Raw genomic sequence first — 505,532 nt, forward strand, 5'->3', positions numbered from 1 at the left:
ATGACCAGTACCCAGGCAGCCCTGCTGGCCAGGGCCGGGATGTCCTGGATGCCTGCTTAAAATTGGGCATGGGGGATCCAAGTGGTTCATTGTTTGCCAAGCACAGTTTCCCCTGGGCTCAGAGGCTGCAAGCTTGAGCCAGACTTTCTTGGTGATGAAATGTGCCCACTCTGGGTGGAGCCAACCGTGGCCATGGCCGTACTGCCCCGCCCTGCTGGAGTGAGGACAGAACAGTGTGTTTCCCTCTGGGTGTCGGCCTGACCCTGAGGCCAGGGTCCGGGTACAAGGGTGGAAGGTCAGGCAGAGAGAGGGAAACAGTGGACCCCTGGTTCAAGTCCCGGCCCTGTTTCTGGTGAACGGTGTGACTTTGGGTAGGTCCCTTCCTTTTGCTAGGCCTCAGTTTGGGGAAATTTCTAAAACCCCTTTCAGCTCAGGGAGGTATCTCCTTCCCATTCTCCCAGGAAAAGGCAGTGGGGCTGGATGTCTCCTGACCTCTTGTGTCTGTCAAGAAAACTGGGTCTGGGTTCTAGTTTCTTTCATTCATTCATTCATTCACTCCCTCACTCACTCATGTTTTCCTAAGCACAGGGCCCATTCTATCCAACACCTACTCTTGAGGCTTGAAGGTCTAGAGGAGAAGAAAGGTCGCAAGCCCCTACATACCCCAAAAGAGTCAGATGACCTCCGTGCCCAGAGGGGCTCAGAGGGTGTGATGGCAGCTCTGACGGGTCACATGGGACCGAAGGAGAGCAGAATGCTGCACACCAGAGGGAAAGGAAGCACATTCCAGCTGGGGGGCATGGTATGTGCCTGAAAGGGCAGGGGCCAAAAGCCCTGGACAGTGAGTGACCACCTCTCAGAACATCCAGACCGTCACTTCTGTGCACTGGCCCCTGCGAGTGGGGGATCCCTGAGGGCTGGGTGTGTCGCGTTGTGTCCCCCCACCTCCCGCCCACCCCGCCACCACCAATGGCTCTGTCAGCAGCTTTAGTGGCTGCGGGGGACCCACTGAGAGCAGCCGCTGTAGGGATGGCAAGGGCCAGCTGCGGAGGCTGTGTCACTAGCTGCCTCTCTCATCACTCTCCCTTCGGCTTTCATTCTCCGTTCTCTCTCGGGAGCTGTGATTTTCCTACCGCTGAGTCACCCAGGGAAGGGCAATAAAGGAGGGTGATTAAAAGTGTTTCAGTTCCTGGGATTTCCCATTTCTGTTTACAGGAATTCAAAACAGAACCACACAGTACCTGTGGCAAGCTAGACAAGAGCCTCTGCACCGCCCTAATGGGACCCCCCCCCCCACTAGACCAGGACTCTCCAAGGGCACAGCCAGGGTCTCCCCGACAGACCAAGGGCCCCCTGACAGCAGGTCCCTAAGCAGGGCTGTGTCTCTCCCCCGTCAGACTGGACTTCCTGAGGGCCGGGCTGTGTCTCCTCCTTCAGACTGGGGCTCCCTGAGGGCAGGGCTGTGTCTCCTCCTTCAGACTGGGGCTCTCTGAGGACAGGGCTGTGTCTCCCCCCTCAGACTGGGTCTCCCTGAGGACAGGGCTCTGTCTCCCCCCTCAGACTGGGGCTCCCTGAGGGCAGGGCTGTGTCTCCCCCTCAGACTGGGCTCCCTAAGGGCAGGGCTGTGTCTCCCCCCTCAGACTGGGGCTCCCTGAGGGCAGGGCTGTGTCTTCCCCCTCAGACTATGGCTCGCTGGGGGTAGGGCTGTGTCTCCCCCTTTAGACTGGGGCTCCCTGAGTGCAGGGCTGTGTCTCCCCCCTCAGACTGGGGCTCCCTGAGGGCAGGGCTGTGTCTTCCCCCTCAGACTATGGCTCGCTGGGGGTAGGGCTGTGTCTCCCCCTTCAGACTGGGGCTCCCTGAGTGCAGGGCTGTGTCTCCCCCCTCAGACTGGGGCTCCCTGAAGGCAGGACTGTGTCTCCCCTCAGACTGGGGCTCTCTGAGGACAGGGCTGTGTCTCCCCCCTCAGACTGGGTCTCCCTGAGGGCAGGGCTGTGTCTCCCCGCTCAGACTGGGGCTCCCTGAGGGCAAGGCTGTGTCTCCCCCTCATCTTGGGGTGTCTGAGTGCAGGGCTGTGTCTCCCCCCTCAGACTGGGGCTCCCTGAAGGCAGGACTGTGTCTCCCCTCAGACTGGGGCTCTCTGAGGACAGGGCTGTGTCTCCCCGCTCAGACTGGGGCTCCCTGAGGGCAGGGCTGTGTCTCCCCCTCATCTTGGGGTGTCTGAGGGCAGGGCTGTGTCTCCCCCCTCAGACCGGGGGTCCCTGAGGGCAGGGCTGTGTCTCCCCCCTCAGACTGGGGTCCCTGAGGACAGGGTTGTGTCTCCCCCCCCAGACTGGGGCTTCCTGAGGGCCGGGCTGTGTCTCCTCCTTCAGACTGGGGCTCCCTGAGGGCAGGGCTGTGTCTCCCCCTCAGACTGGGGTTTGCTGAGGGCAGGGCTGTGTCTCCCCCCTCAGACTGGGGCTCCCTGAGGACAGGGCTATGTCTCCCCCTCAGACTAGGGCTCCCTGAGGCACGTCTGTGTCTGCCCTCAGACTGGGGCTCCCTGAGGGCAGGGCTGTGTCTCCTCCTTCAGACTATGGCTCCCTGAGGACAGGGCTGTGTCTCCCCCCCCCTCAGACTGGGGCTCCCTGAGGGCAGGGCTGTGTCTCCTCCTTCAGACTATGGCTCCCTGAGGACAGGGCTGTGTCTCCCCCCTCAGACTGGGGTCCCTGAGGGCAGGGCTGTGTCTCCCCCCTCCTACTGGGGTCCCTGAGGGCAGGGCTTGTGTACTCCCCCCTCAGGGGCTTCCTGAGGGGTGTGGTCAGCTCTCATGTGTCCGTACCAAGCGCCCGGTGGCCAAGGGTCACTGTGTACCTCCTCAGGGGAATGCTGGACTCACTGTCAGGAACAGACTAGGTGGCCTCCTGGGCTTCCTCTGACATCAGAGGAAGATACCGCGACACAAAATCTCTCATTTCTCTTCTGCGTTCCTTTCTCCTCTTGCCTTTTCCCTCTCCCAGTCCGCCCACTGAGGGTCGCAACCCTTTCTTCATCTTCTCCCACCCACGCCACATCGAATCCATTTCTACTCAGCCCTTTGGTCCCCTGTCCTGGCGTGGAACCAGTCTGGTACTCATTGACCAGGGGGCAAAGGTGGCAGAACGGGACAGTGCCGGTGGAACCAGGGACCAAACAGACGGCAGAAGGACGGGCTGTCTTCCCTCTTGTCTCGTCCTGCGGATGGCTGATTGAAGTCCAGTGGGCTCACTTCGGCTCCGTCTGCAGCGGGATCCGGGGGCCAGCGAACTGGCTTGTCCTGTGCCCAGCGGGAGATAACAGCTGATACCCGGCTGGGGCCAGGAGAGGTGCACAGCAACCAGCTGTGGGAGATTCTGCCAACATTGGCCACCACTTACGTTGTCGGTGACTCTGAGGTCACTGCCCTAGGGCAGCCAGGGTGACTCCTGTGGGACCCGGCAGCCCCTTCCGCACACAGCTGTCCCTGGCGGCGGCGGCCACTATTTGCAGAGTCCGTCCTTTGGACCGTGGGTGTTAAAGAACGCTGATTTTTCTCAAACTTTTCCACCAGAACTGTGCCTAAAGGGGCCAGACCACATTCCCCCAAGGGCCTTGGCTCAAAACAGCCAACTCAAAGCCCTTGTTGGATCTCAAGTGTCCTGTTTTTCTAAGACCCACACATAAATTTTGCATTCTATTCCATCATATCTGTGTTTAATACAAAAAATAATATTTCCCTCACATTCTTTGTGCGGGAAGATGGGGGCACGTTTATCCTTTGCCTTTGCTGCCAAAGCAAAATGGTGGGCACAACGGGGCCAGCAGTGGGAGCCTAGAGCAAGCGGCGCAGGGCCCAGGCAGCCTCAGATTCAGTCCTACTGCAAACTTGGCCCCCAGCCTCAGCTGCGCAAGAAGGCTCTCCCTCCTTCCTGCCCCCCTTACCCAGGTATTCCAGTCGAAGGGCAGAGGTCACTTGGCTACCTGAGGGTGTGAACAGGGTTGGGTGAAGGGTGGGGGACGTGCCCCGCTGTGTGCAGGGTTCTGAGGCTCTGTCTTCCAGAGAGCTACTTGGCTCTGTTTCCTTGGGGAGACCTGAGAGGAACCTCATTAATGGATTTAGGCAGTTAATGAATCCGTGGACATTTGGGGATGTGTGCCACATCGGGCTCCAGAAGGCCTTCTCATGCCCACAATCCCAGCCCCTTGGCAGGCGTGGGCATGGGACATGGCAGCTCCCATCAGAGGCTGTGAGGGTATAGAAGCCCTGAGGAGGAGGAGGTCCTGTGAGCCTAGGGAGCTGCCCCTTCCTGCTCCCCTGTGTCCACTCGGTCCCAAGACCCACTGTTTCTGTCCTCCAAATGCTTCTCAAATCTATTTCACTTAATTTCCCCCCTCCCCCCCCAGTTTTATTGAGGTATAACTGATGGAAAGCACTGTGTAAATTTTAGGCGGCCAACTATAGCAACTGGACTCACATACATCGTGAAGTGATTTCTACAGTAATCTGTGGATATATAAAATCCGTCATCTCCTGTGGATATATAAAGTCAGAAAAAAGAAAAAAAAAAGGTCTTTTCCTTGTGATGAGAATTCTTGGGATCCACTTTTTAGGAGCTTTCAAACACAGCATAAGGCAGTGGTCAACTGTAGTCGCCATGCTGCTCATTCCATCCTCATGGCTTACTTACCTCACAACCTTTCAACCACCCTCCTCTAATTCCCCCTCCCCCGCCACGCCTCTGGTAACCACAAATCTGTCCTCTTTGTGAGTGCTTTTCTTCTTCTTCTTCTTCTTCTTCTTCTTCAAGATTTCCACATGTGAGACCACACAGTGTTCGTCTTTCTGTCCGAGTTATCGCACTTAGCATGATGCCCTCCAGTTTCACCGAGGCTGTCACAAATGGCAGAATTTTTTTTTTTTTGTGGCTGAATAATATTCTGTTGTAGCTATACATCACATTTCCTTCACCCATTCCTCCGTCAGTGGACTCTCACGTTATTGCCATATCTTGGCTAGTACACAATGCTGCAACCACTTGGGGGATGCGGATATCTCATATACTCAGATATATTCTCAGAAGTGGGGTTGCTGGGTCAGATGGTATTTCTATTTTTGATTTTTTGAGGAACTGTCATAGTGTGAAAACAGCATGGAAACAGAGCGGCTGCAGCCGTTTATAATCCTACCAGTGGGGCACAAGGGCTCCCTTTTCTCCGCATCCTCGTCAGCATTAATCTCTTGCCGTTTCAATGACAGCCATTCTAACAGGCGTGAGGCGATGTCTCCTTGTGGTTTTGATTTGCATTTCCCTGGTGATGAGTGATGCTGAGCACCTTTTCATGCACCTGTTGGCCATTCATGTGTATTCTTTGGGAAAATGTCTATTCATGTCCTTTGCCTATTTTTTAATTTGTGGGGTTTTTTTGAATTTTTTAATTTGTGCGTTTTTTTTAAATTTTTTAATTTGTGGGTTTATTGAAGCGTGTAAGTTCTTGATACATTTCGGATATTAGCCCCCTATTGGATATTTGGTTTGAGGATTTTTTTCCCCATCCCTGTAGGTTGTGTTTTCATTTTGTTGACATTTTTCTTCAAAATAATCTTTGAATCTAGGACACCTGGGAGGCTCAGTTGGTTAGGCATCTGACCCTCGAGTTTGGCTCAGGTCATGATCTCACCATTTGTGAGATCAAGCCCTGGGTTGGGCTCTGTGTTGACAGCCTGGAGCCTACTAGGGATTCTCTTTCTCTGCCCCACTTGCTCTCTCAAAATAAATAAACATTAAAAAAATAATATTTGAATATTATCACAAAATCTTATCTCATTCTTTTTTTTTAATGTTTATTTATTTTTGAGCAAGAGAGTACAAGCGGGGGAGGGGCAGACAGTGAGGGTGGGGGGACAGAGGATCCAGGGATCCTAAATGGGCTCTGTGCTGATAGCTCAATTGACTGAGCCACTCAGGTGCCCCTTATCTCATTCTTTTGCTTAAAACCCTTTAAAGGCCTCTCCCTAGATTCCAGATAAAGTCCAACCTGTATGACTATCTCTATCCTCATCTCTTTCCTGTCTCTCAAGTCTGACATCCCTTTTCTATCTTCCTTCAGAGGCTTTGCACATACTGTTCCCTCTCAGTGGAGAACTCTTATCCCCTCATCCCAACCTTCTGTCCCACACTCCTCCCCCAACCAATCTGACTCTTACTCATCATGCACATTTCTGTTTCCTCCACTCAGCTTCCCAGGGCCCCAGGCCTGGGGGAAACATTCCTCCTCAGACTCTCAGGGTACCTCCCCTTACAGCAGCTGGATGATGTTATCTGGTGTCCTATTTTCTCAGGGGTGGGCCATGACAAAACAGGAAGCAGAAAAATCTCTGGCCTTTTGTGTCTAAACCCCAGGCTCTTAAGGGAACTACAAGGATGCGGGCCTAAAAAATAGGAGAAACGTTAAAAAACGACAACAACAAAACAAAACAAGCACGCAAAAAGATGTTCGACATCCTTAATTATTAGAATCATTAGGAAATGCAAACCTTACACTACAACGAAATACCACCTTATACCCATTAGGATGGCTACCATCAAAACACAAACAGACAACAACAAGTGTTGGCAAGGCTGTAGAGAAACCGAGACCCTCGTGCACTGCTGGTGGGAGTATAAAATGGTGTCGTAGCTGTGGAAAACAATACTGCAGTTCTTCTAAAATTTCAAAATAGAATTGCTGGAAAGAGCAATTTCATTTCCGAGTATTAAACCCCAAAGAACTGAAAGTGAGGTCTCAAACTGATATTTGTACACCTGTTCTCATAGCAGCATTATTTACAATAGCCACAGGGGGGAAACGACCTAAGTGTCCATTGATGGATGAATGGATAAGCAAAATGTGGTCTATACTCACAGTGGTATATCATTCAGCCTTAAAAATTTGAAGGAAATTTTGCATACACTATAACATGGATGAATCTTAAGGATGCTAATAAACCACTCACAAAAAAAAAATAAATACTGTATGATTCCAATTGCATGAAAGGCTTAGTCAAATCATGGAGACAAAATTTGGTGGGGTGCCTGGGTGGTTTGGCTGGTTGAGCATCCAACTCTTGTATTTGGCTCAGGTCATGATCCCAGGATCGTGGGATCGAGCTCCACATCGGGGTCTGTGCTGAGCATGGAGCCTGGTTAAGATTCTCTCTCCTCTGTCTCTGTCCCTTCTACTGTTCACACACACTCTTTCTAAAATAAAAAATAAATAACTAAATAATTAAAGTAAAATGTTGGTAGTCAGGGGCTGGGGTGAGGAGAGAATGAGGAATTATTGTTTCATGGGGACTGCATTTCAGATTTACAAGATGAAGAGTTAAGACAATGGATGGCGGGACGGTACGCAAGGATGTGATGTATTTAATACCACTGAGTTGTACACTTCAAAATGGATAAGATGGTAAATTTTTATGTTATGTGTATTTTACCACAATAGAAAAAAATGGAGGAAAAACGTAAAGAGGATCCCCCTCCACTTTCATGGTAGATGGTACTTTCCAAAAATGGTCACAGCCCTATTTCTTCCCCACATGCTCTTCCCAAAGAGGTAGAGTCTATTCTCTCATCCCATTGAAACTGGGTGGGATTTGGTGACTGCCTGGATGGAGAGAATGTGGTGCAAGTGTCTCTGTGTAGCTCTCCAGGCTAGCTGGTCCCAGGCAGTACAACTTTTCTCTCTCTCAGTGCTCACCCTTGACAAGCAGCCTGCATGTTGTGAGAAAGCACAGGCCACATGTAGGTGTGCTAGGTCTCAGCCAACAGCCAACATCACACTCTAGGTGTGAGCGAGCGAGTGACCCTGCAGGTGATCCACGCCACCTTTAAGCCACCCTACCTAATGTGGGGTAGAGTAGAGGTGTCCCCCTGGGCCCTGCCTGAATTGCAGCTCTGTGAGTGAAATAAATGTGGTCATTTTAAGCTGCTAAATTTGGGGACTATTTTGTTAGACAACCAAAGTAACTAGACTGCCCCCAGCCTCATCCTTTCCTTGACTTGAAAAATACTTCTCCTGGGCTAGAAGAACGGAGGAGAGATTGAAAGGAGTTGATGGAAGAAGAGAAGGCAGGAGCAATAGAGAATGAATACATTGTCTTTTTACCCCATTTCAGGAGGTACTTGAAATAGACATTGAGTTATAAAGAACACTATATTTCTTGCCAATACAAGAAATTGTAGGTGGAAATCTCTCTTTCCACACAGAATGGGGATTGCCTGTTGACATATTTGCATCCTTGACCCCATTCCTGTCATTTTCTGGGTCCCCTGAGGAGACGGTCAATAAATATGGGTCAATGAATCTATGAATGAATGGTGAATGAACGAAACCCAAAGCCCATCATGGATTTTTTAGAAAAGTCTTGGTCACTTATATAGAGAATATTCACCCAAAGTCAGGCTTCCTTTTATTTTTTATTTATTTATTTTTTTTAACGTTTTTATTTATTTTTGGGACAGAGTGAGACAGAGCATGAACGGGGGAGGGGCAGAGAGAGAGGGAGACACAGAATCGGAAACAGGCTCCAGGCTCTGAGCCATCAGCCCAGAGCCTGACGTGGGGCTCGAACTCACGGACCGCGAGATCGTGACCTGGCTGAAGTCGGACGCTTAACCGACTGCGCCACCCAGGCGCCCCCAGGCTTCCTTTTATAAATGAGGACACAGTGACTGTCCTAAGGCCTCATGTCCCAAGGGCAGCAGATCTGACCCAGAACTCAGTTTCCAGGAGCCCAGCTCATGCTCCACACCCCCTCCACCTGCCCTGACTACAACCAGGCCAGACAGACCCTGGAAAGGATAGACTGGGAGGGAGTCTTCACTATCTCAAGTCATGATCTGCCAAAGTCTACTGGCTGGTCTGGTCCCAGTCCCTTAAGGGCAGACAGCAGATACAGAGAAATTACCAGAAAGGGAGCCCTTGGGGCACCTGGGTGGCTCAGTCCGTTAAGTGTCAGACTCTTGATTTCAGCTCAGGACTTGATCTCAGGGTCGTGAGTTCAAGCCCCACATTGGGCTCTCACTGGGTGAGAAGCCTGCTAAAAAATAAAAGAAAGAAAGAAAAAAGGAAAGAAAGAAGAAAGCAAGGAAGGAAGGAAGGAAGGAAGAAAGAAAAAGAAAGGTATCCCTTGTGGTGATTGGGACCAGGAGGAGGTGCTATGCAAGAGTATCTGACATACAATGGATACTCCATAAATATCTGTTGCATTGAATGAATTGAATTGAATTGAATTGAATTGAATTGAATTGAACTAAGCACCAAAATAAATATAGAATTACAAACTTATATGGTAAGTGCTATGAACGATTTCAGGGATATGTGAGGGGCTTTCAAGTGGGGTCATGACTTCCTTCTGGTAAGGCCTCTGAGGAGATGGCATCTGAGCTGAGCACTGACTCGTAAGAAAGAGTTGAGCATGTGGGATGGAAAGAGGGGAGAGCCCGCACGGTGTTCTAGGCAAAGAAAACGCTTTCTACAAAAGCCTCAAGGTGGCAGAGAACTGAGCTTGTCTGAGGAACCAAGAATATGTCAATGTGACCACTGCAGAGAGAGGAAGGCAGAGTGTGACAGTGACACAGAAAACGAGGCTGATGAGGTAGGCAGACACCAGACAAAGATGACATCTCCCAGGTTCCCTTGAAGTGAGATGTGATCTTGTGACTAACTTCTAGCCCATGACATATAAGCAAATGTGTTCCTGGCTCTTTAAGAAATCTCCCTGAAAGTGGTACGGAATGTGGAACATCTCTTCTTCCCTTCCTCCTTCCTGAGTGAATGGGGACAACATGGCTGGAGCTCAAGCAGCCATCTTGAGTCAGGAGATGATTGGAAGATGATGATGTTGACTGCTTAGCTTCAGGAGCTCAAAGGAGAAATTCTGGTTTAGAGATGAAAATTTGAGAGAGGTCAAGCTGTGGTTGGTTGTTGAAATCTTGGCAGGCACTTGATGGCCTAGGGGGAAAATATGGAATGAGAAAAAAGATGGCCTAAGGATGAAACTTGGGAGAAAACCAACGCTTATAGAAAATAGAGCTGGCCATGGGGTCCGGGATAGCAGATAGGACTCCAGTTAAAGGTTTCCAGGCTCCACAGGTCCTGCTGCGGAAGCTCCAGTATCTCCCTCTGGCACTCTGTTATCTGCAACTGACAATACTCTCAGGGGTCTACTTGTCCCCAAGGGCCAGGTCCTGAGGTTAACCATGGGGTGAGAGAGGACTGGAGCCTTGTAGTCTAATCCATCCACAAATCTCATGGCCAGAGGGACACTATCGTAGCTGGTACAGCACATTCCTCTCCTGGAATGTCTTTAAGGATTTTGCAAATTATCCACCTGCTCCCCTAAGGTCAGAACAATGGATGCGTGGTTGCCCTGCGTTTGAGCAGCTAAGTGTCCCCAGATGTGACCCTTTATCTGACGAGGAAGGTCAGTTGTTCTCCATTTTAGAAAGGAAGGAAGGAGAGAAGGAAGGAAGGAAGGAAGGAAGGAAGGAAGCTAGGAAGGAAGGAAGGAGGGAAAAGAGGAAAGTATAAAAGACGGACAGAAATAGACAGACTACCCTGCTACACCTGGAAAGCGTGGCCTGGTGAGCAGGAGGAAATCCAGGAGAGCGAAGCCATGTGCGTGCCAACGTGCTGAGAGCGGCAGGTAAGGTGAGGCTGGAAAGTGGAGTTGATGCTGAGGGCCGGCTATCTGTTTCCCCTCAAAATTCGTATGTTGAAATCCTATCCCCCCAACGTGACAGTATCAGGAGGTCAGGGCTTGGGGAGTGCTGTGTGCATGGGATCAGTGCCCTTATAAAGGAGGCCCGGAAAGCTCCCTGTCCCCATCTGCCACGTGAGGGTGCTGTGAGAAGATGGCCATCTCTGAACCAGGAGGGGACACTCACTGCACCCCGGCACCTTGATCGCAGACTGCCAGCCTCCAGAACTGTGAGACATAAACTTCTGTTGTTCATAAGTCACCCCGTCTATGGTATTGTTACAGTCACCTGAGCTGACAGACATGCCTGGACTTACCAACATGGAGGTCTGTCCTCCCGGGGGAACACTTCAGGGTCAGATTCTGCACTGGAATGGGTGAGGGGAAGCAGAGTCAGGGGCTGTCTCTGGGGGCACTGTGGGGTAGTGTGGACACCCAGGGCTCTAACACCAGGCCGGAGGCTGGATGGGAGCCTGGCCCTGGCATTACCACCTCATGAAATGAACTGATGAGTCCAGGCACATAGCAGGGATGGAGGATATAGTCATTTCCTTCCTTCCCCCTTTTTCTCCCAGAGGTGCCCGCGGGCAGTTCACGTTCTCTGAGCCTTGGTTCCTGCTTCTGAAATGAAATGACCGCTTCGGGGCACCTGGGTGGCCCAGCTGGTTCAGCGACCGGCTCTTGATGTCGGCTTAGGTCATGATGTCACCATTCACGAGTTCAAGCCCCACATTGGGTTCTGTGTTGATAGAGCAGAGCCTGCTTGGGGCTTTCTGTCTCCTTCTCTCTCTGCCTCTCCCGTGCTCTCTCAAAAATAAATAAACTTAAAAAGAAAGAAAGAGAAATGCCCAGCTCCATTGCCTCTCTTCCTCTAGCAGGTTAGTCTAGAAATATTCTCGTGGGTATGGCAGAGAGAGCCAGAGCCACACATATAGAGAGAGGCGGAGAGAGAGAAAGAGGGAGGGTGAGAGAGACAAGCTCAAATTCATAAGCACTGTTTGAGCTTTTGCTGGCATCTCATTTGCTGACACCCCATTGGCCAAAGCAAGTCACATGACCAGTCCACACCGAGAGTGGGCAGGCATTTGCAGAGTCACACGGCAAAAGGCAGGGATCCAGGACAAGATGAAGAATGGGGGCCATTTTTCCGTCTACAATGGCAAGCAACCCAGGGCCGGGGGTGCACTGCTAAAAGCTGAGTAAAATATTAGAACATCTCATGAATCTCTGTCTTCCCTCCCGTTTCCCAGAACATGTGACACCTGACAATTTGGGGAAACTGAGCTGGAGTGCCAGGAGAGGAGCAGCTCAGGTAGCTGGGAAGAAGACTGTCAGCTAAGATTAAGTTTAGCTGCCAGGGACAGAGAATCCCAAATAGCAGTGGGCTAAATGAGGTAAAGACGTATTTCTCTCTCATGTAAACCAAGCCCAGAAAGAAGCAGCTCAGGGCTGGTATGGCAGCATCACAATGGTCAGGGGCACGAGCCTTCCTACACAGTTGATCCACTTCCTGAACACAACTTTCACCTCATGGTCCAAAGGGGCCATTTAAGGTTCTACCATCACATCTATAATATTCCAGCAACGGGAAGAAGTAAGGGCTGAAAAAGCAAGTACTCCCTTCCTTTAAGGACAGTTCCTAGAGGCTGTGCACACAAACTGACTCTATCCTGTTGCAAACACTGTGGCCATTCAACCCTTCTGACATAGTAATGGCATTTTTAACTGGTGATATAGCTGGTCGGCTGAAAAGTACATTGCCCGGGCTTCTGCAGTTAGATGTGGTGATGTGACTGACTTCCAAACAATAGAGTGTGAGTAGAAATGATATTTACAGCTACTAGCTGTGACCAGAAAGGGAACAAGGATGACCTTTCTTTCTCCTTTCTCTCCTTCCCACTGGCTGGGATGTGGATGGGATGGCAGGAGCTGGAGCAGCCATGTTATGCAATGAGATGAAGGTCTTATATTGAGAATGATAGAGCAACAAAATAGAAGGGTCATAGACCACCTACTAGGCCTTTATATGAAAAATAAATACAGGAGCACCTGGGTGGCTTTGTGGGTTGAGGTTCTGACTCTTGATTTTGGCTCAGGTCATGATCCCAGGATCGTAGGATCCCCGCGCTGGGCTCCGCACTGAGTGTGGAGCCTGCTTAAGATTCTTTCTGTCTCCCTCTGTCCCTCTTCCTGGCTCACACTTGCTCACTCTTTCTGTCCCTAAAATGAATTTTTAAAAAACACATACAAAAAAAATTTCTCCATTAGTTAGGTAACTGCCATTTTGAGTCTCTGTTTTAGTAGTAAAACAATATCCCATCTAGTATACAAAAGTCAGCTCTTTTCTTTTCTTTTCTTTTCTTTTCTTTAACGTTTATTTATTTTGAGAGAGAGCGAGAGTGCCTGCACATGCACGCGAGCTGGGGAGGGACAGAGAAAGAGAGAGACAGAGAGAGGATCCCAGGCAGGCTCCACTCTGTCAGTGCAGAGCCTGATGTTGGGCTCAAACCCACGAACCGTGAGGTCATGACCTGAGCTGAAATCAAGAGTCTGATGTTTAACCGACTGAGCCATCCAGGCACCCCTACTCAGTTCTTACCATAAGGCTGCACTGTGTCCAGGGAGCTTGGGAAATGAGGTCTTTCTTCTGGGCAGCTATGTGCCCATGTAATAGTTAGGGGTGTGTTACTGGGAAAGAGCAGGTCCCGAGGAAAACCATTAGTCCCAGATGCTGGAAGAATAATGGCAACAGTCACAGTGTGTCTATCTATTGGGAGCCAGGCACCGTGCTGGCCACTTTGACTCCATGTCTTTCTGGAATCCTCACAGCCGTCCTGAGGACAGGTATTAGAGTCCTGGTTTTATTTTATTGTTTTAGTGTTTTTATGTATTTAGTTTTGAGACAGAGAGAGAGAGAGAGAGAGAGAGTGCACTTAGTGCACACGCTAAAGGGGGAGAGACAAAGAGAGAGGGAGAGAGAGATAGAAAGAGAGAATCCCAAGCAGGCTCCACACTGTCAGTGCAGAGCCCCATGAGGGGCTCCATCCCACGAACCTTGAGATCGTGGCCTGAGCCGAAATCAAAAGTCGAATGCTATTGTTTAACCGTGCTGATGTTTAACTGACTGAGCCACCCAGGCACCCCTAGAGCCCTGGGTTTAGAAGTGGGAAGATTGAGACCCAAGAAGTTAAGTGACCTGACCAAGGTCACACAGCTCTTAGGGGTAGAACTGGGATTCAAACAAAGTTCTGTCTAGGCTGGACTAGACCCGAGTGCCCAAGCCTGTGTTTCTTCAAGTTTCTTCAGCAGCTTCACACAAGAACTCATTAGAAAAGCAAATTGAGCAATCACACACTCTGGGGCTCTGGCCAGCAACCTGTGTCTGAAAAAGCCCTCCAGGGGGTGTGGATGCACACTCAAGTCTGAGAGCTCCTACTCCAAGCCAAGCCTGGAGACAGGGCCCACCGCCCTCACCTCCTCTCTCCCAGCCACCAAGAGAGATCTAACCCTGAGCAGATCCAAGCTGCAGTTCCCCTGCCATCCCCACCCATGGAACTTAGCCGCGAAGGCAGCGTCTCCACCACAGGGGAAATGACTCTGCCTTCTCCCTACGAGACTCCGCTTCCTGAAGGGGGTGGGCGGAGAGAGGTCTAGCCATGGTGTCGGGCCCTGGATGCAGCGATGTAGTTTTGGGGTGGAAGGGGGAGGTTCGCACAATCTTGGAGTCAAAGCTTCCGGGCATCTGACACTTCCTGTTGAACACACAGGATCACCCACTCTCTCTCTCTGTTCCTCCTCGTCCCGGGGCACTGTTGGCCAGGGCGCGCGGTTGGTTTTCAGTGGGAAGTTGAGGGGTCAGAGGGGGGTGCTGGGAGTCTATGGCATAGGCTCCAGGGAGTGGAGCAGGACGTGACAGTGATGGTGATGATAATGACCGTCGTGTCTATAACGTATTTACTCTGAGCCAGGCCGTTTTCTGAGCTCTCTGTATGTTATTAATTCATTTACTCTTACAACCCTTTGAGTGAGGCACTATTATTATCCCCATGTTGGACGAAGAAACTGAGAGATTAAGCAACGTGTCCACTGTCACACAGCTGGTAAGTGCTGGGAGCCGAGCCGTCTGAACTCAGATGATGTGGCTACATGTCCACGCTCTTAGCTGCTGAGCTCTTCAACCTCCAGATAATAGTGAAGATGTTTATGGGGCTTTTTATATTCTAGGCACTGTTGCAAGTGCTTTGCATATAAAAAAGTGGGACGGTCTTACCATTGCGACAACGGAGATATTTCCAGCAGACATTTGGCGTTGGTGGATTAAACATTTGTGGTTTGGGTTATTTTTTATGACTCGTGTGTGTGTGTGTGTGTGTGTGTGCATCTTACCAGAAGTGGGAAAGGCGAGGCCAGAGATTGTTGCTCTTCCCGTGGTGTCATGTTCTAAAATGAACCTGCACATCACACTTGTGGTTCCCGGGGAAAAATAAACCAATCCCCGCTACCAGTCAAAACAACAATATTTGTACAGCTCCGGTAATAACCACTGGAACCCACCCTCCTTCTGGCTGGCTGGCAGCGCCTGGCCCTCGACTCCCTCTACTCACAGGATGCCTGCGGCCTTCTTTCCATGAAGCTCCTGTTCTTGGGCTCACAGCAGCTTGGGTTCAGGGCTCGCCTCCTCTGGGAAGCCTTCCTGGATTACCCCCACTCTGGCGGGACTCTGCTTCTGCGCTGGAGCTTTCTATGTCTCTTTTTCTCCTCCCCTTACTTCAATTCTTCCCTTTTCTTCCTTCCTTTCCCTTACCTCCCCTTCCCTTCCTTCCCCTTCCCTCCCTTTCTTTGGCATCCCTTTCTAGCCCTGCCTATTCCTGCTTCTCTGCCTGGGCTCTTGGGGTTCTTCCACGTGGTCTACCTTCCCTCCTCCTCACCTGATAACGGGGACCAGCTCAGGTCATTGTGCCTTGATCCAGCCTTTCCTGATGCCCCCAGGTCTGACTGCGTCACCTCTTCCTCTGACTGGCCATGCCTCTCCACCATCTTAATCAGCCCCATAAGCGCAAGCATTTGACTCTCTCTCCACTTGTCTGGCATTCCTTTAAATATGTATTGCGAGCCCACCATGTGCAGGCTTACTTCCTCCTTTACCTGGAAAACTTGTATTCATGCTTCGAAGCTCACCCAGAAATGACCTCCTCCTGCCTTGAGCCCCTTTCCTGCCGCTGGGCAGGTGTCCCCTCTGCTCCCCTCTCTCCTGCTTATTTTAAGTGTGGTTAACACATACGTGGTGACGGGGCCCTGCCCGCTCTGCTCTTACCCTTCCTACGTACTCTGCCAGCTTCTGCGCTACATGTGCTGGGGAGTAAGCACCTCCCTACACAGCGGCCCTCAAGCGGCGAGAAATGGGATTGGGGGGTGTCCTATACCTCAGCTTCCTTGCCCCTCAGGACAGGCAGCCAGGAGGCATGCTCCACCCAGGCTTTATGGAGCCCTCCCCTGCCCCTCAACTCTTCGCTGCTTTCCTTTTCTTCCCCTGGTTAACCTCCTGACTGGGGCTTTTTGGAGCCACTTCCTAAATAAACTGCTTGCAGGCAAATCCTGTCCCGTGATCAGCTGCTGGGGAACTCAGCTAAAGAAAGTAAATCATCCAGAACTTAACTCTGTGCTGGGTACTTTCTAAGTTCTGAATTTGCATGAAGTAATTTCATCTCTACCACAGCCTTCCTCGTGAGGCAGATGTTGATGCTATTATCACATTGCTATTATCATTTGCATTTCACATATGAGGAAACTGAGGCACGGGGAGGTCAGGGAGAGCAAACAACTGTCCTGCTTTTCCTGGGACTAAGGGATGTCCATGGAAGTGGCACCTGCCCAGGACAGTCTCCAGAGAACTGAGACCACCTTGGCTACCCCAAGGTGAAGTGACTTGCCCAAGGATATGGGGGGGGGGGGGGGAGTTGGCAACGTAGGATTGAAGCCAGGTGAGTGCTCCTGGGGACAAGCTCCGGACCAATCATATAGCACGAGCTGTGCTGCTGCTGCTCCATAGGCCTTTTGGAGACACCTCCCCTACCAGAGGGCAGTGTTGGCACTTTGTACTTTTCCTGTGTCTCTAAGTTTTGCACTGAGGAGTTGTTTCTTTTTGGAGTTAGATGCTGGGTATAATAAGAAAACACATGGGTAGGGGCGCCTGGATGGCGCAGTCGGTTAAGCGTCTGACTTCAGCCAGGTCACGATCTCGCGGTCCATGAGTTCGAGCCCCGCGTCAGGCTCTGGGCTGATGGCTCAGAGCCTGGAGCCTGCTTCCGATTCTGTGTCTCCCTCTCTCTCTGCCCCTCCCCCGTTCATGCTCTGTCTCTCTCTGTCCCAAAAATAAATAAACGTTGAAAAAAAAAAAAAAGAAAGAAAACACATGGGTGAGACCAGCCCGCCCCCACCGCCCTACCCAGGGAGCACCTAGTCCAATGGGGGAGACATGGAGCTTCCAGTGTGATGTGGAGTTTCCTGTGGGGACAGGGTCTGTCCCTTCCTCCCTGACTTCTCTGCAGGGCCCAGAACGTGGTTGGGGGAAGGCATTGCTCTCTTCCTTCATTCGGCCTTCCCCAGCCAGGCAGAGGCAGGCAAGGGTGACTGACCAAGTATACCGGGTGCCTGAACTGGGTCTCCACTCTTGTTACCCTTGAGCAAGAGCTGGAGCCTCTCCTGGATCAAGGAGGCCGGGTTGATTCCTCTGTGATTTTAATGCAGTGTTCTGAGCCTCCAGACCCCTGCTGGGCTGGGGTTCGGCTCAGGGAGTGGGGATGGGGGACTGATGAACTGCGGGCTTGGATCAACGGGGTCTTTGCGGGAAGCAGGCTGCATTTCCCGAGGGCGAGGGCTCGTTGCAGAGAGTGTAATGAAGGGAGGGTGAGGGCAAGTCCATGTGACAGTGCAGCTCCTAGGACTGGGCCCCATGGGGAGTCATTACCACCCCTGGTCCTGAAAGGGCAGGGCAGGGGCGACCTCTCACTAGAACCCAGTCAGTATTGCTACCCTGGGAAAAGGGCCAACAGGACAGGCACTGTGCCCCTTGGGCAAGAACAGCACTGCCAAAACCGGGGCCTGCTGGGAGAGGGGGCAAACACCCCGACTTCTCTCCCCTCCTCCTCTCCCACCACTTTCCCTCACAGGCCTCATCATATCAGAAGCCAAAGCCCACAGGAGCCTGGGTGACTTAGCCCACAGGGGTCAGACCCCGTCTCCGCACCCCCCCCCCCCGGGGGAGGTTCAGGGGTTCAGAGAAAGTCTGAGAGTGGGTGGGGAGAAGGAGCCAAGACAGATTATCAAGGAGCGCTGCGGAAGGCACACACCCACCCCCCAGGGAAGCTTCCTGACCCGCAAGGTCGGCCAGTAGGCGGACTGGGAGCCCCGCCTCCAACACACACACTAACCCTCTCACTTTACAGTCTGTCTTTGGCAAATTTATTTCCTCCATTCCCACCTCACTTCCTGCCCCTCCCCAGCCCACTGGAGGCCAAGGGGTAGGCGGGTCTAGGAGGTCTTCTGAAAGGAAGGGGTGCAGAAGGGCTCCAGGAGCTGCCTGATGAAAGAGGGTGGGGTCAGGGAGAGCTTCAGTCCAAGAAGAAGAGAAAGGGAGGGGAACAAATATTTCTGAGCCCTGTGATGTACCAGATCCAACACGGTGCTTTCTCATTCATTACTCACTCCCCTGCATTCATCAAAACATTCCTGAGCATGCTATCAGCATTTCTATTTTAGGCTCAGAGAGGTTAGGTGACTTCTCAAATGTTGCACAGCAAGCAGGAAATTGGTAGGGTCAGGGTATAGATTCCCTGAATCCAGGGAAGAATAAATGAGACAAAATGTGGAAAGGTTGGAATGTGGGCAAAGGTTGAACAGGATCCCAATCCCAGGATCCTGAACCCTGTCTGGTTCAGACAGGGACAGGGAGCTCAGTCAGTGGCTGGTGGGGAGTGAGTCTGAATGGTTTTGCTTTCATGCTTCTGTAGAACATGCTGGTGGGGTGGGGGGAGCGTCCCTGTTGAACTGGAGATGGGTTTTGGTCAGCAAAGGGCAAGGGGGCAGGACATAGCAGAGTGTATAGCACAGTATTGGGGGAAGAAGGAGGGAGGGTCAGAGGGGCCAGGGCCCAGGGCCCAGCATGGAGAGTGTATGGGGGGTGGGGGTGAGAGGCCCAGTGACCAGCTGTGTGGGTGGTTTGGGGTGAGCAAAGGGGGGCGGTCAGGGGGTCGATTTCAGGCCAGTGTTCTCTGGGCCTGGAGCCCGGGGGGGGGGGGGGTCCTAGTGAAGTAAGGGTCAAGGGAACTGGGGATGGGGGAGTCTCAGCATAGCTATTGCCCAGACTATGGGGGTCCTCTGGCTCCTACTGAGTCAAGTCCTTCTCTGAGCCAGCTCCTAAAATGAGTGGACACCCCTCCCCCAGCCAGGCCTCTGGCATTGGAGGGACCGTGAGGGAAGGACCTTGGAACTTTGTGTGTGTGTGTGTGTGTGTGAGAGAGAGAGAGAGAGACAGAGACAGAGACAGAGACAGAGAGACAGAGACAGAGAGAGGAGAGACAGAAACAGGGAGACATTTCCTTGGATCCAAATGCTTATGATGGCCCAGGAGATGGGTGGGGTCAGGAACTGCCCTCCCTGAAATGTGGTCAATAAAACAATCCAGACAAAATCTGAGGGAATAGAGGCAGTAAGATGCAGACTCTCTGAAGCCAGCCTCCTCTTTTACAGATGAAGAAACTGAGGCATAGAAAGGGGGAGTGGCTGGTCAAGATCACACAGGGCTTAAAGGAAGTCTCCCTTACCTCTCATGCTCACCCACCAGGACGGGTGGCTACCTTCGCTCAGCATCCACTGAAAATTTCATTTCCCCCCTCTTGAAACAGCATTAAAAAGAACAGCTCTTTTTCCCAGCACTGAGGGGAGAAATAAATAACTTAGTACAAGCAGAAAGCTTACAACAGTGCCTGCACATAATAAGCACCCAATAAATGTTAGGAAATAATGATGACGACCGGGATGATGACGTGGTGATGAAGGGTGTCACTGTTTTAGAAGGAAGCACCATGTGACAGTGAGTCTGATCCTGCCCTGGCTGTGCTGAAGCCACAGAACCGGACAGCCTGTCCAAGGGAGAAGGCAGGGCAGCCGCTGGTGTGAGGGGTCTGCCTGCCCTTCAGCGTTGTGGCAGCAGCTGTAGCCGGTCCCCTGGCCCTGCATCTGCACGCTCGACATGCACTTCCTGGTCTCTGCCAGGAGGTTCCCCTGGGACCCATGCGTGTGCAGACCCCTCATCCCGGCCAGCAGTGTGATGGTATTAGCCTGGGAGCCCCCAAAAGGGCAGGGCTCAGTCCTGCATCACCACTTGCTCAGTCAGGGCCGCCCCGAGCCCTGAGACGGGTCAGCAGAGGCCCTGCCCTCCACGTAGCCACCAGCCTGCGCAGTGCCGGCGTCCTGCCTTGTCCACAGGCGCCTGCCGTGGAACGCCACCAGCTGAGTGGCGCATCATGCTCCGGTCTGATGCGCGCCCTGCTGGGATGTTACGCAGTCATTTGATCCCGGGAGATCAGCCCTGCTCTTATCTCCATCTGCAGAGGAAGAAAGCCATGCAGGGAGATGTTAAGTGATTTGCACAAGTCACAGAGATGGTGAGCCAGGTAGGCTGCCTCCAAGCTCCACACCCTCAGCAGCTAGGCTGTGCTGCTCTGAGGGGCCCCCTGGCCCCCGCCTTCAGGGCCTCGGCGGCCTGGCCTAGGTGGTGTGAGTGAATGAGTGACTTGCTTCCTCGCCCGCACACTTTCTCATGCCACTGTCATTCCCACCTCCCCTCCCTCTCCTCTGAAAGACCTCGCTGCCCATCCTTAGGCCATAGTTTCCGAAGAGGTGGACACAAAATGAGCGACAGGCAGAAGTTTAGGAGAGGAGACGATCAGAAAGGAAGACTGGTAGGAAAGCTCTGTTTACAGGGAGGGGACATTGGAAAGAGAATGACCTCGACTGTAGGCAAGGGTCCTTGTTTTATAAGGTTCTGGTCAGCTCTCTTTTCTCTTCCCCCTCGTTCCTTCTCAGGTTCTACCCTCACTGGCTCGATAACTCTAGGTGCTGGGTTGTCCATTCCTGATCGGCTCGATCCATTGTATGAGGGTGGTCTTTGGCTATACCGTTCCTTGTGGGTCATGGGTTTTACGGCCCACTACTTATTTTTAGCCAGGTCTTTTGTCAAATTCCTGAGGGAACCTGAAGGGGAATAGGTGGTGTCTATTACATTCTTAAGAGGGAACTTACGCCCAAGGGGGTTTGCTGTGGTCAGACGCTCCCAGCATTGTTCTGAACTACGTGTTTTTCCCCACCCAGGGACCTCAGGTCCTAACCTTTCCCTCTCTGCCTGCTGAATCCTATCTTTTCCCATCATATTACCCCTCTCGCTTCCTGGATTGGTGCTTCAGGGTTGCAGCGACTCCTCTCATTGGCCATGGAGCAGACATCTGCAGGCAATTGGCCAATCAGAAGCCTTCCTCTGCCCCACGGGCAGCACCACAGGCTGGTGCTCTCTGGGGCAGGCATTGTGAGCATGGGTAGGGGTGTGCATGGGGTAGATGGCTTGATGGAGGTGAGAGGGGCTCTAGGAGGCCAGGCAGGGGGAGAAAGGGGCTCAACGCGAGGCAGTGTGGGAACCATGGAAACCAACCCAGCACTCTGGCCTCTCTGTCTCTCCCAGGTTTGAGTTCTGGGTCCTCTCTCTGGAGTGTGCAAAGTACAAGGATGCCAGTTCTAGGCCTCCAGCAATCTCTTCCTCACCTCCGTTTTCCTCTGCCTGCCCTGTGGGCCTTAGGAAGAGGGCACAGACCCTGTTGTTTACTCGCTGGTATTTGTTCCTGGGTCTGGCCTTGGTCCACTTAGGGCCAGGCCGGATGGCGCAAGTTGGATGGTGTAACAACCCTTCCTTCTTCCTTGGCCAAAAGGCTGCCCTTGATCCAATTTTAGGAGGGCTCTGAGGCTCCATAGGGAGGGGCCACATGGAGCCCCCTGGGTCCCTGTGCCACTACCTGCAATGTGGTGGAGGGAAGCCAAGTTACAGGTATCCACCGAGGTGGAGAACCCAGCTGCCGTTGGTGACCCTCAGGTGCAGCTGGTACTGCCAGGGGCTCCTGGCTGGGCTTGGGGACCTGAGTGTGGTAGGGGTATACCGGCTTAGTAGCAGCCCTAAGACTGACAGAAATGCTCAGGGTGAGACTCTGCAAAAAGAAGGAATCTCTGCAAACCCTACCTGGCCTAGCAAACTGTGATTGCCGTCTTCAAACGCAGCGGGGCAGGGTGAGGCAGGAGGAGCCCACTGGCCTGCCCCTGGCTTTTCCCTGGTGTGAGGGAGCCACAGAGCAAGGATTCAGCAGCCAGACTGGGGCCAGCTGCCTATTAGCTGTATCAACCCTGACCGTTGGGTGTTTACCTGGAAGGTCTCTGGACGTGAAGGGGGCCTTGAACTTCAGCCCTTAATCCATTCCTTCTACCAGTCCTGGGCAAACTCACCTGGGAAAGGAGTGGATTCTGTGTATGTTCCAGTCTCAGATGCTGCCTTTGTCTCTGGGTACGTAGGTCAGTTAGAATTAGTTGTGGTTGTGAGTGACAGAAAACCCCAAATAAAACTGTAGTAAACGAGATCGACATTTATTTTTCACTCACACAAATGAAGTCTGAAGGTATTCGGTCCAGATTGTTATGGAAGCTCTTCAACCATCAGGAACCCAGGCTCTTCCTGTCTTACTGTGTCACAGATCACAAACATGGCTTCTACCTCATGGTGCAACATGGTTGCCAGAGCTCCAGCCACTAAATCAGTATTGCAGCCAGCTAGAAAAAGGAAGTAGTGAAGAGGAGCACACTACCTGCCACAAAAAGTCAGTCATAAGTACCACAGGATTCTTCTCCGTGTATTCAATTGGGCTGAATTTAACCATATAGCTGCAAATAGCCTCAAGGGAAGATAAAAAAAAGTAGTCTTTAGTCTGGGTGGTTATGTGCCAAGCTTAAAGCCAGGGCTCTTGTTACTGAGGAAGATGGAACGCATACGGGAGTATAACTAGTTGCCCTTTCCACAACATGAGACCTGAGTAGAGGGTTCTGGATGCTGCATGATTCTCACAGGCCTCTCTGGACAGCAGCCTGACTGTGGCAAACGGGGTTCTGCCTCCCCATCGGGGCTCTGCCTCCAGCTTTGGGGCTTGAAGTTCTCTTTGGAGCTGTGGTGGTAGCAGGAATATGATCTCCCCGGGGTCTCCAGCAGGGAGAGGATGAGTTTGATGATCAAGGCCAGCCACGCCATCCCGAAGAGGATCCATAGGGACACTGTATTCTTGTACCACAGCGGGTACCTCCGGGAGGGGTCCATCCCTGGGGGGGAGAGGCAAAGTCAGAGGAAAGAAGTCTGGCAAAGTCAAGGCCACATTCCCAAACAGAAACAGCCACACATGGCTTGATGTATATGAGCAGAATATGGGAAGTTCAAACTGGTCTGAGATTGCTAGCCTTGTGGTCACTGCTATAGGATGCTAGGAAGCCTCCCTGGATTGACACTCTGAGTTGAGTTTGGAAGCTACATTTCCTCTTTGTCCTTCCGATGGACTCTGTGCTCTATCCCAGTGCTTCAAAGTGGGGTCCCTGGACCAGCAGCATCAGCATCACCTGAGAGTTTGCTAGAAGTGTAAATGGTCGGGTCCCCCTCCAGACCTACTGAATGCAAACCCTGGGGTGGGCCCAGCAATCTGTTTTAACAAGCCTCCCAAGAGATTCTGATGCCCGCTCTGTTGTTTGCCTGTCTCTGTGTTTGGTTTCCTCATATCTGAACAGAGGCAACTTGCCAAGAGCTTTGGGGACAACAGGTGGAACCACTGGAGTTTGTATCCCGCCCCAGTTCTCCCTGGCTGTGTGACCTTCATCTGTCTGAATATCCCTCACCTGTGAATGAGGAGAATCCTTTCTTCCCAAGCCCTTGGCTTTTGGGATGAAGTCCTAAGGCCCTTATCTACTCCCCCAGCCTTGATTTACATACCTTTTCCCTGCTGAGTGCTGTGCTTGTCACTCTGGGCTTTCTCTTGTTCTCCCATCCATCTCCAGTCCTGCCCCAGGGCCTTTGTATTTGCTGTCCTTCCAGCTCAGAATGCTCTTCATTTCCACTTCCTCATGGCCTATTGAACTTCCCCTAATCCAGCAGATAGACCTCAGCCCATGTGCTTCTGCTGGGTTAAGTTACTTATTCTCTCTGGGATCCCCACACCGGCACCCCAAACATAATCAGGACTGGGTGAGTAATGGCAGAGGGAAGGGACAGATAGAGGTCATTGGAGGGCTTAGATAAGTCATTTCAAGAGCTTGCTCCATAACTCAATTCTTCCTTCTTTCCTAGGGGTCTGTCTTGTCACCCTCATCAAATCGGGATTGTTCAAGGGCGAGGTCTGTCCTCTTATTGTCTCAACATCTTTTTCTGTCTTCGTGTTCTGTCCCACCCATCCCTCTGTCTCCTGGCCCCAAGACAACCTCTGTTCCCTGTCATTCAGGCCTGGGTCCCTTTCCTGGGCCCCAGCTCGGGAATGAGCCTGCAGCCCTGGACCCCACCTCACTGCCTGGCAGGAGCCGGGATTGGATTAGGCTGATTGAGTTATGGGGCCAAGATTCCGCTGGCAGTCCCAAATGAGATCAGCGGTGAGCCAGCTCTCGGCCCCTGCCACCCACCAGTTCGGCTTGCTCCTGGCAGCGGAGGGGAGGGGGTGTCCTTCTCTCATTTTATTTCATTTTTTTAGCCGAAATCATAAGTGGCGGGTGATCTGGCAGCTGGCAAGGCGCTCAACTGCGTTGCAAATGCAATTGGGGGAAGTGGGGGATGAGGCCAGGGAAGAGCAGGAGGCTGGGACTGGGGTGCTGCTCTGGCCATGGCCTTTGGGAAAAGAGGAACAGCTATGAAGACAACACCCGTGGGGCTGCTGTGACAGGGACAACGGGCCACCTGAGACCAGGTGGTGGACCTCAGCATTCCCATCCAAGAAAAGGGTTTGACCTTGTCCTTGGAGGACAAAGAAGGTGGAGAGACATGGGTGGGAGTGGTCTTTCCGGGGGCCTCGTGGGTTTGAATCACGTCTCCTCAGTCAGGATGTTCGGTGGAAGGGGACTAACTCTGGGAAGCCTTGGCCCCATCCTCCAGCCTTCCTGGCCCTGCCACTCCCCACGGGGTGGCTGGCAGGAAGCAGAGACCGTGATCAGCCCTCCTTGCTCCAGTAGAGACTGCTGCGTGGATGTCGCGGGCCCTCCCTGATGCTGGCGGAGGCCTTTCCTGCCATTCCCAGGGTGTCTGTGTCTAGACCTGTATCTGCCCTGCCTCGGAGGAATGTGGAGCCTCAGGACATCCTTACGAAGATTCCCCTTCAGCCCCGTGTAGGCTTCTCCAGGCAGGATTCCAGGGGAGCTTGCTGTCAGCTCTTCCCACCCAGGACCAAACTTTGGGGGACCTGGTGATCAGTAGGCACCAGGAGACTGTTGTTGAGAGCCTTGTTCCCACTTTTCCTCCCCTCTCCTTGCACTGGACACCCTCAGAGAACCAGGTCTTCTGGGTTCAGGACTACCATTGGGGCAAATCCCGAGTTTCACGCCCTGAGCCCTGGTGGTGCAGGACCCATCACATCACATAGCCCTGGGTTGAGGTTGCTATGGCTGAGCCCCTGGTGGCCCCGATGCAGGGTGGAAGAGGGAGAGCTCAGAGTGGAGAAGGAGGCAGGGCTCAGCCACAGAATAGCCCTCACCAGCCTACCCATGGATTTGGGACTCCCATCCTAAGACTATGGGAAAACACTGAAGGTTTTCGCAGGACCTAGGCAGGTGACGTGATAGCACTTGTAATTTTTTAAAGGTCCTAAAAGCCAAGGCAGGGACAGAGTTACAGGCCTCACAAATCTATGGGTGCCATTCCATGTGCTTTATGTGAATGGCAACACTTTAGGGTTGTGTAGTGCCCAACCTACATAACCAGCCATGTACAACAGGCCTGGCTGGACTAAGAAGATGGCAGTGGGAACAGAGAGGAGAGGACAGATCCAAGAATCATTCTCTGATCTGTGACGGGGACAGATGTGGCCCTTGGAGCCACTGGGCTAAGCTCTCCTCAGACCTGTCTCACCACTTTGAAGGTAGGTGGGTACACTCCAGTTGGAAGAAACCTTCTCAAAAATTTCTTTTCAGAGCAACAGCCTCCCTCCAGGATTGAAGATATTGGGAAGGGACAGCATGAGGCCCCTGACACAGGATGCTTCTTCTTAAGGAAAGAGAGGTTCAGGGAAGGGGGGACCCTGAACACAGGTGAGAAGGCATGGAGGGGGTCTCAGCCATCACCTAGCCCTGACTACTCATTTTATATATAGGAACACTGAGGCCTCAGAGGGGGTGCGTGACGGGGTCTGGAAAGAGTATGAGTCTGGGAGTCAGCCAATCAGAATTCTAGCTAGCTGTGCAATCTCGGGCAAATGGCTTGGCCTCTCTGAGCTTCAGCTTTCTCCTCAGTAAAATGGGGGTGACAGTTGTCACTCTAGGTGGCTTGAGGTGCTAGCTAGCTGTTTGTTACTTTGGTAAGACCTCATTTCAATATCCCAGGCTGGGTTCTGTCTCCATAGATGTGAAGAAGGACAGGGCCTCCTCCCTAATTTAGGGCCAGGGGTCCTTGAGACCAGTGTGGTGGTGGTGCCAGGGGCCACGGCTCATGTGGTGAACCTTCAGGGGAGGGCAGCACAGGGGGATAATGAGGCTGAGCTGAGGTCCCAGCCACCCCTGCAGCCCCACAGAATGTCCCTCCACTGCCACCTGCTGGGCACCTGCCTCAGCTTTATCATGCAAGGCCAGTGGCTTCTGGGACCCCTGTCTTGCCCACACTGGGTAGCGATGGCTGATTAAACCTCATGTTGGGCCTTCTGGACCATGCAGCCCTTCTTTACTGGCACTCAGAGTTCATCTGCCAACGGGGGTCGGGGGAGGCTGGGTTTTCCTGAGTCTCCCAGACTCTCCAGCCTGGTCCCTGTGGCCTGTGGTGTGGAACATATGGCCCTCAGCCCAGGAACAGTCGGAAGCTTGGCGTTTCATGAGGTGGGGTGAAGTGGGGAGGAGAGACCCTGGGACAAGGAAGGACCAGGGAGGGCGGGTCAGGGACTCTCTTAATTTGGTGAGCTCTCATAACAACAGTTGAGCCTGTGGACATTTTCAGCGCTTGTCAAGAGAACCAGGACTGTGACTTATAGCCAGCCCCAAGCGCTGGGTTCAAATTCCAGTCGTCACTTTTTACCTGGGTGACTTTAGCCCCATCACACAGCAAAGCAGGTTGAACCTTCCCAGGACTGTGTCCTCTGGACTCTGGGCCTCCGAGCGCCCCCCACCCCCTCCAGGGCCTGGCGCATGACAGGTGCCAGCGAATGGAGCAGGCGAGTGGAGGCCAGGCAGCTGAGTGCCCAGCCTCCCTCCCGCTGCCTGCAGGGGTCTCTCACCGATCACGTAGTCGCCGAAGCCCACGGTGCTGAGGGTGATGAAGGCGAAGTAGAAGCTCTCTACATAGCTCCAGCCCTCCATGTGGCAGAAGAGCAGTGGGGGCAGCAGCAGGAAGAGCAGGAGGCCCGAGAGGAGGGCACCGGAGCCTGCCAGCCACCGAGCCTTGGCAGGGTCCTGTGGGTGCATGCAGTACCCAGGCCCCATGTGGCTTCTGCCCAGTGCTTGGGGAACAGACAGCCTTGGGGGATCCTGAGCAGGAGACAGGGATACACTCCCTCCCGGCAAGAAGGGGCTATTGGGGCCCCTCCACCTCGTCTGTGTTCTCCAGGTTCCTAGGCAAGACCTTGGCTGGCTGATACCCTTCCAGTTGGCCAGCTGCTACCCCGTGCTCTCTACTGATGCCCCTTTATCACTAATGACCTCCATTCTGGGCAGCGGCCTCCAGTCCCACCACATCCCCACTAGTAACCCTGATTCCCAGAGGTAACCCCTGCTCCCTCCAGTGACCTGCCCCCCCGGGCCTCCTGATTCCCACTACCCCACTCATCCTAGAAGTAACCCAGCCCCCCCTCACTCCCACAGCCCATGCACCTGCCAGGCGCCCCCCAGGCTGCGGGCACAGTGATGCACTCCCTGCTGCATGAGATGCCCCAGTCGGTTGAGCACCACGAGGTTGAGCGGGATCCCCACAAGAGCAAAGAAGATGCAGAAGAGGCGGGCAGCCATCGTATGGGGGCTCAGGTTGCCGTAGCCTGAGGCAAGACAGAGGCACATCAGGGGACCTTTCCATCCCCAGGGGCCCTCATTCCTAACCCCCTCCAGCTGGCATTTACCGGAGACCTTCCTTTCCCAAGCCAGGACTGCAGGGGTCCCTATACCTTCACTCCCTCAGAACACCCTCTACTCCAGCTGGGGACTCCCTCCTGGACTTACAGCTCCAGGAGGCTCGGCAGTGTGTGTGAGCTCAAACCCACAAAGGGTAAGACTCCGTTCTCTCCCTCATTTCCCCCTTTCTGGGTGGACATGGGAGAGGGGCATGGAAGGGCGTGGAGCCTCTAGGTGCTGCATCTCCGGGATCAGCTGCACCGTTTGAGCCAGGGCCCTGCGGCCTCCAGGCTCCTGTCTCTGGGCGCAGCCCCCAAGCCAATGCAGCATCCCCGGCAGGCAGTCTTGCCTGGGGCCCCCACTGCCCGGCCTGGCCAGGCCTTCCTCAGAGCCACCTGCAGTCTGAGGCTGGCTCTACTCAGGCCCTTCCCATCCTCTCTCTCCTTTCTCAGGCATCATGCCTACTTTGCAGTCCAGCTGTCACCATCTCTCCTGCTCCTTCTTCAGCCTTCAAAGGCCTCCCTCCCCTCCCCCCCCCATATGCCTCTTGTACATCTGATTCTGCCTTGATGCCTGATTTGCAGAATGCCCTAACACACCCAGGCTCCCTCCCAAACCCCTCAGGAGCGAGGGGCCGTGGATGGACAATCAGGTGACCTGATGGAGGGCCAGGTGGAGGTTGGCTATCTTCTCTGTCATGAAGATAAGGGATGGGGAGGCTAGGGGACGATGAGGCATTCCTCCAAAGATTCAGTTAGCCTGGACATCCTTTCCTCTTTCATTCTCCTCCGTTTCTGTCTCCCCACTTTTTGGTCACCCCCCCCCCCCCACATTTCTGTCTTGTGCTAAATGCAAGCCTGACTATATCGTCTCCCAGATCATGACCCATCATTATTCCTTTGGAAGGTCCAAAGTCTCACCCAGCCCATCTCTGAGCCCATCTGGTCCCCTACTTTCCCAGTTCTGGCCACACTCCTGCCCTGCTGAATCCCCAGGCCCCCTCCTGCCTCTGTGCCTTTGAACATGACTCTCCCTCTACCAAGAGCATGCTTCCCTCCTTGCCTGCCTATAAATGGCAGCCCCAGTGCAGCAGCTTCCCCAGCACTTGGCCATCTTTGAGGGTAACCCACTGTATAAGAATGATCTGTTCCAAGTCTGCCATCCTCGAGAGTCATGAGCCCCTCAAAAGCAGGGGGTCATAATCAGCTTTATATTCTCAGCAACTGGCACAGGATCTGATACCTAATTAGGTGCTCACCAAATGTGTGTTGAATGAGTTTAAGAATGAATGAATGAATGAATGGGAAATGCGGGAATGAATGTGTAAATAGATGAATGGATGCCTCGCACCCTGTCCCCCTGCCCAGACTGGTCATCACTCCCACATACTCCACGCTCACTTGTACTGGATTGAAATTGGTGGTTTACACTAACTCTCACCTTACTGAGGGGTCTCAGAGGGGATGGTCCCAAGAGAGGCCAAAGCATCCACTAATTTACAGCATGGGCTTTGGAATCAGAAGTGCTTCCTGGGTTTGGATCCCAGCTCTGCCCCTTGAAGGCTGTGGGACCTTGGGGAAGTGGCTTGGCCTCTCTGAGCTTCTGTTTCCCTGTCTGTGAGATGGAGATGTTGACATCAACCTCACAGTGTTTGCGTGCGGGACAAAAGGAGGCAATGGCAGTGTGCCATAGATGGGAATGTGAGCCCTCAAGCCTGTAATAGACAGAAGGTGTGGAAGGAATGTTTGCCGCATGAATGAATGGATGAATGAACTCCACTCCACCAGCTTGTGGTCTGAGGACCTCAGCAACCTCTTCTAGAGCCTCATCCATTCTTCACCTAATTGGCTTTTACAGGTTCATTTAGAGGAGGGAACTCTATTGGCATCCAGGGATGCCTGACTCCTCACTGACCCCTCCTCTTCTAACCGTGGGTCCTCCCAGTGCTATCGTCTGTCCCTCGGGGTCTTTTCTAACCTGTGGAATGGTAGCACTTAGATTCCAAGTCTGGGAGGACCCCCGTGAAGCTTTTCCCTTTCTCAGGCTGACATTAAGTGAGTTTTTCTTCTCCCATCATTCTCAGCCAGCCCTAGCTCAGCGCCGTCGGTGGATATCAGTGAAGCCCTCATTTGCCTGCTCAATTCTCGGCGACCATGGCTCCATCTAAGCCACCTCTCCCTTCAGCAGGTCTCCTATCTGTCACCTCTTTCACTTTGCTAGTCGACCCCTAGGACATCCCAGGAAAGCCTTGTGTGGTTGGGCTGCCCTGTACCTCCTCTGAAGTCAGCCTTCATTTCCAACCCTTTCCAATCACCTGGTCCTCTTTACTGTTCCCCAAGCCCATCAGCAACACTCCTACCTCAGGGCCTTTGCACTTGCTTCCCCAGATACTTACACAGCTTTCTACCTTATTCCGTTCATGTCTCTGCTTCAGTGTTACCATTACAGCAAGGCTTTCAAAGGCCACTTTATATACAATAGTTCCCCATCACTATGAGACTCCCTTCCCTGGCATTATTTCTCTCTACGCACCTCCCAGTACCTGAATATTGCCTATGTATCTGTTTGTTTGTTGGGTGTCCTTTTGCACTAGAACATCAGCTCCCCCAAGGGTAGGGACTTGCCAGTTTTGCTCACCATTGTCTCACTAGAACTTTCTGGCTCCCCCAGCTACTAAGTCTATTTGTTGAATGAATGGATGGCTAGAGGAGTGAACAAATGAACAAGCCATGGATGGAGTTCATAGATGATGGACAATTTGGGGGGGGGGCAGGGTTCAGGCCTGTACAGCTGGTCTAGAGGTGTTCATGGGCCTGTCAGACATTATTTCATTTTGGGGCTTGGAAAGTACAACCCTTACAGGGTACTAGACCCAGGATGACAGGGACGCCAAGGAGGCAGTCCTCTGCTGTGCCCCTCAGGGTACCCCTTCCTTCCTTCATGGAGTGTTCCACATGTACCCCATCTTCCTCTCCCTTCCTCTCCTCCTCTCTCTGCATGCCCTCTGCACACACGCGTGCGTGTGTGTGTGTGTGTGTGTGGTCAGAATCACCAGGTCATGAACTTCCCCCCTGTTCACCCTAGAATGGCTCTCTCCTTCTTCCTGTTGCTTAGAATTTCCACTCTATTTGTAAACCCTCTAAAGGCAGGCACTATTGGAAAGAGCAAGGTAGTCCCCCAGCTGGGTTTCAAACCCCATAGCTGCTTACTTTCCTTGGGGAAAGGCAACTTCTGTGTGCCTCAGTTTCCTCCTCCGTGACATGAAAATAATAAGCCCTATTTTGGAAGTTGGACCATACAGACAAAATGAAATCTCAATTGTAGAAGTGCCCCTCACGGTGCCTAGTACAAGTAGACCACGTGTGCAGGGAGAGCTGGGCTCCCCCTTCCTCTGCCCTCCTTCCCTTCAGAGCTGGCTCAGATAGCTTTAGGGCAGAACCGAGTAAAGACGAAGGGACGGGCTGCCAAACTCGGAATTCAATGGACCAAGGGTGTAGGAGGTATGGGCTTTAGAGATTACAGACCCCCCACACAGCTAGGACGCCTCCCCACAGTGACTCTGCATGGAACATCCCCCCTGCCCTGGGAATCACTAAGGGCTGGAGGGGATGGGTGTTTTGGGAATTTGAGTGCCCACTGTATGCTGGCCCTGTAGACCCAGGGGGTGTAAAGATGAATAAATACCATCCTGGCTAGTTCTTCCACGGCCACAGGGTCCATGGAGTCTCAGGGGTCCCTGAGCATGCTTGCCTCAAGGTGGAGGACTACCCAAGCCCCTGCGTAGCCCTGAGACCCGCTTCCAAGAAGTATTGGTTGATTTAAAGCTAAGCAGAGTCCGCTGGGAGCTCCTGCTTGGCTCCCCTGTGGGGGGGACAGAGACTGGGACACTGGTTGCCGGGGAGAGGATCCTGGCTGGCCAAGAGCTGGTAGAGGTTGCCCTGGCCAGCAGTGGTGTCCGCCTGCCACCTGGTGGTAACTCCAGGGTCATGCAGGAGCGGGGCCTCCGCCAGAGAAGGGGGATGGGGCTCTGGACTTGAGTTATTTCCTGGGTTTCAGAGCTGGAGGGACCTAGGCTGCTCTCCTCCTTCCCCTTCCAACAGCCCCCAGGCACCCTCCCAGGGCTGGTTCCACCTTCACTCTCCTGAAGGCTGGGCTAAGGAAACGGGAGGGAGATCTGGTCCCAGGGCTCTGTGTGAGGGAGGAAGGGGGCTTGGAGAGAATGGCGATGGGGTGCGAGGGGTGCCTTAGTGAGCTGGGGAGAGGCCTCCAGGAATGGCCACCTTTCCCCAACACTGAGAACAGGGGATGCAAAGGGTCTTTTTGTATTTCTGCCCTTCCTTCCTTCCCAATTTTCCCTTGCCCTCCACATCCCCAGTGTTGGGTGGGCTTGGCTCAGGGGACCAGGAGACTTAGAGAGCTGAAACACATCTTACTGCTACACGGGGGCTATGTCCTGAAAGGTTGTGTGGGGCAGAAATCCCCCAAGAGCAGCCCTACTCAAATGTCGTCTTGCACACAAATCTCTTGGAGACCTCAGTAAAATGCAGAACTGGATTCAGCAAATCCCAGGTCGGCCCCAGATTCTGCCCACAGATGGTGGCCACGCTGCTGGGCCTGAGTGCACTTGGAGTCTAGTGACCTAGTAACTCTTCCAAAAGGCACCGGTCCCCTGACCCCTGTCTTTCGGGGGGCGGGGTCACACTCCCCACCCCACTCTGGCCCCATCCTGCTCTTACCAATCGTGGTGACCGTGGACACAGAAAAGAAGAAGGAGCCCACGAGCTCCCAGCGCCCCATGCTGGTGGTGTTGCCAAGGACGATGTCCCCACTTTGGTACGCTTGGACGATGCCCTGGGGGAGAGTCTGCAGTGACCACCATGGTCTGTGGGGCGACTGGGCCCCTGCACTCAAACACATACACATGTGTGCATGAATACACATGCATGGGGGTGCGTACACACACACACACACACACACACACACACTCATGGACAATCATCACAACCACTCTTTGATCTCAGCCCTTCCAGGGCAAGCAGGCTCTTCCTGTCCAGTCAGGGCCTCTCCAGGGGCAGGGACCATGGAGAGAGATCCTTTTCTTCTCTACCCCAGAGCCCAGGTCAGCTCAGGATGTCTCACCAGCTGGAAGAACACCATTTTTCCCCCTTCTCTTGCTCCCTCCCATTCTTGCAACAGACACTGGCCAGGCAGGACATGGGGTGTCAGTCCTCAGTGGGTCAGAGACAGATTTAACCAATACAGCACAGTCAGTGCAGCTTTGGGCATTAAGGCAGTACAGCTGCATGGTCCTGGACAAGATACCCAACTTCTCTGTGCCTCAGTTTCCTTATCTGCAAAATGGGAATAGTAATAGCACCTGCTTCATAGAATTGTTTGTGAAGGTACACTGAGGTGTTTGGTGTAGACTTAGAACAGTACGTGGGACGTAGTAAGTGGTAGTGGTTGCCACCATCAACATTATTACCAGTATAATGCTGTAGGAATACTGAGAGGAAGGATGTTTATTCTGACGGGGGTAGAAGCAGAAGGTGCACGGAGGGGGTGATGTTTTAGTTGGGCTTTCTTTGAGGGTCAAAAAGAACTGCTCCTGGTAGAAGGGACATTTAGGTAGATGGGACAGCAGGAGCAAAGCCTGGGAGACAGGACTGTGCCTGGGATCTAGTACAGGGAGACGGAGAGGCAGCTGGCAGCCAGGCCACGCTTGGCTCTGCCATGCCAGGGATGGAACAGCAGGCCTCTCCCAAGGTCAGTGAGCAAAGAGGAGGCAAGAGCAGGTCTGTGTGTTCCCTGGAAGCTGGCAGCATAGGAGTTAGCACACCAGAAGAGGAGAGACTCTTGAGGGGTGAGTGATGGAGAGGGCCTGGCCTGCATCCAGCACAGAGTGGGCCAGGAGGAACAGAGAGGAGACACTCAGAAACCTAGGACTCTGGTCCCATTTGGTGTGGGTAGTCAGGGAAGCATCGAAACCCCTGTAAGGGTGTGGGGATGCGGGCTGGATGACAGACTTTTAGAATAGGCGGAAGGGCCCGGCTGGGAGGAGGAGGGTTGTTGCTTTGGGGGGATCTGAGGAAGTTGCACGCACGTGTCTACCCTCAGGGGGGGATCTGGGTTGGAGACACCACATTCTTATTTTGGGGATGGTGAAAGCCACAGGATGGTTGAAGAAGGGGTAAAGTGCAGGTGGAGGGGCACCTGGGTGGCTCATTCAGTTAAGTGTCTGACTTCAGCTCAGGTCATGATCTCACAGTTTGTGGGTTTGAGCCCCACATCGGGCTCTGAGCTGATAGAGTAGAGACTGTTTGGCATTTTCTCTCTCCCTCCCTCTCTGCCCCCCCCCTCCCCTTTCTCTGTCTCTCTGTCTCTCTCTCAAAAAGAAATAAAGAAGCACTTAAAAAAAAGTGCAGGGGCAGCTGAAGGGGGTTGTGGGGGAAGTGTACAGAAATGAAAGCCCTGTGAGGAAAGGTGGGAAACACCCACATACACACATCTGCACTGAGATCCATCTTGGCGGTTAACAGGCCCATCCCTGGCTGTGCAGCCATTCATGTATTTGTATTTAACGTCTCTGAGCCTCAGTTTCTTCATCTCGAAAATGGGGATGATAAAATGGTACCTACCTGTGAGGTAGGCGAGGAGGAAAGGAGTTAATACAAATTAATAGTCTAGGAACAAGGCTCCACACACAGTACGTGCTACACAGAAGCATTTACCATTATCACTGCCATCACTGTCCTCTTCCCTGGGCCTGTGCTGCCGGGAATTGAAATTCTCCACCTTTGCAAAGGGGTGTCACCCAGCCTCCAGGACCAGGCAGCCCGCGGTGTTTGTAAAAGTTTAGAGGTGGGGGCGGTGGAGGTGCTACAGGCGGTCCTTAGCGGAGACCGTCCTTCCCCTGCCCAGCTCCAGGCCCTACACCATCAGCCCAGTCCAAGGGCTCAGGACTCTACCACTGCCCCAGTGCCATGTCACTTCCCACCCAGGGACATTTCCCTGCTACCTTCTGGGGACTGGCTTTGGGTTGGCGACCCTGGCACTCAGGCCCTGCCCTCCTCGATGGAGGCGGCACCGGGACTGCGGGACGCGGAATCGGGGCTAGGGGCACAGCAGCCTGTCTGCCGATCAAGCATCCGCCAAATCCCGCAGGTCCCAGTCCGGTGCGGCCCCGCCCCGAGTCGAAGGACACCTCCACCCAGCTGCGATGCCCCGCCCCTAAGAGCCTCCTCAGCCTTTCCCCGCCCCTCTGGGTCCCCACCCCCCAGAGCAGTCTCCGTGCTCCGAGACCTCTGCACCTCCCCTCCGCGTCTAGCCCCTGAGTCGGAATACAGGAGTAAAACGGATTCAGCCGAAGAGCGCCCCTGTGTCTGCCCCCGCTAGTTCCCGATCGGGTCTGCGCCCTGGGAGCTCCGAGTTCCCCTCCACTCACCTGCTGGGACGAGCGCGCCCTGTACCCTTTGCCCCCAAGACTCCAACCGTGCCCTCAGTCTTGCTCCTCCTCTGACACTGCTCCTCGCCCCCAGTTCTCCTGTTTGCACTCTCTCTGGAAGGGGTCGGGCGTGCCCTTTCGTCCTTCGCCCGCGGGGCGACCCCGACGCAGCGCCGCGCGGTCCTAGTGGGACCCTTGCCCCACCACCTCCCAGGCCTGTCCAGTGCGCCCTGCCCCCATTCGGCCCGACCCGGCTAGGCGCGCCCCCTGTCATCCCGTGCTCAAAGTAGGGTGTTTGCGCCCAGCAACCGTCCGGACCGGGCGGGTTGTGCCCTCTCCGCCCTAAAGGAGGACAGGGCGCTAAGGTGCGCTTCCCTCCGGCCGCCCCGGAGCCGGGTCCGCGGCCGTCCAGCCCAACCCTCCCATCCCCCGCCCGCTCGAGTCGTCCCGCGTCGATCCCCGCCTCCTCTCTCCCGACCCGGGGCGTGCCCTCCCGCCCCCCGCCCGTGCCTCCGCTCGCCCCTGACCCGGATCAACGAGTCCAGCGCCGGGCCATCCAGACACGTGAAGTTCTGCAGCAGCGCCCATTTCTCGCGCTGGAACCTCGCGCTGGAGTCACGCGCCGCGGGGCTCTCCAGCACCCAGAACACGCCGGTGCCCAGCGCCAGGTAAGCCAGGTAGGCGAGCAGCAGGAGCACGGTGCCCGGCACGGCGCAGTGTGGAGCCCTGTCGTCGGACGCCGCCGGGGCTCGGGGTCTGCACAGAGCCAGAGAGGCAGGGAGGCCATGGCCTGGAGCCATGGCCTAGGGCAGAGGCGTAAGGAAGGGACTAGGAGCTCGGCTGGTGCCCTCCCCAGCCAGCGCCTGCCTGTGCCCAGTTTTCTCAGTTTTCTCCTGTGCCCAGGAGGCTTGCGGGAGAATGGGACAGCCCTGCCCCACCCTGCACCGGGATCCAATCCCAGGGACAAAACGAGCCCCAAGCTGTGGGCACCTGGCCCCGCCTAGAATGTGTGTGGAGTGCTCACCCCCCAGGCCTAGCTCAGGGGAAGGGGAGGGGTGCTGGGAGACCGCAGGCTCTGAGGTGGAAGGGGCCCAGAGCCCCCGAGCGTGTCCTACTGTAGCAAACAGTGGGAGGGACTCCTGGAGACCGCACTCAAGGGGGAAGAGAAAGTAGAAGCCAAGTTTATTGTCTTAGGGCCCCAGCCTAAGCTCTTGGACCCTGGGACCCTTGCCTCCTGTCAAGTCCTTCCTGGATCTCTTGCAACACCACCCTTTCCTTTCCCAAAGATGAGGGACCCCAGCTGATCACCACTTGTCTATGAACTTGGGAGGTGAGAGGATTCTTGACCAGTGGGCTTGTCCATTTCCTGCTTCTGAAGAAGCCCGGTAACTTCCTTCCTGGAGGAGGAAGGGTCCAGGGCATATAAGGAGTCCCTCAGGGGTCTTCAGTTTCCCAGACCTCTTCTCCATATGAGGAAGTCCTGGGTGTAACCTGGGTCTCTCGATGCTGTAGATCCTTCCCTATGTGTCCCATCTGGAGCCTTCTCTGCTTCACAGCCTTGCCTCAGTCCGGAGTCTGGGAGTCCGGAGCCACCCAGCCACTTACCGGCCTGCCTTGATGGCAGAGGTAGGGGCAGAGCTTTGAAGTCCTTGATGAAGTTGGGCTGTGGATGGACTGGTCTAAATCTCTCCTCTCCTTTTGGCCAGAGACGTCACAGTCTGGCAGGAGAAGGGCCAGGGTTGCAGAGCATGTTCCTAAAGGAGGCCAGGCCTCCACGGAGCTTGTCTCTGGGTGTGTTTGGAAAGGCTCTTAAGACAGGCACCCAGAGGGGGTGATGAGGTCAAGGGGTGCCCTGGGGAGTCAGGGGAGGCCACACTCAGGAAGGTATGGGATACACAACAGCTCCTAAGCCTTGTTCACGGACAGCTCTAGACCTCTAGGCAAGGGGAACTGGCAGGCTTTGAGAGGCAGCTGCCAGATTCCTGAGGGTAGGTGTCCTGTTTGCATGAAGATGCTCCAAAAGTCCCTCCCCAGCCCTCCTCTCTCCTTGACCCTCCCCACCAGCCACCCCTATGGGCTCTGGTCAGGCCTGCTCTGCCCCATTGTAGCATTTTGGGCACTGGGTAGGGGCCTCTCTGCTTATTTAGTGCTTCTAGTGGACTAAACGCACATGGAGAGCAGGATCTTTCACTGTGTGTCCCCAGAGCCTGGCCCTCTGCCTGACACACAGTGGGGGCCTGACAAATGCCCCTGGTGCACATATCAAATGAGGTGAAAATAAAGTCAACGTATGTTTACTGTACTGCATAAAGTCTCCTGGGTTGGGGGGAATGCGGGGAGGGCATGATGGAGATTTGGCTACGGTGATCCATGTCTGGATTCAACTTTTCCAGGTCACATTTGGGGGAGGGGCTTTGGGACAACAGCGTGCATCTCACTCCACACACGTCTCTCATCCTGTCCTGCATCTCCTTTCAGTTACTTGCTTGAACATTCCTGTTTCCTTTACTCTCTGGAGAGATCCTGAGATCATCCCTGGCTGGGAAGGGGAGGGGGAGGATCTTGAACAGGAAGTCTAGAAGGCATATAGGGGTAGGGGAAGCAGGAGGGGCTCCTGGGGTTGCTGGAGGCCTCATGCAGAGATGGGGGTCTTCTGAGGTCTGGGGACCCCTTCCATCTCGGGGGCTCCCCCTTCCTTGAGGCCGAGTCCCCTGCTGAGCAGCCAGAGCTGGGAGCACCTGTGCAGAAGCAGAGGACCCAGTGGGAGGACCAGAGCCAGCCAGGCTAGGCCCAGGAGGATCCAGATGGCTGCCAGGCTCCGGTACACCGAGATGTAATGCTTGCTGGGGTCTGTACCTGGCAGGGAAAGGACATGATAAATGCCCGGGATCTGAGGGCACAGCCACACCCCCTCCCAGGTTCCATAGGGGTCTTCACCAGCCTCCCATAACAAGGATCTGCAGTGGAGGGAAAGGGTGATGGGTCCCAGGCCACAGACGTCTAAGGATGTTGTGAGAATCCTCAGAAGGCTTACAAATTATTTGTCTCCCCCAAACAACCAGGGACTATTTCCCCATTCCCTAACCCTCATGGCCCCCACTCGGAGAAGTGTGACTGCCTTGTTCTCACCGACAACATAGTCCCCGAAGCCAATGGTGCTGAGAGTGATGAAGGCAAAGTAGAAGCCTTCACCGAAGCTCCAGCCCTCCACGTGGCTGAAGACCATTGGCGGGAAGATGAGAATGACCAGCGTCCCCAGGGTCAGGAACAGAGCCAGGCCCAGGATCTGCAGCAGCTGGGAGTGAGAGAGTCTGTCTCTGAGTCACTTGGAAGGCCCAAGGATTGGGCAGGGGGAGTGCGCAAATCTGGGAGTGCAGCTGGGCCGTAGCTATGTCCCTTCCTTGCCCTGCACACCTTTGGGTTGGTGTTTGTATCCTGTGTGTGTGCTCTTGCCCAGGCCAGGGGAATATCTGGTCAGAGGGATTTCATTAGTGGGTCAGGTTGGAATTTGGAGACTCCTTTGGGTCTGAGGGTCATGCTTGGATAGACCTGTCAGAGACTCAGAGCTGGGACAGAGGACAGCCACTGAACTGCCCCAGATTCTTCTGCACCCCAGTCCTCCTTAGTGTGCTGGCTTTGCAAAGGGCTAGCCAAGTGGGTGGGCGATGGGGGTGTGCTGGGTGGCCCAAAGTTTACTTTCAACCGCAGGAAGGGGTGCTGGAGTTCTGTGATGGCCACAGAGATGTGCTGTCCAGATTCCCTTTCAAAGGAGACCTTGTTGATCAGCAGTCAGCCAGCGGCCTCTGGCTCCCAGCTCCTTTGAGGCGTATGTCAGCTACAGAGAACCGCCGGGCCCACGGGCACACCCTTCCCAAGAAGGCCACCCTGTGTCTGATTGAGGCCAGGGTATGTAGCCCTGGCTGATTCAGCACCCTGTGGGACAACTCCCATGGCCACACACGCTGGAGAGCTCCACGAGGGGCTGGCCAAGTTTTTGTCCAGCCTGATCACAATTCAACTTCTCCCTCTGCCCCGCCCTTTCTTCCATGAGTTTCTACCCCTAAGACCCTGCCTGCCAAACCGCGTCTCAGTATCAGTTTCTGTTTTCACCCCACCACAGGGCCATAAGGAAGAGGGGGCCCTACCTGGGAGCGCCTGGGCTGCTCCTCCCACCTCTCGAGGGCGGCCAGGTGGGTGTGCAGGCCTGCACCCAGGTGGTTGAGGAAGACCACGTTGAGCGGGATGCCCACCAGGGCATAGAAGACACAGAAGACCTGGCCTGCCTCCGTGCTGGGCGCCAGGTTGCCGTATCCTGCGGGGGGAGGGGAGGAGTGTGCAAATATGGGAAAGAGAGAGTTCAGAGCTGCCTCCCCCACAGACTCTAGGTGGTCATCTTCCATCACCTCCTGGAGTAGAGGAGAAGCTCCTCTCTTCCCAAGAACATTCCCCCCAGCCCCTGCTAGAATGATCTCTATTTGTAAGAATCCTGCTTGTCTTTGAAAGGCCCATCTCCAATGGCACTGCCTCTAGGAAGCCCTCCTGACTGCCACCCTCCTCCTGCCTACGTGGAGTGATTCCTCATAGTGCTTTGTGTCATTCCTGTCTAGTTTTTCCCTGGGGGAGGTGAGGGAACACAGCAGATGCTATTGGTGTGCTGTCCCCTCAGAACAGCTGGGGCATCACCTGCAGCCTGGGGGACAGTTCCTGTCCACCCAGATGGCTCTCTACTCCAAGTCCCTGCATCTCTCTGTACCTGAGAACGTACGTAGTCTATGGGCAGGTTCAAAATACTAGAGTTAACACATCCGGGGTCAGTTCTCAACCATCGAGGGCAGGAGTTGGTAGATAAATAGCCTCATTTCCTCCCCCCTCACAGGCAATGTTTGGAGGCTGGGCTCTGCCTGTGCTCTCAGAGGGCCCCCGTGGGAGTGAGGCCAGTTGTCCTAACTGGGACCCTGTTCACCCATGCAAACGTTGCTGCCCTTTCTCCTCTCTTGCTTTACCTCCCCACTTCTCTACTTGTGCTTCCTGGAATCATCTCCTAAATAAACCACAGTCCTGGTCTCAGCATCTGCTCTCAGCAACCGCAACCAAAACAGGGACTTTGGGGAAGCCCTTCCCCACCCAGACCCTTTACCTATGGTGGTGACAACCGTGCCCGCAAAGAAGAAACTGCTGCCGAAGTCCCAGTTGCTGGGGTTGGTGGAGTTGCCTTTGGGGTTCACACCCTTCACCCAGGCTTCCATGATCACCTGTTGGGGGGGGTGGTGTGGGGTGGGAGAAAGAGGCAGCTGATGGTGGTCAAGCTCTCTGCTGTCATCTCACTTAACGATATTCTTAGATGGTCTTGTTTCCATTTTGTGGAAATGTAGGCTCTGTCCAAGTAGCTAAATGCCTTGCCCAAGTCCACTGCTTGTTCCATGGGCCAGGGCTGACTGAGGTGTGGGCTGTAAACATGGGCTGGTGGAGGGGAACGGGTGTAAGGAGGCAGAGGAGGGTGCTTAATGAGTGGTCCAGGTGGGAGGTGCTGTCTGTGGCCAAGAGGGTGAGACGTAGATGTGTTGTGAGGACAATAGGAAGATTCCAGGTTGGATGTTCCCGGAAGAGCTTACTGGGGAACGTAGATTTGGGGGGCCACAGGGAAGCCATGGGGCTGCCCTCCCGCAGGGCTGATGGTGGGGACAGAGAACCCCGTTCTGGGTATTCCCGGGGAGCAGGCAGCCTTGCTCTTTGCTGCCCCCTCATGAAGCCCAGCCCATGCCTACAAGAGAAATTCCATCAGACACCAGGGCAAAGGTCGTGTATGTAGTGGTGTTTCTGTGTCGTGTGTTGTACGCATGCATGTGCATGTGTGTTGAGTGTGTGTTTACGGAATCTGAACCCTGGAAGGCTCAAGCGTAAGCCCCTCTGTCCTGAGGCCCAGCCCTCTTGGAGATGGTTAGTGATTCCTCCCCAGTTCCCTCCCCTGTGACCATGCCTTGTCCCAGGCAGCAGCACAGTCTTGCCACTTGATAGAGCCCCCAAAACTGGAAAAGGGCAGTGGGGGAGGGGGCCACTCCAGCCTCCAGTTCCTGTGGGAACCTTTTCCCCACTGGCTGGGTGTGTGTGCTCCTGGCCAGGGTGGGGGTGGCCCTGGTAGGCTGGGCCAGTCTGGGAGTCCTGACACAGGCTGTCTGCTTTTCTTCACTTTGGCAGAACTGGTCTCTTCCCATGTGGACTTTGGTCTCCCTCCCATTCCCACACACCCAGAGAGGCCAGGACGGAACATTCCGGAACACGCTCACTCCCTGGAGACCCTCACCCTTGGGAGCAGCTCTTGCTCTACACCCAGCTGTCTCCCACAGCCAACCTGAAGCACTCCATCCTGCTGAGGAGGGGCCTTGATTCAGCGAGGGTACTGGATGTGGGGCCCCCAGTGCAACCCTCCATTTTTCTGTAAGAATCCACACATGTAGAAAAAGCCAGACACGAATCCTGTGAACCGGGGCAAGGCCTTTTTCCTGTGGAGGCGTCTCTAACACTGCTTCTGGTACTGTTAATGGCTTTTTCCTCTTGTGAATTTTACCAGTAATGTGTGCTCTTCTGGAATCCTATTCCTGTCAGCCAGGCATCCATCCCCTGGCAAGTGAGGGTCCCTCCCAAGGAAACTGAGGACGGAGGTGTCTTGGCTCCCCTGGGGAGGCCAGGGCCAGGGTGTTGTTATTCAGTGGCTGGGGCTGCAGTCAAGCCTATTTTTTAGGCTTGTTTTTTAGCTCTGTTTACAGAGCTAGTTAGATCCCAGCCACCAGTCCTTCCCACACCCTCAGGCTCCTGGGTTTTGCGTCTAGTCCTAGGCTGAGGGAGGAGGAGGTGCCATGGGCTCCAGGGCCCGCGAGGGTCTTGGGAGGCGCCAGAGCCCTTCTCAGTCTTAATAGGGGTGCTATGGTGCCAGCCCTGTACTGCTGGAGAGCAAGGAGGCCTCGTTTCCTGGAAGAAAGGGCCTGGACTGGTCTCTCACATCTCTGGAAAGTTCTCTCTGACCACCCCACCCAACTATCAGCTTCTAGGTCAGCTGTTCTCCATCTTGAGGGCATCGCATGGCCTGGAGGGCTTGTTAACAATAGGCTGCCGGTCCTGCCCCCAGAGCTCCTGATTTGGAGCGCCTGGGGTGGGGTGCGATGTAGGCATTTCTAAAGGACTCCCTGGTGATGCTGATGCAGCCGTCCAGGGGCCGCACTTTGAGGACTGCTGCTCTAGGCTGTATCCTGACCACCCCAGGGCCTTACACTTATGCTAATTCGTATGGTGAAGAGCAGCCAGCTGAGGGGTGAGTTCTGTCCCCAGTACTTAAGCCTGCAGTCTTGCCCACACTCCCTCTCTCTGTGGCCTGGTTTCCACCTACCAACTGGAGACAGTGATAGCCATAGGTCATTATGAGGAAACACGTATAAAATTCTTGGCTCCAGAGGATGGATCATGACCGGTCTAACCCCAGCATGAAGACCCTGTTCCCCACTGTTTTAGGCACCTTGTAAATGCTCACTAAGTGCCAATTATCACTCTGATGACTCTGCACTTGGCTTGTTCCTTTGTGGTGGCTGTTGTCTTTCACTGGGCCCCCTGGTCTCCAAGGCATTCACAACACCCCGGTTTTGCCATGCTTCTTGGAGAGAGGGTGCTGGAGCTCCAGAGTTTGTGCAGAGAAGTAGGAGGGGGACATGCTCTGCCCCAGAGAGAGCCCCCTATGGACGCCTTGCTGGTGTAGCTATCATCCTGCTCATCCTGCTCACTGGGCCGGGGAAGACCAGCATGGCAGCTGCTCCTGACCTTAATTTGTGTGTCCCACCCACAGCCTTCGAGTGTGGTCAGCAGAGGGAAGTGAGGGGGGTGAGGACAGAAGGATTAGCAGCCCCGGGGTTGGGGTAGGGGAAGTATGGCGCATGGGAGAAGGAAATTTGCACAGTGTTGCTAACCCTGACACACAGTTCACATTTATGCAGCAAGTGGCTGCTTAAAAAATGCTTTTGATCCGCTGTAAATGTCTGCAGCACCTCTGAGATCATTCGGCTCACCTTTTAGATGAGGAAATTTGGGATCAGTGAGTTTGAGTGACCCGCTCAGTGTCACACAGCAATCTGGTTCTAGACCTGGGGCCAGAATCCAGCCCTAGGTCTCCCTAGGTCTCTGTTCCCGCTCTACACTGCTTCCAAACAAGCATTAACCACCCCTCCCCGGACTGATCGCCCTGGATCTGCCACGAGAACCCCCACTCTGCCCACCATCCCACACCAGCACCTCCCTCTCACCTGCACAAATTGCTCCAGGGCCCGCTGGTCCAGGCACGTGTAGTTCTCCAGGAAGCGCAGCTTCTCAAACTGGAACTGGTCCCTGGACTGAGCCTCCGCCTGCTTCTCCAGCAGCTGGAAGACAGTGGCACCAAGCAGCAGGTAGCAGACGTAGGCCAGCAGCAGGGGCAGCACCCGGCCACCCCAGCAGCTGCAGAGCCTGGCTTGGGGCATGGTGTGGCCGGGAATCTGCCGGGGCTGCGGGGCTGCCTCTGGGAGGAGAGGGGGGAAGCGCCCGGGGACCCGTGCCCAGCCTCCTGCCTGCCTCGCCCTCCTCGTCCTCCTCGGCACAGGTGTCTGGAGGCTGGGGAGTCTGTTTGAACAGTGCGGCTCAGTGTGGCTGCACTAAGTGCCTCCAGCGCAAACAGGCCAGCCACCCCCCACCAGCCTTTTGGACCCTGGAGAGCACAGGTCGGTGGCATGGACCCCTCAAAGAGACCTACCGGTCCTCCTGCAGTCGTCTTGTCTTACCCTCTGCCTACAAGTTGGATGGGTGTTTCTGGACCAAATCAGATGCTTTCCCCTTCATTCTGCCCAGGCCTGCGTGGGTGCCCTCCACAGCCCCCAGCTTTTCACCCGTGTTGGATGGCTTTGGGTCCCCACGCTGGGAAGGAATCAGGATGGGTGTGAAAATGCCTTGTGCTCAGTTGCCTTGGCTACAGAATGGGGCTGGGAGGATGGCCTGCCTATTGAGGGCCCTGAAGATAATAAACTGGGTAACAAATCAGGGCAAAGCAAATAGAGAACAGCCTTGACCAAGAACAGGAATAGGGTTGATGCTCCCAACAAGTTGTATGCATTTGCTTCATAGCTTTTGCTGAAAGTTTTTTTTGTTTTGTTTTTTGGCTTGAAATCCTTATCAGGTTTCTTCCAATACAATATTGGTGAGATGTATGTGTGAGTAAAAAGAAGCTAAAATTATATCCTGGCCTGAGATGTTAACAGTGGCTTCGCTCTGGGGAGTGGAATGGAGGGTGTTTTCCTGTCTTTCTCTTCTTTGCTTGTGTGTGAATTTGCAATAGCTTTATTGAGATATAATTCACATACCATTTCATTCACACATTTAAAGTATACAGTTGAAGGGTTTTTAGTATTTTCAGAATCATGCAGCTATCTCCACAATCTTTTCTAGAACATTTTCATCAGTTCTGAAAGAAACCCCTGAGCATCCAGTCTGCCCCCTCAGCCTCTGGCAAAACCATTAATCTGCTTTCTCTCTCTGGATTTCTCTATACTGGACATGTCATAGAGATTCAGTCTGACCGTTTGTGGCCTTTTGTGTCTGGCCTCTGTGTAATGTATTTAAGGTTCATCCATGTTGTGGCATTTGTCAGTAGTTTATCTTCTTTTTTTTAATGTTTATTTTTGAGAGAGGAAAAGAGAGAGAGAGAGAGAGAGAGAGAGAGAGAGAGAACAAGTAGGGGAGGGGCAGAGAGAGAGGGAGACACAGAATCCAAAGCAGGCTCCAGGCTCTGAGCTGTCAGCACAGAGCCCGACATGGGGCTCGAACTCACAAACCACGAGATCATGACCTGAGCTGAAGTCTTGCTGCTTAACCGACTGAGCCACCCAGGTGCCTCTACTTTATTCTTGTTTATGGCTGAATCATAGTTCATTGCGTGGGTATACCAACATTTTATTTATCCGTTCATCAGTTGATAGATACTCAGGTTGTTTCCACTTTTTGGCTATCAGGAATAATGCTACTACAAATATTCACTTACACGCTTTGGTGAGGATGTATGTTTTCATGTCTCTGGGAGTGGAGTTGCTGGTCACGTGGTCATTCTATGTTTAACTTTTTGAGGAGCTGCCTGGCTATTTTCCAAAGGGGCTGCACCATTGTACGTTTGCACCTGCAGTGTGTGTGTCTTCCAAGTTCTCTGCTCACGTTTTCTGTGATGGGCTGTGGCCGCAGACAACACGAGCTGCCTGTCTACATCCTCTCCCTCCTTCCCAGCTAGCAGAGCCCAAACCGTGTGCTTGTGAGCCCCAGGCAATGGAGCGTGATCGGTCTAACCCATCATGATAGTCCTGCTCCCTGTGCTCTGGGCTGGGTTCCCGGGAGCAGCCCCGAGAGGGGGATTTGTGTGTGAGCAGCGGGGTAAGCGAAGAGTGATACGGATGTGGGGAGAGCAGGGTCAAACAGGAGACCATAGTCCCAGCTCAGCCTGGTTCGTGGAGAGCCCTGGTGGGTGATGCACATCGTTAGTCCCAGGTGGAGGCAGGGGAGCTGGGCTTTCACAATCCCACACCAGCCAGTCGTTGAGCCATCTCTGGCACACAGCTGGCAAACGGTTCCGGTAAGCTGGGGATGGTCCACTAGAGTCCCAGGTGATCGGTAGGCCAGGCCATTGGAAGCAGAACCACATTAAAGAGGGCACAGAAATGGGGAGGAGATCAGAGGATGGACAGCATCCCTCACACCCACTTTCCCAGCTCTCTTGCAGCTCAGGTGGCCCTGTGACCCAGTTCTGGCCAACTGGGTGTGTGCAGAGCCGGTTGTGGATGTGTGGGGCCAGGCTGTGCTGTCCCCGCAAAGGGCTCAGCTGTGGCTGGGCCCGCCGTTCCCCCTCTGTGTGCCCTGAATGCACAGATGGCTGGCCTCATTGAGGGAAAGGTCAAGAGGGTTGCAAAGACGCTCAGCTGATTCTTTTTTCTTTCTTTTTTTTTTTGATGTTTATTTTTTATTTTTGACAGGGAGAAAGAGAGAGGCAGATGAGCAGGGGAGGGGTAGAGAGAGATAAGGAGACAGAGAATCCCAAGCAGGCTCCAGGCTCCGGGGCTGTCAGTACAAAGCCCGATGTGGGGCTTGAACTCACAGACCATGAGATCATGACCTGAGCCAAAGTCAGACGCTCAACTGACTGAGCCACTCGGGCGCCACTGATGCTCAGCCGATTCTTGCACACACCTATCTCTAGATTTCAAAAATGTTGGGAACATAAACCCTATTTGTTTAAACCACTGTTAGGTATTCTGTTACTTCCCAATGGCTACACAAATTTTTGTTGTTGTTTTAATTGTTCAAGGCTTATTTGAGTTGGAAGAAATAGCAACACACTCCAGTTATCTGAAGTAATTGAAATAATTTGTGAAGGGAAGCCAGGAGCCGCCAGGCTTCTGGAGCAACTGGGCCTGTGTCCTCACTCTTAGCCATTAACAGGCTCTGTTCCCTCTCCTCGCGGGGTGCACCCCTCCACTCGCCCCAGCCAGCCGGCCATTCCCTCCCTGTGCTCTGTCCTGTCTCTCTGCCTCGGATTCTGCTCCAGGCCGCCCTGCTGGCATCCCGTCAGCATCAGCTGCTGCCCTTCTCTTCTTTCTCTTGTACTTCTTGTCTCCAAGGTGAGGCTGATGTCAAGAGCACCTTTTCACGTGGGCCACTTCACAGGTGTCTGGACAGCCTTGAGTCAAGCAATACCTTCAGCTGCTCTGCCCCAGCCAAGGGGTGGGGGCATCACATGTACAGGTGTCACTTGGAAGGGGGTATGGGGAGGCAGATACCGTGGCCTCTGTGTCCAGGACAGGCCATGATGGTTTTGGTAATGAGAGAGAGAGAGAGAGAGAGATTAGAGAAAATAAAAGCCAGGGGGAGATTTTTTTTCCATTTTACCACTTCAAGTATGTGAATGATCAAGAGAGTGGTAGTGTCATAGGATTCTTAACCTGCTCTAAGGCCAGAACTAGAACAACAAATAACAGGGGGTGGAGGTGTAGGCAGGATGTGGAGGCCACCCCTGGGGAACATCCCGGCACTGTAACCAGTGCCGAAGGCAGCCAAGGTGTCTCCACTCCAAAGCACCTCATCCATCCCATGGTTGAGGGGGCCCTGCCTGGGTGTGGCAGCTGCCTTCTCTGCAGTCCTGCTGGTTCTGGGTTCCCTGAAGTCACCTGTGGATCTCGAGCTACCCCATACAAGGCTCTTCTATACCCAGAGCTTTCCCAGACAGCACCGTGGCTGGGATGTGGGCTTGTCTCGGAGGAGGAAGGAAGCATCAAGACTCCCCAAACTCACCCCTGACCGGTTTTTCTTTATGGTCTGGAGAGATGGGACCACACAGGTTGACTACCATCTTATCATCACAGACTTGCTACTTCGTGGCTTTAAGCTTGGGTTTGTAGTTACACCTGCAGGGCTGCGTAATAATCAAATCCTATTTTATTGCCCTAGAGAAGCTCAATGTGTGAAGAGTTCTGTTGTGTATCATTTAGAAAGCTCATCCGTTGACATCTGGGGGAATCTCAGGCAGGTCTTAGTAACTTCTTCAGCCCAAGTATCCTCCACGGGTCTGGACGCTGTCCACAGGCAATGGTGGTGGTTCCAAGGTGGAAGGAAATCAAGGGAAGAGTATGGACTGTCTGTATGGGAGAAAGGGGTGGGCGCTGGGGGCCAGAGCTCTGTCTCTGACATGTTGAGGTGGAAGGAGGGCTGGGTTAGCCCTTAACTGGAGCCCCCCCACCCAGGTCCTGGCAGGTTCTCTAGGGTGAAGACACTGCCTTCACTTATGGCCTACCTATTGAGAACCTCCTGTGTGCCTGTTGTCCTCCCCCGTCCTCGCTGCTCACTCTCCCCTCTGAGGCTCCTTCCTCAGCTCTCCTCTGGTTGTGCCCCTCGTCTCCTGTTCTCACGTTCACTTTTCATGGACCCCCAAAGACTTGACTAGAGTTTAGGATGAGTCCTTCTCAGGAGCACTTCCATTTTAGTGTGTGTGTGTGTGTGTGTGTGTGTGTGGAGGGGCGGGGGTGTACTTATGAAAACCCCAATCCCACAGAGCCAGAGAGTGGTAACATAATGGTGGAATTGGTGGGCGGGGGTCAAGTCACGAGGTCATCCTGCACCACAGAGGCATCCCTCTTTCTCTCCACCTTGACTCACTCAATACATGCCAATGGAACCCTCTGTGCTGGGGCCTATTGTAGTGACTCCAGTCGGCTGTGGCCTCATTTGGTCAGGTTTAGGAGAGAATCTGCTTGACTGTGGGGACCTCCCCTGCCCATCAAACACTCCATCTCCCACCCCACGGGGGCACTGCTCCGCTGTGAGTAACTGATGGACACAGGGCATGATTTATAATCCCTTTCAGGGAATTATTGCTGCTAATGGGCAGAGCCAATTTGTGCTTCCAAGTGGGGAGGGCAAAATCAATTAATGGAGAGTCTAACATGGCCAGGCCTGATGGCAGAGTGTGGCCTGACATCCGGCAAGTGATAAGGGACTTTCTGAGGCTGAACTAATAAGGAGATTGGAGGAAAAAGAAGAAAAACAAAACCCCTCTCAGATCAATTTCGTGTACAATGGGGAGAGAATGCAGAGTAAACAGAGCAGCTGGGCATGGGCCTCTTTCCATCTGGATGAGCCCTGAGATAAGGAAAAGGACAGGTTGCCACCCCACCAACCAACATCGGTATTCGCTTAGAGAGTCACTCAATAGACACATATCCGCACAAATGAAAAAGGGCACGTTCCAAACCGGAACCAAAGGGAGAAGATAAGGCCCACCTGCCCCGGGTACATCCCTTGCAGGGAAAAGGGCAAGTGGAAAAAAGGAGCCGTGGTTTCAGACCCTGCTGCCCTGAGCCCCAATGATTGGCAGCACCACGGGCCCAAGCGACAAGTTCTGCATATGGTCGTCTGGGCTCCTGGACGTGTCCCCACAGTGAAGCGTGCGGGAGAGCATCCTGTGTGGAGGCAGGGGTGGCACGGGTTTGTATAGGTCTCTGTCCTCGTGGCCAGAGAGGAGTGTGACCTCCAACTGTGTGGCCAGAAGAGAGGAGGGAGAAGGCTGAGGGGTGATTTGAGGGAAAGGCTTTAAGCAAACAAACACACCTGGTATTGACCTTGTTCCGATTTTCCATTGTTTTTTCTGTTGTTGTTGTTGTTTTTTGAGCAGTAGGATTCGTTTCTCACATGAACTCTTTCCCTGCACCCCAGGATGGGCACTGTGAAGAGAAGGGCTCTGGTTGAAGTGGGGGATGGGGCTCCCACTTTGAGGGCTTGGATGCAAGAGCCCCCACCCCCACCCCCGACTCGTGATTCTGAAATAGATGCCCTCGCTTAAATCGGATTTACCTCAGAGTGGACTCTGAGGCAAAATTTGGGTGTGAGTAGTTCATGTGGGAAGTGGTTCCAGGAACCCATCCCAAGAGAGTGGGGACGAGAGACAGGGGAGGGGGGCAGTCAATACAAGGTGAGTTTTTGAACAGGCGTCTGCCGTGGGCACCTGGGGCTCAGCCCCACCAGGACCTCTGGGAGGCTGTGTGGGGCACACCTCAGAGTTGTCCTTGGCGGGGCAAGGAAGCTGGGGGTGTTTGTCCACCAGCGCCTGCCCCTCATTAGTTGAGGATTTGCTCCAGGAGAGCTTAACTCTTGCGCTGCTGGCCTGCCTTGCCAATGGACCTAGAGTGTTCCTATGGGGGAAGAGGACCTTCGGGTAGAGACAGACGGATACTTGAGACAGGAAGCTGTTGGTGTGGATGACAACTGTTCACCAAAGCTACGTGGGACCTCCAGGTGGGCTGGGGGACATGGGCAGGACACAGCCAGTGTCTGTCAGACTCTTAGTTCTATAACTAAGTCATTAGTAGTTTTCTGTGTCATTGTGGTTTGTAAATCCTGCAAGGAAAGAGCTCATCTGTGGAAGTTAATGAAGGAATCGTTCAGCTTGTCAGACAAATACCTTTGGGAGACAATAGGAGTGGGGAGATCATGCCTCTCTCTTGTGATGGCCACTAAATTTGAAAAAGGCAAGGGGATTGTTAAAGGATCCATTAGACACCCTTTATTAAAGAAGCCCTTATGCTTCCTTATGTGTGAAGACTATGGAAAAACCCAGAGCTGCAAGATGCACTGAGGCAAAAGCAGCAATAAACTTGGGAACACATGGACCAGGATGTAGATGTGGGGTGTTGATCAGGATACAGTCCATCTTGGCCCCAAGGAGCAGCAGAGCCTTCCCAGGGCCTGGGAGATGAAGTGAACAGAGAAACTGAGAGTGTAGAAAAGGCCAGGGCTGCTGCTGACTGTGTGGGATCCTGGCAAACATTTTTTGTGAGCTCCTGTCTATATAAGCAATTTGATTAAAACTGCACCAAATTCATGAGTCCATCTGAGGTGTAATGGTTACTGGTGAAGATTTAGAATGTTGTAGACAACAGGTACTCGTGGATTTGTTTGTTGTCCATTCAGTACGTGCGAAGATTCTTTGTGCTATGTCTGGTACTTTTCCTATGTGAGAGTCACTTAAGTCAGCAGGTCAGCACCATTCTGGTGGTCCAGTCCCGAGCAATGTCATGAAGGAAATGCTGCACCGGTCGGTCGGTGCATTGATCGTGCATTGATCGTCACACCTGGAACTGGGAGTGCAGGGGGGAGGGGGCTGGTCTGGGGAAGGGCTGCCTTCTCAAGTTGAGGAGTTGAGGGAAGTGAGAGGGAGGGATCCCTAACCAGCTTTCTGTTTGCTCCTTGCTCTGAGTTCCCCCTCAATGCACATAAAATGGGCTCAGCCCTGCTTACTGGCAGTTGGCCATAGAAACCCAAATAAAGCAGTTGACCCTAAAAAAGCTTGCTGCCTCCCTCCTTGTCCTGACAGAAGCATCCGGGGCCACATAGCCAGAAGCCATTTTCCACACAGGAGAAGGAACCTGTGTTAAAGGAAATGCTATTTCCTCCTCCCACATTTTACCCATACATTGTCAACTTCCAACATTCACGGCCAACCTTTCCACATCTCCTCTGCCTTATCACCCCAGCAGACCCTTGGACACATGTCTTGAAATACTCTCTCCCCCCATATTCTTAGATGACTCACATCCCCCAAGTCTCCTATTTGCTGTACTCCGTGTTCCTATTCGACCTCTCAGCCCCACGCCTCTTCACCTCATTGAATCCCTGGCCCACCATTCTAGTTGTAAACCTGCCTCTCCCCCCTTCCTCTCTGTGCCATGCCCCGGCTCTCACACTCTTATCCACCTTGACAGTGAGCCCAGGCCCATCCTATCCCACCCCAACTCCATCTTAGCTCAGATTCCCTTGTTTATTTGTTTTTTGTCCATCTCCCCAATTAGAATGTAAGTTCTTTTTTTAAAAAAAATTTTTAATGTTTATTTATTTTTCAGAGAAAGAGAGACAGAGTGTGAGCAGGGGAGGGACAGAGAGAGAGGGAGACACAGAATCTGAAGCAGGCTCCAGGCTCTGAGCTGTCAGCACAGAGACAGATGCGGGGCTCGAACTCATGAACCACAAGATCAGGACTTGAGCCCAAGTTGGACTCCCAACTGACTGAGCTACCCAGGCATCCCTAGAATGAGACGATTGGCACTTTCTCTGTCTTGGTCACCTCTGAGTCACCAGAACTTAGCACAGTGGATGGTACATCCTTGTTAAAAGAATGACCAGATGGATGAGTCATGTTTACATTTGAGGAATTGCAAGGGGAATATTTCTGCCTACACATATGTTTTAAAAGTTTATTTATTTTGAAACAGAGAGGGGAAGGGGCAGAGAGAGAGGGAGAGAGAGAATTCTGTGCTGTCAGTGCAGAGCCCACGGGGCTTGATCTCAGGATCTCACGAACCTTGAGATCATGACCTGAGCCAAAATCAAGAGTCAGACGCTTAGCAGACTGAGTCACCCACGTACCGGAGTCACCCATGCACCCCTTGCCTGTATTTTAAACATACACCCATTGCATTAAAAAACAGTCCCTGTCTACGTATTCAATCATCTGTTTCTATTTGTTTCTATTTCTATGGATTGGTTTTTCTCCTACAAACCATGTTTTCCTGCTTCTTTGCATCCTTGGTAACTTCTACTGGGTGCCCCTTCTATATTGTTAGATGTTAGATTCTTTTTTTATTCCTTTAAATGTTTTTGAGCTCTGTTTGGAAACTCACTGAAAGCAGTTTGACTCTTTTGATGCTTACTTTTTAGATTTTGTTAGGCGGGACCGGAATAGCTTTGATCTCTGGCTAATTTGGTGCCACTTCCAAATGTATGCCACACATAAATACCTTATGTGTTTTCTGTTCAGTGACTTTTTTTGTGAGAAGGTTTCTCCACTGTGGCTGTTGGGAGTACTCCCAACCCTGTGTTATTTCTGGAAATTTTTCTACTAGCTCCTTTCTGGTGGTTCTTTCTCCAGCCTTGAGTGATTTCTTCACCCACGTGTCTCGCCCAGCAGTTGGCTGAAGACTTGAGAGAACCCTCTGGAGATCTCCGCAGTGTGTCCGCACTCTGCAGCTCACTCACCTCTTGTACTTGGCCTTGCCAATGGAAGCCCCCTTGGCCTCCCTGGACTATAGGCTCCAATTCCTTAACTAGGGAAACCACTGGGCGCCACCTGGTGCCCGCTTCCAGGACTGCAGCCTAAGTACTGTGAGAAGCTGTAAGTTGGGGCAATCATAGGGCTCACCTCACTTGTTTCCCTTCTCTTGGGGGTTAGTGTCCTGTACTGCCTTTTCCCAGTGTTTTATTGTCTTATACATTTTGTCTAATTTTCAGTTATTTAAAGCAGGAGGGTAAATCATGTCCCTGTTGCTCTATCATGGCCGTAAGTGGTGGTCCTACTTTTTCATATACAGTGTTCTCTCAAGAGCCCTTTCAGTAGGCAGCGTGTTCGGAAAGAGTGAACTCTGAGAAATTCTGCATCTAGTCATATACCATCTCTGGGTTTCAATATCTGTATCTGTTAGCTGTGGCTACAGTTAATGCTTCATGACAAATCACCCCAAGGCTTAGTGGCTTATGACAACAAACATTTATTCTCATGATTTTGGGTCTTTGGATCAGCCAGGGTTCAGCTGGTGTGGGCTGGACTTGATGGGACGGCTCTGCTCCAGGCTACAGGTTTGCTGGCCTTGGCTCCAGGCTGTAGGCTGGGCTCAGATCTGCTCTCTGTATGTTCTGGGATCTAGGCTGAAGGGGCACACCTATCCAGGGCATGTTCTTCTCAAGGCAGATCCCTGGAGTGTGAGAGGAGAGCCCGAGCATGCAGGCTCATGTCAAGCCTCCGCTTGTATCACGTCTGCTAACATCCCATTGACCAAGGCAAGTCACAGAGCCAAGCCCAAATTTAAGGGGTAGGAAAGAATACCCTACCGCCATGAGGCTATGGCAAAGCTTTGGATGTATAATTCTATTTCAGGGGGCAAAGTCTTAAGACTGGTTATTCAGTCTACCACAGTTTCTGTATCTGCTTCCTAAAAATCCCTTGTAGCAGGATCTGAGCAAGCCACATTCTAAACTGTCCTCCTAACATCTCCTGTCAAGTGAATAGCAGAGCAAATTGAATTCTAGTAGGGACTGGGCTGGAGTCACTGGCCAGGCTGCTTTCCAGAAGATGTTTTGGAAAGCTCTACAGTTTGGCCTGGAGTGAACTCACATGCCCCACTGAGCTCAGGATTGCTGGAGAGTCTTTTCAGAGCATTGCATCCATTTCTCCCATTTTAAAGGCCAGTGAACTTTGTGGAAGATGCACTGTGGTCAAGCATGCGTCCACATCAAAGGCCCAGCTTCCATTGGGAAGGGACATTTGGAGGGGGGGGTGTCCCTCTCCAGTTGCTGTACACACTTGGTATACGGCTCTCTCGGCAAGACATCATGGCCCAGCTGTCTGTTTTTCTCTCTTCTTCATTTCCTCTCCTGCCTTCAGTGATTGCTGCAGAAGGCGGGTTCACACCCCGCATGGGCCCACACCACACATCTCTGTCAATAAGGCCTTTGGATCCAGGAGATAAGTTCTCAGCAGGAGATCTAAAGTCAATAGACTCTAACCAGCTCTAGAGGGCCGAGGGCACTAAGGTGTGCCAGGCACACTGAGGCTGTCTCCAAAGACTCTGGCCAACTCCATGCTGCCTCAGGGCTCTTGAGACTGGGTGTCTGTGTTACACGTGTGCCCTGGGCACTCGGGGAGGCTTCTAGGATCTGGCTGTAAGGGCTCTGTTTTGGTCTTCCTGGGTCCTACAGACTTTATTGAGGACTTACTATGTGCCACAGGACTGTGAGGGCCAGGGAGGCTGGACCCTGCCCGATGGGCCTCAGTCACAGAGCCAGAGTAAAGGCATGGGCCAGATGCTAGCCCAAGAAGTCTGGGTTCTGTCTCTGCCACTCATTAACTGAAAGGGTATTTTACTCAATGCCAACTTGCGCTGGGGACATAGTGATGAGCAAGACATGTAGGTCCTTGTTGTCATGGAGCTTTTAGTCTTGGGGGAGGGGTTGCGGGCCATAAAAAAATAAGCAAATAAAGAAAGATGATATGTCAGGCGGTGATGAGGAAAATAAAACAGAGAAATGGGATAGAGAGCAACTAGGGGGTGGCTCTAGTTGGGCGGTCAGGGAAAGCCCCCGAGGAGGGGACATTTGCCACTAACAAGCCCTTAGAAGCCAGCCCCACCCCCCCTTTGCTTCAGGGTTTCTAATATTATCAGTGAGGGTGTGGATTGGAGGGGCTGTATGGCCTGCCTGGCTTTGAAATGGGACCATCTACCTTCTCTCGAATGATCCTTTTACCCAGTCCTGGGCAGGGGGGACAGCAAGCCAATTTAATGTATTTTCTCTCTGCTCTCTTTCCAGGGCGGCAGGTCCTGTATTCATAGGACAGAGATAGCAGGAATGGTAGACAAACACTTTTACTCAGCTTCATTTCAGATGTCCATCCTCTCCCCACTCCACACCTCTCCCCGCCTACTGCTGGCTTGGGACCTTGCTGCCCTCGCCCTCTGAGGGCCTCCTGAGGGCTGGCCCACCCTCCCCTGGGTCTGTATCATGCAGCCAGGCCCCAGAGTGCTGCAAGGGCTCACTGAGGCAAGCCCCTGGCAGCTCTGTTTTCCCGGTGGGAGCGGGGAGTTTGAGCCCAAGTCATGCAGAGCCCCAAGAGGCTGGGTGAGGGTGTGAGGCCCAAGGTGCCCACACCGTGCCTCTCAAGCTCTCTGCAGAGCTCCTGGGAGCCATCCACAGCTCCTAGGGTGCAACGATGTCCTTGGACCCTGCAGGGTGGGTGACTCTTTAGAAATACGGCTGATTCAGGCACTGCCTATGGATCATCTGGGCCATGAGGGTGATGGCACAAGGTTTGGTTTGGGAGATCAGGACTGGCCATCAAGATGCTTTGCACTCCACTCTTTGTCTTTGGCTCCAACGTCCTGCCTGGCTTGCCCCAGCCATTCCTGGGCTCCTAAACCAGGGGGTAGGGCAGAGAGCGGGCTGGTAGGTAGCTAAAAATAACAGATGATCATTTCTCCCGTATTCTACCAGCATGAGCCTCCCCTGCCACTGCATTATGATGGTACTATTTCACAATCTCCAAGGTTTAAAATCGGCCACTACAAGAGTGAGCAGAAGCCCTTATATAACCACTAGTACCCCGGCATTGCCTGGTCCGGCCAACAGCCCCAGTACCCACAGCAAGGATGGTGCCAGAAGCCCTGGCCCCAGCCTCACTGGCAGCCTCCAGGACACCATCCTTAAGGAAACACGGCCCCCTCTATGGGAACCCAAATCACTAGTTGCTCCCAGCAGCCCACAGATCACATCTGAAGCCAGGGCGAGTGAGAAGAGATGCCTTCCTTCATCTGTACTCCATTCTTGCTACCACAGTGCACGGCCGGATGCTTACTGGAAACCTGAAAGGAGACAGGATGTCTTGGTTAGGCTGTGCGTGGGGGCACTGATTTGTCCCTGACTGAAGCACATGGGGAGGCGGCGGCGGGCCACTCCCCTTGAGTCTCAGTGCCCGGATTCCTGGGGGCTGCATTTATTCCCCCAGCAATGAAGGACGCAGCCTCCTTTGCCGTCTCCCTGAGCCAGGACCAACAGTCATTGTCCAGCCCCACTGACATCCCTACCAAATTCTCCAAGAGATTCTCTTTTTGGTCCGTCTATTCATTATATTCCGCCTGACCACCACGGCCCATCCTGTCACCTGCCACGGCTGGACAGGGAGGGAGAAGGGCCCCTGAGGACTAGCCAGCATGGTCCCCAACCTGTGGTGCGACTGGGCAAATCGTGTTGGTTCTCTGGGCCTTACTTTCCAAATACCCAGGTGGACGGAGCAGATGAGGTATCTGGTAGAAGAAAGGTGGCTGGCAGGGCTCCTTGCTTCTCCGAGTGTGCTCCGTGGATCAGCAGCATTGGCATCTCCAGGGAGCTTGTTAAGAAGTGCCGAATCTAAGACCCTACCCAGACTTCCAGGACCAGAATCTGCACTTTAACAAAACCCCTAGATTTGCTGGCACATTAACGTGTGAGAAGAAATGGTATGAGTGACGTAGTTAATTTGCTTGAAGTCTGGCTCTCATAATTAGAGCAGAAGGGCTTGGGAACACTGTTTAAGACACCTGCAGGGGGCAGAGAGATTGAGGAGTGGGGTGGCCGCGGCCATCTGCGTGTGGGCACGGGGACCTGGCAGCGGGTGGGGAGTGTGGGCATGGTCTGCCTGATGTCGCTGAGGGAGAACCAGTAAATCTCTGTGCTGCACTGAATGTGGGAGGTGGCAGCAAGGGAGAGGTTGAAAACGATTCAAGGCTACGAGCCCTTGGTCCTTCAGATCTAACTCTGAGTGCAAGACCCCAGGCTGTTTAATTAAGTGAAGATGGTCCTTACTTTTCAGACATTTCTAGCTGTTCTAGATGAATCTTAGAGCGGGAAGGAAGGACACCAGGCACACCGGTGCATGTGAAGGGGATGTGTTCCAGTCACTCTGGACCCACGGTTCCCAGCTCTGCTGAGCACTGGAAACCCCTGGGGGTGGGGGGACCTTTAGAAATCCCAGGCCACTCCCAGGACAGATTAAATCAGAATCTCGTGGTGGTGGTGGTAGGGGACCAGGTGACACCAATGAAGAGCCAGGGCTGAAACCCACTGCTTTGTGGGCTCTCTGTTCCAAGGACTGTGAGGGCAGGTCCTGGGGACCAGCAGGCATGGGGCCGCTGAGCATGTCGTGGCTCCGGTGTTTCCCCTGCACCGCTGATGCGCAGCCTGGGCCAGGATGGGTTAGCACTGCCAGTGGTGAGGAGCAGAGGGTCTGAGCCGGCTCCCGCCCTGGACTGTCACTGCATCCCACATACGCTTGCCTGCAGTGGTGACCGGGGCAGGGGCGGGGCTGAGAAGGAGCGCCACAGAGCAGGGCCGAGTGCCCCACAGACCCAGACCTCAACCCCACAGAAAAGGTGCCATTTCTTTACTTGACGAACCCCAGTGAAGCAATGGAGCTGTCAGTCTGCACTGGGATTTTGTGACGGTAGGTTCCCAGACTGGAGGGTACGGCTACAGAGAAACCATTGAAAGGAAATCACTCCTCACCCTGTTGGGCCAGTTCCCACCAGAGGCCAGTTTCCCCGCTAACAGCTCCCTGGCGCTTGGCTGTTTATGAGGGACTTTTATGGACATTATCTCAGGAGAGGCTGGCCACCTTGACGAAGGGGGAATCTGAACGTGGCAGATGTGTGAAGGCGGGGGCAGTGACCTGCCTAAGGCCCACAGCGCTGAGTCAAGGAGCCCCGCGTTTAGGCCTCCTCCCTCCCAGTTCTGGGGCCTTTCCATTTTCCTGGGATGGATCCTGCCCGGTGGGGAGCTGGAGGGTTTCTCGCAGTGGGGACGGCGGAGTCCAGGCTGGCAGGGGCCTCTGAGGCACTCCGCAGAGGCTCCGCCTGGCCCCGGCTGGAGAAGAGGGCAAGGGGGTCACACCAAGGTTCCTGTCCAGATGGAAACACTTCCAAACTCAGGGATTAAGGAAGGTTTTATTAAAAAGCACTCTAGAAAGGGGTTAACCTCATTTTCTCAGATTTTAAAGCCATCCTTGGCAGTTGGAAACAGCAGATTTGACACCATGGATGACGAACGCCCCATACGGGGGATATATACCTGTCCACACGTGCCCCTGGCAGGGATTTAAACGTTCCACAGCTTTTCCATGAATCCTAAATCAACTAGATTCATCCTGGCCCTTGGTGAAGTGTGTGAGGCGGCGGGCGAGGCTTACGTTAAATCACCCTCTCTGGGCTCCTGCTCTTAGGCTGATAGTCACAAATTCCCCATAATGAGCACTCCTGAAGAAGCCCAGACAGACAGCGCCACTAAATTAAGAGCAGAGGGAGCCCAGGGCAGGGGAGAGGGAAGTGTTTGCTTTGGCTGGGGAAGGTGCCTGGGGCCCGGCCTGCATGTTTGCCTGACAGGGAGGCCTGATAAGTGGGCTGTGTGGAAAGTGCTGCGTGGTGGGGCCTGGCCATCTGCCGCACGTTGGGGGAGGCCGCACCTGCTGGCCCTCTGGCCCTGACCTGGTGGAACTCTTGTCACCCTTCTTCAGCTTCCTTGCAGCCACACAACCACTATTCTCCCCTTGAGAATAAAAATTGAACCCTTGAACTTTTGTTTTGATGAATTACTTCCAGGCTGCTCTTTGTTTGGAGAACAAAGCTCCCAGCTGCAGGGTGGGTAGAGGCCAAGAGACAAACACCCGACCGACCACAGAGTGACTTTTCAAGACAGCATGGCCAACTGGAGACAGCACAGAAAAGCTGGGTTATCCTAGCTCTGCCATTTGTTAGCTGGGCAAGTTATTCAGCCTCTGTGTGCCTCAGTTTCCCCTCCTGTCAAAAGGGGGATCAGACTCTTGGCTCTGTACACTCGCAGCACCCCATCTTTCAGTACAGTTTTCTGTACCATCTGGGCAATGGCATTAGCAGGAGGACGCCATCTTGACATAGACCTTGGGTTTATGCCTCTTCTTGTCAGAGAGGGTTGGAAATAGTGTCTTTACGTGGGCAAAACCTGGGTAAAACAGCAACCGAACAATGTTGCTGATGTGTAGACTTCTTAAAGGGATGGATGATGGCTGATTTCAATGCATTTGTTCCAGGAGAGGGTTTCTTCCTCCACATATGTTCTGGACGCCATGCCCTCTCCTTCCTCCAAGAGTTTCCCCTGCAGGCTTGGCCCTCTTTTCCCTACCATCAGCCTCCTTTCTTCTCCCGGACCATTCCTCTCAGCACGTAAGTGCGTCTTCACAACCACTGCCTCCCTTCAGCCCCAGCCTCCCGACTGCCCCTCCTCCCAGCCAAGCCCTTGGGTCAGCTGTCCCCACTCACTATCTCTACTTTTGCTCCTTCTTTTCTTTCCTCAACCACCGCAATGGCCCCTTTATTCTCCCAGGTCTCTGTCCACAGGGCACTTGTCCAGGGCCATCATGACATGCAAAGTGGCCACCAGGCAGCATCCCATTCTTGCTTAGCCTTCCAGCAGCCCTGGGCTCTACCACCCCTCTCCCCTGGACCACGTTCTCCTGCAGGCCTGCCTGAGGCTCCCTCAGGGACTCGCTCCCCTGCTGTCTCTTCTCTCGCCCTGGCTGAGCCTTCTCAGTAGCTTTGGTGAGATCTTCCTGCTTACCCCCAAATGTCAGAGTGCCCCAAGGGTCTGTGTCAGCGATTAGAATAATCCTATTTACTCTCCTCAACAGGGATTCCACCCAGTGCATTCAGACCTTGCCGCTGAGCTCCAGACTCGTGTTCAGGGGCCTACTTATCTCCTCTGAGATCTCAAAGGGCTACTGAAACTTGAATGGGCCAGCCGGAAATCTGAATTCCCCTAGCAACTTCCCTCTGGTGTCCACTCCGCCCTGCCTTCCTGCTGATGGCATCCCCATCCTGTTAGCTGCTCAGAACAGGTGCCCATGAGCCCTTCTGGCTCTCTTTGCCCTCACGACTCACGTCCGATCTGCCACTAGGTCCAGGCTACCCTCACCCCTTGCCTGGACCTCCCCAGGAGCCAGATGACTGTGCTAATCCCGGGCCTCTACAACCTCTGCTGTGTACAACGGCCAGAGTCAGCTTGCCAAAGTTTCGGTCAGACCACATCGCACCATGGCTTAAATTCTTCAGTGAGTTTCCCACTACATCAGGAATAGAAGCCAAGCCCCTTACCCTCGCCCACAAGGCCTGTTCATTTGGCTCCTGTTCTCGAGCTGAGCCCTTAAGTGACTCTGGCCTCCTTCCCACCCTGTGACCAAGCAAAGCTCCCTCCAGGGCTGTTCACTTTCTACTCCTTCTGCTTGGAATGCTTGCTCACAGGACACTGCATGGACACTCCATTCTCACTATTCAGCTACTAGTTCAAGGTTCCCCTCCCCAGGGAGCCCCCGCCCCCCTTAATGGCAGTCTTCCCTGTGGCTCTCTACCACATTATAGATTTTAGCTATTTCATAGCGCTTACCAGCACCTCAAATGGTCTCTATTTGTGGGTGTGTTCTCTGTCTCTCCCCCCCCCCCCCCAGAACGCCATGGAAGGCCATCCTTTACTTGGAATGTTCATGTTCCATCCCCGTGTGCAGAACCGCTAGTGTCTCAGCTGCAGACAGTTGGCCATGAAACTGTGGGCTTCTTGCAGCAGGTGTCAGTCATTATAGGATCTGAGCCTGCCATTTCATCCACCAAGGCGTTGACATGGGAAAGCAACACTCAACCTGCCTGGTAGCCTTTGGCTTACTGGGACGAGGTTAAATGCGAGGGGCCAGCGTAAGGGGTCTTGGGTCTTATCGCCATGGGTCTTGGGGGGAGAAGGAGGCAGGAGAAGAGAAGGCCTGTCCATAGCAGGGGGCAGCTTCCAGGAGGAAGATGGGGGAGGTGGGTGGCAAAGGCCAGGAAGGGCCTTCTCTGCTTCTTCCTGTTGTCTGGAACACCACAAGTATTCCTTCTGTAACTGTTAAAGGGGTCCTCAGGCCTGAGCTTTCAAGTGGTATTTATGTCTACAACTTATTGGCAAGAACCATGCTCCAATAGGAGAGTGATATTTCTAGCTAGGAATTCAAGTTACCAAACCATCACTCTGCCCCTTCCCGTATGGAGAAGGCTGGACAAAGGAGAGATGGCTTTGGGGACACAGAACAAAGGGAGCTGGAGATCCGGAGGAGGGAGGGAAGCTTTGCCAAGCAAGGCGAGAGCACCTGGGCCCGCCACCCCCTTGGGTCTGTCTTGGTGTTCATGATGCTGTCTTCTGGAGCTTTTTTCCAGGAGGAAGCAGAGGCCAGGCACATTGTGAAGGGACCACAAGTTCAGTCCTGTGGTTTCAGGAATATACAGGAAGCTCACTTCTCACTCTGGCCTTCCCCCTTACCTCCCTCAAGGGTTGGTGAGCAGAGCTGGGTGACCTGTGACCCTGGGAGGAGGAGGAAGGTGTACTTACATTTCTTCTGCAGAATGCTCTGTCTGGCCTTGATGAATGCCAGGATGTCAGAGTCAGTCTGGCTGTCCCCAGTGAGAGGGATAGATGATGCTGGCTTCTCAGGGATGCTGAGGACAAGCACATGCACACATCACTGTACCTTACATTTGAACTCCATGCTTACCTTTCCAAAGTGCTTTCCATGTTCAGTAACCAGATCTCACCCAGGAGGCTGCCTGGCAGTCTGCCTCCTGACCCCTCCACCCAGTCTGTGCAGGAACCACAGTGACCCTTTCATCATATCCTCCTCCTCTGGCTTAACCCTGTTGGTGGATTCTCCTCACTCTCAGAGTGAAATTCAGACTCTCTTCATGTGTGATCTGGGCCCTGGGCTACTACTCTGCTCCAGCCGCCCTGCCCTTCTTTCTTTAAAAAAAAAAAAATTTTTTTTAATGTTTGTTTGAGAAGAGGGAGAGACACAGTGCAAATGGGGGAGGGGTAGAGAGAGAGGGAGACACAGAACATGAAGCAGGCTCCAGGCTCTGAGCTGTCAGCACAGCCCAACGTGGGGCTCAAACTCACAAACAGTGAGATCGTGACCCGAGCCAAAGTCAGATGCTTAACTGACTAAGCCACCCAGGCGCCTCAGCCCTGCCCTTCTTTCTGTTATTCTCTCTCTCTCTCTTTTTTAATATGAAATTTATTGTCAAATTGGTTTCCATACAACACCCAGTGCTCATCCCAACAGGTGCCCTCCTCAATGCCCATCACCCACTTTCCCCTCCCTCCCACCCCCCATCAATCCTCAGTTTATTCTCAGTTTTTAAGAGTCTCTTAATGGTTTGCCTCCCTCCCTCTCTAACTTTTTTTTCCCTTCCCCTCCCCCCATGGTCTTCTGTTAAGTTTCTCAGGATCCACATAAGAGTGAAAACATACAGTATCTTTCTCTGTATGACTTATTTCACTTAGCATAACACTCTCCAGTTCCATCCACGTTGCTACAAAAGGCCATATTTCATTCTTTCTCATTGCCAGGTAGTATTCCATTGTATATATAAACCACAACTTCTTTATCCATTAATCAGTTGATGGACATTTAGGTTCTTTCCACAATTTGGCTATTGTTGAGAGTGCTGCTATAAACATTGGGGTACAAGTGCCCCTATGCATCAGTACTCCTGTATCCCTTGGGTAAATTCCTAGCAGTGCTACTGCTGGGTCATAGGGTAGGTCTATTTTTAATTTTTTGAGGAACCTCCACACTGTTTTCCAGAGCGGCTGTACCAGTGTTATTCTCTTACTCAATGGCTTTGCTTTGGCTGTCTCCTTTCCCCAGCCTGCTCTCCCCCCGAGACCTTTGCATGGTTGAATATGCTTTGTCTCTGCATCTTCCCCATCTCTGGTGCAGCCCCCGCCCCTCACCTTCCCTAAACCAACCCCATTCCACCTGAGGTGTCACTGTCTCCTTCAGCACCCAACTTAGATGGCACATCCTTTAGGACGTCTACCCAGTGCATCCCTACCCCCCCACCATGGCTTAGCTAGTTCCTGGGGCAGAGAAGTATTCTCTCTTCTCTCTGTAAAAACAGTTAGCTGAGTAAGTTGCCATGGCTGAAAAAAAATACTACATTTCCCAGCCTCCTTTGCTGCTATGTGTGGTCAGGTGACCAGGTCCCAGCCAATGAGATTTATAAGAAGTGTGGGATTTCCAAAAAATCCTTTTAAAAAAGTAAGAATGTATGTGCCTTTCTCCCTCCTCTTTTTCCATTTAATAACAAGCCTGCCCCCACAAGAAAATTCTAAGCAGTGCCCTCCTGGCTTGCAAGCCTCATCCTCATACAGCAGGTGATAGTATCCACTCTGTCAGAAGCCAGTGAGGACTGTCCACAATAAGGGGCTGTTCCCCATCACAAGTAGTTGTGTTGGCATCCAGCTGCAGTCAGTGACAAGGGCTCCCGTGGGGCTGCACGGAGCTGTTCCTTCTGTCTGGGCTCGGGGAGGGGCATGGCTGGATCTCACCCCTTAGACTGCTTGGGGGGAGAGTAGGGTCTGCCAGGTGAAGAAGGGTGCTCAGGTGTTCTAGTCAGAAGGCATAAAGGGCACTGCTGAGGAGAGGCCTTGACAGCTTTGTCCGGTCTGGAGTGAACGGCTCACAGGGCCGAGGTTAGCTAGGCTTGTCAACTCTCTGCCCTTCCCGGCCTGGGGACCCTGTGGCAGGGCTATGTTGGAATGGCCAGTGGGCTGGCTCTTCTTTCCTTCAATGGCCCTGGGTATATCTATTTACACAGACACTTGGAGCAATTCTGCCCGCACAGGGCAGCAGAGGCCCCTGGGAGAAAACTTCTCTGCCTTGGGACTCGGTATCTGTGAGAGACTCCAGGGTATTCCTGGGGTGTCAGGGTGGAGGCCAGCCCTGGGCTGTGTCTGTGCAGCCACTGGACACGGGGCTCCTCAGGATGTGGGAGAAGGGCACTGGCAATTTTGACCCATTCCACTCATGGCAGGGGCTGTCACAGGCATCAGAGGGAGACGGCAGACCTGTCTTCTAGGGAGGCGCTGGTGCTGCTGGGCTCCCGGCTGTGCGGGATGGGACAAGGCGAGGGCAAGATTTTCCTGGCGTTCACATCACTGCAAAAGGAAAATGACAAAAGGAAGAGGTATGAGAGGAAGTTTCCAGAAGAGAAATTTAGGTTTGTATTTAGGAGCCATAGGGACTGAATGTTTGTGTCCCCCAAATCCATACGTTGAAGCCCAAGCACCCAATGTGATGGTATTTGGAGGTGATGCCTTTGGGACGTAATGAGGTTTTGAGGAGGTCCTGAGGGTGGGGCCCCCATGATGGTACTGGTACCCTCACAAGAAGAGGAAGAGAGATCAGAGCTCCATCTCTCTCTCTACCATGTGAGGACACGGCGAGAACATGGCCATCTGCAAGCCAGCAAGAGGGTCCTTACCAGCCACAGAACACCCTAGTTGGGGTGGTGTGATGAGATAACAGGGATTTGTTTCTCACAGTTCTGGAGGCTGGGAGTCTGGGATCAGGGTGCGGCATGGTCACATTCTCACGAGGGTCCTCTTCTGGCAGGCTGCCAAATTCTCATTGTGTGCTCACAGGACAGAAAAAGAGTGAGCTAGCTCTCTGGCCTCTTCTTATGAAGGCACTAATCCCATCAACGAGGGCTCTACCCTTGTGACTTAAAGAGGCACCTCCAAATACCATCGTATCTGGGATTAGGTTTCAACATATGAATTTTTGGAGGATGCGTTCAGTTTATAACATTCTGTCCCTGCCCCCCATCCCTTCACCCCCAACAAATTCACATCCTTCTCACACGTGAAACATGTTCCCTCCATCCCAGCAGCCCCCAAAGGTTTAACTCATCCTAGTATCAACTCTAAAGTCCAAAGTCTCATGTAAATCACAGACAGGTGAGACTGGAAGTCGAATCACCCTGAGGTGGAATTTCTCACTGGCTGTGAACATGTGAGAGCAGACAAGTTATGTGTTTCCAAAATACAATGGTGGACAGGCATAGGTTAGACATTCCCATTCCACAAGGGAGAGAGAGGGAGGGAGGGAGGGAGGGAGAAAAGAAGGGAGGAAGGAAGGAAGGAAGGAAGGAAGGAAGGAAGGGGTGATGGATCCCAGGCAAGTTCGAAACCTAGCAATGCAAACTCTGTGAGAACTTAAGGCTTGAGAATAATCCTCTCGGGTCCAATGTTCTGCCTTCTGGATTCACTGGGGTGACAGTCCCGTCTTCTGGACCCACTGGGTAAAGGTCCTGCTGGGCTCTGCTGGGCAGGGGTCGTGCCCTCATGGTTCTGCTGGGAGGCCCTGCCCCCACAGCTTTTGAGTGGGCAGTGCCCACTCCTGCTTTTGAAATGGAAGAGGCAGCCAGGATGCTCTCTCAATTGCCTTCAGGGTCACTCTTCCCTTAACTTGGAAGAATAGTGCACATTCGTAGCAGAAGACCTGTGCCATTTAATCCTCTCAATTGTCTCATTATCCTCATTATATAGATGAGGAAACGGAAGCTTAGGGAGGTTAAAGAAATTCTAAAAGTTACCGGCTGGCTAGTGGCAGAATATGAATCTAACCCATGACTCTGTGAGGCATCAGAATCCGTTTCTGAACCATGATCCTTTATTAACTGGACCCGGCTCTGTGGGGTTCTGAGGAAGCACATGCTGGGGATGCATGGCTCACTCCTGGCCACACCGACTGAACAGCCCCTGGTTCCAAATGATAAGTCAGACCCAACAGGTGTCTGACCCACTCAGGCAGGTGCGGTTTGGCCCATTTAACTAGCTTGCCTAATGTGCGCACCTTGCCTTGGATTCCTGGTTGCAAACAGCCGAACCCAACAGTGCTCCTTGGGAGGTGAAGAGGCCGGCCACCAAAGCTGTCCCAAGATGCCAGTGGCATGATGGGATTCTCTCCCTGGTCTGGGATGGTCCTGCATAGACACCATATCCAAGGGTGTCTACCTTTGGGAGAGGCCTCAAAATTCCTCTGGCTGGAACTCTCCTTTACAGATGGGGGCACTCGGGCTGAGAGGCGGGCTAGGGTTAGACAGGGCCACTGGCTTTGCCTAGCCTGCACCATCAGTCCGAGGCACTCCACAGGCCCTGCAACCTGCTGCCCCACCCATGGGTACAGCCTCTTCCCCAGCTCCGACCTTCAGCCCTCTCCCATCTCAGCCCTCCCTGGGCCTGCCTCCACAGGTTAGAGACTGGGGGTCAAACAAACAGGGAAGGAAATCAGAGCCTGGGAATCCCTCCCACCCCCATACCTACTTCCCTGCATCCCAGACTGCACTGGGCGGTGGGGAGAGACGGGGATCTGTGCTGTCTGGTCAGAGAAACTGTAGAACCAGAGGCAGCCATGAGGTGGCAGAGGCTCTGCATGCTTTTCTTTGGAGAAAGTGGCCAATGATCCGGGCTCCTTCTGAACGGTTCCTGGTGCAGGCCTCCCGAAGGGGAGAGAGGGCTTTCCGTTTCGTAGGTGCTTCGACTACACCAGGTCAAAGTCAGTTTGGAAATTGTAGCCAGTCTTGCCAGATCAGGTCACTGGCACTCAAATGGCTCATTAACTCCATGGATTCCCAATGGATTCCCAGTAGTTCCTTGCTTAAGATTCCAGGGAACATCCAGGTACAAACTGTTAAGGGCTGGTAGCATGTGGAAGAGGGGCAGAGGTGGACAATGGACAGGGCAGAAAGGGGTCAGGATCACACTGTGGAAAGATGGGGGTATCCAGGACCCTCTGCAGAGGCCCAGTCGCCCAGCCTGCTGCCTCGACCACTCAGGAGGGTGGCATAATGTGAAGGCTTGGGGCTCCTGAGGGAGAGGACTCCTCCAGTCCCGAGGCTGCTCGAGGGCCCCCCGGATGCCGCAGCTAAGTTTCTGGACCCTTAGGATCACACTGCAAGTTATTTTTGTTTTCTTCCCTGACCAACCGGCCTCTGACACTGCATTCGTTTCTCATGTTGATATTCCTTCTGGAGACAGAACACACCCGCCATCAGAATTAACTACCTCTTTCCTAATAGGGATTAATAAGTGGTAGTAATAACAAGCCTCCTGGGTTGCCAGAGTGCTGTGCGTTTAGCGTGATCGGCCTGCAGGCACGGGGCATCCCTGGGGAAGTGATGAGGTCAAGTTTCTTTCGGAACCCGGGGAGCAGAGGACCGCCCACGAGGCCTGCATTGAGTCCATGGACAGCAGCCTCTCTGGAGCTCGGGTGGAAACTGCCTGCTGGACTCTCACGCTCTCGCCCCAGCAGCTGCTCAATGGCACTGGTGCATTTATCTGCATGGAACGATAGTGTCAGAGGGACCTCGGTGCATCTTATAGATGAGATGAGGAGATCCCCGAGGGGGAGCTGCCTTGCTTGCTCAAGGTCCTGCTGATTGGAAGAAGTACAAGGAGGATTTCTCTCAGACATCCTTTGTGAAAGTCTACACCGAAGGGACTCCTTGCAGGTGACCAGCGGTCCCATCTGATGCACACCTCTGAAATTACGGGTTGCAGCTTCAGGGTTAAGGGTGTCTTGGCAGGCACATCCAGGGATCATCTTCAATTGGAACACCTAAGGAAAAGGAATATCCAGGGATGCCAAGGCCCTACTACTGGAAGGGGGGCATGATTCTTATAGTGGTTCCCCAAGAAGATTCTAGGAAGCCCTGCCCAGTGGCTGATTCTTAGACTTCTTCCATGGTGGGCACTCTCTCACAGAAGCTGGGAGGTAAAGGCTGGTGGCAGGGGGACAAATGGACAAGCAATACAGAGAGGCAGCCTTGGCTGATGGAGAGCAAGGGAGAAGGGGAAAACAGCCTAGACAGGAAGGCAAAAAGAAAAAAAGAGGGAGAAGGGGAATGTAGGGTGGGGATACAGGTGGGCAGGGAGAGAAAGTGGAAGAAAGGGATGGAGAAGAATGCAGTGCAGGAGTGAAGCAGAGAGGGGAGAGGAGGTGGGGAGAGAGCAGGGGGGAGGGAGGTGGGAAGAACGGAGCCTGGAGTTCAGGATTACTGGGTAATCTTCATGTTGCCAACCACAGAGTTAAACAACTCCTTTCCCTTTCTGTGCCTGCTAGTTAAACGAGGGGTTGAATTCAGGGTTTCTCGACAGAAATGGTGAAGGCCGACGGCAGGGAGTTCTGGTTTTCCAGTCAGAGGTTGGCTTTGTGAGCAAGTGTACATTTGCCTTTTGAAAATCCTGGCCCCTTGGGCAGATCAGGCCATGGGCACACAAAGCGGGGAGAGCCCAAGGAGGAGGACCTGGCATTTCGCAGAACCTAAAGAAAGCACGGTTGAATGAAATAGCACAGCATATGGGCTGGAAACTGCCGCCTCCTGCGAGTGCCCCTCAAGGGCAGTCATTGATGTGAGGAGAGAGCAGGGTGGCTGGACGCCGACAGGCCTGGGTTCCAATCCTGCCTTACCACTGACTAGCTGGGCGACCCTGAGCAAGTGAACTGAGCTCTCAGAGCCCGGGTGTTCTCATCTGTAAAATGGGGACAATGATCGTATGTATGTGGCACATTTGCTCAGTGCCTGGCCTACAGGGTTCCTGGAAACGACAGGGTATTATTCCTGTGAGAGAAGAAAGCTAATGCTGTCTCCTCAGAGAACTTAAGGACATCAACAACTAATCCTGCACTGCTGGAGGTTTGCAGAGAATGTCTGAGGAACCATGACCCGGGCACAGGGTCTCCTCCCCACCTCACCCCTGCTAGAGCCTGTGAGCTCTTTTCTGTCAGCATTAGAAAGCATGTGGCAGTGATTTCCTTGTCAACGGTGGAGCCCCCAGACCGCTCCCTTTCCAGTCAATAACAGGGACCTTTCCTCTCACCTATTGGAAACTTTCTGCCTACAGTTTTTGGTATCTGAACTGCAGTGTAGGAGGGAATTTAGGGGTGCCAACCACTCACAGTTGAGGTGTCTTAGCAAATTCTGTTCAGGATATTTGGTTATTTCTGCTGAGGTTTAGAGGTCAAACCAGAGCACTGGCTGCCACCAGAAATGACAGGGCCTGATATTCCAAGGACTACCTGGGCCATCTCCCCAAAGACCCTCCTGTGAGCAGTCTTCAAAGGGGCCTGGGGTAGAGTTCTGCGAGCAAGATTTTGAGAAAAGCTTCCATGGGTGACTTTACTTTGAAATTCAGAGTTGTGAATTTCATTTGGCAGGCATGGTCTATTTCTACTGTATAGCCCTTGGAGTGTGTGTATTGGGCCTTCTCTCTCTCTCTCTCTCTCTCTCTCTCTCACACACACACACACACACACACGCACACTTCATTGTCTTTGAAACAAAAGAAAACTTAGAGATGGAGCTTCCTACTTGCTAGGCAGGATATTTCTACCAGTAAGGAACTATGCAAGAGATCTAGAAAAGAGGCTGGGGAAATAAGGGGTTCTGAGCCTCATCACTGGGACGTTGTGTGGGATACATGACAGACTCAGGACTGAGCCAGAGCATTAACCAGGGAAAGCCCTGTCCTCTTGGATGGGCCAGTGTTTTTCAAACATGCTCTATGGAATCCAGAAGTTTCAGGAGAAGGAGACAGCTATACAGGGGTTGCAAACTCAAGTGCTCCAGAGTTTGGCAGGTACCCAAGTAAATGCAGAGAGGGCCAGTGTAGGACGCTAATGCTAAGCTGTCTGTATTGCTGTAGAGCAAGTCTATCTATGCTGCCTTTTTAAAGGATATTAAATTAATGGGCAGGTTTTTGGAGAAGTTTTAGGTTTACAGAGAATTGAGCAAATGGTGCAGACTTCCCACATAGCCCCCCTCTCCCATCTTGTAGTTTCCTGTATTATTAACGTCTTGTATGAGTGTTGGACATCTGTTACAACTGATGAACCAACATAGATACAATGTTATTAACTCAAGGCCACAGTTTGTTTACCAGGGGGTTCACTCTTTCTGTTGTACAGTTCTACAGATTTTAACAAATGCATAATATCATATTCCCATATGTTTTGCTGCCTTAAAAATCTCTAGTGTTCCCCCATTCATCCTTTCCACCTCTCCCCTCTCACCCTGACAATTACTAGTTCTTTTACTGTCTCCACAGTTTTGCCCTTTCCAGAATGTCACGTTGGAATTGCACATTAGGTAGCCTTTTCAGATTGCTTCTTTCACTTAGTAATACACATTTAAGTTCCCTTTATGTGGTTTCCTGGCTCAATAGCCATGAAGTAATGTAATAATGTGTGTCAACCATACTTGAAAACAACAACAAAAGAATAGTTTTAGGCTTACAGAAAATCTGCAAAGATAGTACAAAGAGTTACCATGTACCTCACACCCACTTGCCCTTATCATATAATCTTACACTGGTATGGTACATTTGTCACAACTAGTGAAACAATGCTGATACTTATCATACTAATGAAATAATGCTGATAATTATCATTAATTAAAGTCCATACTTTATTTGCATTTTCTTAATTTTTACCTAGTGTGTTTTTTTGGACCTAGGATCCCATCCAGGCTAGCATATTACATTTTGCTGTCATGCCTCCTTAGGCTCCCCTTGCCTGTGACAGTTTCTTACATTTTTCTTGTTTTCGATGACCTTGACAGTTTTGAGGAGGACTGGTTGGGTATTCTGCAGCATGTCCCCCAGTCGAGACTTACACAATGTTTTCCTCATGACTGGACTGGGGCGATGGGATTTCGAGAGGACCACAGAGGTAAAATGCCATTCTCATAACATCATATTAAGGGTAATGTCTGGCATAACGCCCCTCCCACCCCAGTCAAATAGAGTGAAAGCTCTATTTCACATTTTCCAACCTAAGAGCTCAGCTCCTATTCAATCCCAGTCACAGGACTGCTCCTCGGTGGCAGAGGCCGACACCCCACGCAAGCTGCCCTGGCCTCTGTCCTGACAGCAGATCTCTCTGGGGGACAGAGGATGGCCGAGGCATGCGTCACTGGCTCTACCCCAAGTTGTGTGGTTGCAAAGAGATAATAACGTGGGTGGCATGAGAAGGAGGCTGCCTTCAGAAGGTGGTGTGGGGGGAAGTGGAGTCCCTGCTGGATCATGCCGGCATTCAGGGAAACTGGCTCCTGGTTGTCCTCATGTGCAGGCCATCCTCCTGGGAGGCCACCCACATCTCTCCTGAATCTGTGCGAGGACAGTCTTTTAGCAGAGCTCCTCTGTATCCTGACTGGCCTACCACCAATATCCCCCTCCTTTCCAGTCCCCCCCACTCTCTCCCAAACTCTCCCTTCCACCTACTTCCAACCCCTTCTTCCTACTCAGGGGGCAGGACCAGGGCTCATGCAATGAAAGCGCTTGTCTCTTGTCACCATGGCAGTAGGTCTGCTGGCTGCCAGATCAGGGGAAAAGGACTGAGGAGGTGTGCTCAACAGGCTTTGGTCACACACTCCTGGAACCACTGGCTTGAGTATCTGCAGCTAATGTAACAGTACGAGTGATTCACCATGGCGAATCAGGCAGCCTCTAGAGACCCCTACGCAGGGGAGAAAGAACAGATTGAGGAGAGGCAGGGAAACTTTTCTTCAGCCTCACTCCTTACCTTTGGTTACAGAGAAGCTGAGACCTTTCACGCTGGGACTCAGGTGTCTGGGGAAAGGGCTTCATGTGATTGAGGGAATTCACTGCTGGAGAATTTACCTGTTGGCCCAAGGAGTTTCACAGTATTAGCTTGAATCTGATGACACGGGAAAATGTCTTTGATGTATTTCTTAAGGTGAAAAAGCTAGTTCTAAAAGTTTCTATATACAACATGTGCGGGGGAAACAATTAATCTAGACATTGTGATCACTATACTGATGGGCATCAAAATATTATCTCTGGGTGGCAGGATTATGGGTAATGTCTGATTTATTCTTTGTCCTTTTCTGTGCTAAGCCTTCCACTTTGAGCCTGTATTATTGACTTGTAGTCAGGAAAAAGTGTTTAACATGCAATCTGACAATTCTCCAGAAGTCATCTCTGGTTTTGCTTCCCCTTGTCCCAAAGAGATGCTCGCAGAGGCAGGAGAAATCCACTGAGCACCTCCTGTAGAGGAACAGCTCCACCATGGTGCCCTGGCAACCTTACATGTCTTCACACGGGGCTGGAGAGCAAGGCCTCAACTGCGGCTTCTCTGAATCTTGGCAGAATGCCCCGTGATTCTCCCAGAACCTGACAGCATAGCAGGCCCACGAGCAGCTGTTACAAGGCTATTTCCCACTTGCCTTCCTATCTCCCTGGGGGGTGGTCATGGGACCGTTTCTCATCACCTCCCATGTTCTGATGAGGTTTAAGGCTTTCTGCCTTGCTCCACTCAGCGTACATCTGCAGGCTATAAAACTGCCTAACGGCAGCGTAGAATTAACTCCTCAGCAACAGGGTGCCCCATCAGCCCTACTGCAGTCATCTGGTCCATTGTGTTTCAGTGACACCCTGTGGGGCAGAGGATACACTGAGCTGACATCTTTGGCTACTCTGGCTTTTGCTGCCTATGTGAACAAAATACGCTGTCTGAATCCATCAGCCTTGCCCGGACACTTCCTGAGTCACACGGGATCACCCTCACCATCTGCTCAGTGGCTAACCTCCCTTGGGCACCAGCAGTGGCTGGTGGCCTCGCCACGAAGGGGCCTTAACTGGAGAACAGACAGGACCCAGGGGTGCTGCGAACGTGGATGGGAATCAATGACGTTTTTATTTTTCCTAACTTCTACCTGAAATCTAGCATGTGTTTCAATGATACAATGTAGGCAACAAACCATAGTAGTATATGTAATGTCAGTGACTTCATCACCAGTTAGAAATCACAAGATATTTTCATATCATATTACACTGTGGCAGAAATACTGAAATACTGTGTTCACCACTACTTTGAAATTATGTTAAATATTAATAAATGTACCTTATTAATACATTCGTAAAGTGGTATACATGTTTTTATACCATAACTTTGCTTTAAAAATATTTTAACAACTTTATTTCAGTCTTACTGGTTTTCTTTGTCATCTTGTATATTAAGTTTTATCCAAACATTCTTCTCTATTGTCTGGTAATATGGCTACTTGGCTGTGTGTCTTTGACCAAATAACTTCTTAGGCTCTCAGTTTCCTTGTCCTTGAAATGAAGGGGTCAGCTGTTAGATGATCTCCGAGAGATCCGCCAGCCGCCTCCGTTACACCAGAGCTGAGGACTTACAGGAGGACAACTGGAACTGGGCGTTTGTATTAACGCTTCTTAACTTGTTATCTTGGCCTTCATAATATTATAGGGAGCTTCCAGGAATCTGTCTAGCAAATATGCAAACATTTATCTACAAACAGGCTTCCAGTGCAAAACTAGACACAACCTAAACACTAAACGATCAAAGATTAAGTGGATTAAAATAAATTCATATGATGGAACAGTGACAGCCATTAGAATGAGGTAGAACAAGAACATGGAAGAGCATCATGCTGTGCCATGAAGTCCCAGAACAAAAGGTGTTTGTGATACTTGAAGACCAGTATGATTCTATTTTTATAAAAACATACGGAGGGGCGCCTTGGTGGCTCAGTCTGTTAAGCGTCTGACTCTTGATTTCAGCTCAGGTCATGATCTCATGGTTCGTGGGATCCAGCCCTGCGCTGGGCTCTGTGCTGACAGCATGGAGCCTGCTTGGGATTCTCTCTCTCTCTCTCTCTCTCTCTCTCTCTCTTTCTCTGCTCCTTCCCAGACTCAAGGTAAATAAATTAACTTAAAAAAAAAACCATATGGAAATATATGCATAGGAGAAAGAAGTAATATAATCCAACATGATAATATTGGTTATCCTTAAATGGTGGGGTTATGGTGATTTTTATCTCTTTGTGCTTTTCTCTATTTTCCAAAATTTCTATAACTTCCACATAAATTATAGAAATATATGTTTACATATACACATGCATGTATAAACACATACATACATACAATAAAACCTTGGATTGAGAGAAACTTGTTATGCTAGGGTTCCACAAGCCTAGCAAACATTTCTAATAAATTTTAACTTGACAAGCGATGTCTTGTAATACATGTAGTACGTAAGCCAAATGTCACATGATCACAACTGAGCCAGTGGTTCTTGAAATTTGCTTTGATATACGAGTGCTTTTGGATTACAAGCATGTTTCCAGAATGAATTTTGCTCGCAAACCAAGGCTTTCCTGCATATGGCTGTAATAAAAAACAGCCAAAGCTGTCAATATGGTGTCGTGGGGGAACATTACACAAAGTGACAGTGGCAGGTCCACCGGTTTGGGCTCACTTTCCATGGCCCACCTTTCTATGTGGCAGGCACCAGGGCACAGGGACAGTGGGCCCCTGACCATGTGCACTGCTCCTTACTAAGATGAGCACCTGTCTCCTGAGCCAAGGCTGAGAGCACGTGGGCCTGCCTCCGATAGCCCCTCCCCAGCGGCCCTAACATTCCCCAGGCCACAGGAGTGGGGCAGGCTCTGGGGCGGTGGGGGGGGGGGGCTGCTAATACCTGCAGGCTGGTGGCTTCCTCAGCCCACCAGGCTTCAAACTCCTTCTGCAACTTCACCTTGGCTTTGTCCATGAGCAGCTGCAAGTGCTCGATCTCCACCTTCAGGGCCTTCAGGCGTGTGAACATCATTTTATACCTATAGTGGAATCAGGGAAGAGCCTTGACAGTCACTGGCGGGAGGAAGGGTCGCCCACGGAGTGTTGCTGCAGGGCCTGAGCCTGAGGATCTGGCGGTGCCAGGATCTCTGGTGCCAGGAGTCGGGACCCAGAGGAGCCCACGGAGGCCGTAGCCCAGGGCCAGGGCTTGAGTCCGTCAGAGAGAAGCACAGCCAGGTGTTTTTGTCCAGCGGGCCCACAGGCTCTGTGTATGAGATGAATACCCCCTCCTTCCAGAAGGATATCTACCATCACTGAGCACTTACTAAGGGGCAGGCATTCTTCTAGGCACTCGACATATAAACTCATTCAGACCTCGTCTTGGTCCCATGAAGAAGATGCTCCACTTTACAGATTTGGAACCTGAGGCAAGGAGAGGTTACATAACTTGCTCTGTGGCAGGGGGCTAATAAACAGAGGGGCCAGGATTTGAATCCAGGCCATCTGGCTCTGGAAACCACAGTCTCAACCACCACACTCTTGCGCTGGTTCACCTTCAGGTTGAAGTGCGAAAGTTACAATACATTCGTCACTGCATATGTAAGTTTGGGGCATGCGACAACGAATCAGAAGTTGTCCAACAGGAAATAGCCCAACTGCCAACACATCTTGGCTCCTGAGATGACCCTGAGGCAGGAAATGTGGACCAAGGGGGCAACACAGAGTGGAGTAAAGCCACCAGGAGAATGGGTTGGGAAGAAACTGGGAAAAATAAACAGAGTGAGGGAGAAAGAGGATAACCCAGGGGCAAATCCACACTGGCAGGTGTGGGAGGGCAGCACAAGGCTTTCAGGAGGGAGGATGCTGGCAGGACACACAGTGCAGTCATGAGGAGTAGTCTGGGGGCTCAGAGTGGGGCTTTGTCCTCCCCAAGTCTCGGGTGGCAGGGATGTGTCGGGGGTGGGGAGGCCAGAGTGACCGGGTTTGCTCAGGGTACGTGCCCAGCTAGCCCAGGGGTGGCATGTCATAATGACACCATAGGCTCCTCGAGAGCTGGGAAGATGACTTCTCTGCTCTCCCTAGGGCCTCCCCATGGCAGGGAGGAGAGAGCAAACATTTGTCGAAAGTGTAAATGAATGCATGCATGAACTACAACGTTGCACTGGAGTGTTGCCTGACATTTTGTGGCCATGCTAAGTATCAGTGACGGCCACGCATCTGTTTATGCTGGAGGTTCCTTCCTCTGTTAGTGAGATCATTTTGGTACCCTAAATGGCTGCAAGAGGGTGTGATGTTCTCAGGACGCCCCGCAGATAAGGAGCCTCAGGGGGAAAGAGGAGTAGATCGGCCTGTGGAAGACCTCCGTGGTCATACTTCCTGACTCCCCTAGATGGCAGCAGCAGATAGGACTAGTGAGCTGCATGCAGTCTGGGACCTCAGGCTGGTCAAGGTGCCAAGTCAACCTCTCTACTGGCTCCAGGGCCCAGCTAGGCTTTCTGCTCCCGATTCCAACCTCATCCTGCCTGTGGTTTCTGCATCCCACATCTGTCTGCTCAAAGGCAGCACTCCCTCCAGGTATTTGAGGACTCAACTACTGGACCCACTTCCCAGAGCAGCTCCAGACTTGGGCTGGGGAGTGGTCACTCTGCCTGGCCCTGGGCAGCACATGGGTCATCCCCGAGAGCTCTAGAAGGCTGGGGTCAGGGTGTGTGGGGGTGAAAAAGTGGGTACCTTATCTTTTCTTCCTCCAGTTGTGATCGAAGCTTTTCTTCCAGCAAGTCTGGCATAGAAGGCATGGCTACGTTTTCTGAGATGCCTGTGGAAGAGAGATGCCAATGGGTTACTCCAGCAAGGAAGAAATGTAAAAGGAGGAGTGTGATATTTAGGGCAGAGGACAAAGTAAAGTGCATCTCAAGGTGAAAGTACCTCTGTGAGTACTTTCTGGGGCCTTTGGATGGGAGTCTGCTGCAGCCCCCTCCTTTCAATGGCAATATCTGCTTGGCGAAAGCCTCGGAGGAGAGGTTTCCATGACTATTTCGGCTGTCCCTCCCACAGTCCAACATCTGTCACTGGAAGACAATTGGGCCTTACATTGCTACTAATCCTTTTACTGTTGAGTTCACTTGTTTCCTCTTGAATCCCCAGGGAAGATGCAAAATAGCATTTTCCCATCCTCTGCTAGAGAGCCCCTCAGAAACCAAGAAGACATCACTAAACTGTCTCACATCTGTCACATCTGTCTTCACACCAATTGAGGTGCTGAGGATCTCATAGCCTCAAATCATGTCCCCTGTGTTGGATTTCCCTCCAAAGCCAAGGTTCCCAAGCCTGATTCGCCCAAGCAGTGCTGACATGCAGCCAGAGCTGAGAACAGGCTCGGATGCCCTGCCCATGAGCCGGGGCAACAGGACCCGACCAAGGTCTTGGTGACGGTTGTGTTCCTATGCGTGCCGACCACTGCTACAGAGTTGCCCGCTCTGGCTAGTGTGCTCCTCTGGAGCCCGGCCTCTTCTGGCCTGGTGGGTGGGGTCTGTTCACCCTCCCAGGGGTCTCTGCGGCTGCTCTGTACTTCCTAGCGTCATGGAAGGTGTCTTGGAAGTCGGACCGCTCTGCTTCTTACTCCACGTAGGGGAGAATCTATTTTGGGCTGGGTGCTTTCTGGACATGATCAGCCTGAATCCTTCTAATTTTTTTTAAATGTTTATTTTTGAGAGACAGAGAGAGACAGAGTGCGAGCGGGAGAGGGGCAGAGAGAGAAAGACTCACACACAGAGTCTGAAGCAGGCTCCAGGCTCTGAGCTGTCAGCACAGAGCCCGACGCGGGGCTCGAAACCATGAACCGTGAGATCATGACCCCGAGCCAAAGTCAGACGCTCAATCAACTGAGCCATCCAGGCGCTCCAGACTGAATCCTAGTACTCATTTGAAGCATTATTGCTTCCATTTTGCAGAGAGAAGGGCACAGAGGTTCAAAGAGGTTGACTTGGCCAGGCTAACTTCAGGAACCTGGATCCAAATCCGGTTTTGTTTGTTTGGAAGGGCCGTGGATTCAGAAATTCCTCCTGTTAACATTTCTGACAGATGGTCATCTGCTTTCTGCCCAAATACTTCCGGTGGTGGGGAGCTCACAGCTTTGCACGGTAACCCATTTCATTGTGCGCAGCTCTGTTTCCTCTTACTTTGAGCTGAGACCTGCCCCTCTAACTTCTTTTTCCCCCTACTTTGGATCTTTGGAGCAGCATAGCATGTCTCCCTTCTTAATTTTATGGTTCTTTAGAGATTTTAACAACAGCAACAACAACAACATTATGTAAAAACCATGAGCTTTGTTCATAGGCGGACTCTGCCCAGTTCCCTCACCTAAGGACTCAGTGACACGGCTGCTAACTATTCTTAAGGATCACAGTCTAAATCTGGACATAATCCTCTAGATAGGTCTGAAAGGGACATGGTACAGAATGGCCCTCCAAGCTGTTAAAAATGTACATTCTATATTTCTATAGCAGGTAAATTACTAACAGTGACCATTTATCGAATGCCTGCTTTATGCTAAGTGCTGCCAAGTTCTCTCCGGCACTGGGCTGGTGCCCTGCTCACCTTATTATGAATTCTGAACATAACCAGGAGGGTCTTACTGTCTCATTTCAGTTAGATTCTGAGGCTCAGAGAGGGCTGTGAGTAACCCAAAGTCACACAGCTACTAAGAAGCAGAGATGGGATCTGAACTCAAATTTTTCTGGTTCTCAAGAGCTGAATGCTTACATCAGGCAGCCTCCCCAGCACCGTTTTTGTTCTTCAGCAGCTCTGTCATTGTCATGGCCATGTCAGTTTGTCACCGGCCTCTGTTAAGCTTGTGGTTAAAGACTCATATTTTTTGTGAGTAGTTGTCAAAACACCTCCTATTTCAGTGTGACTGTCCTTTTGATCCTAAACGCAACACTTCCCATCTATTGGGGGTTTAAGCTTCTGAGAGGTCCTCATTCCGCTGTGCCTTTATTCTTTCCCTTTTGGCTGCCTTTTATGTCACTATCTAACTCCTTGATAAATATGCTAAGCAGATCAGGAGTCTGTCCTTTATCTTCCAGGCACCTGATACTCCCTCTCCCTTGTGTCAGGTGACAACGGTCTCTTGTAAACCCACCGGACAAGTGTCTTACTCCATCACCTAAACACAGGAGACGCAGATACCATTAGGCTCGCCAACTGAAGACGACCTATCACCCCTGCTGGTGCAGTGCCCTCTAGCCCTGAGTAGTTGGCTGCCCATTCGCGCGTTGGCCACGCTCCCCCAGGCAGAGGCCCGGAAGCCCCTGGAGGGCGGGGATTGGTCCCTCTGTTCTTTGTATCTCCCCTGTGTTTTGTTTAGGCTCCGCCTGTAGCACACACTCAATGCCATACGTGTGTACTGGCCCTTGCCCTCTGAAAAACGTCAGATGTGATCAACTGAAGATAGTATCTTCCCATCACACTGTTAACGGTAGGACTTGAAATGGACAGAATGTTTTGTCATCTCGTAACAGCTTCAGAAATGAGCAAATATATCTTCCAGCCTGTCGAAAAAGAAGAGCTGTGAATCTTCTTCCTCCTTTCAACACTTTTTGGCTCCACACCAAGGAAACCCCTGAGAAAATCCGTGAAGACCCTCCTCTATAGTGGCGGCCTGGGCAGCCTTCAGCCGCACTCCATGAGAGGTCTCTGGAGGCGGGTGAAGGCAGGGCTACTGGATCCACCCAGGGGCGTCTCACCCAGCCTGGTGGAGGCCAAGAGGACTTGGTCTCCCATATAAAGGCTATGGCTGCCCTGGCATGAATGCAGGGCCCATCTGCAGGAGAGGGCTCTCGCCTCACCCCGTTGCTGGCTGTTTTTTCCCTGGGCATCTTTCAGACTCCCGTGGCAGATCAGTGGCAGGTGCCCTGGAGGTGTGTGGGTGTCCGGGAGCCTGGGGCAAGGAGACCCATTACTCTGAAAGCAGCTGACAGACACAAAGATGGGAGACGATGTCAGCTACCATTTGCAGGGCAAGCATTTGGTTCTATTCTCTGTGCTGCTTCATTTATTTCTGTCATTCTAGCTAGCAGATATTATCACCTGTGTTTTTCAGACAAGGAGACCAAGGCTTATGTGACCAGATAGCTTGCACAATGCCATAAAGCTACCAGATAGAAAAGACAGCTTCGAATCCATGGCCGGTCATTCATTCGCTGATGGAACAAATGAGCTTTCCCCATTCAAGGGGCAGTCTTCTGGGGAAGGTGGACATTAAACCAACCCAAAATTGAGTTGATATAATGCCAGGGGCTGAAGGGCACCTTGAGGAGAGAAAGCTGGATAAAGAGGTGGAGGGCTGCTATGTTAGGTAGAGTGGCCGGGAAGCTGTCTCTGAGGAGGCAGCAGAGACCTGAATGAAGGGAGGGAACGAGCATGCAGAAATCAGGACAGAGTACAGCGGTGAGTGCCAAGGGCCTGAGGTACATCTGCAGGGTACTTCTGAGGAAGAGCAAGAAGGCCAGTGTGTCTGGCCAAGTTGGTAAGGCAGAGTGGTGGGAACTGAGGCCAGATGGTGTAGGACCTTGTGGGCCATGCTAAGGACCTTAGCTTTGAGAGAGACAGAGCCTGGAGCCTTTTGAGGAGAGAAATAGCCTGATCTATTCTTTTGATAGCTAAGTTCAGCAGTGTTTTGCTGATCGAGACAAAGCTGTTCCCAACTAAAGAATGGTTCATGTGAGTTGGCGCCAGGATGCTGTAAGCCTATTGAAAGGATGTGGGAAAGAAAGCTGGGGCAAGGGACCCCAGGGCAGCCAGAACGAGGGCACAACATATCCCCAAGACACAAACTGTCCATGTTGTCATGGCAACCAGTGGGCTCTTGCCAAAGGTGATGCCTGCTTAGTGAAATGCATTGTAACCCCACCAGGAGACAGCCCCTGGCTGCTTCTGATGCTTCCTGAGGTTGGGCTTATCAGTCTTCCCCGAAGAGAAAGGGGTGCTGGGAACTGAAAGCAAAGGGAACAAAAGCGGCTGAACAAGAACAGAGGAAGAGGGAGTAACTGAAGGCCATTCGGGCTTTGTAGGTCTCTGTGCCCACTGGGACTGTGGCCAGGGACAGAGCCTCTAGTCACCTGACAGGAGGCCCAGGGGGCCCTCCTTTCAAGCACAGGATTCTGGCTGCGACAGGAGCACAGGGGGTCACAGCCCGGAGTGGCCTCTGAGGTGACACTGTGAATTGGCTTGAGCAGCCGGTTCCAAAGCAATACAAAGGCGAGAAAGAAGGGTTTTATTCCAGCAGCCGTAGATCTGAATGTCACACGAGCAGGAAGCCCTGAGTGGTCAGATAGTATCTGAAACTTCAAACGGGGTACCCACAGTCCCAGGCTGACCCTACCTCTGAAGTGGCAGTGTGTTCAGGGGTTAGCAGTCCCAGGGCAAGAGGGGCCCTTTCTGGGAAAGCTGGCCTCCTGTGGGCCCCTCCTGCCTGGCAGGATTTGGGGGCACTGAAAAGATCATTGTAACTCCTCTTCCTGCTTCCCTATACCCTCCTCTCAAACACACACACGCACGCACACACACCCCCCAAAACTCCTATTTGTTATTCAGTGTCTGAAATGCTCAGAGTCTCATTTCTTTGGTTCAGTGACTCTCTACTGGGTGTGCACACAAGGAGCCAGCCGGTCAAAGCACAGAGGCAACCGGGCCCTGCTCTAGACTGACTTAGAATTTTCCAGTAGGTTCCTTGGTAAGTCTGATCTGCTCAGCCCTTGTTAAGAAACACTGCTCAAGATTTTGAGCCCAGGTTCAATACAAGTACTCCATGCAGGAGTTACAAGGAATGAAGACTCTGCAGACGTTTGGATAGGATGGTATATGGGGCTAGCGTGTCCCTTTGCCCCCGTCCACCTTCCAGACTTTTGGGAGCCATAGTGGGGAAAGGGACCCAGGGGTTTGCAGCAAGGAAAACACACTCTTTGTAGGGCTGGGGCTGCCTGAACTTGGCCCTTGTAGGAGGTAGGCAAAATCTGAGTAAAGACATCCACCACCAGGCTGCTCCATGGATCAGGGATTTCCTGTGCCTTATCTTATATAATCTTCACAAGCCCCCACTACAGATGGGGGAAACTGAGCGCTGCCAGGGGAACGAATCTGCCCAGGATCACACTGTTAGTAAGCAGAGCTGGGGTCAGGACTCAGCTCTGTCTCACTTCAAAGCTGGCGCTTTTTTCCTCTGGAAGTGAGTCTGATAATGAAGGAAGCCATGGGGTAGATCACTGAAGTCGGTATTGACTTGTCCTTGGTATTTGAAGGCACTGCCCTTTTCCATGAATGCCTTTCAGATCTGGGGCCGGGGCCGAGAGAAAGCCTCAGCTGCTCCTCGAGTGCTGGCCTGTGAAGACTGCCCTTTACTAACCGAAACCATGGCCTGCAGCCTGTTCCCACTTGGTATTTTCAGCTTGCCTGCTGGCTTGTGAGGAGTTGTCGTTACCCACCAGAGTCTGCGCCTTTCCCAAGTTTAGCCGCCGGAATACCCAGAGCCAGCCTGCTTGTCTCCTTGGTTTTGTCCTAGGAGTCCTAAGGAAGGAAATACTGAAATCTCCAACCAGGCACCAGTGCCAAAAGGGCCCCTGTGGGCCTCTGAAGGCTTCTATAGAGCAAAGGCTACGGGGCCCAACATGGCAGCTGCTGGTCCAGTGCCCTACGTGGGAGGAAGCCATGAGTTATACGGCTCTACCATGGCAGACAATACCTCAGGGCCAGGGAGACATTCCAGCCTGACCTCCTCAGCTATCCAATAATGATTCACTTGTTGAACACCGACTCTGGGCCTTTGGGGGCTAAACTATCTCATAGAATCACTCAGCCTCACCTGTTTGAGAGGTCAAAGGGTCTATTCTTATGGAGACTGATGGTGTCAGGGGCTCAATTACCACAATGGTCAGCAGCTCAGAGGCAGAGATCCTGGCTTTCCAATCAGACCATTTCCTGTTTAATGGCTCAAATTTATTGTCGGTCGGAGCAATCACACACTGACAGGTGCTCAGTGCCACCATCCATCTTGGTGTTGGTTTTTTAACACCTTCCCTGCCCGTGGCGGGTCAGACTTAAGGGTGTGATGAATGCCCTGCAGACACATGGCTGTGACTGATAATCTCTGGGGTGCACTCACACCCAACAGCCACAGGCCCACAGGCACTGCAGCAGTCTTCCCCCCAGGGAGCCACCATGCTTCAGTACAATCAGTACTCATTGGTATGCTTTTTTTGGGGTGCCTGGATGGCTCAGTAGGGTGAGCGTCTGACTCTTGCTTTTGGCTCAGGTCGTGATCTCACGGGCTCGTGAGTTTAAGTGCTGCATTGGGCTCTGCGCTCAGGATGTGGAGCCTGCTTGGGATTCTATCTCCCTCCCTCTCTCTCTCTGCCCCTCCCCCACTCACGTGCTCGCATGCTCTCTTTCTCTCTCTCAAAATAAATAGGCGATAAAAAAAAAAAAAAAGAGAGAACTGCTTGGTATGCCTTTTTAGAGCAAAACGCAACCCCAGGCACCCCCGTAGAAGGCTGTCTGCCGTCTCCTCCCACCAGAGTAACCTCCCCTGTTCTACTTTGGGATTCTCTGCCCAAGGTCATGCCCCTGGATGGTGGCCTCTCCTTTGTCATTTGCTGCCTCTCCCCCCGTGTTCCTTGCGGAGGATGTGGACCGCACAGAGGGTCAGCGTGCTCCAGGGTCCATGTGGACTCACAAGCATACCCCAGGAGCATACTGCAGACACAGCAAAAGACATTTCTAGTGCCATTCCTCGCTTCAGCTCGGCACAGCTTCCCTTCCATGGTCGCTTCTGTTCAAATAGGAACTCTCCTCTCTCTCTGCGGTCCTTTCTGCTGGAGCCCCAGATCCATCTTTGGTTTGCCGTCTGCGTTCTCTGGTTGCAGCCACTCAGAGCCTGGCTCAGCGGCCCTTCTTCCGAGGGTCCAGATGCTGCTCCTGCCGGCTCTCCAGCCCACTGAGGCTCCCTCACTCCTCAGCCAACTCACATTTCTGAACACAGGATTTCTATCAAAGTCCCTTGGTGAGTCTGCTGTCTGCCACTCCGGCCTCACTGACTGGCGGTGACCAGAGGCTTCATTCTGAGTGGCTTTTCAGAGGGAAATTAGCAAGAACCTTAGCAAACCTAAAACCCAGTTCCATGTTTGTCACACTGGAACCTGCCAGTCTGGAGTGTTCTCAGGACACTTACGACCTCTCAGGAGGGCAGTTTTTCTCATGCTGGTAAAAGGGAGCACGGGCCTTCCTCCTATAAAAACCCCTAATGATGGTTAAAGGCATTTGGTCAATCCTCTTGATTGGCTTATGAGAGACATTTCAGAACTTTTAGGAATTGAATTGAGGATCCTTAATAAAACTGTCTCCCGCCACTTTTGGAAAACTTATCTGCTACTAGCCAATTTGTAAATCAATCTGTTTGTTTCAAAAAAAATTTATTACATACTAGAGTCAAAAGTGAGTTCTGAGACAGACCACGCAGTAGAGCTAGCATATTTTCAAATATGATGGTAAGCGCTTGCTAGACAACCAAAATACTCCACATCCAGAAAAGGGCCAAGGCACCTGGGTGGCTCAGTCGATTAAGCATCTGACTTTGGCTCAGGTCGTGATCTCACGGTTCGTGGGTTCAAGCTCCATGTCAGACTCTCTGTTGTCAGCATGGAGCCTGCTTCAGATCCTCTGTCCCCCTCTCTCTCCCCTCCCCCACTCACATGTGCTCTCTCTCTCTCAAAAATAAATACGCATTAAAAAAGAAAGAAAGAAAGAAAGAAGAAAGAAAGAAAGAAAGAAAGAAAGAAAGAAAGAAAGAAAGGGGCCAAAAGAAATGTTTGAAGAGAATTTCTTTAAAGAAAGCTCGCGGTTTGTGTTAAGCCTGCCTTATCATCTTCACTGGGGGTGATGTGTGTGGAAGACCTTCCCCCTCCCTCAAAGGTCATGAGGAGTTTTGAAGACCACTCAGAAAGCTTGGTAAGAATCCTTAGGAATCTGTGCATGTGTGTGTGTGTGGGGGGGGGTGGTGGTGTCGTGTGTGGGTGTTGTGTGTGCACACATGTGTGTATGTGCACGCAGCAGACAGAAATCTGATTCCCACCAGAGGACTCTCCAGCAGGGCCCAGGCTGGTGTGCCAGGAGCAAGGCCAGAGAGTTGCTGCTGTGCTCCTGTGGAAACAATGTGGGGTATAAGCTTGGAACAGAGTCCAGTTAAGGCCACCTTAGATCAGTGCTGTGCTGGTAAATGTTTAACAAGTTTGCTGGGAGAAAAAAAAAAAAGTCCTACAGTGTCGCAGCACTTGTGAATTTTTGTGGTGCAACTACTCCCATCATGGCAGATTTCAGGCTACCAGCGTGATGTTCCTGCATGTGGATTTGGGAAGAGATGCACACGGTGAGCTCTCGTGAGCCACTTCGAGCTGGCTCCAGCACGTCACTTACACCCTTCAGCACACACTTAAAACTCACATCCTTTTTAGTGGGGCCACCCAGAGGGGTGATGGCATAAGTAGAAAGAAACCTGGTGGTGGACTACAGGATGCATAGGGGCTGAGCCCTGCACCTATCTCTTTTGCTCCCCTAAATCCCCCCTCCACCATCTACTCTTCTGCCACTCCCCGCCTCTGCCGTCCCCCCACCCCCCCACCCTGTGGCTGCCGCTGGAACAATGGGATTCCTACCCCTTGCCTTCTGGCTGGGCTCAGACAATGGTGACCATGGACAAGTGAGTGGAGGGGTCGGAGGAGAAAGAGGTTGAGGTATTTATTCCCTCAGATGTTGCTGCAGGTGCCATGAACTGGATGCATTGCTTGACTGAAGGTCATAGCTCCTATCAGTAGGACTGAGCCTTTCTGCACAGCCCTTTCTGTCTTCAGGTTCTAGGAAGTGCTCACTCTTCTTGCTCCCTCAGGTCTAGGGGCAGCAATGCTTCCTGCCCTGCTGTTGTTACAACCTCTGCGTTTCTCTGCACTCTGCTAACACCTTTGCCAATAGGCTTTTCTTCAACGGTCTTTCTAATACCTGACTTGATTATTAACTTGAATAACCTGCTTCGTGTTTGGATCCTGACCCATAAAGGCTCAAAGTGGATAAGTAACTGTCCAAATAAGGTAGCTTGCATCAGGTCAAAGGACCTCCAGGGACCCATAAAAGTACCCCAAGTGAGGAAGAGCCAGCTTGGAACATCTGTCAGGCCCAGAGAGCACAAAGCCATGTTACAAAGTACCAGTCAAGTGAGATCTTTACCAACTGCCTTTCCTCCTTCTCTCTAACTCCCTCTTAGAGTCTTGGGAAATCGAGCTTAGCAGGCTGAGGGAGGAAGTGACTTAGAAAGAGAAGGGGCTGAATGCATTCCCTTTCCCCCTGGCTGTTGGTCTTAGCTGGGGAAAAGGAGAGAAGTGAAATTTGAGTGAAATTTGAACTGTTGAGGTGGTAGTTACAGTATAAAATGACTAATGCTTTTTGGTTCTTGTTTGTTTTGTTTGTAATTAACAATGAATGAGCAACTGAGTTACTGGGCTGTCCAACTTCCATCCAGCACGGAGGCAGAACTGTCCCTACCAAGGGGACTGAAAGAGATGGTGGAAGAACAACAAGAGGTGGTCTTATGAGTGCCTCCCCTGCATTGCTCAGCGTGTCAGGCACACTGACTGGTCTTTAGCTATTAAGCCCCTCCTAGAGGATACAAGCGCCTGGAGAAGGAAATGAGAAGTGGTAAATTCTCTGTTCTCATCTTTAAGCAAAACGATCCCGACACAAACAGTAGTGAGGAAATTAAGGTTAATCAGAATTGCATCCGGATTTGTGTTTTACTACCACTTCTATCACAGGGATTCCACTGAACAATAAATTTTGTTTGATCTTTGATTCCTTGGAATCTAAGCCTTCATCGAGTTCTGGAAGTTATTATAAACCATTTCAAAAAAGTTCAGAGAGTGATACAAATAACACCCACGTATCGCATCTGTATTTGGAAAAATCTAGATAGTGTGCCACAGTTGTTCCGGTGTGTGTGTGTGTGTGTGTGTGTGTGTGTGTTTGAATGAGAACATTGAGATGTCAGGGGAGTGGTGAGTGCCTCCTTAGGGCCCTCTCCAATCCACTACCACCCCCCCCACCCCAAAGATAACACTGTCCTGTTGCTGCTGCACACCTTCCCTTCCTGCTGCACACTCTCACCCTGCATTTCTAACGTCCCTTAAAATTACTTCATTACTTAGCTATTTCTTGACCTAAGAGGAGGTTGCAAAGATGTTCTGTTTGTATTTGTTGGACTATGTATCTGTACATATGTTTTATGCATTTTTCTGTTCTTACGCCATCTTTTTAAAGTTTAATTGGCTATTTAGAGAGAGAGAGAGACAGAGAAACAGAGAGGGAGTGAGAGAGGGAGGTGAAGAGACAGAGGGAGAGAGAGAGAAATCCCAAGCAGGCTCTGAGCTGTCAGAGCAGAGCCTGACTCAGGGCTCCAACTCATGAACCGTGAGATCATAACTTGAGCTGAGATCAAGAGTTGGATGCTTAACCGACTGAGCTACCAGGTGCTTCTCTACTTATGTTATCTTTCATCATAACACAAGGCTCCCATTCCTCTCCCCTGATACACAATGATGACCATTTTGGAATTTACATGAATGGTATCATTCCACATATATCCTTCTGCAATTGTCTTTCTTGCAATCATCGTGTTTTTGGGATTTATTCACATTGCTACAAGGAGTTCTAGTTTATTCATTTTTAATTCTCTATGGTGTTCCATTATATGAATATGAATTATATGAATATGTAATATGGATATATCATACAATATTAATATATCACACCTATAGCTCATTTCTCTACCTGCCTACTAGGGAACCTTTGGGTTATCTTCTGTTTTTGTTTTTGTTTATTTGTTTGGCTGTTTGCTATGATAAGAACAATGCTGGTTTCCTGTTGGTAGGTCTTTCTCAAAATCATCATCAACTTCTTTGGGGAAATGAGCTTTTGGGGCAATGAGTCTTATCTAGCTCCATTATGTAACAGAATTGTTCCTGGGGAACACTAAGACCTTCCCTGGGCTGGACTCACCAAGCACAAGTGGTGATTTTTATCACTTGCAAGGGGCCAGCCATAATACATTTTAGCCTAGCAGATGACATCAAAAGGCTAGAATTTTGTCTTCTATTTATTTGACTGTTCATATGTTCATATATTTTATATGTTTATTATGTTATATATATATGTATATTATGTATATATGTATATATGTATATTATGTATATATATGTATACATATATATGTGTATATTATGTTATTATGTTTTATATATATACATATATATATGTTGTATATGTTTGTTATATATTCTATGTTTGTATATTATTGTCTATGTTGGTTTGTGTCCCCCCCAAATTCATATGTGAATCCCCAGTGTGATGGTATTTGGAGGTGAGGCCTTTGGAAGGTAATTAGGTCACAGGGTGGAATCCTCATGAAGGGGATTAGTGCCCTTATAAGAAGAGGTCAGAGAGCTAGCTTACTCCTTTTCTCCTGTGTGAGGACACAATGAGAAGCTGGAAGTCTGTGATCCAGAGGAAGATCCAGAACCATCTGGTCCTCACCAGAACCATCATGCTGTCACCCTAATCTCCAGTGTCCAGCCTCTGGAACTGTGAAAAAATTAATTTCTGTTGTTTATCACTCAGCCAGTCTATGGTACTTTTGTTATAGCAGCCACAGCTGACTAAGACATTGGTCAAATGCCTAATGCATTCAAAGTAGCATACATGGTTCCTGCACATTTGTATGATGAATAAAATGGCCCTGGCAACTGGATCATCCTTCATCACTGCTCAGTGGGAGAGACAGAGACTGTATCTTTGCAAGGTTGAGTGATTAATGCTGCCTGTGAGCACAAGCGGGTAGAGAGATGTGGTGAATGCGGAAACGTGGTGACCTCCACCAGTTAGGCCAACTGGTGCAGTTGGCCCGGAGCTGTGTAGGTTCTGTGGCAGGGGGCTGTGTCCGCTGCCTAGGCGTCTGGTTGTGTGGTTCCTGGCACTCAGACTCAGGGGCCATGATGATCTGCTGAGCATCTATGCTGTCCTTGGCTCCATCACTTACATGCCTCACTTAGGTACTCACACCCTGGGGAGTAGATGTTCTTCTCTCATGGACAAGGAAATGGAAATTCAGGAAGGTAAATGGACCAAGGTCACGTGACTAGCAAATGGTAGAGGCATGATTCAAGCAGGGCCCTCCTGATTCCAAGGTGAGTGTTCTTTTTACTAAACCACAACTGCAGTTCAAGGCTGATGCCCAGAGCCTCCTTCTGTTCTCCAGAATCGCTAGCAAGGCATTCTGGAACTACCCAGAGGGAGTAGAGCCTTGGCAATTGGGAACTTGGCAGGGAAATGGTGTGGGGACTCCTCACTCCCAGCCTCCATCTTGAGTTTGGGAATCTGGCCACGTTTGGCTTCATGTCATAGAAGCTGGCCCTATATTCACAAGCAACTGTGGATGGAATCGACTCAGGTGGTGAGACTTTACCACTGGTCTTACAGAGCCACCTGAGTTCTTCTGGAACCAACTGAGATGCCATCTCAGCTTTGGGGGCAGCTGCTTCCTTTACATTCTGCCTTCCTCCAGGGGTCACATTTTGATCATTCCTTTCTGAGAAGATGAAATCACCTCTAATCCAAGCCCTCATGCATCCCCTCACCAACGCTAATGTTTCCGGCACGTCTTAAGGAAGTCTGTATTCACAAAGAGGTAAAATCGTGGCACCTGAGGGCTGAGGTGTGTTAGATTCATTTGTTCATTCAACAGGCAACCAGTGAATGCCGGCTCTGCTTCAGGATGTGCTGGGCACAGGATGTCACTTGTTTCCAACTGCCTCATTTTATAGATGTTGGAACTCAGGCACAGAGCAAACGTCTATGGAGGACTCACTATGCACCAACCACCATGCTCGGTGCTGGAGAAATCAAGATCCTCTGTCCAGGAGGGGAAGTGGATGAAAGACTGAATAATGATCACACAGTGTGATAAGTCCTCTCCTAGAGGTATAAGCAGAGTCCTGTGGGAGTCCAGAGGAAACGGAGGTAGCTCTGGGGAGGGAAGCTGGGAATCTGCCTCTGCAAATGTCTTAAACAGGGTCATAAGGTCTGAAAGAAGATGTGTTACAAAACTGCAGATCATTCTCTTCAAACAAAGGCTTAATGACAAAAAGAAACAGAAGTTGCCTCGGTTGAATCAGGGTGGGCAAAAATCCTGGGGCCTTGCCGCTGGCACTCCCTAAGAACACCCAGGCCCCAGAGCACCCACTGTGAAAGCTGCTGAGATAGATAATGCAGGAAGGTCCCCTCCAGTTCTGTCTCAGTCAGTGGCTCCTCTCCTGCACTTCCTGGTTGCACATACCGTCTGGGTCAGACTAGGTGCTCAGTGAAGTCTGATCAATAAAGAGATGATGCTCCGGCCTTTTGCTTTCTCTCAGGCTTGTCATCCCCAGCAGCAGAATTCCACAAAGCATTTCAAGATTCAGTCTTCAAAAAACAGTTTTACACCAAAGGGGAGAAAGTGACAATGGCAGAGGCCTCTGTTTGGAAAGCAGCAGGCCACTGCAGGAATTCTGCTTGGGAGAAGAGAACTCGGCAGCGGACTCTAAGCTAGAACAAGGAAGTAGACTAGGCAGCCTGTGGCCTCAGTGCCTCTCCCAACCCTCCTCAAGGCCCCTGCTGGGCACTGAGAGCTGTCCCCGCCCCACTCTCAGGGTCAGGTAGTGCATACCACCCAGTGGCAATCAAGGGCCCATGTGACACTGCAGCCACAATAGACTGTTCTCAGGGGCTTTTGTTCAAAGGATCTCTGCTGCTAGGGTGGGGAGAGGGATGGGGCCAGGGAGAGAAGGGGAGGACTACTATTCAAGAGGCTAGTATCTGGTGGGGGGGGGGGGTGGGATCTCAGATGCCACTTGGAACCTGCCAATGTCATATTCATGCATTTTTATTTATTAATGATTATTATTTCTATCATTTGTGGCAGTATATGAAAAACGTGCCTACAAATAGAGGCAATGGAATGTTCCGGTAGGTCAAGGGATAAATGGAGAGAAAGGTGTGGTGTCAGCCAACACGGATAGCTTGTGTTGGGCGTATCTGTGAGCTCCTCAAGGGCAGCGATGTCCCCACCTCCATCTACCACAGGTAAGATAATTGACTGACCACCTACCCACAAGGGGCCAGGCCAGTCTGCATAGCTTGTGATCAGCGTGCAGCTCCCCAGGGCAGCGCTGTATCTAAGTGGGCAATGTCTGCAGCAGATTTCCTCAGAGACAGCCGTTCAGGCCCTTCCTGAACTTGGGCTGGAAGCGTGCGTCCCCAGAGGGCCAGTCCAGTGCAGGGCAAGGTGGGCAAGAGGAATGGGGCTGGGGCGGTACAGATTATTTACTCCTAGGTCAGTTAGAAATGCTGAGGAATTGGAATGAATGTCTGCCTGGGGCTTCCTTTTCCTTAAAGGCCTCTTTGACCAAAACTTCCTTGTTCAAAAATATTCAGTGGCTCAACTGCCTGTAAGATAAATGCTCAGATTCAAGGCTCTCAGTGAACTGGCCCAACTCACCATTTTAGACTTTCCCTTGACTACTTCAAATCACTCCCCGACAAAGTCCTCTCCCTCCACCCTCCACACACAAAACAAACACATACCACACACACACACACACACACACACACACACACACCACATCGCTCCCCCCCCCCATTTCACATACATCCCACACTCAAACCCTACATACACCACCTCCTACACACACACCACATACACACACACACCCCACATCCCACACCCCCCCACACATACCCCCACATCCCCACCGCCCACATATACCACACACACACATACCCACACACACAACCCACATACACCACCTCCTACAACACACACCACATATATATACCCCATAGACACACACACACACACACACACACACACACACCACACATCAGCCCCCACATACACCCCCCCACACATACCACATACTCATACCACACACACAATATACACAAACCTCCACATACACCCCCTCCCCCACACACACCCTCCACAGAACAACTACCTCCACACTCTTCTCTTGAGTTCTCTGAGGTTCTGAATCCTGCCCATTCCTCATGGTTCAGCCCAGGCCCGTGGCCTTGGTGACAACTGCCAGGGGCCACTTCCTCTGCTGAGTCCCCAAAGCTCTCATGGCCTGTCCCTCTCATCTGACGCATGTCACCTACTGGTAGTGCCACATGTCTTTCAAATTTTAATCACAGGCATTTGGTAGAGTTTCGATGGCGAGCAGAACGAGAGCCTGGCACTGACCCCATATTGCTCAAGAGAGACACTTCAGAGAGAAGCCACAGCCCATGTTGCTGGGGCTGGCTTCGCCTGGTTTTATTCCTGCTCTGTGCAACCATCAGAGAGCAGAGTACCTGGAGCAGATTATCTCGGCCGCTCACATAAACGTTTTCAATGAGTTATGCTTTAATGTCAGGCCTCCTGCTCTAACAGAGGGTCGATATAAGAATCATCTGCTTGAACAACATTTCGGTATCTTTTGTAAAACTGCAGTTGAAGAATGTCGTTCACCGTGTCACTCAGTGTCCTTTAATAAGGGTCTGCACAATAAATTCTGGTTTGTGTTTAGTTCCAGAAGAAATTCTATTTCTGCAGATAAATTAGTCCGCTTCCCGTTGTTGGAAAATGAAACCTATGTGGCTCTGGGTGCTTCTCATTTTGCTCAGTGGCTAGATAAGACAGGGTCAAATTTATGGCCTCTGTATAGTAATAGGCTCAGCCGTGGGGTCCAAAAGCACTTACTCCTTCTACTTCTTTTAAATGGACTGATTTTATTTTATGCTCAGATGTCTCATTATACTTTTGCAAGATGTGTGAGTCTGGAAGTCATCTGGGGAGGTATTGATTTGGCCTATTTATTGCCCATGCTGGCTGCTAGGGGTACAAAGATTCATTTGACTGCACCCAGCTTTCCAGGAGCTCACATTTCAGCGTGGAGAATATAGCTATGGAAATACACATTCTAAGACAAGGTGTGTGAGGCTGGGGGACAAACAAGGCTTGGGGAGAAGGGGCCAGGCAAGGCTTCATGGAGGAGGCCAAGGTTGAATTGGTTTGGGGTACAGAGAATAGGATAATATATGTATCTAAATCTGAAATTAGATAAAGAGTTACCTTTTCATGTATTTCCCCTTTACACTGGCTGGAGTAGAAACCCTTTGAAGGCAGGCATTAGATCTTGGTCCCTCTGTGAACTCCACGATGCCCTGAACAGGGCAGAGGGCAGTGCAGCATGGGGGTTACAGTATATGCTCTGGACACGCGTGTGCATTTGTGTCCCTTAGCTGAGCAAAGTAAGGCAGGTTCACTTATCCCCTTTGGGATTTAACTGTAAGGTGAGGGTAATAGCAGTATCTCTCTCATGGGGATTTTAGGAGCATTAAAGAAGAGACTACATGCAGAGAGCTTAGACCCATGCCGGGCACAGGCTAAGTTCTAAAGAAATGTTTGCCGACCAGCCTCATCTGCATTACCAACAACAGTATACCATTCAGGGTGGCAAGTACAATAAAGAGGGAAAACTGCACATAACTAAATTCTGCAAAGCACTCTCAACTAGCTGAATCTAGTTCAATTAATATCATTTCCAAATAATGCCCAATTAAAAATAGCACTGGGTGGCTCAGTCAGTTAATCGTCTGATTCTTGAATTGGGCTCAGGTCATAATCTCACAGTTTGTGGGTTCGAGCCCCACATTGGCCTCTCCGCGCACAGTGCAGAACCTGCTTGGGATTCCTCTGTCCCTCTCTCTCTGCACACTCATGCTTTCTCTCTGTCTCTCTCTCAAAATAAATAAATGTAAAAAAAAAAGCTTTTATTATTTATTTATTATTTTATTTATTTTAAAAATTTTTAATGTTTATTTATTTTTAGAGACAGAGAGAGAGAGAGACAGAGCACGAGCAGGAGAAGGGAAGACAGAAAGGGAGACATAGACTCTGAAGCGGGCTCTAGGCTCTGAGATGTCAGCACACAGCCCTATGTGGGGCTCAAACTCACAAACTGTGAGATGGTGACCTGAGCTGAAGTCAGACGCTTAACCCACTGAGCCACCCAGGTGCCCCCCAAAAAAACTTTTAAAAAACAGCATTGTTTTCTTGTTTCCTGAAGTGGTGTGAGCAGTAGGCCCTCCTTTAAGTCGGGAGGAACATTTATTTGTTGATCATATTCATAGAACTGGTCACTGCCGTTTCTCTTAAAGGACCCAAGCTCTGGCTGTTGTTACATCAAGAGGCCCCCTCAGCCAATGCCTCCCTTGCCCCACGTCTGTCTTCCCTGTTTTCCCTGTCCACTCACTTTCAAAAGGACCAGGGTTCATCAGGTAGGCAGTAAATGAAGAGAGAACCGGGATCTAGATATTCAATGAGGAAGAGGAGGAGAAGTCCTCCTAAGAGCACACAGACGTGCACAGAACTGGCCTCTCAATGGGCGCTCATCTGTATGCCCCTGCTGTGGCGGTAAACGTTGAACAACTAGCTCTCTGGGGGAAAAGCGCCCCAATTTACAATAACGTTTGTCAATTTCCATGGCATAAACAGTCCCAGTAGGCTGATTTCAAGCGGCCAGTGTGATGTCACTGCATGTGAAACTGGGAAGAGATGCACAGTAGCACACCCTAAGACAACAGTTCCATGATATAGACACGGTAGTGCTAAATAACCTCAAGGGCAGAGATAATAGTAAAATGTAGTAAATGACAGATGGTCCCCGACCTATGATGGTTCAACGTAGGATTTGTTGGCTTTAGGATGGTGCACGAGTGACACCCATTCAGGAGGAACCATACTTCGGGTGCCTCAGCTCCTGCCCGGCCACGTGAACACGGACAACGATTCTGCACCTGCACAACCGTTCTGTTTTTCCCTTTCAGCACAGACTTCAATCAATTACATGGGATACTCAACACTTCATTATAAAATGGGCTTTGGGTTAGATGATTTTGCCCAACTGTAGGCTAATGTAAGTGTTCTGAGCATGTTTAAAGTGGGCTAAGCTGGGGCGCCTGGGTGGCTCAGTCGGTTGAGCGGCCAGCTTCGGCTCAGGTCATGATCTCACGGTCCGTGAGTTCGAGCCCCGCGTCGGGCTCTGTGCTGACAGCTTAGAGCCTGGAGCCTGTTTCAGATTCTGTGTCTCCCTCTCTCTGAACCTCCCCCATTCATGCTCTGTCTCTCTCTGTCTCAAAAATAAATAAACGTTAAAAAATAAATAAATAAATAAATAAAGTAGGCTAAGCTAAGCTAGGTGTTTGATAGGTTAGGTGTATTAAATGCATTTTTGACTTGACGATATTTTCAACTGATGACGGGGTTATCAGGATGTAACTCCACTGTAGGTCAAGGAAGATCTGTAGTTAGGAAGTGATCAGTTTTGAGTATTTGTTGACTTTGTTTTTTAATATAACTTATTTAATATAACTTATTTAATTTAATATAACTTTTTAATATAACTTATTTAATATAACTTATTTAATACAACTTATTTATAACTTATTTAATTTAATTTAATTTAATATAACTTATTTATTTAATATAACTAATTTAATTGTTTCTATAATTTAATCTTTTTAATTATTTATTTTGAGAGAGAAAGAGAAAGAATGAGCTGGGGAGGAGCAGAGAGAGAGGGGGACAAAGGATCTGAAGCAGGCTCTGTGCTGACAACAGAGAGCCCAATGTGGGGCTTGAACTCACGAACTGTGAGGTCATGACCTCGGCCAAAGTTGGACGCTCAACCGACTGAGCCACCCAGGTGCCCTCTATCATTTAATTTTTAACAACAGCTGTGTTTTACCAGGGATTCCCAAATTTCCAAAATGGTAACGGTCACTCATCTGATGGGTATGGAGCTGGTTCCAGCACACCACTGAATCTGGCTTCCCTCCAATCTACAGTGTTCCACATGGCACCTTTCACGTCACCATTAAATCCTTCCTCCTCTGAGATATGAGACTGCCTTTATACGAATTTTCTTGGACATACACCTTCTTTTACATACACAGACCTATTCTTAGGCAAAATACGTGAGAAAACCTCTCCTGCTCAGCCTAGCTCTTGACCCCCTCTCGCCTCCCCACCCCAGAACAACCAACCAACCTGACCTATGCTTTCACAGAAATCTAGGAATATGGAGGCACAAGAAAGAAACAATACCAAAGGGAATACTTAAAATGGAGGGAGAGGGAAAGTAGAGAGAAGTAGACAAAGGAAGGAGAACAGAGAGGGGGAGGGCAAGAGCAGATGTAGTCACTGCCCCGTTTCTCCAATGGAAGCCTCAACTCAAGAACACCAGGAAACCAAGGACACTGAGCTGTTTTGATTCTCACCAGAGCGGAGCTGTGGGTCCTTGCCCTTGGCCCCGACACTAGCCTGAAGGGTGAGGGTTAAGCAGGAAACGGCTTTATAAACAATCTGTTGCAATGAGAGGTTTCTCTCCATGAGAAGAATTCTGGCACGTGGTCACTGGGGACACGTGAGCGCGGGTGGTTCTGAAGCTCTGTCAGACAAGCTCCTGAGAAGTTTGGACTGAAAACATGGCATTTAACCTCAAAATGGCAGCTGGGAGATGTTAACACTTCTTCTCTAATTGGGATAGTATGCTTTTAAAATAAATAGGTATTTCAAATGCTCTTAATTAGACTTCCATCCAAAGTGCTTTCTCTTTGAAGTCTGCTGATTACTTCAGGCAAAGCTGGGCCCTGTTGAACCTGACACCTGCTGTAATTCAGAAGAAGGCTCCCAGAGAGATGAGCAGAGGAATTAAGGAGAAGCCTGTGGTTAAAGACGTGCAGTCATTTCCCAAAGGCCCAGGCCTGTCTGGGGCTGGGAGGGGTGGGGGCCCAGAGAGGATAGAGCACCTCTGCCCTGAAAGCCCCAATTATTTGACTGATATTTTCCAGTCATTGTTTTTAGTTGCTCGGCATCGTGAAGACTGGAGAAAGGGCCAGATGGCAGCTCTGAGATGTGCGGCCCAGCAACACTCCTCAGGGATGACTCCCCATCTGGTGACCTACCCGTGAGGCCTGAAGGTCACCTTGGCACCACTTCCCAATAGAGGTCCCTGTGCCCTTCCCTAGCCCAGCCAGGGAGCCCTGGATGCTTGCTGGAGGAGGTGCTCAGCTCTGACTCCCTGCCTGCATCTCTGGCAAAGGGAGGCCCAGACCTCCCAGCAGCGAGGCCAACAGTGGGAAGTTCAAGCTCTAGTCAGTGTGCCTCAGACTTCCTTATTCTGTGTTTCTGATGTAACCATTGGCTATTTGATGAGATCATTATTATTACTGAAACTAAACAACCCACTTCCTAACAGTCCAAATTCCTGGGGTCCAATGGGTCATCTTTATGACACTGGGGCGCTCTTCCATCTGCCCTTTAGAGGTCATGGATTTCTCGAACTGTAGGAAATTCTAAGGGCCAGGCTATGTGAAGGGGAACCCTTTGTTTGGAATACATGATTTGCTTATTTAATCAGAGCTCTGTAAGTGTTTGGTCCCAGGCCCACTGGAGAGGAAACAACATGGCCCTGCCCGGGATACCTGCTCCCCCAGCCTTTCTGGGAGCTGAACTTTCCTCCCAAGTGACTTCCTTGGGTCACATATCAAAGGGGGCATTTGCCGAAGATGACTACTGCTTAAAAGGTGCCAAGGTTCTCTTACACTATCACTGTGTTCGTCAGTGTTTACATTATTACTGTATTAAGTGGGCCCATCACTGCTGGCAGTGAAGAGCATGGGGGCTGAGAGTCCCAGGTGTGGACTTGGAGACTTGGGTTCAAATCCTTTTCAACACTTCCTAGCCATGTGACCTTGGGCAAGTCACTGGAACTCCTTCATCTAGAAAATGCACTGACTTCTTAGGACTATCGTGAAGGAGAAAGGAGACCATGCACAAATGGCAGTGCACAGGGGTGGTTCAGAAAACAGTAGCTGTCGGGGCGCCTGGGTGGCTCAGTCGGTTAAGCGTCCGACTTTGGCTCAGGTCACGATCTCACGGTCCGTGAGTTTGAGCCCCGCGTCGGGCTCTGGGCTGATGGCCCGGAGCCTGGAGCCTGCTTCCGATTCTGTGTCTCCCTCTCTTTCTGCTCCTCCCCCGTATATGCTCTGTCTCTCTCTGTCTCAAAAATAAATAAACTTAAAAAAAAAAATTAAAAAAAAAATTAAAATTAAAAAAAAAAAAGAAAACAGTAGCTGTTTTCACCACCAATTGTTGCTGTTAGGATTAGTTAGTAGTAACTCTGGAAAGCTCAGAGTAGAGCCCTGAGGAGCTGGGACACAGAGTGAACTTAGGTTAGGGTGTGGGGTGGAAGGGTTAGGGGGATGAGGCAGCAGCTGAGAAGGTGGGGTGCCAGGTCCTGACAGCTGAGAGCAGCCACACAGGATGGGGTAACTGGTCCTAGAGAGGAGAGGCATCCAAAGGAAGCTGCACTAACTGCAAACCTTGCCTTGCTTAACCTTCTTGAGGGTTCCAGATGGATTATCTTTGAGCTGGGTCTAGGTTTCCAAGACCCTACAGCTTGTATTACCTTCACCTTCTTCCCACAGACTTCACGCTGTACCCACCTAGAGCTACTTGCTGCATATGGTGCTGGGTGATTTCTTCTTTCAAGCGACCTGTCAAAGACACAAACGAAAACCACTGGTGAGTTTCCTACAGGCTGCAGGAAGACTTTGCCTCAGAACCATGTTGCAAGCAAAAATTAGATAGATAGATAGATAGATAGATAGAGCAAGGAAGACAAGGGTGGACATGGCTTCAAGAAGACCCCTTCCTTTGATGCACTGGATGGTGTTGGAAGAACAGACTGCCATGCTGGGGCCTTGGCTCATCATTGCAAATATGCATTTCACCTTTGGGTTCAATGATCTTTGTCTGCCACTCATAACCTTTGTTGGGCCCTATTCTCTTCAGTATTTCTGTCTATTATTAATGAAGGGGGAGGCAGGACTTGATCTTTTAATAATTTATAGGGACACTTTTAGACCTTTTTTATAAACATTGGGGTACAAGTGCTCCTATGCATCAGCACTCCTGTATCCCTTGGGTAAATTCCTAGCAGTTCTATTGCTGGGTCATAGGGTAGATCTATTTTTAATTTTTTGAGGAACCTCCACACCGTTTTCCAGAGTGGCAGCACCAGTCCATCAACTGATGAATGGATAAAGAAGTTGTGGTTTATATATATAATGGAATATTACTTGGCAATGATAAAGAATGAAATATGGCCTTTTGTAGCAACGTGGATAGAACTGGAGAGTATTATGCTAAGTGAAATAAGTCATACAGAGAAAGATACTGTATGTTTTCACTCTTATGTGGATCCTGGAAACTTAAAAGAAGACCATGGGGGAGGGGAAGGGGAAAAAAAAGTTAGAGAGGGAGGGAGGCACACCATAAGAGACTCTTAAAAACTGAGAATAAACTGAGGGTTGACGGGGGGTGGGAGGGAGGGGACAGTGGGTGATGGGCATTGAGGAGGGCATCTGTTGGGATGAGCACTGGGTGTTGTAAAACCAATTTGACAATAAATTTCATTAAAAAAATAAATCTACTTTTTTTCTTTGATGCTGTATGAAATTGTGTCAAGTAAAAAAGATGGTGTATTTAGTGGATGATAACCTTAATAGGAACACAGCAATTGATAATTGGGTATGAGACATATGTTATTCCACACTGCATTATTAAAGGTATAGTGTGTAGTTGAAGAGACGTGATAGTGGTATACTCTGCATATGTACTTTGTAGTGGTCAGACCACATTTGGTATTTGTTCTAGGGGTTACTCTTCATAAGGAATGTTAGAAAATATTTACAGAAAATTCTGTTTAGGATGGTGAAGGATCTAAAACCATGGCATATGAGAAATACTCAAGGCCATCTGAGATGTTTAGATTGAGAAGAAAAGACTTGGAGGGAGAGGAGCATCAGAGATCATGACTGTCTTTAAGAATCTGGACACTGGGGCACCTGGGTGGCTCAGCTGGTTGAGTGTCCGACTCTTCATTTTGGTCATGATCTCAAGAACCATGAGATTGAGTCCCACTTGAGGCTCTGTATTGACAGCACAGAGCCTGCTTAGGATTCTCTCCCTCTCTGCTCCTCCCCTGCTCTCTCTCTCTCTCTTCCTCTCAAAATAAAAAAAAAAAAATAAACTTAAAAAAAAATCTGAATTGTCATTTGGACAACAAAACAGATTTATTTTTGTCCTACTCTTGCGGGGAGAAGTCAAGTTGAATAAAAACAGACTAGGGGCTCAATAAAGTTCACAATGAAGTTCACAATGAAGACTGTCTCAATGTGGATTAAGTTGTCTCAAACTGGACTACATTTCCTGGCAGAGCAGTGGGTCCCTTCCTGACAGTGCTCTAGCAGAGGCTAGATGACAATCTATGGGGCATTAAAGCAAGAACTCTTGCCCTGGGTAGGAGTTGGGGCAAAGTGACCTCCAGGGTTCCTCCATGTCTACTGCAATTCTATGACTTCGTGCTGGAAAGAGGGGTGAAGCATCCGCCTGGGAGTTTGTTTATATCCAAGGGCTCAGCACACTTGTTAAAATGTCAGTGCTGTCTGCATTACATGTCCCATTTGGGAGATGTGATCGGGCCACTGTGGACTCTGAGAAGGCCTGGGAACTTCACCGCTCCCTTGTCTAATGTATTCCTTTCTTCATGTAGAATATATTCAATACCTCAAAGTTTTCAAAAGATGAGTAGATGATGAAGCAGTCACAGGAGACCCCATCACTCATTGGAAGATTAAGGGCACTTCTAGAATGTTATGACTGGGAGGGACAGCAGAGGTCATTCACTTCAACGTCGCACCCAATTCAGGAATCCCTTCTACTTGTATGACTTGTATGTATCCAGGCTGTCCCACTGAATAAATTGTATAGAAGGAATTACTGATGTGATATTGACACCTGCTTCCCTCTACCTTCCAGATTTGGACGTGGTCAGCTCTCTGGGACAGCATAGAGGAGGGGTCCTCTCTCACTGGCAGTGAGGAACTGAGGAGGCCATGATTTCTCCACTTGGACTTGTCCTCTCTACGTTCAATGTCATCAGTTCCTTCAGCTCCTCTTGGAGACCACTGTCTCCAGGTGTGTCATAGAGCAAGTCTGTGCCTTGGTTTCCATGTGTCCCCAATGGAGAGGATTGTGCCCAGATAGGAAGCCAAGTATTGGGCATAAGCAGTGACTGCACCCTAATTCCAAGTGGGAGAGGGTAAGAATTTAGGGAATGTGTTGAGCGGGAGGTGGAGAAGTGCAAATATGGCTCTAGGGTGAGAACCAGACCAGCCTGGTGCTAGCAGGAAAATGACCTGAAACCCAGGCCAGCCACAGCCACAGATGGGATCTTGTCCCCACTCTGAGCAACATGACGTTTACTGTCCACATCAGCAGGGGAGAGGAGTTGGGAGCACAGGGGTGGTGCTGGGCTGAGACATAGCACATGCATTCCTCAAATAAAAGGAGGCACAACTGTGACAAATACAACATACCACCTAAAAACAGCTCTAGACTTGGAGTAGGTCATTAAGAGCCTTTTCATGCTGCTGTGGTGCCCGGACTCTGGCCTGGGTATCTGGCGCAGGTGACTTACTCCACGAGTGCCTTCCGTGTCTGGCTACCTCCTTCCTGGGGAGACTGGACAGTGTCTTGCTGCTTTGGAGGACACACTGGGTCGCATTCCTCTTTGGGAAACTACCTCCCCAATGAGACTCCTGCCATCTTGTCTCCTTGACCACGGGCCTACCCAATGACGTACCTTCTCAACGACATGCTCCTAACTTCACGCCTCACCCCTGTAGGTGCTCAGCCTCCTATGTCACGACTTCCCCTGCTCCCATTGGAATGACGGGCTCCCTTCCCCAAACCCAGGGGAAGCTATTTTGCAATGACAGGGTTAAGGATCTTCCATAGCTTCCAGCCTGGGAACAGTTGCTCATGTAAATAAAGAGGAGGATTTGCCACTGAGGACTGTCAGTTCTGTAACCTCCACAAACAGAAATGTCTACTCCCAGAACAATGAGCAATCCCCTTGATAATGCTACATATTGATAAAGGTAGGTTTTAAATGTATGTAGCGATGCTCAATTTGGGTGGAATGGTTAACATCACCTACCACATGGCGATTTTTGTTTTTGAGATCTTCCCAAACAAGCTTCTAAAAATAGCCTTATGGCTGATACCTAATTGCATTTTCTAACAGAGTCATTCTTCATGTGAAGATAACAGTCTCTGGAATCGGCTGGATCTTGCATTTCCGCAGGTTTTGGCAAAAGAAGGAGTTGAGGGGGATTGCAGAATTCACTCAGCATGCAGCTTGCTGTCATTAGCATGGTGATAAATTTGCTGGTTTTGGCCTGGGTTCCTGGACACATCTTCATGCCGAAGTATGGAAAAGAGATGAAACAGAAACAGAGAACTCCCAGCCTGAGGCAGGAGATGGTCAGGGAGGAAGCTGGGGCGGCAGTGGTGGGGGGCAGGGGGGCGGTGGGAGGAGAAGGAGGGAAGGCTCCGCTTGTAGGAACATGGTGGTAATTAGTAATCTTGTCTCCAATAATTTACAACAGAGGCCACAAACACCTTCTCTCTCTTTCTGGTTCATTGATCGCCAGAGTGGGGATGTTAGCAGGGGTGTGGTGGGGTACCTGGAGCCTGCAACGTGGGGAGCTCCAGAGGAGACACATTACCTTAGAAACCACCACGTGCAGGGCAGCATGGTGTATGGTTTTTCTGTACCAAGTAGTTCATATGAAAAGTATTAGCATCATGCAGAAGCAACACTTTTTTTTTTTTTTTTACAGTTATCATCTTTTGGATAGAACCATTTTCCTTAAAATTCACATTTTATTTTGCATGCTGGTTAGTTTGAACTTGGTCGCCAAGTGAAAGCTGTGTAGCTGGTCCAGAGCAGAGCTCTTCACTTCTGACTTTCCCAGTATGGCCGTCTGCAGGCTGCTAGTGCAGTTTCTGTGATGCGGTGCTTTACTGAGGATGCTGACATCACTATCAAACGGTAAATATTTATCGCTCACGCACTATATTAAGCACTAAGTGCTGTGGAATACACAAACTAGTTAAGAAGTCTCTTCTAGTTCAAGGAAGCCAGCACAAGGGGCGCCTGGGTGGCTCAGTCGGGTAAGTGTCTGACTTTGGCCCAGGCATGATCTCATGGTCCGTGGGTTGAGCCCCGCTGTGCTGATAGCTCGGAGCCTGCAGCCTACTTCGGATTCTCATGGCAGATCTTGCTCTTCCCTCATGGATGGTTTGCTTTCCCGCTGAGCCTGGGTCTGGCTCTTCAGCACAGCACTTTGCACAGCTATCTCCAGTCACTGGGAGTTGGACTCCAGATGAAGCAAACCTCTTTGCCATTTTGGTTAAACTGGAAGATTAATTACAATCTTGTAGATACATAGAGTTAGGTTCAAATCCCAACTCTGCTACTTCTAGTAGGAAGTAGGTTCCTGTTAGGTTATGTAACATCTCTAAGCCTCAATTTTATCATTTGAAAAATGGGTTGTAATAGAACAACTGGGATAATATCTGTTTTACCATATCTCAAGGCTCTCGGGAGGATGAAGGGATAACGTATCAACCTATGTGACATGCCAGACTAGTTTTAGGGACGAAAGCACTTTCAGACATATGGAAAGGATACTATATTCATAAGATGCCAGCCTGAAGGGCAAGTGGCAAAATGTCAAATCAATGGTGGATGTAAATTTAGAGGAGGAAAGGCAGGTTAGTGGCATTAGGAAAGGCATCATCACCACAGGTGAGCCTTGGGTGGATCCTTAAGGGGGCAGAGGTGTTAAGGTGGGGATGGGAAAGGATTGCAGGCAAACAGAACCGTGGGGGCAACAGGGAGGAGAAGGCCAGGCATAGCTCGTTTGGGGCAGGGATTTGGAAGGGAGGGTTTGAGTGGAGAAGTAGGGCTGGGCGGGGGGAGGCTACTGGCAGGATCCTCGGTCATTATTTTTTTTAATGTTTATTTATTTTGAGAGAGAGAGAGAGAGAGAGAGAGAGCGAGCAAGCACAAGTGGGGGAGAGGTAGAGAGAAGTGGGGAGAGAGAATCCCAAGTAGGCTCCATGCTGTCAGTGCAGAGCCCGATGCGGGGCTCGAACTCACAAACCCTGAGATCATGATCTGAGCTGAAATCAAGAGTTAGGTACTTAACCGACTGAGCCACCCAGGAGCCCCATTAGGGGCTCTGGACCTAAGTAAAAATCTGTTCTTCTACTTGACTATACTACTATATAACATCTGGGTAAAAACAAAACAAACTTCAGTAGCAGGATTGGGGTGAGGGGAGAATACACAGAATTATGTTGCCTGCCTGAGGGGCCTTTTTGAGGGGGAAGGTCTAGTAAGTGCGTCTGAATTCAGAGTGTTGATTTCAGCTGTGGCGTGGGATGCCAGTTTCTTTGTACTCTAACACAGGGGACTGTGATTACCAAAAGGTTAGATTCCCTAAAGACTGTTTGTAAGGCTATTTGTAAAATTAATGGGCCTAGCACAAATTATGTGTTTAATCCTTAGATGAATTTCCAACAAACAGGACTATGTAAATCCTTTGAAGCCTTCAAATCAAGTGCAGGCATCTCCTCCTTGCTAATATCTATTTCATCAGGTTGTATCTAAACTTGTTTGTATAATTTGAAAATCGACTGAGGCATAGCAATGGGGAATAAAATCAAACAGGAGACTAACAAGACTTTGCTAGATTAGATTTCAAGAGAGATCTCTGAAGACCAGAAGTGGGCCAGAAATGCAAAATGGTAAGTGGAGTCTGGGCTTTTAGCTGGCAGGGCTCCAGGTCCAGAAGCAGGAAGATGACTAAAAGGGCAAGACACAGACTGAAGCTGCAGGGTGGGGTGAGGGTCCCCTGCCCCCACACCTGTGGCTGCAAGGGGACCGAGGAAAACAGAGTGCTCCTAGGTGCTGCCTAGGGCTGTGGTTCCTTTCCTACTGCAAGCCCATGGAGGAAGAAAGGAACACATTCAGCCTCTCTCCGTTGCTACACTAAGCTGCCCACTGACGCTCTGACCAGATGGGCCACATCCCAGTATCCCTGTGGAGCAGTGACTCCGAATTGTCTTCCAGACTCGGCGGGGGGAGGGGGCTGGAGGGTCTGTGAGACAGAGAGGGATGAGCACAAAGGGAGAGAAAGAGAAAGAAATCAAATGTGTTTCATTAAAAATGGACCTGCCCACAAAAATGCCAAAATGTATGAATAAATCTAATGCTAAAAACGATAGTAAAATTAATAGCTGGAACATGAATTCATTACAGATGAAAGTAATTTTCTGGAGAGACAGATACAGACATTTATTAATGCACACCCACAAAGGGCTGAATTAGTCTTACTCTTTAGATTACAGCATATTATCTTGTCAGTATGAGCAAAGCCCTGCATGTACGTATGTACGTATGTATGTATGCGTAGGTATGCACATGTGTGTCTACATACGTGTGTACATGTGTGTTTATCTCCGTGCCTTATGCCCCATCCCTAATTCCGATCCCCCTATGCCTCTAATAGGTGGCCATTACAATTTGTGTTCAAGTTTTCTGTGCAATTTTTAAGCTATGAAAGTAATATTGTGCTACAGATCTCATTCTCTTTCGTACTGATTTATCGGTACTGTGTTTTTGACATCCACCCACGTTGCTGTATGCGCATCTAGTCCTCAGTTTCTAACTACTACGTACATTGCAGAGTGTGTACTCCAACCTTTTAACTTCCCTTCCCCGAGGGGAGAACAACGAGATTGCCTCCCACTCCCACTAACACAAACGGTGCTGTGATGGCCGCGCTGGAACACGGAATCTCGCACGTCTGCAAGAGAACCCCCCTGCCAGCTTTCAGCTGATCTGTATTAATTTGAGGTGCTGCCTCCATAATGATGGTGCCACTCAGCACTTCCAAGACAGACTTCAAAATAAGTATGTTGAGCATACTCCAGGAGACTGATGACAGCTTAAGTTTTCTTTAAAAAAGAGTAAGAAATCATACAACAAATAGGTATGAATAAGAAAGGTGGAGTGGAAAGACATTTTGAGATGAAAGATAGAGGCATGACATAAACAACCAAAAACAATAGAGGGAACAAGGGGATAAACCCCAAGCAGGACAATTTTAAAGGTGAATTCGTGATTGGAAAGATAATATGGAAAAAGACACCCCAAACCCACCCCAAACATGGAATGGAGAGCAAGACAGGAAATGGGAAAAGGGAGTTAAAAGTCCCAGAGGGGAGACGGACAAGCATCACCAGGTGTCTGAGGAGAGTTCTAGAAGGAGGGAAGGGGGCATGGTAAAGGGGCAGCATTGAAGGAGACCCCAGGTGTGTTTTTCCAGAACTGAAGAAAGATGTGAGCCAGAGGGTTGCAGGTGCACTCTGAACACGGAGCGGTGCAAATGAAGACAGACCCGCCCTGGACACATCACAGTGCAAGTGCTGACCTTTGGGGAAGAAGAGCCACTGTTCCCAGCTGCCAGTGGACCTGTGGCAGAACTCCTTAGACAACAGCCCACGTCTCAACCACAGCAAGAGGTGATGGGGACAATGGAGGGAAGTAAACTGTCAACCTGAATTTTACACACAGTCCAACATTCATTCCTTGATGAGGGCACACCAAAGACATTTTCTGTCATAAGAGGATTAAGAGCATTTACCACTCACAGATGACTGCTCCCCAAAAGGGAGTCAAGTGAGAGGCAACCAAGCATGGAGTATATGGACTCTGGAGCCAGGTGCCCTAGTTGGCATACCAGCTGGGCTACCTACTGGGCACTGTCGTGCTAGCTACCGAGTGGCCGTATGCTTCAGTTTCCTCCTCTATGAAACAGGGATAGTACTGGTATCTGCTGTGAGGAGTGAATTAGGTCACATACGCAATGTGCTCAGAAGAGTGCCTAGGATATATAAGAACTGTGTAAGTGTAGAAAGTTATTATGATGATCAGCAAGAAGAAAAATTAATACAGAGAAATACGTAGGAGAAAGGAACAGTGATGAACATAAAAAGTACTAAATATTTAAGGAAAAATACTTAACCACTGACCATGAAAACTGTGTGCGTGTGTGTGTGCGCACGCGTGTGTTGTGTGAAAACTGAAACTTTAAGCAACAATAACACGATGGAGATAAGGTGAGAGGATGTTCAATGGGGGAGTTAAAACAAGCTATAGCCCTGGATGTGGGTGGGTGGAGGATATATCTGGAATAACTACAGGCATTGTTATAGTTACTTTTTAACTCTAGAAGAACAAAAATACATACTATAACAGCCAAATCAATAGAGGATCAAAAAAAAGGCAGCAGGAGGGCTGCAGGGAGGGAATGCCAAGATTTTAATAATTCAATAGAGCAGAAAAGGAGAAAAAGCAAGCAAAGAAGACAATGGGGAACAAAGGGCGTAAATGATCCTGTGGTCAAACAATGGCAAGAGCCTTACATACATGTGTATATAACTGTGTGCACACATGCGTGTGTGTGGCCATATGAGCATGGAGGTCATGTGGACGGACACCCACAAAGCTGTTAGGATGGGTTACCGGAGGATGGAGAATGAACTGGGTAGGGGAGGCAGGAGCCAACAAGAGGAAAAAAGAAGGGTACGTATGATTTATGATTTATATAAAAGTCTGTGTATATTTATAAAAAGAAATTAAAATTTAAAAACCCACTGCAATTTGCTTCCTTGAGAGGGAACAGGATGTTACTACAGCATGCTGACAACCGTGTTTGGGTCCCTGCTGCACAGTGATGTCATCTGTCATGGGTGCTGACTGAAAATGTTCACAGCCCGGGTCCCAGTGCCAGGACAGGGGGTGATGAGGAATCCCAGCTTACTTGTCAGTCCTCTGTTATCATCCTGGACCACATACAAGAAAGGTAAGAGCAGAAGATGGACAGTCAGAGGAAGCCCAGCCCTTCCCAAGTCAAGGAAGCCTTTGGTTGCTGCAGTAAACCAAGGGATCTCCACCAGCCTGGGCTGGGGGAGGCCCCTGAGAAGCCCTCAGCCCTCCCTTGGAACAGGGAAGATGGGTCCTTTCCTGGATTCCCCAAAGAGAAAGGTTCAGTGACGGGGCACTGAGTGGGAGGCCATGAATGGTCTAAATGCCGGGCAAATGTTTTTAAGCCTTCTCGTTCCAACATGACATTTCAATTCTCCAGATTTCAAGACTTTTCTTCCCCTTGGTAACATTATTAAGTTGCAGAGAGAGGAAAAACATAGCTCATTCTTAATATCAATAATTTCAAGAAAAACACATGGTAACTTGCCTTGATTTTCCCCACTGGGATTTTCTCAAGAGCACCCCGTCACCTTGGCCCTATCTTGCAAAGGAGGATGTGCCCCATAATTGATGAGCATTTCAGCTTGGGATGAAAACACCAGACAGCAGTCTGGGCTTCAAGACAGCTCCTTTCTTATCACCAGGACAGTACATGATGATCACATTTTGGGGGAATGCTCTCATTTATAAAAAATGACCAAATTATACCATGTCTGGGAGACCTGATTCTTTTCCTATGGGATATTCATTCCAGCTACCCAAGTAATCATAATAATCATAGGAGATTAGCACATTCTGTCTGAAGCTTAGGCATTTGGCTATTATATACACTTAATTAAGCTAAGGAGTTTATTGATATCACTATTCCAGTATGTGATAATATTCCATAAACATATTCAGAGAATTAAGTAAATTAGCGCATTTGTTAAAAGCTCAAATAAATGTGCAAGTAGGTAAGCACAAGGAAAATTTTCAGCTCAGCAACCAGCATGAATTGTTAAATACTAACCATCTCAGGGAGCTGAGGGCTCATGATTGTGTTGGCATCCATTCAAAAGATGTTACTTTAGATGCTTGGAAAGTCTTATCTCAGCAAGGGAAGGATATAACCAGCTTTCAAGACCCGCCCTGGAGGAGTAACTATAGACCACAATCCTTTTTTCCATTTGAAGACGTGGCTCTGGTTTCTAGGGCTGCTCTCGGGGGCACAGGGAGGGTCCATACAGCATGGCCTCTGGTTTTTATCCTGAAGCTCCAGAGGTAGCACAGGGGACACTCCCAGAGGAACCTGGGCACATTCAGGCTCCTCTGCTCCAGTGTGGGTGGGTCAGGCATAGTCTACTTCTTCCCAGTGCCCCTAGCTCACACTGGAGGCTAGTTTGTACTAGCCCCTCATGAACCATGGAGGTAGGGGGCAGAGCTCACTTAAAGGGTGTAAAGTAAACCCCAGGCACTAAGATGTTTGATTTGGCAGTGTATCTAGTTTTTAGATGGATTTAAACATAAAAACATTTTACAAATGTGGGACCCCACATACAAAACCTCTGCCTTCTGATCATTACCCTCAAATTCACCATTACTTTCATTAGTAGCTGGGTCTTTCATATTCCTTTATATAGTCAAATATGATTGATTTCTGTAATTGGAAGTAAATGACTTTTTAATAAGCTTGCTTGAAATGCTGATAGTAATAGTCCTCTGTTTTCAGGGCCTGGGATGATTACTACCCTCATCTTTTTATTGTTTTTTTTTTTTCTTCCAGAAAATAGCACTAGAACTCTTTTCTCTTTTTTTTTATTAAAAAAAGTTTTTAATGTTTATTTTTGAGAGAGAGAGGGGTGGGGAAGGGCAGAAAGGAAGGAGATACAGAATGTGAAGCAGGCTCCAGGCTCTGAGCTGTCAGCACAGAGTCCTACATGGGGCTGAAACCCACAAACTGTGAGATCATAACCTGAGTCAAAGTCAGATGCTTAACTGAATGAGCCACCCAGGTGCTCCAGGACTTCTTCTCTTTTTGTTTCTGTTATGGCTACATATTATCGAAGAGGAGAGGGGAAGAAAGAGAGAGGCAAAGACTTGCTGACCATTTTGCAGAGGATGCTTTACGGAAATGACATGGTTCAGGGAGAATATGGTTTCCCCTCCCTGAAAGTGAGTTCTGCCTATATGAAGTGCTAGTATGTGTGGCTCTATTTCTGTAAGGATTTTCATCCCTGCTGCTCATTTTGGGGGGAGAAGTGGAGAATAAGGAAATCCAGGGAGTTAGGATCAGAAGGAGGCAAAGTAGATAGCAAAACTGGAAGGGAGGTTTCTGCAATGAAGCCCTGGGAGAGATGAAGCCAGTTGAAGGGGGAAGTACATACAGCCTGAGAAGCACCTTCTTCATTCATCAGAAGGAGCAGGGTGGAGGGGATTGGGGAGTTGGAACGTGTGTAAGCAGGGCTGATGGCACAGGTTTTGGTGCTGTGTCTCTGGAGAGTCAACTACTCCCAAGTGGTAAGATCAGGCAGTGAACACTCAGAAGAAAAGTGGACAAAGAGACGGAATTGCCATAAAATGCAAAGATAAAAATAACTTACAAGCTTCATGTTGAAACTTTTGGGACAAGAGTTCCTGAAAAAATTTCAGCATATTAAGGAATGGTAAGTGGAAGTTAAATATACACAACTCATTATGACAAACTGAAGATGAATTAGATGCTGCTGTATGTTCTTTAGCATCTTCTTGGCTTTAGTGCTTTGTTCTGGTGAATATACAAATATTTGTAGGGCCTGTCAGAGGTTGACTTGCAAACTTAATTTAGTTTTTTCATATAAAGGTTTAATACTTAATTGTGGATTTTCTTATCACAGGGATGTTCGGGTCCCTCAGGGCTGGGGATGGATGGACAACTGTACTCTACAAATTAGACAGCATATGTCCTAGGGCACAGCAATTGTTGAGAACTCTCATTACGGCAGAAGCTGCTTTCTGTTCAGCTCATGGAGTGTGTTGATCATCAGCTGCTCTGGGGGCCTAACAGGGGCCAGGACAGCAGACCTTCACATTCTTTGAACTTAGGGAGATTAGAATTTTCAGAATTAGGAACAGATTCTGCCTCCTACAGAAGAGTCTAGATATTATCATCAAGGCAAACAGCTGTGTTTGAGATAATCTAATCATTTAATGGACCACTTGAGGTCCATATATATAAGGCTAAGTTCCACTCTTCTTGAAGAAGCTCTAAAAACGAGATAACCCAAATGCAGGTGTTTCAGCATAAGAGTTAGGTGTTCTGTGTTCAGAAACACACACTGGCTGTATTTTTTCTAGCAGAGCTATGTGCCCGTGCATCTTGAGAATTTCTTTTCCCTAAATCTAGGATTTGTGCTTAGATGGTATGATGGTTAATTCTATGGGTCAACTTGGCTGAGGTATGGTGTCCAGATGTTTGGTCAAATACCAGTGTGGATGTTACGTTTACATGTGATTAACATTTATATCAGCCAATTTTAAATAAAGCAGACTACTACTGCCCATCATGTGGATGGGTCTTATCCAGTTAAGTTGATGTTGTAACTCAACTCTTCCCTGGGTCTCCAGCTATAGACTTAGCCTGCAGAATTTGCACTTGCCATCCTCTACAATTACATGAGTAAGTTCCTTAAATGAATCAGTTCTTTCTTTCTTTCTCTCTCTCTCTCTCTCTCTCTCTCTCTCTCTCTCTCTCCACACACACACACACACACACACACACACACACTATTGGTTCTCTGTCTCTGGAGAAGCCTAGTACAGATGGCACGGGTGCATGTTCCTGTTCAAGAACTTGTTCTAGTGCTTTTCAAGCAAGACAGACCAGAGTGGCATAAATGTGCAGGTCTAGTCTGGTCTTCACCTTGCACATAAATGAAATTTCTCATTTAGGTACTGAAGGGTAATCATCAAAACACGGGAAAGACACTACTGGTATTTAGTGAGCTGCATCTGGTCCTGCATAATAAAGAACTCTCCAACTCAACAGGCCAATGGCATCCCCATTGAGAAAGGACTGGCAAAGAGCTGGTCACCGGGTGCAGCCTACCCAGACTAGCGACTTGCTTGTGTCATTTAAGACTGAATAGCCCAGAGTTTGGGAAAACAAAGTGCTGTGAACTATTTGTCAGCGCTAAGAGTTCAGACAGTGGACTTAGAGAGAGTGAATATATAAAGGGGACGTTGGACCTGGAGACCGAAGCAGGCCTTGGAATGCCTGGCTGAGGCCCAGAGCCACTGGGTGAAAGCCCTCCGAGAGCTCCACTTCCAGAAGTAGCAGTTAGCTATTCTCCCACAGGCATTTCCATTAGCCCAAGCCTTTGGTAAGTTCTTAGAAAAGTCCGCCTGGCCTAGTCAAATGTGGCAACCAGGGAAGCAGGATCCCTGGGGCTGGAGCAGTGGCTGCAAGCAATGCCACCATCAATGGACAGCAGGCCCAGCATATGGTAGCATCTGCAGTGTGGACAAAGATGAGGAAGCCAGGGAAAATGAGGGATCCTAGGCATGTACGGATGACAGAGCATCTAAGAGGCCGTCCTTGGGGATCCTCTCAGGATCAGTCTGGGGACTTGTTTTGAGATGAATGGACTAATTTTTATCAGGAAAGCCAGTAGGGACTTCAGCCATAATAATCTGGGAATAAAAACAGAGAACCAGCCGTGTTTGGCTGTCACTGGCTGGTGAGGCCAAGGATACACATGTGAGACTCACTGGGAGGATCTTCCTCTGATGCTGTCCCCAGTCCAAGAACAAGAATGGAGGGCCTTTAGGGGCATGTGAGAGGTAAGAAGGCCTTGCAACTGGAAAAGGAAAGCATCTTTCAAACATAGCCTGGATGAGTCTATTCCTAACTGATGCCAATCCGAACTCCCAAATTTCTCAAGAAATGAGATCTGGTTAAATTTGTTCTTTTTTGCCCTTCTTAAAAGTATCAAATGGGGTGTCTGGGTAGCTCAGTTGGTTAAGCATCCAACTCTTGATTTTGCTTCAGGTTATAACCTCACGGTTGTAGGACTGAGTCCCACATGCTCAGCATGGAGCCTGCTTGGGATTCTCTCTCTTCTTCTCCCTATGCCCCTCCCAGTCCTCACTCTCTTTCTCAAAAAAAAAAAAAAAAGTTAAAAAAATATCAAAAGCTAATATTTTGCAGACGGCTTTATGCTGGCCACGCTGGCCAAGCTTTGTGGGGTCCAAAACAAACATACCTGATCTACATTTGGTCAGCATTGGGAGGCCCTAGAAGCCCAAGGAATTAACAGAGGAATCCAAGGATTGTTCCTTATCCCATAAGGCCTCAACTTGAAATAGTTCTTGCTTTGCAGAACTTGTGTGAGTGTGGCAAGGAGGGGGAGCAGGGCTGTGGGGAAGAAGCTTGTGAATCCACTCAGGTTCCTATAAAAGGATTTTGATGCTGATCTGTCACTGGAAACAGATCTGACTCCTTCTTCATGGTGATGAATATTTATAATCTTTTCTCCTCATAGTCCAGGGTGTCAATGAAGAGTGAATACATGTGACATGCAGTTTTTGGTGAGAACTTCACTCTGGGCCTTAGAATGCTATCTGTTGCAGATGATATGCTTGAGGTAATAATTTTCTGTACCACAGAATTGCAAAGATCTGTTTTCTGCAGAATTACGTGTTAGCAGACTGGTGTGAATGATCCTTTGGGGGCTGTTATTTTAACAAGGAGGGGGCGTTTCCTGGAATTGGTAGTTTTTACCTGGATCTCAGGAAATCATCAACTGTGCTAATACAATAGATGAATGATGGGTGAGTTAAGATCTTGCATATACAGCAAGAAAGTGACAGCTACAGATACAAACAGAGCACCCCTGATTCCTATCAGTGTGACATTGTCAATACTGATGGTGACATCTAGGAAGCTCTCAAAGGGGCCTCAGGGCTTCCTGCAGTTTCCCAACCCACTTCAGCCCTCTCAGATCCAGCCTGCATAACCCCGCTCACAGTGTTCTCCATATTCCCTGTGCCATTTCAGTTGTGGTGACACCCTATCTTAATGTGGCATCTTCCAGGACAAGGAGCTTATTTGGGAAGTGATCCCTGGACAAACTGATAAGAAGGTGGGGAAGTGAGACAGGGAGAGAAAGCAGCCAGTAAGGGGGGCAATGGCAACCCAGCAGTCACTGTGGCCAAAGTCCAGTTCAATGGCACTGGGCACCTCTGGGGACAGTGGAGGACAACACCTCCAAGTTGTGCCCCTTGGGGTGAGGGAGGTGGGGTGTATATACACCAACTTCCAATAGACATCAGTTGAGGACTCCTGGGGCAGGGAGAGGTGTTAATTCCCTGCAACTAGCCCACTCTACATGCTAGTGTGCACACATATAGTACTCAAGGGTGAGGCTCTGACAGCATCTGCCCTATCCTGTATTTCTTGTTCTTCAGTCTCCTTGTCTGAGAAAGATCAGTACCTCCTACGGCTAATGTAGTCTCTTAAAAATAGAGCTTAATTCTCTGGCAACCAAGCCAGCAGAGAGAGAGAGAGGCAGAAGAAATTAAATATTCCAGCCAGTCTGCTGCCTGATTTCTTATAGGCCTGGCTAGTATTATGGGGGCTAGATTTTCTGACCTAGCAGATAGGAATGCCTGTAGCAGCTACTAGCTTTCTACTGACCATATTTTAATAGAAACCAGACTGCCAGAACCTTGGCTCCCATTCTGCATGCTGGGGTAAGTTACTATCTCTCTTGCTGCCTCTGTTTCCCTTTTCGGGGGACACCTTGGAAATGAAGCTCTGACAACAGAAGCTCCTTAATGCTTTTCCTGGGAGATCAGCTTTCACGTGATATAGTGGAAGGCAGGCAGTGACATGCTGCCATGGGGGTAAATGCCACTTCCCCAGCAGAGGTGGGCTCCATCTGGGGGCATGAGGGACTCGAGCCATTTTGAGGACTCACCTTAGAACAACACAAACAATGCATCCTCCTCGGCCTGGGTCCCTGGGCCTGTTTTACTCACTCTGTGCTATGCCCAATAGAAACTGGCAGCTATATAGGAAGTCAGGGAAAGACATGTCTGGCTGCGGGGTGGGTAGGGGGCAGTGCTCCATGAAATGCTGCTATGTGCAGAACTACTAAAAAATAAGCAAACTGACTTTAAGTGAGACAGAGACCAAAAAATCTCCTGACACGTGTTTAAGAAACCCATAGAATTTGCTGGGTTGAGCATACAAGGAGAAATTGTTTCTAGATGATTATCTCTGATAAGATGTCTCCCAATCTTTCACAGGACACTCATTTGTGGTCACCTGCTACTCCACCAACAGAGCCAGGCTGAGAAGCCCTCACCGTGTGGTATTTTATGGGGCTCGACACAGTAGCCCCAGGGCTCAACCATAGGAGCCTTCTTTGTCCTACTTCTCAGCTGTTCTATAAGCACCCCAAAGTTTATAAGGCTGGGACTCTTGGGATTTGTGTGCCCCCCACACAGCCTTGAACTTCACAGATGCACGACCATTGTCAAATAAATCAATCACAGGACCTAGGGTTTCCACTGATATTCCTGATCAGAGAAGTCCTCAGTGTCCTACTCTCTCACTTCTAATGCCAAACTGCCCAAACTCAGGAAAAACTGTGGTAAAGACTGTTACTCTGTTCAGCCTGAATAGTTCACCAACCCTGTATCCTCAACCCACACACAATTGCCTCAGGCACCCTTTCTCTAGAAATTAAAAAAAAAATAATTCTGTTCTCTGCATAAGATTCATTTCAAAATTATAGCTGAGGTACACTGTTTATATTGCCTCCTGTCTTCTTTCTTTGGTGGACTCATACTTTTATTTTATTATTATTTATTTATGTTTATTATTTATTTTTAATGTTTATTTATTTTTGAGAGAGAGAGAGAGAGAGAGAGAGAGAGAGTGGGGGAGGGGCAGAGAGAGAGGGAGACATGGAATACAAAGCAGATTCCAGGCTCTGAGCTGTCGGCACAGAGCCCGACGCGGGGCTCAAACTCATGAACTGTGAGATCATGACCTGAACACAAGTTCAGGACATTTAACCGAGTCACCCAGGTGGCTTTATTTTTAGAAAAAGTATGCACATGTGTGCGAGCCAGGGAGAGGCAGAGAAAGAGGAAGACAGAGAATCCCAAGCAGGCCCCACACTGTCAGTGCAGAACCCGACACAGGGCTCAGTCCCACAAACTGTGAAATCATGACCTGAGCTAAAATCAACAGTTGGATGCTTAACCCACTGAGCCACCCTGGTGCCCCTTATTTTTTAATTTTATTTTTATATTAAATTAATATAGTGTAAAATTGACTTGGGTGTGTGTGTGTGTGTGTGTGTGTATTACTGGGCTGTTCTATGAGATTTAACACATATACAGATTTGCGTAACCATTATCTCAATCAAGATTCCCCCAAGTTCTGTGCCCCCCAAAGTCCCCTCATCCTGCCCTGTTGGAGTCATACCCTCCTCCACCCCTGCTTGCCATCACTATAGTTTTGCCTTTCTCAGAATGTCATATAAATGGAGTAAGAGACTATAAAGCTTTATGAGACTGGCTTCTTTTACTCCTTACAATGCCTCTGTGGTTTTGTGTGTGGTTATATGTGTCAGCAATTTGTTCTTTTTATTGCCCAGTAGTATTCCGTTGTATGTACACAGTTTATCCATTCACTTGTTGACGGACACTTGGGTTATTTCTCACTGTTGGCCATTAAGAAGAGAACTGCTATTGGGGCGCCTGGGTGGCGCAGTCGGTTAAGCGTCCGACTTCAGCCAGGTCACGATCTCGCGGTCCTTGAGTTCGAGTCCCGCGTCGGGCTCTGTGCTGACAGCTCAGAGCCTGGAGCCTGTTTGAGATTCTGTGTCTCCCTCTCTCTGACCCTCCCCCGTTCATCTCTGTCTCTCTCTGTCTCAAAAATAAATAAACGTAAAAAAAAAAAAAAAAAAAAAGAAGAGAACTGCTATAAACATCTATAAGCTTTTGGGTTAACATAAATTTTCATTTCTCTAGGCTAAATACTGGGTTGTACGATATGTCTATGCTTAACTTTATAAGAAACTGCCAATTGTTTTCCCAAGTGTCTACCATTTTGCATCCTCACTAGTAATATCTGGGTTCCAGATGCTCCACACCCTTGCTAGCATTTGGTACTGTCAGTTTAGAAAAAAAAATTGTTTAAGCTATTTTAATAGGGATGTAGTGATAGCTCAGTATTGATTTTTTTAAATCTTTTTCATTTTTTTTTCTTCAAGAGAGCGTGAGTCAGTGAGGGGCAGAGTGGGGAGAGGGAATCTTAAGCAGGCTCCATGCTTAGTGCAGAGCCTGACGTGGGACTCGATCTCACGACTGAACGATCATGACCTGGGCCAAAATCAAGAGTCAGATGCTTAACCGACTGAGCCACCCAGGCGCCCCAGCATTGTTTTAAATTACATTTCTCTACTGGCTAATCATGTGGAACATCTTTGTATGTGCTCTCTTGCCATTTGTATGTGCTCTTGAGTGAAGTGTCTGTTCACCAGAAACTTGGACCCCCCCCCGCCATTACCCCTTCTTTTTTTTTTTTTAAATAAGTGAGCTGTTTGTTTTCTAAGTATTGACTTTTGCGAGTTTATACTTATTTATTTATTTATTATATGCTGAATCCAAGTTCTTTGGCAGAGATGGTATTTGAAAATATTTTCTTCCAGTCTGCCACTTGTTTTTTCATTCTCCTAATAATGTATTTCACGGAGCAAAAGTTTTAATGGTGACAAGTGCAATTTATCGCTGGTTTTCTTCAGTGGACTGTACTTTTGGTGTGGTACCCAAGAATCCTGGCCACGAAGAGCTCCTCTAATGTTTTCTTCCAAAATTTTATTGTTTTACATTTTACACTTGGATCTCTCATCTATTTTGACTTAAATTTTGTATATGGTATAAGAACAGGCTTTTGTTGTGCATGCAGATGTCCGATTGTACTAATATCAGTTGTTAAAAAGATGATTCTTCCCTGTTATGTTAGCACCTTTATTGAAAGTCAATGGACCATCAGTGTGTGGGGTCAGTTTTTGTACTTTCTAACCTGTTCCACTGATCTGCATGTCCAACTTTTTGCCAATGTCAAAACTGTCTTGACCACAGCAGCTTCTAGTAAGTCTTAAAATTGGGTGGTGCGAGTCCTCCAGCATTATTCTTTTATAAAATTGTTCTGACAGTTCTAATTCCATTGCCTTTTCATATACATTTTGGAATCACCAGCTCTATAACTACAAACAGTTCTGTTTGGGTTTGATCAGAATTATATTAAATCTAATGATCAGTTAGAGAGAACTGACATCTTTTCTATATTGATTCTTATAATTTATGCACACAGCATGTCTCCATTTACTTGGGTCCTTTTTTATTCCTTTCATTAGAGCTTGGTAGCTTTTGGCATGGAAATCTTCCATATGCTTTATTAGGTTTATACCTATTTCTTTATTTTTGAACTACTTTAAATTATGTATTAATTAGTATATATGTTATATAACTATCTGATATATAAAAGTACAAAATGATAAATATTTAGTTTTGATTGTCAATTGTTCATTATTAGTATGTAAAGTATGATTAACTTTTGTGTATGGACCTTATATCATGGAACCTTGCTAAACTCCTTTATTGCTTCTAGGAATTCTTATAGATTCTTGGAATTCTCTGAATAGACAAATATATCATGTGTAAATAGGGACAGTTTCATTACTTCTTTTCAAATTCTCTGCCTCTAAAAATTTTTTTTAAATGTTCATTTATTTTTGAGAGTGAGATAGCATGAATTGGGGAGGCGCAGAGAGAGAGAGAGAGAGAGAATGAGAGAGAGAGAGAGAGAGGGAGACAGAGAATCCAAAGCAGGCTCTGCGCTGTCAGTGCAAACCCGATGTGGGGCTCACAACTCACGATTTGGGAGATCACGACCTGAGCCACCGAGGTGCCCCTCTGTGCCTTTTATATATTGCACTGGCTAGAACTTCTGGCATTGTGTTAAATAGGAGTAGTAAGAGTTAATAATTTCAATTGTTTCCTATTTTAGAGAGGAAAGCATTAAGTCATCCACCATCCAGTAAGTGTGATGTTAGCTGTGAGTTTTTAATAGCTGCTCTTCATCAGGTTGAGGAAGCTCCCTTCTACTTCTAGTTCACTAGAGTTTTTGTTGTGAATGAATGTGAAATTTTACCAAATATTTTTCTGCTTCAGTTGGTATGATCATGTGTTTTTCTTCCTTACCCTGTTAATATGGTCACTTGTATTGGCTGATTTTTGAATACTGACCCAGAATTGTTTTCCTGAGGTAAACCTTATTTAGCTGTGGTGCTTTTTTTTTGATCCTGCTTATCTATATTTTTGTACTTTTACTATATAGGTATATACATAATATAAAATATTGTTCTGTATATTTTAAATGGCATATACATAATATACTGCATATATTCTACAACTGGCCATTCTGTTCATCTTTTTTTTTTAATATGAAATTTACTGTCAAATTGGTTTCCATACAACACCCAGTGCTCATCCCAACAGGTGCCCTCCTCAATGCCCATCACCCACTTTCCCCTCCCTCCCACCACCCATCAACCCTCAGTTTATTCTCAGTATTTAAGAGTCTCTTATGGTTTGCCTCCCTCCCTCTCTAACTTTTTTTTTCCTCTTCCCCTCCCCCATGGTCTTCTGTTAAGTTTCTCAGGATCCACATAAGAGTGAAAACATATGGTATCTGTCTCTCGGCCTGACTTCTGTCACTTAGCATAATACTCTCCAGTTTCATCCACATTGCTACAAGTGGCCAGATTTCATTCTTTCTCATTGCCAAGTAGTATTCAATTGTATATATAAACCACAATTTCTTTATCCATTCATCAGATGATAGACATTTAGGCTCTTTCCATAATTTGGCTATTGTTGAGAGTGCTGCTATAAACATTGGAGTACAAGTGCCCCTATGCATCAGCACTCCTGTATCCCTTGGGTAAATTCTTAGCAGTGCTATTGCTGGGTCATAGGGTAGATCTATTTTTAACTTTTTGAGGAACCTTCACACTGTTTTCCAGAGCGACTGGTGCATTATTCTTTTTATATATTGCTGGATTCAATATGCTAGCCGTTTGTTTGGGTTTTTTTCTAATAGGCTCCATGCCCAGCACAGAGCCTAATATGGGGCTTGAACTCATGACCCTGAGATCAAGACCTGAGCTGAGATCAAGAGTCAGATGCTTAACTGACTGACCCACCCAGGTGCCTCAATATGCTAGTATTTTTAATGTATTTTTATAGAGGATATTAGTCTATAGTTTTCTTGTGAGGTCTTCATTTGATTTGGTATCAAGATAATACTGTCCTCATAAAATGTGTTGGGAATGTTCCTTCCTGTTTTTTTGGAAAAGATAGTATGGAATTGGTATTATTTATTTTTGTAAATGTTGGGCAGAATTCTAGAGTGAAACTACCCGGGCTAGGAAATTTCTATTTTTGGAATACTTTCAACTATGAATTCAATTTTGAAAATAGATATAGTAGCATTTAGGTTACCTAATTCTCCTTGAGTCAGTTTTAGTAGTTTGTGTCTTTCAAAAAATTTGTCCAATTTATCTAATTGTAAAATTTGTCCATTTTATCTAAATTGTAAAATTTGTATAGATTGTTTGCAACAGTCCTTATCCTTTCAATGAATGTAATGATATCCCTCTTTCATGCTTGTTATTGGCTATATGTGTATTTATTTCTTTGTCAATCTAGCTAGATGTTTATCAATGTTATTGATGTTTTCAAAGAACCAGTTTTAGTTTCATTGGTTTTCTTAATTGTTTTTCTCTTTTCATTGATTTTTGGTCTTATCTTTATTATTTCCTTCCTTTTGCTTTTGAATTATTTTGCTCTTTCTAGTTTCTTAAAGTGGTAGCTAAGGTGGTTGATTTAGAGCTTTTTTCTTTTTTTGATGGGGGGGCCAATATATGTGTTTAATGCTATAAATTTCCTCCTAACTACTGCTTCAACTGCAACCCACAGATTTTGATTTGGTTTATTTTCATTTTCCATCAGCTGAAAATGTTTCCAATTTCTCTCGAGACTTTCTTTCTGATTCATAGGGGTTTTGGGGAAAATGTATTGTTTAATTTCCAAGTTTCCAGAAATTTTCCATTAGGTTTCTACTATTGCCTTCAAGTTTAATTCCATTATTGTAAGGGAACATATGTCATTTTTTTTCAATTGTTTTAAATTTGTTAATGTTTGTTTTATAATCTAGACTATGGTCTGTCTTGGTGAATGCTTCATGCACACCTGAAAACAATGTATGTTCTACTATTTATAGAGTATTCTGTAAATGCCAATTACATCTGGTTGGTTGATCTAGCTGTTCAGTTCTTCTATATCCCTGTTAATTTTAAGTTTATTTGTTCTATTGATTACTGAGAGAACAGTATTGATATCTCCAGCTATAACTGTGAATTTGTCCAGTTTTCCCTTCAGTTTTTGCTTCATGTATTTTGAAGTTCTGTTTTTAACACATACACATTCAGGACTGCTAGGACTTCTTGGTGGATTGGCCCTTTTATCCTATGTCATGTTCCTCTTTATATTGGTAATTAATTCTAAGTAATTTCCTTGCTTTGTAGTACACTCTGTCTGAATTTAATAGAGCCATGCAAGATTTCTTTTGGTTAGTGTTTGCATCCTTTATTTATATCATTATATTTAACTTAGAGTTCTTGCAAATAGCATGTGCTTGGATCTTTTTTTTTTTTAAATCAATTTTGCCAGATTCTCCCTTTTAATTGGTATGTTTGGACTGTTTATATTCAATGTAACTATTGGTGTGTTTATATTTAGGTATACCATTGTCTTACTTGTTTTCTGTTTGTTCTCTCTGTTATTCATTGTCTCTTCCCTTTCCCATCTTCTTTTAATTTATTTGAGGGTTTTTAGAATTCCATCTTAATTAATTAATTCAATTTTTAATTATATTTCTTTGTATAGTTTTTTAAGTGACTAGTTAGGGGTTACACTATATACCCTTCACTTTTCAGAGTATACTTAGAATTAATACTTAACCAGTTCAAGGGGCATGTAGAAACCTTATCAACTGCAAGGAGCAGTGAATCTCTGCTATGCTAAAGGCTTTATGCAAATAAAAGGGGTGGGGCAGTGCAGTGATCAAACAAGCCTGGAAAATGATGGGTTAAACAAAACAGTTGTATGGGGGAGACTTCCCAGAGAGACCTTGAGTAAATTAATGCACACTATGGCTCTTCAAAGGCAAAGGTAGGCTATTTAGCATCTCTCAAACTTTCTGATCAGAGAACCCTTTGTTCATGGATTTTTCCCAGGACTATGCTTTATGGAAGGCTGCCTTCTATGTGGTACATGCCCCACATTTTAAAAACTGAATTGGCATAAGGTAAGTCTTACCCTTTTCATTTGTTATACCTCCACATATTTGAGGACAGCATATTTCTCCTTTTCCCCCCCATATTAACTACTCTCTTTAGACTTCCTTCCCCTGTAATTGTCACCATCCTTTCTTATCATTACTTTATTAAGTCTTTCTGCCTTAGACACTGGAAGACCTAGGAACACAGGTTTGCCATTTATCCCCATGAGCTCCCACTTGTGGGCATGTTCATTAACAACCTTCAAGAATGGGGTGTCCAGAATGAACCTGCCATGTCAGAGGCAACCCAACCAAGGTAATCCAATGTGTGAGAATGTCACTACTACCATGTTTTGGACACTGCCTCTCTTTATGTGCTCAGGATCACATTGACTGTGTTGGCAGCCATCTCATGATCCTGCTGATTCACATAAAGCTAGCAGCCAATTGAGATCCCTGGCCCTTCTACACAGGGAGCTGTTTCTCCTGATACTCCTGATACTTCTAGTTTTGCCATTTTCTTTTTGTTTGTGTGTTTAAAATAGCTTTATTGAGATATAATTCACATAGCATAAAATTCACCCACTTAAAGTATACAATCCAATAGGTTTTGGTATATTCACAGCTGTGCAACAATTGCCACAATTAATTTTAGAACATTTCCATGACGCCCAGAAGAAACACTCTGCCCTTTAGTTATTACTTCTTGGTCTCCCCCAACCCTCTGGAGCTAGGCTACCACTAATCTACTTTCTGTCTTTATAGATTTGCCTATTTTGGACATGTCATATAAATAGAATCATGTGTGGTCTTTTGTGACTGGCATCTTTCACTGAGCATAATGTTTTCCAGGCTCATCCACATAGTAGCATGTGTCACTAATTCATGCTTTTAAAAATAATATTCCATTGTATGGATAGAGCATAATTTGTTTATATATTGATCAACTGATGGACATTTGGGTTGTTTCCACCTTTCAGCTATTGGGAAGAATGATGCTATGAACATTTGTGTGCAAGTTTTTGTGTGAACATATGTTTTCAATTCCTTTGGGTATATACCTGGGAATGGAATTTCTGGGTCATGTGGCACTTATGTTTACCTTTTTGAGGAACTGCAAGACTGTTTTCCAAAATGACTGCTCCATTTTACATTTCCACCAGCAATATACCAGAGTTCCAATTCCTCCACATCCTCTCCAACACTTGACTTTTTGGAGAAAAACTGTCGTAGGGGATGTGATATGGTATCTCATTGTGGTTTTGATTTGCTTTTCTCTGATGACTAATGATATTGAGTATCTTCTGATCTACCTATTGGTCACTTATGGATCATCTTTAGAGAAATGTTTATTCAAATCCATTGCTCAGAGTTATTTGACTCTTTATTCTTGAGTTAAGGTATTCCTTTTCCATTTTGGATAACATACCCTTATCAGATATATTATTTGCAAATATTTTCTCCCATTTTGTACATTATCTTTTCACTTTCTTGATGGTATCCTTTCAAGCACAAAAGTTTTGAATGCTGGCTGAAGTCCAGTTTATCTGGTTTCTCTTTTTCTGCTTATGTTTTTCATGTCATATCCCCCAAACCATTGCCAAATCCAAGGTCATGGAGATTTATCCCTATGTTTTCTTTTAAGTATTTTGTAATTTTAGTTCTTTGATCCATTATGAGCTAATTTTCAATATGGTGTGAGGTAGAGTTCTAACTTAATTCTTTGGAATTCACTTGTGCCAGTGCCACTTGTTGAAAAGACTATGCCCCCCCTCCCCCCATTTAATGGTCTCAACATCCTTGTTGAAAATCAATTGACCAGAGTTACATGGGTTTATTTCTGGACTTTTAATTGTATTCCATTGGTCTATATGTCTATCTTTATGGCAGTACCACACTGCCCTGATCACTGTTGCATTGTAGTAAGTTTTGAAATTGGGAAATGTGAGTTCTCCCAGCTTTGTTTTTCTTTTTTTTTTTTTTTTAATTTTTTTTTTCAAATTTTTTTTTTTTATTTTTTTTTTTTTGGGACAGAGAGAGACAGAGCATGAACGGGGGAGGGGCAGAGAGAGAGGGAGACACAGAATCGGAAACAGGCTCCAGGCTCCGAGCCATCAGCCCAGAGCCCGACGCGGGGCTCGAACTCACGGACCGCTAGATCGTGACCTGACTGAAGTCGGACGCTTAACCGACTACGCCACCCAGGCGCCCCAACTTTGTTTTTCTTTTTAAAGATTGTTTTGGCTAACTTCATCCCTTGTATTCCCTTTGAATTTTAGGATGAGCTTGTCATTTCTACAAAGAAGCCAGCTGGGATTCTAATTGAGATTGAATTGCTTCTGAAGATCAGTCCAGCGAGTATTAACCATTTTAACAGTATTAAGTCTTCTGATTCATAAATACAGGCTACCTTTCCATTTATTTAAATCTTTAATTTCTTTCAACAATGTTTTGTAGTCTTCAGAGTATAGGTTTTGCAGGGTTTTTTTGTTAAATTTATTCCCAAGTATTTTATTCTGGTTGATGCATTAGTTTCTTTTTTTTTTCAGTTGTCCATTGCAAAGTGTATAGAAATACAATTTGAATTTTGTACATAATCTTGTACCCTGTAGCCTTAATGAACTCTATTAGTTCTAATAGTCTTTATTATTATTTATTTATTTTTAGTGAATGTTTTACCATTTTCTATATATAAGACATTTTATCTATGAATAAAGATAGTTTTCCTTCTTCCCTTCCAATCCGGATAACTTTTAGGACTTTGACTTCATAATACTAAGAGCAGAACTTTACATTTATTTCTATCACATTTAATTTTGTTTGTTTTAACCATTGCTCAGTTCTTTTAATTTGGATAGTCTTCCAACACATTTTATTTGCAATTCATCTATTTATCCCCAGCAGTTGGCACAGTGTCTAGTGTTTTGCATTAAATAAATGTTTGCAAGATTAAGATTATGGTGTGATTCTGCAGTTTTGGCAAGCATGTCTTTTCTGTGTTTTTTATTGCTACAAATGTTAAATAATAGGGGTGCCATTAAAATTTCTGGGGTCCCAGGATATCAACATGGTGGTAGTGACACCAGAACCTGCCCTTTCACAGTACACAGAAGCCACACCAGAAGTAGGAGATAGCAGCTTCAAGAAACAATAGAGACATCTGGCCTTGTGGGCATGAAGTCCAGAGGATAAAGGTAAGGCATTCTCACTTGACTTGGGCAGCAAATGGCACCAAAGAGGCCAGAGCAGGAGAAGAGGAAACAGCTGCCATGATATGGGTGGGGGGAGAAGTTTTTGTGGTGTGCCAATGTGAAATGCTTTCTATGGGCCCTTAAAATTAATGAAGAGAATATTCTCAGGGGTCTGGGGACCCCAGAATAAGAAGTAAGGGTAAGAGCCAAATGTGAGCCATTTCATTTCAGGCTGCTGTGGTGTGGGAAAACTTGAGCTACACGTGCAAAAGTCTCTCTGTCACCAATTATTTCGTTGATTCTTCCTTCCCTTCAAAATGCTAACCTAATTTTCTTCTTTCCCTTAACATTAATCCCCTAAATGGCCTGCTCTGCTTCTTCAAATCCCACGCAGTCCATAACACATTATGGCTGGCTTCAGTACCTCCCACCTACTAGATTTGCCTACAGCTCCTCAGATTCCACTCTCCTATCACAATCAATTGATGCGTTGATTTTTTTTTGAAAATATTTTTTTCTCTCTGTTCAGATTAGATAATTTCTATTTTTCTCCCTTTAAGTTCACTAACTCCTCCCTCTGTCTTCTCCATTCTTCTCTTGAGTCCATTGGCTATTTTATTTTTCAGTCCTGGAATTTCCATTTGGTTCTTTTTATGTTTTCTATATTTTTATCGAGACTTTCTTTCAGTTTGTTTCCACGGGGTCTTCCTTAATTCCTGAAGTATGTAGCTGCTTAAAGTCTTTTAATTCCAACAGTGTCAAGTTGGGGGCTGGTTTCCATTAATTGTCTTTTCTTCTTTGAGTTGAAATTTTTTTGGTTTTTACCTATGCCAAGGAATTTTCAATATTATCCTTAACATTTTCAGGGTCTTGTTTAAATTCTAAGAAGACTACTAGTCTTTGGTTGTTTATTTGTTTTAGCAGACAATCAGCCTGGTTAGGGTCAGGTCACCAATTCCAATGTCTTCTTTGGGCTGTGGTTCCAGTGTCAGCAGTGTTTTTGAAAGCCCATTTGGCCCATGTGTGTGCCACTCAGTGGCCAGTATAGGACCTGGGTATTGGTCTACCTTATGGCAGGATTGGCAGAGCCTTTGATATGTTCTTCGGAATTATGCACCATTAGCTTGAAAGTAAGGGGCTTGTGTAAACAACTTAATGGAATCCCTGTTTTGATCTCCCTCCTCTCTGGGATCTGCCTGACACAGTATGACTCCTTGAGGCCCACTCCTGGACTCCTCAATTCTGCCATGCAATTCTCATGATTATGTCTACACTTGGGACCAAGTGGTGGGAGGATGGAGAGAGGAAAAAGCAATGGGGAGTCTTTTCATTTTTTGGCACCACAGCTCCTGTGTTCAAAGCAAAGGAGTCTCTCTCCACCAGAATTTTAGGCTTCTGTTTGTCTGCTTCTGCTGTCACTGCCACCAGAGGATTTTCTGGGAGTGACAACTTGATGGTACTTTGGATTCTGGTCTGCTTCCCTAAGTTGCTTTCTACCACTTATTTTTCAGAGTTCTTAGCTAGCTGCCCCATGCATTCTGTCCATGGTTTACAGTTGCTTCCAGTGGGAAAGACAAGACAGAGTGTGGTTATTCCACCTTCCCCAGAACTGGAACCTCACACTATGTTTTATTCTAGGCAAGTGTTCATCTCACTGGCCAGTTGAACAGTTAGGTCTGAAAAGTCTCAGCTATAACATTTGCTTCATTTCCCTTTCTCATCATATGGGCAGACTCAATCTTCCTCTTTCACCCAGTTCATTAGCCAAGTCTATTTATATTGTGCTTAATTCTTTATCACTCCTCAGACATTTGTGCCTCCATGATCCTTGGACCTACCCACTAGGCCAATTCTCAAACACAGAATCTTTCCATTACCTCTCCCACCTCTGGAGCACTATAGATCTGTCTCACATCAGATTCACATTACAGAAATTCTAATAGCCTAAATTGGGTGATGTACACAATACTTACTATATTCATCTGATGTATTTGTCATTCTAAATTGTGTAATCTTAAGCCATTTTCATTAAACTCAGGAACAAGATCAGAGAGGGTGTTAGTGCTAGCTAATAGTGATTCAGAGGCTCTAATGAATACAATAAGACAATAAAATTAAATACTAAGTGCAAATACTGGAAAACAATTTTTCTTTTGTGATGAATGTGATTGCATTTCTGGAAGACTCAAGAAACTATAGCAAGAAAAAGCCCATTAAAATTAAAATGAGAATTTGGTAAGATGATTAGGTATAGGAAAATATTTTTTAAAAATAGATTTTTCTACCTCAGGAAATAGAAGAATATTTCATTCACAAAAGCAACAAAGAATATAATATACTTAGGAAGAAATCCTCCTCCTTGGACTCTTATTCCAAGGACTGGCAAACTGGGGCTGGAAGGCCAATCTGTCCTGAGGTCTGTTTTTGTATGGCTTTGGACTGAGAGATAAGAATGATTTTTAGATTTTTATAGGATTGTGAAGAAGAAGAAGAAGAAGAAGAAGCAGCAGCAGCAACAAAGACCATGCAAAGCCCACAAAATCTAAAATATTTACTATCTGGTCCCTTACAAGAAGTTTCCATAGAAGTAAAAGCCCCAATGTATAAGGATATACATGCATACTGCAGCATATTTTATGCAGCAGAAAAATGGAAATAAAGGAATACCTGTCAACTGGAAAATGATGGAATATATTAAGCTTCAGCCATTCTGTAGAATATTAGGCGGCCATTAAAAGGAATAAAATATAGCCATATATGAAATTTATATATGTGAAATTCAAGATGCAGTAATAAGTGGGATACAGAGAAATTGTATATGATTATTTTTATCTTTTTTTTTGTAAGACAAGCAACCCAATCCCCCATATAAATAAGTGAATGTTAACATAAGTATATGACTATGGAGAAAGAATTCTGAATGTTAGATTAAGGGGCATGAACATTTTTTTGTTTGGCAATGGGCAGGCCTCAGAGGTTTATGAGTAGGAGTGAGGAGGAGAGAGATGGTCGGGAGCTGTGGTTTAGAGATATGAAACTTTATAATGCAATCTTTACTACTTATTGCCTGGAATTCTAATATAAAGGTGACCAACTTCCTATTGGTAGAAGACTGCCAAATCTGCTCTTTGTCTCACCACCAAACCTTCCCCCAGTGAATTTCTTGTTTAGAATCAGTGTCTGTGGGTTGTTCTTTAGCATTTGAACAGCTTTGTGGCTTTGGCAGCAGTTTGACTCAACCCTGACTATCAACTCCTCCCTCTGCTGCAACCCATCTTCTCCCCTCCAAGTGACAATAGCAGAAAGGTATTGCCATTACTGTCCTGTTGACGACTGCCTGCCGGGGAGGTCCCCATCACTCACTGATTAGTGGCTGTTAGGCCAAAGGCCTCTCCAATTCAGCTCTGCCCCCCTGTGGATATGGTATATAGCCTCCTGGATGTTGGATCCCGTTTTGCATATGACATTGCCTCCCTCATGGGACCTAATAAGGCTTTTGTTCTAGTTATTTCTCTGGGGGTGAAGTAAAGCTAAACCCTTCCTGACTCCTCTCCATGACATATTTTCCCCTTTCTCCAAGGGTGTATTTACTTTTGCAGGAATATATCATTTCATAACTTTCAAACATAGACTTGACCTTGCTTTAGGTTATTGGTACAGACAATTAATAAAATTCATGTCTTTGATGTCCCTTGTCTATAAAGTTTACTTGGTACATTACCCATTTCTGTAATCATTCCTTAACTATGTGCTCTTGTCTTCCAACAGAAGGGAGTACCCAACGAGCCTAGTATTTGCTAATGAGTTGCTAGGTACTGCTATATTCCAATTATTTATTACGAGGTTTTCTGGACTTCAGCATCATCTCAACATGTGTTTATAAGTTGTTTTGCAAAATACAATTAAATTTTAAAGATATTCAGGCATCATTAAAGACGTCTCCAGTAAAGATTAAATTAATAAAATCAGTCTTTGCCTCATTACAAAGCTTATGTCTTCAGCAGTAAAATCACCAGACTTGTGGTCTGGTAAAAGATTTAACCATCTGTGTGCAGGAGTCATGTACTCGTGTAGTAGCCAGTGGCTACAAGACAAATGATCTGAAATTATCATATCCAGTTTTGGTCCATATATGTTTGGTGAGGGCTGTGCAGTGCGACCACGGTTACCCTGGATATCTTCTTTGGGGGCAGTGCTATAGTGAAGCAGGGTGGATAACTCCTACTTACGGACAACTTCCAAAAAAAAAGAAGAGCAGACAAACCAGTCTTATCCAAGGCAATTTTTAAAAATTAGAGAAAAGCAACTGTCCTAGAGTTCTTCTTCCAAAAATCTTAAGAGAAAATGAAAACCAAGTGGCAGACTGGAAGAAAACATCTGCTATGTACTGAATAGACAAAGGCCCGATATCCAGAGGACACAAAGAACTCCTACAAATCAAAAAGAGCAATTCAAACCAACCAATGGGCAAAAGATGCGAAACACATGAAAAAGCGTTCAATCCCACCAGCTGTCAGGGAAATGCAAATTATGATAATGAAATAGCATTTTTTTTGCTCTCCAACTGGCAAAACCTAAAATGACTGATATTATCATGGAATAAGCAAGGGTTCAGGGAATGGGTGCTGTTGCACATGGATGGGAATACAAACTAATGAAACCCTTTTGGGAAGGCAACTGGGGAATACTCATTAAAATTAAATATACACATCGACTGTTGTTTCCCCCAATTCTACTTCTAGGCATCTAACTCAAAGAAACACTCACATTTGTACACAAAAATGCATGCATTGCTTGTGGCAGGGGGTAAAAAATGAAATGTCTGTTACAAGGAAGTGGTTAAATAGATCATGGTTTATTGATACTTTAAAATGCCTATCAACAGTGGTGAACAGTAGATCCATACTCACTGTGACATGAGAAAAGCAAGGTGCCGAATAACATGTACGTTATGGTCTCATTTATGCAACAAGCAGGGTATCTTCTTATGTGTCTGCTGGCTGGCTGGCTGTGTGTGTGTGTATGTATATATGCATGTATGTATCTATATATCTGTCTATATATCTCTATCTATCTAAAAATGCACAGAAGTAGGGGAAGAACATGCATCAAATTGTTGAAAGTGGTTACTCCTTTCTGGGAAGGGAGCATAATTGGTACAGGGAGAGGAAATTAAGAGACTCTTACATTTTGATATGTATATTTAAATAATGTTGTATTTGAAATTCTACAATGAAACTGCACCCAGGAATCACATGTGCAGTTAAAGAGAGGCAGAAATTAAGCATCCAAAGCATTTATTTCCTTCCTTCTTTCCTTCCTTCCTTCCTTCCTTCCTTCCTTCCTTCCTTCCTTCCTTCCAAGTTGGCAGTGCAGAGCCCAACATGGGGCTCAAACCCACGAAACTGTGAGATCAAGACCTGAGCCAAAACCAAGAGTCAGATACTTAACCGACTGAGACACCCAGGTGCCCCAAACTTATACTTTTCTAAACTCCAGATCAGGAGAGAGAGCCTAGGAAGGCAGACCTGTCCTCTCCTGGCTGACTTAGCCCTTTTCCACTTCCTGCCAACCTCTTGGCCTCCTACCTTTATTACATTGCTGGAAGTAAAGAGACGGGTAAAGGCTTTCTTCACTGGCTCCTTTTCCTTCTTTTTGTCATCATCTTGGACTCAGACAGAACACGTGACCTTCCCAGGCACTTACACAGCAGGGTCCTAACACCTACTTAGTTGAGTTGTGAATTCTCCTGCCATCCAAGGGCATTGACCTTGGAGCGCAACAGAAACTGGTTCCAGCCTGGGCTTTACCCTTTGCTAGTGGTGTACTGTTCAGCATGTTTAGTAACTTCCCCAGGCCTCGGCTTCTTATCTATATTAACAGGACGAAAATAGTATCTCTACCAAAGTTAGTTATTATTATTATTATAGTGAGGACTCCACCTCTTTGACTCTTGCTGGCCCAGAGTCTGTGCTTGGACACACAATGGCTGACCTTGAGCTTCTCTGTTTACTCCCAGTCCTTTCAGACAACCCCAATCTGTCCAAACATTGACACCAAACTTTGGGGAGTCCTGGTGGTGCTCCCACTCACCCTGCCTGTGGCTGTCCTTTCAGCTTTGCTCAGGCAGCTGCCCAGAGTCCTGCAGTTACCGTTTTCCCCACACAGACTGCCGGGGCTGGACTTTTGTTCATGAGATGCCTGATTAGTGATGCGGTCTGAACTGTGCTTGGGAACATCTCTGCTTTTTCCATGTTGTCCAACAGCGGACATCTGCCCACCGGAAGGGGAATGTGGAGTCCCTGTGGAGGGGCAGATGTTTCTGCATGGTATCTGATCCCCCCTCCTCTGCAGGTCTGTGCTTTAACAGGCACATCTTGCCGTGGAGCTGCACATGCAATTGTTGGTCCCCATCAGGTAACTTGTGGTCAGACTGTTAGGGAGTGGGGCTGGCCCGCAGGGTTGGGTTACTACATGAAGCCAAAAGCAAACCGAGGCTGTCTCCACCCTGAACGGAATGACCATTGTGGGAGAGGGATATTCACACCCTTGTGTGTCCTCTGCTTTTGAAAGCTATCGCTGGTTTTCAGCGGGGAACTCATCAGCATTTTCGGGGTCGTTGACAGCAGACACAGCAAACTCTCTGCTATTTTCAGCTCTTCCCTGCGCAGCCTCATTGACAAAGCCCCTATCCACTTCTACCCCAGCTACAGTGTGATTCCTCCTTTTGAATCAGTATAAGATAATGAAATATGCTTTTCCTCCTTAGAGGTGAAACAACACAGTACCATCTATCTTTCCCTGGTGGATCAGGAAGGTGAACCGGCTCATGCTGCTGTGTCGAAAGACAAGACCGTCTCCTTCCCTTCACAGAGTGTGGGGAGGGCCCTCAGCCTGCCGGGACCACCCACTTACAGACATGCATCTGTTATTCCTCATCCATTAGCTTCCGGGTTTACATAAAAGTTGGTACTTTTCTGCAGGGTTCTTCTGATATCCAGATAACAGTATCTGCTGGCAAAGTTATTTCTGAAATACTTGTACGGAAATTATCATGTCCAGGATGTACATCGGAGCTATGATGAGATTAGATGCATTAGCTGCCTTCTGAAAATCTGAAATGACTCTTCTATGAAGGGAAGAAATTTTATTCTAAGGCATTTCATTAAACCAAATAGGTGTTGGGAAAATTGGCTCTTTGCAAAAGATTCAACTTACAGCCTCAGCTGATGCCATATTCCACAATAAATCCTAATTGAGTTCAGTATGAAAAATAGACAATAAAAACTGTAAGAAAATTTAGAAAGCTTTAAACAAATACTCGGGAATGAACAACTCATCGTTATCATTGTTCCAATGACCCTTTCCAAGTACAAAAGCAATGAAGGAAGTCATAAAAGGAAAGATCAGTGGCTTTGACTACATAAAAATAACAAAATAAAACCCTAAATATTATAACACACTTTACAAAGATTAGTCACTGTTTCTGTTGGTAAAACACAGGCAAAATGGCACACTGCTTTCTTTAGAAACTGGAAATAAAGGAATTGATATAACCTTATAAGAGTTGGAACTAGCAAAAATCTTTACACAGCTCTCTGTGAGATAAAGCCAAGGGGATACAGGATGTCAATCACTGCACCTGTTCTACCCATCCTCCTTTTAAAAGAGAAACCCCTCCTGTCACACTGCTGCCCAGGTGGCCACTTTCTGAAACACAAGACCTCTGTTCCTCCCTGCCTGCCTGAACCAGGGGTAGGTTTCTGACCTAAAGACAGCACATTCTTAAGCTGGCCAGCAGCTGCTGTCCTTGAGGCCTAGAAAAGATGTATTGGGTCACTCCAGTTTTCTTTCTTGTAACTTTGAGCTCAGAAATAAGCAAATAAGTAGCTCATTAACCTTGAGGACAGAGAGTTAAAGGATGCTTTCAGGAATAGCTGGGGCCAGAGCAAACCAAAGGCATGGGCAAGGGGGTCCTAGGCTCAGCAGGATGAGCAGCTTACAAGAGCAAGCATGCACAGAGGGGGCCAGAGCCCCTGAGGGAGGCAGGAGGAAGGGGTCCTGGGCTTTGGAGACACCGTGACTCCTGATGGTCCCCCGGGTCCTGGCTCTGGCTCTCATTTCAGCTTGAGGGGTCTCAGATATCATCACTGTGTATTGATGAGAGTTTTGCATCCTAAGCCTGAGGTAGCTCAACTGGGTTTCTATTTCTGAAAATAGAAAGAGCCAAACTAAATGTGATTATTTCTATGACCTAAAACACTATTCAAACTGATGTGGGTTTCATCATCGAGAGGCAGGAATGGGAAATCATTACAGTAAGTAGAAACCTAACAAATGGTATCTTATCGTTTGCGAAGAAAAGGCTATAATGCACAGAGGGGGGCTGGTCATCCTGGAGACCAACTGTAATGGCTGCAGGGATATTTGCTCCTGTGGGCAATGGACACCCTGTAAGGCTTTGGCACTGCTGTGAGAACCTATCTCTCAAAGCTCTTTTCTTCGTTGTGATTCTCTTTGTGCTTAGGGATGCCTATTTGCCAACCTTCCAAAAACTAATCTATTTTGTTTCTTAAGAGAAGATGCCCCGGATGGAGGCAGTTTAAGAGTTCCTATCTACAGGGGCTCCCGGGTGGCTCAGTTGGTTAAGTTTTTGAGTCTTGCTTGATTCAGCTTAGGTCATGATCTCATGGTTTGTAAGATCAAGCCCTGCATTGGGTTCTGTGCTGACAATGCGGAGCTGCTTGAGATTCTCTCTCTCCTCTCTCTCTCTTCCTCTCCTCTGCTCATGCGCTCTCTCTCTCTCAAAAATAAATAAATGCATTTAAAGGGAAAAAGAGTTCCTGTCTATAAAGGAACATCCTCCATGATAAATTTAAAAATTGCTTCTCTGGTTTACAGTGAGTTTGACTGGCATGTTTTTTCCTGAATCCATCCAGACAGAGCCAGATCCTGGACCCTGGTTCATTTACCAAGGTGAGACCACTTTGTCAGGACTCTGGGAAAGCAGCCATCCATCTTTTTTGGCTGTCAGTCCAAACAAATCATGGCTTCCTTCTTATACATGACAATTATTAGTGTCACCTCTTGTCATTTAATACACTCTACAGCCTTCTGACTTGCTCAAATCATTTTTTGTTTGTTTGATCTCCAAACTCTGACAGCAAAGCACTCAATCAATTCCGGGAAGCCATCATACATACTGGTTATGGGCTGTCACTCAGATAACTGCATGTCTTGGAGTTTTAATGCTCCAAATTGTGACAGAAGGGACCTTGAGAACTCAGCTTTGCTCTTTTTGTTTCTAGATGCCAAGAGTTATCTCACAGAGATGCCTATCAATCCTGCTTTGAAAGATTCCTAGGGTCCCTTTCCATTTAATTACCTTTTGGACACAATGTTTTTGCACATGATTAGCAGTATTTTCAATACACCTGAAAACTATTTTTTCCTTTTTGAGTCTCTTTAAAGATGAATTACAATTTATTGGTCACTGTGCATGACATCACATCATATACAGTCAGTCTGCTTATAAATGTGTTCCCTTGGCAGAAACCAGTGTCATGCGGCAGCTGCATTTGCTCACAAAGGATATTTTCTCTAGTAAGTTAAAGTCTTGCACCCTCAAGAAGAAGTCACCAAATATAATGTCAGCTTGCAGAGCTGAGCCCAGTTGGCTGTGGAGAGAAGCAGAGGGCTGTACACAGTCCCCTTCTCCCCACATTCCTTCTCTTGGTCCAGTGTGGCCAGTGCTCCTGGGTAAAAGAAAGGGGTTTATTGTATGGCTCTTCTCATCCTTGAGCGTGTTATTCGCATTTCTGTAACTCAGCGCCTCAACACTTCCTTATGCACTCTTCTATCACGAAGCCTCAAATTAGCAAAAAAAATATTTGATGTTTTCTTTTTTAATGTTTTTTCCCATGAGTGGGGGAGGGGCACAGAGAGAGGGAGACAGAGGATCCAAAGCAGGTTCAGTGCTGACAGCAGAGAACCTTGAATTCAGGAACCGTTGAGACCATGACCTTGGCCAAAGTCACATGCTTAATGGACTGAGCCACCCAGGTGCCCCCAAAACCTGATGTTTTAGAGAGTGTTTCCCTGTATGTGTTAGGAATTTAACATTTCTTCCTATTTATATCATTTTTTAAAATTAGGATTGTAATTGGTTTTGTTAGAGCTACAGTTATAGAGTTGCATGGGTTTTGAGAGAGTTTCCCAATCTCAATTTTCTTACTATCCCTATTATTTTTTAGAATGTAATTGTGCATTTCTTCCATTATAGCAGAAGCACCCAAAACTTAAAACCAGTTTTTAAGTTCCCCATGCACAGCTTTCTGTTTTATAGGATAAATTACTTTAACTGTTATCTTTTCTCATAGGACCTCCAAATCATTCCTTTACAGATGTCTTTTTGTTTCAACCCACAGACAAATTTCTGAAAAGGTCTGTAATGAACGTGGTTGTTGGGTGCCCTGCATTTCTCCCTTTGGAAAGATAACTCTTCAATTGGGTTCAGTTTATGTGGTGCAGGCGGCAGATTAAGCCCCAGCCTGAGGAATGGGCACAGCATCTAGGCCCAGCCAAAGTGTTTCATTCCCCTTGGACAGAGGGATTGCTTTAGAGATGGGCACATGGCTTAAGCCAGGCTAAGCATCCTCCCTTCAGGGACTTTTGCCAGCCTTGTGGGGAAAGATCCCATTTACTGGGATTATGAATTCCACAGACCATGTAAACTGAGAGCTTTCAGAGGTACTTTGTCACTAAATGGGGTGAGGCCGTCAGGGAACTTAGTCAAGTAGCACTGAGAGATGGAAGGAGGGGTAGGGAGAGGAGGAGAAAAAGGAAAAAGAGGAGGAGGAGGAGGAAGAGGAGGGGGAGGAGGAGGATGAGGACGGAGAGGACGAGGAGGATGAGGAGGAGGGAGAGAAGGGTACATGTGAAAGCAGCTGTATTCCTTCGACTTCTGGGTTACACAAGACAGTAAATTTCCTTTTATGCTTATAGCCAAACATACTGGCCAATACAAACTGAGCACAGATTAACTGAATTTTTTTGATAAGTGTGTTAAAAAAATCACATGAACACTCGAATTCACAGAGCTTGTTATTTAAAATAAACATGTGGTGGGGGCACCTGGGTGGCTCAGTCGGTTAAGCGTCTGACTCTTGATTTTGGCTCCGGTCATGATCTCACAGTTCCTGAGTTTGAGCCCCACACCGTGCTCTGCGGAGCCTGCTTAGACATCTCTCTCTCTCCCTCTCTCTGTGCCCCTCTCCTGCTCACAAGCTCTCTCTCTCAAAATAAATAAATAAACTTAAAAAAATTATAAAATAAACATGTGATGAATTGTTTAATAAAGCCAAAAATCTACTCTGTAACTTTTTAGTCATTACTTTAGCTGCTTTTTCTGAACCATCTCTCTTCTCATACAGAAAAGGCAATGTGCATATGGAAATACTGGGCAGAGTGAGTCTTGGCTTCTGCATTTCTTAGCTTTGAGAATATAGTATTTTTCCACTTTATGGTAACACGTTTTTATTTTGTGGTCACTGATGACTCCTATGCCTGCCCTTAATTGGGCTTTCTGTAGTCCTTATTGGTGCGGGTTTTGGTACTTAGGCATAAGTGCTTCGTGACCCCCATTCCTACTAAACCTCATCTAAGTTAATGATTTGAATTCTCTCATGTTTTCTGAAGCATCTCTAAACCCACTCAGTTGGAATTGTACGGAGCCTGAAAATACAATCCTGCTATTCTATTTTCCGAACCATTGAAGATGATGGTTGAAACCCATGTGGGACACTGAATCCTACCAGAGCTGCTTCAAGTCCACAGTGTATCTTTCTGCAAACCAGAAAAAATCATCCCTTCCTAAGGGCAGACGTAACCCTGGGCTGGTGCATATGGAAATGAGAGCAAGGCTGGGTTTCACCCCACTGGCCCCTGCAACTAAGCCCCAATATGTACTAGATGACCTATCATTAATCATGTTACAAAGACCCTTTTAATCTTCTTGGGCTGTGTGTGCATGAGCTAGGGTGTTGTTTGAACCTTTCATTGGGCACACTGGATAAAGGCCAAAGATTCAGGAAAACTGAGTAACAGCTGAGTGAAATTTCAAATGTGGAAGAAAAATTTAAAGTCAGAGAAATCTGAATTTATGGAAATATGAAACTGTATTTAAAGGTTTTTGAGTGGGGAGTGCCTGGGTGACGCAGTTGGTTAACATTCGACTCTTGGTTTTGGCTCAGGTCATGATCTTGGAGTTCATGAGTTTGAGCCCCATGTCAGCGTCTGTGCTACCAGTGCAGAACCTGTTTGGGATTCTCTCTCTCCCTCTCTCTTTGCCCTTTCCCTGCTATCACTTTCTTAAAATAAATAAATAAATACACTTTAAAAAGTTAAATAAAAGTTTTGAAGTTGGACAGAAATGGAATTTAATTCCAACTTGGTCACTTAGCAGGCAACCTCACTGAAACTCCAATTTTTAAAATCCACAAAATAATGATAATTCACTAGAATTTCACAGACTAGACTACCTCAATATTAAGACTCTTCTTCATTCCAGAAGTTTGTAAAATGTGAAAAAAAATGGCCAGGTGGGACGGCCAAATGTATCTTGATTTCAGAGGTGTTAAGACTAAAAACTGTGGTCTAGAATATACAATATATGGTAATACCCCTGCCCCCCTTATGGGTAATGGCTCTTCTTTGAAAGGATTAAAGGAGATAGCATATGTCATGTTCTCGGCATAGCACAGTCAGTGCTCAATAAAAGGTGGAAGCTGTTGTTGGGGTGATTGTTAATCGGAGCTAGTGTCAATGAGTAACAAAAGAATACACTTAATTCAGGTCTTCAGAATCTAGCAGAATGACCTGGATGTCATCTTTCCCCTACTCCCAGATAAGACACTAGAAGCCAACATGCACCAATAGGTCTAGAAGTAAACCTCAAGAGAAGATCAAAGCACAGAAAATGCACACAACTGAAAATCTTCCTATTTGTTCTGCTGATGGAGACCCAGATCTGAGGAATGATTTTCCCAATGTCCAAACGTATAAGAGAAATGTTTAAAATTTTTTAAAATGTTTATTTATGTTTGAAAGAGAGAGAGAAAGAGCAGAGGAGGAGCAGAGAGACAGGGAGACACAGAATCTGAAGCAGGCTCCAGGCTCTGAGCTGTCAGCACAGAGCCTGACTTGGGGCTTGAACCCACAAGTTGTGAGATCATAACCTGGGCTGAAGTCAGGTGCTTAACTGACTGAGCCACTCAGGTGCCCTGAGAAATGTTTTTTTTAAGAGTGTTGTTCAAATGGTGGGTTGGGGTCCTTTGAATTTGTAGTACAAGAAAAACCTTCCGGAGTGTTTTGTTAGTTTTCTAGTGTTTGGTTTTTCCCCTTACCTCCCGCTATAGCTACTTCTATTACATTTCCTATGATTTCTGAATTGACTTCTGATTGGCTTACTAGTGAAAACCCTTCTGTGCAGCATCCGGTGACATTAGTTTTCATTTAGGCCTGGAGAGGTCAGTAGAGGATGAAGAGGTGCGAAGAGGTGCCAAGAGGTGCCAGTCAAATTCTTTCACCTGCCTCCAAAGCAGCTGGTTCCTAGACTGGTCTCGGAGTGGGACTTCTGCCAAAGAACAGCCCTTCAATTGTTTCTTGTTGCCAGAGACAATGCTGCCAATCATAGAACACGGACATAGAAGAACGAATTCCAGAATTCTAGTAAGTGAGAAATGGCCTGGTTGATGCCACTGCTTCTAACACAGTCTCATTCTTTCCCCACAGTTTGGGCTCAGTAGCATTTTTAGAGATAGGATGAATGGAAGCAGGGTGTATGTGAATGTTTAAATGCACAGCCCATGTGATGAAAAGCAGTCTAATGCTCTTGTGTATGGGACAGGGAAATACAGTGAAGATAGCTCTCCTACACCAACAAAGACTCTACCTTTTTTCAGGGAGATCTTAAATTGGCTATTTCTTCCATTTCTGATTTCAACTGATTCAACATCAGAATTGATGCAAATGGTGTACAGAGAAGGACAGAAAAAGACTTGGTGGCAAGAGTGTATCTACCTAGTTTGGGGTGGCTTATTATAAGAAAAGGAAATAATATGGAGGTTTTGGTTGACTTATGCCATGTAAAAATTGGATATTATGTGTTTACAGCTGAATTGCTAGCCTCCAAGAATTTTGATGATGAAACTTGAGTGGTAGTTCTTGATTACAATGTCAGAGAAAACCAGATTACCCAGGAAGACAACCTAAACGTGACACATGGGCTGGTCAATCTGTAGTTCACAAATACAGCTTTCATTTCCTCTCTGCAGGCCAATTCCATGTGCACTCCACAGCATCCCATTCCTGCCCTGGGGTCCAGAAGCAGGATGTGGCACAGTTTGGGCGTGGAGCTGAGTCACCATCCCACGCATGTGATGGTACATCTGTGCCAAGCTCCCACCTCCTGACTCTTACATTCACTAAGTCTAAGATTCCAGTCAGTGGGGACTGAAAACTCCACTTGATTTAATTTCTCCCTAGGAAAAATGCACTTAGAAAGGTCATTAATATCCTGAAACGTTTCCTTCAATACTGCCTTGGAGATTTTAAATTTAAATGTGTGTACAAGTTCCACGTTATACTTCCTTAATCTTAACCTTGTCAGAACATGCAGTAATGACCCCATGGTGGGCTACTTTTGGAGTTAAGCACCATGAGAGCTGGTTCAGTAATGAGGCTGAGTCTCAGTGATCTACTCACTGGGACCCCCTTGGATCAAGAACACATTTGGAAGATGGGTGGCCAGGGGATGGGTCTTAGTCTGCTCTTTGCATAAAGTAAAGTAAGAGTGACACTGGCTTTATTAGCACCACTAAACTACCACTTTATTGGTAGCAGTGAATACTTGAATCTCAACATTGGTATGAGCTCTGCTTGTTATGATCCAGAAAAAAAACAAAGGTCCACTTGCCCAAGGTTTCTGCTAGCATATCTGGACCCTTTGTGTGTTCAGATCATCCTCTCTGAGAGATGAATTACAGCCATAGGGCAGCCTCTGACTTGCCTCCTCTTGAGGGGCAAACTGGATCCATGAACATATGATACTGGACCAAAATTATGGAGAATTCAGAATTATTTGTGATAACAACCTGTACTCAGAGTGAAAAATTATATTAGTGTAGGTCATTGGTGTCTTTCATCATGAGTCTATTTCATTAGTGTTGGAATGAACACTTTGGTTTTACTTTGGTTTAGTGAGTTAGATATTTTTCAAGAGCAAAACTTTGTATTACTTTTGGGGGAAGAAGCAGTTTATAAAAGGTCTTTCCCTCTTATGTCTCCAGGGGTGAAAACAGACCACTGGGTTCTTTGAGTCCCACAAGACTGACGAGTTGGCCCTGGATATGCTGAGGTCTGCTCCCCCTCCATTCCTTTCAGGCCACCCAGCTGGGTGGGCCAGCAGAGCCCTGCTTCTGGGACCAGGCTGTGCCCCAGCAGGGTCTGCTTTGCTTGAAGTCCTGGCCCTGTTGAGGGGCACTCATCTAGAACCAATTTCCTTATTGTTTTGGCCACTGACCCCTCTGAGAATCAGATAAACTAGGGATATTTTCTCCAGAAAAATGTATGTACCCTTAATGCCCAGTTTTTTCATGTAGTTTCAGGCATTTGGGAATCCAGGTCAAGAAAGAAGTGTGTAACCTTTTTTTCTTGCCAGGGATCCTTCTGGCAGTCTGATGAAGCTATGGACCCTCTTTCAGAATGATAATTTTTAGGGTGCATAAAATAAAAAACTTTGGATTTTAAGAGAAATCAGTTATACCTGAAATAGTTATCAAAATTTTTTAAATTTTTGTGATACAAAAATATCAATATGATATGCTTTTATATAAATGCATGGAATTAAAAGATCTAATGGTGAGTCTAATAACTACCATAATTTTGAAGTACTGATGAGCATAAAAGATATTTTATGATATCTGCCACACTGCAATTCTACTGGTAGTAGGTGTTGCTGGTCCTACTGGGCTTGGCTGCCTACAACATCACTGTCACTGAAAGTATAGCTAAATTGCAGTTAGAGTTTGGTGAAAGCAAAGGCTCATTCCGCCTCATCTCCCTCCCCCATCAGGTTGAGAACTCCTGAGACTCTAGAGATTTTCTGCATGGTGCTGGGCATGGCTCAGGGCCTGGCTGCCTCAGGTTGTAGAGGAGAACATAAGCCTCCTGTTTGGTGACTGAGTGCCCAAGGCCATTGTAATTTTCCATATTCTGTAGGAAAAGCTAAAGGGAACACTCACGGCAGCTTCTGTCCTCACTTATGGGGGAAGGGAGGTGGAGACAAGAGAGATGCAGGAAGTCAGCTGTGATCAGGGAGGTAACTTCTGCTTTCTCAAGCAGGAGGCAAAGGCACAAGGGGTCCCTCTCCAAGCTGTCTCAGCCAGGGAAATGGGTCCTTGGGTATCTTCTAGCTTGGGATGAAGGAAATATTTTCCTATCACTTTGATAAAAATACAGGGCACACTTTTATTGAGTTTGCCTCCTGCCATAACCTCATCTTTCCAGGAATTCTCACCTAAGTGGGGAGCCCTGCTGGACTGCTTGTGTCCTGGGAAGGCACAGAGACTCATTTTCCTTCTCTTCTTCCTACTGGCTTACTGAATGGTGCCAAAAAATGCACACCTGTGCCAAAAACACTAAGTCTAAGCTTGGGGCAAGGGGTGTAAAAGTTTCACAGCACTTGAAAATACAAAACATTACTGTAATCTTGCCATTATGACTAGTTGAGCTATTGTTAAGGAACACTAGGGAAAAGCAAAACTTTCTCATTGGGATTCTAGAGCTCAGGCCTGCATGAGGATGAAACATTCAAGTTCAAGATGAAAGAAAACACTTTTCCTGATGGATGGTAGGAGAGATGACAAACTTCCAAGGAAAGGCACTTTCAGAGTGGCTTCCTTGGCAGGGGTCTCTTGAAGCTAGGCTTCATGGTTATTTGGAGGCACATCATGACCTGATTTTCACCAGGAAAATGGTCTGTAAAGAGGCTTACACAATATCATCTGCTTACCAATTTTACTTCTTGTTTCATTTATACTTTCTCCCAGGGCCTTTGCTTCAGAAAATCTGGAGAGGACAAAAAAAAAAAAAAAAAAAAAAAAAAAAAGAATTTAACTTTTTCTGTTCATTTCAAATTATGCTTTAAAAATAATAGATTCCAGGGGCGCCTGGGTGGCGCAGTCGGTTAAGCGTCCGACTTCAGCCAGGTCACGATCTCGCGGTCCGTGAGTTCGAGCCCCGCGTCAGGCTCTGGGCTGATGGCTCAGAGCCTGGAGCCTGTTTCCCATTCTGTGTCTCCCTCTCTCTGACCCTCCCCTGTTCATGCTGTCTCTCCCTGTCTCAAAAATAAATAAAACGTTAAAAAAAAAAATTAAAAAAAAAAAGGGGCGCCTGGGTGGCGCAGTCGGTTAAGCATCGGACTTCAGCCAGGTCACGATCTCGCGCTCCGTGAGTTCGAGCCCCGCGTCAGGCTCTGGGCTGATGGCTCCGAGCCTGGAGCCTGTTTCCGATTCTGTGTCTCCCTCTCTCTCTGCCCCTCCCCCGTTCATGCTCTGTCTCTCTCTGTCCCAAAAATAAATAAACGTTGAAAAAAAAATTAAAAAATAAAATAAAATAAAAATAATAGATTCCAGAGAACTCTCTAAAATAATTTAAAATGTTATGGAAAGATATAAAATAGAATTTAAATAAATGATATATATTAGCATTAAAAATAGAGATAAAATTCATATTAATTACTGGTATCATGAATTTTTACTTCTCTATCCACCACGGAATTTTCATTTTCATATTCTGTAATTTATGACTTGCAATTTTGAGTGTTTTATGATGCAAAGGAACCAGAATAAAGCATGGCTGTAAGACTTTTGTATGCTGCTGTGTTCTATTCATCATAGTACCAAGATCCTATAGTTGTAGTCGAGAATGCATACTTACTATAACTTAAATAACATTTTTTTTTCTGAGTGTAAAGTAATAGATCAGAGGCTGGCAAAACTATAGCTGGTCATGAGACACATCCAGCCTACCACCTATTTCTGTAAATAAAGTTGTACTGGAACACAGCCACCAGCATTCATTTATATATTGTCTATGGATGATTTCATGTTGCACTGGCAGAGTTGAGTAGATGTGACAAAGACTGTACAGCCTGCAAAGCTAAAAATATTTACTAGCTGGTCCTTTACAGAGAAAGGTTTCTGACTCCTGTTATATGTGATGTTTAATCAGCTTTTGAAAATATGAAAAGAAGAAAAAAATCCCTAATAGCCCCTACCCAGAAATTAGCACATTTTGAGCTCCAGCCAGTTAAAAAAAATATTTTTTAATGTTTATTTATTTTTGAGAGGGGGGGGTGGTTAGGGGCAGAGAGAGAGAGGGAGACAGAGAATCTGAAGCAGGCTCCAGGATCTGAGCTGTCAGCACAACGCCTGATGTAGGGTTCGAACTCAAGAACCATGAGTTCATGACCTGAGCCGAAGTTGGACGCCCAGCCGATTGAACCACACACGTGCCCCTCCACCCAGTCTTTTTTATACTCAGTTTTGATATAGTTAAGATCATACCATGTATATGATTTTGTGCTTTGGTTATTTTTCACTTAGCAGTATAATATAAGTCCTTCCTCCTGATATTAGAAACTTGTCCATTATCTTTGATGGCTGTCTACTAGTCTACCAGGTGGTTGTGATGTTTTACTTAATGGTTCCTACATATTTTCCAACAAATATGCATGAGATGCCACTGAGAGCCCGACTTTGTGCTGGGGAAGTGGTATAGGACATGGCTGGCCTATGTGAGAAATATGCAGTCTGGTCCCCAGTACATGGCGGACCCTTAAGAAATGTCAGTCTTTCCCTTCTTTTCCTTTCTGCAGTGAAATTTAGGGGGGCAACGGAAAGTCTATGAAACAAATCTGCAATATGTGGCTACAGTAAATCATTATGCTATTGTGGTAACACTGGCCAAGCCAGTGGCGGGGCCTGTCTATGAGTGGAGAGTAGTCAGGAAAGCTTAATGTACAAGGTAGGATTGACCTGGCTTTTATAGATGCTATCCACCACCATGCTACATTAATTGTCAACAATGGGTCAACTTGATTTTAACTATCTCCTCTCTCCTCATTCTCTCCTCACCCCGCAAGTCTTCCTGGATCCTAGGAAATCCCAGATATCATGTTATTTTGTGTGTAAATATTTTGGTTGCATAGGATTTTGTTAGAGGAAGTGGGAAGAAGAGGACATTCAAGGCGGGGAACAATGCAAGCAGAGGCTAGAGTGCCACGGCGGCTCTGTGCTTGATGGAAAAGTATGAATTATGTCACTGCTATTTTCCAAGTCTGGCTGCTTGGCCTGTGACTGCAGACAGGAAGTTTCCACGGAAGGGAACTAAATTGTCTCTCAATGTTAGGTTTCTTGGGACTCCGCCCCAGCTCCCTTGTTAGGGTGTTTAGGCTCATCATAGATTATGCATGTGCTCTTTTCAGCTAGGGCCTGTCACCTTCTGGAGAGAAGTGCAGTCCCTTTCGATGTCATTCAGATGGAGTTCGGGTCAGCAAACATTCATAGAAGTCACCGTGCTGGGCCCTGTAGGCTTGCACTGGCCTTTGCCCACTGCGCAGACAGAATCTGAGGGGTGGTCCAGGCTGCTCAGAAGAGGAAGGCTATTTTCATCCTTCAAATTCTGCCAAGTGGAGGGCCTATAATTGTTTGACTGTTGGCTGTGTCCATCCCCAGCTCCTAGGATTCCACAGGGTTTGATAATCCTTCACTGCTCAGTGAGTGATTCCTCTTAGTGCCTGTTCCATAGAGTTCACTCACCCATTTAGAAGAGTATCGAGAATAAGGAAGATGCGAGAGGAGGGCTGGGAAGCTGATGAAATCCATGTCAGTTCTGGAGGAAACGGGAGTAAAAAAAGGGGAAGATACCCAGGCAAACAGGCAATCTCCACAGCAGCTGTTCAGAGGAGCCCTGAAGGGCCTGGGATGGAGCCCCCTGGCCTCGACAGTGCCCACATTTGTCCAGGAGGGCATCGGGGGGGGGCTGCTTCGTGCTGTGGTCGACCCACTCCAAAGAGCGGCCCTGTGCCAGGGCTTGGCAGACACTGTGGGGGAAGCCACGAGCTGTTCCAGTCTCTCCCCTGCAGCCCAGCGCAGAGCTAATAAGGACTTTCCCACTGAAGAGGTGTGGGCTGAGGGCTGTCCTGTCTGCATGAGGCCATTTTCCTTCCACTTTGCAGTTGTCACTGCTCCAGGCCACCCCACCCACCCACATGTGTTCCTGATCTCCAGCTGTCAAGACAAACTCTTGACTAAGAAAGCCCAACCCTGAGAAGAAGCGGGGGTGGGGGGAGTACACGAGAGGCAAGAGAGATGAGAAAGAAGTTGACCCCCCATTTCTGCCAAGTTCTTCCTTGCCCACCCGCATCTCCACACCTTCTCAGCCCAAGCCTCCCACAGCCCCACTGCCTCCCTTTCCTCTGGCCCCAGACTAAATGCTGATCAGCAGAAAGAGGAGCTCCCGACTCCCTCCTGACCCCAAAGAGGCACATTCCCATTAATGATGTGGCTCAGGGAACCAGCCTGTGTCCAAGGCAGCTGGAGCTGTGCTGACCTTCCCCAGGGCACGCTGCACCTCTGGACAACATCCTAAGCTCCTGCTCACTGGAGAGAAGGCCTGGCCTATGTCAGGGAGGCTGCTCCTTGGGCAGGGCCAGGGAGAAGGCTCGGTGACTCAACCTGTGAGCCCCTGAGGGTCTCCTCCTCCTGGCTGGAGGCATTCCTCTCCGGGAGTCGCTGGCTGCATGGTCCATTGTGCAAGGGCAGCGTCGCTGGGGGCCGTTCCAGTGTGGAGGCTGGCAGGCTGTTCTGTTTGCTGTGTAGAAAAATCTCTACCTCGGAGCAAGGCCTGGGCTTGGAAGGGGAAGGAATGCAGTCCTCTGACTGCTCTTTCATAAGCCTGGCTTCTCTTGACTCCCAGCCTTCACCAATCCCACAGCAGCCACCATGCGCCTGGCACCGTGCTGGACACTGTCCGCAGCGTACAAACCATTCTCCTTCTTGGCTTCCATGTCAGCCATGTCAGCAGCCGGCTGCTCCTTCTCTGTCCTCTTCTGCAGCTCTTCCTCAGATGCTGGGAATTGTCAGGGTTTTGTCTTGACCCTCTCCCCACATTACCTCTTCTCCCAGGGCACTCCACCACACCAGTGTCTTCTCTTGTCATCTCCACAGACAGCTCCCATATCTGCACCCCAGCCTCCTTTATTTCCTGACAAATGCATTCCAGGAACTGATCAGCCCCAACGAAAACCCCTCCCCTTCCTCCCACCTTTCCTCATCTCACTGCCGGGTACTGACACTCACCCAAGGGCTCCCGGCCAGGGACCTGCACCCCCTGCACTGCACTCCCCCCCACCTCTATAAGCACCTTCATACAATCCCAGAGTCCCACCCATTCCCATCTATTCCCCACAGTATTCCATCCAGCTTCATTCCTACTCTCCCTGCCCCAGAGAAGGGGTGGTCACATCACCATATTACCTCCAAAGGCTTGTGTGGTTCCCTGCATTCATGCTACCTGCCTTCCGGTCATTTCCCACATTTAAGCCTGAGTGAGTCTTCTTAAATGCAAGCCTGACCTTGTTATTATTTGTCCTGCTTACAACTCTTCAAGGGCTCCCCAGTGATGTCAGGACAAAATCCAAATTCCTTAACAGCGTTAACTAGACTCTTCATGCTCAGGTTGGTGAGGACTCTTCCAGAATCTTCTCTCACATCCCCTTGCCTTCCTAGGCTGGTCCAAATGGCCTCAGTTCCATCAAGTGTCACATGGGCTCACCTCAGGGCTCCTCCCTTTGCTTGGAACGTCTCTCTTCATCTGGCTAGTTTCTGCCTAATTACGCAGTTTCGCTGGAGACGTCTCTTCCTCTGGACAGCTTTTGAGGGCCATGAAAGTCTGCAACAATGTCACCCCACATGTTCCACAGCACCTTGAACTTCTGTCATCACAGGTGCACTGGATCAGAATTGCCTATCTGCTTGTTTTGTTCCCTTTTTCAATATTGTAAGCTTCCCGAGGATAGTGATCACATCTATTTAACACATACTTCTATCTCTGGAGCGTAGAACAGGGCACGTACTTAGTAAGCACTCTAGACCTAGCTGTAAAATACAAGGAGCAGCATGTGAGCAACACGTCACACATAGGCACTGTGTGCAATGTGGAGAGCACTGGGCTGGGGATCAGAGACTAGGACTCGAATGCCCTGCTGGATCTCAAGTTTCTTGTTTGCAAGATTAGGATGAGATGCCTCTCAGGGATGGCTTGATGTGTGAAGTACATGCATACAAACGTCCTTTGTAACTGAATTAGGACCACTGCCTGGCAGTGTAGGCACCCCCCTGTTGCGGGATCGACTGTGAGGTGGGATTGCATATTGGAAGCAGCAACTACAGACAGTAATGATGGGTATCATCTTCTCAGCAAATCAAAGGGTCAGAGAAGGGATCCTTTCAAGTCCATGGTCAAGGACACCTAAGACAGTTGCTAAGTTTCTCATCTTTAGGGGGAATGAAAAGGATAGGGGTTGAGGTACAATCTTATGTAACTTCCAAGACCAGCTCCTGGGAGAATTCCATCCTGCCCTTGGTGTGTGTCAGACACACATACATCATTGCTGGGGGAGCAGCTGAGGAGGCCTGGCACCTGGCTCTGCCCCAGGCAGTCAGAACCACAGATAATTTGCTGGGGACCATGGGCAGTAGCTGCTTTAACTTATGGGCTAAGGGGAGGAGCTGGTGTTCATAAGCGACTCGGTCTCCATAAGCCTCCACTGTCTATTGTCTGTCACGTCAGCTGGGCTGGTTTCTTCAGGTCAGTGTGGAAAATATGTCACTGGAGGACAAGGGGTTCCTATGACACCTTTCCTAGTTTTCTTGTCTAGGGCAATTAACTTAATATGTTGATTATTCACAGAGTGAATATCCAACACTCTTCCCTGCCAGAAAGGAAGAATGGGCCTGCATCTATGCCATTTCCCTCCTCTGTAGACCTGTCCCTGACATGGTACTTTGGCTGCCTCTGGTACGTTGCCATGAAGATCCACCTTTCATTTCCCTTAGGCTTTAAAAAAAACAAAACAAAACAAAACAAAACAAAACAAAAAAACAACAATATTTCTTTTTCTTATTCCATCTTGTTTCCCATCAAGATGGCGGTCCCTTCCGATCTTCATGGAGCTATTCCTTCCCTGAGTCTAGAGAAGCCTGCTGTCTAGCTTCTCCTGCTTCTAGGAAGGAGTTCTCGAGCAGTTTGCTTGCCTGCTAAGACTTCCCAAAGTCCATTTCAAAGTGCATTCTCAAGCCAAAGAAGTATTTTGAGTACTGTTTTTGTGGCCAGCACCATTTTAAAAACTGTGGGAAGGCTGAGAAGATTCGACTCTAATCTCTGCTCTCAGGGTTCATAATTCTAGCTCAGGAGACAAGGTGTAAATACAAAAAACAAATGGAAAAATAATAAAGGTTAAAATTGAAGTCTAATAGGAACCAGGGAACTCCTATTTGTCATGGATGTTATTTCCAGATGGTGCCACGAGATTTCTCTCCAGCCTGGGTCTAGTTTTCCTATTGGTTCTATTCTGTGCCCGAAGGATCCAACTGAGTGAAGGGGCGCTTTTCTTGGTTGAGTTCACATTATCATTGCCTTTGTTTCCAATTGCAGTTAATCTCCCCATTTATTTCTTCTTTTGTTATTTAATGGAACTCTGTGACTGAGGGATTCAGTTTGTCTCCAAGATCTGCCACAAAAGAAAGTCAGCTGTGTGGTGCCTGGGCGCTGGTGTTTGCTGACCATGGGGTCTCCAGCCTCTCTTCATATTATTATATACTATGAGGATGAGTCATGCCTGAAAAATGTTGTGATTTTCAATTGTAGTTGTCCTCCACTGAAAAATCCAGCTTCAGAGTTGGCTCGCACGCTCTAGTTCAGCAAAGGGTAAACATCCTATTAATGTGCCAATGTCTTGTTTCTGTTGTCACAGACAGGCAGCAGAACTGCCCCCCGCAGACCGGGGGCTAGGGCTAAGAGATGCTAGAAATTGCCTGGGAGGACAGCAAAGGGTCTAGGTAAGATGGGGAAGAAAATCTTTCTATGGAGTAACAGGGACGTGTATGTGACAGCTACTGCTCCACTCCTCCTTCAGCTCCAGCTCAACTCGCATTCTGGGTGATGAGGGATCAGAAAGGATCCAACAGTCCCTTCGTTTGGGCTCAGAAACTCGCTGCCATGGGTTAGAGAGGCTGAGCCAGCGCGAGGCTCATACGTGGGGGCGATCAGTCCCAAGCCTTTCTGGACTTTGCCAAGGTGACCTCCCAACATCGGAACCACTGATGGCAGCTGCGTGATGTGGAAAGTGGAGAAGTCCCTGTCAGGCCAGGTCACTGGGTCCTTGTTGCCGGGGGCTACCTGAGAATGAGACTTGCTCAGAGGAAGTCTAGAAGCAGAGTGACTAAAACCCTGTGGCGCATGTCTGCATTCCTAGGACGTGGCCAGCCCTCCTGCAGGTGGTCCGCATGGGGCTCCCAGTCACCAGAGGGAATGGCAGCAAATGCATTGAAGGGGATCAGGGTGACTATAGGAAGCAGTCTGCAGGGCGGCATGGAAGTCACCCTCATCAGCACCTGTGGGGCCCTATTTCAATGTCTGCTGTAGGGGCCCTGCTTTATAGTTACTCGTTTTCACAGAAAAACATTTTCTCTTAGTCCTCTGTCTCAAGCAGTTACGAGCATGTAATACCTAGTAATGGAATGCTCTCCATGAATGCAAACAAAAGCTCCAATCCTGGGAAAGGGGTAGATCCTGGGTTACACCCCCCCAGTGCCAAATATTCCTTTAATGATTGTTATTACAGTAACATTAAACAGACGCAGACATTTTTAACATGTGGACTGGTCTCTTGACTTTTCACTTGATTGTAAAAGGACTGATTTAGTGCTGGGAAAAGCCCTTTTCAGAAGCAAGCTTTGTGCGAGTTTCATTAATTCCCTTGCTCTGTGGCCACAAGGAAGATGGGACCACTAGGATAACCAGCCCATCCTACGTGACTGGATATGTTCCAGCCCCAAATACAGGCCATATTTAATTTTCTCCCTTCCTTTCTAAATGAATCAGCGTCAGCCCCGTTCTGCTTCATTTTTCTCTCCGGGCTCACCTCACCCAGAGCTTTGATGTCTCCCTCCCCAGACCATCTCCCTGAAGCCTTGCTGTGTCAGTTCTTCCCCTGGTCTGTCTGTCTGTCTGTCTTTGTCTTCACGGGTTTGCTTCTACGGCCTACAATGTTGGCCAATTCTCTCCCACTCTGAAACAAACTTCCCTTCTCCTTAGGTGACTCCCCTTATTCTCCTTCGAATGTTTGTTACCTATCACAAACTTTTTGAACACGTGTTCGCTCATGCTTTATTTGCTCACTCCCAGCCCTCCAACACGTGGTCTTCAGTCACCCACTTGCTCTGTGCGCTTGGTCCAGCCTCCCCTGCCTCTGTCTCTGTCGCGGCTGACACCACCCACAACACGCTTTATGGAGCCACCTCCTCTCTCGGCTTTCAGGACAATATATTCTCCCAGTTCTCCCCTGCTTCTCTATATGTTTCTTCTCAGCCTTCCTCCCCCACCACCTGCTCTCCCTCCTTGCCCTTTAGAGATTTCCTGCTGCTTCTGCCCTCTAGGCCCTTATGCCTCCACATGTTTTCCTGAGCTTGGCCACTTCTTAGGCTTCCTCGAAGCACTTACAAGCATATAACTCTCAAACCTGGATCTCATTTTGTTTTATTTTATTATTTATGTATGTATGTATGTATGTATGTTTATTTTTTTGAGAGAGAGAGAGAACAAATAGGGGAGGGGCAGAGAGAGAGGGAGACACAGAATCGGAAGCAGGCTCCAGGCTCTGAGCTGTCAGCACAGAGCCCAATGTGGGGCTTGAACCCACGAGCCATGAGATCTTGACCTGAGCTGAAGTCGGACGCTTAACTGACTGAGCTACCCAGGTGCCCCTGGATCTCATTTCAATTCAAAGAATCATTTTTGAAAATTTACTGTGTGCTAAGATCCACAGTCACGTGTGACTTAATTTAAAAGTTCACGGTCTAGAACTCTTTCTTCTGAACTCTAGACCCATGCACCTGGCAGTCTTTCTGTTTGCTACAGTTTGAGGATATGCATCTAATTCACAGATTAGATGAAACAAGTTATATAGCATTAAGTTTTTTTTTCAAAGGGTCCAGAGGCCAGCCTGACAATATGTCAGCAGATGCTGCTGCCTGCTCTGCTTCCGGCTGGAGAACATACCAGAAGCCTCTGCTGTGCATGTACACTTCCTTTGACTATCAAGTGCAGGACTTCCTCCCTCCCCCACCGTCCCCAGACCACCTGGAGGGTCTAGAGTTCTAAGACTATAATTTGATCTACAGACTTTTCTCCTCGTCTTTGGAACAGTATGCTATCAACAGAGTCACAGGCAGATGAGAATTAATGTAAGATGTGAGAATGGTATACAAAGTTAGTTCCGTCACTCACAGACCCTGGCCTTGACTTACCCCAACAGTACAGGGATGGTGAGGCTCATGTAGGAAAGTCATGGACACAACTCAATGTGAAACTTAATACATGTCTTGCCTCTTTTCCAGAGTTAGGTCGGACAGATTAGGGAGGACAGAGTAGTAGCAAGTTTCTTTGAGGCTCGCCCGGCGAAGCCTCGGGGGACCAGCAGCTCCCTGAGCCAGCCTTACCTCTGCTTCAAAATCTGTTTGTTGTCTTCGATGGTAACGCTGTCAGCGTGGTCCCTCTTGAAGATTTCAAAAGCTTCTTGTCGTCCTAATGACATTTCCTCTCTCATCACTGTTTGGAGACACAGGGAAATAGCCTCAGTCACAGCATCAGGATCCCATTAATTTCACTGTCACTTTAGTTAGACCACAAAGCCAGCCCTGGCTCCAAGAGGCTCACGGCAGAGAGGCTCCTGACCAGACAGGTGGCCCCAGGCTCTTCCAGCTGGCCAGCGACCCACCGAGGAGGCCCTTCCAGGGACACCCTGCACCCTGCAGGGCTGTGCCTGCACATGCATGTGACTTGTAGGGGGTGGAGTTTGGAATGTCGGGTCAGAGGAAATGAAAACCAGAGCGCCAAGCCCTGGATTGCTGAGAACATCTGTGAATGCACTTTCTGCCATCATTCAGTGCCACATTTCTCCCCGTTTTCCTGTTATGCCCCGTTTTGGTTTTCTGTTAGATTTCACGTTGAATTTCCAGGCATTTAGTTAAAAGAAGTACAATACAGACTGAAAGATATAGAATCTAGAAAATTCCGCTCTTGGTGTTCATCTAACGATGCATCATTGAAGCCCCTAGTGAGGGGCCTCAGCTCTTACTCAGAGGTGAGGTTCTCCATTGCAAGATCCAGGAATAGATGGTGATGGAGGCCCCTAGTCCATATCTAACTCCTGCGTCCTGTGTCACCATCACCACTATGGGCCAGCCCTTCACTGTTAGGCCCTGCTCAGGGGCCAGATTCTGAAACCCAGAGTCAGAACGGCCAGGGACCTTGGAGTGAGCAGGTGACATTCCTGCACTGCAGCCCTCTTCCTCCTAGCCTCCCAGAGCAAGAGGCAGTGCAGGTATGTGCCTGGGACTCCCTGGATGACAGCTGAATTCACAGCTGGATTTGGGATGAATCTATGGAGGTTTTTTGTTTGTTTATTTGATGCCTCTTTTAAAAACATTGGTTCCTGTTCCGCATGTTTTCATCTGGTTAATTCTACGTACCCTTGAAAGCCTGGCTGAGTGTTACCAACCCCACGAAGCTTTCCCTGAGGCCCAGGCAGCAAGAATCCTCTTTCCACTATCTACCTATCAACGTAGCTGTGACACGCACAGCCCAGTAGAAGTTGTCACTTTACATGACAATCCTTTCTGGGGACATGCACATTTCTAGGAGGTACAGATTACATTTTTGCAGATCCCTGGTGCCTTGTTCAATGTCTGGCATTTAGAAGGTGCTCATCATATGTCTGTTAAGTGAATCAGGTCAGGAATGAGCCAGGAGTGACAACGAGCCTTGTTCTAATTGCCACATGAACATGCTCCAGGGTGAGAGGGGTTCGCGATGAGGCCCCCAGTTCTGGAGATGCATTCATATGGGCCACATACCACATCTCCTCTTGCCTGGAAAAACCCTGCTGAGTCTCATCACCCAGCCTCGGGGTGAGGAACGGGACCAGCCCATCTGACACCAATTTAATGATTACTGTTGATAAAAATAGCACCGTGAAGAATGTCTGAACGGTGAGGCACACAAGACACCCCACCCTTTTCCAATCAGAAGCAAATGGGCACATCTCAGTTTTGTCTCCACATCTGTCCTGCACACTCCAGAATCGGGTGGGCCTGGGAATGGGTTTGTGGGAGACTCGGAGAGAGGAGCCCCCGATGCATGAGAGACATTAACTGGAGGGCACTTTTTATCCAGTGGAGCCCACCAGGAGCCAAGGGACTCACGCCATACCTCTCCCCGGCCCCTGGTCTGTGCCAGTTCTGGCAGTGTATGCTTTTCACTGCAAATTAAACGGGAACGGAGAGGAGAGGGAGTGAGTCTCTCTGGAATGGGGTTGCGGAGGAGGAAAGCTCTGCGGAGACCACATGGGAGCCTGCCTGCGGGATCCTCCAAATTGCCTCCCACGGAGGAGGTGATGAGAAGGCTTCCACCAACTGGCAGTAGCAGGGAGGAGCGTGGGGGGGAGGGTTGTTCGAAAAGCTGCAGTGAAAGAGATGGGTTCATGGCCTCTTCTCTCCCGGCTCTGCCTTCTTTTGGAGCTGACAGTCCAACTTGACAGCTGGGTGGGTTGACCATGCTGAGGTTTTGCAGTGCTCATAGAACTGTTACAGCAGTAGGTCCTGGATGAACTTAGAACCACCTGCAAACCCCACTGCATCCTCCCAGAGGTATGCCGGGGCCTGGGCAGTGGGAGCAGAAAGGACATGGTGCTCAAGAGGAGATAAGCCCAGGCAGGTTGCTTGCCATTACTTTACAGAGCATCTCAAAAGTCTTGCTAAAAAATCTGGGCCCAATGTCGTCTCACAGTATATATGAGTCACCAGTTTCCAAAGACTTAAAATTCAGGTGATGTACACATTACAACAAAGTTACCCTGGAACAACTTCAATCTTTTGGTGATTTAAGAGGTGCTTGGGGTCCTACAGGGTCGTGGGCTTATGGTCAGGAATGCACTATCAGACTCCCCCACCCCTGCCCCTGCTACAACGGAGAAAGTATTCCGGAACTGGAGTTCTCTGCTGGCGGTGAGCTCAGGTGAGTGGACATTCACAGGACGGCTATCATTCTGGCAGCTAGCATCCTAAATGCCTAAATGTCTGCTCAGGGAGAGGCCAGGGTGCTGTGGCAGAGGATGCCTGTGGTCTGAAGGCGGAGAGGCAACGTGAGGCCTGGACGCCTACCGAAGACTTGTCTCCACCTCGTGTCCCCTCTCAGGATTTAGAGAACAGCTTTCCCAGATGGCAGGATCTGGCCCTGAAGCACACAATGTACGCATAAGAAAGAGTGAAGGCAGTTGGAGCACCAGGGTGACTACAAGCTAATGAGATAATAATCCATTTATTTATTCTCTCCACCAGCATTTCTTTATCTAAGGCACTGTGGTTGGTACATGACACACGTACCACACACTGTGGTTGTGTACAAGATACACACTTGGGCAAGATGGTTAAAGCTTTGATCTTTGCCCTTAAAGAATTCAAAGCCTCATGAAGGGGAAAGGAACAGGAACAACCACAGCGGAAGCTGCTGCCTGCCACGAGGGAGACATGTGCCCGGCGCTGGGAAACAGCAAAGAGGGTCAGCTCCATCAGGGAGACTCGGAGGGATTCCGAGAGACCGGCAGCACCTGCCAGGTGGGAAAGAGGGGGCAGAAGATCCCAGGTGGAGGGGGCAGAGGAGGAGGGTGCATTAAAAGGGCAACTTCATTGATATGCATGGTTCTGCCACCCAATAGGAATGAATGACCTTTGGGAGAATAAAATGAGTTTCCTACATGCTTTATGCTAACCACTGTATCAAGTGCTTCCTTCCATATTGTTTTAGTTAACCTTCTCCAGGATCCCTGGTCAAATATCATTTTATAGATGAGGAAACCAAGGCTTGGTTAAAGAAATGGTTGTAAAGGGGTAAGGATGGTCCAGCTTTTAGAGTCAATTCTGCTCTTAGATCAGTTTTTCCAGGGGAAGTCTATCTGAGGGAGGAGGTGGGGGCTGGGTCTCAAAATGAGCTGGTAGGAGTAGGTCTGCTTATGAGATTATACTCTCATTAGTGTTTTCTCTTGTCCAAAACTTGGAATTTTCTTTACAGTATCACTGAAAAAAGAGAATCATGAATTTTGTTTTACTATTTACATAGTTTACTTCATATGTTATTTTTTTAATGTTTATGTATTTATTTTATTTTGTTTGAGAGAGACAGAGAGAGAGAGAGACTGAGACCAGGGGAGGGGCAGAGAGAGTGAGGGAGAGAGAATGAATCCCAGGCAGGCTCCTTGCTGTCAGCACAGAATCTGACGTGGGGCTCGAACCTATGAATGATGAGATCATGACCTGAGCTGAAATCAAGAGTTGGACGCTTAACTGACTGAGCCACCCAGGTGTCCCTACTTCATATGTTCTATTATTATTTCTAGAATTTGTGCACTTTGTGGGGCAAGGGGTTTTAGGCAGTTTTGTTTGCTGCAGTATTCCTAGCACCTGGGTGGTACCCGGCATGTAGGCTGAACTCCAGTTCTTTTGAATGAATGAATGGATGGATAGATGGATGGATGGATGGATGGATGGATGGATGGATGAATGTTTTAGATGCTTAATGTTCTTCCTTCTGGTATAGCATATTGTGATATGATGGGGGAAGTGCATTCACTGCTCTTCCTCCCTCCACCACCATTCTTCTGGGTGGGTATATCCCCTCTACGGTGTGATTTTAGAAATTCAACACCACTGGGGCGCCTGCGTGGCTCAATCGGTTAAGTGTCCGACTTCAGCTCAGGTCACGATCTTGTGGTTTCAGGTTCGAGCCCCACATCAGGCTCTATGCAGCTCGGACCCTGGAGCTGCTTTGGATTCTGTGTCTCCCTCTCTCTCTGCCCCTCCCCTGCTCATGCTCTGTCTTTCTCTATCTCAAAAATAAATAAACATTAAAAAAATTATAAAAAAAAAGAAATTCAACACCACCTTCTCCCACTACATGTCACTATGCTTCACAGCCCACCCTTAGAGATTCCAACTCCAAGAAGTTTTTATAAAAATGTAAATACTCTTGAAGGCATCCCCATTTTAGGGCTAGCAAAGAAAAACTCCATGATTTGTTGACAATTAGCTAACAGGTCCTGCAAAGATGAGACATAAGATGGTGTCTCAGGCTGGTGCCAAAATGGGGGAAATATGAGCTTGAAAAGGAAGGCGTGATGGCAAAAGATAAATTGTGCCTTCTCCCCAGCTTTGTTTAGTCTGTCAGACTCAGCTGCTCATTGAAGCTTTGGACCTTACAAGTTTCCATTTGCCGTGACCATGTCTAGCTCTTAGTTGTTTCCTTTAGCAAATTTCAATCATAGGTCCCTGTGTCGAATCCCAGAAAATAGGGATGACTCAGAGAAGCCTGCTGGCTTGCTGAGTCACAGGACTGCTTCAGACCCCGAGGAGAGCACATAAAACATTATGGGGCAGTATAAAATTTCAAACAAAACAAAGCAAAAACCAACAAACAAACAGACAAAAAAAAAAAAAAAAAACCAACCCTAAAGAAGAGGAGTTTCTCAGTCTCAGTCCCCAAAACACGACATTACAATTCCAGGGTGTGAGTGGGATGGGAAACACTTCCAAACCCTAAAGGTACAACCTCTTGTGGGTTTTGATACTTATTATGAACAACACTTAGGTAGAAATGGCAGACAATAAGGCACTCTCAAAATTAGCCTTGGAGTGGGGCTTCTGAAAATGTTAGGCATACAAAATTCTTAGGTACTGGTCCCTCACCCATTTCTTAATATTCTCTCTTTTGCCATCCTGAAACCTGGTTCCTTATTTTGCTAAAGATTACACATCCGTACTTTTGGAAGCCCTCCCCGCCCCCAACACAGGGTCCCATGGAAACCAAATGGAAAGGAAAAACATCGGAAGTGGAGAGTTTATGCTACTGCCTTTGGGCCTGCTGTCTGATTTCCTTTAGTCTGGAGCACATGGGCCAGAGCTCATTTTCCTGGCTGCCCCAAACAACCTACTGCTGCTTAAGCTATTGCTTAAAAATGAACAAAAGTAAAATGATGGAGAGTTGTGTTATTCATGCTGAAAAATGATTTCCTGGTCAGAGCCAAAAATATATTTTCCTTCGGAAAGACACCTATTCCTGGGGTGCCTCAGTTCCCTCTGACTGAAGAAGGAAGGGGAGAAAAGAAGAACCACCAGGGAATGAGGAAAAGTGAGCAATGGGGTGGATTCTGAGGGGAAGGGGGCTTAGATTACAGTGTTTGGGACTGAAAGCAAAAGAAGGCTCAGAGCTGGGTGGGGGACATTCAAGGCTGAGACAAGGTGGAAGCTGGATGTGGGGGATAATTACACAATCTGTGGCTTGGGAGAGGAAGCTTTCAAAACAGAAGGTGAGGGACCTGGCTTTGAGATAGTGGTATGATGAATGCCTACAATATGTAGAACATGGAAATGCATCTAGTAATGAGAAGCAACAGGCAGGGATACAGTGTGGTTTTGTAGAATATCTGATCTAAGGTTCTACATGCATTGAAATTTCTCAGTAAATGTTGATGGAGGTGAAATACACAAAAATATCCCCATATAATAGAAGAGAATTCCATCCTTTGGTGTGTAGAGAAGTTAGAATGAATGGACCAGTATGAGGGAGAGAGATGAAGAATTTTGATGAGAAAAAGGGATAATCTATCAAGGCAGCATGAAACATAAAGGTCAGGAGGGAAATGAAGGAAAGGTCAGTGGTCCAGCACTCTTGGGAATGGTGCCTGGAACAAGGATGTCCCAAGGGCCATTGAAAGGAAATGGTGGCTACAGCCAGAAACTCTGGGGTGAAGGGACAAGTCAGCAGCTTCTAGAATGAAAAGCAAAGGGCCCACTGATACTGGACTGAATACAGTCCAGCTTCTAGCACCATGGGGAGGTGCTAGAAGATCTTTATAAAGAGAAATGGACCATCATCTCCCAGAAAGATTAGAAGGGGCATTTGAGATATTGCCTTTACCTTCCTCCCTGCCATTGTGGGGAAGACACTGTCATTTAGGAAGGAGGAGGTTTCTGGAAGTTATGTGGAAGATGGCGCATATGTAGCCCCTGCATGGGGGAAGTGGGAACCACCTTCCTTCCTCACCCTCACCGAAGACATTGTCAGACAGCCGAAGTCACTCATCTCCTATAACAGGTGGCTCTCGGATGATTACCCAATCAAATGACAACTGCTGTTACTTTCATCCTTCCTATGCTTCCAGGTAAAAGTAACAGCCTAGTTCTACCACCTTAGGAGTGGACATGCAGGTGACTTTCCCCAGGGAGCCGTGTCATGCCCTCGAGTGCCAGAATCACTGAGAGTGGCTGTCTGGGAACAGATGCCAAGAAGCCTGCTGTCCATGTTTCCCCACTGCCTGGGTGATGGAGGTCAGCACAGCAAGCAGTTCCATGTGCCATGGCTCTGTTTACATTAAGGGCCAGGAGCAGCTCAGCTACAATTTGAGGGGTTTCTGGGCGGGTACAGCAGGGTATGGAATCTGAGGATGAGGGGAAGACGAAACCACTTAGCCACGGCCAAAGTGACTGCAGATGTGAAGACCAAGAGTAGATCTTTTGGGGTGACCAAGGACACTTGCCCAACCTACTTCCCGCTTTTGACTGACACTTCTGAAATGAGTTGGTGCCCAAGGCCTTGGGGTTAAAGGCCTATGTTCAAACCAGAAGATACCACCTGGGCTAAAGTCCCCAGATGAGGACTTGCCTTGGAGTTTCCTAAATTGCCACATGAAAGCTGTCAAAGGAGAACCTTTAATTAGTAGATTCTTAGGGCTGGCTTGGACCAGGCTGAAGCATGGTAGGCTTGGCAGGGGCTCTAGGGAGTGGAGTAAAGGGAAAATCTGAAGTGGAAAGCCACGGAAACCTTAGGAGACCCACCCAATAGTGGCACCACATCTAAATAAATCAAATGGGTTCCTGACTCCTGGTGCCAGAAATCACACATCCCACCAGCAATCCTCACCGGCCCAGAAGTGCAGACCATGTGGGCTGGGTGGAATTAAGGGGCAGTGTTCGAGGCCAGCTGTGTTTCTCTTTCGTCTTGGTAACCATGTCTGATTCACCCCCCTGCTTCAGCTGCATCCTGGACATTAGCCTGAGGGGGTGCAGAAAGGCCCAGTGTGCCAACCAAGTGGACAGGCTTGGAGGCTCTGAAAGAATGGCAGCTGCTTGAGGGCAGTGGCCCATTTCCAGCAGGAACATAAAGCCTTTAAAGAATGGTCCTGAAGATCATCTGCAGAAGACCTTCATTTTCCTAACCCAGCTTCTCTGGGGTTTTTGTTTTGTGAGTGTTCTCATTCAGGACAAAGTGCCCATGTGGGTTGCTTAGAAAAACTCGTGGACAGACACAGGCATGGAGCTTGGAGAACAGCCTGGGTCATGTTGGCATTTCTGTGTTTTGGAGTTAACTCAGGAATCTGGAGGCCAGCAACGTTTCCATTAAATAAGACAGCATGCTGTGGCTCCTGCTGCCAGGCGAAACTGGATCTATGGAGTCTTTTCCATCGATTTCAGTCCATAGATGTGGCAGCCTTGGTGTCCAATTCCATGCCCAATATTTGGGCCAACACTGGAAATCTGGGTGGAAGGACATGTGTGCTCTAGCCCTTTGAGTTAAAGGGCAGTTGACTGAGAGGACCACTGAACAGAAAGGTAGCATTCCTCTTCAGCTTAGTAAGAGGTGCCAAATTCTGCAGAATCTGAAAAACACAGGATTCCCTGAGTTTGAGGTGTCCTGACCATTTCCAAAGGCCACGGTTAACAGGGTCCTATTGACTGGCTTCCACCCTGATGAGTTCAGTTCTCATGTCAGTCTGTGATTTGGGGGTAATGGCTAGAGCACTGCTCACATGCCCTATGTCTGAAAAATGAGGCAGGTTTTCTATCTGTGCCTAAATTAGAAATGGATTCTACTGTCGTCTCAAATTTATTTTGATATATTCTTAAAAGAGGATTAAAAAGAATCCATTCTAGCCTAGTGGCACCTTCCATGAAATGCATGTATATTTAAATAAGATTCTGTTTCTCTGGCTTGGAAATAAGCAAAAAGTGAAATGAAGTTTGGATATGCTCATATTCATTCCTTGGGGGCAAAAAAAGAAGGGAAAAATTATTTTTTGTGTGTCTTCTATGTGATAGGCACTTTTAATGCTTCATAAATATGAACTCACAGATATTAACTAATCTTCACAACACTGCCATTGGTGGTGATGGTGGAGGAAGGAAGCTAATGCTTATTGAGAACTTTGTATGTGCTGGAGGGATTACATCGGTTGTCTCTCTTGATTCTCACAGTGACCCTGTCAACTAGGTAGTATTGGGCCCATTTTATGGGTAAGGTAATTGAAAGTGGTTAAAAGTGACCCCAAGACAACAGGTAGCAAAATGGCAAAGCCATAACTTGATCCCAGGTTTGTCCCACTCCAGAAACCTCCTTCTGCATGCTGTGTTGCTAAGTGAAAATCATTTGCCAAGTGGAAATGATCTCATGAATACCAGCAAACCACTGATGTCAGACCTATGGGCTCAGGAGGTCAAGAGAAAAAGGCAGTTGGGGAGACTCATGACTTGGGATGTGCACTGAAAACCATGAATGCACATGGCAGCTCAGAAGAGCTGGAGATGTTCATGAATGGGAAGCTGGGGCAGGCACCAGATGGCCAGGAGGAGCTGCTTTACCCAGAATCCCAGGGGCTGGGTAAGGATCAGAGGTAAAGGGAGGGTTGTAGGGGAGCCTCGGTTCTCTGTCAGGAGGACTTTATTAGTTAGCCAACTAGGTCAGGTCCAGTTAAGTACTTATTTTTACCTAATCTACATGGAGCTTGTACCCTGAAGAGACTCCACAATCCAAGAGTTTATGCACTTAAAATGGCGGTGTTGGACTGAAGCAGGGGGATACTCTAGAGATAAGGGGCAGGGTCCAGGTTCTAAGAGTGTATACTTTGGCAGAGAATAATTTCCCATCCCTAAATGAGCAATAGCCAGGAGAAAGAGGTGAAAAGGATCCAAGAGGCCATTATTTTCCCTTTGACCCCTCTATATCCTGACTGCTTTTTCTCTGGAAAGAATTTCATTGTTTAAATGTAACATTTGTTTATCCACTTAGGCAGTGAGTCAACTGGAGAAGTAGACCATCTGTCAACAAGTACTGAGTATCTGCTCTATTGACAACCCTCTTCTATGGTGACTGTTACAGATAAATGAAAAAATTATTATTCTTGACCTTATGATAGAAAGCACTGGGGGGGGGGGTATGGGAAGGTCAAAGCTTACTTTGTAAAGCAGGTGAATACTCATAGACAGTGTGTTGGTGGTAATATGGTGCAGATGGTGTAGATGGTTGCAAGAAAGCGAAAGAAGGGGTGTGGTCAGATTGCTGAGAGCTTTTCAAGAAACATTCCTCCTAAGGCGGTTTTAAAGAAACTGAGGAGCAGGGGCTGGAGAAATGGAGGCTGGTGTTGCTCCCTGCATAGGGAACAGAGAGGAAAGCCATGGTGTGGGGAGGGGCCCACGGTGTTCAGGGACTGGAATGGAGATTGGGAGGATCTTAGGGCTTCCTTTGACTGCAGTGGGAATTGGGGCCCAAGTGACCTCTGGGTCTTGACGTCACACCCTTAACTCGTCCCCTGCATCCCTGGGCAGAGGTGCCTTGAGTTTTTCACAGGCTTGTCAGGCAATTCCCCCTCCCTCAAATGATTGGAGAATATCTGCTTTAGAGGGGAACACTGGGCTATTCTTCTACTACTCTTGTGCTGTGGTTGGGGAAAGGCGATAGAATTTAAAGTAGGAAGATGTGGTCTTTTTTTTAAGTTTACTTATTTTTGACAGAGGGAGAGAGTGAGCCTGAGTGAGGGAGTGGCAGAGAGAGACAGAGAGAGACAGAGAGAGAGAGAGACAGAGAGAATCCCAAGCAGGCTCCCCACTGTGAGTGCAGAGCCCGATGCAGAGCTCAAACTCACAAACTGGGGGGATCATGACCTGAGTTGAAGTCAAGAGCTTAGCCGACTGAGCCACCCAGGCACCCAGGAACATGTGGGTTTGAGTGCTGGTTTCCCTTACTAGCTGTACGACCTATGCTTTGAGTCTCATGCTTTTCATCTATCAAATGAAGCTAGTAAGAACTCCTGTCTCTTAATGTTACTGTGAAGGGTTACTAAGAGATGGTGGCACTTATGTGTGTCTCCATTTTAGAACTGCTGAATGCCTTTGCAGGGAGCTATTTGTATGACTACTTCATCCACACGCCTCCTCCATCCCTCAGGCCCCAGCTTCAAGCTCAGTGCCAAATGTAGTATATACTCCAAACAAGCTTTGTCAACTGAATGAATGAGCAAGGATGAGGTATCTCTAGTTAACTTGTTTTTTTCTTAAAAGCATTATTCGTTAAACTGTACATGCATCTCTAATTCAGTTTTATGTATATATTTTACAATAATAAAGCTGAATATGGCAGCTATGAATCATTTATTTAAAAGTTTCTGATGGAATGAATGAATAAATATGGCATATACTACAAAAAGTAAAAGTGTAAAACTGAGTTATTATTGTCATCATAAGTAAAATGAGTCATCTAACAACCTTCCCACCACAAGCTGTTTAGAGCTCAAGAACTACTTGAATACAGGAGGAGAATTCTGAACGCAGTTGCAAGGTATGGGCTGGCAATGGAGGGAGACAACTGTGGTTTAAACTGTCAGGCAGGTTCCACTGTCCCTGTGCTCTGCTTCTGGACCACCTCAGCCAGGCTCATTCCACAGTGACAACCTCATCTCATTGGGGAAATAAACACAACAGGACAAGGGCTTCCTTGTCTTCCCAACACCAAGTCTACCAGTGGACTCACTGCAATCCAGGCGACAGTGGGACCAAGCATCCACCATCTTATCAAAGGCCAACCCCTCTGCCAGGCTGTGGTTCCCAAACTCTCCTGGCCTTCTTCCCTTAACCCTTCTCTCTTACTTGAGCAATCTCCCCCTCGTCCTTGGGTTATTTCCATCAGCACAAAATCATATTTTAAAATCCATGTTGACTTGGTTATAGTTAGATGTAGATATATCTGAATTTGTAGACACAAAGTGGAAGGTTAAAACATTCAGTGTTCACTGGCCTTGATTTCATTAGTGAAATAAAGGACAAGGTCATCTGTTTATAGGGGGATGGCAGAGTAAGAGACACAGGGACATTTAGATACCTAGAGGAAGGAAAAAATACTGTCTTACCAGAATTTTCCTTCTACCCATTAACCTTCGGGTAATCTATTTCTCTGGTCCCTTTTCCTAAAAAATGCCTCATCAGGACTGTCTATCTTTACCGTCTCTATTCCCTCACCTCCCATTGTCTCCTCAATCCAGTCCAATGGAGTTTCATTCTGTCTCCTCCACTGAAACTGCCTTTTAAGCATCATTAGGGACCTAAGCATTGCTAAAACCAGATATCAGTTTTCTGCTCTTATTTCAGCTGACCTCTCAGCAAACGGTAGGGCAGTCAAGTCACCAACTATTCCACATGCCAGCACCCAGTTCCTAGAACCCCTGCAGGTGGGGAGGTGCCCATGGGTGGTTCTGGCCAGTGTGCTGTGAGCTGCCATGATATGTGTTACCCCTGGCTGAAGCACTGCAGACTCGCTGTGCAGTTTTCCATGCTCTCCCTCCTCTCACTCTGGGGATCTGTGTCAGCCTGGGTCCCTGGTGATTGTGGAGCAGAGCTTCTGCTCTTCTGACCCACAGTATTCACACAGGTGAATGAGAAATGCATCTTGTTATGAAAAGCTACTGAGAAGGAGTGCTCATTTATTACCAGAGCATAGCCTAGGATATCCTGACCAACTCACACCTCCCTTAGACAGAGGTGACTCCTCCCTTTTGCCTGAAGCACCTCCTTCCTTGGCCTTCTGTGACATCACTCCCTCCTGATTTTTCTCCCACCTTTCTGGCTTCTTCCAACCTCCAGATGTTGTAGTGTAGTAGGGCTCAGTCGTGGGCACTCTTCTCTTTCACCAGGTGATTTCAGTTAGTTTCATGGCTTTAAAATGTATTATACACCAATGGCTCCAAATTTTATATATTTAGCTCTGATCTCTCCATTGAGGGCCAGATTGAGACACTTAACAGCCCACTTGAAATCTCTACTTAAATGTCTAATTGGCATCTCAAACTTAACATGTTCCAAAGAGAACCCTTAATTTCATGCTCCATGCCAAAGTCTACCCCAAGATGTTTCACCTAATTGTTTCCATATCAATAAATGGTACCACTTGCTCAAGCAAAAAATCGTAGGGCTTGTTCATGGTTCCTCAGATCTCACAACAGCTCCACCTACAGATTCTGTCTGAAATCTTTTAAAATAAAGCCTCAGACCTCTTTGCTTCTTCTTGTCTCCTTTTTTATCCCGACCAAAGTCACTACCATTTTTCACCTGGACTGTCCCCGAACTGCTTTGTCAGCGTCCATCTTGCCCTCCTAGGACACATTCTCCACATAGCGACCTGAGTGATTTTTTAAGAGCATGATGTCACTCCTCTGCTTTCAACTCTCTAGTGGCTTCCCATGGCTCCTGAACAAACTCCAAACTCCTCAGCGTGGCAAGCCTCACATCATAGGCTACATCTGCCTACATGTCTCCCTCCTCATGCCCCTCCCAGATATCCTTTGCTTACTCCGTCTGAGCCCCCTGGCCTTCCTTTAGTTCCTCATAGATGTCAATCATATTCCTACCTCTGGGCCTTTATACTTGCTGTTTACTTCTTCTGTCTGGAATGTTCTTTCCCTGAATCTTTATGACTATCAATTTATTATTCAGTTCTCAGCTTACATATCACCACCTTTGGTCTCCAACCCACCCCAACTGTTTCTCACCTATTATTTTGTTTTATATCCTTCAAAGCTTTTGTCATCATCAGAAACTACATAAATATGTATTGTATAGATTGAAAACTCCACAAAGGTGTATCTGTCTTGTTTATTTCTCCTTCTCCAATGCTAGGAGGGAAGGAAGAGGGAAAGAAGCAAGGAGGGGAGGAAGGAAGGAAGGAAGGAAGGAAGGAAGGAAGGAAGGAACAAAGAAGGAAAGGAAGGAAGGGAGGGAGGGAGGAAGAGAGGAATAAAGAGAAGGAGGGAGGTCAACAGTCCTATTGGAAATAGGTGCCCCTAGAGGTGCCTGTGTGGGTCAGTTAAGCAGCTGACTCTTGGTTTCGGCACAGTTCATGAGTTCTCGGCTTCATGGGTTCGAGCCCTGCATTGGGCACTACACTGGCAGCATGGAGCCTGCTTGGGATTCTCTCTCTCTCTCTCTCTCTCTCTCTCTCTCTCTCTGCCCCTCTCCCACTTGTGCTGTCTCTGTCTCTCAAAATAAATAAATAAATAAACTTTTAAAAAAAGGAAATAGGTGTCCCTAATATGTACCAGATTTGTACCCCTCTACATCAAGCCCCAACTACTCTCCTATGAGAATCCTGATGCCTGAGTTTGAGCTCTCTCTCCCTTCTGCACCCACAGTTAGAATTTTCAAAGTGCTCTTCTTTCTCAGTAACTAGCCTAGGTTGACTTCCACAGCTCCTTGCGAACCCATCCTCTGATTAACCTCACCACCTCACTCTTCCTCTCTCTCTCTTCCTTTGTCTTTCACTTTTTTGGTTGTTTTGTGTCTGTCTTACGCATATTAAACCTATAAATAATTATTTCTAAAGGGAGCCAAACTAAACTCCACACCTAAATGGTGACTGGGCTTGTGAGAACAGCTCCCCTTCCATTTCCTGGCAAGAGCGTCCATTTCTGAGACACAGAAATGAGAATCTTTGGAGACATCTATCATTATTTCAGAACACTATAGTGTCGGCCAGTATATATCTGCACCTAGCTTTTGTACATCCTCAACAGAGAGAAGTAATTTTCCATTATGAACCATTTATATTAAGCCATTCAGGAGGGTTTCTGAGGAACTTTTCTTTCACAGATGCATTATCTTACAGGAATTCAGAGAGGAATACAGTTCATGCAGAGAGCAAGTCCTAAAGATGTAAGCCACATAGCTTTGCCTGATGAGGTAAGAACATCTAAAAGGTATTATTTTACTTTTCGTAATTATTAAGGTATAGCTCATCACTTGCAAAAAAAAATTGGGAAAGAAAGAATGGCATAAAGGAGAAGGAAAAAAAATAACTCACAATCCCTCTACCTTCCTTCCTTCCAATTTTTTCTATGCTTTGTTTTATTACATAGTTAAGATGATAATGGATATACAATTTTATAGATTGCTTATTTCACTTAGCATTATCTCATAATCCTTTTTTTCTAACTCATTAAATTTTTCATAAATATTACTTTTTGTGGCTATGTAATATTTTCTCATTATAATCTGTTCTCTAGAATTGGAATTTTACATTACATATATATATATATTTACATTCTATATATATGCTATGTAAATAATGCTGCAGTGAGCATTTTGGTGTGTAAATGTTATTCAAGTACTTAATTAGTTAGCTAATTAACATAACAAATATTTACTGAGTGCCCACTATATCCCAGTTACTGTTCTGGGAGCTGGTCAACAAAATCTTATTTCCTTGGAGTGATGACATTTTACTGACGGTGACAGACAAGGAAAACAGATAAATACATACTATCAGTTAGCTCTGTGAAGAGAGGTAATGCCAAGTAGGGGTTTGGAGACATCCAGCTGATGCGGGACACTGTTTTCCTTAGGGGGTTAGAGGAAGGTCTCTCTGAGGAAGTGGTATTTGCAAAAAGGCACTTTGGATTATTTCTGTAGGCTAGATTCCTAGAGGGTATTTCTGAATTAAAGTTCTTGCTTTCTAGGAATGACAGCAGTTGTCAGCAGTGCCTGGAAGAAACAACTGTTATAAAAATGTACCCTACTCGGGTATGATCTTGAACAAGTTAATTCCTGTATTCCTCAGTTTTCCTGTGTGAGGTGGAAATGATTATACCTGTATGTGTACATGTGTGCACATGCATGTGTATGTGGTGGAGGGAGGAGGGCTGGGGGTAGCCGTGGGGATGGGATGCTAAGGTTCTTGTATCTCCAGAAGAACTACGTTAGGGAGCTAACACATGTCTGTGGAAAGGGAATTATCAGGCTGTGAAATGTATGCAGGGCATTCCAGTCGATGGAAACTTCATTGAAAGAGGGTAATGCAAATTAAAGAAAGAACCTAACCCCTTGGGAAGAACTTACTGACACTGGGAAGCTGAAAAGGGAAGGTCTTAGATGACTGGTCACCACATAGCAGTGCAGTGTGGCTCGTGATCTGTCAATCAGACAAGTTCCTTTTCATCCATAAGCCCGCAAATAGGTGGTATCCTCAGTTTACTCAATCAGAAAATGGGGCTAGTAACATTGACCTCATAAGGCTATTTTGAGAATTAAAAAGGATTGAAATATGGAAAGAACACAACACTATGCCTTGGTAATAGTAGGCCCTCAATCAATGTGTGTCTCTCTACTTCGTCTTGTAGATGAATTAGGTAGAAAAGGATCTGGGATGGTAAGAGGTAGGACAGTGGGATTTTAAGTAAATTGCATCTCTGCAACCCTGGAACTGGATAGAGTGTTTGATTACGCACCTGCAATTGGGTTGTATTCTTTTGAGTTCTCAGATCTATGCTAATAAAAACATTTTGTTGCATATAAGATAATTAATGTGTGCTGCTACTGACAACAAACTCCAAGGAAGGCGGTTCAAGGCCCTGGTTTATGGCTGATTGTAAGCAAAGTTATCAAAGGCATGTATTTGAGCATCAGACCTAAATGCTCTCCTCATTTAAAATGATCCACTTGATTTGGAAAACAGCCGGAATCACATCCCCTTATTTCCTCCTGGTCCTTCCAGCAGAGTTTCTCCCTCATTTTAAGGTCCCTCCACCTCCACCCTTCAGCCCTCTTCTTTGGCTCACTCCCTCCATCCTATCTTTCTGATCCTGGCAGAGGTTCTCTGTAAGGTGTGTCAGACTGGGCACCAGGCACACCCTGTTAGGGTAATGCTTATATGTACAGGGTAGGACATATTAAACATGCCCACAAGTATCATCCTTCCTTTTCAAAATTCAGTGATGTCCAGGATTCCTGAGTCTTTTTTTTTTTAATTTTTTAATGTTTATTCATTTTTGAGAGAGAGAGAGAGACAGAGCACAAGTGGGGGAGGGGCAGAGAAAGAAGAATCTGAAGCAGGCTCCAGGCTCTGAACTGTCAACACAGAGCTCCACATGGGGCTCGAACTCACGAAGCTTGAGATTATGACCTAAGCCAAGGTCGAATGCTTAACTGACTGAGCCACCCAGGTGCCCCAGGGTTCCTGAGTCTTAAGGCAGCCAGTTGCGGCCACAGATCTGCTCCATCTATTGCTGGGCTCCTAGCTCCTACTGTGCCTGTCTTCCACTCTCATTGCCCTGTCTTCACGTGGTAGCAGCACATGAGCAGCTCTTCGCTCAGTATTTGTAGTAATAGCTTTGTCTGACTTCTTTCCCCACTGTTTAGTTTAGGGTTTTTTTGTTTTTGTTTTTGTTTTTTTTAATCCTGTCTTTTCTTTAAGCCAGAAGCTGAACTGGATTGTGGAAAACAATGCCAAGGGCACGGGGCCCTGACTACCACCATCTGCGATAATGGCAGGAAGAGGAGGAAGAAGGAAAGGGCACTAAAAGTTAAGTAGATGAAGTAGTTAGTCCATGAAGAGGAATCTAAATTTAATTTGCTTAAAAACTTCTCAGATTGGCATTCATCTGTGGTAGAAAATGCTCACTGGCAGATGCTTTAGGAGCTGGTTAACTGTTTATGGTTCACGTGGCTGGGGAAAGACTCCTCTCTGTCCAAGCCTAAGAAGGTGTCTGTCTTCACTGGGTTCATTAATGAGCTTTGGGTTGCCTTGGGCAGTAATTTGCTCTCTGGATAAAAAGAATGCAAAGAGTGAGCAGACTGAAAGCCCCTCTGGCTGGGCTTCCTCTTCTTACAAACAGCCAGTCTTTGAACTTGTAATTATGAGTCATGGGGCTCCCAGTCTGGCGCAAAAGTGACTCATTTTAAGCAAATTATCAGTTTTTGCCCTGTTACCAAATCCTGTGATCAGCCATCCTGTGTGTGTGTGTGTGTGTGTGTGTGTGTGTATGTATGTATGTATATATATATATATATATATATATATATATATATATATAAAGGAACAGTTTTATTAAAAGAGCAGGATGTGTGGATGGAGAATGAACTGTACTATGCTTTCCAGACGTATGGACCAAAGTCAAACTCAGGCCCAGCGTAAGCCAAGCAACAAAATAAATAGTAAAAATGGCACAGAAAGCAAACGATCAGGAAAATTCATTTCGGAACAGATGCAAAACCAACTTTTGCAGCCAACAGCATACGATTCCTATAATGCTATGATTCCTGGACATCCTCCCCTGCCTGGCTTCCAATTCACTTGGACCTACTGGAATTGAGGTCAAGGAAGAAATATCTTTCTTTGGATTGATTTAACCCACAATTTTGTTAAAGAGTCAGTGATGATAGATGCTTCTGAGCTGCCCAAAGCTAGTTACTTAGACAGATGGACTGACAGAGCAATCATAGTAAATACATGTGATCTAGCAATGAGTCTGTGGTAGAAGGAGAATTCCAAGGTCTTCTGTTATAGAGCCCTCTCCTGAGGATATCTGCTACATTAATGGACTTTTGTTGAGGAAACATTTGAGATGATCATTACTTCTTTGTCAGTTGCAAGAACAGTAACTGATCTGAAAATATAATTTTTCTTCTCTGATACCTTGGGTATGATTAACACTTACCTAAAACAACACTGAGAAAAGGATTGAGAGTGAACTGGATGGCCATGTAGTCCAAGTGTGTATTTTTATGAAGAATGGTTTGAAATTTCTAATTAATCCTTTTAAATAGCTGCCCATTCACTTATACCACTGTAGAAGATACCACAACCTACATGGGGAACTTGGTTCTGGGTTAAATTATCTGACCTACTAAGACAAAAACTCTCAACAAAGTGGGTATAGATGGAACATACACTAGCATGATATAGGCTATATATGTCAAGCCCACAGCTAACATCATCCTCAATGGTGAAAAGCTAAAAGCTTTTTCCTTAAGATCAGGAACAAGACAGGGATGTCTACTTTCACCACTTTCATTCAACATAGTATTAGAAATCTTAGCCAGAGCAATTAGGCAGGAAAAAGAAATAAAAAGCATCCAAATTAGAAAGGAAGAAGTAAAACTGCCATTATTTATGGAATACATGCTATTATATATAGAAAATCCTAAAGACTTCACCAAAAACCTGTTAGAACTAATAAACAAATTCAGCAAAATTGCAGAATATAAAATCAATTTACAAAAATCTGTTGTGTTTTTATACACTAAAACTATCAAAAAGAGAAATTTTAAAAATCCCCTTTAAAATTGCATCAAAAAGAATAAAATACCTAGAAATAAATTTAACTAATGAGGTGAAAGACCTGTACACTGAAAACTATAAGACACTGATGAAAGAAATTAAAGAAGACACAAATAAATGGAAAGATATTCTATGTTCATGGGTTTAAAGAATAATATTGTTAAAATTTCCATACTACCCAAAGCAATCTAAGATTCAATGTAATTCTTATCAAAATTCCAACAGCATTTTTCACAGAAATATAACAAACAATCCTAAAATTTGTGTGATGCCAGAAAAGATCCTGAAAGGCCAAAGCAATCCTGAGAATGGATAAAACTGAAGGCATCATGCTCCCTGATTTCAAACTATACTACAAAGCTATCATAATCAATAGTATGATATTGGCATAAAAAGAGATACATAGATCAGTGGAACAGAACAGACAGCCCAGAAACAAACGCACACATATATGGTCAATTAATTTATGACACAGGAGGCAAGAAAAGACAATGGGGGAAAGGACAGTCCCTTCAATAAATGGTGTTGGGAAAACCAGACAGCCATATGCAACAGAATGAAACTGGACTACTATCTTAAACCATACACAAGAATGGACTCAAAGTGGATTAACGATTTAAATGCGAGACCAGAAACCATAAAACTTCTAGAAGAAAACATAGATAGTAAGCTCCCTGACATTGGTCTTAACAACATGTTTTTCGACCTGACTACAGAAACAATGAAGAGCAGCATCTTTTTGGACTTAACTGAAGAAATAATGCAACCAAAGCAAAAATAAACAAATGGGTCTATATAAAACTAAAAATTTTCTGCACAGCAAAGGAAACCATCAACAAAATTTAAAAAGCAACCTACTAAATGGAATAATACATATGCAAAATCATATATGCAATAAGGGGTTAACATCCAAAATAAAAAACTCATACAAGTAAGTAACAAAAAAATCTGATCAGATAATGGGCAGAGGATCTAAACTGATTTTTTTCCAAAGAAGACATACAGATAGCCAACAGGCACATGAAAAGATGTAGAACACATCACTAATCATCAGGGAAATGTAAATCAAAACCACAATGAGATATCAATTCACACTAGTCAGAATGGCTAAACTAAAAAAAAATAACAAGTATTGGCAAAGATGTGAAGAAAAGGGAAACCTCATGGGGTGGGAATGGAAATTGGTGCAGGCACTATGGAAAACAGCATGGGGGTTTCTCAAAATATTAAAAATAGAACTAGCATATGATCCAGCAATTCTACTTCTGGGTATTTATCTGAAGAAAATGAAAACACTAATTCAAAAAGCTATATGCATCCCTAGATTCACTGAAGCATTATTTAAAAAAGGCAAAATATGGAAACAACCTAAATGTCCATTTATGGATGAATGGATAAAGACGTGGTGCGTGTGTGTGTGTGTGTGTGTGTGTGTGTGTGTATTATGGAATACTTAGTTATAAAAAATAAAATCTTGTTATTTGCAACATGGATGGGCCTTGAGAATATTATGCTAAGTGAAATAAGTTAAAGAAAGACAAATCCCAAATGATTCCACTTGTATCTGGAATCTAAAAAACAAAACAAATGAACAAACAAAGTGAAATTGCAGATACAGAGGAACAGTTTGTTGGTTGTCAGAGAGGAGGGGAATTGTGCTAGGGGTGGGTCAAAGTGTTAAGGAGTTCAAGAAGTAGTAACTTCCCGTTATAAAATCAGTCATGGGGATATGATGTACAACATGAGATCTGTAGTCATTAACATTGTAGGGCAAAGTTGAAATTTGCTGAGAAAGTAAATATTAAAAGTCCTCATCACAAGAAAAAAAATGAACTACACCTCATTGACTCAGCCTGTATAGGCACTTACTACCACCACCCCCTCCCAAACCTGGAACGACCCCACTATGAAGAAAGACTCTAAGACATGATGGGAAATAAATATAAATTTTTAATTATAAAATGAAAAAAAATTGACTTACAAATTTTACATCCTTTCCAAATGACTTTCAATTTAAAACTGCCTTTCTTGTTTTTTGAGTCTATCATCTCTTGTCCCTTACACAGAAACCATGGTTATCAAATGGCTGTTTGTGTATGGTCCCAAACCCCCAGACAAAATCCATTAATCAATAACTTAATGTGTTTTCAATATCCACCTTCTATGCTTTCTGCTAATCACTGTGATTAATAAAAATTCCATGAAAGCCAAAACAAGTAAAGGCAGAATATAAGAGTCAGTTATCATCTCTTCATTGGCGGCAATTCCAGGGCTAATTTTTCAGTTCTCATACTCCTTGGCCACTCTGAAGTATCTGAATATTCCTTAACTACTAAAATTTCATTCTCTGGCACCTTGGCACAGGTCCTTCATTATTGTCCTTCTATGATTCTGTTTGTTCTAAGCCTCCTTTACTGTCTAACTATCTAAGAAGTATAGCTGACAACAAGGAGGTCAGTGGGGATAGAAAGGAAGTGTTGAATTCAGTACATGCTTCTTATGGAAAACAATGACTAGCTAGCTGTGTGAGTACACATTAGAACTCCTGTGTTACAAATAATGGAAACCTAAACTTTAAGCTGGCTGAAAAATCCATTTTTGAAAAAATGGATTGTATCATGTAATTGAGAAATGCAACGGCAATGCCAGTTTCAGGCCCTCTATGAGACAAAGTTTCAAAAAGAAAAAGGAAAAGATTGATCTAAGGAAATCAATCAAAAAACAGCACAGGCATCTAGAGATAGAAAATATGAAAGGCTGAGATGTGGGAGATAGAATAGTAAGGTCCAACACATGTCTAATAGGAGTTTCTAATGATAAGAATAGAGAAAATGGAGTAGACTCAATATTTAAAAAGATAATGGCTTTGTATTTTCCAGAAATAGTAAATACGTAAATCCTGGTACTTGGGAAGTAAAATAAACTCTGGGCAAGAAATATAAAAACAAAACTCATTCTCTAGGAATAACATTGATAGCAAGAGCACCAAAGACAAGATCTTAAAAGTAGCCAGAGGTTTAAAGGGCATATTTATTTATTAAGAAATGATGGTTAGGTTGACGGCATACTTCTCAATAATAACAATGAAAGCAAAAAGACAATAGGATAGTATCTTTAAAACATTAAGAGAAAATATATATCAACTTAGAATTCTATACTCAGCTAAATATACCCTCTCAATAATTGAAAGATCAACTAGGAAAAAAAATGAGTACAAATTTTGAGAATTTGAAATATGGTTAATCAGCTTAATCCAAAGAACAAAAAAAATCCTATACCCACAAATAAGAAAGAAAATATACATTCCTTTAAAGCATATGTGGAAAATTGACAAAACCAAACACGTACTAGATCCCAAATCAGGTCTCAACAAGTATAAAAGATGTAGTCATATAAACCATGTTCTTTGACCATAGTGCAATAAAATTAGAAAATAACATAAAGACACCTTTAAAAAGTCCATATGTTTGAACACTTATAGAACATCTCAAAATTACTTGTGGGTCAAAGAAAAACTAAAAAGTAAAGTAGACACTATTTATAACAATGTTTTCTTATCAAATCTTGTGGAATGCAGTGAAATAAGTAATTAGTGGCAATTATATAGCTTAAGCGTTATATTATGAAATAAAGAAGACTATAAGTTAATGAAATAAGCATCTACTTTGAGAAGGTAGAGAAACAAAATTAGAATAAATCCCTCACAAGGAGAAAGGATATAATCTATTTGAGTCATTTACCTGTGTAGAGAAATATGCTGCTTATTCTTCACTTTACCCTTATAGAAAGTCCAAATTCTAGCCTTAATTCCAAGCAATCTTTACTCCAGCTACACAAAATTTTCAACAGTATCCAATTGCACTATGTGTTTTCATACTTTTGCAATACTACCTCCTCATTTTGGGAGACCCATTCTCATATGGCAGGCTCCAGCTTGTTCTTTCGATTTCAGTTAAAGTGCTACTTTTCTTCTGGGAAACCTTTCATGACTCTTCCCGGCAGAATTAACTTTATTATTGCATTCTTTACCATTTGTTTCAATATACAAAAAATTTCTGTTATACGAAAGTGAGCATGCACACAGAGTAAGAGTGCTAAACTGGGTGATCAAAAATGAATTTTTGGAAGAGGTCAGCCTGAAGCTAGAATTTACTTAAAGCCCAGCTAGATATTGTTTAAGGCCCAATTTAGTAGAAATAGGAGTAACAGTAAATCATAGTTAAGATTTACTGAGCACTTCTCTGTACCAGTTAACAGGTGAAATAAGAGGTATATTCTTCATGTACAGATAACACAGGCAGTATGAGTGAGGCCAGTCCTACTGCTGGCTAACCTAAAAACTATCCCCAATCCTCCTAACTTTTGTCTTCCTCTTGCTGTAGACAAGCACTGCTCAATAAAAATATAATGCAAGTCATATACATAATTTTAAGTTTTCTAGTATAAAACATGAAAATAAACAGGTGAAATTAATTTTGATAATAAATTTTTTAACCCAGTAGACTTAAAATATTATCTCTTTAATATGTAATCAATATTTACAAAATTATCGAGATATTTTCCATTTGCTTTTTACATTAAATCTTTGGAATCCTTTGCATATTTTATACTTATAGCACAGACACTGAGTTCATATTGGAAACACCATCTATATTTATGTTTCATAAAATTTCCAATTGTTCCAAACAACCTTAAAGATTTTCCAATAACTAAAGTGAGAGTGAAAGTATTGTCCTTTAATATTTGCATCCATATTGACAAAACTGGTCAAGGAAATGTTTATGTGTAATACTAGAAACAATTTATGTGCCTGTTGACATGTGTACTATAATACAATAATATCCTGTGCGATGCAATGATTAAAGTGAAATATAATCCTACCAAAACAATAAATAGAAGTCTCTAATAGAAGTGTTTTTTTACCACATCCATTGGATAGTTACATTAAATTAAAATAAATAAAACTAGAAATTCAGAGTCTCAGCTGCACTAACCACATTTCAAGTACTCGTACTCACATGAGGTTAATGGCTGTATTGGATAGTGCAGTGATAGAGGCTGGAAAAGCCATATACCCATGTTTACAGCCTTCCTTGCACAGTAGGATGACTGTGTGATGTATTTTTGACCAAAGAAAATGTGTGAGAAAGTTTGGAATGATCTTTAGATCCTTGTTTTCTGAAAAAGGGAAAAACTCAAGAAGAGAATTTGCTAGCACTATTCCTTCCTTCTTCTTGTTTTTAACGTGAACATTATGTGATTACTAGGCTATAGAAGCCATCTTGTCACCATGAGGCAACCCAGAAGGATAAAAAATCAATACACTAAGAATGATGAGGCAATAACTTGAGACCCTGACGATAATCACTGAACTGCTGGACCTACTCTGAGATTCCCTACCATTTAATTTCTTCATAAGAAACCATGTCAGCACGCCTGGGTGGTTTAGTCGGTTGACTATCTGACTTTGGCTCAGGTCACGATCTCGTGGTTTGTGAGTTCGAGCCCCACGTTGGGCTCTGTGCTGACAGCTCAGAGCTTGGAGCCTGCTTCGGATTCTGTGTCTCCCTCTCTCTCTGTCCCTCCCCCATTGTGCTCTGTCTTTCTTGGCTTCTCAAAAATAAATAAAAATGTAAAAAAAGATTTAGAAAAACATGTCTGTTCTTATAACTTAAGCCATTAATAATCAGATATGTCCATTGACTGATGAATGGATAAAGAAGATGTGGAATATATATATACAATGGAATACTACTAAGTGATGACAAAGAATGAACTCTTGCTATTTGCAACAACGTGGATGGAACTAGAGGGTATTATGCTAAGTGAAACAAGGCAGTCAGAGAAAGACAGAGATCATATTGATTTCACTCATATGTGGAAGCTGAGAAACTCAACAGATGAACCTAAGGGAAGGGAAGGAAAAATAAGATAAAAATAGAGAGGGAGGCAAACCATTAAGAGATTCTTAAATACAGAGAACAAACTGAGCATTGCTAGAGGGGAGGTGGGTGGGGGGATGGGTTAAATGGGTGATGGGCATTAAGGAGGGCACTAGTTGGGATGAGCGCTGGGTGATGTACGTAAGTGATGAATCACTGGGTTCTACTCCTGAAACCAAGACTACACTGTATGTTAACTAACTTGAACTTAAATTTAAAAAAATAATCAGATAATACTTGTGGCTGAAAGCATTCATACAATGTATATGGTACACTGAGAAAAGAGACAATAGGCAGCATGACTAGGATAGAGGTGTATGTTGAAGAATAATAATAATAAGTTGGCAGAGACTGGGCAGAGCCAGATCATGGAGGGCCCAAAAGGTATCTCAACTGAGAAGTCCAGAGTGACATCCCTGTCATTTGGACCTTATCATATTCTGTCTTTTCTATAGTAGTTCGCACATATGTCATTTTTTTTTTTTTTTTGGTTACTAAATTATAAGGGCTGGGAACTTTTACAGAGAAAGTTCAGTAAATATTCATTAGCTGAATGATTAGCTACAGAGCTAGCGGTATTGAGACTGGGTTTTCAGCATAGATCAAATGTTTAACATTAAAGAAAACCCAACAAAGAAAGCCCTCAGTGAGGAAACCTATTAAGGGTTCCTGTATTAATATGTCAAATAGAAAGTCTTTGGTCTAACTTTTATGTCCCATAAACACCTAAAACAAAAAGGACCATATTAAATTGAATTTTGCCTAACCCTTTCTACTTTCAACTTAATTACTAGGCAGCACCTTTATCCTTCCTCTGACATTTGGCTTCTATTTTCATCTCTTTGAACAGGTAATGCTTAACCTCATGACATCCTTTCTGTTAGTATTCCTAACTGAGCTCCCCTATTTTCTCACCTTTATCTCACTCCCATGGTGTGAAACCAGGCCTCCAACTCACTGCTTGAATCATGTGAAAACCTCGATGGGCTAATCTGCCACCAGCCTCATCAACCGCAACCTACAATCCAATCAAATTTTTCTGATACTATTTTTAAAAAAACATGTCATTTTTTTCAGATTTTGTAGAATATTTGGAATGAACTTTTAAAAAGAAAAGAAAAAATAAGAGTAAAATAAGATAGCAATAAGGTAGAAATGGTAATTATATTTTAGTGTGTTTTCCTGAATTTTTTCTATGCAGGTTTAGATCTATGTAACATAATTGAAATATTATAAACAAAACTTTGCATTCATCCTTTTTATTTCTCATTATATCATAAAACATTTCTTGTGTACTTTAAAATTCTTCAAAAGCATTTAAAAAAAATAATTGTATGATACCATTAGATGGCTATTCTGGAACTTATTTAACCATATTTTTATATCATTATTTCTCTTTTCTGAGTCCCCACAGGGACTGACAACTGTCTTTTGTATTAAATAAAAACTCCCGCTCTTGGATCCTGTCAGGTGCCATCATTCTACATCTGCCTCTACCCTCCAGCTGGTGTTTCATGTTCTGGCCAAATAAATCAGCTCACTCCTTCCCATATACAACTTCCTTCTCTCCTTCTGAGCCATCATTCATTTTCTTCCTCTTACATCTCCAGCAAATCATTGCTCTTCTTAAAATTTATTGTGGGTGTCGTTCCAAAATCTCCCACTATCTCCATTATATCTCACATATCCTGGTTTATCTAGTGCACATGGTTATTGCTTGTATTTATGTTTCTACCACATGTGCATGGGCTGATAGGGTGGCAGGGACCTGCACAGTGGGCCAAGCACAGGAGGATCAGGGCTAGCAGGTCAGGGGCTACTTCTCCTTGACTCCCAGATGCACTTTATGAGGTCTGGTTGCTTTGGAAGGGAAGTATGAGGTAGGACTATACTCATGTTCAGAGCTGAGCAGCAGGGAGTGGTTAATGTTGGCCCGGCTTTGATTAACAAGATAGACTATCAGGCATTTGGATACCATCTGCATTTCCAGTCTAAATGAAAACATATTTATTTTGGCTGCTGAGTATCTGGAGGATGAGGGAACCTCTGAGCATATGGGAGGCTTACCCTCCTTTTGGAAAAAATGATCTCAATTAAATTCAATATCTGCTTTAGATTAGCCAGTGTGTTAAGCATAAACTTGTGCACTAACTTAAGGGCCCCAGTGAAGTTTCCCTACTTTTGCATCTAATGTTTCTTTATCTTACACAGCTATTCTTTTATAATTGAAAATTGTGAGCATCTGGTTACAAGTTGAATCTGAAATGCAAAACAGCCACTAGCCTCCTCCACCTCAGTCTCATCAGGCCATCATTTGGCAGCTTGCCTCAACAGCCTGGATGCCAGCAGGCTGAGGTGGCCAGGCCAGGCCAGGCCAGGTGGAATGTTTACGAGCACCACTCAGTGGAGCAGAGCTTGTGCTAACAAGACCCCAAAGGAGCCCACTGGTCTCCTGATTGTGGGCAATCATTACGGCTTGTTGAATTCAGTGCCATGATACACCTCCGATGGATTAAAGGACCTTCACAAACTGTCCTGTAAAATTGGTCATTTTTTTTATCCTTGTTAATGTACAACAAACTTTGGGTTACTAAAAGCACGACTATCCTAGTTTATGGCAAAAGAAATCTACACTTACACCAGGTTTTGTGCTTGTTAGCCACTTGAGCAAAAGGTTGGATGGGAGTTAGCAGCTTTAAGATATATCTGTAAATTTTAATTGGTCAGGACTCCTTCCTAGTAACCGATTACTCTAAATATGTCTGGCATCACCAGATGGCAGTGTATTTCTCATTTCCAGAATAGGCTATAGACTAATTCTGCTGTTTTTGTAGGTGGGCAGGAATGTTATACCCTAGGTATGCATAAGCCTTGAAGGAGGCACCCCTATTACCTGGTTGCTGGCAGCACTGGCCATGACGTTATGAAGGGAGGACAAGGAAAAAGGTCAGATGTTACCATATAGCATGACATAGACACTTCTTTGGCAAATGAAGAATTTTGGGTTAGTAATTCTCATCTCTCCAAAAACTGAAGCAATGATTTTGTCATCAAGAGGCAATAAATAGTAGGTAACAGAAACAGTCACCATATGTGAAACTTCTGAATCATCCTTGACTCCTTCTTCCCTTGGCATTGGCATTTAATTGGTTACAAAAACCTTTTGATTTCCTCTCATATGGGTCTCTCCTACCCATCTCTTTTTCATCCCCAATACCACTGTCTGGGTTTAAACCTTCATCCTCTCATGCCTGAATGACTGCGTTCTTACTCTCTCCTCGTGCTTGTCAGGAGCAGCCTTCTAAAATAAATCTGATAGTTTCCCTATGATGCTTCAGCACTTTCAGAGGTTCCATGGTGTTTATGTTTATATCACCATTTCTAAGTTTTATGGATTTAGCAACTGGGCCCCAATCTAAGCTTCTTCTTCGGCCACTGCCCCCGTATGGTACATCTCGTATTCTGACTTGGGTTCCATCAAGTGCTTCAAGTCCTCTTACTGTTTCACGTATCATGTTCTCTTATGCCTCTGTTCTTTTTGCCCACACTATTCCCTATTCCTCAAATGTTCTTCTCCACCACTTCTATGGGATTTATTTCAAGAGGCAGCAAAGATGTTGCTGTCCCCGAAGTCTGCCCTAATACCTCCAGGCAGAAGGTCCCTCCCTCCTCTCCGTGGCACAGCACTCTCCGTATGTCTCCCTCATCCCTGACACATTACGTGGTAAGGGGTCCTTTACTTTTATCTACCTCTTTGGCTTCTCTGTGAGCTCCTTGACTTCAGGACGTTGTGCTCCAGGAACTGGCACATATGTATAGTTCTCATTCATGTTTGTTGAATACATAAATATGGTAGTGGGGTAAGTTAGTATGATAAACAGTTTTGTGTGACAATAAGACCAGCTTGTTTGTTTCCTTCATTCCTACCAACAAACACTGGTACCAGAACTCTTTTGGACTTTCTGGAAGAACACAGAGTAATGGTTCCTCAGTTAAAAATCAAAGACAAGAGAGTTGGTATATCCAAAATGGTCATGTGAGGAGCTCAGAGGGTCCTCTCACCAGCAAAACAACCATAGCTAGTGAAAATTATTTAACACACATACACACACACACACACACACACACACACACACACACACTCACACACACAACCATTTTAAATCTCTGGAAATTATCCTAAGGGCACAGAGCAAATGGAGAAGTATTTATTTGAAAATATCCACTAAATCTTCCTAAGAACAGCAAGAGTTTGTGACATTTGAGCCATGACTCTCTTCCTCCCCATCCTCTTTCGCAGGGTGATGGAAGTTATTCCAGGTGACAGCAGATAGATGTCTAGGGCTCCCTTTCTCTACTCACCCCCCACTTGTAAGGCAGAAGCTCTACCCCAAGAGTAGTGGATCAAGAATACTGGGCCCTGATTGTCTCTGCCCCAGTTTGCTCATAAAATGATGGTGTTCCATGCTGGAAAAGACAAGGCGATGAGGCAAGAGGCAAGCTACTGCTCCTGGCCAGCAGCTTTCTCATAAAGCAAGAATATTGCTTCAAGAGAAACCAGACCACTGTCCCCATCCCTAGCTCCAGAGAAGTGGCTCAGAGGCTTGGCTCAGGGGAAGAGGCAGGTATAACAACAGAGAACTTCTCCCAAGGTAAATGCCTTATTTAGAACAGAAAGTATGGAGAAGGTCAAGTCTAAGGATGCTATTGAAACAATGGAGATTTTGTTGGTAGGTAATGAAAAGGAGACTGGTAGCTCCATCAAGGCAACAAACTAAACAAGCTTAAGTTTACCAGAGATGAGACCGAAGTTTACAGAGAACCAAGGAAAGAGACTGCTCATAAGAACCCTCCTGGGGTTAGAACAAGCCTTGAAGATTGGCTTCAAAGATGACTACAGAGGGGCTGGATTTAATTGCATAAAAATCTGGAGCAATTTATTCCAAGGTATCACTGAAAACAATAGAGAAATCAGCTATTAATTAGTGGAGGCTAACAGCTAGGTGTGATATCAAGAGAGGCAGACAACTTAACAGAGAAATCAGAGAAAGAGGCCACTAAAGAGAGGCCTGCTAAAAAGCACTGTCACCCCAGATGACTATGCACATGCCTAGGACTGTCCCCTCTGAGGAGCATCACTAGAGCTTGCACGCGGCAGAGACAGTCCAGGCAAATCACTAAGCAAATAACCAAATAACAACATGCCCTGGGGGAGGGACAGGGATCACTGTCTAGAGTTGCTACAATATATATTATCTAAAATGTCCAATTTTCAACAAAGAATTATGAGAAATGCAAAGAAACAGGAAAGTGTGAACCATACACAGGAAAAAAAGTAAGCAACAGAAATTGCCTATTAGAGGGTACATAAGTCAGCTTAGTAAATGAAGACTTCAAACCTGCTATTGTAAAAAACCAAAGGAAACCATACTTCAAGAATTAAAGGAAGATATAATGTAATGCCCTATGAAATAGAGATAACAATGAAGAGATAGGTATTATTAAAAGAAAAAAAAAAAAAGAACCAAGATGGAAAGTCTGAGGTTGAAAAGCACAAAAACCCAAAATAAAAAATTTACTAGAGGATCTCAACAGTAGATCTGAACTGGCAGAAAAAAATAATTAACAGATTCGAAGAAAGATCATTAGAGATCATGCAATCTGAAGAACAGAGAGAAAAAAGAATAAAGAAATAATAGAACCTCCGAGAAATATGGACACTGTTAGCACATCAACATACAATAATAGAAATGCTAGGAGAGGAGACAGAGAAGAGCAGAAAAAAATATTTAAAGAAATAATAATGCTGACAACTCCCCAAATTTAATTTTAAAATATTAACCTACACATCAAAGAAGCTCAGTGAATTCTAAGTGGGATAAATACAAAAGAGATCCACACCCAGCAACATCATAGTTAAAATGCTAAAAGCTGAAGACAGAGAAAATTTTTAAAGCAGTAGGAGAAAAATAACTTGTCATGGACAAGGGAACCCCAGCAAGATTAAGAACTGACTTCTCAGAAATGATGGAGGCCAGAAGGCAATGGGATGATATATTCAAAGTCCTGTAAGGGAAAAAAAAAAAACAACAAAAAAACTCACAACTCAACCACCTGTTAACAAGAACTTAAAGCCAGCAAAACTATTTTTCAAAAATTAAGATGAAATAAAGACATTCTTAGATAAAAACAGAAAGAATTCATTGCTAGCAGATCTGCCTTACAAGAAATACTAAAGGAATTTCTTCAGGCTAAACACAAGTGGCTCCAGACATTAATTTAAATCCACAAGAGAAAACAAAGAGCACCAGGAAAGGTAATTATGTAGATGTTTACAAAAGACAGTATACTGCGTATTTCTTCTTTTAACTGATTTCAAAAGTAATTGCATGAAACAATATGAATGTAATTGTATTATATGGCTTATAACATATAGAAATTTAATATGATTGACAGTAACAGCACAAAAGAGGTGGGTGGGAATAAAACTGTATGGGAGTAAGGAAATTACCAGGTTATACGAGATTGTAACTTGAATCCACAGGAATGAATTAAAAGAACCAGAAATGGTAAATCAGAAATATAAAACAAAAGTCTATAAATATATAATTGCTCTCTTTTCTTCTCTCAGTTTCTTTAAAACACACAAATTTATAAAGGAATAATTATAACAATGTATCACTGGTTTGTAATACATAAAGATGTAGTATGTGTATTAATAGTAGCATAAAAAAAGGAAGGATGGAATAGAGCTATATAGGATTAACATTTTTTATATCTCATGGAATTAAATAGTATTAATCTGAATTAGATTCTGATAAAGTTAAAATGTGTGTGTGTGTGTGTGTGTGTGTGTGTGTGTGTATCTTGTTGAAGTATAGTTGACACACAATGTTACATTAGTATCAGGTGCACAACATAGCAGTTCAACAACTGCTTATCCTATACTCACCAGAAGTATAGCTACCATCTGTCACCATACAACACTATTACAATATCATTGACTATACTGCCTATGCTGTATCTTTCATCCTGGTGAATCATTCATCCCATCACCAGAAATGATGATGGTCCTCTTCACCCATTTTGCCCATCCCCCATTTGCCCATTTCCTATGTATTTATGGGTCCATTTCTGCTTTTGTTTTGTTTTGTTGTTTTTTAGATTCCACATACAAATGAAATCATATGGTATTTGTCTTTCTCTGTCTTATTTCACTTAGCACAATACCTTCTAGGTTCATCCATGCTGTTGCAAACAGCAAGATCTCATTCTTTTTTTAAAAATGGCTAATATTCCATTATGTATATCTTTATCCATTAATCTATAAATAGACATTTAGATTGCTTCCATAACTTGGCTATTGTAAATAATGCTGCAATAAACATAGGGGTGCAACATACCTATTTGAATTACTATTTTTGTTTTCTCTGAGTAAATACCTAGTAGTGGAATTATTGGATTATATGGTATTTTTATTTTTAAATTTTAGAAGTACTCCACACTATTTTCCACAGTGGCTAAACCAAAATACATTCCACCAGCAGTGCACAAGTGTTCCTTTTTCTTCACATCCTTGCCAACATGTGTTATTTTTTTGTCTTCTTTATTCTAGCCACTCTGACAGGTGTTAAGTGATACCTCATTGTGGTTTTGGTTTGGATTTCCCTGACGATCAGCGATGTTGAGCATCTTTTCATATATCTGTTTGCCATCTGTGTATCTTCTTTAGAAAGATGTCTGTTCAGTTCCTCTATTTTTAATCAGGTTATTTTTATTACTTTGGTGTTGAGCTATATAAGTTATTTATATATTTTGGATATTAACCCCTTATTAGACATGCCATTTGCAAATATTTTCTCTCATTCAGCAGGTTGCCTTTTCATTTTGTTGATAATTTCCTTCACTGTGCAAAACCTTTTTAGTTTGGCATAGTCTCAAATAGTTTATTTTTGCTTTTTCTTCCCTTGCCTGAGGAAACATATCTAGAAAAATGTTGCCAGGGCTGATGTCAAAGAGTTTACTGCCCATGTTGTCTTCTAGGAATTTTTATGGTTTCAGGTCTCAAGTTTAGGTCTTTCATCCATTTTGAGATTATTTATGTAATATGTCTGTCTATCTATCTTATCTATCTATCCATCTATCTTTTTTTTTAGTAAGCTCTAGACTTAACGTGAGGCTCAAACTCATGACCTCAAGATCAAGAGTTGCAGGCAGAGTTAGGTAGAAGCCCCTGTAAAATATACGTTTTAAACTCAAGCAACCACTGAGAAAATAAATCAAAAATAAATAATAATAAAATGATTAAAGGAAGTAAGCTGCAAAACTAGAAAATATTCACTTAATGCAAAATAAAGCAGTTAAGGAGGAGGAGAGGAACGATGAAGATAGAAAATAAAGAGTAAAATGGCTGATATATATTCAAGTATAATGAGAACAGCATTAAATGTGAATGAATAAAATAATCCAATGAAAAACTGAAGGTGATCAGATGGATAAAAAACATGATCCAACTATATTCTATAGGAGACACACTTCTAGGGGCACTTGGGTGGCTCAGTCGGTTAAGCATCTGATTCTTGATTTCAGCTCAGGTCATGATCTCATGGTTGTGAGATTGAGCCCCGCCCGCATTGGGCTCCATGCTGAGCAGTGGAGCCTGCTTAAGATTCTCTTCCTCCCTGTCCATCTGCCCCTCCCCCCCCCCAAAAGAAGACACATTTCATATGCAAAGATACAAATATGTTGAAAGTAAAAGGACAAAAAGGATATATCGCACAAACAGCAACCATAAGAAAGCTAAAGGAGCTATACTAATGTGAGGTAAAATAGACTTTAAGCAAAAAAAAATTACTAGAGATAAAGAGGAGCACTCTATAGTAGGGTTAATTAAGCAAGAAGACATAATAATTACATGTAAACGCTAACACAGAGCCCCAAGAAAGATAAAAGCAAACTGACAGAATTGAAGAGAGAAATAGAAAATTTAACAATACTATTTGAAGATTTCAGTACCCCACACTCAATAATGGACGGAACAAGTACGGAAAAGATCAACAAAGACGTAGAAGACTTGAACTACACTATAAACCAACTAGACCTAACAGACATCTGCAGAATACTCTACCTGACAACAGCAAAATACACATTCTTCTCAAGTGTACACGCAGTATTCTCCATGATAGACCCTAAAACAAGCCTCAATAGCTTTAAAAGGATTGAAATCACACCAAGTGTGTTCTCCAACCACAAACCAATAGCAGAGAAGGACAAAGGGGATCACAGAACAAAGCATAGGGAAGGACCAGGAGTTGGCATAGCAGGGCCAATAGAGGAGCAGGTAAGGAGGTAGAGGAGGGAACTTCAGGGTTTGAGGTTCAGTTCAGAGGTCTATGAGCAATTTTATATGGATGAAATATCAATGCAGTAACAGCAGCTTATAGTCTGACAAGTAGCTGAGCTATACAATGGTAAGTAAAACACAAACACCTGTCTGGTAGCTCCTGCCAATTACACAGGAGGTCACATACTTCTCTGTAGGAGCATTTGGATTGGTCACAGCAGAATATCCAATGATATTTCCTAATGGACTTGTCTTTAAGTACTGCAAACTGGAATCTACCAGATGACTGCTCTGAGATTACCTAAGGATGATATCTGTGACACCAGGAGAATGGTTAGGAGAAATCTCTTTTCATGATCCCCAGGTGATGTGGAAGATTTTGCATATTCACAGGGTTAGGTTTAGAAAACAACAGATTTGGGGGAAGGAGAGAGGAGGAGTGTGTCACCTTTTTCACCTACATGGGTAACCATCTACTGACAGATGTTTCCACTATTCCTGTAAGTGAAACGTTTGGAGAGAAGCATTAACTCTGTCCATAAGTACCCTTCCCAGCACACAAAAGGGAGCAACAGGCAGTCACTGTCCATGTTCTTTTATACACTGCCCTATTTAATGTGGGCTCCTTTAAGATCATATTGCTTTAAGATGATCAGATTTTTCCTCTAATGGAACACCACAAAGCTCTTTTTCCCCTTGACCTTTTAATTCATGTTGAATAATAAAACCTAACATTGAGCTGTGATTTGATATTACAATGCCAGGGATGCCAAGCGAAGGCCTTGGGTTTGCCAGAACATTGCAATTCTTGGTCCAGCAAGATCTCAGGATGCAATCTGGAAGTGTTTTAAATGCCAAGAGAAACGTGACACCCCTCTCTTCTGTTTTCATTTCCTTTTCTCCTATCCTTCTTTTCCCTTGGTATCTTTTATAGTCTCCATGTTTCCTCCTTGCAGCAGTCTCTCCAGCACGTGGACCAACCTCTTCCCCAGGAAGGCTCTTCTGTGTGCAGAGCAGCTGCGTTTGCTGCTCATCTATTTTTGCTTCCTCCTCTAACTGCCAGAACTTTCTTTCCATTATGTCTTTGTGGGCCACACCCAGCCATCGTATTGCCTTCTTGCCTAGTGATGAGATTGGGCACTCCATGTCTTAGGTTTTACTTATTTGGGGTCATTTTTAGGTCCTCCATTCACGAAGCCACATGTGTTCAGCAAAGTGTACCTGTGATGGCTATCCAGAGGCCCTCAGGTGTCCTGAGTCTGAATGTCTTCAGGAGAGGGTGAAAGTAGTAAACATCCTCTCCCAGCACATCTGGAGACCAGCGCAAGGCAGAAAACGTTTCAGTGATTCAGGTCATTGTATTTCTTCCAATGGAACTACTTTATCTCTAGGAAAGGTAGGTTCTTCCTATATATGTACCTTGATCTTGATAGAGCTATTTGCTGAGCATCTAAACTGAGGAGATGCACATATGGCCTTTCCAAGCAATGAACAAACCTGAAGAAACTCATAGAAAGTGGAGTAAATTGTGAATACATTGCCCTGTACTTATTCCATTATTTAATACAGCCATTGACACTGCTGACACACCAAGGACTTCCAACTGTACAAAACCAAAGAATCCTAACACATATGGCACTTAGAACTTATGTCTGACAGCACTGTATCCTAACACAAGCAGCAGTAAGCCCCTCCCTGGACCCTTCTTCTCCAATCCTCTACTAACTTGTCTTCTTCCCCTTCACAAGCAAACTCCTGGAAGAGCTGTCAGTGTTCCCTGGCTCCATTTCTTCAACTATTCACACCTCATTTCACTGGTTGGTTTCTGGTTTCTGTATTCAGCACCTCATTTAAACTGCTATTTCAAGGTCACCTACCACCTCCTCATTGCCACACCCAACAGACTTTTTTTTTAAATAGATTTTATTTTTTAGAGCACTTTTAGCTTCACAGCAAAACTGAGCAGAAGGCATAGTAATAGATATTTTCCAAATACCCCCTGCCCCATACATGCATAGCTTCCCCTACCAGATGGTACATTTGTTACAACTGATGAACCTATCGTCATATGGACATATCATGATCACCCAAAGTCCATTAATTTACCTTGGGGTTTGCTCTTGGTGTTGTACATTCTATGGGTTTGGACAAATGTATAATGACACATATAGACCATTATGGTATCATACATAGTAGTTTCATTATCCCCAATATCATCTGTGTTCTCCTTATTTATACCTCTCTCCATCCAACCTCTGGTAACCACTGATCTTTCACTGCTTCCATAGTTTTGCCTTTTCCAGAATGTACATAATTATACATGTATAATTATACATTTCCAGAACGTATAGAATTATACATGTAACCTTTCAGACTGGCTTTTTTCACTTAGCAATCTGCACTTAAGTTTTCTCCATGTATTTTCATAGCTTGATAGTTCATGTCATTTTAGCCCTGCATAATATTCCATTATCTGGATTATCTTCTTATTTATCCATTCACCTTCTGAAGGACATCTTGGTTGCTTCCAAGTTTTGGCAAATTATAAATAAAGCTGCTATAAACATCCATGTGTAGGTTTTTTGTGTGGACATAAGTTTTCAACTCTTTTGGGTAAATACCAAGGAGCACAATTGGTGGGTTGTATAAGACAATATTTAGTTTTGTAAGAAACTGCTAAACTGTCTTCCAAAGTGGCTGTACCATCTTGCATTCCCACCAGCAATGAATAAGAGTTCCTGTTGCTTCACATCATCCCAGCATTTAGTGTTGTCAGTATTCTGGATTTTGGTTATTCTAATAGGTATATAGTGTTATCTCATTGTTTTAATTTGCATTTCTCTGAATACATATGATATGGAGCATCTTCTCATGTTTATTTGCCATCTGTATATCTTCTTTGGTGAGGTGTTTATTAAAGACTTAGGCTCATTTTGTTAATTGGGTTGTTTGTTTTCTTATTAAGTTTTAAGTGTTCTTTGTATATTTTGGATAATAGTCCCATACCAAATGTACCTTTTACAAATATCTTCTCCCAGTTGGGGGCTTTTAAAAATTCTCTTGACAGTGTGTTTCTGAGAGCAGAAGTTTTTAACTTAAAAGTACAGTTCATTAATTCTACCTTCCATAGTTTATTCCTTTGATGTTGTATCTAAAAATCATTGCCAAAATCTAGTCATCCAGATTTCCTCTATGTTATCTTCTAGGAGTTTATAGGTTTTGTTTGTTTGTTTGTTTGTTTGTTTGTTTTACATTTAAATCTGTGATCCACCTTGAGTTATTTTCATGACAGGTGTAAGGTTTGTGTCTAGATTCACTTTTTCACATGCGTATGTCCAATTGTTCTAGCACCATGGCAGAAGCATGTTGAACAGACTATCTTTTCCCCAATGTATTGTCTGTGCTCCTTTGTCAAACATCAGCTGACTGTATTTAAGTGGGTTTATTTATGGGTTCTCTGTTCTTTTCCAATTATCTATCTGTTATTTTGCTAATACTACACTGTCTTGATTTCTGTAGATTTATAGTAAGTCTTGATGTTGGGTAGTGTCAGTCTTCCAACTTCGTTCTTCTCCTTTAATATTATGTTGGCTATTTTGAGTCTTTTGCCTCTCCAATAAACTTTATTTATTTTTTTAAATATGGAATTTATTGTCAAGTTGGTTTCCATATTCCAATAAACTTTAGAATTAGCTTTGCCTCTCCATATAAACTTTAGAATTAAAATATAATTTGGGGATTTTGATTGGGATTGCATTCAATGTATAGCTCAGGTTTGGATAACTGACATCTGGACAATATTGAGTATTCCTACCCATGAACATAAATGCCTTTCCATTTATTTAGTTCATGGATTTCTTTCATTGCAATTTTATAGTTTTCTTCATATAGATCTTGTACATATTTTATTAGATTTATAACTAAGTAGATCTCTTTTTTGGATGCTAATGTAAGTGGTATTGTGTTTTTAATGTCAAATTTCACTTGTTCATTGATGATATATAGGAAAGTGATTGGCTTTTCTATGTTAATTTTGTACCCTGCAACAGCGTTATAATCTATTATTAGTTTCAGGAGTTATTTTGTTGATTCTTTTAAAATTTTCTATGTAGACAATCATGTCATCTGTGAACAAAGGGAGGTTTTTGTTTTAAAGTTTTATTTATCCATTTTTTGAGGGGGGGGGAGAGTGCACACATGCACGAGCTGGGGAGGGGTAGAGAGAGGGAGAGAATCCTAAGCAAGCTCCACACTGTCAGCACAGAGTCTGACATGGGGCTTAATCTCATGACTGCAAGATCATGACATGAGCCGAAACCAAAAGTCAGCTGCTTAACTGACTGAGCCACCCAGGTGCCCCCAAAGAGAGTTTTATGTCTTCGTTCCCAATTTGTATACTTTTTACTTCCTTATCTTATTGCATTAGCTAGGAATTTCTGTACAATAGAGAAATAGATATCCTTGCCTTGTACCTGACCTTAGTGGGAAAGCATTGATTTTCTCACAATTAAATGTGATGTTGGCTAAAGCTGTTTTATTTTATTTTGTTTGTAGATATTCTTTACTAAGTTGAGGAAGTTTCCCTCTATTCCTAGTTGGCTGAGGGTTTTTATCATGAATGGGTATTATATTTTGTCAAATGCTTTTTGACATCTATTAATATGATAATATAATGATTTTTTGGCCTGCTGATGGATTGCATTAGTTGGTTTTTGAATGTTGAACTAGCCTTGAATATTTGGAAAAAATCTTACTTGGTTGTGGTATATTATTCATTTTATACATTGTTGGATTAAATTTGCTAACATTTTGTTGAGGATTTTTTGAAAATGTTTTTAGCTTACTAAAGTATACTTAATATACAAAATATTGCACATATCTAATGTGTTTATTTTGATGAGTTTGGACATACGCACACACCTGTGATATCATTACAACAATCGAGGTAATAAACATAACCAACACTTCCAAAAGATTTCTATGTCCCTTTGCTTTTTTTTATTTTTGTGGGAAGAACACTTAGCATGAAATCTACTCTCTAAAGTTTTCAATCGTACAACACTGTGTTGTCAGCTATAGGCACTATGTCGTACAGATCTCTAGAACTTATTCATCTTATACAAATGTAACTTAAACCCACTGAACAACAATTCCCCACTTCTCCCTCCCCACATGCCCTGGAAACTACCATTCTAGTCTCTGTTTCCATGAGTTTGACTATTTATTACTTCATATAAATGAAATCATGGAGCGTTTGTCCTCCTGTGACTGACTTATTTCACTTAGTATAATGTCTTCCAAATCTATCTATATTGTTGAAAATAGGATTTACTTCTTTTATAGGCTAAATAATATTCCATTGTATTTATATGCCACATTTCCTTTATCCATTTTCTGTTAAGAGACATTTGGGTTATTTCCATATCTAGGCTATTATGGGTAATAATAAGCATGGGAGTACAGATACCTCTTTGAGATATTGATCTCAATTCTTTTGGATATATACTCAGAAGTGAATTGATGAATGACACAATTCTACTTTTAGTTTTTTGAGAAACCTCCATACTGTTTTCCATAGTGGCTGCATCATCTCACATTCCTGCCAATAGTACACAAAGTTTACATCCTTGCTAACATTTATCATCCTTTTTCTTTCTGATAATAGCCATTTTAACAGATGTGAAGTGATATCTCATTGTGGTTTTGATTTGCATTTCTATGATGATTAGTGATATTGAGCACATCTTCATATACCTGCTGGCCATTTGTATGTCTCCCTTGGAGAAATGCCTATCCAAGTCTTCTGCCCATTTTAAAATCAGGTTATTTATTTATTGCTACTGACCTGCAGAAACTCCTATATATTGTGGAAGCTACCCCCAATCCCCAATGAAATAGTTTGGAAATATTTTCCCTCATTCCACAGGTTGCTTTTCTAGTCAGTTGATTGTTTTGTTTAGTGGACAGATGTTTGATAAAAGGGAACACTTCCAAACTCATCTTATGAGGCCAACAGCACTCTGATACCAAAGCCACTCAAAGACAGTACAAGAAAAGAAAATTATAGGCCAATATTCATGGTGAACACACATGCAAAAATCCTGAACAAAATTCTAGCAAATCAAATTCAACAGTACATTAAAATGATCATACATCATGAACAAGGGATATTTATTCCTAAGATGCAAGGATGGTTCAACATATGCAAATAAATGTAATACACCACATTAACAGAATAAAGGATAAAAGTCATATGATCACTTCAATAGAGAAAAAGCATTTGACAAAATTCAACATCTTTATATGGTAAAAATGCTGAACAAATTCCATATATGAGGAATGTATTTCAGCATACTAAAGGTCATATATGACAAGCCCAGAGCCAACAACATATTTAATGGTGAAAAACTGAAATCTTTTCCTCTATGATCAGGAACAAAACAAGGATGCCCACTCTCATCACTTCTATTCAACACAGACTGGAAATCCTAGCGAGAGCAATTAGGCAATAAAGAGAAATAAAAAGAATCCAAATTAGAAAAAAAAAAAGTCAAATTTTCTCTGTTTGCAAGTCATATGATGTAGAAAACTTTAAAGGCTCCACAAAAAAATCTATTAAAACTAATAAATTCAGTAAAGTTGTAGGGTAGAAAATCAAACTAAAGCAACTAATAACAAATTAAACAAAAAGGAAATTAAGAAAAAAACCATTTTTAAATTTTTTTTTTCAACGTTTATTTATTTTTGGGACAGAGAGAGACAGAGCATGAACGGGGGAGGGGCAGAGAGAGAGGGAGACACAGAATCGGAAACAGGCTCCAGGCTCTGAGCCATCAGCCCAGAGCCTGACGCGGGGCTCGAACTCACAGACCGCGAGATCGTGACCTGGCTGAAGTTGGACGCTTAACCGACTGCGCCACCCAGGCGCCCCTTATTTTTAAAATTTTTTTTTCAACGTTTATTTATTTTTGGGACAGAGAGAGACAGAGCATGAACAGGGGAGGGGCAGAGAGAGAGGGAGACACAGAATCGGAAACAAGAAAAAAACCATTTTTAACAGTACTTAAAATAATAAAATACTTAGAAATAAATTTCACCAAGGAGTTGAAATGTTTTTGCACTGCAAACTATAATACATTGATAAAATAAAATAGAATAAAAAAAACAGAAACAGAAAGACATACTCTCTTCATGAATTGGAAGTCTTAATATCATTCAAATGTCCATGCTATCCAAAGCAATCTACAGAATCATTGAAATCCCTATCAAAAACAATGGAAGTTTTTATAGAAATAGAAAAAAAAAAGTCCTAAAATTCATATGGAACCACAAAAGACCCAAAATATCTAAAGCAATCCTTAGAAAGAGGTGCAAAGCTGGAGGCATTACACTTTCTGATTTCAAAATATATTACAAAGCTACAATAACAAAAACAATATGGTACGGGTATAAAAACAAACATATAGACCAATGGAACAAAATAGAAACCAGATATAAACTCATGTATATACAGGCAACTGATCTTTGGGCATCAAGAACACACAATAAGGAAAGAATGAATAATTTCTTCAATAAACAGTATTAGGAAAATTGAGTAACAACATACAAAAGAGAGAATCTAGGCCCTTGTCTTATGCCATATGTAAAAATTAACTCAAAATTATTAAAGACTTAAACATAAAATCTGAAACTATAAAACTCTTGGAAGAAAACAGGGAAAAAGCTTCATGACATTGATCTTGGCAATGATTTTATAGATATGACACCAAAAGCACAGACAAAGCAAAAACAAAAATAGACAAGTATTGAGGATTTTTGCATTGATGTTAATGAGAGATACCATTCTGTATTTTCTTGCAATGCTTTTATCTGTTTTGGTATTAAGGTAATCTTGGCCTCATAGAATGAGTTAAAAAGCATTCCCAGGGTGCCTGGGTGGCTCAGTCGGTTGAGTGTCTGACTTCGGCTCAGGTCATGATCTCATGGCTCATGAGTTCTAGCCCTACGTCAGGCTCTGTGCTGACAGCTCAGAGCCTGGAGCCTGCTTCAGATTCTGTGTCTCCCTCTTTCTCTCTGCCCCTCTCCCACTCACACTCTTTCTCTCTCTCTCTCTCTCTCAAAAATAAACATAAAAAAATAATTTTAAAAAAAAGCATCCCCTCTGTTTCTACCTTCTTAAAAAGATTGTGGAAAACTGGTATAATTCCTTCCTTACATGTTTGATGAAATTCCAGTGAACCAACCTGGGCCCATTGTTTTAGAAGGTTATTAATTATTCTTATTTAATATATATAGGCTTATTCAGATTGTCTATTGTTTCTTCTGTGAGTTTTGGCATATTGTGTCTTTCAAGGAATTGATCCATTTATTTCATCTAGGTTATCAAATTCATGAGCATAGAGTTGTTCATAGTATTCCTATATTAGCTTTTAATATTCATGGGGTCTATAGTGAGGTCTCCTCTTTCATTACTGATATTAATAATTTGTCCTCTCTCTTTTTTTCTTAGCTGGGTTACAGACTTACCGTTTTTTTGTTTGTTTTTAGTTTAAATTCAAGTTAGTTAAATATATATAGGCTTGGTTTCAGGAGTAGAAGCCAGTGATTCGTCTCTTACATATGATACCCAGTGCTCATCCCAAAAAGTATCCTCCTTAATGCCTATCACCCATTTAACCCATTACCCACCCATCTCCCTTCCAGCAACCCTCAGTTTGTTCTCTGTATTTAAGAGTCTCTAATGGTTTGCCTCCCTCTCTGTTTTTATCTTATTTTTCCTTCCCTTCCCCTATGTTCATCTGTTGTTTCTCAAATTCCACATGAGTGAAATCATATGATATATATTTGTCTTTCTCTGAATGACTTATTTCACTTAGCAAAATAGCCTCTAGTTCCAGCCATGTTGTTGCAAATGCAAATATAGACACAGAGATAGAGATAAAGATAGAGACAGAGACAGAGACAGAGATAGAGATAGAGATAGAGATAGAGATAGAGATAGAGACAGAGATAGGTAGATATATAGGTATAGTACATACCACATCTTCTTTATCCATTCATCAGTTGATAGACCTTTGGGCTCTCTTCATAATACACCCCATAAACATTGGGGGTGTATGTGCCCCTTCGAATAAAAGACACATTTTTGTGTCTTTTGGACGAATGTCCTAGTAGTGCAATTTCTGGGTCATAGGGAAGTTCTATTTTTAATTTTTTGAGGAACCTCCATAGTGTTTTCTAGAGTGGCTAACCAGTTTGCATTCCCACTCACAGTACAAGAGGGTTCCTCTTTCCCTGCATCCTCGCCAACATCTGTTGTTTCCTGAGTTGTTAATTTTAGTCATTCTGACAGGTGTGAAGTGGTATCTTATTGTGGTTTTGATTTGTATTTCCCTGATAATGAGTGATGTTGAGCATCTTTTCCTATGTCTATTAGCCATCTGGATGTCTTCATTGGAAAAGTGTGTACTTGTGCCTTCTGCCCATTTTTTTTCCCACTGGATTGTTTTTGGGTGCTGAGTTTGGTAAGTTCTTTACAGATTTTGGATACTAATCCTTTATATGATATGTCATTTGCAAATATTTTCTCCCATTCCACTGATTGCCATTTAGTTTTGTTGATTGTTTCCTTTGCTGTGCAGAAGCTTTTTAGCATAATGAGGTCCCAATAGTTAATTTTTGCCTTTATTTTCCTTGCCTCCAGAGACATATCAAGGAAGAAGTTGCTGTGGTCTAGGTCAAAGTGGTTGCTGCCTGTTTTCTCCTCTATGATTTTGATGGTTTCCTGTGTCACATTCAGGTCTTTCATCCAGTTTGAATGTATTTTTGTGTATGGTGTTAAGAAAGTGGTCCAGTTTCAAACAGGCTTATTGATTCTATTGATCTTTTCACAGAACCAGCTTTTGGTTTCATTAACTCTCTCTATTGATTTCCTGTTTTCAATGTCATTGATTACTGTTTTAATTTTTATTATTTCTTTCCTTCTGCTTACTTTGGATAAAATTGCTCTTCCTTTTCTAGTTTACTAATATAGAAGCTTAGATGACTGATTTTAGATCTCTTCTCTTGTCTAATACTGCATTCAATGCTATACATTTTCTTCCAAGCTCTGCTTTTGTTGCATCACACACAATTTGATGTCCTATTTTCATTTCATTTAGTTCAAAGTATTGTTAAATTTCTCTTGAGATTTCTTCTTTGACCCACGTATTATTTAGAAGTGTGTTGTTCAATCTCCAAGTTTTGGGGGGATTTTCTGGTTATCTTTTTGTTACTGATTTCTAGTTTAATTCAATTGTGGTCTGAGAGCAGACACTATGTGATTTCTATTCTTTTAAATTTGTTAAGGTATGCTTTATAACCCAGAATGTGTCTATCTTGGTAAATGTTCCATGTGGGCTCAAGAAGAATATGTATTCTGCTGTTCTTGGATGAAGTGGTCTATGGATGTCCAATATGTCCAGTTGAATGAATGTATCATCAAGTTCAACTGTGTCCTTACTGATTTTCTGCCTGCTGGATTTTCTATTTCTGACACAGAGATGTTAGAATTCCCCAACTACAATAGTGGATTCATCTATTTTTCCTTGTAGTTCTATCCAGTTTTGCCTCATGTACTTTGATCCTCTGTTGTTATATGCAAACACATTAAGGATTGTTACGTCTTTTTGGAGAACTGACCCCTTTATCATTATGTGATGCTCTTTTTTATCCTTGGTAACTACCTTGCTGTGAAGTCTGCTGTGTCTGAAATTAATACAGCTATTCCCACTTTCCTTTGATTAGTGTTAGCATGGCATATCTTTCTCCATTCTTTTACTTTTAAAACCATATGTGTCTTTGTACTTAATGTGATCCTGCTGACAATATCTTTCTTTGATTGGTGCATTTAAACAACATTCAATTTGATTACTGGTATAGTTGGATTAATATCTCCCATATTTGTTACTGTTTTTTATTTGTTGCCCTTCTTCTTTGTTCCTATTTCTGTTTTCTACTCTCTGCCTTTTGTTGTTTTAATTGAGCATTTTACATGATTCCATTTTCTCTCCTTTCTTAGTATATCAACTGTATTTCTTTTTACACATTTTTCAGTAGTTGGCCTAGGTTTCCAATATACATTTACAACTAACCCAAATCCACCTGCAAATAACAATATACCATTTCATCAGTAGTGTAATTTACAATAACAAAATAATCGTAATTCCTCCCTCCCCTCCCTTATATCATTGCTGTCATTCTTTTCACTTATACATAAGCATATATATATGTTTATATGCACACATGCACTGACATGTATAAGCACATATATACATACACATATATGAATATATATACATAAACATACATAATCAAATACATTGTTGCTATTATTATTTTGAACAAACTGTTATCTGTTAGATCAATTAAGAATAAGACAGGGGCTCCTGGGTGGCTCAGTCAGTTGAGTGTCCAACTTTGGCTCGGGTCATGATCTCACAGTTTGTGAGTTGGAGCCCCACATCAGGCTCTGTGTTGACTGCTCGAAGCCTGGAGCCTGCTTTGGATTCTGTGTCTCCCTCTCTCTCCGACTCTCCCTGGCTCACATTCTGTCTGTCTCTCTCTCTCAAAAATAAACACTAAAAAAAATTAAAGAATAAGAGAAATGAAAGTTTTTCTTTTACATTTATTAATTCCTTCTTCAATGCTCTTTCTTTATGTACATCCAAATTTCTGACCTATATTACTTTCCTTCTTTCTAAAGAACTTCTTTTAATATTTCTTGCAAGGCAATCTATAACAAATTCCCTCAATTTCTGTTTGTCTAAGCAAGTCATTATTTCTCTTTCAGTTTTGAAGAGTAATTTTGCAAGGCACAGAATTCTAGGTTGGTGGATTTCTCTCTTTCAAAAGTTTAAATGTGTCACTCCACTCTCTTCTTGCTTGCATGTTTTCTGAAGAGAAATTGGATATAATTTTTCTCTTTGCTCCTTTTTAGGTAAGGTATTTTCCCCCCTCTGGATTCTTTCAGGATTTTCTTCTCTATCTTTGATTATAGTTTGAAAATGATATGCCTAGGTGTAGTTTTTCAGGCATTTTCCTACTTGGTATTCTCTAGGCTTCCTGGATTTGTGGTTTGGGGTTTGAAAGTAATTTTGGAGAAATTCTCAGTCATTATTGTTTCAAACATTTCTTCTGTTCCTTTTTTTCTGCTTTTGTATATTCATTACACATATGTGACACCCTTTGTAGCTGTCCTACAGTTCTTGAATATTTTGTTCTATTTTTTCACTTTTTTTTCTTTTCAGCTTTAGAGGTTTCTGTTGAGATATCCTCAAACTCAGAGATTCTTCAGTCATATACAGTCTTCTAATAAGCCCATGAAGGGCATTGTTCATTTCTGTTGTACCATTTTTGATCTCTAGCATTTTTTAAATTCTTAGAATTTCCATCAATCTGCTTACATTGCCCACCTTCTCTTGTATGCTGTCTGCTTTATCCATTAAGATAAAGCCCTTAGGGTATTCATCATTGTTGTTTTAAAGTCCTGGTTTAATAATTCCAACACCCTTGCCATATCATGTCTAGTTTTAATGCTTGCTCTATGTCTCTGAATTGTTTTATGGTGTGGGGTTTTTTGTTTGATTTTTGGTTTGGGGGATTCTGTGTTTTTTTCATTGCTGTTGTTTTGTTTTGCCTTTTAGTATGTCTTGTAACTTTTTCTTGATAGCCAGACATGATGTGCGGAGTAAAATAAATAGCCTTTAGTAATGTGGTGGTAAGGTGCAACAAGAGGGGAAGCATTCTATACGACAATGTTTAGGTCTCAGTCTTTTAATGAGTCTATGCTCCTGGACCATGAGCTTCACACATGCTTCACACATGCTTCTCAGTCTCTCCCCCCAACCTCACCCCCACTTAGGTGGAATAGGATTGCATGGGTGGGCTAGAGTTGGGTATTTCCTTTTTCCCACATAGAAAGCTAGAGGGGGCTGCAGTTCAGCATTTACCTTCCCCCAGGTCAGTTAGGGTCTGATAAAACCCCAGCAGGTTAGGCTTACATTAAAGAGTTACTTCCTGGGACGCCTGGGTGGCTCAGTCGGTTGAGCACCTGACTCTTGATTTCGGCTCAGGTCATGATCTCAGAGTGGTGGGATCCAGCCCTGTGTAGGGCACCATGCTCAGCATGGGGTCTGGTTAAGATTCTCTCTCTCTTCCTCTCCCTGTGTCCCTCCCTTGCTTGCTCTCTTTCTTAGAGAGAGAGAGAGAGAGAGAGAGAGAGAGAGAGAGAGAGAGTTTCTCCTAATGGCAGACCTTGTAAAGAAGAGCAGAGGGTGCTCTGGCATATTTTTCAATATGTTTCTTTCCTCTTGCCCCTGCCAAAAGCATTACGAGATTTTTCTCCAATATTCACAGTAAGGATACAGTAGAGCTCTTGAAGGTAACACCCACAAAAGTGTGGGGGCCTCCAACAATTTGGTAATTATAGTTCAGGTTTCCTACCTCACCACTGGTTCCTATAAAGATTTCTGCATATGGATCTCTGTTCCAGTAAATCATGCTCTCTGCATTCACCTGTCTCTCCAACTTTGAAGAGTCAGGGTCCTGTGACCTCATTTATTTTTATGGATCTAAAAAGAACTGTTGATTTTTTAGTTTGTTCAGTTTTTACTTGCCATTAGGAGACAGTGATGACCTGTAAGCTTCTTACGTGCTGGACCGGAACCCCCAATGGTCTCTTTGTGGTCCCCATGTCATCTGATTCCATCAACTCAGCCCGATTCTGTTCTCTTGGTTCCCACGACTCCACAGTGGTGGCCTGTCCTCCCCTCTCCCTGTCTAGGGCTGCTTAGTTTGCACAGCAGACTCCCGCTCTCCTTTAACACTGGTGTGTATTTCTTTCTTCCCCTCTAGCTAGAAACTCTACGTCCCTGGGTGAAAATGTAATTCAGAAACTGTTACTCTTAAAATGACAAATAATGAATGACCCCAAAAGATTAACTGTTGATGTTTTTGCCTGTACATTATTGAGAAACTAAACATAGCCCCATATTAAAAACAAATGGTTGGTCTCCGTTGTAGAAAACCAAACAGATTTCTAAGACTTTTCCATAATGCAAAGTAAAAAATAAAACAGCTAATAACAATATTACACACACACACACACACACACACACACACATTCTAATGTAACACTCTAGTTTTTAAAAATGTAGCTGCCTGGGCTTTCTTGGTCTTGCTGAAAAATCAAACACTCTATAGAGTTTCTCCCCTACAGATGAGCCCTGGCCTGTGCGATTCACACTGCCTCTGATAAATTCATCACTCTCTTTTTGTCTTAATGTAATACTGATACCACAAGATTCTCCAATAATAAAAAAGTTGCACATTTTCTAATCACTTACTGAGCATAAAAATTTCTACTTTCTAGGCATTTACCTAAAAAGAAAAAGGAAATAAAATTGATTTGTGTAGAAAAGATGCTAACATTTCCGGAAGTATGTGTGACAAAAATCTCTTGAGAGTGTCGAAGTTCACACAGTCTCCAGTTTAATAAATGTACAGGAAGACTTGCTTTGTATTTATTTAGGTGCTTTGAGTTCTCCAGACCCACTGCCGCTTACCTATGGATATGGAGTTTAAGAAGCCAGGTCCTTATGTATGAGCAAGAGACTAAATGTTGTATAACATACTTTCCTCACACTGACAGAACAATGCAATTGATTTTTAGGATATTTATCAAAACATAAATTGGTTAAAATGAAAAAGAAAGAGATAAGGTTTCAGTTTTTTGCAAATTTACCTTTTCTGAAAAACTCTGTTTACCACCGGTACAAAATAAATGACTCTACTTGATATAAGGTCAAAAACTGAACAGAAATCAGGGTTAAAACACTGGGTGTATTTATCTCTAACTTTGACTTTCAGCTTTATTTTCCCTTCTGCTGAAGAGCTTCACTGATTAATTTGGTAACTTGAGTATTGTAGAAAACTCAGGATACATCCTTTTCAATGAATAATTTTCTTTGTGGAAAATTCATTTGAGTTTTGATGCAGGGCTGTGATTCTGACCATGACAATATCACCCACTTCTGTTCTCTGTTCTTTATTTGGCCTTTGGAAAAACCAATCCTTGGAAATAATAGATGTGTACTTCCAAAGAGGTTTCGTATTATTTCTGTGTGACTCTGTAGAAAAGCTTTTATTTGAAAACAGGTAACGACTGAGTGATATCTTTGATAAGGGAATGTTTAAAGGGGCAGTTATTTTTAAGGCTTTGGGATATTTATAAATCTTTGATTACATGTAAGCTGTGATGTGTGACTAAATAGTAAGTAAAATAATTAATAAATATATTACCTATTTTGCAGTTAACCTATTTATTCTCAAAGCAAATTTCTTTCTTTCTTTAAGAGGTCTCTTTAATTGTAGGCATCTCGTAACTAAGGTAACTGGCGCATAATAAGTGCTTAATAAGTTGTTCTTTACTTCATGAATGAAGTACATCTTACAAATGTTACACTTCATCGCACAAAGCTAGACTCTTCATTATCTTCATATTTCCATGGGGATAATCACTGATCACAAAAACATGCTAATAAATGGGCTAGCACTGAGAAGTTGCTCCTCTGAAGATTCTGTGGTCACGTGATAGAACAAAATAAATCCTTGATGAGAACTGTGTGTTTTCATGTTGTGGATTATGCACTATGACCTAGCGAGTGTATCTTTTAGATAAGCGGCATCTCTTAAACAGTGGTTCCAATTCTAACTTGTAGCTGGACTGCCTTGTGGTAGACCTGTTGCCTTGTGGCATAATCACCAGAGAAATCCTCCAGGACATCAACCACTCACTTATCCCTGTTTGGATACAGCACAGCTGCTATAGCTTCAGATCATCACAAAATAACTTTAGGATGGTTCTGTTGCTGAAAGTGAAGATAGTGCTTCTTTTCTGGCACTTCCCAGTGCCAGGATTTCTTCCCTGAGACTAATTTTGCAACAAGCTAAGAAACAAATCCTGGAAAGAGCTCCAGTTTGGGGTTCATAAGACCCAAGTTGAGGTCTGGGCTTCTCTTCATGAAGTATGTGACCTTGTGCAAGTAAGTCAACCTCTTCTTGCTCCTCTTTGTCTACAAAACAGGTGAGTAGTAGAGATGGAAACAATACACATGGTGTTTAGAGGAGGAAGTGACACCACAGACACAGATGTATTAAAGATTACTAAATGCTGAACATATGTTAAAGTTGTTTCTTCTTGACCTGCCATTTTAACACACACACACACACACACACACACACACACCCCAAAAGTAACAACAGAAAGGAAAAGAACCAGTAATAGAAAGGTTGCAAGTATCTTAATTTTCCAAGTATCATTATTTTAAACAGCTCATCTCCATCAACAGATCTATTTAAAATATGGAGTCCCCACTCACATTATTTTCCTAGGCTCCTGACAATATTCCTTAGTTATTTTTGGTTACAGAGGGTCTGGAATCAGGATTCTAACCTGAATTTCAGAACTACCTTCTCTTTCTTCTTTTCCTGTCCCCTTTCCACCTCCCTGCTCTTTAGGTGGCTGTCACAGCTGACCAAGCCCCTGGCTTTATGTGATCTTATATTCTGGACCATGATTGTGAAGGCAGCTCTCGTTCTCTAAGGAGGAAGGGGGAGCCTTACAATCAGGTGGAGGGCTTCATGCTTCTTTGGGGGTAGGCTTTCCTTTAGGGGCCACGATTCAGTTCAGGCACAGCTGTTAGATAAATCACTTCAGGTAAGACTGCACCATGGGAGTTCTGCCCCGTTCTTGCTGACAACTGCTCTCAGCTCTCACCCTCCACCTGTCTAGCAGGGGTTTGTCTTCGGAGATAGAATAAAATCAACAGTTGGCAAATGTGCTGCCAGAGAATGGAATTCTGTACAGTTCATGAAACTAGCAAACAAACAATCAAATATGCTGTGCTTGCGGCTCACAGTATTTTGATGTGAGAACATATAGGAACAACAGAGGAACAAAGACACTCAGGCTTCAAACTCCAGCCGATGACAGTTTACACTGCCACAGGATCTGAGTTGCAGGTGGATTCTGAGGAGAAACGAAGGTGGAAGGATCCTAAGGAACCCACATGCTGGGGCCTTATTTTGTCTATCCTTCTGATTTGCTACTAGTTCTATGGAAACCACTTAATCATACCAGCTCCAAACCACTCTTTAAATGAACAAGAAATCATGGAAAAGAGCTATGGGACTCCTGCTTTCCTTTCTGGGGATGAACAAGGTATTTAATTTCTCCATTTTTTAGCCTAAGGCAAATAATTATTCACTCTTAGAATACAGCATGCAATCTTCAAACATACATATACATGTTGCTTTCATATCTTCCCTGTAAGCTTATCCTATCTTATGCTGCTTGAGGGAAGAATCATATCTAATTGAAGATTTATAGCTCTGACAGCATGACCATGTATTCAATGGCTTATCTACTCATTCATGCAAACATTTCTTGGCTTTACAAATCTTGACTGAAAACCTGCTCTGTGGTAAGGCATTTGGGGAGGCTTTGGGAGGGGTACAGAAATGATGAAGTCAGCCCCCTAAGAAGGAGCTTTTTAAAATCCACTGGGCCCATAAACATATGAGAAAATGCTCAACTTCACTCATAATAAGAGAAAAGCAAATTAGAGCTGCATGAAGATTTCACCTAACAGAGCGGAAAAGTCCCCAAAGTGACAACCCACTGTGTTGGCAAGGCTGTGGGAAAGCAGGCAATCCCAGATATTACTGGCGAGAATGCAAATTAGTACAACTCCCTCAAGAGGGCAATTTGCAAATCTCTATTAAAATTATAGATATATGTAGACTTTGATGCAATGAGCCCGCTTGGGGAAATTTATTCTGTGGATATATACATACATGCATACAAAATGGTATAAGGGCAAGTTATTTTTTGCAGCACCATATATAATAGCAAAAGATTATTAGAGAACACATCCATCAGTAAGGGTCTGGTTCTTCATATAATGTAATACTATGAAGCTGACAATAAGAATGATGTGGAAAAATCTTCAAGATCTATTTTTAAGTGAGAAGAGCAAAATCCAAAGAAGTATATATAGCCTATTATCTTTTGTGTAAAAAAAGAAGAAAGATGAGAACATACATTAATATTTGCTCTAGTTTGCATAAAGAAACTCTGGAAGCATACATAAGGAAGGAAGCCATGAAAGTGGTTCGGAGTGGTGGTGTTGTGGGGGGTGGCGCAGGTCCCAGGCAGGAATGAGACCAATTGGGACAGAGGTGGGAACAAAACTCTTCACTGTATACGTCCTTATATTGTTTGGATTTCAGAACCATATGGATGTACGGCCTCTTCAAAAAATAAAATAAGTATGTTTTTACAATTTTTAAAGGAAGACACACACATGTTCCAAGAACATGTACAATACACATTGCTACCTTATTCTCTAATTAAATTTAAAACTCCTTGAGGGATGAATCACATAAGAGTCTTTTAAGCTAATCTCTCAGTTTCTCCCTCTCCAATTTCTGTTATAAACCCTTGCCAGATTAATCTTCCCAAATACCCCTTTAGATAGATTGCCAGAAACGTTTCCTTATGGTCTCTGCGTCAAATTCAAATGTCTCCATTTGACTTCTGAGGTTCTCCACAAACCCACCCACCCAACTGATGCAGTCTAATGACCACTGTTAAGACCATCAACAACAACTGTGCCCCCATTAGGCTGAGTTTGCCATCAGCTAACATTAATGTTCTTGAACGTTTCCATCCCTGTGCCTTTGCTTGAGCTGTTTATGTCTGGGCATGCCTTCCACTCTGTTCTCGGTTTATCCTGAGCCTCAGTGTCTTCCAAGGCCCCTCCCTTCCCTAAAGGCTGTGCTTTGAACCCATACTTATCTATCCCTATGTAACCTACATGATACTTACCATCAGTAAGTAACTCTAATTCTGTGGTGAGATTGTTAGGTCCTTAAAGCCAATGGGACCCACACACACGTATGCATACACACTCCCTGGGACCCTTGGCAGGCAGCAATGTCAACCACACACATCTCCAGTTTTCTAGGTCCTACCAAGAAGACGTTGTCCTGGTCACGGCTGTAAGAACTGGCTAGACCTCAACCCAACCTCTACTTGCTGCTTCATATGGGGGTTTAGGGACCCTAAGCCAAATTCTCTAGGTTCCTATTAACTGTTACTTGCATAACAGGCACCCTGCCTTGGGGCCAAACTGAAATCCAAACATTACTGGTTGTGTCTACTGAACTGGAGGGTGATCCCATGTGGAGATTGTTTGCTTTGGGGCCCCTCACCACTACTACCATCACCAGCAGATGAGAGAAAGGGGAGGAGGCATATGAGGTAAGAGAAAAGAGGGTAGAGCTTCTGCTCCCAATCCCTTTGAGCCCATGTCTGAACGCCACCGAGTGAGAAACAGAAGGTGTGACCCAAAGGGTCCATTTCCATGAGGAATGCCGGGAACCACAATGTACAACTGGGAGCCTGCAAGGGAGCCATCTATTCATGCCAGTGTGGCTCTGGGACAGTGACAAATGGGGAGAATGAAAGCAGCTGTCTCTCTCTTTTTTTTTTTTTTTTTTTAAGTTTTTACAGCTTTGAGGAGCACTAGAAGTGAGAGCCTGGGCAAGGTAACCTGGTGAGGGCAGGACAAGTGACTTCTCAAGCCATGGATGTCAGGGGGGTACCACTATGAGAGAAAATACCAGTTCTTGAGCAATGTAAGATAACCACAGAAGCTGTCAGAAGTCTCTGGGTGGTGAGGGGATTCTGGATGGAAGTGGGTAGTGACAAGAGCCAGAAACATCTGAATTAGTTCTGCTGGTGTTAGCTCAACCACACCCCAAGTAGATGACACCTTGAGAACTTCAGCTTATACTTGATATTCGTCAAATAGCTCCTCCCACAGGGTGGAGACCATCATCTCACTGACATTGAGCACATCCTCTGTGTGACAGAATTTTAGAGCTAGTGTTAGGAACGGCCAGCAGGTTTCATCCTGAGTGCTGAGTGCTGACTGCCTCCCATCAACTGGTAGTGGCAGCTTGGAGTCCTGCTGAGAAGGATTTTGAAGCCCAGTCTGGCTCTTTGGGAGAGAGTACCATACTCCATTAGATATCTGCCTTGGGCTCAGAGTGGGAAGGCACTTTTTTTTTGTGGATTTGTCACCCTCGATCCTATTATTACAGACAGGGAAACCGAGCCCTAGAGAAGGGAAGTGGCTTGTTCAAGGTCTCCTTACCAAGTTAGAACAAGAACCCAGGTCCCTTCTTTCCCTATCTTGGCTTCTCCATTACCTTGTAAGGTTTTCTTTTTGTTGTTTTGGGTGGTCCTTCCTCCCTCCCTCCCTCCCTCTCTCCCTTCCTTCCTAGAAAAGGAAAAGTAAGGATAACCCAAATAACAAGTTATCAAAAATCTTGATTTTAGTTAACAGCTTTATCCTTCCACCCCTTCCCTCTGCCCCTCTACCTAAGAAATCATGAGTGCTTCATAAAATAGTCCACAGATTTGAGATATTTTTCTCCTTTCTATCTGGCTCTCTGCTAACGCTTTGGGGGGAAAAACTAAATGGAAGTGAATAGGCAAAATATAGGCAGTCTGAAGGAGAGGCAAGTAGGAAAATACTTGGCTAGTACACAGGCTGAGTGAATAATCTAGAGTCAATGGCATCCACAAGCCTTTCTTGTGTGTACCAACGTCCTTTCCCTGCACAACTGTTTTCTGAAGCTCCTTCCTCCATCTCCACCACGTACAACCCCCACCCAGCTCCACATCTGATTTCTGCAGCTGAGTTTATGAGGAAACAGTGATTTTTTTTTTTTTAAGATTTCCCACCTGCCACATCACATTATGAGTCATCACACTGGGGTGTACCTTTGGCTGATGTGCCAAGTTTTCTCTGCTAGCATTCATTCTAAAAGGCAGTCTTTCACTCACGATAACAATTCGAAATCCACTGATACAGAGCAGGTTTTAAACTTGTGCATTTCAAGCATCTGAAAGAGATCTAAGGTTTGACCCTAACATTAAGGGCACAGGCACTTAAATGTTTCACTGCTCTTCCGGGCCTTTATCCAGGATTCAAAGGAAAAACTTGAGCACTGTTACTGTAATATCCAGGATATTAGCCCTAAGAGAAAAAGGAAGTGGAAAAAAAAGCCTACCGGCATTTCAGGATCAATAAATGCAATGAGACAGGCTCTGATGGAAGACAAGGTATTTAAAAGTGACATTTCTTGGTGACTAGCTGCCCTATTCATTCCAAAAACATTTACTGAGTTCTGACCAAGAGCCAGGAACCAGGGATAAAAAAATGAATCAGTCATATCCCATGCTCTTCAATTCACTGTGTGGGGGAGGCCCACACGCATGTAAACAGGTGATTTCAGCACAGTGTGACAAACGGTAATGAGGATGAGGGCATGGAGCTGTGGGAATGCTTTCAGAAATGACTTAAAAGGACTTACTGCTGCTACCATTTGTTTTGTGCTCATTATACACCCCTCTACGTGCGCACCTGCGCGTTTCTACTTCATCTCCCTAGTATGTTGTAGGGCCCACACTTTCAACTTGCTCATTTTGTTTGCAGGGTCTGCTCTACAGCAGATGCTTAATAATTATTTAATTAGATCCGTAATTATTTATTGAGCAGCTGGTACCTGGTGTAAGACAAGAAGTAGGGGAGGCTTACTATGATGAACACATTCATTCCCACAGGCAGTGAAAACGGGAAACATGGCATAATGAAGGGTCATAAAAGCAACACAAACAGAAGTGCTGTGGGAATGCAGGGCGGGGGGAGATCCGTCTGCTCGGATGAACAGGAAGGTATGAGGTGCAGGAATGGACAGGAACCACCGGAAAGAAAGTGGCAGGAGACAGACTGGCAGAAGAAGAGGCAAACACAGAGAGGCTGATGCCACGTGGAGGACCTTGAACTTTATTTTCCCAGCAACACAGAGTCTATGGTTGATTGACTGATGGAAGTGATTAATTTCAGGAGTCCCAGATGTGTGCCAACCTGGCAGGATTACTGGAGTTACTGTGAACCGTGGTGGGACTGTTCCATGTATTAAGTAACATCCCCTCTGCTCCTGGACTGGGCATTTATATATAAAGGTAATGCTATTCCCTCATTCGCAGACCAGGCCACAGGTGGTCAGCCTGCTGCTGTGGCTGCCATCATTTCTCCCCCTCCTCAATCTGGTGTCTGCCTCTCCCAGGGCCTCTCTTACCAAGACCACACAACATGGACCCCTTTCTCTGGCCTCTTCTCTCCACTCTGACCACATCCTTTATCAGCTGCCCTCTTCCCTAGCAATTCACTGTCACCCCTCACTCCCAGGGCTCTGCCCTTGGCCTGAAGACTTCTCCACTTTGCAGAGAAGGAAATTAATTAACTAATTATTAATAAAAAAAATTATTTAATTAAATTAATTAAACTTTTGTGAGGTTAAGCGCCTTGCCCACTGTCGCAAGGAAGGAACTTCCGCTAGAAGTACAGTTGGTGCAAAAGGACCTGCAGTCGTGCCCCCAGGGCTGGACACTCGGTCATTTTCCAGCAGTGACCCCAACACCGTCTCCACATAGTGAGTGGGATTAACCACCTACAGAGCCACTTCAAAGATAGGATGTCTCAAAAAATTGAGGAGGAAAGAAAAGCTCTAGAAACTTAATCAAGGTATGATAAAATGTGGAAATACTTACTTGTCTCCTTATCAAAGAGATCCCCCCTGACACTTTATCTAAAATCATCACCCCCATCCTCTTCAACTCTTAGTGCTCTTACTACGTTTGATTTTCTTCAGAGCGCCTATGACATCTCGGCTTACCTGATTGCTAACTGTTGCACTCAGTTGAACAGGAGTCCCTTGAAGACTGGAACCTTGTGTCTTAACCAGACTCAAATCCCCAGCACTCTGAACAGGGCTTGGCACACAGTACATGATGGGTTAATACATCCTATAATTTCCCGATTCTCAAGGGAAGAACTTGAAAAGGCACCACCCACACTGCCGCCTCCCAGTAGGAGATTCTGATCTCATCTGTCGCATTGATAATCAGTTCCCAAAGAACAACTGTCACAAAAGGAGTGGGCTGGCCCCTCAGGTGTGTCAGAGCATAACAGAGGGGCAAGCCACTGCTATCTAGCCTGAACAAGGGAAGGGTATGGACACATTTTTAGAAAGAATGTGCCAACACAAGAAAGAATGGTAAAAGGAAGAGCGGACACGTATATATAGCTCCTTTCGCCCTGCCCCCCCATTGCCTGGTGAACACCTGCCGCTCATGCTCATACTTCAGGACTCAACAGAGACGCCCCTTTTCTCAGATGCCTCCCTTGACTCTCTAGGGCTGGGTTAGGTCTTCTTTCTGTGTATCTGAAGCTGACGACTACGCCTGCCTGTTATCTAAGGGGTGGACTCTAAGAGCTTAGGGACTATAGCCAGTCCCTACATCTTATCTTAATATCTTACTTAGCTATGACTCCCTAAAACCTGACATAGTGCTTGGCACTGAGTAGGCATTTTGTAAATATCTGTTGAATAAGCAAATATGTGTTTAACCATGTACATGTTCTTACTAGAGAGACTGTCCTGACTGGCTATTCCTTAACCAGACACTAGAATTCTGTCTTGCTTGGCAAACCTAAACAATATTGTAAATTCTTGTCAACTGACAGCTCTATCTCTGTGGGTTTAGTTTTATATAAGAGTCGGTCCTCATTAATTTCATAAACTCCAGGAGAAATCATAGATTAAGTTTCTAGAATTGTAGAGCTAACTACCAGACTTTTATGATTTCACCAAGTTAATATCATGTTCTAAAGTCTTGACAGCAGTCATCTGATGTCTGATTCTGATAGTTTTACCTTGCTCCCTGACATCTATTTTAAGTTCATGGCCAATATCTGAAATCTGAGGTTCTTGGCCTTTAATTATCTGAATTTCTCGTGTAGGATTTATTTTTCCTTTCTGAGGCTCAGTTGCTGCTGCTGCTGTTGTTGTTGTTTCCTAAGGAAGGCTACTGACAACTTTCCAAATTGTTTTTGCCCCAAATCACATAAACTGGTGCCTATTGATTACATCTGTTAGTTTAAAAATCTGGGGTGGTCACGGCAGTAGACTTGAGAGAAATCTTATCTGGAACTGAGGTCTGCACAGACTTATGTAATTAATATTATCATTAAAAATAACCTTAGATTGTTTCTTGTTGCCAGGATAGAAAGTGAACAATACTAACACCTGAGAAAAATTCTCCAAAAGGAAATGTGAAGAACATAAAGGGATAGGGGGTGCCTGGGTGGCTCAGTGGGTTAGGTGTCCGACTTTGGCTCGTGGGTTCCGGCCCCGCATCAGGCTCTGTGCTGACAGCTTGGAGCCTGGAGCCTGCTTCCGATTCTGTGTCTCCCTCTCTCTGTCCCTCCTCTGCTCATGCTCCTCTCTCTCTCTCTCTCTCTCTCTCTCTCTCTCTCTCTCTCTCTCAAAAATAAATAAACATTAAAAACATTAAAAAAAAAAAAAGAAATGATAAGTGTGACAAGGGCAGTAGTATTTCAGTGCCTTCAAGTAGTGACACTGTTCCAGGATGGAGAATTTCTCCCAGTGACTGGCTTAATAGAACCAAGAAAATAGCTGCCAGGGAGAACCATATGAGAATAGGATGGAAGGATAAAGTCTTATAAATGAGCAAACCAAACCTTACAAAACTACTTAATATAAACCTAGAGGCACTGCGACTTTATATTGTTATCAGTCATTTCCAAAGGAAAAATTAAGGTCTTCTTTAGTGCAGGATACAGGGTCCAGGGAACGATGAAGAAAGCAGAAGGCAGAAAAGACATTCAGAAATGAACTACTGGTGGTGTCACACTGGTGGTGACCCGTGACATTTTTGTTCTTTTTATCCTCTGGCCAAATTTCACTCTTGGATACATGTAAAAGTTCTTCCTAAATTAAATGGAAGTTAAATGTGCATGCTCGAAGGACAAATTTGGCCTGAAGTATCTTTCCAAAGATATTAGTAAAGCAGGAGAAGCGAACATGAGTGTTGGGCCACCAGAGTTCTTGTTTCAGATGAGGAAATGCCAGCACAGGGAGGAAGCATTACATTATGTTCTCCTCTGGAGAGACTCCGTCTCTGTTCTCCCTGACGTCAGTGCATTCTCACTAACACTTAACTGTGTCCACAGAAGCATTGTGGGTTCCAAGTAAACCTTCTGATCCCCTGCAGCAGGAGGCTTCTAGACAATGTGAAAGCAGAAAGGCTCGTGAAGACATTCAGTTAGGGAAAACAGAAGCTTTTTTTCAAAGGAGGAGAAGCGAGTCATCATATCTTTCTTGATGAGAGAAGTAGGAATGTTAAATGGGGGGAAAAAGTATGCGTTCGAGGATGTAAACAAGTGGTTTTTGAGTCTGGTGTCTGTTCCCAATAACTTGCCTGACTTTGCGTGCACAGCAAGTGACTTTGCTGTGTTAGGCTTTGGGTCTGTCATCTGTAACATAAAATGGTTGCTTGAGAGGGTACATAAGATATCTGTAGCTCTAATATTCTGTGATTTTATGAGACATAAAATTACCTATAAAAGTGTTCTACTGGCAGTTAAAGGCAATGATAAAAGTTATAAAGGGGGAGGAAAGGAAGTTAAAACAATACTTTATCTGAGAAGATTCTCACAACATTCAGGAAAAAAAACCATACTGAGTAATAAGAGTAATAGTAAGAATAATTTAAGAATGAAGATGATGTGAGTAATAGTAACAATAACTTATTTAGCAGCTACCGGGCTGCGTGGCTGTGCTGTGCTGCATTTGCCATCCCTAATCCTCACCACAGTCTGCACGCTATGTGTGGTAGATTGTATTTTCCAAAGATGGCCACAGTGCTATCTTCCATCTCACATGGAATTCTGTCCCTTTGCCATCAAGAGACAGAGTCTAATTTGCTTGTCCTTGAATCTGGATGGACTTGTGACTCATTTGTAACCAACAGAATGAGGAGAATTGATTCTGGATGGCTCCTGGGGCCAAATCATACAAGGCAATGCAGCTTCTGACTTGTTAGCTGGAATTCTCACGCTTGGAGACGTTAATTGCCAAATAAGCAATCTGGCTGCTTATATGCTGGGGGCTGCCATGTCCTGAGAAATCCCACCCAGAGACCACATGGAGAGGTCCTGAGACAATGTGAAGAGAGGCCTGGACAGCTCTCAGCTTCTCCAGCATCCCTTCTCCCCACTGTCCTAGTTCCTCCTACCATCTGAGTGCAAACCACATAAGAAGCCCTAAACTAGGACTACGCAGTCAAGCCCTTACCAAAGTCCTGATCCAGAGAAACCATGAGCGCTAATAAAATAATTGCTGCATTAAGCCACTAAGCTTGGAGTGGCAGCCATTGCCAGCAATAGCTAACCAGTAGGTTTTAGTAATGTTGGTACCTGAAATTGTGGTATTGCTGTAAACAAAAACCTATAACACATGGCATTGGTTTTGGGTCTAGACAGCAGTAGGAAGCCAGAGAGGACTTGAAGAGTCTGCTAGTGAAAGCCTAAAGAGTTTTATTTTTTTTTAATTTTTTAAAATGAAATTTATTGTCACATTGGTTTCCATACAACACCCAGTGCTCATCCCACCAACTGCCCTCCTCAATGCCCATCAAGAGTTTTAAAGAGAGGGTTAGCAGAAGGCTTGAGGAAGTTATAGGTAAGGGGTATCCTGGAAAGTGAGAGAGATACTATTTGAGCAGGAGGAAAAGCGACTCACGTAGTGGGGGAAGTTTTGCAAAATTGTCAACAGCCATAATGTGGTAAATAGAGATTATACCTAATGAATTCAATGTTTTAGCTAGGGAGATTTCCAGGAAGAGTGATAAGGGTGCTGCTTCGTTTCTTCTAGCTGCCTATATTAAAGTGAGAAAGTAGAAAAACTAAGGAACAAGCTATCCAGGTTTTGAGTAAAATTTGGAAGAATTTGAAAGAATCCAGAAGAGTCTTTTCAGCCAGTAAAGGGTTCTTAGGGAATGGTTTCCTGGAAAAGATGACATCCAGGGTGGGATGGTAAGATCCTTTGTTAAAGCCTCACAAAGATCTAGTGCAGTATCTCTTTGACCCTCTTAGACAGACAAAAGTTCTCCTAAGGATTTTTTTTAATGTTTATTTATTTTTGAAAAAGAGAGAGAGAGAGACAGGGTGTGAGAGGTGGAGGGGCAGGGAAAGAGGGAGACATAGAACTTGAAGCAGGCTCCAGGCTCTGCACGGTCAGCACAGAGACTGACGCAGGGCTTGAACTCACGAACCATGAGATCATAAGTCTAACACTTAACCGACTGAGCCACCCAGGTGTCCCTCTCCTAAGGATTTTAAGAGCATGTCTTACACATTCTTATAGTTAAATAACAGGGCTTCTAATGATTTTAAGGGCATTGTCCCATAATAGCCTCACAGGAGCCCAAAGTAGAGAGGGGCTCATCTTGAAGAGATTCATAGTTTGGGTTTTGTCTAACAGAGTAGATTATAAATTGAAATGCAAGCAGGCCATAAAGGTTTTGAGGAAATTGTATCCGTTTGGGCTAAAGGGCACAGAGACAGTACAAAATATAAAGAAGCCTTTGGATTCCCAACCTTTTGTGTATAGGAAGAAAGCTGAGCAGTTGCTCAATTGCAAATACTGTCTTCTTCTTTGGGGGAAAAAAGATGATCCAGAGATTAGAACCAAGGGCAGAGCCAAAAGCTATGGAACACAGTCAAATTTAGATTCTAATGAGGGACCTGAAACTAGGTGCCTGGATAGATTTTATGAAGGGGAGGGGAATACTTTTTTTTTTTTTTAAGGCATATCTATTTCACTTATCTGAGTTTGGCACTAAGCTTAGCATATCCATTATATATTATATGTGGGGAACAGGCAACTTGTCTCTACTGGTCCTCAGCTGGATAAGTATGGCACTCACAGAGAACTACTCAAGGAAGCACACTCTAGATTTAGAGCCCAGACCTTGAGCCTAATGCTTTCTTCAGGCTCTTGATTTTTATAGGAAATATTATAGCTCAAAGCATAGAAACTGTCACACTTAATGTCTAGATTTCCTTTTCTCCTTGACATATAAACTATTAACTTATCTAAACTATTACCTATGACTGCTTCCTAACTGAAAATAAGCTCCTTTGGAACAGGAGTGAAGCTTAAATTCACCTAGCATGCAGCTCAGGGACTTACATTTATTAGTCATTTATTAAATGCTTGATGATAAAGAAAATAGTGAGGAAAGTCTTGTGCCCTTCCTTCTCCTTCTACAGAACCTAAGGGGATATACTTTGACTTGCTGCAGAATTCTTAGTTCAATCCTGGATGACTCAGAAACTATTTATGCAAGACAATTCTCGTATATTCTGGAATTTTGGAACTGGAAGGGAACTGGGAGATCCAAGAGTTCAACCCCCTCATTTTACAGATGAGGACATTGAGGTTTTATTGGTCAGTGGGATGTGGTTAAGTGACCTGCTGAAGGTCACGTAATTAATGACAGAGCCTAGACTAGAAATTTCTCCTGTCATTCCATTCCTGTATTCAACAAACTTTTCTGAGAACTAGCTATTTGTAAGGCATGTGTTAAGATTCTTTCCTTCTGTTTCCCTTTGATATGCACTAGATGATGTTAAACAGAATCAGGAAGTAGAGAGGCATTCAAGCCAGTCTACTGAATCCCCTTTTAATTCTTCTAGAAAAACTTTGATGGGTGGGGATGTTAAAATATGCCTTTTACATGGTATTGCCTGTGATTTTGTATTATCTAAGCCAGAGTGTGTGTGTACCACCTTACCACAGATCATCAAAATCTAAGTAAATTGACTATTTTCCAAATAGAATATTTTTCTTGCTCAGGTGGCCACCTTCAAATTGTGCTTAATTCAAAGTTTTAAAGCAACGCTTCTTACCAGTGCTTTGGCCTATTCCCTGGCCTTTCCCCAAACCCACCACTGCCTCTCAGCAAGATAAAGTTCAACTTGTGTTCCTCCTGGCTTGCAGAACCTTCTTTTGATCTTTTTCTACATACAGCTTGGTGAGGTCTTGGCATATTTCATCAACATTTTCTCCACCCTTGGCACCAAACATCTTATTGCACAACTCCCTACATGAGGAATAATCTCTGTTTCCAAGAACAGTAAGAACTTTCTTGATTTCTTAGGAAAATTTCACTAAAGAACCCACTATCTTTTTAATCCTTTAGGATTTTTAAGTGTGGAATGTGGATTCTCCCATCCTTACCACATTCGTTCTTGTCCAGAGTTTATTACTGACTTGATACATAGCTTAGAAGGTAAGAGGGATTATCTGTTGAGTGACTCTGGGTAACCCTGCTTTATCATCACGCACTCAAGAGAATTTAATATTACTTTTAGTATGAGAGTGCACACTCATTCAATTGACTAAGTTCTGGAAACGTTGCGTGGTTTTATCACTTGGATATTTATATATTAAGAAGCAGATACAGCCTCTTCCTTAAGAAGTTTCTAAAAGAAAAGTTTATAGTGAAGTGACAAACTAACAAATTAATACTCAATACCAAATAAGAAAATATTGTGGGTTTTTTTAAGGTTAAATAATAATAGGCATTTAGGGAGTACTAGAGAACGGGCAGACACTTGAAATAGTATTTTTGTAAAAGAAATATGGAGAACGATATTATTCAAACAACAGCATATGGTAAACTTGGTAACAAATTGATGTTTTTATGATTCTGAAGTTTGAAAGAAAGTCTAATATTCTGATGTAAAATAATGGGGTATTTTATTCATGAGCAGAAAAACTATGGTGATATTTTCTTGTTCTCAATCCTTGTCCATTTTGTATGGAAAAAAAAAATTATGGTCAGTGGTGAGTTACCCAAAAGCAAACAGTTAAAATCTATAAGAAATGCCTCTAATGACTTTGTAGACAAAAAAGGATAAGAAAACTACATGAATATTAGTTTCCAGGATCATTTTTAACCAGCTTCCAAAAATAGTTTTTGCATCAGGGGAGTTTCTCAGGGGAAGTGGAGATTGGGACACCACAGGCCTCAGAATGGCCAAATATATTGACGGAAAGGAAATAGAAGTGGAAACAATGTGTATCTATAGCTCCTACACCCCATGTTGGTGGTTACTTCCAACTAACTAGTCACCAATGACACTCTCAGTAGATAAGACAGCTGCATTCTGAAGCAGCCACAAAATGGACACATTTCCAGAGTCCTGGTTCTTTTAAGACACTAGTGAAGTGATAACTGCAAGACTATGTCTGGGCTCTGCTCCCCGTGTCTCTACCCTTAAGTGAAGCCAGAACAGGGAAGACACACAAGATTTAGCAATTTGCAGCAGCAAGACAGAGCGACAACCTCTAGGTCAAGTGGACAAGAAAGCGCTTAGTACAAACAGGGAAGCAGGAATGGGCTCAGTGGGTGGTAAGCAGCATCCTGTACCCCCCAGCCCTAACTCAGACCAAGATGTAAGCTTCCTGACAGCAGGCAAAGTGAACATAATCTCCATACTTTGTATCTCTCCCTTCAGTGGCCACCTTGGTGCCTTCTACCAGCATTCACTGCAGCATACTGCAAGCAACAGTGAATCTCTGCTGTGTTAAAGGTTTTATGCATATAAAAGGGGTGGGCCAGTGTAGTGATCAAATCTAAAAATTGACGGATTAAACAAAACAGTTGATAGGTAGATTTCCCAGAGAGACCTTGAGAAAACTGAGGTATACCATGACTCTTTAAAGGTGTGGGTAGACTATGTAGCATCTCTCAAGCTTTCTGATCAGAGAACTCCTTGTTCATAGCCCCAGGACTACGCTTTGTAGAAGGCTGCCTTCTATGTGGTACATGCTCCACATTTTTTTTTAATTTTATTTATTTTTTTAAAGTTTCTTCATTTATTTATTCATTTTAACATTAAATATAATTTATTGTCAAATTGGTTTCCATACAACACCCAGTGCTCATCCCAACAGGTGCCCTCCTCAATGCCCATCACCCTCTTTCCCCTCCCTCTCACCCCCCATCAACCCTCAGTTTATTCTCAGTATTTAAGAGTCTCTTATGGTTTGCCTCCATCACTCTCTGTAACTTTTTCCCCCCTTCCCCTACCCCATGGTCTTCTGTTAAGTTTCTCAAGATCCACATATGAGTGAAAACATATGGTATCTGTCTTTCTCTGCCCGACTTATTTCACTTAGCATAATACCCTCCAGTTCATCCACATTGCTACAAATGGCCAGATTTCATTCTTTCTCATTGCCAAGTAGTATTCCATTGTATATATAAACCACATCTTCTTTATCCATTTGTCAGTTGATGGACATTTAGGCTCTTTCCATAATTTGGCTATTGTTGAAAGTGCTGCTATAAACATTGGGGTACAAGTGCCCCCCATGTATCAGCACTCCTGTATCCCTTAGATAAATTCCTTGCAGTCCTATTGCTGGGTTATAGGGTAGATCTATTTTTTTTTTAATTTTTTTTTCAATGTTTATTTATTTTTGGGACAGAGAGAGACAGAGCATGAACGGGGGAGGGGCAGAGAGAGAGGGAGACACAGAATCGGAAACAGGCTCCAGGCTCTGAGCCATCAGCCCAGAGCCTGACGCGGGGCTCGAACTCCCGGACCGCAAGATCGTGACCTGGCTGAAGTCGGATGCTTAACCGACTGCGCCACCCAGGCGCCCCAGGGTAGATCTATTTTTAATTTTTTGAGGAAACTCTGTAATTTTGAACTGAATTGACATAGGATAAGTTTTTCCCATTTCATTTGTTATTCTTCCACATATCTGAAGACACCGAATTTCACCTTGATTTTTCATTTCCATATTAGCTACTCTCTTTAGACTTTCTTCCCCTGTAATTGTCACCATCCTTTCTTATCATTATTTTATTAAGTCTTTCTGCCTTCTACACTGTAAGACCTAGGAATGCAGGTTTTTGCTACTTATCCTCATGAACTCCCTCTTCTGGGCATGCTCATTAACAACCGTCAAGAATGGGGTGTCTAAGCCAAGAGACAGACTCTTAATTATTGAGAACAAACTGATGGTTACTAGAGGGGACGTGGGTGGGGGATGGGTGAAATAGGTGATGGGGATTAAGGAGGGCACCTGTTGTGCTGAGCACCAACCAGGTGATGTGTGGAAGTGTTGAATCACTATATTGTGTACCTGAACCTAATATAACACTGTATGTTAACTATACCGGAATTAAAAAAATAAAATGGGGTGTCCAGAATAAACCTGCCATGTCAGAGGCAATCTAACCAAGGCAATTCAGTGGGTGAAAATGTCACTAGCTGTGGTTTAGACACTGGCTCTCTCCATCTGCTCAGGATCACACTGGCTTTGCTGGCAGCCATCACATGATGCTGCTGACGTACATAAAGCTAGCAGCCAATTGAGACCCCTGGCCTTTGCACATAAGGAGCTGCTTCTCCTGATACACTACTTTTGCCATTTTCTTTTTATTTGCTTGTGTGTTTGTTTAAAACAGCTTTATTGAGATATAATTCATATAGTGTAAAATTCACCCACTTAAAGTGTATAATCCAGTGGGTTTTGATATATTCACAGTTGTGCAACTATTGCCACAATTAATTTCAGAACATTTCCATCCTGCCAAAAAAGAAACATGCACTGTACCCTTTAGTTATTACCTTCTGGTCCCCCCCAACTCCTCTGGACCTAGGCAATCACTAATCTACTTTCTGTCTTTATAGATTTGCCTATTTTGGATATGTCATATGAATAGAATCATATGTGGTCTTTTGTGACTGGCAGCTTTCACTGATGTGGAAGTTTTCTAGGCTCATCCATATTGTAGCATGTATCACTAATTCATGCCTTTTTGAAGCTGAATAATATTACATTATATAGATAGAGCACAATTTGTGTATGTATTCACCAATTGATGGACATTTGGGTTGTTTCCACCTTTCAACTATTTTGAAGAATGGTGCTGTGAACATTTGTGTACAAGTTTTTGAGTGAACATATCTTTTTAATTCTCTTGGATATATACCTGGGAATGAAAATTTTGGGTCATGTGGTCACTCTATGTTTAATTTTTGAAGAATTGCTAGACTGTTTTCCAAATTGTCCCGTATTACATTCCTTCCAGCAGTGTACCAGAGTTCCAATTCCTCTACATCCTCTTCAACACTTGACTTTTTGGAGAAAAGCTGTTGTAGGAGGTGCGATATGGTAACTTATTATAGTTTTGATTTGCTTTTCCCTGATGACTAATGATGTTGAGTATCTTTTCACCTACCTATTGGTCCTTTGTATATTTTCTTTGGAGGAATGTCTGTTTAAATTCAGTTCTTAATTGGGTTATTTGACTTTTTTACTGTCCAGTTAAAGTATTCTTTATATATTCTGGATACCAGATCCTTATCAGATATAGTATTTGCAAATATTTTCTCCTATGTTGTACATTGTCTTTTCGCTTTCTTGATGATATCCTTTAAAGCACAAAAGTTTTGAATGCTGGTGAAGTCTGATCTACCTATTTTCTCTTTTGTTGCTTACATTTTTGGTGTTGTATCCAGAAAGCCACCACCAAATCCAAGGTCACAGAGAGTTACACTGTTTTCTTCTAAGCATTTTATCATTGTAGCTCTTTGATTCATTTTGAGCTAATTTTTGCATGTTGTGTGAGATAGGGGTTCAAATTCATTCTGTTGAATGTGGATATCCATTTGTCCCAGTGTCAATTGTTGAAGAGACTTTTCTTTTCCCCATTGAGTGAAAAATCCTTGCTGAAAAATCAATTGACCCCAGATATTTGGGTTTATTTCTAGACTTTTAATTCTATTCCATTGGTGTATATGTCTATCTTTATACCAATACCATTCTGTCCTCATAACTATTGCTTTGTAGTAATTTTTGAAATTGGGAAGTGGTGACTCCTCCAACTTTGTTTTTTTGTTTTTGTTTTTGTTTTTTCCAGAACATTTTGGCTATTCTGGGTTCTTGAATTTCCATATGAATTTGAGGATGAGATTTTCATTTCTACAGATAGCTAGCTGAGATTATGATAGAAATTTCATGACCTCTGTAGATCAGTTCAGGGAGCATTACCATCTTAACAATATTAAGTCTTCTGATCCATGAACATGGGGTACCTTTCCATTTATTTAAATCTTCTTTAATTTCTTTCAACAATGTTTTATAATCTTCAAAACGTAAGTTTTGTATTCCCCTTATTAAATTTATTCCTAAATATTTTATTGTCCTTGACACTATTATAAATGGAATTGTTTTCTTAATTCTATTCTCAGACTGTTCATTGCAAAATGTGTAAAAATACAATAGTTTTTCACATGTTAATCTTGTACTTTTCAATCTTGATTAACTCTTTTATTAGTTCTAATAGTTTTTTTTAGTGTATTCTTTAGAATTATCTATATACACAATCATGTCATGTCTGAATGGAAGCGGTTTTACTTCTTGCTTTCCAAACTAAATGCCTTTTCTAATGTTGACATTTTAATACTAAGAGCAGAACTTTACATTTATTTCTATCCCATTTAATTTTGCTTGCTTTAACCCATAGTTCAGTTCTTTTAATTTGGATGGTCTTCTAGAGGGTTCTGTTTGAAATTCATCTTTTAATCCCCAGAATTTGGCACAGTGTCTGGTGTTTTGCATTCAATAAATGTTTAAATAAATTATGATTATGGTATGAATCTGTAATTTTGGCAATCTAGTTATGTTACATGTCTTCCATTAATAAAAACGTTAAGCAACTTGGGTGCCAATAAAATTTCTAGAGCCCAAAGATATCAATGTAGTGGCAGTGACACCCAACACCTGCCCTTTCACAGTACCCAGAGGCTACACCAGAGGCAAGAGATGCAGCCTGAAAAAGCAATGGAAGTACAGCCATTATGTAAAAAAATGATGAAGGTTCTCAAAAAGTTAAAAATAGAACCATATAAAATCCAGCAATCCGAGTGAGAAGATGGAGGAGTTTTAGGGGGACCCTACGCTTGCCTTGTCCCTCAAACACAACCAGATAAATATCAAATCATTCTGAACACCCGCGAAATTGATCTAAGGACTGAGAGAACAAACTGCACATCTAGAAGGAGAAAAACGGCCACATCATGGAAGCTAGGAGATGTGGAGAGTTGATTTGGGGGAGAAAAGAACTGAAGGTGCCGTGGAGGGGAGGGAGACTGATCATGAAGAGAGGAGAGAGAAAGAGAGAAAGCAAGTTCAGGGGTTTGCACAAGAAAAATTCGTTCTCAAAACTACTGACTGGGGGGCGCCTGGGTGGCGCAGTCGGTTAAGCGTCCGACTTCAGCCAGGTCACGATCTCGCGGTCCGTGAGTTCGAGCCCCGCGTCAGGCTCTGGGCTGATGGCTCAGAGCCTGGAGCCTGTTTCCGATTCTGTGTCTCCCTCTCTCTCTGCCCCTCCCCCGTTCATGCTCTGTCTCTCTCTGTCCCAAAAATAAATAAACGTTGAAAAAAAAAATTAAAAAAAAAAAACTAGTGACTGGGAAAAGGAGAGGGGCTGATGACTACAAGCTTTTATAAGTAGCAGACAGAGCTCAAAGTCTGAAGTTTTAGAAGTCCATGCCATAACTGGAGCCATGTCTGGCGGGCTTAGCAGTATTCCTGTGGGGAAGGAGAGCGAAGGCCTGGGGGCAGTGAGGTCATACAGGGAGAAACAGTTCCCCTTCCTGAAGTGTATGTGCAAAGAGGTGCAGATACCAACATGCTGCCCTGTTCATTAGCATAGGAACAAAGACACCTGCTGAGGGCAGCAAACCCTGGTGCCAGCTTTTTGCTGTACATTAATAACAGAAAGGATAAGAACCATATGATACTATCAACAGATGCATAAAAAACATTTGCCAAAAAATAGCATCCATTCTTGATAAAAACCCTCAACAAAGAAGGGATAGATGGAACATATTTCAACATCATAAAGGCCATATGTGAAAGACCCACAGCTAGTATCATCCTCAATGGGGAAAAACTGAAAGCTTTTCCTCTATGGTCAGGAACAAAGCAGGGATTGTTATTTAACACAGTACTGGAAGTCTTAGGCTCCACAATAAGACAGCAAAAAGAAATAAAAGGCATCCAAATTGGCAAGGAATAAGTCAAATTTTCACTATTCGCAGATGACAGGATACTCTATGTAGACAACATGAAAGACTCCACCAAAAAATTGCTAGAACTAATACATGAATTCAGCGAAGTCACAGGATATAAAATCAACATACAGAAATCTGTTACATTTCTGTACACCAATAAAGAAGCAGCAGAAGAAATCAAGGCATCAATCCCAATTATAATTGCACCAAAACCATAAGATACTTAGGAATAAACCTAACCAAAGAGATAAAAGATCTGTACTCTGAAAACTATAGAACACTTAATAAAAGAAATTGAACAGGACCCAAAGAAATGGAAAAACATTCCATGCTCATGGACTGGAAGAACAAACATTGTTAAAATGTTTATACTACCCAAAGCATTCTAAACATACAATGTAATCTCTATGAATATACCACCAGCATTTTTCACAGAGCTAAAACAAGCAGTCCTAAAATTTGTATGGAACCACAAAAGACTCTGAATAGCCAAAACAATCCTGAAAAAGAAAACCAAATCTGGAGGCATCACAATCCCAGACTTCAAGCTAGATTATAAAGCTGTAGTCATCAAGACAGTATGGTAATGGCAGAAAAACAGACACATCAATCAGTGGAACAGAAAAGAAAACCCAGAAATTGACCCACAGGTGTATGGTCAACTAATCTTTGACAAAGTAGGTAAGAATATCCAATGGAGAGGTGCCTGGGTGGTTCAATTGGTTAAGCAACCAAACTTGAATACGGCTCAGGTCATGATCTCACAGTTCATGAGACTGAGCCCTGCAGTGGGCTCTGTGCTGAGAGTGCAAAGCCTGCTTGGGATTTTCTCCCTCTCTGTCTGTCCCTCCCCCACTTGTGCACAGGTGTACATGCTCTCTCTTTCTCTTTCTCTCAAAATAAATAAATAAACTTAAAAAAAAAGAATATCCAATGTTGAAAAGACAGTCTCTTCAACAAGTGATGTTGTGAAAACTGGACAGCAACATGAAGAATGAAACTGGACCACTTTCTTATGCCATACTCAAAAATAAATTCAAAATGGATGAAAGACCTAAATATGAGACAGGAAATCATTAAAATCCTAGAGGAGAACACGGGCAGTAACCTCTTTGACCTTGGCTGGAGCAACTTCTTACTAGACATGTTGCTTAAGGCAAGAGAAACCAAAGCAAACATGAACTACTGGGACTCCATCAAGACAGAAAGCTTCTGCAAAGGAGCTTTCCAGCAAAGGAAACAAACAACAAAACTAAAAGGCAGCCTATGGAATGATAGAGGATATCTGACAAATGACATATCTGATAAAGGTTAGTATCTAAAATCTATAAGGCACTTATCAAACTCAACACTCAAAAAACATAATCCCAATTAAGAAATGGGTAGAAGACATGAATAGACATTTTTCCAAAGAAGACATCCAGATGGCTAACAGACACATGAAAAGATACTGAACATCACTCATCATCAGGGAAATGCAAATCAAACCACATTGAGATACCACCTCACACCTGTCAGAATGGCCAAAATTAACAGCATGGGAAAAAACAGATGTTGGCAAGGTGGAGAAAGGGGAACCCGTTTACATTGTTGGTGGGAATGTAAACTGGTGCAGCCGTTCTAGAGAACTGTATGGAGGTTCCTCGAAAAGTTAAAAATAGTACTACCCTATGACCCAGAAATTGCACTATGAGGTATTGACCCAAAGGATACAAAAATACAGATTCGAAGGGGCACATGCACCCTGATATTTATAGCAACATTATCAACAATAGCCAAACTATGGAAAGAGCCCACAAATGTCCATCAGGTGATGAATGGATAAAGATTGTGGTATACATATTCAATGGAATATTACTCAGCCATCAAAAAGAATGAAATATCGCCATTTGTAATGACATGAATGGAGGTAGGTTGTATTACGCAAAGTGAAATAAGTCAGTCAGAGAAATACCAATACCATACGACTTCACTCTTATGTGGAATTTAAGAAAGAAAACAGAGCAACATAGGGGAAGGGGAAAAAAAGAGAGAGAGGGAAGCAAATCATAAGAGATTCTTAATTATAGAGACTAAACTGAGGTTGGACAGAGGAAGGTGGGTGGGGGAATGGGTAGATGGGTGATGGATATTAAGGAGGGCACTTGTTATAATGAGCACTGGGTAGTTACATGTAAGTGATGACTCACTAAATTTTCTACTTCTGAAACCAATATTACACTATATATTAACTAACTAGAATTTAAATAAAAAATAAAATAAAATTTAGGAATCCTACTCGGGTATATATTCAAAGAAAATGAAATCAGTATTTCAAAAAAATATCTGCACTCCTACACTCAGTGCAACATTATTCACAATGGCTAAGATATGGAAACAACCCAAGTGTCCACCCCTAGATGAATGGATAAAGAAAACGAACACACATACAGAGATACACATATACATACACTGAAATATTATTTAGTCTTAAAAAAGAAGGAAATCCATCATTTACCAGAACATTGATGAACCTGGAGGACATTATGCTAATAATGTGAAAAAATTCAGGAAGAGAAAGAGAAATATATCATCATCTCACTTACATGAGGAATCTAAAGGAGTCAAACTCATAGAAGCAGAAAGGAGAATAGCAGTTGCTAGGAGTTAGGGAGCTGGCAGGATGTTAGTCAAAGGGTTAAAAATTTCAATTATGCAGAATGAATAAGTTCTGGAGATCTAATGTACAGCATAGTGACTGCAGTTAATAATACTCTCTTGCATTCTTGACGTTCGCTACGAGAGTAGATCTTAAATGTTTCACCACACACAATAAAAAGGTAGCTATGTGAAGTGATGGATGTGTTAATTTGTTTTATACATTTCACAATGTATGCAAACAGGAAAACATCATGTTGTATACCTTAAATATACAGATTTTGTTTTGTCAATTATATGTCAATAAAGCTGAAAAAATTTTAAAAATGAAAAAAGAGAAGCAATGACATCACCACTGGAGCAGACATTGGCCCTGGCCTTGAGGACTCTAACACCAGAGGATAAAAGTGAGGAATCCTCACATGGCCTGGGTAGCAGATGGCACCAAAGATACTAGAGCGGGAGAGGAGGAAAACAGCTGTCATAATATGGGCAGGGTCTGGGAGGAGAGACCTTGGTCATGTGCAAATGTGAAATGCTCTCCATGGACTCTTACAAGTAGTGGAGAATCCTCTCAGTGGGCTGCGGACCTCAGAATAAGAAGGAATGAGAGCCAAATGTGAATCATTTTCTCTCAGGGTGCTGTGGTGTGGGAAAACTTGAGCTCCATATGCAAAGGTCTCTATCACAAATTATTTCTTTGGTTCTACCTTCCCTTTGAAATGCCAATTCATTTTTCTTCTTTCCTTTAATTGTAAACCCATAAGCTGCCTGCTTTGCTTCTTCAAATCCCATATAACCTATAGCCCATTAAATTTTGGCTTCAATATCCACCATGTATTGAAAGAAATCTACCTAAAGTCCCTCAGATCTCACTGTCACATCACACTTCATTTGCCACATGACCAAAGGATGGACAGAAGTCATAAGGAGAGTTGGAGCCTTATGGATCTGGATTGTGTACTCAAATGGCATAATTGCCTCCCATAATAACAGTGATAGTATTGCTTAATTTCTTAACTGCTTACTCTGCTCAGTCATGATTTTAAACATTATGTATACATACATATATGTATATGTGTGTGTGTGTGTGTATATATATATATATATACACACACACATATATATATATATATACTTATATGTATATATCTTCAAGAGTCACAGTAACCCACTGAAGGTTAAGAAACTTCCTCTTTCCTTGTAAATGGCAGAGCCCACACTCCTAACCCATTCCCTCTGCTCACACTCACTTGAGAGAATGAAGTTTAGATAAAAGTGCCCCCCTCCATTTTCAACCCTGACATGCTAATAGGGTAGCCATCTATTTCTATGTGAAAATCTTGTTTATGGAGAAACTATGCTCAATGCCTAATATCAACAGAAGCCACTTAACAGTGGTAAATTATTAACATTTCACATTGAGCCCAGAGTGATGAGTATACATTTAGTTACTACATGACTAAAATGAGCCAGAGCTTGGGTTAATATAGGTCTATGTTTTAGGAACTCAGCTTTTTCAGAAAGTTACCACATTTAGGAATTCTACTTTGACTTACAGTACTAATCAAATTGCTTAAAAAGTCTAACTCCTGTACCAAATTTGTAAAACCATCATCATGCTAAAGTAATTGCCAAGGTCACAAAACGAAGATTGCAAACTGGAGTTCTAAGTGCCTCCTCCGCAGGGCAGCAGCTGGACTACACTACGCATGAAAACTCATTCTACATCAACTCCCTTTTGCAATCTCAGTAAGTTCCTCAGTGACAGGAGCCAGGCTGCCAAAAGTCAGCATCAGGATCTGGTCCAACACAAACACCCGGCATTGTGTGGCTAATGCACTGAATTAGAGTTATGCTGCTACCCTACCACTCCTTACTCAGAGACGACTTTCCAGATCCAAGAAAAACAGATCTGTCAGCATGAAAATTGGTATAGGAGTCAAACAGAGAAGTCAATGCCATTCAAATTCATTGTCATCAGCCAAGTCTGAGGAAGACCTGAAGAACCGCAAGCCCCTTGCTTGGGCTCACCCAACCTTATTTTTCACCTTACCGTATCTCAGGCAGATGAGTCTGTGTGGAGAGGAAGGGATTATTTGATCTGTTTACCAGTCAGTCAATTTTAGCACAAAGCACAGTGTTCAGGGAGCTTGTCCACCAGCCTAAGGCAGGCTAGAACCAAACTTTGTTCCATACATTAAAAAGTAAGAAATTACAACCATAGTGCAGCTTCTGCATGGCCCGATGGGACCAGAGCTCCAGACAGAGCCATACTGAAGTCACTTTTGAAAATTGTTCACTCTCCTGTCATTCCCCTCCTTGCCCCAAACGCATGTTTCCTAACTTTTCCTTAATATTCATACAGATTCCTTCTCCCTGCTCTCTTTACCAGGCGGCCCCCTCATTGTTCTGTTCCTCTCCACATTTCTGTAAGTGAATATCTAGCAGACTGTAAATGATTGTGGTCTACAGAGTCGACTTAATTATTTTGGAAACTCATTCTTGGTTGTTCATCTTTAAAGGAAGCTCCCATCCTATAACTAGAAATCTAGCATGTCTTACAGAGGAGAATTCTGTGATTCTCAAACTTCAGGCTGCACCAGAATTATACAAGGAACTTGTAAAAAATGCGGTTTGCCCATGGTGGGGCCCACATTCACCAAATGCCTGCACGGAGCTCAGGATTTCGATTTGGCACTTTAACAAACCCTGGCATAGACAGAGTCTAAGATCTTCCCTCCCTCTCAATTCCTGGGCCCTTCAGAGTCTACATTTTCAAAAGTTCCTCAAATGATTCTGATGCAACTGAGCCACAGACCTTACTTAAAAAACACTGGCCCACACATCTTCCCTCATCTTCCTCCAAGATATCTTGACAATTCCAAAGCCCATCAGGGCACATATTCCTTTCTTCCTCAGTGAATGCAAAGTTGAGGGTGGGGAGAGCTGGCTGTTTAGAAAGTGAAAAAAGAGACAGAATCATGAGTGTTGGAGCAATTGAGGCTATAACAGAAAAGAGAAGGTTGGATGACCACAGACAAACTTTGACTTCTTAACAAATTCTTTTAGAGCAAGGGTCAGCAAATCTCTTCTGGAAAAGGCCAGATTTTCCTTTGTGGACCATATGGTCTCTGTTACATATTCAATCTGTTGTTGTAGCATGAAAGGGGATACAGACATGTAAACATATAAACATGATATCCTCCAGTAAAACTTTATTTACAAAAATGGTGTGCTGGCCATAGGGTGTGAACCATAGTTTATTTATGCCTGTTTTAGAGTCAATATTATTATAAATAACTTCAAGCAAAATTTTAGGAGAAGACCTAAATGTAAGACAGGAAACCATCAAAATCTCTTCAACCTCAGCCAGAGCAACTTCTTATTAGACATGTTTCTGGAGGCAAGGGAAACATAAGCAAAAATGAACTATTGGAACTTCATCAAGATAGTTTCTGCCCAGCAAAGGAAACAATGAACAGAACTAAAAAGCAGCCTATACAATGGGAGAAGATATTTGCAAATGACGTATTTGATGAAGGGTTAGTATCCAAAATCTATAAGGAACTTATCAAGCTCAATACCCCCAAAACAAATAGTCCAGTTAAGAAATGGGCAGAAGACACAAATAGACATTTTTCCAAAGAAGACATCCAGATGGCTAACAGACACATGAAAAGATACTAAACATCACTCATCATAAGAGAAATACAAATCAAAACCACATTGAGATACCACCTCACACCTGTCAAAATAGCTAAAATTAACAACATGATAAACAACAAGCATTGGTGAGGATGCAGAAAAAGAGGAACCCTCTCACACTGTTGGTGAGAATGCAAATTGGTGTGGTCATTCTGGAAAACATTATGGAGCATCCTCAAAAAGTTAAAACTGGTACTACCCTATGACCTAACAATTGCACTACTAGGCATTTGCCCAAAGGACACACAAAAAAATACAGATTCAAAGGGGCACATGCACCTGATATTTACAGCAGTATTATCAACAATAGTCAAACTATGGAAAGAGCCCAACTGTCCATCAAGTGATAAGTGGGTAAAGAATTGTGGGGTATACACACACACACACACACACACACACACACACACACACATTCAATGGAATATTACTCAGCTATCAAAAAGAATGAAATCTTGCCATTTGCAATAATGTGGATGGAACTACAACGTATTATGCTAAGTGAAATAAGTCAGTCAGAGAAAGACAAATACCATATGATTACACTCCTATGTGGAATTTAAGAAACAAAACAGAGGAACATAGGGAAAGGGGGAAAAGAGAGAGAGAGAGAGAAGCAAACTCTTAACTCTCAACTCTTAACTATAGAGACTCTTAACTATAGAGAACAAACTAAGGGTTGATGGATGGGAGGTAGGTAGGAAATGGGTTACATGGATGATGGGCATTAAGGAGGGCACTTGTTGTGGGCCACCTGGGTGGCTCAGTCGGTTGGGTGTCTGACTTTGGCTCAGGTCATGATCTCACAGTTCGTGAGTTCGAGCCCCGCGTCGGGTTCTGTGCTGACAGCTTAGAGCCTAGAGCCTGCTTCAGATTCTGCATCTCCCTCTCTCTCTCTGCTCCTCGCCCACTCATGCTGTCTCTCTCTTGCTTTCAAAAATAAATAAAAACATTAAAATTTTTTTTTAAAAATATATAAAGAAAAGAGGGCACTTGTTGGGACGAGCACTGGGTGTTATATGTAAGTGATGAATCACTAAATTCTACTCCTGAAACCAATATTACACTATATGTTAACCATACTAGAATTTAAGTAAAAATTTGAAGAAAAAAAAGAAAAAGAAAAAGAAAAAAAATTCCAGGAGAAGAGACGTTAGGGTGTTGAGTTCTAACTGCATTTTTGGAAATTGTTTTAAAAACAACAGGAAAGAGAAAAGCTGACTGGCACACTTGCTGAAAGCAGACTTCTCTACAGATAAGCGTTACTGGAATGTTCAAGCCCTCTGGCTTCTCCTGTGAGCATAAAGGAGAAGAAATAAAGAGAAAGGGAGGAAAAAAAAGAAATATGCATTAAAAAATAAATAGTTGATAAATGCTCTGGAAATAATGAGCAATCACTTACCACCACAAAGACTGATATAGAGAAGCTATAGAAAGAACAAAGAATTGGGGGCCAAAAGAACTTTATTTAATTCATCCAAGTGTGCTGGGCACTGAGTGTGGCTGAGATTCTGCCCTTGGAAATACTGAATCTCATGGGGCACAGGTTCCTAACCAGACGGTTGGAACTGCATGTGTAAAAGTAGCGGAGACCCAGGAGAGGATGATCTATCTCACCTGGAGGTGCGGGAGGGCTTACTGGAGGGGGTGACACAAACAGAATCTTGAAAATTAGAGAGAAGTTGGCTCGATTTTTTAAAATAAAGGGGAAAAAGAAAGGGCATTACAAGAAGAGGCAAAAACATGAGCAAAAGTATGCAGATGAGAAATGTCAAAATGGTGACCTCAAGCCTGGGAAGAGAGCAGGCTCAGGAAATGGGGGTTGTGTCCCACTTCAGGAGCTTGGCATATCTGGTTTATTGCCAACTGGGTCACAGTTCCCCAATAGCCCAACAGCCCCCGTTGGTCTGTCCCCTGTACACACCTCTATAAATAGTCCCTCCCCTTAACAACCTCTGCAAATACCCCAGCTGAGGGTGTCATCTCTCATTCTTGCTGGGACTGAAAAGTTTGGATGGAGATGGGTAAGCACCCCCCCTCTCCTTGGGCCAACATTAGGAAAATCAGTTTTTCTCAAAGGAAATCCTCACTGCTAGCCTCTTCAGCATCCTTAAATAGCTGCAAAGTGGGTGGGAATAAGCTCCAGGTAGCAAAATTGGTTTCAGCTTGGGGCGCCTGGGTGGCTCAGTCTGTTAAGTGTCTGACTTTGGCTCAGGTCATGATCTCATGGTCCGTGAGTGTGAGCCCCACATTGGGCTCTGTGATGACAGCTCAGAGCCTGGAGCCTGCTTTGGATTCTGTGTCTCCCTCTCTCTCTGCCTCTCCCCTGCTCAAACTCTTGTCTCTCTCTCTCTCAAAAATGAACAAACAAAAAAATTGGTTTCAGCTTTTCTGGAAAGTGCTCATGATTTACTTTGGGAACTAGACATGTGAAATAATTCTCACAAGAAAGGATGAGAAACTGCTCGACAGAGGTACAGGAAGCATACCATGGATTCATGAGGGAGACGGTGGTGAACACTGGCTGGCGATGTCCCGCCCCCCACCTAGGGAGAGGTGGCTGATGTGTGGATGCATGTTTGGGATGGGGCATAACATCTAGGGTGACTTCAGTCATGGAAAGGCAGAGTGTGGCACACATGGAAGATGAGGCTAGAAAGTGAGTTTGGGGCTGTGCTGAGCTTAAAGTATGGACTCTAATGCATCAGGGACAGGAAGACAGTTGAAGGTAGCTGAGCAGGTGAGGGACATCCAGGCAGTCCTATGGGAGGTTCACCCAGTAGTGGCATGAAAGTGATTGGAAACCATATGAATGGAGACAAAGAAGCCAGATGCGACAATACAGGTGAGAGATGAGGAAATGGGAAAGAAGGGGCAGTTTCCAGAGTTCTGAGGGAGAACTAGTCAGAATAACCAACTCGGTTGTGGAGAAAAAGGGGATGAAAGAATATGAAATTGGATGAAGCTTTCCCACCATGACAACTGCTGATGTCATTAACTGAGGTAGTAGAAAAATACAGGAGGGGGAGTTAAGGAATTATAATTAGTTAAACTGAGGCACATTTCCCTACAGGTGTGCACTGAGGCATCCTGGGGGTTTTGGCTTGGTACTCACCAGCATTATGATTTGAGGCAAGTTTCTTAACCTCTCCCCTCAGTTCTCTCATCTAGGAAATGGGCAACATTTACTTACCTCATGGGGTTCTGTGAGGATTAAATGATAAGGCAAGCAAAGCTAGCAAAGAGTCTGGTATATAAAAGTAATCGACAAATGTCACTGTTATTGTGACAGGGTCATCGCAGCAGAGATGGGAGTGTGGAGTTGAAGAGAAGGGCAGAGCCAGAGCTACATAGAGACCTGGAAGTTGTCTCTGTAGAGAAAGTAGTTGGGCTCTGAGAGGGGCTGAAATCCATTTGGGAGAAGAGTGGAAGGAAATAGACAAAGGTCTGGGAGCCAAGGATTTGTGAATTTGTTATAAGCAGATCCGGAAGTGTTTCCCCCCGCCCAATGAGGTCACATCCTACCACTGGACTCTTCAATTTCTTTATAAAAGTCATTCTGCTCTTTGTGCATCCAGATGCCGTGAAAATCCTCATGTTTTTGACAAATATCTTAGTTACCTTCTCCAGGTATGACATACCTTTTGTATAATAACTTAGTTCTAGCAGCCTGGGCTTGGAGACAATAAGAAACAAAACTCTGGAACAAAGTCAAGGATTGGGGTCAGGAGAGTTCTAGTATAGGCTGGAACAGTCTTGCACAGTGCGGGCCATGGGTTAGCAAGGCAGGTTCCCAGGCCCCAGCCACAAAGATCCAACAGGTGGTTCCTACGTGCAAGGAAGTTTAACCAGTGAACTGAAGGGATGGGTTCCAGATACTACAAGCACTAACAGAGAAGCCTGTATAAAGAATCAGAAAGAAAAGAACCCTTCTTCTCCACAGAGAGATGGAAGGGGTGGTGGTGTTTAGAAATATTCTTTTTTAAACTATATTCTTTTCTTTCATCCTAGGATTCTTTTTTGTTGTGTAATACAAGATGTTGTGGACGTTTTAATTGCCACCCTTTGTTCACGTCCTTGTGATGCTGGTGGGCCATGAAGAAGCGAGGTTTTCTAAAAGTTGCCCATTCACTCCTTTCTAGCCCTCTGGGGTCTGGGCCTCTGTGGCCTCGCACCTGCAGCCCACGTCTGTCTTGGCTTTGGTAGTTTGCACATTAGAAGCCTTAGTTGCAGAGCTCTGGCATGAGTCTCACTACCCACTGTCAGTGTTCTGACGTTCCTGGTGGTGAGCCTGGGCACTCTTTCCTTTCCTGCCTCCATGTGGACACAGGTTATGTGAAAGCATTTTGCCTCAGCTTCTTTGTTGCTACTTCAGTTCCCCGCCAGAATGCAGTTCCATCCGGAGCTTCATTCACCTTGGCTGGGACCCTGATGTCCATTTCCGCCCCCTGCAGATCCTTTCAACCTAAAGGACTAGCTTCTATTTCTTCTATCTCCAACTGCAGGCTAAGATCTGATTACAAATTGACTGCTGATGATGGTTGACAGGAATGTTTCTGACCTGACTTTGAGTTTTGCCTGCCTCTAAGAAAGAAGTCTGGTTGGTATACGAACCATATCTATACGGCATATCTATATGTTTTTGTTTACATTTCCCAATTAGTTCTTTGACAACCCAAAAAAGTAGGTTATCACCCTCCTATATCATCATGTATATATATTATTATATATAAATTATATTATATTATACATATTATAAATAATAAATATATAAATGATATATTATACATATTATAAATAATAAAATATATAAATGATATAATATATAATATAATATATATTATATTATATATATAATTTATTTAAAATCTTAAATTTATTTTAATAGAAAGAGAGCAAGAGTGAGAGCATGTGAACAAGCAGGGGAGGGAGGGAGCGTGAATCCCAAGCAGGCTCCATGCTGTCAGTGCAGAGCCCAACTTGGGGCTTGATCTCACCAAACTGTGAGATTGTGACCTGAGCTGAAATCAAGAGCCGGATGCTTAAGGATGAAGCCACTGAGGCGTTCCAGTATCATCCTCGGTTTTATATAGTTAAGGGAAGTAGGGCTCAGGGAGGTTAAGGAACTTGTCCACAGTGACACAGCTACTAAGAGTGTATACATGAAGATTCTAGTCCTGATCTTCATGACTGCAGAATTCGTGTCCTTTCTTCTATACTGCAAGGGGAGGCCTCCTCCTGGTGTTCCCACCTGAGATTACCATGACACTTGAGCTCCCACAGCAAGTGATCTGGCTGTCTTTTATTGGGTCAGCCAACCTGCAGTTAGGTTTGCTTCCCCAAGTGCCTGTAGCATCTGCATTGGGTTTGCTCCTCTTCCTCCCTCCCTACCAGACTCGTGGCTGCCTAAGCCTGTCCAAGTCCTGCAAGCAGCGAGCACTCACAAGCTGACTGTTTTACCCTCCCAGTCCCTCCTCACCATGATCCAAAATATGCTGCAGCATCATTGTCATAAAGCTGAGGAAGCTCAAGCTTTAGGACCCTCACTTGCACGAGCCCCTGAGAGAATCTTGGTAGTATGGGCACATGGTCATGGGGTACTTTTCAAAACTAGATATTTTAATTGCAGTCAGTCCAGACCCCTGGATTTTCCCACTTGGACTTCCCCTCCATTGCACCTCCCATCTAGTCTGGGAGTGTGGAACAGTGGAGCGACCATTGGTACTTTAGGGTCTGACAAAGAAGAACATTTGATCTGGTTTTAGAGCAATATAGCTGCATGGTTGTTAGTTGCTTCTGCTTATGCTGAAGTTATTGTTAGTGTCCCTGGGGTAGGAACGGTTTCCAGCAATATGTTGTCCACTCATTATACCAACACACTCGGCACTTTGGCAGGAAGATATGGCTCTGGAGGTTATTCTATGATTTGCACATGCTCTGTGGCACCCAGCACTGTCAGATTTTGGCACTGGAATAGAAACAAGGTTGAAATGTAGGAACAAAGAGATGGCTCTGCACAGGTGGACACTTCCTCCAAATCTGACAGCTCTCATATGAAAGAAACATGATGGAGTCTTCCCATATTTGAAAATTCTAACAATTTACATGACATTAAGAATGACAAATTGCAACGATGGAAGAATCTTTTCTAAACTGCCAAAAATAGAAATAAGTTTCAGCCAACCATGTTTAGAAGAGAAATTGAGTAATCTTTGTATCCTCTCTATAGAAAATGATATAACAAAATGGTTATGTGAAGTAGCAATCAAAGATTATGGAGCAAAAAATGTAGAGAAGAAGTATCATGGAAGTGTGTCAAGCAGTTAATTAAATTATTGGAGTTTTATGGATTTGGTTATTTGTTAGCTTTTTAAGTTTGTAATGCGCTATGATGCAGTTATTTTCTCATTACTTCGCAAATATTCAATTTCATATCTACTTTTGAATAATTAATTTTGAATTTTTTTAATTACCCCCCTCCCTCCCAATGCATAAGCTTCAGGTCCCATGAAGGATCCCAGAGATCCTTCTCTGATAGTGGCATTTAAAAAAGGGCTATCTAGATCTAGGGATACAACATGAAAGAGTCAGCAGGCTTTTCAAAAATGTTGTCTTTGTGTTTCCTTTGGGAAGTTAAATGGCTCAACTGAGGAGCAAATCTCTGTCCTTTGCCTTCCTGGTACCGACCGTGAACTAGCATCTTCACCCAGACATTAGCATGCAGGCAGAGAATGGCATGAGCGATTGAAGGGTCAGAAAACCCTCTTTCATGGAGGGCACAGAGTTGGAAAAGAACCCAAATTTGTTTACTAAAAGTCTATTCATTAGATGTATACATAAATATAAAATGTGTGAGGTATTATTTTTGCATTCCTTACGATCACCCTGGAATACAAAGAAGTGAAATCGTTCAAACTTCAATTAAGTCCACTAATATTTGCCTTCCTAATAAAAACACAGAGAAGCCACATATCATGTTCACACAGAAAAAGATGTCATGAAACGCATTTGATTATCTCAACCACTTGGATGAAGTTTCCAAAAATAATCATCCACACTCAAGACCTTATCTGGAGATAATTTCCCCTACCACTTGGCTTAACTATTTTCAGGTTAAATGAAGGGATGGGCAAATGAAAAGTAATAACCCTAATTTGAAGATTAAAACTTGACTACGGATAGAAAAATCAGCATTATTTTCACTGATGATTAAACTGAACAAACCAAAGAAAAGCTTAAATCATGTTTTTATGTTACATTGTGATGAAGCAGATCTATCATAAAATAAATGCTGTGAAGCTGCAACTGTAAAGAAGGAAACTATGAAATCTACTAATTTTTTTTTTTTTTTTTACTGTATGAAAAAGTTTTCCCATATTATGCACATTAAACTCATGTGGCTCAGAATGAGGTAAGGAAAATATTTCACATAGGAGGACTGGATTTCATTCTATACTTGGGGCTCTTCTTATAAGCCTCATTCTGTTTGTTCCAGACACAAGGGCTTTTTCACATCTTTATCAAACCCGAATGTCTAGAAGCAGGAATGCAGGCTTTCATAGTTCAGGGGATTTAAGAAGAGAACCTATATGATGTCATGAATAAGAACCACATTGGAAGATGAAAAATAGGAGCTGAACACCAACACAGGCCTTCCCCATGTTTGATGTGGACTCAGATAAAGCTGACCCACTCCCCTTGCCTCTGGGGATCACGGTCACCTGCTGCTGCAGTCCAGGCCCATCCCCCAGGGTCCTCCCTTGGCCATCCTGCACCAGTGGCTTCCTGCCCTCAGCTCTTCCATTTCCACTCCCCTGGTCACAACCCAGCCCCCCACCCCCCGCCGCCACCTCCACTTTGATTCCTGTCATTAAAGCTTTGATGCATTACCCCAAGGAGAAAAAGAAATTTTCCCTCACCAACTCTCTCAAATATTTCCCTTGCACTGTACCTCTGGTCTGACAGCCCAGGATCCAACTGACAAAATCATCATCACAAAGTGATGTAGGAGATGCAGTTTCCTTATCTCTTCCACCAGAGACAGGGAAGGAAAAGCTGAAAGGGGGCCTTTTCCACTGCCAGACGACTATAAAGAAATCTCTAGAAGAGCAGATTGCTAGGTCAAAATTTCATGACAATGATTCCATCAATATGGGGAAAGTCAAAGTCACCTGTGATATGACCACATTTTATGCATTAGTTAAAGCAGCTGAGGTGGATATACATGTATGAAGATGGATAAACCACCAAGACATATTATTGAGTGAAAAAAGAAGCTTCAGAATGATGGCATTTACTACAATGTCAGTTTGACGAGGGCAAGGATCTTTGTTTTATTTTGGATTTAACTGCCAGTGTCCAGAACAGCTCCAGAACAGGGCAGCCACCTAACATTTGCTGAATATTGAATGACTATTTATGGAGCAAAATACAAATATATTCACATGAAATAACATTATAGATTCTGTGTGAATTTACTATGTATATACATAAAAATATGCATTTATATATAGTAACCAGAAATATATTACATAAGTAAAATTTTGTATTATTTATGTATTTCTAGTAATATATAAATAATAACATATATAAATAAAAATTTATGTATCTATTTTAAGCTATGTATTATTCTACACAAATATAAATATATACATACATGTAAGTATACAAGCACATATACATATATAGAAAAAGGGAAATTATATATATATATAATTATATGTAATTATATATATATGCACATATATATAAAGAAAAAGTTAAAAACATCTCATACACACAATTTTAACTGGGGTGGTAGGGATTGAGAGATTGGAGTGGGTTGTCAAAGGGAAGTTAGTGCTACTTGTAAGGTTTTAATTATATTAAAGGAAAATACATACAAGTATTATAAAAATTAAAAATTAAAATTAAAAGTGCTGTGGCATAATTCTGGCTAAGCTCTGTGGATCTTATAGCCACATGCAACATAGAATAAACTTAGAAAATCCCTCTACAGGCTGCACACAGCAAATTTTGGGTCTGTCTTGGTAATACACTTCCCAGATTTCTGCACCTGTTACCAGGAAGCCAGCTGTGGTTGGTTCCCCAACCCCTTTCCTCCTCTTTCCTGATAAGGAGTGAACCCTGGGAGGAGGAAAGGTAGGAGCGGCCACATTTCAGAGTGGTACACTTCATTCTCCTTTCTCTCTTACTGTGCCCCTGTCCTTCGCCCACTGGCCAAAATGCTGCTCTCCAGGCTTCTGAAAAACGGTCCTTCACTGCTGTAGTACCGGGCCGAAGTGTGCCATGTCCTCAGATTACCTGCGTTTACCTTACCTAAGAAAGGAGTTGACCACCAAATGAAACACACTAGGGTTGAATGATAGATATTTCTAGCTTAACCTTCTTAAGGTTGTTATCCCATTTATCCAAATGAAACAAACTGAGGGGATTTCAAGCTTAGGAGAGAAGGAGGATATTTGGGGCAGAGCATCCCTAGCCCCACCAGAGGTCTCTACTGTTAGGGACCCGGAAGGGGGGGTGGGGAAGGAGAGAGTTATATGGAGAATCCAGGCTGCAGCAGGGACAGGCTGACCATCTTGCATCTCAACCTCTGGCAGATTTGGTGTGCGACGGTGAATGACAGAGACTGATGGGTGTTCCTTTCTGTGGGTACCTTAGATACCATCTACGGCACTGTCACCTACCGCACTTGGTGAAAAATGGGGTTTTAAACCCTGGAGTCAATCTTCTGTCAAACAAAACTATTCCAGAAAAATGGTTAATTGAACACAGAAGCAATGAGTCTGGGGATAATAAGGCCCTGTGGGCTCTGTTTGCTAATGGCAAAAACCAATTATTTCACACAGCATATGTAATTAAAATGGAAGGGGTAATGAGCAATAAAGTTATGAAATGAATATGCTAACCAATTAGGTTTTCACTTCCGCTTAAAAATTTTTTTAAAGAGCCTATCTATTGTATATCCAAGCCAACATAATCAGCTTAACAAAACTTAATGAGTTCGGAGAGAGCAACAGACCACTAAATCCTGTCTATCTCCCTGCAGGGCATTATCAAAAAACATCTTGGGCCTCGGTGAGAAAAATCACACACACACACATGTACACACACACACGTGTGCACACGCACGCACACACACCCCACATTAGGCAGAGCATCACTTTCCCATGATCTCATACATATCAAATGCTGATCCTGCTTGTGTTCACAGAATAAAGTGGGTCACAGATATTCATTGAGATCATAAGGGCCAGATAAATGCTAGAGGACAGCAACCCAGGAACTGCCAGACTTAATGGAGTGGCACAAAATTGGAATTTAACCTACGAGTCAGTAAATCAACCATTTAGATAGTTCTGGACCAGTAAGTATGGTGGGACTTTTGTTTAATTTAGTGCAGACTAAGAAGACTAGAAAAGGACAGGATATACTAGAAAAGCACAAAAGACAAAAGGGTTGGTGTGCACACATGTGTCTTGTGGGTGAGTGTGGAGTGTACATGTGCAAGGTGTTGTGTGATTATGTCGTGTGTGTGTGTATGGAAGTACATGTGTGCACACTTATATTGGCACAGCTGTGACTGATGGAAATGATTTAGTCACCCAGCGTTATCTGAGTTAAGTGATGAGCATTGCAGACTAATGGTTTAAAAGCCTCAATTGCTCTCTCTCATATCAGTGGACTGTAAAATTCTAAGATGACATATCTCACTGTTTCACTGCAATATGGGAGAATGAGCAACATAGGACTTGAAATATGAGGCACTATACTACAGTCTTGTAAAAGGAATATGCCAGGCATTTGCTTGTGATCACTAATATAAATTTCTAGTGAAAGAAAAAGATAACCGTGCATACATTCAAAATCCAGATGGTGCTCAATTCGATCAAATCGAATACTCAATTTGATCACGTTTAGTAATGAGACCTAAAGGGCCAGCCCACTGCTACATGGCACTTCTTGGAATAGCCATTGTCTGATTCCCATTAAACTCTTGTGGGTGAAGTCATCCATATGTTTCAAAGTTTCACTCAAGCCATCCGAAGGTAAATGTTGAGCTTCTAGAGAAATAAAACTCCTAAGAAGAGATTTGTAAACACGTCTCAACAGCACAGCTGGAGAGGGGAACCCACCATCTAAAAACTCAGGGTAACGTTGAGCTGATTTTCATCATGCAGTAAAGATGGGAAAAGCATAGAGTTGAATGTTAATATCTCTTATTGTATCTGCCAACTTCACGAAGGCATATGACATCATACACAGAACTGAGCTCCGGAAGCGTCTAAGTCTAGCTGCCTTGGGAAGTTCATAAATATCCATAGGCTATCCTGAATGTATAATTCGTCAAATTAGAGTGGGGAGTACTTCAATGGAAGAAAGTACTATATATAATAGTTCTACTTTGGTCTGTCAGCTTGAGGAAACCAGGTTCAGAGTATGTCTGGACATCTGAAAAACCTCCAATAGAATGATCTACATTATTAATGAAAGTATTGGTTACAAAACTTATTTCCAAAAATAACCGTATACAAGTGACTGGGCTCTAGGAACACACAACAAGATGCAGTTTATCAAGCCATGGTTTGAGCCAGTACTGATCACTGACGATAAAACTGAGATATAAATAGCTGGACACAGTAGCACTGGCTGAACTCTACATGCAGCAGAACATGTTCATGGGGACACCGCACAGCAGGCTTTCCCATAAACAGTGTTCTATCGAGCACAAGCATCCTGTGAGATACTGATGGGCACTCTGAGGTGGAAGTTTGAGGAATGCTGTGGACTGTAACCCTCCTGTCCCCCTCCTAGGATCAGAAACTTGGAATTACACCAGTCTAGAAAGAGACAGGTGTAGGACAAAGGACAAAACAACTGCAGCGTTTGGTGCTAGCGTGAAGATCAACCCCACCTCCTCCCCTCCCCGCCCCTATACCCCACCAATACAAGAGCCCTGCGGCAGCCCTGCCTGCTAATGAACCCACACAGTCCCCACTATTCCTCCTCTGGAGCAGTTCCTTAAAGGCTGTCTGGGAACCCTCATACCAGGGAACCATCGCAACAAAGAAAAGGGCCAGGGGTAGTGTTGTCAGGTAAAATATAAGATTTCCCAGTGAAATCTGAATATAAGATAAACAACAAACTTTATTTTCTAGTATAAGTGGCTTCTGTTCAATATTTGGGACCCAGTTATACTAAAGAGTTGTGCGTGATTTATCTTCTGTTTTTATTTTCTACATCTGGTAATCCCAGCCACAAGGCACACCTCTTCTATCAGTTTTGGAACAGTGCTCAACTCAGCACAAGTTTATGAGGCTCAAGACATTCAGAGAACAGATTGCTATAGGATTCCCAAGAAATCTCTGTTCATCAAAATGAAGTAGAATAACCAAAAGCAAAGAAATGAACAGATTCACAGAAGCATAATAGAAATTAAGGGAACCAGAAGATGAGAAGAGAGATCAGCCTGAAATGCAGCTAGAGGGAGTGAACTAGTATTTCTGAGCAAAGCTTTCTGACTGAGGGAGCTTAAGAGGTAGAGTGACAGGTGGCACAAAGCTTTTCAAACAATGATGGAGGGTCTAATCGAAAGACAAACTTGACGTGTGTTTGACATGTGTACGGTGGAGAAAGGCGTATTGTTTCCCAGGTGGCCTTTTTCAGTCCCGCCCAATCCACCCCCCAACATATATACTGGTTATGGTAATTTCAATGACATAACCAGCTGAACTTAACTGCAGTAGAAGCAGAATGGTAAATTCTGGCTTGGATTGTCACAGCAACTGATAGACGTTGTGCAAAGATCATGTCTTATGCTACAAATAAAGTCAGAGTTCATCTATCATCCTTCCAAAATACAGTCCCAATTGAACACAGTGACGGAAACTATTTTCATCTTTGTTGGTATAAATCCCAGAATATCATATTTGAAAAAGGAAGTGCTGATGGATTCCCAAACTCCAGGGTGAAGGCAAATGCTATAACTCAGTGCAATTATTGTCTCTCATCGCAGGGTGAAATCTGATTATATGATGGCCAGGGGGAAATGACAGAGTTAAACTCGTCATATAGGAGGTTTAAAGATTCTCAGCTCTGTTCTTGACCCAAATCAAAAAGACCAGAACAAAAAAATCTCCTTGATTCAATTCTATTTCTCTTGCTTTAGTGTCTCTATGTTACCTCCAGAGGGGGCTCTGAGGAGGCCTCTGAACACTGAAGACTTATATAGGAGCTTACAATTTAGGAAACGCAATACCAAAATTCTAAGTATCTGACTTAGTAATGACCCATATCTACAAAGCCACAAAACTACTACCACTGATGCAAGTGTCCCCATCACTAGGAGAGCGGCTGCTACTGTCAGAATCAACTAGGACCCTGTCAAGAGAAGAGCATGTGGGAGACATACAAACTGGTCCCCACAATGTGAGGAAAACTCTACCCAAGAATTTCCAGCACCCTTTTTGAGCTTTTCCATCTGTACCTTTGTCCCAAGCTCACAGGGTCCTGTGATTTCACTGCAAGTGGAACATTCCAGAAGCCGGTTGACCTTTCCCCCCACTCTCATTCCAAAACATCATCTAGGGAGAGTTCATGTCAAAGGAAATCATCAGAAGCATATCATTTAAAAGCCAGTAAGAGACTGAATGTGCCACACTTACCAGGCCTGTAGCCTCAAGGATAATCAATCCTACCATGACTTCTATCCCTATCATCTTTGGCCACCCACAAAATGCAAGCCCCTGCAGGCAACTGTCATCTCACATATTATTCTTTACTTCCTTGCCCTATTGCCATGTCATTCTACCCACTCCTCCTTCCACTGCTGGCCTCCCTGAGAACCTGTCCTACACTGCTCTCTGGACCCCACATTCGCTGTTAATTAAGCTCTCCCATATGCTCAACATTTTTATTGGAACACCCCCTTCAGCTCTTTCTCTTCACTGAAATCTGACTTTTCCTTCAAGGATACTGACTTATCTGGAGCCCTCTCAAGTGGAGGATGTTCACTCTCCTATATGCAAATACTAGAAGGGCCAGGGTCATTGTGGTTTTCTTCGGAGTCACCAGTACCATTTCAATATCACCGTTTTTAACATCAAGGCCCAAACCTTTCCTCCTTTGAGATTTGTGCCCTTTGGTCCTGCTACCCACTCTCTCTGATGCTGTAACTTAAAGTATATATTGGTTCAAGGAGTGAACAAACCACCCAGCTACCTAAGCAGATTTGGGCTCCTGGCTCACAGTTTTCCTTTCTGCCCCATTTCCTGCCAATATCCTAATGACTTCAACACCCACAAAGAAACTCCATTTAACAACACTAGCCTCGAAATTCTTTAACCTCCCATGATCTCTGTGACTATTTCTGCCTCACTTCCTCTCCTCCCACTCTTCAATCTGGTACAGTGAGCTTTCTGCTCCCTCGCTCTTTAAAATTGCTTTGGCAAAAGTCACTGTTCACTTCCCATCCAAATCTGATAGACTCCGCAATTCTCACCTAAGCTGACCACTCGGCAACTTCCAATACTGTTAATCGCATCCATCTCCTCAAAACACAACTTCTAGCAGGGCTTCTGAGATCTTACTCTTGACTCTCTCTTGCCTTTCACAGCTCTGTTTTGCTGGCCCTTCTGCCCCACATCACCCCACTAATATTGGGGAGCCTAAGCATTCTGCCTCTGGTCCTTCTTCCCTCTTTTCCCTTGCTACCCATTTCACTGGACCACCTAATCCACTCTCACGGCTATAAGTCAGTGATCGTTGTCCCTAATTAACCCCTTGCCTTGAGCCCTAAAGCTATATATTTACTAGCTTAGACACCAATATCATATTCATTCTCAGCATATCCATAATTAAACCAATACACTCTCCTTCCAGACATGCTTCTCTTCATGGATTCAGTCTTGCTAACCTGGGAGTCATCCCAGATTGTCAACTCACCCCCCACCCATCCTAACCAGTTGCAATCAGTTCTCCTTCCTAGTTACCCCTAACATATTTCTAATCTTTTCAATCCTGACTGTGGCTCATTTATCCAAGCTCTCATAATTTCTGACCTTGACTAGTACTACAGCATCCATTCTACCTCCCCCCCCCCCCAGGTCCCTGGTTACTCGGCACATTGCTTATCAGTGATCTTTCTTTACCAGAAATCCGACCATGTTACTCTCCTATTAAAAAGTTATAATGGCTCCTAATTGCTAGGAAAATTAAGTTCTAAATTAGGAAGCATGGCTTTTAGGCTTCTCATGAGTCTGGCCCTCTTTAGCTTTATTTCTTGGGAAATACTATCCAATCCACACAAATGCTGTAGTCCAGCCAAACCGAAGACTTGAAACATCACAAAAATTCCACGTTCCACATCTCCATGCTATTGCTTGAGAAGTTTCCTAGGTGCTCTGTCTTTTGCTTCCTTCATCTATTTATTTGGTCAGATGTAAATTTGATTACTCTTTGAAGATTCTGTTCAAGTACCACTTCTTGCATGCAAGTTTTCCTAAACCTACCCAGAAGGAGTTGACCATTCCCCATCCACGTCCCATGGCACTCTCTGTGCATGTCCACTATAGGTCCTCTTCTAGATCATAACTGCTTCAATAAGTACTGGGTCTCAGTCACCTAGCATAACAGTCAGTACATAGATTCAATTCAGTGCTTTTTAAATGAATTAATAAGAGTCACTGCTCCTGCAGCTAAGAATAGTCTTTCATGCTTCCCAGAGTCTCTCTAGTAGAATATCCTATATTTTCCACATCATCTAGAATAGCACAGTACTTCATGTGTTCTATAAAGCGAATAAACAATTGGTGAAAAAGTAATGTTTTATTGCCAAAGCCTGGGCAAGACTCTGCATGGATATGCGTGTGTGTGTGTTTGTGTGTGTGTGTGTGCGTGAGAGAGAGAGAGAGAGAGAGAGAGAGAGAGAGAGAGAATGCTTCTGTTCTTCCGTTGCCAGAGGGCAAGGGCATGTGTTCTTGACATCCCGAGTTGGAATGCAGAATATATTTCATCAAGAAAACAATGCTAAAAATAGTGATTCGATCACATAATTCCTATATTTATTCAGCTTTATGGGTCATATTACCAAAGAGTGACATTATGAGCTGTAAGTTACATAATTCAGCTAAGGTAAGCACTGCACTGGTATTTTGGACATCCTGGAAAACTTATCACCTGTGGTGGATACTATGATGTGCCATCCAGATAACCCTTCAAGGATAAAGGACTCCAAGAATAAAATATCTAGAAACAAATTTAACTAAGGAGGCGAAAGATTTATATGTAGAAAACTGAAGATATTCTGTGTTCATGGACTGAAAGAATCAGTATTGTTAAAATGTCCATACTACTCAAAGCAATCTACAGATTCAATGCAATTCCCATCAAAATTCCAATGGGTATGTTCAAAACAATACACAGATAGTCATAAGATTTGTATGGAACTGCATGCGTGCACACACATGCGCACACACGCACACATACACAGCCCGCAAATAGCCAAAGCAATCTTAAGAAAGGAAAACAAAACTGGAGGCACTGTGCTCCCTAATTTCACACTATATTACAAAGCTATAATTATTAAAATAATTGGCATTGGGGCGCCTGGGTGGCTCTGTCGGTTGAGCGTCCGACTTCGGCTCAGGTCACGATCTCGCGGTCGGTAAGTCCGAGCCCCGCGTCAGGCTCTGGGCTGATGGCTCAGAGCCTGGAGCCCACTTCCGATTGTGTGTCTCCCTCTCTCTCTGCCCCTCCCCCGTTCATGCTCTGTCTTTCTCTGTCTCAAAAATAAACATAAACATTAAAAAACAATTAAAAAAAAACAATTGGCACTGGCATAAAAACAGACACATAGATCAATGGAACAGAATAAAGATCCCAAAACTAAACTTACACATACATTGACAATTAATTTATGACAAAGGAGGGAAGAATATGCAATGGAGAAAGGGCAGTTTCTTCAACAAATGGTGCTGGGAAAACTGGACAGTCACATACAATAGAATGAACTGGATCACTATCTTACAATGTACACAAAAACTAACTCAAAATGGATTAAAGATTTTAACGTAAGACCTGAAATCATAAAACTCTTAGAAGAAAACAAAGGTGGTAAGAGTTTTTGAATCTGACACCAAAAGCAAAAATAAACATGTGGGACTACATCATACTGAAAGGTGTGATATAGTTTTTTATGTACAGTAAAAGAAACCATCGACAAAATGAAAAGGCAAACTACTGAATGGGAGAAGATATTTGCAAATCAAATATCTGACAAGGGGCTAATATCCAAAATATAAAGAACCCATACAACTTAAAAGCATAGCAAATCAAAGCAAAGCAAAAACCAAAAAACAACAAAAAAACCCCAACAATCTGATTTATAATGGGTAGAAGTAGGGCTCCTGGGTGGCTCAGTCGGTTAAGCATCCGACTTTGGCTCAGGTCATGATCTCGCGGTTTGTGGGTTCGAGCCCCACGTCAGGCTCTGTGCTGACAGCTCAGGGCCTGCAGCCTGCTTTGGATTCTGTGTTTTCTTCTCTCTGCCCCTCCCCCACTCGAACTTTGTCTCTCTCTGTCTCTCAAAAAATAGATACATGTTAAAAAAATTTTTTTTAAATAATGGGCAGAAGATCTGAATAGACATTTTTCTTTCTTTTTTTTTCAATATATGAAATTTATTTTCAAATTGGTTTCCATACAACATCCAGTGCTCATCCCAAAAGGTGCCCTCCTCACTACCCATCACCCACCCTCTCCTCCCTCCCACCCCCCATCAACCCTTGGTTTGTTCTCACTTTTTAAGAGTCTCTTATGCTTTGGCTCTCTCCCACTCTAACCTCTTTTTTTTCTTCCTTCCCCTCCCCCATGGGTCTCTCTTAAGTTTCTCAGGATCCACATAAGAGTGAAACCATATGGTATCTGTCTTTCTCTGTATGGCTTATTTCACTTAGCAGAACACTCTCCAGTTCCATCCACGTTGCTACAAAGGGCCATATTTCATTCTTTCTCATTGCCACGTAGTACTCCATTGTGTATATAAACCACAATTTCTTTATCCATTCATCAGTTGATGGACATTTAGGCTCTTTCCATAATTTGGCTATTGTTGAGAGTGCTGCTATAAACATTGGGGTACAAGTGCCCCTATGCATCAGTACTCCCGTATCCCTTGGGTAAATTCCTAGCAGTGCTATTGCTGGGTCATAGGGTAGGTCTATTTTTAATTTTTTGAGGAACCTCCACACTGTTTTCCAGAGTGGCTGCACCAATTTGCATTCCCACCAACAGTGCAAGAGGGTTCCCGTTTCTCCGCATCCTCTCCAGCATCTATAGTTTCCTGATTTGTTCATTTTGGCCACTCTGACTGGCGTGAGGTGATACCTGAGTGTGGTTTTGATTTGTATTTCCCTGATGAGGAGTGACGTTGAGGATCTTTTCATGTGCCTGTTGGCCATCCGGATGTCTTCTTTAGAGAACTGTCTATTCATGCTTTCTGCCCATTTCTTCACTGGGTTATTTGTTTTTCGGATGTGGAGTTTGGTGAGCTCTTTATAGATTTTGGATACTAGTCCTTTGTCCGATATGTCATTTGCAAATATCTTTTCCCATTCCATTGGTTGCCTTTTAGTTTTGTTGGTTGTTTCCTTTGCTGTGCAAAAGCTTTTTATCTTCATAAGGTCCCAGTAGTTCATTTTTGCTTTTAATTCCCTTGCCTTTGGGGATGTGTGAATAGACATTTTTCCAAGGAAGACACACAGAGGGCCAACAGGCACATGAAAAGACGCTTGACATCTTTAATCATTAGGGAAATGCAAATCAAAAGCACAATGAGATATCCCCTTACATTTGTGAGAATAGCTATTAAAAAAAAAGACAAGAAGTAACAAGCGTTGGCAAGAATGTGGAGAAAGGGGACCCCTTGTGCACTGTTGGTGTCAATGTAAATTGGTGTAGCCACTGTGGAAAATAGTATAGAGGTTCCTCAAAAAACTAAAAATAGAACTACCATAGGGCCCAGCAATTCTACTTCCAGGTATTGATCAAAAGAAAAGGAAAACACTAACTTGAAAAGCATCCCCATGTTCATTGCAGCATCATTTACAATGCCAACATATGGAAATTACCTTGTGTCCACTGATTATGAATGGATAAAGAAAATGTGATACTTTTATAGATATAGATGTAGACACAGATACATAGACATAGACATAGATATAGATATAGATATAGATATAGATACAGATATAGATATAGATACAGATATAGATATAGATACAGATAATATTATTCAGTCATGAAAAAGAATTAAATCTTGCTAGTTGTGATAATATGGATGGGCTTCAAGGGCATTATGCTAAATGACATAATTCAGACAGAGAAAGACAAATACTGTAGGATTGCTCTTATATGTGGGATCTAAAAAAAAAAACCATAGATACAGAGAATAGATTGATGGTTACCAGAGGTGGGGGATTGGGGGTGACAAAAATAAAATTTAGGGTTAAAAAGAAGAATAAAGGACTTATTCCTCCAGCTGCTAAGAGTACATTAGCAGCAAGTCCTCAGTTATCAACCCTCTTTGGAATTTTCTCAGCTCAAGAAAACTGCCTCATTTAAAGCCATCCCTCTTTCAGGGGCAGGCCTGTATCCAACAATTGTCATGAAGGTAGAAAGGCCCTGTTCTGTTGCCTCAACTTGGGACAACTCTGACAGGCCTGCTCAGCTTCAGAGCCCCTTGAGGCCTCTGTCAGGACTGCGTCACAGCTCAGTCTCTCCCTCTGCTAAGTCCTGCACCCTTCCTCTCACTTCCACAACTGTTGGTTCCAAGGGCCCTCCTGAATAAACACCTGGCTGAGACTTTGCTTTCCAGGAAACCTAACCTACCCATATACGAGAGAATGAAACCTGAGCTCCAAATAATCAACTGAAAAATTAATTTTGAATGCAAAGTTTAATAAAATGAAAATTAATTACCTGTGTTCTGGCACAATCTTCATATTTGGGATCCTTTATCCTAAAGCCAAAAGAAAGGGTTCCCACGCCCAGAACTATCGCTAACTTTCTGTCACATGTAAGTATATCACTTTGGGCAACTGGTTTTCCATGATTGTTTGGTTAGTGTCCTCTACCAGACCTGAGTGCTGTGCCTTCTCCCAGCAAGTTTTGAAGGAGATTTGAGGATATCCCTCCTATTAGAAGAATCAATTTCTTGAGCAGACAATATCCCATCTACTTTATGAACATAACAGAATAAAAATATAGCCTTTCACCCTGAACTTCAGGGGGAAAAAATAGCATTATTTCAGAATAAGATTCTTCCTACAACGAGGTAGGGAAATGAGGTTGTTGGCCATAATTTTACCTGTCTTGTCTCCGTGATTCTGGAACAATACCCATTCATGCTGCTGAAAATAAAGACACAAGCAAACAATTCGACATAGGCAAACCTTTTATCCATTCAGGTTCATTCCACTTGGCTGTATCTTCTACCCTGTCCTCCTCACTGCCATCAGCAGTCTTCTGCTTTTGTCATTTTTCACTGAGTACTTGGGTACCAGGGTCATGGTCTTCCTTTACACATCTAACTGAGCAATTTTTAATGTCCATAGGCAATAGGACACTGCCTCTTTGATACCTCTAGTTCTTTGAATCCACCCCATATTCAGAATCTGTGTTACCCTTCCTGACCATACTGTTTCCCCAAAGAATATGGAATTGGTGATTGACTAGGCTACAGTTTTGGTGGAATCCTCAAGTATCCAGGCCCCTTTGTTCAGCATTCTCATTATGCTAAAAGACAGCTCTAGCTACCTACTTAGCTCCTTGACTAGATTAAAAATTCCTGAGATGCTCATAGATGATAACTTCTAAGATGGATGGATGGATGGATGGATGGATGGATGGATGGATGGATGGACGGACGGATGGATAGGTAGATAGGTAGAGGCACATGGGAGCTCATGGGTGTCTGCTGAATCCAACAAATGTCAGAAGTTGAGTCCCATCCAGCGCCACAATGCCTTCCTTTAGAAAACACATTGGCTTCTACTTGTTTGTTCACTTCTTAGGTTTGAAGACCTTAGTGGTGGAATCATAAAGATTATCAGATAAAACAAATGGAAATGGGGGTAAGGCTTGATTTTAAACCTAAAGCAGAGTCTGTTCTCAACTTCTCTCTCTCCCCTTTCTCTTTTTTGAGCATCATTTATTCATTTCATCTAATCTATGGACCCTTCGAATAGGAGGGTTACAAAGATGCATTTCTCAGAGGTAGTGTTCGGAGTAGCCTCAATACTCTGCCCTGCGGAAGTGAGAATGGCCATGGAGCTACAGAGAAGGCAATGATCCATTTACTCACTGTCTCTTTAATTGAACTTATAGGGAAATGCAAGGATGAAAGCATGGTCAGTTCCATAAGAGAGGCTAAGATGGATCATGAGAGGTTTGAAAAGCAAGAGGTGAACATTTGTGCCTGAGGCTTACTACAAAGCAAGTTGGAGAGGATCTTAGGAAACCTAATCTCTATACTTTTTCTCTGGTTTTATGGGTGAGTTTTGCTCTATGGATTTCTCTTTGAGCTCTTCAACTTAATGGATGATTTGGGTATATTAAACCTTTGTAACAGTAGCTTTTGGTCCAGAGAGCAATCCTTTGAGCATGAGTAGAGCAAACTCAAGGAACAGACTCCAGGTTTGAAGCAGCATGCCAGAGAAGCACCGGCTGCCCTGTCCTCCTGTCGATGCCTGTACCTGCATTCTCAGTGCCAGAAGAACTGGGAAAACCAATAAGAGGGAGAAGGACCAGAGTTGTTTATGCCATGGAGAACTGCTGTAGGCTCCCTCTGTTATATCCCTTCATGCTTTTTGCCTCTTTGTTTCCATCACTCCGAACTCAGACTATTCTATTTACCATGTCCCCAGGCATCTCGTCTTCAAAACACTAAAGATTTTTTCCACAAATGCCTTCCCAGAGCACAACTATCACCATTCCCCCTCTGTTTTGTTGGTTCCCTGCAACCAGATGAAGAAAATTCCCCAGCTTGGTATTCAAGGGTTTTCGTAACATGGGTAAGAAATTAAATGTGAGAAATTAAAACAACATGAAAGCATATAAAGTTAAAAGGGGACGTTCCCATCTATTCCTCTACCCCCTCCCTCTGAAGCAGCCATCCCAACAACTTCCCACTCATTTTTCTAGCCTTGTTTCTTCGGACTTCCTGTACCTCTCCAGGGCCCTAGCTAAACAAGTACCCCTGCCAACTCTACATATTTTTACTTGCTTTCCTGTTCCCAAGCCTTTACTCATAATATTCTTTAAACCTGGAATGTAATAGAATGTTCTTCCCTCCATCTTTATCCAAATTCTACTGATCCTTTGAGACCTAACTTCTGTGTCACTTGTTTTGTAATGCTTTTCCCAATCTATTTGTAAGGTCCCTGCCTTCTCCTTTGACTTCCCATAGTGTTTCTTCTAGCTCCTGCTATAGCACCTGTTATTTCATTCTCTGCTTTTTGGGTGCCAAGCCAGACTCCGCTATTTAAACGTGAGCTCCCAGAGGTAGAGACCATTTCTCAGTTTCCGCTGGTGCCCCCTATAACCTTGGACCTTCTGTGCACATAGTGGGGATTCAATAAATTCTCAGGAGTATGAGAAAAGAGCCTGGAGCCTCCAGGTGTGGCTTTGGCTTTCAGTTCACCTTTTAAAATGCTGGTGACATCACCTGTGATGAGTGGGTTCTGTTAGCATCTCAGTTAAAGGATGTGGTGAGTCATCAGGGGCTTTTGGAACACTGGTTCCAGGTGACCCTCTGGAACACACAGTCAGAGCACGAAAAAAATAAACAATAACAAAAACAACAAACCCCCAAAACCAAACAAGAAAACCAAAGTATCAAACTCCTGCTATTTTAAAGAGAACCATATGACTCTTTTCAAAATGTGGGGCTGAACAATCCCTCTCATTACTTCAATGAAACCAAAACAGACATTTAACTTCCAAAAAAACAAGAAGCCCCAAAGCCCCTAACCTTCCTTCCTCTGCCTTGGCAGGCTGCTTGCACAATGACTGTGTAGGGCTCTCTAGTGAATCATGAGTTTGGTTTCATTTTCTTTTAGCTCAAGAAATTTGAAAGAAGTCATTTTCGGCATGAAGTGGGGGTGAAAGGAACAAGGGGGAAGGTCATCAGAGGGGAGACAATGGTCTCCAATTGGAGGATGTCAAATCTACTTGCTTTCTGCATTAAAAGCAGTCCAAAGGATGGTTAATAGAAATTGACCATACCTACATAGGGCAGAAATCCTTCCGAAACCACATGCTTATTAATTTTTTGTATTTGGCTTAGTTTACACAAGTTCTTGTATAAAATAATGCAATAATAAAAGCCTAATCAGCTCCTAGGATCTTAAATATTATAACAAACTATCCCATTACCTGTTGCTGTGCAGCATGGATTCATCCACAGCAATTTTCATCCTATCTGTAGTTTTGCCAAAAAAATAAAATCAATCTCCCATCAGTCCCTCTTCCAAATGGTTAGATCATTATCAATCCATTTGTGAACCTACTCCTATTTAAAGTTATTGCTAGAGCTATATCCAATGACAGTTAAAACAACTCAAAAACTCTTTAAACTATAAGGCTTTTCTCCAAAACTCTTTTACCTCATTTGTACTTGGACTTTACAAACAATTTCCATTATTTTTCAGTGATTTTCTATTCAAGCAAACTTAATTCATTCTCCAAACAAAACTAGTCTGTCTTGATAGTAGTATCAAGGGAACAGAAGGGTTACTGAAAAAGTTGACTATAATTATGAGTTAGGAGAGAGATTATGAGATGCTGTGGGGAAGAAGAACCATGAGAAGGGAGATGGTGTGGGCAAGAGAAAATAGAAACAGAAAAGGTCTGGCACACTGCGAGGGTGGGGCAGTGATATCTGAGGCCATTTCTGCACAGGCCAGTGCAGAAACAGGCAGAAACAGAAAAGGTCTGGCACACTGCGAGGGTGGGGCAGTGATATCTGAGGCCATTTCTGCACATTATTGGTGTGTGTCTTTGGAGAAGGCCAGTGAACAGTCCATAAGCATGGAGTTCTAACATTCGTACTGACCATGACCTTCCATGTCAGCAGAGATGCCAAGCTCTGTTCTCTACAACCAACAATGCCAACTGTGGCACGGCCAGGGGGAGCACTGTTCCTTACCTCCATGAAGAGCCTCACAAGCCACCCACAGACCTGGGGGCCATCTTCACCATTACCTGCTACCTCCATTAGTCACCAAGCCCTGCCTACTCTCCCTCCTAAATGCTTCTGATTCCCTCATCTCTCTCTCATTATTTCCATCCTCTGGCCTAGACTACTATACCATAATGGCCTTCTAATTAGTCATGCAATCTGTTCTGCACAGGATACTCAATCTGTCTTTCTAGCTTTTCAACTCCCCACATCCCAACCATCCTGACCTTTTCACTTTCCAAAATGCTCCTTTCCACCACAAAGGCCCTGAAAGCTATTTAAATAATTCCTTTTGCCTGCGATATTCCTTCCAGCCACACTCCCACCCAATGCCCCCTGTTGGATCTTTCTGATCTTAACTTGAGGCAGGGTTCCCTGGTATGTGCGCCATCAGTAATACAGAGGTGCACTTTTATAATTGTTCAAAGCTCTCCTCTCTGTCAGTTTCTAAGTGCTCTGAGATCAGAGGTTGGGTTTGTCCTTGCATGTTCTTGCATAATATGGGGCTAAAACAAGAACCTATAGAATAAGGATTAGATGAGTTAATTCAAGCAGACAACTGTGAAGAGTACCTGACATATATATAGGGCTGTGTAAGCTATAGTCATAATAGTAATAATTGTCACAATACCTAGAACAAAGTGTGTAGTCAATAAATATACGTTGAATGCATAAAGGAATGAATAAATTGATGGATGAACTAATGAAGTCACCAATGCAGAGGTCCTCCTTTTTTTTGAACCAGCTGTTACCAATAGCAGAGTATAGGAATGCTGTATGGAAAACATTCACAGAGAGGAATAACTGCTTTCTTTGCCTCCTGCCATTTACCATGGTAAATGGTAAAAATAGCATTTTTGATTTCCTTTGATTTTTAATTTATTCTACTATGTTGTTAAATAAATACTCAAAGCAAGGAGATTTAGAATTAAGAGACAAAGGGATATAATATCACAAAGTATATTTCCAGGCTTCTTGATCTTGTCTTTATTAAATAAAATGTGTCCTTCTTAGTGAGTGCCATACTCTCATTATTAACAAGCTAAATCCTTTAGAAAACCATGCATATCAGGTCGCCCATCCCAACAAACATTTATACAGAGATTTTCTTGGTTTTTTTTTTCTATTTTTTTTTAATGTTTATTTTTTGAGAGAGAGACAGAGAGACAGCACAAGCAGGGTATGGGCAGAGAGAGAGGGGGACACAGAATCCGAAATACACTCCAGGCTCTGAGCTGTCAGCACAGAGCCCAATGGGGGGCTCGAACTCACAAACTGTGAGATCATGACCTGAGCCGAAGTCATATGCTTGACTGACTGAGCCACCCAGGCACTCCTATAGAGAGATTTTCAAACTATATTGCCAAAAGGGGAAGCTTTTCACCCCTTTTTTCTGGTATGTTCCATGTTTCAGATTTCTCAATGTTTTCAAGAGAAAGACATCAATCACATGCCTCTAGCATGGTTTTGTAGTTGTAGAATTGACATACCAATCATGGGCACCTGGGTGGCTCAGTCAGTTAAGTGTCTGACTTCGGCTGAGGTCATGATCTCATGGTTTGTGGGTTTGAGCCTCGCATCGGGCTCTGTGCTGACAGTTTGGACCTGGAGCCTGCTTCGGAATCTGTGTCTCCCTCTGCCCGTGCCCCACCATCCACCCCCACCACTTGTGCTCTGTCTCTCTCTCTCTCAAAAATAAATAAACATTAAAAAATATTTTTAAAGAAAGCCTGACATACCAATCAAAAACTACAAGTTGGGAGAAGTGCCTCCTTGTCAATCCAACTGTGCGAAATCCTATCTGACAAAGTTTTGTTTGTTTATTGTCCATTAAGGCAGACTGTAATAATATTGTTAAATTATTTTGCTACAAAGAGCTTATTCAGATTTAGAAACAAATACTGTGTCATCACATTGGCAATGAAACATCTGTCCTTATTCTTTCCCTCCTGTGGAGGAAAGGTTGTGCTCCTTTCTCTAATGTTAACTTTTCTCCTGTTGCCTTGGACCCATCTATTTCTGCCTCTGAACTCTGTGATAATTCATACTTCGTATTTTAAGTTCAGTCATCAATTTTGGAAACTAGTATTTAAGAGTTGTGATAGTTATAAAAAATAATTCTAACAAATAAGTTGTCATTTCTTCACCTTTGCATATTTAAAACTAAAAAATGGTATGCTGAATTCCATTATGGAGAATGAGGAATGCCAGGATTGTTTTTTGTTTTTTGTTTTCCTTTTGAGGATAAACTTAACCTGGGAATTTTTGTTATTGCTGCTGAAGCTGCTGCTGGTACAACTTTAAAACCTCTAGAAATATTAGTGATAATAACAGCAATTGAATTACAATGATGAAGAACAGCATGATAAAATTATAACCGTTTCCATGTTTATTTTTTCTACAGACATATAATTTATGATAGCCTATGTTTTCTCATTTAAGCCTAGGTTCTCTGTATTTAACATAATATAATTTATATTTATAAATAAATATAACTGACCTGTTTTTCTGTGGAGCAAACTGGATCTGTACCCAAATGTGTTGACGTCCTGGACCTGTGTGGGAGCTGAGGATGGCAAAGTCCTCAGACCTTCTGGGTTCCCAGGTGGAAAAGGTGAACTCTGTGAGTGTCCACATTCACTTCTATCCATGCCAGATGAGTGGAGAGCATCCTGAGCTTTCTTCTTTTCCTTCTTTAGCATATTGACCAGAATATCTGAAACTTGATTAAGGATTTAGTGACTCATGCTAAGTTGCAATGATCAAAACACTGTTTCTGGGACACCTGGGTGGCTCAGTCGGTTAAGCATCCAACTTTGGCTCAGGTCGTGATCTCACCACTTGTGGGTCTGAACCCTATGTAGGGGTTCTGTGCTGACAACTCAGAGCCTGGAAACTACTTCGGATTTTGTGTCTCCCTCTCTCTCTCTGCCCCTCCCCCTCTCACCCTCTCTTTCTCTCTCACTCTCTCTCTCAAATATAAATAAACACTAAAAGAAACCACTAATGTCTCAATTGAGGTTAATATTCCAACTAATACTTGCTATTTTTCACATGGTAAAGAGACCACTAAAGGAAGACTTCAACTTCCTGAAGTCATTTATCCAGTTACAGACAGTTTAGGAAGTTAGTCAATATGGCATCATTATATGAAAAATTAGCAATCCCAAGGTGTTTAAAATATAAAGACTTAAAATTTTTATGAAAGGGTTTATAAGAAATGAACACTTAGTAGGAGCAGGCAGTGGAGCTATGCATGTATCTGTGAGTAAGTAAGACCTGAATCCAGGAAACTGCTCAGGAGGCAGCAGGAGCAGAGAGGGAGAACACCAGAGTCCGCCCAGCAGGCAGACCAGCCAAATCGGTTCTGGTGGCCAGAGCACCCCCACATTCAACACATGTTTGCATAGCATAGATTCAAATGGGACTTGAAGTCACTTAAAAAAATCCCTAAATCTTGGTCCCAAATGCAACTGAAAAGAGATGAATTCTTATTACAGATACATTACTTTAAAATGCCCCTCTTGCAGGCCATTTCAATATACTAGGTGCACTGATGATAACATCACTGCATTCCACCCCACTTTGCTGTTCTTTCGGGCTCAAGATGCTGAGAACTCTGAAGAATCTCGGCCACCACTTGAGAACCTCAGAACTCCGCCATCCCCAGAGATGGCTTCACTAAAATAGGAGTGAGGAAATATGGACGTGGTGGGGAGAGAAGACTGCTGCTCAGATGCCTGCTCAGACTCCATTTTCCTCCTCAGCTTTGATTCCAACTTCTTGGGAGATTTCTGGAAGTGCAATCACTTTTTCTCTCACAGTCCTTGATATGGCTTCTTCTTTGCCTCAAAAAACCATGTCCTTACCAGAGGTGGTATCTGGGCCTTGTCCTAGCAGAGAACAGGGATCTGCCCACATCTTCCACTCCTTCTCATACGGAATTGATTACCAAGAGCATCAGGGGCTTCCACTGGTTCACAAGCTGCAGTGGCAACATCCAGTCACTCACTCATTCAATGATATTCAGTGGAGTTGTACTATGTGCCAAGCACTGTTCTAGGCACAGGGATGGAACAATGGAAGGGTATATTGGCTTCTTGCTCTCACAAAGCAGATGTCCTACTGGGGAAAGACAGATTTCATGCACATGAACCAAACATTACAGAATGAAAGGGCTGGATAACTAATTTTAAAAAGGTCAAGAGGGCTGCCAGGTGGCTCAGTTGGTTAAGTGACCAACTCTTGATTTCAGCTCAGGTCACGACCTCATGGTTTGTGGGATGGAGCCCCTGCATTGGGCTTTGGGCTGACAGTATGCAGTCTGCTTGGGATTCTCTCTCCCTCTCTCTCTGCCCCTCCTCCACTCGTGCTTGCTCTCTCTCTCTCTCTCTCTCTCTCTCAAAATAAATAAACATTAAAAAAAATAACAGGTCAAGAATGACTGAGTGGCTACTCTACATTGGGTGCTCACAAAGGACTTCTCTAATGACATTTAGGCTGAGATCTGAATGACAGGAAGCAGTGGCTGGAGGAAGAGTATCTCAGCAGAGTTACTGGCTAGTGCTAAAACCCTAAGAAGAAGTGCCTTGGCAGTTTTACCACCCAATGGACATTTGGCCGTGTCTGGAAGCAATGTTGGTTGTCATACTGCAGTGGGGGGCAGGTGCTGTTTCCGAAGCCTAGTGGGTAGAGGCCAGAGAGGCTTCTAAACATCCTACGATACACAGAGCAGCCCCCACAACAGGGAATTTATACAGCCCAAAGTGTCCATAGTGCCAAGGACGAGAAACTTGGTGTTAGAACAACAAGAAGGACACTATGACCAAAGCCTAACATATTTGGGATAGAGACATAGTACGTGAAATCAGGGGCTTGGCAGACACACAATCACGTAGGGCCCTGTGATCCAGAGTAAGGAGCTGAGGTTCATTCTAAGTATAGCAGGCCCTGGAAGAATTTAAGCAGAGACAGACAGTGTTCTGAGGTACATTTCATAAAGATCAGAGTACGGATTTATCTTCTTGGCTGCCTTCCTTCTTCCCCACCTTTCCTTTGTCTTCTTCCCCTGCCCATTCCGTTGAACTTGAGCCTTCCTTGTGTGAGGTACTAAATGACATGCTGTTTGTTACATGTTTAGTGAAGGGCAGCCTGAACTTTATTCATACTGATAATGTCACTGAAATGACACCATTTTCTCTCCCTTTCCAAGAAGAATGTCCAGTGTCATTCACTGTCATTTTGGTTGCATTACTGTCTTTTGCTGAGCTCAAGTATTACCACCTGTTTTTCCTACAGACCAGGTCTTTCTCATTCCTCCTGTCAGTCTTCACCTTGGTGGTTCTACAGACAGGATATGAAAATATCCTCCAACCTGGCTACGAGAAGATTTGAAATTTCAGCAGCCTTTCTTGGTCATTAGCCGTTTGATAAGTATAAGCTTTGTGATGAGTAAATCTGAGCTGCTGTTTTTCCTTCTGAATTTGCCCACCGTGTACAGAGTCCCACCTCCCACCATGTAACACCACAGTGCTCAAAGCACCTGCTAGTCACTCACCTTACCGGCTTTGGCCACCACTGTGAGGTTGGCAGGGCAGGCTTCACGGTCCTACTACTGAGGGGTAGGAAAGAGTTTTGCTGAATAGCTGTAGAGCGAATGCATGAAGAGAGAGGATGTCAATCCAGGTGTGAACTTCAGGTTCACCGATCTTTTCACCATGGCTCCTACATGCCAACACTCTGAATATGAGTCTCACAAGGAGGAGACCCTGCTCAGGTTGTTCTTGGTCAACAAAGACTGAGGGCAGCCCCACACGAGCAGTGGTACCTGGATTTGGCAGTCAGTCAGGGAGATGAGGTAAGTCTCTCTGTCACTCTCTTGTCTAAGTAAACATACATGTGTAAGCCCAGACTGTTCCCTGGCTGTCCCTGGCTCACCCCTCCTATGGGCACACACATTCAGAAGCCCAGAGGGGGATTAAGAATTGGTCGGAGTGTTTAGCGGGAGCAGATCCCAAAGACAATCAAAGCTAGGAAAAGAAGCAGAGCTCAGACTGGGACTGGGGCTGAGGCTGAGTCCTGGGCTGGGAGCATCCCTGGAGATGGACAGGGTAAGAGGGAAGAAAAGGAATGCAGGGTGAGACTGTGGGCAGCGCTCACAGACAAGGCCTCGTGTAGCAGAGTAATACATGGCTGACCCTACTGATGCTGGCTGGCTGATAAAGGAGCTAAAACTCCCTTGGATCAGGCATACAGGGTCTGCTAATACTTGGCTCAAAGTAGAGACTGAGGTCAATCAGGCAGTGTGCCTACCTTGTATGTGGTCTGCTTTTACCTCTTTATTAGTGGATGTCCTTCATGTATGTTCTTTTCACGCATTTTTCACATTGACTGAAGCTAAAAGACCCGTTGGTGCTTTTTAAAAACAAACAAACAAAAACACCTGTCTGTAAGAACTGACCAAAATAACTTCTTATGCATGTTTCAAGTCTGCAAATGTACCGACAATGTCAAATCTTGTACGAGAAGCTTGAAAGATAAGACAAGAAACAATACCAAAGAAATGCTGCGGAGACCTGAGGTCTAACCCACCCAACAGGGGCTCTTCAGAGGTAACCACCCACCCAGTCCCACTGTAGGCATCTCCCTGCTCTCAGACCCCAAACACACTGCCTCCTAGAGCCAAAAAGGTTTCTATCTTGAACACTCTTCACTCACTTCCAAATTTGGGAACATCTGTAAGTAGAACCCGAAACAGTAGATCTGGCTTTTAAATAAAAAGTTACATTTAAATCAATCTCTGCTCTTCATAAGCTAAATACCATTTGTCAGTTTTCAGCCACCATTTGAGTTTCGCCCACACACCAGCCACAAATTCTGGGCCATGGTGAGGCTGTGGTCAGCCCAGCATCCGGTCAGTTAGCTAAAGATAACCCACTAACTTTTTGGCTCAGAACTGTAACAAAAAGAACACAGCAGAATAGTCCAAAAATATATATTTTCTACAAAATTTAATGTTAAGAGATGGTGTGAAAAAGACCACACTTTTCAATAAACTGAAATATTCCCCCATAATGTAAATGTATCTGGGTAAAAACAAAGTAATTTTTTTTTCTTTTATAACAACTCTGTTTTTCACTAGCCACTACATTTTGTTTGTGGAAGGGACCTCTTCTAAATGAAAAGAAGCAGTGTGAACCGGAAGCAGGGCGGGGACCTAGGTGATGTGGCCAGGGGAAGACATGGAATTGTGCTCACTTCCTCTTTTAAGCCAGTAGAGGGTAAGTTCCTAATCACTTCAGAAAGGATACTGATTTCATTATCCCTCTGCTGTAGAAGGTCTCGTAGCTTTTTATATTCTTCCTCTTTCAATGGTTCTTGGCAGTCTTGATCTTTGATTTCCGAAGAGACTGTGGTTTTTCCATGGATCTTCTTGTCATTCAATAGTTTCTGTAAGACGAAATAAGAGCTTAGAGTCCGTATCTCTTTTCTTTTTTTTTTTTTTTTAAACTTCTATTCAGTTTTGAGACACAGAGAGAGACAGAGCGTGAGTGGGAAAGGGGCAGAAAGAGAGGGAGACACAGAATCTGAAGCAGGCTCCAGGCTCTGAGCTGCCAGCACAGAGCCTGACATGGGGACCGAACCCATACAGTGAGGTCATGACCTGAGCCAAAGTCGGCCGCTCAAATGACTGAGCCCCCCAAGCATCCTGTCTTTTCCAAATTTCTTAGTTTCTTGGACTCTCCTCCCCTTTGACAATTCTTTGCACAAATCAGGCATGAATGTCCTTTCTTGCCTCCTTGTCTCTGCCAATGCAGCTGCCTTAGCTCCATGTGTCTTCTCCTTCCCCCTGCCTCTCTCCCCTCCCCTTCATCTTCTCTGCTATCATCTCTCTCCTCCCCTTTGACAATTCTTTGCACAAATCAGGCATGAATGTCCTTTCTTGCCTCCTTGTCTCTGCCAATGCAGCTGCCTTAGCTCCATGTGTCTTCTCCTTCCCCCTGCCTCTCTCCCCTCCCCTTCATCTTCTCTGCTATCATCTCTCTCCTTCCCTAAACTTGGAAATTCTTACTCAAACATTATCTCCTCTTGAACTTCTTTCTCCTTCTCCTTAACCCCATACCATTTGATTTACACTTTAAACAATAGCACTTATGATGGTTATAATTATTCTTTCCATAGATGTCCTCTTCGTGACCTTTCTTATTCAATTTTGCTTTCCCGGGGCTTGGCCCATAGAAGACTCACAACAAATGCTTATCATCATAGTGAAGAATGCCAAATCACAAGTGAGGTAGAAATAAAGGTTAATGATATTCCCACTGTGTCATCATGAAAGGGTAAAACACAAGGCAGAGAAAAACTGAGGGTTTATATGGATAAATCTAATCTGCTGGGGAAAATGCAGGACACAACTTTCTTGATGTATCTTGAAAAGAAATGGTTCTTGAACATGGAATTATTCTGTGTACAAGGTAGAGATTCCTGGAAAAATAACTACAAGTTATTCACTGGCAGGCAAGATATGACCTCTGAAGAAGTTCAATAAGCCCAGCTTTGTTTGAAGATCATGCCATTCAGGACATGAGAAGCTGGATCTTAACCTTTTCAGGGTTGTAAGAGTTGGTCAACTAGCAAACTGTATTGCAGTTTCAACATGGCAGACAATGGCTTCTACTAGAGGAAATGTTTAAATTTACCTTTAAATAATGGAAACAGTGATGAATTTTACGCATATCAGTGCCAACCTCTAGTCTACTCTCCGGATCTTGGTCTTCCAAAAAGGAGGTTATTAGTTTTTCCAGCCTAAAAATACATAATGTATGAGAAGCAACTATGAGCTAGAAACTTTAGAAATTTTAATGGTATTACTTGGTTGGTTAACATTTGAAGTACAGGATACCGTTCCCATTTCTTTATGAAAATATAGTTATCTGATTTAACTATAAAATTTAAGGGGAAAGAAACATATTGACAAAGTGAAATCTGAAATGATGCAACTATTTGACTAATTTCCAGTAAGTTTTCATACACGGCTTTCAATTTGAGTCATTTGATTTCTACAAAACATGCCTTCTGGCCAAGCTGAATTTCCATGCCTCTGTGCCTAGCTATCACATTGCCAGAGAAAGTAATACAAAAGTTTTCTTTTTATTAGTTTCATTAAAGATTAATGCACTCCACCTCAGCTGGGTCCTCAGTGATGCTCCACAACCCTGTTAACCCTCCCTGGTTGACTTATTTTTTTAAAAAGCTTTTATTTAAATTCAAGTTAATTAACCTACAGTGTAATACTAGTGACAGGTGTACAATGTAGTGATTCCTTACTTCCATATACCACCCGGTGCTTAAAAAAATGGGCAGAAGACATGAATAGACATTTTTCCAAAGAAGACATACAGATGGCCAACAGACACACGAAAACATGCTCACCATCACTGATCATCAGGAAAATACAAATCAAAACTACAGTGAGATATTATCTCACAACCATCAGAATGGCTAAAATCCACAACACAAGAAACAACAGATGTTGGCAAGGATGCAGTGAAAGAGGAACCCTCTTGCACTGTTGGTGAGAACGCAAACTGGCACAGCCACTCTGGAAAACAATATGGAGGTTCCTCAAAAAGTTAAAAATAGAACTACCCTACAATCCAGCAATTGCCCTACAAGGTATTTACCTAAAAGTTCTAATCCCTGGTTGACATATACTCTTCACAGAGGCTGTTCCAAGACTTACCACAGCCCTCAAGCCTACCAAGCCTCTCATTCTGTCAATACTGTAACTTCCCACCCGACAGAGAAAGTCAGAGCTGTTCTGAGGACTCCTCCGATTTGCTCTTCCGTCACCTCAGAGCATCTCTTCCTTACTACTCAGGCCCTCTTCTTTCTTTTACATATTTTGTGTAATATCTTTCCTTCTCCTGGCAGTTCTTGCCCCCTGGGCTCCCTTTAGGCTTCTCCCTGGGCTACCTCCTATTAATCACCTCCTTTCTCTTACCTCATTGTCACCTCTCCATACTCTTTCCCCTCTGCTTATAATGATGGTCAGATTTTTTCCTATTCTAAGATGAAACAAAATAGAAAACAAAACACCTGTCCTTGGCGGGACCATCCAACCACTCTATTCTGAAGTCCTAGTTCAGTTTATGCATTTGTGTGCTTACTACAGTCTCCATTGTACTCCAGAGCCAGTGTAGCGCCTTAGCTCCCCAGTAGTTTATAAGCTCCACGAAGCAGTGCTTGGCTCTCATTCATCCTTGTGCTCCCCTCCCCGACCCGTATCTAGAGCGTGCACACTTGAAGTTCTCAGTACAAATGTGTTCATTAGTTAACGGATTCATTTCCAGGGAAATTATTCTCCTCTGTGTTGGGATGGAATGCTTTATAAGGAAGGTATAAGGACGGCAATCAGTATCTAAGATGCTAAGTATCATAATAGAGCAGCAGCATATCTTTCTCATATTATTATGAAAACATTTGCATACTATCGGCATCTTTTTTTTTTTCACCTGTATACATTTCCCTTCTGCTGTTAGTATCAGCCCACTCAAACTAGATGTAATGATTTCCATCTACAGCAGCTTTGGATTTCATTTTTATTTCTTCCTATAATCTGTGACATGTGACAGCTGATATTTACAGGTGTGAGACAATTTATATTATAATTTTTTTATGGAGTTTCTTCAGGTGGAGGAATACTTGTCATTTGCACTATTTGCTGATTGACATGTTTCTTTGTAGAACAGAGCTTCAAACCACCAGACACACAAAGAGATTCATTTCTGATACAAAGATTTTTTATGGCTTTTTATATAAAATATTATAAAAATACATGTTTATGAGAACAATTTCAAACAATGCAGATATGACTAAAGCAAATGTGTCTCTCCAGTTTCCTCTCCCCAACACCCTGCCATCATTTTCACCTTCTTTATTCACTCTCAATACCTTGGGAAATCTACTGCTAATAGTTGAAATATGTTCATCTAGCTCTTAACCAAGGCATCTACCTATACCCATGTGTTTCCAGAATTTTATGTTGCTTTTTACAACACAGAGATCACATTCTGAATAGTATGCACCATGATTTTTCTAAACAATTTATCACAGATAATCTTCCATTTCACTTCATTTTTGTCCTCATTTCATAACATTTTTAATGCATTAATATATTTCATTATTATATACTTCATTTTAATAGTTACATAGTATTCCATAGCATGGGTGTGCTGATCCTCTCATGATGAACACTCATTTGACATATTCATAGTTGCTACTTTCCTCTGTAACCTATGAGGAGGACTGGATCTACAATTCCCACCCAACCAGGCTTCAAATGTTTACCTACTTGTATTTTCCCTGAACACGTTTCTCAGAAATTCTGGAGCTCTTAAAAATCCCTATTAGTTCTAGGACATACCCACTCTTTAGAGTAAAAAAAAAAAAAAAGTTTGTGATTTTCAGTATATATACAATGTTCAACAGATACTCTCAGGTTAGAAGCAATGATTAATCTATTCTTCCTTTTGGCTTTTTCTTTAGAATACAATTTCTTCTCTATAGTTTGTTCAGAAAGCATATATTCTAGGAAACATCCCATGAAGGAGGGCCAAAGTGGAATCCTAGTCCACAAGAAAGCACTGTAAGAAATAAGCCTGCTGATTAGCTGAGTGACCACACACAGATCATTCAATCCCGCTAGGCTTTGGCTACTCCATCAAGACTCTTGTCCTGAACAGTAATAGTATAGGCTTACAAGGAGGACTAGGAACTTCCACCTAAATGAAAGAACTGGGTTGCTCTACCCTTTCTAGTACAAAACTAAATCTGGTACAAAACTAAGAATGAAGATCAGGCCTTTTGATATGCAAGTTTTTTTTCTCAGTGCTTCAGACCATAGAGCCTCTTTAGATAAGAAAAATGCCTGGGCTTTCCTTCATATCTTTGATTTGTTGTAGAATTTATTTCCTTAACAACCAAGGACTTGGTCTAACAATTAAAATGCAGAAAAATGCCTAATTCAAATGTTCCTAATGTACTCCTCTAGTAGTTAAGAGTGAACGATTGACCCCAAATTCCCTGCATTTTCCTATCTCCCCAAATAGTTCCCAAGTTCATACCTAGTCACTGCCCCTGCTGAGGGCTCTCCCAGATGCCAGAACACTGCTGGATAGTGAAGAACTGTTTGCAGAAAAGGCTCTTTAGGGAGGTCAAATGATTATAATAAAGTCCGTTCGTTAGGAAAAGCCCAAGTAAACCAAAAACTACTTTTTCTCTGCTTTCACTAGGAGAAAGAATCCTAGGGGAGAAGTAAAAGTAAATGTATGCCATTCAGTTCTCATCCATATGGACAGGAAAGATCATAGATAATCTACCTGTGTTGGAAGACATAACCTGGCTAATGGCAGGTGACTGACAGGTGTCTGGTGACTATGCGAGATGCCTCTGACACCTGTAGCCTACCTAGTCCAGCGACTTGACTGTACTAAACATTCAGTATCTGAACACATAACAAGAACTGACCATATTTCCTATGTGCTTTACCTCCTTGAGACCACTTCATTCCTCTCTTTCTGTTGCCAGTATTTCTTGCCAAAAAATGAAGTTTGTCTGCAGCCACATTTTGGTGGGAATTTAGGTTTAATAGTGTGAATAAAAAGGCAGAGCAAGTTAATTATCATTAAAAGTAGCTAATATTACTTGAGCAAGTACTAAATGCTAGATACTATTCTGTACCTTTTAAATACATCATTTCCTTAATCTTCACAACAACTAGGTGAGAAAAGTACTATTATCATCCCCTTACCTTAGGTGAGGAAACTAAGGTACAAAGGGGTTGAATATCTTGTCCAAGGTCACACAGCTAGCAAATGACAGAGCTGGCATTCAAACTCAGGCAGGCTGACGTCAGAATCCGAGGTTTCAATCCCTATAGTTACCATACTATCGCAAAACTACTAACTTCATTTAAATACCATGCTGGGTAATGTATATGTAAAGGGAAATAACATACTTATGAGAATTCTTTGAGGAGGTAAATAGTTGAATAGATAAGCAAGAAATAATTGAGCAGCAGTTGCTTAGATCTTAACAAAGCCACTGACCAGCTTGGTTAATAAAAACAAGAGAAGTTGAGAAAGAATCAGAATGCCCCACATTAGCATATTAATTAAATTATTGCACCATTATGTACGTAGTTAAGCAACTATTTAAAAAATGGTGAAAATGTGTATTTATTGACATTAAAAATATTTATGCTATATTATGATAGGTAAACAATGAATCCCTTTACAGTACACTATAACACACCCAAAAAGACAGAAGATAAGAAATAAAAAAAGGGAAGGAAGGAAGGAGGGTAGGAAGGAAAGAAGGGAGGGAGAGAGAGAAAGAAAGAGAGAAAGAGAAAAAGGAAAGAAGGAAGGAAGGAAGACAGAAAGAACAAAAGAAAGAAAAAGAAAAGGAAAGAAAGAGCAGCAATCCTGAGACTTCTGTCCAGTTGCCTTTGGCTCAAGAACATTTATTATCTCACTGTGAAAAGAGACCAGTGATCCAAACTAAACTTGCTCTTCTGAAACATTCTTATGATTATGTTACATTTAACTGTTTATTAAATTAAAATCATTTATACATTGAGGGTGATTATGATGTTCTCATTATTCTGAATTAATCTTTGCTAAAAAAAAATTCTATAAACATGTTCCCATCAGTATTAGCTTCTAAACATGGGTTAGAAACCCTATGTCTATGGTACTGGTTGTGAGAAACCTGGGAGAAAAGAGGAATGGGCATTCCTAAGAGCATACCTCACCTGGGGTCCTCAACCACAGGAATGACTAAAGGAGTTATGTCCCAAGGTGGGGGGTGGGGCAAGGGAGCATGCCTTCATAATTGAGGGACAAAGATAACAGAATTGTCCTACAGCACAATTTTATTCCAGAGAATTTACAAAAACAAGGCTAGGGATTCCAAAGCAATGGGACCTTGTCCTCTGATATTGAGGTGGAAAGAACAAGGCAATAAAAAATATCCCTACTGGTGGGTCAGGGCTATTTTGCGGTAGAACCATGGAAATGCCTAGTATCGCTGAGCTGACGGCTCTTAGGTCATCTGGCTCCTCATGGGTTCTGAGGCAGGAGTAGGCAGCTTATTCCAAACCACTAGGGAGGTGTTCTGATATAAAAACCTAACTGATATTAATTATACCCCAAAGCATCAAAACCTGCCTGACCTCTACCAATCATTTTGCCACTAAACATGGCTCCATCAAGGATGGGTTGTTTCTTGGGGTGCCTGGGTGGCTCAGTCGGTTAAATGTCTGACACTGGCTCAGGTCATAATCTCACGGCTCATGGGTTTGAGCCCTGTGTCAGGCTCTGTGCACACAGCTCAGAGCCTGGAGCCTGCTTCAGATTCTGTGTCTCCATCTCTCTCTGCCCCTCTCCTGTTCACACTCTGTCTCTCTGTCTCTCTGTCTCTCTCTGTCTCTTGCTCACTCTCAAAAAAAAAAATTAAATAATTTTTTTTTTAAATGGGCTGTTTCTTGATGGGCTTAAGTAGTGTGGATGCTGACAAACTATGGTTACATACTAACATGAGCAACGATCTCAGAAAGAACTGGAAAATAGTGATAAAGATCTAAGAAGAAACTTGATTATTCTTAACTTCTAGGAACATGAAAACCAAATAGGCGGGATGGGAGAATAGTTACACAATTTAAAAAAATGGCCATGGTAGATAAGAAATGCAGCTGAACTGTTAGCTTGAAGGATCTCAAATTTTAACTAATTCATCAACCTCTGTTGGTCACAAATTTCTCATTTGGAAAACGTGTGAAATAATATCATCTCTAAACTCTTTATGCTCTATGAAATAAGATACTGCAAGGAAAAAACAGAGGATATTTATTGTCTTATTTATTGACCATCAATGCCTTGAGATTCAAAGTGTGAACAGCAAGTCAACTTAAAGGCATCACCTGGGAACCTCTTGGAAATGCAGAGTCACAGGCCCCATCCAAGACCTACTGAACAAGAACTCAGGCCCCATACCAGACCTGCTGAATCTGCACTTCAGCAACATTCCTGGGTCATCTAAATGCACATTAATATTTAAGAGGCATTACAATGAGGCAATCTATTGTTGAACGTTTTTTTTTTAATTTTTTAATTTTTTTCTTTAATTTTATGTTCAAGAGAGAGAGAGAGAGAAAGAGAGAGAGAGCATGCAAGCAGGGGAGGGGCAGAGAGATGGAGACAGAATCTGAAGCAGTCTCCCGGCTCTGAGCTGTCAGTACAGAGCTCGATGCGGGGTTTGAACTCACGAGCAGTGAGATCGTGACCTGAGCTGAAGTCGGGTGCTTAACCGACCGAGCCACCCAGGCATCCCATCTATTGTTGAATGTTGAGTCAGGAATATATACGTGTCTTTTCAGCCCTGGAAACCAAACAATGACTTGCAATGTTAAAGAGTAACATCCCTTGATGGTCAACTATGTCCTGGCCACTGTGTGTGTGTTTTTTTTATTTAATTGGAAAAAGAATTAGAGAGAATCTCATAGTCTGGTTCTCTTTATAACTGCCTTTCTCCAATTATTTTATTACTAGTTTTATTGAAAATCCATTACACGTCAGAAACTCACATATGCCTTTTGTTATTGATCTGTACCATAAGCCTATAAATTATTTTCCCTCCTCCATAGATGAGGACAGGAGAGCTCAGAAGTCAAGTAACTCGCATCCTGTTACAAATTTAGAAAACGGGATTTAAAAACAGGTCTTTTGAATCAGAAATATCCACTCTTTCTGCACATATCACAAAGCCTCTCAATCAATTCAGCAAAATACCTTGCACTTGCCATAATCCTTGTTATACTAAGTTTGTACTGGCCATTCAAACTTTTTTGTAGATTTTTTTTATTTTTTAATAAATAAAGATGCAAACCACAAGCTCAACTTTGTGTCTGGCAACTCAAAGAAAAGAATTTTTAACAGGATGTGACAGTGAGGTTCTTGAGACCTAATGGTGGGGGGCAAAGGAAGCCTTTATTTTGACTTTGCTAACATGACAGGCCTCTTTTCTGCAGTGTGACCTCTAAAACATACAGTGTTGGGATAGCATGTAATTTACAAAAAGAAAGTTCTGATAAGAACAAAACTTTCACAATTTATGATTAACTACAATCCACAGGACACGAAAAACTGAAGGCTGAAAGTGTGCCAACAGGACCATGACCAAAGGAAACTATACAAATATTTTTCAGGGTCATTAGTTTCATGTTTATTTTCTGTTAGATTCTGCTGAAAGCAGCATTCCCAATTGGCTTAAAGGTGGTTACTTCAAGAGTTTTTTTTCTTTTGGTCTGTGACAAGTATTATATACATTACACACTCCCCCAGCTCTAATCAGTAAGTGAAAGACATGGACCCTCATGTGCAAGGAATTGAGTTCAATGTCAGCCACTTTGTTGGAATGAGCCCTTTTTAATAACAGTAGGCGGCCAGAAAATTCATGGTTTCTGTGTTGCAGAGGAAATTCCTATGCAGAGTTTACCTTCAAGATTTGTCTCAGTAATGAGTATTTCCTTGACCTCTATAAAAGCTCAGTTCTATGGCACCTCAAGTGTATAGCTGCACAACTGCTTGAGACTCCAGTGTTTTAAAATGGCAACTGTGAAAAATCCACATCAAAACCCACACTCGTTTGCCTCTTTAATGGTGAATGTATGGCCTATTTATAGGAAAATGCATTTGCGGCCATGTACTTCAGTTTATGGAATTTTCAAACACTAATTTGAAATAATTTTTAAATAAACTAAAACAACTTTGAAGTACTGAAGACTTTTGATTTTTGTTTTTGTTGTTGCTTTTTTGTTTTTTTTTCCCCCAGCACTTTAGTATTTTTTTAAAGGCATATTTTAAAAGCTCTTTTATAATGCAATGATGAAGGCTTTTGAGAAGTTATAAAAATTGATTCTGATTTTGTCAATCCAGATATTCACATACCCAATTTAAAGGCACATATTTCTTGAAATGATCAAACATTTTACCTTAAGTAGACAGAAAGGTTCAGTGGTTTAGCACAAATGTAAATAAGAAATGAAAATAACATAAACTCATCAATCTACAGATACTAATAACCACCTCTTTAAATTCTGTATGGATCTTTTGAACTCTGTTTGCTATAGGCAAACACTATGTGATTTGTGTTTCCTACAAACATGAATCTCATCTACATAAATCCATAATAAATGAGAAACTGACTTGCAGGAAAGAGAATGGTGGCATGGTAGGATGGGGGTAGAGAGGCAGGTTAGCGAGCAGCACTGCTCGAGGTAGGAATATATTATAAAAGACAAGTCACATTTGGGAAGGCAGCAATAACAGTCAACAGAAACACAGTAGAAAATGTTTCCTGCCATTGCAGCAGAGGCTGAAGGAGCTGAGAGAGAAGTTAAAACAAGTAGAAAGAGACAGATGCCTAAGGCAAGGGGAAAAAGGCCAACTGGATTATAGTGTGCAGAAGCTACCAAGAAAGCCCCTCTGAGGACTTTGGATGGTGAGGACATCAAGTGTGGGGAATGAGGAAAGACAGGAGAGAGTGGGGAGAGTGGCAGGAAGGGAACAGGTGGGGGGGTGGTGGTGGTTTGGGGGGACAGGGATAGGAAGGTGGGGCAAGGAGAGGAATGGGGTGGAGAGGAATGGGGACCTCAGTGGATAAAACCTATGGAACAGAAGTTGACTGGGAAATTTGGAGGAATAGGGCCTTTGGAAATGGATTGGGCTTTCCCACTGCTACATGTCTCCATGGTTAGTTTTCCATTGACAGATTCTCCTGCCAGTCCATTAATTTGAAGGCATAGTGAGAGCTTTATCCGCCCCCTGCTCTAACTCTCTGAATTCCTTTTCTATAATTCTGTCTTGCATGAAATTATATTTTTAGATAACACTGAACTTTAGAGATAAACATTTCTCAGCTGGTTCCTTTAGCAAAAATTTTAAACAACAGCCTTGGTTTATTTATATACAAAAATGCAGAACATATATATTATTTTAATGAAAAAGTTGTAAAAATTTTGAAAGATTTTAGAAGATTTTGTTATGTAAAAATACAAAGTAAATCCTTGTGGATATGTTTCCATTTCATAATAAATAATTCGTATTATTCTATCATATGGAAAATGGTATACAGCTGTTTATAAAACATGTGTATGAAACATATATGAAACATATGTATATGAAACATGTATATGAAACATGTGTTCATGTAATATAAATCTAGAACAAATTTACGTAAATTGAGCCATACATTATCACTCAGTTCTACATTAAATTAAAGATGGGTTTACAAAGTTAACAAGAGACCCTAAGACGCAAAAAAAATCAAAGAAATATTGAAAACTTAATAATATTAAATGTCTTCTTAAAAATGACCATTAAACAGTTAAAAACAATGATGTAGGACCTACATAAAGAAAAGTGAAGGGGCACCTGGGTGGCTCAGTCAGTTAAGTGTCTGACTCTTGATTTCAGCTCAGGTCATGATCTCACAGGCATGAGATTGAGTCCCACGTCAGGCTCTGTGCAGGGCATGAAGCCTACTTAAGATTCTCTCTCTCCTGTACACTCTCACTCTTTCTCAAAAAAAAAAAAAAAAAAAGAAAGAAAAGAAAAGGAAAAATACAGAGAAAGAATGAAGAACACAAGAACACACTAAGAGTCTTAATATGCTCTTGAGTTGGAAGATGTATGACTGTAATCTCTCCCTAAAGTTATACATATACACATACAACCCACAAAATTTTGTATACATTTTTGTGGGTGAAGAGTCCACAAATCCCCCCAAATCTGTACATAGTCCCCACATGCTAAAGATCTACATACATATTGATATGAGGTGTCACAATTGAATGAAAATACAGGTTTAAAAACAGTAAATAAAGCATGAGTTCATTTTTATTAAAATACATATTTATATGTATTCATTGAAAATGTTGAAGGATTACAACCAAATAATAACAGTTGTTATCTTTAAAAATTTTTTTTTTAATGTTTATTTATTTTTGAGAGAGGGAGAGACAGAGCACAAGCAGGGGAAGAGCAGAGAGACAGGGAGACACAGAATCTGAAACAGGCTCCAGGCTCTGAGCCGTCAGCACAGAGCCTGATGCGGCCCGAATTCAGGAGCCATGAGATCATGACCTGAGCTGAAGTAGGACACTTAGCCACTGAACCACCCATGCGCCCCAACAATTGTTATCTTTGGGTGGCAGAATTACCAGTAGTTTCTATTTTCTTTTTGTTTTTTTGTCCATTAGCACTTTTCCACAATGAACATGAAGAGTTGGTAAAATAAAAAATTATAAAATCCCTACATTCTCAAAGCAAAATTAAAAAAAAAAAAAACAGATGAAATTCAAAAAGTTAATTTACAGCATTTCGTGTTGCTTTCCTTGAAATTGATGCTATAGGAGAGAGATACATTTTATTTGCTATTATTGGGTCCTTGGAATGAATTAGGTCCTTTGGTTAAAACCCAAAGCCATTCCTCTGTTGCTTCCAGATGGGTTTGATTTGTTAATATGATCTAATTACTTATTTTATGGCCTCGATTACAGTGGTTGGTGGCTATTTCTGCATTTGTTTATCCATCCTTTGAGCAAGTTATCAGGAACCAGGTGTTAGACGTTGCTATAATTTATTATTTCCATAAGTGCACATTTTCACACTGTGGGTTTTCTTCAAGTGGCATAAACTATAAAAAACTGTAATTAGAACAAACATTTGTTTCAGGAAGTCTTTAAAAATACCCAGCTCCATGTATATGCAAACTTTTCCTGTGAAAAGGTTATTGGGGAAAGCAAGAGAGAAATACAAGTATTGCTGGTTGTGATGAAGGGCTCATTCCTTCTTTGACAAGAATTCCCTGGAGCTCACAAAACCCAACGAGCAAAAAGCATTAGCAGTGGAGAAAGCATTAAATAACTGGAAGAATGAAACAGTATGTTCATGCTTTCCCACTCAAGACTTTCTAATTTAGAATCAAGTACTTGGGCTTCTGATGAAAGAGCTGTCCAGGCCAAAAGAATCCAGTGTGTCAACCACAGTCCAACAAATAAAATCACCATTCGCACCTTGTTCCCCTTTTCATTATCTGCCTTCAATATTCATTCGCTTGGCCTATTAGAACCCAAAGCACTTAAACTATAGGAGAATAAAATAAGCATTAAAGTACAGAAACAGCCCCAACATGGAGACAGGCCTTTTTAATCATATTAGATAACTATGTCTTAAGAACTCAAATGCTTCCATAAACTACCCAAGGATAATTAACACAAGCTGTAGGCCATGCTTTTAGTTTTTGCTTTAATATCTTCAAAATGGAGTGTCAGGACCAAAAACACTTTGTACCAAAGTGGAGAGACCTCATCTGTAGTGAATTATATCTCATGAATGACTTCAGAGATCTGATCTCTTATAAAATGGGCATTAGCCGTTAATGACGTCTGGGATATTTAATCCGCAAAGCTTAGATTATTGCTTTATAGCCAGCCACATTACAAGACAGAGTAAGGATGCCTAGGATCCAAGAGATGTGAACCCAGGACCACTTAGCAGATAATCCCTCACTTTCTTTTTTTTTTTTTTTTTTTTTTTTTTTGGTAAACAATGCTTGATTACTTGGGTCACTCCTATTCAGGAGGTGTGAACTAATCTTTTGGGAAACACTAACCATGATAGGAGATGTTTCTCATTCTCTCCCCACTGAACACAGGTAGGAAAGAACTGCATTTAGGGCTTAAATTTGTCACTGCATAAAGGGAGACTCTAAAATGATAGGGAATAAAAATCAGGAATGTGCTAACTTCTTCATTCTTACGTTTATTCAGAAAACATTTACTGCCTGCTGGCCATGAAGCAGGTGTTGGATATATAAAGACAGTAAGACATACTGAAGTCTATTCACCTTAACTTCCCCTGGATCTTGATCTTTAAAAATCTCTGAGGCCATGTTCAATGGTACTTTTTTTTTTTAAGGGCCAAACACAAATGCCAATTAGTTGTTTTTAAGGCAAAACGACTCATGGAAATTATGCAAATAAAAACTCCGATCATATAAAAAAAAACTGAAATCAGGTTACAAATATTGCACTGGACACACGCACTAAAAATCTGTTGTTTATACGAAATTTAAATTTAACTGGATGTCCTGCATTTTTATTTGCTAGACCTGGCCACCCTAAGCAGAAAGCCAGAAAGTCCGCAGGCCATCCAGCACCAAGCTGGCCTGTGGGTGCGCATGGCTGTGGTGCCTGGCCCCGGGCATGCAGAAGGGCACACACGACTGCTGCCGGGTTCCCAACCCACCCACCGGTAATAAAGACAGGCGAGGCCTGATGCTGCTGTTCTTTCCTCAGGGAATCAAAAATACAGCAAGTCCTGTCCACAGCACCTAAACATTTCCACGCCACTACTAATACACTGCACTTTCAACTGATTTTAAAGCTAAAAATTCAGAGAGTGATAAAACCGTTTAGAACTCTCGGGGAGCCAGCATTGGTGAAGGCTGATCTCAGGAAAAAACCCAACTCGGTAGAAATCTTCTGGAAGTCACGTCATTTCTCTGGATCTGTTTATGAATCCATAAAATAAGGAAACCAGACCATACACACCCCTGATCGTATTGATCCTCCTCTATCTGAAATGTTCTCCCCGTCCAACTTTCTTTTCGAAATTTTGTCTCAATTCACGGGTCTGCCAAAAGTCATCCCTGATCTTCCCACTCAAAAATAATTTCCGCTCTGGGGCATCTGGGTGGCTCAGTTGGTTGAACATCTGACTTGGGCTCAGGGCATGATCTCACAGTTCATGAGTTTGAGCCCCGCATTAGGCTCACTGCTGTCAGTGCAGTGCTATCTCTCTGCCCCTCCCCTACTTAGGCGCGCTCTCTCTCTCTCTCTTAAAAATGAATGAACATTAAAAAAAAAGTAATTTCTGCCTTTCCAACTATCCCACACTTTGCATCAGGTGTGGTATACCACCTTTTACCTCACATCGTCGATATCTATGTATTTGTCTTGTCTCTCTTACCAGGCTGAAGCTCCCTAAAGCCAGAGTCTGTCACTAATTTCATCTTGGTTGTCCCCACCCTGCCATTCCAGCACAAAGTACCGTCTTTTGTTTAATGCCCCTGCTGTGGGCTGAGGACACAGCCTTTTCTTTGTGCCTCTGAGGAAACAGCCTTTTTAGAGGCAGAAGTTGTTGGCCAGGCATTTTTCTGATTCAAGTCAGCCTCTCTAAAATGTCCTGCCTTTGTAAAGAGCTGAGCTGTGGCAAGCAGAAATAAAAATAGCTAAAGCAAGGAACTTACTATTGCACACACTGCTGAGGTTGTGTGATTGCAGTAGAAAAGTCTGCGTTTTAAGAGGCTGTCTGGGGGCACTTACGGACTGAGCAGAGAAGTTGCTTTAACAACAAAAGTATGGGTCAACATTCGAACCAGAAAGCGTGGCCAGTGTGGGGGCAGAGGGACAGCTCCCCTGAGTCAGAAGCCAAGGCAGAACCAGAACCATGAGAGAAGGGTACCTAAGCTAGAATCAGAAGCAATCCTACCCTAGGAGAGGGCAGACAGCTGGACTAGACCCACATAGTAAGTTATCACAAACTTACATACTATCTGCAAAGAATATTTATGAAAGTCATAAAGTGCTTTTCAAGAAAAGAACACCGAGAATGCTAAAACATGAATATCAAACTCAAATCTTTTAGAAACAAATATGTGTAAACTGTACTTTCCTAACTGAGTGAGGAAACACAATGGTTCCAAGCCCAGCTAAGCCAAGGAAGAAGATTCTGTGCACTACCTGGAAGGATGCCCGGGGAAGCCATGGGCAGGACAGGGTCACCCAGGGAGTCCCCAAAGAGTAAGTAATATCCTGTGTTTATGAGGTTGGGCAAGAGGTGATCCCAGGGTTTCTTTCCAGTCATCTGAGCCATCATCTCCACATGTCTAGTTGTGTGACATATTCAACATAAGCCATCTGAGAACATGTTTCTGTGAAATCAGTGATACTGACTGAAACAAACAAACAAAAATCCCATACATTTCTGCTATTACCCTTTGACTGATAATAATGAAGAATGAAGGCATGAACTTTGGAAAAGTTAGTCATTTGACCCAAATGGTGGCTAATAAGAATAATTAGGATCTGTCCCTGTGTTTCTTAGCAACTACCTCATAGGTTAGTGGCCCCATGATTACTTGAACTATGAGGAATTTCATCATTGGCATGAACTCTTGAGTTTTATCAGCTGTGGTTACTTGTACATAAACTGTCTAGTATTAAAACAAGCACTGGTGAATCTGTTTCTAACATACCAAAAATGAGCCAATTGCAGTGGGTGGATATTTACTTTATGGCCCTGTTTTCCATCTTAGTTCAGAAGCCAATCCCTTAGGGTACAAAGGGGGATACATTTCCACACCTTGTCTCTTATCAGACATTCTGGATAAGATCATTTCTATACAACAGAGTGAATGAACAACAGTGAAGACAATCCAGAATTCCAGGTAGACTTTAGTTTCTGACAGTGAATAATGTGGAAAGAGCAAGCCCATTCTAGAACACAGCTTGCAGTTTGCCCTGTAAATGCCTCAGAAACAGGATCCGGGTGAGGGTCATTATTACACCTCACTTCTTTGTGGCTCAAGGGCCACAAAAGAACAGCTCGGGAGACAGACAAAACAGGATTCACATTCTGACTCTGTATTTCATCTTGCTAGCTGCATGTTATCTGCCTCATGAAATTATTGTGGAGTTTTTATTAGACGATGCATATAAAAAATTAATGCAATGCCTATCAGCAAACACTCAATACATGGCACTTACTTTTGTCATAATTATTATTGCATGTTTGCCGAGTGATTTGGTTATAACTTAAGGAAAATGTTATGAGTTAGAGAGTATTTCACTTTTGTATCTTGAACATGACTTAAATGCCTTTATTTCATCTGATCTTAAAGTGATGCATGCCCAATGTAAAAAGTTTAGAAAATATAGAATGAAAAAGATTATTCCAATCTTAGAACCCAGAGATAACACTCTGAAACTTTGGTGTTTACCTTTCCAGACTTGTTCGTAAGTGTGTGTGTGTGTGTGTGTGTGTGTGTGTGTGTGTGTGTAAGTGTATACATATAAATGCATTTTTTGTCACAAAAGTAACAGAACACATATTTTGGAAGTGTACCCAGGTCAATATATAAATAGGTCTTCATTGACATTGATAATTGCTGCATTATAGTCAATTAAATGAATGTATCACAACTCACTTCCCTATTGTAAATGATGTAAAAAATAACTTTTTACATACATTTTTGTACATTCATCTTTAAAAACAAATTTCTAGAAATTAAATTGCTAAGCCAAAAAGCATACCCATTGAAAAATCTGTACAAATGCTCTTCATGGCTGTCCAGCAAGGGGGAACAAGCTAAAAATTACACATGGGATTAACCCTTGGCTTCAGGACCAGGCTCCTCTGTGTGGCAGCCCCCATTGGCCCCATCCACACAACCTGCAGAGTAAGAGCTCACCTGTGCCCTTGCTGACACGGGATATCATCTTTTTATTCTTACCAATAAGACTGGAAAAAAACTGCATCTCATTTTCATCTGCATTTCTTTGACAATTAGCAACTTCTTGGTCTCCTGATGGTTGCTTTCTTCTTCCAAACTTAAAGGAAGAGTTATGATTATCAAACAAGGGAACACAAGACAAAGTGAGATGCGGAAATAAAGAGGAAACAAGTGCCTGCAAATTTCAACTAGGGTTTCTGATTAAATAGAAAAGTAAATGTACAGTACGGAACTCTGCCCCGCACATGCTAGGTGACTGATCTGGAAAGCATACTGATGAGGAAAGCAGTTGAAAAGCAGTGACAGTAAAAGGTGGGTTTGTGAACAAGAAGGGGAAATCTGACTTCTCTAGTAAACTGAAAAAATTATACACCAGGCAATAGCTACCTTGACATTAATTGTGCCAAGTTCTTGAGGCTGTGGCAATGGTCACCAGTATGATCAGTTCATGATAAACACAGAGGGAACCACTCAGAAAATTAGGCCAAGAGGATGGGGGTAAGAATGGGGAATACAGGCATACCTCGGAGATAGTGTGGGTTTGGTTCCAGAACACTGAATAAAGTGGATACCACCATAAAGTGAGTCAAACGAATTTTTTGGTTTCCCAGTGTATGTAAGTTATGTTTACACTGTATTATAGTCCTTTAAGTGTTAAACAGCATTAGGTATAAAAAATAAATGTATATACCTGAATTAAAAAATACTTATTGCTTACAAATGCTAGCCATCTGAGCTTTCAGTGAGTCGCAATCCAGTGCGTCTTCCCTCGATGTTGATGGTCCTGACTGATCAGCGTGGTGGTTGCTGAAGGTTGGGGTGGCTGTGCCAATTTCTTTAAACAATAATTAAGCTTGCCACATCGAATGACTCTTCCTTTCAAGACCAATTTCTGTGTATCACAAAATACTTGGGACGAGCACTGGGTGTTGTATAGAAATCAATTTGACAATAAATCATATTATAAAAAAACAGTATCAGAAAACATAAACAAAAAACAAAATGCTGTTTGATGGCATTTTACCCACAGTAGAGTGTCTTTCAAAACTGCAGTCAATCCTCTCAAACCCTGTTTCTGTTTTACCAATTATGTTTATGGAATATTCTAAATCCTTTGTTGTCATTTCAACATTCTGCACAGCATCTTCACCAGCGGTAGACTCCATCTCAAGAAACCACTTTCTCTGCTCATCTGTCAGAAGTAAGTCCTCAACCATTCAAGTCTGATCATGAGATTGCAGCCAGTGAGTCCCATCTTCAGACTCCACTTCTAATTCTCTTTCCTGTTAACACCACATCTGCAGTTACTTCCTCCACTGAAGTCTGGAACCCTCCAAAGTCCTCCATGAAGAGTAGAATCAACTTCTTCCAACTTCCTGCTCATGTTGATATTCTGATCTCTTGCCATGAATCACAAATGTTTCTTAATGGCATCTAGAAATGGTGAGTCCTTTTCAGGAGGTTTTCAATTGACTTTGCCCAGATCCATCAGAGGAATCACTATCCACAGCAGCTAAAGCTTTATGAAATGTATTTCTTAAATAATAAGACTTGAAAGTTGAAATGACTCCTTGATTCATGGGGTGCAGAATGGATGGTATATTAGCTGGCATGAAAACATTAATCTCATTGTGAATCTCCATCAGAGACCCTGCGTGACCAGGGGCATTGTCCATGAGCAGTAACATTTTGAAAGGAATCTTTTCTTGTGAACAGAAGGTCTCAAAAGTGGGCTTAAAATATTCAGGAAACCATGTTGTAAACAGATGTGCTGTCAAGCAGGCTTTTCCATTTATAGAGCACAGGCAGAGTAGAGTCAGCATAATTCTGATGGGCCCTAGGATTTTCAGAATGGTAAATGTGCACTGGCTTCAACTTAAAGTCACCAGCTGCATTAGGCCCTAATGAGAGAGTCGGTCTGGTCTGCCCTTGGAAGCTTTGCAGCCAGGCACTGACTTCTCCTCTCTACCTATGAAAGTCCTAGGTGGCATCCCCTTCCAATCTGTTGTTTAGTGTAGCTGCCTTCAATCATTATCTTAGTTAGACCTTCTGGAGAACTCGCTGCGGCTTCTACCCCAGCACTCACCGCTTCCCCTCACACTGTTGTGTTGTGGGTACAGCTTCTTTCCTTAGCCCTCAGGAACCAACCTCACACCTTCAAACTTTTCTTCTGCAGCTTTCTCGCCTCTGTCAGCCTTCGCAGAAATGGAGAGTTAGCCTTACTCTGGATTAGGCTTTGTCTCAAAGAAATGTTATGACTAGTTTAGTCTTCTAAAATCTTCTCCATATCAGCAATAAAGCTGTTTCACTTATCATTTGTGTGTTCACTGAAGTAGCAATTTTAATTTCTTTCAAGAATGTTGCCTTTGGATTCACAACTTGGTTAACGGGTGCAAGAGGCCTAGCTTTTGGCCTGTCTTGGCTTTTGGCATGCCTTCCTCACTAAGATTAATCATTTCTAGCTTTTGATTTAAAGTGACAGACGTGCGGGGCGCCTGGGTGGTTCAGTCGGTTAAGCCTGCAGCTTCGGCTCAGGTCATGATCTTGCGGTTTGTGCTTCAAACCCCGCATTGGGCTCTGTGCTGACAGCTCAGAGCCTGGAGCCTGCTTTGGATTCTGTGTCTCCCTCTCTCTCTGTTCCTCCCCTGCATGCTCTCTCTCTCTCTCAAAAATAAATAAAGATTTTAAAAAAATTAAGTGAGAGATGTGCGACTTTTCCTTTCACTTGAACATTCAGAGGCCACTGTAGGGTTATTCACTGGCCTAATTTCAATATTGTTGTGTCTCAGGGAACAGTGAGGCCCAAGGAGAGGAAGAGAGACAGTTGGTAGAGTGCTCAGAACGCCTGCAACATTTGTCGATCAAGTTTGCCATCTTACATGGGTGTGATTCACAGTGCCCTAAAACAATTACAATAGTAATATCCAACAGCACTAATCGCACATTCCCATCACAAATAAAATAATAAGGAAAACATTTGAAATAGTTCAAGAATTACCAAAATGTGACACAGGGATAGCAAGTGAGCAAATACTGTTGGAAAAATGGTGCCTATAGACTTGCTCAATGAAGGGTCATCCAGAACCTTCAGTTTGTAAAAAATGCAACATCTGCAAAGTGCAATAAAGTGAAGTGCAGTGAAACAAGGTATGTTTTTACTCTGAGGAACAGAGTACAACAATACCCAGTCTTGAGGCGTCACTGAGCTTAGCTCCTTACAGGTAGGTCACAACCAATGAGGGCTGGTTGTTTGCAAGGCCAATCAGGGCAGGCTAACAGCCTGTCCTTGGGTTGTCTTGGGGGATGTCTGTCTTTTGCCTGTAAGGATTTAAAGGCAGGCAATAAAGTGGCACTTCTATAAGAGGGCCTGTGAATGCCAGATTAGAAAGGCTCTGAATGCTTGAGCTAGGGTCAGCTGGAGGAGGAAATGGGGTACTTGCATGAGGCATCTTACCTTTTTTAATTTTTTACTATTTTATTTTTGAGAGAGAGAGAGAGAGAAAGAGAGAGAGAGTGAGCAAGAGTGGGGGAGGGGCAGAGAGAGAGGGAGACACAGAATCCAAAGCAGGCTCCAGGCTCTGAGCTGTCAGCACAGAGTCCGGCACGGGGCTCAAACTCACAAGCCGCGAGATCATGACCTAAGCCAAAGTCGGAGGCTTAACCAACTGAGCCACCCAGGCGCCCCAAGGCATCTTACCTTTTACTTTGGTGTGCCTCTGCTGGGAATCGGATGTATACTGTGAACTCAGATTTACATGTTATTTGGAGATAACTCTCCATTATGCTGTGCCAGACTAAAAGGGTCTGTCAAAGTACCATTTCTGCTAGGTGCAAAAGTAAAAAGAAGTACGATTTATACCAATGTTTAGCTGAATACAAAGATAATCATCATCTCATAGCCCAGTGAATGACACAAATTACCCCTGTTCCATTTGGGGGCATTCTTAGCTTTATTGGCATTAGGATGTCCTACACTGGGGTTCTTTAATATTAAAAATCTTTGTATTTTCTCGTAAGTTCTCAGATCTTTACCAGAATGTCAGGGGGATGGCTATCCATCCAGTACACAGAGAAGCATGGGTATCCACACTGTACAGAGAACCTGAAAAACAAAAGCCAGTTGTCTAATTCTAGATTCCACGCACGTTGGTAGTAGTTCTGAGAGCCCTTAAATGCTTCCTTTCTTATTGAGTATAGATAATTCTTGAAGCAGGCCACTTTTGCATTTTATTAAGAATGCTTGATCTATACAGACAGTTATTTGGGTCATTAATTAATCTTTCTTTCATTAAGTCCTTTATACTTCTGGTCTTTATTGCTTATTCTGTACATGATCATTTACTTGTCTTAATCTTTAATTTTTTTTTTCAAAAGCAGATGACATATGTCCTCGTGTAGTTCCTTCTGGCCAGGCACCATGCTTTATACTTCTGTGTCTTAGCAGCTTCTAGCACAGTGCTGTGATGTGCTTAATAACATCTGGGGCTGAAAATGAAGGCCCCAGGATAGAACTGCATCTCCAATTTTCAGCTGCAGCAGGGCCAAGGATTGGAATAGAAGGAGAAATCTCAATATGTCCTCTCCCAAGCCTCAGGGGATGAAGCCAAGACAAACTGTTTTCTTGGAACTCTCTGTAGCCCACAGATTTGTAAGCAAATGAGCTACAGTACAAGATATACCCAAAGGTTAGGTTCCTAAGGTCATACAAAATGTTACCCCTCTCCTCTCCCCCTAAAAAACAAGTAATCAAATAAAATCCTTCTCAGTAATGACAAGGAAATCTCAACTCAACCCATCTTGCCCATTTATATGGCAATGTTAACTAACAATTGTATGTTTGTATATTTTTAGCCCAACTATCACACACATGTTGAAATGCTAAATTTGGAAAACGGAAACAGAAGGTTTTGTTGACCCACCCAGCATTTGAAAGGAAAAATGGAGAATTCAAAATGAAAACTGGGAAGTACCTGGAAGAAGTATTAAGGTATTAAAATAATTAAAAGTATTCACGTTGAACTTCCACAGGGAGATGCAGAGAATTCCAGCTGGCGGGGATCCTGAAGAACAGGGGGAAGAGAGAGCAGGGGCTGGCAGGATATACCTTAAGATTGGATAAAACACCTACAGGTCCCTGGCGAAGTCACCTGGGGGCAAAGGCTTCACCAACCTCATCCAAGCAAAAAGCATCTGCCTTTTCCCACAGGCACGTTTCTCACTCAGGCAGATCTGGGCATGTCCCTATACGTATCATTTCCTTTTTTATGTCTGTCTCTATTTTTTAGAATCTCTGTATGTGTTCCTTATACACTTATACATACCACATCAGGTAAACAAACATATACATAGTTACAGGATTTTATTTAAATTTATAATTGTATTTTCAACACAAATATCGACTTTACGCATCAGCTCTTTTTAGGACTCGGGCTGTTCCTTTATCTTTAAATTTCCAAATTCTCTTAAAAGTTTCCACAGACTTTTCACTCTTCGGGGGTATGTGGAGCACTGTTATGGTTAAGGAAGTGGATAGTAAGATGCAAAGCAAACAACTCCAATTTGGGAGCATTTTATGAACATTCCATTCTGGCCATTTATAGATTGTGTTTTATTTAGCCATTTAGATATACAGTCTTATATCAACTGTATAAGGAAAGCACCACTCTGAAGTGACTGATTAATAATACACAATATTATAGCCCAAATATACAAAAAATAATACAAATATTAACTATAAAAATAAAGTTAAAATTCCAGAAGCAGATGTAATTTAGATCTCAGAATCAACTATGTGTGTTGTGCAATAACCTGCTATATGCCAAGAGAGGACATTTGCTTTTAATTCAGCTGTGAAATTTAGTGTAAGAGGAGAGTTAGCAAAGAAGGGCATTTTTTTCCTGCTGTTCATTAATTAAGTGAAATGACTGTTTTCCTGCTTGGAGTTGTAAAACAGAACAGGTAACATTCCTTCTTTTAAAAATAAACCTGCATTTCGGTCAGAGTGGCTAAAATGAACAAATGAGGAGACTATAGATGCTGGCAAGGATGTGGAGAAACGGGAACCCTCTTGCACTGTTTGCACTGTTGGTGGGAATGTAAACTGGTGCAGCCGCTCTGGAAAACAGTGTGGAGGTTCCTCAAAAAATTAAAAATAGAACTACCTTATGACCCAGCAATAGCACTGCTAGGAATTTACCCAAGGGATACAGGAGTGCTGATGCATAGGGGCACATGTACCCCAATGTTTATAGCAGTACTTTCAAAAATAACCAAATTATGGAAGGAGCCCAAATGTCTATCAAGTGATGAATGGATAAAGAAGACGTGGTTTATATGTACAATGGAATACTACTTGGCAATGAGAAAGAATGAAATCATGCCATTTGCAGCAATGTGGATGGAACTGGAGGGTATTATGTGAAGTGAAATAAGTCAGTCAGAGAAAGACAGATACCATATGTTTTCACTCATATGTGGATCTTGAGAAACTTAACAGAAGACCATGGGGGAGAGGAAAGGGGAAAAAAGTTACAAACAGAGAGGGAGGGAGGCAAACCATAAGAGACTCTTGAATACAGAGAACAAACTGAGGGTTGGGGGGTGGTGGGGGAGAGGGGAAAGTGGGTGATGGGTATTGAGGAGGGCACTGTTGGGATGAGCACTGGGTGTTGTATGGAAACCAATTTGACAATAAATTATATTAAAAAATAAAATAAACCTGCATTTTCTATAGAAACTTTAGGAAATGCAGCCAAGTAAAAAGAACTAGAACACAAAAGCAAAAACACTGGTAGTTCCAGTAACATTTGTGTGGTTCTTCCTTCTGGTACTCTTCCTTTGTGCGTGAATGTGTGAGTGTGTGTATATTCTAAAGAGAGATATTAAAACATGGTTTGTTCCATCATTGCTCAGTAGAGAAGCCTGGCAAATATCTATATAAGTAAATAGATCCTTCAGCACCAAAATAAATTATATCAAAGAATCACAGGAAAATCATATTATCTTTAATAATAATAATAATAATAATTGTGTTTAATGCATCACACGGATTTCTTCATCAAGAAGAACTGTGGTTAGATAACATTATTACTCTCACACAACAGATGATCTCAGTGACTCTGGACAAAGTTCAGAAAATAGTTGTGGGCAAAATCCTGAATATTGCAAATAATTCCTCATCATTCACTCATAAATCCATAAGGCCTAGAACACAGTGGATCCTGTATCAGTGATGTTGAATCTGAACGTTGGGAAGTGCTTTCTATCAGCAGAGACTAGTTCTGAGGGCCCTTATTCATGCCCAGCACCCTGGGGCAGCTCTGAGTAGAGGTCCCAGAGAGGTAAAACAATGGCTCATGAAAAAAGCCAGAGATAGGGGCACCTGGGTGGCGCAGTCGGTTAAGCGGCCGACTTCAGCCAGGTCACGATCTCACGGTCCGTGAGTTCGAGCCCCGAGTCAGGCTCTGGGCTGATGGCTCAGAGCCTGGAGCCTGTTTCCGATTCTGTGTCTCCCTCTCTCTCTGCCCTTCCCCCGTTCATGCTCTGTCTCTCTCTGTCCCAAAAATAAATAAACGTTGAAAAAAAAAAAATTAAAAAAAAAAAAAAAAAAGCCAGAGAGGGAACCAAGGCCCTGACAGAGTGTTCACTAATTCATTCAACACATTATTTATATTCATGTGCAAGGTACTGTTTTAGGTGACAGGGACATAATGGAAAACAACACGGATGAAGTCCAAGTCTTCATGAAGTAGGGAGAGATAGACAATGGACAGTGAAACATTAAAAATAATGTTCCTGCTATGAACAAAAATAACTCAGCATAAAGGGGATAAAAAGTAACAGGGGAAGGTGTATTTTGGATATGGTGGCCTGGGAAGAAAGTCTTTCTGATAATGTGACACTTGAATAATGAAGTGAGGGAGGAGTGTTTCAGGGGAGGGATGGTGACGGGCAGGGAGAAACGAGGGAGGGGAGTGGGCCCTGGAGGTTGCCAGGGGCCAGACCATGTGTGGCCACTGCAGATCCTAGAAAGAGATTCTGGACAATCGGAGGTAGTCCATATCATTGTCACCGGGACAATTTCATCCATAATGACAAAAAAATTAGGCACAAACTTTCTTGTGCTCATTCTCTAATGAGCAATCTGGTGTAGGCAAGAGTTCAGTCATATTTCAAACAATTTTCAAGAGATTGTTCAGATTCCTGCCTGTGCCTCCCCCTCTCCCTCTGTCCCCACAATCTCCTTCTCTCTCCCTCTCTCTCTCTTTCTCTCCCTCCCCACCCTTGAGGAGCATGGTTTCCTGAAATCCACTCCTCCCTGCCTCCACAGTGAAGACCTTTCCAGAGAACAATCAGGAGAACTCATCATGCCATAGAACTTATACAGCATAAGTCATAATTTTGAAACATATTTTTAATAGTGGTTTGACAAATAAAACCAGTACGGAGGCCAGTGACAATATACTGAATATAAAAAGGATGAAGTATCCAGAGTTAAGTACTGACAAGAGACTCCCCCTAAAATACTGGTTTGGTATCTAATTCTTGCTAGAACTATATTAACTCAAATATTGTAGGGGTTTATGTATTTGTTTGCTTCAGCTCATTTCTGAAACAGTCTGAGGGTACAGAACAGGACTTACAATCATGGTGATGGTAGATCTCAAATTACGTGAGATGGTCTTGATCTTAATTATTCTATCCCATACTTTTAGGAACAAGTTATCAAATTTTAGGTTCAAGAGAGCCACTGTATCTGAAAGTGAAATCTGTTTTATGGTTCTAATCCAGTTCAAACATATTGAGGAACTGAACCCAATTAAACTTTTATTAGACTAGTCTAATAAAAAAAATTTGAACTTCGAGTTAACTATGGTAGAAATGACTTCTCCTGAAGTCACCTTGAAATGCTTACTTCAAGAGGATGAAAGCACTGATGGGTTTTCTGTATGTCACTTCCTCTATAAATTCTTTCCTCCCTCTTCCCCTGCCCTTTACAAAAATCCCTCACCCTGTCTCTGACAGCGGTTCGGCACCACCAATAAGCACGTATGTCTGGACATCTGCCCCTCGCTCCCCACTGCCAGCCCTCCAGGTCCTAACCCAGCACTGATGTGGTATCATCAGCACTCAATCAGTGTTTGTTCACCAGAAAGAATGAATAAAAGTACAAATTACTTCAAAGTGAGATGTCTTTGGTGGGAAAATGGGGATTTTACACTCTTCCTTCAGGTGTATTTATTTGCATTTAAGTAGAGCTTAGACATCAATGAAGCTTTTATTAGTACAGATATGTCCCTTTGAAACAAATGCTGTGTTTGTGAGTCTGAAAACACAATGTGTTTGATTTTAAACTATATTTAGTCTTAAATGATTTAACTTTACAAAGAATAAAAAAAGCAATCCCATCAGATAAAAATTTCCAAATAAGTCCAAATAGAGTGTAGACAACCCCAAGGATAGGAAGTGAAGACCTAGTCTCTACTGGCACATGGATGAAGGGCCTGAGGGTCAACTCCAGCACAGCCGCCAGCTTTCCCACCTGCAGTCTGGAATCGTGGCGGTGTTTACCCCAGGAGCAGTACGCACAGTGAGTGAAATCTGGGGACTGCTAAGGAGCAGGGGTAGAGGCTGCCCTGGCCAGTGCCCCAGTCACTGTGGGGACCATTTCCTATTTGGTAAAATGTGGACCAAACTCGGTGTCATTTGCTGAGGTTGACACCTGCCTTCATGGACGGATTTCAGTAGCTCAGTATCTCAAAGTGTGTGATTACATGCTCGTGAACTAGTCCCATACCTCTCTCGAGTTTTCCCTGCTGGGTTTCTTCTTCCTGGGTGTGTTCCTTCCTTCCTTCCTTCCTTCCTTCCTTCCTTCCTTCCTTCCTTCCTTTCTTAATGTTTAATTTATTTTTGAGAGAGAGAGGGAGAGAGATTGGGAGAAAGCAGAAAGAGACGGAGAGAGAGAATTCCAAGCAGGCTCTACACTGTCAGTGCAGAAGTGGGGTTTGATCTCACGAACCATGAGATCATGACCTGAGCTGAAATCAAGAGTCAGACACTTAACCAACTGAGCCCCCCTCCTGCTGGCGTTTTAATGTAGTTCATGCTTACTCTTTGCTGGATTAATATTCCTGCACATTCTTTGATTATGTGCCACAAAATGACACAAATAAAGGTGTTGTGCACATTCACTGAAAGCAGACACAGCTCCTGCCCTCGAAGGCCTTTCAGTGTGGCGGAAGATACGAATAACAACCAAACAATACCGCAAGAACACCATTATAAACAGAGATAAAAGTTCTGAAGGAAGAGTACAAAAAAGATGAAAACCTGTCACGATTTAGTTGGGATTAAAGACCAACTGAAGAGGAACAATTTAAACTGAGGTTTGAAGGAGTAGAACAGATAAAACAAGGGGTGTGTGTGTGTGTGTGTGTGTGTGTGTCCCCACCCATGCACACACCATCCTAGTCAGAAAGCAGAAGCAACTGCATGTGCGAAAGCCTCATAGTGAGAGACACGATGAAACGTTTAAGGAACTGGAAGGCCAGTGTTGTTGAAGCACAGGGGCAAGAGGGGAAAGGAAGGTGAAATGTGGCTGACAACACAGGAAAGGGTCAGAAAAGGGTCAGATCGGGCAGACACCTCCAAGGTTGTAGGAAGGAATCTGGTCTCTTCCCAAGAACAAGGGAAGTCAGAAGTCACCAAAGAGTTTTAAGAAGAGTAAAATGATAACAACAGCACTTTAAAAAAAAAAATTCTGGCTGCACAGAAAAAGAGAGCAAAGTGCACTCAGGAAGATCTATTATGACACCATTTGAGTGTGAAAAGAAGGTGACAGAGGTTTGGTGGTGGTGCCAGGTGGTCTGATCCAGAACATGTTTTGAAGACAGAGTCAACAAGACTTCCAAATGGGTTGGATCTGGGGGTGAGAAGAAACTAGAGCCACGGGTAACTTCCAAATTTCTGGCCAGGGAAACCACGGGGCTCAGAGTGACACTGACGGATGGGGTATGGTGGCAGAGACCAGGTCTGGAGAAAGAGGGACAAGAGCTCATTTGGGGGCATGTTGAGTTCAGAGAGAGCTGGCAGGTAGGCCGTGAGATCAGTAAGCACAGCATTCAGAGTAGAATACATGTGGGCTAGCAACATAAATCTGAGTCATCAGTGTGGGTGTGGGTGTTGATGAGATCACCCAGGAGAAGTATAAAGTAAAAAGAGAAAGAGGGGTCCTGGGACAGCCCCTTGATGGATGTCCCCACAAAAGGAGGATAATCTCTGTCTGGGAAGCTGAGGAGCAATCAGGAGAGGAGAAGGACCCAAGAGGAGGATGATTCAGTGAGAAGACAGTTAATAATGGTGAATGCTGCTGAGAGGTCAAGAAAGGTGAGGACTGAAAGAGACCCATTACATATATCTATACGTAGGTCATCAATAACTTAGTGACAGTTCAGAGTGATCTGAGTGTGTCAAGGAGGATGGAAGGGAATGGAGACCACAAGTGAAAGCTACATCTTGGAGTAGTTGAGCTTAAAGAAAAGGAATAGTAGGTAGAGGGGGAGGTTGGGCCAAGAGTGCGTGTTGTTGTTGTTGTTGTTTTTAAATATGGGAAAAACTTGAAGATTAAAAAAAAAAAAAAGATAATTGAGGTTCCTGAGATGGCAGAAGGGATTGGGACTGGGAGCACAATTGGTGAGGTCAGCTCTAGACAGGAGGCGGGACACATGACTGCGACAGGAAGGAAGGAGGAGGTGGGGACAGATACAGGTCTGTATGCAGGTTTGGTGCAGAGCAGGAAACAGGAAGTTCTCTTCAACTTGTGCAGGCAGTAATTAATTGTAAAAAAGACATGTCTGGGTGCTCTGGGGGCTTGTAGTCAAAGATAAGTTTCTATTATTAAACAAACTACAGCAAAATTTTACCTACAGGAAAATTCCTCACCGTACAGTTTTGTTTTCCTTTGCTTTGCTGTATTGAATGAGTGGTCCTCAAATTTTATATTATCTTTTTGTCATAGATTTTTCAAGTTCTTTAAAGGTCAGGTTAGTTGAGGTTAAATTTACGGATAGTAAAATTTTTAATGCACCTTTTCTAGATGTGTAGTACTATGCATTTTTTTTAAACAACTATGTACAGTTTTGTAACCACCACTAAAATCAAGGTATGGAATATTTCAATTGCCCTAAACAATTCCCTCTTCCTCCTCTGTAATCAATTCCTCCCCCCACCAGCAACCTTGGCAACCACTAATCTGATTTCTCTTACTATACTTTTGCCTTTTACAGAATGTCACATAAATAGAATCATATATAGTATGTAGCCTTCTGTATCTGGCTTCTGTTGTTACTTAGCGTAACGTGTTTGAGATTTATCCAAGCCGTTGAATGTATCGATAGTTCACTCCATTTTTATTGCTGGGTAGGATTCAATTGTATGGCTGTACAACCATTTGCTCAGCCCCTCCCTGGTTTAGGTTGTTTCCAGTTCTGGGAGATTTTGAGGAAAGCTGCTATAAATATTCACGCAGAAGCCTTTGTGTGGAGACATGTTTTCATGTCTCATAGATAAATTCCTAGTAATGGGATTCCTGAAGTTTATGGTAAGTATTATGTTCAATGTCATCAGAAATTGTTAAAACTGTTTTTCCAAAGTGGGGGGCTCCATATAACTTCCCCACCAGCAACGTATGAGAGTTTCGGTGTCTCACCTTTACCAGCACTTCTTATTGTTACTTTTCTAAAGCTACTCTAATAACTGTATAGTATCACTACACTAAGGTTTTAATTTGGCTTCCCTAATGACTAATGATGTTGACCTTTCACGTCCTTATTTGGCATCTGTGTATCTTCTGATATAAATCTGATCAAATACTTTGTCCATATTATTGGTTGGAGAGTTTTCACCATGAGTAGATGTCGAATTTTGTCCAATGCTTGCCCGCATCAATTGAGATGATCAAATATTTGTGGTTGGTGTTGTTTTTAGTTTGTTGATATGGTGAATTACATCGATTTTTTAATGTTAAACAGTCTTGCATTCCTGGAATAATCCCTACTCGGTCATGATTTATTATTTTTTTAATGTTTGGTGGACTCAACTTGCAAATATTTTATTAAATATTTTTATTCATAGGGGATGTTGGTTTCTAGTTTTCTTGTCTTGTAAATATATTTGTCTGTTTTTGATATTAGGGCAACACTGGCCTTGTAAAATGAGTTGGGAATTGCTCCCTCCTCTGTTTTCTGGAAATTTTTGGGTAGAATTGGTATTATTTATTCCTTAAATGTCTGGCAGAATTTGCAGTGATGCTATCTGGGACTTGAGTTTTCTTGGTTGGAAGGTTTTTATTGCAAATTCATTTCCTTACGTAGATACAGGACTATTCAGTTTCTCGATTTCTCTTTAGAAGTCTGAACCCTTTCAAAAATTTGTCAGATTTATCTATGTTAGTAAATACATTGTTATAAGTTGTTCATAATATTTCCTTGTTATCCTTTAATGTCTTTTAATCTTTCTACACTGCTTACTATTAACCCTTTGTGTCATACAGGAAGGGATTTTTTTTTTCCTCACTGGAAAATAACCAATGAATGGAATATTTAATTATATATAAACAGACATAAAGGAAGGAATGAGGATGATGTGGCCAAGTAAATAGGTAAATTCAGTTGGCAAGCTGCCTACGGTAACTTTGATTGTAGGGAGGTGTGGTCTTGGTGATCCCAGTTATCACCTATTTCAAATCAGATCAGAGAATTTCTGAGCTGGCTTACAGACTTGACTTCAGTATTAGGTCAACTCAATGCCAATCGCTCCAAAATTTAAATCTGCAGCCTCAATCTTCTTTAAAGTTCCAGAATCCAACCTGTACATTGTGTATTCCTTCATCATGTCAAGAACTGAACATTTCCTACCCTCCACCAGCTTCTTTTCCTAACCTCTGATAACCCATCTTAAGTCCTGAACTTTTACCATCCTCCCTTCTTTATCTTTAATATTAGTAGCCATCACTTCTATTCTTCCTCAACTAAGTGTCTCACATCTGTCTCTTCTTCTGCTTTCACTGGAGAAAGCATTCCTGGAGACTTCTTTCTCATGATCACTCCAAGCTGGATGGTAATATCATCCTGATCTCTCGCTCCTGCTCATTCTATTCATTGCTATCATGGTAGTAACCATAAAAAAGTCTTTATCATATAAATTCTTCCATGGTCATCCTATTCAAACTGCAACTCCTGTTTTATTTTTTCTCTTTGTACTTTCTGCTCTCTGAAATGCTCTGTATTTTAGTTATTTGTCTTGTGTATTAGCTCTCTCCCCACTAGAATGTAAGCTCCATAAGGGCAAGGACTTTGTTTTGTTTATTTCTGTATCTCTAGCCCTTAGAACAGTGCCTAGCACAAAGACGAGCACAATAAACATTATAAATGAATGAACTGCAATACTCTCAAAGCACAATGTTTCCTAGTCACCACTAAATAAAACAAAAGAGTAGCTCCTCTACATATGGTATTCATAACCCACCATGAGGTCACTGTTTATCTGTCTAATCCTATTCTTCAATTCTTCCAAGACGACGCCAGGCTCCTGCCAGGCCAGTTTTAACCTAGATCCTCGCTAGTTAGTGCCTCTTACGTGCAAGCCTCCACACTGGTCTCTTGCCCCTCCCCCCGTCCCCCAGCACATACACAGTGTGTTCTTTCCTTCTCCGCACCTTCGTTTATGTGGCCTCTCATCTTTATCTTAGAGTGGTACCTTTTTTTTAAATGTTTATTTATAGTTTTGAGAGGGGGTAGGGGGAGAGAGAGAGGGAGGCAGAGGATCTGAAGCAGGTTCTGTGCTGACAGCAGAGAGCCTGATGAGGGGCTTGAACTCACGAACCATGAGATCATGACCTGAGCTGAAGTTGGAGGCCTAACCAACTGACCCACCCAGGTGCCCCTAGACGCCTTCCTCTTAACATCTTTTATGGCTTACTTAGCTTACTGGATGGTGATATCTGCAGTGACTTCTATTTCTGAATTCCTCCATGATTCAGATTTTCATTATCATAGATAATGAGTAAAAACCATATTAAACCATGTGTAATAAGCTGATATTAGACTTAAAAACAGGGAGCTGAAAGAGTGCCCAGATAGCATTTAGTACAATTCTCTCACTTTATACATGATGAAACCCAAGTCTAGAGAGCCATTAAAAACTGAATATGAGTAGAATTAGAATCATAATTAAGGTTTTACAATTCTCAGTGTTCATTTACTCCTTCCACTGATATGCTATCTTGTTCCTGGTTTTATATGCACACGTGTGTGTATAAACATGTACACACTTTTTTTTATATACATTTTGTATACATTTTTGTATACATGTTATGTTCCCAATAAAACTGTCACTCCTTAGAATAATCTTCCATGTCCTATATTTCTGAATACCCAAAAGCATGTATTAAAATGATTAGCATCTAGTAGTTGCTCAATACATTGGGATGAAGGATTAAATTGCAAAAAATAATTAAGAGAAATAAACCAGGGGAAGACAAATATTATATGAAGTCACTTGTGTGTGGAAAATAAAAAGTTGGACTCAGAGAAACAGAGCATAGACTGGGCATTTGCCAGGGGCCGGGGGGGTGGGGGAAACGAGGAAGATGTTGGTCAAAGGGCACATACCTCCAATTATAAGATGAATAAGTTCTGAGGATCTAATCTATAGCATGGTGATTATAGTTAACAATACTGTACTGTATACTTGGAAGTTTCTGAGAGTAGATCTTAAAGCTCTCAACACACACACACACACACACACACACACACACAAGTATGTGAGGTAATAGATTTAACTAACTTTATAGTGGTAATCATTTCACAATATATACATATATTAACTCATCACATTGTACACCTTAAACTCACACAATGTTCTATGTCAATTATGTCTCAATAAGGCTGAGGGGAAAACAGAAAAAAGAAAGGGATCCAGATGTTTGGAAGTTTACTCTGGGCAAGCTTGAGCCCATGAGATCCAATTCAATTCCATCTCAGAAGTAAAGTGTTGCTATGCAGAAAATATTTTACTCATTTAGACTTGGGCCAGGATAGAATACTTCCATCTTAGCCAGAGATCTACAGGCTTTTTTTCTTTTCTTTTTAACCACAGAAAGAAAGAGGTATGTGTTTAGAGAATCAATCAGAATCAAATCTTCACCCAAGAAGTTCTGTATAAACATTAACTTGGCTATAGAGCCTTCATCCAGCTGTCTCTTTTCAAATTTACACAGGCAAAAAAAAAGATGTAAACTAAAAATATCACAATAACTGGAGGCTGACATCTGCAACCCTCTTCAGTTGAAGCATCCAAGTCAGTGCAACAAATATTTACATTAAGAAATGACATGTTAGGAAATCGTTCAAAAAAAATTTGATAGGGCCAGATATTAACAGACATCACCAAACTGTCCACTGTACATAACAGTGAATACAGAATACATTATCTATTAAATATCTGCTTTCTGACATCCTTCACAAAATCCCTGATAGGAATGTCCTTATGCCATTCCAGTCAGCATAAAGCCAGGAATCAGCAAGACAGAGAAATAAGCCAAAGCCACTGCATTTCTGCCATTCTGTCCTGCCAAGCTATGGGACTCTTCCTGTCTCCAACACCACTATCTCCCCCCACCCCCCACCCTTTGACCATCCAGGGAGCCCTGGCACAATGAGAGACTGAATCTGACTCACAGTGCTGAATAAATGTCCAGGGGCCCCCGGAGACAAAGCACAGACTCATGATATTACACAGCAGTGCCAGAGTCGAGGCACATTTTAATTTCTCTCTTTTACTTTAAGAGGATAAAGAACTCTTAAATCTGATGAATTTTAAGTTGTGCCGCTATTCACTCTAGCTAATTATGGCAAAACATAACCGTAACAACAAAATAACAAAAACCATAACAAAACCCCACATTATCTGAATAATCTTCACTGTCAGTATGAACAAGCACCCAAGGTACTGGATTTTGGGAAACCCTGTGCTTTGTTTTGGCAGGGTGGGTGTGACATTTTGCATTCGTTCTCCCTCTGTGCTGATCAGAAATCGCAGATGTGGTGCGATATAGTATACTTAACTTGGCAGCAGAGAAGTAATTTCACTGCGAGCTGCTGAAGTTTACTTACCGCACAGGAACTAATTTTACATGATTCCTGAGCTCATAATTAATCATTACTATCTCTGCAATCTCATGTTTTATTTTTATCTTCTCATAACACTTACATTTTGCATTGTGATTACTTGTGCTTATGTCTGTCACTGCCACTACATTGTGAACCCCTGGAGAGCTGAATGTAGGTTTCGTTCATCTTTTGTTCTTCTCTGAAGGCCTAGGGCAGAGTTTTGTAAATACTAGATGAAGACTACATGTTGAATGAATGAATGAATGAATGAATGAATGAATGAATGAACCAAGTGCCCAGAAAAACTAATGGCAACCCTACATACTGTCTTATATAGAATCTGTTCCAACTAACATGTATACACTTGTTATCTGTGGCTCAAAGGACACCAACTACACTCTAAGAGTCCATCGGTATCTTAAGTTGGTTGTCACAAATTTATTTCCCTCCAGTAGACCCCGTGAAACTCCTACGAATGACAAATTGGACTTCTGTCAATAACTTTTAACCAGAAACATCTGTGTATGTGGAAAGTGGCAAGTTGGTAAAAGATATAATGTAAATTTAATACAGTAATAAGTGTCATAAAGAAATAATATCTGTTCGTTATTATTTTTCACACTTTACAGCATTTTTCTTTTCGTGAAATATAGCCTTGTCGTAGTCTCTTCTAGAGAAGGACTAGGGTGGTTAACTGTCTCAAAGTTTCTATGTCTGAAAAATGCCTTTGTTTCACATGTGCATTTGCATGCTAATTTGGCCAGATACAGAAATCTCCATTCAAAGTCCTGTTTTCTATTTTGTTTTCTTCTGTTTTGTTTTTCAGTACTATAGGTTCCTGTTTCCAGACAGGTTGATGAAAAGTCTGCTCTAAATCAGATTCTTGATTGTTAATAATATTTTTCTTCTCTGATAATTTTTGGGATTCTTTTATATTTTGAGGTTCTAAAATTTTTTACATTCTTATACAGCTTAGCACATGGTAACCCTCTCATTCTGAAGTCTGTCTTTTTTTTTTTTTTTTTTTTTAGTTCTAAGAAATCCTTAGATATTTCTTTAACCATTGGCTCCGCTGCCTTATCTCTATTTCTCCTTTATAAACTTCTATTTGTTAGATATTAGTAAATCTAGAGCTAATCTCTATGATTCCTTTCTTTTAAATGTCTCTCCCTTTCTCCTTTCATCTTTTATTCTGGAAGAATTCCTTAGCCTTGATCTTCCTAGCTGACTAATTTGCCCCTCTGTTTTTTCATTCTGCCACTGAGCCATCCATTAAGCTCTTAATGGCAACAATTACATTTCTTCATTTTTCAGATCTCCTTCAGTCTGTTTTATAAAAATAAAGGTCCTGTTGTTTCGTGGATATAATGCTGTCTTGTACATCTCTAAAGATATTAAATCACTCTTCTTATAACATTTAGTTCTGAAGCCTCCAAGCTGTAAAGGCTCCTTGTCCTGGTCTTTCTCTAAGTCGGCAGTCCTCATGTTTCTGGTTGTTCCCAACTGTGAACTCATCTTTCCTAGACTCTCAGCCCTGGGCAGGTGGTCCTGGAAGAGGGCGGAGCGGCTGTGGGGGCTCATGCTCCATGCTCCTTACTGTTCTCAGTGGGAACAGGGCTTGGGGAGAGCCGAGGACAGCGGCTGGCTTTCAGGACTTCTCTGGTCCCCAGTTTGTCCTGGATATCATCAGCTACCTGGGGCCTTTCCCTATTTCTCCATCCTAAACGCTGACCTAAACACTGGGTGGAGCAGAGAAGAAGGAGCGCGCAGGGGTTCACAAGACAGACTGCACTCACTACCAGGGCTCTGCCAAATCCTCGCAGGCTGCTCCCAGCCCTCTCCAGCTCCAGGGCGCCACCATGTCGAGCCTTGTAGCTTTTACGGTGCAGCGCCCAGTCTTGGTCTACCCTTTCCTCTTACCCCTCTAAACCCCACCTTTCAATCTACCTGGAACTCCTTGAAGCCTCTAGTCCCCTGAGACGTTTCCATCTTATTCTTGGGTGTGGCTACAGATTCAGATGTTTCAGTTCTACAATTCCTCAGACTTGGTGCAGTGGAGGGAGTGGACATCTTAAAACCACCACATGCAAAATCTTATCCTTAAACTGAGCCTCCTGAACAACATTTGGGATGTGCCGGACTTAGCGAAAACTCTGGTACTTATTTCACGTACTGGCCATTTGCCTTCTTGCTCTTGGATCCGATTTCTACTTTTCCCCTCTTTTTTTTTTTTTTAATTTTTTTTCAACGTTTATTTATTTTTGGGACAGAGAGAGACAGAGCATGAACGGGGGAGGGGCAGAGAGAGAGGGAGACACAGAATCGGAAACAAGCTCCAGGCTCTGAGCCATCAGCCCAGAGCCCGACGCGGGGCTCGAACTCATGGACTGCGAGATCGTGACCTGGCTGAAGTCGGACGCTTAACCGACTGCGCCACCCAGGCGCCCCTCCCCTCTTTTACCCTGCATCACAGGAAACTACATTCTCTGACTCTCCCAACAGGGAGAGCATGGTTTCTGGGCAAATTCTGGGCACGTTTCTGGTTACCGGGCAAGTTCAGCCAGTGGGACGTGCAGGTAGAAGACTGGAAGTGGTGTGAGAGAGAAGCCAGGACTCCCTGCCAGGATGCTGTCTCTGATAGCACCTGTGGCTCTTTGGTGGCCCAGTTTACATGGGACAGCATCACTATGGGTTAGCTCTGGCTGGTCAGCTCCAGTCTCAGACTTTGGTAACATAAGCTTCTACCATCATCCCTTCAATCCCAGGGTGTCAGGGCTCCTGCTGCTCCTGATGTCTGGGGTGCTGCGTATTTCCTGCAATGCCACCTCCCGTGCAACAAATTTCCCATGGTAAATTCCTTCTGTTGAGAAGTGTAGAATGTTTTTCTTTTCTTGGCTGAACCCTGACTTGAAGATCAAAATTCTGCAGAGGCATCTTCAAAGATAATAATTGGTAATTCCTCTCTTTGAGGGGAAGGGAGCATCATAGTGAGGGAATTCTCAGCTTGGTTTTCTCAGCATCTAAGATATCATTAGATATCACTGTGGCATTAATTGCATATATGCCACAGAGAAAATTTACAAGGAAAGCCTTAGGAGCCTCTCCTATTATTAAACACAGTGTTCTAGATGCTATCCTAGAAGAGTGAAACTTTGATTATAGCAGAAAGCTTCTTTGGGACACTTGGGTGGCCCAGTCAGTTAAGTGTACAACTCTTAATCTCAACTCAGGTCATGATCTCACGGTTCCTGAGTGTGAGCCCCACACTGAATGCTGCGCTGATGGCGAGGAGCCTGCTTGGGATCCTGTGTCCCTCTGTCTCTGCTGCTCCCCTACTCGTGCACGCTCTCCCTCTCTCTCAAAAATAAATAAGCTCTAAAAAAAAAAAAAAAAAGCTTGCTTAAGGCTTCTCAATGTTTAGACCTACCTTTAGGCACAGCCAGGAAGTAGTTTAAAGAAAATATTTTCATCAACTCTATTACTTACCATTTTCTCTGTTGAGAGAGGGTTAGATGAAATGATCGTAAGCCCTTAGAAAAATCTTGTGTTATCTCTATTTCTCCTTTGGAAATAGAGAATATCACTGCCTTCTAAGTCCAGCCCACTATTATCACTCCACAGATGCTTTATAAGTTGCACAGAAACAACAAGAAAGTCCACCACTGTGGCTCATGATCAGAGAGAGAATGAGAGCCACACTGTGCCACTGACAGATGCCACGCTGTATAAAGCCCTGAATACCTGCTTTCATTCCCATTTCTAGTATTTGAACTATAATATATGGGCCATCTATTTATTAAAGGAGAGAGCCTACCTTGGCATGGGATAAATTGGTGCTTGCAACAAGATGCTTTTTAATACAAAGGACATTTCTTGAATTCCTTTCAGATCTGAGAGCCACAGCATATGAGGGGTTGGTGTATATGTTTTTAATTGCACAACTATTATACAAGCCCTTCTCTTTAGCTGGCATGAGAAGGATATTCCCATCCTTTCTATGCTCTGTTCTTTACTTCCTCAAAGCTGAGGCGGCAAAAACACTGCCAGCCTTATCCAGCTTTTCATGGAAAGCCGCCACTCTTAACTGGCGCCTAAATGCAATTTCAGACTGTCCCAGGAGACCTTCGTGCTTTGAGGTGAATTCATAACGTTAGGGCCAACAAAGAAGTTAACACAAACTTTCACTGTTAAAGAAAAAGAAAAAGAAAAAGAAAAAGGTCTGCAGGCTTACTCAAGGAGCTCTGCATCTGTGAGCGCCTCTGTCCTCTGCTCCCCAGTGACAATGGCCAGTTCATCCTTCAGCTCCTGAATTTCTTTCTGTAGGCGTATAATCATCTACAAATGGCAAGGCGGGAGAATCAACGTCACCTCCTCATTAAAGGGAACTTGGTGACAGAGAACATACATCTTTGCAAATTACGAAGTATTTTAAGGACACAAAAACATACGGAGAATGATCGGAAAGCCACCCCTGGCCCTACCACCCAGCTTTGTTAAATCTCAACATTTTGTCAAAATAGTTCTAGAATTTATTTTAACAAATAAAACATTACTTATATAACCAGAGCTCCTAATTCCTATTCCTTTTCTGTCCTTCCCAGGGTGATCACTGTACTATATATAGTGGAGAGCATCTCCCATGTTTTCATATGTTTCCTCCATCTATACCTATGGATGGCACTGTAAGTCATAGATGGTATCATTTTCCATGCTTTAAACCTTATGTAAATGTTACCATACTGCATGGAATGGTAACTTCTTTTTTTGAGATTATTTATACCGCTACACGTAGCTCTAGTTCGTTAATTTTCATGGGCATATACTGCTTCAGTAAAGGACTATGTCACAATTTATCTCTGTCTCCTGCTGATGGACATTTAGGATTTTTACTTTTGCTTTTATAAACAATGTGGCTATCAACACTATGAACACCTCCTTGGGCACATATGTGAGTGTCTCTGATGTGTGCACTTAGAAACAAAACTGCATGGTTGGAGAGTCTGTGCATCTCCCTCCCCTTCAGTATGCCTTGCTAAGTTGGTCTTCAGAGTAGTTGTATAAACTTAGATTCTTCATCCATGATATACAGTTCCTGTTTGCCCACATTTACTTCACTGCTTATGGAGTACTGACAGACGCTTTAATTTTGCCGGTCTGGAAGATGTAAAATGGCACCTTGTTTAGTTCAAATATGCATTTTCTGATTACTAGGGAGGTTGGTCATCTCTGCATATGTATATCGGCTGTTTGGTTTCGTCTTCTGTAAATCACTTATTTATATTCTTGTTTGTTTCCACTGAGTTGTGTTTTTTTTTCCTTATGGAAAAAGGAAAGCCTTATGCAGGCTGCTTTATATATGAATCCATTATTAGTTTTATGTAAGGTATATGATTTCTCCCAATCTATGCCATTTTGTGGTGTTCTTTGTGTTAAGTGAAAGTTTTAAGTTTCAGTATGATTTCATTATTGACTTCTTCCATTATGAGTTGTAGTTTTGTGTCTTCGTAAACAAAATCTATTTTCTACCTTAAACCATAGGAATATTTTCCTATATATTCCTATAAAAGTTTTAAAGCTTTGCTTTTCACATTTGGGCTTTTATTTTGGATAAAGTATGAGATACGGATCTAATTTTATTTTTTATACAGCAGCTAACCATGCAAGATTTGCTATTATAATTTTGTTACATAACATATTTCTACATATAAATGTGTCCTTTTCTGGGCCATTGGTTAAAAACATTTATGTACTTGACTATATGTGCGGCAATACTACGCTATTTTAATGATTATATCTTAGGAAACTTTGGCAGCTAGATAGAACAAGCCACTTTCATTTTATTCCTTTCCAAAACAGACATGGCTATTCTTGGTCATTTGTTCTTTCGTATAAGTTTGAGATGCAGCTTATAAAATTTCCCCAAAGGTCCTCCTCAATTTTTAGCCACAAATAAATTCAATTAAAGGAGTAATTTGGTAAGACTTAACAAATTAGTCATGCTGAATCCTCTCATCCATGAATATAGTATGGCCTTCCACCGGTTCCTTTTAATAAAGATGTATCACGTTTTCTATAAATATATTTAATTAGAGTTTTTTTCCTAGAATTTTCAAGTTTTTGTTGCTGCTGTAAATGAAATTTTTATAATATTACATATTCTAATTGTTGGCTTTGATTTATAGGAAGACAATTTTTATGTATGAATTATGTGCCACATAATTTTCTGAACATTGTTTTGTTTCTATTAATCATTAAATGTTCTTAGATGTTCTATATAAGCAATTAAATTATCTGTAAGCAATGACAGATGTCTTCTTCTTTTCAAATCCTCATACACTATTATTATTATTTTTTTAATGTCTCTGTCCTAGCTAGGACTTCCAAGTATAATGCTTCCGATATTCTGATCTTATTCCTTCTAACATTTCACCTTTAAAATGTTTGCTCTAGCTTTCGGTTGATACCCTTAATCACTTTAAGGATGTTCACTGACATTCATAGTTTGACGAGTCTTTTCAAACTATGGATGAACGTTTAATGTTATCAAATACTTTTTCTGCATCTAGTAATGTGATAATATAATTTTTCTCTTTTAAACTGTGAATATGATAAGTCACCTTAATTCATGTGACTTTTTTTTCCGTATGAACTACTTCCAATGTACAAAAAGACATAAAGTATACCTTATAAATCCACTAGTTACCTTAAGTAAATACCTATATACCTACTAATTAGCTTAAGAAATAAAACATTACTCTTTTGAAGCCCAAGTCTCTGTATAGCCTTCCCTAAATGAATTCCCTGTTCCCATTACCTGAAATTTGGTGTTTATTTTTCCCACGGCTCTTATTCTTTTACTATACATTAACATGTTTTCTAATGATAGATTACCTTTAAATTCCCAAAATAAACCCAACTAGCTCATGATACCATATATCATATTAATAATATATGGTCGTAATGCAAATTCCCTAAAACAAAAATTAGCAGGCTGAATTCAATTTATACTCTTCCTTCAATATTCGACCAACTTAAAAAAACATCGAGTCTAGTCCATCCTTCTTTCCTTCCTGTCTTTTTTACTCCCTTCCTCCATCACTTCTCTCCTTCTTCTTTCTCTTTTTCTGTTTTTCTTTCTCTCCTTTTGGTAGCTTTGTTATTATTGAATCTAGTCATTAGTCATACATCTATTCATGCTTTTTTAATGCTTCTTGCATTAGTTTCAGTGTGATATTTTTGTAGGACATTGTTTATTTTGTTTGTTTCCAAATTTACAGCCATAAAGTCACTCAAAATACTTTTATTATTATTTTAAGATATCTACTGTGCCTATAGGTAAGTCCTCTTTTCATTGCAAATATTGTATCGATTTCTGCCTTCTTTTTTTTATTTTATTTTTATTTTATTTATTTATTTTTTTTTAATTTTTTTTTTAACATTTATTTATTTTTGAGACAGAGAGAGACAGCGCATGAACGGGGGAGGGTCAGAGAGAGGGAGACACAGAATCTGAAACAGGGTCCAGGCTCTGAGCCATCAGCCCAGAGCCCGATGCGGGGCTCGAACTCAGGACCGCGAGATCGCGAGATCATGACCTGAGGGGCTCGAACTCACGGACCGCGAGATCGTGACCTGAGCTGAAGTCGGACGCTTAACCGACTGAGCCACCCAGGCGCCCCAATTTCTGCCTTCTTTATTCTTTTCTTCATTAATCTTTCCAGAGATTTGTTCATTTTATTATTAGATTAAAAATCAACTTCTGGGGTTTGTTGCTCTTCTCCACTGTATCTCGCTTTGGGTTTTGTTTTCACTCATTTCCACACTTTTATTTCTGTCTTTCTACTGTTTTGGATTTATTTTTCTCACTCATTTATCTGACTTCTTGGCCCAAGCCAAGAAGTCTACCAGACCAAGGGAGTTTGTAAATTTGAACTTCAAACCCATGTGTAGCAGAGCATTAGGATTTCAAATTTTCAGAGAAACCATATTTTGCTCCACCTAAAGTTCAGGCTAAGGCAGACAAGCTTCACTAGCCATCTCCCTATGCCAGTGGACAGATTTTTTTTTTTCCCCTTTCTGGTTCACCTTTTCACTCATTTTATGTTGGGAAGCAGACAGGGTGTCACGGGTTCATCATCTGTCTTCCAAGGTTCCAGGGCTTCAACTCTGATGCTTTTCTTACAATCCCCTTCACCTCTTCTACTCCAGGACAACTGCAGCCTCAACTTTGTTTCTGGGCCCTGGAGAATCCCCTTATTTACTTCATTCAACTTCAGACATATATGTCAAACGTGCCTGTCGAATTTTATATAGGTGGGTTTCAGATTATCTCTGCCACATCAACTAGACCTGATGTTCCAAAGAACATGGTGACTGTGTATTTTGAACACATCAGTGCTCCTGGAATTTCATTTAAATGCACAGGATTGAGTGGGTTTTGGTTGTTTGCTCCTTTTCAAAAACATGCTTGGAATCATCAAGCTCTGCAGAGTGAAAATCCTTAGACAGGAACTATGTGAGTCATTCATTTGTATTCGAACCTCCCCTCCCCCCACCTCCTGCTCCACTAAATTAATATTGATGCCATATTTTCTACATCTGCTAAGGCTTTCAAAGTCAAATCTAACAACCAAATTATCTTCTGTTACTGAACAGAAATCTCAAAACTAGGCCAACTTTTCATGATTTTGAGATTAGTACAGTCACATCTCGCATCAAATTAGTGTAGAAACTTTGGAATGAGAGCCTTCCTTAGAAGATTTGGGGCCATGCCCAGTCACCACAGACTCTGGCCTGCTTACAACTCTTTTATCATATTGTCTCCCCGAGGTATTAATACTTGTAAAGAAAGCAAGTCAAATCCTTGATGATCCTGCTCTCAGAGGGCTGGCTTCTTGTGTGCCATTGGATTTTGACAGTAAGATATTGGAAATCCCATCCAAGTTGTGTTTTAGGTGGTTTTGAGGACAAATTTGTAATTGTCACTTGTGCTTCAGAAAAGCTCTGTACATAAAGTAATGAACAGTAATGTCAGTTCTAGAAGCCATTAAAGAGGCCAGGAGATAATACTTGTCAATTACCAGATTAATTCTGCATCAGGAAGACCTCAACATTTGTTCAATTATCAGCTATCAGCTTTGATTCGGGTTTCTCTTTTCGTTAAGCTTCTCACAAGCCCTACATCAAACACATGATAATGTTCATCTTTTTTTTCACATTCTTCAAGTTCCTTCAAAGAAAAGTCTCTCTTTGTTTTTTAAAAACTTAAAGAAAAAGACCCTCTAGTGTCTAATGTGTTTATTTTCCTTCAATTATGCACTAATTTTTGTCTTTGGGCTAATAGCTCATTCCTGTCTTTCTCACGCTGCTCAGTGATGCTACCGGGCTGCTTGCTGGAGAAGGAGGGATGGTAGAAGAATTCATCTTACAAGTTCCATTTCACTTGACTCATGCCTTTGAATTCTGACTCCTTCTTTCGGGGGGGGGGTGGGGGGTGGGGGGTGGTCTTGTGTTATGCTGTTGTTTCACCAGGGCCTGTGCTAGAAAGAGACCCTACCTCACCCATTTGGTTTCTCCAGAGGAGATTTCCATCAGGGCAGCTTAAGTTCCTGAGGGGAGGAGAGTAAAACAAATAACCTCATTATTCCTGTTACCTCTTTACCTCTACACTTTAATGCAATGACTTCAGGGGAGACAGGGTGCACAATCCAAAGGAAATAATTAATATGGGTAACAGTGAATTTGAGAAGGGCTTTTTTTTTTTTTTTTTAGAATTTGAGAAATTTGTAAATGAGGCGCTATTGGTAAGATTTCACCATCTTTTTATAACGCATCCTGCTAAGCTTATGCCAGCTTCTGTTCTAGAGAAAATTTTAAGAGCTGAGTGATTTGAAAAGTAATATAATCTTAATTTGGGAATGTACAAAACTGAAATATTCTATTTCAACATCTTCAATGTTGGCATAAGTTGATTCCATGTTGTATTTCGTTCAGAGAAGACTAACAAAATAAAGAGAAAACATCTGCATTTAAAATGAGGATCTGAGTCATGTAACTTGCAAATATTTTTGCTTTAAAAAAGCACTTTGATAAAGCAGGACTCATTGCTATAAAACTAGAAGCTTGGCTATTTTTCCACGGACCAGACCCATGATGATTTTTTTTTTTTAATCTCTAAATAACAGGACAGTTATGCAAAATATGGTTCTACTTAATAACCATTAGAATTTCTTCTCTGTTAGCTTTTATAAAAGATGGCCTATTATTATCATCTCTAGAAAGTTAAACTGATGTTTTCTGAAAGGCCACCAGCTGCATGTAAATATAAGTGGATGTGACTGCATCATACACATCCTCGGGACTCACTGCACATCTTGGGAGCAGACTGATGGGACTGCAGGTGGCAGGCCCTTGAGTCAGACCATCTGCACCTGAATCCTGGCTCCGCCGCTTATGGCGCTGTCACTCTACACAAGTTATTTACCATTTCTGTGCCTCAGTTTTGTCATCCGTCAAGTGGGGATGGAGTTAACATGTACTTGCAAGGTTGTCATCAGAATTAAATAAATTAATACAGTTCCAACACTTAGAACACTGCCTGGAACAGAGGACGTGCTCCTCTAGTTTTGCTCATCTATGATATACTTTTTTCTTTTTTTTTTAACATAGTAAGTTAAAAGTGGCTTACCAATCTGGGATCGATTTCTTCATTGAGAACAGCTTCATTCTTTATGAGAGCCACTCGTTGTGCAAATCTGCAGGTAGATATAGATTCCTAAGGAAGCAAAATAACTCCTTAAAATGTTATGACTTTGAGAGATAAAACTTAATTTTTGTTCACAGAAGAAAGACTCACACCTAAAGAGTGATGTGTATAAAACACAATGAGGAATCAGTCTTCCAAATTAGGAAGCTTTGCTTTAGAACATTATTTTAATAAAAACTTTAATAAAAATTTTATTTTGGCTTAATAATATGATCAATGCCAAAACTGTGGGAGACAGTGAGGTCCTGAGTGGCGACTGGTATGTTTTTTTCAACTATTGACCTATTCAACCAGAAAACTACATATACAAATCATAATCATAGCAGGTACTATTATAATTCACAAACATGGAAGACTATAAAATAAACATTTGTAACAGACCAAAAAGAGAGGCTTTTCAAGGCACCTTAGAATGCACTTAGGGCTTGGCCTTGTTTTGAAAGACACCCTGCCACTTCCTGCTTTCCTCTTTGGGAGAAAAGTCTAGACCCTGGGCATTCAACTGAAATGTGTAAAATGCCAAGCTGACTCTAAAGCAACCCAGGAAAGCCAGTCAGAAGGCAGCCCCTGACAAAACGGCCTGTGCAATGCGCTCAGCGACACGTCCAGGGACACCTCTTGGAGGTGCTTCCAAGGTATCTCAGTATTCAGGAGCAAACGGAACAGAAGCTAATGAGTCTCTTCTCTCGTGTCTTCCAGCCAACATTACTGACCCACCAGCGGGCTTCCCAAAACCCGTGTGTGAGCCTTCTTCCCACCATCCTGCGCTGTGTGAAGTCCATTCTCAAAGGGGATGATTAAAATGCCGGAAAACAAACCAAAGCTGTGAACTCTGCAGGGTATTTGTGTCTGAAAGCAGCTGAAAAGATGGAAACCCACCCAGGACCTTCAACTCCATCTCATAAACTAGCAACAGAAACTCAGACTGAGATCCCCAGAAGGAACCAACATACGTCGATATTCCTTTTCTCTAAAGAGAGTGTTGCAATCATGGTCGTCATGCAGTTCCCTCCCAGACTGTCTCTTAGGACACTGGTCATCATGGAATTCCTGTAGGGAATGTGGGAACGGTGTTTTTCTGAAAGAGCAATGATCACCTGTGGCACAGTAGAAAAATAATGGCATTAGATTAGCAGAAAATGCACATTTGACAGTCAACTAAGCTGCAACTGCAGTGAAAATACAAACAGAAATCGCAACAATGCAGGGTGACATCTAAAACTTGGGCTCAGAATAAATATCTTTACAATATTTGGTATAATAATGGTGGAAGCAGAGGGAAGTAAACTTAGCAAAAACATACCACCGTGAATGCTGTAATTTTTGGACAGATGATATAACTTGGTACAGAACAGGGTATGTTATTATCCTGTTTTCAGCCATTGGAAAATTTATATAAAAACTCAAGAGTAGGGGCACCTGGGTGGCTCAGTTGGTTAAGCGTCTGACTCTTGATTCCAGCTCAGGTCAAGATCTCACGGTTCCATGAGATCAAGCCCAGTGTCAGACTCTGCACGCTGATAGTGCAAAGGTTGTTTGGGATTCTCTCTTTCCCTATCTCTCTGCCCCTCTCCTGCTCGTGCTCTCTCACTCTTTCTCAAAAACTAAATAAACATTTTTTTAAAAAAACCTCAAGAGTAGATCATGCCAGATTTTTTAAATCCTACCAAAATTGATTGATATGACCCATCTTCAAGGTAGAAGAGGCAGAACAGTATATAAGAACTATGAGATGGCAGGGGTTAGTGGTAGAGACCTGAGAATCGGGTGCCACATTGTTCAGGTCTGACATCCTAGACTTACTAGGACAGGTCGCTCAACATCTCTGCCTCAATCTCCTCAACTATAAAACAAAAGATAGTATCTCCCTCATAGGAAGCTGGCATGATTTAGAGTTAAAACGTACAAACTGCTTTAAGAAGTACCCCACTCATAAGAAGTGCTCTATATGTGTTTGCTACCATTGTAAGTGATGGGGGAAGTTTATGTTGGTTCTGAGTCTCGTTCATCTTACTTTTCGCAAGTGTGTTAGGTACTTAATGAGAAGGAACTAGCTGGATGAAAGGCTGCTGTGGGGGTTCCCAAAGGAAGCCACCAGGGGTTCGGGGTTTTCCTGGAAAGACGAACCCAGTGCTAGATGCCCATCCCAAGCATCAGGAATAAGTCACGCACAGATGTGACTTGAAGGGCATCACCAGGCCCTGACTCTCGAAAATACTTCTGCCAACACCTGTCACTGTTCTGATCCTCCCCGCTCTCAGGTGTGTAATTCCCACCAATAGAACCTCTTCTACTCCCTTGGTTTACAAAACAAGATTGTTTTTGAGGGCTGTTTGGAGCAAAAACACAAACGACCACTGGATCTCGCTTTATTTTGCTGACCACACATTTTACTGCAAACCAGGTATCCTGTGATATTCCTCTCAATAATTACTTCTCCACTCTCAGAAATGAGGCCTTCACATCTTATCCTTTTGTTTCAAACCTCCACATGGCCTCCTCTCCCTGCCTTTAGTCTGAGCTGATGGCCGCACACCTTCCATTAGAAGTGAGCAGCCTGGGGCGCCTGGGTAACGCACTTGGTTAAAGAGTCCAGCTCTTGGTTTCTGCTCAGGTCATGATCTCATGGTTTTATGGATTCAAGCCCTACATCAGGCTCTGCACTGGCAGCACAGAGTCTGCTTGGGATTCTCTCTCCCTCTCTCACTCTGCCCCTTCCCCATGCATGCTGTCTCTATTTCTCTGAAGATAAATAAATAAACTTGGAAAAAAAAAAAAAGGACCTAGTCTCTCTTACGACTCAACTTTCCACAAGAGACCTAGCTCCATCAAAAGGACACCCAGTGTGGAACTGGGAGGTGAGTCATGAGAGGTGGTGGCCACAGGAGGAAGATCAGATTTGCAGGACAATGTGGTTGCAAAGGCATCTGGTTTCTTTGAGGAAGCTGCAGGAACTTTCTGGAATCCAGGACTTAATGCCCTGAGTGCCAACAGGGGTAATGGTAATGTTTTGCAGAGCAGTTCAGTGGTGTGGTTGGATGTGTCTCCTGTTTGCTCTGCTCCTAGCTGGATAGTATCCAAGTCTAGCTCTCAACTTTTCTTGAGACTCTTTATGTTTAATAAAGTCTACACTGCTTAAATTAGCTACAGTGGGTTTTCCAGTTCACAACTAAGAAATCTGACTAATACAACATGCACTTGACACATTTACGTGAAATAAATGAACAAATAAATGAGTAGACTAATTAGCTTCACCTAGGAAGACAGTGCGAGGGTCAATAGTATGCAACGAGATTTGGCAGAACTGAGTTTTGATATAATTGGAAAGGAAGTGGGGAACATGGCAGACCCAAATCTGAGTGGCCAGATGGTAGGTAGCAGGGGACACTGAGCAGAACTCCAAAGCCTCAGAGCCAAGAGGACAAATGAAATATCTATAACAAGCAAGGCAGGCCCAAATATCAAACACCAGACCAAACAGGGAGGGGTTGGTGGGACGGATGTGTGGAGAGGGTGGCATTATTAATTATGAATCATAATTAAGTATCTAACAGTATTGTAAGTACTTTGAAATTCTTTCATAAAACAAGTGTCACTATTTTTTTCCTGTTTCAGGAAATAATATCTCTTCTATTCAACAGCTTGATGAAACTTAGATGATATGAAGGAGAATATGCTTATTAAATTTCCTGTTGGTATTCAGGTAAATGGAGTTTTTAACTTGCTTTTGGTTGCAATGACAGAAAATGTACAAACTGGATTTAATCCTAAGGGAGATGTATTGGCCCATGTGCAATAGGAAAGTTTTAAGGAAAGGGCAGTGCTACCACCAAGGACTTAGTTTTCACCAGTATCTGCTCTACCTTCTATGTTATAGAAGTCTGCCTCTCTTCATGGCCACCAGATGGCTGACCAATGTTCTTATTTATAACTGATGTGATAAAGTTCTCTAATTATTAAACATACATTCTGAGCTTTCCTAGGGACAAACATGGGTCACGGGCCCATCCCTGAACCAATCACTCTAGCCAAGGTCCCACCTAGCCTACACTAGTCAAGGTCTACTCCTAGAGCTGGGATGGGCCCCTGGATGCTACTCCTGCAATGAGTGTTACAGAGGCAATCCCAATGTCCTTTCCAGAAAGGGCTCTAAAATTGTTCAAGAGAATAATTAAAATTCAAAATGGAATTACAGATTGGAAAGCATGGTCTTTAAAAATGGGGGAAATGAAAGCAGTGCATAATAAAAGAAAGAACCCAGGACACAGAGGTAGAAACCAGCTGCACACTTGTGTGATTTTAGGCGAATCTCTTACCTTTATTAGTCTCTATTTCCTCACTTGTAAAAGTGGGATTAGAATGCCTGCCTATCTCACAAAAATGTTTTAAAGATGCATAGAGATAGTTTCTGGAACAGTAAAACAAAAAGTACCCCGTGTTTGCAGGGGTGTCCAGGCTATGTTCTTTATGATCCCTTTGGACACTTGCTACAGCCATATAAATCCAGTTCTGGACCATTTCTCTCCAAGAGGGATCTTCTCAGCTCTAAAGGAGTTTGGGGATACCATTACAAGCCCAGACCCCTTGGAGCAGATACAGATCTTCAGAGTGACCCAGAAATGGCTGGTATTTGGGAGAGAGGCAAAGGTAGATTATTCTTTGTGGGGCAGCTTTGGGCTCTCTGAATTCAGCAGGAACCAAATGATCCACATGGCACAGGGTAAGGAGGTGGTATACAACCTGGATTCTTTTTTTTTTTTTTTTTTTTTTTTTTTTTTTTTTTTTTTTTTTTTTTTTTTTTTAGTGTCTACTTCCATTGGGATTTCATGTACAAATACAGCAATATGTTCCTGAAGGCATTCTTTAAGCAACAAAGAGTGGAAACTCACATTATATTTAACAGTATCTCCAACTATCTTGAAACTATGCCTAAAATCAATAACTCAGATTGCTATTTAATGAGTTAAAGAGATTTTCCTTTAAAGAGCTCAGAAGCACATGGAAAATTAGCCTCTGAAAACTGACAATGATTTGGAGCGGTTACAACTGGCACTGGCACCATTAGTTTTCCTCCTGAACACACACATTTAGTGGAAGCCAAATGGAAACGAAAACTCTGGGGAAGTCCCACTTATGGGGGGTAACTGCCTGAAGGTGACCCTGATTCTGATTTCTGTAGAGGCAGAGAGCAAACACTCTATTCCCAGTGGTTTCTCACTTGATGTTTGGGCTGATAGAGACCGAGGGTCACACCAGGGGCACTTGGTGAGGCTTATGGTTAGAACAAATACATATATCCCCTTCCTTCTCTTCCACAGACTTAATTTCTAGGGCCAAGATGTACCCTGTTATTGTGGCTTAAAATGTTTTCGAGGAGACTTTTTGGAAAGAGGACTGCATACACAAGGAAATTTCCAAAACCAACAATGTTCTGACAAACAGAAATTTATTTACTTATGAGCACAATAAGGTGCATTCAACTCAGAAAGGTTGTGCCCTGCGAGCAGGTGTAAGGTCCATAATTGTGGCCAGAAGGGCAGTGACGGTTCTTCATGGAATTTCTATAAGTAGTGTGGGATAATAAATGTAAGAGAGGTTACCAAATCGTCCGAGGACATCTCCATATATACAGATATAGATATATATAAAATAAGATGGAGAAGATGTAATTAATTACAAACATTTACCTGAATTTCTAATAGAGCATTTATCTGACTATATGTAAGGATTTTTTTTTGAAAGAATGAGAGTGAGCACACGTGAGTGGGGGAGGGGCACAGGGAGAGGGAGAGAGAGAGAGAGAGAGAGAGAGAGACAGAAAGAGAAAGAGAGAATCTCAAGCAGGTTCCACTGTGGAACCAGCGCAGAGCCCAACTGTGGGGCTTTATCCCACAACCCTGGGATCATGACCTAAGCCAAAATTAAGAGTCAGACACTCAACTGACTGAGCCATCCAGGCACCCTGTAAGGATCTGTTTATTTGCTTTGCTCCTTTACTGGATAACACGATAGCATAGACTACCTTCTCACCCATGCATTTATCCCCATTGCCTAACATAACTTGTAGCACTTCACGGACACTTAATCATAATTTGTTGAATGAATGAGTGAATGAATGAATGAAGTGAGTTAAACTAAATTGTGTTACACGTCCAGTCTCATTAGCCCCATAATCAAGTCCAACATAAAGAAAACCTGTGTACAAAAGTTCTGTTATTTCGTTAATGGTATCTGCCTGCCTCTTTTTATTATTCCTATTCCCCTGTACTCCTTGGATCTCTCTCACTTATCTCTTTCTGTGTGAAATTCCAAAATTTCTCTACTTCCCACCTATTCTTCTCTAGCCGCAACTCCTAGATTTATTCAACTTCACACATCTATATCCACATACTCCAGTTTCCTACATTTGTGTCCCTCTTCACTCTCGGGCTAACCTTCCCCTTTTTCTCTCTCCCTTGTCTTATGCTATAACCTCCACGAAGACACTTGTGGATCAGTGTAAGCAGTTAACAGCTGGAGTGACGCATCAGGTGAATATGAAACAGATTATTTACATTCTGAAAGCCAAAGATCAACGGCATGTGAATGTCACTGTAGCTCTGGGTCAATCGAGCCCCTGTACTGGAGCAAAGGACTAACGGACTCCAAGTTCCCACTGCCTGACATACACTAACCCCAGCCCTGCCTGGTTCCCTCCTACTCGTTCTTTGAATCTTTGCTTAATATCAGCCCTGAAAGAACTTTCATTCCCTCCACCTTTCTCAGTTGAAATCCGATCCCCCATTACAAGCTTTCCTCACCCCTTGGCCTTTTTCTGCACAACTCACCTGGACTAAAACCAAGTATTCAATGACTATTCCACGCACATCTCCCTGCACCAGCCCATGAGACCTCTGGGGCAAGGACCGTTTCTACTTTGCTTGGCACTATGCTCCAGTGCCTGGCACAGTCCTCAGAATGCTCTTGCTCCTTGTAAATGTTTAAGTACATAAATTCGTTATACAGGAAACCAAACGCACAGAGCCACCAAGACCACTCACATGAGGCTGATGTTATAAGAATTCTGAAGAGGAGAGATGTGGGGAGAGAAATAGTTCTAATGACAAGTAGCAGCTTACAGAGGTTGTGCTAAAATGAAGAGAGTAAATTAGGGGCAGAATGTTTTCGTTGAGTGGTAACAATTGGTGGAAATTCTGATTCAACTAATGAATATAATTTTGTATGAACAGATGGGCATAATGGGAATTAAAGCCAACAGTGCTACCAACTGAAACAACTAGGTATATTTCTTTGAAATAAAGCACTTTGAATATAGTCCATTATGCTTTTATATCAATGTTTTGTAAGTGTCCTATTAAGTAAATGCTCTGTTAAAGTAAAAGTAGTGTGTAATATTTGAGTAAGGAAGAGCTAGGGAAGCCTGAATCTTGTCAGAAACACTAAAATGACCTGAACACCGGGCAGGTCATTAATCTCTGGGTGCTGCATTACGGGGGTTTATTTGGTTAGAGCCTAACTGCATGTACCTTGTTCAGATACAACTCCCTTAGGTTTCTCTCAAGCTGCTTTTTCAGCCAACTTGACCATTAGAAAGCATTTACCATCAGGACAATATCAGTCTCAAAAAGGGGGGAGGGGGTGTTTCTGTTTGTTTTTCAAATCTTTTAGCCTCCAACACTCATTAGCAAGTCCTTCTGCCTTGCCAATATAGTCTGCACTTCTCTACTCCAGGTTTTAGTCATGCTCCTTTTTTTTTTTTTTTCTGAGAATTTGGAAGTAGTTGCCATCTTTAACATTCAACTCACAGCACTTCACTCACAGAGCTGAAAGAAACTTGAGAAATCATCCAATTCAATATGCTCATTTTAAGGGGTGAGGATTTTTTTCTGGAAAATTTATTTGGCTAAATTCAGATGAGCTCTCTTATCACCTGGAGTCAAAATCAGAGAGCACACACTGGGGTAGATCATAGTAAACTTGGGGTAGGGGTCGGGAGGACAGGTAAAGCAAAGAGAACCATTGCAGGATCACAATCACGAACTCAAGTCACCAGAAGCCAAAAAAGATATCGGTCATCTCTAAATTATGTTCCTATAACTAAGCCACAAGCCTGAAAAGATAGGCCACAGGAGGCCATTTATAACCTATTTTCACACCCATTACAAACTTTACAGTAAAAACAATAAGGTATAGTAAGAAAACACATGGGCCTTGTAGCCAGGCAATTTAAGATTCAACTCCTCATCTTACTGCTAGCTGGTAACCTTGGGAAGGCCTCAGGAAGATCTGAGTTTTAAAATCTACAAGATGGAAATAACTAATACCTTACATTGTAGGGCTGTTGTAAGGTTTAAATGAAATGGTATATACAAAATGCTACCCCAATGTTCACAGCAGCATTATTCACAACAGCCAAAAGGTAGCAACAACTGAAGCATCCGTCGATGGATGAACAGATAAACAAGACATGGCATGTACATATAATGAAACATTTCTCAGCTTTGAACAGGAACAGAATTCAAATACATGCTACAGCATATGAGGGACTTTGAAGACATTATGCTAAGGGAAATAAACCAGGCAGAAAAGGACAAATATTGTACATTCCACTTATATGAGTATCTAGAATAGGCAAGTTCATAGAGACAGGGAGTAGAACAGAGGTTACCAGATACTGGAAGCATAAGGAAATGGAGAATTACTACTTAATAAGTACAGAGTTTCTGTTTGGGGTCAGGAAAAAAGTTCTGGAAATGGATGGCGGTGATGGATGCACAACACTGTGAATGTACATAACGACACAGAATTGAATACTTAAAATGATTAAAATTATGAAGTTTATGTTATGTATATTTTACCACAATAAAAGAGGAAAACAAAAAACAAAAATGTTAGCAGAGTGCCTAGTAAAGCGTGTCAGCAAATGGTAGATATAGTTAATCCCGTTGTGCCCATTTTACCTGTTCTAAGTAATGAAGGGACAAGTTGATGTACTTGGCCTCTGTTAGAAGTTGGCCTCCCACTCCAGTCTTTGCAACCCGCTCTGAACCAGCCAGGTCAACCAAGTGAAGTTTGGCATGGCGGACGGTCGCAGATCCTGGCTCCTTGCTTGATAAGTGAATAGAGAAAATGCAGTGGGAACGAGTTGAAGCTTGGTTCATTGGAGTCTACAAAAAAGGAATTGCAAAACAAAATCAATGTGAACAATGAGCATTTTCACAGAATCTCAAAAAATTTAAATTTATGTTTCTGATGGTATGACACTTCCAATGAAGCCAGTGCTGTCCAATGCAACAAAAACACTTGTAGCTGAGACCTCTTAAAGTCAGTTATATTTAATGTATTGTCTCTGGAAAGACTGATAACAGATGTGGATGGGTTGATTCAGAAAGTGAGGAAAGAGTCTGAATAAGGTATAGCTTGGGTCTACTTACTAATATGATAACTTAATTTCATTACATGACCACAGTTCCCACCTTAATCTTGGCTAGCCATATTGCAGATGCTCAATGTGAACATCATGGGGAAAAAGTTGAGAATGGGTGCCCTGGGAGAATTCATTACACACTTGTAATAAACACAACCAACAGACAAGGATGCCCAGTATCACTGCTACTACCCAACAGTGAACAGGGGGTCCCAGCCAATGCAGTAAACAAGAAAACAAAATACAAGTCATCGTGACAGGAAAAGAAGAGATGAAAACATCATTATCTGCAGAAAATATGGTAGTCTACAAAGAAAATGCAGGAACATCTATAAACTGTTAAAAACTAAGTTAAAAACTAAGAAGTTTAGCAGGGTTGCTGTATGAAAGATCAACATGCCAAATTAGAGAAGTTCTAATAACCAGCAATAATTAATCAGGAAGTATAATACTACTTATAATGGTAACAAAGACAATGAAATAATGGGGGATTAATCTTATAAAAAAGTGTGATTTGTAGGGAAAATGATAAAATAGTATTAAAAGACACAAAAAGAAAACCTAAATAAAAGGTGTCCTAGATATTAATGTACCATGTCATAGATGGGAAAACTAAAAATGAATCTGTATATTAATTTCTCTATATTAACGTACATAACCAATGCAATGGAAATAAAAATACCACATGTTATGTTTATGGAACAGGGCAAATTAATTCTAAAAAACAGACGGAGCAAATCTAAAAAAATAACAGAAACAATTCTGTGAAAGAAGCACAAGAGAGGGGAGCATGTCCTGCTATACATCAAGGTATATCATAATGCCATAGTAATTAAAACAGTGTGGTATTGCTGCAGGAACAGATAATGAGATCAGGGAAACATGCTGGGCTCATTTTGAAACTCTGGATAGGACAGAAGTGACCTCACACCATAATGGAGAAAGAACAGACTAATTAACAAATGGTGCTGGAATAACTGGCTATCCATCTTGAAAAAAATAAATAAATTTAGGTTGCTTCTCACACTTGATACACAAATAAATTCCAAAATGTATTAAAGACTTAGGTGTAAAATAACACAATTTTAACATTCATATAAGAAAATATGGAAGCATATCAGGACCAATTCAAGGCAGTCATGGATCTTTTATGATAAGATATTAAACACAAAAATGAATTAATTGGAAGTATTTGACCAAATTATCCAAAATTAAAGAATTTCTGGGTGATAAAATCTACCACAGAGTTGGAAGGCTGGGAGTTGATGTTTGCAATCCATATAGCTAACAAAAGATTAATGATTGAAATAAAGAACCTCCACACATCAATAAGAAAAAGGCAACTCTGAAAAAAAAATGAGCAAAGGATATGAACAGGCAACCCATAGAGAGGAAACCTAAAAACGGTTAATTAGTATTTGAAAAAAAATGCTCCAACTCACAAATAGCCAGGACAAACAATTAGAGCCATAATGATAAAGTATTTCACTCACCTCTATCAGACTGGAAACTTTTAGAAAATGGAGTCTAACAAAACAAGATTTGCAAAGATACAAGGAAACAAGAACATTTATATACCGCTGGGAGGAATATAAAGTAAGAACCTCTTTATGAGAGAAATTTTACAATATGTGGTAAAGTTGCAGATGCATATAACCCACAACCCAGCAACAGACTCCGAGGTGTATTCCTGGAGAGAAGTCTGGAACAAGTCTCACTGGGGGAGAGTGAAAAGGGGTGACTGGTAGGCACACATATGGGCATTCGTGCTTGGGTATAGCAAGAAATTGGCACAAGATGTACAACCTAAGTGAAAATCTGTGGTAGTAGAGATGAATGAACTTGGATAATTCAAACTACAGGGAAGTCAAAATGAAGCACCTTTTGGATAGATTGACAGATGGGTTTCTGAGCTGCTGATGAGAAATAGCATGTTAAAGAATGATGTAAACTTCAATGATCAAAATGATATCTATGACAGAACTCAGGTGCTCAAAAAGAAGTATCACCTAAAAATTTCATTCATGGCTCTAGAACTTAGGTCATTAAAGTATAAAAATATGGACTGGAAGAACACAGCAAGTTAATGCTAATGGTTGCCTCTGTGAGGGATACAAAGCAAAAAGGCCACAAGAGGACTTCAGTTGTATCTGTAATACCCTATTTATTTAAAATTAGCAGAAGCGGGCTCTTGGGTGGCTCAGTCAGTCAAGCATCCAACTTTGGCTCAGGCCATGATTTCATGGTCCCTGAGTTTGAGCCCCGCATCGGGCTCTGTACTGACAGCTCATAGCCTGGAGCCTGCTTCGGATTCTGTGTCTCCCTCTCTCTCTGCCCCTCCTCTGCTTGTTCTCTCTCTCTCTCTCTCAAAAATAAACATTAAAAAAATTTTTTGTAATTATCAGAAGCAAATTCTGATACCTAAAAATAAAATTTACCTAACAGCATTCCAAATGACTGTTCATGTGAGTAAGTGTGTGCAGCTCCCCACCCCTGCAAAATGGGATTTAATAAAAGAATTTCCATATGGATGCACACGTATTCAGAGAGGGTAACACACTCGGATGCTATTTTAACCCAAAATTCCTTCTGTAAATCTGAGTTCTTGATATCTACCATTGTTGATTTACACCAACTACCAAAATACACAGATGTCAAAATCTTGGCATTGTGTTGGTGATGATGATGTAGCTAGTGAGTTAAATAGGCTGAAAATGTGACCCATTACTCGTTGCCACAATAACCATACTCAGATCTGGCCAGTGTGTGATTTTGCATGCTGAAGTGGACCAGCAAATAACTGTGCCTGTAAAACCGCAAACTCAAATTTAGAACCTAAGTTGAGGTGTTTCGAAAGTGACTGGAAGTTATTTGCAGAACTTAAACATGGGTTTCACGTCACTGTTATATTCGCCCAACAATAAATCCTACAGTACTGGAACAAAAGTCAAATTGACAATCGATAGAAATAAATAACACAGAGACTCTCCCCGACATCTGTCTTCAGCTTCCAAATGGATCCACTGCAGTCACAATAAAATGTGGCCCATTAGCGAATAATGGAAGAGTGTACCGATTTCAAAGGAATGTGAGATTTACATCAAATTAAGTTGTATTTCTGGAGTCTGTAATTAAAATGCAGTAATATGCTGTAGGAGTCCATGCCTACAATTTTGTAACTTCCCATAAATATTTCCTGCATGAAGTAGTAGTTGGTGTCCTCTTAGCTAAAATTTTCTTAAACCTCAGAAAACATTCTTTATGTGTAGCTGTTTAAGTGTGATCGAATGTGCTGGTGTCTGCTCTGTGTTTATTTAAGGGTGTCTATATGTCTCACAGGCATGCCCCTACATTTGTCCTTTTAAAGGTAAAACCGTATTAAAACATTTCTGAAACTGCCTAAGAACAGATGGCACCATTTAGGCAGATTCATTCAAATTTAAGTGCACATTTTAAACAAATGTGCTCTTGGCACTAGAGACTATGTCTTTGGAAAAATGTTAGTGATGATTAATCATCTGCACGCAGAGAGCTTTCACATTTCATATCAGTCTGTGGATACAGCTCTGCATTAGGCAGCACAAAGACTAGAAGGAAAATAAGACATGGAACTTGCCCTCAAGAAATTTATAATCTAGCTCAAGAGCTAAAGACAAAACAAGTGAAATGAGAGGGAATGCTGAGAAAAAGGCAAATTTGCAATACAGAAAGGGGTCTGTTCTCAGAACTGAGCATGCTGACCCTCTAGGTAATACCTAAGAATGCTAATCATCCCCTCATCCTGGAGGCTCTCTACCCACCCTGCCCCTCCTTGGTTTCTAGAATCTACACTGTCCTGACACTTTCTCTCTAACTGCTCTGTCTCCTTTTCCTTTACTGGACGCTTTTCTCCCCAGTCCCGAAAACACGCAGGTCCCAAGCTATGGTCATGATATTTCTTCCCCTTGGAAAGGTCTTCGTAGATAGCTCTGATTATCACTGAATAGATACTGTAGTGTAGTTTAAAAGTCACAGATCAACGGTCTTAGAATGTGGTATTGAAACACCCGGTTTCAAGTCCTGGTTCCATCACTTACTGGTGTTGAAATATTAAGCAAATTGACATAATTTTGGTTCCTGTGTCTTTGTAATCCCTATAATAAGGCTTGCTTTGCTGCAAAGAGCTATACTGAGTGTGGAAGTGGCCCATGAACTGTGAAAGGTCATATAAATGTCCATTCCTGTTGATATTCACTCTATTCAGATGCCTCCCATATCCTTATTTCCAACCACAGTCTCTCTGTGCACTAGATTAGAATGTCTACTGATAACTGCCACTAAAATGCCTTGCCAGCATCTTAAACCTAATGCTCCCCAAAATAAGCTCATCACTTTCCCTCATTCTGTGTCCCACACATGGATGCCCAGTCCATTCCTCTTGAATTTACTTCTACTTCTATCTCCAAATATCCTTGATCTCTCCTCTGGGTCATGACATTCTCTCCTTATTAGTCTCCTCAAATTTACTCGTCTCCTCCAATTGTTCTCCATGTTGTAGAATAATATTTTTTAAAAAACATATTTGATTACATCGGTTCTACCTATATTTCTGAATTAAACTATCACATCACTAAGACTAAATACCTCTATTCCTTCAAGTATGTTCCTCAAAATATTTTTTTAATATGGCAGGCACTCTGACACTCTGAATTGCATATATTCTTTCTAATGTAGACTAACCACAGCAGAGGACACTGGAATCCAGGCAATCTAAATCTAGAGTTGCCCGTAACTAGCACATGAAGTGTTCTACCACGTTTGCTCCACCCTTTTACCCATGATATGAAATTTGTTTGGGAAACACACACACATACACACACATTTATTTGATAACTGACCTGTATTTGATTAGTTTTTACCCCAAGTTACAATCACTTGAGATAATTATGGAACTTTTTTCTTTCAATTTTGTGCTATCTACAAATGAAAGTATCCTCATCCAAATAATTTGTAAGAATTAATAAGGCAGAACAACATTCCATGAACACTCCTACTCTCTACTCTTAGCAAACAGTTATGGGTATTTTCCAGTTGGCTTTAATCCAAGTACTTTCCTATACCTTCAATTTCTCTGTATATCCCCAAGGATACTTTTGAGAGACTTTACTAAATAAATTGGATCTATTTGATCTATGAGTTTTTATAACCTTATCAAAAAAGTGAATAGAATTAGTTTAAGATGAATCAATGTTGACTCTTTCCTAATTGCTTACTGATCATTATTTAAGAATGCTTTACCAGATTCTTGTCTTAGGGCTTAGTATCAAAAATATTAACTTGCCATTTTCCAAATATATTTTCTTTCTTGGAAAATAAGAAAGTATATGGCTTTCTTTAATGGGGTAAAAGTCTAAAAACCCAGGATCACTGGTCCCTTATAGATTCATCATAATAAGTTCCATTGGGAAGGTTACATCCTCTAGCAAATGCTTTCCACTTCCTTCTTCCTCCCACCTAGATTCTGAGCTCCTTGAGGCTGTCTTCTTCATCACTGTAACCCTAACATAATACAGCATAATAGTGTTCAAAAATACTTGTTTAATTGCTGACCTTATTCATTTCTAGCTTTCTGGAAGCTCTATGGCATGCTCCATAATTTCTAAAAATCTCCATATCATTCCAAGACCACATCTGCAAACTCCTTTTTCCCCCCAAATTCTTTAAGTCCATGGAATTCATTTAAGTCTACAAATTAGAATTATTTGAAAAAGTAAGATCGACTCAAGTCTCCCTACCCATTGTGCCGGATTCCAGAGATCTGCCACTACCCTCTACATCTTCAATTGCCTTTTCTCTTACCTAGAAGGTCCTCTGGCTGGTCAAGTATTGCCTATCATTTCTGACTGGGAAATGTATGTCCTCTTCCTCCTCCAAAATAAACCTACTCAAAATTAAATTACCTCCACGAATTCTCTTGGACGATTCACAAATGGCACTAGCTATTGTGTTCAAAAAGGACATTTAACATTTGTGCGTAGAGCAGAAGATCATTAATATTCAAACTCTGGAAAAATCCAAATGATGGATTTTTCCAAATGGATTTTTAAATGTTTAGCATTTTAAAAATTATGACATAATATGAATAAATTTGCTACAGGGGCAGAGAGGGGTGATGGTGTGATCTATCAGGCCTCAGATGAGTGTTTGGTGGGGCCAGCCCACTTTGCATGATGTAATTATAAAAGGTACACATTATAAAAGGTGACTCAAAAGTGACCCTGTCACACAATAGTGACTTCAAACTTTCTATACAAAAGGGGCTTGGAACAGCAACGTGGCTGTGGATGGTACTTGCAAAGGCTTTGGCAGAGCACTTTACATAATATAGCATCAAATCAAGAAAACACCACATGCCTACACTGAAGACTGAAATTCCTTCTCCTACAGCCCTCCAAGCCATTTACTGGCACTGGCTGGCCTACCACTCTCAGAAACTATTTCATAAGTTTAAAAATCTCATATTTCACTGCATAAGAATCATTTTCTACAAAGCAGGACATATTTGGAGGCTGACAGAAAATTTTGCAAAGCGATGGTATAGTGGCAAGAACTGGTGAACATCTATCTTCAAAAGGCTGTTCAGTCATCTTCCCTTATGGATTCTGCAGATACACAACAACCAACTCTGGTCCTCGATGATTTCAGAACACATATTCTTTTGCAGTTGTTGTTATACAGAGTCTTATTGGCAGATCAACAAGGATTCCCTGTGAATTGAAATGTTCACCTTTTTTTTTTTCATTATTTCACAATAGGGTGTGTGTGGGAGGGGCAGTTATGTGTGTGTGTGTGTGTGTGTGTGTGTGTGTGTGTGTGTGGCTATTTTCGAGATTGAACATTTTGATTTTAGGGCCAAAAATTGATAAGTGAAAAATGGTTTTTGTGTTTACATAATATACTATTACGTTTTGGGTAAATTTTTTTCTTTTAGTCAATCTCATGTTTTCAATCAATTTTAAAATTTTTTTTTTTCAACATTTATTTATTTTTGGGACAGAGAGAGACAGAGCACGAACGGGGGAGGGGCAGAGAGAGAGGGAGACACAGAATCAGAAACAGGCTCCAGGCTCTGAGCCATCAGCCCAGAGCCCGACGCGGGGCTCGAACTCCCGGACCGCGAGATCGTGACCTGGCTGAAGTCGGACGCTTAACCGACTGCGCCACCCAGGCGCCCCTCAATCAATTTTAAAGTAACTACACATAATATAACCCACAATGATTTGAATAATCTCTTTAAATTACATATAACATTTTCTAGGATCCTTTGAATGCTTCGTTATCTCTTGCCATATCTTATAGTCCATTCCTATGTACCAAATTCTTTTTTTCAATGACTCTCCTATTTGGGGGTGAAATATCTCAACAGGAATTTCCACTACACTAGACTAGGTCTGGTGAAGAAAATCTCTTAGACTGAACAGAGTGTATAATGTATACTCTTGAGATTCTTTAAAATAAACCAGCAAAGAACAAAAACAGCACCACAGAAGCCGTAATCCAGATTTCCACTCCAATTCTCCTGGTCTGATAACACTTTCTAACCCGATAGCCTAACTGATTTCTTCCTCTGCTCATTTATTCTATCTGAATTGAAGACTGAAAATAATAACTTCTATGTGTTTTCTGGGCTACCCCAGCCTTCAGGTTAAAACTCACCCTTAAGTGATTCCCTAACCTTCCCAGCATTGGTTAAATGATTCCGTATCCAATTCCTCCCGTAGCACATGGGTTATGAGGAGGCCCACCACACCCTTGAGGTACACCAACCCAGCCTGGAAGGGAGAACTGACCAAACCGAGTGGTGGATCATGTGACACTAAAAACACCTGCCTTGATTCTTCCTGAGGCTGTTTCAGAACACAGTGCTTGGCAGCAAAATATCCCCAATTAGATAACCTTCAATTGGAATTAATAATTCTAAACTCCTTGTTTTTCTTTCTGATTTTTCTCTTTATAAGATACGTGGCTTTTAGAAAAGTAGTCAAAATCATTTTCTCTAGTTGCAGGATTTCTAGGCCCAGCATATTGTCAAGGTAGTTTTGTAAAAGAGAAAAATAGATCAGGCACATCAGTTTTGTGTAAAATTCAAAAGCAAGCTTTGGAGCAACCTAGAATATATAATAAGAATTTTCTAGCAAGTATGATTCACCTTTCTGATATCCTATTATATTTTATTATATATCTCTCCTAACAAGTCTGTGATCAATTTGATGTGTTTTTTTTTTTTTTTATTTTCACATCCTGTAAGATCTACTAGGGTGACTTAATTTTAGGAAAACTAAATGTCAGAATTAGGGATGGCTCTTTTTCTGCTGGATGTCAGAATTCAGAAGATTGCCTCTCTGTGGGTCACTTCTTCAGGATTTGACAAATGAAAGTCAAGTGCATTTATATCAAAAGCTAAGTATGTTAAAATTGGCCCATTTGCAAACTGAGAAGGAATTTTACCCACATCTTCAATCAGTTATGTCCAACTATCATCTCTGTTTATCATCCTTGAACGAGCTATCATCACATAATCACCAAAGTAAAGGTTTGCTCTCTGAACAATGGAAATTATATGACCCCAAATGTTGCCCCGGCCTCCTCCATTTTTTTTTTTACTTGACTGTGAGAAGAATCATAACAGAATTGATTCTTCAATGGTAACAAGTAACTTATTGCCGTTATCTAGCACATTTTTCACCTTTTACATTGAGTTTAACTTTTTTTTTTCTTTTTTCCTTTTAAAATTCAGCCTGGCTTAACAATTTCCACATGTGACCATACACAGAACTGGGCTAAAAAAAAAGTCTAATGATCTCATGAGTTGACAGCAGCTCAGAGGGTTTGTCTTTAGGGAAAACCTATTCTGAACACATTACACAGCTCAAGATTATAGGTAAGCTGAAAATACCCTTCACTATCCTCTGTACAGACAAGATCAGTACCGAACTCAGAACTCAGATATACTTTCGTATAATTTTATTCTTATGAAAGAAGTTTATCCCGTCAGATTGATGGTGATAACTCTCAATGCAACGTTTCAGGTCGGACATCAAGATCAATAACAGACAGGAATTCAGGGACAATGTCATTTACGATAGAGATGCTGAAGGAAGAACTCTAAAAGCACAGAAAACTACTATTAGAAACATTATTTCTCTCTGCTTTATAGTCCAATCATATTTTTTTCCGTATTTTGAAGATTCTGCAGTTCTATGGCCATGAAGATCTCAGTTGCTGTCACAACTGGCAACACTCCAAATGGCATACCCCAACCTGGTAAAAGTACTTGTTGAAGGTTTTTGGTGGTTTGTAAGACCCCTGTCTCCTCCCTCCTAGCTAGAACCATTATAAGGATTGGATACAAAAGTTAGCTTGCCAGAAAAAAAAAAAAAAAAAACCTATCAGCGAGAAATGCTGTAAGAATAGCTTCTGTGCTTAAAGCTACAGCCAAAATTGTCATCCTGCCAGTTTCCCCCTTGTGTATTCCTGACTTGTTAGATAAGCCAAAAGCAATCTGAGTTATTATCTCAGTTTCTTGCAGAAATGTTGTTACTCAGGGGCTAATCCTAGGCCTCTTTCTTCTCTGTTCCATTTCCTCCCTTCTCTCTATTTTTGTTTTCTATACCACAGCAGAGACTCTGAGTCCTAAAAGCAGCATCTTCCCCAGACCCCTTTTAGCTGGCACCCAACTGGGAAGGGGGGGGGATGCTCTGGCTTCTCCCCTCCTCAAGCCCTCCCATCTCCTGCCAGTGCCTCCACTGGCTGAGACTTGCCTACAGAGTGAAGCAGCTTCCTGGCGCTGCTGATCTCTCTCTCTAGCCAGCACTTTCTCTCCTCACTTTTTGCATCCTTCATTATTTTTCAGCCACATGTCTCCCTCTTTCCCCCCTCCTCATCTCCCTCCTCCCCTTCTTCCTCCTTCTTTTTTGCTTCCAATGGCACTTTCATCTTTACAATGGCTTTCTTTTTCTCTGCCATTTCTTCTCTGGTGTCCTCAAACTTGATTTTCATCTTCTGCTCTTGTAATCCCTTCTATATTTTGGAGCTATTTTTTTTTTAATAAAGACTATATCGAGGCAACATTTAAGACTGTGAAGAACACTTCCTCTGCCCCCTGATATAATCAGCATTCAAATATGGGTTACTTAGCCACCCTCCCCCCGACCCCCCGTCGCCCTACTCCATATATATGGTAAGTCTTCAGCTGTTTTCTTTCTGACAATTTTATCTCTGAACATATCCGTCTTTTTCCTAAAGAACAGTCTGGGGCGGGGGGTGGGGGGCGTGCAGCATTCAAATCCAGTTTGTGCCCTGAATACTTTTACTTTATATCTGTTATGTTCTTAGCTCAAAGAACATATACATACTTTCCTCATCCCCCCCCCCCGCCCCCGAACAGGCCTGGGAGGGTACATTTTAGTCACTAACTCCCTGAACTCCACTCACCACACACCATCTTTCTTGCCACGAGCTGAGACCGCTGCCCATAAAAATGACTTGTCTTACAGGTTCCGTCTTTGGATCCATCTTTCATAGTGTAGAACGAGTATCTATCTAATACTACCCCTTCCCCCATACTTCCCTGTGTTCTTAGACCTCATCGCTGTAACCAAAAGATCACTGGATTTGCATTGGAGAATTGTGACCCTTTCTTTAAGGGGAAACTCTATCCTAACTGAGGCTGGAGGATGAATGTGTTGGCTCTCAGCACCCTCCCTCCCCATAACTCAAATTTCATAATCTTTGGCAGTTTCTCTCATGGTTTGAGGTTATGGCTATTTCCTTGTTTCACTGAAGATGGCTTCTGTTTCCCTCTGTTTTTTATATTTTGTTGCTGTTGTTAGAGCATTTCAGTAACAGGGACTGGAGTAAAAATTTCTTTCTCTATGCTTAATCAGAAATGAGAATTTGAAAGATCAATAGAAACTCTGGAGCTAAATTTTTACAGCCAAAAAAAAAATTGTGTTTCTCTAACCACAGATATAGAATAGGTATATTTTAACTTTCTAATAATGGCTGTATTATGCCACTTCATTTATTTTAATAAATAAATGTTTTAGATCTCAAAACTCATGGTTCATGCAATACCACTAATCAGGTTAGATGAGAGCAAAATGCAAACCATGATATAACAGAATCACTATTTTTAAGAAGTTATATATTCTTCCTATATCTCATATATAAAATATAAGGAGAGAGAAATGCCTGACATATATAAGTGCTCAAAATTGAAATTTCCTTCCTTCAGTAGATTAAGAAAAGAGATTAGAACTGTCAACACATCTGCTAAGTATTCTAGCTGCCTATTGAGACCTAATAATAAAAGATACTATTCTTATTGTAATAACAGCAGGGCCAACATGTATTTTGCGTGCTGTGTATTTTGTTCCTCCCAGGCTCAAAAATCTTGGAATAAACTTGTTAATTACATACAATTAATATATCTCTCTTTAAAACAATTTTTTTTATTTGGGAAAGAGAGGGGGAGAGAAAGAGAGTACACGAGCATGGGAGAGGGGCAGAGAGAGAGAGAGAGAGAGAGAGAAAGAATTCTAAGCAGGCTCCACACTCAGTGTGGAGCTTGATGCAGGGCTTGATCCCACGACCCTGGGATCATGACCTGAGCTGAAATCAGGAGTCAGACACTTAACTGACTGAGCCACCCAGGCGCTCCTATTCAGTGTCGTTCTAATCGTCTTCTGGAATAGGATCCTGGAATACTAACTGCTACCCAAATCTTCTGGTTTCCCACACACACCACACAAGATCAAGGCTTAGTGTTGTTAACAAACACAGTCACATAGTAAAGCTGCTCTGTCCTTCCTGTGTTGTCCTTATGTTATTAGGTCACATGTCCAATGACAGTTGTTCCTACAGTTGGCATAAACCTACCAACTCCACTCATGCCCTGTCTCCCAGCTGTGTTTGCACTTCCACAGGGCCACACCGTCACTCCATAAGTTTGATAATGTGCAAAGTCTAAGAAATTACAAAAACACATCAGCACAACTCAGATAAATCTTACTAGGTTTTTTATTTCAAGCAAAGAGTCAGGTAGAAAGAACGAATAGGTTGACAGACTGATTATTTGGAAAGTAACCTCTTCCAAAAGGTATGGAGTATCACAAATTTTAAAATGTCAAAGTTGGGGTGCCTGGGTGGCTCATCTGGTTAAATGTCTGATTTCCACTCAGGTCATGATCTCACAGCTCATGCTTTCGAGCCCTGCGACGGGCTCTGTGCTGACAGCTCAGAGCCTGGAGCCTGCTTCGGATTCTGTGTCTCCCTCTCTCTGCCCCTCCTCCACTCATGTGCTCGCTCGCTCTCTCTCAAAAATAAACATTTAAAAATTTTTTTTAGTAAAATAAAATGTCAAAATGTCTGGGATGTACTCTGGAGTCACCAACAGGCACAGTGTACCATAAGGCCATTTTTGATTCTGGGCTTGAGATTGTAGGTCTTCTCTCCAAATCTTCCTCTCCCCAGCAATGTGACCAAATGATTAATTACTGACTGGCCAACTAGTTGCCAGGTGCTGAAAGAACAGAGTTGAATAGGACAATAGTCTTATCTTTAAATAAGTAATTGCTAGCCAAAAATTTTAGGGTATTTCCAAATGTCACTTAACTTAGTTCTTACTATAACCCTGGAAAGTAGGTATCATTATGCCCATCGTACAGGTTAGAAGTGTGGTTCACACTGGGTCAGTGACTCGGCCAAGGACATACACCTCTCAAGGTGGAGCCAAAAGCAGAATAGATCATCTCCAAAGCTCGTGCTCTTCACCTCTGCCTGGCAGGAATGCATAGTGATGGTGAGGAAGCCACAGAGTGGCCATCAACACTGACGGGAAGAACTCACCTGATGGTTCACTCAGGAAAGGAAGACAGGTGGGAAGAAAGCACACCACCCACCAAAAGGACCCTGGACTCTCCCAATGTTAGCACAAAGTGTTCTGTTCTCACCAAAGGTCCCCTTCAACCAGTTTCATAACCAGTGCTATCTACTAGCTAAAGCATATTATTCCTCTTGAACTTGTCAAGGTCAAGAACTACACCTGGTATCAATCATATGAGAAATTATATTCTAGGTTATCTGGACACTGGATCAGTTTTCCAGGGTTGCCATAACAAAGTATAACAAACCGGGGGGCTTAAATACCAGAAATTTATCATCTCACAGTCCTTAAGGCTAGAAATCCAAAATGAAGGTGTTGGTTCTTCCCTCTGAGGGCTGTGAGGAAGGGATCTGTTCCAAGCCTCTCTCCTTGGCTTATAGATGAACATTTTTGTGTTCATATAGCATTTCTATGTATATGTATCTGTCTCCAAATTTCCTCATTTTATAAGGACACCAGTCATATGGGATTAGGGCTCACTTTGACCTCATTTTAACTTGGTGGCTTCTATAAAGACTCTACTTCTTAAGAAGGTCACATTCTGAGGTACTGAGGGGTTAGGACTTCAACCTATGAATGAGGAGGGGGAAAGACACAATTTAACCCATAACAGACATTACTATGAAGTTTTGGTAGAAGACACCCCAGTGTCTTTGGAGAAGACACTATTCTCTTCTCCAAACTGGCTTGTAAAAGAGGCTTGTGTTAGTCTAGTGATTCACTCTGAGCAGCACTACAATTCCTTAAAATGAATATTTAAATTGAGCTTTTACCAATGGAAGCTATTTCTAGAGGGAGGATTCAAAATGAACCCTGATTTTGTTAATTCAGGATAGCCTTTTCCAAGATTCAGGTAAAATTCCCATGCCCCAGAAATCTCCGATAAGATCCACCCCAACCTGATGATGACCGTCCCTTTCCATGTGAATGTGTGAATAATGAAGTAGATGCTACTGGGCATCAAATTTCAATTCAAAAAAACAAAACACTTTCTAATATGTAGGATTATTTATCAGTGAGCTATTGCATCTCTAAGCATGGCATCCAAAGCAGAAACCATAAAATAAAAAATTGACTTAGCTATATTAAAGGAAAGAAAGTACAATGAAAAGAAAATCTATAAAATTTTAAAATATTTGCTAAATGCATGACAAAAACAAAAATTTTTATCTTTAATGTTCATTCAGTCAATAATTATTTACTGAGCACCTACTATATGTCAGGCTTTGTTTCTAGGTATGACAGATATGAACAAGACCAAGTCCCAGCCCTCATGCATTCAACAAATCAACCAGACCTACCCTAACACTGCTAGAGAAAAACAATTAGAAGACATAAACAAAAACAGAAATGCAAATGGTAAATAAATTACAACAATTTTTTTGCCTCCCAAATTAGCGGAACTTTCAAATTTTGTGGTACTGAATATGTGCAGGGTGCAGAATATGGATGTGCTCAAAAACTTCTCTGTGAGTGGGTTTCAATCAGCATGTTAATGAAAAACCAAACTGCCTTCATGTTTAGCCAAAGCACATTTAAAATGCTAAAATGGCAAATGATATATCCAGTAAAAGACTGGTATCCAAAATATATAAAGAATTGATACAACTCAACACTGCAAAAACAAATAACCTAGTTAAAAAATGGTCAGAAGACAGGAGCAGACATTTCGCCAAAGAAGATATTCAGATTGGCCAACAGACACATGAAAGATGCCCAACATCACTCCTCATCAGGGAAATACAAATCAAAAACCACAATGAGATACCACCTTACACCTGTCAGAATAGTTAAAATCAACAACACAAGAAACAACAGGTATTGGCAAGGATGTGGAGAAAGAGGAACCCTCTCGCACTGCTGGTGGGAATGCAAACTGGTGCAGCCACTGTGGAAAACAGTACAGGGGTTCCTCAAAAAGTTAAAAATAGAATTACAATATCAACCAGTAATTGCACTACTGGGTATTTACCCCCAAATACAAAAACACTAATTCAAAGGGATAAGACACGCACCCCTATGTTTACTGCAGCATTATTTACAATAGTCAAACCTATGGTGAGATCTCAAATGTCCACTGACTGAGGAATGGATGAAGATGTGGTATATACACACAATGGAATATTACTCAGCCCTAAAAGAGGATGAAATCTTGCCATCTGCAATGACATGGATGGAACTTAGAGTGTATTATGCTAAGTGAAATAAGTTAGTCAGATAAAGACAAATACCATATGATCACATTCAAATGTGAAATTTAAGAAACAAAACAAATGAGCAAAGGGGGAAAAAAAAAAGAAAGAGACAAACCAAGAAACAAACTTAACTATAGAGAAGAATTTGATGGTTACCAGAGGGGAGGTGAGTGTGGTGATGGATGAAACAGGTGATGGGGATTAAGGAGTGCACTTGTCATATCAGCACTGGGTGATGTATGGAGGTGTTGAATCACTATATTGTACACCTGAAACTAATATAACACTGTGGTAACTATAATGGAATCAAAATTTAATTTAATTTAATTTAATTTAATTTAATTTAATTTAATTTAATTTATTTAATTTAACTTAATTTAATTTAAAAAATTTAGATTTGTAGGTTTTGCATTCATTAAGCATTTCTGCAGGTGCTTACTGTGGGCCAGGCACTGGTCAAGGTGCTAGGGACCCAAAGATGAAGAAAATCCAGAAAGATCCTGGCCCTGAAAGGGCTTACTCTAGACAGAGAGACAAATGTAATTTTTTAAAATACCATTTCGTACATGTTCTAACCAAAAGGAATAAAATGAAATGCTAAAATGCATATTCCTGGGCTCCACCACAGAAGTTCTGAATCCATCGATCAGAAGTGGGATCCAGGAAACTGTCTCTTTACTATCACAGGATATTCTAATGCAAGATACCCTCAGGCCACACTTGGGCACAGAGTGTTCTAGACCATGGGTGGGTCTAAGCAAAGGGTCCCAGCAACAGGACACTGCAGGGCCTCACAGTCGAATGCAGAATGTCTTGGTCAATTAGATTTGATTAATTGAGAGAAACATTTCAATGATAAGACAGAGAAGTATCAAGTCATGTTTGCTACCGGTGGGCTTTGACCCTGGGTCACACACAGTTGAGCTCTTACAATTTATTCTCTTTGGCACAGCAATTCAACTGTTTTAAAAAACTTACCCTAAGGACATAATCAGGTTTTATTCAAAGCATTAGTAGGATCACAGAAATTATTGAAGATTTCTGAATGAATAAGAAGAGGATGAAACTACTCTTAATTGCTTTTCCTCAGAATGCTGGCTCTGGGTAGAAAACACTAAAAGGAAGAGAGCTCCACTTTGTGTCCCACATATTCAGACTGTTTTGCAAATGTTTTCTGGTTACCATGGCAACTTCTGGACAGCTCTATGTAAATGGGAAATTGGGGACCTCATTTTTTAAAAAACGATTAGTATGTTCTTTTTATCCTGGTTAGCTCGTTCTGTGCTGACAAATTACATTCTGACAGCTAGGCTGTAATCTAAAACATACTTTATTAGAGGCTCTAAATAATAAAGTATTTCCAGGGATTGATAATTAGTCTTCATTTATACTCTGATGTATTTATTTGCTTTCAATGAATTCAAGAGATAAACTGAAGTGCTAAATACTTGCTATACTTCTTAAGTAACTCAGAAATATATCCTCCCTTGAAAAATTTGACATGTTATTCACATGATTATTGTAATCGTGAAATGTAATATATGGAAAGAGCACAAGCTTCTGAATCAGTCATCTCGCAGCTGAACCCTGGCTCTGCCACTTGCTAGTTATGCGACTTTGGGCAAGTAGTTCAACTCTTTGAGCCTCAGTTTCCACTTACAAAATAAGAATCAAAAATAATATCGAGAGAGAGAGAGGTGCATAGAAAATCTCTGCAACAATGCCAAGTCTATTGAGCAGGTTCTCAATATAACATGGTAGCTACTACCAAAGAAAAAAATCAAAAGCAAGCAGAGAAACATCCAAAAACCTGTTAGACTTGGTTTAAAAGAAATTGGGCTTTACAAAGAAAAAAATGAACAAAAAAATAATGTACAACCAGCATTATTAGGATTGAAACTTATCAGGTTTTAGCTATTTATGATACTATTATTAGATGCTCAGTAGTAATAGGAAAAGACGGTTGGAATTCTGTGAGGTGGTAGAACACGACAGATACTTTGGCACAAAGAAGCTTAAACTCAAAACTTTACAAAACAATAGTGTGAAAGTATGCACCCAGCTAAAGTTAACACATAACTTTGAAATATCAAATGACCAAGCTTTTAAGCTAATAGAGGTCATAGAGAACCATGGTCAGGAGCCCTCCATGACCCATTCAAGACGAGGAAATATAATTTGTGAGGGCAAGGCCTAGGTTTCTCTAGGGATGAGTCACCTCTGGAGGAAGGTTAGCATTGAGGCAGGGACAGGTTTCTCTACTTGTTTTCTAATAGCATTTATGAGTCCACTTTTCTCTCTTTCATATTCCACTGGTGGCCAGGACTCAGCTCTACCCTGCATCTCTAGGTTTGCTCTTTATTAAACTATGTATAGAAAAGGATCTTTAGTTGGGCATGCTGAATCTTCTGCCATTATACTCCCTAATTCTTAATCTGCTTTATTTCTTAATCTTCAATTATCATGACAAATAAGAACATCATGGATGATCACATGAGCAATTACTGTTGAAGCAAAACACAAATGCAGAACAATGGAAAGCCAAACAAGATATTCAGAAATTAAGAACTACATAAAACTTTCTTTTACTGGAAATAATAATTCCAGGGTTCTCAAATCCGTGTTTCATGTCATACGTAAGTTCAACTTATATAAGTTAGTCTACTGAAAAGCAATCACGCAGAACTGGTAAAAAACAACAGAAGTAAGGGCCCAGAACAATAACAGATGTCAGCAACATGCGTTGGTACATTCTGGAGAGTAGAAATGGGGCAGAGAAAAAAGTCACTTGATAGGGATTTTCTCAGACTAGTTATCCCCACCAGCTTAATATCTTCACCTACTTTACCTCTGTTATCAGAGACAAGGTAAAACACAGAACTCTGGGAGCATGGTTTAAAAAGGAAAGTGCCAAGGTTATGCAATGGGGAAAAGACAGTCTCTTCTTCAATAAATGGTGCTGGGAAAACTGGACAGTACACACAAAAGGATAAAACTGGACACCTTTCTTATACCATACACAAAAATAAACTCAAAAAGGATTACAGACCTAAATGTGAGACCTGAAACCATAAAACTCCTAAAAGAAAACACAGGCAGTAATCTCTTGGACATTGCCCTTAGCAACATATTTATGGATATGTCTTCTCAGGCCAGAGAAACAAAAGCAAAAATAAACTATTGGGACTACACCAAAATAAAAAAGCTTTTGCACAGCAAAAGAAACCATCAACAAAACAAAAAGGCAATCTAGTGAATTGAAGAAGATATTTGTAAATGATAAATCTGGTAAGAGATTAATATCTAAAATATATAAATAACCTATACAAGTCAACACCAAAAAACCCAAATAATCTGATTAAAAAATAAGCAGACAACCTGAACAGACATATTTTTAAATAAGACATCCAGATGGCCAATAAACATGAAAAAATGCTCAACATCACTAATCACCAGGGAAATGGAAATCAAAATCACAATGAGATATCAACTCATACTAGCCAGAATAGCTAGTATTAAAAAGACAAGAAATAACAAGTGTTAGCAAGGATATGGGGAAAAGGGAACCTTCACGCACTATTGGTGGGAACATAAATTGGTGCAGCCACTGTGAAAAACAATATGGAGGTTCCTTGAAAAATTCTAAACAGGATTACCATATGATCCAGTAATTCCACTACTGAGTATTTCCCTAAAGAACATGAAAACACTAATTCAAAAAGATACATGTTTCCTGCAGCATTATTTATAACAGCCAAGATATGGAAGCAACCCAAATGTCCACCAGAAGATGAATGGATGAAGAAGACGTGGTATACACAAGCAATGGAATATCACTCAAGTCATTAAAAAGAATGAGATTTTGCCACTTGCGACAACATGGATGGACCTAGAGGGGATCATGCTAAGCGAAATAAGTCAGACAGAGAAAGAAAAATACTATGTGATCTCACTTATATGTGGAAAATAAAACACAAAACAAACAAAACCAGACTCTTAAATACGGACAACAAAGTGGTGGTTGCCAGAGAGGACATAGATGGAGGATGGACAATGTAGACAGAGGGGATTAAGAGGCATAAACTTAGAGTTATAAAATAAGTAAGTGACAGAGATGAAAAGTACAGCATAGAGAATAGCACTGTGGTAACATTGCTTGGTGACAATGGTGACTATACTTATTGAGGCAAGCCCTGAATATTGTATAGACTTGGCAAATCACTGTGTTATACACCTGAAACTAATATAACACTGGATGTTACTTATACTTCAGTTAAAAACAAAACCAAAAACAGAAGTGCCAGTGATAGCAGCAAGCTGTTCATTTGGGGAACTGTTCCCACACCACTACGGCCACTCCATTGCTTTACTGCAGCGTCGCTGAATGACAGCTTTGCGACTCTCTGTCTCCGGCCAGTAACTGGTTAAGGTCAGGGCCTCTGACCAAGCATAGTCAGTCCTGGCTCCTGCCTAGGGGTCCCAGGTGAAATACAGGCACCCATTTGTACAGGGCCAAATGTGTGATTAACAATAAATAAGTTTTAGTGTGAATATATCCAAAATATTGCACTGAGGCTTACACTACACACCATAGCAGTGTTTGTGACACTGCCAACAAGAGCTGTAAATACAGAGCACTTCTCATGTCCAGTGGATTGTTCTAAATGCCTTATAAGTAACAATTCCCTAAATACATGGATATGAAAACAATACACCGACACATGGATGATCTGAGGTTAGGAATAATGAACTGTGTATTTTTAAATTTCAAAAATGATGCAAAAATTCCTATAATTAAAATATTTCATGAGTTTTCATCGATTATCTGCAAACTAATTTGCATCAGATTGAAAACATAAAAGTGAAAAAAGCCGAGATTTCAGTTGCTGCCCATTAACTACCTGAATGACCTTAGGAAAGTCTCCTCAGTTCTCTGAATCTAAGTTTTCTTTCTCTCTTTTCTTTTCTTTTTTTGAATCTGGTCTTTTTTTTTTTTAACCTATACCATGAGATTTGGATGAGATTATTTTTAAGGTCATTACTGCCCCTAAAATTCTATTGTATCTCATAATATGGAAAAAGCAGCTCACGGAGGAGAGTCCATTACCTCTGCAATCATTCTGTTGGTATCTCCTAAGAAAAGCAGATTCAGAGCTTCCTCCTCTGTCGCTGCCTGATGGAGAGACAGGTTTTTCAGGTGAATATTCTGGTCAGGGTCCTCAAACACTGTCACTTTCCTAGGGAAATGGGAGGCAACAAAAACAAGATACTTTGAGAATCAAAAGAACGTTTAGTCTTCTTATGGGTTTATTTTTAAAAAGCTGTATAGTACTACGTCTTGAACTTACAAAATCAAACGATATGCAAGACACCAGGCAGTACTGGATCTGCATCAAACACTGACATTCCCTTGACAGTGCTATTAAATAGTTTGGGGGCTGAAAAGTATATCACAAGCTCCTGATTTAAAGCCATCTGTCTTTGCAATCATCAGATCACTAAATCATACGTATTTTTACTAAATTAAAAATGCAAATAGATAACCTTCTACCTATATATCAGTAAAGTTGGCCCTATTATTTTTTCTATGTCATAATTCAGTTTCTTACATAGGGAATGCACTAATTCTTCTCCTAATTTTTCCCCTTTGTTCAATTTTATATCACTTTCAATTTACATGACGTTTCAAACTGGTTAGCTCATCAATTTAAACACGATGGAGACTGATGGAGACTGAAGTGTCTGTCATCTCTCCAGGAGTTATTACCTTGTCTAGTTTTCTTAACAAGGTGAGTTTTAAAATTCTCAAGAAGTCTTATAATAGTTTTAGTTTGTCATTATTTTCATGTCCATCAAATGTGTTTCTTGATCCTTTTTTTTTTTTTAAACAACACACCTTTTCATTCCATTACATCCTTACAGTCAAAGCTTTAGGTCTGGAATTACGTTCATCTATTACAACTGCCTTCATGGGATGCCAACACCATTTCCTCCCCAAGTGAATCTTAACCCTATTTCCAGAGTTGGCTTATCAATACTCTCCTTGGAGTCCTTTTAGGACTTTCTGCAACTGAATGCAATGTGAACTCCTTATACTCTGCTTCAAAGGCCTAGAGATTCAAGCAATAAAATTACTAGAGAGATTTCCCTTCTGCCTCTTGAATTTTGCCTTCTTGATTTTTTTTTTCAAGAATTGTTAGGTAAAGAAAATCTTATAATTCACAAGAATTGCCATAAAGTATCTCTGCGTATCTGCACTCGTTGAAGGCATTTGGAATTGAAGGTAGTAAGTAAAGGCTGGCATCATCTAGCGTTACTGGTGATGTGTTTTTACTTGGACATGTGTCACTTGACTATTTATAATAACATATTTAGAATACCTTAAAAATGAAGATTTTGCAAATATAATTTTTCATCCTTCCCTTTTGGGAAGGAGGTTATCTGGGCTTTCATATGTAATTTGTGGGTACTTAAAATACTAATTGCCGGAAGAAAATGTAACTCTACCAGCACATCTGTGACCAATATGTCACTAATAATGTACTCTGTTGCCAAGTTTTGGACTCCTTTTTGTCTCCTTCAACAATACCAACTAAGATGGAAAAAGATCTTTTCCTTTAATGAAAACAAGTGTATTTTATTTCTTTTTCAACAAGACTCATAAGTGAGCTTATTAAAAATGCTTAAGAGTTCAAAAATGCTTGGAAAACATGAAGGCATTTTTAAGTGAAATGGATGAATTCTATCTCTTTTTAGGAACACTCTTTATTCCTTAAACTTCATAGCCACCCTGATCTTCTAGGGTGCTTGAGAAGATTTAGCTAAGTCAATCACTAGGGACACAGAAGTCAGAATTCTTCCTGAAGCCAAAGATTCTGGGGCCTCAGGGTGCAAGAAATTAAGTAACATTGGAAGGAAGATAAAAACGCGAAACAAGTGACGAGATGGTACATTAAAAGTGAAAATCGAAGAGTTCTTTGTCAACATGAAGATAAAAACAAATCCCCCAACTCTGAGGCACAGTCATCTGTGATACACACTGCAGGGCCAAGCCAGATACAGCACGACCTCGTGCACGTGCAGAAAAGGGAGAGGGACGAAGAGCAGGAACTTATTCAAAGAGGAGGACGCTCACACTCACTGGGCACCAAAAGCATGCCCACATTGTTTCACTTAACCCAGTTGTTCTTACCCTGACCACACATAGGAACAACCTGTAGAACTAAAAGAAAACAGCAAATGCTGGTGCCAGGTCCCATCCTAAAAGGTTTTGATTTCAGTGTGCTGGGGGCCCGGTCCAGGTATCGGAGTTCGTAAAAGCTCCAGGTGATTCTAGTGTGTGGTCAAGGCGGAAAGCCATTGACTTCATCTTGAATAATCCTACAAGGTAGATATGTGGGGTGGAGATTTCTGGTTTCTTTATCTCTACTTCCCACCCAGTTCCACCAGGTGCCCAAAGGGGAAAGTTACTCATTTCACTGGTTGCAGCTGAAGTTCCTCTTGCGCTACATCTACTAATAGGCAAGGTCACTGTGAATTTTAAAAAGCTAGTCTTTTCACGGGAAGTTTCTTGCCCACCTCCCTGACCTCCCATGCTGCTGATGGGTAAGCTAAGCACTCATCAGCCACAACAATAACTTAACTGGGGAGTATTATCTACCTAAACTCCCATCCCATAGGCCTTACAACATTGCCAAATCAAAAAACCCAAGTGCTGGTAGGGACTCAACATACATACATCTCTCACCATTACTTCACTGGAATAAGAAATGCAGAAAACAAGCAAGGTTGGAATTCTGAAAGTGTTCATTTGTTAGACAGCCTAAATGGGTCACTGATTTGGGACTGTATTTACACAGAATAGAAGCATAAGACAGGAAGTGCTTGTGAAATGTCATCAGAGGCATTTGGCTAAGCTACTTTTTTCTTCTAAATCATTCAGAGCCTTTGATCTCCAGCGTGGCTACTTCACAATTATCACACTTCCATATTTACTTCCAGGTGCTTGGCCGGCTTTGTCACTTTGATCAAAATGGCAATTTGCATGTGCCCCCGGTTTTTCTGTACAGAACTGTCAGCTGTCTTTTGTGACCCATCACTATGCATCTCTCTCATGCTTTTCTGATATTATGTTTTCCTCACAACTCTCTGATTTCTTGCCCATGGAGATTTTGAACAGTAAATAAAATAGCAGGTTGGTGTCCAATTTAGTTTGGCTTCTTTCATGGTTCTCTCTCGACTTAGGGCTCATCTGTGGCCACCCTATAAAAGGCTCTATCTCTGGCATCCTTCTGGAATCTTCTGCGGTGCAACTTGCTCTCTCCAGTCAGGATCTCCTTTGCCAGTTCTTCTCCTCAGATTCTTTCCCGGTTTCTGCCCAATCCCTCGGGCATGAGGCTTTGTATTTTCCTTCATAGCCCTGCCTGCCCTCACTGAAAATCCCTTTTGCACTCAGTCTGACAGGCAACGAGTCCACTCAGCCCCACCCACTCTCATGCCTTTGCTCACAGAAGCCCAGCCTGAGCCATGCCCTGGGAACTTACTCCTGCCTAGGTGGACTAATCAGGGAGTGAGAATGTTTTAGACTTTGCTGCTAGTAGAATGCATTTTCAAAGCTGGAGGAAATAAGAACCATTAGCAAAAGTTTCTCATCAAGTTGCTTCCTTCCTCGGCCTTTTCTTTCTCTCTCTCACAAATCAATAGCTATTCCCTGAATCCTTAGTCTGCCACTCAATTCTGACTATAGTTTTCATGGGCCTGAAAGAGGGCTTTATTAGAGTTTCTTAAATAAACATCCTAATTCCAAGATGGAAACCCCCCAAACTATTTATTTGATTCTTTTTGAAAGGGCCTGTGAATAGTTTTCCCTACAAAATGTTTCTAAAATGTTTAGATTTCAAGCAAAAAGTCACTGATAGCCTTAACTTGGACACCTAAGTGGAAAAGTTCTGCTAAGTATACTCGGCCTGCTTAATGATGGGGAAGAAGCAGGCTTTGTGTTTTCTCTGTAAACAGAGAATCTTTTCCATTTGGCTAAGTAGTTGGAATTTGTAGGCTTTTTCTAACTGGCTGGAAGACAGAGGAAGAGCAATAGCCAAGCTCTTGTTCTCAATAATGGGAGCCATCAATGAAAGAACCGTCCCCTCTCCACACCCTACCTCCACAACATTCCAATACCACCAACTTGCTGAACAGGAACTTTCCAGGAGTTACTGCAATGAATCTGGCTTCTCATTTTCACTTTGCAAACAAGTGTTGCCATGGTGATTTCTATGTTTTCCTACTTGCAAATCCACCATGTGACTGTGCAGGCCATTCACTGTACAATGGTACCGTGTTCAAGAGGGTGCAATTCACATCATGAGTCTATGTATTTATCATGAAAAATGTCTGTCAGAGGGCAATGAAGCATCTTCTAACAAAATTAGCATATTATAACAATTTTCCAACAGACGGCAGGGTGCCTTTTAATAATTCACATGAAGATGCTATCCCGAAAAGAAGCAGCCCTGTCTAGTTAGTGACCTTAACTTACAGAAACATCGATAGCAGGCAGGCCTCATGAAAATGGAAGGGGATCCAGTCAGGGTCTTCTAAATAAATGGATATGTTTCACATGTTGTAAACATAGTTATACTGTTCATTTTAATGAAGAGACTACTCTCTAGTTCAATGGTTTTCAACCTCCCTTTTTCCCCCCACCCCAATACACATTCTCAGAAGCTCTTTATGGCAAAGATTTGAGAAAAACAGAAGATGCACATTTTTAGGAAACATATGTAAGGGGAGTGGTCCTTCCTGCATTTAAACAATTTTAAATTGATTGATTATAAATCCAGAAGATTTCATCTGTTATAAAATAGTTGCTACATAAAATAGTTGAAACATATCTCTGGAGAAAGTTTCAGAAACATTCAATTCATTTTTGCATAGGTCTTAACCTAGGCAGAATGGGCTAAAAGTAATTGATATTTCTTATATTTAATCATTATTAAGACATTTTGAAAATTTTTTCTAGGAGCTTGAAAAATAGATCTTTTCTTTATAGTTTTATCTAACATTATTTTTTTTTACTGATAATGAAGAATATAGCCAATCACATGACATTTTAGAAATTAAGTTATTTTAATTCTACCTACTAAAAATACCAGGTTCTCTAGCAAATATTTAAGGAAGAAATTATACCAATTTTCTACAATCTCTTTCAGAGGACAGAAGTAGAAGAAATATTTCCTAACTCATTTTATGAGGTCAGCATTACCTAACAACATAAATATACAAAAACATTGCAAGAAAACTATAGACTAATATAGTCTCATAAACAGATGCAAAAATCCTCAACAAAATTTTAGCAAATCAAATCCAACAAAGTGTAAAAAGAATTATATGCCACAACCAAGTGGCATATATCCCAAGTATGTATGGTCAGTTCAACATTCAAAAGTCAATTCATGTAATCCATTATATAAAGGCTAAAAACAAAAAAACACATGATCATATCAATAGGACAGAAAAAGTGACAAAATCCAACACCTATTTGCTATAAAAACTCTCAATAAACAAGTAATAGAGGGGAACCGTCTCAACTTAATAGAGACTACTCCCCCAAACCTACAGCTAACATCGTAATTAATGGTGAGAAAGTCAAGGCATTTCCACTAAGATCAGATACAAGGCAAAGGTGTCCCTCTTACCACTGCTTTTCAATATTGTACTGGAAATCCTTGTGAATGCAATAATGCAAGAAAAGGGAATAAAGGTAAACAGATTGGGAAGAAAGACCTAAAGCTATTTCTGTTCACAGATGACATGATCATCTATGTAGAATAGTGAAAGAATTGACAAAACAACTCCTAGACTAATAAGGTTAATATACAAAAGTCAGTTGCTTTATTATACACCAGAAATGAATAAAGAGAATTTGAAATTGAAAATACAATACCATTTACATTTAGCATCTAAAAAAATACTTAAGTACAAATCTAAAATAATGCACTCAAGATCTATATGAGGAAAACTACAAAACTTTGATGAAAGAAACCAAAGAACTAAATAAAAGAAGAGGTATTCCATGTTCATGGATAGGAAGACTCAATATTGTCCAGATGTCAGTTCTTCCCAAATTTTCTATAGATTCAGTGCAATCCCAATAAAATCCTAGTTGTTTGTGGATATCAAAAAGGTAATTCTACAGTTTATATGGAGACACAAAGGACCCCAGATAGCAAAAATAATATTGAAGGAAAACAAAGTTGGATGACCAATATTACCTGACTTCAAGATTTACTATAAAGCTACAGTAATCAGGACAGTGTGATATTGGTAAAAGCAAACACAAACAGATAAATGGAACAAAATAGAGAGCCCAGAAATAGACCCACATGGATATAGTAAGTTGATGTTTGGCAAAGGAGGAAAGACAATACCATGGAGCAAAAATAGTCTCTTTAACAAATGGTGCTGCAACAATTGGACATCCACATCCAAGAAAACAAAAACGAAACTAGACACAGACTTTACACCCTTCACAAAAGTAAACTCCAAATGGTTCGTGTACTTAAATGTAATATACAAAACTATAAAACTCCTAGAAAATAACATAGGAGAAAACCTATATGACCTTCGGTATGGTGATTTTTTTTTTTATATGCAACACCAAAGGCATGATTCATGAAAGAAATAATTGATAAGTTGGACTTCATTAAAATTAAAAACTTCTACACTACAAAAGATAATGTCTGAAAAAGAACTGTTATCCAAAATATGCAAAGTACTTTGAAAACTCAGCAATAAGCAAGCAGAAAATCTAATTCAAAAATGGGCCAAAGACCTTAACAGATGCCTTCTCCAACAAGATATACAGATGGAAAATAAGGCATATGAAATCATGATCCACATCTTTTTCATCAAAGAAACACAGATTAAAACGAGATACCACTACATACCTAACAGAATGGCCCAAATCTAGAACATTAATAACATCAAATGCTAGCCCTTATCAGTAATGTGCGGTGATCTCATTCACTGCTAGTGGGGATACAGAATGGTACAGCCACTTTGGAAGACAGTTTGGCTATTTCTTATAAAATTAAACATGCTCTTACCATATGCATCATGACCACCAATCCAGCAATCATGTTCCTTGGTATTTACTCCAAAGGGATGAAAACTTATGTTCACACAAAAACCTGCACATGGATGTTTGTAGCAGCTTTATTCATAACTGTCAAAACTTGGAAGCCACCAAAATGTCCTTTAGTAGATGAAGGGATAAATCAATTTTGGTACATCCAGACAATGGAATATAATTAAGCACTGAAAAGAAATGAGCCATCATGTCATGAAAACACATGGAGGCACCTTAAATACATATTACTAAGTGAAAGGAATCAGTAAGAAAAGGCTACATTCCGTATGATTCCAACTATATGACATTTTGGCAAAGGCAAAACTATGGAGACAGTAAAAAGGTCATTGGTTGCCAAGGATAAGAGGTAGCAGGGGAGGGATAACTAGTCAGAGCACAGAGGATTTTTAGCGCAGTGACAATGCTCTGTATGTTATTATCATAATGGATATATGCCATTATACATTTGTCCAAACTCTCAGAACATACAATACCAAGAGTGGAACCTAAGGTAAACTATGGACTTTGGGTGACTTTGATGTGTCCATTTAAGCTCATTTTTTGTAACAAATATATCATGCTGGTGAGTGGTGGGGAAGGCTATGCATTTGTAAAGGCAGAGGTGTATGGAAATTTTCTGTGCCTTCTTCTCAATTTTGTTGTAAACTTGAAACTGCTTTTAAAAATTAAGTCTTTAAGAAAAAAAACTTGGTTTTAACTTTTTAAAAGAGACACGTGGTATACTAACAAATGAAATGCTTTATCAGCAAAAGAACAAGTCCAAATTCAAAGCTGCAAAGTATTGTGAGTTAATGTTGTGATGAATGCTTGCTATCCATATCAATGTCTTTTATTTCAGCTGGTACATATCCTCTCCTAAATCCTATTATTACTGTTTATAATTTACCCATGTTGTTAAATTGTAACATTATTAGATTTGAACTCCTATCCATTTGATTTCCCAAAGAACCTAACCAACACCCTAATGTTATTCTACTTCCACAGGTCTGCCATTTCTGAGATGCCAACACCTGTACATGATTCATTCCCTGTCTGAAAATGAGCAAGGATTAAGTCATCTAATGTAATCTAACACTGTGCTCGTGCTTTCAAATGCTATGAAAACAAATATCATCAAAAGAACTCGAGACAGAGAACTGGAAGCTATTGGCCACTGCTGTGGAGAAGGAAGACCAAAATGAGAATTACCCATGATAGGCAAAGGCAGAATCGTGCCAGCTACAATTACTGTGTGGGAGAACCAACACTCTGCTCACAGATGGTTATATTCATTTATTTATTGGTTACTGTCATTTAACTATTTCACTAAGATTTAGTATATACATGAAACGTTCTTTCATTTCTATTTTTTTTTACAAAATTGTATCCAAATATGATAAATGTTTAGAACTTGATAAGGTCACTTTTCTGTATTTTATTAAACTAACCAAACTCTCCTCACCCCCAAACAATATCACTGTGCAACCACCAATAAACCAATGGCCCCCAAATCTAATGTACATAACCAGGGCTTACTGTGCTTTATTGCTTATAGGCAATCATCATTTGCACAACTGTACAAAAGATAATATTTTACGCGTCAAATACTATGCTTGCTATTCTCCTTCTTACACCAGTACCCTTTGCTAATTTCCAATTATATTCAGCCATATATATCATGTTCCTTCTGGTGCTCCAGACTCAAATAACTCATCATTTAATAAATGTCTTCTTTGACCTAATTCCATATAGTTACTGTAGAGCCACACACGAAAAAATGTGTCTTTTTCAGAGCTACCAACTTTTTTTTGTTTCCAAAGAAGATATTTCTCCTCTCATTTTCACTAATACTTGCTTTCTCATTCAGATTGCATGGTTGTATCATCAAAATTATGTGGTCAAGTTGTCCACATTTGGGTAAATTATAGGAGTAAATAGATTTAGAGGCCATGGATTTCTAATTTTGGAAAACCATAGCACTTCCTCTGTCAGGTAAACAGATTTATACACCTCTCAGATTATGCTATTGCATTTGACCAGTTCTGAGTTTATTTATCATTATTTATTTTCATTTTAACATAAAGTTCATTATTTTTCCAACTATAAGAGTCATACATGCTTCTGTAAAAATGTTTAAAAATTCTAAAAAGTAGAGTTTTAAAAGACAAAAACAGAGTCCCATCACAAGGATAATGATAATACATTGATGTATTTCTTTAAAGCTATTTTCTTATGCATATGTTGCAGATTTGTGGTATAAGTGCACGCATATTATACCCTTTAATATTAATAATATATTTTCCTCTATTTTTTAGGATGCAGGTGCAGAGAAAGAAATAAGGGATCCACATGAATTTTTTTTTTTCCTCCAGGTAACTAATTGCGATTCACATTGCAGGCTGACTATATGGGATCTGTCCTCCCCTTCTGTGTAAATATTAAGCTCTGATTTGTGTTCAGGGAATTATTTTAAAATACTAGACTTTCCCAGACTCCCTTGCAACTACAACTGGCCATGTAACATAATTCTGGTCAGTGACTAGTAAAGATGAAGTCAAAGGATAGAGCTTCTGGGAAAGACTCTTAAAGGGGCAGCCTCAACTAACACATGCCCTTTTCCTTATTTTTTTCTTCCAGAAACGTGGATGTGATGCTGAAGGCACGGTAGTCATTCTGCAGCAGGACTAGAGTTACTGCTGAGAACGGCTCAGCTGAATGATAAAAGGAAGACCTAGTGCATCCTGGAGCTTCCCCAGCAGCTGTGGCTCCAAACTTGAGAACCCTTACATGTGTGTGCAGGGTTGGGGCAGGGTGGAGGCAGACAGACAATTTGGTTAAGCCACTGTAAATTGGTCTGTTGTCATAAGCAGTTGTTAGTTTACTAACAAAAATGTTCAATACCAGTGACTGAATAACTTCCTTTTGTCTACATTAAATAGTGGCATGGTACAGGATCTGATTCTGGTTTATCTGTTCTCACGTCTTTATCTAATTCCAAAGTGGTACAACACGATCTCATTATTAGAGTTTTACCTAATTTGAATACATGGCATCACTAGTCCTCTTTTATTTCTCTATGTTTCAGGCATTTATTTGCTCTTCTTGGGAGTTTATCCTTTCAGATAAACTCTGGACTCCTTCCTGTTTTTTAAAGTCTTTAAGATTTTGCTCTCAATTTCACTGAACCTCTACCTATGGAAAGAACTGACCTCTTCAAGGTATTCACACTTCTCCTTCAGAACCAGATTAACAGCTCTCCATTTATCTTCAAACTTCTTTCATTTCTCACCAAAAAATGCATTATCTTCACAAAGACCCTGAACATTTCCTGAGTGTTTTACCTTCTTTTGCTATTGTAACTGGGTTATTCCTAGGGCTTCCTTCTTAGATCAAGTCAGATATGTACTCAAAGATAATAGGTGATCAGCCAGCCTGAGTAGCATCAGTCTGATCTCTGGTTCACAGTAACTTTCACTTTGAAAAATGTCTTCAACTGTCCCAGAACTCAATCAGAAGACACAAGGTCAATTATAGTTAGCCAAACAATACATAGGCTTTGGATAAATTCCTAGTAGTACCATTGTCGGGTCATAGGGTAATTCTATTTTTAATTTTTGAGGAAACTTCACACTGTTTTCCAGAGCAACAATAGCCAAATTATGGAAAGAGCTGTAATGCCCATCAAGCAATGAATGGATAAAGAAGATGTGGTTTACATATACAATGGAATACTACTTGGCAATGAGAAAGAATGAAATCCTGCCATTTGCAACAACCTGGATGGAACTGAAGAGTATTATGCTAAATGAAATAAGTCAGTCAGAGAAAGACAGATATCATATGTTTTTACTCCTACATGTAATTTGAGAAACTTAACAGAGGACTATGGGGGAAGGAGAAAAAATAGTTTCAAACAGAGAGGGAGGGAGGCAAACCACAAAAGACTCTTAAATACAGACAGCAAACTGAGGGTTGATGGGCTGGGAGGGAGAGGGGAAAATAGGTGATGGGTATTGAGGAGGGCACTTGTTGCGATGAGCACTGGGTGTTGTATGTAAGCGATGAATCATGAGAATCTACTCTCGAAGCCAAAAGCACACTGTATACGCTGTATGTTAGTTAATTTGACAATAAATTATATTAAAAAATAATTATAATATGTAGGCTAACTGCTATAGAAGTTTCAGAGCTGGGAGATTAATACACTACCTGCGACACTTATCATCTGGTCCAGATGACCCCTCTAGCTTTCTAATGGAACCTCTTCCCCTCCCTCACCTAGATTTCATTCAAAAGGTTCTTCCCCATGTGTCCTCCCTCTAGGCTGACTCAGCACTACTCCTACCAGCAGCACGGCCAGATCTTAGCGCAGTCAGAACTTTGGTCCTGGCTTATGCCAATAAAATTAGGATATCACTGAGGAAGTGGGCTATGACAGGGGATTATTGGTTGACGCGGCTCTATTCCTAAGACTACTGTAACTCTAAATGACTTGTATGCTTTTTTTGCATGTACACACATTATTAACTGGACAGTTGACAGCAGCTGTATTTTGTAAAAGTTTCCTGAGGTGTTTCATGTGCATGCTGCATTTTCCAACAAAATGTTAAGTTGAGGATAAGCATACAGTTTAAATTCCTTATAATGCCTCAAAGAGCTCACTGAGATTTCTGGCATCTAGTAAATGCTCGGTATATATGATATTGACACTCTCAAATAATTTTAATTACTTTTTCTCTATTAGTTGAGCTGTAATAGTCAGTTGTGTTTCCAAACCCCGTGTGCTCTTCAGAGTGATAGAAAGAACAGAGTGACCAAGCAAGCCAAAATTATTCAACACTTTTTTAGGTAATCCTATGGTTTTGCTTTTATACTCAAAATTTAAAACTATCAGACTACACCAAATGAGGTTTAGATAAGGTCATGAGGATGGGGTTCCCATGATGGGATCAGTGCCCTTATAAGAAGAGAAAGAGACTAGAGCATATGCGTGCGCTCTCTCTCTCTCTCTCTCTCTCTCTCTCTCTCTCTCTCCACCATGTAAGGACATAACAAGAAGAAAGCTATCTATTACCCAGGAAGACAGTTCTCACCAGGAACCAAATCTGCCAGTTCCTTCATATGGGACTTCCCAGTCTCTAGAACTGTAAGAAATAAGTGTCTGCTGTTTAAGCCACCTAGTCTATGGTACATTGTTCTCATAGCTGAGCTGACAAAGACAGCCTCCTATATAAGACATTTCAGATGTTAAGAATGATTTCTTTCAACCAGCCATTCACAGTAGGGGAAGTCAACTTGCCTTTTGAGATTATGCTAGAAGGACAGGCTTTGGGTAGAAGTGTGTCATTTTCAGGCTGGGAAGGCTCTCTATTCCCTCTGCTATGGTCACTGACAATGCCCCGTTTCTCTAACAAACACAGTTCCTGGCCAATCCATGAAGGACACAGAGTATAAGTGACCATCACTAGTCACTGGCCACTTGCTCAGATCATCCCAGAGGACAGCACCGCTGCTTCTCAAGAAGTTGCCTCCCAGCTGTATCAGTAATGGAATCAGCTGAAGAAAACACTGGAGTTCGTTTTAACTTTGAGATCTATGCTTATAGGCCCAGAATCTGTCCAAATGCTCAATGGAACCAGAAAAATAACACAAATGAAAAAAACATAATACAACAGGTAGGAATAAGAACTGAAGGATGTATTCTTCAGCTAAAGGCACTAAATTCAAAAATTTTAAACATGAAATGTGTAGGCCAAATAAAGTAGATTTGTGGCCAATCCAAGGAGAGTCCTAGGCATAAGTGGAAAGATTGGCTTTCAAAAGGACAGTTTCCTGGAGCTAGAGGGAAGGAGGTGAGTGGGAAGCAGGGTAGGAGGCAGCAAGTTGGGGTAATTCCTATTTGGCAGCTTCGATAGTCTGTCTGAGGTGAGGATACAAGTGGTGTGGAAGAGGATTGGGGCACACAGTGTGTGACAAAAGAGACAGACATTTGATGTAACTATTGTGGGGACTGGGAGAAAAATCATTGGGTGTATGAAGACACTGCTTAGCAGGCTGAGGGCTTAGCTGAGGTTGAAGACCATAATGAGGCAGAGTTTTTCTCCAGCCTTCTCTGAACTCCCAGGTGGAAATCAGTATCCTCCCTCATGCCCTTAAAGAACCCAGGGCATCTTATCACTCACTACGTAAGTCTGAAATGATCTTTTTATGAGTCTGTTCTACTAAACTAGCCCCCTTTGAGGTACTCTCAGAGCCTTGCAGAGTGTCCGACACAAAACAGACAGAGCTGAGAAGGACTCAAAGTTGTGGCTCACACAAGAGGTTCCAGAGCCCTGAAGAAGCCCAGAAACACAGTCTTCTCAGAGCTCAGATGGAATGCCAGGATATAACATGGATCTCCTGGGCAAGAGCACCAGAACCCCCAGGTCTGATGTTTGATGGACGGAGGTAAATATCCTGGTCCATCTCTTGGCAGACGTGGAATCTTAGGGAAATATCACACTATCTAAGTGAACCTCAGGTTAGTCATCCATAAAGCATAGATTATGATACCTACCTCCTCAAATGAGATACTGCATTTAAAGTCCCTACGATAGGGACCAGCACACAACAGGTGCCCATTTCCCTCATGGAGAGATTTTTTCTGGTATCTCTAAAAAGAACTTTTCCTAGGTGGATGAGGGAAGGGATTAATACAGACCACCTGCATTGGAATCACCTGGGCTGCTTATTCAAACATATTTGAATTTTCTGGAGGTGGGGGCCAACAATCTGCTTTTTTAACCAACATCTAGGTGATTCTCCTACATGGTTATATTCTCACACATAGTTAAATTTCAAGCCACTGGATTATGTATTCCAATTCTGTCCCTCCTTTTTACTCCCACTGCCACCAAGATGATCCTAATAACTTCCCACAATGCACTGCGGTCTGACGCCCATCCATCTCATTCTAGCCTTACATGCTACTGAGTGATTTTTCTTCCTAAAAGGCAGTTCCAAGCTGCTCTACCCTTGAATAAAAATCTCTGAGGGCTATACCTTCCTGCCAAATCCTGGCATTCCTACTTTTCTGTCTCAATGTTCTCACCTACTCCCTTCCTGGGGTCCAGTCAAACAGGTCTATTAACTGTCACAGAACAAGCTCAGTGCTCTTCCCTACCTTTGTTTCCACATGAAGGCCACACTCCACTGCCCCAAGTCTTACACCTTCCCTCAACGACTATCTCATGTACTACCTTCTCTGGGAATCTCTTCCGTATCACTTGACCTGATGTTGTTTCTTCCTCCTTTAAGCCCTAGGCATTCTTTGTGCCTTTCTTACGATGTTTTTCATATTCTACCTTATGCTATTTTATACTAGTTTTCCCCACTCTGCTGTGAGGTCCAGGAAAAGTAAAGACTATGTCAGTAAAGTCAGTGCCTACCTAGCACAGTATGTGGAATCAAGATGGATCTCTATAAATGTTTGTTGAATAAATGAATGATTCCACATGACTAGAATGTAAGCCATGAGGGCAGACACTGCATTCATCTTTTTTTGTAACTCCTGCAACACTTAAGAGTGTTTCATATCCAGTGGGCATAGCAATTTGATGAATTAAATTTAACATCCATCTATTTGTTTTCCTTTGGCAACAAATTATTTTACAACAAAGCCAAGATTGCAATACTGGATGCTGGAGTTTACTGACTTTTTGCTAACAGTAATAACCATGACCATCTTTGGAAACTTAAATGCATTATGCATCCCTATTTAGGAATACTAAAATTACACTTAAGTAAGGTGACTATTTTCCCTATGGTTAAGACCAGTAGTTATACTGTTTTACTCCATAAGACATACTTAGATTCTAACTATATTCTCTTTATAGCATATGACATAAAGACTTTCAAAAACAGATGTTTTATTTTCATTTAAATTGCTAAATACAGAATGCATTGAATACACGTGTGTGTATGCATATATATGTATGTGTATATATATATATGTATACACACACAAATATATAGACAATTATTTTTTAATTAAACTTGTTTTGTGAACATTGTAGATGTGCATGCAGCTATAAGAAATAATGTACACATTACCCAGTTTTTCCCAATGATAACATCATGTAAAACTATATTAAAATATCACTACTAGGACACTGACATTGATAGAATCCACTGATCTTATTCAGATGTCCCAGTTGTGTGTGTGTGTGTGTGTTTGTGTGTGTGTGTTTAATTCTATGGGATTTAATCACATGAGTAGTTTTGTGTATCCACAGTCACAGTTGAGAAACAGAACAGTCCATGACCATAAGGATCTCTCACTGGCCTTGTATAACCATCCCCACTTCCCTCCCTAACTCCTGTCAACCACTCGTCTGTTATCTAGTTCTATAATTTTGTCATTTCAAAAATATTATATAAATAAATCATACATCATATGACCTTTTGGGATTAGCTTTTTTCACTCGGTATAATTCCCTGGAGATTCATCCAAGCTGTTAAATGTATGAATAGTTCATTCCTTTTTGCTACTGTTGTTTTGTTAACTAAAGGCCCATAGCTTCTATTAGGGTTCACTCTAGGTGGTATATATTCTATGAGTTTGGACAAGTGACCCACCATTATACTATCAGAATAGTTTCACTGCCCAAAAAGTCCCCTGTGCTTCACCTATTCATCCCTGTATCTTTCCCCATCCCAACCACCAGCAACTAGTGCTCTTCCTACTGTATCTATAGTCCTTCATTTTCCACAATGTCAAATACTTGGAATCATACAGTATATAGACTTTGTGTGTCTTCTGTGGCTTAATAGCGCTTTTCTTTTTATTGCCAAATAATGTTCCACTGCATGGATGTATCACAGTTTGTTCTTCTATTTGCCTAATGTAGGACATCTTGGTTGCTTCCAGCTCTTGGCAATTATGAATAAGGCTGATATATCCATTCATGGGCAGGTTTCTGTACTGACATAAGTTTTCAATTTATTTGGTTAAATACCCAGAAGTATAACTGCTGGATCCTATCCTAAGAACTATGTTTGTTTTTTAAGAAGCTGACGTCATCTTTTAAAATAGCTATACCAGGGCACCTGGGTGGGTCAGTTGGTTGAGCGTCTGTCTGACTCTTAACTTCAGCTCAGATAGTGACCCCAGGGCCATGGGATTGAGTCCTGCATCAAGTTCTGCGTGGAGTGTAGAGCCTGCTCAGTGGAGTGTAAAGCCTGCTCGAGGTTCTCTCCCTCTCCCTCTGCCCTTCCCTCACTTGGGCATGCATGCACACGCTCTCTCTCAAATAAATAAATAAATAAATAAATAAATAAATAAATAAATTTAATAAATAAATAAATAAATAAATAAATAAATAAATAAAATGTAGCATATTGCATTTCCTCCAGCAATGAATGAGCATTCCAGCTGCTCTACATTCTTGTCAGCATTTGGTATTGCCAGTTTTTTAGGTTTTTGCCATTCTAGTAGGTACATAGTAGTTTTAATTAGCAATTCCCAAATGACAGATGATGTGGAGCATCTTCTCAGATGCTTAGCTTCTTTGGTAAGCTGTCTGTTCAGAGCTTTTTCTCATTTCTTCATTGGCTTGTTAGTTTTCTTGTTGCTGAGTTTTAAGAGCTCTTTGTATATTTTAGATGTAAGTCCTTTATCAGATATGTGTTTGGTAAATATTTGCTCTCAGTCTCTGGGTTGTCTTTTTATTCTCTTGACAGTGTCTTTCAGAGAGCAGAAGTTTTTAATTTTAATGAATCTCAACGCATCTATTTCTTCTTTCACAGATCATGCTTTTAATGTTGTATCTAAAAACTCCTTGCCAAATGACTACAGCAACTTTTGAAAGAAGAAATTGACTTTAGTCCAATCCCCTGACATTATATATACAAAGTCCACAGGCAGTCTATAGGCAAATGCTTCAGTAACAGCAGAGTTGGAACTCATTAGAGTGTAAAAAACAAGGATCAGAAAAGACAGAGTGCCCCATGAGAAGAACGTCCAGCAGGTGATTTGGAGGAAGCTGTGTTGCTCAGTAGTAAGAAACCTGTTACTGATGGCTATTGTTGTGCAACATCAAATTGACCTTGAATTTGATTAGACATGGTTATGCCACGTATAAGAATGTCAAAGGGCTACAATGTGTATCTTGCCATTGTCCCTCAAATGGATGACCACAAGAGAGAACCAAAGTCAACAGACAGTTTGCCTATTATTTTTGGATCACAGTCAGAGTATTTGGGACATTCCAGCTCACAACAATGAACCAGTCAATCAGATGGATAATATTGTGGGGTTAGAGCTCGTCCCAGTTCAAGAGTGTATGAAACCAGATTAACAGTACATACTCTTAATCTAATCCAGGTACAGCAAAAGTCACATTCTATTATAAAGAATTACTTGATAATCTTAGTAAAAGGCAAACTCTCTAAAATCCCCAGAAAACCAGCAGACTCAATACCAGTCAAATCCCATCATCCCCACACCAAAAGACTATGCTGTTCTTGAATTGTTTTGGAATTCAATTGTACTGAATATATTTGAAGTAAATAAACTATACTCCTGGGATATGGGAGTCTTCTTTCATAATGAGAATCTTTTCATTTTTATTTTAATGGATTTGTTTTCATGTAATTATATTCCAAAATGTAAGAAGAACATCTTTCTGTCCACTTTTGTATGGGGGACTTTTGTATGTTCACTGAAAACATCTGTTTTGTAATTGAGGTCACTTCTGACTTGAGTCAGTGAACTCATTCTCCAACAAGAGGATGAAGCTACCAAAGAAGAGCAGTAGTTTAAGGTAGAAAGCTAGTGACATCTACCGAGACAATCTGATCGACCTTGAGATCCACCACTAAATGCCAGGCATATCAGGAAACACAGAGACACAGAGTGAATTAAAGCATTGTCCTTGCTTTCAAGAGGCAGAAGGCTCCTTTCTAGGAGGAAAATACAAGATATCTACATCACTTCTTATTTTTTTGTGAAGGGGAAAAGAGTCACCAAAGAAATCCTATTCTGTGAGGTCGCCAATCTTTGACCTCCAAAAGGCTGTTAAATATTATATAACCCAATGCCCACATTTTATAGACCATGAGAAACCCAGAAAAGTGAAAAAATGTATCTAAGATTGAGGGGTTGGGACTAGAACCCAAATGTCCTGACTTGTAATCAAGTGCTCTTGACTATATATTACACTGCCTCTCTTAGAAGTCAACGACTTTTCTCATTCCTAGTTCTCATAGTCAGGTTGCACCCAATTATGTCCCTTAGACTCTGATTCACAGAGCTCATGCTGTTGTTCCTTTATATTTTCATCTTCAAAAATTCTACTTTATAGTTTCAATTTAACATAATTTTTTTAAATCTTAAGAACTTACTTTGGCCTAGTGGTAGAGAGACTACCAACTCAGGTAAGGCATACTTCCTACCTCTGAGGAAGTTATTGTAAACATCTAGTAAGGTACTCTTAGCCACCAAAGTTATGTATATGAAACTCAATACCATCACCAATCAAGTTTTCTAACAGAAATCACCTTTTTAGTCAATGACTCCAATTCTCTGGGCCCCATGGTAAAATCCTGAAGCTATTTTTGCTACTCTGGCATGAAAGTGAGAGTATGTAGTTTTCAATTTTTTTTAATGTTTATTTATTTTGTGGGTGTATGTGTGTGTGAGAGACAGAGGGGGGGGGAGAGAGGGAGAGAGAGAGAGAGAGAGAGAGAGAGAGAGAATCTGAACTAGGCTCCAGGCTCTAAGCTGTCCGCACAGAACCCAACACAGGGCTCAAACTTACCAACAGTGAGATCATGACTTGAGCCAAAGTCGGATGCTCAACTGAGTGAGCCACCCAGATGCCCTTGTGGTTTTTAATTCTTGCTCTACAATTAACAGATTAGTTTTGACACCCTGGAAAAGTCATACCTCTCTGAGTTTACTCTTCTCAATCAGTAAAATACAGAGAACCAACCTGCTGTAATTCACCTTTGTTTCAAATCCAATCAAATCCAAGGTGAGAGGCATAATCAATTTATTTGATTTCTATCTAACTAGCTAGCTAGTTATCATCTATTTATTTTTTTTATGCATATCTCTCAAACTTCTTTCTCTTCCTCCATGTTTGTAATATCCAAGACTTTCATTTCTGGAATATTGCTAAGCAGGTTTCAAGTTCTTCAGTGTAGATATGACTTGTTAAAAGCAATTTCAATCCGGATTTAGCCTAGAGGTACACAGATTAGACTGGAGGCTAGAAAATTAATTTAAAAGCCTATTAGAGTAATAATCAATCTCACAGCAAAAGCCCACCATTCAAGTACCTCAAAAGCTGGCTTCTGTTAGCCTTTCTGCTTTTATCTCACATGACTCCTCAACACATGGCCTTTCTGACTACATCTTCATATTTTTAACGTTGCTGTTTCTAACATTCCTCTGAGGAACATTTTACCTCTCTGTAAACTTAATTCCAATAGTTTCCTTAAGACCAATTTCTTCCATGGAGTCAGATCTTTCCTTTCTCTTCTTATATTCTTTAATTAACATATTTAGAAACCAACAATAATCCCCTTTCCTAACTCCCTCTAATGAATACAATTGGCATAAAAGAGATACATAAAAACTCCCTGTCAATATTAAAGGAAGAATACATACAAAGATGATGTAAAGAGTATAATTTATTTTCTTTATTATTTCCTTATTTCTTTTGCAACCCAGAACAAGCCAGCAATTGGTTGTTGATCTTTGTGGTAGAGGATTAATATGTGTTTTTAAACTGCTTTAGAATATTAAGAAAATTAAAATACATTTTCTTGGCTGTACCAACTTTTTAAATTTATTTTATTTATTTTTATTATTCATTTATTTATTTTTGAGAGAGAGAGAGACAGAGAGAGAAGGGGAGGGGCAGAGAGAGGGGGACAGAGAATCCCAAGCAGGCTCTGCATTGTCAGCACAGAGCCTGATGCGGGGGTTGATCTCATGAACCATGAGATCATGACCTGAGCCAAAATCACAAGTCGGAGGCTTAGCCAACTGAACCACCCAGGCATCCCTACCAACTTCTGATATATGAAGATGTCTGGACAAAAGGATATGAAATATTATCAATTAATATGTAATTCAGGCAGATATTCAAACAAGCAGTGAGTAATAAACGCTGGCAGGGTAACTTACTCAGTAGGTAAGCTCTGAAGACTCTGTTTATATTTCAGTCATGCAGCAATCAGTGCCAATCTGACCAAATGATTTTCAGTGTCAGTCTTACAATAGAGAAGCAATGGGGAAAACAAAGTTTTATTTTCTCTCTTTCAGTCTCTCATTGCTGCTTGAGCCCTAATTTGAACTCCCTCTTCAGACAAAGGCCACAAATGAAGGAGGAAAGGGTCTGACTCCGCAGAGGTAAAGCAGTACCTGCATATCCCACTAGTCCACTCTACCCCGGGTCCGAGAACATTCAGTGCACTCTCTTGTACCAACTCCAAAAGAGATTTTCCCAAGAAATGGGTTTCAAGCAATTTTAGTTCCCATCATTGCTGTCTATTTGTCATAACTGAAAAAAAATATCCATTATATTACAAAAAAGATTTTGTTATCCAGTATTTGTTAATTATGATTGAGACCAGAAACATACAAAGTTTCAAAGAAAACAATTGAAAGGAACATCTGAAAGTAATTTCCCCCATTCTTTGTTGTTCTGCTACTCACGGCAAATCTTCCAAACTGGAGGCTTCATGTCTTGGATCCAACAGATCATAACCACATTCATTGTAGATTTCCAAATAGGAAATGTGCGTTGTATATATTGTGCTGCTGTCCTGATTGGAAAAGGGGAAGATGTTATTTAATGGCTATAAATAACAATTCAGCTCAGAGGAGGATGAACACATTTATCACTATAGTTTCCTCACAGCTTCTCTTCTTTACCCTCCTCACTTTGCATGGTTTCCATTTTCAGTTCGTGACACTTTCAAGTTGCCAGTAACCATATGCATGAAGCTTTTTTTTTTTTAATAGCCAACACCCATGATTACAAGCAACTTTAGTCTGTTGTTTTTTTATTGGTTCCACGTTATACATAAAGAGTCAATATACACTTAAAATGAGCCAACTTGGTTGCAGAAATGTACAACACACCATTTTTTACTTTCCAGAACCCCCTCCAAAAAAAAAAAAAAGGTTACTGTGAAAAAATAAACTTACATTCTGTGAATAGCCTATTCATAAAAGAAAACAGTATCATTACTTCTGTTTAAAACCTTCAGTAGCAAAAGAGTTTCCAGCTTTCATCATAATTCTTTTAAAAATTTTTCCAATATTCAAAATTTCTGGTGACATAGATAACAGACAATAGTAGATAATGTAAAATGAATCCCAGGGGACAGAAATAGTTTAGATCAATCAGGTAACGGTAAGAGTAGACATTCACAGCTCACTGCCTATAACTTCTCTCTTGGGTTAATCTTCCTGGCCCACGTGGCAATCAGGGATATTGAGCTATTCATCTGAGAGAGGTACTTTGTGGGGGTTAATACTGAAATGCAATGACAGAGGCATCAATGCAATTAGGATAAAAGTCCAGGCAACTGGTCCTGTCTCAGTTCTGCTAGCAGATAAAAAGGACCCACTCCCTCTGAGATAGAATAAAATGGAATTTTTTCAGGTCTCAAGAAAACTGAAATTTTTTTTTCAGTTTTCAAGACCAAATATCAATTGATAGCACTTTCTTCTTGTTTCTCCCAAAATACAGATGCTTGCACTTCAGCAAGTAGAGTCCTACTTCTCATAACAGAATATATTTGTGTCTCATGGCAAGAAGGTCAGCAGATTGTCAGAGTCAATACTCACAAAGAGATTTTCCTTAGGATGACCTTCCTGACTGATTCTCACCCATATCCAAGACAATCCATTTGACAGATACTATTTAAAGGGAGAGACGACCAGGTCACAGAGATGGAAGAGAGAACAAAGGCCTGCATATCCAGGGCTGGAATCCTAGTCCTACTTACTATAATACCCTACTGTGTCAGGCCTCAGTTTCCACACTGATTAGTGATGAAACTGAAGAATGAATTCCTAATGCGTTCTTCAGATTAAAATTAATATGATTCTCTGGTTCTAAAGTGGCTCAAACTCTCCAAATAAAAACACCAATATTTCATAAGAACAAAATAACACCTGAAAAACTAAGGCAATTCTCAGGCAGCACATGACCAGAGCAAAACTCTCAAGCTACACCTGAGATGTCATGTTTTGGTGGTCTAGGAAGGTGACAGCATGGACTGAGTCTCTACTAAATAAATTTATCCCCACCAAATGCTGAAGTCCTGCTGATGTAGGCGACTCTGTTTATCCTAACAAACACCCTGCTGATTAGTGTCCTAGTTTAGCAAAGGCATCATTCAACATCATTCTTTGGGTTATGGCACAGGTATCAGAGATCATATATTCTAGACAGATTCTGTGTGGTCTTTAGTCTAATCCAGTTTTCCCTCAAGTATCCTATGAAATACTTGTGAAAAAAGTGTTCCACAATGAACATATATGCTGTCCTCTCTAGAAGATTCTCAGAGCAAGATTATCAGAGCAAGTTGAAGGCCATGGGGGATCATTTAGCAACCTCTCAGCAAGTTTAAGAGCAACATACTTCTAAACTTATCTGAACACAACTGAAATATCCCATATGTTATAGTTTGAGATTTTAGCATACAGTTCTGAGCTCATCTTAGCATCAGAAAAAGCTGGGTTTGAATACGGGATCTGCCATTTATAACTGAGTGATCCTGCACTATCGTCAGCTGTTTAATTATGAAATTGTGGATAACTCTTATCTTGTAGAACTGTTGTAACAGAGAAATAGGGTTCTGTATTTAAAATCTGACTAGAAATGTGTGTCCCTGCAGTAAGGACCAATAAGTTGTTGCTGTTGCTACTGTTATTATTATTGCTAATGTTATCGTTTTTACCATTATTTCTAAAACCCCCCAAATAGAGAATTCAGCAAGAATATAAAAGGAAAGTTGGGGCGCCTGGGTGGCGCAGTCGGTTGAGCGTCCGACTTCAGCCAGGTCGCGATCTCGCGGTCTGTGAGTTCGAGCCCCGCGTCAGGCTCTGGGCTGATGGCTCGGACCCTGGAGCCTGTTTCCGATTCTGTGTCTCCCTCTCTCTCTGCCCCTCCCCCGTTCATGCTCTGTCTCTCTCTGTCCCAAAATAAATAAAAAACGTTGAAAAAAAAAAATTTAAAAAAAAAAAAAAGGAAAGTAAAAGAAAGGCAAAACAACAGCCAATTTGTATGTTCATCTGCAGTGGAGAAACTCTCTTCTTCCAGAAAGTAGAGGAATCATAAGTCAGGAAAATGGCAAGACTATTCCCCTGAGATGATTGGGATAATGCCTTTGGCTCCTCCAGTTTCTGCATTTTCTGGACTTTTATTAGAATACACACTTAAAAGTCACTGAGTAATGTGGCAAGCTACCTTTCCTTATTATTCCTTTTTTAGTGTCTAGGATTGCCAGACTGTAATGTAACACACATGTTCCCTGCAGACAGCCTTTTCTCTTGCCCCAAAACAAGTCTGAACCTCACAGTACTCAAAAATAATGAGCTATGATTTCTAAAATAAATGGAATCAAGTGTCTTCCTTTAAAATTACTGCAAATGTACTCCTATCACACTCACAGGCATTTTAGGAGCCAGTATGCACTTGCTCTTGGTTTATCTTGAAATAATTACTTTGCATAAGTCAAGTATGTCCTTTAAGAATTCTAGAGAACTCCATGTGGCCCTCTCAAGCAATCGACTGGGGGTATCTGCGTACCTGTCTGCATTTCTCAGCTATACAATGTGGACAAACTTAATGATGAACCTCAAGCTGTCTCTTACTAGTTTTGCAGCAGTTCAATTTGATTAGAACGAATATGTTGTGCCCATCATGGAGATCTGTCCTTTTACAAAGAGTTGTCCTGACTATAAATTGGTCCAAGGGGCTCTCTCCAGTCCAGGAAGTGATTTAAGATAATTCAAACTGAAATGTGGTTTAGAATAATGTCAATGACAAACAGATATGAAAACAATGAACTGGGCAGACGGTAGGTACTTGGAAGACATTTAGACTTTTAGAACTATATTTTGGTATTCACAGACAAAATTTTAAAAGGGACAAATATATTTTCCATTAGGAAAGGATTTATTTATTGTTTAACTTAATCAGGGAACTTGGCTTCATTTGTCCTAAGTTTCAAAGGAGTCTTTGAAATTAATCAGGATCATTTGTCTCTCTCTCTCTCTCTCTCCCTCACCCTCTCCCTCTCTCTATATATATATATGGATATAGATATTAATGGCTATAGTAACTGAGCTCATACATTGACCATGTACTATGTGCCAGGACAATATCTTTATAGATAGAGTATGTTCAACCCTCAGAAGCAACTCCATAAGCCTGAGACATTAAGTGACCACCTCAAGGCCACATGCTGTAAGTAGTACATTTTCTCAGAACAAGGTTGGTCTGTACCAACTTCAATGAACTTTCCAAGACAACATAGTTCCACATTGAGCCACAGCAGCAAAAACTATTAGAAATTATGTTCCCAGTCTGTGAAATCTGGGAGCAAAACAAAACAGCTAATGTCAGAAATAAATGAGTAAATGAAAAGGCAGGATCTGAATCCAACATACACACTATACTCAACTCTTTCTCTTCTGCATTTTCTGGCATGCAGTGTTGGCATGTTTGAGCTAGTGAGAGATGAGCTGAACTAATGGGTAATTGCTACTTTATGGATGGAAATTAGAATTATGCAGATCTCAGCGATTTCTTCTCATCTTTGCAACTCAAAATGCAAAAAGCATACAGTCAAGAAAATTTGGAATAGCTGTTACACTGACCTAGTTAGGACATTTGTTATACAGAATTAATACAACCAAGTAAGTGTAGGAGTGAGTAGGGATGCTGGAGATCCTCTAGTACAATTCAATTCTTACTTTCACAGAGGGAAAAACTGAAACCTAGAAAAGTTAAGGGAAAACTGAAATCCAAGTTCAGAGAAGTTCCTTAACTCATTGTTGTTTAAATACAACCAACAAAATAAAGCCAGTCTGAGATACAGAGGCAGTGTATGTAGTGGTGAAAAGCACAGGGTTTGGCATCACACAGACCTGGGATGGACCACCAGACCGGCTACTTATAAGGACCCAGGGAAAGATATTTAGACTCAGTTTTCCCAACTATAAAAGTGGGATAAAGATACCTGCCTTGTTAATTGTATTATATGTCGTATTCAATACTATTAAGGCAATAGGCACTTAGAGACACACATAAATGATGCATATAATACAAAGAACTCTTCATAATAATATTAATTGCAATAGGATATTTACTCTGGTAAACTCTTCTGGGCTTCTGTCACAATTGTGAAAAAGGTACAATCATATCATCTTACTCAGTGCTTTAGTAGCTGAAATAAAAATGTCTTGGTAAAAGGACATCCAGTTTCTTAATGGGGAATATAAGATGTTAGTTGGGAAAATGTGTTATCTGTTCTTTTAACCTCCATGGATGTATCAGAAGAACTCTCTTTCAGCCTTTGCTGAAACAGCATCCCTTTAATGAGAAGCACCTTAATTTCTACTTCTTCAGCAAAATCCCAAACTTTCCTTAAATATAAAGGCCAGAGTTATTACACAATAATACTTCCTCATTTAGATATAATATAATAAAATGTCACAATAAATTTTTTACCCACTGTAAATTTCTGCTGAATATATCAAACAGAAAATGAAGTTAAAGTTTCATACCTTTTGTAATTGCTCAAAAATGTACGACAGTGTCCTTGGGATAATGCCTCTGTCACTGTAGCGTTCTGCTCCACCCGTGATGGTGAATGTCTTACCACTGCCTGTTTGCCCATATGCAAAGATGGTACCATTGTAACCTGCCAAGACACTAAAGAAATGGCACACTTTTAATATCCAAATGGCTAATTGCACTTATATCAAATGGCTTGTATTCTAATAGCAATCTTACTCAACACGATTGAAACGACATTTATAGAAATTTCTATATATGAGTATCTAGCTAAAATAACTGTTTTTTTTAGGCAAGAGTATCAGACACCAATCCTTTTTTCTAAGAAAGGACCTATAACTCAAATGGAGTCCAGTCATCTTAAAGAGTTTCTTTTGTTAATCTGAATAAAATTTTTATTTAGAATACTTTTGTATTTACAGAAAAGTTGCAAAGGTAGTACAGAGTTAACACATACCCTACACCTAGTTTCCCCTATTGTTATTACATTAGTATTGTACATTTGCCACAGCTAAAGAATCAATATTGATGTATTATAAATTGTATTAAAATGCCTTTTGTTTTTATATAATGTTTTTTTATTTTTTTCCAGCTTTACTGAGATATAAATGACATATAACAAATGTAACTTTAAGGTGTAAAATGTGATTATGTGATACACAAATATACCGAGAAATGAGCTCCACGAAAAGGTTAGATAAGACATCCATCACCTCACATAATTATCATTTTTGTAGGTGGTGAGAACATGTAAGATCTATACTCTTAACAACTTTCAAATATATAATATATGGTCACTGTGCTATACATTAACCTATGGAACTTACACATCTAATAACAGGAAGTTTTTACCCTTTGATCAACATCTCCACATTTTCCCCTACCCACTAGGCTCTGGCATCCACCATTCCTTTCTTTGTATCTGTGAGTTCAGTTTTTTAGATTTCACATGTGAAGGAGAACATACAGTATTTGTCTTTCTCTGTCTTATTTCACTTAGCATTGTGCTCTCAAGGCCCATCTATGTTGTTGCAAACAGCAGAATTTTCTTCTTTCTATGGCTGAATAATATTCCATTGTACATATACCACATCTTCTGTATCCATTCATCCATCAGTAGACATTTAGGTTTTTCCATGCCTTGGCTATTGGGAACATGATGCAATGAACATGGGAATGCAGATATCTCTGAGAGATTTCATTTCCTTTGACATATACACAGAAGTGGCATTACTAGATATGGTCCTTCTATCTTTAATTTTTTTTTAAGGAAACTCCATACCGTTTTCCATAGTGGCTGTACCAATTTACATCCTCACCACTAGTGCATAAGAATTTCCTTTTCTTCACATCCTTGACGGCACTTGGTGTCTCTTGGCATTTAGATAATAGCCATTCTAACAGATATGAGGATATATCTCATGCCTTTGGTTTGCATTTCCCAGAGGATTAGAAGTACTGAACACCCTTTTATGTATCTGTTTGGGCCATTTATATATCTTCTTTGGGGAAATTTCTATTCAAGTCCTCTGCCCATTTCTTGATTAGATTTGTGACTTAACATGTGATCTATCCAGGAGAATGTTTCACGTGTGCTTGAGTAGAGTCTGTAATCTGCTGCTGTTGGGTGAAATGTTACATATATGTCTGGTAGGTCCATTTGGCTTAAGGTATAGTTCACATCCAGCGTTTCCATACTGATTTTCTGTCTGGATGATCGATCCATCCATTGTTGAAAGTGGGGTATCAGATTCCACTACTATTATTGTATTATTGTCTATTTCTCCCTTCAGATCTGTAAATATTTGCCTAATATGTTTAGGTGCTGTGATCTAGGATGCATATATATTGTTATATCCTTGTGATAAATTGACCCTTTTATCATTATAAAATGGCCTTCTTTGTCTCATTATCGTTTTGGCTTAAAGTCTATTTTGTGTGATAGAAGTATAGCTACTCTTGCTTTCTTTTGGTTTCCATTTCCATAGGGTATCTTTTTCCATCCTTTCCCCTTAAGTCTCTGTGTGCCCTTAAAGCTGAAGTGAGTCTCCTGTAGGCAGCATATAGATGGGTCTTGTTTTTAATCCATTAGCCAGTCTATGCCTTTTGATTGGAGAATTTAATCCATTTACATTAAAAAGAACTAAGGCAAAGTAAGGACTTAACTAATACCAACTTATTCATTGTTTCCTAGCTTTGTAGTTCCTTTGTTCCCTTCTTCCAATTTTCTTTTCTTTTTTTTTTTTTTTTTATGTTTATTTATTTTTGAGAGAGAGAGAGACAGCACAAGCAGGTGGGGGAGGAGCAGAGAGAGAGGGAGACATAGAACTTGAAGCAGGTTCCAGGCTCTGAGCTGACAGCACAGAGCCTGACGTGGGGCTCGAACTCACAGACCCTGAGATCATGACCTGAGCCAAAGACGGACACTTAGCCGGCTGAGCCATCCAGGCGCCCCTTTTATTGTCTTTCTTTGTGAAGTGATTTTCCCTGTGGTATACTTTGATTCCCTCCTCTTTATCTTTTGTGTATTTACTATTCATTTTTACTATCGGTCCCATTTTTTTGTATCTTTGACGTCACAATTTACCTCTTTTCATATGTTTTCATTAACAAATTATTGTAGCTATAATTGTTAATACTTTTGTCCTTTAATCTTTATACTACATTAAGTAATTAGTATAACACCATACTATATAGTATTAGAGTATTATGAATTGCTTAGACTTGCCTTTACCAGTATGCTTTATATTTTCATATCTTTTACCCAGACAGCTATGCTGGGTAAAGTATTCTTTGTTGGCAGTTTCTTTTTTTTCTTTTTCCAGAAATCTGAGTATACTGTCCCATTCTCTCCAGGCCTATAAGGTTTCTGCTGAGAAATCTGCTGATACCCTTATTATACAGGTATGTTTTTCTCTTGTTGCTTTTAAAATTCTCTCCTTGTATTTGATTTTACCAATTTCATTTTAATGTGTCTTAGAAAAGATCATTTTGGTTTGAAATTATAGGGTCACCTATTAGCTGTATGAACATGGATGTCCAAACCTCTCCCCAGATTGAGAATTCTAATCCATCATTTCTTTAAACATGCTTTCTGCCCCTTTATCCCTCTCTTCTCCTGAGACTTTAATAATGTGAGATTGTTTCCTTTAATGGTATCCCATAATTCAGAAAGGTTCTCTTCACTCTTTGCATTTGTTCCATTTGCTTCTCTGACTAGATAATATCAAATGATATGGTTTCTAGTTAACTAATTTTTTATTCTACTTGATTGAGTCTGCTTTGAAGCTTTCTATTGAATTGTCAATTCAATCACTGTATTTTTTAACTCTAGGATTGGCTTTGCTTGTTGTTTTTTTTTTAATGGTTTCTATTCCTTTGTTGAACTTCTCATTTTGTTCATGTATTTTTTTCCTAATTTCATTTAGTTGTGTTTTCTTGTAATTCACTGAATTTCCTTAAGAGGATTATTCTAAATTCTTTGTCAGATAGCTCATAGATCTCCATTTCTTCAGGGTCAGTTACTGTAGCTTTATTAGTTTCCTTTGGTGAGTTCATGCCTACATGGGTGGATATGGACACTGGGTCCACAGTGGCTGACCAGGTACTGGGGATCACTGGGGTAGTAGGTCCAGCATCTGGATCTACAGGGGCCAGTCCAGTGTGGGGAGCCTGGTTTCATGGGAGCCAGCCTGGAGGCTGGGGTCCAGGGGCCAACCTGGCAGTAGGACCAGCCTGTAGTCTTAGGCCATGGGAGTTGGCTTACACCAATAGGGCATGAGGGGCCAAGTTGGCCTGCAGTGACCAGTGTGATGCTGGGCAGGTCAGGAACCTGGGTCTGTGGAAGCCATCCTCAAAGCTCAGGCTTCAGGGCTTGGGCTGGCATTGGAGAGGGCTGGCATTGTGGGTTTGGTGGGAACCAACCAGATACTAGAACTATAGGAGCCACCTGAGGCCATGGAAGCTGGCCAAACAGGGATGGGTTGGGATCCTGAATTTGCCAGAGTCTGCAGGGAGCCTGATGTCATGGGAGCTGCCTGGGGCTATGGAAGCTACCCAGCCCCAGGGTAATCAGGAGCTTGGTTTTATGGGAGCATGTTGGTAGCCTACTGTTGTAGGAGCTGCTTGGGGCTACAGGAACAGGAAGGTGCTAGGGTGGGCCGGGGGATTGGATTCTCATAGCCTGCCAAGAGTCCAGGACCAAGAAATCACCTTGTGTTATGGAAGTTACCTGGGACCATGGGAACTGCCTGGGGCCACTGGAGTCAGCTGATGGTGGGACAGACCAGCACTGGTAACCACGATAAAGTCAGTTCCTCACGTCATTCTCCTCCCAAGGGGAGGGTGTCTCTCTCAGCTGCTAGGATGCCCATGCTTGGGGGAGGAGTAATGAAGTAATGTCAATCTATCTTTTCCACCCTCTAGTGCAGTAATGGCACTATCTTTCCTACCCTCCTCAATGTGTCTTCTTTTTCTTATCCCATCCCAATGCTGTAATTCCTCATCTGGAATCCTTAGCTTTTGCGAAGGTATTTTCAGGCTTGGTAGTTATTCAAATTGATGTTTCTGGGAGGGAACAGGTGCTAGAAATTTCTATACTACCATTCTGCTGAAGTTGCTCTCCTAATTAAGTACTTTCTTCATCTTTAGTATGCTGGGCTTGAATCAAATAATATGTTGAAGATAAAAGTTCTGAGGAAAGCATATGTGTAATTTAGAAACTGCAAACCCGACACCTGGCACTTCATGTGGCAAATACAACACATGGTCACCTCTTAGAATACCAGGTACAGAATGTTTGCCACTACGTACCTTGTAGTGTAATTCCCTAATTTAATAGTCAGCACCAACTGTAAATCCTCTAAGAATTTCCCTCTTCAATTTTCTTGTAATGACTTTTTGGTAGAAGATACTAATCCATATGTGTTCTTTAGTCCTACAGAGCAGCTTTTGATTTAATGGTGATCTTAAGAATCATGAGTCTTCCAGACTTTGAGTGATATTACAAAGCTGTAGTGATCAAGACAGTATGGTACTGGCACAAAAATAGGCACACAGATCAATGGGATAGAATAGAAAACCGAGAACTAACCCATACTTATATGGTCAATTAATCTACAATAGGGGGGAAAGAATATGCAGTGGGGAAAAGACAGTATCTTCAACAAATGATGTTGGGAAAACTGGACAGTAACATGCAAAAGAATGAAACTAGGCCACTTTCTTATGGCATACACACACAAAAAACTCAAAATGGATCACCAAATGTGAGACCTGAAACCACAAAAATCCTTGAAGACAACACAGGCAGCAATTTCTCCAACATCAGCCATAGCAACATTTTTCTGGATATGTCTCCTGATGCAGGGCGATAAAAGCAAAAATAAACTATTAGGACTACGTCAAAGTAAAAAGCATTTGCACAGTGAAGGAAACAATCAACAAAACTAAAAATCAACCTATGGAATGAGAGAAGATGGTTGCAAATGATACATTCAATAAAGGTTTAGTATCCAAAATATAGAAAGAACTGATACAATTCAACATCTAAAAAACAAATAATCTGATTGAAAAATGGGCAGAAGGCATGAATAGACAGGTCTCCAAAAGAGACATACAGATGGCCAGCAGACACATGAAAAGATGCTCAACATCACTCATCATCAGGGAAATGCAGATCAAAACTACAATGAAATGTCACTAACCATCTGTCAGAATGGTTAAAATCAATAACATAAGAAACAAGTATTGGCAAGGATGTGGTGAAAAAGGAGCACTTGTGCACTGTTGGTGGGAATGCAAACTGATGTAGCCACTGTGGAAAATGGTATGGAGATTACTCAAAACGTAAAAAATGAACTCCCCTATGATTCAGTAATTGTACTATTGGGTATTTACCCCCAAAACACAAAAACACTGATTCAAAGAGATACATGCACCCCTACGTTTATAACAGTATTTATAATAGCCAAATTATGGAAGCAGCACAAGTATCCAACAATAAAGAAATGGATAAAGAAGATGCGGCATATACATACAATGGAATTTTATTCAGCCATCAAAAAGAATGAAACCTTGCCATTTGCGACAACATGGATGAAGCCAGAGAGTATAATGCCGAATAAAATAAGTCAGTCAGAGAAAGACAAATACCATATGATTCCACTTATGTGGAATTTAAGATACAAAACAAACAAGCAAAGGAAAAAGAAAGAGAGAAAGAAAAACCAAGAAACAAATTCTTTTTTTTATTTTATAAACGTTTTTATTTATTTTTGAGAGATAGACAGAGCATGAGTCGGGGAGGGACAGAGAGAGAGGGAGACACAGAATCTGAAGCAGGCTCCAGGTTCTGAGTGGTCAGCACAGAGCCCGATGCGGGGCTTGAACTCATGAACCGCGAGATCATCACCTGGGCCGAAGTCGGACACTCAACTGACTGAGCCACCTAGGCGCCCCAGAAACAAATTCTTAACTACAGAGAACAAACTGATGGTTACCAGAGGGGAGGTAGGAGAAGGGATGGGTGAAAGAGATGATGAGGATTAAAAAGCACACTTATCATGATGAAAAAATACAATTTAAGGATGTTAAAAAGAAAAAAAAAAGAACACTGGATCTTCTCAGCCACCGACTCTCTTCTGTCTCTCTCTACTCTTCTCCTCCTATCCCCTCTTGCCCCCTCCCCTCCCCTTCTCTCCTTTTCCTTCTCCCTATCTCTCTCCTCACCATATAGACTTTTCATAGTACACCTGACATGATTCAGACTTTCACAAATGGATCTTTCCTCTATACTGTACAGAATAGCAAACTATTATAACATTACATTCTTTTTTGTTTCAAGTAGCCCCTTCATCTCTGAGATGTTTTAATCCAACAAATTATGAAGTTGTCAGCTAATGGTACCCTCATTGTGAACAGATGTTTGATAGAAGGATCCTCTGAGAATCACCCCTCACTGTTCACGCTGGTATTCCTGCTGTAATACTTCTGCTGAGATACTGCCCACAGTTCTATGCTTTCGCCATGCTTTCATGATTGTATGTTAAGTGATTTATCATCTCCATGCCCTCTCTAAACACACAAGTTTTGCTTAGAGCTTATTGTGAAGTAATCCGTTAAGTCCTGGGTGGGCACCTTATACAACTAATTAAGCTAAGAATTAACATCTATAGCAACAATTCAACGCATCTTTTGCTATGTAGGTAGAAGGTGTTACCGGTACTTACAAACTTAAAGGACTTAGCACATTAAGTGAATGAAAATGGATTACTACTGTGTGGTTCAACTTTCCCTTTCTGAGACACTCAGTTAAGTTTTCTCCATGTGTCTTCACATGGAGTTAGAACTACAATGATGAATTTAGCTAGATGATAACAGAATCTTTCTGCTCAACATTTGTTGCCAATGATATAGCAATGTTCTATTAGCAATTATCATTTGATTCCATGATATCTCTTGACCACAAATGCTCTAGGTATATGAAGTTGATAACTTTAAGAATAAACCTTTAGAGTGCCTGGGTGGCTCAGTCGGTTAAGCGTCCGACTTCGGCTCAGGTCATGATCTCACGGCTTGGGCTCTGTGCTGACAGTGCAGAGCCTGGAGCCTCTTCGGATGCTGTGTCTTTCTCTCTTTCTCTGCCTCTCCCCCGCTCACACTCTGCCTCTGTCTCTCAAAAATAAATAAACATTAAAAAAAAAAGTATGTCAGTTCCACCCATACATACTCTATGGCTATTTATTTATTACATAGTTACAATGAAAAATTAAATGGGAAACATTTATCTCCAGTTCTTTTCTGTAGAGCATTCTCATCCCAATTCCATCTTGTGCCTCCTCTCCATTGAACACTGGGCAATTTCATATGCTTGTAGTCTCATCCATCCTAAGAGAAAGTACTAGCAAAAAATAAAGAGAAATGGTGGAGTCAGGACCTCTGAGAATCCACTCCTCCACAATAATAATGAGAACAGGGACAAAAATTGTCAAAATCAAGTTTTTCAAAATCCTGGAAGTTCTCCAAAGGCTCACAACAATCCAAAGGGTGTTTACTCAAGTAAAATGGCTGAATCTCAGTAAGAACAGTGAGCTTTGTGACATGTTAACTTGACCATTCCCACCTCCTTCTCCCCGGTCCCATAACGGCCTTGAAAAATAACAGACTTGCAACCACAAAACCGAAAAACAGAAGCACAGCAACCACTGGAAGAGGTAGGATAGGTTGGGAGCAACCCAAAAAGTCCACAGAATTGTACTTCTCTGACAGCTCCCTGGAAAAGCCCCACTCACAGTACTTGGCTTTGGTGACCTGACTTGGTTTATTCAGTGAAAAGAAGCCATATCCCCATGGTGTTTGTTGAAAACAGATCAGTTGCAAGTGTTCACCATCACAGTTGCCCTAGGCTGCATGCGGTACCAGGAAGGCCAGCAAGAGGGTGAACAAAAACTTGAAATAAAAACCTGCAGAAAAGGAGGTCTATAAGAGGGGTTGAAAAGTTATGACATATTTTGGGGACTCTAGAAGACCACATACATATACAGGACTATGTGCATACCCAAGAGAGATGAGAGAAGGTCCTTATATCTCACCTCTGGCTCACCTTGTAGGCTTCAACAAGCAGGAAGTGAAAGCTGAGACAAAATTATAAATTTATGGAGCACTGAGATCAACACGTACCAAGAGCCCCTGGTTCAAGGCATATTTTAAAAAATCTCTCTGTCCAGTCACTACCTGACCACTGAGCTTACTGAACAGAGATTTCAGAAGCCTCATACAACAAACCATATAAGCTTTGTAGAATGAGTCTCTAAAACTTAAAATAAACAAGCAGCTGCACCAATGGTAACAAACAACAAACCTTGGGGAAGGTTGGAATCTGATTTTCAGAGCTGTCATATTATATTACTCAAAATGTACTACAACAACAACAACAACAAAAATTATGAGATGCACAAACAGCAAAGTATTTCCTAGGCACAGGAAATTAAAAAATTAATAGAAACAGCTCTTGAGGAAGCCTAGATTTTGACTTCTAGATAAAGAGTTTAAGTTAGGTATTATAAATAGGTTTGAAGAACAAATGTAAAACATGTTTAAAGGATTAAAGGGAAGTACGAAGATGATGTTTCACAGAAAAGAAATATGAATAAAAAGACAAAAATTATTTAAAAAAAAAAGAATAAAACAGAAATTCCGGAGTTGAAAGGTAAGATAATTGAGAAACAATTCACTACAATAGCCAATTTGAGTTGGTAGAAGAAAGTAAATTTCAAGACAGATCAACTAAGATTATCCTGTCTGCACAACAGAAATTATAAAGAAAGAAGAAAAATGAACAGAGAACTCAGAGATCAACATGTGTATAAAGTCCCAGATGGTAAAGGGAGAGAATGTTTAAAAAAATGACCAAAAACTTCCCCAATTTGATGGAAAACATTAATCTACATATCCAAGAAACTTGATAAGCTCAAAGTTATCCAAATCTAAACACATGATAATCAAACTGTCTAAAGACAAAGAAATCATGGAAGTAGCAAGAAATAAGTGACTGATCACACACAAGGAATCTTCTACAAGATCAACAATGGATTTCTCATGAGGAATCGTGGAGGCCAGAAGATAGCGTAATAACATATTCAAAATGCTTGAAGACTAGTTGGGAGATCCTGCTTTGCAAAAATTAACAAGGCTCCCAAAATTTAGATTTTAATTTTGTTTTCAGTGTTTATTGTTACTGTGCAGAAACATAATAGATTTTTCTATGTTGATTTTGAACCCTGAAACTTTTGCTGAACTTGTTTATTACCTCTTGTCATCTAACAGTGGATTGCCTCGGATTTGTATACACAAAATCATGTCATCTGTAAATAAGCATACTTTTACTTCTTCCTTTCTAATCTAGATGTCTTTTTAATGCACTGGCTAGTGACAAATTCTCTCAGCTTTTGTTTACCCAGGAATGTCCATTTCTCCTTCACTTTTGAAGAATGACTTTTTACAGAATCAGAAGACTCTATTTGCAAGTGGCATGGTCTTGTACATATACAGAAATTCGCAGGAATCTATTATAGAACTATTAAAAACAATAAACAAGTTCAGCAAGGTTGTAGGGTATAAGACTTAATGTGAAATAGCAGGACTCTCCCCTCTGATCAATAGGTTCCTGAAAAGTCCCTCAAAATTAGAACTGGCTTCTTTGCAAAAATCAACCAATTTCTCCAGAAATTTATATGGAAATTCAAGGGACCAAGAATAGACAAAACATCCTAAAAAATAACAAAGGTAGAGGACTCACGCTTCTTAATTCAAAACCTACTACAGTAACAGTAACCAAGACAGTGGGATACTGGCATAAGGATAAACATACGCATGAATGGAATAGAATTGTGAGTCTAGAAATAGACCCTTATGTTTACAATCAGTTGATTTTTGACAAGGCTGGCTACTGACAAATACATATACACCACACACACACACACACACACACACACACACACACACACACAACTAGAATATTACTCAGACATTAAAAAGGAATGAGATCTTGCCATTTGCAACATGGATGGACATAGTGGGTATTACACTAAGTGAAGTAAGTCAGACAGCACAAGATAAATACCATAAGATTTCACTTATAAGCAGAATCTCAAAACAAAAGAAATGAACAAACAGACAAAAAAACCAGACTCTTAAATACAGATAACAAACTGATGGTTTCTAGAGGGGAGATGGTATGGGATGGGGCAAAAGAGATTAAGGGGATTGACTGAGAGGTACAAACTACCAGTCATAAAATAAATAAGTCATAGAGATGAAAAGTACAGCAAAGGAAACGTAGTCAATAATACTGTAATAATGTTGTATGGTGACAAACGGTGGCTACACTTGTGGCGAGCACTGAGTAATGTGTAGAACTGACAAATGAATGTGTTGTATACTAATATACAACTTTGAAACTACTAGAACTTTGTATGCTGATTATACTGCAATAAAATTTTAAATTAAAAAGAATACATCATAAATTCTGAGAGTAAAAAGTAGGCAAAGGATTTGAATAGACATATCTCTAAAGACAGTATATAGATGGCCAATAGCACATGAAAAGATACGCAACATCATTAGTCACTAGGGAAATGTAAGTCGAAACCACAATGGGATACTCATTTTATACTCACTCTAGGATACCTTAAAAAAAAAAACTACATGTGTTGCTGAGGATCTGAAAAAATTGGAAACCTCATACATTACTGGTGAGAATATAAATGGTGCAGCTGCTTAAAAACGGTTTTGCAGCTCCTCAAAATGTAAACACAGAGTTACCAGAAGACCCAGAGCTCCTAGGTACATGCCCAGTAGAATGGAAAAGGTGTCCACACAAAAACTTGTAACGAATGCTCATAGTAGCATCATTTGTTATGGCCAAGAAGTGAAAACAACCCAAATGTTCATCAGCTGATGAGTGGATAAACAAAATGGGTCATATCCATACCATAGGATACTATTTGGCAACGAAAAAAGAACAAAGTGCTGATATATGCTACAGTGTCTGATCAATCTTCACAGCATGTTAAGTGAAATAAGCCAGTCACAAAAGGTCATATACTGTGTGATTCCATTTATATGAAATGTCTAGTAAAAGCAAATCCATAGAAATGGAAAATCAATTAGTGGTTGCCAGAGGTCAGGATACGGGCAAAGTAGAGGAATGAATGCTAATGGGTATGGTATAGGGCTTCTTTCGGGGTGATGAAAATGTTCTAAAATTAGATCATGGTCACTGATAGTTGCACACTTGTACTAAAAACTACTAAATGTACACTTTAAAGTGAATTCTTTGATATGTGAATAATCTCTCAACAAAATGTGGTAACAATAACATAATAAAGAATCTATTCCAAATCGGTACAATTAGATGTGTTTCAACACCTTAGCAGTAGCATTTGTAAAAGATGGAATAGTGATTAATAAAAAAAATGAAAAGCTAATGATACATTTCAGCACTGAAAAATGGGATGGACATTTTTGGTGAGCAATATTTCTCAACTTCCTAAAATCAACAGTGCAGGCGACTGCCTAATACATCCCAAGCTAGAGGCAGTTCTGATATGTAAATAAATCAATGTTTTATAAACCAGTGTTTGATGATCAGATGAAATCTCCAGAGTAGACATCCTCTCCTTCCTTTTGCAAAATGCATTTTCCCTAGAAATTTAAATTACAAAGCTGAGATACTTTGTCATTTCTTATCTCTTAATATTTGCATGAATAAAACAAAAATAAAAGCTTCTACCCTCTTGGAAATTATAAATTGAAGTCTTACTCCACAAACATCACACGTGCATGTCGGAAAAAATACAAACCATTTAAGTTGAGTTTTGCACTTTTATTACTCTTTGTTTGTTTAACTAGACTCCAAGTAGAGGAAAGCTGTCTAAAAGTATCTGCAATAAAGTGAGACCTCATTTTGTTTACCCAGATGAGAAGGCTTTAAGAATCTCCATATACAGTGTCTAAATCAAAGTAACCAGCAAAAAATTATTATTGTGATGATAATTTAGTTCACTGAAAAACAAACATGATATTTTAGTCTCTCAAATCTGAAGACAGCATTGCTGAAAACAGCAAAGCAATGGGATCATGGATTTTATAACTGGTATCATGGGAGGCCTTCTAACCACTTTTTGTCCAACAGAAGATTCCCTTCTAAGGTATTTCTGAAAACCAGATATATGAGCTCTGCTTAAAGAGCTGTTAGATTCAGGAGCAGGATAGAATCAGAGAATCCAGGTGGATTCATTTTTCAGGGAAGAGGAAGAGGTGAGGTGGTACTTTAAAAGATAATGCAGTTTAGCCCCAGAAATACTAAGAATCCCAGAAAAAAAAATACATATCTATATTTTTAAAAGCCACTTATTGGAACAAATTTATTCACTCAGAAAATGCAAATAAATCAAACAACACAAAGAACAGAATTTTTTAAGCTAATAGAAATTATACTATATTTATATTCACCTTGACTAAAAATCTTTGCTCAATGTCAACGAGACTCACCAGGAATAGAATTATCAAAATCAAGGCCTCTATTTTATTTTATTATTATTTTTAATGTTTATTTATTTATTTTGAGAGAGACAGAGCACGAGCAGGGGAGGGACAGAAAAGGAGAGAGAGGGAGAGAAAGAGAGAGAGGGAGACAAAGAGAGAGAGAGAGAGGGAGACAAAGAGAGAGAGAGAGAGAGAGAGAGAGAGAGAGAGAGAGAATCCCAAGCAGGCTCTGAGCTGCCAGTGCAGGGCCTGATGCAGGTCTCGAACTCATGGACTGTGAGATCATGACCTGAGCCCAAATCAAGAGCTGGAGGCTTAACCAACTAGCCACCCAGGTGCCCCAAGCCCTCTATTTTAAATACATAATTACCCTATTACTCCATCTTGCCTTTCAGACAGTTCTAAAAGCCCAAGTAGCTGAAATTCACTTAGTTTGATTTCTTTTTGATCCTCAGAACAGTTCATTGCTCTCCTCTGCTGCTCATTTCCTAGAATAAAATCCCTCTTACACAGCCTCAGCAGTTCTTTGGTGTAGCCCAGTATCTTTCATAGAGAATATGGAAAGGAAACTTAATTATTTCACTTTCAGAATATCTCGGAGTACATAATTCACCAGCCCAAGTTTTTAAGAGGAATTTGAACCCAAAACAATAGCAACTCATCATTAACACAATTACTACAACTCAGTTTTGCCAAATATAAAAATAATCTTCCCACCCGTTCAGCCAAACGAGCATGCAACTTGGAAAATTTCCAGCAAATTTTGGTCATGGGGCATTCCCTTTGCTATAAAGGAGAGGGAGGGAGAAAAGAAGTATGGGCAGGAGGAGGGGAACCTACCCTTCTGGGGAGGTAGAGAGGGCAGCAGACTTGGAGAGCTAGAGTCTTATGTCCAGCAAGCTTTCTTAGTCCTTCTTCTTCTGGTAACAGTCCTGCCCCCACTCCATTCTTTCAGCCTCTGAGGAGCAGACTGATGTGTGCTGATTCAGACATGGTCAATCATGCTACCTCCTTCCACCATGGTCCCTCCCCCAACCATGTCCCCATCTGAACAGTCACTATTCCAAGATGATGAGCCTCAAGCAGAGCAAATAAGAGTCCTTCCTATATAGATTTTTGCGGGGGTCTTTAAATTAAGGCTGCCAGAGGCCATGTCTCCTGCCCTTCTGCACAAGGAAGCAGGGCCAAGCAAAGGTCAGATGGGTGGAGAAGAAATCTTGGCTGTGTCGGGTACTTAGTTTAAGTGGCAACAACCCTGATTCTGAAAGCACCTCCAATTCTCTGAGCTCACCCAGGTGTGTGAGCCAAGAACTCCTCTCTTTTCTTTGAGTTGGAATTCTGTTATATATAACCAAAAAAGTCCTAACTAATGCAAAGTTTCTGCAAAACATCTTTTGAACCTTGGCTTAGACCACAGGTCTCAAGCTGGCAGTGAATCTTGCCTATAGGAATGTTTAAACTTATCTAAATGTGAATGGCTTTAAGTGGGACATGTGTTCCCCCATTGGCCACTGTCCTCCAAACTCCCTATTGTCTTAGACTCACTTGCTTCCCAAACGCATGATACCCGTCTAGACTTGAAGGCGGGGCTGCATCGCTGCACACTGAGGAAGTGCCAATCTCGGTGTAGTCCACATGGCCGCCACTGCTCCCCAGAGCTGCACAGTGTTTAGTCATTCACATAGGCTCCAGTGAATCACGCCCCCTTGAGGTAGGTAGGGTGGGAGTTCTGGTTAAAGGCACCTGAGTATAGTTCCCCTGGGGGTTTAGACCTCATCCCTTCGAAAGGTATGTTCTGGCAATATCATTCTGAGGTCTTGGGAGCTTCACGTGTATGATATACTGATCGAGTTGTAAATCCTGATGCAGAAATAAAGTAGGTGACATAGCTAACCTCAGTTGGCCCAATTCAAATTATTAGCTATTTGGGGAAAGGGAATATTCAATGCAAGGGTATCCAGATTAGAAACAATTAACTACACATCCAAAGCATGTTTTTGTCAGAAAAATGAAACTGCAAACGTAGGTTAAGTGGTAACTGATATACTTGGGATCATCATTTAATGCTTTTTGGTAAGTGCCTATGGGCAAACTGGTTATCAGACTAGGGTCACAAATCTGAGGCCCACATACCAAATTTAGCCAGTAGAACATTTGTTTGCCCAGCACTGTCATGCTTAAAGAAATGAAAACTGAATGCTCTTAGCCCCCAAGACCTGTGCTCCCCAAGTCAGACACAGACACCACTACTCCCAACTGCCCTCACTGGCTTACTACAGATTAGCTGCCCACTTTCTATGGAATTTTGAGTTTTGCAATCCCTGGGAGAAAGTACCTCAGATAAATACTAAGAGAGTAACACAATGGTTAAGAGGAAAAAAAAAGGAAACTAAGCTAACCTCTAAGAATGATATGAATAAGGACAGATGTTCGCGTTTGAAACCCCATAGGCAATCCCCTCATACTGTCCAGAGCCTAAGAAACAGATCAGGTGTGTCTCCCATCACTGCTCACATTTTCTAAGTTTTAAAATGGTACAGGAAAACAGGAATTTGGGGTGCACTCTTCTCAAACAGTCACTTTGGCACAATCAAGACTTCCCCTCTTGGATGTGTCACAAAAACAGGATCAGCAACCGCCTGTCTTGACTGATTTGCAAATTCTCCTTGGATACAGGGGCTAAGAAAGAGGACCTTCTGAGTTTCCTTTCAGCTCTATGATTCTCAGGGATTTGTTCACAGTCTTGTCCCAGCTACAAACCAAACTTTGCAAGAGGCAAACACATCATGGGGTACATAATCCAAACAGTCTCCCTTAAAACGATCCTCGAGATCTTAAGCACACTAAACAACTTCACATCCATAAGTTCATGGACCAAATCCAGGCCAAAGTGCTCTCCAAATGAGGCTGTTTATTATTTCCCAAGTTCCAGAAGAAACCATTTTGTTTTAGTATTAATAATAAGAAGCTTAAATCTGGAAACATAACAGAGATGCATGGAACTTCAATAGAAGAAAATGAGCCCTTCTGAACATGATCCAGCTCTGAAATGTTTCAGTCTGAAGTCCAGTAGACTATATTAGAAAGTAAGGGCTGCATTTTTATCTTATTTACATTATGAAAAATGCATTTACTACAGCATTTCTGACAGATTTTTTTTTGTGACCCTTGAGAATAAACACTTAGATTCATTAAATACATAATCATTTTCAGATGACCATCTAAGGAGGCAACTCAAACGAAGCAACAAGAGTTTTTTTTATATAGTAATGTGGAAAAATCCACTGTCTACAGAAATTTATTTCAGTAGAATCTTGCATAAATTCTGAACTTTCATTTCACGTTTCCTTTGTAGGGAGACAAAAGAAAATAGAAAACACTTTTCCCTAAAATTGTAGCACTGGGTTTTCCATCAGTAAATTAATCAACCACATTTTTAAAGCACCTATTATTCTCTATTAGAAGCCTGGTACTATGTTCTGTGGGAATTTACGGGGGGGGCGGGAGGGGGGGGACAATGCAAGGTAAAAAGAAAATTATTAACAAGATAAATATCTTTAAATACATGAAGATGTGCATACATTATGCCTACATAATCTTTTAATTTACACATTAATCTTTAACAAAAAAAAAAAAAAAACATGGTTTATTTGTAAACATATCTGTGGAGCGATAAGAGTCCTCTGTGAGGATTCCCTGGGGATTCCATTCTTTTCCTCACCAGGCCGAATAGAGCTTTGGGGCTCACAGGCTGTATGAGCAGGTCTCAACAGAAATGCAGGAACCCAAGAAGTGGGGAAGACGGGCACAGGAAAGAAGGGACACAGGGGCCTACATTCTGGGGAAGAGTTGTCTAAACAGTTCTGAAAGAGGTGGAGGGTGGGAAACAGAGCTGCAAGAGAGTAGGGGAGGCGGAGGGGGTGGCCATGGGTGTGGAAGATGCCAAGAGAAGCAGCAATGGAGAACGGGTACCGAAATGAGTGCAAGCCATTACAAACGGACCCCCTGCCTTGAGCACTTCCTTCAGAGCCCTAATAGGCCTGATTTTGGTGTTTCTTCAAAGGTGAAGGTGTACACAGACTGGACCACATGCAGCTATAGTTTATATGTGAGTTACAAGCCTTTTTCTTTATATGTGGAGTCTCTGAAATAAGACCATCTAATTTGGTTTCAATTTTGTGTGAAACAGAAGACAACTTTCACATTCTTGGGAAAATCTAAACACATTTGGATTTCAATGGACAATAATTAAGGTGGGGGGGGGGAATGCCGTCAAGGACAGAAAGATACATCTGACGAAGTTGCTAATCACCCTTCACTGTGGTTTTCATTATATCATGCATACACAATTATCTAATGAGATTTAAGAGCCGAGAGTCTGAGGCAGAAAGACTTGAGCTGATTGGAATCACTCACAGAGGAAGGAGGGGAAGGGGCAGAACATGAGGCAGAATGTGGGGGGCCAGATCATTATTTAGCTGACTGTCGTGATGAGTAATGTCAAGCTCATCCCGCAGGCCATGGAGAGCTGTTGAAGGGTTTCTACAGGTGAGAGGTGGCCGGCTGGTGACTCGTGGTCACTACGGTGGCAGGAGAGCAGATACGAGAGGCTGGGAAGCCATCATACCAGGGCCCTTCTAGGAGCACACTGTGAGATAAGACATGAAGAGACCACGAGGGAATAGTTCAAAAACTTTTGTGAGAAACAAAGTTTCTACTATTAGTTTATGAACAGTACAGTTGAAATACCATCTTATCAAATGCTATTAACAGCATGGTCTCAATAAACTAAAGCCTCTCTAGTCTTAAAGCAGTCAATCAAAATTTATGTATCGACATGTTTCTGTTGCACTTCAAACCCCGTTTGATCAAAACTGAAGTCATTATTTTTTCCTCTCCAACATAGTCCTCCTCCCTCATTCTCTAGGGAACTTCTCCTGAGCCTTCTCTTTATAATCCCCACTTTAAGATGGAACACAAAACAAAACCAAACAACAACACAGAGCCTTAGAGAAGTTAAGTACATCATGGTCACACTTAGTAAATAAGACTAAAATCAAGGTCTGATTCCAAATAGAATAGTTTTTCTACTGCCTAATTGAATTATACAATGAATCTGACCACCTTCTTTTCTAAACTTAATAATCGGTGCATTCGATAGAATCATATCCAGTGAAATATTCATCTTAAAGTTGCTTTCTTCAAAAGTTCATAGGAAAAAATAGAAATATGTAAGTCATAGAGATTAAGTCTACTGACTTCATTTAAACAATAAATGTGAGGGCTAATTAGAATAAAAAGATTAATACAACAGATTGAGTTATATACAATTAAATTATCCTTTCCAATACTTTTCATTTGTTCTCATCTTAAAGCCACATCTTTATGCTCACACTACATGTAGTGAGCATCTTACAGGTATGAATATAGTGCAAATTTACAATCCTTTCATCCTGAGTACCTTGATTTGTATCCTGAGTACACAGCAAAATCCTGCAAAGTAGTATTTCAGAACACTTATTAGTAACTAGGATGGTTAAAGGTAAGGACAGAAAATTAACAGCAAAAAATCTGTATCACCCATTTGAGAGAGAAACAAAAGATGTGCTTTTATGTTCATAATAGCATAGAAAACAGAACAAAATGGCTAATCTGTTCAAGGTTTCCCTCCTGGATGAAGCTATCAAAGACAGAAAGTACCAGAAACTTGGGGAACAGCCTCTAGGAAAGGCAGAAAAGTTTTAGAGCAGAAAAAAGGACTTGGATATTTTCCTTAATGTCTTTTGAGGCCTGATCTAAAAACTCTTTTCAATTCCCTATCTGGAACCCAAGAATCACAAAGGAATTGAAACTTGCAATGAGTGGCTAAATATATTTTACATAAAAGGTAAGGTCAGGCTGTTGGTAGGCTCTTAAAATCTAAAAGAGAGGGAAGGGCAGAGCCACTTCTTCCCAAGTTCACAGTTAGCTGACTGTTACAGAGGAACAACAGAGGGCTTTGTGAGGCTGCAAGAAAAGAAATTCCAGAGAATTTCGGTGCGGGGTGGTTTCACAGATTTCTCTGGGGAGAAAGCTGGGAACATGGTCCTCTGAATGCACAGGAAAGAGAAAAACTCTTGGGAGTTTTCAAAGCAAGACATTTTGAAACAATCCCCCGGGTTCTTTCCAACAACAGGAATTGGTTCATTGATATGGCCCATTATTGTGACTTAGTGTTCAGGGTTTGCAGGGCTTGTGGGAGCCTACGCAATGGCAGTAACAAGCTGTTCTTTACAAAGATGACAAGAGGATAGAGTTCAAAAGCAATGAGATACTAATAACATTAAATGTGTTTGAGGTGAACAGGTGGAGGCCAGGCAGTCACATTTACTGATATCCACAGTGAGGATACCAGGACATGAGGGTGGTAAGGACAAGTTGTTACTTCAAAGAGAAAACAGAGGTCCATCATACAGGAAATTCCTCAGCTCTCTACCCCCGACCTCCGCCTGCACATATATAAATTTATCTCCATTAGCCCCATCACTTCCTCCTCTCTGGTCCTAGAGATTGGTCCTTCTATCCAAAGCAAATCTTTTCCAACTAAGTTCTAGACTGTTCTTTCTGTTAACCTCCCTAGGGACCTTTCTCCATCAATTAACTTGTCCCCTGTACTTCTGACTTGTTCCTTTCTATTGATTGCTTCCTCCTTAGAATATAAGCAGGCTCAAGTTTCTCCCATCGTGGAAAATATCTTAATTTTTTAATATTTATTTATTTTAGGGAGAGTGCAAGTGGGGAGGGACAAAGAAAGGGGAACAGAGGATCCAAAGTGGGTTCCACGCTGACAGGCTGACAGCAGCGAGCCTGATGTGGGGCTCAAATTCATGAACCTCGAGATCATGGCCTGAGCTGAAGTCCAATGTGGGGCTCAAACTCATGAACCTCGAGATCATGACCTAAGCTGGAGTCACACGCTCAGCTGACTGAGCCACCCAGGTTCCCCTCATTTATCTTTGATTATACAAGTAGCTCATAAATGCATGCATACATGCTTGTTAAAAATTTTTAACTTACCATGAAGTTGAGTCCCACTTGAACATAATTCCCTTCCCCATCCTCAAACTTTCACTTTAATTAATTACCGTTATCTCTTTTGCATGCACACTTCCGCTCTTTTTTTTAACACATAGCATTGTTTTATGTCTTTTTCCCTTTTTAAAGAACTGGTTTCATACTGTATGTATTTTGTTTGGGGTAATTTGTTCTGTTTACTCAGACATCAGCCGATCCACCTCATTATTTTTTAACCTAAGTCTGTATAGCACGTCACAGTGTAAATATGTGACTTAACCAGTCCTCTACAGATGAACAGCTGGATTCTTTCCAGTTGCTTGCCATTGTAGACAATGCTGGGAGGGATGACAGCCTTTACCATTTCTCCGCAGTAGATGCTTTGAAGTGAAATTTCTGGATCACAGAGCAGTAGTTCTGATAGTAGTTCTGACACTCACAATGATGTGCTCTAAAGTGACCATACCAATGTTTATGCTCATCTGTAATGAAAGAGCTCCTATTTTCCCAGACTCTCACTCTTGATATTACCAAATTTTTATTTTGCCAATTTAGGGAGGGGAAGAAGTCTCCCGTATCTCTAGTTTTCATGTATCTGATTGCAATGTGATTAAGTATATTTTCATATGTTTACTGACCAATTATCTCCCCTCTTCAGGGAACTAACTGTGTTCATGTCCTTTGAATAATTCTGTAATAAATTATTTGTCTCTTTCTTAATTGGGAGGGGTTATTTTCATGTGATGGATAAGATGATATATATTATTGTATATTATTGCATTACTGTTATATTTGTATATCTTTTTCCAGATAGTAGCCTACCTTTTAATATTGTTTATGGTGGCTTATATTGCCCAAATGTTTGGGGTTTTTTTTGATCAAGTCAAATTTATTTTCTGCATTTTATGTCATTGAGCGGGCCTTCTATTTTCCAACATCATAGAAATGTTTCCTCCATTTCCTGCTATTTATTGCTTTATTTTTTTAACTAGTTATTCAATTTACCTTATGTTTATTTTTTGTTCAGGGCATGAGTTAGAACCTAACTTTGTTTTTGCTAAGTTAATAGCTAGTTTCCCCAGTATCAGTTCTTAAATGACCCATCGTTCCTCGACTCAGTTAAAATGCTACCCTTATCATAAACTAAATTGTCATATATACATGAGACTGTTTCTGAAATATTCATTTTATCTTAATTTATTTGTCATCTTTGTGCTGATAACTACGCTCCTTTAATTATCACAGATTTATAATATGGTTTGATATCTGGTAGGACATCGTCTCATCTTTGTTCTTCTACAGAATGATCTTGGCTATTCCTGCACACTTTCTTTTCCTTGTGAATTTTAAAATCAGTTTTGTCAAGTTCCAATTGCCTCTAATTTATTTGACCACAGAACTCATTTTTCAAAGATCAGTGTTCAAAAGAACACACTTCAGTGACACATTGGCTTAGGTTGTATCTGGCCCAATGATTTATTTTGTTTGGTCAGTATAGTGTTGACCTGTTCATGTTTTTAAAAACGTTTGACACCCATCTGAGAGCCAAAAGTAAATAATGAATGTGCAACAGGGTGTGTGTATGTGTGTGGTGGGGTATCTTTGCTTTCCCAAAGGGCAACAACAGGCTGGAGCCAAGTAGTGACGGCTCCTTTTATTTACTTAGGCCCTATGTCCAAGTTCTCCAGTTTCTGAACTTGGCTCATTTACTTATTTGTGTTCTCTGCCTAGACTCTAGACAGCCTTTGCCTCTGAGAACCCTGCATTACAGTAATGCCTTCCTAAATAGTCTTGTGTCCCTCCAATTCATCCTTTCTCTATATTGCCATCAGAATGATTTTTCTGTAGCATATATAACTGGGCCACTGCTCTGATTTAAATTATTTGGCAAGATCCAGTTTTCTCTGTGGGTCATATGAGGCTTGTCATCACCTGAAATATTTTTCACCTGTCATTTCCCATTATTTCTCCCTTTCTCTAGCCATTGGACCTGTCTACAGTTCCCAAAAGATTTCCCACTTGAATTTGAGTTCTTCTGTGTGGAAGGTCAAATGAACCCACCAGCCATAAACTTCACCCTCTAACCCTCTGCCCCAACCAAATTTCTTCTTTCCTCACATGCATTTGCTTATATAACACCTACATCTCCAAGTCGCAGACACAACTCCATTACTAGCTGCTCTGTATAGTTCTTCCTGACTGCTTCTCCACTGGCACTTTCACCTTCCCACCACCATCCCAAGGAAAGGACGGAGGTTCTTCTGTGTCCCTTCTCTACTCATTATACCTTCCGCTGAGTCAATTAAGTGACTGATTTTCTTGTCTGTTTGACCCATGACTCTGTGTTCTCCTTGCGGGCAGAAATCCTATCTTAATCAAGTCACTGTCTCCTAAGTCTAGGGCAGGGTAACTAGAAGTCTACAAACATTCAATAACACCGATGGAATGAAGGAAAAGACTGGAGAGAGGGTTGGTGGGAGGGAGAGTTTGATGAGTCAATCACTGCCTCTAACTAACCTTGGGAAGGTTAGAGCCACATATGTGTCTAATCACTATTTAAATTAGTAGCATTGTCACATGACTATCAGCTCGATCCCCAAGGAGAGGGTGGAATTAACCTTGTCCTCTATTTTAACAAATAGTGTGGACACAATCACATAATTATTTCTCTGGCAAACTCATTGTGCAATGCCACAAATTCTCTCTAAATTGAAAGTTCCTAAGGTTATTTGGCCTTGTAGCCAATATACTTTTAAATTTTTATGTCTAAAATAATAAAGGAATTTGATGGTAATAAATGATTAAATATACAAATATTTGCTTTGCCCACAGTTCTTAAGCAGTCTGGCAAGTTAAGACAACCTGTACACAAATAATTGGCACATTCTTCTCGCATATTAAAGGTCAATCAGCTACGCCAGCTTTGTCAGAAAACAAAAAAGTGATCTCAACAAGATGCCTAAACCCTATAATCACATTTATAGAACATTTTTAGTTGTATTCTTAGTTGTATTCATCTCATTTTGGCATTTTTAGCATCTGTCTAGAAGATTTGTGCATGTACACATAAGACACAAAATTCCATTAATACGACATTAAGGTTTCAAGTTTGAGCATACAGGAAACTGAAAAGTTACAGCCCTCATAACAACTTTAACTCACCCACCGTCTATATTCTACACGTGTTAAGTTTAGATACTAAAAGGTTAAGCACTGAGCTGGAACACAAAAAGGACATAAACAGTCCAAACTCTCATGTTGCTTAGGATGTCTACTTTTATTTTCAGAGAACTACACACTGATATGATCTATTTTCCATATACATAATGGATACACGCAGAAAGGAGTTGGAACTGAGCCGATTTCATTAAAATATTCAAGAGGTTTAAAGTTGAATATTCACACTGCATTAAAAACATCTCTACAGTGCATTTTAAAAATGCTATGCATTTTTAGTATATTTTTAGTTTAGAAAATTGAAACAAAAATATAAAGAGCACCTATCTACAAAGTAAGAGAAGTACACGATCTTACTAGGTATCTTGAAAATTCTGTAATGGTTGAAAGAGCAAAAAAATTATACCTGATGGTCTTACCACACCTTTTTTATTCTATTTAGTATTTTGTTTCCCGCCCATCCCCCCATCCCCCACCCCGCCAAACTCTTTTTAAGCAGGACTTTTGGAAAGAATTCTGTCAGCTTGGAAATAAGCATCTACTGCTCTTGAAGAGCATAATTTGTTTCACAAATGAGAAAAAAAAAATCGTATTTTGCTCTACTACTGCTTGACTCAGTATATTAAGTTCAGAGTTATACATTAAATAATTTCCCTATGAGCTGAGGCCAAGCACACGTATTTCCACCCAAGGGGAAAAGTTTAGAGTGAATGAAAATAAAACTCAATAATGAAGGTCTTCACACAGGGGCAGTCAGCCAAGCTAGAGCGTAAAAATCCAACATGGTGTGTGGCTCTTACTTGAATACATGAAACAGAACCACTAAATCATTTAAGAACTGCCGGCTTCCTTTTGGGTTGTAATGAATTACCAAAACTTTGGGCTAGCAGGACCAGTCTGGTTTGTCCTTCTGTTCTCAGGTAGGCCTACCTACCCCATCCTGGACAGAGGAGAAATGAACTATATTTAGAGGCTGCCAAGAGAATCCACAATTGCTCCTAATAACTCATTCTAGCATTAAATAGCTCTGTCAAGAAATCTTCCCAGTATCTCCAGTAAATCCTTTGTGCTGAAATCTAAACCGGAAAACCAGCCCCAATGTGACTTTAACATGTGGTCCCTTAACCTGGAGGTTATATTGTACCATAAAGGCTCACACAATAGGACCAATTCTCTATGTATTTTACAGCAATTTCCCAACAGTTACTTAAGAATATCTGGGCCAAGAAAGTGTTACATATAGAAAATATATGTCCTATTTTGCTTCAGTATTTGGAATATCATCTCATTAATCTGGGTTTCCTTCTCCTTAAATGTGGCCACAAGTCTAAGGCCAGCAAAGCAGCTAATCACAGAAAAAGACCAGTTCTATACATTATTACTGCACTGGTCATTCAGCAAACTGGCTTTTTTTTTTTTTTTTTTTTTTTTTTGCCACTTTTCATGGTTATTGATCAGCTCAACTACACAATGATCTGAGTCAATAAAGCTGTATTTTGTATGACTTAGCCTCAAAGAAATGGCTTAAAGTTGGCTGTGCTGGAAACTGGCCAACTTAGCCATATCATATTTGCCCATAAGTTCATGTGCATGGCCATCAAAACTGACAATCAAAAATGTATTGAAGGCCTATTATCTAACCCTTCATTCATCCATTTTTTTGTGCATTCATTCCAGCAAACATTGATTATTTCCATTTTTCCACTGCAGTGTTCTATGTACAATATAATACAAATGAGTAAAATTCTAAAACAGGCTTTAAAGTTTACTTATTTTGAGAGAGAGAGAGAGAGAGAGAGAGAGAGAGAGCAAGCATATGTGATCAAGGGCAGAGAGAAAGGGAGAGAGAGAATTCCAAGGAGGTGCCACACTCCACACAGAGCCCAACGTGGGGCTCGATCTCACAACCATGAGATCACAACCTGAGCCGACATCAAGAGTCATATGTTTAACCAACTGAACCACCCAGGTGCTCCTAAAACGGGCTTTAAAGAGCCAAATTTTACTGAGCTAAGGAGCCCGAGTATTCAGTTTATTCTATTCAATTATATGAATGTCATCAGTCTAAACATACACAGCACTGTGCCCCTCGTAAAAGAACTTTACAGCAATTTCAAAATACTAACAGTTAGCATGAGATAATAACATTATCAAAGTAGGTTAGTATGATCACAAGTTTCCATTATCTTTTCAAATAAGTACAAAATTAAAATATAGTTTTTCTGGTCAGAGAGGACATTATGCATGATTCCATAATTACATCAACTTTTCTAAGGCAAGTGATAATTCCCTTTTCATTCCCTGTAAATCCCATGAAGGCACCTTGTAGTGCCTCAAACAAAAAGCTGGTGCTCACATATTTGTTTCTTGTACTGCTGCAGCAGCAGTACAAGAAACAAATATGTGAGCACCAGCTTTCAGTGAGAGCTGCAAGATACAAAGTGGTCTTATATTCACTGCGACTATTAAACTATGAAAACAATCACCCCCAAATTGCTGATAAATACAGGAACCTACACATGGTGACTTTTGTTCACATTCCATCTGATAAGATACATCACAATCTGCCATTTCAAAAGCCATTCTTACACTACAATGATATACTGAAAGAAGATTTAATAACAATAGGATTGTTTTAAGTGGGAAGCCTCAATTCAAGATTCACTTCCATCCTCTTTATAAAGCCTTTTGTGATTCTATTGCCATGCTAATCCCCTTGATTTGCATCTACTTTTTATTTATTTATTTATTTATTTATTTATTTATTTATTTATTTATTTTCTCTGATTATAGAAACAGTATGTTTCTTGTCAAAAACATGGAAGAGAGTAGAAACTCAGGGTCCTCCATAACCATGTCCCACAAAGATAACCCAGGTTGACATATGTTGTGTATACCTCTAGATTTTTGACTATGTGTGTGTCAGGAATGTTTTCTTTCTTATTTTTTTCCTCTGCTAAGTCCAACCCCCAACCGATTTGGGGGGGGGGGGGCGGGCCTTATTTTCCTCCCTTCCTAGAACCTAAAACATCTCACCTCACCTCCAGTAGAACTGGGAGCAAGTGAAAATTAAAGGACCAGAAAAGGAATTAGAGAGACACGCAGCAGGGGAAAGAATAAAAGAGAAGGGTACAAGAGGCAGCAGAGATGTGGAAACTAACAAGAGTATCTTAACAGATAAAGTCCCCTCCCATGAAGAGGCTGATGAAGAGTCAGACAGACCCAGGAGTCACTGACAGACTGATATCATCTGACCACCCCCCTCAATCCTTCACCATACAGACCAGGAGCCATCTTTGAAAAACACAAATCAGGCCAACCTCTTAGCAATCATTCACCATAGGAGTATTTTGATTTGTCAACCTAGTAACCCCAGTCATCCAAAGATAGTACAACTCCTTACCTTAATTGTGTTGGTGACTTTGCCACCCCAGGAAAGATTAAATAAACAAGAGCAGAGATAACAAAGTAAATCAAACCCACATTCTTTGTACTTTTTATGGAATATGTTTAAAGGTAATTTTCACATCACTGGGCTATTCTAGGTATGTTTATTTAAAGGGTTTGAAATACTTAGAGATTATGATTTCAATTTGACACATGCAATTGATTTCAGACTTGTGATATTAAATTGGAAGGTGTAAGAACATTTGATTTAATTTTGGAAACAGTGTGGAAATGTTTAACAGAGGTTGAGTTTCTACATGTATATGTTTGATCATTATTTTTTTTTAAGCTGCTTATGTTCTTAGAATGATTTGCTTGTTAGGTTTGAAAGTCTGCCCCACCAGGCAGTTGAGGTGCTTGAGAAATCAGAAAGATTAAATGTGTAAAAGAGGTTTAAAATGTTGACGGGAACTGAATTACCTAAAGTGGGATCAGAACTAATCGTTGAGAGAAATTTCAACTTTTAAACTTGAATTAACCAAATGTTAGTAAAATACAATATGAAAGAGCCTGTTCTTATTTTTATACAATAATGACCTGATTTAAAAATAGTCATAAGATTTGTAGGTTGAAGTAGGTTTCTGAATGCACAGCTTTAATAAATTAAAAATTAATTTAAAACCCAATTAAATGTCAGAAGTCCCTTTTAAAAATTCCTCTTGGACAATAAAAGGCTCAAACTGAAAGTAAGCTCCAAGAAAGCAGGGATTTTCTCTGCCGTGTTTACCCCGGTGACCTCAGAGCCTAAACCAATGTCTGCAAACAGCGGGCAGTCGGAAATATTTGTCAAATGAATACATGCGTGTAGGATTTGAGCCGGGAATCCATCTGCAGTTTCTTAAACCTCAACTTGGTATCACTCAGAAGATCCAATTAGAGCAACCAGTCATGCCGACACTGGTGGCAAAGCCTGTGTTCTAGGATATGCAGATGTAAGGAAATGCAAATGTTGGAACAAGATTGCCAAGGGACGCTGCGGGAAATAAGGACTCTGAGTATGGGACTGTAAGGATTTGTTCCCTGACCAATGACTGGAGATGGATGATGGGGAAACACAGAAGCAGGGAGCTGGGTTGTACATTGCAGAGTCAGAAATAAAGCTAACCAGCCTCGGGGTTCTCCCGGAAGGATGGCCCATGGGCTACTGACACCAAAGCGGAAATGTGGCCAGCTGCATGGCATTGGACACGTAGAAAAGGTCGTAATGAGTGCGACGTAGTCAGTTTTAGATATGGCTGTGAGAAGCCCTAGGAAAAAGTACATTGATGAGAGGAATTTATGAAATATAAAGATAGCACAAATCAAGCTGCAGAGGGTTTTGAAGGGGACGGGGCCGAGACAGCAGAGTAGACCATCACCTCCAAGACCTGAACCAGGAAGGGAAGTAACGACAAGGAATGGTAAGTAAAAAGTTGGAGACCAAAGTCTGAAGAAGTAACTGCCTTTTATTTTCTTGTTTAAGTTGTGAGATTTGGCTTCTCTTAAGGATGCAGACTGAGGAGAACATTTTATAATGACTGCAAAAGAGGATGAGGGGGAGGCGGGGAAATTACATCAGATGAGGAAGCACAGTTTTACAAAAGAAATCTAAGTCAATTCAGTGAAAGCTGCTAGAAACTTCCACAAATGAGCCAATAAAAATGTTGAAAGATTCATCCCTGGTACCTGGTATATACTAGGTACTAGTTATTCTATGAGCTGAAGACACAGCAGTGACCAAGACAGACAGGTCCCCTGTCTGCATGGGGCTTACGTTCTAGAGGAAATGATTAGCATCAGAACTAACACCAATTTAAAAAGTAAGTGCTGTATACAATATAATTCCATGTGGTGAGATAAAGACACATAATAAAGCAGAGGAAGGAGACAAAGAATGAAAGGATTTCTTAAGATTGTTGGGACAAGGAGGAACAGATCAGCGAGTCCAGCTGGCATTTTGGGCAGTGGGAGACAGAAAGCTGAGAAAGGAGAGAGGATGCTGGGGATCCTGGAAATCATGGTCTCTGGGAAGCTCACTCTGCCTCAGACAATGGCATGACAATTACCTCTAATTTCCCCCACTTGATGGCAGCCTTGATTCTGAGACTAAAAACTAAAAGGCTTCTTTTTTACCCCCTTAGCATCTCAGATGGTCGCATGTGGAAGGAACGGCTGTTACAGGTCCTCTCCAGGCATTCTTAAATAAATCTGGGTCCTCTGGACCCCAAATGCACCATGTTTTTCATGCCAGTCAACTTCACATAAAAGTATGTGAAACATGTTTGGCAGTGGGTTAGTTATATACAGAAGAAACGTGAGCTGGCTAGGAACAAGATCAATTACAAGCACAAGAAATCTAAAGGAAAAAAAAATAGCTAAACCACATTTCTTTTCCTCTTCTCTAGCTTGAGTTGAAGTTGTGAGGGTAACTAATCAGAGAGACCTTTTTGCATTGCCTTTCAAAACCTGAATAAATCCTTTGTCCCCTGTGTGATTTATTTCAAGCTTAGAAAATTAGAAAAGCTAAGCATTCAACAGCATCTTAAATAACCAAAAGCAATTTCCTTTAAGTTGTGTCTTCAAATTTTGAGTGATCACTGGATGAGTTCAAACAATGACTCATCCAACAAAAAGCATGTGACTCTGACAAACTAACCTATTTAGAACTTTTGCTCTACAATGCAAAGGGCCCTCAGAAGTCTCTCCCTACTGAACACCATACCTTCCCACAGAGTGCAGAGACCCAGTAACTCTAGGATCCCTGACAGTAAGTCATTCAGCCTCTGCTTGAATACTTCCTGCGATGAGAAGCTCATAACCTCACAAAACATCCATTTCACTTTGGGTCAAATTTCATCACTACACAAGCCTTCCATACTCAAAACTGCAGGGACACCTCTTGGAAACTCTCCCTAATCATCAGGTCCTCCAAATTAAAGTAATTATTCCTTAAATCTCTCAAATAAGAAACACAAATGTGGGGCGCCTGGGTGGCTCAGTCGGTTGAACATCCGACTTCGGCTCAGGTCATGATCTCTTGGCTCGTGAGTTTGAGACCTGCGTGGGGCTCTGTGCTGACAGCTCAGAGCCTGGAGCCTGCTTCGGATTCTGTGTCTCCCTCTCTCTTTGCCCTCCCTGCTCGCTCACTTGCGTGCGCACACTCTCTCTCTCAAAAATAAATAAACATTAAAAAAATTTTTTTTTAACACAGATGCAGTTCTAACCCTCTTCCACTACAGTCTTAGGTAATATTTAATATTGATCTCAATGTAGTAAAACAATTCTGCAAATACACATTAGTTAAGCCCCTTTTCAGTAATGAAAAATGGAATCTACTAAAAACCAAATTTGCTTGGAAAAATACCTAAAATTAAAAAAACACTGAAACATTTATTCCTAAGATTAAACATTTAGCACTTGGGACTGCACCATAAAAATCCTTATTTTAGTTAATGTCTACAAAGTAACTTGAATATTTACTTTTCAAAATAATTTATTTATTTTTACTTAACACCTGTACGTTTGATTTATGAAACAGAGGGGAAATATATTCTCTTAAAGCATTCGCTTAGATGTTACAAGAAGTTGGGAAAACAGACCTGGGGAAAAAAAATAAATGAGAAAATCTAACAAAACAAACCGAGTTAAACCTTTCAAAGGTCACTTTTTAAATTACTTTACAAAGCGTCCATTATGTAAATAAAGCTCTGCCCCACAAGACATGCTATGTATGCCCCCTTCCACCATTCTGATTCTGGGAGGAAAGGCTGAAATCACTCGGAGGGGCTCTTCTCTTTCTGAATTCTAACATTAAATACTCCTCCGTGAGCGTTTTGCGAAGCACCCCCGCACAGATTCATCCGAGACGTAGAGGCTCTCCACAGAAGTTAAAACTGACCTGCGTAATTCATCTCTGTGCCACATCGCGGAGGTGCTGAATCATTTCCTTTGCTTTAAAATATTTTCCACATCTCACACAGGTCCATTCTCAGTTTATTTTCGTTTGAAAATGTTGCTGTTCATCCTAGTCAGCTGCTTTTAAAACTTTAATTGTAACAAACCCTCAGGGGTTTCTTCTGCAGCGTGACTTATCTCTGTCATGCGGGGCACTCAGGTTCTGTGCCTCAAACAAGATGTTAGGAGGTACAGTTCCCAGGAACAGACTAGATGTGCTCAGAGGTGTGCCGGCCCCCTCCGGCCAAGCAGCGGGGAGTCTGCAGGGGCAGCTGGTGGTCAGGCCAGGCCAGGGCAGAGGTGGCAGGTGCCGGCTGAGTGGGCTCCTGGGCACCTGGGCCCAGACCCAGCACACTCAGACTTGTGCAAATGTTGCCATTGATGGCAAACTACATGTTGTTTGCTTCTCTGCCCTTAAAAGTCCCTTTCTGCCTAGCCCAGGCAGGAGTGAGGTGAAAAGCGGATGAGCCACTCTCCTGGAGACACTGAGAAGGGGTCCTTTAGTGGAAAAAGCAAGCCCTGGCCCCAGCTTAGGCAGGAAGAAAGTCCCACTCCATGGCAACGCTCTGGGAAGTCCATGGGGCTCTGCCTCCCTCTTTTCATGACAGCGTGTGGTTGTTGCCCGCTTCCCTGCACCCAAGTCTGTATTTGTCAGCTCGGGCCGCCGTAACAAAATACCACACACTGGTTGGCTTACACAACAAACATTTATTTCTCACAGTTCTGGAAGCTGAAAGTCCAGGATCAAGGTCTAACAGGGTTTGGTTTCAGGTGAAAGCTCTTTTCCTGGCTTGCAGATCTCTCTGCCTCTGCCCCATGTCCTCACATGGCCAAGAGAGAAAGATCTCCCTCTCCTCCTCTTCTGACAAGGCCAGAGTCCTATCACATTAGGGTCCCACTCTTATGAGCTTCTTTAAGCTCACTTTCCTCCTACAAACCCTATCTCTAGATATAGTCACATGGCAGTTAAGGCTCAACAGATGAAGGAAGGGTGCACAATTCAGTCTATCACAGTAGACAAGAAACGGATTGAATGGAAATGAAGCAGCTCATAAAATCTCCAAAAATTTTGGAGTAGCAGACTGACAAACTAGGCAGAGAAGTAAACGGAAGCTACACACGCAGAAACATTCCCAAACTACGCCCAAAACCATTTTGACGAGGTTCCCACTGCTACCACCGGATGCCACGGCTGGGGTTACTGGCCTATGTGGCCTAGAAAACCAACTTCTGATGTCGTGTCTACTGTCACCACCATGAGCCACAGTGCTCACTTTTCCTGCCTCTGTCAGTCCCAGTTCAACATCCCAGATATCTGGTTAAGTAAGCCTAGGTCAGAAGCCAGCACCCTCGCTGAGAGGGATGCTGAAAAGGCAAGATGCGGCATTTTTTCTTTATCTGTAATACAACACAGGTCCTGCCTCCTACCAAGACTCAGATGATTCACAGTTCTCTAGACGTAAGGAAAAGGTTCAAATAACACTCCTCCAAATGGCAAAAACCCATGCAATTATTATTTCCTATTACAGATGGTAAGTTAATGGTTGGAGTATATACATAATTAAAACAAAAGTTTAGGGGTGCCTGGGTGTCTCAGTCGGTTTAGCGTCCGACTTCGGCTCAGGTCATGATCTCGCGGTCCGTGAGTTCCAGCCCCGTGTGGGGCTCTGTGCTGACAGCTCAGAGCCTGGAACCTGCTTCAGATTCTGTGTCTCCCAATCTCTCTGCCCCTCCCCCACCTGTGCTCTGTCTCTCTCTTCTCAAAAATAACTAAACGTTAAAAAAATTTTTTTTCAACAAAAGTTTAATGAAAAAACATTTTGATTATAGCCATGGACTCTAATACTGTCTCTCTCTTCTATTTTACATCTTTAAAAAATTCTGATCATACACAAGTAAATTGATTTTATAACTTACTAGATCAGGAATTGCCCGATGAAAAACACAGGAGTAAAATTACAGTCAGGAGAAATGAAAAACATTTAGGAAGTGACCCAATTATCAGTGAGAAAGGATAAAGGTGTCAGCTAGGACACTAGACGTGGGACCAAGACATCAGGAGCAGATATGAATGCTTCAGAGGGAAATACTGACAGGACCTCCCGCTTAATGAATGTTGATTGGGGTTACAGAGAAAAAAAAAGAATAAAGATCAAATCTAAAATTCCTAGTCAGATAAAAACTTATCCCTTAATTAAATTAAGCTCTTTCACTGAAAATGTGGTTACATCATTAGTCTCCCTAACAAATTTTCAAAGACTAACAATAAAAGTTAGCTGAAGTCTTAGACCAGGGAGGAAAGCCAGGGTGAAAAAGTCAACACAAGGGGCCAGGCCAAAAAACATAAAATTGATATCAGACATGTATAATGCACTGTCTTTCTAGGAAACAGGAAGTTTGGAGAAAAGAAAACTTGAGAAAAATTTTAACCAACGGGATAAATAGAATAAAAATAAAAAGTAAATAAAATATGAAATTAACTTAACATTTGTCCAATAGTTTTAGTAATTATTTATTGATGTAATATTCTGAAAATTTAGGAATATACCAAAATGAATTTATTCACAAAAGATTATAGAGAAAAGAAATGTGGAAATTAGCCTATAAAATTTTTCCCACAAATCAATAATGTAAACTCAACCAACAGGCCTATGGCACAACAAGAACAACAAAAAAGCAAAGAGGGTAGGTGTCATAAACTAGCAATCAGTGAGAAAGAGGTTGATCCTGAGCAAAATGCAGAAAGAGATTACCATATGGCTGGTTATTTGCTTCCCTGAATTTTTTCTCTACCAGGTATGAGCATCATGAAGGAAGGAGCTACGACTTGTTCTTTCTTATGTCTGTGGTTTACACAGTACACAGAATGGCACATAGGGTGTACTTCAGAGATATTGGTGGAAATAAATTAGACTGAGCTGAACTGAGCAAGCTCATTAGGAACAAACCTTGTGAGCCAAGTTCAAATGTAAGCTGAACTGAGTAACAGAGTTGGACATATCTGTAAGTAATTTCAAAGAGATGTGTTTAATATCCACTGACACACAGACCTCTAGTGGTGTATCCCAGGGCTATATGCATGGATTGTTCCAGTTTTAATATTTTTACCAAATACAGAAAATCAAGATGGTACGTACATGAAACACACTAACGACTTGGGTCTGAGCAGTAAAGCTAACATACTAGATAACAGAGTCAGGATTTAAAAAAAAAAAAAAAAGCTGAAAAGAGGGACCACACTGAATGACAATAACTATAAAAACAACAGAGATCAATAGAAGTCCTGCAGTTCAATAACAACAACAAACAAACCCCTGGTATTAGTACAGGACAGGGAAATGTAAAAGGACTAAGACCTCCAATTCTGCCATTATGGCTACCCAGAGTGCTTGAAATCGCTGCTTCTAAAACCCACTTAGAAATTCTGGATAAAATATAATACAAACCCTTTTAAAAGCACAGCTAAATTTGCAAAAAAGAAAAAAAAAAAGTAAGGAAAATATCCCCAGGGACCAAAAACAAAAAAGTAAATGAAAAACAAAATAAAAGTACATGAGCTGGGGTGACCCCAGGAGTGTGGGGGTAGGAAAAGAATGCTGGTATCGGTAACCAGGGTTTAGGCCACTAGCAAGTGGGTATTTGGAAATGAGATTCCTTATAAACCTGGGCCCATCACTAAAATAACAAACAAGAAAAAAAATTCATATGCACCTAACAGAATAGGAAATGGTAAGGAAACTTGTCTATCTCTGCCTGAACTATGAGTAGGAAGAGAAAAGTCTTCCTTCAACATTTGTAATCACTGACCTATTCATGTACATAAAAGAGGTATAATTTACACTACCCAACTGGTCTGTAAATCTCAATTCCTGAAACTAACACAAAAAGTGGTTTGAAACTGATGATAGCCCCGGGGCAGCAGGAAGGGGCAAAAATAAATCTGACCTAGAGTGACATGCCTTTCATACTGTAGTACAGGATTCCAATGGACAAAACTCCACTGAATATGAGCTCACAATCCAAAACAACAAAGCCCACAAGAATACAATCTGCCAGGGGCGCCTGGGTGGCGCAGTCGGTTAAGCGTCCGACTTCAGCCAGGTCACGATCTCGCGGTCCATGAGTTCGAGCCCCGCGTCAGGCTCTGGGCTGATGGCTCAGAGCCTGGAGCCTGTTTCCGATTCTGTGTCTCCCCCTCTCTCTGCCCCTCCCCCGTTCATGCTCTGTCTCTCTCTGTCCCAAAAATAAATAAACGTTGAAAAAAAAAAAAGAATACAATCTGCCAGAAAAGAGTCAGTGGATGTACCAAAAGGCAGGTCCCCACCTACAAGAGCTTTAGACATACAGACTATGCAATAAATGTGTTCAAACTACTAAATACTTAAGTAATAAAAAGTATTAAAATAGCAAGACACTATGAAAAGCAAGAACAGACAGGAAAAGATGACTGTGTAGTACTTCTAAAAATGAAGATATAATCACTGAAATTTTAAAAACTCAGTGGAAGGGTTAAACAGGTTCCACATGGGTGAAGAGAGACTCAGTGAACTAGAAGAGGTATCTGAGGAAATTATCCAACATGCGACAAAGAACAAATGCAACAAAGAAAATTTATATTTTTTGAAGTTTAAGAAATCACACTAAACATAAAGGAAAAGGTATGTTTAACATGAGTTACAGAAATACACACTGAAGAGAATGGAGGAGTGAAACTATTTAAAGGAAGAATAGCTGAGAACTTCCCAAAATTGATGATGGGTTGTGAATCTTCAGATTTCAGAAGCACAAGTCCTAAGTCCTAAGTAAGATAAATAAAAATAAATCCACATGGAGGGACACCATTATGAAACCACAGAACATATATACAAAGAAAAGCTCTCAAAAACAATGCAAGAAAAGACATTTCCTGAAAAAGACCAGTTAGACTAAGACAGACTTCTGAAAAGCAAAAGTTAAAAAGTGATGGAGTGATTATCTTCAAAATACTGAGAAACAGAGCTGTTGACCAAAAATTCCATACTCAGCTACTACACAAATCAAATGAAATTAACACTGAAAGTGGGAACCATTCATAGACCCTTGTGAAAGAATTACCAAATGATGTACTTCAGGAAAAAGGAAATTCATACCAGAAAGAAGTGAAAGAAAACAACACCGAGCAAAGAAACTGGGAAAATATGGGGAAATTCTGAATTTTTTTTTTATAAATAACATTAATGAGGACTAATTTGAATCGTATAAAAACAAGGTAGAATTAAAACATTTAACAATGAGAAGATAAAATGGAGGGGAGATATGATTAAAGTTAATCATGCAGATCAGGAGATGAGATATATTAATTATAGACTTTATGAAGTATGCTTATAAACTTTTATTGATAACTACTAAAAGAAAAGAAAGACAATATAAAATTCCCAGATAAGAAGTAGAGAATGAGTAAGGACAAGTTGAGTAGCAAAAGAGAAGTCAGAAAAAGAGGAGGACAGGTGCGCCTGGGTGGCTTAGTTGTTAAGCGTCCGACTTCGGCTCAGGTCATGATCTCACGGTCCATGGGTTAAAGCCCCGCATAGGGCTCTGTGCTGACAGCTCAGGGCCTGGAGCCTGTTTCAGATTCTGTGTCTCCCTCTCTCTCTGCTCCCCCCACCCCGCCCCCACTCTTGCTACGTCTCTCTCTCTGCTTCAAAAATAAATAAAAAACATTAAAAAAATGTTTTAATTAAAAAAAGAAAAAGAGGAGGACAAAGAAAAAGGCACAGAAAAAAAAAACAAGATAAATAGAATGTCAATATGACAGACACAACTGCAAATATCAGTAATCACTAAATTGACTACAACTTGTATGACAAAGTAAAAGTCATCCATATGTCATTTATTAAGGAACATAACCGAGATATAAGAACATAGAAAATTTGAAAGTAAAAAGGTGAAAAATATATTTTTATATATCCCACTTAGTGTAAATATTCACACATTTTGTTGTTATTATATCAATGTGCTTGATTACTGCATGCCGGCCCAGATCCTTTGGTGCTGTTATATAATATTCTGTACATGTACTGTGGGCTTTTAATATGGGCCCAGATGAGTTGTTGTTGTTGTTGTTGTTTTTTCAAATAGGCTTTAGGATATAAAGAATTGTTAGAGATAAAATAAATCACTACATAGGATCAAACGAAAGCTTCTCAGGAAAATGAAGCAATTCTAAACAAATAACATAATCTCCAAATATATAAGGCACAAATTGACAGAATTACAAGTAGAAATACACACATCTGGAAGTTTTTACACACTTCCCTTGGTTCTTGATAGATCAAAAAGAAAAAAAAAATCATACAGATATAGCAAACTTGGACCACAATGTCAACAAGCTTGAATCAAAGGGCAAATATGGACTCCAGTATGGAAGTTAATTAGCTTTTAAGACTTTAAACAATCTAAAATTGATCGTTGGAATTGTGCATCAGGTGGAGAGTCGGGTCAAACGACCTCTAAGATCCCAACTAACTCTGGGATTGTTTAGTCTAGTTTCAATAAATATTTCATTCAAAGATTTAAAATCGAGGCTTTTTGTTTCTTTTTTTTCAGAAGTGGGTAAAGCTCTAGGATGAGTTATAGCTTGAGGTATAAACCTCAACATTCCCACTGTTTTCCACTTTGAGTTTGGTGTGGGGTGGGGATCACCAAGCTAAACCCAAAGAAAACTTCAGGGGTGTAGTCCAAAGGGAACCAAATCAAACAAACCAACAATTCTGCACAAATTCCCATGAGCCAAACCACCAAATTTCACTCAGCAACAAAGACCTATATTAGACCCTCCTCATCAACCGAAGCCAAATTTTCCTAAACCTCAGACATGTCAAGGCACTGTTCATTTTGAAAGATGAGCAAAAAACTACATTTCAAAAGAATTAACTTGAAACTATTCAAGTTTCTGTAACATTTTGGAGTCTTTATAATACATCATTTTGGAGTTTTTACAATGGAATAAAATTAGAAGAAATAAATCATACAAGGCCCCAGTCCCCTCTGCCAGGCAGCAATATTTCCTCTCAGACATTCACCATGGGGAAACAAAAAAAGAATTTGCGTATTGCTGTTCAACAAACAAATGACAGCAGCATTCTAGAAGGAAAAATAAATAACAAAGCACATGTTGAAATAATATAATGGGCTAAATTTATAACTAACATCTTTGTAACGACAGACTTGGCCCAAACATCAGTCTGTATATACGATTATAGTTCTACTGTTATAAAAACAGATAAGGACAAAAGGGAGCCATCATTTAATTGGTTCATACTGTACCTACTTGTGTGGAAAATAGTGCTGTGTGCTGATGTATGAATTTACATTTACAAATTTATGATATCTCAGTGTCCCTTTTTAGAAAGTCCAATTAGTTTGTTTACCTTATATCATTTTTAAGGGAAGCATTAGGGAGGTATTATCTTCACTGATGTTTACCTTACCACCAAGGGGTGGGGGGCGGAGAGGGCAATGGTGGGAAGAAGGCAAGGAGGATGGAAGAAAAGTTAACAGAAGAATCATCTATCTCATGAGCTTCTAGATCCTTTCTACATCTGAAATGCCTTCAGGCTTTTATACACATTGTGTCGTCTCTCTGGAATACCATCCAGAATGCCCATGTTTGTGAATTTGAGATTAGTTTTACAATCATTCTATAGGTATCACGTGGCAGGGTTTCTTCTCCTACGTGGAAGCTATTAATAACATAATAGTATATTTTACGAAGTTCTGGCATCTCAAATAAAGCAAACATAGTTGGTTTTAATTCTCCAAGGAAACCATCAGTTCTTTGGGAGCACACATAGCATATGGATATTTGTCCGTTTCCCCACTGTACAGGTGACAATGCTTTCAGTGAGTATGCACTGACTGGTTTAGTAGACTGGCCTTCAAAAAACTTAGAGTTTAATAAGATAAATAACCGGGGATAAAAGATGAATAAGATAACACCAACAGAAGATCCATAGAAGCATATGTAAAACCGTAGAAAGGAAATGGTCAGGTATTATTAGTGGGCAGATTGTGGTTCTCGGTAGAGGAAGACCAGATGGGCTTACCAAAGAAGACATTACTCTAAAAACTAAAAGACGGAGAATGCAATAAACCAGGCTGGAAACAAGCAAACGTCCCAGCCTGCTTGACAGCTTGACAAAGTCTAGAAATAATTGCCCATTAGGCAAACAGCTTTGTTAACAAGAGCAGGGTAAGAAGAGATGGCCGATATAAGTAACGGGCTGAGGTAACTATAGAAATAGACACTGCCAATCCATAAACATGTATTTAAAGCCATTTCTTGCCGGCACCATTCCATCAGGTAAGGTGAGGAAGACAGGGGACACTATAGGTGAGGAATGCGCAAATGAGTAAAACACAGCCCTTGTCCCTCATATTTCCGTTCGCTGTACAGGACACAGACAGATAAACACAATTACAACATGAGAAGTGCCATGTATCAAGTATCACAGGTGCAAGCAAAGGGTATATATACTGCTGTCTGAAAGAGCAAGAAAAAGCTCTTAATAAATGACTTTAAAAAGTAACTCAAGACATTTTCAAATAACATAACATTTATATGGCTTATAACATTTGAGCATTGAAACAAAAATCTGATAATCTGATTTGAACACAAGTACCGTAACAACGGAAGAAAGATCTTCATAATGTAACTAAGCTGTTGCCATATTTCAGACGGCTATGCAATTAAAAACAAAAACAAAAAAAGAAACCTTCACTGCTCTGTTTACAACAAACTGTCAACACTAAATACTTCATCCTAGGAACTGTGCTCTGTTTTGTCTTGTTTCATTTCCTGACCCTTGTTCACGTATCTTCTCACATGTAAAAACAGCCCCTGATGATGCACCTTTTCATGCTACAAAAAGTAGGAGAGGGCACTGTTTAGCTAAAACTTTAAAAAGGTGAGTCTAGAATCTTTCCATCCCCAAAGAGTAATTGTCTTTTCATTTTTCTCCCTTCCTCAACTACCCCTTCTTCTCCCAGCACTTGAATCACTCAGCAAGAAACACACAAAACACCCAAAGCCAATGTTCCGTGTAGCATATCAGAGAGCCTGGGCAAGGCAGGCAGGAGATTTGCTACACCTCACTCCCTCCTTTCCTTTCCCAGTTCTGCAGAGAAATGGACAATCAGCTGTTTCATCCCCAGTTCCGTAGACTGGAAATGCAATTTATGGCTCTGTGACAAAGTCCACTGTAGCAAAGCCAACAGCATGCCCCATGGAATTCACTATAATGGGATTTTAACTGTATTGGCATTATGTACAAATTCAAGGAAAACTACATCCCGGGGAACAGTGAATATCGCAAAAGCTACAATTTAGAAGTATGGAGTTAAGAAAATTCACTCCTCTTTTCTTTCAAAGGGGAAAAAATATGTTCACAGAGGTGAATTAATGAAGCTCTGTCAATTCTCTCATTCCACAGACATTTATGAATGCCTACGACATACCTGACACTGCCTGAGGCACAGGGAATGCAGCAACGAACAAAAGAGAAAGGGGCCCTGTTCTCATGGAGCTTCCATTCCAGTTGAGGGGAGACCGACAGTAAGTAAAACAAAAAAGCTAAGAAAGTGTCAGCACTATGAAGAGAATGAAAATAAGGTGACACACTAGAAAGGAATTAGATACAGAACTTTAGGTTGGGAGGCCTCTCAGAGGAGGTAACATGTAAGCTGAGATCCGTGTGACAAGGAGGAAGAACACTGAGGCATGAGATAATGGGTCCGAAGGCAAGAATGACATTGACTTATCCCAGGGACAGAAAGAAGGCCACTGTGTTTGAAGCAAGGAGAAGGAAGTAGATCTGAGGGAGCCAGCACACGCCAATTAAGGAGGGTTTTATAAGCAATGTAAGGGAACTGGGTTTTGTCCAAAGTTCAATGAAGAGCCTTTGTAGTACTGTAAACAGGGAACTGGCTGGACCTGATCCACATCTTTAAAAGTCCATTTTGGCTACCGAGTGGTGAATGGACTATGAGTGAGCAAGAGTGCAAAGAATCGGAGAGCTGCTGCAACAGTGCTTAGGGCAGCGTCTGTGAAGACGAAGAAAAACAGATTGATCTGGGAGATACTCTCAAGGTGAGTGGCTGGGGCTTGATGATGGGAGATGAGGAAAAGAAACCATTGGGAATGACTGGAGCCATTTACTGAGACAAGGGCAGCTGAAGGAGGATGGATCTGGATGAGGATCAAGACTTCCCTAAAACATGGTACCTTTCCGATGACCACTAAATATTCAAGTGGAGATGTCAAGAACATGATCAGATATAAAAGTCTGGAGTTCTGAGGAAAGATCAGAGCTAGAGATACAGATTTGATACTCAGAAATGTAAAGACTATATTTAAAGCCACGGAATTGAATGAGATTCTAAAGGACTCAAGAGAAGAACTGGTCCAAAGATGGAGCCCATCAGTGTTAAGGGCTGGCGGAGAAAAGGAGGTGAAGAAGATAAGGAACTGCCAAGTGGGTGAGGGAGCAGGATAGTATGTGAGTCCATTTGGGCCATCTGGGAAGGCGATACCAAGGAGAGATTAGACATACAAGAGAAATATAAAGGAGGAGGGGCAGGAGTAGATGAAGAGAGTTTCAGACCTTATGTAGGTTTGATATCTATGAACAGGAGAGGGATGGGAGAATTGCAGAAGAAATGCTTCAGACCACAGCTTGGTTTTAAGAGAGATTTGGCCTGGCCAGTGGGGACTTTCTGATGCAATGTATCTACTGGAGGAATTTCACGTAGCAAAAGAATGTTCCAGTTCCAGTTCTAGTACCCCCGTCATGCTCAGTTATTCTCTGGGAGCATTCCAAGGAAGTCTGGACTGTGTTTCCACTGTGTTGGATCTAAGGGTATGATAGCTGAAGGCTTCAAGTCAGCTATAACCCTGTAGAAGATTCTCATGAAGGAAGACCTAAATGATACGCCTCCACAGCCACCACAGTGTGACGTTACATAAACCAACAGTAAAAGAGTGTTTCAAAGAGCAGGAAGAAGTTAGCCCTGTCAAATGCTGCTTAAAGATCAAATAACACACGGATGGGCATATGGTCATTGTTTCTGACAACACGGAGGTCACTAATGACCTTGACAAGAGTAGTCTCAGAAGGGCAGAGAAGACAGAAGCCCAACTGCAGAGGGTCAGAGAATGAACAGAAAGTGAAGAAGTATAAACAAGAGGACAGATAACTCTTTTCAGGTAGTTATGCTGAGAAAAAAGAGCAGAGAAATGAGAAAAGGCTACAAGGGATATGGGTAAGTGAGGGCATTGTTTTATTTTAAGATAGAAGATACTAGAAAATACTGAGGAGAATGATCCCACAGATTTGAAAAATCAACGATGCTGCACAAAAAAGAAAGCTGTGAGTACAATATGCTGGAGAAGACAAGAGAAGAAGACCTCAGGAAACCAATGGAGGGCTGACCGACCTCTGGCAGAGAGAGGGGAGCTCTGTCTACCATAACAGGAAGGAAGTCACAGAGTTGGCTACAGATGCTGGTAGATATGGTGGTAGGAGGATAGAGAGTGTGTGTCTCATTGGGTCTATTTACTCAGTGAAGTACAAAGAAGCTGAGAGAAGGAAGAGGGAAAGGAATATAGGAAGCCTGAGAAGAATTAAACTGGGAAGTGGTCATCTCTGAGAGTGAGAAAGCTAACGTACCAGGAAAGTGTAGTAGGACTCTCAGGTACAGCAAGTGCCTACTTGAGGTGTGTGGCATGAGTTTATGGTGAGACCAACCACTGCAATGTTTTTCTCTAGCAGTGTCAGAGGCCTAAGCATAGGCATGGCGTAGGTGGATGGTTTAGGTTCAACAAGAGAAGGGGTTTTGCTGAGTACATGGCAGAGAAAGAGGTGGAAAGATAAGTGCGTTTCTTGGCCATGGACCCCACCCTACACGGGGCTCAGCAGTTGTAAACAGGTAAAACTGATGGTAGGTATACTGGTTGAATGGCAATAGCTCTTTCAACCTTCCAGACCCTTAGAAAAACTTCTACTCCTTTTCTTCTCCTCCATTTCGGCAATCTCCGTACTTACTCTTTCTTTGTTGCTAAGTGAACTCAGAGATAACAAAATGTAATGCAAAAATCTGCTGTATAAGTGCTTGTTTTAATTGATTTTAATGACTATTTTTTTTTGGAAATTTTGTTCTTTTAGAACGAGGGTTGGGTTCTAAAACATCACTGAATTTAAATACCCCTCATTTGGATGGCAGACAAAAGAGCCCCTCAGTGAAAATAAACAAATTAGCTCAACATGACATCTTCTTCTTAAGCCTTTGCCAGGACAATGGAGTAAATCATATTTGGTAAGATGTTTAGCTTAATAGCTCTGTCTAGATCTCAAACGTACGTAAAATGGTAATTTTTTTAAAGAAAAGATACCACCACATTGATCTTTTCCCGGCAATTTGCCCCCAAAAGTAGGTGCAACCAGAATTTCCCTATTTGAGCAAATCTTTGAAAATGCACTGAAGATATACCCTCTTCAGGGCGCCTGGGTGGCTTGGTCGGTAAAGCATCCGACTTTGGCTCAGGTCATGATCTAATGGCTTCTGAGTTCAAGCCCAGTATCGGGCTCTGTGCTGACGGCTCAGAGCCTGCTTCCAATTCCGTGTCCCTCTCTCGCTCTGCCCCTCCCCTGCTCGTGCTCTGTCTCTGTCTCTCAATCTCAAGAATAAATGAAACATTTTTAAAAATTAAAAAAAGAAAAAGATACACCCTCTTCACACAAAAACATTTGACCAGAAAGATGCTACCTACACCAGTCAGTCACGTGGCCAATCTGAAATTTTTCAATAAGCAGCTCTCTCTCACAGTCTTAAAGCCACAATTTGTTTCAGAATAGATACAACACCAAGGTAAGTAGTTGGAGAGAATATAAATGACTGCCTGTGCTCACAGATTTGAATTTCTGATCAAATTCCCTAGTTTGGCAGTTGAAGCCCGCGGTAATAATGGGGTTCCAGGCAACAAGAAGAGAAAACTGCCAAGAAACTCTGGCCTTCTCTCCTGACCCAACCGCCCACGTTAGAAAAAATGACTGGGAAGCAAATTTGTCAAGAACAGGACCTTCACTACAGAATAACCACCCAAAACCCGAACTATAAACAGCCACTCATTCAAGAGCACTATTTTCAACAAGAGCACCTGAATCACAAATTGTGTGTTTTTCTTCTTTGACTCCTAAAAACCAAATGCATTTTTCAAGTTCGCATATACCTGAGACCAGCGTAATTACAGGCTATCGTCCTGTGAAGTTTCAATGATCCAAGAATCCCAAAGAGACTGTAAGAGAGCTGTTTCTTTATTCTCACTATTTTAGCATGAAGAAATGAGTCTACACTTTGGGAAGCTGCTGTGTTGGAAAAAACGTGAACTGCCAAATAAGTCAATCCAGAAGCAGCATAGTGTAGCAACTGAGGGTACCTAAGAGTCCAGAATCAACACACTGCAGCTGCACTCAATAGCAGCTCCACAACACAAGGCCAAGAGGATGGAAAATGTGACAGGTTACACCACAGAAGAGGCTGGAGGACAATGAACAATGAATAATGGGTGGTGACTGCAGGGGGCAGGGCAGAAGAAGACACATCCCCAGCACAAAGCAGACAATAAAACGATGACCATGTCAGCTCTGGGAACGAACTGACAGGACCAAAATTATGTAAAAACTAGGTCACTGTGAGAAATGAATACTAACTCCTAATGTCAGGCTCTTAAGAAGAAAAGAAGCTAAATGTGAGCCTTTGATGAGTTCCTATTTTAAAGAGAGTACTTAGTTGTGGGCAAAGAATTTTTTTCTAATAGGGCTGAGGATAATAAGTAAAATTTGAACTTCTTATTTCTTAACATCAAAGGATATCATTCTTTCAATCTTTCCTGGGTAACAGAAAAAAAAAAAAAAAATCACTATCTTTTGAAGTAGTCAGATAAAAGTTCCAGGTGGAGAGAGAGCACTGGCAGTAATTTGATCAATCTATATGTGTCAACAAAATGAGTTAATGTTAATATATTTTGTTATTATGAATACTTCCAAAACTGATGAAATCACTATTGCTCATATTGCTCATACGTGGGTATAGCGTGGTGGTTAAGATCGTGTAGCCTGGGGCCAAGCTTTAATCCTGGCTCTATCACATATTAGCCATCTTTGCAGGTCACTGAGTGCTTCTGTGTTTCACTTTCTCTTCCTCTAGAATAAGAATACCATTTGTGATTACTTAATTGTATACATGAAGGGGGTAAAATAATTAGTCCATGTAAGTGAGGATCCCAACAGGAGATAGATGGTACACTCCATTCACTGAGGGCCTGTTTAAAGAGATGTGGGGCACAAGAAAGAGTTGCTGAAATGTGGGACTTGTAGTAAAGTATCTGACATCACCTCCGGGCTTTCAAGTACAAAGGGAAAGAAAGATTCTGCAACCCAGAAGGAAAGAGAGTTACAGAGAGTAGGCTGCCTTGAGAAGTAATTGATCTTCTTCAGTCTAAAAAAACAGCCAACCCAAGGTGAGCTTGCAGGGAGGAAAGTACTGGGGGGAATGTCTGACCTCTCTGTCCCTTCCCCTCTGATCTCTTGCTGGGCCTTTCCATTGGCTGAAACCACACAGAAGCTGGAGGGTAGGAAGCAGGTTGATGAGCCCACCACACAGGCCCCACGATGGGGCAAGACCAGGTGAGAAAGGGAAGACAGGAGATCTGGGAGAGGAAAAGAAGAAATCTAGCTCAAGCACTCCTACGTACTAAAACTATCTGATGATTTGAGGCTTCTTTGCTTCTACGAATCACATTAACTATAATTTATTATATCATACCAATCAGTACCAATCCTAAGATTAATTCCAGCTAGACTGCAGCTCAAGATTCATATCACCTTATTTTCATTTTGATATAGACCAGAGACCAGAAACTCATTATTTACTCAACTTATTATGACCCAGGAGAACAGAATGAGAAAAGAAATATCACAGGAACTAGTTGCAGGCTTTCTCAGATTGCGCCCACAGGAAGCTGCGACAGTATCTCATGACCAAGCCAAACCCACGTCTGAGATATATTCTCCAGAGCTTTGGGCTCCTCCAACAGAACAAATGGAGTCATGAGAAAGCAAACGACTGTATAATTGGGCTTTTTATTTATCATGAATAAAGACTATCTAATTCTGAAATACATTCCCTGTAGGAAATGCTTGGAAATAGCAACCTGACACACACTTTCTTATCTTATCACTGAGAAATATACTATAAACAAGGTATAAAAGTACTGAAATTATGGGGGCGCCTGGGTGGCTCAGTCGGTTGGGCGGCCGACTTCAGCTCAGGTCACGATCTCGCAGTCCGTGAGTTCGAGCCCCATGTCGCGCTCTGTGCTGACAGTTCAGAGCCTAGAGCCTGTTTCGGATTCTGTGTCTCCCTCTCTCTCTGACCCTCCCCCGTTCATGCTCTGTCTCTCTCTATCTCAAAAATAAATAAATGTTAAAAAAAAAATTTAAAAATACTGTAATTATGAAAAGGTTTATTTTTAAGTGTAAAATGTAAGAATTAAATATCAGGTCATGAAATGCTGCTGTCACATAGTTTAATAATAATACACATTTCCATATACTTTTGGTCACAAAGCCAAACATAAGGTGCCATTTTAAATGTTAACAAATCACATTTTTATTATCTAATTAATTCCAACCACAGGACAGCATGCATCATTTAGCAAATGGGGAAAGGTCAAAACATATCTTTGTATTTATACAATTAGGATATTATTAAATTTTTATTAGGCACTTTATAAGGTAACATTTACTAATACACTGATATAAACTAAGATAATACTTCCTTTTAATCTATATGCCAAATGATTACACAAAAGCATCTCTAAGGGGGGTTTCAGTGCTATAATATGGTGAAAGAGAAGTGAATCTAAACAGGTGATAAACACTGATATGAGGCACTGATACAACCAAGACTAGGGAAATAGGCAGAAGGCAGTTCTGGAAAGTCTTACATGGGAGGCCTCGAATAAGGGGCTTAAACTTCAATCTGTAGACAACAGCAAGTCACTGAAGGTTTTCAGCTCTGATTGTTTGGACCGTGAACCCAAACTGCAGAATGACCAGGGGAAGGGAGGAGTTAGGGCTGGAGGCCAGCTGGAGGAGCAGGCGGGCAGGCCTAAACTGCAGCCAGAGTGGTGAGTGGACAGACAAGGGCAACCAGAAAGAGAGAGTGAGTGAGGCACAGGGAAAGACCAGGAGGAAGGGAGGGAAAAACGGACTGTGAAGGAAGAATGGACAGGACTGACTGACTGAATACGGAGGACAAGGGTAAAGGTGGCTCGAGATGACCTCAAGATGTCACGCATGAACAATGCCATGCCATTTGGGAGAGAGATCAGGAGGAAGGGCAGGTGGGGGATGACTGCATTAAGGTGATAAGCCAACAAAGGGAGAAGAGAAGGCCATCCCGATGGAAAAGGCCATAAGCAGGAGAAGACGCAGGGACAGAAGGCCACCTGCATAGTTCAATCCATAGATGGAGACGTGAACTTCAGCGAAGAAAATATACAGACAGTATCACAGCGATAAGGGCTGGAAGTAGGATTTCCACTTAAAATAGAGGACACCCCATTAAATTTGAATTTAGATAAGCACAAATAATTTTTTTAGTATAAGTATGACCCATGCCACATTTGGGACATATATGAAAACTTTATTCGTTACTTATCTGAAATTCAAATTTAACTGGGCACCTTGTATTTTCATTTGCTAAATCCAGCAATGCTAGTTGGATGTGAATTAGGAGACAAGCTTCTGCAAGAGGCAGACTGAACTAGAGACAAAGGCCTATGTGGTAAATTTAGTTAAGAGAAACCCAAACTTAAAACTAAGGAAAATGAGACTTTCTATGCTTGATTTTTTTTTTAAACCACCTAATTTCCCCAAAGTAGCCGTTGCCATCCTTTTCATAACATGATGGCCATAAGGAGACACGCGGCATTTTGGTTTAATGTAAGGTCACTGGACTAGGCCACTCAGAATCATGCTCTAGAAGAATTTTATTGAGGAAGTTTCACACTTGCTTTCTTGTCTGTCCTTCTAATCTCAGAGAGGTTGAAAACATCAGGTAAACTGCCACACAACTTTTGCAATATAAAATTATGATATACAACTCATCACCGTGAGGCTTTAACCACATTTGAACATGTTTACAGTTCAAATAAAACATGTTATGTGGTTTTATATGTCTAACAAAGAAGACTGATGGTTATATCACTGAGATATTTCTGAACCTCTGTTCATTATTTTGTCAAGTAATCTCTAAGGGGAAATATTTTTACCATACCCACACTTTAATAAATTTACTTGAGGCTACTTAATATACAACCCTATTGTGTTCTTACTGTTCCTTAAAGGATTTGCAGTATGTGAGGTGAAACAGAAGAGTTATACTCAACAATTTCTTTTCATAAGAAAAGAGTGTGCTGTACTTAATATATGTAAGCGTCACTTTTAAAAGAGACACAACAATGCACCAGCTAGTTAGGACAGAAATGAAACAGCCTGTCAGCATCAGGAGGGCTATCATCAACTCTCACCCACCAATTCATTTTGGGAAGAATGGTAGAAGTAACAGATGGCACCTGTGAGAACAGGGGTCACATGTGGTATCAGTGCAGAGCCACAGTGCCCGAGTCAACATGCACACAGACCCCTGGAAAGTCAGTACACACAGGACTCTGAGAAGATCTACCAAGAGCCACTTTGTAGCATGTCTGAAGCCTTATGTAAGAGAAGGAAGGGCGCTCTTAAGGGTACCAAACTAGCATAAATCCAGAAATATGAAGACTCTTCCTAAGTTGGATCACATGGTCTTCTGGTTCCATAACCAATGTCTGCTGTACATCTTAGGAGATCAAGTATGAGGCAGAGACTCCTGGTTGCCTCCCAGTGGTCACTCCCCCCCTTCTTTCTTAGCAGGCAAACCCCAGGTTTTAGCTGGGTACATAGCCAACTACAAGAATTACATTTCCCTCCTCACTTCCCGCATGGTGTGGCCATGTGACTAAGTTAAGGCTCGAGATCGAAGTGGAAATGGTGTGTGGGACTGGCAATTATTCTCTTCAGAAAAGAACAGCTGCAACCCTCTTCTCCTCTCTCCTTCTTGCTGTCTACAAGGAACATCTTTGCACTGGAGCCCAAGCAGCCATCTTGTGCCACAGGGTGGTGTAAAATAAGGATGGCAGGACAAGAGAGAAGGTGCCTGGGTCTCCGGTGGTCCTGGAGTTTCCAAGACGGCCTTGGACTGCCTACATCCAGGTTTCTTTTATGTGAGATAATAAACACTCATCTCTTTAAACCACTATTAAGTTTTTCTGTTACTCACAGATGTATCAATGCCTCATGATTCAACTAGAATGCATGCATATATATGCAAAATATTACAAAGTGTTTACAGCCTAACATGTAGTAGAAACCTACTGCATGTTAGTTCTTCTTTATCTAGTATAACTACAATCAACCCCAAACATACAGAGACCAGAAATCCATTATTAGACAGATGAACTAATCGTTAGATACCATAGAAGGACAGGGCCAAAATGTAAACAAGCCCCGTTCTTGTTCTTCACTTTCTATAGTTACCCTTGAATGTCCTCAAGCCTTAAAGATCTCACAGCTATCTTCACATTGTTGTTGTTGTTGTTGTTTTACTTTGTTTTTTTATGGTTTTGTTTACTTTGCCTGTTTATTCAAGGCAGAGATTGATCGGTCCAGTTTGTTTTCTTACCTTATTCTCAGATCACCAGTATCCTGTCCTTTGGCAGAACTTCTCCCCATCTCCAAGTGCTATGGGTAGAGCTACCAATCAGGTTGGGGAGATCTGGGTAAAGAGAGTACCCCCATCATCTAGTGATAGTGATTTGTTTGGGACTGGCCATGCAACTCCAGACCTTCACATGATCATTCTACTGAAGCTAGTAGGAAAGATCAATATCCTATTTTGAGGGTTGGGGTTCTCCAGGCCTGTTAATTTGGAGCTGCCAGCCACAAAGAGGAAACTGAGACTAGTAACATAAGCCTGTAAATTCCTTTTTCTAGGATTTGAGGTAGGTTTCTATGTCTTGTCATTGAGAAAGTTCTGGAGACTAACAGTAGACTGGTCATTTTTCCATGGTTCAATGATATTAAAGATAAAATAGATTGGGAATCAACAACTTTTTAGGGGCACCTGGGTGGCTCAGTCGTTAAACATCCAAATCTTGGTTTCGGCTCAGGTCACGCTCTCATGGTTTGCGAGTTCAAGCCCCACATCAGGCTCTGTGCTAGGATTCTGTCTCTCCATCTCTCTCTGCCCTTCCCCCACACTTGCATGTGTGCTCTCTTGCTCTGTCACTCTCTCAAAACAAATAAATAAACTTAAGAAAAAACTTTCTAGTATCCATCTTAGGATCTTTCTAGTTTCATAAAATTTTAATTCACATTACTCATATAATATTATGAGTATCACATGGAAACTGAGAAATCTTTGGAGACATGGCTTCATCTAATACAGATATGAAATTACTGTCATGATTTTCAACCTTCTAATTGTACTTAAAGAAGTAATCAAGTTTTTATGTCATATCAACATTTAGAAATTAGTTTCGGTGTGCTATTTAAGCATTTCGTTATTCTGGTGGCTTCTTTGGAAATTCAAATTTTATTGTCCTGATATAAATACTCCCTCTACCAGAAACATACTGATAGCACAGCAACTTTGAGTAACAATTTCTCCCAGTAAAGGAGCAATTCCATTTTTTAAGGTAGCATGCAGCACAAGTTTGTTATTAAAAAAAAAGGATACTTCCTAGTTTAATCACAACTCTTTGTCTCAATGAGAAAAAAATTTGGTGTTCTCACAATAAACCGAAATTAAATCAGAAGTAAAAGGAATACTGGTTTTCAAAGATCCTAGTGCTTGAGAGTGAGCACAAGCTAGTAAATGCATTTCTACAGAGCTATGAAGAATATTTTATCTCTGAATAAGAGTAATTCCTGACACAATTGCCTACTCACCTAAATTAGGAATGAAAATACAGATACTCCTAAGTGAAAACATACTGTACTTCTATTATCATTTAGATTGACGCTAAACAGGGTCTCATAGGAGATAAATATTCTTAACAAGCAAATAAAGAATTCAGCCACTGGGGTTTTCTTTTATTTTCAACTGTTTAAGCTTTTATAACAAAGTTTTTAGTGTTCTGGAAGCCTTTTATGGCTACAATTATATGAACAACACGATTTAATTAGCATGCATGAGTATATGATTCTATAATGGGGATTTTCATTAATTAAAATAGCTGGAAATACAAAAGCATTCGCTGTAAACAATTTGAGGAATCAAGAATCTAATTTGCCTATTGCACAACAAAGAAAAACGCACTGCAGTAATGTGAATAATTTTGGCTTGCAGAGCGACTGCACATTTATCTAACAATTTCAGACTTCACTCATTCCACAAACACCGGGTATCTACAGCTTACTAGTGCTTGGGAGTCATCAACAGAACAGAAATTCTACATTCTAATTCTGACATTCTAGCAGATAGAATGCAGATGGATAATGTACAACAGACATAATACACTGGAAAATTATATATGTCAAAAGGTGGTAAGTTCTATAGGAAAAAAAAAGGAAAAAGCAGAGGAAGATAAGAGGGTCAGTGACAGCTGGGGAGAGGGACGGGATGCAGTTTTAATCAGGATCATCAGCATGTGCCTCAATAAGAAGGTGACATTTGAGCAAAAACTTTAAAAAGGTGACAGCGTGAACGAAACATGGGTATGTGGGAGAAGATCATTCCAGGCAGAAAAAAACAGCCAAAGCAAAAGCCCTATCTGAGGCTGAAGATTTCTGGAGGGTTAAAACCTGAAACAGCAAAGGGGAGAATATAAGAAAAAAAGAAAAACGCTTTAAGGTAAGTGCCCCTTTGCTTACCAGGGAGAAACAAATCTTGGAAGACTGTTTTGGGTAGAGGTGATTGCATTCTTTGTGAGGCCTAGTGCACAATGAAAATGCAGAGCCCCTTCGTTCAAAAGGAGAAAAAGTACTGTCAGGGGTATTAAAATATAAAGCTTTTTTCCTCAAAAATATTTTAGTACTTAGAGGGATTATTTATATTTCAAGGGAGAATGGTATTACATGAGTAATGATAAACTTTCAACTTGCAAAAAAATAATAAATTGGCATTATAATTTTATACATATAACAATTTATTATTATATAATGTTTATATAAAATAATTTATATGATAATACTTTATTAATATGTCTTGATCGATCATATAATTTTCCTGGCTTGCTTTTACTACATATTCATTTATTAGGTCATCAAAATTTATATCTTTAGCAACTTCATTTTCTTTTTTTAAGGATTACTTATTTATGTTTTATTATATATAATTTATTGTCAAGTTGGCTTCCATACAACACCCAGTGCTCATCCCAACAGGTGTCCTCCTCAATGCCCATCACCCACTTTCCCCTCTCCCCCACCGCCCCCAACCCTCAGTTTGTTCTCAGTATTTAAGAGTCTCTTATGGTTTGCCTCGTTGCCTCTCTGTAACTTTTTTTTTAACCCCCTTCCCCTCCCCGCCTGGTCTTCTGTTAAGTTTCTCAGGATCCACATATGAGTGAAAACATATGGTATCTGTCTTTCTCTGCCTGACTTATTTCACTTAGCATAACACTCTCCAGTTCTATCCACATTGCTACAAAAGGCCATATTTCGTTCTTTATCATTGCCAAGTAGTATTCCATTGTATATATAAACCACATCTTCTTTATCCATTCGGCAGTTGATGGACATTTAGGCTCTTTCCATAATTTGGCTATTGTTGAAAGTGCTGCTGTAAACATTGGGGTACAAGTGCCCTTACGCATCAGCACTCCTGTATCCCTTGGGTAAATTCCTAGCAGTGCTACTGCTGGGTCATAGAGTAGATCTATTTTTAATTTTTTGAGGAACCTCCATACTGTTTTCCAGAGTGGCTGCACCAGTTTGCATTCCCACCAACAGTGCAAGAGAGTTCCTGTTTCTCCACATCCTCTCCAGCATCTATAGTCTCCTGATTTGTTCATTTTAGCCACTCTGACCGGCGTGAGGTGGTATCTCAGTGTGGTTTTGATTTGTAGCAACTTCATTTTCAATTGATATAACTGAAAGCTGTTAGCAAATGCAAAATCATAGTTTTTCTTTTTGAAAGTTATTTTTCTTGCGATGAGGACTTTTTGGATCTATTCTCTTAGCAACCTTTAAATATACAATACAGTACCATTAACTATCGTCACCATGGTGGGCAGAGGCGGTCAAAATAATTTCCAGTTATAAAGTAAGTAATGGAGGTATAATATACAAATAATTTTTGATAATTTTTACTTTTGAGAAAGATCTTTCCGCTGATACAACTGTTACTGGAGCTATTACGAGTATTTTACAGACTATAACAACATTGAAATAAATTTCTTATAAATTATTTCAAAATACAAATTTTAGTATATCTAAGCTGACAAATCTCACAAATATGTCTCTAAAAAGACTGACCTCTTCACACAAATCAGTCTCATGTAAGTTTGAATGTAATTTTAAATGCAAATATGCTCAATGCATTTATTTTTTGTATTTTTATTTTTTAACGTCTATTCATTTTTGAGAGACAGAGCCTGAGTGGGGGAGGAACAGAGAGAGAGTGAGACACAGAATCTATCTCAAGCAGGCTCCAGGCTCTGAGCTGTCAGCACAGAGCGCGACATGGGGCTCGAACTCACGGACAGCAAGATCATGACCTGAGCTGAAGTTGGACGCTCAACCAACTGAGCCACCCAGGTGCCCCTACCCAATGCTGACATCTCCTGTAACTAGTGAAGGTAAGAACAAGAAACTAAAAGTAGCTTCATAATTTGTGCATACTCCCAAACACCTATTTATATGTTTTATCTCTGTATCTCTGATTACAAGGAAGAATTTAATTTTAAAATTATCTCCCTCATTAATTCATTCATCTGAAGCTTCATAACCAAATAGCGTCCTTTTCTGTTGAATAGATCTTAAATTTAATTTGTTTCTAAGGCTGTGGACGTGTGCTTTACTTGCAGCATTTTCAAGGCTGAAAATTCTAACCTATTTGAAGAATTCTACCAACTCTGTGATATGCTTTATGTCCACTTTTATTTTGTAATAGCTTACTGATATAGTTTGCACGCTGAGTGCCAGCAGTTCCTGTTCTGGTGCTCAGGCCGGAGCGTTAAATATCAGACGCCGCCAGGGCCAGCTCTGGGGACACACAGGACAGCCAGCCTCCCGGAGAGGCCCCTGGGAAGACCCCGCTGTCTTGCTATGATGCCGTTCTGCTGATGTCACGGTGGTCACTCCCGCCATCTAGGTCCGTATCCCAGCGTGACCACCCCCTCAGGGTCCTGTAGCACCCTGGACTGCTCTCAGGTGTGCAGCTGGCCAAATGCTACCGGGTGGGTGCTGCGTGCTACGCCCAAGCCCGTGTGCATACCAACTGTCACCTGGACCACAAGCACGTGCACATCATGCTGCTCCAGGGGCCTCCTCTCTTCAGGTATGTGTTCCTTTTCCCACTGGACATCACTTACAAAATGCTAGTTCAAAGATAAAATTATTAGGAACTTCAAGATGGCAACAGTGGGGGGTTAAACCCAGCATGGGGCCCTTCTCAGCGTAGGACATACTGACTGCAAAGCCAAGGTCCATGAAGCCAGCCAGAGCTGGTTCTAGGCCGTCATAAAGAGTTGGGCTTTTTCTCCGAATGAAAGAGGGAGCCATTGAAGGGCTTTGAGCATAAAAATGATACATTTCCCTTGCAGTTACTAGTGAAGAATATAAGTTTGCACTTCACACGAGAGAACTGGACTCAGACTCCTCAGATTCAAGCATTAAACGTGACTTACACAACCATCATGTTGCTTTTGACATTCAGTATCATCAAAAAGTAATTTTTTAAAAAACACTATCTTGTACAATCTAAATATACATAGTTTTTATTTTGTCAGTCACATCTCAATGAAACTAGAAGAAAAACTAATTTCTAAATCTTTTATTCAGGCCAACATTAGGTCTAAACAAAGTAGATCAAGTCTACTCATAAAACGTGATCTTGATTTAATTAGATACATTTGGCCACAATGAACAAAAACCAAGGGAAGCAGGGTAACTATGAGAGAATGAAAACATAAAGAAGCAGGGATTTCCACCAGGCCTCTAGACCACTTGGGACCTTCTCCTTATGTGTCAGTTACAAATTGGCAGAGGCTATGATGACCCACAGCTGTCACCAACGTGTGGTCGACAGTGACCCCTTCGGACTCTCATTCTCTACCTCAGCCTTCCAGCTTCTGCTCCTGCTCCAGCAGTCTGCTTTGTCCAGGTTTGCCCAGTTTATTCTGCCAAGAGTGATACTCAAACAGCCCCGGTCCATTTCTATTTGGGTAACACTTTTAGCCTAGATCCACCTGCTAAGCCATGGGAAGCCTTGCATCGTGGCCCTTGACTCAGATTCCTTCTTCTGACCCCATCGGCCACGGCTGCCAGGAACACTGTCACAACCATTAAGAAACTATGGGTAGGACAGTCTTCCCTGATCAGCAACTGTGGGGATGACAGGCTTGGAAACGACATGACTGAACGCTTGCTGAAAATGTCTTCTGACACACAGCTTAACATCTTTCATTTCAGTATATCACCATGGCTGAAATGCTATCAGTCTTGGCCTGATTTTTGGTAAACAAGGATCTTTTTGTATAACAAAAATTCCTCCAAGACAGTTAAGATTTACTTGTAGTGCCTGATATATAGCTAGCACTCAATAAATGTTAGCTGAATGAGTGATGAATAATGGTTAATTTAACCTAATTGTTTTCCTCGGAGAATAGCTACATTGAGTGAAGACATTTTATGGACAAAAGAAAGAAACGTCATCTGGAGGATGTGAATATTTGACAATGCACGGGAAAAAGGCACATTGGTAGTTAAAGGGCCACACGGATATCATGGATTCTGGAGTACAGTAAGAAAAAATCCAGGAGGTGGGAAGTAAAAGGGAAGGCACAGTTCACTTCCCACACCTGCCTACCTCCAACCCCAAGAGTGGCTGAGACAGAATTGACATCTCAGTTCTGCCCGTTTATAACAACCAGGAGGAAAGAGTCAACACTGTTCAATGTTCATGAAAGTCAAATAGGATGAGGACTGAAAGCTGCCCACTGACTCAGTGACACAAACATCACTGGTGAATTTAGCAAGGGTAATCTCAGTGAAATGCAATGAAATACACAAACCCATTGCTCTGAGATACAGCAATCTGAGGCTCAAAGGACTATGAAAGAAAGACATACTCCGGTGTCAGCTCCACAACCTTACTACTGGGTGACCCTGCAGAAGTCAATTAAATGCTCTGAGCCCCCAGTTTTCTCATCTAAAAGGGGAATAACCAGATCTGTCCACCCAGAGGGCTGTAAAAACTAAGTGAGAGAATACATGTGCATCTGCTGTAAGATTAGCAAATCTCTGTATGGGATCAAGCGTATTCTCGTGGTTATCAAATAACAATAAGTTTGTTCATGTTATTTAGCCAGAAGTACATTAAAAATCTGACCAAAAACACCTGGCCAAGCACAAGGGTAGCCAAATTCACTGAGAATGACAGACATTTCTGCTAAAAGAGTTGTGCTCCAAGTAAAGCGACTTTCAAATGAAGAAGATATTTAGATCATGCACTGAATAAATTTACTGCCCTATTTTCCCCAACAATTTAAACAACATATTTTAATTATGGTTGTGCTTTCTGACAGTCAATTGTAAATTCAAATAACTACAGTAAAGATCTTGCCAGCTGTAATCAATCACTACACATTTGTGTAGGCAGGACTTTCCAGAAGGCTTTGCATTCCATTCACGTTCTTTGTAGATCATTCTTTGGGAGGATAAGAAGGTGAATAATAATAACTAGAAATATCTTTGGATCATCTGTGACTGCATTCTCAAGTCCTGAAGTTAAGATCTCTGAGAAAATTGCCAATTTGTGATTAGGAGAAACCAAATCTAACAAGAGTGGGGGGGGGGGAGTCCATAAAGAAAAGCTTTATAACTTGGTAAAATCCTGAACTGGAATGAAAAATCTTTGTCTAGAAAAATGCTGGTGAGGAGCCAAAAACGGATGATAGTTAATACTTCCTGAGCACACACTGTGTCCTGGGGCATGTGTTTTTTGTGTCCAGTTCATTTGATCATCAGGGCAAATGAAGTAGCTATTACGGTGCCATTTCCCCAGGTACAGATGAAAAACAGACACGGAATCAGTAAGTTGCCCAAACCTACACAGCTACCAAGTATTAAAGTTGGGAGACAAAGTCCCCGGTCTTGATGTGTTACACAGTCTCCCACAACTATTGCTTTACAGAAAGTGTTTAAATTCCTGAAAACTAATCATAAGTAATTACCTTAGCCAAATAGTTTCTGATTTCCCTGTTACTTTTTAATTGTCCTGTAAGTGTTGACAACAGAGTGTTAAACCAAGACGGGCATCCTTCTACGCAGGGGGCCCTGCGCCTGGGGCTCACACCCAGGAAGCCTGCCCTGGCGTTAGGATAAGGTGCTTCCACTTATTTTAGAAAGAAGTGGGGTGTAAATTATAAACAAACACCAAAATTTCAGAACTGTAAAGTTGTTTGGAGTATATCTCAGGTGTCTGGGAAAGATACCACTAAAGAAAGATAGCAATGAGTACCCTTAGGTCATGAAATCTCCAACCTGAGTTTTAGTTACTATAACAGAAGCACTTAGAGGCCTTGTTAAAACAGAATGCTCTGGGCTCGGTCAGTTAAGCGTCTGACTTCAGCTCAGGTCATGATCCTTGTGGTTTGTGAGTTCGAGCCCCACACCAGGCTCTGCGCTCAGAGCAGAGCCTGCTTCGTATCCTCTGTCCTTCTCTCTCTCTGCCCCTCCCCTGCTCACGTTTTTTCTCTCTTTCTCTCTCTCAAAAATAAACAAGCCTTTATAAACAAACAAAAACCAAAACCTTCTGATTCAGAAGGTCTGGGTGAGGCCAGAGAATCTGCATTCCTAACAAGTTCCTAGGTGATATGGATGCTGCCAGTCCAGGGGCCACTTCAAGAACCACCAGACTCAAGAAAAAAGCAGTTATCCATCGGGTTATTTTCATTTCACTGAAAAGGCCTCTGTCCAAGAAACACCGCAGGAAGGAACCAAAAGTAAAACCCATTTACAAGAAACAAAGCTCATCACATCAAATTCAGCAAGAAACGGAAGGCTACAGCCCCTGAAGGATAATCCTCTACATACCGATCCTCTCACTCAACAGTTAGTTATTCGTTGAGTATCCAATATATACTTGATGGTGTGCTAGGAGCCGGGGACACAGCAGCAAACATAGACGAAGAGTCCTTACCTTTACAAAGCTCACATTTGAGTGGGCAGAGGCAGGCAATAAACAAATGTAACAAGTAAACACTGTGTCTAGTATGCGTCGGTGTTACACGCTACAAAGAAAAAGAGAGCACAGGATGGGTAAGCGTGGGGCCGCTGGGGCTGTCATCTTATATAGTGTAGTCACTGAAGGCCTCACTGAGAAGACATTTGAGCAGAGACCTGCAGGACAGGGAGGTAAAGACAGGACCGAGAGAGAGTTCCGGGCAGCGGGAGGAGCAAGTGCAAAGGCCCTGAGCCAGGAACACACTTGTGTCTGAGAAAGAGCAATATAAAAAAGAATGTTTTTTATTACTTCTGGACAAGGCAATTTTTCTACTCTCCTCAAGGACTGATGCGCAAAATGATACTGAGTATGTGACCTTTGGAATCCTGGGAAGAACACACACAGGTAATTTCTCCATTCTGGTGCCACAATGTTTTCAGAACTCAATCTTACATAAAATGTAGTCACAATTAACACCAGTTTTTGTGTCCCTTTTGGGTGTTGTTTTAATCTGTTTCCCTGTTCAGGTGATTTCTGAGGAGAGCAGCCCAGACATTTCCAGGCCACAATGAGCAGAAATGCGGGTGGGCAGTGCAGAAGTTAGCAGTACCCGCACCCCTATCTACTCAAGGCTCCCTGTGCCCATTCACGCAAATGGCTTCTTACTGCAAGAGCCTGTGGCTCTCTGCCCACACACTTACCCTGTGTGCCATGCTTGTTTAATTCATGTACGGATAAGGCTACAAGGGCCGAGGTGTTAGCATCCCGGAAGGGGCCCCCAGCCAATAATGGATGGGCGTGGTTACACACAGAGGAGCTGCTTTGGCTCTTGGGTGGGACAGCCCTGAAGCATGTTCTTTGCAGTCTCCCAGAGAACACCAGTGGGTTTGAGTCCCCACTGCCCAAAGTGGTCACCTACTCTTTTCACATACCAAATGATGGCTTCCTTTCCTTCACTGTCTCACTTCCCCCCTCCCCTGCTCATGTGTCCTGGGCTCCCCTCCACAATACACTACCTTCACACGAATCTTAGCCTCAGGATCTGCTTTATTTTTTTTTTTTAAGTTTTCTAAATGTTTGTTTGTTTGTTTGTTTGTTTAGAGAAGGCACAAGCAGAGGAGGGACAGACAAAGAGGGAGACAGAATCCCAAGCAGGCTCCACACTGTCAGCACAGAGCCCAAGGGGCTCTCTCTCATGAACCATGAGATCATGACCTGAGCCGAAATCAAGAGTCAGTCGCTTAACCAACTGAGCCATCCAGGCGCCCCTCAAGATCTGTGTTAGTAGGAGGCCTGCCAGCATAAGACATGTATCTTCTAGCTAAGGAAACACATCACTGCGAGAGCACCTCTGATCCACTGGTCAGTGTCTTTTATCATCGTTTTAATTTAAGCAATGCTATTTATTTTACCACAGACCCAGTGATTTTCATCACATGTCTCTGCTCTGTCAGAGAACTCAGATTCCCCACACCCAAAGTGCTTCATATAACTCTCAGACCATTTTTAGTGGTATCATATCAAGTGAATCACAAATAGCTTTAACTTACAGTCATCAGTGCAAAATAATGGCTTCATGCAATTTCTTGTATGGTCACTCCTAAGAAGAGACATCCGGATTTAGACTCATTTGTTTTACCTCCAATAGTAAATTTCATTATTTTAAAAGTGCATCTTTAGTATATAACCTATGCCTATCCGGTGGACTACCATGCTCTCTGCAAGCTCACTAAATGCGGGTGGCACGGCACTATTATCCTCTCCCTTATTAAGATTTCGGTGGAGCACCTCGAGATCATCACCTTCTATAATTTCAGTGGGTTTTAAAAGCTGACACGTGTTCCTGGTTTTAAGCACAAAGTCATGTTCTCAGTTGCGCATAAAATTTTAAAAGTGCTACAGCTAAAAGTTTAAATTTAAGAATAATAGTGAAATCACAAAAGCTAGAAATGCAATGTTACCAGGAAATTTCAGCATAGCAAGAAATGGCACCAAGCACAGGTACGTGTTTGTGAACAACACATCTGGTGAAGTAAAACTGTGGCCAGAAGTTGAACAGATCTGTGGGAGCCAGTGGGTTCTTGTCTAATTTGGTGGTAACCAATGTTTGCTGCTTGAAAGCCAATTTTGAGAAAAATAAAGTGTTTACTGGCAGGGATGTTTTGGTGAATGTCTAATGGAATTAACTTTATTGAGTCCCTTGGGGGAGAAGTTCTAGTCTAATGATTTAGATTACCAAATCTACTAAATAGAAGAACAAATGACACTAAAGGTTTCTCTTTTTATCAAAGTTTACTTGGGGCACCTGGGTGGCTCAGTCCATTAAGCATCCAGCTTCGGCGCAGGTCACGATCCCATCGCTCTTGAGTTCCGTTGGATTCTGTGTCCTCCTCTCTCTCTATCCCTCACCCACTCACACTCTGTGTGTATCTCTCTCTCAAAACTAAACATTAAAAAAAAAATTTTAATTAAAAAACATAAAGTTTATTTATTTTGAGACAGAAAGCCTCCATAATTCAACTTTTCCCCCTATAAGTAAGGTATCATTTCTTTCCCTTTGCTTTCAGGTTTTTTTCCTTTGTCTTGAGTGTTCTGAAGTTTAACTATAACTTGTCCTAGAATGGATTTGAGTTGATCCTGTTTGGGATTTGCTCAGTTTCTTAAAGCTCTAGATTTAGGCCTTTTGCCAAATTTGGGGAATTTTCAGCCATTACTTCTTTGAATACTTTTCAACCCTGCTCTCTTTCTCCTCTCCTTGGGGACTCTGATGACATGAATATTAGATTTTTGCTAGAGTTCTCACGGGTCCCTGAGGGTTTGTTCACTTTGGTTTGGTTTTTCATTTTGTTTTCCAGCCTATTTTCTTTCTATTGTCCATATTGGGTAATGTCTATTGTTACCGCTTCAAATTCATTGATTCTTTTCTCTGACCTCTCCCTCCTGCTGGTTAGCTATCCATCAAACTTTTTATTTCGGTTATTGTACTTTTCAGTTCTAAATTCCCATTTGGTTCTCCTTTAGATCTTCTATTTTTTTGCTGAGACTTTAAATCTTTTCATGTGTTTCAAGCATGTTCATAACTGCTCATGGAAGCATTTTTGTGATAGCTGCTTAAAATCCTTGCTAGGTTATTCCAGACCTATGTTATCTACATACTGGCATGTGTTGATTATTTCTTCTTATGCAAATTGATATTTTCCAGATTCCTGATATCTCCTATCTGATAAATGATTTTCAACGTATCCTGGGTAGCTTAGGTATGATGTTAATGAGATTCCCGAACATACTTAAATCTTCTTTTGGCATGCCTCCTCTGACAATATGATAGTGGGAGCAGCAAGGTGCTACCTCACCACTGCCAGGTAGGGGTGAAGGCCCAGGCTCCCCACCCAGTCTTCACACTTGTGGGGGGCCCTTATTCCTGTGGGTGGAGGCGAGAATTCAGGCTCCCTTCTAGGCCTCATCTGTCATGCCCCTGGGTAGGACAGGGAGGGGCACCTGGTTGCTGCTCACTGATACCACAGCAGGGTGAGGGAGGCCTTGTTACTGCTGGTCGGTGGTGAACCCCAGGATCCCATGTGACTTCCAATGACAACTTGGGGGAGGGAGAGGGAGAGGCAGAAGCTGTTACCTCCACATGGGGATGAGTCTTCCCACTCCTCTGATACCACCCTGGCAGTGGGGGATGGGGTGCCTCGCGATAGCCAGGCCTTTGCTGTTGGGGTAGGGCGGCGGGATTTTTCCATGGTATCTGGGTGGAGCAGGGCAACTAGTCTCAAAAAGTTTCTGTCTCACTAGGCTGTCCCTTTCCTGGTCCCCTGGGTATAGAGAACAGACTTTTCTTTCCATTTTTGTCTGAGCCTGTTGGTGTTTCTGGGTTGCCAGTTTTGACAGCATCTAGTCTGGGACACATGAGGCAACACACACACACACACACACACACACACACACACACACACACCCATGTCATTCCTCAGGTCTGGAGGTTCCCTGGCCAGTCTACCTTCTCAGAATCTTCTCGTATTTCTTTTACATATAATGCCCAGAGTTTTTACTTACACTTAGTGAAAGGAGTAGAGAGAAGTGTATTTACTTCATCTTGGTCTGAAGCCATAAGCTACTGGACATATTTTTAAAGTGGAAAAGAGTACATATGTCTAATTTTTTCAACACTTAGACTGAAGAAGGTGTTGAAGTTCACATAGTACATATTTCTTTCAGCCTCAAAATAATCCTGTAAACTTGGTATTGTTGGCATCTCCCTTTCTCCGAGGGGATGACTGATTCAGAAGGGACAGGTCTGACCCAGAGTCTCAAGGTAAGTTTGTCACAGGGCTGAGGCCGGAATCAGATTATTCCACTGATGCCACATTGTTTGAGCCAGAGGGGGAAGAAGCATGAGTCCACAGTAAGATTTCAGTTTATGTGTGCAAGTACTCTTTTGCGCCTTCTCTTCTACCCCATTCTGGCCTCCCTGTCTCTGCTCATGCAGCAGGACTGGGCAAGCTATACAACCAACAGCATGGGCACCAGGACCTACTTCTTAGAGCCACAGCTACAGCCCTGAGGGGCGTGGCCCTGGCCCTACCGGGAGGGAGTGTGGGCTGTCCCTCCCACAAGAAAACGCCCTCTCCCAAGCCCTGCCCCGCCCAACCCCCCCGCCCCCCCAACCCCAGCAGGTTCAAGTACTCTCAAAAGTCCTCCAAGTCTGTGGTTGTAACCCTGGGAGGTTGCTTTTTCCCTTCAACCTCTACTCAAAATAAACTGAAAGGCTGCACTTGGTGTTGTTCAACCCTGGTGAAATCAAAGGTTAGAAGAACTGGTTCAGAGTGACTAACAGAGTTTCCAAAACGAGCCTGGCTGGACTTCTTGCACTGCAGGTGCTATGGCTATCCAGGCCCAGCTATGGGGCCCTCTGTCTTTGGTACAACCAGTCCCCCTCACGGTGTGCACCCTATTCGTTTTGGTCAAACTGCCTTCCTCTAAAACACTAGACTTCCAGATTGCTCCAAAAGCACTCACTGCACATAAAATTTCCCACACCCCAAGCTTTTAGGTAACACATAAGATTGGCTGAAGACCTGGGATTCTTTTTGTTTCTTTGTTTGTGTGTTTTTGTTTTTGTTTTGCTGTTTATTTATTTTTGAGACAGAGTGTGAACAGGGGAGGGGCAGAGAGAGAGAGGGAGACACAGAATCTGAAACAGGCTCCAGGCTCTGAGCTGTCAGCACAGAGCCTGACATGGGGCTCGAACCCACGAACTATGAGATCATGACCCCAGCCGAAGTCGGGCGCTTAACCAACTGAGCCACCCAGGCACCACAAAGACCTGGGATTCTTTTGAATTTCAAGTGCATGTGATGGGACCTCAGAAAAGTTTAGACTTCAACATTCTCTCCTTAAATTTTTCACTAAAATTCACCCTCCAGGTGATGATTCACCCTCCAGGATGATGTGCCAGGTTTGGCTTGTGGCTTCAGGCATCCCCTGATAGACCACCACATCCTCCCAAGATAGATGCAACCCAGCTTGAGAAGAATAACACTGAGTGAGATATCAAATAAAATCACAAGTTCCTTACACCTGAAATGAATATAATATTGTATGTCAACTATACTTCAATAATAAAATTAAAAACAAAAAACTACAAGCTCTTGCATACGGTGCAATACCATATACTACACATACTTGCACAGCTACTAAATTTTATCTTTATAAAAAATTAGTCCAAAACCAATGAGTGAATTAATATGATAAAAGGCTGATTTTGCATAGGATATATTTCAGAAAAATCAAAGTTCAAAAGAGGAAGAATGATAAAATGCTTCCTAGGGGGGATGTACTAAATAATAAACAACTAACCACAAAGATTCTTTTACTTAATTTCCAGTGACACAAACGTAAAGTTTTATAACTTCTCACCACTGGCATGCAGTTCTGTAGTCATGCAATCACGTCACTTTTTGACTTAAGTAGGAAAAGATGAGTCTAAATTAGTAAGGCTCCTGAATTACACAACTTTGGAAAGAAATAGCACTAATTTTATTTAGCTTTAATTGTATACAGTACCAGGATTAAGCTACAATGGGTTAACCCAACAGAACAGCCTTCAAAGGGCCGAGATGAGTGGCTGGATTTTTGTTGAGCATGTATTCCTGAAGACTAATATTCATGGGGGAATAGCAAGTATTTCTTAAAAGCATCAAATATCTGAGGGAAATATGTACCTGAGGGAAATATGTATCTGAGGGAAATATGAAATATGAGGAAAGCAATAGTAGAGCATAAACATTAAAAAAAAGAAGGTATATAGAAAAAAAGCCAATTCAAAGGAAGATAATAATTGTCTTCAGAGTGAAAAGGAAAGATATCATATCAATAAACAAGAACAGGGGCGCCTGGGTGGTGCAGTCAGTTAAGCGTCCGACTTCAGCCAGGTCACGATCTCGCGGTCCGGGAGTTCGAGCCCCGCGTCGGGCTCTGGGCTGATGGCTCAGAGCCTGGAGCCTGTTTCCGATTCTGTGTCTCCCTCTCTCTCTGCCCCTCCCCTGTTCATGCTCTGTCTCTCTCTGTCCCAAAAATAAATAAAAGTTGAAAAAAAAAAATTTTTTTTTAAAATAAACAAGAACAGACTTTGTTTCCATCTCCTAGAAGTGAAAAATAAAATTGCTAAAATTAAAAATGTGAGAGGCAGGTGACAAAGAATGAAAAGCACAGCTGAAAAGGAAATTACCATGCTAGAACACTGAGCTAACAAATTCTTTCAGGACTCAGAACCAAAAAACAAAGAGATGGGGACTATGAATGGACAGTTATAATATTGGGAGGAGAGAAGTGCTAGTTATAGAAACAGAAGTTCCAAAAATAAGTTGGAGGGAAGGGAATTATTGTGTTAATTATTAAAGATATTAACAGTGTGATAACCTAACACTCGAGCTTGAATATGTAAGGTTTTCAGACAGAAATGGCTGAATGAGACAAGAATACATGAACACATGAAAAAATAGCCATACCTAGACTATCAAGGGATTCACTGATATGAAATTCCATTAAAAAAAGAACAAAATCCAAACATCCTAAAAACTTCCAGAAAAGAAAAAAAAAAAAAAAAGGCATTTCCTAAGAACTAAGATACACATTGACATTGACATCTCTTCAGCAACACTTCTGGCAATGAGGCAATAGAGCAGTGTCTTCACAGTTACAAGAGAAAGGAAATTGTTTTTAAGTTTATTTATTTATTTTGAGAGAGAGCGAGCAAGTGGGGGAAGGATAGAGACAGAGGGAGAAAGAGCATCCCAAGCAGCACAGAGCCCGACGTGGAGCTCAAACCTATGAACCATGAGATCATGACCTGAGCTGAAGTCGGACGCTTAACCAACTGAGCCACCCAGGCGCCCCATGAGAACGGAATGTTTAAGCTAGAATTATTGTATACCCAAATTCCATTTTAACTGTGAAAGGGGATGAAAAGCTTCCAAAAGTTCCCCAGTCTTGAACTCTCTAAGAAATTATTACCAGCCATACTCAAAAGGAATCCAAGAAGTAGACATAAGTATAAGAAACAGTGATGAGCAAAGAAACAAATATTAACTCAGAGATAAATACGAATAAAGAGTGATGATAAAAATGATGAACAACAATCCAGAATGCAGTTACCAGCTGGTCCCAACACTGGAGATTGTAAAAGGAGGAAAGGCAAAGTGAAAGTGTGCGAAGTGAGAGACACACAGGGGGAGAAACTTTAGATATTGAGGGGAAAACAAAAAACAAAACAAAACAAAAGAATGAGTTTAAATATCTGAACTTCAACAACCCTGGAGTGGCTGAAGTACAACATACACCTTGAGGGAGAAAATGGATATCAGCAGCAGTGACAAGTACAGTCAAACCAGCAAACAGCAAAAGAGGAAAAAATGGAAAGTATGGTAAGTGGAAAAAATAAATTAAAATCGGAAGAATGGCTCCAAACATCATTATCATAATCATAATAGATACAAACAGGTTCAAATAGCCAATTACAGGTCAGGGGCTCTGAGTGTGGCTGAAAAAGAAAGGCCAGCTATCTTTTACTTAGATAGTAAAACAAAAGGTCACAGGGAAGTTGAATTAAGAGATCGAGAAAGATTAAATAAAGGCTAACAGAAAAAAATAAAATAGCAAAAATATTTTCAGGAAAAATGGGATACAAGGAGGTAAGTACTAAAAAGGACAAAGAGGAATGTTTCCTATAGCTGAAATATAGGCTCCACTAGGAACAACTTGGGCAGCCTGGATGAAAATGCCTGTCATTCTTGAAATCTCATCATCATCGGATTGGGTGTCATTGTCAAGTCAGTGAACAAAACAAATCCCAGCCTTTGTGGAGCTTTTGTTCTAGAGAAGGATGGACCAGAACACTAATAAACAACCCAACTAGGTAGTATGTCAGATTGATAAGTGCTAAAAAAAATAAAATGGGGAAGGGTGAAAGGGAGTGCAATTTCAAATGCAGCTAATAAAGGAAGGCCTTCCTGAGAAGCTGACAAAGGAGCAAGACTTCAAGGACAACCATGCAGATCTCTGAAGGAAGATGATTCCAGGCCCAGAGACCCAACAAGAGCTGGAGGGGAGGTGGGCTCAAGACTGAGGGGAGGTGGGCTCATTAGTAATGACAAGAAATACCAGACATCCAGGAAACTGAAACGAAGGCTCCCTCCCTGAATGATTTTAGGAAATTTCAAAATGAGGTCAGCTATCTGAAAAATGACATAACCCAAAAGATGACTAAAAGGAAGAGAATTTTAGACAAGTGTGACATCCAGTCAAGGAGCTCTGAATTTTTTTTTAAGTTTATTTGTTTTGCGAGAGAGAGAGAGAGAGAGAGCACAAGCATGAGCAGGGGAAGGGCAGAGAAAGGGGATGAGAAGGAGAATCCCAAGCAGTTTCCGCACTGACAGCCCCAATGTGGGGCTCAAACTCCTGAACCACGAGATCATAATCTGGGCCAAAATCAAGAGTCAGAGGCTTAACCAACTGAGCCACCCAGGCACGCCAAGGAGATCTGAATTTAACCTAAAGAGGTTATTGAACTGTGACTGTAACTAAAATAGCCGAAGCCTACTCAACTGTATTTCACCCACCGTGGAGAAAGATTGTATTAAAAGAGAAATACTTAGTTTGAGTAAGATTCATAAAGCAAAGGAGTTTGAAAGACAAAAGGTGACAATGAGTTTCCAGCAATGTCTGTGGGAGAGGGTACACCGATTAGTGGAATTAAAAATGGGTCTATTTAGTAGGTATAGATCTTCCTCCACCTACAATGAGGTTCCATCCGATAAACCCACAGTAAGTTGAAAATACCCTAAGTTGAAAATGCACTTAATACACCTAGCTTACCGAACATCATAGCTCAGCTTAGCCCACCTTCACTGTGTCCAGAACCTTAATTAGCCTACAGGTGGCTGAAAACATCTACCACAAAGCCTGTTTTATACTAAAGTGTTGAATATCTCATGTAATTTATTAAGTACTGTGCTGAAAGTGAAAAACAAAATGGTTATATGGGGACAGAATGGTTGTAAGAGCATTGGTTGCTGACCCTTGTGATCGTGTGGCTGACAGGGAGCTGTGCTCACTGCCTCTGCCCAGCATCATGAGAGAGCACTGTGCTGTGTATCCCCAGCCCGGGAAAAGGTCAAAATTCGAAATTCAGAATAGGATTTCTACTGAATGCCTATCACTTTCACACCACCCTAAAGTTGACCAATCATTAACTGAACCAATCCTAAGTTGGGGACTGTCTGTACATTTTTTATTGTAAGCATAAAGACAGATGTATTTGGGGATTATGAGATCATCAAAATTATCCAACTAATGTCAGGATCAGAAAATAACCTTAAGTAGTAGTAGTTTCCCATACAGATTCCCTACAAGAGGAGACCGTGCTTATCAAAGGTCCCAAAGAGACTTTGAGCGTCTGGTCCCAAAGAGAATTTGCCAATATATACTAATACAATGGCATTCTGATTTATTGGGTATTCTCATGTGAGCTTGGTTCCAACGGTCAGTAGCCTAGAACTGTCTAAATATGTAGAAACACAAGGGATGTAAGAACTAAGGACCAAGCTTTGAAAAGTAGTTATTACACTGAGGTACAGCTGGGTCAACCATTAGTTGGCCTCCCAGGTGTCACCCATACCTCATCCTTCATCCCTCCAACCATATGTTTGAAATGCTGTATTGATGAAAGAGCCCTGCAGTTAACAGAAAACCACCCAGGAGTCCACCACCACTAGCCATGCAATCCTGAGCACATCACTTAATCTCTCCAATCCTCAGAGAGGTATGTATCTTTTAAAATGGGAGTAATAGTGGCTATTCTGTCTACCTCACTGGTTTGTTTTGAGGCTCAGCTTCTAAATCTAAAACAAACAGCTACATGGATAGAAGGTATTAATACTATCATCATGACATGCCCTGTAGCCTGAGTATATAATTGATACACCGAAGAACATTACCACAATTATCTGAAAATTGAAGACAAGATGAAAACCACTAACCCATCGAACAAAACATAGGAAATCCTACCTCTCGGCAACTGGTTTGGCAATGTTTTCAAAAATGGTCTCCTGGTTTGCACCCTGATCAAAAATTCTTTGAAATCTGCAAATATGAGAGTGGTGATTATTTCAAGGCTGAGCTTCAAACACAATTGGATTAATACTTTTTTCCCAAAAGCTTTGTAAATGACCCCATATTTACATCACTGGGCTTACCTAACCTAACACAATGTTTGCCCTGTAGTCCCAACCACACTGCACTGTTGTACCCCTGTATACACATGGTGGGTAAACAGTATTGCTTTGACAAGATCTGCACAATAAATCCCTCTGAAAAACTGCAGCAGCTTTGAACCAAATAATAAACTGTGTGTTCTTTAGGTCTCAAGAGGGACAGTGTCTGCAACTGGCATCAAATTCAAATCCAGATAAGTGCGTGAAATGGAAACCCAAGAACAGGATGTAAACACCCAAAGAACTTCTGATGTCTGACCTGTAAGGGAAGGACACAGCTGTGAAATGTATGATTATAGAACTTAGTTTTAAAATCGTGAACTGAAGTTGATTTTCCATTAATGGGCGCTGCCTCCGTGACTTAATTTGCAGGATAGTTTTGTCCCATTTGGTTGATCATGAATCAAAGGTCAAAAAGTAAATGAAGACAGACCTGTCCTGCAAAGAAAAGGCTTTATCAGATTGGCCAGGCCAGGGCCTCGGGGAGGTAGAATGGTGTCAATGCTGCTCTTCTCCCAATGGCACTGAGCTTGGTACAGGGGCACAGGCACAGTGGGAAACTTGGGGTAGGAGACACACAATATTCTTTTATAGTGTGGGAAGGTGCTACCAGCAAGTATGGTCCTCATTACAAGATCATGAACAGGGGTGCTGGGGTGTCTCAGTGGGTTAAGCGTCTGACTCCTGATTTTGGCTCAGGTCATGATCTCACAGTTTGTGAGTTCAAGCTCCGCATTAGGCTCTCTGCTGTCAGCGTGGAGCCCATTTGGGATTCTCTCTCTTCCTCTTTCTCTTGTCCCTCTCCCACTCACACACTGTCTCTCTCTCTCTCTCTCTCAAAAATAAATAAACATTAAAAAAAGATCACAAAGAAAGTAAGAGAGAGAGAAATGGGGAAGGAAAGGAGGAGGGGGAGTAAGGGAGAGAAAGAAGAGAAGCATAAACAAATAGGGCAAATGTTAACAATTGGTGAATCCTCCACCAAGCGTAAAGGAGAGGCAATCGCATTATTCTTCTACCTCTCCTGCGTATTTAAATTTGTTCAAAATCAAAATTAGGGGTGGTGTGGCTTTAAAGCAAAACCTGTAAAACAAACATGTTGAGGGCATCTGAAGCAGCTTTCAGAGTGGCTTAGGAACCTTTGGTCTACGTGTCTCACTTGTGACTCACAAGTGAGTCGGACACATGTTCAATTACAGTAGAGACTACATGAAATGTGGGACTATTTGCACTATGAAGGAGTTCAGAAGGATGCCTGGAGATGGGTGGGAAATCTAAATGGAATGAAATTCATTGTCTTTAATCAACGTTAACTTCAAAAGTTCCTTAGAGCTTCTCAACCTCCCTTTTGAAGAAGCAAACAATGAAACCATACAAAGAGAGACTGTCAGACCCTCTGGCTACCATGTCATTTTGCAGGCAAGATTTTATCTTAGACAGTAGTACTTACCAACTGTGCCCAGAATACTCAAAACCCATGAGGTGCACCCCTTCGGATATGAATGCTGACCTAACACCGGGGACATGGCTGTTCAAATGCTCACCTGAGCACAGACTCAACAGCGCTTTTGAGGATGATGATGATAAGGCCAATTTGCTTCTTTAACCAGGCTGGTGATGCCTGAGGGAATCAATCAGCCATTCTCAACTCCACCTCCCTAATAGGAATCACATCCACCGCCATGCAAAGAGATGGCAGGCATTTCAATAAATCATACAATGTTAATTAAAGACCAAATATCATCATCCCAAAATATTTTATTTTATATAATGTAGTTACATAGTAATTTGAAGAGCCATTATGATCAACTAGCTTCTGAAAACCACGGAAGAACAAAATAGAACCATAGAGCTTAAGAAGTTCGGTGGAATCTTTTACAGAGGAGGAACCTGAGGCCCAGGGAGATAAAGCAATTTACGCATGGCCCTGGAGCTAATCAATAATGCTCCCTGAGACAAACCTTAAGTGTCCTGATTCCTTGGAGGTCCTTTCACTTACCAGGAAGTTGCATAGGCTCTTTGTAAATTTCAGGGCAAATCTGGCACAGGCTCATCTCTTCCCATCCCAAACTTGCTCTTACTGACCCTCCTCATCCTAGCAAACAACAACTCCATCCTTCCGAAAATTCAGTCCAAAACCCTTAGGGCACCCTTGACCCCTCTCCTTCCATTACACTCTATATCCAACCCACTGGCCAACTCCGTCAGCTCTAACCTTCAAAATACATCTAGCATCCACCTATTTCTCAACATTTCCACTTGCTACTACTCCAGCCCAAGCTACCATAGTTTCTTGCCTGGTCTCTCTTGAAACAGCTGTCTGAGTAGAATCTTACGGTCTATTTTCACATGCCAGGAGAAATGATCCTGCTAAAATGTAAGTGAAATTATTTCATTCTTCTGCTCAAAACCCTCCATTACCTTCCCATAACATTTTGGGAAGAAAAAGCTTATGATGACTTCTCCCCCAAAAGAATCCTTACAGTGACTTACAGGGCTCCCTACGATCTGGTCACTCTGTCGCCCCTTTAACCTTCTTCTTCTCCTCTCTCCCCATTGCTCACTCTCCTGCAGCCACACAGATCCCTTTACTCTGCCTCAGACATGCCAGCACTCTCCCACCTCAGGGACTCGTTCTTCACTCTTCGCATCTCCTTTGCCTGGAATCCCAATCCCTCAGATAACTGAATGTCTGACTTCCTCCCCTCCTTCAAGCTCAACTAGCAGCTTCCTATAACACCTTCCCTGACTGCCCTATGAACACTGGAACCATCCCTCCCCTTTGCTGCCCCTCTTCCCGGCACTCCTTATTCCCCAGCCTGCCATACATTTTCTCCATGGCACTTTACACTTTCTTTTTTTTTTTTTTTCTCAACGTTTTTATTTGTTTTTGGGACAGAGAGAGACAGAGCATGAACGGGGGAGGGGCAGAGAGAGAGGGAGACACAGCATCGGAAACAGGCTCCAGGCTCCGAGCCATCAGTCCAGAGCCTGACGCGGGGCTCGAACTCACGGACCGCGAGATCGTGACCTGGCTGAAGTCGGACGCTTAACCGACTGCACCACCCAGGCGCCCCTACACTTTCTGATATATACTGCACTTCTGATCTGCCTAACCACCTCCTCGCACTAAAATGTAAGCACCATGCGAGCAGGGCCTTTGCTGCGCTCCCTGCTGTATTCCTAGCCATTATAAGGCATACAGTGGAGGGTCAATAAATATTGGTTGATTGAATGAATGAATTTTCTAGGGAAAAAACACCCTTAAAATGCTGAAATATTTACCTCCGAACATGAGTTAAAGTTAAATACTTTATTAATCTCTTTATTTAAAATACTAAAGCCAATATCTTTAATCTAGAGACTTTGAAAGAATGAATAAGAGGATTAAAAATAAGCAGATAGGGACATCTGGGTGGCTTAGTCAGTTAAGCACCTCACTCTGATTTCAGCTCAGGTCATGATCTCACGGTTGTGAGTTCAAGCCTCACATTGGGCTCTGCACTGACACTGTGGAGCCTGCTTGGGATTCTCTCTCTCTCCCTCTCAATCTCTCTCTCTTCCCCTCCCCCACTCATGCTCTCTCTCACTCTCTCCTTTGAAGTAAAAAACTTTAAAAATAAGCAAATAACACTTTTTCTTTTTCTTTTTTTTTTTAATTTTTTTTTTAACATTTATTTATTTTTGAGACAGAGAGAGACAGAGCATGAACGGGGGAGGGTCAGAGAGAGAGGGAGACACAGAATCCGAAGCAGGCTCCAGGCTCTGAGCCATCAACTCAGAGCCCGACGCGGGGCTCGAACTCACAGACCGCGAGATCATGACCTGAGTTGAAGTCGGATGCTTAACCTACTGAGCCACCCAGGTGCCCCACTTTTTCTTTTTTAAAAAGCTTATTTGTTATTTATTTTGAGAGAAAGTGTAAGTGAGTGTGTGCAAGTGGGGAAGGGGCAGAGAAAGGGAGAGAGAGAATCCCAAGCAGGCTCCATGCTGTCCCACACAGAGCCCAATGCAGGGCTCAAACTCATGAACCAGGAGATCATGACCTGAGCTGGTGCCCAGCAAATAACACTTTTTCAATGAACATGTTTAAAGGCACTATTTGTACCTACATAATAGAAAAAATACTTTGGAAAGGGCCCATAGATAGAGACATGGCCAATCGCTTCCTAACAGTCACATAGAATCATGCTGAATAAACTGTTTCAGCAAACTGTGGCTTTTTAGAGATGCTCTTTGCCCAGCTGTCATGAAAGCCCAAGCAGGGTAGCATGCTTACATCAGCGGGAAATGGCCTGCTTCACAAAAAATAAGTCATGTTTTATAAGCCTACTCCTTAAAGAAGACAATGAAAGGCAACGGGAAGCCAAAAAGACAGGGTGAGGACCACCTCACTCTGCAACTGCGTGCTAGCGATCCCACCTTTGCTTATGATACAAGGAGACACAAGCAGATGGGGTACAGGTGGGAGGAGAAATATATAAATGAGGCACAAAGGGTAGGCTGTCAAGACCAAAGAGAACTTACACAAGACATACATAAATAAAGAGGAATAAATAAGAATTAGAGAAAGAGAGAACCATAAACAATATCTGGATGGGTTTTATGCAAAGTTCAAGAGCAGAAACTATTAAAACAGGGCCCGTGCAAATAGCCTGGGAAGAGGGGCACTGGGGGGGCTCAGTTGGTTAAGCGTCTGACTCTTGGTTTCAGCTCAGGTCATAATCTCATGGTTCATGAGATCAAACCCCATGTTGGGCTCTGCGCTGACAGCACTGAGCCTGCTTAGGATTCTCTCTCTCCCTCTCTCTCTGCCCCTCCCCCCACTCTCTGTCTCTCAAAATAAATAAATAAACATTAAAAAAAAAAAAAGCAGCCTGGAGAGAAATGCAAGACAGCAATTAGGATTCTTTCAGCAGGACCCAGAAATCCACTCCCTAAACTCAGGCAGAGATCAAATATGGCTTTAACTTGGGCTCAAACTGCTTTAAAAGTCAAAAGTAGGCATGAAAGACACCAGCACAATCTGAAACTACAGAATAAAGGCAGCACGAAGTAGCCCAAACCACACCACCACCCCCCCCCCGCCCCAATTCAAAGACTGGCTACTCAAAGAGAATCTGGACCAAAGGCACTGATGACAATCCAGGGGTGGCTGTTGGGTACGTTGCACCTGATCCGTACAGTTCAGCAGTGTCCAAAAGAAATATCATGTAATCCATAAATGTGAGTATATATGTAATTTAAAATTTTCCAGTAGCCACTGTTTTCTTAAGAAAGAAACACATAGGGGCGCCTGGATGGCGCAGTCGGTTAAGCGTCCGACTTCAGCCAGGTCACGATCTTGCGGTCCGTGAATTCGAGCCCCGCGTCAGCCTCTGGGCTGATGGCTCGGAGCCTGGAGCCTGTTTCCGATGCTGTGTCTCCCTCTCTCTCTGCCCCTCCCCCGTTCATGCTCTGTCTCTCTCTGTCCCAAAAATAAATTAAAAACGTTGAAAAAAATTAAAAAAAAAAAAGAAACACATAAAGTTAATTTTAATAATCTGCTTTGAATCTAATATATCCCAAAACGTTACCATTTTTTTTTAATGTTCATTCATTTCATGAGAGAGAGAGACACAGAGCACAAGTGGGGAGGGGCAGAGAGAGAGACAGACACAGAATCCAAAGTAGGCTCCGGGCTCTGGGCTGTCAGCACAGAGCCTGATGCAGGGCTCGAACCCACAAACCACGAGATCATGACCTGAGACAAAGTCTGACGCTTAACCGACTGAGCTACCCAGGCGCCTCCCAAAGTGTTATCATTTTAATATGCGATCAATATGAAAACATTCTTGAGATGTTTTACATTCTTCTTTTTTTTTTTCACGCTAAGCCTTCAAAACTCCTTGATCTATTTTATACTTAGAGCACATCCCGGTTCAGGAAACAGCTACATTTCAAGTGCTTAAGAGCTACCTGTGGGCTAGTGGTCACTACCTTAGACAATACCGATATGGAGCATACATATGGGCATATGAGGTCCACATATCATTTATGTTGTGGAGAAGGTTCATCTATACAGGGCACATAAGTTCTTGACTTTAATAAAGTTTAGTCCTACACTGAGCTTCCCGTAAGTGTCAAACCATAGTAGGCCACGTAGGAAAAGGACAACACTAGATAAGCAGATGCAGCAAAGAAAGGCTGGGATCTTGGGACAGCATCTTGGATAGAGAAATACACCCTCTTTTCAACTGTAGGCACAGCAATGAAAAGACAATTTGAAATCTACCTACTGGAGGAGATCGAGAACCACACTACACTCTCCCTGAGAAATAGTACTAATGCTTTCACAGTGGACATTAATGCACCACAAGAGTTCCATAGTGAAACACAAATGAAAGAGAACGATAAACTTACTTAAATTTGTAGCTTTCTCGCTTATTGTTCACAAATCCATCTGCCAAATCGTGAGGTACGATAATTTCCAAGCTAGGTGTTAATTTTTCATCTTCATCTATGGAATAAATCTGCAAACATGAAGACAACCAATGAACATATCACGGTAAAATTAAGGCTTGAACTATGAACATGTTATCATGATAGGCATTGTGATTGTACAAAAATTATACTTTCAAGATAGACCATAACATAGCATAATTTGGATACTTTGCCTCTGAATTGTGTGCAGACTCAAACAAATATATAGAACTGGAAAAGAGGTAAAACCTAAATTGGTGCTCTACCCAAGCTCAGCTCACCTTTGAATGATCTAATATTCCAATTTGAGCATTTGAGTGTCTCTGTCATAGAGAAACTAATAGTTCTGAAAGCAGGACATCAATCTAAGTACTGCTCTGGAATTATGTACCAGAAATTAACATCTTACTACAACCAACAAGCATTTCTGAGCATTTACAAAGTGGCCAAGGCAGATCAAAGGACTGGGTCTGGGACTTCTCAGGGAGCTCACAAGAATGCTCTAATTCAAGTTATATTCAAAGCAGCCCAAGTGTCCATGAGACATATTCAGGCATTTGATAAAAGACATGTGGTTTCAAAAGACATATGTAATTCATGTCTTTGATGTCACCTTCAAGGTTCTCCTCCCAGTTCAGCCACTAATTAGTAAGGGACCTGGGAGGAATCACTTAACCTCTCTAGAGTGATATGGAAATGAAGGGTCTCCACCAACCCCCTTACAACCGTAAATGCTCTGATTCTCTTCTTGGTTACCTACTCCTTTATTTACTGGCCAGGAAAATCAAGACTCAAGCCTATAAAGAAGTCATGTGGAATAAAGAATAGTGTAAGATTTGGTACCCAAAGACTTGCATCCAACACTGAGCTCAATTTACCAGCTGCATGACCAGCCACCACGTTCAGAATCTCAGTTCCTTTATTCATAAAATGAGGAAAACAGAATTGCCTCCCTTACAAGATTGCTGTGGGGATAAATGATGTCATGGAAATGGAAGCATTTTGTAATGCACCATAAAAAATGTTAGTCATTAGATTTAGCGTTTTTTTTTTTGGAAAAAGACTTCTTGTCTTTCACCAGGAAATAAAATTCTTTCTGACAGGCAATATTTCCTGTTTAAGACTCATTTAGATGCTTGATTATGGGGGAAAAGTCATATTCTTAAACAAGTAAAAGCCTGCCTGAATCTCCCAAAAGTCTAAATAATGTTCCTAAGCAGATTTTTATTGAAACCTCTCACTTAAAACGTGAAGAATTCATGCAGAAAAGTCATCCTGTAAAATAAAATTATTTGTAGAAAGTAATGGCATCAGGTCTGAGACTTTCCATGGCTAGATTTTCTCAAGAGACACTTAAAAATTATATCCTGTGGGGCACTACACTTAAAGAAAAAAAAAGTTAATGGCTACACAGGTGAGTGAAAGGACTGTGTAAGACATGAAACATACAAGAGTGAGGCACTCCTTATAATGTGAGTCACACATTTTCAAAAATTCTGTAACACTCAGTGCTCACAAGACAGAAAGGACCATCGACTACAATAAGAAGAGTGACCCTCTACCTCTCTGATTAAGCCATTCTTTGAGGCATTAAAGAAAAGTCCCTTTCAGCCAGAAAGGGACTTTCTACATTTAGTCATAACGATACTTAAATTTGAGACACAGTGGGATTTTTATACCTAGATGACAATTAGAAGAAATGCAAGGACAAATGTAACCATGTTTTTAAATGTATTAAAAGCACTATACAAATTAAAAGCATGGCCATTGCTAAAATTATCAGACGTTTGTCTAACGTAGCTTCTAAGTTACCATTCCATAAATTATTACCATTTACTTTATAGTGCCTGAAGGAAAAAGACTAATGAAGTCATGGAGCCCTAAAATGAAGAGGAAAGAAAGAAAAATACCTTTGAATTTCTCTTGGGTGAATGTTACAGGCTGCATAACCATACATCTCTCAGGAGCAAAAAGGGTGCTAAAAAGTGGGATGTCTGAGGGAAAGCAGGGATACACTAACTCAAAATGCATTCATCTGTGTTCTCTTATTTTTGTGTATGTGGCATAATGTTGCAACTTGGTAAGAATATGCCATTATAAAAATACAGTACGAGACCCACAAATACTCCCTGGAGTATTGAGCAATCCACTCCACAGGACCTCACCAAAGAAATGCAGAAGGGGCACCTGGGTGGCTCAGTCAGTTAGGCATCCTTGGTTTCAGCTCAGGTCATGATCTCACAGTTTCCTGAGTTTGAACCCTGCATCGGGCTCTGGGCTGACAGCACAGAGCCTGCTTGGGATTCTCCCTCTCCCTCTCTCCCTGCCCCTCCCCCACTCACGCTGTCTCTCTCAAAATAAATAAATAAACTTAAAAAAATGCAAAAGAGGGGCGCCTGGGTGGCTCAGTCGGTTGAGCGTCCGGCTTCGGCTCAGGTCATGATCTCACGGTTTGTGAGTTCAGGCCCCGCGTCGGGCTCTGTGCTGACAGGTCGAGCCTGGAGCCTGTTTCGGATTCTGTGTCTCTCTCTCTGCTCCTCCCCTGCTCATGCTCTGTCTCTGTCTCTCAAAATAAATAAATAAACATTTTTAAAAAATGCAGAAGGCGGCACAGTAAAATACCCAAACACTGAACTTTAAAAAAAGAGAAAGTTCAAAGTTACCTCCAAGATTCTCTGTCAACCCCCTCCCCACCTTCACTCCCACCCCTCCCCCCAATCTTGAAGCACCTGCTGAATCTATGTAGACAAGCCCCATGTTTTTGGCTAAGAGTCTGAAGAAGTACATAGGGACTTTACATATAAAACACTTGGTATGGATGATGCACTTTTAAAAACCTTTTTGTAAGTGAATATAATTAGAAGAGAAAATGGGAAGATATCGATGGTTTCTTTCTACACTGTTTTATTCCTTTAAAAAAAAAGCCACGTATTTTCTTTGGACTTTTCTCATGCATCTTAAAGTATTCCATGAGTAAAAAAACTGTTCATGACGATGATGACAAAGATGTCTATTTCTTGCTCTAAATACATAAATTTCACAAGGCAAATGCTACATTATGATATACTGTTACACATATACACATTGTACATATGGGTAAATATAAAATATTATTAATAATATACCCATTCCAGGCACTCATGAGTAAGACCCAGATTGCCCTTACCTAGTCCACTTTGGGAGGCAAAAAAGTTTTGTCTGAAGAGCTAAGAACTTTAGAATAAAAAGTCCTTAATTAAAATCAGGGTTCTGCCTCTCATTGACTGGATGGCTTGGCCACATTATTTAATCTACCTGAGACTCTGTTTCCTCATCTACAAAATGAGGAAAATGACATCAACCTTGCAGGATTCTCCTGAGAATCTGAGATAATGTAGACAAAACACCTGAGTGGTGAGAACAACCATGCTCTTTCTCGGGAGAAAAAAACCGGGTTTTGAAGCATTTAAGAAGCACACCAAACATCCCTGCTCATGGCAAGGGCAATCACTTAACCTTCTCCATACCTCTGAGTTTAGCACACTAGAGGAAGCACCTAGTAAATGCTCAGTTAACGTTTTCAGAACGAAGAGTGTATGTGTATTCTTTGTTTAGGGATGCAAAAATATCTACATCTGCAATAAGTATACGTCACAGGTTCATGTTTGCGTTGCACAATGCAATGTAGTTAGGCAACAAATTCCTAAGGGTCCACTGTGCGCAGGGCCACAGAGATATGTTTTTGGTGTGTATCTACCTACATTATCTGTAACATCTCAGACATGTATGGACACGCATCTCTTGCTGACACGTTCTGCCCCGGTGAGAAACATACGTTTGGGCGCATCTTTGCGCAGAGTATACAGAGCTGCGTCACCGCTCCCAGGAAAGGTGCGATAAGGCCGCAGGGTTGAGGCGCGGTCCCTGTGTGCGCGCACGAACGCGCACACGCACTCGTTGGCCCTGCGTGAATACACGTGCCCAGGGGCCCGGAGGGGGTCTGTGCACGGCGTCCGCGCCCGAGGGTGGGGGGGGGTGCTCTGCTGGGCGAGAGTGACCTGGGTGTCTACCCTGACAGCGGGACACTGGTGTCTGCTTGGCGGGCCGAGCGCCTCGGCAGAGTGTGCAGGACTCTTGAGTCGACCCCCCGCCCCAGCCTAGCGCCCCGCGTGCCGTCCCTCCCCTGCCTGGGAGGCCCCGCCGCGCCGGCGCCCTCGCTGCCCGTACCCCTTGTTGCTGCTTCCGGACAGTAGGCTTCACCCTCGCGAAAATCTGGATGGTCTGCTTCACCATCTCCTCCAGGCTCTGCACTGACCCTTGACCTCTCTCAGGCTCAGGTTCCCAAAACTTCTGAATCCCACCACTTCCGGCGAGCGGGAGCCTTAGCAACAGTAACTATGGACACTACCCAAGGAGCACCGCGCCAACCGGGACCGCCTCCTCTCCCTAATTGGTTGCTGACCGTAGAGGGGCCTGAAGAGAAGTACTGAGGGGAGGGGTTGGGGCGGGGCCGAGCGGAGAGTGCTGCGCACGCGCCGGGTCAAGTTCTGGGCACCAGGTTTAGCTCCACAGCTGGCCTACAGAGTGGTTAATGGGGTGACAACCACCATGCCTCGCCCGGTTCCTTAATCCATTCTTTCTCTGTGCCAACACCTCTTTTTAACACTGAAGTCATTCTGTTTTTTATTATTCATTCATTGAAGAAATGTCACTTGATCTGTGACAAGCAATATGTTGGCTGGGGATGATTCTGAGCTGAGCAAAACTGCCTCTGCCCACTTAGAGATGAGGGTCTGATGAAGGAGGCAGCTTTTCAGCCCAACAAGTTACCCGGGGTTGGGCATGGGATTCTGTGGAAGGCACCTCTTCTATCTCTGTTTGGGAAGAGGCCAAGCCTGGAAGAGAGAGGGACTATTTCCTATGCAATGGCCCTGTCAAGAATGGATGGGCTTCCATGTGCACTGTTAGTGGGAATGTAAATTTGTGCAGCCACTATGGAAAACAGGATGGAGGTTTCTCAAAAAAATTAAAAATAGAACTGCCATATGATCCAGCAACTCCTCCTCTGGAAATATATCCAAAAGATTTGAAATCTGGTTGCCAAAGAGATCATTGCACTCCCACATTCTCTGCAGCATTAGCCAAGACATGGAAACAACTTATGTATTCATCAGTGGATGAATGGATAAAGAAAATGTGACGTGTATATATGATTTTTATATATTATTTATCTTCTACATGTAATGGAATATGTACATATACAATAGAATATTTTTCTGCCATAAAAAAGTAACAAAGAAATCCTACCATTTGCAACTACACAGAGGAAACTGGAGGGCATTGTGCTAAGTGAAATAACTTAAAAGGGAGAAAGGCAAATAGTGTATGATCTCACTTATCTGTAAAATCTAAACGAACTGAACTCACAGAAACAGAGACTAGAATAGGTTTCCAGAGGCTGGGGGTAGGGATAATGAGGAGATAGTGGTCAGAGGGCACAAACTTCCAGTCATAAGACAAATAAGTTCTGGGAATCTAATGTACAGCACAGTGACTATAGTTAACAATATTGTATTATATACTTGAAAATTACATAGACAGTAAATCTTAAGTATTCTCACCAGAAAAATAAATGGCAATTATGTAAAGGGATGGAGGTGTTAACTAACCTTATTGTGATAACCACTTCATAATACAGATGGTCCCTGACTTATGATGGTTTGACCAATAATTTTTCAACTTTATGGTGGTGCAAAAGCAATATGCATTCAGTAGAAAACTGTACTTAGAATTCTGAATGTTGATCTTTTCCCAGGCTGACAATATGCAATATCATACTATCTTATAATGCTGGGCAGTAGCAGGGAACCACAGCTCCCAATCATCCATGTGATCACAAGGTTAAATAATCTACACACTCACCCAGACAACCATTTTATTTTTCACTTTCAGTACAGTATTCAATAAGTTACATGAGTTGGTCAATACTTTATTATAAAATAGGCTTTGTGTTAGGTGATTTTTCCCAACTCTACGCATACAATGTAAGTGTTCTGAGCACATTTAAGATAGGCTAGGCTAACCTGTGGTTGATTGGTAGGTTAAGTGTATTGACTGCATTTTCAATGTGATATTTTCAACTCAAGATAGGTTTACTGAGACATAACCCAATCATTAGTTGAGAACGGTCTTCATATACGTGGATCAAATTATCAATTGTACACCTTAAACTCATATATCAGTTATATCTCAATAAACATGGAAAATACATACATACATAAGGAAGGATGAGTACCTCAGAAGACACTGTTAGCACATGAAAAGATGTTCAACATCATTATCCACCAGGAAAATACACATTAAAACCACAATGGGATGTCACCACCTGTCTATCAGAATGGCTAAAATAAAAAAATAGCAACAAAACCAGGTGCTGACTGGGGTACAGAGAAACTGAATCACTCATATATTACTAGTGAGAATATATAATGTGAAACGTATCATGGATAGTGGTATTCTAGAAAACAGTTTGGCAGGTTTTTTTTTTTTACAAAACTAACGATGCAACTACTATAAGATCCAGCAATTATGCTCATGGGCATTTATCCCAGAGAAATGAAAAGTTGTGCTCACACACACAAAAAATCTGTACTTAAATGTACATAGCAGCTTTGTTTGTAATAGCTCCAAGCTGAAAATAACCCAGATGTCCTTGAACTGCTGAATGGATTAAAAAAAAAAAAAACTGTGGAATAGTATTCAGCAATAAAAATGAAAAGGATTACTAGTACATATAACAACTTGGATGAATTTCCAGGGAATTGTGCTAAGTGAAAGAAGCCAGACTCGAAATCAAATACTGTATGATTCCATTTATATAACATTCTTGAAATGACAAAATTATAGAGATGAAGAGGAGATTAGTGGTTTCCAGGGGTTAGGGAGGAAGGGAGGGGGTGAGGTGGCTATGGCTATATAAGGATCCTGGTGATGATGGACTGTTTGTATCTTGACTGTGGCAGTGGTCACAGAAATCTACACATGTGATAGAATTGCATAGAACAAAACACATGCACACACACACACACACACACACACAAATGAATGCATATAAAGCTGGTGGAAGTTGAATAAGAGTAAATAAGATGGATAGATTGTATCAATGTCCATTCCTTGGTTGTGATGTTGCACTATAGTTACACAACATGTTACCATTGGGGAACACTGGGGGAAGGGAAAGCAAAACTCTCCGTATTATTTCTTATAACTGCCTGTGAATCTACAATTATCTCAAAACACAAAGTTTTTGTTTTTTTTTTAATTTTTTTTCAACGTTTATTTATTTTTGGGACAGAGACAGAGCATGAACGGGGGAGGGGCAGAGAGAGAGGGAGACACAGAATCGGAAACAGGCTCCAGGCTCTGAGCCATCAGCCCAGAGCCTGACGCGGGGCTCGAACTCAGGGACCGCAAGATCGTGACCTGGCTGAAGTCGGACGCTTAACCGACTGCGCCACCCAGGCGCCCCTAAAACACAAAGTTTTTAAAAAGAAACTCCTAGAGAATAAAAAGACAAGCCGCAAACTGTGAGAACAGTTTTGCAAAAACACGTATCTGGTAAAGGACTTGTATCTAGAACACCTAAAAACTCTTAAAACCCAATAAAAAATAGGAAAACAACTCAATTTATTTTTTTAAAGAGGGGGATCAAAGACTTGAACAGACACGTCCCACTATATGGATGGCAAATAAGCACGTTTAACATAAGATGTTAACATAGGGCGCCTGGGTGGCTGTTAAGTGTCCGACATCAGCTCAGGTCATGATCTCACGGGTTCGTGTGGTCGAGCCTCACGTTGGGCTCTGTGCTGATAGCTGGAGCCTGAAGCCTACTTCTGATTTTGTGTCTCTTCTCTCTCAGACCCTCCCCCGCTCACACTGTCTGTCTGTCTGTCTCTCTCTCTCTCTCTCTCTCTCTCAAAAATAAATAAACATTTAAAAAAAACTAACATAAAATGTTAACATAATTTTTAACACAATCATTAACAAAATGCAAATTAAAACCACAATGAGATACTACTACACACCTCTTAGAATGGCTAAAAATAAGAAAATGAGACTGGCAATACCAAAAGCTGGCACAGATAGAGAGCATTTGGAACTCTCAAACATGTGCAGAGATGGACCAGTCACTTTGAAAAACAGTGTCATCGTTGCTTATTATATAAAGTTATACATGCACTTACCATATCACCCAGCAATCCCACTCCTCCATGTACCCAGTGCAATGAAAACTAATGTTCCCCCAAAGAGGTACACATGAACCATTGTTATGGGTTTATTCACACTTGCCCCTAAACTAGAAACAAGGTAAGTGTTCTTCAACAGAACAGATAAACAACAGTTTATCATATACACGATAAAAAGGAATAGACAGCTGATGCCTGCAAGAATATAGTTGAATCTCAAATTTATTATTTGAAAGATGCCAGACTCAAAGTTACACGCAGTGTAATTCCATTTCTATGACATTCTAGAAAAGACGAAACTATACAGAGAGAAAAACAGATCAGTGGTTGCCAGGGCTGAGGATAGGGAAAGAGCTGACTGCAAATGGGCATGGGAGAGTTTGGGGACGTGATAGGGCTGTTTCACATCTACATTGTAGTTGTGGCTATGTGACTATATGCATTTGTCAAAACCCATTGAACTATCTGCATGCTTACAAGTGTGAATTACACTGTATGCACATTATACTATTCTAAGAAAGGTCAAAAAAAAAAAAAAAACAGGGCGCCTGGGTGGCGGAGTCGGTTAAGCGTCCGACTTCAGCCAGGTCACGATCTTGCGGTCCCTGAGTTCGAGCCCCGCGTCGGGCTCTGGGCTGATGGCTCAGAGCCTGGAGCCTGCTTCTGATTCTGTGTCTCCCTCTCTCTCTGCCCCTCCCCCGTTCATGCTCTGTCTCTCTCTGTCCCAAAAATAAATAAACGTTGAAAAAAAAATTTAATAAAAAAAAAAAAAAGAGGATGGGGTATGAACAGATGTTACAGTAGCAAGTATGAAGAAGGGGGGAGAACCAGGCACTTATGAAATAGTCTTTAAGGGCTTTTTCACCTGGCCCTGGGTGGTGAGGAAGAGATGATTTAAGGTCAGCCAATATCCAGGGGTGCCTGGGTGGCTCAGTCGGTTAAGCAGCCGACTTTAGCTCAGGTCATGATCTTGCGGTCCATGAGTTTGAGCCCCACGTCAGGCTCTGTGCTGATGGTTCAGAGCCTGGAGCCTGCTTTGGATTCTGTCTCTCCCTCTCTCTCTCTGACTCTCCCCTGCTCTCACTCTGTCCCTCTCTCTCCCTCTCAAAAATAAATAAGCAGATATTAATTAAAAAAAATATATATATATATATATCGGGCAATATCCGTTCCTTGGCTATTGTGAGTAATGGTGTAGTGCATGTGGGAGTGTAGAAATCTCTTCAAGATACTAATCTCTTCTCCCTCAGAAGTGAGACAACATGTCTATGGATGAATGGATAAAGAAAATGTGGAATATGTATATATATATATTCCCATATATATATATTCCCATATATATATATATATATATATATACTCCCATACACACACACACACACACACACACACTAGTATTCAGCCATAAAAAGAAGAAAATCTTGCCATTTGTGACAATATAGATGAACCTTAAGGCCATTATGTTAAGTGACATAAGTTAGAAGAAAAATGCTGTGGATCTCACTCATGGGTAGAATCAAGGGAGAAAAAAATCAAGCTTATAGAAAGAGTGCAGTGGTGGTTGCCAGGGACTGGGGAGTGGAGCAAAATGGGGAAATGTTCATGAAAGTGTGCAAATGTTCAGTTATGAGACAATACATTCTGAGGACCTAAAGTACAGCATGCAGACTATAGTTAATAATACTGTATTGTATTTGACAGCTGCCAGGAGAGTCAATCTTAAGTGTTCTCACCACAAAAAAATGTAAAAGGTAACTACGTGAGGTAATGCATGTGTTAATTAGCCTGACTGTGGTAAATATTTCACAATGTATGTGTATATTAGGTCATCTCACTGTACACTTTAAATATATACAATTTTATTTTTCAATTAAAGCTGGGCAGGGGGAAGATTGGGCAGTTGGGCATACGGTGGAGATATTTACTCAGATAGGTAAATATTATACCAAGTGTGGAGAGGTGAGAAACAAGGAGCTGGGGACACGTTAGATGTCACGTGCCTATGGGTCTTCGGTGGGTAGTTGGATAAAGCTTAGGAGAAAGCTCTGGCTGAAAATGTGGATTTGGGAGTCATCAGAGAGTTTTTTCCCCAGAAAGTGATCAAGTCCCTGATGAGGAATGAGCCCTCAGTCCTAGTGCTGATGTTTGGAGGTGGAGGAGAAGCAGCAAAAGGGACAAAAAGAGGAACAGCTGGAGAGGTTGGAGGGAGGAAGGAGAATGCTGTTGTCATAGAAGCCAAGGGAAAGGGACCATTGGAGAAGGAGGAAGTGGTGGGTTAGTAGAGTTGCAAAGAAGCAAAATGCAGGGTAAAAGCTTGAGGAGCCCAGGGTAAGGAAGGGTCTTTTGTTCATATCTAAGGGGAGGCTGAAGGTACAGGAAAGAGATAAGAGAATGTATGTGTGTCTCAAACAATCGTCATTATATCAAGAGAATGCAATGGGGAAGGCAAAAGACCACGGGTCTTCGCAAAAGACCATTTTAAGTGTTGCATCATGAGGTCCAGGCTGCCTAACCATGCAGGCCTTTGACATGCAGGTGCGGTGTGAGGTTAGGAGGGAAATCTGTGGGGCCTGGATATGGGAACTTTATACTTCCTGTCTTAAGCCCCAGGTTATATGATCAAAGGCATTCAGGGGGTGGAAATGTGGTTTCAAATCCTGTTTGTATCACACCTGAAGGTGTGACCTTGGGCAAGTCATGGGAAGGATAATAGGCAGCAGCTACCTCATAATGTTTGCATGCAGGTTATCTGCAGACATGCATATAAAAATGTTACCCTGCTGTCTGGTGAATAAGAGATACTCAGTATCCAAAGGGTTCTGCTCTCTGGACTGTATTCTTTTGCCTCTAAACACCTCCTCAGAGGCAGAAACTATGGCATGCATATGTATACAAGACATACTGAAGATTACAAACTCAAGTATTTCCTGGGGCCAGACTTATGGTGTAAGTGTGTCAAACAGGCAGGTCTATGACAAGAGGGAGTTGTCACACTGTGAACTGGAGACTGCGTGTCCTTAACTAAAAGCATTCACATTCGAAACAGTTAAAGCACAAGGCTGCCTAAATAAAGCACACTTGTGAGCCCCGGTTTACAACCTCTGTTTCTGTTCCTGGTAAAGCCGACTTCAGTAACTCCCAGGCCAATGCCTCTGACAGGTTTACCTAAATCTCAAACAGATGGCCCTAATGGGTATTAAATAAGTACTGAGATTAAATCTCTAAGTTACAATGTCTTTCCCACAACTGGATATATATTCAGTATTATTATTTACGCCTTATCTACTTGCCTAAGTGTGGGACTTAAGATGCCTTTAAATTGTTTAAAGGATTCTTGAGCTCTGTAGTTGCCAAAATAATGTATAATTGTACCACACAAATTAGCCAGGGTTTATAAGGCCTCAAATCTGAAAGAAATTAAGCTGTGCCTGAAGTGAATTAGTCTATAGGCAAGTTAGTTGGGTTTTGTTTGCATGTTTTTAAAGAAATATTGAAACCGTGCTCCAGTACTAGTCTTCTGGTACCTCTTTAGCTGTTGGTGCTACAACTATAAAATGCATATTTTTTCTTTGTAAGTCTGACGGGACCAGTTAAATTTTATGGGCTGGTAATTTTGATATTATAGAATATGTACATAAAATTACCTAATTGCAGTATATTTTCCCTCCCCTATTTTATCCTTGGCTTTGGAGGATTTATGACAGTTTGTTCTAAAATCTTTCATTGCTAGAACATGACACTCCCGCCCCCCACCTTATTATCAGGTGAACAAGTGTGTTCAGACAGGGGTGATAGACCCCTCACTAATAGGACAGAAAGCATTTGATTGCAGTCTTCTCCAGTTAGTTTACTCCAAGAAGCAAGACCTGTAACCAGAACTCTGCTGCTTATTGGCAAATAGCAATATTAGTAGAATAAAAATCAACTGATGTAAACTGTCTCTGCACTCTCATGAAAGCTGTTCTGATCCACAGTAAGAATATGTTTGGGCAGGACTCCTAAATGTCCCTGATTGAGGATTTTTTTTTCATGTTTATTTATTTATTTTGAGAGAAAGAGAGGAGAGAGCATATGAGCAGGGGAAGTGCGGAGAGAAAGAGAAGGAGAGAGAGAATCCCAAGCAGGCTCCATGCTGTCAGCGTGGAGCCCCATGTGGGACTCAATCCCCAAACTGCAAGATCACGACCTAAGCCGAAATCAACAGCCAGACATTCAACTGACTGAGCCATACAGGCACCCACCTGATTGAGGATTTTAAAAGATGAGGACGATGACTTCCTTGGGAATCCCCTTCTCATCTGAGTCCCTTTTCATCAGTTTTATGAGTGGTCAGTACCAGAGGGCCCTTATTCCTGTCAGTTAACAACAACAAAAAAAACACACTTATTCCATTGTTTCTGAATTGAGTGGAGAATACACAGAGCATTTTCTGGTACTCATTAAATGCTAAATAATAACAACATTCTGTTAAATTGCAAAGCAAGGGTACCACAAAATCTGTAATGTATAATTTCAGCAAAGAATTTTCTTTTGAGAACACGTTCAGCTAATTTAAAGCATAATTTCATTAACATAACCATCTTTGCACACATAGCAGAGTGGAATTCATACAACTTTACCAGCATTTGGGCTTACAGGATCACAGTGGGAACCAATGGTTTTGGTAAACTCACACTACCTCCCATTTTCCTAACACCGGGTTCTCTCTCCTTTGCGTTCATCCCGTCTTTGGCTGAGAGGCAGGGGCTCCTTCTTTCTTGCTTTGTCTGAACCTCTTCCTGCAACCCTCCTGGGCCTCCTCGTGAATAGCAACATCAAAGTCATTTATGGCTGGAAGCTGGTGGCCAGCCATATGGAATTACAGCCCAGGCTCTCGCCGGATTACAGAGTGTAGCATATGAATCAAATGACAGTGCCATGGCAAAGAGGGAAGGCTGGTAAGGCCTCCAGTTTTGAATGGAAAATATGACTCTTTGTGTATTTATACACAGGCTCCTCATAAACAACCTGAATGTTTCACCAACATCCCAATGAAGCAAGGGAGGGGCTGAGTTAAAAATACATCCGGAGTGCCTCTCTTCTAAGTAAATTACCCACCCTGTCCTATCTTCTCTGGGTGTTTAATGTGTTTCCCTGCATATTTCACAATTACAGGAAACGCTTACCAACAAATAGCATAACTTGAGACATAAAAGAAAATGGCTCACGTAGCGGAGTCCCCTTATCTAACTCATTATTATTGCCGCAAAATCCAACCACATCGTAGCCAACCTGAATCCGGCTACTCAGCAACCAGACTCTTCCTCAACTTCTGTTCTCTTCTCAACCTCCCGCAGTCCGGCTTTTGTCTCCCACACTCCACGGAACCTGTTTAAGCTTTGCACCTCCAGAGTGATACCTTCTGTCTGGATGCCCTGGAATAACATCATGATCGACCCAGTCTTCCAGGCTTGACCTCACAGCTGCCCCCTTGCTACCTCCTGCCCCTTAGATAGCTGTGTTCAGTTTCCAAGTCCCGAGGATCTCGTCTCCCAAATAGCTTTTGTCTCTTCCCCATCAACTCTATGCCCAGTGCTTATTGCCGGAGTCTGGCTTTTCATGTCTGCCAGCACTAACAAACATCTCCTGACTGCTTTCCTTTCCTCTTAGCTGGTCCTTCCCTTTACCTCATCTTTTACACCTGTTTCTTGATTACTTTATGCAGTGCAAATCAGTTTATGTCACTCCTTGTTTGAGAACCTCCAAAACATCCCCCATTACAAATAGAATCTAGTCCAAAGAGCCTTCACAACCTGGTCCCAAACTGTCTTTACATCAGTTTCATAGCCGTTATCACATTCTCCACCCTACCTTTCCTGAGCCCCTGGTTTTCTGCAGTTCCTACACATGCCATGCGTTTGCACGTCTCGATGCCTTTGTCCATGCTGTTCTTTATGTGTTCAGTGCCATTTTCCACGTTGTCCATTAGGAAAATTCAACCCACCTTTCAAGATCCAAATCAAACGTCACTTGTTCTGAAAAGACCGTAAACCCCATGTCCCCTAGTCAGAGTTAGTGATTCCTCTCTGCAGCTACATCTTACATGTTCGTTTGTAACAGCACTTACTGTCCTGTTAGTGTTTCCTGTATGCATCTGTCTCCCCACCAGGCCGCCACTTATTTAAGGTCTTTGGCTCTTTCCTGTTTATCTCTCTGTATTCCCAGGGACTAACAAGGTTTGGGGGCTCATACCAGAGATTTCTACATGTCTGGTGAATGACTGAGTGGGTTCATAACTCATTGCGAGAAATCAATGAAGTATGTGAGGTTCTTATTTCCATGGTGAAAATTCTTTTCTCCTCTGGCCCAAGAGAACAAAGATCATTTACGGACTGAGTAGACAGGAACAAGAGAAAGAGTTGGAAACAAATACAGCATCATTGTTTCAATTTCTGAACTCTCTTTCTTTAGGCAGGAAAAGATGGCTACAAATTTCCCAGGATGATAGAGTGAGCCCCACCTTAACATTTGTATCAGTGGAAGATAACAGAAACAGAATAAGTATAGAGGCAAAGGGGCCCATTGTTAAATTAGTGAGTTGCATCCAGGATGTCTGGGACCCATTTAATGAATCTAGGAATGAACTTGTTTTTCACTTAAAAAGAATGCACCATTTACAACTGACCAATTAAATGTTACTCACCTTCTTTTGTTTCACGTTATAAAAGGCTTTTTCCCCTGAGTTTGACAAAGCAGTCTTTGGTACAGCAATCAACTGTTCTTCCTCCTCTTCCATGATTTTTATTCCCCCAAACACTAAAATAATGTTTCCTAAATTACACAGCCTGTTGCACTTTACTCCATCCTCTCTCCCCAGTCCTTGCTCATTGTTCAGGCCCCAGGGGAAATCTCTTTCTCTGAGAAGCCTCTCCGGATCTTCTCAGACTATATCCAGAGCTCTAGCTCCATGTTCCTTAGCACCATTTCCACCCCTATTGTATACATACACCACTTTATCATTGTTGCTTACAACAGACTCTACTTACTCACCATCCGATTGTCAGTCTATGTACATAGCAAGTGCTTTATAAATCCATAGCTGATAAAAAGTGATGTATTTATAGAATTGATGAAAAGATGCCTTGGCAGGGGAAAGGAATCAACATGGTCTTAGACCTGCCTTCACCTCTCAGACTGTGAGACGAGGATTTGAGTGTAAGAAGTTCGTTTGAGAAGGGAGGAAAACCAATGGCAAGTGCATTTATGGGTGGATTGTCACCACTAGGGCACAGTGTCACCCAGGACCTTCTGAAAGGCTGTGCATAACACAAGGCAGGCTTGTTCCCCTGAGGGGTGAGGTAGCTGGAGTATTTATCCTGCAGCTCTTGTTCCTATTCTGGTGGGGCTGCTCTGCTATTAATGTTTTTCTTCTAAATTTCACTTTTTAAAATGTATATTAGAAAATTACCAAACACGTCCGTACAGTTCTAAATCTCACATAATTACCTACCACCAAGTAACGGGATCTACTTCTAAAAGCACAGTATACCCTTGGATTGCAAGTAACTTGTTCTGCGAGTATTCCACAAGACGAGCAAACATTTCTTATAAATTCTTACTTGATAAACAAGAGATGTCTTGCAACACGAGTAGTACATGATGCCAAACGTCACATGATCACAACTGAGCCAATGGTTGTGAGCCTCTCTCTCTCTCTCTCTCTCTCTCTCTCTCTCTCTCTCGTTGTGGGATTGTGGGTGATCGTCTCCCATGCTCTGATGCTCAGTCTCAGGCCATGGTGTTTGGCAGAAATCAGTGATTTTCCAGAATATTTGGAAGGTGCCCACAACTGACACTAGTGTATGTTTCGTCCCTTCAAAGCACCTGTGGACAGTCCTTTGCTCTTCCATACAAGAGTAAGCTCAGGAATGCTTTGTTTCATTCTAGATCAGGCTGCCTACAGATATAGACCCCTTTCCTCTGCTGCCTGATCACCAGTGACATTAAATACACTATATGACAAGAGTTTATTAACACTGTACTATAGTCAACATCCGTGCAAGCATATACAATGACCCCCGAGGAGAGAAAGATTCCACTGATAATGAAAGTCATCCTGCACAATAACCCTCCTCTCTTTTGTCTCCCTCAAAGGTTTTCAAAGGTAAGTGCAGGTTAATTTGTTTATTTTTCATTATATTTTGTATTTCCTTTATTATGGTGTATTATATTACAGTATTGTAATCATTTTTACATGAAAATTTTTGGGTGGTGGAATGAATGATTTGAGTTTCCATTATTTCTTGTGGGGAAATTAACTTTGATATACACACAAGTGCTTTGGATTACAATCATGTTTCCAGAATGAATTATGCTCACAAACCAAGGTATTACTGTATATACAGTATCTTACAGAGTCACAGGAGACCACATGAGATTCATCTTATATAGGAACACATGATGCCCAATCTTTAAATAGATGCTTATAGGTCACCTTTACCAATCAATCATACCCTTGGTATTACTCACCTACTTGATAATCTCTGGTCTTTGTCTGCACCTGTTTTATAAGTCAATATACACTTAGGCTAATATTCAATGGTTTTGTATGTTAAACATCCGTGTTACACATTTTTTCTATGGATCAGTTGCTAAATCAAGTGTCTTTTAACAAAAAGCTAACCTTTCCCTTCCAAGCAACAGGCTGGTATTCCATCTATATAGTATACATTTTAAGTGCCCCATGGTCAAACAATCTGAGGAAATTTTATGCTGAAGTCAAGCCCTCTAAAAAGGTTTCGATGGTTTTCCACCATCTATTGAATTAAGAACATGTTACCAAGCCATTCAAGACATCCCACAAATTAGCTCCAACACTTGCCACTTTTTCTCCACGCTGAGTCATTCACTGTTCCCTCCACACAGCCTGCTTACCTACCTACACCCATGCTTTTGTGCTTCCTTCTGACCTGACCTCTCTTCTATCCCACCTCTGACCCGTCTCCTAAAAGGTGCTTGTATTCTAAGGTCCATCTTAATTTCCCTAAGTTTTCATTTCTCACCATGTCTACAAAGTGCTATCTCCACTTTCCTGCATTGAAGCACCTTGTCCCACAAGAGAAGTGTGTACTTCTCTTGAAGCTCTTTATATGGCCCTCTCTCCAGCACAGTTCTTAGTGACAATGTGTCGTTCTCTACCCTAGCCTGAAGTTCTTGCTATTCAATATTTAAGTTCCCTCCAGGACAGGAGCTCAGACTCTCTCTCTCGGATCCTATACTACCTTAGCAGAGTCACTTGCACATAATACTCAACCATTAAATGTTTCTTGAACTGAATTTTTAAAATTTATTTTTATTTTATTTTTTTAATCTTATTTATTTATTTGTTTTTGAGAGAGAGAGACAGGATGTGGGCAGGGGAGGGGCAGAGAGAGAGGAAGACACAGAATCTGAAGCAGGCACCAGGCTCCAAGCTGTCAGCACAGAGCCTGACGCAGGGCTAGAACTTGTGAACTGTGAGATCAGGCCTGAGCTGAAGTTGGCCGCTCAACTGACTGAGCCACCCAGGTGCCCCTGTAACTTATCTTCTCATTCTCTGAACAGTGGTCTTTCACATAGCAAAAGTATTCGAGATGTTAATGAAGTCAAATTTATCATGTTTTTCTTTTATGTCTCATGCTTTTGGTGTTATAGCCAAGAACTCTCTCTAATTCATGGTCGTGAAGACTTTTCTCCTGTTTTTTTCTGACAAGTTTTATAGTTTTACATCAATAGCTTTATGTTTAAGCCTATCATGCGTTCTGATACATTTAAGTGCATTTTTATATAAGGTGTGAAGTACATTGAATTGAATTGGGTGCCTTTGGAGACATTTGCCTTTACCTTAGAACACCCTGCTTTCAGTTCGACCAGTGCAAGACTTAAAATGTATTTTCTTACATCAAGGTTATAACTGTAGGAGGATCTTTGAGGCTGGGCAACTTTGAACTGAAGAAAGTTTAATTTTAATCAGACAAACTGACTACAACAAGTCTTAATATAAAAGAATAAACAGCAAAGATACTGAGATATCTAGTCCTTGCTTTGGTAAGAATGGGTTGGCAAAATCAACATACAGTATGTGCGTTTATATGTATGCATCAATTAATTCACACACACACACACACACACACACACCACATCTACGCAGTCTCAAATATTTCTGAGGCATTGCTTCTCCCTAGAGCTTTAAGCCATAATTTTACTTATCCAGTAATTCCAGCTACTCTTTTCCCAGAGGCAGGAGATTTTGGTTAGTGGCTTTAGAGTTTGTCACAAGCTGTGACAAACATTATTCAGTTTATAAAATGTCCTTGACTTGGGTAGACCAAAGATGGGTTTTCCATTACATCACTCAGAAATGGATAGGTCTTTCCATAAACACACTTCGACATTTTATCCCAACTTACCCTTGTTTCATATTTCACTTCCATTTTTTAATGGCACTTTTGCTGGCAATCAGCACATCTCTTTTGAGCTGCTGGCAGTGTTAAGAAGCTTGAGTGCAATTGCCCTGCCCTGAACCAGCCAGAATGACAGTGTGACTTCTCTGCTAAGCCTGCCGAGTTTTGAGGCCTGAGGGATCCCCATCACCTCTGTACATTATGAGAGCTTCACACAGAGCTGGGAGCATTTTAAATTTCTTAGATTTAGGACTAATGACTTTCTCACCATTGTCAATTCTTTAGTGTTTAAGGGCTCACTTAATATAATACTGTCAGGATTTAGCCTAAAATGCTATCTTTGCGTTAAAAAAGCAGTTATCTAGGGACTCCTGGGTGACTCTGTCGGTTAAGGGTCCGACTTCAGTTTAGGTCATGATCTCATGGTTTGTGAGTTCGAGCCCTGCATTGGGCTCTATGCTGCCAGCTCAGAGCCTGGAGCCTGCGTCTCTGTGTCTCTGTCTCTCTCTGTGCCCCTGCCCCACTCATGCTCTGTCTCTCTTTCTCTCAAAAATAAATAAACATTTTTTAAAAAGCAGTTATCTAGGCCAGCTTTTATAAAAATACGCCAAACAGACAGACACACACACAGACACACATGCACGCACACACACACACACACTCTGGAGGATTGGACTATTTGTTCCAACTCTTTACCCTCCTGCAATAGGATTATACATCTACAGCCTACCCCTTACATCTTGGCACTGCCCCCACCCAGGACAATGCAGCAGTGGAGGGAGTTCCCTCCAAACTCCACTTTGTTGGCAATTGACTTGACCAATGGAATGGAGTGGAAATGACATGACCAGAGGCTTTATGGGTGCCTCCGTGGATTGGATCACATGCTTGCACTCCTGTGATAACCATAGGAAGAGCAGGGCCCAGCTAGCTTCTAATCCTTCAGTTTGGGCCCAGAATGTAACACATTAAGTTGCCCGAAACCTAACCTACACTAGCCAACATGCAAATAAAGCATAGCTGTCCTGGCCAGTCCAAGACCAGTGAGTAAGAAAAAATAAAATGCTTATTGTTTATAAGACACTGAGTTTTGTTACACGACATATTACAGCAATGGCTGGCTGATAAAGTTACCCATCTTTCAGTCACGTTTCCCATGGATAGTAGAGTCAGTGTAAAACCCAGCACAAATTGTTAATTTGCTAAGATGAACACATAAAGGAATGTTTACAGCCATGGATCAGACAGGTTACCATCTTCTCATGGATTTCTTCCAGCTTAGCCCATTCTTCAAGCATCTGCTCTGAGCTGATTTTCTGAGTATCCTTCAATAGGATCAGTCTGTATAGAATTATAGAATATAAAGCTTATCATTTCTTAGTTGTCCTCACCAGTGCAAAGTCCCAACAACTGCAGCGTCTATCAAGTTGTTATGTTATGATTTATGCATGAGCGATGGCATGGTTTTTGAGCTGTAACAGCCAAGTTTCTTGGCAACAGGAAAAGCCATTAAAATTCAGCATTTCCCCAAGAACATTAACAATCTCTGATCGTTAGTTATTGTTAAAGTGCCCATTGCAGTGCTCAGTGGGCATCGACATGAAATGGCAGGCTGTCCATTGTTTTACCTATATCCCCAAAGAAACTCATTTTCTGTAATTCCTTGCTCCATGGATACTGGTACATTTTGCAGTTATATTACTGGGGCTGGCCAGGTCTCACAAGTATATTTCTTTACACCTAGATATTTAGCTAGATAATTTTAATTGAAATCTTTTATTATAGTGTGCTGTTTCAAAATTTAAGGCCATAGATTGATACTCCCTTTAGAAGCATAGCTCAGAATAAGATGCCATCATCTTCCCAGCAGAAAGTTTGTAGGCCACCTTGAACCCCAGATTTGTATCTTTGCCACATGGCCAAAAATAGTCTTCCTACTTTTAAAAGGAGCCCTGAATTTTCAAAAAAATTTGCCAAGAACATAAACGTTACATTTAGCATGATAGAACATGTGTTGGCTTCATTCATTTTCTCAAAGTTCACCTCCCCCTCGCTGCCTTGACCTTTTCTGCTTCTCATCCCACCATTCTTTCTCATTGCCTCCCTTCCTTGGATCAGATTGTTTCTCTTCTGACTAGCCAAACACATGCAGAACTGGGCAAGGCTTAATTGCATGAGAGATGTTTAGCCTTTTACAAAAGTAAATACTAAAGGGGGACATCAGAGTCACCTTATAATATTTGGTGGTCTGTCATGTGGAAGAGAGAGTGTGCTCATCCTGTGTTGCCTTAGAAAGAACAGGGGTACACAAATAAGGACAAGTCGTAAGAGGGAAATTTGGGCTTAGTTACAAATCTTTCAGACAATTGCTAATGCCCAGTAATAAAACAGAAAGCAGTGACTTCCTTGTCATTAGATATGTTCAAGTTTCTCAGGCATCATGAAGATACAATACTTATGTTTCTGAGTGATTTCCAACTCTAAAATACCCTGATTTGATCCATTTGATTCTCTGTGCTTCATTAATGATGAATGTTTGTACAGTGTGGGATAACATGGGCCATAACATTTTTATGATTCTATGGTCAAATGGAAAAGACAAGCAGAATTTGTAGTCTTGAATCCAGCACGTCCTTCAGAACACCCCTAGCTTCTGTGTACTCCAAATTAAAAGATAATATTTAAGATAGAAAGCATTCCACTTCTTTGCATTCTGTTGGCTAATTTTTCATTATACTCACAGCCTGATCTACACTGTCTAGAGACAAACATATGTATGTCTTTACAGCTGAGATGTTAATGTACTAATTCCCATAGCGATCCTGAAAGGTGCTTGATATTTCCTTTTCTATCGTCTGACCACAGCAACTTTTGGGTTAAATTTACTTTAATCTAATATTATTAACATACAGAGTGTACTAAGAGAAATACTTTCTGTATAGGCTTCTTAAATCAGGAATAAAATCAAGAGGAACAAAAATGTCATATAGTGAAAAATTCTCCCTCCTTCTCTTCCTAAAAAAACTAAAGATCAGATTAAAAGACTATATTTAAAATTTAACTTGACCATTCAGATTATTTAGTTTGAAATTTTGGATTATTTCCTTCTATCTACAGATAAACTTTAGAAAATCCTTCACTGTGATCAATTAGTGATGACATATCTTAATGTTTGCAAGAAAATATCTTTCCTGAAGAATATTTTTCTTGGTGAAAAACTCTAGGTTAGCAGTTACTTATTTTTTTCAGCACACCAGTGACATCAACCCATTGGCTTCTGGCTTCCATTGCTGCTGTTGAGAAGTCAGATGTCAGTCTAATTAGAACTCATTTGAAGGTAATCTCTTTTTTTCCCCTGGCTAGTTTTAAGATATATATATATAGATATATATATCTATCTATATATAGATAGATATATATATAGATATATATATCTATCTATATATAGATAGATATATATATAGATATATCTATATATATATATATCTTCCCTGGCTAGTTTTAAGATATATATATATACTTTCCCCTGGCTAGTTTTAAGATATATATATATATATATATATATATATATATCTTATATATATAAATATATATACACATTTATATATATTATATATATTTGTCTTGGTTTTCTATAGTTTCCCCTAATTAACTCTTTTTTTTTTTTAATTTTTTTTTTTCAACGTTTATTTATTTTTGGGACAGAGAGAGACAGAGCATGAACAGGGGAGGGGCAGAGAGAGAGGGAGACACAGAATCAGAAACAGGCTCCAGGCTCTGAGCCATCAGCCCAGAGCCCGATGCGGGGCTCGAACTCGCGGACCACGAGATCGTGACCTGGCTGAAGTCGGACGCTCAACCGACTGCGCCACCCAGGCGCCCCACCCCTAATTAACTCTTATGTAAATTTCCTTTATTTACCTTATTCTTGATTCAGTAAGCTCCTTGAATGGAGCATCTGTAAGATGGGATAGTCCCACCTCTTGGAACAGCTACCTGGCTGTTCCATAACAATGATAGTTCTCTCACAGAGTGGACCCTAAGTAATTATATCTGTCCTCCTGCATCTTTGCAATGATTTTAACTTTAAAAAATAATGTTGTGTGTAGATGGGTTCTTGAACAAAACATGGAAAAATGAAATAAATTGATAGGGTATTGGCATTGTGTGTGTTTAAATTTTCTATTTATATTGAAATATATTTGTGCCTTAAATATAAATCACAAAAAATAAAATGAAGCATTAAGGTAAAGCTAAAATGGTAATAGCTAATATATTTTTAAGTTTATTCATTTATTTTGAGAGAGAGAGAGAGAGCATGCACAAGCAGGGGAGGGTCAGAGAGAGAGGGAGGGAGACAATCCCAAGCAGGCTCTGTGCTGTCAGTGCAGAGCCCCACGTGGGACTTGATCTCATGAGCTGTGAGATCATGACTTGAGTTGAAATCAAGAGTGAAATGCTGAACTTACTGAGCCACACAGGCACCCCAATGATAGCTAATATTTTAATGAGCTCTTACTATGTACCAGGTCCTATTCTAAGCTCTTTAAATGTATTAGTTCATTTAATTATCTCAGCAACCCTCTTTGATAGGTATAATTATCATTACTATTTTGTAGATGAGAAAGTTGAGATACAAAGTGTTAAATAACTTTTCTATGGTCACAATTAATAAGGCACATGGACAGGATTCTAACACAAGCAGTGTAGCTCCAGCCTTCACTTTCTTGACTATTGCTTTATGAAAAAAAAAAAAGGAAGCAGGAAAGAAAAATAAAACAAAAGTATCAAGAAGTATACCTCTACCAGTCTTACTATCACGTCTTTCTTGATGTTCCCAGTGCCATTCTCTACTAACATTAGAGGACTAGGAGAAGAAAGATGGGAAGAGAAAAAGAAGGTGTTCTAGGTACTATGGATGTATAACAAATCATCTAAGGCTTATTGGCATAAACCAATCATTTATTTGCTCGTGGATTCTGTGAATCAGGAATTCAGAGAGGGTAGAGTGAGCTTTTCTCTGTTTCATGATGTCTAGGATCTCAGTGGGATAACTTGGAGCTGGAGATAGAAATCATGTAATCAGCTGAAGGCTACTTTTTTCTCTTTCATCCACATGTCTAGCCATTGATGATGACCATTAGCTGGGAGTCTCAGCAACTCTCCATGAGGACCTCCCTGTGAGACTTTCCTCATAGGGTACTTTGAGCTTTCTCATAGCCAAGAGTTGGCTTCCTCCAGAGCCAACACTTTTAGAGAGAGAGAGAGAGAGAGAGAGAGAGAAAGATAAAGAGATAGAGAGTAAGAATAAGGCTGAAACGATTACAACCTAGCTGGGAAGTCCTATAGCATCTTTTCTGCCATATTTCTGTTAATTGAAGCAATAACAAGATCCCATGCAGGTTCAAAGGAGGGACAGTCACATCGTAAGAAAACAATACAAGATGGAATATATACTGGAAAATATAATATGCCTCAGAAGGAACATACAAAAGTTCATTTCTGTGTTGGAATGAAGCCAATAGAAATAAAAGTGATGATTTAGGTAGACACTCATATAATGTGAATGATATTCTTTTTTAACTTAAAAATACAGTTAACAAAAATATGCATCTTCACCTAGAGAAATAGCAAATAAATATATTAATTTACATAAGTGCAAATGACTGAAAACTAACAATCCTTATGAATATATCTTGAATAATTTATAAAATGCATTCCGATATGTTACAGTAAGACACTCATTCTGAAGGAAGAAAAAAATGTGATTTTACATGTAATGACTGATCTTGCCACCCAAGCACCAAACAGAGTGCAGTTGTGGGACAATGTTTTTCATCAAGCAGGCAGATTATTTGATATCAAGGGCATATGTTCAGTGGCAATATGGTCCTCAAGTGTAAATTATGACACAGACAGGCACTTTGGAAAACATAAAATGGGTCTTTAGTGTCATTGAAAAGCAATGGGCAACAAAAGATGACATTTAAGAGAAACAAATATGATCTTTCAACAAAAGTGGTCAATAAGACCAGGTAAGGTGTTTTATTTATGAGATGAAACTAACACCTATAACAAACCAACAGATTATGACATATTGTGGCTTTTCGGTATGGCATCGAAAAAGCCTGAAATATCAAAGAATATTCTGTGTTTGCTGGCTTTCCTTAGGATTCTGGTTTTAAGGTCAAATGTAAAGCCTGAATGGCTAAAAAGAAGCTGGTCTGTGAATCTCCACTGTGTCTCAGAAGGTGATGCCACCACTTTTAGATCATCTCTGTCTTATTATGCATCTGATAAGACGGTACAAATTTTGAAAAACCAAACAGGCTCAAGAAACGTTTTTTAGGAAGAAAATCAATATGTATTAAAAAATAAAACCCAAGTCCTCAGGTGTACAAAAGCACTTGTGAGCCACTAGCAAGATTTTTCTTGAAGAAAACGATCATAATTATAGAATTCAGAGGTATCAAATCCAGACATAGACACAAGAATGTAAAGTCTGATCCAGAGCAGGTAACTATGTGGGTGGGGCTGAATGCTTTATGGGAGCCTCAGTAGATGTACAACTTAGAGAGTGGGAGGGAGGACCAGGAAGACTTGGGACCTCTTGCTGGATCCCTGCTCACGTCAACCCAAGCCCTAGTGTGAGCTCCTTCACCTCACACCAAGTTTTTTCTTTTGCCTTTTATATCATGGTTGCAATACCTTTAAGAACAATAACAATGACAATACTGATGTGGTGATTACAATAACTATGTAAGAATCTCTGTGCATCCTGTTATTTCTCCAAGATTTAGGCAAGATTATACAATGATCATCTGCCTATTTTTTGAAGTCATGTAGGTTTTCTTTTATGGTGGGAGGAGTCCATTAAAGATTTGTAAGCATTAAAGAAATTCTGAGAATATAATTTAATAAAGCTTGTGTAAGCCAGAAGTAAATCCAAATTTACATGTGAGTAAAAAGAAAACAATAGAGGGTAACTATATAAAATTTTTCCTCTTGGAAGTGATTTTAAATAATTTAAAAATATACCTTAAGCTGAAAAACTTGGATTTGGAAGAAAACCCCCACATTTTTCACGCAAAAGGAAAAAGAAACTTCCAAAGGATGCTTATACATTTTGCTGTTTTACAATGATATTCAATTGCCAGAGACAGTTCAGAGATGTATCTAGCTTAATGGGGCATTGGGCCTGGGTCCCACTGCAGCACAAGCTGTGGATACTGATGTGGTTTCATTTTCTTTACTCCAGGTCATCCTGGAGGTCTTGGCTGATACTCAATTGGAGAACAGCAGGGACATGCTATTCTTTGGAAGAAAGCTCGATGACTTTTATTTCAAGCTTACACAGAGTTGACATGGACCGAACACAGTATGTGGGTTCCTTCTCTTGTCTGACAGTGAAACCAATGCTCCATACCCGCCCTCTGTCACCTGGCCGTAGTGGGTCATTGTGAGCATGACTGAAGCTGTCCACATAATGTACTGCAGGGGAATGCTACCCAAAGTTGTCAGAACATATTCTCTCTCTGTGTTCCCACTTCTTAATGGCTGCTTCTTTTTTTCCCTCCTCAATGGCTTTCAGAGGCTACATTACCCATTTGTCAATCTCAGCCAATAAGCTCCTTCCCTCTGGCTAGAGTTTTATAGAGCTGCCTTTCTCTTTCATAACTCAACTCACTTGTCAGACTCAGCTCAAGCTCCTGAATCTGTCTTTCCATGTAGGAAGGTTGTTTATGAAAGGGCCAAGGCCCCATTTTCCCGTTGTCTGGAACACACCCATTTTGCAAGGAATTGCACAACATATTAATGGCTTCTGAAAATAATGCTTACCATGCCTCTTGGAAAATCAGGATAAAATTCACTTCAAATAAAATGACCAATGTGAGCTTAAAAAAGAAACCCACAAGAACTGACTTTTTTGAAACAAAACAGAAGCCCTTTTGGCCTGAGCAACTTCCTCAAATTTACATCCAGTCAAGGCTGATTTTAGAGACAAACAACCCAACAGATCCTTGTAGACTTTTCCTTATCCTAGTAGGGCAATGAGTTCTCCAGTCCCTTTTCCACCATTCCCTGCCCAACCTAGGATCCACACCCTGAAATAGTGTAGAATCTACAGGACCAGACTGTAAACTTGAGATTAGCTTCTGAGACTTAAATTCCCTTACAATGCTTAGAGTGCTTAGTCCATTGTCATGCAGATGCTAAATCCTCAGATAGTGTTAATTTGCTATAGTTCAGTTTCTAGTGATGTGACATAAGATAAATATTTGACAACACAGGCTGGATTAAATTACCTCTGCATAATAGTTCTGACATTCAGAAGCCGAATTTCCAAGGTCTTGAGCTACCAGAAAAATATATGAAATACAGGGAAATTCCTTCCCATCAGCACATAACTAGTGAAACACTCTCTAGGGAAACCAACCTTCATTGGACTACTCATAAATAGTTGAAAATGTATTTCAGTTGAACTAGGATCCCTCACACCAAACATTCTCCCTATATGGTCTCAGCCACTCATACAGCTTCAGCCACCCCCTAAAAGCATATGATTCTCAAATCACTATGCAACTCCCTTTCATGACCTTTTCACCACTCATTCCAACTCTTTATTGGAAATCTCCACTTGAGTGTTCAACAGCCAGCTCAAAATTAGTATGTACAAAGCTAAATTCCAAATCTGCTCCTCCTTATATTCCAAATATTATTTTATAACTTTATCCTTCCTTCCAGACTTTAGCCAATGAAATCTTGTCATTGTTCATGACATTTCTTTCAATCTTACTCTCCAGTGATTCAATCAATTCCCAAATCCCATCTTGTTTGCCTTCCTAGCTCTTTTTATTTTTAAGTTATTTGAGATTTAATTTACATTCCATAAAATTCACTCATGTTAAATATGTTCTTTAAGGTGTCTTAATAAATGTATACAGTTGTGCAACCATCATCACAATCCAGTATTATAATACTCTCATTACACCAAAAAAGTCTTTATACCTTTTTGCACTCCCACCCTGGCCTCAAATAATCACTTACTTGTTTCTACAGTTTTGCTTTTCTAGAAATTTCCTATACGTGGAATCATATAATATGAAGTCTTTCATGTCTGGCTTCTTTCATTTACCATGATATTTTTCAGATTCATCCATCTTGTATGTATCAATGGTTAGTTTCTTTTTATAGTTGATAGTATTCCATCATATGAGTATACCACACTTGGCTTATCTATGGATATTTGGGTTGCCTTTCCAGTTTTTGGCTGTTATGACTCATTTTGCTATGAACATTCTCATACAAACCTTAGTGTGGATATAGGTTTTCATTTCTCTTGAGTAGGTACCTAAGCCTGGAATTGCTGGTTTACATGCTAAGCGGGTCCAATTTTTTAAGAAACTGTCAAATTGTTTTGCAAATGAAAGGTTATCTTTTATATTCTGACCAGCAGTGTATTTAGGTTCCAGGTTTTATACATTCTCATCAACACTTGGCATAGTCTAGCTTTTAATAGTAGTAATTCTAATAGGAATAATGGGGCATTTCATTATGGAATTTGTATTTCTCTAATGACTAATGATGTTGATTATCTTTTCAAGATATTTGCCATCCATTTATCTTTTTTGATGTGGTATCTATTTGATAATTTTTTTCTCTTTTTTGTTGAGTTGTTTGTTTCTAATCACAGAGTTGTAAGAGTTACATTTTCTGGGTATAATGTTTTGCAATATTTTTGCACAGTCTCTGACTTGGCTTTTCATCTTCAGAATATTGTCTTTTGAAGAGTCAAAATTTTTAAACTTCTTAGCTTTTTTGGATCTAGCTCATGCCTCCCTTCCCACAGTCACTTCAAGTTCAGCTCTTTTTCATTCTCGGCTGGATTCCTACAGTAGCCTACTGACTAGTCTCTTTATCTCCACAGTGCATTTTCTAGGATGCCCTTTGCTTGCACGATTACATATAAATTTCTTAGCCATGCATATGTGACATCTGTGGAGGGGCACCCTCAGATCTCTTCCCAAAGAACCTGCTGCAGAGAACATATCTGGCTGAGAGCCTCTAGCTACCACAGCTGTGGGTCAACCATAGTACTCACTCCAAGGCCGCTGTTGCTCCAGACTGCATCTAGGCAATGACTGAGCATGGTGGCAAGACTAGAGCCAAGCCAGCCCACACAGTGCAGGAAACCTTTGCTCTGGAACTCCTAATGAGCCTTTCCAAGTCTTTCTTCGGACTTTGTTGCAGTCAGAAGCCTTTCTGACCCAATCCCTCCTCCCTCTTTCCTTTCACAGGTGTCAAACCTACATTACAATCCACAGGCTCCCCTAGCCTTTGCCTACGTCCTTTCCCTTTATCCGTACAGGCGCTTTACCCAATAAATCTCTGCATGTCTAATCTTATGTCTACATCTGCTTCTCAGAAGACTCTAACTGGTGCAAAAGATAGAGCCATTCTTGATCCAGCCCCCACTGCAATCTTGCTGACTCCTCAGTTGTCAGTCATCCGTGTCTACCCTTTCCAAATACTATGGCCATGAAGGGAAAAGGGCTTCCTCTGCTTCATCCAAGAGTCCCCCTCTTTTGCTCAAGCTCCTGAGGCAGCAGAGGAAAGATCAATCTGCAGTATTGGAAAGGCTATAATAATGTGCCAAGAAAGCCTTGTGTGAGTAGGAAGAACAGAGACCCTAAGGAAAACTCAGTCCCTTCCCTTATCTATACTCCCAGCACCTTCTTTGAGCCATGAGTGTTGGAAGGAAAAAAAAATGACCTTTTTTTTCCACATGGAAGTTATTCTCCCCATACCCTTAGATAAATTCACTCTTCCTTGCAAAAATGATGCTTCTGTCAGTGCTCAACTGTGCCGTTGGAGGGGTTTCTTCAGCACTGAGAGACAGTAGAGGGAAGTGAAGTGTTTATTATTGTAAGAATCTCATGGGGCTCTTCTTTATTTTAAGGTTTATTTCTTTATTTTGAGAGAGAGAGAGCATGCACATGAATGCAGGGGGAGGGGCAGAGAAGGAGAGAGAGAGATTCCCAAGAAGGCCCCATGCTGTAAGTGTGGAGCCCCACTTGGAGCTTGATCCCACGAACCAGGAGATCATGACCTGAGCCAAAACAAAGAGTCAGACGCTTAACCAACTGAGTCACCCAGACACCCTAAATCTCATGGGATTCTTAAATTATAAGGCTCTGAGGCCCAACTCAAACCTTCTAGACTATACTTTTCAGAGAAAGGCACTGGGAAAAGTATGTTTAACAAGTGCTTCAAGTAATTTTTGAGATGTTTGAGAAACAATTTTAGAATGAGTAAGAACATGGATGTGTACAAAGTCAGCCTAATTCAATTTGAGTTTTGATTCTGACCTTTGCTAGCTGTGTAGTCTTAGGCAAGTTCCTTAGCATTTCTGTGCATTAGTTTTCTTACCTATAAAAGGCAATAATGAATATTACCTCCTGCATGGGTGACTATGAGCACCCAAACAGTTAATGGTTACAGAGTGTGTAGGACAGTGTCTGTTATGCAGTCAAACACTCATTAAATTTAACTTTTTATTATTGTTTTTATTGTCATCATCATTCTCATTAGTAACAGATTGAATTCAGCAAAGATCATGAGTACCTGCCAGTATTTACGCGAGTTTCCAGTATAGAGAGACTGTGTTTTTGTGAGGGTAGGGCTAGGATATAGAAACAAACAAGACCTACCATCTGTTTACAACTCACGAGTTTTTTTCTTACCCATCCACTTTCTTCTATCTCATTTCCATCACCCAGGGCACACATTTGGCAGCAATCCACCAAGATTAAAAGTGGGGTCTGTGTTGGTGCAGAGACAAACTAATAGTCTTTGATCTTGGCTTCAGAGAGACTCTCATGTGTATAGGAAAGAGTGTTTGAGTCATCAGATCAGAGTTCAAATCCCAGGGTATCTCATTAGAGTAGGGAATGACCTTGAGCAAATTGTTTAAGCTCTCTGAGCTTTTGTTTCCTTAATTTCTGAATGTTTTCTACATGTCTGGGCTATTGTGAAGCTTAGCTGAGATGATGTCTGTACTTGAAGCACATGGTAGGGGCTGGAGAAATAGCTGTGCCACCTTGTTTTATTCTTTAAGCTAACCCACCCCACAGAGCCTGGATGAGCCCAGCTGTATCTCTGTAAGGGCAGAGTTAAAAAAAAACCCAAAAGGCTTCCCCAAACTGCTAGATCTATAACTCAAATATCCATCTTCACTTCTGATGTTCCTATGGTACGTGGGACTTCCTACTCCTTATTCTTATATTGCCTTATCATTTACTCCTACAATCTTGGGGTGGCAGTTCCAGGGCCATTTAAAAATACTGATAGAAATACATCTGAGCTCAACAGACCCAACTATTTCCCCAAACATTGGCTTTGGTTTCATCAACATGATTTTGAATTCTTGCTCTCTGCCTCTATGTTGAGCACATATGGCCTTATAAACAAGTCTTCAAAGTGTTTTCAAAGTTTCCAAAGTGAACTTTGGAACAAGACAGTAAGGAATATTACCAAAGCAGCAGTCATTGGTAAAATAATCTTTTTTAAGCAGGCTAATATGTTTTCGACTTTGATGTGTCCAAATTTCAAAGGAATGTATAAACTGGTTAGTATAAATTTTATTTTTTAAAAAATTAAAACATTTCTTAAAATAGTTGCCAAAGTGGTGCCTAATTTAGAATTGTTCTTTCCATCCTGGTTTTCAAGGGATTTGCTATGGGGTAAGGTTATATAACAGTGATTGCAAATCAAAATTTACACCATACAGACTTCTAAACTTAAAGAGAAAGTTGGTCCCTGAAAATGGATTGGAAAGTACTTGAAAGCTTTGTGAGGTGAAGGGCAGGATTATGCAGAGATAGTAATAGGCAGTTCATAACCTTTCTGCAATTTTTTAAGTGTGATGGTGAACTCCTGCAAGTTAATAAAACATAGAAATAGAGATGTAACAAAAGCTCCTTGGCACAGAGAGTGAAAATGCTGGAATATTCTAAAAATTTGCTAGATAAGCAATTTATGGTCAAAGGTGAAATAAATCATACAAATTATAGGATTGATTTATTTAAACATGAGTCTATACTTCAGGGAAAAATGATTTCTGGAGGAATAGAATGGAATTCTCAATGTGGTTGCCAAGACAACCCTTGAAGAAAAATTGCACCTAGTAGATGAAACTAGGATGGAGTAACACCCATAAGAGTGGAACACTCTTCCTAATTCCTAGGAAGCTTAGCAACAGCTGATTCTTGTGTCCTTTGTATAAAAAGAAGGGTTGGGCTGACAGGAAGAAACTTCTTTCTTGGATGAAACGCAGCCAGTAAGTAGAATCCTACCAAAAGGAGTTTAAGAAGTGCCAGTGGCTGAGGGCTAGTGCCGCAGCTAGCATAGCAGCGGCAAGACCTCTCCTTTCCTGGTGTGAGCTGGCAGGCTGTTGAACAGAATCCTGGCCAAATTAAGAGATAAAAGCACAGCCCCAAATGCAGCCTGGGACAGAGACATTTTTTAACCACAGACTGTGTTTTAGTTATTTATTGCTGCATAACAAATTATCCCAAAACTTAGTGACTAAAAACAACAATTTATTTTTCATGATTTTGGACTCACTTGAGCAGTGTTCTTCTCCATGTGGTGTGAGCTGGGATACTTAGCATCCAGCTGGTGCTTGGGCTGGCAGGTTTAGGAAAGCTATGCTCACAGGTCTGCTGAGTTGGTGCTCCTTCTGGTCACCTCTCCATGTGCTTAGCTTGGTCTTCCCTGCAGCATGGTGGTCTCAGAGTAGTCCAGCTTCTAACATGGTTTTGCAAGGTCTCAGAAGTCACGACTCATCATTCCTGTTGCATTCTATTGGTCAAAGCAAGACAAAAGGCCAGCCGAAATTCAAAGGAAACAGAAATAGATCCCTCATCTTGATGGAGTAGCATGTACATACAAGGAGGAAAGAATTGATGACAGCTCTTTTGGGAGAGTCTCTACCATAGTCTGGGAAGGTGAGCATGGCAGTGAACAGTTTTTGGAGAGAGAATGAAATCAGGCTAAGCAGGGGAGAGCCCTATCTGGAGGCAAAGGTGGTGTGTGAAGCTTTTTAAAGCTTGGGAAGTTTGGCACCGAACTTCAGGTAGAAGTTCAGAGGAATTCCAGGGGACCGGAGAAAGGGAGCCAGGAAAACTATACTAACTTGAATCAGATTTGCCATAAAACAGTGGCTTAAAAAAAAAAGTTAAATGTCTATGTAAATGCAGGCCCTTTTGTATCATCTTTGTATCACCGACGACTCTCAGCTTGTGACTTTAGGCAAGGAACAGGGAGATGAGGCCAGAAAAGATGGGGCCAGAGAAGCAATCAGTTGCCTGGCCCTGTCCTGGTTGCAGTTGACCTCCTCATTGCTGCTTTTGAGCCTTCACATGAGGCAGCCAATTGTTCTCATCAGGAAGACAGAAGTACCCTCCTAGGGAGTACTTGTAAATGTAGTCATCCTAAAGATGGTGGTGGTGGTGTAAGCATGCTACTGGTATTTGGTGGATAAGGGCCAGATATGCTTAACACACACTTGGGGAGAACTGTTCCAGCCAAAACGCCAGCAGCATCCCAGTTGAGAAACAGACGTAGAGAACTGGGCTGATATGGAATAATTGGGTGGAAAATATGGGATTTGGAAGATGCAAGTACTGTGAGATCCCATTAGGCTGTTGTCTTCTGGTAAGACCAGAGTCAAGCATGATGCTAAATTATAAGAGGTATGGTGACTATGGAAGATACAAACTTTAGGTCACATACCAAAACATGCCACCATTGGAAACATGCATTTTCCCACTTATTTCAACCCTTCTGAAATGTTAAATGGAAAATCAAGAAAGGTTCTAATTTTTTTATAGAAATAAGACTGTACCTACCATAATCTTTTGAACACTTCCTTCTAGGGATTGGCTTCTCTCCATTTGTGGAAATCATGGTGTCCTATTTTTGCTGTCTTGTTTAAAACCAAATATGTTCATTTTGCTGTGAAGAGAAGTTTCTGCAAAGTATGTATGGAAGCGCATTTTATTCTTCCCTGATGCACTGGAGTTTTCCTCTATACCAATCAACTAGTTATGCATTGTCTGTCATATCCAATGTTTGATGGTAGTTGAACCTGACATATCAAGAAACTTACATGGGGTATAATGAGTTGGTTCTTCTCCAGAATGAAATTCACTTCATGCTGTAGAAACATACTCTTGCAGTGCTCTATCTAAGGAGTGAGCTGGAGTTTGGGAGTCCTAATCAGTCTACTCAGAAAACTGCCCCATCCCAACTTCAATGTCTTTCTTCTCCTTTCTTTTTATGCTTTAATTCTTGTATGTGGCCATGACTAATGAAGAGATTTTCTCAGAGGCAGGGGAGCATTCCATGTGAAGCTTGGTATTGTCCATCCTGAGGCCTGGAAATGGCTTAAGAGTTTGCTGCTGTGTGGTCAGCAGATGGGAATCATAATGTAGTAGCAGCCAAAAGGAGAGAGTGTGTCTCACCCACTCTTAAGCTCAGAAAGTTTTAAATTTTAAAAGCTTTTTAACCTCTTCTAATTTGTCAATGGCTAATACAGATTAGGCACAAACAGCAGTGATTTAATTGGGTACATTGACATCTGCTTTTACAGACCGAAAGTTGTGCCTGAGTATTTTAGTTGAGTTCATGTTGACCATGAAGAGAGTCACTGAGAGGGGGAAGCTCTAACAGATGTAGGACAGATTTTTATTATCTGAACATTGAATTACCTGTGACAAATTTGAAATCCCCACTTTATTTCTTCTTCTACCTAGCACTTATCTGGATTCTTGCCCTTTGTGGTTGGTTGATGTGTGCTCTGGGAATGCAAACTCATTTTAGTGCATTCTCTTTGATGGCTTGGAAGGCATTTGAGACCACGCAGAGCCCCAGGGTCATGATTATGAACAACAATTATTGTACTGGAGATTTACAGATGTGCTGGTTACTAGAGGGCTGTGGTTAATAGAATGTTAAACAACAAAGAGTTTATTGTATAACTGAGGAGGAAAAAGCTCCCCAACAGCAAAATACATAATCTCAGAAAGTCAGGGGATCTGGAGGAAAACACAAAGTTGAGTTTTTCCTTTATAATTTTTTTGTTCCCCCAAATTAAATGGTTAGAGTTTTAAAAAGTCACCCTTTAGGAACTATGTTGCTTCAAAGGAGAAAGAGATCAAATGTTGATGCAACAAGCCAGCATCTCCCATATGTAAACTCTTCTCCACAATATGGTTAAGCATTTGGTGAAATCTGATTAACTCAGGTCACTAGGGAACTGTTTAGTGACTTTTTAGTTCATGGCACTGATTCAGTCCCCATGGACCTCCTACAGCACATGGGACATCATACCTGATCTTTCTGTGGCAAATTCAAATGCAGTTCAGGTATCATAACCCTTTACACTGAATGCAGTGACCTGACACTACCTTTTAATACTATCATTTGCCTTGGTAAGCAGATATCTAAATCGGGTCATGCTAAGAAGCTCACCAAAACTTAGGAAAACTCCACGGTGGTAATGCTAATGACATCGGGGTGGATGGGGTGTTTTCTGACCCATTTCCCAAGACCAGTGGAGGGATCTGTGTGATAGACCAAACCATACTGAGTTTATCTCCTGGCTATAGAGTGCCAGGGAGCTGGTGGTAGAATATATTTCTCTGTAGTGACTGCTCTGCATACCTTTAACTTTCCCCTTTACATCCATTCCCTACTCCCTTCCATTCTCCTCTATGCTCTGGGAGACTGATCTCAGATTTGCCCCATGCAGGGGCACCAGCACTGGGAGACTCAAAGCGAGGGAGATCAGATTTGCCCCTCCCACCCCTGGTTCCTACCCTGTGGTAGCCACTCCCCTTTACTGAAGTCTGCAGCTCACTCTGTCTTCTGGCTTTCTGGTAACCACTCTCTGGCTTCAACCTTTCAGGCCAAGGAATTGTGATAGCTCCCTGCTGTGGCTAGCCCCCAAGATATAGCACTACCTTTTGTGGATTCTTCCACCCACTCACACCTTTGGAAGTAGCTTCTTCATGAAGCCAACCTTAAATAACTCGGTTTGAGTGTGATAACCTGTTTCCTGCTGGAACCCTGGCGAACACACAGACTTATCTCCATCTCTCTTTTTATTATTTTCACTATTTTTTAATTTAAGTTCAAGTTAGTGAACATACAGTACAGTATTGGTTTCAGGAGTAGACCCCGGTGACTCATCACTTACATACAACACCCAGTGCTCATCCCAACAAGTGCCCTCCTTAATGCCCATCACCTATTTGGCCCATCCCCCCCCCCACCTCCCATCTGGCAGTCCTCAGTTTGTTCTCTGTAGTTAAGAGTCTCTAATGGTTTGCCTCCCTCTCTATTTTTATCTTACTTTTCCTTCCCTTCCCCTATGTTCATCTGTTGTGTTTCTTAAACTCCACATATGAGGGAAATCATATGATACTTGTCTTTCTCTGCCTGACTTATTTTGCTTAGCATAATACACTCTAGTTCCATCCATGTTGTTGCAAGAGGCACAATTTCATTCTTTTCGATCACTGAGTAATATTCCTGTGTGTGTGTGTGTGTGTGTGTGTGTGTGTGTGTATCTTCTTTATCCATTCACTAGTCAATGGACATTTGGGCTCTTTCCATAATTTGGGTATTGTTGATAGTGCTGCTGTAAACATTGGGGTGCATGTGCCCCTTTGAATCAGCATTTTTTTGCATCCTTCAGATAAACACCTAGTAGTGCAATTGCTGGGTCATAGTTCCATTTTCAATTTTTTGAGGAACCTCCATACTGTTTTCCAGAATGGCTGCACCAGTTTGCATTCCCACCAGCAGTGCAACAGGGTTTTACTTTCTCCACATCCTCTTTATATGTAACTCCACATTTCCCAAGCTATAATAAGAGACACAAAAGACTATTTTCGTTTCCCCTCCCCAACGCTCCTTGCCCCAACAGCAAGTTCCCTTGATGTGACCCACTGGATGCACTACCTTCTTCCCTTCCTGCACCAGCTCAGTGTGCTGACAGCTTTAGCCACCTCAAAAGGCAGCAGTGCCAGCTGCAAATCCCTCATGGCTTCCCTCGTTCAGCTGCTGCAGAGTGTTTGGGCCAAGGTCTCTGGAGGGAAACTGAAAGCACCTCCACAATTAATACATAGCGACTTACAGACTGCAGCAGCCGGCACCAATCCAGGTTGCCACAGCCACGCTCTGCTCCTCACCCTCTCAGTGTTCCATGGAGATGATATTCTTTATCTTTATCAGAGCCCTTTTGGCCAAAGACTTCAGCATGAGCCCAGTAGGATGGCTCTGGGTTTAATCGGAGTGACAGATAATATACCAATCTTAGAATCAGGCTTCCCTTTGGTTCATTAGCCCCTTGTCCTTAAGCCAACTTCCCCACCTGTATTTATCCTTCCCCTGCAAAGTGTTCTTTCTCAGGAGTCAGGTTGCTCAAGTAAACTGTGCCCTGTTTGGCTGTCCTGTTATCTGTTCTTCCAGACCTGATTAGAAATGTCTGGATCCCAAGGGGAATATAGCTTAGATTCACTTGATACCGTTATATGCCGGCTAGTCTACCTTTGTCTCTAGAGACCCATGCTGCTCTTATCTGTCCCAATCTGAACCTGGGGAGACTGAACCCTGTGGACTCCAATACCTGGGCTTCCTTGCCCTCTGAAGGCCAGCTGGGTCTAGGCAATGAAAGGTAGTGACAGGACATCAGAGAGTGAGCAGAGAGAGATCTCAGGGTGCTTACTCCCACCCACCCCTGCTGGGGTGCAGTTTGGCAATAGTTGTTCACTCTACGTATGGCCCCAGCTCCTATCTCTACCAGGGCTACAGTTTTTGCTGCATTCTGGTAACAGTGCCCTCCTTTAGCATTTTCAGTCCTAGGCGTGGTATGGTAGGCAGAGCAGTCCCCCCAAAATGACCACACCCTAATCCCTGAGGTCTGTGAATATCTTACACTGACACAGCAAAAGGGGCTTTGCAGATGTGATTAGGGTCATGGCCCTTTAAAATGTTTGTTTGTATGTTTGTTTGTTTATTTATTGAAAGAGAGAGAGTGAGCGAGCAGGGGAGGTGCAGAGAGAGGAAGTGTCAGTGCAGAGCCCATCATGGGGCTTGATCTCATGAACCATGAGATCACAACCTGAGCCAGAACCAAGAGTTGGATGCCTAACTGACTGAACCACCCAGGCGCCCCAGTCATGGCCCTTTTAAAATGGAGTATCCAGGATTATCCAGGTGGCCCCAATATAATGACCCCAATCTTTGCTTTAAAAGCAAAGAACTTCCTCTAGCTGGAGTAAGATGCTGTGGTGGAATAAATCAGAGGGATTCCAAGTGTGAGAAGGACACAATACTGGTGCCAAGATGTCGGGTCCAGAGACCAAGAAGCTGTAAGTGCTAAGGGCAACCCCCAGCTAATGGTCAGTGAGGAAACAGGTCTCCATCCTACACCCATAAGGAACTGGATTCTGCCAACAACCTGCATGAGCTTAGAAGCAGACTCATTGCCAGAGCCTCTTGGAAGGAACATAGGTTTGGCAGCACATTAGTTTCAGCCTTGTGAGACTAAGAGGACCCAGCTGAATCACACTGCAAATAGACTTTTGGCCTACGCAACTGTGGCGGAGCAAATGGGTGTCATTCTAAGCCACTAAATTTGCAGGAATTTGTTATGGCAACAGTAGGAAACAAATGCAGGTGGTAATGGGGGCACCTGGGTGGCTCAGGTGAGCGACCAACTCTTGATTTTGGTTCATGTCATGATCTCATGGTTCATGGGTTTGAGCTCTGCATTGGGCTCTGTGCTGACAGCTCAGAGCCTGCTCGGAATTGTCTCTCTCCCTCTGTCTCTGCCCCTCACACCCTCAAAATAAATAAACTTAAAAAAATACAGTTGGTAATAGCTTTCCATTTTTGCTAATCTTTGGGTGCAGCACCACTCCTGGTTGTTCTCTTAACTGCCCAAATCATGTTTTTATACTCTTTTCAGTTACCCCATTTGGATAGCTGCCTCTTTCCTACTGAGACCCTGACTGGAATACCATGCTCTGTTTAAAAGTCCCAAAGATACTCATCATTTGCTAAGTGGTCATGACATGTTTTGTTTTTCTATGTAGTTTCTTTTTTCTTTCTTTTTTAAAAATTTCAGTACAGTTGACACACACATTACATCAGTTTCAGGAGTACAACATAGTGATTGGAAATTTATATGTTATGCTATGTTCACCATATGTGTAGCTGCCCTCTCTCCTGATACATCACTATTATACTATCATTGATGATACTATACTATACTATACTATATTCTTTATGCTGTGCCTTTTATTCCTATGACTTATTCACTCTATAACTGGAAGTCTGCGTCTCTCACTCTCCTTCATTCATTTTTCCCAACCTCTCCTGCTCCCTGGCAACTGTCACTTTGTTCTCTATATTTATAGGTTTGATTCTGCTTTTTGTTTGTTTATTCACTCTTTTAAGATTCCACATATCAAGAAATGATATAATATTTGTCTTTCTCAGTCTGACTTATTTCACTTAGCCTAATACCCTCTAGGTCCATCCATGTTGTCTTAACTGGTCAATATCATACGTTTTTATGGGTGCATAATACTCCATTGTGTGTGTGTGTGTGTGTGTGTGTGTGTATGCCAAATATTCCTTATCCATTCATCTATCAATGAATAGCAACACTTAGGTTGTTTCTGTGTCTTGGCTATTGTAGATAATATTTCAGTAAACACAGAGGTGCATATATCTTTGAATTAGTTTCATTTTCTTTGTATAAATACACAGTGCTGGAATTATTGGCTCATACAGTATTTCTGTTTTAATTTTTTGAGAATCCTCCATTCTGTTTTCCATAGTGGCTGTGCCAATTTACATTCCCACCAACAGTGTGTTAGTGCTTCTTTTTCTTCACATCCTCACCAACACTTGTTGTTTCTTGTCTTCTTTTTTTTAAATGTTTATTTATTTTTGAGAGATAGAGAGAGACAGCACAAGCAGGGGAGGGGCAGAGAGAGAGAGACAGGGAGACACAGAATTGGAAAAAGGCTCCAGGCTCTGAGCTATCAGCACAGAGCCCGACGCAGGGCTTGAACCCACGAACCAGGAGATCATGACCTGAGGCAAAGTCGGATGCCTAATCGACTGAGCCACCCAGGCGCCCCTCTTGTCTTCTTGATTTTAGCCATTCTGACAGGTATAAGGTGATATCTCATTGTGGTTTTGATTTGCATTTCCCTGATGATAAGCATTTTGTTGATGATGATCAGTGATGTTGAGCATCCTTTCATGTGCCTATTGGCCATCTGTATGTCTTCTTTGGAAAAAAAAAAAAAAAAATATATATATATATATATATATTCAGGTCCTCTGCCAGATTGTTTGTTTTTTGTTGTTGAGTTATGTAAGTTCTTTATATACATATTTTGGACATTACACCTTGTTGGACAGATCGTTTGTAAATATCTTCTCCAGTTCAGTAGTTGCCTTTCTGTTTTGTTGATGATTTCTTTCACTGTGAAAAAGCTTTTTACTTTGGTGTAATCCCAATAGTTTTTTTTCTTGTTTTGCTTTTGTTTCCCTTGTCTCAGGAGATATCTAGAAAAATGTTGCTAAGGCCAATGCCAAAGAGATTCCTGCCTATGTTTGCTTCTAAGAATTTTATAGTTTCAGGTCTTTTAGGTCTTTAATCCATTTGAGTTTATTTTTGTGTATGTATAAGAAAGTGGTCCAGTTTCTTTCTTTTGCATGTAGCTGTCCATTTTTCCCTGCTCCATTTGATGAAGAGACTATCTTTTTCCCATTGTATATTTTTGCCCCCCTATTGTAGATTAATTGACCATATAAGTCACTCTGGGCACTCTACTCTCTTCCATTGATCTGGGCACTCTACTCTCTTCCACTGATCCATGTGTCTATTTTTGTGCCAGTACCATACTGTTTTGATCACTACAGCTTGTAGTGTATCTTGAAATCTGGACTTGTGATACCTTCAGTTTTGTTCTTCTTTCTCAAGATTGCTTTGGCTATTCAGGGTCTTTCGTGGTTCCATACAAATTTTAGGATTATTTGTTCTATTTTTGTAAAAACTAAATGCTGTTGCTATTTATTTAATGTTTTATTGATTTTTGAGAGAATATAAGTGGGGGAGGGGCAGAGAGAGAGGAACAGAGGATCTGAAGTGGGCTGACAGCAGCGAGCCCAATGTGGGGCTTGAACTCAAGAACCATGAGATCATGACCTGAGCTGAAGTTGGACACTCAACTGACTGAGCCACCTAGATGCCCCTTCTGTTGGTATTTTGATAGGAATTGCATTGAATCTGTGATTGCTTTGGGTAATATGGACATTTTATCAATATTAATTCTTCCAGGGGCGCCTGGGTGGCTCAGTCGGTTAAGCGTCCGACTTCGGCTCAGGTCATCATCTCACGGTTAGTGAGTTCAAGCCCCGCGTCAGGCTCTGTGCTGACAGCTCAGAGCCTGGAGCCTGTTTCAGATTCTGTCTCTCCCTCTCTCTGACCCTCCCCCGTTCATGCTCTGTCTCTCTCTGTCTCAAAAATAAATAAACGTTAAAAAAAATTAATTCTTCCAATCCAGCAGCATGGAATAGCTTTCCATCTGTTTGTGGGTCACAACATGTTCTTGATATACAAAGTATAACAGGTTTTACTGGTGTATAGTAAGACATGCGTCTCACATGGCCAAACACATATTAACTGATGGGGGAATTTTGACACCAGCTGGAGGTTTTATGTGAGGGGTCTGTGATCTCTGAGAATTTTGCATCTTTTACCTCCAGGATTTCTGAGGTCCTTCTGGGATAGAATAACAAAAATCAGGAAGACATGACATTGAGTGCCTCATAATGTACCCAAGAACTCAGCCACTCTGAGACCTATGTACCAAGTTGGGCTAGGCAGGTTGCTGCACCAAGTGTAAGACAGAGATCTGGGTCCAGAGTGTAGATGTTCCTATCTTCTCATGAGCATGATGGATGCCATCCATCTCACACATTGAGTTCCCTTCATGGCCCAGATGAGATGGTATAAATTAATCCATGCTGCTTGTGAAAGACCTGCAGGTGGTGGGTTTTTCCCATCTGCCAAACACACTTAATCCTGAGATACTGTCCTGCTGTCTTTGCTACCCTGAGTTCACAAATACAACACAACATCATTGCCCAAGCTTTTGAGTGGCTCCCAATATACAGAGTTTTAAAAATCTGTTTCTGGTCCAAGAGAGCGAATTGAGACTGTGCTTTAGAGAAGCAATGTGGCAAGCATTGGAGACATGATGAAAAGACAAAAGACTGGCTTTCACTTTACTGTGAAGTGAAATTTGCCTTCATTTACATTCCCCAGGGGTCATTTGGGTGTTGGGCATTTTCACTGGGACCTGGACCATGCTTCCATTACAATAAGCCATGGATGTTGTGTCATAAAACTCTGCAGCTTAAACCAGAGCACAAACTAGACACTTCACAGAGCCTTTGTTTCCCTCACCAGTCACAACCAGTCCTAGACGTAATGGGTAATATGTCACTAATTATAAACAAGCAGACAATGGAGTTTGTTTTTTGCCCTGAGAATCTGCACTCGCTCCCAGTCAGATGTGAATGCATTTTCAAATGTAATAGAAACCAGAGCTAAGTGCTTTGGGGCTTTATTATGTGTGCAAAAAACCCAGAAGTAAATGGAAAACCCAATCCAAATTAAAAAAAAAAAGCTGAGTACCCACTATGTGCGGATTGCTGTACATATATTTTCTCTAGCAAGTAAAATAATGCTGCAAATTTACTATGATCCCAATTATCCCTAGTTTATAGATTACAAAACGAAGGTTCAGCATGGTTATTTTCACTTGGGCAGGGCCACCCAGCTAACACGTGTTGAAGTTGGGATGAAACATTATGTCCATCTGGCTCCAAAGTCCAGGCATCATGCATTTTACCATGCTGCCCCGTAAACTAAGTTTTCCCCAGAATTTATGGATATTTCACTTTATTCTTGGGTAGGCATTACTGGGTTGGAGGGAAGCTCTTACCCCATCCATTCTTTTGCCTTCCCATGAAACTACATCCACGCTACATACCATTTCTAGAACTTTCTCCTAATGGTTCTCACTGCCTAGAAGTCCTTTCTTATGTCTGACCCAAATATTCTTTGCTTTACTTAGAAACCTTTTTTGCTACACTCTTACTATAGAGGGAGAACAGCTAAACATCAAATCACCTCTCAGACTTGCAGAACATGAAGTAGCTGCTTGCCGGCCCCTCCCCTCTGTGGAGGGGGAGAAGTCAACCTCTCAGACCAGACAACTGAGCAGTCGGGGAACATCCATCTTGCCTGTGGGAACTCAGAATGGGGTTTTAACCTTTCTCGGTCTCTCTCATCTGAAAATTCAACTTAGAATAAATCTGCAGTATTCTTAACAGTCTTCTCCACACTTTTACTTGTCTTCCTGCTCCCTGCCCTACCAGCTTATTCCCCACCATCCCTGAGATAAAATATAAGTAAAGAGACAGAAATGGGAAATTAGAGGAATTGAATTGGACACAAACAGCAATTGTTGTATTAAACTTTTTTGTTGAAAATGTTCTTGTGGAGATCAAGCTGATAGGAGTATGGAAAGCCCGGAGAACTAAGGAGGCCTCCTCTCATGCCTAGCGCTTCAGTTACCATCAGACACACCTGGCTGAGTCTGTGAGCAGCGTGATGGAGCCCCTGGTGTGGTTGGAGGATCAAAGGAAAGTCCCCCCACAGGCTGGTCTCTTCAGAAAGAGCCTCAGGCTCATCTGGGAATGAGAACTCGGCCAAGGGAGGCTGCCCGCCATGGATGGAGATCAGAGGGAGGGCTGGGCAGCGTGGTCAGTGGCTGGTAAGAGTATTCTAGTGTAGGACTAGCAAGGCTTTGAAAGTGATCCAAGGCACTAGATGGTAGGCCCCAGGCTTGGTTCAGAAGAACCACAAAGGGTACCAGGACACTGAAGATCTGGGAACTGATTCGCTTCCCAATGTTGGCATCTGACGCTTTGGATGTGCTGAGAGAAGGACAGGACCCCACATGAGCTGGGTTCTTGCCATGCTCCCTTCTGCTCTGTGAGACCTCCCTGACTTGTTTCATCCCTTCCCAGGGCTTCGATTTCCAACTTGATCAAGATGGCCCCTCCACTTTGATTTCTATGTCCAGCCTGGAATGCAACACACTCCTGTTGTAACAACCACTGAACATATCTCCTTGGGGGCCATATGGACACCTGCAGTTTAATACCCTAAAGTGAGCTTCCCATTTTCTCTTCAAATATCCTTCTCCTTTATTTCCCCATGTTTGTCATTGGTGTGAGTTTTTCCACTTCCTTCATGCAGGAGAATTCAGAATCCTCTGATTGAGGGTCCTCTGATGCCCAGACCCTACCATCATCCACATCCTCTCTGTAGCTGTCTTAGCTCTGGTCTTGTTCATGTTCATGAAGGATTATAAAAACTCACCATTGGCTTCCCCACCACAGTCTTTATCCACCATTGAGCTCAGCCTCCACCTAACCTGAAGTGCCCTTCCTAAACCCTCTAGATAACAGACACACCCTGCTCTAAAGCTGTAGACACTTTCTTGTTGTCTTCAGGACACAGACCAGACTTGTTGGTCTTTCACATTGCAACCTACAACTTACCTCCCAAACCTCATAGTCCCTCAACCCTCCTCACAGTCCCTGCAGTCTAGGCTCTGGGACCAGCTTGCCAAGCATTGGATTCTGGCATCTTGGGTGAAGGTTTTGTTTGTTTTTAATTTTTTCTGAGGATTAAAGACTCTTGGGAGGCATCTGTCAATCTCTGCCACACCCACTGATAGACCTTCCAATACTGCTGGAGTGATATGTATGTATATATACATACATACACACATAAATACATGTAAACATGTATACATATATGAAAGCATCTGAGAACCACTTACTGAGAGGGTAGGTATAGATCTAAATATGCACCTTATGCCTTACGTTCAGAGTTCCTTATGCACATTATTTATTCCTCACCAAGTCCTCTGAGGTAGCTATTATTATTAGCCTCAGTTTGCAGATGAGGAAATAAAAGCACAGAGAGGTTAAGAACCAGCTCAAAGTTGTGAAGTTAGGGAGCAGCAGAGCCTGGGTATGAACCTCTACTTTGGAACTCCAGAACCCACACCATTAACAGCAATGCCATCTTCCTGCCATAGCCTTATTCCCTCACAGTGTACCTTCTGGGTCTGGGAGAGCCCCTCTGTCTGGCCAACCCGGGGATTTTTTTTTCACCATTAGCTCTTCTGTATTTTGGAACCCTGGAAAATCAAAATTGGGGTGGGGAGGGCTCTTGTTTCTGCTACACTTTTCCACTGTTCAGAGAAGGAAAGTGACTTATTCAGAATCACAGGAGCTCAGACAAGGCAGGCAAGGCCAAATATAGAACTTTCACACTGCTTTTGCATTGTGTTTCTGGACATTAAGTTCCCACTCATTCGTCCCCTGTTATCTCACTTCTGATTTGGGACTTCTGCAAGATCTACTGTATTTCAGAAAGAAAGGGGGAAATATGTGTAGGTGTATACATATACACACTCAGTTTCGTAAGTGAAGATATCTCCCTAGCTTCTCCATTGTGAGTTCTTTTAAAATTTTTTTTAATGTTTATTATTTTTTGAGAGAGAGAGAGAGCAAATGGGAGAAGAGCAGAGAGAGAGGGAGACACAGAATCCAAAGTAGGCTCCAGGCTCTGCGCTGTCAACATAGAGCCCAATGCAGGGCTTGAACTCATAAACCACGAGATCATGAGATCATGACCCGAGCCGAAGTCAGATGCTCAACCGACTGAGCCACCCAGGCACCCCTCTCCATTGTGAGTTCTTTATCCCCAGTTCTTTCCTCTCTCCCTGGGCTCCCAGCCATAGCATCCTTCCCTAGTTCTTGTTGATTTTATCTAGGCTAGAAATGTGGAAGCAACTACAGTGCCTCAAAGAGCTAAATACCTTACTATGACTGTGCTCATCTGTTACTAATGCCCGGCGAAGGCAAACAAGGACTAACAAAGGCAGAGGGATAAACACATTTAAACCAGACCAATTTCCAGAGAAATAATTTAAAGACGGTTCAAACAAGCTCTTCGAGCACACAAGAATAATGATTTCCCCATGGATACATTGTGTGCTTGCTGGCACTATAACTTTGGCCTTACATGCAGAATCCCATAAAAAGTTAGGAGCAAGATAAAAAGAAACAAGTAGTGCACGATGGAGGGAAGCCATTTGTGTTGCAGCCGAATGTCCTGGCCCCAGATTACTGAGTCTGCTGCCTGGGGCTTCCAGACACCCGGAATGTAGCAAACCCAATGTTTATGGAAGTGTCATGTATGGCTGTTGGGGCACAGGAAGACAAAGACCCCTACCTGTTGCTTCCCTGTGATTTTTTTTGGAGTGAGCTTCTTAGCCTGCTCACAAGGTAGCTTTGCCCATGATTATTTGTTTCGTTTTGCAAAGCTGACATGTAGTTGGGTGTTGGGGAAATGGCCCAGAGCCACTGGGTGAGATCACAGACTGATGCTGGTACGATCCATCCTTCTGCCCCTTCAAACCACTGGAAACCACTGTAAAGGGGTTGTCTGACCCTGATCCCCAAAGACTCCTTTCAGGTATTCCCATAACCCTTACAGTAGCTCCTATTTTGGAAGGGGGATATTCAGGGGAAATCAGTGTGACTGATTCTATGCACTTTGATTTGCTCCTAAGCCCCCTACTAAAGATACCATCAATGATGGCAACAACCTTGAAAAGGTCTACCCCAGTGCTTCCTTGCCTAGGGTTTCCAGGCTGTGGGGAGTCCATCAAAAGTGATGAGTTATTTTCAGTGTTTCAAGTAAACTCTCTTTTTTTTAAAGCCTATTTCTCCAGTAATAAGACTGTATATGTTGGCTAAAAAAATAGATTTCTTTGCTTAAGGCTAGCATTATATTAACTCAATGCTATTATGTCCTTCCCACAAGTGTTGATTATTACTGACGGCACTTTGGGACTTGCTGGGACTTTTTAGGGCATCAGATCTAGTTGTCAGAGCTGCTTCCCTTTTTTTTCTCCCAATGTACATCTTGTCCAATTCCTCACTGCTTGCTTAGGTTTCTGAGAGGCATAATACTTGCTCCACTCCTGAGTTCAGAGTTCCTGAATTCTGTTATCTTTTCCAAGGTTTGGTTCCCCATTTACCCCTACACACAGATGAGACACTAGAGAGAGCACAGGATAAGCACTCTCCTGGTCCTTTTCAAAGGTCTCATCAGCAAGGGAGTTGGTAGGGAACCTAACAGGGCTTTATTCTTCAGGGGCTTCATTGTGGGTCCTGGATACAGACTGAGTCTCCTTACTGAGATGTTTAGGGCAAGGGGATAAGTTGTAGGGCAACTCAGGAAACCCAGTGCCCCAAGAGATCTCATCCATTACTGGATCAGGTTAACTGATGGATGCATAAAGACAACCAAGACTGAACTGCCCATCACAAAGTGCCTCAGGGGACTCGCTGATGAATGTTGGAAAGTGCTGTTTTACCCTGCAAAGGCTCTACCCACTGTCCCAGAATAGGGAGGCTTGCCCGACCCCTTAGGAGGGGCTCTCCCAGCCCCAGGACCCCATGTATCTCTGTTACGGGTTTGAAGATGCTAAAGAGTCAGAACCAAGGATTAGGATGCTGCGCAGGCAACAGTCTTACTCCATCTGAAAGGATCAAATCCCAAAAGACAAAGTAGAGACTGAAATGCAGATTCAGTATGTGGCTGGAAGGAAAGGAATTCAAAGAGCAACATTAGCAGCTTCTCTTGCTGTGAGCTCTTGCTTTGACCCATGGTTTAGGGAGAATTCTGTAGGAGCATATCTGAGACAATGACTTATATATGAGTATTTTTTTTTTCTTGCCCCGAGGATGCCTCTAGAGGAGCTGGGAGGCTGGATAGGGTAATGGAGGGGGGGAGCAAGGAACTATCTCAGGCAAAAGGTTACTGGGGGAAGGGTTCAGCCTGATTCAGCAGGAGACCACTGACCTGGAAGTTCTGTCTCAGAGTGGCCAAAATGTGAAGCAAATGACCTGGGCTTTTATGCTCTCCATGCCATAGTCATGGGTTAAGGGCCTCTGAAGGTGGGAAGAGGGTCATAAGACAACCCTCTCATATTTCTGTGTGAGAGGGCAAAGTGGCTCCAATAGCCAGAAGACAGGTCTCCCAAGATGAATTTCAGGTGCAGGTGATTGAAATCACACATACACAAAAAGTAGGGAGTAGACAGAGAAATGATAAAGAGGGATCCTAGGGGACTGCTTTGGAGCACTGACATTGTCTGCCACAACCCAGCTTCCCTTCGTGGATTCTTCCCTTCGACCTGACTTCTCTGGCTTGGCCAGGCCCCAAGTCTCTGGTTTGGAACAGGCCACTCAGATTCTAACTTGAAGAGCCCATTCTTCTACTCCTTCAGTCACAGGTGCAACGGCTGATGGTCTGTTCCAGAAGGAGCATGAATGTCCTGCCATTTGGATCACATCCTTAATTCTACCGCAAAGACCAGCAAGAAATGCCCTGGGTCTATCTACACAGCAGATCTTGCACATGCTGAACAATCAAGTACTGATGACCTGCCAGTTAGGATTGCCCACACCACTCCTCCTTTTCACTACCCAGTTTATAGGGTTTTTCATCTATGTGCATGAGTTTATTTATTGCCTAGATTTATCAGACGAAAGCATAGAAAATCACATATTAATATTTGTGTGTGTGATTTTTGTCAAGTGAGGACATCCATACTCTTTAAAGAGCATTTATCAGTGCTATCCATTCTAGGGCTGTTCATGTTGATAATAATAATAAATATCATGATAACAATTATTATTACTCTAACAGCAGCAGTGTTTTTTTTGTGCTGTGCACTCTTGGTTCCTCACATGCATTATGTTGCTGTCATTTCACTCATTACCATTTTGCAGAGGAGAAAATCAAAGCACAGAGAGGGCAGGCAACATGATCATAGCCATACAGCTACTAAGGCACAGTGAACAGATTCAAATCCAGGTCTGGCAGCCTCCTGAAATCACCTTTTACCCATTCGCATTGCTGTCTGATGTTGGTTGCTGTTGCAGACATGAAGAAACACCAAGAAGTTTGATAAAACAAAGCCAGAAGAATTACGGACTCACCACTTCAGAAAGGGAGAAGGTGCCCGAGGACACTTAAGAATAACAATCAAGTGGAGAGAGGCCTGGCCCTTTGAGTGACTACATTCTGGCCTCATTCTAAGGCTGATGACAGTCGCATGTCCAACCTTAACATAAGCACAGACCGCTGAACAATGGACCAAAACTCTAAGAGTAGATAAATATGGTACCAGCTTAGCTTCAGCCCATGTTCGTATTTACTCTTCCCCAGTTTTATCTAATATGTATGCATTTTTCCTCAGCTTCAAAGGACAGTTGGAAAAGCAGAAGGAATAAAGAGAACTGGGAAGACCACTGACAGTGGCTTTGCAGTCTCTCCCATGTTCTGAGTGCACGCTTAGAATTCTCCCGTTGACATCTCTACACGTAGGGTCACGGTGTCCCTAACATTTAGCCTTCTGGTTATAAATAAAAAGGCATGGCCCAGAAGTGGATGGAGATGGTACTCTGTAGAGAAAGGGAAGAACACTTTATGAAGTTCAGGTTTTATTTTTCTAAAGTGTTAACACAGAAAGATAATCTGACTTCTTTGAAAAGGCTTATTTTTAATCTAAAAATGACTGCTTTCTAGCATAAAGGGAGACTTAGGGGAAATAGAAATAGCTTTCTGTAGGTGATTTATAATGCAAGCTATTTGTGGGGATTAAGACTGTCTACCTGGGTTTGAGTAATTTGATTACTTAAAAACTTGAATGAGCACAAGGCAGTTAATTTGTCAGCTTTCTGGTTGACCTCTGTGTCATCATTTTCTCTCCAGAGGACTTCTGGGGTGGCCACTCAGTTGTGCTAGAGCCTGAAATAGCACTTAGTTCTTCTTCCTCCAGACAGACCCCTCCTCAGGGTCTTTCACAATGGTTGCCTTTGAGCCCAGAGATCCTCAGTCTTGCAGGCTTCTGTCTAATGTCTTTGAGGAAAATGCTGGAATCCCTCGGAAGAGAGCAGAACTGGAGGGGAGAGGTCATTATCCCAGAGCTGACTAAATTGTGCTGTTTAGTCTGTAAAGCAATTAGGTCTGTGGAATGTAATGTGATACTTTAGGCTGGCCGGACTTTGTGGCCCTTGTCAATCTGTCAGTTACCCATGGGCACCAGCACTGAGCTTTTTGGGCCAGTACCTTGCTCTCCCTGACCCAAACAGATGCTCCAAAATAGACCAGTTTCCTTTTAGGAGTTGGGTAGCTGGGTGTACAAAGGGCCTGGGTTTGGATCCTAAGGACTTGGGTTCAAATTTCAGCTTTGCTTCCTTCTTCGTGTTTAATCTGAAGGAGGGCCAGTCACTGCAGCTTTCCTGAGTGAGTCTCAGTGGCATTAAGTGGGCCTCGTCTTCTCCAACAGACTTAACAGAATTATGCAGGGTTGGCATGGGCCTGGCATGTGGTTAGAGTGCTGTGTGTTCTCCTGAGTCATCCAGATCCCTCCCTGTGCATTGTGGCTCTTTGCTACTTGGTTGGCAGCAACCATGTTCAAAATATCTGCCATTGTTTCTATCTGCTTCTTGAGAATACTGGCTGGCCTGAAGACCTCCATGGATATCTCTTCCCTACCATTTCTATAGGTCTGTCTTGCTATTCTATACCACAGTATCCTGGCTGTTTCCTACACACCACTTAGCTATGGTTTTCCTTTTACTTGCTTAATTCTTATCTGTCTTCCCCACCTGATTGTAAACCTCATAAGAGTGTGAACATAGTTGCTTTAGTCATGCTATGCCCTATCGCCTAGCATAGTACCTGGTATATAGTAACTACTCAGTAAATATTTTGTAGCATGAATGAATGAAAAATAATACATGTCCAATAGGCAGACAATGGGCAGGTTGAGACAGATGCTCTCCTCTTTGCTGGCCTGATAAAGGCTCAAGGTCAGAATCACGTCCTTGGAAGGTCTGACAGGGCAGCCTCATTCCTGGGTATGCCTGGTTGCATTCTCACCTCCTTTATACCATGCACAGACTTGGACTCTCTACCTCTGGACTTCTTTTACATGAACAAAAAATAATCTTCTATTTCATTTATGCTGCTGTTATTTTGGATTTTCTGCTTTAAGTGGCCAAAATTTATTTAGGTGATACACCAGGGACTTTATTTTCAAGGGCAGCTCCACTGGGATAGAGGCTGCTTTGGAAGAGCAAATAAAATAATGAGGGGGCCTTTGTGTACTTGTGAGGAGTGGGGGAGGTTTCGCCAGAATCTTGGGTGTGTTTGGGGCAGGAAGGAGTCTCTTTTCCCTAGTGAAAGATAAAGCACTGGGAAGACTCTTTTTACACTGCACACTGAGGCAAGTCTACTTTGCTCTGTGTAGACTCCGGCGCACATTTGTTTTAAATTATTCTCTAATTGCTTAAGTGTTTGTGGTGTCTTTGCTCTTAACTTGGGGGCCTGGGGAGTGGAAGGAGGGAATCTCATTGTCCCCATCCTGTTAACCCCAGGGTGGAGACCCTCATGGAAATTCCCCTTACTGGGCCTAGTGTGAGGGCAGTTGGTCAGAAAGCCAAGACCCCTGGATGTGGGGAATGGAATGACCACTGGACGTCCCTTCTAATCCTTCAAATTCCAAATCCTAACTTGGTGCTGCGTTGGGAAATCTGGCTGTTTTTCTTTTGTGGCAATGCTAACATATACCTAATTAGTCTGTTTGTCTTAATATCCACCCACTCTTCAAAGGGAAAAGAAAATAGCTGGGGCTTAAAATAGTTCAGTTGTATATGTGGGAGCCATTGCCAGAGCTGTAATAAATACCAAAAACCTCTTTTTGGTCTCTGCTGGACTTGTTTCTGGGGCAAAAAGCTGCAGGGACCTGGATGATGCTCTCTCTGATGGGATCATGGGTGGGCTCTTTAGCTGCAGGGAGGGACACACATCTCACAGTGCTTAGGAGTCGCCACACTGTCACAGACTGTCATAGATGGGAGAGACAAGGAAATCATAGAGATCGGCCCTACTGTTTACACCTGGGATTACAGAGGCCCAGAGATGGAGAATGACTTGCTCAAGATCTCATAGCTTGGAATGGCAGAGCACTAACTTGAATGTATCTGAGGTTCACTCCTCTTTCTTCATACCTAAAGTCACAGGCATATAGAATCCAACCTCCACATTTAATGGGCAGCCCTCCCATGAGCCTCACCTGTGATCTCTTCTTACCCAAATCCAGTGACTTCTAAATTCTATTCATCTGTAAGAACAGCTAGTCATTTGTTAAACCCTCACTCTGTGCCTCGGTTCTGTGCTTCACATATATGGTTCATCTTATCCTCACAACAACCTCATAAGGTTACATTAGATAACTATTATCACTATTAATAGTTATAACTTGTGGATAACTATTATTATCCCCTCTGAAGCTTGGAGAGGTGGTTATAAGTAACTTGTCCAAACACACAGCTTGAAGTGATGGGTTTAGGTATTCTTGCAGTCTAACCCCAGAGTCCCTAGTCTTAACTCCTGTACTACACAGCCTTCTAGACTTTTAGTATCTTAGTTTTTCTGTGCAAGGAATCCAGTACTACTCACCAAACATCAAAAGACATGTCCCTGGAGTTCTTTGAAGATAGAGTCACATGGACCTGTTCATAGTTTCTGGTCTGCTCTGCTTGGTGGCCATACTTGTGGCCCATGTTTAATGCATATAACTTACTTAACTTTTTAAAAACTCATACTTGCATGGTTTTAAATGGGACCCAAAATGAGAGAGGGCATTTCAATAGATCCAGGCTGCTGTTCAAGCTGCTTTGCCACGTGGGCCGTATGACCCAGAACATCCAAAGGTGCCTGAAATATCTGTGGCAGATTGGGATGCTTATGTGAAGCCTGTGGCAGACCTTAATTGGTGAATCACAGTGAAGATCATCAGCATTTTGAGCAGATATGCCATCTTATATGGATAACTAGTTTTCTCTGAGGAACAGATTTGGCTTGCTCCTGGGCCCCAGTCGAGGTTAAACACACTTAACTATGGGCCAACAAGTTACCGTGTGACTTCAGAGGCTCATTATGAACCGGGTGTTAGCTGTCTGATATGTTAAACCATCAAGCTGGGCATGCATGCACCATTCCATCATCAAACGGAAGTGTTATACATAAAATTGGGTTCAGACAAGTCTTAAAGCACGAGTAAGGTGCATGTTGCATGAACAAGTAGCCAAGATGCCATGGCCCATACTCCTGTTGAGGGTCAGCTTCATGTGCTTGCAACCTGGGTGTTCTCACAGGGCCCATATTCAGATTGGCCTCACATTTGGCTTAATGTTCTGCTGTCACTGTCTTAACATTCTTTTTTTTTTTTTTAATTTTTTTTTTTAACGTTTATTTTTGAGACAGAGAGAGACAGAGCATGAACGGGGGAGGGGCAGAGAGAGAGGGAGACACAGAATCGGAAGCAGGCTCCAGGCTCTGAGCCATCAGCCCAGAGCCCGATGCGGGGCTCAAACTCACGGACCGCGAGAACTTGACCTGAGCTGAAGTCGGACGCTCAACCGACTGAGCCACCCAGGCGCCCCTGTCTTAACATTCTTTTTTTATTTTATTTTATTTTTTTTTTTTATTAAATTTTTTTTTCAACGTTTATTTATTTTTGGGACAGAGAGAGACAGAGCATGAACGGGGGAGGGGCAGAGAGAGAGGGAGACACAGAATCAGAAACAGGCTCCAGGCTCCAAGCCATCAGCCCAGAGCCCGACGCGGGGCTCGAACTCACGGACCGCGAGATCGTGACCTGGCTGAAGTCGGACGCTTAACCGACTGCCCACCCAGGCGCCCCTTAACATTCTTAATAACTTTTGAAAAAGGGACTTTTCATTTTCATTTCGTTCTGGGCTCCACAAGTTGTGTAGCCAGTCCTGTTCCTGCCACATTGCTTCCTCCCTCTTAACATGCATCTATAATTTCATGGGGGAGTTTTCAATGACTAGTTGACTAAAGAAGAAAAAAATTTGAGTTTGGTTTATGTATGATTTTTGCAAGATGCTGATATTACCTGAAGATAGATGGCTGCAAAACTATAGCCCTATTCCAGAGTGTCCCTGAAGTACAATGATGAACAAATATCGTTTCAGTGGACAGATCATTCATATTTTCTAGAAGAAGAGATTACCAAAGGTTAGGATCTACACTGATTCATGCAGAGTGGATAATGGTTTGGTAAATGGTCAGGGACTTGGAAAACTGATGACAAGGAGGCCTGGAAAAGAGGTATACAGATATACTTATACATAATATAAAGATATTTGTATCTCTGCCCACCAAAGAATAACCTCAGCAAGAGGAGAAACTTAATAATCTGACAGACAAGATGACTCATTCTAGAGATCAGGCAGCCTCTTTCCCCAGTCACCTTTCCCTGACCAATTGGTTTATGAACAACATGGCCATGTGGCAGGAATAGAGGTTGTACATGGGCTCAGCAACATAGACTTCCCTTTACCAAGGCTAATTTGGCTATAGCCACTGCTGAGTGCCTAATATGCCAATAGTAGAAACTAACAGCGAGCACTTGATAGTACACCATTTCTTATGGGGAAACAACAAACCACTTGATGGTAGGTCAAATATAATGGATTGTTTCCATCATGGAAGGAGGCAGTGCTTTGTTCTTGCTGGAGTAAATACTTTCCTTGGACATAGAGTTGCCTTTCGTGCTCACAGTGCTTCTGCCAAACCACTCCACATGGAATTACAGAGTGCCTTATTCATGATCATGGTATTCAATACAGTATTGCTTCTGACCAAGGAAATCATTTCACAGCCAATGAGGTATAGTGATGGGCTTGTGCTCATGGAGTTTCCTGATCTTACCCTGTTCTACATCAGCCTGAAGCAGCTGACTTGATAGAATAATGAAATGTTCTTTTTAAGACATAGTTATGGTACCATCTGGGTGGCAATACCCTTCAGAGCTGGGGCAATGTCCTATAGGATGAGGCATACGATCTAAATCAGTGACTAACATATAGTTGACCCTTGGACAACACAAGGATTCACCTAGGGGTACTGACCCCCACATGTTTGAAAATCTGATCTTTGAATTCTGCTAGAGTTAACTGCTAGCAGCCTACTGTTAACTGGAAGCCTTACTGAAAACATAAATAGTTGATTAACCCATATTTCATATATTATATGCATTGTGTACTGTATTCTTACAATAAAGTAAGCTAGAGAAAAGGTTATAAGAAAATCACAAGGAAGAGAAAAATACATATACAGTAATTCACTGTATTTATTGAAGTGGACCAGTGCAATTCAAACTAGGTTGACCAAGGGTCAACTGTATAGTGCTTTTTATTTCATAGTCAGGATTCATGGGTTCTTAAATCAAGAAGTGTGTTCTCTAACTATTACCACTAGTGATCTCACTAGTGAAGCTTTTGCTTTTGGTTCCTGAATATTTAGGCTCTTGTCTGCAGGCCTTTGTTTCCAAAAGAAATAGACATCCACCACAGCAATTATTCCATTAAATTGGAAGTTGGGACTGCCTCCTGACCTCTTTAAGTTCTTCATGCTAGGAAATCAACAGGCAAACAAGGACTACTGTGACAGCATAGGTGATTTACCTTATCAAGGGGAAATTTGCTGCTACTACACAATGAGGGTGAGGAGGAACACGCTCATAATGTCTGGAATGCAGGAGATCCCCTGGGGCATGTCTTAGTTCTCCAATGTCCTATGACAAAAGTCAATGGTAAAATACAGCAACCTAATACAGGTTGGACTGCTAGTGGTCCAGAACCTTTAAGGATAAAGATTGGGTCACTCCCATTAGGTAAGAAATCTTGACTACCTGCAAATGCTTATTGGGGGCAAAGGGAATATTGAATGGGTAGTAGAAGAAGGTAGTTACAAGGACCAGCTACAATCACATGATCAGTTGCAGAAATGGGGACTATAATACAGTAGTTCACTCTTATCTGTGATTTTGCTTTCCACAGTTTCAGTTGCCCACAGTCAACTGCCATTAGAAGCAGATGATTCTACTGATGTATCATGAGAAGGCCAATAGTAGCCTAACACTGCATCACAGCGCCTATGTCACTCACCTCACTTCATCTCATCATACAGGCATTTTATCATTGCACATCATCACAAGAAGGGTAAGTGCAGTATAATAAGATATTTTGAGAAAGAGAGAGACCACATTCATAAAACCTTTACTACTGTGTACTGTTGTGATTGCTCTATTTTATTAATGTTTAGTAAGATGCTCATATCTCACTGTGCCTAATTTATACATAACTTTATTATAGGTATGTATGTAGCAGAAGAGACACGGCATATATAGAATTTGGTACCATCTGAGGTTTCAGGCATTCACTGGTGGTCTTGGAACACATCCCCTATGGATAAAAGCAGACCACTGTAGTTATGAATATTTCTTCCTTATTTTTCTATGAATATATTAACCTATTTTCTCCCTTTCTTTCCCTCTCCCATTTATTTGCCTCTAACATAAGATGAGTTAACAGTGTTTAGCTTGCTATTTTAGTATTCAGCTTCTAAGATAGCCCCAGATGAACTTGACTCAGCTACAAGAGAAATGAACATCACCTGAAGGCAAGTAAAATAACTTCATATCTTCTTTTATAGAGAAAGTTACTGTGTTTTTGGTGGTTCTTAAAATAGTTGCATCATGAGGCGAAGTATTATCTTGCTATTGTCTTTATTTGGATGTTAAATGTGATTGAAAAAATAGGTATGGATGCCAAATTGTCATGGGGTAGACTTTAAGGGCATTGTATTATGTCAATTTAACTAAGCTGAAACTATATTTCACAGAATTTTTTTCTCTGCATAGTTCCAGGGTAGGGTTGGCCACAAGAGAAATGTGCATACAATTTGAAAGGTAGAAGTGAAACTATGGTCATTTTCTTATATTCTGAAGGCTGTTGTAGGGCAGATGGTATTGCAACTCAAGTACCTTGTGATTGATATGCTGGCTCATGTTGTTGGTGAGAAGTAGAAGTGGGGCACACAGTTCTACCAGCTCCTACTGGATCCCTTCCTCCCTTCTCTTAATCCTGAGCTGGGCACATGTGAAGCTGTGTGGTAAAGGTGCCCCTAATCCTGCAGGCTGTTTGGGTCACTGAGAACAGAGGAGGTGAAATACAGACATGGTTCTAGTCTGATCTTCCAAGTTCCAGCTGAACCTTAGTTTTTCCATTTCACATCCATCTTCCCTTTATAACTTCTAGCTCTGCTGACTTTGGGCCCAACACAAGATATAGAAATAACAGCCTTAAACAGGCTGAAATACTGTCCTCCACTCTAGGTATCATTCCCATAATAAATCTCTTATTCTGTATCACTCTTCGTGGTTCATCTTCTCTGAGTGAACCCTGACTGATACACCTAGAATAAGAAGTCCTCTTTCAAATCCTTTTATATTCATTGTCTACTTAATCTTATGGCATCCTCTTGAGGTAGCTATTACTATTGTCATTTTGAAGATAAGAACTTTGAAATCAGAGAGGTTAAGAAATATTCCTGAAGTCACATAGCTATTACATAGCCAAGCCAGGACTCCGAATCAGGCCTAATAGATTCTGAGTCCAAAATTCTTCTGTCTCCCACACACTTTGAATCTATAATTTGTTATATATATATATATATATATATATATATATATATATATGAATTTGTGTTCTGTCGCTCTGTCTCTGATCCTTGTGTCACCAGAGAAGAAACTAAAAATTAGTTTTCATGAAGGTGATCATGAAATCAACTTTACTTTTGTCTCCTGCTACCATTTCACACCTGCAGCTTGGAGGGTTTCCTTTCCCAGCCTCCATGTAAAATCTCAGGCCCAATGACTTTTTCTCTTCACTAGTAGACAATAGAACATTCTACAAACATGTTAGGGGGTAAACATAGCCTTGTTTTAAAATACCCAATCCTGCATATTAATTGGCAATTCTCATTTATATTTAGAGTAAGACTCTTTTCTCTGACCCCCCCCCCCCCCATACCCATCTCCTTCCAGATAAAATTGGCTGCAGTCTAACTGCCTACCTTTGAAGAAAGAATGTGGTTAGCATCCTTCTCTCTTTCTTGCCTGACTCTTCCCCGGCTCATACTCCCTTTAGGATTGGAGCTGGGAGGAGAGAAGAGAGACAGGAAAGTCATTTTTAAAACAGTTTTGCATATCATAGTTTATAAACCATAAAATTAATCTGTTGTAAGTGTGCAACTCAATGATTTTTAGTATATTTGTAGAGATACGCCACCACGTCTACATTACTCCAAAAACTGTTCTCAACCCACATGCCGTTAAGCCTCATTTCTTTTTTCAGTCCAAGGGAACCACTGATCTGCTTTCTGTTTTTATAAATTTGCCTTTTCTGGATATTTCCTATAAATGGAATAATACACTATGTACTATTTTGTATCTGGATTCTTTCATTTATCATTGCTTTTTTGATATTCATCCATTTTGTGATACGAATCAGAGATATGTTCCTTTTTATTGCCAAATAGTATTCTATTGTATGGATATATAATGCTCTTTACTCATTCACCAGTTGATGAACATTTGGACTATTTTCAGTTTGGGGCTATGATGAACAATGCTGTTATGAACATTCACATGCATGTCTTTGTGTGGATATTTCTTTTTATCCTATTGGGTTTGCTTCTAGAAAAGGAATTTTTGAGTCTAATGGTAAATTTATATTTAAGTTTATAAGAAACATTCAGACTGTCTTCCAAAGAAGCTGCACCATTTTCCATTCCTATCAGCAATGTCTGATGATTCCAGTCTCTTCACATCCTCACCAACACTTAGTGTTGTCTTTTTCTTTTGCTTTTAAGTTTTTTTATTTTAATACTATTATAGTTAACATACAGTGTTATATTAGTTTTGAGTGTATGATATAGTATATTGTCTGTCTTTTTGATCCTAGCCACTCTAGTGGATGTATAGAGGTATCTCACTGTGGTTTTAATTCTCATTTCCCTAATGACCAATGATGTTGAGTGTCTCTTTGTGTACTTATTAGCTATATATGTAACTCCTCTCCTAAAATATCTATTCAAATATTTTGTCCATTTTAAAATTGGGTTGTTAGTCTTTTTCTTATTGAATAAAATTTACTTATATTTTTAAATATACGTCCTTTATCAGATACATGATTTGCAAGTAACTTCTCCATATATGGCTTGTCTTTTCATTCCCATGGTGTCTTTTGAAATGCAAAACTTTAAACTTTTGATCAAGTCCAGTTTGTCACTTTTTTCTCTGGTGGATTATACTTCTAGTGTCATATTTAAGTACTCTTTTCTAAACCCAAGGTCACAAAGGTCTTCTATTTTTATTTTAAGAAGTTCTATAGTTTTAGTTCTCTCACTTAAGTCTGCAATTTGAGTTAAAATTTTTTATGTATATCTCCAATTGCTTGACACTATTTGTTGAAAAAAAAATCCTTTCCCATTGAATTGTAGTTTTATTTTTGGACCTTCAATTCTGTCCCATTGATCTATAATATAGACTGTATGTAGATTCTATATGCCCATTCTTATGCCAACACCACGCTGTCTTGATTATTGTAAGTTTCTAATAAATTTTGAGGTCAGGTAATGTAAATCCTCCAACTTTGTTCTTCATTTTCAATTTTCCTCTGGTTCTGGTGCCTTGCATTTTATATGAATTTTAAGATAAGCTTGCCAATTTTTTTTCTTTGCCAAAAACAAGCCTCCAAACTTTGGTTAGATTTTGATACGGGTGCATTGAATCTATACATCTGTTTGGAGAGAAATGTCATTCAATAATACTGAGTCTTCCAATCCATAAACACTTAGGAGGAGCACAGGAGTGCCCTCTAATCTGTGGTTTCACTTTCCATGATTTCAGTTACCGTGGTCAATGGCAGTCCTGAAGCAGATGATCCTCCTTCTAACATATTGTCAGAAGGTCAATAGTACCCTGACGTTATGTCATGATGCCTACATCATTCACCTCACTTTGTCTCATTATAGATATTTTATCACCTCACCTTAGCATAAGAAGGGTGCATACAGTACAGCCAATATTTTGAGAGAGAAACTACATGCACATAACTTTTATTACAGTAAATGGTTATAATTGTTCTATTTCATTATTAGTTGTTAATCTCTTACTATGCTTAATTTAGAAATTAGATATGTATGTTTAGGAAAAAACATAGTATATAGAGGGTTCAGTACTATTCATGTTTTCAGGCATCCACTGGGCATCTTGGAACATATCCCTGAAGATAAGGGGGGTACTACTGTGTGTTGTTTGATTCCCAAATATTTGGGAATTTCCCAGATTTCTTTTTGTTGATGTTTAATTATATAATTCCTCTGTGGTCAGATATCATACTTGGTATGATTTCAATCCTTTCAAATGTATTGAAATTTATTATGCCCAGTTTATGGTCTTTGCTGTAGAAAGTTCCAGATATGCTAAACAGAAATACTATTAGAGTGGAACATACTTCATAATGATAAAATTGTCACCCAATGGTTGCAGATTAGCAAGCATACTTGAAATATTCTTCAGGAAAGGCCATACACTAGGCCATAAAATAAATCTCAATCAATTAAAAAAGATTGAAATTGCACAAAGCATGGTGTTTGACCACAAAGGAATTAAATTATAGTATCAGACAAAGTAGACTTTAAGACACATACACACATGTACATGCACATACATACAGATACTAATTATATCCAAGTTGGTTGATAGAGTTGTTCAAGTCTTCTGTATCCTTGCTAATTTACTGTCTAGTGTTTTGATCACTATTATAATTGAATTTTCTACTTCTTCCTTCAATTTTGTCACTTTTTAGTTTATGACTTAGGTTCTGTTATTTTTATATCTTCCTGATATAGTGACTGTTTTATCATTAAGAAATATTCTTTGTTTATAACACTATTTCTGATTTTGAAGTATATGTTGCCTGACATCAATATTGTCACTCCAGATTTTTGTGGATGCTGTTTACACAGTATATTGTTTTTCTAACCTTTTACTTTCAACCTGTTTGTGTCTTTGACTCTAAGGTCTTTTCTTGCAGACAGCATATAGTCGATTCTACATGTTCATTCACTATTAATGTGCTTATTTTTATGGTTGGATTTACATTTACCATTTGCTATTTTTTTCCTGTGTTTCCCGTTCCTCCTTGCCAGCTTTTTGTCTGTGTTAAATAAGTTTTTAAGGAGTATCGTTTTAATTTCTTTTTACTTTAACTATGCTTGGGGATTATTTTTCCTAATTTTTGAAGAACAGTTTTGCTGGATTTAGAATTTATTCATGAAGAATAAGAATGTTTTTCTTTCCTCTGTTTAAATGTCATTTAACTGTCTTCCGGCCTCCACTGTTTCAGATGAGAAGTCAGCCATTGTCCTAGTGCTACTCCTTATATGTAATGAATATTTTTTCCCCACTTCCTTCAAGATTTTCTCTTTGTCTTGGCTTTGAAGCATTTGACTGTGATATGTCTAGGTGTGAATTTCTTTGTGTTTATTCAACTTAGATTTTTGAACTTCTTGGATCAGTAGCTTAAGTAGATTAGCAGATTTTCATTAAATTTTGCAACATTTATGCCACCATATATTTAATTGGGGGGGGGTTCTGATTCTATCTCTTCTCTCCTGGAACTTCTATTATATGAATATTGGCACAGTTGATGTTTGAGGCTTTGTTGATTTTTCTTCATTTGTTCTCTCTGTTCTTCAGATTGGTAATTTCTATTCCTCTATCCTCAAGTTCACTGATTCTTTCTTCTACCATCTTGGATCTGTTACTGAGCCTTTCAGTGGATTTTTCATTTTAGTTGTATTTTTCAACTTGAGAATTTTCATTTGGTTCTTTTTAAAACCATAATATCTATGGTTTTATAGGGACTGAAAATCCCTATTTGTGCATTCATTGTTGTCATTCTTTCTTTTAATTCTTTAAAGATTGCTTTCTTCAGTTCTTTAGATGTATTTAGAATAGCCGTTTTTAAGTCTTTGCTAAATCCAGCATTTGAAGACACTCAAATGGTTTCTATTGACTGCTTTTATTTCTTGCATATGGGCTAAACTTTACTCTTTCTTTGTGTGCTTTGTAAGATTTTTTTTTGTTGAAAATTAGACATTTCATTTTATTTTTTAAAGGTTTGTTTATTTCTGAGAGAGAGAGAGAGCTTAAGCAGGAGAGGGGCAGACAGGAGGGGAGGGGGGCAGAGGATTCAAAATGGGCTCTGGGCTGAAGAGATTCGGGGCTCAAACTCACCAACCATATCATGACCTGAGCCGAAGTCGGATGCTCAACTGTTTGAGCCACCCAGGTGCCCCCAATATTAGACATTTTAGACAGCCTTTTGTAGCAACTTTGGTTTCTTATCCTCACCCCCTGCACTAAGTTTGCTGTGGCTGTTTTGCATGTTTGTTTTGTAACTTGCCTTGGCTAAATCTGTGAAGCCTGCAGTATATGGACACTGATGTCTTGGCTCAGTTTTGTTTTGAATATTCTTACTTCTATTTATAAAATTGGCATCCCAAATGTTACCCTTGTGTCTTCCTAGTGGTCAGTCAGTGATTTCACACAGCTTCAAGCCAGAACACCAAAGATTCCCATTATTTTTACCCAAAGTTTATCAGTCTTTAAAGTATAAACACCTCTCAGATTGTCATATGCCTTTGGTTGATTTCAGGAGTGCTGAAATAGTTGTTTTTGTCAATTTAATCCAGATTTCTAGTTGCTTTTGGGGAATATGGTATGCTGATCTCCTTCCTCAGCCATGGTTGGAAGTTCCTCCTTTCACAGAGACGTTTTTACTTGACTGGTATAGTTGTCAAATGGCTTTGCATATATCACATTCTTTTTCCTGTGAGCCCTTGGGTGGGTTCTTCAGAGATTACTCATTGGGGGTCCTGCAACTCCTATGATATGGGTTGTGCATTTTCTTCCTTCATCTGTTTCTCCCCCACTTAGTTTGGTTTTCCAATGGTCCACTCCACATCAACTCTTGATTGTGGCCCCATAATTCTTCCAGGTAGTCCTCTTTGATAAGATCTAAAAAGGCTCCTGGCTCACTTTCTCTCCCATGTGGACCACATATGGTCCTCAGGAAACATCTATTAATCCATGTTCTAGCAAGCTCAGAGAGTGCCAGCCTTCCCAATAAAGCAACTGCTCTCCTTTGATCCACCACGAAATGAATTCATCATCTGTCTCTTGCTTTCTAGATTTCCAGTCTGGAGTCCAACATTGTCCACAATTTCTAGATTTGGGAAGCACTTAGTGAAGTCCTTGAATCATCACCCTCGAGCTATTCTCATCATGGGGTAAAGGGAAGGAATTCTGGTACAGGTCTCTCAAAGAAATTATCCTCAGAACATTCTTTCTCTACTTCCACACTTCCAATGCTTTTTATAGGAAGGGATTTTTAGAGGCATAAAACCAGTACTCAGATATTTCCTTTCAAAAATCTGCTTCTTACTCTGAAACATTATTTTAGAATTTCTTATCTATTGTATCTTGCTGCCTCATTAAAAATTCCAATTCAGCATCCTATTACACTTGTGTTTATTTTTACAGATTTCTTATGGTCCCCTTCAGACTAAACAGTGTTTCTTAAAAGTTATGGAATGTTCATAGATGTTATGTGAAAAATGGGTCCTATGAGGAAATTACTTTGGGGAATACTGTGCTAAGCAAAGAAAAGCAGATTTTTCTGCAGGCCTTCTCAGAACCTTCAATATGCAAATATGCATTGCATGCATAATATCTAGTTTTTATCGGACTTTTTTGACCGTGAGGAACTCTCCCCCTACCTTTTTGGCAAGCCATTTAAAGGGATTATCATTCTGTAGAACATATTTTGGAAATATTGGCCTGGAAGATACCCGTAAAAAGGGAAGGTAATTTTTCCTTCATCCAGAGAACTCCCCTAAGGCAGGAAGTGCATTATTGCCTTTTACCTCCTCCTAACCACAACAATTCGGAAAGTTTCATGTGCTTTTATTTTTTAATGACTGTAGAACTTGATTGTATGGTTTTTCTACTAGACCAAATTCCTTAATGATAGGAACCCCATCTTGTTCACCTTTGCATCTCCAAGGCTTACCACGGCGCTTGGCACCTAATGGGAATGAAAGAGCAAACAGCATTAGAGGAGGATTTCTCCTCCCCCTCCTCCCCTTCCTCCTCCTCCTCTCTTCTTTTCTTGTTCCTTCTTCTCCTTCTCCTTCTTCCTCCCCTCTTCCTTCTCCTCCTCCTCTTTCTTCTCCTCTTCTTTCTTCCTCTCCTCCATCTTCTTCCCTTCCTCCTCCTCCTTTTTCCTCTTCTTTAATGTTTATTTATTTTTGAGAGAGACAGAGACAGAGCACAAGCGGGGGAAGGGTAGAGAGAGACAGAGACACAGAATCGGAAGCAGGCTCCAGGCTCTGAGCTGTCAGCACAGATCCTGACGCGGGGCTTGAACTCCCAAACTGCGAGATCATGACCTGAGCTGAAGTCGGACACCCAATCAACTGAGCCACCCGGGTGCCTCTCCTTTTCTTTAAAGAAAGTAAGAAAGTCTTCTCACCAGAGTCCCAAACCACATATATATATATACCAACTGGGCATTTATGACACTCTCCCAGAGTGTGAAAATCTGTGCTTGTGCATATTTACAGGAGAATTCATTAAGTGTTCAAATGTCCTGTACTCTTTCCAAGGGCAACCCAGGTGGCTTTTATCTTTCTATCTGTGTGTGTGTGTGTGTGTGTGTGTGTAAGAGAGAGAGAGAGAGAGAGAGAGAGGTTGTGTGCACACAACTGAAAAGACGAGTTACTGAGAACTTTCCAAAAGAAATGAATGGGATAAAACAGATTGCCAAGTTACTGAGTGGTAATTAAGAACAGATTCCTAACATCATCACTTTGCCATTTTTAAGATATTTTCCTTTAAAAGACAAAACCACTGAATGATGAAACATGTCATGCTTCTCCTGAAGTCACAAGTTCCTTCTCAGTTGAATACACACATATACACCAGCCCGGAGTCACACATGCTTGAAGACTGTAAGCAGTCTCAAATTATTTTTCAATGGAGAAAAGTGTGTGTGTGTGTGTGTGTGTGTGTGTGAGACCCATTCTCACCCTCAGTAAACATCAGTTGGGAAGATTCCTTTCTCTCACATTTCAAAATACAACTTTACTCTGAAGCTAACTGACACGCTTGGCCCTGAGTGTTATTTTTCACAGGGTTTTGAGCTACTGAAAATGGGACTAGAATGGGAGTTTGTATGCAGTCGTGAGTGTGCAAATATTCTGACTCCAGAAATAACACGAGAAGCTGTGGCTACTAGCGAGCGTGGCCTTTCCCAGCTTGTGGACCTTAGGCTCTGATCATACCGTGTCTTGGGAGGGTGGGAAGAAATCTCACCCCCTTTCCCGCCCACTCGAGCACTGTGCACACTGTGTGATAGTCCATCCTCTATCTGGCCAGGTGCGGTGCCTCACTGGCCCTGCTGGGGGGCCACATACCAGATTAGACACACGCGTGGCCTGCCTCGCCGTGGGGGTGGAGGGCCGCCGCCACGATGTCCCGGGATTGTGTGTCTTGTGGTTAAACACTTAGGGTTTTGACGTAGGCAAGGCAGCAGAGCCGACCCTCGAAGCCACTGCAAACAACCTGAGAAGGCTTCTCAAAAAATGCAGTCCTGCGCCTCGGAAGGAGACGGCTTTTATGGGGCAATTTTCCAATCGCTGCCTATTTGGTGTGGTCATGTCTGATCCAGGGGAAGTTTCTTAACTCTGGGCAAAGAGGCTTGCAGAGGACTGGATGCCAGGAACCTGGTGAATTGTACATTACTGTTAAGTGCATTGTCGGTATTAACTAACGGAGGAGCCGTGTGTCTGTCTGTGTTGGTGGTGCCAGGGGAGGAGACGGGAAGGGACGAAGCGAAGGAAAAGAACAATGGCCATCTGTAACGTACAGACATTCTGTAATTTGGTTCTCACTCTGCACTATGGGGTTGATACTCCTGTTAAACTGTATTTTTCAGAGAAGATGTTCTTACTCAGCTGTAAAAGCCAGAACTGGGATTAGAAACCAGGTTTTTCTGATACCATATTTGGAGGCCTTTCTACTATACCACAATGAGGACCTAAGTAAGCCATCTTTGAGCAGTGCGTGTACTATTCATCGTTTCCAGGAAGAAACTGTGGTAGCTCTGGACTTTTTCTGTCTTTAGTTGTATGCTTGGAAGTTATGTCTTGACAATAGGAGGCCAGGAGGCCTGTTCTAAACAATGAAGATTGCATCTCTTATTATCAGTAAGAGAAGCAGGATGGGGCCTATGATCAAAATGCCTGAGGGGTGACATGTCCCTGCTGAACTGGGTCCAGTTTAGAACAAGCTTCTTCTGCCTTCTGGGCACTAACAGTACCCTTGGTACAGAGTCTGGCACTTTCCTGAGCAGAACCTGGGGGTCCGTGGAGTGATTCTGATGAGGGCTTACACGGTGGGATGAGAGAAACCTTTTTTCCTTAATTTGACCATTTCAACAGTGATCTGGGATGGAATAATATTCATCCTATGTTATTTATTTTTATTTATTTTTGAGAGACAGAGAGAGAGAGAGAGAGAGAGAGAGAGAGAGAAAGAGAGACCGCAAGTGTGTGAATAGAGGAGGGGCAAATGGAGAGAAAGAGAGAATCCCAACGAGGCTCCATGCTCAGAGCAGAGCCCAACACAGGGCTCGATCCCATGATCATGACCTGAGCTGAGATCAAGAGTCAGACTCTCGACCAACTGAGCTGCCCAGGTGCCCCTACATCCCCTGCTATTGAAGAGAAACATTGTACTAGGGTTCTCCAGAGAAACAAAACCCTCAGGATTTGTGTGTGTGTGTGTGTGCACACATGTGTGTGTAGGTAGATAGATACATTTATTTTAAGGAGTTGGCTCATGCAATTGTGGAGGGTTGATAAGTATGAAATCTGATGTGGGGTAGGCTAACAGGCTGGAGACCCAGGGAAGAGTTGCAGTTCAAGTCTGAAGGCCATTTGCTGACAGAATCCTGGAGACCAATCTTTGTTCTATTAAGCCTTCTACTGATTGGATAAGGCCCACCCACATCATGGAGGTTCTCCAATTTAACTGCCAATCTCACCCTAAAATATCATTATAGAACACCTGGAATAATGGCTGACCAAATATCTGGGCACTGTGGCTGAGCCAAGTTGACAAATAAAATTAACTGTCACAAACACTAAGCTTCAGAAATGCTGAGATCACACAGCACTGAGAAGCAAGGCTGGGGATTTTACTAAGGTCTCTGATTCTAACGAGTTCTCTTCATGATTCTATAGCCCGTGTCAGTAAATCAGGGAAAGGGGTATGTTATACACGGAGAGCCTCATCTCGATTAGATGGTGTATTCATGGGATTCTCCTTCAGTCTCCAAAAGGTCTTCAGTGAGTGCTGCCGAGGTCCATGCAGTATAGACCAGGAACTGTACCCCTCGGGAGTGAGCAAGGAGAGACCTTTGTGAAGCCTGCTTCTCCCCGTGAATAGGCTGAGCCTTGGAAGTACATGGTCGACTGGAAGCCAGGACAAACTTGGTGAACTATTTGGGGACCTCTCAGTGAAGAATCAGGCTTTTCTAGATGAGCAGTGTGCTACACAGAGTCTCACTGTGTGATCAGGGGACATGTCTGGAACACGCCAATGACTGACAGATGGAGAGGGAGCCTCCTCCCCAGCAGTCTTGAGAATAGGAGGCGCCTCCCTACATTAGAACCTGTGGGTTGGAGGAAGGGGTGTAGAGGGTAAATCACATGACCCGGAAAGGCCTCTCCCACTTTATGGATTCTTCAGGGCTCATTGGCCTCAAAAACATCTCGTTAGCAGTGAAATCCACAGGTTTCCATGAGCTTCTCCTGCTTCCTTTCCCAACGGAACCTGAAAAGCTCACCTGGGCAGGGATGGACTCCCCTCTCACAGACCTGGAATATTCCCTTGCACAGCCTCACTTCCCTTGTTCCTATCCCTTTCATGCTCCCCACGCACCACCCCTAAGTCTCTGGCCCTTTCCCACCTCATCTTTAATTCTTTCCTTTCTCTCACTTTGCCTGGAATGAGTTAATGAAGGATATTGTAAATGGAGTTAATTCTAAAAGGAGTTAATGAGAAAATATTCTATTTCTCATTAGGTCTGCCATTCCATTTCTGTTTGGACTGATGCTGCTAATTTCTTTTTTTTTTTAATGTTTATTCATTTTTGAGAGACAGAGACAGAGCATGAGTAGGGGAGGGGAAGAAAGAGAATGAGACACAGAATCCAAAGCAGGCTCCAGGCTCTGAGCTGTAAGCACAGAGCCAAACGTGGGGCTTGAACCCATGAACTGTGAGATCATGGCCTGAGCTGAAGTCAGACGCTTAACCGACTGAGCCACCCAAATGCCCCTGGATGTTGCTAATTTCTATAAATTACACCATAACTTCTTATGACCATGGACAATTAGATTAGCCTGTGGCATGATTTTCAAAGGAGAATAGTCACATCCTATTTCCCGATAACTAGAAGTGAGTCAGTCATAAAATCCTCTTATGCCTTAGTAACTTTCCTGCATCTTTTGTTTAAACAATAATAATTAAAAATACATACCATTTATTTAAGGATTGCCACATGCTGGGCAATATAGACAATAAAGAGTTGGAAAAGTGGGATTAAAGTTGAGAGGAAGTGGCGGTTGGCATATACATTTGGTTG

The 505,532-nt window shown here is 42.6% G+C and overlaps 3 protein-coding genes and 1 long non-coding RNA gene across 7 annotated transcripts; 1 reads left to right on the forward strand and 3 right to left on the reverse strand.

Annotated features, from left to right (window-relative positions):
* Window positions 1–22,407: 22,407 nt before the first annotated feature.
* On the reverse strand, window positions 22,408–36,515 carry KCNK17 (potassium two pore domain channel subfamily K member 17). Its single transcript, XM_043591309.1, has 5 exons — window positions 36,062–36,515; window positions 32,827–32,941; window positions 27,857–28,017; window positions 27,265–27,439; window positions 22,408–23,140 (listed from the first exon to the last, which is right to left on the reverse strand). Exons 1-5 carry the CDS (start codon window positions 36,332–36,334, stop codon window positions 22,830–22,832), a joined length of 1,035 nt encoding a protein of 344 aa, XP_043447244.1. The 5' UTR covers window positions 36,335–36,515; the 3' UTR covers window positions 22,408–22,829.
* A 227-nt stretch (window positions 36,516–36,742) lies between these two features.
* KCNK16 (potassium two pore domain channel subfamily K member 16) lies at window positions 36,743–44,777 on the reverse strand. 3 transcript variants are annotated; one of them, XM_043593238.1, is made up of 6 exons: window positions 43,820–44,777; window positions 40,672–40,786; window positions 39,680–39,846; window positions 38,664–38,829; window positions 38,248–38,390; window positions 36,743–37,101 (listed from the first exon to the last, which is right to left on the reverse strand). In XM_043593238.1, exons 1-6 carry the CDS (start codon window positions 44,030–44,032, stop codon window positions 36,979–36,981), a joined length of 927 nt encoding a protein of 308 aa, XP_043449173.1. In that variant the 5' UTR covers window positions 44,033–44,777; the 3' UTR covers window positions 36,743–36,978. The 3 variants fall into 3 exon arrangements, with proteins under 3 accessions (XP_043449173.1, XP_043449176.1, XP_043449174.1); XM_043593241.1 differs by lacking the exon at window positions 38,248–38,390 and having other exon boundaries at window positions 36,743–37,109; XM_043593239.1 differs by lacking the exon at window positions 36,743–37,101 and having other exon boundaries at window positions 37,787–38,390.
* An 8,817-nt stretch (window positions 44,778–53,594) lies between these two features.
* On the reverse strand, window positions 53,595–441,322 carry KIF6 (kinesin family member 6). 2 transcript variants are annotated; one of them, XM_043591310.1, is made up of 22 exons: window positions 441,110–441,321; window positions 436,844–436,953; window positions 430,236–430,310; window positions 361,472–361,619; window positions 356,381–356,490; window positions 335,656–335,785; window positions 314,962–315,168; window positions 306,955–307,098; window positions 305,924–306,010; window positions 299,468–299,571; window positions 262,129–262,234; window positions 260,740–260,878; window positions 255,930–256,145; window positions 152,434–152,542; window positions 142,662–142,717; window positions 98,775–98,825; window positions 76,830–76,914; window positions 75,004–75,139; window positions 72,064–72,161; window positions 64,548–64,637; window positions 62,031–62,137; window positions 53,595–56,479 (listed from the first exon to the last, which is right to left on the reverse strand). In XM_043591310.1, the coding sequence occupies exons 1-22, from the start codon at window positions 441,173–441,175 to the stop codon at window positions 56,469–56,471; spliced, it is 2,385 nt and encodes a 794-aa protein (XP_043447245.1). In that variant the 5' UTR covers window positions 441,176–441,321; the 3' UTR covers window positions 53,595–56,468. The 2 variants fall into 2 exon arrangements, with proteins under 2 accessions (XP_043447245.1, XP_043447246.1); XM_043591311.1 differs by lacking the exon at window positions 430,236–430,310 and having other exon boundaries at window positions 441,110–441,322.
* Window positions 401,677–406,032, forward strand: LOC122489483. The gene is made up of 2 exons (XR_006298923.1): window positions 401,677–402,264; window positions 405,112–406,032. It is a non-coding gene; the product is annotated as an uncharacterized LOC122489483 (long non-coding RNA).
* Window positions 441,323–505,532: the final 64,210 nt, after the last annotated feature.

This window comes from Prionailurus bengalensis, chromosome B2 (assembly GCF_016509475.1).
Source record: "Prionailurus bengalensis isolate Pbe53 chromosome B2, Fcat_Pben_1.1_paternal_pri, whole genome shotgun sequence".
Classification (NCBI taxonomy): domain Eukaryota; kingdom Metazoa; phylum Chordata; class Mammalia; order Carnivora; family Felidae; genus Prionailurus; species Prionailurus bengalensis.

Excerpts from the sequence above, each read along its gene's own strand:
- KIF6 (XM_043591310.1), bottom strand. The coding sequence starts at position 441,175 with ATGGTGAAGCAGACCATCCAGATTTTCGCGAGGGTGAAGCCTACTGTC. Across the intron at positions 436,954-441,109 it reads TCCGGAAGCAGCAACAAGGG|ATTTATTCCATAGATGAAGA; the intron begins GTACGGGCAGCG and ends TCATGTTTGCAG. Across the intron at positions 361,620-430,235 it reads GCCAAACCAGTTGCCGAGAG|TGTCTTGGCAGGTTACAATG; the intron begins GTAGGATTTCCT and ends CCATTTCTTTAG.
- KCNK16 (XM_043593238.1), bottom strand. The coding sequence starts at position 44,032 with ATGCCCCAAGCCAGGCTCTGCAGCTGCTGGGGTGGCCGGGTGCTGCCC. Across the intron at positions 40,787-43,819 it reads CCCTGGAGCAATTTGTGCAG|GTGATCATGGAAGCCTGGGT; the intron begins GTGAGAGGGAGG and ends CCCCCCCAACAG. Across the intron at positions 39,847-40,671 it reads CACGGTTGTCACCACCATAG|GATACGGCAACCTGGCGCCC; the intron begins GTAAAGGGTCTG and ends CTCCCCCCGCAG.
- KCNK17 (XM_043591309.1), bottom strand. The coding sequence starts at position 36,334 with ATGGCTCCAGGCCATGGCCTCCCTGCCTCTCTGGCTCTGTGCAGACCC. Across the intron at positions 32,942-36,061 it reads CGCTGGACTCGTTGATCCGG|GGCATCGTCCAAGCGTACCA; the intron begins GTCAGGGGCGAG and ends ACTCTCCCCCAG. Across the intron at positions 23,141-27,264 it reads CTTCGGCGACTACGTGATCG|GGATGGACCCCTCCCGGAGG; the intron begins GTGAGAGACCCC and ends TCTCCCCCCCAG.